Source organism: Molothrus ater, chromosome 27 (assembly GCF_012460135.2).
Source record: "Molothrus ater isolate BHLD 08-10-18 breed brown headed cowbird chromosome 27, BPBGC_Mater_1.1, whole genome shotgun sequence".
Lineage (NCBI taxonomy): Eukaryota > Metazoa > Chordata > Aves > Passeriformes > Icteridae > Molothrus > Molothrus ater.
The window spans coordinates 4,219,147-4,762,814 of record NC_050504.2 but is presented as its reverse complement, the minus strand read 5'-3'; the positions used below and the strand labels follow the sequence as shown (position 1 = coordinate 4,762,814).

The following is a 543,668-nucleotide window of genomic DNA, read 5'->3' as shown; positions in this document are numbered from 1 at the left end:
GGCCGTGGCGCTGCTCCGGGCGGCTCCGGCCGTGGCGCTGCTCCCGGCCGGGACCGGCTCCGGCAGCCCCGGCGCCACCGGCGCGGCCCCGACGGGGATGCAGGACGGGCGCTGGGAACGTGGGGTTGCCCAGCTCGGGGGGCTGCGTGCATCTCCCGGATGGCCGCAATCCGGGGGGTTTCACGCCTGTTTATCGAGAAATATAATAAATATAATAATCCCTAAATGTGGGTAACACACACACACACACGGCTGGTTTGGGGTGCGGGGGCAGTGCCTGGCTCGGCAAGTGGCTTATTTGGGCTTTTTCCGAAGGGAAGGATCAGGCAGAGGGACGGACAGGCGGACAGGCGGCTCCTCCGCCACGTCCTGCCCGAGCCGTGCCAAGCCCGGCCAGGCGGCACTGGCGCCGGCTGGTTAATCCCTCCTGTGAGAGCTTAAAAATAAAAATATATGTATTAATTCTGTGTGGAAAAGGGCCTGGCCTGGGCTGGATCCCTGAATTTCAGGAATTGTCACTATTTTGCAAGAGGGAAAAATTATAAAAGTTAAAAAAAAAACCAACCAAACAAACAAAAAAAACCCAACAGAAAATATTTAGAGCCAATCAGGCCCAACATGTGAAAATTGATGTTTCTAATTTTTCAGGGTTTTTTTTTAAATCAATGGAGTTGTCATTGTGCTCCAGTCCCAATTCTCCCAATGTGGTTTTGGGGCTTTTGTTACCAGCAAGACACACTGGAGACCTGGGAATCAACCACAGACCCTACAGCTGGTGGGCTGGAAATGGGGACCCCCCAAATGCCACCCCCTTCTCTCCTTGCCCTTCCCAGGCCTTGTTCCTGACCACGAGAATTTTTTTATGTGCTGTTGCTTGTATCAATTAATATTTTTGGAGAATAAAGCCGCAGGTTTGGAGGTTTTTGTTTCCTTTTCTGCTTTTTCAGTGCACGAGCAGTGACACTGGCAGCAGATGCCAGGGTGTCCCTTGTCCCCTGCCCGTGGATGGCGTGGAGCACCCTGTGATGCTGCAGGCACTGGGGTTCTCCCTCTGGAACTCCATGCTCCCCCTCCCTCATTAACAACCAATTAATTAGCATTTATTTCCCCCTCGTTTCTCCTGACCTTCCCTAATTCCCTCCCCGTTTCCCAGGGCTGAGGCGAGTTCAAAGAGGAGCTTGACCTAAATTCCCACCCCCAGCCCGGGCTGGATCCCGCGGCGGTGACCTCGCTGCCATCTCCCAGGGAACAGCGAGCTCTTCCCAGGCTGGGAAACGTGAACCAGGGGTGCACAGGCAGATGCAGGCAGCCCCTGGGCTTGGCAGGCAGGGGTGGCAGCCCTGGGGATGGCAGCAGTGTGGCGTGCCCACGTGAGGCTGGCACAGGGACACAGGGACACAGGGACACAGGGACACAGGGACAGGAGCTGGCCCTTGGGCTGGGAAGTGCCATCCATGTGCTTCCCTCTCTGGAAAACAGGGGCCAGCGGCTCTGCTGGGCTTGGCACAGCCTGGTGGCCTCGCTGGGGTTTATCCCAGCCCCTCAGAGAGGCTTTGGGGTTTTGGTTGGGATCCAGGATGCTGCTCCCAGGTCCTGCCCCATGGACAGGCTGGTGGCCTCGCTGGGGTTTATCCCAGCCCCTCAGAGAGGCTTTGGGGTTTTGGTTGGGTTGAGGGTGCTGCTCCCAGGTCCTGCCCCATGGACAGGCTGGTGGCCTCGCTGGGGTTTATCCCAGTCCCTCAGAGAGGCTTTGGGGTTTTGGTTGGGTTAAGGGTGCTGCTCCCAGGTCCTGCCCCATGGACAGGCTGGTGGCCTCACTGGGGTTTATCCCAGCCCCTCAGAGAGGCTTTGGGGTTTTGGTTGGGATCCAGGATGCTGCTCCCAGGTCCTGCCCCATGGACAGGCTGGTGGCCTCGCTGGGGTTTATCCCAGCCCCTCAGAGAGGCTTTGGGGTTTTGGTTGGGTTAAGGGTGCTGCTCCCAGGTCCTGCCCCATGGACAGGCTGGTGGCCTCACTGGGGTTTATCCCAGCCCTTCAGAGAGGCTTTGGGGTTTTGGTTGGGTTCCAGGATGCTGCTCCCAGGTCCTGCCCCATGGACAGGCTGGGGGCGAACGGGCACGGCCCTTCCCACGGCCCCGCCGGTGCCGCCCGTTCCTTAATGGGATTATGGATAATCGGGGTCAGCCCCGTGCCAGGGGCTGGGGGAAGGGCAGGGGCTGCTCTGGGTCCTGTGCCAGCAGCACTGGGCCGGGATATTCCCAATCCCCCTGGAACGGGGACAGCTGTGGCAGTGCAGGGGGCTGAGCTCCCTGGGGTGGCTGTGGGGAGCACCCCACAAAGAACAACGAGGGGCGATTCTGGCGAGCGTTCCAGAGGGGATCTTGGGGTTCTGGGATTCGGTGATATCCCGGGATACCATGGCAAGGATCCTGGTGCAGCTGTGCTGAGCATTCCGGGGGGATGGACACCCTCAAAGGATGCTGCTGCTCCTCTCTCTTGGGGGGGAATTAAGGCACCATCCCAGACAATTCCCAGCTGGAAAGAAAACCCCCATTTCCTTTCTGACTTTATTAATTTGTTTATTAAAGCCCGATACAGAGGTGTGGGGAAGGGAAGGAGAAACCCCCAGAGATCAAAACATTTTTATTTCAGACACGGAATTAATAAAACTAAACCAACCCAAACACGAGGCAGCGCAGCCATGGGTGTGGCTGCCCCTTCCCACCCCCCCCATCCCCTTACTGATTTTGGGGTCCCCTACTCTGATTTATGCAAAAAGGAGCAAATTTGGAGCCTGATCTGGTGCTCTGCACCCTGGTCACATCCAACCCTTGGTCACATCCAACCCCTGGGGCTGCCCAGGGCAGAATCAGCCCTGACAGGATTGGGGGATGCTTGGCTGGACTGGGAGCAATCCCAAGGGAAATAGGGCAAGACACGGTGAGCAAGCAAGGGAAAAATCAAGGAAAAACTACATGGATTTACCTGAAACGCTATAAAAATAAAGAGGACTAATTAACTAATTAAGACTAACTTATCAGTTAAATGACGCCGCCAGACTGGTCCATAGAGTTTAGGCCCTGACCAGGATTCTTTAAAATCATCTTTTCTAGAAAATTCTAGGTTTTGCTATCATTCTCTAGTATATACACACACGCACATGGCCCCACTGCAGTGGGGGCACAACCAGCCTGAAAAATAAATTACAAATCCCCCCAGTAGCATCAAATATACAGATCACTCCTTGCAGCTACTTTTTTTTTTTTTCTTCTCTTTTTCTTATTTTTTTTTCTATTTTTGAGGTACTTTTCCAGCCCTTTTTTTTTTTTTTTTTTTAAATTTTTGCTTGGCTCTAAGTGAATTCTACCTGCAGAAGCATCAGCATAATTTTAAGTATTTTTCTGTGTGTTTTAAGCATGATTGTTTTCATTGTAAATGTATGAACCCCCTTGCTGGGCTATTTACATCCTGGCTCTGGGATGTGCTGGGAGTGCAGCGGAGCAGCTGCCACCACCCTGTGGAGCCAGTGATGGAGAAAATGGAAAAAAGGCTCCACGGGGTGATGGGTCTGTCCCAGCTTGTTCAAAGTTCAGCTGGGGAGAGGGGCTGGGCTGAGGGGGCTCCCTGGGGAGGGGGTGGGACAGTGGGAGGACCCCATCCTGCTGTATCTCTGTCCCTGCCTTCCTCCTCCTCCTCCTCCTCCCTCCGGGGTCTTCCTCCGGCTCTTTCCCACGCTGGTGGTGGCCTTGGGGACAGGACAGTGGCACATCCCACCTTGCCACGGGTGGAGGGTGGCACGTGGGGCCCGGCCAGCCCAGGCAGCCCCTTCCCCAGCAGGCAGCAAAGTGGGGGTGAGATCACATCATCCAAAATGCTTTTAAAAATAGACCAAAAAAAAAAAAAAAAAAAAAGGGAAAAACAAAAAAAGGCTCCATTCCCAAGGGTGGGCAGGTGGGGACCGTGTCCCCAGTCCTTCTTGGTGGCCCGGTGGCCTCAGGATGGCAGCAGTGGAGATGGAAGCGGGGCTGGGGGGGCGCTGAGGGGCCGGGGGCCGGCCCTTAACTGGGCATCTGCACCTCGTTGTACACATCTGTCCCCTCTGCCTCGTCAAAGGTCACCACGGCGTCATCTGCGTCCAGCTGCAGGGAGGAGAGGCCGTGAGGGGGACAGGCATGGGGACAGCAGGGAGGACAGGGACACTGATGGGGACAGGAGGGAGGACAGGGACAGTGATGGGCCTGGAGATGAGGGAGGGGCTGGGATGGGGCTGGGGAAAGGGATGGGGACAGGATTGAGGACAGGGACACTGAGGAGGACAGGGATGGAAATGGAGGGAGAGGCTGGTATGGGAATAGGGGCTGGGATGAGGCTGGGGACAGGGATGGGGACAGGATGGAGGACAGGGACACTGATGGGGCTGGAGATGAGGGAGGGGCTGGGATGGGGATGGGGAATGCGATGGGGACAGGAATGGGGCAGGGATGGGGACAGGGGTGTGAATGAGGGATGCAGATGGTGACAGAGATGGGGATGGGGAGGAGAACAGGGACAGGGATGAGGCAGAAATGGAGACAAGGACGGGAGCAGGAGCAGGGAGAGAGGTGGGGCTGGGGCAGGGCTGGGAGCGCCAGGGCTGCGTACACATTTGAGCTCGATGTCCCGGAAGATCTTGGGGAGCAGGAAGCGCCGCAGGGGCACGGTGAGGATGAGGACAAAGGGCAGAGCCAGCGAGGCCGGCGTGGACTTCACCACCCACAGCACCACGAGGAAGATGATCTGGGTGAAGGTGAAGAGGTGCATCCTCCAAGTCTTCACCTGTGGGACCAGGAGCAGAGAGTTGAGGACAGGGACAGCGTCCCCACACCCTTTGTGGGGTGTTGGCTGCTGGGGGAGCAGTGCAGGGTCCCACCCAGCAGTGCTGAAGGAGGAGGCTCTCTGGGGAGCCCCAGGACACCCAAAACCCACGGCCCCCGTGGGGGTCACTCACCCGGGTGACATAGGGCTCATCAGGGTGGTACTTGGGGGGCTTCAGCAGGAGCAGGATGCGGTCGAACAGCTGGATGCCAAAGAGGGAGGTGACCCCCATGTAGAGGAAGATGCCGAAGAGCACGGCCAGGGGGATGTACTTGAGGATGGGCTCCATCAGGATGGAGACGCCTGTGGGGGAGAAGGAGAGGCTGGGGAGAGTCCCTGGGGACCCCCGACCCTCGCTGCCCATCTGGGGACCCCTCCCCAGCTCACCAATGAGCACAGCCACCAACAGGCCGCTGATGCGCTGCTCCTTGACCTCCAGGATCTGGGATTTCTCGCCCGGGGCAGAGGTCTTGCTCATGACGGTGAGGGCGTTGGCGTGGGTGATGGTGCGCACGGTGGTGGCACTGAGCCAGGGCATCCCAAAAAGGGCTGCCAGCCCCCCCATGGCCACGATCAGCAGCAGGTCCAGGTGGAAGCCGGTGCCCTTCACCAGTTTCCTCTCGGGCTTGCTGACAATGAGGCTGCGGGGACACAGGGAGCAGTTGGTGACGCAGTGCCAGGGGAGGTCCCCTCTATCCCCCACCCACCAGGCACCCCACAGCCCTCCCCTGCCCATATCTCCATGCTCACGTGGTGATCTGTGTCTCGAGGAAGATGAGGATGAAGACCAGAAGGGCTGGAATCACGGAGGCAAACATCATCCAGATGGGGAAGGGGGTAGTGTCCCCCATGGGGTGGATGAACCAGCCCCGGGCACTGGAGTTGGTGACCTGCAGCCCTTTGGGGACGCTGAGTTTCTGGAGGGGAGCAGAGATGGGGGAGTGAGGGGTGGGACACAGGGACGAGCACCCACCCCCATGTCCCCATGTGGGGACACCCTTTCCCCCCAGCCCTGCCCTCCCAGACCTGGGTGTAGGTGTCGCTGATGAAGAAGTCGGCCAGTGCCATGATGAAGATGGAAATGGGCACCCCAAAGTCCCCGATCAGGCGCCGCACCTGTGGGGACAGCGTGAGAAACCTGCAGGGTCCCACCACCCCCTCCCCTGCAGGAACAGCCACTGCACCCCCAGATTTTGCCCCCCCTGGGCGCCGGGGGACCCTCACCTTGCCAGGCAGGAAGGAGCTGTTCTTGAACATGCGGAGGAAGAAGGCCAGGAAGAAGGTGCCAGCCATGAGCACCAGGGACAGCAGCGCCGTGTTGGGCTCTGGCACCCCGGGCTGGACCTCAGACAGCACGTTGTACTCCCTCTTCAGTGGGTGATGCTTGAAAATCTGGGGAGGGAAGAGGAGAGAATGGGGATGGGGATCCCCTGCACCCCCCTGCCGTGCTGGGAGCCCTGTGGCACCTTCCAGGTGGGTTCAGGGTGGGAACCAGGGGCTGGGAGAGGCTGAGAGCTCAGCACAGATTGAGCAGGGGGTGTTTTTAGGGTTTTGGAAGTGGGGACAGAGCAAGGGCGGGGTGGTACAGTGGGGATGGACAAGTGTGCCCCAAAATCCCTCTGCAGAGAGAAGCATGGATCACAGAATCACAGAATAGTCAGCACTGGAAGGGCCTCATGGGTGGGAGACACCTGGAAAAGGGGAGGCAGCACAAGGAGACTCCGTCCCTCACCTGCATCCCACTGTTTCTATGGAAACCTGGGTGATAACCACAATCTGCAGCCCCCCAACCGTGGGACCCCCACGTCCCTCACCGTGACCAGCTTGGAGAAGGTCTCGAAGATGAAGATGAGGGAGATGAGGAAGGAGAAGATCTCCTGGGTGTAGCGGGACAGGTAGCGCACCAGGAAGCTGCCCTCGCAGGCCACCACCACCAGCACCAGCAGGATCAGCCAGAAACCGATCCAGACCCGTCCCACGATGTACTCCAGGCCATTGCTGCTGCAGAACTGGGGAGCCAGAGGGCACAGCCCTGTCAGTGCGTGGGCACTCAGCTCTGCTGGACCCACGGTGGCTCCATGTCACCTTCCTGGGATGGGGGTGGGGGTACCTCGGTGTGGCAGGACCCCCGTGGGTCACCCACCCAGCAGCACCTGCCTGGGAACCCCCCTGGGGTGTCACCCACAGCTGTTTGGCATCACCCAGGTGGTGTCAATGCACCTCACATCACCCCACGGCCAGCACCTGGGTGGCCCTACCTGTGTGGTCTCACCCCTGGGTCATCACACGGGTGGCATCACCTCCATGTGCCATCCCCCCGTGCCATCCCCCACGCAGCTGCACCCTGTCCCTGTCCCCATCCCTGTCCCCGTGCCAGGGCTGGTGGGGACACCCCAGCCTCGCTGTGGGGACAGCTGGTGGCAGCTGAGGGGGCACCCACCGAGTAAAAGGCTTCCTCAAAGACCAGGAGGGGTCCTGAGAAGCCGACGACGAGGAGGGGCTGGGCGCTGAGGAGGCTGAAGAGCACGCACTGCACACAGGTGGAGATGAGCAGCTCCGACACCCCCATCATCCCCTTGGTCTTCTCACCTGATGGGAGCGGAGCCGGTGGGTGCCGGGCTGGGGGGACAGCGCTGTGCCCCCACCCCACACCTCTCAGCACCTGGATTGGGGGGAAGAGCCCCCCTGGAGCATCCCCATGGCCAGAGACACCCCCAGCCCCACGCCCAGCTGCGGGGACATCCCCGACCCCAGGAGCGTCCCCAGCCTGTCCCCCCATTACCCAGCAAGCCCCCGAAGGTGATGGCGGGGGACAGTGCCGCGAAGTAGATGAAGATGACGGCGGCCAGGCACTGGGGGTTCAGGGCGTCCTTGATGTCGCTGAGGTATTTGGGGTAGCGGCGGCGGATGTCCCGCACCAGCCCCCCAAAGGGCCGCCCCGTCCTGCGCAGGGGATCGTCATCATCTGCAGCCGCCTCGTCCTTCTCTGGGGACACACCAGGTGGCCATGAGGGGACCCTGCTGTGTCCAGGGAGGGGGTCCCACCAGCCACGGGGACAGGGGATTGCGGGGGGGTCCCTGCCGTACCCAGATCCTTCAGGAAGTCCCCGATGTGCAGCCTCTCCAGGGGTTGGTAGCGCCGTCGGAGCAGCTCCTGCTGCAGCGGCACCAGGGCGCGGAGCAGCTGCTCGTTGGGGGCCTCGGTGGGCGGCAGGACGATGCTGGCATCCAGGAAATCCTCCACGCCCCGCAGCAGCTCCTGCCGCCCCTCGGCCAGGTACGCGTCCCGGCGGAACACCTGCGGGGCGGGACAGCGCGGGACTGAGCCAGCGCCGGCACCCGGGGTGTCCCCGCGGGGACACGGGGAGAGGGGGACGAGGGGACACCCCAGGGCTTGGGGGTGAGGGGACACGGGGAGAGGGGGACGTGGGGACACCCCAGAGCTTGGGGATGAAGGGACACGGGGAGAGGGGGATGTGGGGACACCCCAGGGCTTGGGGATGAGGGGACACGGGGAGAGGGGGACGTGGGGACACCCCAGGGCTTGGGGATGAGAGGACACAGGGAGAGGGGGACGTGGGGACACCCCAGAGCTTGGGGATGAGGGGACACAGGGAGAGGGGGACGTGGGGACACCCCAGGGCTTGGGGATGAGGGGACACGGGGAGAGGGGGACGTGGGGACACCCCAGAGCTTGGGGATGAGGGGACACAGGGAGAGGGGGACGTGGGGACACCCCAGGGCTTGGGGATGAGGGGACACGGGGAGAGGGGGACGTGGGGACACCCCAGAGCTTGGGGATGAGGGGACACGGGGAGAGGGGGACGTGGGGACACCCCAGAGCTTGGGGATGAGGGGACACGGGGTGAGGGGGATGTGGGGACACCCCAGGGCTTGGGGATGAGGGGACACGGGGAGAGGGGGACGTGGGGACACCCCAGGGCTTGGGGATAAGGGGACACAGGGAGGGGAGGACACGGAATCTTGGGGACAGGGGCATAAGGCCACAGAGGCACAGGGACACGGGGATCAGAAGGGGATGTGGCACAGGGGGACAAGGTGCCCCCCAGGTGCTCAGGGGTGGGTGGTGGCACTGGTGGTGGCCCGTACCCTCTCGGACATCATGGTGGCGATGGCACGGCCGATCTCGTGGTAGCTGATCTGGGGGGTGTCGGGCCCCAGCACCACGACGAGGAAGCGGACGGGGATGGACACGTCGAGGACACCGTCCAGTGTCACCGCGTCCTTCAGGCGCACAAAGGCCAGCATTGGCTGCTCCAGGAAGGCTGCACAGCCTGGGGGGAGGATGGGACGGGACAGGGATCACGGGGGAACATGCACGGGGACACAGGGGACGGGGATGTGGGGATGTGGGAGCACAGAGACACGGGGACAGCAAAACGTGGGGACATCAGGAATGGAGGTGAGGTGACACAGAGGCATGGGGACAAAGAGAATGGGAGAAGGGCACAAAAGCCACTGGGGCAAAGGGGTAAATGAGCATGCAAGTACAGGGACATGGGGCATGGGCACAGGGACACACGGACACACGGATGGGTGGGTATGGGAGTACAGGGACATTGGGACACAGGGGACATAGAGGCATGAGGACATGGGGACAAGGGACACGGGAAGGGGGGCCCAGAGAGCAGCGCTGAGCAGCAGCAGGCGGCGGCGAGAGCTGAGGATGGGGAGAGGCAAAAAAGGCACAAGAAAAGCAGCGTGTGAGCGAGCACAGCGAGGGGCACATGGCAAAGCTCCCCCTGCACCCCCGACCCTGCACCTGCCCCCCAGCCCAGCACCCAGCACCCAGCACCCAGCACCCAGCACCCCCCATCCCACTGACCACTCACCCACAAGGACCAGGGTGGCCTCAGCACCCTCTGGGATTGTCTCCAGGAGTTGGGGTTTGGGGACCCCGCTCTGTTGCAGGCAGATGGAGGGCAGGAATCAGCCAGCCAGCCTCGGTGGCTGTCCCCTGTGGTCCCCTGTGTACCCTGCATGTCCCCCTGCTCTGCCCCTATGTGTGTCACCCACCACCCCCTGTGTGTTCCCCTGCATCTCCCTCTCCATCCCCAGCACATCCCCCTCTGTCCCATGTCCCTCCTTCTGTTCCCTGCATGTCCCTCTCCATCTCCTGCATGTCCCCCACTATTCCTGAGTCCCCCCTCTGTCCCCCAAGTGTCCCCACTGTTCCCTGTGTGTCCCCCCTGCAGGTGTGTGTGTGTGTGTGTGTGTGTGTGTGTGTGTGTGTGTGTGCCAAGATGTGTGTGTACCCAGTGTGCATCTCCCACTCCCGGCCCCACACCCCAATGTCCCCCGTGCCCCCCGTGCCCCCCGTGCCCCCTGTCCCTCTCACCTGCGCCTTCCCTGCCATCCTGCTCATCTCCATGGGCCGCTGCTCCCTCAGGAGTGGCCTCTCCACGTCGGCCCTGCCGGTGCCCGAGCGCTGCACCAGCGCCGGCGGCATCGTCCACACCGACTCGTCCTCGGTGGGGTGGCTGGGGACACCGGGGGGTGTCACACACCCCGGCGCCACCAACTCCTCCCCCACAGAGCCCCAGCCCCGGGGGTGCGCAGGAACCCCCAAAACGGGCTGAGGGGCAGAGCTTTCCCACCCCGAGCCAGGCTCCAGCTCCGGCTGCACACACTGGGGAGGGTCCCAGAGCCCGGGACCCCCCGGGACCCCCGCCCTGGCTGTACCTGTGGCGCAGGAGCAGCGTCCTCATGACATCGTCCCGGTCCTGTGGCTTCATCTGCCCCTCGTAGATCAGCTGGTCCAGGAGGATGTGGACGATGGCCGGCAGCGAGTTGGCCTCCACGTTGAGGAGGATGGCACCTGTGGGGACAGCCCTGTCACCATCCAGCCAGGGCAGGGGTCCTCACCACCCTCCTGGTGGTCCCTGGAGCTGTCCCCACCTTTGCTCAGAGCCCGGCGGATCTCCAGGAGGCTGTGGTAGGTCAGGAAGGAGAGATGGGGCTGGCTCCAGTCCCCTGATTCCTGGAAGTCCTCCTCCAGCTTGAGCCAGTGGCCAGCCTCCATCCAGCACAAATCCTTTGCATTGTCCAGGACCAGCTCGTGCAGCTCCACATATCCCTGCAGCCAGAGATGGAGGGGTCAGCGTGTCCCTGGTCACACTGGGGACCCCCAGGACACTCAGCATCCCCCTCAGTGCCCTGCTGTCCCCAGGGTTGAGCTGTGAGGTTGGTCCCAAGGTCACCACAGTCCACCCAGCCCCAGAATGGGGAGAAAATGGGGGTCCCTGGGGCAGCACCCACCTCATGGCTGTCCGGCTGGGACAGGAGCCTCCTGCTCCCTGCTGCCTCCAGGTCCACATCGGTCACTGACACAGCTGCAAGTGGAGCCACCAACGCGTCAGCCAGTCCCTGCCCCAGCCCGGATCCCCCTGCCTGAGGGTCTGCTTGAGGTGCCTCTATCATCACGCCCATCCCAGCCCCCTTTGGGGTCACCTGGACGTGTCCCCTTCTCCATCATCCCCACCCCAGCCCTGCTGGGCACTTGTGGATGTGCCTCCCGTGTTGTCCCACCCCAGGGCCCAGCTGGAGTTTGCTGGACGTGCCACTCTGCCATCTCTCGCCCTGCCGGTGCCCACCTCGGTCCCGTCCCATCCCCACAGCCCGGCGCCTGGGGCAGAGTGACAGTCTGGGGACATCACCGGAGCCGGGGTGAGGACGGGGCTCGAGGCACAGCCCCAGCACCGAGCACCGAGCACCGAGCACCGGAATGGGGACACGGGGACAGCACATCCCCGGCCAGCCTGACCCCCGCCATGTCCCCGTCCCCGTCCCCTGCCTACCTGCGGCCCCCCCTGCGCTCCCCATGTCCCCGCAGCTCCGTCCCTATAAAGTGGGGACCGATCCCCGCGGCCGCCCTGTGTGCACCGTAAATCCCGCAGCACTTCCTTTGCTGACAGTAAACACCAGCACGGCTCCCGCCCGCCCGCTGTCACCCCACCGCGGGGACAGGCTCACCCCGGGCCCCTCCACCCCCGGCGGGGACCACCGCGGTCCCCTCGCCGTCCCCAGCCGGGTCACCCGGCCGGGGGATGCAGCAGGAGCCGCATCCCGCTCTGCCGGGGCAAGGATGCTGCGCCCGCGGCAGCGGGGACGGGGCGCGTCCCCTGGCACTGTGTCCCCGACGGTGCTGGCCGTGGCACGTGGGCACGAGCGTGTCCCCGTCCCTGCCCGCCGCCACCGCCACCGAGCCGCCCGGCGCCAGCCGGCGTTCAGCCCCAAGTGGTTCTTGTCCTCACCCCAAACAAAGGGTTTATTTATCCTCAATCAGTGGGCGATTACGGGCAAGTGGCAGCGGTCACCCCGCGGCGTGCCCTGACGCCCGGGTGACCGTCCCCCCGCGCAGGGTGGGACACGGGGGTGGCAGAACCGGGGCGGGCAGCGCCACGGGGGGCTCGAGGTGGGGGGGACGCCGGGGCTGGGCTTTGTCCCCCGGGGCCCCCGCGGTCACTCACGCTGCCCTTCGCCACGGCTGGGGTGTCCCGGGGGGGCCCCGGCCGAGCGCCTCTTCCCGTCCAGGTCATAAAATCCCCGGCGGCCGGGCAGATACTGGCTGCAAAACACACAGCGCGGGCACGGGGGTTCAGCGCCGGGCACCGCGGGTGCCACCGGCCTCCCCCGGGGGTGCCAGCCGGGCAGGCAGAGCCCCCGCCCCGACCTGGGCACTCACCGCAGGGGATTCATCTCCTCGGCCCTGGCCCTCCACGCCTGCAGGGGGGACCCGATGCCAGCGCCGGCCCCTGCGCAGAACAGGGGGCAGCGTTACCCCATCTGTGTCACCCCAGCGCTGACAAACACCCCCTCAGGGTGGCAGCTCCGAAACAGCCCTGCCTGGGGCAGGGGGATGCTGCGCGGCACGCAGACCCCCACACTCCCCTCACCTCCCTCCCGGGGGGCTCAAGGACCTCGGGTGTCCCCAGGCTCAGCCCCACTCCGGGCACCCGCAGCTGGAGGCGGCACCTCACGGGAGGGACTCGCTGCCCTGAGGGGGGGTGTCCCTGCCTGGCCCCGCTGCCACTGCCACGCTGGCACCTGGGAAACGCGTCCTCTGTGCCCATGCAACGCATCTGTGCAACGCATGCAACGTGCCTGCACCATGCTGGCACCCATGCAATGCCGTGCCAATGTGCCATGCGTGCCCACGAGAAGCTGGCAGCCATGAAACACCTGTGCCCATGCATTGCTGGCACCCATGCAATGCCGTGCCAATGTGCCATGCGTGCCCACGAGAAGCTGGCAGCCATGAAACAGCCATGTCCATGCACTGCTGGTGCCCCTGCAATGCCCCTGAGCCATGCTGGTGTCCCTGCACAGCTGCACCCACAAAATTCTGCCCATGCAACGCCTGACCTTGAGCCACTCGTGGCCCTGCAATGCTGGCACCCAGCTGGTGCCAGTGCCCCTGTGGTGCCATCACCCCTGCAAAGCTGTCACCTGTGTTATGCCATTGTCACACATGCAGCGCTGTCACCTCTGCCACACCGGTACCCGTGCTCAGCCACACCCTGCAGTGCTGGCACCCCTGTGACGCTGGTGCCCATGCAATGCCACCCCTGTGGTGCCCACGCTGCCAGTGCCCCCAGAGCCCCAGCAGCCACTCACTGCTCATCTCGCCCAGCGACAGGTGGGAGCTCTTTAGGCCGGGGTCCTCGTAGCCTTCGGGGTCCAGGCTCCTCCTCATCCCCTCCTCGTAGGCCTCCTGTGGGACACAGACAAGGGGGTCAGCAGGGTCGGGCACCCCCGAGGCCTGGCCGGGGCCGTGCCGGGGCGCAGCGGCGGAGCCGGGGCGGGGGCCGGGTGTCCCTACCTGGCCAGGCCCCTCCATGGCTCCGGGCTCGGCCCCCGCTGCCGCCTCGGCGCGTCCCGGCGCTCAGCCCGGTGCCACCATAACCCGGCGCTCTGCGGGGCGGGCACGGGGGAAACGAGAGAGAACAAGTTAGCAGAGAGCAGGGCATCGCTCGGTGCCCGCGGGATTGTCCCAAGGGCTGGGCATCGCTCGGTGCCCCCAGGATGGCGTTTGTCCCAAGGGCCGGGGCTGGACGCCGTGGCCGCTCCCGCAGCCCCCGCCTGCCTAACCCGCTCCCCACGGGCTGGGAGGGCCCGGGCTTGGGGGTCCCCAGGGAGGTCATGCCCTGCCCTGTCACCAAACGGGATGGGAACGGACGTCAGGACACGGCAGATCTTCCCACCAGGGACGTGGCATGCTGCCCTGAGCCACCCGTGCCCACGCACACCGTGCCCTGCGCTCGGGGTCAGCCCCTGCACAGACCCACAGCCGGGGCCGGGCCCCGTATGGACCCACGCTCAGGGGCTGCGGTCCCACACGACCCTCTCGTGTGTGGGTGGGGGTCCTATATAGACCCACGCACATGTCAGGGGTCCTACACAACCCCCTGCAGCCCCTTGCACCTGTATGAGGATCCCATATAGTCCCACACACACGGGCTGGGTTCTCACATGCAGTGCCCTGATCTGCCAGCACACAGCCCCAGCCCCTGGCAGAGCGGAGAGGGAGAAGGGGGGAAACTGAGGCACAGCTGGGCTCACAGGACACCCCAAAAAACCCGGACGGGCTGAGCACCCCAAACCCCCGCAGGTGCACGGCTGGGGAGGCCCCTCTGCCGCCCTTCCATCAGCCCCCAGATCCCCTGCAGCACACAGTGCCCACACCCGCTGTGTCCCCTGTGTCCTCTGTGACCCCTGTGTCCCCTGCGTATCCCCTGTGTCCCCTTTGTCTCCTGTGTCCCCTACGTGTCCCCTGTGTCCCCCTTGTCCCCTGCGTGTCCTCTGCCCCCCCCTCCGCCCCGCAGCTGCCCCGGGGCTGCTCCCCGGGACAACCGCCAGGGGGCGCCCTGCCCGCACTGCGCCCCCCCCGCCCCCCCCCCCGGGGCAGCCCCGGAGGGACCCGGGAGGGTCCGGACCCCCCCCCGGAACCCCCTCACCTCTGACCCCCGCCCGACCCCGCCCCGAGTCTCTGAGGAGGGGTCCGGGACCCCCAAAGCCACAGTTCGAGCCGCCCCCTGGGGACCCCCCCCAGCCTGGGGGGCCGAGGGGCTCCGGCTGCCCCCCGCCACCCCGGCCCGGCGACCCCGCTGGGGGGCTCGGGAGCAAGGTCAGGGCGATGGGCGGCTTTGGGGGGTACCAGCCCCCCCCCGATCTCACCAGGGTGATGCAGGAGCTCGCTCCCGGCCGGGGGTGGCGGGAGCCGGGCTGGGGTCCCGGACACCCCGCAGGGGCCGCGGGATCGCCGCTGGGGCCACGCGGGATCCCCGGCGGGGCGCGGGAGCCGCGGCGGGGCCACGGGATGGACGGCGAGCCTCTGACTCGGCCGTCTCCTTCCTGCCCCGCCTGGCCCCGGGACCGGCGGCCCCCGGCCCCCCAGCCCGGCCCGTCCCGGGCCCCCCCGGCGGCTCTTGCATCAGCCCGGTGCGCCGGGCTGTGCCCCACTGATAACGCCCGACACCGGGCGTCGGCCCCTGCCCCGCTCCACCCGCTGCCCCCCGCTCTGCCCCACAGCGCCCCGGGCCGGGCTGCGGGGCCGGGAGCCGCGGGGCGCTGCGGCACCGGGCAGCGAGGTCACCGGGAGCCTCCGAACACATCCCCGCAGAGCCCCGCACGGAGCCCACGCTGCAGCCCCGGGCACGGCAGGATGGAGCTCGGGTGCGGGGCTCCTGTCCCACACGGTGTGTGCGGGACGGAGCCCGCAGCCCCCGCACCGACAGCCAGCGCCGTCCCCGTGGGGTCTGTACATCCCCCGGCAGCCAGGGCGCGGCTGGGGTCCCTCTTAGTGGGTACAGCCCCATGGGGTCCCCCCTCAGTGGGTACCACCCTATGGGGTCCATACATCCCCTGCCAGGCTCAGGGCTGGGCTCACCCCTCCTGCACCAAACGCCCCGCGCGGCTCAGCACGGAGCCCGCACACCCCACGCCATCCCCGCACGGTCACCGGGATCCGTCCCGCGGCCACCACGGCTCCGTGGAGCCCTGACATCCCACACCATCCCTGAGGCATGGCCGGGATCCCTCCTGCCTCCTCGCTGGGCTCTGCCTGGAGCCAGCACATCCCAAACCATCCGCGCAGCCTGGGACTGCTCCTTCCCTCCGTGGGTCAGCCCCGGGGCTCCCTATGGAGTCCATACATCCCTGGCAGCACATTTGGGATCTCTCATCCCTCAGGTGCCCGGCACGGCTCAGCACGGAGCCCGCGCATCCCAGGCCATCCACACCACACGGCTGGGACCCCTCTGGTGGCTCCATTGGAGCCTAAATCCCCCATCCCGCAGCACCTCCCTCCCCAACACCCCCCTGGGGCAGCCCAGCGTGCCCCCCCCAGCCCCACATCCCCCCGCCCACCCCGTGTCCCCCCTGGCAGCCCCAGGGACACCCCGAGGTGACCCCGCACCTACCCCTGGGGTGCCTCTGCCGGCCCTGCCGCGCTCTCTCTGCGGTGCCCGGGCTGTGAGACGCCGATGCCTGAGTCACGCTCACCTCCCTAATCTTGCCCCCCTCGGGCTCACCCGCCCCCCCCCGGGCCCCCCGGAAAAACAAGGTTATCGGGGTGCAACATCTGCAAAAGCTGCGCCCCGGCTGAGCCCCGCCTGCTCCCGCTGTCCTCCCGTCCGTCCCTCACCCAGCCCGGCACCCCGGACCTGCTCCTGCTGCCCCCCCCCCGGCCCCCCAATCTTGTTTACCTCCGGGTTTCCCTGCAGGGAATCCCCGGGATCCCCCCGGTTGTCCCCCCCTCCCTTTCTGCGGGGTTGGGGTGTTCTCGTTAAAAAAAAACAAATTTGAAAAAAAAGGGGGTTCCTGGGGAGGTTCCCTGGGGACGAGGCACGGGGGGGACACGAGGATGGGGTGTCCCTCTGTGCCATGGGATTGGGGTGCCCTGGAGAGGGGGGGATGCTTTGGAGGAGGGCAGGGGTGCGTGCACCTGTGTAAGTGCCCACCCATGGGCACACCTGTGTGTGTGTGTGTGTGTGTGTGTGTGTGTGTGTGTGAGGGGCCCATGGCCCTGTGTGTGTGTGTGTGTGTGTGTGTGTGTGTGTGTGTGTGCACCTGTGCTCGCACCTGTGGACGTGTGTGCTCACACTCGTGTGTGTCTCTACATTTACAACCTTCCTAAAAGGATCTCAGGCCCAAAATCCCAATCCCAGGGTGAGGGTGAGGTGGGTGAGCCTTGCACACACACACACACACACACACACACACACACACACACACACACGCACACACACACACACACACCTGTGTTAGTGCCCACCCATGGGCACACCTGTGTGTGTATGTGAGGGGCCCATGGCCCTGTGTGTGTGCACACCCATGGATGTACACACACATACACACACACACACACACACGTGTGTTTCTCTACATTTGCAGCCTTCCTAGAAGGATCTCAGGCCCAAAATCCCAATCCCAGGGCAGGGGTGAGATGGGTGAGCACACACACACCTGGGCACACACCTGGGCACACACACACACCTGGGCACACACACATTCCCATCCCAGCCCCGATACCTGGGGACACCCACAGGGTCCCCCCACAGTGAGGTGGCACCGGAGCTGTCCCCGCTGTGCCTGGGGCCCATCCAGCCTCAATTGCACCCGCTGGGGACCTGGTGGCACCCTCAGGGGACAGAGGGGTGGTGCTGGGTCTGGGTGTCCCGATAACAGCCCCGGCCTTATCTGGGCACTGCCAAGGGCTCCCCTCCCTGCACAGCCTCGGGGATTTTGGGGGTCCCTCCCCACACTGAGCCCACCTGTCCCCGCCAGCCGGGTTCTCTTGGCCAAGCCCCCCTTGGCATGGGCACAGCGGGCGTGTGGCACCCGGTGGTGGGCACAGGGAGGTGGCACACGTCCCCACGGCGGTGTCTGCGTGCTGAGGGTGACTCTGATTTATTTGGGGGCTGTGGAGGTTTATGTGGCTGCTGTGGGATTCACCAGCCCCGCCCCGGTTTCCCTGTCACAACAACGGAGGGAAACTGAGGCACGGTGAAGAAGGGGGGTGGGGGGGCTGCCCCTCGGCACAGTCACCCCCCGCCCACCCCGTGAATGTGGGGGCTCAGACCCCGAGGGGGGGGTGGGGGTGATGTCAGCCCCCCAAAACGGGGATGGAGGCAGGGCAAGGCAGGGGGTGCCGATCTGAGCCTGGGGTGGGCAAAAGACCCCCCCCAAAACCCCGGGGGCGCCCCCTCCCCGTGGCTTTACCCACGGGGTCCCCCGGCAATGTCTCATCATGCCGGGAGGGACAGGGGGTGACCCCCGGGGGGACCCCGGCCCTCCCCTGTGTGTTGTGCCCCCCCCCATCCCCCGGAGAGAGATTTGGGGGGCCGGGGGCGGGGAGAGCATCCCTTTGGGGGGGCGGGCGGCGCACGGCCCGTGGCGTGGGCACCGGCGGAGCAAAGCCTGCGCGGAGCGGGGGGCCGCGGGCCGGGGGGGTCCCCACGGGGGAAGGGGCATCGCCCGCCCGTGGCCGCGGCGCCGGGGCCGCTGGATGGAAGCGAGCTGGGTGCCGGCTGCCATGGCTCTGGGGCTCTCCTCCAAGAAAGCTTCCTCCAGGAACATCGCCGTGGAGAGGAAAAACCTCATCACCGTCTGCAGGTGGGGGGCGGCCGGGGGGGAGCACCGCAAAATGAGGAGAGGGGGAAGAGGAGAGGAGAGGAGGAGAGGGGGGAGGGAGAAGCGACCACCGGCGGTGGGGATGGAGGGGATGGGGGGCGGGGAGGGGCCGTGGCGGGGAGGGGTGGGGGGTTCATCCCTCCCCCCCCGCCGCCCCTTCACCCTTTGGGGGGGTTTGTTGTGGCTGCAGTCGCTTTTTGAGGGGGGGAAATTCAGGTTTGGAGGGGGGGAGGAGGAGGAGGATGGGGATGCGGGAAAGCGGGGGGGGGGGGGCGCGGGGCCGCGGGGCTGCGGCGGTGCGGGGTTCCAGGGGGTTCCAGGGGGTTCTGGGGGGTTCCGGGGGGTTCTGGGGGGTCCCGGGGGGGCTGCGGGGATCTACAGGGGCTGTGGGGGGATCGTGAAAGGGGAGACAGAGGGCGGGGGACACAGTGACAACATGGAGGCGGCCGGCGCGCGGATGTCGGGGGCCACGGGGGATGGCGGGGGGGTGCGGAGGGTGAGGGGGGTGCTGGGGGCGGCGGGGTGCGGGGGGGGGGGGCTGGGGTTGGGGACCCCCATGCGGGCGGGGGCCCAGGAAGTGACGTCAGGGCCCCGGAGCGGCGGGGATGGGGGATGAAGGATGGAGGATGAGCGTTGTCATGGAGACTCGCGGCTGGACCGGGATGGGGGGGGCAGGAATGGGGTGCAGGGACGGGGCTGGGGGGGGGCGGGGGGCTCCTGCCCGGGTGCGGGGCTGGGGTGACACCCCCGGGGGGCTGGTGAGGGGCTGCTGGTGCTGGGGGTGCTGGAGCCTGGCCCAGGGCCGGGGGAATGTGGGAGGTACCCAGGCCTGGGCAGCCTGGCAGGGACCCCCAGGGCCTCATTTGAGGTCTGGGGACCCCAGAGCTCCTCAGCGTGGCACGGGGCACCTCCAGCCCCCACTGCCATGACATGGGCACCCAATGGATCTCCTTGCCATGGCATGGGGCACCCAAAGACCCCATTGTCAGCACATGGAGACGCTCTGGATCTCCACCAGGACACCTCCAGCCCTCAGTGCCAGCATGGGACCCCCTCCACCTGCTGCCACGGGGATCCCCCGGCAGCCGTGACCCACAGCGCCCACAGAAGGGGCGATGCCCCCAGGCAAACACCTGCCCCGTGCTGCCCTGGCCTGCTCCGTGCCACGTCCTCGGCACCGCTGAGCCCCGAGCACGAGCGGCCGGGCGGAAGGGGAAGCCATCACCGCCCGCGCACGGCCGGGAGGAAGGGGGCCTTTGTTCGCCCTTCCTGGCCACTTGCACGGCGGGGAGCAGCGGGGTCCCTGGGGACGCGGGGACAGGGGGGTCACCGAGCCACAGCCCAGCCCGACGCCCTCTTCCCGCTGCCGGGAGCGGGAGCCAACAGCTGGAAAAGAGCTTTGCTGGAAACCCTGACCGTGCCAGGGCTGGAGGTGTCCCCTCCCTGCTGTGACACCCGTCCCCTCCCACGCCAGGTTCTCGGTGAAGACCCTTCTGGAGAAGTACACGGCGGATCCCATCGATGACTCCTCCGAGGAGTTCGTTAACTTCGCTGCCATCCTCGAGCAGATCCTCAGCCACCGCTTCAAAGGTAGTGGTGGCCCCCAGGGCTGTCCCTGTGCCCATCCCAGTGTCCTGTGGTGGATGGGGACGCACCAGGAAGGGTGTCCAGCTCTGCTGGAGGGGCTCTGCTGGCACAGCAGCCCCTGAGCTGCCCGTGGGTGCCCGCAGGCCCTGTCAGCTGGTTCAGCTCTGATGGACAGCGCGGGTTTTGGGATTACATCCGCCTGGCCTGCAGCAAGGTCCCCAACAACTGCGTCAGCAGCATCGAGAACATGGAGAACATCAGCACCTCCAGGGCCAAGGTCAGGAAGGCACCAGTCCTGTCCCTGTCCCTGTCCCCATTTCTAGGCCTGCCCCCGTTTCCATACCCTCCACCCTGACCCTGGTACATGGACCCTTCTCCATCCCCATCCCCATCCCCATCCCCATCCCCACTCCTCTGTGCCCCCACTTTGCTCCCCTCCCCTGCCCTCCTGCAGCTCCCTCCCACACCACAGGGCCCTTGGGACACAACAGCAGCTTTGGGTCCCCATGGTACCAAAAAATGAGCTGAAAGTCACTCCTGGGGCTGGGTGGGAATGTGGGGCCCCCCGAGGCAGCCCCCACCCTCAGCACTGCCCGGGTGCTGCCTCGCAGGGCCGGGCCTGGATCCGCGTGGCGCTGATGGAGAAGCGAATGTCCGAGTACATCTCCACGGCCCTGAGGGACACTCGCACCACCAGGTGAGCAGCCCCGGCCCTGCCGGCCACGGCCACACCTGCACCGGGGTGTGTGGGTGTGCTGGGGTGGGTTTTGGGGTGCCAGGGTGGGTTTTAGGGGGCACATCCAGCCGTGCGGTCCCCCCAGGCGGTTCTACGATGACGGGGCCATCATGCTGCGGGAGGAGTCCACGGTGCTCACGGGGATGCTCATCGGGCTCAGCGCCATCGACTTCAGGTAGGGACAGGTGGCACAGCGGGACACAGGCCCCAGGTGACAACCTCGGGGTTCCCTGACCTTCTCCTGCTGCCTCTGCTCAGCTTCTGCCTGAAGGGAGAGGTGATGGACGGTAAAACGCCCGTGGTCATCGACTACACGCCCTACCTGAAGTTCACGCAGAGGTAGGAGCTGGGCTGCCCTTCCTGGGGTGGGGACCCCCCTGTCTCTGCCCCAGCACCACGATGGGGCTCCCTGAACCCCTGACAGCCCTGCTGAACCCCCACACCCCCCAGCTATGACTACCTGAGCGAGGAGGAGGAGCGGGGCAGTGTGGAGAGCAGCACGAGCGAGGACAGCTCACCTGAGCACCCCTACCTGCCCCTGGTCACCGACGAGGACAGCTGGTACAACAAGTGGCGCAAGATGGAGCAGAAATTCCGCATTGTTTATGCCCAAAAGGTACCAGGCTGGGGCCAGCAGGGTATCAGCTTCCCCGGGATGCTCCAGCCTGGAGCATCTCTGCCTCAGTGGTACCCTCAGCCCTTCCTCCTGCTGCTGCAGTGACCCAGCCACTCCCTGTCACTCTGGAGGGCCCTGGGGACACTGAGGGTGGTGGCAGCGGGGCACCACTGACGGTGGCCTCCCACAGGGGTACCTGGAGGAGCTGGTGAGGCTGAGGGAGTCGCAGCTGAAGGACCTGGAGGCGGAGAACAAGCGGCTGAAGCTCCGGCTGGAGGAGGTGATGGTGCAGAACCAGCTGGAGAAGAGGGAGCTGGAGGGCGTCATCCTGGAGCTGCAGGAGCAGCTGTGAGTGGGGACCCACTGCCGGGGGGCTCGGGGGGCTGGGGGTCCCTGTGGGCTGCCCCACAGGCCCTGGGTGTCCCCAGTGCCCCACGTGTCCTGTGGGCCGCATCACCTGGCAGGGCCCTGGCACTGGTGGCTGTGCCAGGTGCTGAGCACCCGCCTTTGCTGCAGGACGGGGCTGATCCCCTGCGAGAACCCACAGCTGGCCCAGCTCTCCAAGGAGATGGTGACACCCCTGGTCAACCAGTGGCCCTCCCTGGGGACCCTCAATGGCAACGAGAGCGGCTCGGACAGCAAACTCTACAGAAGGTAAGCTCGCAGTGAGGGCAGAGACCTGCCAAGCACCCTGCCCTGCCCCGGGGTGGGGGGACACAGGGTGAGGGAGGGGCAGAAGAGCTGTGCCAGCCCCAGGGGGCTCAGAGCTGTCCCCCTGCAGGCACAGCTTCGTGAGCACCGACCAGCTCTCGGCCGAGAACAGCCTCAGCTCCGACTCCCAGCGCCTGGGCGAGGGCAAGCGCGAAGGGGAGCCCTGGGGGCCCTTGGGTAAGACCCCCCCCACCCACCATAGGGCGCCCCCGGGACTCAGCACATATCCCCCCATGCACCCCGTGTCAGGACCCTCCAGCAGCCCCCTCCTCATGGTTGGGATGCTGCCCCAGCAGTGCAGGGACACCCAGGTGGCCCCGGAGAGGTGGTCCCTGTCCCCCCGGGGTGGCAGGGCAGGGACACGAGGCCGAGCCCCCTGTGACACCCCATTCTGCCCGCAGGGAAGGACCCCACGCCCTCCATGCTGGGGCTCTGCGGCTCCCTGGCCTCCCTGCCCAGCTGCAAGTCCCTGGCCAGCCTCAAGTCCAACGAGTGCCTGGTGAGCGACAGCACGGAAGCCAGCCCGACCCGCAGCCCCAGCTGAGACCCCCGGCCCCCGCGCCGCCCCCCGGCCCCGCCTGACGGCGCAGGACTGACCGAGCTCGGCCCCCCTCGCACCCCGGGCACGACGAGGGACTCGCTGATCCCACCGGGGAGGCTGGGGACGGGCAGCTCCCTCCCCACCTTGAGACCCCACCCTGGACCCCGGCTGGAGACACGGACCTGCTGGGATGGGGGTGCAGGACTGGGGGGAACGAACTGTGCCACGGTGGGGGGACACTGGCAGTGACAGCTGCTGGGGAGAGAGGGGGGGTCGGGGCCAGGCCCCTTCCAGGGTGAGGGTCCGGCGTGGCCCCGCTGTCCGTCCTGCTCAGCCCCTGGTGCCCACCCGGGCTGCGCCTGCCTGGCCTCCCCCAGCTCCCCTGCACTGTGCGGGGCTGCCTGCCCCCCTTGCAGCAGCATCCCCACAACAGGGGAGGATCCTTCTTTCCCCTTCCTCCCCGTCCTCCCCTGGGTTTTGGGTTGTTTTGGGTGATTTTGGTTTTTATTTCAGCCCCATCTGCCTTGTTGGAGCAAAAGGAATCAATAAACGCAGCAAGCAGAGCTGGCCTGTCACCCCCCTCCCCAGAGGGGAACAGACCCCTTGTGCCCCCCCTGCCACAAGGTCCTGGCCCAGGCAAGGATGTTGGGGCACCCAGTGAGCTCCTGCAGCCCCTCTGGGCAGGGAGAGCATCTTTGGGCCACAGCAGACCACCGAGGCTGGGGCAGCCCCTGGCCCAGCAGCTGGTCCTGGGGTCCCCTAGCCCCCAGTAAACACCCAGCAGGGATCCTGTGGGTGACAGGACCATGCCCACACAACAGGGCTGTGGCTGTCACCCCACAGGTGTCTCTACAGCTCCCCGGCACACAGAGAGAAATCCTTCCACTTAAGAGACAATTATTTTATTTAAGAAATGAGAAGTTCCCTCCATGAGTCCCGGGGTAAGGGGGGCAGGCCCTTGCAGTGGAAGGATGGGGCAGGGGGGCCCCAATGGCCCCCCAGAGCAGCAGTGAGGTCTGTCCCCACACAGGGTCTGACAGGGGATGGGGACATCCCGAGTGGGAGCAGAGGTCCAGAGGCAGGGAGAGGGTCCTGACGTGTCCCCATGCCATGCAGAGCCAGCAAGGCGAGGCTGTGTGTGAGTGATGGGTCAGGAGGGGCAGATCCCCAGGCAGAGCAGGGCTGGGGGGCCCAGGCAGGCAGAGAAGCCCCCGAGCTCTGGGGTTTGGTCCTTGCCAGAGCCCCAGCTCCATCTCCTGCCAGGCCAAGGCTCCTGGGACACCCCATCCTTGCGAGAGTGTCCATGAATCCAGCAGCAGCATCTGTCCAGCCCCAAGGGATGGGTGTGGGGGGCTCCATATCCCCCCAGTGTCACAGCAGCAGGCACAGATGTCCCCCAGAGTGGCTGGGACAGGGAGTGGGGCAGGCTGGCCCTGGCTCCGTGTGCGGGCAGCGGGAGGCAGAGCAGGAACGAAGGCACTTGGGCTCTGCACGGCCGAGTGCGGATCGCTGCTCCTGGGACACCTGGCACTGTCCCCTGGGCACGGCCACAGCCAGCCCTGCCCCAGGCCTGCTCACAATCCCCGCAGCTGCTGCTCCTGGTTCAGCTTCTGGAAGAAGCTCTTGCCAAATTCATAGGTGCTGATCATGATGGCGCAGGCAGGTGCCACCTTGATGACACGGGGTAGGAACCCTGCAAGGACAGTGCTGTGAGCCCTGGGGTGACACCAGAGCACCTGGAACCTCAGCACATCCAGGGCACATCCAGGGCACATCCTCACCTGCAAACAGCCCCCGGGTGCCAGACTCGGCGCGGATCCTCTGCATGAGCAGCCAGGTGGAGGAAGGCTTGGAGGCTGTGACTGCGGGGAGAGGGGAGCAGGTGAGGGTTGGGGGGCACCCATGGGCAGTGCTGGTTGCCCCCCTGGAGCCTGGCCCCTCACCTGGGTGCACCTCACTGTCTCCCAGCTCAATCTGCCGCTGCGTTTTGACCACGTCGAAGGGCAGTGTCAGCACCGCGGCCACCTGTGGGGTTGGCACTGGATGGTCAGCCAGGACAGGGGTTCCTGCCCAGTGCCAGCTCTGTTGTCACCTCCCAGCACCATCCCAGCCCCACTCCTCCCTCCCACAGGCGCCAACCCCCCCCAGGGGAGCCCCAGAGTCCCAAACTCACCGTGCCAGAGATGGCCCCAGATGTGAAGCTGACCATGAACGTGGCCCCGTCCAGCCAGGCCTGCCTGCAGAGCCACGTCCTCACCAGCTCGTAGTTAAACCAGTACAGAGCTGGGGGAGAGGAGACACCAGGGCTACCACTGGGCACCCCCCCAGCAGCACAGGGCTGCCCTGGGCCCCCCACAGCCCAGTGGCCCCAGGCATACCCGAGAAGGGGACGTCCCGCAGCACGGTGGGTCCCCAGCCCCTCCAGAGGGACAGCCAGCCGTCCTGGGCCACTGCTGACTGGATGCACACACGCAGCTCACGGTAGCTGAGCTGCTGGGACTGCATCTTGGTGCGGATCAGCTCCAGGGGGCTGATGACTGTCACGGCACCCACTGCAACACGAGGGACACGGGGAATGAGCTCCGTCCGCTCCAGCGGCCGTCCCAGAGCCACCAGCACCGTGCCAGGAGAGCCAGGCACTGAATGTGGGCACTGAGGGGGCACGGGGGGACCCCAGAGAGGAGGGGCACTCACGCCTGGCGAGGGCCCCAGCCAGCAGGGGGATGTAGTGGTTCCAGCTCCCCATCCGGGCGTGCAGGTAGTCCCGGAGCTGGTCATAGGTGGTGAAGTAAATCACGGTGGCTGGCACGGCCATGACCCTGCGAGGAGGAGAAGGGCAGTGAGGGGCACATGCCCTCCCTAGGGGCTGGCAGGGGGCTTGGGACCTGTGTGCCTGGGCAGGTGGTAGCAGCCAGAATCCCCAGACTCACAGGGTGGGGGGCAAGCCGCTCCACAGAGATCTGATGCCCTCATTGCGTGTGATCTTCACAAAGGCATCCTTGGGAGAGAGCAGAGCACCAGGGAGAGCAGTTACAGGTGGGAGAAGGACAAACAACCCCCAGAAAACACCCTGACACCCCTCTGGGGTGGGGAGGCCCCTGGCCATGCCTGGAGCTCCTACCAGCGTGCCAGTGAAGTGGCCGGGGGCCTTGTACCAGGCGGTGCAGCCGTTGCCGTTCTGGCAGACGTACAGGTGGTCCATGAGCCCGTTGCAGTAGAGGAAACACTTCCCTGAGGAGGAAACAACAGCACTGCCATCACACAGGAGACCCTTCCCCTCTGCCCCATGCCCTCATTGATCTCAAAGCTGCCACATCTTCCAGGAGGGAGCCAAACCCTCAGTGCTTGAGCCCAGTGTGGACCAGTCTAAGACCAGGAGAGGAACAACCCTGCAGCAAGGGTCTGATCATGGCCAGAGCCAGGGATGGGGACACCCAGCTCCATGGCAGGGGTGGGCACACAGCAGGACCCACTGCCAGCAGTGGGAGAGGGTTCATGCCTCACTTGGTCTTGGCTCTGCTGCCCTGGCACAGTGGGGACATCAGCACCGGCCCCTCCACTGTGCTCCCAAGCCAGGCACAAGGGACACCAGGCAATAGAAATCCAAGGGGACTTTGATGTGGCAGCAGGACAGAGTGACAAGACCACAGACAGCCAGGCCAGCTGCACAACAGATCCCCATAGATGTGGCACAGCCAGCCTCAAAGCAGGGCTGCAGGGCAGCCTGGGCTGGGGACAGTGTCAGCCCCCATAGTGCAGGGATGTCCCCACAGCCAGAGGAGCCCAAGCCACCACCAGTGGAGAAGCAAACCAGGATGAAGGCTTGGGAAAGCAAAGCCACTGGCAGCAGGAGCCCCCGGCGTACTCACATGTGGCCGGCTGAGCGCCCCAGGGCACTGACTGCGCTGCCAACACTGAAACACACAATGGGGACACACTGAGCAACCACAGGGGACACGCCACCACCCGGGGCTGGGCAGCAGGACAGCTCTGGGGGTGACTGCATGCCCCCACAGCCACTTCCCAAGCAGTTCCTATTGTCACCAAACCAGTCCCTTGGGGCCAGCCCCAGCCCAGTGACCCCACAGGAAGGGGCAGAGCCCAAGGGGAGCAGCATGGAGACTGGAACAAAGGCCAGCAGCTGCAGCAGGCTGAGCCTCTGGAGGGCTGGGGGCTGCCAGGCACAGGGCTGTGGAGGGGGAAGGACAGAGCCAAGCGCCAGCCCAGCTCCCCCAGCAGGGCCCCCAGGCCCGTGAGGACAAGGGGCCCACGCTAACCTGGCACCTCACCATGGCCCCACGCTCCAGAGCAGAGACACCCTGCCACCAGCTGTGCCAGCTGTGTGAGACACCCCTGTGGGCTGCTCACCAGCCTGCCCCAAGCAGGGTTACCTTTGGAGAAGGGGGTCCTCTGGGCCTGCAGCCGGATCTTCACCACGTCCAGCGGCGTCACTGCAAAGACACCATCCCTTAGCCGTGCCAGCCCCGTGCCAGCCCCCCACCCCCCTGGCACCCACCCCACCATGCTCACCAAAGAGGGAGGTGAGGATGGCCCCTGTCCCCGAGGCCAGCATCTGCTGCAGTGGCGTGATGCCCCCGCCGGGGCTCGGTGGCAGCTTCTCAGCCATGGCACTGTCCCCCTGCAACACAGGGCAGGGGATGCTCCAGCCTGGGGGTCCCTGTCCAGGGATGAGGCCCCCTGGGAGCCCCCCCAGCATCCCCAGCCCTGCAGAGTGTCCCACAGGTGTCCCACGCCCGCCGTGCTATCGCTGCAGCACACGGCACTGAGGGCCCCCCATAATCAGGGCGGCCTGGGGGGTGACAGGGACTGGCTCCCAGGGCCAGCCCAGCCCTGATAACACCCCCTGGCCCCACACTGGCAGCAGGCCCAGCCTGGCTGGAGAGGTGGAGACAGTCCAGCCTTCCATGTCCTTGGGGAAGGAGGACTGTCCCCTCCCTGCTCTCGGAAAATTAAGGAAAGGAAGGAACAAAGTCCAAAGATCAGCCATGCTGTGACAGCCCTCCCCAGCTCTGGCTGGGATGGCAGCAGAGCCCAGTGCAGCCATGGCAGGACACCAGGGAGGGGGAGATCCCCCTCGTGAGTTTGCAACAAGAATCCCAGGAAGGGTTTAGGCATCTGAAACCTCCTGCCTGATCCCGCTGGGGCTTGGCAAGGCTGCAGCCTCCAGGGCTGGTGTGCTGCCCTCGGGAAGCAGGGGATATCACACCCTTCCCAGGGAGAAGGATGTGGAGAAGTGACCCTCAGCACACTCAGCACCAGCTGCTCCCCCTCGCTGCAGCCTGGGGATCATTATCATGCTGGGACAGGGCCATAGCAGGAGAGCTTCCAGGCTCTGGGAACCCAGGGTTCTTTAAAGCCTGGGAATGCAGCAAAAAACCTTCACCATCTGACTCATCAATTCGCAAGGTCAGAGAAGTCATAAATCTCTCCTTTACGGGCTCAGGAATTGTTGGGTGACCAAGGCTGCAAGTTGGGACAGGTCTATCCTGAAGCCACACGTGCCAGCCCCCCCCCGGGAGCTGGCTCTGTCCTGGCACAGGCACCAGCCCCGCTGGGAGAGCTGGATCCACCCCAGCCCTGCACATGTGCCAGCCCCACGGGGAGCCGGGCCTGGCCTGAGCCCACACCCTGCAGTGCCCCAGGATGTGGGTGCTCTTTGGGCACCAGCGTGCCCATCATGGGAGGGCAGCGTGGCACGTGCCCCGCTGACCCCACAGCCATTGCAAAACCGTGCCACGGGCAGGGCGCTGCCTCCGGATCCTCGCTGTGAGCCAGCCCTCCTGCTCGGCCTGACGCAAGCCAGGGGAAATCTCTCGCTCCCAGCTCTGCCCCACCTGATAAACTCACTCCTTGTGACGTGCCCCAACAGAGCCCTGCTGCTGGTGCTGGGGCACTGGGGCACCTCCTGGGCTTCCTGTTTGTGTCCAAGCTCCCCTCTCAGCTGGGAGCTGCTCCCTTTTCCGTGCAGGGTAAAATATGACCCCAAACCCAGAGCCCTAAAATATGCCCCTAAACCCAGAGCCCTAAAATATGCCCCCAAACCCAGAGCCCTAAAATATGCCCCCAAACCCAGAGCCCTGCTCCGCCTGGTGTGTCAGTGGGGCTGGCTATGGCACGGTGACAACAAGGGGGAAAACAAACACGGGTTAAGGTGATCAATGCAAACAATTCCCAGGGTCGGGGGCCTGCGGGGAAGCTCAAGGGGGTCTTGCCGGGCTGGAAGGGCCCAGCTGACTCCAGCCCCGAGCCAGAGGGAAATCCTGTGGGGGATCCCCTTGGCCCTGGGCTGCTCCAGCCTCGGGGCTGTGAAGCGGGGTCCCCACCTTGCAGCCCGGGGGGGATCCCCTCCAGCTGGGGCACAGACCGCTCTGCCAGGAGCAGGGACAGTTCTGCTGTGCCCCCGAGCAGGGACAGTTCTGCTGTGTCCCCGAGGCAGCCTGGCCCGGGACAGGGACAGTTCTGCTGTGTCCCCAAGGCAGCCTGGCCCGGGGCAGGGACAGTTCTGCTGTGTCCCCGAGCAGGGACAGTTCTGCTGTGTCCCCGAGCAGCCTGGCCCGGAGCAGGGACAGTTCTGCTGTGTCCCCGAGGCAGCCTGGCCCGGGACAGGGACAGTTCTGCTGTGTCCCCGAGGCAGCCCGGCGCTCTGCCCTGGGGAACCCCCGGCGGGGCAGCCCCCAGTCCTGGGGCCGAGCCCCTGCGCGGTTTCTGCCCCCCTGCCTGGAGCCTGCAGCCGCCTGAGGGGTTCGTGCCCCCATCAGGGCTCGGAGCCCCCCAGCCCAGGGCTGTGCCCCCTCCCCTGGCCCTACACCTCCCTCTGCAGCATCTGCAGCCCCGACAGTCCCGGGGCGCGCCCCCTCCCCGTGAGAGGAGCCCGGGGGTCCCTGCGGCCGCCTCCACGCCCTCCGCGGCCGCACGGGCCCCGACACCGGGGGAAACTGAGGCAGCGGTCACGCGTGCCGCACCACGAGGGGGGATGACGTGGGGGGGACGGGGTGTCGGGGGAAGTGCCGGGGGTTCCGCCCCACCTGCTCATTCCAGCCAGGCTTGGCGCGTCCCTCCGGGACCGGGAGGCGGCTCCGCGCCGGCGGCGCCTTTAAGGAGCCCCATGGGCGCCCCTCGCCCTCGGCCGCGCTTCCGCCCGCCCCGCCCCGCGCATGCGCCCCGCGCCCCCTGCGCCCCCTGCCGGCCCGGGGGGGCCGCGGCACCCAGGAACAGCTGGGACAGAAACAGCTGGAACAGAGAAACAGCTGGAATAGAAACACCTGGAATAGAAACACCTGGAATACAGAAACATCTGGAACACAGAAACGGCTGGAATAGAGAAACACTTGGAATACAGACACAGAAACAGCAGGAATACAGAAAACACCTGGAATACAGACACACATGGAATACAGACACAGAAACACCTGGAATACAGAAACATCTGGAATACAGAAACTCCTGGGACACAGAAACACCTGGGATACAGAAACAGCTGGGACACAGACATATTGGAAACAGACTCCCGGAACTCAAACACCCTGTACACACCTGGTACACACCTTGTACGTGCCTTGCACACTCACCATGCTGGACAAAGACGTGCTCTGCTCACTCACCATGCAGACAGAGGGGCCCACCTTGCCCAGCCACTGTGCTGGCAAAGGGGTTCACCTTGCACACTCACACTCCATGCTGGCAGACAGCTGTGCCTTGCACACTCATCGTGCTGAAGCCCTGGGGCTCTCACCCTCACCATCCTGAGCCCACTGGGGTTGCATGCTTGTCCTGCCAGGGCCAGCGTCAGGCTGGGACACGGGCACGGTGCCGTGCCAGGCCCAGTGCCACTCTGCTGCCTGCAGAGGAACAAAGCCTCTCAGTTCCCAAAGCACTGTGAGCACCCCCCAGCATCTCCCTGTCCTGTGCCACGCTCCCTGCAGCTCTGCCGCGCCCTCTGAGCAGGGGGAGTGCCCTGCTGCTCCCACCTGGGCCTGTGGGAGCTGGGATTAATGCCAGGACCCGATGGGTCTGGGGGGCTGGAACCCCATCTCAGCTCACTGCAGACCCTCCAGTGGAGTCCTTGCCTGTGTTGGAAGCACTGTGTTTCCTATGGAGAACTCCCAGTCCTTCTGGGTGAGGTGGTGATTTCCCTGAGGGGCTCTTATTTCTGCTTGTAGTTAAATTTGGGTATTTTCTCGGGAGGAGTTTCTTCACTGAAAGGGTGATTAGACATTGGCAGGGGCTGCCCAGGGAGGTGGTGGAGTCTCCATCCCTGGAGGTGTCCAGGGAATGACTCAACATGGCACTCGGTGCTCTGGTCTGGTTTACGAGGTGGGGATCATTCACAGGTTGGGCTCGATCATCTTGGAGATCTTTTCCAACCTCAGTGATTGTGGGAAGGCGGGAGGGAGCGGAGCCCGTCTGGTGCCCGTCATCCCCTCGCTGTAATCTGGGCTGATGACAGCAGATGGCTCCCGAAGCCCCTCGGAAACCCGCACGGACCCCCGGCCCCGCGGTGAATTCACCCCGCGGGTGAATGAGGCGTCAGCTCCAGTGCTGCGTCCTCCAGGAAAAGTCCCGCAGGCCAGAGTTGCTGGTGACTCGTTGGTGTGACAACATCACTGCAGGATCACTGCCGTGGTGCTGCTGCATGATGCAATCCCTGCCTCAGAGCCGGCTGAACTCTTGCCCTGACAAACGCGGGGACAAACCCTGCGCTCAGGGTGCCCACAGCCCTCTCTGCTGCCCCGGGAGTGCCATCCCGTGGGAAGGACGGAGTTCTCAAGGACAGGTGACGTGCAGGTGCCAGAGCAGCCTCTGCTTGTTGAACAGGAGCGGCTCAGGGCTCAGTGTGCAGCCCCAGGGTGTTTGATGGAGCCTGTTTCACCCACAGAGGTGTTCCCCGGCCCTTTGCAGAGCTGGCAGAGCTCTGGTGGCTGCTCTCCTCCAGGAGTAAGGTCCCTCCTGGCTCCTGGTGTCTCTGAGAGCTGTCATGGAGGGGGAAGCTAGTGCTGGGAACTGCCCTTCCATGACACCTGGTCCAAGGGAATCTTGGCTTTAAGCGACGTGAGCCCAGGAGCCTGATAATTCCCACAAGGTCCCGTAAGTGAACACATCCTGCGCCTCCCTGATGAGTCAGCTCTGCCTCTTGGAGACACGGGCTTTAAATGATCTGAAAGCCTCTTGCAGCTGGTAATTTAGAAATGGAATAATGATTAATTAAAGATATATCTGTCCTTAGGGGTACTGGGTCTTGTATCTTCTGGTTTAGGTGTTGGGCTTTGTGTGGCTTCCGCACAGCTGAAAAGAGACAGGAATAATGTTTTTTCAGATGGGGTGGGGTCAAGAAGGGCCGGTGAAAGATGGCTTAAGTGCCTTGACCTCGATTTTTTGGGTCTCTTCATTTGCTAAAGAGGTCAGGGTGAAAGGGTGAGTTTGTTTATTTGGAGCCCAGCAGTGCTGAGGACCTGGCCGGCTCTTTGTGCTGAGTCACGGCCCGCTGGCCGCCTGCGCCGTCCAAGCCCCGGGAACCTTTCTGTCCCCAATTCACATCCTCGCAGTCCCGCTGGCCTTGGCAGGCCGGCCAGGCTGCACCGTGCCCCCCACTACCGTGGGCATGAATTGTTCAGTCCAAAGACGCGTCCGGTTCGCGGGGAAGGAGCCAGCTGAGCTCTGATCCCCCCGAGCCGCAGCGTCCCGCGGCCGCTGGGGAGGTTTTGCGTGAGCCCTGCCGGCTCTGTCCTGCCGTGACACCGCAGGCACGGCCGGGACGCGCTTGTGTAACCGCTGCTCCCGGCTCCGCGGCTCTTACACAACCCAGCTGGTGTCCTGGGCCAGGGCCACGGGCGGGGAGCGCTGCTCCGGGGCTCTGAGCCTGGGGCTCCTCACCGGGCAGGGGTCGCACCTGCTCTGTCAGCACCTGCGCTCGCTCTGGAACCTTCCATCCCGTCCCGTCGCTTTCAAAATCGCGGTGTGAAAGCAATTAGCCCAATTCCTTAATTTAGGTGAGCTTTAACGGCCAGGTTGCAAAAGGATCTGGGTAGTGCTTTAATGGAATTAAGCCAGTGCAGAATTTGAGTATTTATTTCAGCCGGGATCATTATGGTTTTGCAAAAGCCAGGCTTAAGCTGAATTAAGTGACTCAAATGAAGCAGCTTGTGGCCAGAGGAGGCCCTAGGGACATCAGACTTGTATAACCCAGAATATAACCCAATATAACCCAGAATTTCTAACGCAGCTGCTGCTCTGCAGGTCAATTCCTGCCGCAGGTGAGACCTGGAAAGTGATGTTCTGCCTTCTGTGGCACCTGCCAGGGAAAACCTTGGTAGTTATGAAACAGGGGACAGACCTCACCTGGGAGGAAAATAAGCTTGGTCTTAGGAGGAAGATACAGGTATGGAAGATAGAGACTCCCTCCCTAAAGGATTCCTTGATAGTTTCGTGTTAAAATGATATACACCTAGCAGCAGTATGGGCCAGGAGTGTGGAGGAAAGAGCAGCCTGGCCTGAGAATGGTAGGAAAAACTCCCAGATCCCTTTTCCAATAAACAAAAGCCCCTGTAAACACGAAGAAGAGCCGGAAGAGCTCAGTGCAGTAATTAAACTCTGCATCAGCTGTCAGCCTGCTGCACATACAGGTGAGGGATGTGTCCTTAGAGAGCTTCTCTGCAGTTCCTCTCAGCTGGGGCAGGATCTGCTGATCACCGTGAGCTCTTCCAGCCCAGGGCTGCACTTTGGGACTTGGGCTGCCCCAGCAGTTCTGGAAACATCTCGGTCTTGCTGCAGCAATTGATTCATTTCACTCTTGACCGTCCTTTGCCAACAGATCTTCTAAATGGCCTGGATGTGGCTGTGCCTGAGCCCGGGCTGGCACTGGCTAACCATGCCTCACTGCCCAGCCCAGGGTTTCTTGGATCCAGACAGGGTTTGCGCTGGGAACTCAGGCAGATGTAAGTGGGCATGGAGGTGACTTCAGGAAGACAGGTGTTGTCATGCTGAGCACTTCAAGAAATGAGGCCCAGAGTCTCATTTGGTTTTGCTGTCTTTAGATGAAGCAATAATCCTGTTGGGGGGTGCTGAGCTGACTCCCAGCCAGCCTGGTGTTCCTGCTACATCCCACATCGCCTGCTGGAAGAGCTGCTGTCCCAGATTGGGCTCGAGATGCTTGCACTGCAATTCATTTTGTTTTCTGTTGTCTCACAAGGACGGATCCCCTTGTAGCACTGTAGTGTTTATTTTACGATTCCCAAAGCTGTGATAGATTTTTGAGAAGTTTTTTGCGTCTAATCTAGGAAAATTCTCCAGCTAAATTGTAGCGGGTACTTTTTAGGCAGTTTAAAAATGGACAGAAAAGAACCATTTCTCTGGTTTCACATGGCTCATCTACTACTATTGACCTGAAAACAAACAAACCCAACCATCTCATAACATTGCATGTTCATAAATCAATTTTTTTGTACAATTCTAATCTGTAATTCTGCAGTTATTGATACTGTAGTAAGAGAAGAGCTTTGACACTCCATAAACCTTTATTCCAAACCAAGAGAGATCATTCCCAATCTGGTCTACTTTAAAAAGCAGACTGGTGCTGCACATATGCACACCTGGACAGACCTGGTGAGGAAACTTCCCTTTTCCCATCTAAGTTAGACTTAAAGATATACCCAGCAACTACAGGTAAAAAAAAAAAGGCTGCAGGTTCCTTGTCTGTTTCTTTCACAAAAAGCCCGTTCTTAGGCTGGATGTTTGTCCTTGATTTGCACCTCAGTGTTTGTCAGGAAAAACTGAAAACTGGATCCTGCCCTCCTGCAATTTCTCTATTAAATCCAATTATTAGGGATAGAAACTCTCTCTTTTGACACAAGGTAGCAATTCCTCCGAGCGATCTCCACTTTGTCCACAGCACTTCCAGGCCGGGCCGTGCGGGGCGGGGGCATCGCGGCAGCGCCCCCTGCAGGCCGGGGCAGCGCCTGCGCCCACTCAGCGCCTGCGCCCTGAGTGGTGCTGAGCCGGGTCCTGAGTGGTGCTGAGCCGGGTTAGGAGTGGTGCTGAGCCGGTGCATGGTGGTGCTGAGCCGGGTCCTGAGTGGTGCTGAGCCTGGTCCTGAGTGGTGCTGAGCCGGTGCATGGTGGTGCTGAGCCTGGTCCTGAGTGGTGCTGAGCCCGGCCCTGAGTGGTGCTGAGCCAGTGCATGGTGGTGCTGAGCCTGGTCCTGAGTGGTGCTGAGCCGGTGCATGGTGGTGCTGAGCCGGGTCCTGAGTGGTGCTGAGCCAGTGCATGGTGGTGCTGAGCCGGGTTAGGAGTGGTGCTGAGCCCGGTCCTGAGTGGTGCTGAGCCCGGTCCTGAGTGGTGCTGAGCCCGGTCCTGAGTGGTGCTGAGCCGGGTTAGGAGTGGTGCCGGGTTAGGAGTGGTGCTGAGCCGGGTCCTGAGTGGTGCTGAGCCCGGTCCTGAGTGGTGCTGAGCCGGGTTAGGAGTGGTGCTGAGCCGGGTTAGGAGTGGTGCCGGGTTAGGAGTGGTGCTGAGCCGGGTCCTGAGTGGTGCTGAGCCCGGTCCTGAGTGGTGCTGAGCCCGGTCCTGAGTGGTGCTGAGCCGGGTTAGGAGTGGTGCTGAGCCGGGTCCTGAGTGGTGCTGAGCCGGGTCCTGAGTGGTGCTGAGCCGGGTCCTGAGTGGTGCTGAGCCGGGTTAGGAGTGGTGCTGAGCCCGGTCCTGAGTGGTGCTGAGCCCGGTCCTGAGTGGTGCTGAGCCGGGTTAGGAGTGGTGCTGAGCCCGGTCCTGAGTGGTGCTGAGCCGGGTTAGGAGTGGTGCCGGGTTAGGAGTGGTGCTGAGCCGGGTCCTGAGTGGTGCTGAGCCGGGTCCTGAGTGGTGCTGAGCCGGGTCCTGAGTGGTGCTGAGCCGGGTCCTGAGTGGTGCTGAGCCGGGTTAGGAGTGGTGCTGAGCCGGGTCCTGAGTGGTGCTGAGCCCGGTCCTGAGTGGTGCTGAGCCAGTGCATGGTGGTGCTGAGCCGGGTTAGGAGTGGTGCTGAGCCCGGTCCTGAGTGGTGCTGAGCCCGGTCCTGAGTGGTGCTGAGCCGGTGCATGGTGGTGCTGAGCCGGGTTAGGAGTGGTGCTGAGCCCGGCCCTGAGTGGTGCTGAGCCAGTGCATGGTGGTGCTGAGCCGGGTCCTGAGTGGTGCTGAGCCCGGTCCTGAGTGGTGCTGAGCCGGGTTAGGAGTGGTGCTGAGCCGGGTTAGGAGTGGTGCCGGGTCCTGAGTGGTGCTGAGCCGGGTTAGGAGTGGTGCTGAGCCCGGTCCTGAGTGGTGCTGAGCCCGGTCCTGAGTGGTGCTGAGCCGGGTTAGGAGTGGTGCTGAGCCGGGTTAGGAGTGGTGCTGAGCCCGGTCCTGAGTGGTGCTGAGCCCGGCCCTGAGTGGTGCTGAGCCAGTGCATGGTGGTGCTGAGCCTGGTCCTGAGTGGTGCTGAGCCCGGTCCTGAGTGGTGCTGAGCCGGGTTAGGAGTGGTGCTGAGCCAGTGCATGGTGGTGCTGAGCCTGGTCCTGAGTGGTGCTGAGCCCGGTCCTGAGTGGTGCTGAGCCGGGTTAGGAGTGGTGCTGAGCCCGGTCCTGAGTGGTGCTGAGCCCGGCCCTGAGTGGTGCTGAGCCGGGTTAGGAGTGGTGCTGAGCCAGTGCATGGTGGTGCTGAGCCTGGTCCTGAGTGGTGCTGAGCCCGGTCCTGAGTGGTGCTGAGCCGGGTTAGGAGTGGTGCTGAGCCGGGTCCTGAGTGGTGCTGAGCCGGGTTAGGAGTGGTGCTGAGCCGGTGCATGGTGGTGCTGAGCCGGGTCCTGAGTGGTGCTGAGCCTGGTCCTGAGTGGTGCTGAGCCGGGTTAGGAGTGGTGCTGAGCCGGGTCCTGAGTGGTGCTGAGCCCGGTCCTGAGTGGTGCTGAGCCGGGTCCTGAGTGGTGCTGAGCCGGGTCCTGAGTGGTGCTGAGCCGGGTTAGGAGTGGTGCTGAGCCGGGTCCTGAGTGGTGCTGAGCCCGGTCCTGAGTGGTGCTGAGCCAGTGCATGGTGGTGCTGAGCCGGGTTAGGAGTGGTGCTGAGCCCGGTCCTGAGTGGTGCTGAGCCCGGTCCTGAGTGGTGCTGAGCCGGTGCATGGTGGTGCTGAGCCGGGTTAGGAGTGGTGCTGAGCCCGGCCCTGAGTGGTGCTGAGCCAGTGCATGGTGGTGCTGAGCCGGGTCCTGAGTGGTGCTGAGCCCGGTCCTGAGTGGTGCTGAGCCGGGTTAGGAGTGGTGCTGAGCCGGGTTAGGAGTGGTGCCGGGTCCTGAGTGGTGCTGAGCCGGGTTAGGAGTGGTGCTGAGCCCGGTCCTGAGTGGTGCTGAGCCCGGTCCTGAGTGGTGCTGAGCCGGGTTAGGAGTGGTGCTGAGCCGGGTTAGGAGTGGTGCTGAGCCCGGCCCTGAGTGGTGCTGAGCCAGTGCATGGTGGTGCTGAGCCTGGTCCTGAGTGGTGCTGAGCCCGGTCCTGAGTGGTGCTGAGCCGGGTTAGGAGTGGTGCTGAGCCCGGTCCTGAGTGGTGCTGAGCCGGGTTAGGAGTGGTGCTGAGCCCGGTCCTGAGTGGTGCTGAGCCAGTGCATGGTGGTGCTGAGCCCGGTCCTGAGTGGTGCTGAGCCCGGTCCTGAGTGGTGCTGAGCCGGGTTAGGAGTGGTGCTGAGCCCGGCCCTGAGTGGTGCTGAGCCAGTGCATGGTGGTGCTGAGCCTGGTCCTGAGTGGTGCTGAGCCGGGTCCTGAGTGGTGCTGAGCCGGGTCCTGAGTGGTGCTGAGCCGGGTTAGGAGTGGTGCTGAGCCGGGTCCTGAGTGGTGCTGAGCCCGGTCCTGAGTGGTGCTGAGCCGGGTCCTGAGTGGTGCTGAGCCGGGTCCTGAGTGGTGCTGAGCCGGGTTAGGAGTGGTGCTGAGCCGGGTTAGGAGTGGTGCTGAGCCGGGTTAGGAGTGGTGCTGAGCCGGGTCCTGAGTGGTGCTGAGCCAGTGCATGGTGGTGCTGAGCCTGGTCCTGAGTGGTGCTGAGCCCGGTCCTGAGTGGTGCTGAGCCGGGTTAGGAGTGGTGCTGAGCCCGGTCCTGAGTGGTGCTGAGCCCGGCCCTGAGTGGTGCTGAGCCGGGTCCTGAGTGGTGCTGAGCCGGGTTAGGAGTGGTGCTGAGCCGGGTCCTGAGTGGTGCTGAGCCAGTGCATGGTGGTGCTGAGCCTGGTCCTGAGTGGTGCTGAGCCGGGTTAGGAGTGGTGCCGGGTCCTGAGTGGTGCTGAGCCGGGTTAGGAGTGGTGCTGAGCCGGGTCCTGAGTGGTGCTGAGCCGGGTCCTGAGTGGTGCTGATCCGGGTTAGGAGTGGTGCTGAGCCGGGTCCTGAGTGGTGCTGAGCCCGGTCCTGAGTGGTGCTGAGCCTGGTCCTGAGTGGTGCTGAGCCCGGTCCTGAGTGGTGCTGAGCCGGGTTAGGAGTGGTGCTGAGCCAGTGCATGGTGGTGCTGAGCCTGGTCCTGAGTGGTGCTGAGCCCGGTCCTGAGTGGTGCTGAGCCGGGTTAGGAGTGGTGCTGAGCCCGGTCCTGAGTGGTGCTGAGCCCGGCCCTGAGTGGTGCTGAGCCAGTGCATGGTGGTGCTGAGCCTGGTCCTGAGTGGTGCTGAGCCCGGTCCTGAGTGGTGCTGAGCCGGGTTAGGAGTGGTGCTGAGCCCGGTCCTGAGTGGTGCTGAGCCAGTGCATGGTGGTGCTGAGCCCGGTCCTGAGTGGTGCTGAGCCCGGTCCTGAGTGGTGCTGAGCCGGGTTAGGAGTGGTGCTGAGCCCGGTCCTGAGTGGTGCTGAGCCAGTGCATGGTGGTGCTGAGCCTGGTCCTGAGTGGTGCTGAGCCAGGTCCTTAGTGGTGCTGAGCCCGGCCCTGAGTGGTGCTGAGCCTGGTTAGGAGTGGTGCTGAGCCGGTGCATGGTGGTGCTGAGCCTGGTCCTGAGAGGTGCTGAGCCGGGTCGGGATGGTGCTGAGTCGGGCCGGGCAGAATGGGGGATGGAAGCGAGGCGGTGTACCGGGGGGGGAATCGGTGCGTACCGGGTGTGTGCCGGGGCTCTGTGTATACCGGGTGTTTACCGGGTGTTTACCGGGTGCGTGCCGGGGCTCGGTGCGTACCGGGTGGGTACCGGGTGCGTACCGGGTGGGTACCGGGTTGGTACGGGGTGGGTACCGGGTGCGTACCGGGCTCGGTGCGCACCGCGGCCGCCGCAGGCCGGAGCGGGGCCGGGCCGTGCGGGGCGGGGGCATCGCGGCAGCGCCCCCCGCCGGCCGGGGCGGCGCGCGCGCCCCCGCTCCCCGCAGACAATGGGGCGGCGGCGGCGGCGGGGGCGCGCGCGCGGGCGGGGCGAGCGCTCCCCGCGAGAGGCGGGGGGCGCGGGGGGGTGGGGGGGGGGACAGTTCGGCGCCGCTCCGCGCACGCGCGCGCGCGCTCCCGCCCCGCCGGCGCGGCGAAGGTTCCGGAGCCCGCGCGCGCCCCCGCCCCGCCCGCGCCGCCGCCGCCGCCGCTGTCACCGTCACCGCCACCGCTGTCAGCAGCCGGCTCCGGTGCGGACACCCCCGCAGCAGCGGCAGGTACGGGGTGGGGTGGCTCCCGTGGGCTGGAGGGGAGCGCTGAACCCCCCGGGCGCGCTCTCCCTTCGCCGCGTCCCGCGCGGAGCAGGCGGGGGGGGGGGGGAGAGAGAAAAAAAACCAACAAAAAAAAATCAATCAAGCCCCGAAAAGCAAAATCCGTCCATTTCATCCCAAAAGCGAGGGGAGGGGCGTGTACCGGTGCCGGCGCCCCGGGGCTGCGGCAGCGCGAGGCGCGGCCCCTGCGGCAGCGCGGGCGGCCGGGGCAGGTGCGGCGAGCGGGGAGCGGCGGCCAGGGATGGATGGATGGAAGGATGGAGGGAGGGAGGGATGGATGGATGGATGGAGGGAGGGATGGAGAAGGGCGGGTTTGGGGCTTTCTCCCCGCTTTGCGCCCGTTTCGGCCCCGTTCCTCCCGGCAGGTGGGGCCGGGGCTGCGGCAGGAGGGGCGGCAGCGCGGGGCCATGTTCTGCAGCCGCCTCGAGGGGGGAGGCAGCGGTGATTAAAAACGGGAAATTAATCAATAACGGGAAACCGTAACGAGAAAGCGTTTCGAATAAAAAAAATGGAAAAAAGGAGCTGCACACGCCCAGCCCTAAATTTTGCGTGGGGGGAAGCGATATTGAGGTCACGGCACCCCGGCGCTGCCCGGCTTTGTTGCACCCCCCGGTGCCCGTGTCGAGGGGTTTGGTGTTTAACGTGAACGAGGTGGGTCCCATCCTGTTGAATCCCGGGTGTTTTCCAGCCCCAGGATGGGGATGGGGATGGGGATGCCCATCCTCGTGGGTTTGGGGCTGGGATGGGGCTCCTTGCTGTCACTGGTAGTGCCTGGATGTGCCGGGCACATCCCAAGCATCCCAGTGCCATGCTGGGATTGCCCTTGTCATGCTGGAATTGCCCCCTTGTCCCTTCCATCTGCCTCTTCCCGTGCTGTCTCTCCTTTCTTGTCCCCAAATCCCACCAGGTGGGGCGTGGAGCTGCCCCCCCCTTTCTGGGTTTTGCCTTTTTTTTTTTTACCTGTGGTTATTGGGTATTTCTTTATTTTAAGTCTGACTTAGCTGGGAAAAGGGAAGTTTCCTGGCCAGGTGTTTCCAGGAGCACACACTGCCTTGGAGCAATTCAACCTGCAAGGAGCAGAAACAGCTCATTCCAGGTGAGGGATGGAGATTTCTGCCTGCATCCCCGACTGCCACATGAGCCCAAGGGAGGGTTGGCTTAGGCAAGGCGATTTTTCCTGCTGTTTTTGAACACCTAGAAACGCAATCCTGCTGCTGCTCGCAGAGGGCAGCTGCCATCCCTTCAGAGGGAGTTTCTCCTTCCATTTGCTGTGGTACCACCCCGCGAGGTGCAGCTCCATTTGCAGCGAGAGGCTGCTCGTGCTGGAAGGAGCAGCTGAGATGAGCTAAGCTGTCACCATTTGTATGCAGAGTATTCCCGAGCTTCCCCAGCGTGGATGTGGGCAGATGTTGGGTGCGTGTCTGAACCAGTGGAACAAAATTTGCTGCTGAGGATCCTTAATGTGCCTTGTCTGTCCAGCAATGGCTGCCTGCTTCCATCCATTGAAGGGGCTTTGGCTCTGCTGCCAGCACCTCACATTTTTGGGGTGTTTAATGGCTTTCCTTGTGGGGTTCAGTTTTCTTGGCATTATTTTTTTTTAGGGTGGTCAATCAAAACAGGTCTCAGTTGGGCGTTTGCAGGCTGCTCTTGAGGGGAGAAGAATTAAAACCTCGTTCTCTCTAGGAGTAAGGAATTGCCTAACCCAGTTATGCTTTGTTCACTCTTGAAACACAAAATGCTTGGTTTTCACCCCAAGATGAACAACTTAAGGACAAAAGCAAAGTGCTGGCTGATTTACCTGTGATTTGTAGAGGATTTGAACATAGAATCATGGAATGGTTGGGGTTGAAAGGAGCCTTACAGACCATGTCGTTCCACCCCCTGGCATGGGCAGGGATATCTTCCATTAGACCAGATTGCTCCAGCCTGCACTCCAGGCTTGCAGGGATGGGGATCCACGGGCAGATGGTTCACACCTGATTAAAGTATTGCATTTTCTCATTCTTTGAGTAAGATGGAGGTGGGGTTCATTTTTTGAGACCCGGGGACCGCGATGCCCATCCCACAGACGGTGTCACAGATCAGATAGGGATGTTTATCCTGCAGGGATTAACTGGGGATAGCGGTGGTGGGAGCTCTGTGTGCAGCTCCCTGAGGAGGGGATGGGCCCAGCCCCTGCAGGTGGCAAGTGCAGGTTTGGTGTGTCTCCCTCTGTCAAGCGCTGTGTGAAGTATTTGCACTGTGTGTGAAGTATTTACAGCTCTTGCTTCCAGTTTGGGCTTGCTCACCCTTCCCACTCCCCTGTATCCCTTGCTGCCCTCTGCTTCCAGCCTCTGCCTTCCCAAGGTGTTCCATTCAAACTGTCCCATCCCCTCTGTGCTTAAAGAACTGCAGCTTCAGGAGGACCAAGCAAGTGTATTCATTTCATGTATTATATATATATACATGAAAAGGGAGTGCTGTAGCTTTGTCATTTCCTTCCCAAAAACCGTGGGGAAATTCTGCTCCCCTGGCCAGACCTCATAGGATAAAAAGGAGGAGAATGTGACACTGTAGCTGCCCTGTCTCGGTGAGGAAGAGCTGGGTGTAGCCAGTCAGGGATGCTCGTAGCATGCTGCTGCTGAGGTGGGTGTTTCATCTTCTGCCTTTTGTGTTCCTCTGCTGCATTTCAGAGAGCCGTGTTCCTCGTGGAGTGCTCATTGATCCCTGTAGCACCACAGGCTTTTTTCCAGCGTTTTCCAGGCGTGGGGTTTGGAGGTGTGTGGGTACCACTTTGCTGAGCAGTCCTTGAGGGTGCAGCAGCAGGGATGGAGGGAGTTGCTCCCTGCTCACCTTTGTGTCCCCACGTGGAATTTGGGCTCAGCAGCATTGCGGGGCTGTTGGAACAGCCACGTTGGGAGTGTTTTGGAGCTGGTGTCGGTGCTGAAGCTCCTGAAAGGCTGCCTCCATCAGCACGGGAGTGACAAATTGTCCTGACACATCCTGCAGCACAGCCGTGGCTGGTGGGCCCGTCCTGGTGCTGGGTGTGCCCACCCCAGACCTCCAGACAAATCCCTCTGGGTTGGCAGAGCGTGGAAAATTGGATCATGAGGCACTGGCTGAGGGGAAATGCTCAGGGTGGCCGGTGCCTTTCTTCCCAAAAGCAAGATTATTCAAGAACTGAAAGAAAGCTGTGGATTTGAGTTTGTCCTGAGCAGAATAATCTTATTTTGTCAGCCCAGCGTGCTGATGAGGCTTGGCTGTGGTGCTGGTGTCCTTTGGGGCAGTGCTGCTAATTTAGCTGTAGGAATGCTCTGACACTTGATGAATGAGTCAGGGAAGAGCCAGGGCACTGGTTTCCACCTGGCTCCCAGTATTTTCCAGTTTGCTCAGCTTGCTGGCTGCTGAGCTCAGTCGGTTTGTAGCTTGGCTGGTTCACTCCTAGGCTGTGTGCTAAGGTGTGGGGCTGGACCGAGAGGTGGGAGCTTGTAGTGCAGTGCCTTGGGCTTGTGGCATCCTTCTGGGTGATGCTGGGAGGGTGTTGGGGCTGCTGGAATGTGGCAGCGGGGTTTAAAAGGAATTTAGAGGGGTTGTGGCTCTGCACACAGGTAAAGCAGCCAACCCTGAGCAAAATGGGCATGGCTGATGCTTTCTGGCTCCTTCTGAGGTCTGCAAACCCACGAGTCTGTGGGAAAGCACCGAGAGCCCTTTCTTGGAGCAGAAGGGGCCTCTCTGGCTGCCTTGGAGCAGCCAAGGCTGTTAAGCCCTGAGGGGATTTGTTCCCCTCGTGTACCTGTCCTGTAGCACAGGGAGCCCCAGCTCGGCATCCTGGCTGTTCCCAGCCTCAGCTGAGAGGAGCAGCAGCTCTCTGAGGGCCTCTCCCTCCTGCTGCAGTGGCAGCAGAGCCGGGCTGGCTTTCTAGGTTTTTCTGCCAATGCAGTGTAATCTCTTCCTACCTCGGGGGCTCTGCTGGCCTGGCTGTGCTGCTCAGGCTCCAGAGCTGGCTGGGTGGTGCCTGGGGCTCACCCCACGGGCACATCCCCAGGGCTGGGGGTGCTCATCAGTAAATTGGGCAGTCCTGGCTGCTGCCTGCCCGTGGAGATGGAAAAGGAAGCGATTGCAGAAGTGGCTGGGGCTGCCGGTCCTGCAGAGCAGCGCGGAGATGTCCCCACTCCCCTGGCAGCAGGATTAGGGTGAGTGGCCTGGGGCAGAGCGGGGTGGGCTTGGAGAAACCTCCCTGAGCCCCAGGCTGGCTCTGCCTCGCCAGAGGTGCAGCCCCCAGCCTGGGGGAGATGTGGAGCTGCTGCTCTGGGCAGTGCTGTTCCCTCCTGGCTGTTCAGCACCCACAGCCCTCAGTCCCAAACTGTCTTTGCAGGTCACCCTAGGATGTGCTGGGCAGAGCAGAATTGCGGCCCTTTAGGCAAACCCTGGTGAGGTTTTTAGGTGGGCACAGCTCTGCTGTGAGGGACTGAGTGAATGTGAGTCTCTCTTGCAGCAGGATGGATCTCCCTCCTCCATCTGTGAGCTGGAGCTTTGTTTTACACTGAAATCTGCTGGTTGTAGGCTGGGGTTTTTTTTGAGTGCCTGTGGAAAGCATGTGTGGTTTACACTGGAGTCTGGAGGAGAAGTATCTGCGCCTTTCGACTTGAGTGGGTTTTCTTTGCAAGTCTAATGAGCTTTTTTGCTCCTCAGAAATCAATCCACTGGTTTTCCCCTTTTCTTTCCTAGCAGACCAATTAGTAAAGGTGGTCATAACACACAGCGTGGCTCCTGTTTTCGGTGTCTCTTCTTTAAATATCCAAGGAAAGGGAGCACCGGGGGATACCTTCTGTGCAGCTAAAAGGATTATTGCTGCAGTTGGGCTAATTATTTCCATCTTTGCAGCCTCTCCACTCTACCTGCCCTGACCCCTCTGCCTTCCCTCCGTGCTGCCCTCCAGAGCAGTGGGGTTGTCCCACCCTGGGCAGGGCTTTGTCCCCAGGTGTGTTTGGACAATGCCCTCAGGCACAGGGTGGGACTGTGGGGGTCGGTGATCGCTGTGGTCCCTTTCAGCCGGGGATATTCCGTGGTCCTGTGATCCCCAGCTCCGGGGTGATGCTCCAGGGAAGGACGGAGGCTGGCGAGGTGCAGTCCGAAGGGGCAGGAAAGGCTGTGTTAACTCTTGACGCTTCAAGAGAGGCGATGAAACCACTTGTACTGAGGGGTTTGAATAGCACGTGTGGGACTTGAAGGGCTTTCTGCCACTTATCAGCTGCACTTTGTGGCTCCCCCCCCCAGCCCCTGCCCCGGGCTGTCTGCCTGGAAGTGCCAGATGTAATTTCAGATGGGTTTCATCAGCGGCTCGAGTCAGTTGCCGCAGAATGAAATTCCATGAGGTGCTTGTAAATGACTCGAAACATCCAAAGAAGCCTCTCCTGTGACTCCGGAGGACATCCAGCTCGGCCTGTTTGGGGAGGGCTGGAGATTCGCTTCTGAGATAAACCAACTGTTTTCTATGCCCTGCAAAGACGCGTTTGCACTTCTGAAGCTGAAATTGGCACAAGTAGGGGAGGTGTTCAGAGTGGTTAAATTGTTCCCTGTCCTAGGAAACATTTTATCTTTTCTTTGATTAAAGGTTCCTTGAATCCTGGCTGTGTCGGCTCGGTCTCAGTGTGTGGTGCTCAGAAACCAGCTCTGCTCCTTCTCTGTGTCACTTCACCTGGGCTTCCTGGGGCAGGGGCACATCTGGCCAGCTGTTCTCAGCCAAAGCCCAGGCAGACCAGGGCTGTCACACCCAAATCGAGAGGCCAAGTGATGGGCAAGCAAGGCTTGTCCTGCCTGGTTGCTGTGGATCTCAGGATGAGCCTCGGGCAGGGGGAGCAGGGGCTGTTCCTGCTCGGTGTGTTAGCTGGAGACCACGGGATGACAGGAGAGAGGAGACTGTCCCCAGAGAAGGGATAATCTGCAGGGATTCCTTCCTGGAGGCTGGTCTGTGTTTGTGCCCACTCAGGGTTATGTGAGGAGCCTTTGAATAAAAATGACATTTATATCTGGAGCTGTATTTGACTTTGGCGCGGTCAGAAGAGAAGGAAATGTAAGATTTGGAAATGTGGCTAGTGCTGACCCACCTGGTACAAAGTGCTGACTCCTCCCTGCAGGAGCCAGTGCTTCATTGCCCTCCTCAGATCCTGCCTGTGATGGCGTGAGAGTGGCTGGGGTTGAGTTACCTGTGGGCTTTAAGGCGAGAGGAAACTGGGTGATGTGGCAGAACTGGAGCTTCTCCTGCTCTCTGCTGGTAGCTGTAGTTTGTGGTGTTAGTGAGCCCAAAGCTGGGATTTAATCCAAAGTCAGAATTGCCTTTTGTGGTTGGTTTTTCAGCTCCCACTGACTCTGAATTCAAGGGCAGATTCCACCCTGAGCAAATTCTGCCCTCTGAAGTTACTGCTTATGTGTGGTTTTACCTCCTGCCTCATCAGCATGACAAAGGGTGCTGCCTGGAGCTGCCTGGAGGGATTTGTACAAGAAGCTTTTAACAATGGACGTCTCCAAATTGGACAGAAAACTACACGGTTTTCCCTCAGCATTTCCCGGTGTAATAATGGAGAGCCTGGCAGGCGCGAATAGGCAGAAGTAATAAATGTTGCTGTTGGGAGGGAAGAGGAAAGCAGGTAAAATCTGTTCAAACTATGGCATGGCTTGGGGTCACTGCCTGGGAGAACAGATTTAGAGAGGATGGGACCAGAATGAGGGTATTGGGACCAAAATGAGGGTATTGGGACCAAAATGAGGGTATTGGGACCAGAATGAGGGTATTGGGACCAAAATGAGGGTATTGGGACCAAAATGAGAGTATTGGGACCAGAATGAGGGTATTGGGACCAAAATGAGGACGTTGGACAAAGGGAGTGACTCTGGGGTGTGTGGAGCCCTGCAGGGTTCTGGTGGTGGGTGGGTGATCCAAAAAGAGCAGCTGAGAGCAGGAGGGGTCCGTGGGGCTCCCTGGTTTTGTTCTCATCCTGAGCAGCATCTTGGGCACACCTGAGCCTGCTGTCCTGTCTGCTCTGCTTGCTCATCCATCTCTCCTGTTCCTGCCCTCTCACCCTTCCATATTAAACCCTGCCTGGCAGCCCCAGGCTGGTGCTTGCCTGAGAGCAAGGTGGGGGACTCAGCACCCTGCAGGATGTGGAATTCCAGCATTGGGAATTGCTGAGCTGCATCTTTATTTCATGGTTTTGGAGCTTACTTTGCATGAGCGCTGCTTTTCCCCCCATGTCAGTGGTAGCTGGATCACTTTGCCAGCTCCTCCCTTCCCCCAGGTTCCTCCAGGCAGGAGGTGAAGAATGAATACTCTTTAATGTGAAGGCACTTATTAATGCTTAATCTCTCAAATATGTCACTGCTTTTGTGTCTAATAGCAGGGCTTATTGTCAGGGCTGTCTGAGGCCCGTGCTCAGCTCCAGAGCAGGTTTCCTTAGCCACTGCTGCTCACCTTAGCAGAGGAGTTTTGGACTTTTGGGCTTGTTTGCTCTCTCAGCATCCAGGAGCATCTCCTTGTTTTCTTAAAGGGAAAAATCGTGCTTAGGGGTTGTGGTGTTTGTGTCCAGGTGAGCAGCAGCACCTTCTCAGTGCCGGGGGGAACACCAGGCTCGGGAGGGAGCTGGGCGGGTGTAAAGTGACTTTTTGAGTAAGGATCGCCTGGCACTGGAGTGCTGCAGCCAGGAAAAAAAAAGCTGTGAATGCTTCTCCTCAGCAAAGGGGCAGTCGTGTGAGGTGGGTGAAGCTTTTGGCTCGGTGGGGAGAGCAGAAGGCTCCTGCCTCCCTCGATAAGGGATGACAAAGCCGTGGCTTTAGGTGTGGTCAGAGCCTCTCCAAACAGGCTGGCTCCATTCATCCACGATAAAAACAAGCAGTGCTGACACACACCAGCGGCCCTGCATCTTCCAGCCTTTGTTTTAGTGATCGAGAGAGAGCCTGTGACCCCGGGGAACATGAATGGAGCCCTGGTAAGCCGAGAGCAGGAGTGAGATTATTTTGGGGCAGAAGTGAGGCTGGGAGGCAGGCGGCCCCTTTGTACATGGCACACATGTGACAGCAGAGCTGCATTTAGAGCTGAAAGAGGATAAAATCCCCGAGGAGGCTGATTGCACCTCGTTTATTTTTAACTAATGTACTGGGGGAGATTGAGCTGGAATTCCGAGACTTGGGGCAGGCTTAAATTCGGACAATTTCCCTCATCCCTGTGAGGAGAAAGATTGGCACCAACTGGGCTAATTCCTGGGGAAGATGAAATGCATGTGGATTATGGATTTTTTTTTAAACTTTCTCCTCCTTTAGCCTTTGGGTTAGGAGGGGAAATAATGGTTTTACAACTCTTAGGCTGAATTTATGGTCCGTGTTCCCATGTGGGCTGTCACTTAGTCACACTGCCTGCATCTGCTTGTGCTGCGAATCTGCTCATCGGCCCCATAAAACTAAAATCAAGACAAGACAGATTGCTGCTTGATTGTCATCCCAAGTGGCCCAAACTGGGCAAAGACCAGCTGGGGAGAGACATCCAAGAGCTCAGTAGGGATGTTTTGGTATAAAGGTTTTTATTTGCTGTTCATCCTTACTGTAAAATCCTCATTTGTCTTGTGCCTCAGCACAAACTGTGCTCCCTTGTTAGGAGAAATAAAGGTACAAATGCAGCTACTGTCGGGTTTTTGTGCTAGAAGGAAGAGCTCTGGCTCTCAGATTCTGTGCAGGGTGTGGGGAGCCACAGCCATCTCCCATCACAAGTCCCTTGCTGTTCGTGTCGTGCAAAGCATGAGCAGAAACAGGCACTGGTGCCTTGTTGATCCTTGTGGGATCAACAACTTCTGGGAGCAGGGCTGGAGCTCCCGGGTGTTCAGGGGGTGTGAACCTGTTGGGGTCCCCACCTGCTTCCCCTGGGCTGGCGTTTCCCAGTCCCTCCCTTCCCTGTCAGGAAATTAAGGATTCTCTCATCCTTACGCTCAGCTCTCCTGCTGATGTTTGTTTGTTTTCTCTCTTGAGCTTTTCCAGATTAGGCTTTTTTCCCCCCCCCCCACTGCGTTTATCTTCTTACTGACCTGATACAGATTTAATAAAAAAATGGAGCTTTTCGTTTTAGTAAATACAGTTGTGAACATTTCGGGGAACAGTGTTTTTTCTGCTGTTATGCAACAACATAAAAGCAAAACAGAGACACTTGATGAATGTCCCATTGTTTGTTGTCTTTTGGCATTAAAGAATGAAAGATGATGTTCAGGAAAGACACTGTGACTTTTGACCTCATCTGAAGAGCCTCTGAGTCATGAAAAACAAAAATAATTCAGCAGAGCCAGACAGAAGCTAAAACAGGCGTGACAGAGCCTGCTCTGGTGGCATGGTGGCTGCTGGGGTGAGGACAGGTCCTGCTGGAGCCCTGAAAACTGGTGAGATCTGACGCGCTTGCTGCTTTCTAGGCTAAGGAACCAGTGTGTCGAGAATGCCTGAGCCTTCCCTCTGTATTTATAGAGTGTCCTGGTGAGCTCCTGCTGCATTCCAGCTCTGCCAGTCACCCCTGGGGAGCTGGAGCTGGGCACGGGGGCCAGGGACTGGCTGGTGCCCAGTTTGGGGTGTCAAGTGGCTGGAAGTGATGGCTTGGTGAAATGAGCACGGTGTGTGGAGTGAAGGGGAGACTGGTGCTGTCCTGCAGGGGGGAGCTGGGCTGTTTCAGGCTGGGAACGCTCGTTCCAGCTCTGCTGCTGGACACCCTGTCCTTCCCCTCTGCTCCCCTGGGAGGTGTTTCTGCCACTGCACCCTGGAACCCACTGCTGCAATCGGGATGGGATCCTGCAGGGGGAAAGGAAGGATGGGATCCTGCAGGAGAATGGCAGGGATGGGACCCTGCAGGGGGAAAGGAGGGATTGGACCCTGCAGGAGGAAAGCAGGGATGGGATCCTGCAGGAGAATGGCAGGGATGGGATCTGCAGGAGAATGGCAGGGATGGGATCCTGCAGGGGAAAAGGAAGGATGGGATCTTGCAGGAGGAAAGCAGGGATTGGATCCTGCAGGAGGAAAGCAGGGATGGGATCCTGCAGGAGAATGACAGGGATGGGATCCTGCAGGGGAAAAGGAGGGATTGGATCCTGCAGGGGGAAAGCAGGGATGGGATCTGCAGGGGGAAAGCAGGGATGGGATCCTACAGGAGGAAGGCAGGGATGGGATCCTGCAGGAGGAAAGGAAGGATGGGATCTGCAGGGGGAAAACAGGGATGGGATCCTGCAGGGGGAAAGCAGGGATGGGATCCTGCAGGAGAATGGCAGGGATGGGATCCTGCAGGGGAAAAGCAGGGATGGGATCCTGCAGGAGGAAAGCAGGGATGGGATCCTGCAGGAGAATGGCAGGGATGGGATCCTGCAGGAGAATGGCAGGGATGGGATCCTGCAGGAGGAAAGCAGGGATGGGATCCTGCAGGGGAAAAGGAGGGATTGGATCCTGCAGGAGGAAAGCAGGGATGGGATCCTGCAGGGGGAAAGCAGGGATGGGATCCTGCAGGAGGAAAGCAGGGATGGGATCCTGCAGGAGGAAGGCAGGGATGGGACCCTGCAGGGGAAAAGCAGGAATTGGACCCTGCAGGAGGAAGGCAGGGATGGGACCCTGCAGGAGGAAGGCAGGGATCCCTGGGGAGCCTCACCTTGGCTTCTCCCCTGGGACAGGCTTTCTGTGGCTGCCAGAGCCATGCCAGCCATGGTGGCGTGACAGTAGCTGCAGCAGATGGTGCCGTTGTCATCGTTTTATTTTCTATCCATGTGCTGAAACAGCTCAAAATAACTTCAGAAATGATGGCCCAATCCATGGAGAATGTTTTCCTGGCCCTCAGAAAATCTCCTGCAACGCTAGTGGCCACAAGGCCCTCCTGGTTCTGTCTCATCTGCTCTGGCTGGGATCGCTCACTAGACTGGAGCTGTGGCATGAAGAATCTTTCATATTTAATATCTTCATTACTGTGGCAGCATTGAATATTCACAGAACTTCTGTCAGGGTGCAGCAAATGTTGTCAGCACTGTGAAATCAAAGACAGAGGAGCAGCTGAGATCAAAGTAAGCAATAAACACACACCTTGTGTCTCACAATGTCTTTTCCAAGCCTGAGGCAAAACTTGGTGGGGCTCAGGTGCAGCTGGGTGGTGGCTGGTGCTGGCACAGCAATGGCCTGGCAATTTTTGCAGTCAAATGCAGACCATTTGACCCATGAGGAGGAAGAGCAGAGCCAAGGAGTCTCTGTTCACAGCCTGCCCCAGACACCCTGATGGATGGATCACCCTGAGAGCTCTGCCTGGCTGCGAATTCTCACCCTCCTGGTCCTGTGAGGCTTTTCCACGTGTGGCTGGCTGACTGAGTGACTTTTGGGGTATTTCTCAGCTCTTTGATTGGCTGAATTGCATTGCAGGGAACTCAGGAGGGGTGTAGCAGCGCTCAGTGCCCTCCCAGATGGGCTGTGCTGGGGGAGATGGGGATGGTCTGGATCCACCAGCCTGTCCCCGCCTTGGGAGCTGGTTTGGTGCCCATTGGAGCATGAAATAAGTTCTGTCAGCTTGTTTCTGGCCTCATATCGATGGAGAAGATTGTGATGGCCATGAGACCCTGCTGGCCACAGGAGCTGCCCTGTGTTTGTGAGGTGGCAGCTGTCCCCAGAGCGGGTGAGCCCCGCCGGGCTCCTGTCCCCAGAGTGCTCTGCCAGCAGCTCTGTCCTCTGCTGCCCATCCTGGGCACACCCTGACAATCCCAGTGAGCCACCCAGGGCAGTGTGGCAGTGTCAGTTAGTGGGAATGGATGCTTTTCTGCTTTTCTTCCTTCGGGCAGTGCAATCTCTCCCAAAGCCATTGCTGCCTCCTCATGGTGTCCTTTGCCAGTCAAGGTAAAGCAGGCACTTGATGGGGCAGAGCAGCTGCTGTGCCATCGATTGTCCCGATTCATTAAGACTCCGGGGGCATTTTTTTGGGAACTTCTTTTCCCTCTTTTCCCCCTCCCCATCAATTCTGGGGGCAGTGGGGAGGCTGGGGGAGCAGTCTGTGACTCTGTCCTGGGCTCTGCCCTGCCTGGTGTTGCAGCCACATCTGGGCACGAGCCCAGCCTTGGGAAAGGCAGTGCTGGGAGGAATATCAGCCTTCCAGCACTTTCTGTTCAGTGAATAATGGCTGCTACAAGCCTGAGAGCTGCCGAGCCCGCCTTAAACCTGCGGCAGCAGGGGGGGAGGCTCTGGCTTGCAGCAGGTTGGGCTCAGCCTGGGATGGGAAGAGTCAAAGGGAATTAGCTGGTAAATAAGATCTGCCTTCTCTTTGATCCGCTCTGCGTGTTCAACTGCTTAAAGGCTTCCCAAGAAAGCGGGATTTTGGGGAGGAAGAATTTATCCCCCCACCATCGACCATCTCGGGGCTGGGTGGAGCTGCAAGATGCTGTAGCAGGGGGTGGGAAGAAATCCTCAGGCAGCCTGGCAAATCCCTGCCAAAGAGGCTTCTCTCCCCTCTCTGCAAAGAGCCTGCTGAGCACACAGGGCTGCTTTAAAACTGCTGCTGCCTCCTTTTGTGCTGCCACGTAAGCCCTTCTGATCAGAGCTCTAATCTACCTAAAGTTAGGGGGACTTAGGGGCAGCCTGATTTTTGCACCATGTTATGGCATGAGCTGGGTGATCTGGAGGGCCAGCACCTCCCTGGGCTGTGCCCACCCTGAAATGCCCTCTGAGAGCTCACAGGGAAGGCTGGGGTCTGCACTGCTGCTGGGAAAGTTTGGTCAGGTCAACCAGGCCGGAGTGAGAAGGAAATTAAGAAGGGGTGGAAGATCAAGGAAGGAAGATCCATTCAGTGCCAGGAGATGCTGCAGGTGGAGATGGAGATGCTCAGGCTTTGAGGTGGAGGTGGAGCAGGTCACAGTTGTTTTATTGGGGACGTGCAGACAAACCAATTCCCCCTGTCCTGCAGCTCAGGCCGTGGGCTGGGGTTTTTGTGCTGGATAATCTGGTCTCTAATTGCTACCCTGCTCCGAGGCAGCTGCTGAACTGGGCCTAAGCTGATTTGGGATGGCAAATTCTGTTAGTTTAATTCTCAGCAGCCCTGAGGAACTTACCAGCATGTGAGTGAGTTTTCCTTGGCTTTTCTCCGGCCGTGAGACCCCCGTGGTGACCCCTGGCAGGGCCCTTGGCTCTGAGCAGCTCTGAATTGTAAGGGCTGTGCTGGGGGAATGGAGTGACAGGAAAAGAAAATGGGTGTCCATGCTGCTGTGGGTCAGACTCTGGTGCCCCAAAAGCTGTTCTGCTGTGAGCCCAAACCCATCTCGTGTCTCTTTGAAAAGTGTCCAGCCCCTGGAGAAAGGGGCAAAAGTTTCACACCTCCAAGGAGTTACTCAAACTATAATAAATATGGAAAAATTGTAAAAAGAAAAAAGAAAGCATGCATTTTGGAGACAATTTCTTTTGCAGCTCTGTCCTATTGCTCCAAGAGGCATTTATCTGTCTTTGAACCTAAAAGAAGTTTTCCGTCCTCTTGACTAGATATCCTGAAATTCCATGTAATTTCTCAGCTCACTGCATATTAGTGCCTGCAATTAATGAGATCATCGTCCATATTCCTTCCTCTGTCAGCTTCTGGGAAAAACAGTACTTGGAGAAGAGCACAAAGGACATGAAAAGGAAGTTGCTTATGAATTATGAACAGCCTTTCAGGCTGATGTTGTTTCACGGTGCTGTCACTCTGTTTTAATTATGTAATTCAGACGGAATGATGCTTCTTTAAAGCCCTGTTCGTGTTTGATCACCTTTCAGAAGTAACACTTAGCTCGCGTTTGTTGAATTTTCATTTTTGACAACAAGAGCGAGTGCTTTGTCCCCTTTCTGATTAAATAATGGGGAAGGAAGATGCCGAGCACGAGACAATAGCCTGGAGGCTTGGGAGTTACCTGGGTGATCACTTGGGTATTTTGTGGGTATTTTGTGGGTATTTCGTGGCTGGAATGAGGGGTGGAGCTGCTCCTTGGGCCGCTGGTGAGTCCCAGAATGTGCAATTCCAGCCAGCATCTCCTCCTGCTGCTGAAATGTTCCTCTCCTTTCCCTGTGTTTTCCTGCCCTGGTACCTCAGGGCCCCTGCACCACCCGCAGGCAGCTCTGCCAAGGCCGGGTTTATTTTGGGCTGGGCTGTGTAAATCGAGCCCCCGGTCCAGCCTTGTGATCCCGGGATTGTCCCTGCCCTGCCTGGGGACAGTCCTGGGCCGTGTCCCCTGGGCTGTGCCCACTGTGACCCACGGAGGGGCTCTGGGGGGGCTGTTCCCCTCTGCCTTGTGCCAGGGCTGGAGGTGCCTGGCACAGATTGCCCAGCTGGGTGCTCCTGGATCTGCCCTGTCCCCCTCCCCTCCATGGGGCACCTTGGGCTCGCCTTGTCTGCAGCCTGGGGTTTGTCTCCCTTCCACTGCAGAGGAGCTTCGTGCCCAAGGGTTGAGGGTTTGGGCTCTGAACTCGCCGGGCAGAGGGTGCTGGAGGCTTTGTGCGGGGTTTTTGGGGCTCCCCAGGGGCTGCAGGGTGCAGGGGGCCCTGGTGCCTCTTTGGTGTAGGGCAGGAATTGCTGCTGCAGCCTGGACGTGGGGCTGGGGACAAGGAGCAGCTTCGGGCTGAGCCAATGGTGCCTTCCAGTGCCTGTGGGAAATGGGAATATTGGGAAATATTTCCAAGGACCTGCAGTGACGGGACAAGGGAATGGATTTAAACTGAGAGAGCAGGTTTGGAGTGGGTATTAGGAGGATGCTCTTCCCTGGGAGGGTGGGCACAGCTGGGGCTGCCCCTGGATCCCTGGCAGTGCCCAAGGCCAGGCTGGACAGGGCTTGGAGCCCCCTGGGACAGTGGGAGGTGTCCCTGCCACGGCAGGGGTGACACTGGATGGGCTTTGAGGTCCCCTTCAATGCCAGGAAGGCTCCGGGTTTGGAAAATGGGAGGTTTGGAGGAGGAGCTGTTAATTATGGGATGGGCTGTTGCTTTTTAGATAGTGTCCCTGGTTAAGGAGAATAGTTCTGCTGGGGATGGATAAGGTTCTTCGGAGGGTTTGTGCTTTATCTGCCATGTGGATGGTGCTGTTCAAGTTTATCTCTGTGCAGCTTTCTTTGCTCTAATTATGCATCACTGAGCCATTGCTACAAGGCGGGGCTGGTTTTACATTTTTAAGAATATTTTAGAATTTTTTTTTCCCCCTTGATGTTATGTTTTTCTCTGAGAAGGATTTCCCCTTCCCCCTCTCAAAAGGAAAAACAAAGAGGATTATCATTGTGGACTTCTTTCAGAATTTTCAGTCCATCTTTGAGCATTCGAATCTAGAGTACGCCATTTTAATAAGATTTAAATTCTCTTTGGTCACGGGAGTTCATTACCTGAGTGAAAACCCAAGGCCAAGCTGAGACTTTCCCTCCCTCCCGTGCCAGCTGGAGGTGGTTTTGTTCCTCACTGAGAGTGGCTCAAGGCACAGGGGACTCTCAGGAGCAGCAGGAGGACGCTGTGCTCCATCTGCTGGGAGATGTCTCTGCTCTCCAGAGCCATCCAGGCCTCACCCCCAAACCTCTGTGTCTGAAGGAAGGGGCTGCAGCTGGGTTTGAGGTGCCCCCAGGGTCCCCCTGAGTGTTTCAGTGATGGACCTCCACGCCCTTGGTGGTGCTTTTTCCCTGTAACAGGAAGGCAGCTCTTCCTCTCAGATTGTCTCTGAAAAATTAATGGCTGCATCCTCCCGAGCTGCATTGTGCCGTGCCATGGTGGGAGTGGGGGCTGGCCCTGCCCGTCCCTGAGCAGCACAGGCAGGGAGCAGCACCCTCAGCTGCTCTGCACAGCCCTGGCCCTTCCTTTGTGCTGCAGAGCCCCGGCACCGGCTGGTCAGGGCAGGCAGTGACCACCAGCCCTGCCCACAGCAGCCTCCAGCCTCTGCTGAATCACAGCACGGGGGCTGCAGCCCTGCATGCCCTGGAGAAATGCAAGAGCTTCCCCAGGCTGCAGCCCTGCATGCCCAGGAGAAATGCAAGAGCTTCCCCAGGCTGCAGCCCGGCATGCCCAGGAGAAATGCAAGAACATCCCCAGGCTGCAGCCCTGCATGCCCAGGAGAAATGCAAGAACATCCCCAGGCTGCAGCCCTGCATGCCCAGGAGAAATGCAAGAGCTTCCCCAGGCTGCAGCCCTGCATGCCCAGGAGAAATGCAAGAACTTCCCCTGGCTGCAGCCCTGCATGCCCAGGAGTGCAAGGATTCCCTGAAGCTGCAGCCCTGCATGCCAGAAGCACAAGGACTTCCCCAGGCTGCAGCCCTGCATGCCCAGGAGAAATGCAATAACATCCCCAGGCTGCAGCCCTGCATGCCCAGAAATGCAAGGACTTCCCCAGATTGCATGTCCTGGAGAATTGCAAGGTTTTCCCCAGGCTGCAGTCCTGGAGAAATGCAAGAACTTCCCCTGGCTGCAGCCCTGCATGCCCAGAAGTGCAAGGTTTCCCCAGGCTGCAGCCCTGCATGTCCAGAAGTGCAAGGTTTTCCCCAGGCTGCAGCCCTGCATGCCCTGCAGAAATGCAAGGTTTTCCCCAGGGGGATGCTGTCCATGGAGCCAGCAGATGAACCTCCAGCAAGCAGTCCCCTCTGCATGGTGCCCCAGGAAATGGTCCAGAAAGGCAAGAAAGGACCAGATGTGGGCAGACACTTGACTGCTCTTCTCCAAAAAACACCTGGGAGGGAGAGAGGAGAGGAGGCAGAGTCAGGGAAAGCCTGGTGCGGATGCAGCACGGCAGATTTGGGAGTTTTTGCCCTGGATGTGCAGCTGGGAAGCAAAGGTGTCACTGCTGGGAGGTGTGTGGTGAGCAGAGAGTGGCTGGAGGGGCAGGAGCTGCTGCTGCCATCCACATTTTCCTGCCCAGGACAGGGCAGTGCTTTGGGAAAGCTGCTGGACCCAGTGCCAGGGGCACAGAGGGAGCTCCTCCACGTGCACACACACCAGAGCAGCACCTTTCTGTGTCGTTTTACACTCAGGTCTGTGCCTAGGTCGCTTTTTAACACTAAATTTTAGTATTTCAGTGCTGTAAATAATATCAAGCATCAGCCAGATGAGGTCTGGATATAATCAATATGATCCTTTCAGCACTTGGCAGCCATATGTCCAAATAATTAGGACCCGCCAATTAGAGCAATAATTAGATACTTAATTCTTTCTTATTTTATACCTCCATTTTTATGGGTGATTTCATTCCAGTGCAAGTCCTCCAGCTTCCTTGGTTCTCCAGTCCTGTCAAATGGCTTTGTAGCTGTCTAAGGCAGTAATTAAATTGCAGAGTCATCTTGCTAAGGCTTAAAAAAAAAGCTGGGTGAGAGATCTGGTTACTGGCCCTGGAGTTTCTCTTGTGTGGTTCCATACATGCAGTTAATTTATTGCCAGCAGACAAAACCACAAGTTTCCTCCTTGCTGCTGGTAACCTGAGCTCCACTGCTGAGCATGTGATCACACTAATAGCTGATTATTAATCACTGCCAATGGCTGTAATTAAGCAGCTCTTAGGAAGGCAGCTAAAAGCACTGTCTGTCCAGCCAGCACAGAGCACCCTGCACCAGGGGGCAGATGATGGTTGTTGGAGACTTCATTTCCTTTTGCAGATCAATGCAGTTTAGAGAAAGGGCTGGGAGGTTTGGCACCTTCCTGCTCCCACCCCTGACCTGTTTGCTTTGCTCTGTGCTGTGCTGGGGCTCTCTGAGCCCTGCAGGAAGGGTTTGGGGTTAAAGCAGGGGCTGTGCTGTGCCCTCACAGCCACAGCTGAGCGAGACCCTGTCCTCTAAGAGTCCAGAATCCATCCCTGGACAGTCCTGGTGTCCCCCCCTGTGTCACTTTTGGGTGGCTCTTAAGGTGATGAGTGTGTTGTGGTAGCTGTGTATCCCTGCTGGACGTGTCCACAGGGATGGAAGGATCCCCTCCCAGAGCAGCATCACACCCCAACAGCAAATACAGCTCCTGGGAGACTGGTTAAACTGGGAAATGCAGAGCTTGGAGTGTGCACAGGAGTCAGTCAGCACTTAACCTGCTGCTCTCATGGCCCTCCTGGGGCAGAGCTGTGTCAGAGCAGTGTCCTGGGTGCACCAGGGTGCTCACTTTGCTTGGCACGTCTTAAATACTCCTGGAACTTGAATGCAGCTGGCAGGAGTTGCCTCTGTGTTTGCTGTGAGGGATGCAGTGACTGGCACATGCTTTTGCTTGTGCAGGACTGCCCAGACCTTCCCTTGGCTCCTGTTGGGTCAGGTTTTGCCTAATGGGTGTTAGTTTTTACTCTCCTTTTCAGGTACCTTTGCTGAGAGGTGGCAGAGCAGCCTCAGGACACCACCATGATGGAGGATCACGCACCTGGCCAGGAAAAACACTTCTCCTCAGGTGAGCACGTCCAGGAGGTGGTGAAGGACCTGCCTGGGCCACTGCTGAGCTAAGGAGGGAGAGGGAGAGCACGGTGGTGGTGTGAGGGCCCCTTGGAAGGACACTGAGGGTCAGCCAGGGCACCACAGGGAGCCCACAAGATGCTCCAAAATGCACAGTCATGGCAAAATGCTGCTCGTGGGTCTCACTGTCCATGGAGCAGAATAACCCCAGACTAGGGGGGGGAATCCCACTGCTGCAGCTTTGCGAGTGTGTGTTTGTGTTCACCCCTCAGTTTGCTCAGGAAACACAGCACTGTTTTTATTTGGGGTCACAGCTCGAGGATGCTGCTTGCTGCCTGCTTTCCTCACCTGCACAGGGCCCTGGGGACAGCTGAGCAGAGAGCTCTGGGAGTGGGGGCCATGCCAGACTCTTCCTCACCATATTTCAGACCTGCATTTCTTCAGAAGCTTTTCCTTTTCTCATTCCACCGTGCTCCACAGCTGAGCTTGGAAACCCGCGCTGCCAGCAAACCTGCTGGGACTCACTCCTGGCTATGCTCCACATAAACATCATCTTAATTTCCTTTTCTTGAGGTGCTTTGGACACCTCTTTGGCCAGATAAATGGATGGCCTCTGTCCTGGAGAGCATCCAGAGCCTCCATTCATCCTGGCTCTGCAGCATTGCGGTCCGACAGCTCCTCTCAGCTTGTCTCACACACCACAGGCTCCCAGGGATTTCGCTTCTTCTTTCCCAAATCACTTTTCCCAGCTCTCATTATTTGATTTGCCCGCACCCTTGCTGAGGGGAGACTTGTGCCTCTTGCCCTGCTCTTCCAGAAGACTTTTGCCACCGTTTCTTGGCACAGAATGTTGTCCTGCTCCAGCCCTGTCACAGCCATGGGCTGGTTTGCAGTCCTGGGAGTGCTCAGCCTGCTCTGGGAGGGAGGGAGAGGACAACAGAGGCTCAGAAGCTGCACATCTTTCCTCCTTTCGTTGCTGAGATCTCCTGCCTGCTTGTGCCATGCTTTGCTGTTTCTGCCTGCCCAGTTCACTGGGCTTTTCTTTTGCTGGTGGGTTTCCTTTTGTTCCTTTTGGTGGTCACCCTGGTGCTTTTGGTTGGCATTTTCACGCTTTGCTTGCTTTTAGTTCAGGTGGTTTTTACTCTCCAGCTGCAGCTTCTTTGCAGCTGTGGCTCTGGGCAATGAGAGTTGGTAACCCCCAGGCCCCAGGTCATAGCCAAGGACTTGTTGTAAGTATCTGAATGTTTTCCAGGCTATCCCCTTCAGATACCAGTCGATGATGGATCGGATGAGCCTGTTTCTGAAACTTCTGACGCTAAGAGCACCCCAACTACGGAAGGTGGGAGCTCTTTGACTTTCTGCTTTGGAACCACGATGGATGGGGTCGTGGTAAACCTCACCACAGAGTCCCCGTGCCGTGTCCTGGTGGGGTTTCTCGGGGGAGAAACCCCTTCGTTGGTCTCATCACTAGTGGTGTTTGCTGAATGAGGTGCAGAGTGGGCTGGAAAGCAGAGAGGTGAATTGTTCGTTACAGCTCAGGAAGTTGCTGGTGGTTTGTTTCCTGCAGACTTTGCAGGGGCTCTGCAAGGTCCTGGCAGTGCAGCCAGGAGCAGTCCTGTGTTGAGTGACACAGCTTTGTGTCACTGTGCTCCCCAGGTCCTGAATGCCTCGCGGGTAGAAAGACTGATTCCAGAGTGGTCTAGAGACTTGCTCACTGTTGTAATTACCTTCACTTTTTTTGCTGCTCAAATCCCAAGAATCTGCCTTTGGAGACTTGAGGTAGAGGCTTTAGCTTGCAAAATTGTTCTGAAAGGCAGGAAGGCTGGGCAGAGGTGCTGAGCAGCCCCAGCCCTGTCCCGCTGGAGGCGTGGGCTGAGTGATTGTTGGGAAAGCGCCTCAGGAAATCGGGACATAGAGCCCATCTGGTGCAGGAGGGGATTTTACCCTGCTTTCCAGTTGGAGTGGGGCTGTCAGGACGAGCAGCCAGCGCTGTGGCAGCTGGGGCTGGGTGTCCCTCTGTCCCAGAGCACGATGCAGCCACGCTGGGGTGTTTGGTGCAGCCCAGGGCAGCTGTTCTGTCCTGCTCCAGCCCAGCCGTGTCTCCAGGCAGGATTGCTGTGCACCAGGGGCTGCTTTCGGTGGTGGATTCAGCAAAGCCTTCAGAAGCATAGGGAGCACATTGTGGCACACAGTGTGCCAGGGGGCAGCTCATGGTGTCCCTGTGGCTCTGCCTTTGCTGTGCCACGCTCAGATGTTCCCTCTACCAGCTCCTCTGGCTCGAGGGGGAGCCGAGTGCTTCTCTGAGCAGAAACTTCTTCAGGCCCATCCTGGCCTCCAGAGGGCTTTGCCTCTCAGCAGCTGTGTGAAAGCTGTGTTGTTTTTCAGATGCCACAGCACCTTTAGTGGAGGAAGGAGACCACGAGGATCAGGGTGGTGCGGAACAGCACGGGGAGATCCCAGAAGGAACCACAGGTGAGGGAGACCAAGGTGCAGCTTCATCTCTTGCTGCAGACAGAGCAGAGAGCTGGACTGGTCGGTGCTGTGAGACAACACCACGAAACCTCTCACAGGGACACTGCTCCCAGTGCTGCTTCCTTCTTCTCCAGAGAATTCCTCACTCAGGGCTGTCCTCTTGCCTTCCCCATCCTGGGGGGAACTCGCAGCCTTTTCTTCTCTCTTCCTCTGCTCCACATCTCACCATCCTTCTGCCTGGTGTCTCTGTGGTGGCTTTGGCTCCCACCTCCAGGCTCCTACCTGCAGTTCTGGGTCGTTCCTGTGCCAGCAGCCCCTGGGTGCCTGTCCTGCAGCTCTTGGGCTCTGCCCAGCCCCGCGGGTGTCTTTGGAGTGGCAGGTGAAAACCAGGCCACTGCAGCAGTGCTTTTAAGGGTAATGCAGAGGAAGTGAAGTGACTGATTCAGCCTGAATGCCCTGTGGGCACTCACTGCACCTGGGCCTGGTTTTCCAGGGAAGGATGGGGCCTTCCAGAGGCAGAGCAGGGAGTGACTGTGGCAGTGCTGTGTGTGGGAGAGCAGGATCTGGGAGGGCAGGTCTGTGTGCGAGAAATGAGGACGTGTCCCCTGTGCCACAGCCAGTGGCTTTCCCTGGCAGCATCAGGCAGGACCTGAGAAAAGCAGCGGGTAGAAAAGGGCTTCTGCCAGTGCCAAGCACTGAAACAAACTCACAGCAGTGAAATTTCTGTGCTGCATCCAGTCCCTGAGCTGCTGGCAGAGCCCTGGGCTGAAGCACGGAGGCTCTGGTGCAAGATCTGACTGTCCCAGGGAGCCACTGTATCCTGAACTGCTTGGAAAAAATGGAGAAAACAGAAGAAGTCCTAGTTTGACTGGAGAACTGTGGCATACCAATATCAGTGTTTAAGCTAGTTTGAAAATAGTCATAGAATAAGCTGAAAAAATGCTGATGGAGACAAACCATCATCACTGTGAAGAAAACCATGCTTCTCTGATGTACCTGTAGTCCCGAAATTCAGGATTTCTCTAGATTTGTACCAGGATTGGAATTGCTGGTCTCACAGAGCCTTGGCAGGGTTCACAGGTTGGTCACAGGCACCAAGAAGGTGAGCACAGGTAAGAGACACTCACGGGAGTGCTGCTGGCCATGTAAAGGCCACGTGGGGGTAGAAGAGGAGATATGCATCCACAAGTTTCCTTGCTCCTTAACAGCCTGTTTTCTGCCTGGAAAAGCTTGTACTAACCTGCCATTTAGGATGTGGAAGCTGGTGAAACACTGCTCTGCTCTGTAGAGCAGGGGCTGAACAGACCTACCCAGATCCATCATCGGTGTGGGGAGATTTCCTTTCTGTGATGCAGCAGAGATCCCGCTCCTTCTGCTGGGCAGCCTCAGCAGGGAGGCACATTCATTCTCCAGGCACATGCTTAAACTCAAGTTCTTATTTTGATCCTGTTTTTTCCCCTTCTTTCTCCAACCTGGGAGCAGCTGAAGAGGCGGGCGTAGGAGCCACTCCCAACCTGGAGGACCACGCTGCAGGAGATGCCACTCAAGGTGGGTCAGTTGTCTGTCACTGGGACCATTTGGTGCTGCCCACGTGTGCAACTGGTTGGTGGTGGCTTGGGGATTCTGTTCTGTGGGGAAATGCTCTGCCCTGCTCAGCAGCTGTGCAGTTCTCCCTGTTCCTGGCAGAGCAGGGCCATACACGCTTGGGGTGTTCCAACATACTCATTTCAGGCAGCTGCAGTTCCTCATACACCAGATTTCCCTCTCAGATGGCCAAAGCCAAGGTGTTTGTTTGTCCACCTGCACAACCAGGGCGTTCTCCAGGCTGGGAAAGCTGATGTACAGAGCTGGGATGTGCTGGGGCCAGAGGAACTGCTCAGATTGAGCAGAGGCAGTGCAGGCCCTGTGCTCACACCTGAAACCAGCAAATTATTTAATTACCGTGACTTTCTAGAGTAAAATAGGACTCAAACCTACTCACTCATGCCCTGACTTCCACATTAAGGGAGTTTTCTCCTCATCCCAGTCCTGGGGAATGTGAGTGAGGAAGGCAGGCACAGTGGGCAGTGAGTGTTCCCACAGCATTCATTGTCAATCTGCTTAGAAGGGCTGAAAATTACCCAGGGACCATTTGGCTACCTGGAGAGTTTCTCTTGACTCTCCTCAGTTCAGACGTGATGGAAAGTTGGTTTTCCCAAAGCCCCAGGTGCTGGCTTGATTCCGTGGGGCAGACTTAGGGGTTGAGACTCCCTGTGCTGTTTCTGTCCTGCCTGCACTGCACACCACAGCACTAATTTATTGTGCTGCTTAAAATCTTAGGCAAAAGCCATTTTGTGAAGCAGTTTGCTGTGCAGTAAACATAACAAATCCCTCCAGTTGAGCAGTGTCTTTCCTTTTCATGGCTCCATTAGTGCTTTTAGACATCCGTGTCTTTTACAGAAGTAAAGAGGTTTTGCCTTCTCAGCTCAGGGCAGAATGCAGGCTGTTGTTGCTTTCCACACAGAGATGAGCACAATTCTGTGCACTCTGCTCCCTGCAATTAGAATAAAACCTTTGCTTGCCTGGCCAGTGGTTTTTGGACTGTCAGCTCTTCTAAATATGAAATAGTGGCTCCATTATAAAAAAGAAATCAGGATTGTTAGTGGAGGGGGTTGAAGTTCTCTCTTCTCTCTGCCCTGGTTTTAGTGCTGTTTCTCACCAGGTTTTTACTAAGCCCTTTCTGCCTTGTCCTGGGATCTTTCAGCTGTCACATCCAAGCTCTTGGTGTAGTTGTTTCACTTAACTGTGATATTCTCTTAAAATGGGAAGGATGCTGATGAAAGACCAAGTCGATCTCGACTTCATCTTTTCTTGTTTTAGTCTTGTTTGTCATCTGCCAAAGCCACAGTTGTGATCTCAGGGCTCTGATTTAGGCTCTTTACCTGATCAGTGCTCAAAGAGACCAAAGGGTCCTTGAAGCTGAGCCAGCTCATAATACAGGAGGCACATTCTTACTGGGCTGGTGACTCCAAAGCAATGCACCCAGGTGAATTCTCCATTGCTCAGGGCATCTTTCCTTCAGCTGGAGGGATTTCCAACAGAAAAGCTCCAGCTCAACCTGGAAGACCTGGCTTCATGCAGCAGTTGTTGGGTGGAATTATAAAGGTCTGTGTCATGCACAGAGCAGTGACAGAACAGAGTCCCCTCTTCCACACACACACACCAAAAAAGAAAAGAGAATCAGACAAATCTTTGCCTCTGTGGCCTCAGGCTCTGGGGTTCAAATGTCACCCAGCCCAAGTGATGGCAGAGCAGCAGCATTGGAGCTCTCAGGGGTCCCAGACTGCTGTGGCCCTGTGGCTACAGCCACGTTCTTGTCCCCAGTCCTTTCCCTGCTCTGGCATGGCATGGGAGTGCCCTTCCCAAGCTCCTGGGCAGTGGGAATGATCCAAGGGCAGAGCAGAGCTGGTCTGAGCTCTGAAGCCAGGGCTGTGTGTGCCTGAGCGTCTCCCAAGGGGAGGGGAGGCCAGCAGGGGCTCTGTGAGGTCAGGAAGAAGAAGGACAGAGCTCTGGCCCTTGCTCAGTCCCTTGGGACAAGAAGAGATGGGCACTGACCAGCAAACTGATGGCCCAGTGGTGGTGTTAGGGAAAATGGGAACGCTCTTGGCTTCTGGAAACCTCTACAGCTCAACCAGCTCAAGGGGTGCAGGGCGAACCCAGCCACCTCCGAGCCGGGCCCAGGCAGGAATCTGATCTCCCAGGTGCTGTTCCTGATTTCCGTGGGGATCAGAGCTCTCTAAAGGCAAAAGCCACTCTAGGAGTGAGTTGTCTGTTCAGTGGGGCGGGGTGGGACTTGCTTTTATCCTTGATTGCCAGTAGAAATGCTGAATCTCTCCCGTTACGTGATGTTTGACATGCCTGTGCTAATTTCTTGCCCATGCTTCACACCCCACGTCTTCAGCTCCAGGCGAGCCGAGCTCTGCAAAGCTCCAGCCTGGCCCCCAGGAGCGTGTGGGAGAGGCACTGAAAGGTGCCAGCCAGCCCCCAGAGCAGGGGCTGGGGCCTCAGCAGCCGCCCCTGCCCCGTGAAGCCAAAGCTCCAGCAGCAGCTCCCACCAGGATCGAGGTCACCATCCCAATCCCCCTGGACATGTACCAAGGCTCTGGAGGCAGCAGGGACCAGGCAGGCAGAGAAGGCAGCAGCGCAGAGCCAGAGCTGGGCCTGGCAGGAGCAGGAGGCACAGGTGACCACAAAGATGGACCTCTGTGTGCCAGAGCCACGATCAAGGAAGGTTCTGGTGGACGGGAGAGGGATGAGGACCGGGATATTGATGAATCTCCTGGGCAGGGTTTGCCTTCCCTCGTGGATCAGTTTGTTTCTCCGGCACCTGAAAAAGGCTCGTGTCCAGCAGCTGCCCAGGAGACTCGTGAAGAATCTGGTGGAGAAAACAAGTCCAAAGGTGTCCTCGGAGACACCCCAGGAGAGGCACTTCTGGTCGAAGCTGAGTCACATAAAGCAGGAGAGGACCAAGAGGAGAAGCGAGAGCTGCTGGGGGAAGGAGGCGCAGCCACCGCCCTGCCAGAGCCTTCTGGAAGAGTCTCCCAAAAAGAGGCTGAGCCCAAGGAGGCAGAAGATTCCGGGCCCGTGCTAGAAACAGCCAAGCTCCCTGCTGAGGTGGAAGATGCTGTGAAGGATGAAGATGCTGCTTTGGGAGAGGCTGTGCCAGCCTCGGGGGGCCGCCGGCCGCCCCGCAGGAAGCCCGCTGGGCCGGCGGCAGACAAGGGCAGTCGTGTCCCTCTGCTCAAAGGTGTGTGCTCCAGCACTGCAGCTTGCTGCCACCGGGGCTGCTGCTGCTTGGAGCTGGCCTGGAGCGTGCTGTGACTGATCCAGAGCGCTGCTGCTCCCTCCCTGCCCTCCCTCCTCACTCAATCCAGGCCTGGATTGACAGACCCTTGTGCTGCGGTTCTGCGTGCCTTGCATGGTGCTGCCGTGTCCCTAATCATGCTTTTTTTCACCTGTTTTTGTTTTGATTTCCTCGGATCTGTTGGGTGGGGCGCCTTCACTCCCACCTGAGAAGAGGAGGACCTGGACGTGGCTCTGGCATGGTGGAGTGGGGCTCACCTGGCGTGTGCAGCTTGTTCCAGCAGGACACGTGCCATCCCTCTGGTTTGCATGTCTGCTCCAATAACTCTTGGAATTGGCTTTCCTAAAGAGGAGGGAGGAGGAAAAAAGGCAAGGATGGCAGGTCTAACCATGGAAAAGCTCCCACGCTGATCCTGTTTCTTGTACTTTCCCCTTAAATGTCACTGCTGACTGCTGCTGGAGGCACGGGCTGCAGCCAGCAGGGCCTTTTCCCACTGCCAGGCATGTCCATTGCTCTTCCAAAGCATCCTGCTGCCACCCCAGCTCTGGAGAGGGGGTGTCCCTGGGTGTGCCAGCACAGTGCTGGCTCTGGGGGCTCGGCAGGAGCTGCCTGTGTGTCTGGAGGCATTGAGACAGTGTGTGGGGCTGGGAGGGCAGCCTCGGGCAAAGCTTTGAGTTCACCACTAAGTGCTCGAGCATCCCTTAGACCTTTCCTTTGTGTTTCCCACCTCTCCTGGGGTCAGGAATGTCCCAGGGGCCCAGCTCAGAGGCCAAAGGCAGCCGGTGCTGTGAGCTGTGGTAGGGAGCCAGGGCAGCAGGACACCTCACCGTGCTGTACCTCAGCTCTGGCTCTCCAGGGCAGGTCCTGGGGGAGGCTCTGCCTTTTCCCCCAGCTCCACACATTCCACAGGCTGGCTTGGCTGCTCCCATGGGCCTGGGAATGCTGCTGGGCTTGGGGCTCTGCTGTGGGGCTCAGGCAGAAATTGTGGATGGAGCTTTTTCCCCTGGAGCCAAAGCTCACAACTCATTTCTCCTTGTTCCCTGTGGGATCTGCAGGGTGCAGCTTCCCTCCTGTGCTGCAGGCACTGGCATGGCTTGCACTGGAGCCTGGAACCACAGCAGGGTGGGGAGGCACTGCCCAGAGCCAGCCACCTTCTGATTCAGTAGGAGAAGTTCAATTATTTAATGGTTTTTCCCTTCAAAGGCAGAGATGCTTGGTGGCTGTTTGGCTCCGGCCTTGCTCCGGTTCAGCTGAATTTGGGAGGGGTCAGGGCTGGATTAACAGCATCAGGAAAGGGCTGATCCCCCAGGATGAGTTTCCCAACACTGGGGAGAATATCAGCAGCTTCTCCTCCCAATTAGTTGAAGATGGGGGGGGGGAAAAGGGCTTTGTTATGAGTGCCTTGGAGTGGAAACCTTATCTCCTCCCCATTTCTGATCTCCTAATTAGACTGACCCAGGTGGAAGGGGCAGAGAGCAGCCTGTCAGGAGAGATGGGAATTTACAACAGCCAGGGATAAAAGTGCTCTGCAGCACCAACTGAGGAACCCCTGAAACCAGATCACAGAGCTGCTGGACTGGGGCTTCCTCCAGTTTGGGTCTCTGTTTATATAATTGTTAGAACAAGTGGGTGTTTCAGAGGGTTGAAGGGAACTTTCTGTGCTGAACTGGATGGAGCTGGGTGGAAATCTGGGCGAAATGCTCCCTCACAAACCTCCCTGGTGTGTCTGGTCCCCAGTGCTGACTAACACAGCATCACCTGCTAGCAACAGAAGGAATGTGATGTGGAGTGGTGCAAGGATTTCTGCAGGAGGTGGTGACTTGGTCACATTTCTGAGAGCAGTACTGAGGGACAGGGAACACCCCCAGCAGTGTCTGGAGTTTATGACCAGTCCCAAGAGGTGTAACTGTGTGTTTCCATCTGTCAGGTCGTGTTGACAAGGAAGGGACCGAAGCTGATGAAAAGAAACCCAAGGTAAGCTGAAAACCCAAACCAGGGGTGACACCTGTCCCTGCTCCTGGCTCCTCTCCTGCCCTCCTGCCTCTTAGGAAACCTTCCCATTATGTTCCATTTTTCCATTTGTTTTCAAGAGTGTTTTTGTTTTTTCCTTCCCTCCCCTGGGTTTGGATGGTGCAATCCATGGGTTCTTTGAGGGTGAGGAAATGATCCAAATCTAAATCAAGCACGTGGCTCATGGGGTTGGGTGGGAGGTTGGAGAAAGCATTTTATCAGCCCAGGACTGAAAAGCAGCAGCTGACCTTGGGGCAGGCTCAAAACTGCTCTGGGGACAAGCATAACTGTGAAAAGAGCAAAACATGTAATTAAAACATTAAATTAAATAATCTTGGCCTTGCAGACCATAGAATATCCTGAGCTGGAAGGGATCCACAAGAATAATCAAATCCAGCTCCTGGCTTGCCCCAGGACAACCCCCAAAAAAGATGCTGTGTTGTGTTCTGGGTGAGGAACAGAGTTTAGTAATGGGTAAATCCCAGAAGTTAAACAATATCTGTCACACTGGTAATTTGGAGGAGGTTTAGCTCAGATGGCCATTTTCGTGGTTATTGCCTGAGTGGGATAATAGACGAGCTGAGGGGAAATGCAGTGGGTGAAGAGTTAAAGACGAGGAATAGAAATTGGTTATTTCTCTGTGTACAGCCCTGGCAGTCCCTACCCCACACCCAGCTCTGTATTGCACCTTCTAATCCTATTTAATGTCACCGATCCCGTTTTATTTCCCCTGCCATGCTGATTTTCTTTTGTTTTTTTTTTTTTTTTTTTTTTTTGTTCCCATTTTATTTCATTTCATTTCCACGTTCCAAGAAATCCTCACCTTGCCCTGCCAACCCCCCTGGCTCCACTGCCCCCCTCTGGCACGCAGCCCCTCCGAAAGCACCCGGTGCCTCCAGAGCACCCAGCAGCCCTGCCAGTGCCTCCAGAGCACCCTGCAGCCCTGCCAGTGCCTCCAGAGCACCCTGCAGCCCTGTCAGTGCCTCCAGAGCACCCTGCAGCCCTGCCAGTGCCTCCAGAGCACCCTGCAGCCCTGCCAGTGCCTCCAGAGCACCCTGCAGCCCTGCCAGTGCCTCCCAACGAGCCTGTCCTGCCACCCCCAGGCCTGCCAGCGCAGGGATGCAGGAAAACAGAGCCAAGGTAAGGGACTGGGCTGGGACAGCGGCCAGGGCAGCACCTGAAGGCATTCCTGGCATTCCTGGCTGCTGCAGGTCCTTCCCTGTCCCTGGAGAGGGGAATGTGCTCCCTCCACCCAGGTTTGGTGCTGGGAGGACCCAGCACAAAGGGCTCCCTGCTGCAGGTGTGCCCCCACCCCCCTGTCCCTTCGTGCCCTTCCTTGTCTGGCAGCTCTGTCTGTGTCTCACAGGTGAGTTTGAGCTGTGCCAGAGCTGCAGGTGCTGCGTGGGGTTAGGGAGTGCAGCACATGCATGGCTGATCCTGCAGGGTGAACAGAACCTCAGAGCTTTTTCCCTTTGTGCCATTCAGTCACATAAACACACCCATAGGGAAAGCACAGGGGCTGCAGGTCACAAAGAACTGCAAAATCCTGGCATGGTTTGGGTCGGAAATGAGCTTAAATCTCATCCAGTGCCACCCCTGCCATGGCAGGGACACCTTGCACTGTCCCAGGCTGCTCCAAACCCCAGTGTCCAACCTGGCCTTGGGCACTGCCAGGGATCCTGCTCTGGGCACCTGTGCCAGTCACAGATGCTGGGATTAATTTATCTTCCGTACAAAATTTTGGCAAAACAGGGGAAACCAAAGGGCGAAATTTAGAGAGCAGAGGTGTGACCAAGCCAGGTGTGAGGGTGCAGTGCACCTTTCCTGTGCCCTGCCTGTGGGTTTGGGACACAAGGTGTGAACAGGCACATTCCAGGTGTGGGGAATCCCAGGGAAAATTGGGAGGGGTGCCAGCCTGTCCCTGGCTCTGATCCTAGGGGTGCCAGCCTGTCCCTGACTGATCCCAGGAGTGCCACCCTGTCCCTGGCTCTCTGATCCCAGGGGTTTCACCCTGTCCCTGACTCTCTGATTGAGAGGTGCCAGCCTGTCCCTGACTGATCCCAGGGGTGCCACCCTGTCCCTGACTCTCTGACTGAGAGGTGTCACCCTGTCCCTGGCTCTCTGATTGAGGGGTGCCAGTCTGTCCCTGGCTCTCTGAGAGGTGCCACCCTGTCCCTGGCTCTCTGATTGAGGGGTGTCACACTGTCCCTGACTCTGATCCCAGGGGTGCCATCCTGTCCCTGGCTCTCTGATTGAGGGGTGCCAGTCTGTCCCTGGCTCTCTGAGGGGTGCCAGTCTGTCCCTGGCTCTCTGATTGAGGGGTGTCACCCTGTCCCTGGCTCTCTGATCCCAGGGGTGTCACCCTGTCCCTGGCTCTCTGATTGAGGGGTGTCACCCTGTCCCTGACTCTGATCCCAGGGGTGCCACCCTGTCCCTGGCTCTCTGAGGGGTGTCACCCTGTCCCTGGCTCTCTGAGGAATGCCATCCTGTCCCTGGCTCTCTGATTGAGGGGTGCCACCCTGTCCCTGACGTCCTGCTGTGTCCCCAGGGCCCAGAGGCGCGGGGTGGCTCCAAGACGGGCTCGGCGCGCGCGGGGCAGGCGCAGAGGAACTCCACCAACGCCACCCGCATCCCGGCCAAGACCCCCACGGCCCCCAAGACCCCTCCCAGCTCCGGTAGGTGACGGTGGCAGCGTGTGCCGGGGGCTGGGTGGTGCTGCTGGGCAGTGCCAGGGGTTAATGACCGAACCCAGCCCTCTCCTGGGACTCTGAGCCCTTCCAGGTGCTGCTCAGTGCCTGCGTTCCTGCAGTGTCCGGTGTGTAGGAGAGGCCGGTTTCTTTATCCCGTGGGATTTCCTCAAATTTGGAAGATTTAGGCAGCTCCATTTTTTTTTAATCCATCTGCTCGTTTTCTCTCTGATGATATTCACAAAGAGCAGGGGCAAGAGGATCAATTCTTCGATTACAGGAATGGAGATTAGCCCATTATGCTCAGAGAAGAAAACCCCAGAAAGCATCAGGCATTGTGAATTTCCATTAAAATGGTGCATTTCACTGGATGTATACATATATTTCATACTTAACCAGAGCTGCATAAAACCTTAAATCAATTAATTTTCCAGCTTTATTATGTTTAAGCATCTTTCTCATTCACTAAACAGGCAGAAAGGAGCAGAAAAAGCCACCTCCTGCAGCAGCAAAGACTGAGAAAGGTGATGTTTAAGGGTCTTCTTTTCTTCTTTCATTTCCTTTTCAAACTGGGGACAGTGCTAAGCTGCTCAGCGATCAGCCTTAGTTAATTGCAGAAAATAATTTTGTGCAAGTGCTTCCAAATTTCTGATAGAAAAGTGGTTCTGAGTGTCTTTTGTCTGTAATTCATCGTGCCACGCTCGGGTGGGGAGTCTTACTGACGATCCAGGCAGTGGAGACCATCTTCCTTCTGGGATGTTAGGAAATTGCCTTTGAATCGCAGTTTTGCCTTCAAAATGGAGTAGAAGAAAGCGCAGCCAGCAGCCTCCCCCTGCGCTGGGCTGTTGGGTGGGCTCTGGGACGAGGCAGAGCAGCCCCCAGGGGCAGCAGGGGAGGGCTCCTGACCGGGGCTGTGCTGTGTGCAAACTGCAGGTGAGCAGCCCAAGTCCGGAGACAGAAGCGGTTACAGCAGTCCCGGCTCCCCCGGGACTCCAGGCAGCCGTTCCCGCACCCCCTCTCTGCCCACCCCACCAGCCAGGGAGCCCAAGAAGGTGGCAGTGGTTCGCACGCCCCCGAAATCCCCGGCCTCCGCCAAGACCCGCGTCCCGCCGGCCGCCGCGCCCATGCCCGACCTGAAAAACGTCAAGTCCAAAATCGGCTCCACCGACAACCTGAAGCACCAGCCCGGAGGTGGCAAGGTAAACACAGCCTCTGCTCCTGCTGCGGGGGGGACAGAGTGTGCTGGACGCTGCCTCTGGGCTGGCAGGGCCTCCCTGCAGCGGCACTGGGCACTGGGCAGGGCTCCAGCCTGACTCTGCTCCACCTGGAAGGTTTTTGGGGTTGGATGCTTGGCCTGGAATTCCTTGCTCAGCTGTCCCATGGAGAGCTCATGGTGGTGAGGGTCTGGTGGGGGAATGAGATTCCCTGGTGGTGACAATGCCCAGGCAGGGACAGCAGGCTGTGGGCTGAGGAGTGGCAGGGTCAGGGCTGTGTTTCTGAGTGCCACCCCATGCCTGGAGCAGGGCACAGGAAGGTCTGTCTGCTCCTTCTGAGGGTCTCAGGCTCAGACCCCACATTTTGCCAGACATTGGGATTTTGGATCCAGCTCTGTTGGCAAGGTTTTGGGTTGTGTTGTGCCACCAGGTGCTACACAGTGCGTGGTGGCACAGCCAGAACTGGTGGCACTTCTGTCCTTTCAAACACTTTGCACTCCCAGAAAAGTTGTTTCACAAGCAAAGTGACCTCTGGGCTTGGGAATGAGGGTCTTGGATTAAATTCTGCAAGCCTGGCAGGGGACACTGCCTGTCCTGGGGGTGGCACTGCCTGTCCTAAGGGTGGCACTGCCTGTCCTAAGGGGGCACTGCCTGTCCTAAGGGTGACACTGCCTGTCCTAGGGTGGCACTGCCTGTCCTAGGGCTGGCACTGCCTGTCCTAAGGTGACACTGCCTGTCCTAGGGTGACACTGCCTGTCCTAAGGGTGGCACTGCCTGTCCTGGGGTGGCACTGCCTGTCCTGGGGGTGGCACTGCCTGTCCTAGGGGTGGCAGTGCCTGTCCTGGGGTGACACTGCCTGTCCTGGGCTGGCACTGCCTGTCCTAAAGGTGACACTGCCTGTCCTAAAGGTGACACTGCCTGTCCTGGGCTGGCACTGCCTGTCCTGGGCTGGCACTGCCTGTCCTAAAGGTGACACTGCCTGTCCTGGGGTGGCACTGCCTGTCCTAAGGGTGGCACTGCCTGTCCTAAGGGTGACACTGCCTGTCCTAAAGGTGACACTGCCTGTCCTGGGGTGGCACTGCCTGTCCTAAAGGTGACACTGCCTGTCCTAAGGGGGCACTGCCTGTCCTAAGGGTGGCACTGCCTGTCCTAAAGGTGGCACTGCCCGTCCTAAGGGTGACACTGCCTGTCCTAAGGGTGGCACTGCCTGTCCTGGGGTGGCACTGCCCGTCCTAAGGGTGACACTGCCTGTCCTAAGGGGGCACTGCCTGTCCTGGGGGTGGCACTGCCTGTCCTAAAGGTGACACTGCCTGTCCTAAGGGTGGCACTGCCTGTCCTAAGGGGGCACTGCCTGTCCTAAGGTGACACTGCCTGTCCTAAGGGTGACACTGCCTGTCCTGGGGTGGCACTGCCTGTCCTGGGGTGACACTGCCTGGCTGCAGACCTTGCAGAGCCATAACAAACCTTCCCTGAGTGCTGTGCATGACATTTTGTGTGAGCAGGTACCTCGGTGGCTCTGAATGTTCCCCTTTGGCACGGGGGGAGGCTTTGGGCTGGCTCCTCTGCATCCTGTGAAGTGGCAGCCTGCTTCTCCATGGCCTTTCCAGGCATTTCCCACCGTGGCTGGCGATTCACTGGCTTTGTGCCACCATCCAGGGGGGCTCTGGAGCCTGGGCAGGGCTCTTGGTCATGAGACAGCAGCACATGAGCACAGTGTCCTTTTTGGGGGGCTCAGCCCTCCTGCCCACTTAGCACAAGACATGGGTTTTTCTTCCCACCCCCACAAACCCTGTTCTCCAGGGATTTTAGAAGGAACCCTTGTTTACTGGAAAATAGTTAAATTATTTGCTCGTTCTTTTTAAATCCAGCTTTCACAAGTTGCTTTTTTCCCCCCCTCTCTGCTTCTCTGTTTGTTGTTGTTGCTGAAAGAGTAAGAACAGCTGAATTTGGGACAATTCCTTGCTCTTTGCAGGGGAGAATGGCTGGATGCTCTGCTGGGGATTCTGTAGACTGCTCCCAGCAGAATGGCTGCAGCTGGAGCAGAAGGGGCTGATCCCAGACATTTGATTTGAGGCTGCTCAGAAATGGGTTTGGAGCCTGTTGTCTGTGCAGATTCCAGACCCCCAGGCTGGGCAAGCAAAGGAGCAGCCAGGCCAGGTCTCTGCCTGTGCTGCTGCATGTCTGAGCACTCGTGCTGTGGCTGCATCACCCAGTGAGGCTCTGGCACAGCTGCTCTGGCACAGCTGGGTCCTGATTTGTGGAATGGTTGATGTAAACTGGGACAATCCTGCTGGAGGCACACGCCAGCCATGGTGCCTCTCATGCTGGAGAGCCAGGGCACTGCAGGGAGCTCTCCTGGCCGAGCAGGCTGGGGCTGCAGTGCTGCCGTGGAGGCCAGGTGCCTGCTCAGCTCTGGAGAAGGTGCCACCAGGAGTGTCTGTGCCCAGGGAGGTGACACTGCCGGGGGCTCTCGTGGTGCCTCTCACAGGCTCAGACCTGTGGGCTGTCGCCTGCATTCACACCCGTGGGGGTTGTGAAGGCACTCCAGGGTGTGTGGGGAAGGAGCAGGGGTTGTCTTCACCCTGGGGCTGTCTGGAAGAGCTGCTTGGGTGCCTGAGGTGGCTCCAGGGCAGCTCCCTACACAGCCAGGGGGAAAACGAGCCCTGAGTGGAGCCAGCTTTGTGAGCACGGAGACCAGCGTGCAGGGAAGGCCTTGGGGCTGCAGGGAGTGGCCAGCAGTGGTGCCCATGTGGCCCCAGCCCCACTCCCACCCACCAGGGACGTGTTAGGAATGTGCCACAGCACTGGGGTGGGGCTGCATCCCCGTCCTGGGGCTGCATCCCTGTCCTGGGGCTGCATCCCTGGGCTGGGACCTGGGGCTGCATCCCTGGGATAGGACCTGGGGCTGCATCCCTGGATTGGGACCTGGGGCTGCATCCCTGGGCTGGGACCTGGGGCTGCATCCCTGGATTGGGACCTGGGGCTGCATCCCTGGGCTGGGACCTGGGGCTGCATCCCTGTCCTGGGGCTGCATCCCTGGATTGGGACCTGGGGCTGCATCCCTGGGATAGGAGCTGGGGTTGCATCCCTGGATTGGGACCTGGGGCTGCATCCCTGGCCTGGGGCTGCATCCCTGGATTGGGACCTGGGGCTGCATCCCTGGATTGGGACCTGGGGCTGCATCCCTGGATTGGGACCTGGGGCTGCATCCCTGTCCTGGGGCTGCATCCCTGGCAGCATTTCTGGCTTTCTCTCGGCAGCTGTGGAGGGAGTGTGAGCCCTGTGCAGAGCAGGGCTGGGTGTCCTCTCCCAGTGCTGCACACACAGCTCCTGCTCCCCAGCCTGGCCAGTGGCACCTGTTTGCCCAAGGCCAGGTGTGCCTGGCCCAGAAGGGGACTGTGCTGCCTGGCATGGAGCTGGAGCTGGAGCTGGAGCTGGGCAGGCATTTTTCTCTCAGCTCCATCCCTCCTCATTCCCTGGCTCTGCAGGAGCTGTCTCTGAGCCCTGGCGGTGCCTCAGCCCTGCCTCCCAGCGGGTTTGCTGTGCTGCCCAGAGAGTTCCCTGTTCTGTTCAGTGGAAGGCTCCAGGCTGAGCTGGCTTTTTGGCTGGTGTTTGTGGCCTGGGACCCAGGGCTGCAGCACTCCCCAGGCCTGTCCAGTCTCGAGCTACAACCTGCCCACCTCCATCCTCCCTTTCTAGCCCAGGAACAGACAAATCTGTGCAGCAAGCCAGAGATTTAGATTTTCCTTTTTTGCTGCTGGCCCTGGAAGGCAGGTTCCTGGTTTTAGGGCTGTAACACATGGTCAAGCTGCAGATGGTCATGTTGTTTCTCACGCTCTTTTCTGGCTACTAAAGGTGCAGATAATTAATAAGAAGCTGGACTTTAGCAGCGTTCAATCCAAGTGTGGCTCAAAGGATAATATCAAACACATCCCGGGCGGAGGCAGTGTGAGTACCTTCACACTTTCAATGCTCTATCTTAGTGCTGATGATAACTGGCATGTTGTGTACACTGAACTGCCAATGCTATCTGCAGTGACCCTGCCAGCAGATAGCTATTGGTGACGTGCAATGACTCTTTTCTGGCTACCAAAGGTGCAGATAATTAATAAGAAGCTGGACTTTAGCAGCGTTCAATCCAGGTGTGGCTCAAAGGATAATATCAAACACATCCCGGGCGGAGGCAGTGTGAGTACCTTCACACTTTGAATGCTCTGTAATAATCCTGATTTTAGTGGCATGTTGTTACACTAATCACCAATGCTATCTGCAGCCACGCTGCTGTCACATAGCCATTGGGGACGTGCTGTCATTTAACCCTTTAACCCAAAAATGAACCCTAACGAGTCCTGGACATGCCTGCCATGGACAGAACTAACTGCCCCGTGTCCAAACCACGTCTGTAACCAAACATCCCAGCAACCCCAGGGCTCTGCACTGCCTGGAAGGCTGGAAGCCTCCCGGGCTGTGGGATGGGGCCCCTGGCACAGGGTGATGCAGGAGATGGGTAGGTTTATGAGCAGACCCAGTCCTCATTGCTCAATGTGCTGCTAAATTGGACATGGTCCTGCCCAACATGTGAACGTGCCCGTTCCCATCAGGCAAGTATGATCCGTGCAAATATTAAGTTTCTCCTTGCTAATGAATGTGTCCAGCAGCGCCCACGGGGGCTGAGCCTGAAGTATTGTTGAGCTAATTGATTTGAGCACTGGCATTTCCAGCTGTTCCCACATAATCCAGACTCAGCTTTCAGTTACTGTGCCAGAAACCTGGAGAAACTCCACAGAGGTTGGTGGATTTACAGCTGGAGACAGTTTGGGTCCAGGAAAGATGCTGGGCCGAGGAAGGCACATCCCTGAGACCCCAGGCTGTGTCACTGGGGCTTGTGGGGCCCGCTCTGAGATGTTCCCCATGGATTTTCCTTGATCTCTGTGGACGCCCTCCCTTGGAAACTGAGCCTTGCAGAAGGCTTGGCAGGTGAACACAGGGACACAGCTGGCTTTGCAACCTCTGGCTTAAATTTGGTGTCACTCTGCAGTTCCTTCACAGGCCAGAGGAGCTGCTCTGCAGAGCTCACACCCCTGTGAAGCAGTTCCATGGTTGTTCCTCTTCCTTACTCTGGGGTCCTGCACTGCCTGGGCTGCCCAGGGTGAGGTGGGCCAGGAGCTGGTGCTGGCCACGCATCCCTTGTGCTGTGGCTGGTGATGAGCTGGTCCCTTCCTCCACAGAGCTCACACCGTGGGCCTTTGCAGCTGCTCTGGGTTAAGAATTACCTGAATGTTCATCTGGGGGCTGTGATCCCTCCCCAGGCCCTGCCAGAGCCGAAAACCCCACGGGCTCTGCCTGGCTGCAGCAGCTCTGGGAGCAGGGCCTGACAGGGGCAGTGTCAGTCTGTCCTGGGGCTCCTTGGGAGGGGGGCAGCAAGAGACCCCAGGGCTTCAGAGGCCTTTGGACTTCAACCCATGGCAGCAGCAGCCCCTGCCCAGCCATCCCTGCTCCCAGAGGGAGCTGCCACTCCCTGGGCTTGGTGCCTGGGTTTTGAAGCCTGTGGATGCCCTGACCAGGGGATGCCCCGGGCAGGAGTTGGCCTTGGCATTGCTGATGCTGAGGGTGGGATCCCCAGGTCTCTGGCACTGCTTTCCCAGGCAAACAACTCTGTTCTCCTTTTCCCTTCTTGCTAAAACGGGGAGGATCCTTCTCTGCTCCCCAGCAGGATGGGAAGGGATGACAGAGTCCTGTCTGTCACAAAAGGGACTGGGAATGAGAGCAGAAAGTTCCAATTGCTGACTGCTTGTTCTGGAAACGAGAGGACTTTCAGTCCCAGGTCTCAGTGGTGCCTGAATTGCTGAGAGACCCTTCAGGGTCACAGCTGGGATTAGAAAGGCACCAGCTGCCCTTTTTGGGTCTGTTTCCTACTTTCCAACCAAATCCAGCTCCTCTCCTGCCCAAGTGCATTAAACGTGTGACCTTTCCCTACGCTGTCCCCACGTCTGTGTCCACGGTGTGTCCCCAGACCCTGAGGGGTTGCTTTTCTCCCTCTCTGTCTCCTGTCAAACGTGCCTCCTGGTCTGTGTGAGCAGCAGAGACAAGGCAGGTCAGCAGGGCTCTGTGCCTGGGGCTGTTGCTCCTGCTCCTGGCTCCAGGCTGGGGTCAGGGTTGTTTCTCAGGGCTGTGACAATCACTGAGGGTGCTGGGGCCAGGTGGGGACTGCAGGATGCACCCTCCCCTGGGGCATTTGGGTCAGCCCCAGTGCTGGGACGGGGAGCAGAGGCTGCAGTGGATCCTGGTGCTGGTCTGGGGGCTGCTGGCAGGAGTCAGCTCCTCTGCACAGCTCCCTTTGGTGCTGGCACATCCTCCTGGGGCTGCTGCGGGCGTCACACTGCCGTGGTGCCTGTGGGGAGCACAGAGAGCAGCAGATGCTCCCTGGGAAGGCCAGGCTGTCCCCAGAGCCAGCCTGAGGTGTGGATGATGCATTTTTCCTGCACAGCCCCACTCACCCAGCAGCAGCTGACCCTCAGGGGCTGGTGGGAGCCCCCAGCCAGGCTCCAGGGTGACCTGGGGGGTTCTGGGGGTGTTTTGTCCCCCTTGTCTCCTGCTCCTGCCGTAGCTGCCGTGTGTGTGCCTGCTCTGAGGCTCCTCCCTGGTGTGTGGCTGCTGCCCAGCCCTGCAGCCCCGTGCTGTCCCTGTGTCTGTCCCGTGTCCCCGTGTCCGTGCCACGAGCGCTCTGGGGACGGGGGGGGATCCCTGCAATTGCTGGAGCCCACCTCAGAGACATCGTGGGCAAAGCACAGCGAAACAGAGCTTAAATGTCACAAAATGCTGTTGTGGTTCAATACTTTATAATTTTTATAATTGCCATTTTAATTTCTATGATGTGAACTCCAGATATTTAGATTTTGCTTTGCTTTTTTTTTTTTTTTTTTAACCCTTATTTCCGTTACAGCATTTTTCAGAAATGCATATTTTGGTCACTCTTTTGAAAGTTCTGTGCACATTGATCATTTCTGTTCTTTCAGTTTTTGTGGACATAAGCTTTATGTTTTACACCAGAAAAGGTATTTATTTTTTACGTTTTTCTCTCTGGTATATCTCCTCCTTTTGGATGATGTGTATGCAAATCTTAAATTAATTACCACTCCACTTTCTCTCTCACTCGAGCACTTAAAAATTGCCTCTACTCCCCCCTCTGTGGAGAGGTGATCTCGTGCATGCTGACATGTTAAGAGGCTCCTGCACACGGGCATTAATGATCTCCCATTTCTGATGGCAGTTTCTTTGGTGTCATTAATCCTCCTGGGGCTGGAGCTGTCCTTTCCCTCCAATCCAGCTCAGGTGCTGCTGTGTGTTGTGCTCCCCCTCCCCAGCTGCCCGTGCTGGCCTCCAGCTCATCCCCTTCTCCTCTCTCCTACGGGCAGGTGCAAATCGTTTACAAGCCAGTCGACCTGAGCCATGTGACATCCAAATGTGGTTCCCTGGGCAACATCCATCACAAACCAGGTACCCTTGGGGCTCAGGGCGGTGGGAGAGGGGCAGAGGGCTGGGCAAGGGCAGGGGCTGAGGGGAGGCAGTGACTGGAGCGCCCCAGTGAGCCCTGCAGTGCTGGGTGCTGCTCCCAGCTCCTGAGCCGCCTCTCACGCTTCTCCTGCAGGTGGTGGCCAGGTGGAGGTGAAATCTGAGAAACTGGACTTCAAAGATAAGGTGCAGTCGAAAATCGGGTCCCTAGATAACATCAGCCACGTCCCTGGAGGAGGCAATAAAAAGGTAAAGGGGCCCTGGGGACAGGTGTGTGCTGCTGTGGGTGTGAGGGGACAGGGGACAGAGCAGTGGCACTGCCCAGGATGGCCCCTGAGTGAGCACGAGCCTGTGACAGCCTCTGCTGTGGTTTCCTGCTCTTTCTGCTGCCTCTGGAGTTTTCTGTGTCTCAAACCCTTCCCACCAAGTGTCACCATCAGCGAGTCCCGTGCTGTGCTGCTGCTGCTGCTGCTGCTGTGACACCGAGCTGGCAGCTGCAGAGGTGTTGGATCCCCAATGAAAGTGGAGCATTAAAGGCTCAGCTTTATTTAGAGCAGGTGACTTTGCAGCAAACTGGCCCTTCAGAAGGTGATTTCTCCTTCCTGACCCAGGGCTCTGTGAAGGGAAGGGAGTGTTGGGGGGTTAAAGTGAGACACAAAAGGCACTCGGGTCAGGGAAGTGAGCTGGGGCTGAGCTGTTCCCACCAAGGCTTTGATGGTGACTTCAGTGAGTCTTGGCCAAGTAAAACAGCCCCACAGCTGGGCTTCAAGGCCACCAAGTCCCCAGCAGGCAGGGGGGTGAGGACATCAGGTAAGCACGGAGCTGAGACTCCAGCCTGGCCACACACAGGGTTCAGCTTCCCCGGGGAAAAGTGGGTTTTATCTTGCTTGTTTTTGCAGCACTTTTGTCTCAATGGGAGGGGAAGGTTCTGTTTCAGCTCCTGTATTTTGGCACTTTGTTCTTGGCCACGTGCTCTCTGTGCAGCTCCAGCTCTCACCTCCAGCTGGCCTCTGACTGCGGGACCGCTTGACTTCCTTACCCTTCTCTCTGCCGTGCATCAGCTCCCCTGTGCTTCACTGAGCCTTTTGCCATCGGTTTTGTGATCCAGTGATGGCTCTGGCACATCCTGGCACATTCACTGGGCCATAGTTTGAAGAACTTGCCTTTTTCAGGGGAGTTTCTCTGCAAGGCTTTGACCCAGCAGCGGCATCACCACCTCAGCCTTCCAGCCTGCTTAGGCTGCCTCTCCCCTGCCTAAACCCAGCCTGGAGGAGGTTTGGGTGTAACTGAGTCCAGGTGCAGCTCTGCTGCCCCTTTCACATGTCCCCAAGCCCCTCCTTGCTCTGTGACACACAGATCCACACTGGACTCACAGTCCACAGCTCTTTAGGCTGAGCTCTGGTTCCTGTGCTGGGTGTGCCATGGGGAGCTGGGTGCTCTGTGCTCTGCCCAAGTCCCTGTGCTCTCCTGTGCTGTTCCTGGAGTTTACCCCCCTGGCTCCAAAGGCAGCCACTCTTCTTTCTATGAGTCAGTGAATGGCCCTGTTTTTCAGATCTTTTTCTTCCCAGTTTTCTATTTCTTTTCTATATTTTTTGTCTTTTTCCTTCTGGCTGGCATTTCTTGGATCATGGTTTTTGTTGCTGATGCATTTTTTGCCCCCCACTGCCCTGGGTGGGTTTCTTCACCTGTAGAGAGAGAAAGGCAAGGAAGACAAGACCTGGACCCCGAGCCCAGACCCCGCTGGGCTCCAGGCCCTGGTGCTGGAGCCACTCAGCCCCATGGAGAGCCAGCCCCCGGCCTTGCACTCGGCTGGGGAGGGCACCTGTAAGTAGCAAAGCAGATCCAGTTCAGCGGGAGAGGGGTTTGGCTCCTGGGAGCAGCAATGTGGGCTAAGGGGAAGCTTCACATGCCACGTCCCCCCATGATCTGTGCCAGGGGAGTGGGAGCAGCCCAGGCTGTGCCCTCTGCGTTCTGGGACCCAGGACCTCGCCTGGGGAGGATTTGGCAGCATCCAAATGCTCAGGTCCTGCTGTTGCCTCTGGTGCCTGGGACATGCTGAGGCCTGGGGACTCTGGGTCGCTGCTCTGAGCTCTGCTGCCACCTCCCAGCAGCCGTGTCTGAGCGCGCACCTGGCAGGTCCCCCTGTCCCCGGCCATGCCCCTGAGCGCCCTCCTCTCCCTCACAGATTGAGACTCACAAGCTGACCTTCCGCGAGAACGCCAAAGCCAAGACCGACCACGGCGCCGAAATCGTCTACAAGTCCCCCACCATCTCCGGAGATGCCTCCCCGCGCCGCCTTAGCAACGTCTCCTCCACCGGCAGCATCAACCTGGTGGACTCCCCCCAGCTGGCCACGCTAGCCGACGAGGTGTCCGCCTCGCTGGCCAAGCAGGGCTTGTGATCGCGGCGCGGCGGCCACCAGGAGAGAAGACGAGGAAAGGAAACGAAAAAGAAAAGAAACAAAAATAATAATCTGGCCTTCTTCCTCTGTTCCTTTTACAGCTGCTTCCCCGTCCCTAACTGGTTAATGATTTAACCTGCTTTTACTGTTCATTCAGCTCTAGCTCCAGGACTTCAAAATCAGTGACACTATGAGGTACAAAACCTCCTCTCCCCCTGCTCCTCGGAGCGCACAGCCCGTCCCGTCGCGTCCCCGCGCTCCCCCTGCTCCTGCCCTCGCTGTCCCAGCCCTGCCCGGGGCCCCCCGGCGAGGCGGGGAGGGGGCCCGAGGGGCGGCCACAGCACGACGCTGACCCGAGCACCCCGCACCAGCACGGGGCAGCGGGTGGCCCTCCCGGGAAGGGGCTGTGACCTGGCCCAGCTCGTGTCCTGCCGCTGGCCGGGCTGGGTGCGCAGCCAGGGCTGCGGGGAGGTGCCCTCCCTCCCTCCTTCCCCGCGTTAAATTTGCCTGCTGATTTGGAAGAAACCTTTTGTTTTTATTTCCGAAAGCCGAGATGTGTATGAAGATAACGGCCCCCTAACCCGCTCTCAGCTCCGGCAGCTGGAGTCCCGGCGAGGCCGGGTGCCCGCTCCGAGGGGCCCCGGGCGGCCGTTCCCCTCTCCGTGGCTGTGCTGGAACCGCTGAGTGGATGAGTAGAGGCTTTTCCCCATTCCTTTGGCAGCCCCTCGTGTCGTAGAGTAGATTTGTCTGTATATGCTTGGACCGTGCCAGGGTGATTGTTTTCATAAACGAGCATGTGTTTGAAAAATAAATGCTGTAAGTAGTTTTGAGCTGCCCCGCGCCGGCTCCGCCGCAGCCCAGCCGGGGGCCCGGGGAGCTCGGGCGGCTCCGGCCGTGCCCAGCCCCGGTGCCGCAGGAGGAGCCCGGCACCGCATGTCTGCCGGAGGAGGGGCACCCACAGCTCCAGGGCTGGGATGGCTCCTGGATTTGGGTGCAGCTTGTGACATTTTTGGGTTGTTCTTTTTCTTTCCCTGCAAGGTCAGCTCAGCGATGGCGGAGGTGGCAGCTCCATGGCTCTGCTGTGCCGGTGGCAGCGGTGAGACCCCGGCCGGACGCGGGGGAGGCGGCAGCAGCTCCCCCAGCCCGGGGCCAGCGGCTGCTCCCTGGCACTGAAGCCCCTTTGCGGGCGCTCCCCGGTGTGAGTTGGCAGCGCCTCACCCCTCACACAGCACTGACCACCCCAGCACACTCGGGGACGGGAGCCGGTCGAGTTATTGCTTTGGCTGCTCTTGTTCCTGTGGCTCCCTGGGGAGCACGAGGAGGTCCCGTGGCTGTCCCTGCCTGCCCCTTCCCTCTACAACCAAAGAGGCCGAGATGCCACCAGTGCAGCTGTGTGTCCTCCTGCCCTGTCTCCCCCAGGGGCCCCAGCCGAGCTCTGGGGGTTCAGCTGGAGCTGGGAGGGCAGAGGGGGCCCCTGCACCCCCGGGCTGTGCTGCAGGGAAAGCCGTGCTTTCCCAGCAAGGGCTGCAATCCTGGTCCGACAGGGCTGGCGGGGGTCAGGGCCCCTGGTTGTCCTTGGGGTGGTGGCTGGGTGCCACCAAGGCTGCCAGAGCAGCTGTTCCTGGGCAGAGTAGCAATTCCTCCCCGGACAGGACCTGTGGGAGCTGTGAGCCCCCTCTCGCCCCTGTCCCTCTGCAGGGCTGGGCTGCCGCAGGCCTGGCTGTGGATGGACGTGGTCTGGGGGGTCCAACCCTTCTCTGTGCAGCCCCAGGAGCTGCTTTATTGCTGGGGAGAGGCTGGTCCAGCAGCACCATCGTGTCCAGCTTGTCACTCGCTCCGTTCACTTGACTCCATGATTGTAAGACTCTGTGCTCCGTCCCTGACTCTGTAGCGCTGTAGGAGCCGCCGCGCTTTTTGTCCTTTGTAGAACGAGCAAGTTGGGAGAACCCTCAAAGCATCACCTCCTTACCCCTCTGGGCTGCAGGACAGGGTAGCTGAGCTCACCCGTCCTGTGCCACCCCTGTCCCCTCCGTGCAGCCCCGGAGGGACACCAGCACCCAGGGTGGGATGGCCTCGGTGTGCACCGAGCTCCAGTGAGCAGCCCCTTCCTACTCTGAGTGTCCTCAGCCCCGGCTGTTGTCCCCCCCGGGGGCTGTGGGGTGCCAGGACAGCCCTTTACAGCCACCACGTCACCCGCTGTCCCCTCCAGCAGCCCGAGCCACGTCCCCTGCCCCAACCCTGCCTTCAGACCCAGGCCCGAGGGTCCGGTGAGCAGCCGGACAAAACCTGACCCCCGGCTTCTCCTTTACTCCACACACATCTTGGGTCTGAAAAGGGTTAAAACCGGCACTGATTTAAAAAAAAAAAAAAAAAAAAATCGTATTTCTGCACTCCAAAAGATTCTGCGTGTTAGCCAAGGTCGGTGCCAGCCTGTGTGGTGTTGGCAGCCCCGTGCCCCCCGCGCCGCGCCGGGGAGGGGAGGGAAGGTTTGATCTCAGTGTATCATTCTAGCTTAGCTTCTGTCTGTGGGTGTCCATAGTGTATCGTGTGTTTAACAACTGGTTTACACTGTTGCCGTAAAAGTGAATTTGGAAATAAAGTCATTACTACGATAATGATAATTGGCACCTCTTTTGCATGGGGGGATGTGGGGTGGGGGATCCATCCACAGAGTCATCGACTGGGGCAGCACCGAGGGGCAGGGACTGGGGTGCAATTTTTTACTTTTAAAGCTCCCGCGCTTCTTCCTGGGGCACAGAGGGGTGCAGGAGGGGTGACCCTGCCTGCCAGAGCCAGGAAGGACCCAACAGTGCTTCCCTGGATGAGAACCAGCAGCACCCAGTTAACCCGAGAAATGTAAAATAACCCCCAACCCAGGGGTTCCTCCTCTGGCTGACAATAACTGCTGGAAAATAACATCACACAGGAAAAAAAGAGGCCACTGAAACGCAGGAGGGAAGGAGCTGATCTGAGCGCACTGAGGGCCCCTTCCCAGTCTCAGCCCAGCCTTTCACACTCATCAAATGGAATATTACATTTTAATTTTTTTTTTAATCTTTTCTTCTTTTTTTTTTTTTTATAAGCACATTTGTGCTTTGCCAACAGAATCAAGACATTAACAAAGATCAGCTTCTCGGAAGAAAAGCATTTCTATATAACAAGGACATTACACAGCTCAAAGCAGGAAAAGAAAATATTTACAAAATACAAGGTGGGTTTGTTTTTTTTTTTGTGTGGTTTTTATAATGCTAAAAGGGTTATTCAGAATTTTCAACCTTATAAATAGAAAAGCACTTCTGCAGAGGGATATGGTAGCGCCGTTGTTTGTTGGGTTTTTGTTTTAAAGAAACGATGACGGATCCTTTAAACTAGAACAGAACCAAAACCACGAGATCATGTTGAAAATTGTGAAAACCCCGACCATGAAGCAGTTCAGCGACTATTTCTTTACGATTACAAAATGGAAAAAAAAAAAAAAAAAAAAAAAAAAAGTCCTTTGTAATTTTTTTTTCCCGTTTTTTTTTTTTTTTTTTTTTTTTTTTGATGTGATTATACATAAGACAGGCACAATGCTAGCAACAGGACAGGGCCCAGGAGCCACACCGTCGGGACCGGGAAGCGTGACAATGGTGGGGACGGTGTGCGGGATCCGGGATCGCTGCGGGTGCGGAACCGGGCGGGAGGGGACGGGGAGGAACAACAAACTGGGGCTCAAACTCAAATACCTGTCAGGAGGGGGCACGGCGGGCGCCCCGAAATGAAAGGGAACCGGCACCGGAGCTGGGACGGTGCGGGAGTGGAGCGAAGCTGCGGTGACCCCAGGCGGGACCGGGGTGACCCTGATGCCCCAGCAGGAGCTGCCTCCATCCTTCCCTCTCTGCCCCCTTGTGTGACACAAACGCACCTTCGGGACCCCCGGCCCGGCCGCTCCTCGCTCACAGCTCCCCCAGCTGCACCGGCCCCAGCCCAGCTCCGGCTGAACAGCCCCACCCCAAAGGGCATCCAAGTGCTCTGGGAATTCTGCTCCTGCTCAAAGCATCGGGGGCTCTTCCCCTCCCTGCCCTCGCCACACACCAAGTGTGCACAAGGTGCTTCCCAACTCCCACCTCTGCCACACCAAGCTGAGTGTGGAGCAGCCACAAGGTCCCTCCTTTCCCCCTGCCAGGAATGCAGCCAGAGCCATGGCTGCTCCAAACCAGGGGAGAAGGAAGGGAGAGGTGTCCCCAGGGGCAGAGCGAGGATCAGGGAGGGACAGAATCCCCCCCTTTGGATACCTGGAACTACAACCTGGGGCAGGAAAAGGCAGGAGGGTGAAGTGCAGGTGGGCACTCTGCAGGTGAGGACAGCCAGACGGTGAAGGTTGCAATCCCAAGACATCACTTTTCACCACTAATTTCACTCCACTAAAACCTTTCAGGGTGGGGGGAGTGGGTTAAGAGAAAACGACACCCTTTTGGTGGGAAAAACTATCCCCGAAATCTGCTAGTCAGCTAAATCCTGTGCTCTAGTTTTATACACCTAAAGGAGGGAGGAAAGGGGAGGGGGTCTGGTGGGCTGCTCCCCTCCCGAGGCTTCACTCCGCTGGGAGGAATCTGGGGGCTCATTCATGTGACGAGGAAACATGGAGAAGGAAAAAAAAAAAAAAAAAAAAAGGAAAACAAAAAGAAAAAAAAAAAAAAAAAGAAAACAAAAAACAGTTTCTAAACTCCTTAAATTCACTAAAAACTGTGAAAATTCCCGGCAGGATGTTTGAATATCAAACGCAGATTTTGGAAGCTTTAATGCCAAGAGTTAGTTCTGTGTGTTGGTTTGCTCATGTCTCCCCGTGTGTCTCTATCTGTGCGCTGGCCGCAGGACTGCGGAGCAGGAGGAGGAGGAGGAGGAGGAAGAGGAAGAGGAGAGGAAGAGGAGGAGGAGGAGGGGGGGGCCAGCGGGGCTCGGCTCTTGAGGCTGGGCAGGCTGGGCGAAGCCGAAGTGCCATCGCATTCCCGGGAGGATTTGCTGCCCGACGTGCGGCGGGTGCAGCGCGAGAGCCGGTCCTGGGGGTCGGGCTGCTCCTCGCACTCCGTCCGGGGGTCGTAGGAGAGCGGGAAGGTGCGGCGCTCCCAGGGCTGCACGGCCTGGGGGAGAGACAGGAGTCACGCAAAATCCCCAGGAAATCCCCGCAAACGCCTCCTGTCCTCACTCCCCGCACGGATCCGGAGCTCAGAGCTGCTCCTGGTGCGGGTTCCCAGCTCGGAGCAGCGCCCGGGAAGCTCCAGCAGACGTGGAGAGGACACGGAGGCAGCTGCTGGCAGCGCTTCCCGTGCCCTGATCCCACCTGGGCCAGCGCTCCAGCACTGCCCACAGGCAGCTGCCAGGCTGCTCCCCACACCAGGGTCACCTGCGGTGCCACCTGTGTCACACAGGGTCACCTGCGGTGCCACACCAGGGTCACCTGCGGTGCCACACCTGTGTCCCAACACCACGGCCACCTCTGGTGCCATGTCTGCCTCCCCATACCAGGGTCACACCTGCGTGCCCACACCAGGGCCACCTATGGTGTCACACCTGTGTCCCCACACCAGGGTCACCTGCAGTGCCACACCTGTGTCCTCACACCACGGCCACCTCTGGTGCCATGTCTGCCTCCCCATACCAGGGTCACACCTGTGTCCCCACACCAGGGTCACCTGCAGTGCCACACCTGTGTCCTCAGACCAGGGTCACCTGTGGTGCCACACCTGCCTGCCCACACCAGGATGACCTGTGGTGTCACACCTGTGTCCCCACACCAGGGTCACCTGCAGTGCCACACCTGTGTCCTCAGACCAGGGTCACCTGTGGTGTCACACCTGTGTCCCCACACCAGGGTGACCTGTGGTGTCACACCTGTGTCCCCACACCAGGGTGACCTGTGGTGTCACACCTGTGTCCCCACACCAGGGTGACCTGTGGTGTCACACCTGTGTCCCCACACCAGGGTCACCTGCCCTGGCCGCAGCCAGCACCCACCTGCTCGTCCAGGCCGGCCTCGGGCGTGGAGCACCGCGTGTCCTCGCTGGACAGGAGCCGCAGGGAGTCCCGGGACAGGGGGGTCAGGGGGGCACAGAGCAGTTCAGGGCTGATGGGGCTGCGTGGTGAGTGGGTGTGGGACAGCTCCAAGTGGGAGTGGTAGTTGCCCACCTCAGGGGATGCTGGCTGGGGAGTCGAGGGGTTCCCCAGCTGGGGGGTCGTCCGTCCGTCTGTTGATCTGTAGGACCTGAGACAGGAGCAGGTTTGAGAGCCCGGCCATGACCCCCCCCGCTGCCTGATCCTACCCCAGGATCCTTTTGCCCTGATGGGAACACGAGCAGGGAATGCCACAGCCCAGAGACAAAATCCACCCAGGCCCATCCCTGTCCCCTTTCAGTGTCTGGGTGCATCACTGATGCTGCTCTCCTGTGGTTCCATGTCCCACACATCTCCTACACTCCCAGTGCTGCACAAACACCATGGTGAGAAGCTCCCTATGGAATCAAGACACTTCCAAGTGTTTGCCCCTCCTCACACCAGGTCACCCTTGGAAGCAGCTCAGGGACTGAGTGCAGGGAATCAGCAATGCTGGAAATGCAGCAATTTCAGCAGCTGGGAGTGGGAGGAGCACAGTGAAATCCCGAGACCTCAGATTTCAACCAAGAATTACAAAAGTCTGAGCTCTGACACAGAGTCCAGATAAAAACCCACAAGCTACAAGCAGAGAAATATAACTGAGTTCCCAAATCCACGTGCAACTTTCCGAGATGAACTACAACAGCAAGTGGCCATCAAGGACTTCAAGGGTAAGAAATGGGCTAAAGAAACAGCAAAACATCCCAATCTCCAGGAGCACTAGGAACTGCAGCTGCAGAGGAAACAGGGCAGCAGCAGCAGCACGAGGGGGGTTTGCCACAGGCCAGGTTTGCACACCTGCAGGAACCCCCACAATGGCAGGAACCGAAACCAAAGCAGCATCAAGGGCAGGGACAGAGCTGTGGCTCTGCCCCAGAACAAAGTGACTTCAGGCAACCAAATCCTGGTGATGGAACTGAGAAGAGCAAATCTCTTCTTGAGCAGGTTTATGATGAGATCAACAGCTGGAAACAGTGGTGGTTTTAGACACCCACTCATAAAGACACAGCAGAAAGGGAACTGAGTGCCCAGTGCCAGTGTCCCTGATCCTGCAGGAATGATGCCATTGCCAGCCCTGTGCCTTACCCTGGACTCTGGGCTGGCACAGCATCTCCCACACTTCTGGAACAGCAGAAATGCTCGAGGAAGCACTTGGTGCAGCTGTCTGCAGCCAAACTGGGCTGTGGCTTCACCCCCACCTAAGCAAGGCTGTGCCCCCTCCCACCTGGGCTCCTCAAGCTGGATGACGCCAAACTTTTCAACACCAGCACCAGCTTTCAGCCATTTGTAGGAATCCCCAGCTGCTCCCAGGAGCACCCCAGTGCTGGCAATGTGGCCCTGAGGGCAGGGCTGTACCTGCTGCCTCGGCGCTGAGGGGGGACACTCGTGCTCCAGAGCCACCGCGCCCGCTCCATCTCCTCACACTTCCCGTGCCGAGCAGCAAAGGCTGAATCTGACAAGTCCTCAACCTGGGAAGGGAAGGGCAGAGGGCTCGGTCAGAGCTTTCTTCTTTAAAGCAATCATCTCTGTACAGTTTTGCCAGCACTAGTTGAAGTGAGAAATTAAATGTTATCATTGAGTTGTAGGATGTCCTGAGTTGGGAGGGACCCACAGGGATCATCCACCAGTGCAGCTCCTGGCCCTGCACAGACACCCCAAAAATCCCACCCTGTGCCCCAGAGCATTGTCCAAACACTCCTGGAGCTCTGGGAGCCCTGGAAAGGAACCAACTCCAGCTGTTGGTTCCCTGCTGAGGTCCCTGCCTCTGTTCCCTCCATAGACACTGCTCATTTACCACCACCCTCATCCCACACTACCTGGGAAATAAAAATCCTTCTTACCTCCTCGTTGTCCTCCTCAGGGTTGGCTTTCAGAGCACTGATATCAACTTCACGCCAGCTGCAACACAACCACCATGGGCATCACTCAGGGCACTGCTAGAACCAGCTGCACATCCCCCTCCCCTCCCAACACTGCCTTCTGGGAAGGGGAAATTCCACCCTGCCATGAGGAGCAACACACTTAAAGCTCAGTTTGAAGCACCAGACCTCCTCAGTGGTCTGGTAGCACAGCTGGAGCTCCCCAAGGGCAGAGGAAGCAGAGCAGAGGCTGCTGCATTTCTTTCTCTTCCTCCCACAGGCTCCCTCCTGCCCCGCTCTGAAATGGGCCAGGGAAGAGCACAGGTGACCAGGAGGAAGACAGAGGGAAGTTGGGAAGAGGCAGAACTGCAAGGTTAACCCAGCCCAGGCACCTGCAGAGCTGGGAAACCACTGGGACCTTTGACTTAGCAGCAAGACAAGGAGACAACCAGGAGTGACTTTAAACTGAGCAGACACTGAGCTGAGCAGTTGGCTTTGATGGCCAAGGGCCCCTCAGAGAGAACACTCCCTAACTTAGCCAGTCTCCAGCAATGGTATGATCAGTTTTCCAACCTTTCCCTTATTCCCAAGAAGAAGCAAAGCACCGTGCTTCCCCTCTGGGGCTGGGGCAGTACCTGGGGGTGAGGATCTCCTTGTACTGCAGCTTCTCCACGCGGGTGGTGGCAGCCACGGACATGGGGATGACGATGTTGTTTATGTCAAAGGAGCTCTCACCCCTCCTCCTCCTCGGCTGCTGCAACAGGGAGAACCATGTGAGAAAGGGATGTGGGGTCTGGCATGTGGGAAAGTCATCACAGGAAGTCAGTGATGGACAGAGGACAGAATGGCCCTGTCTGACCGACGACGGACACTTCAGAGTCAACATCAATTTGCATCAGACTAGAGTTCTCCTACTGCTTGCTCCAAGTCCTCTCCCCAACCCAAAATCTACTGCCCCAGCAGCAAGGAAAGCCAAATCCCAAGGTGTGGCTGCCCAGAGCAAGGATTGACCCTTTGGATGGAGAGCCCTCACAGACCCGCAGCTGCCTGGGATGCTTGAACACAGGAGCTCCACCCCTGAGCCCAGAGTGTGGAGCCCAGGGCCTGGAATCCTCTTGCTGGGGGAGGGAAACCTCTTCATCTTGCATTTCTGAACGAGCTTGTGAAAGCACAGCAGGAAAAGCAGCAAGAGAAAACCAGGGTGGGTGTGCAGAGCCAAGGCAAGGCCTCCTTGAGGTGTCAGAGCTGCTGAGATGGGCTGTCCTCTCCTCCAAAACACCAAGCACACTCAAGCTGAACCACCACTGGGTTCTTCTGACACCCTGATGTCACAGCTGGTGATGGAACAATTGAATTCTGCAGTGAAGGAACCCAGTGGGGACCCAGAAGCCCATGGCAACAAGCCTGGAGCAGGGGGCTCAATGAGTCCTGCTCTGCTCTCCCTGGGTCACATCCAGGCTTTGGCCCCAACTACCAAATGGGGGGGCAGAAAGAAGCCAAATCCTTCACTGGGCCACCTGTGAGCTCAGCAGAATTCAGTCTTTCATTGAAGGGCTTCTGCTGATGTGGGCCTGGGAGGATGAGAGCATCTGGCGGAGGAGCTGTGCCATTGCCCTGTCCCAAGCACAGTGCGAGGGAGTTTCGGCCCAGTCTCAGAGCTCATGAAGGTCCCACACCCTGCCACCCTCAAGCACTGTGGCAGTCTGAGTGTGTCTCAGAAGATGGTCTGAGTTCAGGGACTGCTGCACAGGTGGAAGATCCCCACCACCAGTGCTGTGCCCTGGCCCTGTGACCCCAATCCCATTCACAGCCCGGTGACACCGAGGGGAGCTGTCCCAAGGGAAGCAGCACTGCTGGGGTTCAGCTCTGCTCCTGGCAGCCCCACACTGCTTCAGACACCAAAATCTGGGTGTGCACCAAAGCCAAGGGACTGATGGGAATGGAAACATTCACCAGCAGTTGCTGAGCTGATGGTGAACCTGGAACTGCAGCACAGCCAACACATCCAACACCCCCCCAGCAACCCCAGCAGCAGCTGAACCAAAGGGTCCAGCGTGGCAAGAGGAACGCTGAGCACTCCCCAGGCCAAAATCTGTGTACCAGCTGAGCCCCCACGATGGGCTGAGCCCAGAAGCCCTGGGAAGGCACAGATACTCACAGCAGTGCCAGAGGTGCCCTGGGAAGCAGAGCTGGCGGGAGCAGAGCCCTCGGAGGAGGTGGAGAGCTGCCGAGCTATGGGGCTGTGAGGGGTGGGGGTCACAGCTGCTGCCAGGTAGCTCGGGCCACCGACGTCCGTGTGATGCTTCAACACTGCACAGGGAGGGGGAGAAAATGAACAACAACATTAGCAAAAAAACCCAGCCCACCCTAGGGGGTGGTGGTGGACAGGAAAGGACCATGTGCACCAGAGGTGGCTGGTGCTGAGGAGCACTGTGCAGGAAAGAGAAGCCACCTTCTGAGGGGCTGCCCTGGGGAAGAAGCAGGTTAGAGCACACGAGGCATTGCTGTGGTGGCGGCTCGGCCCGAAGCAGTGCGTGCCCCCTTCTGTGTGGGGCAGAGAGGCTGGGGATGCAGCAAAGCCCAAGCTCCCCCCGAGACACCTGCCCCTGGGGGCCTACCTTCACTCCTCTCAGATGAGCAGTCTCGCAATCGCTTTTTGTCAAAGGCAGGAGGCTGGGCAGAGCGCTCTGGCGCTCTCTCGGCCTTGGACACGGCCGAAAAATCGTCTAAAGGCGGCCTGTGTGCCTTGTCTGCTTGGGCTTTTTGATGGGAGCGCTCTGAGGAGGGGAACAGAGAAAGAGCTATGAAATGCCTGCTTTCACCTCTCTTTCTGCTGGCACAGGAGACTGGGGCAGAGTTTTCCAGCTGCACAAATTGTCCACACCATGGGGGTGGCTGGGGAGGTGTGCTCAGAACCTGTGGCACTGCTGTGGGCACGGCTGACACCGAGCACGGGGAGGTCCCTACACACCTGAGCTGCACCTGCACACAGCTCACCTGCAGCCCTGCCATAGCCCTGCCTCACCCCTGGGAGCGGGATTGAAGGGCATCCTCCTCCTCCTGCTGCTGGGGCAGGGGCAGCACTTACTGGCCGCGGTGAAGAAGGAGTTGACCAGCTTGTGGCGGTCCTTGCGCGCGGGGTCAGCCAGGCTGGGGGGCACGGGGGCTCTGTGCTTCAGCGACAGCTTCTTGGGAGCTTTAGTTTTCTCGTAGGGCTTGTTCTGCCACTGGGATTTCAACATGCTCTGGAAGTGCAGGCTCGTCGGCACATCTGCAGGGGGTACAGAGAATTAATCCAAATTAATCGTGCGACAAAGAGCTGTGGTCCCATTACCCTGCCCCAGTGCTCCCAGTAAGAACAGCCCTGGGTGAACATGCAAGCACAGACTGTCAGACCCAGGCTTCCATACATTCTCCCCATGTTCAGGAAGGACCTGCAATAGGTCCCAACATTTGTAATCTGCAGGTCTTTGTGAAATTCCTACAGGAGTCACAGCCCAAGCATATCCTGGCAGGAGAACGAAGTTTTTTAAGTCAGAAAACTCCTGTGTCTTCACCTCTGTAGGTATCTCATGTGGTGCTACCTTAGATCTGACCTTCAAGAATCTGAGGTATCTCAGCACCAAATCTGGGCTGGAAGAGAGAAATTCAGCCTAAATCCTCGATTTCAAGTCAAGCCAGAAGCCAACCAGGCACTGCAGCATGTAAATCTGCCTGATGTGGCACCTCAACCATGAGAAATTGTGTGTGATCACACCTGAGAAGCCCCAAGGGCAGGAGGAAGTCCTGGCTGGTAGCTGGACCCCTGTCCAGTATTTCCCTCCCAATTTCAGGGACTGGGAAGCCCCAGCAGATCCAGGCAGGCAAAGGGGATGGAGCTGGCAGAGCATGGGCTGGAGCTGGGGGGGACTTGGCTCCCTGGAGAAAGCCAGGACAGCTTCATTCCAGGTACCTTGGTGGTTAAAGCTGTCAGCCAGCCCCTTGCTAAGAAGGGCAGTGACAGGGTGATGGCAGCTCTTTGGCCATCACTGCTGGCTTGTGGGGACACGTCCCAAAACACAGAGAGGGGCCAGGCCAGTCCTTCAGGGAGGCTGCCATCCACTGGAGTGGCCAGACTTGGGGAAAATGGCCTCTGCTCTCTGCTCATCTTTTGCTTTCTCCTCCCAGCTGACATCCCACACCATCTGGGGAAGGAGGGGGCAGGTTGAAGGGAGGGGGAGCAGGCCAGGACAAAACGCTGCCAGCAGGAAGGGAGTTCTCTGCTGGTTTGGCAGCAGTGCCACCATCCCTCCTCCCCCTGCTCCTCGGGAAGCAGTGCAGGGCTCCCAGGGACCAGCAGATGGCAACCACAGTGAGCCCAGCGCTCATCCTCCCTCCAAGGTTATTACATCATCCAAAAATTCCCAGCGAGAAATCAAACCAGAAAAAAAAAAAAAAAAAACCAAAAAAACCCTACACCAACCCTGGAAGGAAGGGGACAAAGCTCTGGTGGAGCACAGGGGTTAAAGGCCTTGCTGGCTGGGTCCTGCTTGCCAGGGAATAAGTGAATAAATGATCTTTTTCTCCTGCAGTGCCTGGCAGTTTTGCCCTTGGCAAACTGCTCTGGAGATCCCGGCTGGCACCCAGAGCCGGCTCAAAGTGAAAGTCAGCACATGCTCACAGCTGTGCCCTGGCCACAGGAACCCTCAGCGTGCCCTGCACACACAGCAGCCCCGGCAGCACCCTGGGTTCACCCCACAGGTGTGCACAGAGACACCCCAGAGCACACCAGCAGCACAGGCACTGCCATTTCCCCACCTGAACACGTTACCTGGCTTTTCTCTAGGACAGGAATCACCCCCATCCCAAAAATCAACCCCGGCCAACTGCTTTAAGCATTAGTGAATAAATAAAGTTCACCAGTACTGGAAAATGGGTATTCCTGCACAGGTGTTTACACCAATTAGTTTTAAATTCAAAGTTTTTGATCTCATGCAGCCAGAACTGATCTTCTACCCTGTGAGGCAGCTGCAGGGAGCTCTGAAAATGGGAAGAATATGGGATAATTTGCCTGGTGCCTCTGCTGCAATAGCACCCAACAGGTTGTCTCCCCATTTCCCAGGATATTTGATTTAGCACTACAGAGGATCACAAGTGCTGTGAAATCAGAAAATGAATTCCTGCTTCAGGAGTTCATTAAGTTCCTTGAGCACTCCTGATCAGAGCTGTGTCTTTGGGAGGGGAGGGATCTAGCTAAAAATAGCACCAATTTACTATTTTAGTCTGGTTTAAATATAGTGCTAATGAAAGAGGCCACACTAATTGCTCCCAGACACTCCCTGCATTTCCTACTGTCACAAAAAGTTTGTGAAAAGCTGGAATTTAAACCCAAGCAGACACATTAGCCCAGACCAAGCAGATGACACCTCCATGGGAGGCCAGGCCACACACCTTCCTGCCAGTGTGAGAATCCCAGAATGGCTGGGGCAGGGACACCTTCCACTGTCCCAGCTGGCTCCAAGCCCCATCCAGCCTGGCCTTGGGCACTTCCAAGGATGGGGCAGCCACAATTTCACACCCCAAGCAGCCATGAACTCCCACCAAGGCAAGGAACCACTGTGATCCACGCACTTCCCAACTCTCCTGATAAAAGCACAGTTGAAGAAGACTCTGGACACTACTCCTCTCTTGGGAAAAGTCCCTACACATGGAATTTGTGAATAGCCCATGGTCAGGGCTGGTTAATTATTCCTCTCTTAGTGCTGATTAACCCTGAAGCTGTAACACAGGAAATTGAGTGTCCTAACAGGAACATCCCTTCTTGCTGTGCCCACCGAACCATGGAAGATCATTTTCAATTCCTCACGAGGTCAAAAGGATTTCCTGCGATGAACCAACCCACAAATCACTCTATACAGATGGACAAACTCATGGAGGCAAATATTTCCCAAGTGGTTTAGAGCCCCAGAGGCAGGTCCCAGGAAGGACTCCCAGGCACTGCTTGGCTTTCCTGCTGTGAGGCTGCAGGTTGAGATTCCCAAAACTCAACAGAGCCCAGGGTGTGACAGTCCCCCAACCCCTCGTGCTCCAGTCAAGGCTCCCATCCCAACTCCAGCTGCAGATGACCAGGCCTGGCTGTACCCCAGCAGATCTGCACCTCCCCAGAGGCAGCAGGCGCCGTGCTCACCATCTGGGAATGACAGGACAGGATGGATGCAGGAGTCCAGCTGCGAGAGGCGCTCCAGCAGGGGGGCGTCGTACTGGATCTCCAGCGTGCCGGGGCTGCGGGTACCACACAGGGCACACGAGGGGTTCACGTCGCAGCTGCAGCGCGCCAGGCTGCCACGCTGGGCCTGAGGGGACACAGGGACACGTCACAGCCAGCCCAGGGACACGCCACGGCCCCTGGGACAGCTCATGGGGGACACCCGAAAAGCGGCTTTACTGTTTGAATGTTCCTTCTGCACGTATGTAAAAATACATACTGTATGTGTACAGAAAATGGCTAAAATCAAACTGCATTTCATAGATTATAGCTACATGTTATTATCAATAAATATATAATAAATTCATTTTATTTCTACAGAATTTATTATTAAATAGCTGTTATGTGACATTTAAAATATTGTTAAAATTATTTATAATATTAAATAGCTGTTATGTGACATTTGAAAATATTGTTCAAAATTATACTTATTATGCATAATATATAGTATATTCAATATTAATTCTATATATTCAATATTAATTATATAGTATATTCAATATTAATTATATTCAATAGTATGTAGTATATATAGTACATTCAATATATAGTATAGTCAATATTAATTATATAGTCATTCAATATTAATTATATATATGTAATTTATATATATAATTTCTATATATATATGCACACATACACACACCCTTTTTTTTCTCATGTACAGAATTTATATATATATATAATAAAATTAATATAGGTAATTTTATATAATATATATATATATATATATATATATATATATATATGTATGTATGTCTGTACACACACCCCCCCCCCTTTTTTCTCTCTACCTTGTACAGAACGTGTTAACTTAGTCTGGCCTCACGAGAGGATGCTTTCACTTTGCATAAACACAACTGAAAACTACGACTTACCAGCACAGACAGTTTAACAGCTGCTAAATTTGACTAAAAGTGTTTAATTTTATCTAGGTTGAAACCTCATTTATAAAAACCATGAGGCAGCAGAATTCTGCTGTCAGAGAAGGGGCAAAGAAGCCATTTTTAGTTCCAGTGGGTCAGAGCCATCATTATATGCCAGGAGCTGACACTTGCAGGGACATCTACAGAGTGACAAAGGTGGTTCTCAGCCTTGTTCCTTAAAGCAGGAGAGAGTCACAATTCACAGATTTATAGACTTGATACAGACTTCATTTGTGTGAAACCACTGCAAGCAGACACACAACTGGATATAAACTCCATGCAGAGAAAACAATCCCTGCTTCCCCACCAAAATGGAAGAATGGATCAAACTGGATCCTGCAGAAGCCTGTTCTGAGTCAGAATTATTCAAATAATTTTCATGAATGACTTGAAGGATGGGAGAGAATATCCACAGCAAATAACACTACAATGGGAAGGGCTGCTTGAAGCAAAGAGCTGGAAACCCACTCCTGGTTACAAAGTTCCGAGAAATTATCTAAAATAAATCAAATGTAATTCACTGAGGGCAAATGCAAGAAGCCAATGCAGTGCCCAGAGAAGAGGAGGAAGGGGAAACTGAGCAGTTATGTTGCTACCTCTGGAAGTTCTGCCCGGAGGATGTGGAGGTTGTGATGGATCCAAAAATGAGCATGAATCAGCAGTGCTGTACCACTGCTGGGAACTAATTAATTAATAAAAAATAATAAAGATTAAGCCCACAGGGCTTTCTAACCAGGATGGCTGTGCAAGGAGAGAGGCAATCCTGCCACTCTGCCCACGTGTGAGCTGAAGGGCTGCCCCCAGCTTTGGGCACAAAATCCCATCAATGTGTGCACTGAATTGTGAGGAAAACAATAAAAACATTACAAGATCAAAACCTCCACAATGCAGGTGGCAAAGTTCAATCCACAGCCACTTTCTGCTGGGCAGGGGAGTGGAGGCAACTGGACATGGTATTTCTGGAGCACGACTTGGCCATGACTCAGCTGTCTCTGGAATGACTGGAGGAGGGCTCAGAAATCCCCTGCTCTCTGCTACTTTCATCCCTGGAACTGCTCTTCTGAACCATCTCTGATTACCAAATGCATTTGATGACAACAACAAAGATCTAACACAGAATTTGCAGCCAATTCTTCAAGCACTGAGTGTACAAGGCAGCATCCACCAAGAGAATGTTCAGCAACTTCCAGATCACTGAAGATCTTGCAAGTAATCACTGCAGAGCTCTCCCAGAAATACCCCAGATAAAACTGCAGATATGTGATCAGTTAGAGCTGACTCAACTGAGGAAGAATCTATTTTGCTCAGAAAAATGCTGCTTCTGGAGCTTCTCTGTACAACATCCGCAGAGTGAAAACCCCCCAGCCCTTGTGGGAAAGTTAGACTTGAAACACTTTGTCTCAAAGGTAAGTGGATTTTTGCCATTATGGTTCTGCATGGACAAATAAAGATCCTTATTTCCTTCATTTCTCACTATTTTCCCTCCAACTGACAAGTTTATGGTATTCCTAAGAGAAAATAAAAAGAATTAAACATGGCCCTTCCTCATGCAGGCAATAAACCACATTTCCATTGAATGAATTCTGCATTAGGGAGAGGAGTATAAAAATCAGTAATAAAGAAAACAAAACAGGAAGAGACAGGGCATTCATCCCACGTATGCCTGGGCAAACAGCTGTGGTTTTCCCTTGAGCAGCAGCAGCAGCGAGTTCCTGGGCTTTGCTAATTCCTGTCTCAGAGTTAAGGTTTCCTGATCCTTGACTTCTCAGGGCTCCTTTCTCCAGCTCAGACTGTGCCACACTGACCTACCTGGCCTCGAGTTCACCTCAGGTTGGCTGGCTTAAGAAAACTCACGAGTTCAGCATCTTCCCTCCCCAGTGACAGCAAAGAAAAATCTTCCAACCTATTACAACTTCTCCTTCATTTCTCCTTTTTGTTTTTCCAACAGCATTTACAGCCTTGCTGTCCTGCTCTTCCCTTCCTGCTGTTTTCTCAATCTTTACAAGAAATATAAGAGCAGAAAACACCCCGACTGACCTTTTTGGAAAGGGGCATGATGGTGCTGGGTCGGACGAGGCGCCGCTTCTTGCAGCTGAGGACGGGGCGGGTGCGAGCGGCCACGCACGTCCCGTCCGCGGGGACCAGGGACAGGCGCTGCCTCTTGTGGAGCAGCTCCTCGGCTTCCTGGCCATCTCCCTGAGCGTGTTCTGCCAGGCCAGGCTGCAGACTGCCCCACAAGAGAGGAGAACAGGAAAACTCCAGTTATTCGTGCGGCACTACCAGCAGGTTCGTGGTTTGCACCCGAGTGAACGCTCCATGCTGAGTTTAGAGCTCTGCAGTTCATGGCACAACAGGTTTTATTAAACCAACTCCATTTTTTGCTTTTACTTCAGTCACCTTCCACTCTCCCATGACTGAACCTTTGACCAAATCCCTTTGGAAGCTCTGAACAAAAAAGCAGCACTGAAAGCCACAGAGAAAAAGCCACTCTAGACCTGAACAGCTTTAACCCTAGAATTCAGCTTCCTCCAGAATGAGAGTTTGGGGAATCTTTAGACAAGAGGTTTTCTGAGTCTAAATGCCAGAGAACATATAATTTTATAGAAAAAATATTTAGCCCCGATGTAAACTTGGTTCTGATGGGTATTTGAGATCTCTACCTGTGCCAGCTCCCAGCAGTGACCCCAGAAAGGTGCAGAGTTAACATCAACCTCTCCGAGGCACAAAGGCTGCAGCAGCCCTGGCATCAATGCCCCGTGCCCCGAGCAGATCCCAGCGCAGCAGCACCTCATCTACAGAACCTTTTCATGTCTCTTCTACAAGTGTTTCATTTCTAAAAATGCAAAACATTAAAGCCCTGTGGTCTAAGGCTGTGCAGTTCAAAGGCTACAGGGATACAAAGGGCTCTGTTACAGCCTGCAGTGTTCCAGCTGCAGCCATGGGCTCCTTGATCTGCTCGCATTACATCGGTGCAGGATCCATCCCTCCCTCCCTCCCTCCTTCCCTTTTCCCCTCTCTTTTTCCCTGCCTCCTCAAGGCACTGAACAAGTGCAACGTTTTTCAAGGGTTTTCAAGTAGTTCAACCCTGTAGCATCAAGGAATGTCTTTCACTTGTTTTCATTTACCCGTTTCAAGACTTTGTCAACAAAAGCAGCCTGGAGAAATAAGAATTTAGGAAGTTTTACTCCCCAAATCAACGGGATTCCTCCATAACTCCAATAAAGTGGGTCAGCGGTTACAGATAATTCTGTGAGCAGGGCATTAGTACCTTTGAATCACACAATTTGCAGATGTATTAAAACTACTCATAGTTTTGCCCATGCTCAGTGCACAGCTGCCTGCAGGGCTTGTTCATGTAAACACAGCTCAGTTTAATTCCATTTTCAGCAAAACAATGCAGCAGAAAACCTCAAGCAAGCAATCTCCTCCAAAATGTTTCCAGGCATGATCTACTACTGTACTTTTTTGAAAAAAAGACACCATCTGTACCATTACCAACCCAGTTACAGCCTGGTTTCCAACGGGACATTGCAAAGAGCATAAAAGCAAACTCTTCCAGAATATCCAAGAGCTTACGTGTTAATAACTCCATTGACAGGTCTTGGTGCTCCACAGGGCTTGGTGGGATGGGATTCAGGAGTATTTGCAGCAGAAATTCCCAAGCTTTCTAGGGGCTGGGATCCAGACACACTCTAAGGAAGGGTGAGAAAAATAGAAATAATTAAAAGCTTCTTAAATAGCCACAATTAGTATAACTGGGTTCTGGTTGAGGATTCTGCACTGTAGCCATGGATTTCCACACAGGACTTCAAAGCAGGGTTCAGAAGTCACTGTATGAACAGGAGAGCAGGGACATAAGGAGATCTTAGGGACAGCAAGAGGATGGATACATGGCAGCTCTTTCATTCCAAGATCCAAAGGACTTTAATTCCCCTCAGGCAACCAGGAGCATGAAAGGCTGAGGGCTTTAAGGAGATTTTAGCATTTTGTCTCCATGGTGCAAACAAGTTCATCACCACCTGTAAACCTCTGCAGTCTCTCCTGCAGTTTGGTTTCTGTTCTGAGCCATGTGGTTGAAAGCTCCTGCTGAAGCACTTTGGGGGAAAACAGGGAGGGAGGGAGTGGGGAACTGACTTGCAAAACTGAATTTGCATTTTAACTTACTACCTGTGCAAACAGAGTCCAAACAGCATTTTAGGGAGTGTTTTAAATGAGCGTGAACCCAGGCTGTGGGGCTGGGATGGGAGCAGGGCGAGTCTGCAACACTGAAAGTGCTGCATAAACACAAAGCTGGAAACACCTTTTTGGCAGAGCAAAGTGAGTAAAAATTGAGTTAAAAACACTTTGCTCCCCAATCCCTTCTGCCTGAGGTCTGAAACACAACCCCCCTGGCTCTGCAGGGAGCAGCAGGATTGTCACCGAGCCTCCAAGGACACACTGGCTTTGTACCTCCCACCAGTGACATTCCTGCTCCCCACCCTGCAGCCCAGCAGTGTGTCCAAACCTCTGGCATTCACCACCTTCAGCCCCTCCCATGCAGCCCCCTGTTTGTGGTGTCAGACTGTGCTCCTCCCTGGGGTTAAACTTGATTTCATCCTTTGTGTGGTACTTCCTACACTCCCTGCCCTGTCTCTCGCTGGGGTTCCCCCTTTGAGCACACACAGTGGTGATGTGGTTCAAGTACCATGAAAAAAGGCAAAAGCAGAGCTCTGACACCACACAGATGGTCAGCCAAGCCCCCTGCTTGGCCCTGACTCCATCCCAAACCCATCTGCATTGTGGTGATTAAATCTTCCCAGCAAACACCCCCCAACTCAATAAACAACAAGCCCAGGCCATGGCACTGCTGGATTAACGGTTTCCAGAAGAGGAGACACCTGAGTCACCCGGGGAAGGGCCATCTTCAACAACTCAGACAACTTCTGCCTGGGCCTGTTTGAGGAACTTTGCAGGGGTTTTTACACTTCTGCTAAAAGAGATGTTTCTACTACGGGGGAGCAAAGACAGGATGAGACCAACCCAGAGAGACGGAGGAGCGAGATCAGCTCGCACCTGAGACATCAGGTAAGCTCAGCAGCCCAGCCAGGTGAAGTCATGCAGGAGCTGAGCACTTTCCCTCTGCTTTCCAGAGGCTTGGCAAGGCTGAGCCTCCATGTGACACCCGCCAGAGGCACCCCCTGGTGCAGCAGGGCGGGTACTCGTGACTCACAAGCTCTTTTGAAATCCTTTATTTTCTTCTACAGAAAGGGTCTTAAATGAGGAACTTCTCCTCCAAGAGTTTGCTCTGTCTTGGTGGTTCAAGATAGGAACAGAGGGACTCAGCTTCCTGTGGAGAAGCTGGAAAGCATCAATCCAACGTGTATTTATCAGGAGCAGCCCAGGCTCCCTTTATCACCCTGGGATGGGTGTACCCAACACACGAGCAGAGCCAACACCTCCTGCACTCTCACTCTCGTGCCAGCTCCTGGTTCACCTCCCTCCCAAGGCTGTGCTGTCCTCCAGGGCTGCCTGGGATCCAGAGCAGCATCCACAGCACCAGGATCACACCCCTGCTCCTGACTGAGCTCTTCTATGTGCTTTGGGTCTGGAAGTCCAGGTCCTTTGGATCCCTGGGAATCTTGGGGGGGTGTGGAAGATTCAATTGTAGTACATCTGCTGTTGCACGTCAGGGCAGCAAAGCAGCTGTGTGCAGACAGGTCATGAGACAACACCAGGAATGTCCTCTGTATTCCCAAAAATCCCTAACAGAAGCAGGCAGGTTCAGACCTCCACCCTATTACTAGAAATATTTAATTAGGGGGCAATATCAAGTGCAGCCCCTCACTAGACAAGCAATCCAAGGAACCAAAATCAACAGCCAAGTAATGTCTTCAGGGCTTCATGTCATTTCCATCTTCAGACAAAAATATTTCTTCACCTACTGAGCTTCCATTTCCCAGAAGATATTCCCAGGCCTTATTTGCAAAGCCCTTCCCTCCAGTGGTGATAGGATTAGTTCCTCTGGGGATTATCAGCCCCATCCCACGTAGGAAGCCGATGCCCAAGGACACGGATCCGAGGCACTCACGAGAGGAGGAGATCCAGGGGAGCTGGGCATGAGACAGGAGATGGATTCCTCCCTCTGCTCCACACTGCAGATGTGTCTCTAACTCTGCCAGTTTGGGGGGAAAAGGCCTGGAGGGGGCCAAAATGATAAGCACCTCTCCAGGAAAGGCCCAAGAGATCCCTTTCCAGTAAGAGCCCTCAGTCTCTGGGTAATCTCTGGCTCGAGCAGATCAGGGCTCTGACTCAACAGCCTGCCCTAATGAGCAGCCCTAATTAAGCACAAAGCCAGGGGCTGGGTGCCGGAGGCGGCGGTTCCAGGGGTGACACTTCCAGCAGTGTCACAGAGAAGCTGGGAGTGTGGAGTGATGGGGGAGTCCCTGTGCAAGGGGAATAAACACCCTTTGCTTCCTAAAAATCACACAGGGCTGCAGGAGTGGCCACAACAAAGTGCCAAGTAGAACCTGCCCAAGTTTCAGGGACCACCCTTCTGCTCCTGCTCCACCACAACTTGCAAACCCTCCATCTTAATGCATTGATGCATCCCCCAGGATCCAAAGCAATCACAGGCAGGATGAACAGTATGATCAAGCCTTCAGTCTGTGCCCTACATTTCTGCATTAAATAATAAATACCTGGCACTCTGCATAGTTTCCAGTGCATCTCACTGCAATCATTAGTGCCCTTTCCAAGGGGGAATGCTCAGATGCTCAGGCAGATATTAAATAGCCACATCTTTAGCAGCCTTTGCTAATCATGCTGGTCTCAGTTTGAGGTACTTTTTTTGCTGGAGGGAAGGGATTAGTTAGGATTTTAAAGCTTCACAAAATGCTAATGCATATTACAAAGGTACCCCCAGGAACTCTGTTCCAAAAGGTGTTTAAATCCTATTGTTTATTAACCCCAGAACAACGCAGGAGGGGGTGAGCTCAGACCAAGATCAGTGATTCCCAGCAAGGAGCTGCTCCACGAGGCCAGTGCCATGGTTTGAGCATCCCTGTGCCCCTCAGCTCGAGGGATGAGCCCTCCCTCCCCAGACTGGAGCAGTGAGCCCCACGCTGGCACTTACCAGGCGCTCAGCCCCAGGCTCCAGCCTGACTTCAGCCCTAACAGGACGGGAGGAATCATCTACTGCAGGGTCAGGGGGCGAAGCTTCACCAAGAACTATCAGCCCCTGCAAGAGAGGAACAGGAATGAGCTGCAGATCCTTTGGTGTCCACAGGGAAACTGCACCCCCACACCCCCAGTGCTGAATTCCTTCCCACCACGGCCTCCAGACCCGATGCCAAACCCAATCCCTGCTGCCTGCCTTTCCCTGACACCTCAGCTGAACAGCTCACAGCCTGTCCCCAGCCTGCCCTCCTCCCCACGTGCCAGCCAAGCCACAGCAGCTGCCCTCGTCCTGCAGAGGGGAACTTGCCACCACAGCCAAGCAAACAATTCTGAGCTGGTGATGAAAATGTACCAACTTGTTCCTCTGAGCAGACTTCCCCCTGCCCCCTCAAAAGTGATATTTACAAAAATTCAGAAAGGAAAGAAAGACATTGCTATAAACTCAGTGGGACAAAGCACAGTGGCTGAGCACTGTTTTATCGGGTTTAACATATGCTGTCCTGCTCCTGTTTAACTGAAGCCTAACCTAAAGGCAGGACTGCTTTGCTCTCAGAACAACACGAAGTGAAATAAAATCATTGTAATTATGCATATTCTGGGCTGTATTATAACAAAGCAGGGCAAAATGTGCAAGGGATCAGGGAGTTGGTGGAACCTACAGGCCACAAACACAGCCCAGGACAAGGACAAGCCCCAGTGAGCAGCATCTGGTCAAACAGGGAACTGTGATGGGGCTGCTCAGATCAAGAACAGGCAGATCAGTCACGTGAAAACAATTCTGGGGGTTGCACAGTGTGTCACAGCAAAGTGAGCCTGGAGGGAACCTGGGCACGTTATCTGCAGGGAGGACAGAGCCACAAGGCTTCCCTGCTATTTTTAAGTGCCTGCAAACAGGGTATTCTACAACCAGCTCTGAGCTCCCTGATTTGGTGTTTTCCTCCACTTCTCACCAGGCTCCGACTGAGCTGATCTGAATGTGCTGAGAGCACAACTCCTGCTGAGACTCCCAGGCAGCAGTTTACCCTCAAAACACAGGGTTATTTTTGACTGCCTCGTCCTTCCCTTGCTTTGATCTGACACAGCAATGTGTCTTTCTTGAAGGGTACACTGGGATGTAAACTCTAACACATAAAGGTAATTAAACTAAAAAAGAATGAAATCAAATTTCTTTGAACTTTAGAACTTGTAGAACTCTGAATTCCTGCAACAGCTACATTTTAACCTCCTTATGGCCCAATAAGCTGGAGCTAAGTAATATTGATAGAAAAAACAAGGTGTTTCCAAATTCTTTAACTGTTTTCCTTGTACAATTTGAAGCCAAATCCATTCCAACAGGCTGGTGTGTTACTGAAACACAGGGCTGTTTCTCTAGTCTCCTATTCTTGTTCCAAGCCCTTTTAAGATGGTCTCTAGTTTTTCATTGGTGCAAACAGAATCTGTTTTACAACCATCCCAGAGCTCAATGACATCAAGATAACAACAGCTGGGTGCAAGAATAATCTCCAGCAAGCCCCATCAGAGATGGGGTATGTGATACTCATGGTTCTGATTTTTTTCTTCTTCAGGCAGAACAGCCACTACCCAAAACACTCAAGTTCTGAACACCCTGCACCTTAAGCAACATGTTTTATCTTAAATTCATGTCCTGGGTATCCCAGCTGAGTTTTGGTTTGAACAAATCAGAGAGGATGATCCTGTTGCCAGAACCTCCTTTCAGACCTTGAAGCTGCAGCCTTATAAAAGCACAGGGGATGCTTGTAACCATTACCAGGCCATTTCATGAGCCTGTCAAGTTGCCATCACCTGGTGAAAGCCCTGAACCTTCCACATCATTACATGATTTTCCTCATTTCTTCCATTACTTAACTTCTAGCATATAAACCTTCAGCTATTTTGCATTTTGCACTTAAAACCATGCTGCACTGTCAGCTCTAAGACAGAAGGAAGATGATTCTTTCTGAAGAATCATTCATTTGCCCACTTCCCAGAAGCCTTTTGCCCTAATCTCAGTAATGGATTCTGCTCACAAGCCGTGCTCTTCCACCTACTCATTTAGAGCCCTCACTCACTCAATTAAGCCTGTTTTTCTGCACAGCTGCATCAAAGTCCAGTCTCCCTCCCCTGCTTTCTACCCCCTGGAAGCCTCTCCCCACCACCCCCAGAGCAGCACACATCTTGGGAAAGGCGTTTGCCAGACTGAATTCCTGAGGATCTCTCCGTTGATGCAATACCAGGAGCCTTCTTGCCACAAACTCCAGACATTCCTTCCTCCAAGGCCTGACATTTAGATGTGCATGCCTGAACAAGTCTCCATAACAATCCCTTCCTCATCCCTTCTCTGCTCTCCCCCATTCTCCCACCATCTGAGAGCAACGCTAAAAAAATACCTTTTACAGAGAAAGGTCAGCACCAAAAAATGATCTTTTTTTATGGAACAGACTCAATTTTAAGCCTGTTCAGATAGCATCTGAACTAACTTCCTCCACAGGCCTCTCCCTTTTCCACTAAATCTCAGTTGTTTTTATCCCAGAAAGAAAGAATGGGAAGGTTTTAAAAAAATATCAAAGAAAAAGGCTTGAGTGATGGGGAACAGCATCACACATGCAACAGCAGCAGCTCTGCTCAGCACCTTGACTCTAAAGCAAGGTACTGCTCCCTTCACGCCATCATACTGAACCAGGGACAGGAATTACACTCAGCCCATGCCAAATTGCATTACAATTAGTCACAGCTTTGCAATCTGCTTTGGGAGAGAGGCAGGAGGGAAAAGCATCAGACTTCACATCTGCACTCTCTGGTGTCAGAGAGAGCCATCAGGAGGCAAAGCAGAAGCACAGTGCACAAAGGCCTCCTGCCCCATCCTGTTCCATCCTGCTCCATCCTGCTCCATTCCTGCCCCATCCTGTTCCATCCCATCCTGCTCTATCCTGCCCCATCCCATCCTGCTCTATCCTGCTCCATTCCTGCCCCATCCCATCCTGCACCATCCTGCCCCATCCCATCCCATGAAGCTCCATTCCTGCCGTGTCCTGTTCCATCCTGCTCCATTCCTGCCCATCCTGTCCCATCCTGCTCCATCCTGTCCCATCCTGCTCCATCCTGTCCCATCCTGCTCCATTCCTGCCCCATCCTGCTCCATTCCTGCCCCATCCTGCTCCATTCCTGCCCCATCCTGCTCATTCCTGCCCATCCTGCTCCATCCTGCACCATCCCATCCCGCTCCATTCCTGTCCAATCGTATCCCATCCTGTCCCATCCCACTCCATCCCATCCCGCCCCATCCTCCTCCATTCCTGCCCCATCCCGCTCCATCCTGTCCCTCCTGCTCCATCCTGCTCCATCCCATCCCACCCCACCCCACCGCAGCCCTCACCTTGTTGGCTCTGATCTGTTTGTAGATGTCCGTCTGCTGCCGGATGCGGTACTCCAGGTCCGACACGTGGGCCTGGAGCCAGTTCCAGCGGCTGACGATGGCGGCGCGGTCTGCTGCCCACCTCCACTCTGCCCTCCGCCTCCTGCAACACACACACACACACACACGCTCAGGGTGATTTTAATTACACAGCACACGCAGAAATCCAAGGAGAACTGACAGACAGATCAAAAGCTGCATTCTGGATGGCAGGACTGATACCATCTCACCACTGCTAATAATTACCAAGGAATTACAGACGTGCTGCAAGGGCCGTGTCTGTGCAGAGCAATATTCCAACATCTGCTGGCACCCCCAGTGACTGAAGTCTTCAAAAAAAGTCCCTGGCATCAGTCCCCAAATCCACCTGAACACAGCTCATACCATGTGGCCACAATTAAACCTCAGTGACAAGTTTCACAACCACCACTGATGGGGTTTACAAGTTGGAGAGGACCAACAGGGCCAACCTTGCACAAGCTGCTCCCTCGCAATGGTGTGCTGCAAAGGACAGAGCAGGCAGCAGCAAAGCAACCCTGATTTCTGCATCTGATGGATGGACCAAGCAAATAAAGAAGCCAGGAAATAACATCAGCTGTCATCAAAGCACCCTCAATCCCTATTGCTGCACTCCAGGGCAGACAGGAACACAGAGATGGTGAGGAATGGATAAATCCACAGCTCCACTCTCCATGTTAAAAGCCACAGTATCATGAAAATATACCCTAAGCACACTGATTCCTGTGGATAAACATTAAGGCTTCCCAGAAAGGAAGAAAACCCCGACATGGTATGGAAACAAAGCATCAGCAGAAGTGCTGACAAATCCAATGCTGCTGCACAAAGCCTTTGCCACATCTGGATGCTTAGCAATTAAGAAATTAATCACAAAATAATTCCCTTTGCCCATCTGCCCCCCTCCTTCTGCGTAGGAATTTTGAACCAGCCAGAGCATGTGGGGCAGGGGAGCCACAGCAATGTCCAGATGTTTCCTCCAAAATCAAACCAGAAAGTCTTCTGCTGAGATGAACCCATTTCAGAGCTGAAACCAGCCACGACAGCAGAAGCAGCACGTGGTAAATGAGGTTTTGTACTGAGGCAGCCCCAGCTGCAAAGATGGGAAGGAGAAGAAATCATCAAGTTCTTCAAAAAATCTGCACCTCCTGGGCCTCTGCCCTGATTCAGGCATAACTGCTACCAAATGCACTTGCCTAAAAATGAAATAAATACAAAAAAGTCCCAGGGTTATTACAAGTTTCAAATCAACTAAGAGAAATACCCTGAAAAGGAGGAGTTGGTCGCTTCAAACTGCAAGTGAAACCCCTGCATTTAGAACAAGACACGTTATCCATATTCCTGCTGGACCCTTGGCTGTCCCTGCAAGACCATGTTCCCACAAAAGAGGCAAGAGCATCCACTGCCTTCTGCCCTCCCAGCCTTCTCCAAAACACCTTCAGGGGTTCAATAAAGCCAGATTTCAGCAGTTTGCTCTTTTGGGGAGCCACAGAGCCCTGGGAATTTTTAGAAGCAAGTTTTTAGAACCAAATGCTGCTGAGAGTACATCCCAAGTGCCAATTCCCTAAGTTTGCCTCTCCCAACATTACAAAGCACCTCTGCCTGCTGGAACACTGGCCTGTGCTGATAAATACAGCCTATTCCTTTGCCTCAGATTACACAGAAATTGAGATTAAGTATGAAAAGAATAGTTTAAAATCCATTTAGTCTCTTAAATGACATGGCAGCACAAGCAGCAGCAGACCTGCTCCTCACCTTAAAATCAGGACACATCCTACCCCAGAAAAACCCACTGGATTTGAACCAAAAATAACCCAAGAAAGCGAAACACAGTAATGCACACTTCATCCTCTGACACCCTGCGGCAGCACTGGAGGAGGGGAAGAGCAGAATGATGGCTCAGCCACACTTTCCAAAACAGCACCGAGTGGAGTGCCTCTATATTTAGAACTGAGCCTTTCCCAGCTCGGTCCCACCCTTCCCTGCGAGGTGCTGGCAGCAACATCATGGGATGGATGCTCCCTCGTGGGGATCAGCTCTGGGACAAGGACCCAAGGATATTCCTCAGCTTTAATGCCTCTACAAGCATTTGTGAAAATGATCTTTTCTTGTCTAGCTTTAGAAAGGAGCAACCATGCACACAGCATAGAGTGCGATGTCCTGCAGTGACCACTGGGGATGTGAAACCTCCTCCTGCTCTGGGGGAGAGGAAAACCCTGAAAACCCTCTCCTTTCTGTCTGAATCTGAACAGAGTCTACAAGGAAAACGGAGAGGGACTTTTCACAAGGGCACGGAGTGACAGGACAAGGGGGAACGGCTTTAAAGTGACAGAGAGAAGGGTTAGATTGGATATTGGGAAGAAACCCCTCCCTGTGAGGGTGGTTACATCCTGGCACAGGGATCACTTAGTTCCATCCCCTGCCATGGCAGGGACACCTCCCACTGTCCCAGGCTGCCCCAAGCCCCAGTGCCCACCTGGCCTTGGGCACTGCCAGGGATCCAGGGGCAGCCCCAGCTGCTCTGGGCACCCTGTGCCAGGGCCTGCCCACCCTCTCAGGGAAGGATTTCTTCCCAATATCCAATCTCAGCCTCAGTTTCAAGTCCCTCAGGCAGCCCATCCACCCCACCAGCCCATGCTGCTTTCTGCTGAGTCCATGCAGCTGAATTCCAACCAGGCAGGCAGAGACAGCCCCAACAAACGGAGGGAATTAGAGATTAGCAGACTTATTTTTCACCAGGAGACTGCCCTACTAAAGGCCCAGCTGCAAAGTGAGCAGAGCAGGCCCACCAGCTGCTGCCAAACCACCCTGGTAATGACATGGAGCAGCACAGAAAAATGGAGCTAGAACTGATTTCAGATCAGAAAAAAGTTACAGGCTGGAGGGGAGCTACATTATCAGATCCACTTCCAGGAATCAGCAGAATGAATGAGAAACAGCCACTGGGGTCTGGAGGGAGATTGTTTCTGCCACTCCAAGCACTCGAGCAAACCCAAACTACCTCGATGTTAAATGAGGAATAACAGGTCACGCTGCAAGAAACAGTCGATGCCAGAAGAGAGAGAAACACAGCCCAGAAACACTGAGAAGCTCTGCAGGCAGCCAAGCAGGCTGAGAGCTGGAACAGCCATGGGAGGGTTCACTGGGAACCAGAGAATGCCTTTGGCACCGATGCCAGGAGGTGGCACAGCCCAGGGCAGCTCCCAGAGCTCGGGCACTCACAGATTAGTGCCACAACATGAGGCAATAAACTCCAGGCACTTCCCATATGGTTCCCTCCTCCACCCTGGACTGGTGTATTCCCAGGGGCTCTGCTGTCCCTGGAGTGCAGTCACCTTCCAGTGCAGAGGCCACGCTGTATTTACTCTCCTCTTTCCTGCACAGCTTTGGACAGAAGAAATCACGTGAGAGTGATTTGAGACTTTTCCCCCAGGGACACCCAGCTCAGCCTCCCTCACCTTCCAGAGGCAAACTGGGAATGTTCCAGCCCTTCCCACAGAGGGGCCTCACCGTGGCACTGGGACAGAGCCCAGGAGGTACAGGATGGGACCTTTCTTCAATAAGACAACCAATTCAGCTGCTATTTTCCACTTTGCTCATGTCCCTGTATATTCTTCACATTCATTCTTCAGCTCACCAAGGTGTTTTATATATATACATTTATTTATTTTATTATTTTGTATCAATGCAAAACCAGATCAGTGTGTGGAGCAAGAGTTAAAGCTCTGCCAAACCCACTCTCATGATGACTCTGAAGGAGGAAGAGAAAACCCCACAAGGCTCGAGAACAATCTCATTAGCTGATCGTAACATTTCTGCCTGCAAAGAAGCCAAAGTGAACAATTTGTTCAGCTGAACACCCGCCCCCACCCCTGGACAGAACCATCAGCTTTGAAGGGCTCTTTATTCCCAGCATGTGCTCAGCACTCTGCTGAATCTCCTTCCAACCTCCCCTTGGCTCATTCATTCCAATATTCACACAAACCCAGGACCTCCACGGGCTGGGAGTAAAGACTTATTCCCACTGAAAAGCCCCCACTGCTCAGGGAAAACTTGGGAGCACAAATCCTAAAGCATGAGCAGGGCTAAGCCAAGCTCCTGCCCCAAGACAGAAGTGCCCAGTTTCTCAGCAGTAAACTAAAAATCACTGGTTTTTTAATTTCCCTGCTGCTTGTAGCTCAGACAGCACTGCTGGCTGTGAATCAAGCCCTGCACAAACTGTGCCATCAGCCCTTGCTGGGGTCTGGAATGGAGTTAAGGTCCCGAGCAGAGCAGCTCCAGAGCACTGCCCAAGGCTGGACCAGATGGTCTCAGAGGGCTTTTCTAACTGAAAGGACTGCAGGACTCTGTGAAGGTGGAACTCCACAGCCCCAGGTGCTACACCAGGCTGGTGACACAGCATCCCATCCCATCCCATCCCATCCGCCCAGGCCTCGGGGGTTTTTCGGGATCCTGCCCGGAGCACCAGGGTGACTCACGGGGACACTGAGTCACTCCTGCCTGTGCTGGCCGTCCCCAGCCCGTCCACAATCCCTGTGCAAACAGTGACCCTCGAGAGAACAGGCAGCAGCTCCCACCAAGGCCTGGAAATGGCAGAACGCTGTCTCAGAAGTTCTTCTGCGCTGTTTCAAGTCCAAGTGCCCCGCATCTTTACACCACCACATTTATGCACTGCCCCGAGCATTTATTCAGCTGACTGTCTGAAAAACAGCCATTCCCAGCTCTAGCTGCTCTTGAGCCCTCAGCAGCAACAATTGTTCTGTGACAATAGCCAAAAATCAGGATTTTATTCTTGCAGCTATGCCAACACAAGTACTTTGGGCCATGCCTGAACCCTGCTTAGCATCCACGGACAAAGGTGTGAGGAGAGAAGGGGAAGGTGAAGGACAGGAGGCTGGATCAGAAGTGTGGTCACCACAAGCTGCCTGTTACACCAGGAAAACATCTCTCCAGAGGCTCAGCAGAGCAGTCAGCTGAAAAATACCACGTTCTGAGGGAATTTATTGGGCCCATTTTTCAGTATAGCTCTCCACGTGCTCATGGGCACTGAGGCAGGCAGAGCAGAGCAGCTTGGACTGTCTGTGTGCAGACTCTGCCTGATCACCCTCACTCCAGAAATTAAGGCATTTCTTAGTCCCTTGCAGCTAAATCCAGGAATGAAAAGGTGACACTACACAAGGTTCCAAAGTTTGCTCCAACTGGGTTCAGTTCATTGGGAATTTCTCCCTTAAAGCTCTGGTTAAGATGCCATTCTCAACACTATGAACACTACAAACTATGAACCAAGAATGCCCACTTTTCCCTCAAAATGCCTGAAATACCATTGTTCAAACTTACAACAAAAATCTTCCAGGAGCATATCCTTTTTTTTTTTTTTTTTTTTTTTGCTGAGAAGGATATCAATATTATAATTTTGCTTTATCAATATTATAATCTTGCTTATAGCAGCTTCCCAATAGGTCTGGGTTGCACAGGAGAATCATTACCTTTCTTAGACCCAGATTTTTCACTAGGAGTTAAAATTCTACAAGAAAGCACGAAGTGGCAGAAGCACAAAACCAATGGAAATTGTGCTCTTTGGTTTTTTTTCTTCTCTTCTCATTAAAGGTGGGATCTCACCAAGAGATGTATAACTTTCTTCTGGCAAACTCCGGAGCTGAGGGCCAGTGACTCCTGTTCGCTAAGAGGATACAGCAAGCGATGACAGAGGTTTGACATCATGAGCACAACCAGCAACAACCACAAGCCATTATCTTGGATACTGCACTTCTATCCTAAAGCTCTGCTTGCTGCCAAAGCAAAGCCCCAGCAGAGCAAAGCAGAGACTTCCCAGCTCCTGGTCTCCCTTCAGCACCATGAGATCACCTCACTTGGCAGCATGGGATGATGTGACTTTCTGGATTGCTGGAAAACAAGCTTCCCTGAGAATAATGCCATTAAAACATCAAAGAAGAGAAGGAAGGGGGCGTTCAGTGTTCTAAGCCCTTCAAACAAAACTGAGCACAACAGAGAGGAGACAATTACGGCGCAGAGTAAACTGTTTGAGAAGTTATTACACTTGTTCCACAGCAAAGCCCTTTGTATGCAGCAAATAGAGGAGTTTGGTGTCCAAGTGGGGGAGCGCTCGCTGCAGCCCATTAGTGCCACAGTCCCCGGGGAACAAGAATAGAGACTATGCAAATCAGGATCCATTGTTAAAAGGGAAAATTTATTTCACATTCCTGAGCAGCAGTGTTCCTGGAGCATAACAATTGGAGAGGCCCTTCTGCTGAGTACGGCACATTTTTATGCTCCACAGTAAATCAATATTCCATAATACAGAAACTACAGAAATTACAGCCAGGGTGAGGATGACAGCCCTGAGCTTTGGTGAGCAGCACCAACACAACACTGTGCCAGAACAGGACTTATCTGGGACCTGCTTTCGTTGTTCAGGAGAGTTACTGAAGGAAGAATTTATGGAATGATTCTCCAGGATGTTAACCCTTCCAGCTCAGGCCATAAGGTGAATGGCACTAACAAAGGTGTTTCCCGACTGTGCTGCTCTCAACTCCATCTGAACAAGTGCCACTACACTTGTCTCAGTGTCCTGAAGTTTCCCCACTTGGGCAGCACCAGCAAAACAATCTCACAATGAGATATCCAAGCAAAAAGTGGAGTTAATCTCAAAGCAAAGAACTCTTCCTTGCAAGAGGGGAATTGATTGACTATTCCTTCAGTATTTACCAAACCTCCCAACAACAGAGCTCACTACACACTGATACAGGATGCAGAAACTTGTTTTCAACTCAGCCACTCCTGATCACTGTCACTCCAGGGTGGAAGTGAGCAGGGCAACAAATAAAACCTGCTTTCATTTTCCTCTCGGTTTATCTCACAGGAGATAGAGTCTTCCTCTCAGCCCCCACCCAGCGCACCCAGTAAACACTGACAGACGAGTGAGCAGCACTGGATACTCCCATCTCTCCAGGCATGAAAAAGCAGCTTCAGTCTCTCCACTCCTCATTATGCAGCCGTTAAGACCTGAGGTCAAAGGGTGTTTTGTCATGGCTCATGGGGACCAGGGGGGCTTTTGTTTAACTCCACAGGTTCTGCAGCCCAAGATCAAAATGAAACTTCAGGATAAGTGATTACACTGAAACAGGCTCAGCTCGAGGCCTGGGAAATTTCTGCACTGCTGGGATGACCTCACCCTCCTTATCTGCTCTTTCATGTCCTGGGAGGAAGAGGAGAGAGCTCTGCAAACACGTCTCCAAATGCAGGATTCCGACACTGTGCCCCTGAACACAGCTCTGAGATCACAAACTACACTCTGCTCTGTACCTGGAACACAAAAGCTCTAAACCCTCCTCACAGAAGTCTCCTAAAAAGTTTTTATTTCCAATTTTCCTCACAGTATATTAGAGCAAGGAGGATTTTAAGCTCACACAAAGGCATCAATCAGGAAGTCCAGATAATTTTTGACTCCCCATCTCTGGAAATGTCCAAGGCCTGGGACTTGGAACAACCTGGTCTAGTGGGAGGTGTCCCTGCCTATGGCAGGGGGGTGAGACTGGATAAGCTTTAAGGTTCCTTTCAACCCAAACCATTTTATGATTCTAAAAACTACATTTGTTTGAACCATGTAATGACATCAGGACAAACCAAATAGAAGCCAGGGAAGATTTCCAGTAGGAGCAGAAGTTCTCAGCAGGGCCAAACAAGACTGAAATGGGCTGGGCTTGGAGTAAGGGGGAATCCACACTGGATTTTAGGGGACAAAGCAGCACAGAAACATCAATGCAGAACTGCATCAGAGGTATGAATTCACCAAGCAGGTGCAGTCCCAAGGCTCCCTGCCTTCCAGGGGAGCAGCAATCTGCTCCCCAGCCTTTGGGAGAGCACTGGTAGCAAGTTCCACGAGTGCAACCCCAGCTCAGGCCCACTCACTCAGGGACTTGCCCTGATTTCCAAGCCTTCAATCCCAGTAGCTTCAGAGTCATAGGAAAAACGAGATTTCCTTTTCTTTTTTTGGCTTGAGGCATGGGGAGGTCATCCCTGTTCAAAGCAACAGGAACACCATGTCTTTTTAGGGAAAGAGAACACCCAGGGATGCAGGTATTCTCTGTGCTGCTGTGCTCTGCTCCTCTGCAGCCCCTCTTAGCACAAGTCCCTACCCAACACAGCTCCCAGCAAAGATCACCTCTTCAATCCAAATCAGAGCAAGAATAAAGCTACACATCAATATTAAATCTGAAGGTCGTTTAGTCAAGGGAAGGGGCAGCCATGCTATTTCTGGCACCAATCCAAGCAAAGTTTCCTCTCTCAACCCAAAGAGCCATTCCAGTTAACACAGAAATAACACATTTCTGGCCTCCAAGCCCTTTATCTAAGAAATGGGATAATATAATCCTGGCTGAAGGACTGCTGTATAGTAGAGGAGCATGGAAAAAGTCCAGAGAGAAATGGAAAGGGAGAGGGAGAGCAGGAGACTGATGTGAGTCACGCTGTGCTGGGCTTTGCCTGGAGCCAAAGAAATGGTGGGAAGGGGCCATGGAGCATGGGGATGAGAAGGGCAGCAGCTGCTCCCAGCACTCAGCTGTGGTCAGGCAGCACCTGAGGCAGCACATCAGAAGGTAGAAATGATGGACTTAGCAATTGTGTTCCACTGCAAAGATGCAGAAAGGTTTCATGGCACCGGATCAAAGCTGAGACCGACATCCCTGGGGACGCAGGGGGAGCTGCTGGTTTGGGGTAGGTAAACTGGGGGCACAGGAGAAAGGAGCTCTGGGCAGAGCTCTGTCCTGGGGGTGGCTGGAGATGGCCAAAATAAGGCTGTGAAAATGCAGTTGTATTTCCATGAGAAGAAAGGAACAATCTGCATTGTTCGGCCACGTGAAATCCCTTTTATCAGCGACGCTCTGGCACACAAAGAACTGAAGAAACACTGGATTCAAACATCAAATGGGAGCCACAAAAGAGCATCTCTGCTTTCTAAGAAAGGGCTGAGCTCTGAGCAGGTCAAAGAATCTTCCAGAAGAGCAACTCTGGCCACTAATGAAGGGTTTTCAGGGAGCTTTCCCATCTCATCTGCATTCAACCACCAGCACATGGTGTCACTTTCCTCCACTCCTCATCACAGCTTTGGCACCAATGGCTGTCTGTCAACACCCGTGAATTTCTCGGGCATTCCTGGCTCCTTTATCAAGTTTTCCATCATTTAATGAATCTCATTTAATCAATCTGCAAATCCCTCTGCATGGTCCCAGAGAGCACAGTTTAAGTGCCACTATTTCAGCCTGAACTACCTTCTGAACGTGTTTGCCAGAAACAATTTTAAACCCCAGCAGTTTCTGGACAGTAGAGAGGAGTATTTCACCCAACACACGGCAGAGGTGGCACACACTGGAGGCTGGAGCTGAACAACAAACACTGGGTGATTTCCTAGGAAGTGATGGAGACAAAAAGGAGCCCCTTGGCAGCTCCTCTGAGGGCTGCAGCTGATGCTGAGGGTCCCACCCTGGCAGGGGCCCTGCCTTTGGGACAGGGACTGAACCCTCTCAGGTGGCTGAAGGGGAGCTCAGCTCCTGCCAGAGCTCCACCTGTGCCCTGCTCTGCTGCCGTGCTGCCAAACCATCCTTCAACACAACCCAGTGAGTGCCCTGTGAAACAAGGGCCTCCCCCAAACAGAGCTGCAGCCACAGGAGGCCTCTGCTGCTCTGGGCTGACAAAGGCCTTAATGTTTAAACTTACAGATCCCCTATTTACTGTGCTGAAAGAGAGCAGGGAGTAATTCAAAGCCTGGGAGCACAGGAGCGTTGGAGGGGGAAGGAAGCGGGGTCTGGGTGAGTCTGCAGAGCTGGGGTGGCCGATGCTCCCAGACTGAATGCTGGGATTTGGACATGACCCATCCAAATCACAGATCCTGTTTGCTGCACGAGGCCCTGAGGGAGCCCCCAGGACGAGGACAGCCCTGCCAGTGCCACGTCCTCAAGGACTCCTTGCAGGAGAGTTTACACAACGACTTTGGATGATGAGCTCTGGAGAGTCCAAGTACATAAAAGTCACATGTGCACATGCACTTCTCCTCCAGAGCCAAAAGTCACTGTCCCACAAGAGACAACACAGAACTAGCACTGAGAGCACAGTTAAGGGTTAACTCCAGGTAGGCTCCAAGGAGGAAATCCACATCTGACCTGGGAGAAAAGCAAAGAACAAACAAAAAGGAAGAAAAGCAAGAAGCTGATAGAAGAGTCCATGTATTTCCTACATCACAAAGGAAGACCTTCCCTCAGGGAACAGGACACTGCTGAGGTGGAATCCCAGCTGAGGGCTCTCACCCATCTTCTGCAACACGGCAGAGCAGGGGGGAAGAATAAAGCCTTACAGTTTAAAAGGCTCAGAGCTGGACCCCAGCCCCACTCTGCTACTTCCCTGCTCCATCACAGATTTGCTGTTTGATCCTGGCCATGGGACTTGACATCTTTTTCTCATCTATTAAATGGCCAGAGGAGTTCTGGCTCACAATCAAGAGGCTCTGTTATCTGTGGGGTATTTATTGTCCCAGGCACAAGATCACTTTAGAGTGGAATGGTTTTAGCATCATAGAAGACATTCCACTGTAACCATCAATTTACTACCTTCTCTCTTTTAATTAATTAAACACTTGCCAAAAGGCTTCCTCTGATCAGGCCCACACGCCCTCCCAGGCACAAGGGAGGTGGGTGAAGAAAAGCAGAACCAAGGGAGGGTTTTCACCTTGTGGCATCTCTGATCCTATAGCTGCTTTCCCCAACCATTGCCAGGCTCTTCTGGAGCAAAATATGTGTCACAGACACACACACAAATTTAGGAGTGATTATATGGGCTCCATTTCACTTCTTGAGATTAAAAGCAAGGGGTCAGCTGCGGGTTAACAATCCACTCATGTAGTAACTCTGTTGTTTGGGCTTTTTATTAGTTCAGCTACATGAGGCATCTTCAATGTGAATTTGGGGAGCAGGACTGAGCAGCTGTTCCCATGTTACAACTGTTACACCCTCCTGAATGCTTCCTCCTTCTCTCCCTGCAGCTCAGGTCCTTCCCAGAGACTCTGGCTATTCCCTAAAGCTGGGGAAAGGACACGCTGTGTTCAGCAATTCTTTTTGTCCCCTTGTGCTCCATTTTCTTTCTTCAATGTCTCAAAAAAAAAAAAAAAAAAAAAAAGAAAAAGCAAACCACAAACAAAACTCAAAAAGCTACAGCTATTTTTCCCCTTTAGTAATCCTGAATATATTTATTATCATGTCTGACCTACAAAAGAAAACATGACCTGATCTAGAGAAGCCTGTATCAAGTGTTATTTTGCCTTTTTGTTTTGTTTTTAAAATCCACTCTTCCCCCAGAGCTCTGATTTTGCAGCAGTTGAGACTGGACAAACACTTCCGAAGGAAGTGACAAAATTTCCTAGATGTATCTGCTGAGAAAGCCTCTACCCAGAGGCACCAGGGAAATTGAGGAGGTTTTCAGAACACTGCCATCCCTTCACAGCCGCCTCTGCCTGTGGAACATTCGATTCTGGGAAAAATACATGAGGCTGGACAGGAGCAACCCGGTCTAGTGGAGAGTGTCCAGTAGAAGGGCGTGATCTTTAAGGTCCCCCCAGCCCAAACCATTGCAGGATTCTCCAGAAGCAGACCCACCCACGCTGTGTCTCACCCCATGTGTGCCAACAGCCATCCCACTGCTCCCAGAGCTTGCTTGCTCCTGGGCTGAGTTTGGGACCAGCTGCAGCAAATCCAAGCCTTAATCCTTGCACATGAGAAAGGAGAGAACCCCAGGGCAGGAGCTGAGGCTGCTGCTGCCCTCGACAGGTGTGGAGGCAGAACCTGGATGGGTGACAGGGCCTCAATGAGCCCCTTCATGCCCGGCAGTTCTGGGACAATGAAACCTCTGTCCAAAGCCTCGGAAATAAAGTTCCTCTTTGTGAGAGTTGAACTCTGACAAGCAAGAGCTGCAACCCAAACCCGACTCCACCTCCTGCCAGGACTCAGACAAATCCCAACCTCTGAGGTTTATGCTGTGTCCTGCCTTGCTGTGACCAGAAAATTCTCTGCACAGCCCTGGTCTGAAACCACTGAGGTGTCACTTAGGACAAGAGCAGAGACACCCACTGATCCCAAGGGGTTGGAGCTGACAAACTGAACAAAGGGGAAGAGGAAATAAATCTGGTCACAATTCCAACACTCCTCTCTGCAGCCACTGCAGAAGGGGTTGTGCAAACATATTTCATAAATAGGTCAGAGAAATGAAAAAGCAGATGACAGACAGATGGCACAGCGAAAGGAGACAAGGAGGAAGAAGAGGGCAGGACCATCTGAGCCAAGAGAGAAGCAGCCAAGGAATTCTTCAATGAAATCCCAGTTGGATTAAACAGCTCCACGCTCCAAACTTTACAAGAGGTAAAACACAAATAGGAAGTCCACTTTATTTTGGAAAAGGACCCCCATACATGGAAATCACATCTCCAAGCAGCAGATGCTGCTCACCTTCCAGCACCTCCAATTCAGGTCATTCCTGGGAATGGAGCCAAAGTGCACTGGTAATTAGGGTCTAAAGGACAGCATGAATTTAGGGCACACCAGCTTCAAGGCTAGCAAAGCTCTAACAAAACCTTTGTACAAACTTTACAAGAAAAACATCACCTGGTGTGTGTTAAAAGAAATTATTGTAGCAGAACATTTAGTGATCCATCAGACTTCATCTATCCCCAAATGAATCCCAGAATGGTTTGGGTTGGAAGGGACCTCAAAGCTCATCCAGTGCCACCCCTGCCATGGGCAGGGACACCTCCCCCTGTCCCAGGCTGCTCCAAGCCCCAGTGCCCAACCTGGCCTGGGACACTTCAGGGATGGGGCAGCCACAATAAACCCCTCTCATGGCAGAACCAGACATGTCAGAACTGCAACACACTTCAGTATCTTCTGTACACATTAAGTTTCTCCATGTCTAAAACTCCACATATGTAAGATAAAATGTGTTTAAATGCTTAAAGATAACTCTCTTTGAAAAAATCTCTGGTACTCGACAGGTTCTTGACCAAGCCATCAGCATGGTTCTCACCCACAGAGCACACAAACCATGTCCCAGATGATGAGCAACTGAAAGGACAGACCAGGAACAGGAGGCATTTTGAGTAGTTTCTGCAAAACAAAAATCTAAATAAACCTTGATTGAAGGAACAAAAAGTAGTGAGACGCAGCACTGACAGCAAGATGGTTCACTGATACTGACAGCAAAAGAGAGCATGGAAACACACTTAACACTTCTGACTGCATGCAGCTGACACAAAAGAATATAGGGCAGAATTATAGTATTGGAATTTATGGGTTTTTAAAAGATGGAGAGAAAAGTGAGTCTGGATCACTGAGGAAAAGCACAGTTGGATTACAGCACTAAGAGAAGCCTTCTTTAAAAAAGAAGGGAGGGGTGGTAAATGATCCATCAACAAGCCAGAAAATTTTAAGTCAAGTTTTAAGTAAATGAGAACAGATTTAAAAAGCCATCACATCTCCAGTTCAAATTCAGGCTCTGTTCAGATGGCAAGAGGCTACAAGATCACACCCACAAGAATCTGTGTTTGCTCCATGGCTTCCCAACCCAACAGGCAAGGGAGGAAACAAGAACTGATGCCTACAAGCAGGAAAAGAATGGTTTTGAAAATCTATTCCAGCTCAAGCAAACAAGCCTTTACTCAGCTAAATCAGCCTCCACAGTGATGTCTTCTCACATAAATGATCTCATCTGGCCTTATGATCCAAGGCAAAAACAAGTATTCTTGACACCAGTTCTCTGAGCTTGCTTGCTTTCTTTTCCTGCCAGTTCTCTCAGGATCATTTTGCCTTCTCTCCCAGCAGTGTTTCTGTCCCATTGCCCAAGGCCCTGCACCACTCCATCCATGGCAGTCCTGTCCTGCTCCTTCCAGGCCAGCAGCTGGAAGATCAAGACACACTGTCCACACACACCATGTGCTTGTTCAGGAGAATTTAAGCACAAAACATTTTCAGTCTCAGCACAGTGTCCCAACCACCAGCACCCAGCAGGTACTCACAGCATTCAAACGCTCAGCCCTGCTCATTTGGATGTGGTTGAAAGACAGAGCTGAGTGTGTGGATCACTCCATGGAATCAGCCCCATTGTGACAACCAGAGCTCAGCTCTGCACCCACAGCTGGCAGGGAGGAGGTTTTGGACCTAAACACCTTTCAAGAGATGCTCAGGCACAGCCAGAAGGTGCACCTGCCCCTCCAAACTGGAAATCCTGCTGGAAGGGGATGTGGAGCTCACACCTGCTTCACACATTATTCAGAGGACAATAAAGAAACTAATTATGTTTGGAAAGTCTCTAGTTATTTATAGCATGACAGCAAATTTGTTGCCAGGAGAGCTTCAAGCAGGTCAGGGTTACAGTCCTACAGTCACCTGCACAGGGCAGCCTAAAATACCTGGGCTGGCCTACACTTGAAATAAAACTGAGTTCAAACACAGCTAGGTCCTTAAAAGCAATCCTCCAGCACGTATTTGCTAAAAATCTTAATGGAAACATCATTTAAAGACCTTTATCAGAAGAGACAGAGATAAGGGTCATGTAACCTGTGGGTGTCTGATTTATTACAGGTGAGCTAGGCAGGGAGACATTCAAACACATAATTAGAAAACAGGGAGGTGGAACAGGAACAGACTCAGAACAAGCACCTCTTGCAGCAATCCCAGTTGCTCACCACAGCTCCAGGAGAGTCACCCTCCCAACATCCCAGTCAAAACTCTGAATCACACACTGAGACAAGAGCAAACAAGGAAAGTGTCCAGCCCCCATTCACTAGGGAATCTGATTACTCAGATTGTCCTGCAGCTAATGGAAAAAGAGACACAGTGTGACAGAGGTGACACAGCCAGACCTGCAAAATCAGTGCTCAGTTTTCCCTCCAGCACCTGCAGAGCAAAACCCATCACCAGCACCTGCCTCCCTCCCTTTCTGCTGCTCACACTGTTGACAAAACTCAAAGCATTTTAAGATGTATTTAGTAATAACTGAACTGGGGGGTTTTTTTGTGTTTTTTTTTTTTTTTTTTTTAAAGAAAAATTAGGCCTCTGTTGATTTCAGAGGGCAGGACAGGCTGCGCCCATCTTCAGCTGTTCTCACAGAAAACGTGTGCAGAAACATTATCTAATTGCAGCAGTGGAGCATCTCTGCATCTGCACTCCATGCACTTCACAAAGCTACAGAAAGAGGGACAAAAGTGAGGGAATGGGGAAGGAATTTAATAAACATCCAAATTCATCATGCAGAAATTCTGTTCAATCACCCACTATTCCACGATGAAGAGAGCTGACCATGTTTGTTCCATCTTCCCATGCCTGTCCCAAGACAAAGTGGGTAAATCCTGGGGCAGTGAGTAAAACCTGTGACCCTTCTTTCTGTGTTTCAATGCTTCTCCTGGATATATTCTTTTTTTATAGGACATCTTCTACTTCACAACTGAGAAACCAAGAAACTAATTGCTTCAAAACAGCAAAGAATTCCAGAGTAACTATTCCAGACTTTTACAACGCTGGTGGGAATAAATCCTCAGTGAATATGGCTTCAAAAAGCACCCTGTGCCCTCTCTTCCTCTTTCAGCTCGCTAAAATAAGACTTAAGAGGAAATCTGCCAAGACACCAAAGAAAAAGGCCACCTCTTCTGCTAAGGGAACTAAGGGAAGCAACAATAACCCTCAGCAAAAGCACAAAGATAAAGGTTTTTAAAGCTGCACCACAATCTGAGGGAGCCAGGAATGGTTCTCAAGGACTTAAACACCCGTGATGTGTCCTCCTGCCCTGGGAATGGCAGCAGCTCCAAGCTGCCCAATCCCCCCACACAAAACAGCAGAGGGCCTCTTCTGCAGGTCCTGACAAAGGTATCTGCAGTAATTTAAATTTAAAATATTTTCAAACAAAAATAATTTAAAAAAAATAACGTTAAGAAAAGAAAAAGGAAAAAGCTGCGGCTGCCCCTGGATCCCTGGCAGTGCCCAAGGCCAGGCTGGACAGAGTTTGGAGCAGCCTGGGACAGTGGAAGGTGTCCCTGCCATGGCAGGGGTGGCACTGGATGAGCTTTGAGGTCCCTGCCTACCCAAACCAGTCTGGGATTTTTTTATTCTATAACTGTGCTTCCTTCAACCATTCAGCTCACCTAATTCTGCCCTTTGCCTGCCTACATTAAGTAATTACCAGCAGTATGGCAGCAACGGGAGGACAGTGGTTTCTGGAACATGGAATTACGCCAGAAAAGCTTTGGGATCCAGTTCCCAAGCAGAGGGAGTGGAAGCTCACTGCTGCCTCATTTCACAGCAATGACATCAGCCTGAGCTCCCTGGAAATCTGAAGCCTCTCTCCAGGAGGATGGATCAGTGCTGGGCTCACAGTGGTCACGGGGCTGCTGAGCACATCAGGTGATTCACACACAAAAGGGATTTCAGTCTCCCTCCACCACCAGCTATTTATTCATCTATCAGACAAGAGGGATTTAGATCATATATGTTAGTGTGTGTATACAGATATTAAAAATTATTTTACACATATATAATTATTATATATATATAATATAGCGTCTCTCATGCCTGAGTAAACGTCACCTAGAAAGTTTAAGGCTCAACTGCCAGGTTAGTTCATGTTTGTGCAGTGCTTTCAGGATTAAAACACTCTGTGTGCTAAGCATTATCATCAAGTCTAAGAAGGGCAGACTTGGCTCTAGGAGAGATACTAGAATTACATACACACAAATTAAAACACTTGGATTCTTTCCAGAGCAGATCACTCCGATTTTGTCTTTCTGCTTGTCAGTACACAGCTCCACAAATGTCTGCTTTTTGGAGACATGGGACAGAAATCCATACAGTCAAGTTCCTAAAGGTAAATAATATCAAAACCCATTCCTAAATGGCAGAAGATTATCCTCAAAACAAGGAGAAAAAGCAGCCTCATTTTTGTCATGGGATACCCAGAGAGCTTAAAAAGTCTCAAATTTAAGGCCCATAAAATTTTTCTGACCTTCACAGTGAGACACCAAACCCCTTCAATGAGAAACTTCAGCGAAAGAAAAGATCTAAAAGGTTCCCAAAGTATTCTATATAAACATTGAACATTTATATAAATATTTATGTATAGTAAGTTCCAAAACGAGATTCAGGCAAGAAGCAATCAAATAAGCTTCCAAGTTTCCACAGAAAGCATGGCAGCCTCATGGAAAGCCACAGCAAGTGGCTTCAACCAAACACCCAGCTCAGGTCTCACTCCTCCTATCTGAACAAGCCTCTCTGTATTGTGCTGGCAGCTTCTGGAACAGAGTTTAGTCTTTAATCAAAGTTTATTTTCCTCTTGCAGAACACTGAGTACTCACATATCAAAAGCCTTGACAAAATTCCTAGGGCTTCACATTTTTCTTTACTCCTAATGAAAACCAGCCTGGCTGGAGCTGTGAATCTTATCCTTGTTACTGTGATTCCCAAATCCTGGGATATGGAGCTGCCCTGAGGAGCACCTGGGCATCCCTGGGGTGGCTCTCACCCATCCCAAAGCAGCAGCAGCAAGGCCTTACATCCCTCTGTGCACAATGCAGCAGGGGCAGCTGGCAGCCTGCAACCCAATTTATCTCACCACAAGTGTTTTGCATGTTTGAAGCCCAAGTTTGTGATTCAAGCCCTTCCTATGGACAAACAGGAGCCATCCTTGGCCTCGTGAGAATAAAAAGATGCTCAAGTATTTGCAATCACAGCAAAAAGAGTTGCTGAGGCCACAAACCCCAGCTGCAGGAGTTACTGAGAGATGGATTAACACTGATTTTCCCAGAAAGGTGTGCACTAGTGAAGAATGTCACAGCTTTTATACGTTCTCACATGCAAGAGAGACATCCAAGTGCTCATGGTACCATGGTTCTCTAGAAAACAGCTTCACTACAGAAGTGTAGAATGAATCTTTGGTGAAGATGAAGAATCTTTGGTGATTAAGAGGGAAAGAGCTGTGAAGTAAAATCTTCCCCACGCAGTAAGAATGCAGCTATCACAGAGCCTCTCTCCCATATGGATTCTGAACTGTCTACTAAGGAAATTAAAAACTACCCATTAAGCTTTCTCTCTCTGCTTTCAGAGAAACTGGAACAGAAACAGGGGACTGGCTCTACCCAACAGCTCCACAACTGCTGGGGAAAGGTGAACACACAGCTTTGGGGTATTTGGCAAGGCAAAGAGCAGAAATAAAAGCAATTTATTTCAGGAACGATCAGAAGCACTTTCAGCCATAAGAAATCATCGTCCCAATGGCAGCATCCCCATCACGTGCTCAGTGCTTCCTGCAGGAGACAAATTCCTGCTGCATGGAAGAGAGGAGAATCTGACATGGAGTGAATGGAGTTTAATCTGTGCTGGCAACTCTCAGGAGCTCTCAGGGAGGAGGTTGTTACCTCAGTTCACTGCCAACTGCAGCAGCCTAGCACACCACGCACCCCTCTCCCAACCCCACAGTAAAGCTCCCTGTGAAAATGGGAGATTTAACAGGACGCTCATGTACAAATCTTCCCCCTGTGGAAACTCGACTGCTATAAAGGGAGACCATGTTTTGTTACATCTCCTGAGAATTCCGTCTCCCAGGACCTGTGACCAAAAACTTCCCAAAACCACTCAACTTCCACTGCCACCCTCTTCCCAAATTCCTCCACACAGGACACCCTGATCTTTTTCAGCTTCCAACTGCACCCAGATCCAGAGATTCCCACAAAACGAATGGGGAAAACATCAAGTTCACCCAAACACTCTCCAGGAAATAAAACCTTTGCCAGGGTCTTATTAACTTATTTTGACAGGCAACATTTCTTGCATCAAGACCTTTGCTTTTATCTCCCTGGAATTGAAGAGATGTCCAAAGTTAGAGGCCAGGTTTTTGAAAGAGGTGGTGTTTGAGACCAAGAAGATGACTGACTAGCAGAGTTTTTGGGTTTGCTGTGTGTCCCCCCAAAAGGACAGAGAACTAGCAGCTCCCTCCCAAACATCAGAGCAGTAACAGAAAGAGGATTAAAAATGGACAGAATTTTAATAGAAGAAATCTTAGTAGAAGAACATGTCTGTGACTGGAGCACATTTCAGTGAATGCAAGAAAGAACTGCAGAGCTGCAGTCTAGATGCTCTTATTTTAAAAAGCACACGACTTCAAAGCCCTGAGATATGTTCTGCCATGAAGCAGCACTGAACTTGGCTGGCTTCCCTCCTCTCTCCAAACAGCAACAAAGGAACACTGTTCTCCCCCAGCAGACAGCAAACACTGGCACATATTTTCAGGGAGACACCTGTTAGGGCTGGAAGAGCTCGGGGAGTGCACAGAGGTGGCCACAGTGACCCAGTGAACCTCAGAGAAGCACCAAGGCCCTTTTTGATCCCAGCTCTTCCTCAGCTCAATGCAAACGGTTTTACAGACAGCACAGATGCTTTGTGCTCACCAGGGAAGGGTTACAAGAGGATGTTTAGGCACATTCCACAGATAAAGCCTTACCTCCCAGAGCAGCACTTTCCCCTTATTTCCCTAAGGAAAAAAAACCAAAATGCTGCAAAAACCCACTTGGGCTTCGGTCAAGGATAATTTATACTTATTTTACTTTAAAGAATCATCTTTGCATGCAAACTATGCCAACTATTCCTGCTAAGAGCCTGTGAAAGCCTCATCCTTGAGGATCTGGGGCAATAGGCAATGCTGTTACAACTGCAGCTTGAGACACAGAGCATGCACAGGCAATATTTAATCTCCAGGATATCCTCTTCCATTTAAAAATGGAGCAGCAGATGCCTTCACAGTCTCCAGTGGGGAAGAAAAAAGGGGAGAGTAAAGCTGATGCGAGCTAAAATGCAGCAGTACTGGTTTTGGGCAAAACTTTCCTCCCCAGAGACACCAGTCCAGACTGATACAGGAGAATCCTGATGTTGACCTTCATAAGGCAACAAAGAACTCATGATTTATGTCCTCTGATATAAAAACAGAACTTACAACAAAAATAAAAGCTCCAAGACGTCTATTGGACCATCTAAACAAAGTCCTGGACAAACTGGTAACTCCATTCAGTTTAATTTATTAAGAACAAATTAATTTGCAACCACTTAATTTCATCTAAAGGCTGACTAAGCAAGGCTTACAGGCTGTTTTCTTACTGACAAGTCACATCTTTAAAAGCTCCTTATCTAACAGCTCTCTGCTTTTGCCACAGCAAGTCAGAGAACTAAGATAAAACACCAGTGGTGCACAAGCCAGAAACAAGGCACCAAGATATAGGAATTGAACCATGTTTAAGTATTTTGCATTCTTCTATCCACATAAAGATAAAAATTCCAGAAGAGATGTTTCAAACTTTAGAATAACCTCTAACCAGCATGGATGAACTCTGCCACACACATTAAGATTCCATATTCAAGCTCTCAAAACACTCTTGTTTTTACCCAGTGACCTACACCTCACCTCCTGCTTGCCCTAAAACCTGCTTTAATAAAATTATAATGAGATTGCATTGAAAAAGAAACTGCATATTTCCTCCTTGCAGCCAACAAACTTAACCATACCTGTAACTACAGAGATGAGAGCAAGGGCCTCAAACTGCTGGGGTCTAAATAAACACAGAGACTTCTTTAAAATGTTGGTTGTATACCACGCACAGAGTGTGTACATACACACACACACACACCCCAAAATGCTTCAAGCCTTTCAAAACTCACTATAAATTCACACAAGTCATTCACAATTCCCTGTAGCTTAAAAAACACAAGAAGCTATAAAAAGGACTGTACGTCACATGTGAAAGAGAAAACAAAGCCATTTTATTTTGGAACAGTCGGATTCAGCTGCTGTTTGGGAAACATATAGTCTATTACATTTATTTCTGTGACTCAGGATTCCTGCAGCCTGCTTCTCTTCCCAGAGATACCTGAGTTATCCCTTCAGCATTTTCCAGCTTTCTGCTGGGCTGTTACACAGCTTTATGTGGCCACAGTCCTTCAGCTCATGTCTGATGATTAACACAGTCCTGCAGAAGAGCAGAATGCTGCTGATTCTTTGTAAAGGAGCCCCCCCAGAACACAGTATTAATTTAATCTCATTTAAAACAGATTCAGCATTTCATTCTGCAAGGGAGAGATGCTTTCTACTACGTCAAGGCAGCGAGCAAGAAATCAAAATAATGACTTCAGAGCCACATTGCTGGGTTCACACAGACTGGAATTCCATAACGTGAAAGAATAAACTGCTGTCTTGAGCAATTAAGCAGCATTTTCTATTCACAAAAGTACATCCTCCTTGGGTGTCACTAAACACCACACTGATTCCAAGCAACTCAGCTGCTCTTAATAAAAAAAAAAAAAAAAAAGAAAAAAGAAAAAAGAAAAAAGAAAAAAGAAATCCTATTTCTTGCTGGCAAGGTGAGTTACTGGAAGGCTCTTTGCTCGTCAAGGACAATGCGGGTCTGTATCGAGCAGACGTGGCAGGTTTGCCACTGCTACACGGCTCCTCCCTGCTGTAAATGCAAACAGGGGAGCTCCTGCCTCACCTGCAGGAGCAAGGGGAGGGACAGGGAGAGGAGGCAACCACAGACAGCAGCAGGGAGCCGTGCCCTTGGCACCCAGGGCTGACTTTCAGCTCCTCTGCCCTCCCTCCCTAAACGGCCCTGTGAGATACCTCTGCAAGCCAATAACCCCATGCAGCCATGGTATTCTCTGAGAAATCCTTTCCTCCAGGATATTTCCTCCTGAGAGGCTGAGAGGCCTCAGGAACAAAATGTAACCGATGGTTATCTGCTGCTGTGGAATGCAACAGGTGCATCTGGGATTGGGCTCATGTGGTTGTTTCTAATCAATCGGCCAATCACAGTCCAGCTGTCCAGACTGTCTCAGTCTGCCACAAGCCTTTGTTATGATTCTTTCTTTTTCTATTCTTAGCTGGCCTTCTGATGAAATCCTTTCTTCTATTCCTTTAGTATAGTTTTAATATAATATATATCATAAAATAATAAATCAAGCCTTCTGAAACATGGAGTGAGATCCTCATCCTAAGACCCCTGTGAACACCACCACAACCCCAGAGCTGGGGCAGCCTAGGAACCCCACACCAGCAGCTCTGTGGGGCTCTGCTGGCACTTTGGGGATGAGGCCTCTGCTCTGCCCCAAAACAGCTAAAACCTCACCCAAGAAAGTTAAACTTAAACCAATGCATCAAACTCCCTCTGGGATGAAAGCAAACACTGCCCTGAGATACCCAACTCCATGGGCCACAGAGCAGGAGAAAAGGGAGAAGCTCTTCTGTAAGATCTAGAGAAGATCAGAAAGTTCAGGGTACAAGGTGGAAGGAGAAGCCATGGGAACAAGAAGTGGTGAGAAAACACCACGAACTGAATTATTCCAGGCTATAAAGAGATGGTTGTATCTTAATTATGTCTGTAAGGACACATAAAAATGGTCTTTACTCCCCCCATTTCATCCACATTTCCCAGAGCCAAATCAAAACCACCTTTGTGTACCACCCCCATCCCTCCAGAAGTGATTCATGTCACACACTCTGTTGGCTGCTCCACCAGAAATTTATTTTTCTTGGATAGATTTTCCTCAGCCCTTTCAATCAGGTTCAGCCAAGACACACTCTCTACTCCAGGACTTTTCACAAGGACTAGATAATGTTTGTTTCATGCCAAGACACAAGGCAGGAGACAGAGTAAAAGTATCTGTAGAGCAATCAGGCCACTCTCCACCTTCTGAGCAAACTCCACTGCATTTCAAGTGCCACAGTTTGGAGCATCTCATACTCTAATTTTATTTTTATGCTGTGTGAAGTCTGCAATAAATAATCCAGCATTTCTATAAGGAGTTGGAAAGGGAGAAAAGAGAGAGGAATAGCAGTGTGTTTCTTTAATTTGGACCCTTTGCAACCAACAGTTGCAATACTGGGCTCCAATTTGCAAGAATGGATTCTTCCTGAAGATGGGATATTTTTAGAAGATATTTTGATTGGTGGCATTGAAACATCTCATCCAAGCAGCAGAGCTTCCATCGTTATCCCAAATCTCCTCAGTCTCTTAAAAAATCAAGACATCAATCTCATCAGGAGGGTTTTTTATCAAAGATGTGTTCAGGAGGGTTTTCCTGTTCTTTTGGGGGAAGAGGGAGTGGGAGTGAATGGAGCATTACTCACCCTGCAGTCACCACTTTCTAGGAGTTGGGCTTTTCTAGAGATGTGAATACGAAGCCTTTTATTTCATTTAGTTTTTTTATTTACCAGCAGAAGCAGAGCATGTCACATTCACATATCTAAAAGCCAGCATAAGAGCCAAAAAAACTGAACTGGGGCAACCTTCAGTCAAATAATCCATGAGGAAAGGCAGCAAATGAGAATAGTTGGAGTATTACAACATTGCCCAGACCTTAATGCTTGGTAAAACTACAAAAGGTTCACACAAGGAACAGAATAGAGCTTCTCAACCCAGGGGGACTTCTGAAGAGTGCTGAGAACAGCCTGAGAGCCCTCCTCAACCCACTGGGACCTCTGAAGAGTGCTGAAAACAGCCTGAGCCCTCCCATCCCCAGGGACTGCTCCCCATCCATCTCAGGGTACCCCAGCCTGAGCTGAGGGTTCCCAGCTTTGGGACTGCGTCCTTCTCCCAGCCCATCCAACCCACTGGGAGCTCTGTAGAGTGCTGCAAACAGGCTCAGAACCCTCCTCAACCCACTGGGATCTCTGGAGAGTGCTGAAAACAGGCTGAGAGCCCTCCCAGCCCCAGGGACTGCTCCCCATCCATCTCAGGGTACCCCAGCCTGAGCTGAGGGCTCCCAGCTTTGGGACTGCATCCTTCTCCTGCCCATCCAACCCACTGGGACCTCTGAAGAGTGCTGAGAACAGCCTGAGCCCTCCCATCCCCAGGGACTGCTCCCCATCCATCACAGGGTACCCGGCCTGAGCTGAAGGTTCCCAGCTTTGGGACTGCGTCCTCCTCCTGCCCCATCCAACCCACTGGGATCTCTGGAGAGTGCTGCAAACAGCCTGAGAGCCCTCCTCAACCCACTGGGATCTCTGGAGAGTGCCGCAAACAGCCTGAGAGTCCTCCCATCCCCAGGGACTGCTCTCCATCCATCACAGGGTACCCCAGCCTGAGCTGAGGGTTCCCAGCTTTGGGACTGTGTCCTTCTCCCAGCCCATCCAACTCCTTGCACGTGTCAGAAGAAAGCCTACAACACATGGGAGGTTTTCAAACACATTCACAAACTCTGAAGCCAAGAGTTTCACAACAAAAGCCAACACAAAAGTCACTGCAGCAGGGACAAAGAGCCGTGGCTGCGAGTCCATTACTGCACGGCCTGCAAGGGTCCAAGGGCCAAGCAGGACCTGCAGCCAAAGCATTACACATTGCACCTCCCCAGATCTAGAGGATTCCCAGCTCTGGAAGAGATATGACAATTTTTTTTTCATTAGAGGAGCTGGAACAAGCTGTGGTAAGAACTGGAACTGTGATCAGCCAGTGCAGCTCTGCACTGTCAGCTCCCTCGAAGGGCCAGGGAGTTCATGACTACTGGAGAGGGTGGGACGTTTCCATCTAAATAAAAAAGAGCCTTGGTAAAAGGGAAAACGTCCCTCTGAAATTATCACACCATCTTGTGCAATAAATGCAGCTTTAGAAGTGACATTACCCAGCTCTGAGCTAACAGGCAATTACAGTGACTGGAAAAGAGAGATTTCTGCATGGATTTCTACATTCTCCAAGACCTCTCTGTGAATGAAGACAACACTTCTCCATCAGCTCTCTGCCCTAGTTGTATCAAAACCTGATCAGAGGTTCGATGGAGATGATTAATCCTGGAGGGAGCCAGGCAGCTGCTGCTCTCTCTGTGGCAGGGAGGAAGAGGAGGAAGAGGAGGAGGGGAACTACCTGTCTCCTTTCTGAGACAGCAGCATGAGCCACAGCTAAGGAGATAATCACAAATTCTCAGAACTCCCTTTATCCCACCAAGCATCAGCTAAATGAATAAACCAAGATGCTTTTGGACAAACTACTCTCAGAAATGAAGCGAAACCCAGGAGAGCTCCATTACTTCAATTAATACTCCCCATTTGTACCAGGTCAGCAGTTCCCAAGGGCAACCAGGACAGGCACATCCCACTATTCCTCATCCAACAAAATCCCCAATGGCTGGGCAATGAGCATCACTCATAAAAAGTGAGTTTTAACTCACTTTAAAACTCCAGCAGAGCTCTGTAGGACCCAAGAGTAGAAACAGAAAAATAAGGAAAAAAAAAAGAGAAAATGTTTCCCTGGATATGCTTTCTTGAAAATTTTGGTTGCAGGTCTCTCAAACTGGAAGGAAAATTACACAGCTTTACAGAATCACAGAATGGTTTGGGTTGGGAAGGGACCTCAAAGCTCACCCAGTGCCACCCCAGCCCTGGGCAGGGACACCTTCCACTGTCCCAGGCTGCTCCAAGTCCCATCCAACCTGGCCTTGGGCACTGCCAGGGATGAGGCAGCCACAGCTGCTCTGGGCAGCAACGTTTTCCCCCGTGCCTAATAAATTGAGGTAAAACCAATTTTTTTCTCCCCAGTATGACAACTGCAGCAAGCCCAGAACAGGAAGATCACTTTATGTACTAGTTTGACTAGCTGAAAAAATTCAAACACCTACATCAGAGAGGAAAAAAAAAAAATCCTAGCAGAAAGCTCCAAAAGGAGGAGGGGGGGAAAACTTAAAATTATGTAAGGCAAAGACTGAAAGTAGCCAAGTGCTCTGCATGCAGATGGTTGTTAACAAGCAGACAGGAAGTAGATGAAAGGGATTTTGAGGAATGCCGCGACATCAGAGGAAAACAATAAAGAGAGGATTCCTCCAGCAGATTCACCCATAACACTGGGCTCCAGAACAGACCCTCATTAGTGGGGACCACCTCGTTAGTCTGTGAGGGGCTGCAGAGGGTCCCTCCCTGCTGGAGTCCTGCAGTCACTGCTGTTCCAAGCATCACAGCGAAAAGCAGCTGGGAATTCACAACCAGAATCTTCACAGACGTGACAACAACGAACAAAACACCCACTACATTTTCTCCTCATCCTCCTCTTTCAAAGAGCTGCATCACTGAGCACTACTAAGTTTTCACAGAGCGTGTTTTTAATGTGGGAGCAAAAGAGGCACAGGGTGGGATTGTTGGGGTCTCTGTGTGGTGATTCTCTTCCAACTCCAGATACTCTGTGAGAATTTTCACTAAAGCCACTAAAACACTCAATCGAGTCATTTTTCCTTTAATTTTTCAGAGAGGAGCACCTTGTCCTGGCACACAAATTCATTGCTCAAGCACAAGAAAACACTGGCACAATAACCAACCCAATTTGCAGAGCAGCTAATCTGATCAGGGCTTACCTGTACCCAGCCTGGAGGGCTTTGGTTTCAGGAGTTTAACATAATCAAAGCATGCCTGGTACAGAGGAAAAAGGTGGAAAAACAAAGGCAGAGCTGTGCCACTGACAACTAGGATGGGTTGTGAACATTTTCTCTCCTCAGAGGATCCCATTTTGAAATAAATACTATCTCAAGAGGCAGCATGCAGGAGAATTAGCTGCTAAAAGAAACAGAACTCTTTCCATTCAAAAGACCCGGCCATGAATACTCGAGGAGGGGCACTGGGGCAGGTCTGACAAGTGAAAGATTCACACAAAAGAGTGAACCAGCACAGAACCACCGTAACTGGAGACAGATGTAACTCCAGCCTGTTAGGAAGAATTTAAAATGCAGGAAAAAGGCAGCCAAAAAAGAAATACCAGCAGTTACACACTTCATAAACCAGGTTAACATCTAATACACAACACAACGTCAATCAGAGCCTTCAGGTAAGATTTTTTACAAGTATTACTTATTAAAAGTAGGCTTAAATAAGTCAGAGTTAAGCTGGTTTGGGCTTCCTGCCCATTTCCAGAGGCAGGGAGAGGGGGATGGTAGGGGGGAGAGCGAGGGCTGAGTATGGAAAGCAGTCTTTAGGCACAATATGAATCACCACACCGAGGAATCCTCCTTAAGTGGCTGGCTACTACTCAAACAGATTTATTTTATTTGAAATGGGATGATTTGGACCAATGTACACACAACGAACCTTGGAGAAGTCATTACACGACACTCAGCTGTGTCCATCACAATGAAAAATACTTGAAAATTAATTTGTATCAATTTAATCCACCCTGACGTAGGAAAAGTGGTTGATGCTTTGGGAGATTTCCTAATGTGCTTAGTTTCTTAACATTATTTTCTGCTGTCTCAGTATAAACAGCACCTTGCCTTTGACTTTCAGAAATCTCTGCTAATGGCAGGAGAGCTACCTACGACATGAAAGGAGCAGAGAGAGAATAATTTTCTTGTTTTAGCCTGAGACAGTAAAAGCCAACACCACAAAATGTTGCATACATGGAGCAAGAGCCCTGCAAGTGTTCTGCATTCAAAATGCACATCTACAGAAGGCTGATTGTCTCATTTTTTTGAAATAGCCAGCACGGGAATAGCAGAAGTCACATGGAGAAGGGCTCCAATTCACACAAAAATAGGCAGATTTAGCTGCTGCAATTTTTATTCATGCAACTGTCCCAGCCTAGGAATAGCAACAGCTGCTGAACAGAAATATTCTGCCCCTGGTCACTGGGATGTGGGAGAAAAAAGTCACCAGGAACAGGGAGAGCCATCACCTCCTCCCATCAAAGCACAGGGAGCAGGAGCTGGGAGCACAGCAGTTCAATTTTGTCAGAGCAGAGCCAGGATCGCTGAGCACTGAAGCTGTGCCCTGCTCAGACAGATCCCTGTCTCAATTTCTGTCTACGGCACCCACAAAAAAACCTCTCTGGTTCCCTCTCAGGAGTGGATTTGCTAATGCAACATCACCAGCCCTGAAACAGCTAAAGCTCAGCACTGGGTATTAAAGGGGAGCCACCAGGGAATTCAGGAAATGCAGATTGAGCCTATGAGCTGCCTCAAGGCTTCTAAATGAAGACATCAATTTTATCTCAACTAAGCCTAAAGCCCCCCATGAATGCCAGTGGGTAACAGCTCCAAATCTTTAACATCATGGGAGGAGCTGAAGCTCTAACTGCACATGGGCTGAGATGAGAAGCACTTTGGAGACAAAATGTTCTTTACCTGGACCAGGAGAAGGAGCAACAGCAGATATTCCCAAGCTTCACCTACAGCACCAGAAAGACTTCGTGGTAAACATTTCCCAGATGACTGAAGCTCTCTTATTTTCCTGTTTGCTGGCCAGGACCAGTTCAATGTACGGATGGCTGCTCACTCCAGGCACTACATCAAACCCTTCCCTCTGCCTCCCATCACACACATTTCCCTCCAATTCACACTGCTTTCCATTAATATTTGAAAGTCCTCCCTCACACAAATAAAATTCTTGCAACATTTCTTACAACATCGTTGTGTTACTATGGAAACTGCAAAAATGTCACAAAATACAAAAGCCTAAAGCTCTGCTGCATGAGGAGAACCCTGATCATCCTTAGTTCCCTCTTTGGGTAATTTGATGATCAAATGTTTTGAGCCTAATATTAAAAAAGTCACTATTATAGTGGGGGGGGAGGTGTTATGCGTTTTTTTGGCATTGCTTTAAATTACTGAGTATTTCATTAAGTCAGCAGCCAAACAAAGTCACTTTTCACAAATCCACCCTGAAAGGAGGCACTTCTGAGGCAGCAAAATGACATTCAAAACTCTCTGGAATGCCATTCTGAGCAGAGCAGCTGGGGCTGCCCCTGGATCCCTGGCAGTGCCCAAGGCCAGGCTGGACACTGGGGTTTGGAGCAGCCTGGGACAGTGCAAGGTGTCCCTGCCATGGCAGGGGGCGGCACTGGATGAACTTGAAGGTCCTTTCCCACCTAAAGCGTTCTGTGATTCTGTGAGTGCATTTACAGAGGCAGGATGCACGGACTGAACAGCCAGGAGCTCTACCTCTTTAAAACAGAGGCTCTCTGAGAATCAGGGAGTTGTGCAGAGAGCACCCTGTGCTCATTCATAAGGCAGCAGGGACTGAAGTGCCTCAGAAGCAGGCGCGTCACGGGATGCGCCAGCCGAGCTGTGCCACCACTATCGCAGGGAACATCTCGTTTTGCACTGAGACACCGCGCTTGCACACGAGCATGGGGAGAGAACGGAGCCAGCTCCATCTGCCAGGAGCTCACCTCACTGACCTGACAGATCCTGGCCCCACACAGCCCCAAACACACCCTGGGGCTGCCCTCAATGCTGGGGCTGCCATCCCTGCCCAGAGTGACCCTCCATGCCCAGAGTGACCCTCCCTGCTCAGGCTGCCATCCCTGCCCAGAGTGACCCTCCCTGCTCAGGCTGCCATCCCTGCCCAGGGTGACCCTCCCTGCTCAGGCTGCCATCCTTACCCAGAGTGACCCTCCCTGCTCAGGCTGCCATCCTTACCCAGAGTGACCCTCCATGCCCAGAGTGACCCTCCCTGCTCAGGCTGCCATCCCTGCCCAGAGTGACCCTCCATGCCCAGAGTGACCCTCCCTGCTCAGGCTGCCATCCTTACCCAGAGTGACCCTCCATGCCCAGAGTGACCCTCCCTGCTCAGGCTGCCATCCCTGCCCAGAGTGACCCTCCATGCCCAGAGTGACCCTCCCTACCCGGGGCTGCCATCCTTACCCAGAGTGACCCTCCCTACCTGGGGCTGCCATCCTTACCCAGAGTGACCCTCCCTGCCCAGAGTGACCCTCCCTACCCGGGGCTGCCATCCCTGCCCAGGGTGACCCTCCCTACCCAGGGCTGCCATCCCTGCCCAGGGCTGCCCTCACAGCCTAGGCTGACCCTCCCTGCTCAGGCTGCCATCCCTACCTGGATCTGCCCTCCCTGCCCAGGCTGCCATCCTTACCCAGAGTGACCCTCCCTACCTGGATCTGCCCAGGCTGATTCTCCATGCCCAGGGCTGCCATCCCTGCCCGGGGCTGCCCTCCCTGCCTGGATCTCCAGAGTGACTCTCCCTGCCTGGATCTGCCCTCCCTGCCTGGATCTGCCCTCCTTGCCCAGGCTGCTCTCTCTGTCCAGGCTGACCCTCCCTGCCCAGCACAGCCAGGACAGCACTGGCAGGGCACACTTTGGCACAGAGCTCAGGCTGGTTTGGGAGGGGCAGGAAAAGGGAAAACACCCTCTCCACGTGACCAGTTTGCTGCAGAATTTTTGAGCCCGTAACAAAAGCAGTGAACAGGAAGTCTCAACAGCACAAGACTCTGTCCCCTTTTAAACATCCTCCTTCACCAAAGCATCGTGCCCCTCACTGCTGATGCAATGCAATGAAACAGCACATTTTACAGGAAAATCCCAGGCATCCTTAGCAAATCCTTAACTCGGCATGCCTGTGCCAGGTACCCTTCCCATAAATAGCTTGCTCAGTGCTGAGGTCAAACCTGGAGCAGGCATTCCAGAAAGTAACCTTATCCCAGGGAAGGTCAGAGGGGGGTGAAAAGAAATAGGACAGGAAAAAAAAAAAAGAAAAAAAAGGTAAAGAAAAGAAGGAGCTGGATCTTACTTAAGCAAACCATTCCAGTACTTCAAGTGAAAGCAAATCTTTCAAATGCAGAGAGCCACAACCAGAGACAACTCCAAATGCACTGGAGAGTTGAATCAGTCCCAGTTGGCTCCAGAGATGAGAAGGGCAACTGCAACAAACCCAACGGCAATTCAAGCTTCTCTTCCCACTTCCCATCTGAATTCCTAGTCAATACACAGGCCCTCACCTATTTATATTTTTAAGCCCTTCCTTTCATTCCAAAATCCAGCAAATAAAACCTAAGCCAATTCTTTAATTCTCCCCCACCTAAAGGGTTTTATCTGAGGATGGCCCAGCAGAGACACCGAGCTCTCCAAGCCTTTGAAACGAGACACTTGCAAAACGCCCCACATCCAGGGTGTGCCCAAAACACACTCCGTGGAAAAATCTCTTGGGGTAGTGCCAGTTTAGCAAGAAAAACATTTTCCCCCAGCTGGAAGTCTAGCACTGCTGAGCGAGTGCAACCAGAACGGATCCACAGGAGGAGAGAACAGAAGGGGGGGAAGCCCACGTCACTGCAGAATGAAACCCCAAATCTTTGAGGAAAACACCTGGGAGTACCTTTACAATCTCCTCCTTAAGGAATTCCACGTTCACCCTTGCTCCACTTGTAATCTCAGCCATGCAGTCATTTGTTGTCTTCTGTCAGTACCAGCATGAATAAAAACGCAGCTCTGAGCTGGGTCAGCCTGCAGATGCTGGTGTAACACTGTGTAAAAGTCTTTTCCCATCCCCCACAGAGGTATATTAGACTTCAATATTGGAGATTAGCTCTAAACAGGGCCCCTTTCCCTCGCTCAAACACTGACTTCAATTTCAGAGGAGACTGCAGCAAAGCAGATAAGTACCACACTGGGTTTTTAACACCAGTTCACATTCACAAACTTCTAAAAAAATTTTTTTTCTGCTGCTTCAGATGTTGTGACAGGCTTTTTCCAATGAAAAGTAAAGTAAATATTTACACAACCCTATTCACGGTGTCACCCACAACTCCTAGAAAATGTGAACTAGAGCCTGTTCTTACTCGCTGCCCCACTGGGTAAGGGCTAGAGAGACAAAGAGCAGCTTATTGGCAGTACCAGACACAAATCATTCCCAGCCCTCTGCATTATCTTCCATACACCAGCCCAGCCTGACAAGCAGGGAGAGAAGACCTGGCTCTGAACAGAACAGCCCAAAACGCTGCAGGGGCACTAAAGGCATCTGCCAGAAAGATGCTTTGTCTGCATTCAACACCCCACACACCAAATTCAAACCTTTTCCTCCACACAGCACTGATCCAAATGCTATTCCTTGCACGTGTGACCCAGCTCTGAGTGCTGGTTCACAGAATCCCAGATTGCTCTGGGGTGGAAGGGGCTTTCAGCCTAAATAGATAAATTTAAACCAAAGCACCAAACTCCCTCTCAAATGAAAGACAACCACGCTGCCTTATCTGAGGTCTGTGGATGGCCACTGACCTACACCAAACCTCCCTGCCACTCTCCACTGAGGTCTGAACGAGGATCAAGGCTCTAATAAAAGTCAGAAACAACTTATTAGACACCCATAATGTCTGTAAAAAGTGCACTAGGACCAGCATCTCTTTGAGAAATAACTGACTATTCTTGTTTGCCCTCTTTCCTTAAAAGCAAGAGGGACTTGGAGTGTCCTACTTACTTCAGATACCTGATTAAGCATTTTTGAACAATCAGCCACTCTATTGTTCTGCTTTCAAAGGCTAAGCAAAAACACTTCAGGATTTGCTCTCTCTTTCTGAAAGAGCTTTCAGGACTTCTTGCCTGACCAGCACATCACTGCTGAGACTAACAACTCAGACAATACACAAGCAAGTTCTCATAAACAGCTAAAAATACAGTTAAGCACCTTGCTGTCATCAGTACCTACAAGCACAGCTAAAATTCAACAAAAAAACACCCAAAGTGTCAAGCAGGTGACTGAAAAAGTGATAAAGAGTAAGAGACAAACTTTTAGGATTGTTCTGCATAAATAATTTAGTGAAACATGTTTGTGACCAGTAGGAAAAGTTTCCTTAGTCCTCATGGTGTGGGATTTGATTTCTGAATTACGTGTGCAATCTGCCATCTGAACCACAGCTCCATAAAGTCATGGATTTGAGAAATATTATTTAATGGGCTTTGAGATACAGGCTTCATTATCATTTATCACTAGAAAAACATAATCAAGGGAAAAGACTAAAATCCCATAATCCCATTTCTCAGTCAGCTGATGCACCCACTGCAGCCGCTCCTCAAGCAACCCCCAACCCAAGCGCCCCATGCATTCACCTCCAACACAGGACTTGGAAATCAGTGCTGGGAAAAGCAGTTGTGAGAAATGTTAATTACTACTCCAAGCCAGCCACTCTGAGATCCCAGCAGCACAACGTGACGCAGTGCAGGGAGGAGACAACACACAGGCTGTGAAATGATTCACTGCAACACCAAAGTGCAGAAGGTGCTGGGATTTCCCTTCAGTAAATGGGAATAATTAAAGTGTGCTCAGGCATTGTGGCCATAGGCATCATAACAACCACAAGTGAATACTGTAGGGACTGTCTGACCCTTGGAAAGGTTCTGTGGGAAGCCAGGGGTGTGAGAAGTTGGTCACTAGGAACTTCAGTTCCCTCTCAGCAGCTCGATGCAACTGCCAACCCAACAGTGACTTTCCAGATAAGAAAACCATGAGCTAAAAGATAAGTCCCAGTTAAATATTTGGTTTCATTACCTTTTCAGAAAATTTTTCCATGGTACAGACTAAAGTTGAACTAAATCACCTACCACTCACTAGCTCGTGTCTACATCACTGCATAGCACAGGTCACCAACCAGCCAAAAATAATTGAGAAATTCTGATTAAATTTGTCTGCAGGCAAATCCAACACAACCAAAGAAACCACCATTCTGAGAAGAACAACTACTATAAAAGTGTACAAGCCACATGAAATATTTCTTGTTTAAATGTATTAGCACAGGGACACAGAAAAACAACAGGACTTTGGTGACTTCCTAAACCATCACTCAGCCACACAAACCAGATTTCAGCCAGCAGCCCTCCAGCACTGGGAAGAATTCCACATCCTTCTCTGAACCACATTTCACAAGCAGTTCCAGCATGCTGACAGCAACATAAAACCATGGAATGGTTTGCCTTGGAAGGGACCTTAAAGCTCATGCAGTGCCACCCCTGCCATGGCAGGGACACCTTCCCACTGTCCCAGGCTGCTCCAAGCCCTGTCCAGCCTGGCCTTGGGCACTGCCAGGGATGCAGGGGCAGCCCCAGCTGCTCTGGGCACCTGTGCCAGGGCCTGCCCACCCCCAAAGGGCACCTGGGCTCTTTGACAGTCGCACAGGTTTCTCAGGCACTGCTGCCTCCAGTCACACCCAGCCAAGGAAGTTTGGATTCTCCACATGGGAGACTCCCACCTGCCTTCCTTCCTCACCTCCTGGCAAAGGCAAAGCTGCTCTCCTGATCCTCACTCTGCACTGCTCGCACTGCTCTAGGCAATCCCAGCTGTGAAGCAGACCTGTGCATTGCTGACCTGGCAGCAGACACAATCCAGCAGGGTGGTCCTTGATGCACACAAAGCAAAGGACTCAGCACAACCCAGCCCTGCCTGCACACACCTGCCTTCCCCATCCATCGGCAGCCTGAGAACCAGGAGCACCTCCTCAAACCAAGCCCACGGCTGGCAGGGCTTCCCAAAGGTGTAACAAATCCCTCCCTGCTTTGTTTATGCATTACATGATGGCCTGGTTATGCACCTGAATGGCAGCACCTTCCTGGGCAGCAGGTCTGGGAGTGCTTTAAAAGGACCTACCAAGTTCTGATACATCCCTAACACCACTGGAATGAAGGATTTCTCAGGGAGATGGTGCTCTGTGGCTGAGATCAGGCAGGTCAGAACAGTACAAATGCTTCAAAGTCTGTCCTTGACCAGATACCGCTTCTGGAATGTCACCACACCAGAAAAACTCAAAGGTCAGCTCTTATCTAAGCATGATGTAAACATGTCTTTGTCTCTTTTGGGTGCTCCTACTTGAATCTCTGAGGTGGTCGGTGACATGGCCACTCATGGCCAGCAGCTCTGAGACACTGCTGGTGCCACAGCTCTCACTAAAGGTCTAGAGGCAAACAGCAGATTTTTTTGGGGGGAAAGCAGGGGCATCCAGAAGCAATGCAGAACCAAGGCATGGTGAGCAATGAGAAGTGTACAGAATCACAGAACTGCTGGGGTTGGAAGGGACCTCTGGAGATCACCCAAGGCAGGGTCTCCTAAAGCAGGTTACACAGAACACATCCAGGTGGGCTTGGAATGCCTCCATTACACACTGAGATATTCCATCTCACTATCAAAATTAAAATAATCAGGGTTCATGTCTTCCTTCTAAAGAAGTAAATTCAGAAAGATAAAAACTCCAGCCCTCCTTGAGCAGCCTCTGCACTCACACAGATGCCCAACAATGGCTCTGTACCATCAGCTGGTCCAAGGCAGCTTCCCAGTGGAAAACTCAGCTCTTCCCTTCCTGCCTCCTGGCACTGCTGGAGAAGAACGGTATTTAGATGTGCTCAGAAGCTTCTACCAGCTCTTAAGGGTGACTTGAGGAGCTCCACTGACAAGCACCAACAGGCACTGAGCTCGGCAGTGCCAGAGCTTGGGCCAATGTCACAGCACCCATCCAACAGGACGGTCAGTGCCAGGATGGCTCATTCCTGAATAGCCACAGGCACCAACTTTACACGGGCTTTGGTGGGCCTGGCCTAGATGCCAGCATGCATACACACCAGCTTCTGAACCCAGAGACAACAGAGGGATCAGCTTTTTTATTAGCTTTCGAATCTTGGGCTTTTTAAGAGCACTCAGAACGTGAAGGCGTGACTAACGCAAGGGGCGGAAAAGTCAGCAAAGAATTTCATGCGCCATGGCTCTGAGTGCTGCACTTCCTCTTGGGATTAAGGAGTGGCAAAGAAATTTCACTTTGCTAGACAACACGTGAAGCCATGAAACCCACAATATGGGAAATTTAATATTATTTTGGACAGATTTTTCATCAAATGTCTCCTCCAATAACTACTACAAGGCTTAGAAATACAATTCTATTACTAATCCCAACAGTAAGTTTGTGGATGTTATAAAACAGGAATAAAGTTACTAAACTCTTGTTTCTAACAGCACAAGAAGGCCTTTTATGTCCACCCAGGAGAGATCACATGATAAGCTAGCTACCAGCTTTGCACTGGGAAAAACCCAATCTCAAGCCACATTTACAACTTCACACGCAGAAATTCATCCTGCGCCACCATCCCAAAACACAATGTGACATTTAGCCGGAATTTGATATTCACAAGCTGTAACATCTGGTTACTGGCACCCATCCACATGAGCATGTTCTCAGAGGATGCTGAAGTTACCAAGTGCCCACAGTTCACATCCACCCAACTCAGTAAAATCTGTGTCACACAGCCCTCGACCAGTCACTAACACAGCCTGGACAAAAGGTATCCAAATCCATTCAAAGATTTCTCCAGAGAGATATGAACAACCCCAGGACAGTGCAGGAATTCAGAAGTCCTGGTGACTATTTCCAGCCTGGATGTGAAAGCCACTGGCATTCCAGCCAGGACCCCTGTGCCCATGCTGGGATCTTTTTGTTGACCATAATGACACTTCACAGACTGAGGTTCAACACGTCCATCGGGGTGGAAGAGACCATCTACTGATGCAAGCAAGATTTCACACAGACTAGACTCAGAATATGAGATTTTAAGAGATTTTTGCAAAACACTCCCAGGGAAAAAACCTCCCAGGTATGCACTCCCAGGGAAAATTCTGGGTTTGGAACAAAAAAATCCCTTCTTCCCTGACCTGTCTCAAGACCTTTTGCCTTGAGAAGGATCTTCCTCCTCCACACACACATTGACAGCTAATACTTATGCAAACAGCATCCAGTTAACAACATAATTATGAAGCTGTTGTCATCATTTAATGCAACTCACAGACAAGAAGAAAATTCCCAGCAGTAATTTCCCAGATTCAAGAAGGGAACACACTCGTTTCACACTTCCGCTGGCACTTGAACCAAATCCTTTCTGAGTACTTTTTTCCAGGCAGTCCATTTAACAAATAAAATAATTCCCCAATGATAAATATACTGTCAGCTGCACAGATCCAGACTGGCCTTACTTTACACAACAGGTTTATAACACATATTCCCATTGTAAACCAACAAGCATTTCCTTTCAGGAGACAGGACCAAAGCATCTTGGAGAGAAACGTTCCAGGTCTGTATCTGCAGCTCACACTACTCCAGCCAGCCACTATCTCCACGACTTGCTGCTCCAAAACCACCAAAGACTATTTCCAGTAAGCATGAAGAATTTTATCTTCAGTGCTCTACGTGCTGCAAACCACACCACACCAGTTTTAATAATTCTTTGACCCAAGACCGTCCAAAATTTAGGATTCCTACAAAAACGATATTTCTATCTGCCACCTTCCGCCTTGCTGCCCACCACCAGAAGGAAACAAGTGAGTGCTACTTACAGTGGTACGTGGGGTTGTTCTGGGTCTGCTTTGGTCAGTTCCTCTTCTTCAACGTCCGACTCTCCCCCCGAGCTGCTGTCAGTGACATCCGAGTCAAAGGCCTGCTCGCTGCATCTCAAGTTGGCCATGCCGCTGGCCGTGAATCTCTCCAGTTCCTCTGATATTGAATCACTCTTCAGGAAGTTGCTCAGGCCTTCCGAAGTAACTGTCTCGCTCGCAGCTTTCCTCAAGGCTGCTTCTGCTTTTCTGGTCAGCATCAGTTGGCTCCGATGCCTCAGGGGGTCCAAGGCTGGAAGCTTGCTCAGCGTTTTCTCCAAGAAGCCGCCCAACTGCTGCTGGATGTGTCTCTCCACCTGCTTGGCCTGCACCACCTGCAAGCGCTTCTGCAGCCGCCGGGCTCGGCTCTCGATGTCCGCCTGCCGCCGCAGCAGGGCCCTCGTCCTCATCTCCGAGTCCAGAGCGCTGTGGTGACCAGGCAGCACGGAGGGCTTCTGCTCCTCCAGCTTACCGCCGCCCGCACCGGGCACCCGCGCGTCCCCGCTGCCGCCCTCCAGCACCCACTGCTGCTCTGCGGAGTTTAGGGAGGATTTATTTGCAGTGCTATTATTGCTAAAGGGAGTTGCGTGCTCTGCATCAAGGCTTCTGTGTGGAAGAGTGCAATTGGTCAACCCGGTCTTCAAGTCCCCCAATTCAGAACCTCCTGTATTATAGTCAACAGTCTGGAGGGCAGCAGAAGGAGAAGCACACTTCCCACCATTCAGAGAACTAGAGTTTTCATGGTCTGAATTGGTACTTTTGGCCAATTTCTTGGCCAAGCCATTCACAGGCGCTTGTGGGAGAGGTGGCTGGCTATTAGTACTCATTGTTTTTAGATTCTCCAAAGTGAATTCCAACACTGGTTGCCTCCCCAACAGATCACTTGTTTTCAAAAAGGACTGAGATAAGAGAGAGTGAGATTTAAGGACTGTCTGCTTGTTGAAGACTCCTTGCAGCTTCAGAGGCTCTTTTGAAGAGACAGATGTTACATCCGAGCAGAGATAAGAGGCCACTAGCGGCTGCAGCTTGCCCAGCTCTTCCTTGGTGGGGTTGTTTCGGAAATCTAGACTGGGATCCTCCGGAGCAATGGCTTTCCTTTTGGTGCCGTTGGCAGCCAGGAGGATGTTGTTGGCGTTGCCGTTGCTCTCGGCACTGCCAGGCGACAAGGTGGAGGACGGGGGAGCCAGCTTGAATCGGATGTGGTGAGCTTCGGCTGCTGCGTCAGTGAGAGCGGGCGCCATCGCAGCCATTCAGCACAGACACACGGGAAGTCCAGCCTCTCCCGCTGCCGAGGCCAGCTCCACTGCCTCCCACTGCCGCTCCCGAGGGCAGCCTGCACGGGGGAAGGCAAAACACACAGTCAGGCGCTGCACTGGGGAGGGAATAAATCAAAAAACGCTTTGAAAACGGCAGCGAGATGTGGACGCGACGCTCGCGCTTCGCCAACGCTGAGCGCGGCCTCCTCCCCCCGGAGCCCCAGCTGCTCAGCAGAGCAGCACCAGGGAACAGAAACAGGAACACGCAGCCCTCCAGAACCCAGCATCTCCCACAGTTGGTGCCTGTCTGTAACTGCTACTCCCATCTTTCACAGAACCCTTCCAGGCCTTCGTGAAAGCTCCAGCCCTGGATGCTCCTATTCTTCAATGCCAGCAGCTCACCAACTTCATCATTAAAATCCCTGAGCTACACCTATGAAATAGCTTTCAGTGCTTCTACTGCCAGCTCAGGGGTCTTAAAAATGACAAATTTGACTATAACATGTAACACAGACAGGGCTTGAGGGGAACAAATCTCCATATGCTTAAATTCCCAGTGGCTGAAGGAACCCCACTGCTTCCCTGAAACCGGGATTTCAAGAAAGTCTCTTCCCTGGTGTATACGAAACCTACTTTCCCAGAAGTACATTTCCGAATGAGCCAGGTGATTTCCAGTGTTAGCAATTCCCATTTCTCTTTCAAGAGCATGGATAAAGATTAACCCACACACGCACAGAGGAGTTCTACACTGACTGTCAGAGTAAGCCTGGGTTTAACTCAACTAGAGCAAACAAGTAAAAAGAAATAACTAAAGAACTAAAAACTCTTTGTTTCTCTACACTGCAGCCTCTTCCCATCCACCTACAAGTCTCTGGTCATTCATCCACTTTGCTTACCACTGAAACTGTCAGTGTTTTTAAATGCCTTTTTAAATTGCATTCAAATACCCCACAGCACTGGCTGTGCTGCCAGTGAAACAATTACTTATTTTCCTTTTACTGCTGAAGTTATTTAGCATCTTCATAAGCTATTTCACATCAACTTTAAAATAAAAAGTTGCCCTGATCTCTTGCCTGATATGCCAATCCTCTAATTTCATATAAATTTGCATAAGCTTGTTGTAGCTGCTCATTAACACACCCCAATGACCATATTAATGCACCACTTAACAGGAAAAGCAAGGACTATCTGAAGTTTGAATATGTTTAACAAGGAAAATCTCACAGCCAGTTTTGTTTCTGGGCTCATCCAGTTGCTCCCAACATCAGATTCAGGTGCTTTTCTGTAACAGGGACCAGAAAGACATCAAGGCTGAAATCAAAGTACTAGTACCTGAATTCTTGTGAAAAGTCAGAGATGAGACAGAGAAACAAACCCACATTCCCATTTGAGGGAAGGCTCAAAATTTGCTCTGTGTGGTTTCCAGTGAGTACATACATTGGGTCAACTGTCCAGCCCCTCACCAGGTCCAAAACACAAACCCTCCACAGTCCTGGAATCCCAAAATGATTTCCATCTGTTCATCCTCCAGCCTGGACTGGGCCTGAGGGCTGTCCCTACCCTGCTAACAGTCCCTCTAACTCACTCTCCATAAAATCCAGTTAGGTGACACAGAAGAAGGAGCCAGAGAAGGAAGAATACACTCCCAGAGGAACCCACTTAAAAAAGCTGTTGCAGCAGAAATATTGAGCTGCTGGAGGAGGGTTCAGGCTTCCCAAGTCCCCAGCTCACAGAACTTATGGTATTCTGTAATTGACTACACTTTATCCTTACTAAAAAAGGATCTGCATGTCTAAAAGTTTAGGCCACACTCACTGAAAATGGCTTTTAGTCACCATTTGGGTCCATAAATAAAAACTGAACATGCCTATTCAGGGAAGAATGAAAAAAAAGGAACTTGCAGGGAACTTTCCACTTGTAACTAAGACACCCTTGGGAGAGGAGGGAGGAAGACTGTCAGAATAAAGACTTCCTCCACTCCAGCCTCCTTCCAAGACCTTCACTAGAGACACACACACAACTGGGGATGACTGCCCCTGACAGGTTCCCAGTTCTGCAGAAACATGTGGGTTTCCCTTCCAGAGGGAACTCTGGCTCAGGGCTCTCCACCACAGTCACCACCAGACATTCACAGCGGCTTTGGAAACACCCAAGTGCAAAAAGAGCAGAAACCTCTCCCCTTGGAGCTAAATGACTCTTCATGAAGGTAGCTGCACAGCCAGGAGTCTGCAGGAGATGCAGGCTGGAGTGAGTTAATTTGTAGGTCGCCAACTTGAATTAACAGAAGTGGGAAACGGAAGCAAAACTTTGACACTGCTTTTTCCTCCAGGTTAGCAAACGCACTTGGAAACAGCAAATCCTCCTGGCTAAGCTACTGCAGACCTCCTTGGCTCCACTTTTCCTTGAGTGGACAGCATTTAGAGTACTTTGGAAGCCTGGAAAGCCTCCCCTAAGAATAAGGCTTTGTTCTAGCAGCTTATAGATGACCTTCAAAAATTATTTGGTCTATTTTTTGTATTTTATTTAAGTCCTTATAAACTCTCTGTGTACTGGACAGCACTGGCTCCTCTAACACTGAATTAGACCTCAACTTTTATGAGCAACCCTGGAACAGACATTAAGGAACATCTGTAAGCATGTTCCCTCCCTCTGTTTATAGTGTTGTTATTAAAGCTGTATTACACTTATCTGGAATTTCTTCCTAACAGGGAATTGGAGGGGAGAAGGTGTTAAAGCATCTCTGAGGAAGGAGAATAAAGAAAAGGAAAGGTCATAGAATGGGAAGGTCATTCACACAGACTGAGGAACTTTCAGAGCATTCTGCTAAGTCTCACAGTAATTCCAAGAATTATCCCCAATCTGTTGCCTGCTCCTGGGACTCAAACTGGGCTGGCAAGTTCTACTGAAACTGCTGTCCCCCATCAGTATTAGCAGATCCATGTGAGCACCCACAGCTCCCTCTTTCCACTGTTTTTCCCTGCCAAGGGTCTTTAATTCCCAGCCCTCAAGGTGACACACGTGGGACCAAGGAGCTCCTGCTGTGGCACCAGCCCTGCTGGCAGAGAGCTGCCAGGGTGACTGGACACTGCTCCAGCTCCACCAGCACAGCTCAACCCCAGCCCAGCCTCCAGCAGCCCTGGCACAACCCCTGTGCTGGACTCGGCCTGGCCAGGTCCAGGAGGAGCTGCCTCTGGAAGGCCAGCGTGGTGTTTACAGCACGTCTTTAGCTCTAATCCTGAATGAACGTTCTTCATTTTCCCTTCAGAAGCAGAGCACTGCCAGAGCACTTAGCAGTAATTAACAGAGCTAAGATGAAAGGCTGCAGCAAGCAGGTAAAACCAGGGTAACCGTAACTCACCCATCTTCCCTCGCTCCCCAGGAGCAGCAGAGCCACCAGGGCTCCTTCCAGCTCCTGGAAGCCTGAGCAGAGGGAGGAGGAGGGGGACACGGCTGGGGCAGAGCTGGGAGGTCAGAGGGGCAGGAGGAGCACACCCAGTCACACTACACCAGGAGCAGGAGCGGGTCACGACACCCCTGAAAACAATCCCCTGGCCTGCTGACTTATTCAACACCCTCTGCTTCTAAAAACCAATTTTACAATCAGACACTGGAAGGAGAACTGGGTTTCCAAGCACGTGATTTTGTGCAGTACCCCAGAAAATAAGCCCAAAACAAACACAGGAAGTTTTGGCTCTCTGAATTCTTTGTGGAAGGAATTTCTTGGGGAGAAACCAGGCACTGAGCTTCCAGTGAGGGTCATGAGAAACATGGGGAGGGCTGTCCATGCTCTCCTCCCAGACATCAATCTCACCATGGCACCCACCTGGCTCCATCACCTGTGCCCTCCATCCCTCCCTGCACTGCCTGGCCACACACACACACCTACCTCACACATTTATGTTCCTGGATTATGGTTTAGCTCCCTGACACGATCCCAAATTCTGCGTTACTGCACCCTGAAAGCCCTTCAGCCCAAGCAGTCCCCAACACCCATTTCCTGACGCACACCAAGGTGCTGTTAGAAGCAATAGAAGCAGAGTTACCCTGGAGGAAGTGAGCATTCTACCAATTCCCACTTCCCCTCTCCTCCCCCACTACAAATCTACAGCGCAGACAACTCTTGAGCCCGTGTGGTTACAAATATGTTTCAGTCAAAAAACCAAAACAAAGCACACAAAAAAACCCCTAACTTGGTAAAATAAAATCCCTCTACACTTCATTTTGCAAGTAAAACACATCATCTGTGCTAACCTCAGCAGATAACAACACACAGCAACTCCCTGAGTCCTACAAATATTTTCCACATCCACAATGTCCATCTACCAAAGTTACAACTGTACATAACAGATTCTCTATGTGCCTTTTGTTATCACCTCTCAACATTTTGTAGTTGTAAGACAGGTGTTTACCAATTTAGAAAGGGATTTACCTGAGAAGCAACTCTCAAAGCTTTAATTAAGGGAACGTGACAGGCAAGTACAGGACGATCACCTTATTGATAAGCCAGTTATCACGTGCAGACCGTGTGCTTGCAATGACCCACATTTGGGAAACAGGCTCTTTTTTTAAATATCAATTAAAAAATGGTTAAGAACATACACAAGAACCACAGATTTTTAAAACACACACACGAGTACATTCCACAGCTATTAACACTACAGACTTGCACCTAATCTCCCAGGGAAAAATAAGAATTTTAGTAGTAAGAACATACCAGAAATACTACTGAGCTCCACTTTTGTTTGTTTCCAAAGAGAAGCCCTCAAGATTAAACTAAAAGCTGCTGTTTCCACTTCCTTGTCCACATGAGTGGCAGGGTCTGGTCAACTCTGAGATCTCTTTCTGCAAGAATAATTCTCTCTTACGCCTGCGAACTCTCACTGGATATAAATAAACCAAACCAATTGCATCATCTGAGGTAAAGGAGGTTTCATCAATATGATGTCAGAAAGAAAAACAGAAGCCACAAAGCAAGATTAACTGTCATCACTGCCAAAAAAATCTGGAAAAGTGATTAATTCAAAGCAAGAATGCCTTCACCTGGAAAATAAGTGGCTGGAGATAAAAATACCCATTGCTGTTAAGCTACTCTTCAGAACAAAGTTGCAGTTTAGAGTCAAATCAAAAGAAATATGTTTCAAAAATAATAATGGGACATCTGCAGAAAGCAGCAGCCTGTCAGAGACAAAAAATAAAAAATAAAATAAAATTTTAGAAAGCTTTAATTGTGAAATCTGGGTCTCCCCCATCCAGTATCAGAAAGATTTTGTTTTTCTTTCGCATAATCTGGGCAAGTTGCCCAGTAAATATGAAAAACTGAACTCAGGACTCAGGGAGCAAGTTAAACAAAAAACAGAATTGCCTTTTAATTTTAAAGATACATTTTCATTCACCCACCTTTGCTCAAAACATATAACTGTTTCCAAAACCCTTAACACCCCTCTGGCCCATAAAGTGACACCACCTTAATACTTCGTATTTTATACTTAGTATTTTAGAACAAGGCATTGGCTGTCTCTACAAAAAGTCCTTTAGAGTGCCTTGGGATAACTGGCCATACCCTTAACAACCCCCTGCCCCACAAAGTGGCATCACCTTAAATACTTCATATTTCATACTTAGCATTTTAGAACAAGGCTGTCCCTACAAGAAGTCCTTGGGATAAGTGGCCATGTCCTCAAGAGGAAATGACAGCCCAAAGGGGAGCAGAGCTAAATTTCCCAAACCAGCAGAGCCCTGCCCAAGCTGGCAGCCAAGTTTACAGACTTCATCCTGACTGCAGTTCAGGATCCTCAGGACAGAGACTCAGCTGGCTGATCTCAGAGGAGAGCACAGCCCACCACGGGCGACACCGGCTCCAGAGCAGTTTAATCAGAGGTGATGCTCACTCACACATCACAGGTTCTTTTCCACGGCCGCAATTACAGCCTGAGCTGGGCTTGCTCTTCCTCATTTAGTGCAAAGCAACCTCGCAGTAACCTTCCCATCACATCCTGTCGCTGCAGACCCTGACAGGAAGTTATAAAGATTTCACAGAGATGTTTCCTAACGTTTGAGAGCTGAAAATTAGAAATCTTTCAGGTCCACCTTCTGCTAAGGCCTCTGAGGCCTGAAGCAGCTCCCAGTACAGAAATATATATTTCAATTAAACTTTTCTTACCACCAAATCTGAAAAAAATAAGTTTGCAGCAAGAGATTAACTCAGGCACAGATGAGGACGAGGCCTGTTCAGGCTGACACCTACCCCCATTTCCCCTCCTGAGATTCGATTTTGTTACCTTTCTCCTTCATTTTATCAGATAAACAGCACAGTTTCATCACTAAATTCAGATACTGCACTGTCAGAACTCCAGAATTAAGTCTCCCCAACTACTAACATCTCCCATCTCTCCATTTGTCTCACTCTCCAAACTCTGGCAGTCACCTGCTGGCTGCACCTCGTGGCAGGAGAGACCCAGACCGGTTTTCTAAGTTTCTTTAAAAAACCTGAACGAGTCCTTATCCAAACTCTCCTCTTCCAGAAACATGGCTCTGAACTCAGGCTGACGAGGACATGGGCAGGGTTTAATGGAATTATGTTTACTCAAGTTCTGCATCACCCAGACTCTTGCTGATTTGGGTATGACAACTCCTGGCCCAGCTGAGAAAGAACAGAAAGCTTTTATTCTAATTTAAACGATTTGTCACAGAAAACTGCATCCTCCAACATGCAGCCAAACTCCTGTTTACAGGGAAGGATTTTCAAACCAAGTCTTTGCTGCTTTTCATTCCAGATAGACATTGTATTCCTGGAAGTCATGAGCAGGGACATGGTATTTATAAAATGCAGCAACGGAAACGCTGCTTCTCAGATCACCTGCCACTGCAACTGCCCAGTGCTCAGAGCTCTTTTTAATGGAAGGATAAACACTGGGAAGAGAGGCAGGCGTGCAGACCTTACTCATTATTTGGTCTCATCACCATGTGATCCACCTGAGACCCTTCCAGGAATTAAATTCCCATTTAGGCCCTAAGTTGACCCACCTGTTTCTCTGACAGTCCAGTAAAAACACTAACAGAAAAGTACAAAATCAGGTGCTGTTTGGGTTCAGGCAGAGATACCACTGACCTACACTCAAAAAATGGTGCCAGAAAAAGGCACTTTTCCATAAGAGGAAAATTGTATGGAAGGGGGTGGGGGGAAAGCCCAGAAATAAAAATATGAGCTGCTTGCCCTTTCTCCCACTCCCCAAGCTTTACCCTTCCCCTTGGGCTGGGCCTAAGAATCCCCAGGCCTTATCTTTACCTCGCTGTCCATTGAGTCCCATCCTCCCTGGAAAAGCTTTTTGAGGTTCCTGAGGACAGGCAGCAAGTGGAGCCCGAGCAGGGAAGGGTGGAGTGCTGGAACTCCAGAGACAGGCTTTGTTCTGGGCGTTCATTAGATAATGGCAGTGGCCTTCACCAAAACACGAGTTATAAACAGGGCAAAAGGAAGTGACTTTGGTCACAGAACCGCTCAGTTTTCACCCCTGCCTCGCATGATGTCACACTCTCACCAGCTCTCCGGTTACCGGATGATCTCCGAGAGCAAATGGGACTGAAATACAGCTTTCAAAAAAAAAAAATACAAGGCAAAAGAGGGGGAAAAAAGGCGTAAGAGAAACCCACAGCCACATCTGCCTGGTCATCTGCTGCTTTATCACCTCTGACGAGAGAACACAAGTCATTCCTCATTGCTAAATCATTACAAATCAGCTATAACAGTACCACAACCAAGTTCCACAATTAACTGCTCCTGCAGCATATCAATCCATTAAGCCCCACACAGCTGTGCTACCTTGGCAGTGCGGCTACAGGGGAAAAAAACAAAACACCGTCCCCATCCCCGCCGCACCAAAGCCGGGCCGCCCGGCCCTGGTGCGCGGGGGCGGGCGGGGAACCGGGCCGGGAACCGAACGGGGAACGGAGCGCGGAACCGGGCCGGGAACCGAACGGGGAACGGAGCGCGGAACCGGGCCGGGAACCGAACGGGGAACGGAGCGCGGAACCGGGCCGGGAACCGAGCGGGGAACCGGGCCGGGAACCGAACGGGGAAGGGAGCGCGGAACCGGGCCGGGAACCGAGCGGGGAACCGGGCCGGGAACCGAACGGGGAACCGAACGGGGAAGGGAGCGCGGAACCGGGCCGGGAACCGAACGGGGAAGGGAGCGCAGAACCGGGCCGGGAACCGAGCGGGGAAGGGAGCAGGGAACCGGGCCGGGAACCGAGCGGGGAACCGAACGGGGAAGGGAGCGCGGAACCGGGCCGGGAACCGAACGGGGAAGGGAGCAGGGAACCGGGCCGGGAACCGAACGGGGAAGGGAGCGCGGAACCGGGCCGGGAACCGAACGGGGAAGGGAGCGCAGAACCGGGCCGGGAACCGAGCGGGGAACCGGACCGGGAACCGAACGGGGAAGGGAGCGCGGAACCGGGCCGGGAACCGAGCGGGGAACGGAGCGCGGAACCGGGCTGGGAACCGAGCGCAGAACCGGGCCCGGTACCGGCCCCGGGCTCCCCCGACTCTCCCCGCTGCCCCCGGCCCCGCTCTGCTCCACCGCCCCCTCCGCCGATATAAAACGCTGCTGACTTCTCAATTAAAGAAAAAAAAAAAAATATAATCATCTTGACGAGCGTCGCTGTTCCCGTGCCAGAATGGAAATCCAAGAGGATACGCTAAAGCAGGGAAGAGCATCAGAGGTTCCTCCATGAAAACAAAGGCTATAAAAAGGACAAATATGGTTTTAAAGAGAAAACGCCTGCACGCAGGCAGATGCCCGGACTGGCAGAGGTTCGGGGCGCACACAGCCACGCTCACAACTCGGGCAGCCCCGGTGTTTCATCCCCGCAGCAGCGGCACCGACCCACGGCGAGTCCTGCCCGGCCCAGAACCGGCTGCTGCCTCCTCACCTTATTTTCACAGGCACAAAGCACCCTGAACGCAACACACACGACATGATGTAACCACCGACACGGCCGTGGCCCAAACCAGTTCAAAATATAATGGTCAGTCAAAACAAATAAAAAACCTGCAGTTCCTCCCATATCCTGACCGGTTTCATGGAAAACTACAGTTTGTCATTCAAGTGCATTTTACATAACAGGGAATATAATCTATGGAGTGCCTGCCTTCTGCTCCACCTGGACACAAATTCAAGGAGAGGAGAGATGACACCTCGGTTTGGAAGGTGGGTCTGATTTTTGGGGGGAAAATAAGTTTAGTTCCCAATATATCTAGCGGCTTTAGTTTTCCTCCTGCATAACCCCCATTTACACCCCAAATGATGGAAATTTCTCCGTAACCAAGCACTGGAAGATGCTAATCCCGTGATGGAAGTAAACACACGTAGGGATCACGGAAAGCATATCAGGACAGCCGGACTCCTCCAGCTTGTTTTGGGAAAAATAATCCTGGATCGGCAGGGCCGGTTTTCGAAATAAATAAAATACAAGATATGCGGCTAGAAAGTAAATACAGGGAAACGGTTTTGGAGCTCGAAGCCACCTGGAAAATGACGATATTGTGCACCCCGGGAGCAGGGAGAGCGCCCGGTGACACGGCTCCCGCCGGTGACAGCCCACCGGGATTACCGGCACCGCTCCGCTCCTATTTTCCAGGCGGATTTGGGGCCGCGGGACCTGCTCCCTCCACGCGTTTTGCAAGCTTTGAGGTTATGCAATTTAATTTTTTTTTTTCTGTTTACTTTTAAAACTTCGCGTGTGCCCCCCCCCCCCCACCCTAGCCCCCCTTTCCCACCAGGTTAGGGAACGGTGCCCCCCCTTCCTCCCTCCCGTCCGTCCGTCCGTCCCTTCCCCTCCCCGGGGGCAGCGGCCACGTGAAAGGCCCCGGCCCGACCCTGCGGGACCCCCGGGGCCGGGATTTCAATGTCGAGCGGCGCCGCCGCCCCCCGCCCGCGGCGCCCCCCCCGCCCCGGGGAGACGCAGCACCGGGGGCGGCGGGCGGGCGGAGGGGGGGGGGGGGGTGCGGGGCGGCTCTCCTGCCGCGACCCCCGCACTTTCCGCCGCACCGGGGAGGGGAAGGGCAGGGGAGGGGGGGGCTCGCAGAAGTTGGGGCGCGGCGGCGGCGGGGCCCGGCGGGGCGCGGCGGCTCTAACAAAGGGGCGGCGGGGGAGGCGCGGCGGGCGCGGGGCGGCGGGCGCGGGGCGAGCGGCACCTACCACGTGACGAGCGGCGAGCGCGGTCCGGGCGGGCTCGGCCGCGGCGAAACGGGCGCAGTTCGCAAACAAACCAAGCGGGCCCCCCCGGGACGAGGGGCGGCAGCCGCGGCGCCGCCACCCCCGGCGCCCCCCCCGCCCGCCCCGGCGGAACGGGGGATGGGCTCGCCCGTCTCCCTCGGCGGCCGCAGTGCTGGGGGTGGGGGGGGAGGGGGGGAGCGGGGCCCCCCCGCCCCCGGGTCGGAGCGCTGGGGCGGAGCGGGCGCTGCGGCGCTTCTCGTCGGCGCGCCCGGTCCCCCCCTGCTCCGGGCGAGCGCGGCGGCGGCGCGGCTCGAAAATGGCGGCCGGGCTCCTTCCCTGCCCTCCCCCTCCCGTCAGCCGGAGAATGCACCGGGGGGAAGGAGGAGGAGGACGGCGAGGAGGCGGGGGGGCGGGGGGCGCCGCCGCAGCGCCCCCGGCGGCCGCGCCGCGCAGCGCAACCCGCGCCCGCCCGCAGCCGGGGGGCCCCGCCGAGCGCCCGCCGCGGCCGCGCGGAGGAGCTGCAGTGCGGGAGGGGAGGGGAAGGGGAGGGAGGGGCGGGCACCGGCACCGCCGCCGCCGGCGGGGAGGGAGGGCGGGGAAGGGGAGGGAGGGGCGGACCCGCCGCCTTTTGTCCGCCCGCCGCGGCCCCGCCGCTGCCGGACACCGCCAGGGGGAGCCCGCGGCGGCGGCGCGCGGGACACGCCGGGAGTTGGAGTCCGCCCGCCCCCGCGGCCGGGGACACACAGGACACGGAACGCCGCTGGTTCAACGCCGCTTTAACCGTTTCCTGCCCAAAATGCACGGCTCTGCCACCGCGAGCTCGCTCCCGGGAAAAATAAAACAAACAACCTTCGCCGTTTGAGCGTTTCCCCGCAAAACTGCACGTGACGCTCTCCCGCGCCCGGCCGCAGCCCCGGGAGCTCGCTGCCGGCCCGGCCCGCGCTGCTCCTGCCACGGTCCCCGGCCTCATTTTGCCAGGAAATCTGCCCAAGGGCTCCAGGCAGCCCCCCGTGCCCCAGCCAGGCTCCGGGGCTCTCCCACAGCCCCCGGGCAGGGTTTGGGGCCGCGGCCGGGGCACGCAGCGCTGGCAGCCCGGCCAGCGGGGCTCTGCTGCTGCTGCTGCTGCCCCGATCCTGCCCTTCACAGCTCCCTCACACAGCACACACCGAGAGCAAGAAACCATTCCCTTGGGACCGCACAAACCATTTCCCCTCTCTGACCTTCAGCCTGGCCCCTGGCAGGCGGTGACACTGACTGTGCCCAGCACAGAGCCCGGCACGCCGGGGGTGCCACAAAGCCGCTGCAATTCCTGCCAGGCAAAGGCTCTTCCATGCCTGCTCAGGCTCTGCTGCCTCTACAGCAGGAACGCAGCCCTGCCAAGGAAAAAGTGCTTTATACCATGGTTTGCCAGCAAAGAGGAAGAGCCACAGCAGTGCCAGCTGTGCTCACCGTCACTGAGAGATGCACTGAGTGAAAACAAAACCTGTCCTGCTCGACTGCAGAGCTAGGAAAGGAGGAACCGTGTTTCCAGTACGTGCAATCCTGGCCTGCACTATGCAGCACACACAGACAAGTTTGTTTCCTCCTCGTGATTCAAGTCCCAGCACCACACAGGGCGGTTCAATAGCACAGAAGCAACTGCAGAATACCCTGAGCTGGAAGGGATCAGAACTCCTGCACAGGAATCCCACCACGTGCTTGAGCAACGCTCCCTTCCTCTAAAAACCATTTGGAGATACAGAGTCAAGGCACTACGGTTACGCTTTAAAATCCAATATATTGCTCAACAAACCACACCACGGCACTCTCATTACAACTGGGTTTTCTGGGCCAGGAAATTCGCATTTCATCATTTTTCTAAGGGTGTGTGCGACCACCTGGGCTTGCAGCCAGAGCCGCCCAGAGGTCTCTACTGACCACACAAATGCTGAAAACGCAGCTTATACCTAAGTGTTTCTCCAATAAAAATATTCAGCTAATGACAGCAGTGAGACTAATGCTGGTTTTTATGCCCTAGCAGGGAGCTGCAGACAACCAGCCCCAATCCTGGGCTGTCCCTTGCAGTCCCAGCTGTCCCCTCAGTGATGGCCATTCCCATCCCCATACCCACCCCAGGCTCAGCACTCTCATGCAGTACCTCAAGAAAATGAGCGTAAAGACCTTGAACACGGCTTTAAGTCAGCAATGAACCAGCGCCAAGGAGGACAGCAGGGCAGTGTGTTATCAGCAGCCCCACATCCAGCACCCAACGGGGTCACACAGGGAACACTATCTATTCTTAAGGGTAACAAAAATACCTTTCCTGAAAGACAATTGCGTGAGGAACTCAGCAGCTGCACACTGTCTCCTCACCTCGTCTCACTTGGAGAGAACTTTAGGAACCCAGGACCCTATGATGGCATGCAAACCTCTGGTATTATTGGTTTTTTAATCTACCTTGAATTAGAGCTTAGCTAAAAAGCAGAAGTAGCAACAAATGTGGCTTTTATACTGGAACAGAAGAGTGAGGACAATCTGTTGCGAAGGAAATTAAAAGAGATTCCTGTGCAATCAAGCTTCTGATCACTGTACAGTGTAGGATTTTCTGCTGAGGCACAAACCAAGAGCCCAGATTCCAGCTTGACATTCCAGTACACGTCTGGACCTTCCTGCAGCACAGACACAGCTGCAGCTTCCATGGCCCAGCCTGATCTGGAGATGAGTAGCAAAAATCGCTATGCAGTGTAAGATTACACAGCTTTGGCCTCTGACACGTACCTTCTATGGCCCTGCCAGTCTCAGTTTCCCACTCAAAACTGTGCCACAACTGGCCACTCCTGGACCAGCCACCCACCTGTCCCTCACACAGGATGTTCCTGACCTGGAGATGCCCCCATGAACAAGAGCAGCTGTCCCCAGTGAAGCCCCATTTTTACAGCATCATCCTTTGAAGTGTCCTCTTCTGCCAAGCATCCAGAACACTCAAACCACAATAGCTGGTGAGGGCTGTGTGCCCAGCTACTCACACCTGATTGTTACCTCATCTTTCCACCTATTAATTCTCATTACTTGCTCTGATTAGATCTGCCTCAAAAATTTAACAGTCTCTATACAATAAGTATATGCATATCTGTAAATAAAATAACTTTTAAGTGTTATTATTAATGGCTTTTGAGCCTAAAACCATGCTATTTCAGTTTGGGAAACATCCTGTATGTGGGAAAGGTGGATAGCCACTAAAAAACACAATTATGAGACTCTACCTGTTCTTAATAACAATACTTCCTATGAAAAATCCAGCATGGGAGAATCAGAGCCCAGGCAACCACAGGGAAGTGGCAATGGGAAGGAGAAGGCAGGAGTCCCCGTTCTGTGAGCATGGCACAGCCAGAGCTGGAGCAGCACGTTCCCCTGGAAGGAGCAGGGAGAGCTCCCTGCCCCTCTGAGGAGCTCTGGGTCATGAGCTTCACAGAACCCAGGGGCTGTAACTGAGCTGGTCTCTTCTGTGCCAATAAAACATTGCAAAACTGTGACAACACCAGGTGCCAGGAGCTTGAGCACAAGTGGGGGGGGGACGGTGAGGACAGCCCTCAGACAGGTCCCGGCAGAGCTGCAGAGCAATTCAACCTGTGACACACTCAACACACCACAAAAATCAAGGTCCAGCAAGACCCTCCCCTCCAGAAGCAAACGCCGCTCAGCAGAGCTGCTGGGGGATGCAGCGGCTGGACACACCGACAGCCGGACACACAGACAGCCGGACACACCGACAGGGCCTGGACACACCGACAGGCTGGACACACTGACAGCCGGACACACCGACAGCCGGACACACCGACAGGGCTGGACACACAGACAGCCAGACAGCACAGACAGGCCGGACACACAGACAGCTGGACACACAGACAGGGACACACCGACAGCCGGACACACCGACAGAGCCGGACAGCCTGATGGCCAGACACACAGATGGCCGGACACCCTGACAGAGCCGGACAGCCCAACGGCAGGACAGACTGATGGCCGGACACACAGACGGCCGGACACACCAACGGCCCAACGGCTGGACAGCCCACTTGGAAGGCTGTGAGAGATTTACAGAAGACGCCGACGGCCGGACAGCCTGACAGGGCTGGACAGACTGATGGCCGGACACACCAACAGCTGGACACACTGACAGCCGGACAGGGCTACACATCCTGACAGCTGGACAGCCCGACAGGGCCAGACAGAGACAGGCACCCTGACAGGGCTGGACACCCCACAGCCAGACAGCCTGATGGCTGGACAGCCCAACAGGGATGGACGGACAGCCCGACGGCTGGACACTGACAGCCGGACAGACTGATGGCCAGACAGCCCAACAGGGACGGACAGCCCGACAGCTGGACACTGACAGCCGGACAGACTGATGGCCAGACAGCCCAACAAGGACGGACAGCCCGACGGCTGGACACTGACAGCCGGACAGACTGATGGCCGGACAGCCCAACAGGGATGGACAGCCCGACGGCTGGACACTGACAGCCGGACAGACTGATGCCCGGACAGCCCAACAAGGACGGTCAGCCCGATGGCTGGACACTGACAGCCGGACAGACTGATGGCCGGACAGCCCGAGTGCCCCAGCAGCATACCAGGCACTGCTCCTTCCCTCAGCTCCTGCCGGCTCACGGGAGCCACAAAGGATCCACAGCACCTCCCCGGGCCCTGCCCTGCCCTCCCACAGCCTCCCACACCCGCCCCATCTCCCCATCCCACAGGGCCTGCAGCTCTCTGAAACCTCACTGGGTTTTCTCCTCCACCGTTTTCCAGACTGCAGCATGAGACTAAGGAGCTGGCATTGAGGATGGGGACAAATGGGACATGCACAGGGCTGCCAACACCCCAGTGCCCGCGGGGGTGAGGCTCCACACAGCCACACGTCAAACCCCAAGACATCAGCACGTGGCACTTTGGAAATGAAGACCAGTCTGCAGAGAATTTATCTCCTAATTCCCACCGGTGTCAGCAGGAGCTACAACAACACAGATTTCCAAGGTATTTCACAATAATTTCCAAAACCACAGCAGGGAGATTTAATTCGATTTTTAAAGCCCACAAAACAACTCACTGTTATTCTGTGTACAAAGAGCAAGAGCTTTGCTGCTGTGTTGGCCAACTGGAGATCAGATACCACAGCAGATTTGTGTAAGGTCAGTGTGAATGGATTGAGATAAGATTTTTGGTTTTCCCATTACAAGAGAATTTGTCTAAATTCAGCCCCAATAACTGGCCTAAAGTCAGGCTGCTTTAGCTTGTAGATTTATGAAAATAGGGAAATATCCTTCCCTTTAGCACTTTTCTTCAGGTTTTATTCAGCTGCACAGAACTCAATTCCTGTACCTGAGTGTTTGGGACACATTTTTAATGTGCAGTAACATCAGCAAGGCAAGAGGTCACTTTTCTAAAGAAGCACCAGCAAAGCCCTGCCAAGCTCCACTCACACACAGGGAAACCAGAGGGACAGAAATGTGAGCAGGAAACTCCAGCTTTAGACCTTTGGTTTTCACAGGACAAAACCAAGACCCCTCTGACAGGTGTAGAAAAAACTCTTTTGATACTACAAATACATATACAAACCAGATCAAATCAGCAAGTTAAAAGGACCTTATAGCGTAAACTATAAGGGGTTTAAGGATGAACACAATAAAGAGAGGGGAAAAAAAGCAGGAAATCTTTCTTTTTCTGGGCAAGTCATGCCTTGATGTCTCGATGCTGCTGCACACAAGGACAGGTAACACCTGTAAATACACACACCTGCTCCCAAGAGGAGCCTCCACATCTCTTCACTACCGGCATTGGAATGGCTTTGGAAAGAGAAACACCCTGTACACGCACAGGATGAATCCACGCTTCCAGCCATAACACCAAACCTCCATTTTAAAGTTCTGCATCAGCCAAGAAACTACGTGCAGGGCTCCAGCGTCATCCTGCACGGTCGGGAACCAGCCCAGCACCTGCCGAGGCACCTGAGCACAGCCGAGCGGGCCGGGGCCGGGCCCGGGGAGCCCGGGCAGCCCGGGCAGCGGGGCACACGGGACGTACCTTGCTGGGCATCTTGGCCAGGCCCATCCTCACACCTGCGCTCCAGGTGGGCAGCACGGGGACGGCCTCCGGATCCTCGCAGCCTCTGCCGACGGGATGTAAGTTTCTTATTTATTTACTCGAGGAGGTGGGAAAGTGCAGGAGCTGGGGACAGAAAGGGCTGTCACAAGGGGGCCCCGCCGCCCCCTCCCACCGTTACCTCCATCCCGCCCCGGGCCGGCCGGCGGGGCCGGGCCCGGCGGCGCTCGCAGCGCGGCCCGGGGCGCGGGGGCCCGGGGCTGCCGCCACCCCCGATCCTTCTCGAAGCCCCCCGGGCCTGGCCTCGCTTCCCCGGGCTAAAATGGAGGCGCGGGGCGGGCGGGGGGGTCCCCGCTCCGCACGGAGCCGGCCGGGCCCGGCCCCCCGGGGCAGTGCGGCGGGGCGGAGCTCTCCCGGCGCCCCGGGCCCGGCGCCCGCCGCGACCCTGCCCGCGACCCCCAACTCCCGGGCGAGAGCGGCCGCCCGCCCCCCCCGGCCCCGCCGCGGCCCGGCCCCCGCGGCCAAGTTGCGGGACGGCGGGGCCGGGGCCGGGGCCGGCGCTGCCCGCGGGGCGGGGGCCGCGACCCCCGGGCCGAGCGCGGCCCCCTCCCCGAGCCCCCCGCCCGCTCCGCGACCCCCGCCCGCTCCTACCTGCGCCGCTCCACCGCCTTCAAGCGGGGACCTTCCGCCCTCCCCCGCGCCCATTGGCTGCGCGCGGGGCATGGGCGCGCCCCATTGGCTGCGGCCGCGTCAATCAGCGCGGGGGGCGGGGCGGGCGGTGATTGATGCGGTGCCGCCGCTCGGCCCCTGCCCCGCGCCCCCCCCCCCCCCCCCCCCCACCGCCCCCCTCCCCGGGACCCCCCCCCAAACCCCGGAACCGGCACCGACCGGGGGGTCCCGGGCGCGCCCCCGCCCCCCGGGGCAGCCGCGGGTCCGGCCGGGCCGCGGGAGCGGCGGGCGGGGGGCGAGGGGGCGGCCCCGGGTGCGGGGCGGGTGCGGGGCTGGGAGGTCACGGGGCGCCGGTGTCCCGCAGGTGGCACCGGGCCGGCAGCCGGGGCACGCGTGGGGCGTCCCGCGGGCCGCAGGCCACTCGTGCTCCGTGCGGGGCGCGGGTCCCGCGGCGGGGGGACCTGCGGGGCAGCGGGAGGAACCGCCGGGACACCGAGCACCGGCGCGGGGGACGAGGGCTGCGGGGACAGCGGGGACAGCGGGGACAGCGGGCCCACGGATGGCACCAGGCCCGCGTCCCACAGGTGACACAGGGCCCGTGTCCCCTGCGTGGCTCCGGGCCTCTGTCCAGTGCCCACCCAGTGCCCGCCCTGCCATGGCAGGGACACTTCCCCTGTCCCAGGGTGCCCCAGTGTCCAGCCTGGCCTTGGGCACTGCCAGGGATCCAGGGCAGCCCCAGCTGCTCTGGGCACCTGTGCCAGGGCCTTGCCAAAGTCTGAGTAAAGAATTTCCTCCTCACATCTATAATCTAATTCTCTCCCAGTTAAAGCGGTTCCCCCTCTTGTTCTATCTGCCTGTGTAAAAAGTTACTCTCCCTCTTTTTTTCTAAGCCCTTTTGAGGACTGGAAGGAAGTTTGAGATGCTCCAAACACACTTTGAGAGGTGGCCATGCTGATCCCACACAGAGCAGCTGCAGTCACTGTCCCCACACAGACACTGTCCTTGCTCTCCTTCCCCAGGGAACATGAAACAGCCAGGTTGTTTTTCCTGGTTATCCAGGAAAATCCAGACTAAGACTTTATTCTGAGGTGACAAAGTTTAAAAGCACTGGGATCCCTGGCTTAGGAAAACCCAGTTCCATTCCATTAAAAATAAAAAGCAGTTCATGCTAATGGATCAGCTCTTAAAGTTGCAGACTTGGACAGACGGACAGAAAATAAGATGTTGCAGCACCACAGTCAGTGGTGAACAACAGAACAAACCTTGGTAAGATATAGGTGTTCCTAAAGAGCTCCTGGTGCTCAGCACACGGCTATGATTCAGCCCTGGAACGATGGACAAATCCAACTTCATCGCTGCTTTGCCCTAAAGCTCAGCCTGAGCAAAGCCTGGGTGCAGCACTAGGCAGAGCCCATGGGGGAGGCTGCAGAGGGGCACAGGAGAACAGCTCAGCTCTCACTGCACCCAGACACAGAACACATGTCCAGGAGCAACAGGACCATGGGGGAAAAGAGGGGGAAGCAGCTACGAATGGGTTAATCTGAGTGCTGCTTGTACAGCCAAACTCAGCTCTCAGAAATTACCAAATAGGTTGGGCAAAAATGAGTGGTAAAAGGTTCGATCCAAGATGCCCACGTGCAGCAGGAGGAATTTCTGCACAGCCATGAGCCTTCCTTCCTGGCAAGCTTTTCCTCCAGCTCTGCAAGTGTAAGACACTGTGATAATTAATTTCTCTGTTGAGCCACAGCAGCTGCAACCACAGGGTGAGGACCTGCTATGGAAGGCAGAAAAAAAAATAAAATAAAACTAACCTGGCTCCATACCTGAGAGCTTCTTGAACCTCCTGTCGCTGCAGGATGGGAGGTGAGGATGAGCAGCAACAACTCTGGACACCAGGAAGGATCCATCCCCAATATCCCACCCATCCCTGCCCTGGGCAGGACACATTCCCTGCGTCCTGTCCCTCCATCCTTGTCCCCAGTCCCTCTCCAGCTCTCCTGGAGCCCCTTCAGGCCCTGGCAGGGGCTCTGAGCTCTCCTTGGAGCTTCTCCTCTCCAGGTGAGCCCCCCCAGCTCTCCCAGCCTGGCTCCAGCGCTGGAGCAGCTCCAGGGCTCTCTGGACTCATCCCAGCAGCTCCAGGTCCTCACACCCAGTGTCACACCCATGTCACACCTCCCACCTCACCCAAAACTCCAGCCAGGGCCTTGCAGCCCGTTTGGAAGCTGTGGTAGATTTACAGGTGACACAGGAGAGAAAAGAGCCCTGTGCACCCCAAGGTGCCCTTAAACCTTTCCCAACCTCTGTCACTTGCCCAGCTCCTGAAGGGCAAATCCCACCCCTGACCCAAAGCAGCTGGGGCTAAGCCTGCTTTTAAAAGTAATTTATTTGGATTTTCCACATCCTTTCATGAATTGCAAATATATTAACAGAAAAGAATTTTTTCCCCCTAGGACTGTACAATTTTTGAAATTAAAAAAAAAACTCAAGAAAAGCAAAAAAAAAAAAAAAAAAAAAAAAAGGACAAATTACATTGTTTCAATGCAAATAGCAACACCACACCCACACTTTGCATTCTTCCATAGTTTTGTTGTAAGAAAATGACAGTTCCCTAATTCTCTTCAGTGAACACTTGCTCACCTCCCTGCCAGTGTCTCCGTGCTCAGCCTCTTCCTCCCTGTCCCTCCTCAAAGAGCCAAATTTTAGTCCTTCAATACTAATTTTGTGTTTTTCCTTAGAATGTAAAATAGCAGCAAGGGCTAAATGTGACCCTGGATTCTTGGGAAAAAAGAAAATACCTTTAAGGTAGGATGACCATACAAAGCCAGGAATGTTTTTATGTATTAAATCTTCCAAATAGCACAAAGGTCCTTTGAACATCCCAGCTCAATTAAGAGCTTTTTTCCAAGGGGTTGAAAGTTTTACTGCAGTTTTCAGGGAACAAATAAAAAAGAAAAAAATGCCCCACAATTCCTGGATCTCTGGTCCCCACATGAACAACTTTTGTTATGGAAAAGTAAATAGCACCTGCTTCCTCCTGCTTTTTGTTTAGAAAATATGCTGGGAACCAAAAGGAAGCCAATTAACACGGTAATTAGTGGCGTTCCACAAGTGCTGCCTGCAGACCTTACCGGGAGGTGCTGCTCAGACTCCTCTGGTGAGGGATGTGCTGGGAAAGCCCAGCAGGAGAGACCCAGGACCTCGGGAGCAGGGCCTGGGAGCTCTGCCCTGGGTGCAGAGCAGCTCCAGGCAATGCTGAGCCCTCCAGGAAGGGGAATCACCCAGAGCAGCCTCAGCCCCAGGAATGGATCCCTGTGAGAGCCTCACTCCAGCCCAGATCAGCCCCAGCCCCAGCTGATCAAAGTGCAGGGCACAGGCACAGAGCTCCTTTAACCTCTGCTCATTCCTCAGATTTTAGAGGGGTTTTTTCATTCCCTCCGAGGGGAATTGAGCCTATTTTTCACTGCCCATCCTCCTACTTCAAAAAAACCCCACTGCACCACAGAATTCTATTTTTGCTCAGAACTTGGGGATGATTTTTCAAAGGATAAAGGTGTCCATGTGGCTCTTGATCAGAGAGAAGCTGGGACAGAAGAGGTGCCAAGTGGACAAGGACAGAATTCAAAAGAAATTGAAGTGTGAAGGAAACTAAAGAGACACCTAAAAACCAATAGATTAAGAAAAAAAAATTAAGACTGATCACAACAAATACGGTGCTATGAAATTTGTATCATTCCCAATTTATTAGGCATAAATTGCTCTTTAAAACTGCTTGTATCATACACTTTCTTTATCATCACTGCACAAAGGGCACCAGTTGCTGCTGCAGAATGCTACAGAGAGCAGTTTGGACTCACTAACGTGGCACAGCTTTCTCCTCTCAGAAACAGACCCTCGAGGAAAGGAAAGTGTTCCTAGAATGGGAAACTGAAAGAACAGCTTACAAAAATAAGGTAAAAGACAAATAATTGCACATTTTTGCATCCTGCTTGGACCACACTTTACAAAATAGTTTTCAAAGTGATAGCAGACCTAAGGAGATACTGATCTGAGACAATTATTTGATGCATTTGACCAAGGTTCTGATTGTATTAAGGCTTCCAGTCTTCCCACTCTCACAGGATTAGGGGTTTGATGTTTCACGTTACACTTTTATCTACATTTCTCTCTTGATTTTTCCCTTTATTAATTTTTATTCTTCAAAGGGGAAGAACAAGTTCAAGGGGTGCATGAAAAATGAAGCAAGGTGGTGCTGACAGAAATACAAAGTAAACACTGACCTTTCCAAAACCGGGTGAATAAATTAACTCATGGTTAGAACACGAAAGCATTTAATGAAAGCTCTGATCCTGCAATGTGATTCTCCTGCAGTTGCACCCTGGGCAGGGCCAGGGCTGTTTCACGTGGCCTGGCACACGCCCAGTCCTGCTTGCTCACTGGAGACACTGCAGCTTTAAGGTCATTGACACTCCCTGGCATTTAAGTTACACTACAATATGCAAAAGTCTTGAACAGCCTGTTTGTCAACACTGTCCTTGGAGAACTTGGAAATGAGGTTCAGCACTCTGCTTACCAAGAAAGACCCAAACTAAGACACATTTCTGGAAAAAGAACAAGACACCTCATCATTAGTACTATCCCCACATCTACTGGCTTCCATACAGCAAAGCACAAGTCTGTCTTCCATGATATTTTTTTTCCAGCAAGGGGGAGTTCAAAACCAGCATTTTCTCCTCAGTCACTGCCATAAATGTGTAAGAGCCAACTAGTCAGACTCAGCAGCAGCTGGATATTGCACTGCCATGAACTCTGCTAAGCTCAGGTCTGAGGTGCACTCGTGGTGTCAGTGGAGAACAACGACAGTGCTGGCTCAGAGATGTAGAACCCAGGATGCCAAGGAAGGGGAGAACACGACAGTACCAGTCACACACACTCAAGCTCAGACACTGGCTCTTGGAGGTTAAAATTCATCACTTTCCACGGCGTGGAGCTGCGTGTCGTCCGCGTCCGTCATGCTGCTCTCCTGGGACTCGTCTGTGCCCACTGTGGGGACAAAGAGACCTCGGGGTCAGGGGCTGTCCCCCTGCACAGCTCCCCCTGCCACCAGCCCAGCCCAGGCAAAGCATCCACAGGAAAATTCTGCTTCCCCCCCACAAATTACCTGAAATTACTTTAATTTGTCCCGTGTAGCCCGGGCAGTCATTGAGCTGAGGCTGTGGAACTCTTCCACACTTTCTCTGCACAGCCAGGGAAGCTGAACAGTGACAACCCAACACTTATTTTGTTTGTGCTTATTGGACAGACTAGGCTGTTAGGTTTTTTTTCCTTTTTAATTTTTTTTCTTGTTTGGTTGGTTTTTGGGTTTGTTCTGCATTGCTCAGGTGTGGCTCAGCAGTTCCAGTCTCTGTCTCCATCTCCTGGTCAGAACAGGCTCAGCCCAGGGAGCTGGGGCTCAAAATCACCCCAAATACAACAGCAGGGAGAGAAAAACTGGGTACTTCCAGAAGTGCAGTGCGGGGTAAAGTTTCCATATTAAAAACCACACAGGACCAATAAAAACCAAGGTGATGTACAGCTGTCACCTTTCTCTATTATTCAGTTGAGAATCTGCAATTGCAGGACACAGCCATTTGTCTATTAGTAAGAATCCAAATCCTGCTGTAGGTCCTTCTTTGTGGGAAGAGAATTAAATTGCTTATTAGCATGTATTTTCTATCTCCATTTCAGCCTGCAGACAGGTCAATATTTATGACTGTCCATGCTTTATGGAATTTATGTTCATAATCAAAAGCTGAGAGAAGAAAAACCTGGGCTATTCCTTTGTGTGAATTACTCCCCATAGTGTTTTATTTTCTCTTGATCCAAATCAAACTGCTTCCATGACCTTCATCAAAAGCCACCTTTTATATTCAGCACACCACGTATTTGGATCCAACATCCAGTTTAGCTTCTGAAAAAAGCATCTGCAGACAACTTTAGCTGCAATTCATTTACTCTGAAGTTATTTGATGCTTTATGATGGAATATTTGCAGCCCTGGGAATGTCTTGCTCTCCTGGGATACTCTTAAAGCCACCCATGATTTGTATAAATTTAGAGTTACCACAATCTCTGTTGAAGTACATCTAAAGGAATTTCACAACCCTTCATGCCATGCTTTCTGTAGGGACAATATAGGAATGTGCCCTCTGTTAATTGAGTGACAAAACTATCCTTTGTCCCCTCAAAAAAAAAAAAACCCAAAAAAGCCCAAAAGTTTCTCTCCTTGATGAGGTGAAAAAGCCACCTCATAGGCCTAGGGGACTTCACCTCAAACTTAGATAGATAATTAGACAAAAAGGCACAAAGTCCCACCTAGGCAATCTGGGGAAGAAAAGAGAACAAAGAAACAAATCACTTTTGTGAAGTGTTTTACCAAGAGCAAAAACCTCTTGCACCTGACTCAGTTTTTCTCTGTTTATTTTGCCTTTTATTAAATCTTTTTGTTTCCAACACTGCTGATTTTATGGCCCCAAAAGGTAGCTGAGCTATCTTGAGTGAGTAATAGACCTCCAAGGGCTTATGAGACCTGGCTCAGAGAAGCAACTGTTACTGGACAATGGATGAATTCTGAGTGAAGAACCTCCAGAGCTCGCACTCACTGGGCAGAATGTTCCACCTGTTAGAGCTGGGCCTACCCAGAGCTCAGGGCAGAGGCTCCTGGAGCACAGAAATGTTTCACCTGTTAAAGCTGGGCCTACCCAGGGCTCAGGGCAGAGGCTCCTGGAGCACAGAAATGTTTCACCTGTTAAAGCTGGCCCTGTCCCCAGAGCTCAGGGCAGAGGCTCCTGGAGCACAGGAATGTTAAAGCTGGCCCTCCCCAGGCTCAGGGCAGGGGCTGGAGCACAGAAATGTTAAAGTTGGCCCTGTCCCCAGAGCTCAGGGCAGAGGCTCCTGCAGCACAGAAATGTTAAAGTTGGCCCTGTCCCCAGAGCTCAGGGCAGAGGCTCCTGCAGCACAGAAATGTTAAAGCTGGGCCTCCCCAGGCTCAGGGCAGAGGCTCCTGCAGCACAGAAATGTTAAAGCTGGGCCTACGCAGGGCTCAGGGCAGGGGCTGGAGCACAGAAATGTTAAAGCTGACCCTGTCCCCAGGCTCAGGGCAGAGGCTCCTGGAGCACAGGAATGTTAAAGCTGGCCCTCCCCAGAGCTCAGGGCAGAGGCTCCTGGAGCACAGAAATGTTAAAGCTGGCCCTCCCCAGAGCTCAGGGCAGAGGCTCCTGGAGCACAGAAATGTTAAAGCTGGCCCTCCCCAGGCTCAGGGCAGAGGCTGCAGCACAGGAATATTAAAGCTGGCCCTGTCCCCAGGCTCAGGGCAGAGGCTCCTGGAGCACAGAAATGTTTCACCTGTTAAAGCTGGCCCTCCCCAGGGCTCAGGGCAGGGGCTGGAGCACAGAAATGTTAAAGCTGGCCCTCCCCAGGCTCAGGGCAGAGGCTCCTGCAGCACAGAAATGTTAAAGCTGGCCCTCCCCAGGCTCAGGGCAGAGGCTCCTGGAGCACAGAAATGTTAAAGCTGGGCCTCCCCAGGCTCAGGGCAGAGGCTCCTGCAGCACAGGAATGTTTCAGCTGTCAGAGCTGGCCCTCCCCAGGCTCAGGCAGAGGAGGCTCCTGCAGCACAGACCTGACTCGTAGGGGTAGCACTCGCTGATCTGCTCCTCGCGCGTGATGGGCTCCTCGTCGTCGGGCAGGTAGCGTTTGTCTATGGCCTCCTTGATCTGGTTGTTGGCTCCTTTGGGATCCAGGTCCATTGCCCAGGAGAAATTCATTAGGGCCAGATGTGTCTGACCCAGCTTTTTATAAACCTGAACAGAAAGAAAAAAGCAGGAAAGGCTGCATTTACATGAAGCTGCTACTTGAAGGTTTGGGGAATGAATGTTCCACAGTTCAGTGATGTTTTATGGAAAGCAATAGAGGGTGGGTATGAAAAACTTATTATTATGTGAGCCCCAAGGGAAATAAGTATGTGTAGAAAGAGCAAGTGTTTCTATTTAAAAATAAAAAGAAATAAACTAGCAGCTAAGAGATTCTTTATCACTCAGGGCAGATGGAGAAGTTATTTATCTGTGTTAAGGATTTAAACAGTGAAAATCTTCAGTTTGTCTAGACATGGCCACTCATGTCAGTTTGGAGGTCCAGCCACTCCTGGACAAATACCAGTGAACACATTTCAGCACAAATCCTTTAACTCTCTCCAGTTCAAACAAAAGAAAGCAATCTTGCTGATACAGAGTTCTCCAGCTCTGTGTTAGAGGGAAGTTTGTCTTGGTGCTCCCAAGTGACCAGACACTCCCCACAGAAAGCTGCAGAAGTTATTTAAAGCTTATCAGCAGAGGTGGTGGTGGGAAGGAGGATTTCTGTCACTAGATCACTTCTCTGGCATTTCACACAAGAAGGGTTGGAATGTAGCTGCTTCTTGTTCAGTATTTAAAGCTTTGGGAATTTTTAGAAAACTGCTCCAAGTGGAAGCATCTTAGTGACAGGCATCAAATTTTCTCATTAAGCAGCAAAGGAAGTCAAAGAACTTAGGATCACAGTGAAGTTTTACCTACCTTTCCTATTAAAAAGTAAACAAGAGACTCTTTGGGAACAATCTGTTTCAGTTCTTCAAGTTCTTGTAAAGCCGACTGAAAGGTTGGAAAGAGTGTTTATATTAGGCATTTGAAACCAAACACTTCTAGTGAAACTTCTGCTTTACTTTTAAATTAGTTCTTGGTGCTGGAGCTGTTTACTCTGCTGTGACAGTCACCTGGCATCATTAAGAAATTCAACTGAAAAATATTTAGTCTGCAGTTAGAAATAAAAAAAAGTTTGAAGTTTTCCCTTTCAGTGTGCAGACATGTTTCTGAGGCAAGTTTCAAACAGACTTGGCTTGTCTTCTGGAGCCAAAAAACATTGGCCTGAGGAAAAGCTGCTGGATAAACAGTGTGGGAAGATCTTCTGTTCTAAACAGGGTTCAGGTCAGCAGGGAATCAGCCCAAAACTGCTTCACTTCTGACTTTGCACTCCACAGCACAACCTTGGAAACAGCTGGTTCTTATTGCTGTAATTGGATATGGGGCAGTTGGCTGAGTTTTTTTTGAGAATTTAGTATAAATGATAGTGGGTCAGACTAAAACAATAATTTAAAAAGCAACACCTGGTGGCCCCAGATTTTATTACAACCAAAACACTCAATGCCACCCTGCTGAGGGTGGCACTTGCCAAAGGAAACGCTTCTCATGTCCCAGGCTCTTCCTGCAAGGCCTGGTGCTCCCCAGGTGACCTGGAAAGATTCCCAAGGCACCCCCATTCCCAGCTACAGGGATTTCAAGGCTGCCACAAGCACCCACACTGACCTTGTACTTCTCATTTGCAAACAACACCGAGGCTCTGTGGAATTTGCATAGTGGGTTCTTGGGGTCGATGTTGATTGCTTTGTTCAAAGTGTCCAAAGCCTTCTCGGATTTCTTCAGTGCATGTTGGACCTGGCACACAAAGAGAGAACAATTCCAAAAGGGAATTGTTGGAAAAATAACAGCTCATCTGCTGGGCAAGGACAAACCCTTCTGACCATGTTTACTTACACCCTGCTCCTTTAGGAAAGTATTTGCCCACTTCTAGACCAAGTCTGAGTTTTCTTCTACAGGAAGAAAAATCCTCCTCACCTCCTCTGCACCCCAAGCCCTTCTCCCCACCCAAGTGAAGTGCCATGTACTTACTACTCCAATGTGACACAGCAGGACTGAGCTCTGGGGGTTGATATCAAGTGCTTTCTGGAAATGCATTTCTGCCAGACTGAACTTCTCCTGTTTGTAATAAATCATTCCCAACCCGTACCTGCAGCACAGAAACCATTCTGGTAAGTGGCACTGGATTTTAACCAAATTAGTTCCTGTTAGTGAATGTGACATAGCAGGAATGGTTTTTAGCCTTGCCAACCTCATGTAGGGTGGGAAGAGATTTCCTGGGGGAAAAAGCTGTCTAAAATTTTATTTTTTTGTTATCCATTGGGTGGCTGAAGAACTGATGTCTGATCCACAGCAAGACTGGCTAAATAAAAGGACACAAAAGTTATTAACACTATCACACTCACAGATCTAACTTTTACTGCTTTATATATTAAAAAGCTGTAAGAAACAAAGTGTGTCCTAAGGTAGGAAGAGGCTGAGATCTCATCTCTCCAACTGCAACTGAGGACACACAATGCACAAAGAATGCTGCCCAACAGGACAAAATAATGGGGTAATACAGCCTAAATAATCTGTGAAAACAAACAAAAAAAAGAATCAATTTTTTGCCTTCCTTGTGAAAGTAGCCCCCCATCTTCTGCAGGAATGGCTTTGCTCTTTTCCAGGAGGGAAGAGCAGTGGGCAGAGGGTGGGATGGTGGCTGTCCCATCCCTGGCAGGGTCCCTGGCCAGGCTGGATGGGGCCTGGAGCAGCAAGGGCTGGTGGAAGGTGGCACTGGATGGGCTGTGAGGTCCCTCCCAGCCCAAAGCAGACAGACAGAGCTGTTCCTCCAGAGGGAATCCTGCAGCCCAGGGAGCAGCAGGGTTTGTAAAGCCAGACCTACCAGGCGTTGTAGTGCCGGGGGTTGACCCTGATGGCGTTTCTGAAACAGGCCAGAGCCTTGTCCAGCTCCTCTGTCAACACAAACTCATGGCCCAGCAGGGTGTAGGCATAGGCATAGTTTGGATCCACCTGGATGGCCCTCTGGAAGAACTTGATGGCAATGTCGTGCTCCCTTTGCAAGCTGAAGCAGTTTCCTGCTGCACACCAGGCCTGCAACAACAGCAGGGCAGGACCAGAAGCCTTTTTACTACTCTGACTAAATTTGAGCTGAACACATTTATCTATACTGCTTTAAATAATCATAAATAACTTCTAGACTAAAAAGTAAAAAATAGGAATAAATCAACAGTTAGTTCAGGCTCATTCCTGTGAAGCAAGCAGGGCTAAACACACCTTCTAAAATAAATAAAGAAGCAAGCTGAATTACAGAAATGGAGAATCCATGGACACCCAACAAGTTTGCACCAATTAGATCCTTTGATGACTAATGACTAAAGCTTTTGAAGGTGTTGAAAAGGCCAGAAATAAAACATCTTTAAGAATAACAAAGGGGGAGATGGTATTTTATTTCTTCAGCTCCCTCCAAGTGACAAATCTGGAAATCTGCAGAGGAAGAATTTTAGCAACAACCTCCTCTTTCCCTGCTGCTCAGCACCCATCAAGACTGTAAATACCACAGCCCAGGGTCCCCCACTTCCCCAAATTTTTAGCATCACTGCCAAAGCACATAACTATTTTCCACTGCTTGGATTAGAATCTGCATTTCCCTCTATCCTGACTAATCTTACTACAACCACCAACTGTTCACTGAGTTTGTTTTCCACTCTTAGACAAACTTGCAGGATAACATGAATTGGATTTCCTCCTCCACCAAAAAGATTTCAAATATCCTCTACAGTTTGCTCAATTCTTAAGAGCACATTTATCAACTCACATATTTTATTTTTACTGTGGCACTTATTGAAAGATCTCTGGGTTTTGGCATATTGTGACTACATTACCACACACCCTGCAGTTTAATGGACTTTGGTATAAAAATGTGCAACATCATGTCTGCAAATAAATTCTAGAACAAATATTTTAAGTGCCAGTAAATTAGCTACAGCAATTAAAAGGTACAGGAAAAAGATATTCCTTATCTCTGCACACTGGCAGCAGCAAGAGTCACTGACTAACCCATGATCTTCCTGGTTGAATAGTGCCAAGGCAAATTTAAATAACCATTAACAGATAAAAGGTTTCAACCTGTTCCACATAAGCTGATATTCAAATTTTAAGGGAGCCATTTCAGGCATCAGCAGTTCATGCCAGCTCCCTCTCCAGTTTTGCCATGTTCAGGTGTATTCCCACTGGAGAGTACACTGGATTAGAGCTCAAAGTTCTGTTCTGAATCACTGATTTTACCACATACAATTCCCCTCTTCTCATTCAAGCCCACAGCATTTTATACCTCTGGTGAGTTTTTATCCATGTCTGTCAAATCCTTAGAAAGAACTGAAAGGGCAACATCTTTCTGCAGATGCCAGAGTGTTGTTGAATAGATTTCCATGCCTTCTACTCTGTAGTTTTCAATCCTCCTCACTTCTGAAAATATTCTCTCAGCCTGAGAACAGAAATGAAACTTAAAATAAAATTCCACCCACCAAGGCAGAGCACAGAGGTCAAGGTCCAAGGCCCCACATCCAGCCTGAGCATCCTCTTTGCTTTTTAAGTGTTCTACACAGAGCTGCAAGCCCTGAACTTTCCTTTCAAGGGAAGGAAGTGACTGGATCCCAGGATATTTATGCCAGCAGGAATGCAGCCAGCTCTCCCTCCTGCTGACTCAGCTGCATTCCTGTTTCTGTCCATGCATGAGTGAGGCAAAACCACCACCCACAAAATCAGAGAGAGTGCAACAGACTTTTATGGGCCAGCTGTTATTGGTAACCATCCAATAAAGAGTGACAGGACAAGGGGTGATGGTTTGAGGTGAGGTGGGATACTGGGCAGGGATTGCTCCCTGGCAGGGTGGGCAGGCCCTGGCACAGGTGCCCAGAGCAGCTGGGGCTGCCCCTGCATCCCTGGCAGTGCCCAAGGCCAGGCTGGGCAGGGCTTGGAGCAGCCTGGGACAGGGGAAGGTGTCCCTGCCATGGCAGGGGTGGGAATGGATGAGCTTTGAAGTCTCCTTCAACCCAAACCACCCTGGAATTCTGTGATTAAAATCTGTAGGCTCACCTTTCTAAATAATCTATGGAAGCACCCAGCATCTGTTCCACCTGGAAACAGACTGTGCACAGCTCCAAACCTCCCTCTCCTTTGTCTCCTGCACACATTCTGCCAAGGAGTGCTGAAAACCCTTAGCAAACAGGCACATCAGCTGTCAGGACAACAGTGCCAAGGAGAGAACTGTGGGACTACCCTGAACTGCTCACTGCTGATTCTGGAGCAGTTTGGCATCACCTCAGCTGTGCCAGTGCTTCACTTGTGAGGCTGGGAGGGAAACTGGGTCACTGATGTGATCAGAATTAACTAGAATGGAGAGAAGTGTTTTGGTTTAGAGCTGAATTGTCGAGTGATCTATTCTAAAACAGTGCAGTGCACACAATTCCATCAGCACAGCAGGAGACAGAGACAGGACACACAAGGAGGAGACCCCAACACTTGGATACTAGAGGAAGTAACATTAAGAAAAAATTTTAGGAAAGCTCAACGAGGAAGCAGATTCAAGACCTTAATCCATTCCAGGTGTAACTTTTATATTTACCCATTTACCACAACTGCAAACTTTGCCATGGATTTTACAGGAGATCTGCAGGGTTTGTGTAAAACTGCCAAAGCAAAGAGAGGAGAGGAAGGCCTGGCCCCCATTCCTACCTGCATGTATTCTGCCAGCTCAAAGTAAGCTCTCCCAATTTGGCACAGCACCCAGCCTGTGTTGTAGTGGTGGGATGGCAAATGGCTCAAAATATTGATGGCTTCTTTGCAGTTGTATGAGCACAAGGCCAAATAACCTTTCCCCATGTCCCGGAGAAGGCTCATCAAACCTTCTAGGAGAAAAACACAATAAATAAAAGTGGGGGGGAAAAAAAAAAAAATCACAGCTGAGACTTATTTAGTTGGAAGTGCTAATCCCAAAATCTCTCCCTTGTGCACTCCTCCTATGAAAACCTTTCAGGAGTTCCCAAACAAGGTTTATATACTCTTAACATTATACACTTCATTAACATGAGCATGATATTCTGATTATCAGCTAGAAAATAATGAGTCCTTAAACTCTGGGGCTCAGAGTGAGCGGAGTTCTGCATTTCCAGCAGCTATTCAGACATTTCTTTAGGTCTGAGCAGTTCCCACAAGCCTGGTAGCCATGGATACATCCTCTTGCTGCCTGGAAACATTACTGAGCCAAAAGAGGGGAATTCAGCATTTTCCTTAGGATTTTCTGACAATCTGAATAAAGATTTGTTTTTAAACAAACGGGAAACATCAAGGGAGAACAGACCACATAAAGCCCATGTTAAGAGGTGACTGGGTTATGAGTAACTCCTTTGGATCAGTTTCCAAGGATAATACTGTCATAAATTACATACTTTAAATTTTTCAAGTTCTACTTTATAACAACATAACATAATCATAATAATATAACTTATTCTATTATCATAATTTATTCACTGCATAACAATTTATAATACTTTATATACTTTGAAAATACTTTAATCATTAATAAGGACCAGAGCTTGCAAGATTTATCTGCTGACAATTACCACTCTCAATATTCCTTCACATGTTTCTAAGTTAACAAGACGTTGAATTAAATCAGTTTTTATCACCACACAAAGGTGAGAGCTGCATGCTAAACGAAATGGGAAAGAAGCAAATACTGAAGCAACATTAAAACCCAGATATATCAGATTTTACTCTTCTAGAGACCAACAGTGCTCAAACAGACCTGCTGCTGCCTTCTGTAGCGTGAAAGCTTGGATTTGTGGTGCAACAGTGGAAATTTTCCCTTCTGAAATGATGGAAGAGTCCAGTTTGGTAATTTCCAAACTGTCATTTAAGTTTGGTTGAGTTATTCCTCCCTTATTTGTTTTACTTTTTGTTTTTCTGTTTGGAATCTTAGGTGGAAACTTCATTTTTAATTTTTTGCTATTTTCCTGCAAATAAGAAAAAGAAGAGTTACATATAAAAGAATCTTTTCAATCCAGAAATCTAAACTCGAGAGTAAATTGTGTAAAATTATGTGTAACAACCATGCCCTGCTCACGGCAGGATCTGTTCTTAAGGTGCTACAAGTGCTGTAATACATGGGAATTCACAGCTGGGTGAGGAAGGCAGGGGTTTGCAGCACTGGGAGCTTTGGTACCTTGGTGGTGGAGCTGTCGCTGGTAAACAGGCGAGAGCTTCGCCGAGGCAGCGCGTTGGGTGGAGCAGCAATGGTTGGGCTCAATACCTGAGGTGTTGTACTGAAAAGGAAAATGGAAAAATGACACACGGACAGGTGAGCTTCATTGCTCCACTTTAATAATAATAATAATAATAATAATAATAATAATAATAATAATAATAATAATAATAATAATAATAATAATAATAATAATAATAATAATAATAATAATAACAATAACAATAACAATAACAATAACAATAACAATAACAATAACAACAGCTTTTAGATTTGCTTTAACCAAAACTGCTCCAGTACCAGGATTGTTTTACCTTGTCTGGGGACCAGAGCTCTGTGTTTGTGCAACAAGAACTGGAGTGACTTCCCGGCTGTTCCCACTCTGGGAGAACACAGATTTTGTTCCAGCCTGGCTGATCCTGCTGACAGCCTGCACAACACAGAGTTTCTACAGGTTTGTTATTATGTCACTCAGGAGTCTCCATTTCTGCTGTGCCAAACCCATCCCACTCCATCCACCAAGCACTGCACGAGGAGAAACAGAATTATTTGAATAAAGGAGAGAGCTCCCCCATGCCCAGGGAAAGCCATCCAAAGTGTTTCTCCTTCTACCTGTTAATAACAGCAAGTCTACAAAGCTTGTGCACTTCATTTGAAGATAGAGAAATCTCCATCTAATGGCAAGAAACTATATGTTAAAGTGCTTGTGCAAGAACAAAAGGGAATTAAAATACATCATATTTAAAGGCTTTTTCCTGCAGAAAGTTGTAAAACAACCCCACAAAAAATAGAAAGAGATTTTAAAATTATCCTATTACAATCCCATTCAGAAGCCATTCACAAACTGCACAGCAACTCAGCCTGTTTTCAGAACAGATCCTCCTCTTCATATTTTAAAAAGCATTAAAAAAATTATCTTTCTGCCTCCTCCAGGGACACCAACATTCAATTCAGTGATGGCTGTTTGGAAGAGACACCAGAAAGGGACAAGGGGACCAAGAGCAGCACAAGCAATGTCACTTTGTGCATTATCCAGCCCCTGAGGCTCTGGCCTTCTGATCCTTTCCCAGATTCTGTTACCAGAGGATGGTTTAGTGGCAAGGAAACTTCCTGCCCACTCAGCCAGGAAGCCCTTGGATTCATCCTAATGCTTCACTCACTTATGTAAGTGTTTCCTAGGAAACTGCCTCTGTTCAGCCACAGCTCCACCAAACCTTGTCTGACACAAACTGGAAGAGCAAAGTGGAACTGGCACAGTCACTGCTTGCACTGGACAAAGCATGAACCAGAATTTAGGTTGTTTATTAAAATGTATTTGATATTTATGTTTTTGTAGAGGCACAGCTCCACCTGGGCAGGGCCTAAGTGTGGAGTAGTGAAGTTTACACCTCAGTGCTGCTGTGTCACACTCAGCAAAGCAACAAAACAGCAGCAAATCCAACTTGATTTCCCAAAGCTCTTCAGCTCCCAGAAGAGCTGCACCTTACAAACTTTATTTCCATTTTCAGACTCATGGAAATTTCCCTTCCTATATGTGCACAGTCCAGCACAAGCCACTGTTTCCAAAGGGTCCTGAGCAAGCACAGGGTGGGGACTGGATCAGCCAAACAAAGCACATTCCTCACTGACTCTTTTAGCACAAGGCCCAGATTTCCCTTTCAGAATGGCACAGCATCAAGATTTGTCCAGAGCAAACGTGGCAACTCAAGTTATAATTTTCAGAGATTCAACATTATTTCAAAATAGTTCCCCCTATAAAACACCAACACCCCTCATGCAACTTGTAGATTTACTAAAAATACAGGGGAAAATCATCAGGTTTTTGTTTTTAGAAAGGAACAAATAGTTCTTCAACTGTCACCAACATTCCACCTCTCATTTATCACTATGGCAACTACAGCAGTTTCTTCCTGAGTAAAGCAGGCATTTTTTAGTTTTAGCAAGACTTTGCTGAGTGAAACAGCACCATTCTATCAGTCCTTCACAGACCAGCAGCAGGATTTTTATTACTCTGGTCTGTAAACTTCAACTCAAGAACTACTTGCAAGAGATCAGCAGCTTCAGCTCTCTTGAGGCTTCAGAAAATACATTAAATAAATAAACAACAACTCCAAGTCTTCGCACTCCACCCTGCAAACTGGAAAGTTTGGATCTGCTGTTGTTGGGAAGCTTCAGTGTCTGTACAACCCCTCTGTGATGGGAGGTGGACAGAACACAAGAGATCTTCCCTAGGTTAGCCCAGCAACCACAGCCTGGGCATCTGGGGGGGGAAAACTTGGCTCCCATGTTTTTTTCCTCTGCATTATGGATTCTTCTTTAAAGTGCACTGCAGTGGCAAGCTCTGAGCAGAGGAGCTGGGCTCAGAATGCCAGGTACCTTCTTTGAAGGTGCTCCGGTGGATGGCACGTCGATGACAGAGGAGGAGTTGGTGTAGTTCTGTAGATAGGATCCATCTCCAGGGCTTGGGGTTTCTAGTGGCAAAATTCCAAAGCTGAGAACAAACCAGAGAGGAAGGGTCAGTGTGTGAATGTTAGACCTGGTGAGCTGGTCTGATGCAGGGCTTAAACCACAGACCCAGAGCATGGAATATCCTGAGCTGGCAGGGACCCACAGGATCACCAGGAGCTGGACTTCAAGAAAAGCTCTGTACAGTGGCCTTTCTTCAGAATAAAGTTTATTCCAGAGCAGTAGCATATTCCTTCAGAGATTGTTTTCAAGTGAGAACATGGCAATAAGCAATATCTTGAATCAACAATTCCTCTCCAAATAACCAACTGCTTGTTTAAAAACCAGAAGAGATCAACACTAGGAGCAAGAGCAGTTCCTGAAGTTGTTTGGGTTTCCCAAATTCCCCCACCAAGTGTGTCTGAGTGTGCTGTGCAGCCCCAGCCCTCCTGCTCCAGATCCCAAAGAGCAGCAGCAGCTCAGCCCTGGGCAGAGCTTGGCCATGCCAAGGACTTACCTTGGAGTTAGTGGGCTCAAAGCTGCAGGTCCCCCCAGTAAACTCCTTCCAGTTTTTGGTTTATTTTGAGCCTGTTTGGACAATATGGCAGTTCCTGACCCCAGAGGGACAGAATCTGAGGAAATCACAGCCGAGTCAATGTAAGACATGGAGGAATCTGAATTCAAGGAGGAATACTTTGAATTGGAGGACTCTAGGTTGATTCTGTTCAACTCCTGAAGAATAAAAGGCAGCTCTTAGGTACTCAGGCTATAGTTTAATTAACATCTTTCAGTTAAGCTGGAAAAATGAACTGATTTCAGTAAATGATTTTACAATGATTTGAGAAAAACTCACAATTGTGTCCTGGGGTGTCTCCATGAGGACACTCTCGGGCTGTCTGTGGGATATGTTGTGATTAGACACCACTGTTGTGCAAGTGTTGGGCAGACAGCTGCTGAAATTCTGTAAGGATGTTAATTTAAATGTTTGGTCAGGGTCTGGCTTTTCACCTGTAAGAGTGGAAGGAGATTTAATAGTTATTCCTGGATCTATACACTGAATATTCTGAATATTCTGAGTCTGAATCAAGGGCAGGGGACAAAGGATTTTAGAAGTGTTTTAAAACATTTGGGTTGGAAGGGACCTTTAGGAACATGTCATTCCAACCCTCTGCAATAAGCAGGGACACCCTTCACCAGACCAGGTAACTCTTTGTACTAAAGCAGAAGTATTCTTCTACTACAAAACCCCGGACAATCAATATTTTTTATAACTTTCATATATTGGTTTTTCAAGCTATTCTCAGAAACAGGTTCCAAGTGTCCACTAAATGTAGGCTGGAAAGCACATTTGGATTGTTAGATCCAAAAGTGTATAAATAATGAAGATAGAAGAAAACAAAGACAGAAGTTTTAAACAATGGCTAAGTATTTTAAATGAATTGTTGCTCACAAAAACCTCTCCCAAGAATGACACGAGTAAAACAGTTCTGCAGACTCACCTATTTCACATAGTGATTCAAAAGGGGACCAGAGGAAAGGATTTAAACTAAGGCTCTTTTGGTAACATTCTGATCCTTTGGCAAGCCGGTCTGTCTTGCTGCAGAAAGAATCAAACAGTTCACAGGGAAACTTCAGCACAGCATTTTTGCTCAACAGAGTTTTCCAGAAGAGGAGTTGAAAAACAAAAACATGTTGAGAGGCATAGAAACATTCCTCATCTTTCAAGCCCAAGAAATACTGAGTTCTTTTGAAGTTACTTGACATATTTAGACACAGTTGTCAAAAAAAGTTACATAAGCACTAGAATAGCTTGAGAATTTTCATTTTTAGGGAGATGCAGTTCTTTGCAACAGCTTGTTTCTTTTTTGCCAACAGTAACCTGATTGCCAGCCTTCCAGCCATCTTGAGTATCTATGGATAATATTTTTGCAAAGAAATTAGCAGCTAAACTGAACACTTAAGTATTTGGCTACAAAGAAATAATATTGAGAATAATTGAGAATAGATCTAGTAGAGAAGAATCCAAGAGCCCAACTACTCTGATCATTCACATTTACTGAAACCATTCTTGCATCTTGGCAAAGTCAAAACACAATTGGCAAATTATTCTGCCCAGCACCCTCAGAACTTTGATTTGAGGGTTAGAGCTACACACGTCTAACACAGACAGTAAAAATCTAAATGGTAACACTGAGAAACAGGCTGAGAGTTTTTCTTAGGGAAGAATTCAGAGCAAATCCAAAGGTATCTAAAAATCTCAGACTTTTGGATTGCATTCTTACCCACCCAGAAAAGAGGAATTTGTGTTTTCAGTCTTTGGGTGAAAATTAAAACTACCATTCCCAAAGCAGCCTGATTCCACAACTATCCACCTGAACTTATCATGCTCCAAAATGGTGCAAACCAGAGAGAGGTGTCTCCTGTAATGACTAAGGATATGTTTGACTAAACCTGGGCTTGGTCAAGTAAAAACCTTCCAACTTTATTGGGCAAAATGAAAAAGCAACTTTACCAGTAGACATGTCCCAGTAAGGAGAGTGTAAAGCATGCAGAGTCACCAAACTCCATAACAATGTCATCATGGCTTTTCTGTTTATTCAACACTCCACCAGACAAGATCTGCTCTCCTTCTGCAAGCCTTTTTAAAAAACAAGAGGTTTAAAGGGGTTACAAGGCTCACAGTACTGGCACTCCAGTGTTTTCACCCTGCTGCAAACAAAAACAGAAATCCACTGTCAGTGTTCACAGGTTTTAAACCACAAACCAGTTCCTGCAAATGAACATTAAGTAACCCATGGATTCCTCTACAACAGGGAGGTTCAGGACTCTGCAGTCAAACAGCTCTACTGGGAGGGAAGAAAAACAAAACAAACCCAAAAGCACAAAATTCAGCACGACTTTTCCAAAAGTGACCAATCCTGGCATGAAGGACAAGAGAATCTTCAAGACACTTGATCTTTGAAGGTGCTTTATCTAAGCAAAACCAGTGCTTAATTTGGCTTTGTTTCCCAAAGAAATGCAATCTGTAAGGCCCCCCATGCACTGAGTTAAGAGCCAATATTGGAATATGGCAGAGATCATGGATTTTAAAGCCTTTCTTTCTTGCAAGAAGGGCTCAAAAGGAGAATGAAGGGTCACTTTGCACCTCCTCCACCTGCAGGAGCAGCAGCACTCACACAGAATGGGCTGGCAGGCTTCAAAATTACTTTATACAACTGCTGGGGTGGGAGGCATTTTTCAGGCATCTGAGCCCAAACACCTGAACAAACAAATCAGCTTTTCATGCCACCGCTTGAAATTTTACTTGTTTGTGTATGCTTCTATTAGAACAGACCATCCCCACAAGAAAATAAGGCAGAGCTGTATAAATGAGCCCATAAAAGATCTGTTTTCTTTCTACACAGCTTGGTAATTCCTGTCTAAGTTACTCAACAATTTTTAGAGGTTTTTGCAACATGGGTTAATGCTCATTAGATCCATATCTGAAAGCAAAATAAATTGAACTTAATTTTTTGTGCTGAAGGACCAATGAATTTCTAGTTTATACAAGACAACATCTTCCAAAGAGAAATCCAAGCAAAAAAAAAAAAATAAATCCATTTGTAACCCTGGACAGAACATGAAGGATTTACTTACTTGCTGAGGTCCACACAACATTTTGCAAGCAGGTATTTACACTGTGGGGTGGTACAGCTGTGTCCCTTTAGGAGCCTGTAAGCTTTGTAGGCCTTTCCTGAGCGGTAGTAACACGTTGCCAGTAAAAACAGTGCTTCTTCTGAGTGAACTGGGAACAAAATCATCAGTGACATGTTAATCATTTTAGTACCAAAAATCTGGGGGCAGAGAGTAAAAGCCAGCTATGGATAAGGTGGAGTAAAATGGGTATGGTATTAGAAATTCATGCCTGAATGAAGTGTTCTTTATCTGTTGGTGGTTATCTCCCTATGCCATTTCCTTGGCTAGTCAGATGAACTCTTGACATCTACAGCTTTGAAGGAACTTTGATCCTTCTGGCTACCCAATCTGAAGAAATGATGAGCCAGCTTGCAGGCAGAACAGCAGCAAGCCAAGCAAAGCAGCCAGGCCAGAGCTGCTTCTTTACCAACCTGCTGGCCACACCAAGGCTGACTTGGCTCAGAGTGTCACCACGCTGCAGCTATTTACAACTGATGGCTGTTTCCAAATTTTCTTCCACTGCAATGAATTATGTTCCATACTGAGGATGTTCTACTCAAAGAGCTTGAGTTGACATCCAGGTTTGAGACTGAGGTCAGAGCCACTCATGGTTACACCATAAATGACAGAATCAACCCCTGAAGTGACTTTAATCCTTCCTGTAAATTCACTGATTTTGTATATCCATGGTGGCTTAACCCACTCTGTACTTCCCCAAATGTTACACTCATATCACCCTCACACAGTGGTATTTTAAATCAAAAGCTGTGCATGAACACAAGCAACTTCAAACTCCAACCACTCAATAAACCCACATTACCTTTATACTTTTCAGAAGACATTATCCTGCAAATGGAATTCAGCATTAAATAAATAATTTTGATGTTTGCTCACCCACCTATAGGGAAATCTTTAGAAAAATCAATACGAGCACTGTATAAAAACCTCTTTGGGAATCTGCCCAAATCCTTTGCTTCACTGAAAACTGACTATTTTAAGTTTTTGTCATCACCTGACCAGTGACAGTGGAAACAGAAGACCCAAACAGAGGACATTTTATTAAGCTTTATCCTAAAAACACCAGAAGACCTTTTTGAAAATTCAAGTTAAATCAATTTTTATCCACTACTTGAACACATATTGAGAGTTCTGGGAAACCACCAAGCCACAGATGTCCCATCAAGGACAGTAATTGCAGATAGACCAAAAAGAAGTTTCTCTCAGGGTGAAATCACTCCTGCCAACATGGAGCCACTGTATTCAAGTTCTGCAGCTTCCACTCTGCAGTGCAACCACTTCTTTTAACCAGGAGCCAGATGTTTTGTTAGCAGTTAATTGCTTGCACCAAGTGTCAGCATTCATGCTGCTTTCTCTCAGCACTGCTGGCCACTGAAAAAGGCTGTTTGAAGTGCTCTTGCAGAGAATTATTCTGCAAAGATGTGTCACTATCAGGTATTTTTCTACTGGCTGCTGCAAAAAGTGGATTCTCTTTGTTCCAAAATCCTTGGCAATTACCTTCAATCTACCATTTCCCTGCACCTCACAGTGTGTTGTGTTCAGGGGAGCTCTGTCATCCCTAAAATACTATTTTCTTCACAAACACCTGGATTATCAGGCTCCATAATACCCTACACAACATTTCTCATTTCAGCACCAGATCAAACACCCCAGATTCCATTTGTAACCCTGACACAAGGAAAAAGAAGCCTTTATTTCTCAAAACTTAGGTTTGTGCTTCCCTTGTTAAGACCTGCATCGTGGGCATGGCAGGCAAAATATTTCATTACAAAACAGAGCATGAAATAGCTTATACAGTTTTAATTCAAATTATAAGCTTGGGTTGTTTAACATGAGAAATTATATGACACTTGTATTTCAGCTCAAGGACTGGGTTTTTTTGTGTGTTAGTGGTTAGGGAACAATACCTTTCAAAACAGAGAATGAAAGTTGACCACCAGTATCAAGGAGAAAGAAGTACAGAAGAACAAAAAGCTTATCTGAGGTCATGGAGAAAAGGTTAGAGAAATAAAAGGTGCTAGAACACACCAAAGGAGTGTTTGAAGGAGCCAGAGAAAGTACAGATTGGTGTTAGTGCTGCCTGCTCACTGTCCAAGATACCCCAGCTTTACAATGAAGTAACACTTAGCAGGGATTCAGCAGGAGATACCTGGTCCATATGTTCTGATTCTCACTGTCTCAGTTTCACAGTGCTTTTCTCTCGCCATCACAAGACTCTCTTTGAGCCAATCAACATATCTGAGCAGCATTATCAGCAAAGACAGCTTTCAATGTCAAGCCAATTTGTAGAATTTGTGTGCTGCATCTATCCTCAAGTGCCCTTGGAAGACATGCAATGCTTGAGGGTTATTAAAAAACCCCCAACATTCTCCCATTTGGTACCATAAACCAGATCACTGTAAACACTGCGCTTAAACACACAAATCTGAATTTAATTTTCAGGAGATTTTACTGTAAAATAACATTGCTGCTGTTACATGATTTGATTTTCCAACCTAATTGCAAGGCATCCCTCTGCTTTCCCCAAGCAGAAAGCTTAAACTTCATGATGAGAACAGGAGGAAAATAAAGCAGGAGCAGAGGCTCACAAATCCCAAATTAGAATTGATAAAAAGCACCAGGTTTACAATTGCAAAGTACACACCTTCAGCATATAACCTCTCTGCGAGGAACACGGCATCGCGATAGGCGTAGTGGTTCAGTGCTTGCCAGATAGCAGCCTGCAAGGCAAGAAAACCATCTTCATTTAGCTCTGAAAATGCAAAAAAAACCCATCACCTCTCACTGGCAAAAGGCAAAGTTCAGCTTGGTTTTATAGAGCTATAAAACGAGAGGGGAGGGTTAACATGCAGCCAAGTTGTATTTGTTTCAGCTATTAGGAAGGAGGTTTAAAAAACCCCACCAAACCCTGCACTGAAGTAATGTATCAACCTCAGAGTGTTTCTTACTCATTACCAGCCACAATCATCCAAACCCCTCAGAAATTACCTGAGTCCTAGCCTGGTGCACAACTCAACACCACACAACAACACCTTCAGTGAAGATAAAACCAAAATCCAACCCCAACTGGTCAGAGTATCCCATTGAAGCATCTCCCCAGGATGCCAAACCAAAGCCCAACAGGCCCAGAAACCTCTCAGGGGTTGATCAAGATGAGACTTGTAATCTAGAATTTCTCTAATACTCATCAGCAACCAAAGACAAATAGAATTTGCTTCTAAAACCCACGAGACACTCCAAAACGAAAAGAAATATTCCACAGAGAAAGCAATACTGTCCTGCAGAGCTATTCCAAGCTGGAAAGGCAAGTGCCAATTCCATCTACAAAAAAAAAAAAAAAAAAAAAAAAGAAATTTAAAAAATCCAAACATCACAGAGTTACATGTACCATATGCTACTTCTTCCAACACAAACTTGACAAACACAGGGTGTGAAAACTGTGCAAGTTCTCTTCACGGGAAGCCCACACAGCCGTCATGAACAGCACACACCAGGGCTCCCAAGTACTACAGGGAATGTTACAAACAATTCTCTACAGAGAATCTCTTTTCTCCTATCAGTAGATCCCAAGAATATGCTTAAGAAGTCAACAGGTGCTTTTAAGCTTGTGTGAAAGTATTTGGACGTATTTAAAAGTGAATTCTCTTGGTCTGATCATTACAACACAAACACACTGCTGTTTCTCTCTGCTTGTATCCCATATTTCAGATAACTGAGCCTCAGAGCCTCCTGAAGTGATTCCTCCCTGCTGCCTTGAAAGGATCCCAGGCTGAAGGTGGTTCCACGCCCTGCAGGCAGAGCAGGGCAAACAGGGAGATAGAAGGTCAGGGTTACAATCTTTGAAGCCATCCTGAAGCCAGAGCAGCCCAAGGTCTCCCATTTCTCTTGCTCCCAAGAGCAGTTCTTCCTTCACCAAGCCACAAGTGACATTTAGATGAACCCAGCCAAGTTGTGGCAGGTTAAAAATCCTGTCTTTGCAGGGCTGTAACTCAGCCAGCTTACAAAACAAAGGTGTGGGGGTGGGAGTGGGAAAATCAGGGTCATCTGACTGCTGAAACCAGAGCAAGTTGCCAGGAACAATCCTGCCAAAGGCTAAGAGGGGACACGAGGGATTTGGGGCTGTGTCACAGCCACTTTGTAAGAGTTACACTACACCCTGGCTCAAATAACAATTGTTGTGGAGCAGAGTCCCAGCGAAAGCAAGAAACGAGCTGGTAGAATCCCTGTTCTCTAGCAATTATCATTTTGCAGCCCAAAATGTGCCTCCTGCCCTCAACTGCCCCGTGCTGCAGTCTGGATCCTCACACACACTCTCCTAAAAGAGCAGGAAGAGGAAAGGAAGGCAGCAGGGAATCAGCCACACGTATGCAGCAACAATTGTCCATGGGAACAGATGCCTAAACCATGACTGGGCCTCAAAAAAGAGGATTTCTAGCCCACTGTCTACAAGGATTAATCTCAATATAGCACAGTAATTTAGTTTGTTCTAGAAGAAGCACAATGCATGTACACAGCACCAGTGGCACTAAACCACACCAGAAGAGTGTTCTCAGGGCTGCCTCATAGGAAGGAGGAAAGTTGGAAGTGTTTCCACATTTTATTCAAGTGTGCTTGCAGAGAGGATGAACCTCCAGGTCCTAATCACTCTTTTTAAAAATAATTAATTTGAAATGCAAAATTAACAGGAATTCCAAAACTACCACACACAGCCCTGCAGCAAGGCATCTTCATAAAGGAGAGCAGGAAAACAAAATCAGATTCAGACAGGTCCATCTTCTACCCAGAAAATCCTGTGCACCGTCCAAGTGTCACCTCATATCTAAGCCAAAGAGCTCTTAAAAGAGATGTTCTCTTGTGACAGTTATACAACCTTGGAAATTGTTTTCCGAGCTGTTTAGGCTATATTGCCATGCCAAGCAGATTCTGCCATGGTTTCAGTCTTCAGGGTGGGCAGGGAGGAGGAGAGCCCTGGGATGGGCCGTGCTGCATTCCCCAGTTCCACAAACTCTGCCCACTGAACAAGCACACGTTGGTCCTGCAGCTTGCAGCCAAGTCCAAGCACCATTGCAGTGAGTCACAGCAGATGATCACCTTGAACAGCTAAATTCCAAGCAAAGTGCTCATTTTCTTTCCAAGATGTTTTGCAGAAGTATTTGGAAGGCATCCAGCCTGTTTCTTAGCACATGGGACACAGTTTTATGTTGGAGCTGAAGGGTTTTAAATCGACCGTATCAGGAAGAACAGCACAGGGCTGTAAACTCTGGCACTCTGTTCAACTTCAAAGAATTTTAAAAGTTAGCAAAAACCTAACCAGTGGCCAGAATGCCTTCTGGGACATGAATTTCATGTAATTAAAGCACAACATTTATAAGGCTACATACAAACACAAATTCTGTTATTTATCTGTCGCGCTGTGACAAATAAGTAACATCACAGCTGTGAGGATGTAAGGATGACAGTTCTTTCCTGGAATGCTGAGCCCTGTAGACATCTGAAAGACTGGGAGAGAACAGACAAATAGACAGGAAAAAATCTCTGCAATAACAAAAATGAGAACTAGTGTCAACTTTCCCAATCATTTCATTTAAGTAAATTATAAAAACAGAGCTAAGTACGTGGACTTCAGCTAAACTGGGAATTCAGAAACGCAATGGACTTCACCCAGACACAAATAATTCCTAAACTTATCAGTGCTCCTGTAAGTGAGGAACAGCAGTAAAACTGATAGCAGCAGAACTACTGCTAAAGGAATGATCTGTCATTTAAAAGCAGAATCTAACTAGATGTAGTCAATCTAAATAGATATATTCAACATAGCAAAGCCTCATCAAAACATCTAAGCTAGGAAGAGGTTAAGAATGGAGAACAGGATTAGAGGGGTCTTTACCTTGCTAAAATACCACAACAAGACCCCACTGTTCTATCAGGGAGCTCTCAGGAGAGCAGATATTTCCACTTGGTCAGTCTACTTAGCACAGCACTGGAAACATTTGGTATTGTTTCCTGTCAGCTTCACTCATTCACACTGCAGTGCATTCTTGCTTCCTTTTCTATTGTAATCCCATGTTTTCCTAGAATGCCCAGCTGGTGCAAAACAACCAGCCCAGCTCCACAGCTAACACCAGCGGTGCAGGATGGCCTCTGCAGGAGAGGGACCAGCTGGCCAAAAGCATTTCCAGCACGGCGCTGACCCTGCTCTCAGAGGGGATGAGGAGAGCAGTGCCATCAAGGACACAAACCCCTGGTCTACAAGAATGTCCTCACTGTCACCATCTTCTACAGACAGGGTCAAGTCAGCAGGATGGGTTTCCACAGGAGCCTTTCTTGCCCTTCCACCTTTTCATTAGAAAGAAAAGAGCCAAAAGCAAGAATTCTCACTATGTCCATTACAGAACACAATCGTGTACTAACAAGAGACACTGCTGCCAGGAACCTCTTGCTGTAACTAGAAAAAAAGCCCAAAACATCCTGTTAAAATGCTAAAAATATATTTTAAAAAAGAATGGGAATATGAATGAGACGACTGATTAATGAAAATTATGAATAGTTAGAGAATGGGCATACAGGAACTGCGGAAAGAAAAAGCAGCTCTTAATTCTGTGAATCACGACTTTTGGATGGGAAGGCTGAGCACGAGAACAGGAAACCCATCAGAGTAACTGCAGTGAGACTGAAACGCGAGAGAAAAAAACTGAAATTTACATTATTTTCTCTCCCATCAACCCGAAAAAACCAACTCCTTGGGAATGAGGAACGTCCTTCACTCGCACGACACGGAGGGATCCGAGCACGCTGCGAGCATTTAAACACGACACGGCAGCAAACGCAGGAAGGTGAGCGAAGTATCAACAGGTCTCCCGGGGGACCCGCGGGCCCTTTCCTGGGAGCCCAATGGGCTGAGGAGCGGCGGGGACACCGACACCGACCCCGGGGACCCGGGGGGCAAAGGGGCGAGCGCGGCCGGCCCGGGGATAGGAACGGGAGGCTGGAAGGGGAAGCCTGGCGGGCTCCGGCAGGAGGGAGGGCGGAGGAGCTGGAGGTCCTGCGGGCCCACCGGCCGAGGGGCCGCCGGGAGCGGCCGGAGCCGCGGCCCCGGAGCGGGCGGGGCGGCCTAACCCGGGCCGGGCCAGGCTTTGGGGCCTGAGCCGCCCGGGGGTCGGTACCTGGACGGGTTCCTGCAGCACCGTCATCCTGCTCTCTCCGGCCTCCGCCTCCTGGTCGCTGAGCCCGAGCGGGGTGGCCCCGGTCCCGGCCCGGCTCAGAGCGAGTCACGGCGGGGCCCGGCCCGGCCGCGGCTCATTTGAACCCGCACCGACCGTTACCGGAGCGAGCGAGGCCGGCGGGCGCCGAGTCCGCCCGAACCGGCGGCGGAAATACCCGAACCCTCCGCCGGAAATACCCGAAGGCGCAGGCGGAAAGAGCCGAGCGTCGACGGAAAACAGCTGGGAAAGCCGCGCTCGGCAGCCGGGAGGAAACTCGGCGCCGGAGATAGCCGAACTGGGGCGGAAATGGCCGAGCCTAGACGGAGATGGCCGAGCTGGAACGGAGGTGTCCGAGCAGAGGCGGAGATGATCGAGTGAGGACGGAGATGGACGAGCGTGAGGGGTCTGGTGGAGCCCGGCCGGGCCTGTGGCTCGTCCCTCAGAGCGCCCATGGAATGCAGAACTCACACTTGGTGCCACAGAACGGGCTCTGGGGATCCCCAGGTGTGTCAGGAACCCCCGCGTCTCTCGGGGTACTGGTCCGAGGGCTCCCCCTGCCATCACCAGTGCCTCCTGAGCCAGCCCGGCCCCCGCCCTGGGTTGGGCTGGTGGTTCCCGAGTCCCCGTTCCCATTGCCGGGGTCAGCACGGCCCAGGTCGCGTCCCTGTCACTGAGGGGTCCATGCTGATGGTGCTCCCCACATAGGCTCAGCCACGATATCACAAAATCGAAGGATCATGTGGGTTGAGAAAGACCTCGCAGATCATGGAGTCTAACCTGTGACCGACCGATTGCCACCTTGTCACTAGAGTGCCACGTCCAGAGCACTGAGTGCCACGTCCAGTCGGTCCTTGGACATCTCTGGGCATGGGGACTCCGCCAGCTCCCTGGGCAACCCATTCTGTGGAGAAATTCCCCATGAGGTCCTCATATCCAGGAGTAAAACTGGCAGACAGGGGTGTAAGTACAAGGCAGGTAATTTGCCAGTTACAACTTGATGTGTTTGAAAGTGCGATATCTGGCACATGGAGCTTTAGCAAAAGAATGGAATAAAGATGCACAAATAAACCTCAAATTGTTAAATGCACTGACCTATCAATAGCCACCTGCAGCTAGCAGAGGCCTTCCTTCTCCAAATCCTTCTGTGGGCTTGCTGAATGAGCCATAACAGCACCCCGATGCACACACACCTACACACGGACTCTGTGCTCCGTCTCTGTTCGTGCTCTGCGCTTGCACTCGGGCCCCAAGGTCAGATCCTGATGTGCTGCCAAACACACGTGGGCAGGGGCTGTATCTTTATGTGAGAACAAAAGCTGTGTGTGGAGCAGGAGGGCTCAGCCTGCCTCCTTCCCCTCTTTCTCTGCACTTCTGCAAGGTGTAGTTACAAATTTGTTACAGGCAGCAAATCTGCGCGTGTTTGCATTCAGAGTGTGAGCAGGTAAAGCTTTCTTCAATCCTTCACCTGAGACAAATAACAAATTTTAACTGCAGAGCAGTGCTGTCCCCTGGGATGGACACCTGGTTTCCTAATCGGGTTGATCCGAGTCATTTTGCCAGACAAGAGGAGGGTGTGAGTAACATGACAGTGAAGTGTCTCCTCCTCTGAAGGCCTTTGGCCTCACTCACTGGTGGTGATGATGGTGGTGTACGTGGTCCGGGGCTCCAAGGAAGGAGCCTTTCAAGGAGCACAGTCCATATTCGCCCTGCTCCTGATCTCGTGCACTGCAGATAACTCCTCCCGGGGATGAAAGCTGGCTCCATCTGTCTCTCCCATTCCCCGGGGCACAGAACTGACATCCAGACCTTCTTTGGTATGAGAATCTGTCTTATCACAGCCTGAGGAGATACAGGCCCTCCGGAGCGTGGGGGCTCCTTGTACTTCTCCTCAGAGTCCCCTGGAATTCCTGTAAAACATCCAAACTGTAAAAGGTCAGTGTTTGCTGTTGTCTCTGGATATCTGGATTCACAGAGACTCCTCAGTCCTACAGTGCAGTTCTGCCTGTAGGGTCACTCACTGGCACCCACAGATGCTTTTATAAATGCCCATGGGACTAAAGCTGCTTTCTCTGTGGAATCCTCAACTTTTCCAGAGGAGGAGGGGAGCAGCCTTGCCAGGAGGAGGCACAAGCAGAGGTACAGACACACATACTGTGCCTGTTCAAGTGCATCATTCCAACCTGCTTTGCTACAAACCAGCTCTGCTTTATCTTCAAGAGACACAACAGGTCCCTAAAGTAAAGTGTGGCTGGCTCTTCCCTCAGGGGGCCTTCAAGGGCTGGATATTTCACACAGAAAACCATTTTCCTGTAGTTCTGTCATTTCCCACTGCTTACCTTCTGTCTGTCTCTTTGCAGGTCTCAGGTTGGTTTTAATTTGGTGTTACTCCTTTCCCCATGGAAGCTGGGGGCTCAAACACGAGGCCTGTGCTCTGCACAGAGGAGTGAGAGTGCAGCCTCTTGGCTTGTAGGGAGGGATGTCACAGCTACAGCAGGAATATCACAGCTGGCAGGGATATCAGGGCTAGTAGGAATCTCGTGGCTGTACAGGGATATCGTGGCTACAGCAGGAATATCGTGGCTATAGCAGGGATACCCCAACTCCAGGGCCCCAGTCCCTGCTGTGGATTTCCTCTGTGAGCTGAGGCAGGTCCCCACATCTCCTCTGCTCCATTCCTCTCTGCCACAACACGTTCTGCTGCAGGAGCCGGTGCCACAGCAGTGACAAGGACAAACGTGACTCCAGAGCGAGTGTGCAGCAAGCAGGGTCCCTTCTGGCCCTGTCACCATGGTCCTCCAGGAGGTTAAAGCACAGAGAGCACATTAAAAACACGAGGTGCCCAGATCCTGCCCAATGGAAGCTGTGGGAATAGCACAAAGAGGAGCTCAAATCTAATCTTGCATCTATAAACAGCTTATGTTGCTTTTTATGAGCGGTTGAATCAAACAGTGGGAATTGGAAGCAGCTGTTACTCAGTCACTGCACAGGAACGAGCGAGTGGCAGCTGAAGTCAACACATCAGAGCAAAGTGCCTTCAATTTCTAGTCAAAGGCAGAGGGAGGACGTTGGAAGCAGGAACAAATCAAAGGAAAGTGTTTTCTGCTCCCAGGTGTTCTGCTGCTGGGAAGGCTGAGTTCTGTGCCATGAATTATTCACTGCTTGTGGTGATGCTCTGAAGGTTGCTTTGCAGGTAGGAAGAGGGAGAGAGTCACCAGCTTGTACCACACAGCCCCCAGACAGCTCCTGGCTGGAACACACCCTCTGCCTGGAGAAGAGCCATCCAAAGACCCCATCCTGGCTGGGCTCCATTCCTGGCAGGACACTACCCACACCCCATGAGGGTGGACCTGGCCCAGAAATACCTTTCCCCATTCTTCCCATTTTTCTTTTCCCATTTTTCTTCTCCCTTGCTGATTCAGCAGGAGTCAACTTTCTGAACACCTTCAAAACTAGAGTTTTGGATGTCTCATGATACAGAACAAAGAATGATTTTCATGCTTTTCTGATGTTTTGGGGTTTTGAAGGGCCTTTCCTGACTGGAACAAGCAGTGCATTGATGAAGGAGTGGTGCCTGTGGGTTGCTCTGTGACAGGGACAGTGGCAGGGCCAGCAGGTCCCTCTTTGCTCCATGGTGCTGTTCAGCCTGGACCTGGAGGGAATGCTCTTGGGACAGTGTGATGAAGGATGGATGGCCTACAGTTTTGAGAAAGGATTGGTTTTAGGGCAGAGAGGAAATTAGGAACCTCCCAAAACCAAAGGATGTGTCTTTGATGCCACCTGCCCCTTGTGCTCTCCTTGCTCCAGCTCTGCATCAGCAAGAGGTGACCAGGCTGCAGCCCAGCTCCTGACCAGTGCCAAGGGTGGGGTGAGGATCCTCACAAGTCTGAACTCTTCCTTTGCAATCCCTGCCTTTTCCCCCTCTCTGTGGAAATACCCTGTTACTGAGGGCTCTCCTCCACCCACCGTGTCAATAAGTGGTCCCAAGCCAAGGCAGACAAACCATTTAAGGGAGGAAGGAATGAAATTTAATGAGACAAATGTCACATGGAAAACCTGAAAAGAGTAACTTGAGGTTTAAAACCTAGTTGCAGATATGTCACTGAGTACCAGGCTCAGGCACACACACGTGGTGGCCAATGGTGGCTTAGGCAAAACATCCAGGGAAAGGACATGCATGGAGGAATCTTGCTCTTCATGGTGCTCAGGTGGGTTCAAGCATTTCTGAGAGCCTGGGAGACAAATGGGAGAGGTCTGGATGCAAAGAATCTTTGGGATGAGAGTATTCAGAATATTCTTTCTCAGATGAACCCAAAATGTCAAAAGCTGTAATTCAACACCATTTAAAAAAGAGTTTTATATGCAAATAGTTATGTGAAGAATTAAATCTCCTGACAGTGTTTGCCACCCAACCATCTATATTGCTGAGCTGATGAACAGGAACTGAAGAGAAATGGATTAAAAAGAAGATAAAAAGGATGCTGAACATTCAAAGTTCAGACTTCTGTCTGTCTGCATTTTAACCTTCTGATGTTTAAAGAGATTTTGGGAGGAGAGAGATTTTTAAATGTTTAATTTGTGTATTTAGCACTATCTGAAGGTCATTTTTACTTTTTTTTTTTCCCCTGGCCTCCTGCCTTTTACATAGCTGAGGGGTAGGAGAAATGTTTAGAAAAGTAAATAGATAATGAAATCATAAGAAATTGGTGGGGAAGCTGGGGTCAGGCAGCAATTTGGATTTTCTTTTCAATTGAATAGATTTTAGAGGGATAATTCAGCCTCAAAGAAACCTCATCCCCTTAGCAATGTTTCTCTCTTTTCCTCAGGCAGATCTGAAGGAACATGAAAAAGGTTAACAAACATCCATGGTACATTTTCCTTATTCTTTGTAACATTAATGGGAATGTTGATATTTCTCAGTTCGGAAATTTCCTCTCTAAGTACTTAATATCTTCTTAGCATCGAGTCATTCACTGATGCAGGTTTAAAAATATTGATTTCCACTGGCTGCTGTTGACCCTCTCAGCTTCTGGCAGGTTAGAAAACGTGGCACCATAAACCACCTCTTTCTTTCCAAGCAGAGTCCCCACCCAATTACCCAGACCACAAAGGACCATCTTAGCTGTCATTCTGTCCTGATAAATTTTAATTGGCAGGAGTTACAAATGAAATTCCTTATCATCAACATAACTTTTATGCCTTCAGAGCTGGCATTCCTGTGGCATTAATCCACTGCAGGTTTGGGTTTTGGCTTCCCTGCTCCAGGCTGTTACTTGCAGGATTTCCAATTTTGAAGTGAGCAGCAGGAGACGTCACTGAACTCACCTGAAGTTTCTCGTTTCAGCCAGACATGATGTGCTTGACAAAAGCTGAGGAGAAATGAGAGTGTGAGGGGTCAGGACATGCTGTGAGCTGGGAGGAGCAGGTGGAGAGGCAGCAGGGGGGACCCCCAGCCCGGTCCCCCCAGGGATGAAGGGGATGCTGTGCCAGGACAAATATTCCTCTTTCTGTTCCCACTGTTTGCATGCCATCTCCAGCCTGGTCAGAGTGATGCCAGCCCTTGGAGATGAGCCAGTACCATTATCCCCATTTTTCTGAGACCAAGGAAAATGGGTCCCCTCTTTTCCTCACTGCTCTCCAATTTTAGGGGTTCCTAAACGTAACCACCTCCCATTCCAGATTTTCACCCTCTTGGAGCAGTGAGTGATCCAGGTCTCCAAATGTTCCCAATTAGCCTCTGCTGGGAAAGATGCTGGCTTTGTTTATTTTCAATAGATTGCAACAAAACAGTGCCAAAACTGTGGATAAACCAGCCCTGAACTCCTTGGAAACATGCTGTCTTCAGCTGCTTTTCCTGGAAATCACTGGCACAACCACCTTGTTCCCACCCCAGCTGACATATCTCAGTGCTTTTTTGGAAAGGCTTGGGAGGGTGGTCCACACCTCCCTTCCAGTGCTCACCAGTGTCATAAAATCATGGAATCATTAAGGCTAGAAAAGACCATTGAGAACATCAGGTCCAACCAGAGCCCTTGCAGAGGATGCATTTTGCACCCTAAGACAAAACAGCCGTGTCTGAGATGGCCCCAGTGGGAATCTCCTGCCCTTACCTTCATAGTTGATACAGCCATTGGCATCTTCCTGCCCTGCCATGAGCTGCTCCACCTCGCTTTCTGTCATCTTCTCTCCTGGAACAGGAGAATGGAGAGGTGAGGGGAAGGGTTTTCAGCCTGGCAGGACCTGCCCTGCTTCCAGATAACCAGAGACACCAGAGAGAGGAGAAGGGGATTAAAGCAGAGCTGTGTGTCACTACTGAGGAATGCTGGTGGGAGATGGTGGAGAGAAGAAGACCACACTGCAACTGTTGTCTGATTACTGAGGCTGTTCTGGAGTCTCCATCTTGCCTGGGTCATGCATGAAGCTGTGGCATGAGGTGGAAATGGCCACACACTCAGGACTATTGACTCCTAAAAGAGCCTGTGAGCAGCAGAGTGAAAAGGGCCTCTGTGATATGTGACACCAGGCAGCTACCTGAGCCACTTGCCCAGAAAGAGCTCGGGGCCCACGCCTTGCCCCCAGGGCCACCCTTACCCAGCGTGACCAGCACATGGCGCAGCTCGGCCCCCATGACCATCCCGTTGCCCTCCTTGTCAAAGACACGCAGCCCTTCCACAAAGTCCTCGAAGGTGCCCTGCTCCTTGTTGCGGGTGAAGTGCTGCAGGATGGGCAGGAAGGTCTCAAAGTCCAGCATCTTTGTGTTCATTTCTGGAAGAGGAGGAGATGGGGTCAGAGATGCCACCTCAGGGGACTGAATTCAGCCTCTGAGGGTCTCTTGATTAACTCTCTTGGTCTCTTTCCCATCAGAGTGCAGGGGAGAAGCCCCTTGAGCAGACAGAACTATTGTATTGGACTTGAGATTGGAAAATCCATATGAGGAATGAAATATTAACATCAGGGGACTGCACAGAGAGCCCTGATATCAGCCCAAAACGAAGCCATCAGGTGCATCGTCTGTCACCACAGTCATGTGGCTGCACTGGGACTGGTCTGGTTATACCAGTTTGTACCAGTTCAGTCTGCTAAGCATCACTTGCCACCATTCCTGTGCGAGGACTGCCTATCCCATATGTCATCCCCCATGGTATGGAGAAGGGAGCGAAGGAATCACACAGGAATGAAGCCTGTCTGCATAATTTCCTTCTCAGTTCCTTCACCTTGCAGGGTTCTTCCTGCAGGGAATGTAACCCTCTACTTGCTGACAGGGAGCACAGGAATTACTTGTCCCACCCTGTCCCCAGCTTGCTGTCACCTTCTGGTTTGGGCTTGCCCAGCACCTTGAGGACCTCAGCGTTGGTGGGGTTGTGGCCGAGGGCCCGGAGGACGTCCCCGCACTGTCCGTAGCTGATCTGCATCGTCCCCGCGGGCGTCCGGTCAAACAGCCCGAAGGCTTCTCTGAACTCTGCCGGGAAGAAGAGCTCAGAGTGGCCCCATTCCCACTCCAGGGAAGCTCAGTTGTGCCTGGCAGGCAGGGAAGGGACAGGGGACGGACACAGACACGTGCACGTTGTGCCCTCTGAATGCGTCCAGCCCCAGTGAGCTTGTGCAATGTGGGCTGAGGTTTGCCAGACTCCTTAGAGAGTCACTTGGCTGCTCGAGCAGGTTTTGTCACCTCTGCAGAGCTGGCTGGGTCACCTGCTGGATCCCTGCACTCTCAGCAGCTGGCTTTGCTGCAGGACATCCATACTTATCCCCTTTTCCACTCACATCTCCACTCTCTGGGGCTGTCCCTGTGTCTCCAGAGGCTGTTCCTCCCACCAGATGCCCTGACTTTGACCCAGGCTGCATCCCGCACCATGAATGAAAAATACCTTTTCCCTGCCAGGCTCTGGATCCTGCTGGCCTTTCCCCCAGGGGGGAATTTAATGTGTGGGGCCTTGGCTCTTATGTCTGTGGTGAAAACTACCTGGAAAAAGAATTCCCCATTTCTAAAGCCATTTCTGAGAGAAGCTGAACTCAGCACTTACCTTCAATCTGCTCTGCTGTGAATTCAATCTGTAAAGAGAAGGAAGCAGAGCTGGGCATGAGATGTGGACTGCTGCTGGAGGGAGCAAAGGAACTCTCCCCTCTGGACCTCTGCCCTCCCAGGCTCGGGGCAGGGGGCTGTATCCATGCCGTGTCCCATTTCTATGCCATGTCTGGCTGTGCTGTGTCCCCGACTGCTGCCCTCGCTATGGAGCTGACATCCCTGTGGAGAGCACAGCTGGCAGCAGCACGGTGGGCAGGCAGGAGGGATGCTCAGACCACAGTCAGGACCATTTTGGGTGGAAAGGATGTTATTTTAGGGCCTGATCCCAAGTTCAAGTGATTAAACAGCCTCCATGCTGAACCTGCTCTTAATAACACTCCTGCCACAGCTATGGCTTAAAAATCCTGAGGAATCATGGAAAAAGTGAGTTCCTGTTGTGGAGCTGTTGGATAAAGGATGCTCTTATGAGGAGGAGGCAACACAGGCAACAAAATACTTCGGGATGGAGACAGTGGGTGGCAGAGAAGCTTTTTGTTGCTCCTGAGGCCCCGACACAGGGTCTCAGCAGGAGCTGGGGGTTCGACTGCAGCCGCAGCTCTGGGAGTGGTGTCCTGGCTCCCTCCAGTGAGTGCTGGGCAGGGCTGGGTGGGCAACACTGAGACATCTCCCCAGCGAGGACAGCATCATTCCCAGCCTGCTGCATCACACAGTCGGATAATTTCCCCCTCCCTAGGCTGGCTTGCAGCCTGGCTATTGCCATTTGCAGAGCGCTTTGCATCGCCTGTGCCTGGCAGATGACAGGCACGGAGAAACACGGTGACGTCTTCATTCCTCACTCACCTTCACGCTCTTGGGATCGAAGGCAGGCTCCGAGCCGGGAGCTGCTTTGGCTGCTTCCTTCCTCGGGTCGGGTTTCTTGAGCGGCATCGCGCCGGGATTCGCGGAGGTGCGGGATGAGTCCTGCCGCCCAGCGAGGGAAGCGAACGGAGAGATGAAAGGCAAAGGCTGCTCCTTCCCTTATATACGGAGCCCAGTGCTCACCCTGGAGGGGCAGGCCAGCTGCTAGAGCAACTGCTACTTACTATAAAAGGAAGAAAACTCAAACGAGAGGGGCCCCAATTTGACAATTGCCCATTGTCATCGGCTCCTGGCTCCACGGAGCCACCAGCCCCCTCCCAGCTGTACAGGGGGGACATGTCCCCCTCCAGCACCTGCACCGGGTGGGCTGCATGGGGGCTGCTTGCTAAATGATCACTGAAACCTAAACGCGGATGGCCACGGGGGCCAGGCAAGAAAATAGCAACAGGATGGCTGATAAACCTGCCCTGATACCCACGGTGAAATGCGCCTGTCTGCAGGCAGGCTGCGAGGGCCAGCCCTGCAGAGCCCTTCTAAGACCAGGATTTACAAAGTGCTGCTTCAAAGGAGCTCCCAACTCTCTGAACACTCCCTTGGCCTCATGCTCAGGGTCTGCTTTGTCCCAGTCTCTCTCCAGGGCTGAGCTTGAGCCCTGGAAAAGACCAGTGTAGGTGCTCACGTCCCTCAGGGTGGCTAATGAGGAAATGGAAATGATGGCCAAAGCCACACCTGAATTCACCAGCACAGATCTTTCCCAGCTTTGCACAACCCATCCCAAGCACCTCCAAAACCCGCAGGGCAGATGGAGTCTCCATTTGGCTCCTCTCCAGGGGGCTGGGCAGGCTCTGGTGGGAGATGCTCCTGCTCTCACCCTCCTCTCCCAGCTGAGGACTCAGAAAGGCACAGAACTCATTGAAGTTCAGCATCCCAGAAAATGGGGCTTGAGGGTTTTACTGAGACATTCTAAACCATCAACTTAGATAAGATGTGTGGGGCACCAGGGCACAGGAGGAGTTATGGGGGTCATTCCGGAGGAGGGAGCAGCCACAAACTGCTGGGAGTTCTCTGTGTGCCATCATCTCCTCATTGCTAGCAGAGCCTGGGGGGCTGAGGGGGCTGGATGGGTGTCATTTGCAATCATTGCTTTCCAGAGCTCTCTAGAATATAACGAGTCATTTAGCAAAAAAACTCAACTTGTTTTGCTAAGTGTGAACTCAGAGCCTGGGTCGGGTGTCGCCTGGGAAATCAAGGGAATTGAATTGCCCCTGAGCTGCCTCCCCCTCAGCATCCATTGACTCCAAAATAACCTCACCTTAACTCCATCTTCACTCCCCAGCAGCTTCTGGTCAGAAATTAGCCCCAGCAGAGCCTTCAGAAAACATTCATGGCTCAGTCTGACTGTTTGTCCCTTGCTCACCCTCCATGCCCGTGCAGCATCCAGAGCTGGTGTCACACCCACGCCATGGCTCGGGCAGTGGAGACAGGCAGCTGCAGACAATGTCCCCAGTCCCTCCTTGATTTTCAGCTGATGGCCACCCTGGGGCTTGTTTTGCTGTCTGATTCCGTCAGCAGGAGCAGCAGCCCCTCCTGAGCCCTGTCCTTGGGATTTGCTGTGTTCCCTTGGCCTCTCCTCCCCAGCAGGCTCTGACCCTTATCACACACTCGGGGGGGCTCATGGCTGGGACCAGAGTGAGCTGCCTTGCCAGGAACACCCCAAGGAAGGCTCTGGGGGCTCTGCTGCTCTGTGCAGGACTGGGGCACTCACAGAGGCAGCAAGAGCTGTGTCTGAACATGGATTATGTGCTCCAGGGGAGGGGCCCAGGCTGGGAGCTGCTGTTCCAGGGATTTGGCACTGGGCTGTTGAATTCCAGCCTCATCCCACTAATGATAACCTGCCTGGGGAAAGGCTCCCCTCTTTGTGCCTCATTCTGTGCCCAGGGGGACGCTCTGGCTGCTTGGGGGTCACAGGCTGTTGGAACTGGCTGGGTGGTGGGAGCAAGCTGGGCATCAGCATGACCCTGAAAGGCAGGGGACAGCCCTGGGGCCATGCCAGGGGGATGCAGGTGACAAGGGATGGTGACAGCTGGGACCTGCTCTGACCTGGTGCCCAGTGATGGTGTGGGACCCCATCCAGGAGGCTGCTCCCTCCACCCCCCTGCCCCAGGACGGAGCCTCCAGCCCCTCTCCCGAGGACACTGAATGCAGATGTGCCCTGAGGTCACTGTGGGTGCCTGGGAGAGCAGGACAGATCCCAGCACACCTCCCCAGAACACATCCCAGCCCCCAGAGAAGGAAAAGGGTTAAACTGGCATCTGCCTGAAAGACATCCCATCGCAGGAGCATCAGCTCGAGGTGCTGCTCACGTGCTTGCACCCTCTGCCTCCCTGCCTCCAGCCACCTCGCTGGGATTTTCCCCACCTTCCTCAGACTACTTGGGACCAGTCTGGGGCTAGAAGGGACCTAGGAACGTGGGGGCAGTGGGGGAATGCTGTGACAGCTGAAAAATGAGCCACGGAGCAGTGAGAGAAGTTTCTGAAAAGAGAAGAGGAATCTGCCTTGAATGAAGAGGATTTTAGCACCTTGGGCTAAGCCAATAAACCTCTGCCATCCCCATCCGAACAGGAATTGTTTGCACACGCTCCCGGAGCTGCTTAAAGCAGGCAAGACACAAAGAGAGAATAGGATCAAGCATGGTGGGGGGAGAAACCCCCCTGCCTGAAGAGCCTGTGAGCAGATCCCTATAGAGATCCCACAGGGACAAGGAACCCACCCAGCCCTGATCTCCCAGGGCTGTGCCCCCCCTGCCACCTCACCTCAGCGGGGCTGGCAGCCAGGAGGGTGCTCCCAGAAGATGCTCTGTCCTGCTGACCACGCCAGCCCTCTCCACCACTGGCAGCGATTCTGGTCCTTGAAGTCCCCATCTGAGTGACACACTGGCACCATGGGGACATCTGGCCCTGTGGGAGGTATCCTGGTGACTCTCCTCTGCTGCTGCCTCCTGAGCTCGGCTCTGGTAAGTCTGCGTGGCCCCGGGGCTCCTCCACTCCCTCTCCTGGCTTTAAACGTTGTGCCGCTGGCCTGGGCAGGGCTGGCTGTGCTCCCGACTCTGTCCTGCTCTGCAGAGCTGCTGGGCAGGAGGGGAGAGCATCTCCACTGCTGCTAAAAGCTTTCCAGCAGCCATGGAGGCTCGGCAGTGTGATGGCTTTTCCATTTCTTGGACACATCCAGGGCAGGGGTCAGTGCCTGGGAGGATCGGGGGAGCAGAGCGGGCGGATTACGAGCACTGCAGGAGGGGCTGGAGGCAGATCTGGGCACAGCCAGTGAGACTCCCACAGCCAGGCCCCCATCCTGCTGAGGCACCCCCAGGATCCCCCTCCTGCCCCCCATTCACCACCCAGGTGCTGCTTTGGGGAAGAGCATGGACAGGAGTCCTGGATCTCCTCTCTGGGGTTGGATTTGGCTGTGCTCACTGGAGGCAGTCTGGGCAAAGTGATTCTTCTGCACCCCAGCTCCTGTTCTCTTCCAAAGCTGTGTCCTCATCCTGGTCAGCTCAGCTGTTGCCCAGCTCAGCACAGGCAACAGGGACACCCAGCACTGCTGGTGGTGGGTGACAGGGAGCTGGGGCAGGAGCTCAACAGGCCACTGATTTCTGCATATAACCATGAGCAGAAATGACCATGGAGAGGGTAGGAAGGGGCTTGGGGTCAGCATCAGCCTTGGAAGAGGGAAAAATGAGAGCAGGAATGCAGGAAGAGCTTTTTTCTTCCCTGTGTTGTTGAATGTACCCAAAGCCACCCAAACCTGACTCTCCTGGAGGGGGCTGGGAGAGCACAGCCATGCCATGGCTTGAGCCAAGGGGTTGTCGCTTGGGCTCTGTCTGGGCAGGTCGATCCCGATGATGTTCTCACGAAAGAAGAGCAGATCTATCTCCTGGTGGAGGCCAAGGCAAAGTGTCAGAGGGACATAAAGGCCCAGCTGGAGAAGATCAAAGGTATTGTCCCTCCCCTGTGTTTGGGTGAGGCAGCCCTGGTGGAGCTGGTTACACCCTGGGGAATGCTGTCCTCTCTGCTGGGGTGGGATGGGGCTGAGGACACCCAGCTCCTGGGGGTTTGTGGAGCTCTGGGTGCAGCCAGCACTGGCTCCAGCATTTTCCAGACAGCTCCATGTACACCACAAATGGGAGCTGTGGAGGGGCCTTGCCCCATCTGGAAGAGGTGGGATGTGTCCCCTTCCCTGGCCCCCTGCAGCCTCTCCCTCTCTCAGCCCAGGGGAATCTGTGGCAGAGCTTTCCTCCCCCTGGTCCAGCACACACCTGGGGAAGCCAGAGGTTATGCTGAGGCCCTGACTGGAGATGTGAGATGTGTCTTTGCTCTTTGGCCAGACCCCAGCTGCCCTCCAGAGTGGGATGGGATCATCTGCTGGCCAAGGGGCTCCCCCAGCCAGGAGGTGTCAGTGCCTTGCCCCGACTACATCTACGACTTCAACCACAAAGGCAAGTCTTGTACCTGGGCAGAGAGTGACCTCACCCTGGTGACAATCCACGGAGCAGGGACAAGTCTGGGCTTCCCACGGGCCCTTCTGCTGCCACAGTGCTCGTTGCTGTTCCCAGGTCACGCCTACAGGTACTGCAGTGCCTATGGGACCTGGGCCATGGCTCTCAGCATCAACAAGACCTGGGCCAACTACACCGAGTGTGCCCTGCTCTTCTCCTCCGAGAGCCGAAGCCACCAGAAGGTGACCTTGTTTGTCCAAGGTGCTGGGAAAGGGGTGTGATGGGGGCCAGGGGAAGTGCTGGGGGCAGGGGCTCTTCCCTCTCTGCTCCTCAAAGCAGCCCTGCTCCCCCTGTGCTCTGGCAGGGAGGTGGAGCTCAGTCCTTCTCTTCCAGGAGGTGTTTGACCGCCTGCACCTCATGTACACCGTGGGCTACTCCATCTCCCTGGCCTCCCTCATCGTCGCTGTCTGCATCCTCTCCTACTTCAAGTAAGGAGAGGCCAAAGTCCCTCCCATGTGGGAGAACAGGAACCCATCCCATCACCCGTGCACACAAGCCCAAGGAGGGGGCAGCCCCCAAAGGAATGGGAACAACCCCAGACCCAACACAAACATCAGCCAACTTCCCAAAGCCCCAGACATCCCCAGTGTGACCAGCTCCTGATCTCTCCACCCTGGCCTTGGACAGTGTGGACACCCCACTTGCTCCCAGATGTGGTTTCTGTGCCCAGACACCCCAGAGCCCCCTCTGAGAGCCCCCATTCCCTGAGCCCAGGTGTGGTGAGTTGGTTGGGCAGCTGGGGTTCGGTTGGTGTCACATCCCTTCTCCGCAGGCGCCTGCACTGCACACGGAATTACATCCACGTGCACCTCTTCACCTCCTTCATCTGCCGGGCCCTCAGCATCTTCCTGAAGGACCTGGTGCTCTACTCGGGCACGGCGCCCAGCGACCCCGACAGGAGGGAGGACGACTTGCCAGGACAGCGGGGACACCTGGCAAGTGGTGCATGGGGGGAAAGGGAGATTTAGGAGCCCTGATGCAGTGGTATGTGCTTGGGATCCTCCCAGGCTGGGGCTGTGCTGCTCAGGGGATGAAGGTCCAGCTTCGGCTCTGCCCAACTCCTCCCTGTCCTGGTGGCACACTGGAGACAAAAGCCACAGAGTACCTTGGCCAGTGTACAGGGAATACCTGTCCTATGGGAAGGAAGATGCTGGAATACCCCAGAGGAGATGCAGGTCTCTGCAAGAAGAACATGGGCCACAGCTGGGTTTTGGTGACCAGAAAGCAAAAGCCACCGGGTTTTGCTTTTGGGGACCAGCCTGACACAGGCATCTCCCACAGGTTGGCTGCAAGGTGGTGGTGACTCTGTTCCTCTATTTTCTGGCCACCAACCACTACTGGATCCTGGTGGAAGGCCTCTACCTGCACAGCCTAATCTTCATGGCCTTCCTCTCCAACAAGAACTACCTGTGGGTCCTCATCATCATCGGCTGGGGTGAGCAGAGCCCAGCCCCAGCCGGGAGCTGTGGCATTGGCCATGGCTGAGAGGGAAGGGCAGTGGGATGCAGGAACTGGTTGGATGTGCAAAGGTGATGTTCCAACCCTGCTCCTCGCTCTGTCCCTGCCCTTCCAGGTCTCCCTGCTGTGTTTGTGTCCATCTGGGCCAGCGTCAGGGCCTCGCTGGCAGATACACAGTATGTACACCCACCCTCTCCAGGGCCTTTGGGAGGGGAAGAGTGCTGCAAATGCCAGCAAAGTATCTGTGGGCACCAGAGCTTTATGGAAATTAAAATTTTCAAAAAGAACAACAGAAGGGAACACCATTCAAGGCTTGTTGATAGAATTGTCAGTAATAGAGAGTGATAGTTGTTTTGTTCTGCGTTTGGGAGGATGGTGGATGCAGGTTTGCAGCATAAATTGATCAATAAACAGCAGAGATGGATGCTAAAGGGCACATTCTGGAGTGAGGCATTTTAAAAGGAGAAAGGCCATCATATGAACAATAGGGGTTTGGGACGAGGTGGTCAAGGAGCCCTCAGGAACATTAATGCTCATTTAAACCTGCTTTGCCCCACCATGATGGTTACAAATGCTTATAGCCACAGCTCAAGATTTACACAAAGCCCACCAAGGGGTGGAGAGTAGGAGCTGGGGGTGCTGGGGTGGTTGGGGGTACAGGGAGCCATCCTTCCCAGTGGTGTCAGGTTTCTCCAAGGAGTTTCTTTACTGGTCTTCTCAGGTGCTGGGACCTCAGTGCAGGGAACATGAAGTGGATTTATCAGGTCCCCATTCTGGCTGCCGTCGTGGTAAGAATCCTGTGCATGAACCTCCAAATTCCTTTTGGGGAAAGAGGATTGATAGAGACCAGAGCTGTTCACTTGTGGTGGCTGGAGTTTTGTCCCAGCCACTCCAGCACCCAGGGAGAGCCCAGAGGGATCCAGGAGCTCTGGTCCCTCCTGCTCTGACCACAGCATCACTGCCATGTCCCTGCCTGCACCTCACCCAGAGCTGCCTGTCTGTGTCCCTGGGGGTCCTCAGGCACACCCAGCTCGCAGTGGGCACCACCACCACCGTGGGGTCTCTTGGCAGGTGAATTTCTTCCTCTTCCTCAACATCGTCCGGGTGTTGGCCTCCAAGCTCTGGGAGACCACCACGGGCAAGCTGGACCCCCGGCAGCAGTACAGGCAAGTGCTGGCAGCACCAAAGCCTCGTGTCCTGCCTGTTCAGCCAGGATGGCTCCCCATGGAGGAGGAGCAGAGGTGTGGGAAGGGCTGGAGCAGTGAGGAAGGGTGGCAGGACAGTGGCAGCCAGCTCCTCTGGCAGCTCTGCTGGATTGAGGCTCTGGCGTTCTGAGCTCTTCCTGCTCCCACCTCCAGCCTGGCCATTGTGGGGCCAGGAGCTGCCCTGCAGGCCCTGGGGAATGATTTTGAGGTCTCTCCTTCCAGGAAGCTGCTCAAGTCCACGCTGGTGCTGATGCCGCTTTTTGGAGTCCACTACGTGGTGTTCATGGCCATGCCCTACACCGAGGTCTCCGGGCTCCTGTGGCAGATCCAGATGCACTATGAGATGCTCTTTAACTCCTCCCAGGTGGGCTGACACTCCCAGCATTGAGGGATGTTCATCCAGGGAGGCTCAGGGACCTCACACTCCACCTCTTTTGGTCTCTTGGCAGGGTTTCTTTGTGGCTTTTATCTACTGCTTTTGCAATGGGGAGGTAAGTGGGAAGAGTGAGGAGCTAAAGCTCCCTGTTCCAGCCCCAGGCTGTGATAACCAGAGCAAAAAGCTCAGATCCATCTGTCTCAATAGGATTTGGAGAGGAAGAAGGGAAAGGAAAAAGGGAAAGGGAGGGAAGAGAGAAGGGAAAAGTGCAAGGCAAGGCAAGGCAAGGCAAGGCAAGGCAAGGCGGTCTTGCTGTCTCTGGGCACAGCAGCCCCCTCTGCTCTCGCAGGTGCAGGCCGAGATCAAGAAGGCTCATTTCCGGAGGCTCCTGGCGCTGCACCTGGGGCAGCAGGCGCGCCCCGGCAGCTGCTGCTGCGCCGGCCGGGGCTGCCAGGCCCCGCAGAGCTGCAGCACGAGCCTGGCGGGGCGGGGAGCGGGCGGCACCCGGGGAGCGCCGCTCCCGGCCCGGCCCCGCCCGCCCGGCTCCAGCCCCGGCTCCGGTACCTGCCCCGCGCAGGAGCTGAGCCTGAGAGGCCCGGGGGAAAACACGGTGGATTCGACAGAGCTGACTCAGTGTCACCCCAAGCCCAGCAGGGAGCTGGAGACGATGCTGTGAAGTGGAGGGTGGATTCCCCACCTGGGCATGCAGATGTGCCTGGAAGGATGCTGGTCCTCACACTTTGAGCTCTGCTTACGCTTGCATGGAGAGCCAGGGCTGGGATAGCAGCCAGAACAACCCAGCTCCCTTTCCGTCAGAACCAGGGTGCAAAGGGACCACGTACTCTCGCTCCTCCTCCACCCCGGCCCAAAAACAAGCCATAAAACCTCGTTTTCCTCCACGTGCAAGTGACTGATGTGATCTCTGTGCTTACAAAGCCTTGAGTCCTCACCAGGAGACACGACCGTGCTCGCTCCTACCCCCACAAGTGGGAGGTGACTTCTCCAGGGTGGTTAAAGCCCATCCCATGAGCCAGATCCTGCCTTGGACTCCCCCACCCAGCACCAGCTCCAGCCTTGTCCAGCCAGGGGGAGCACAGAGCGCCCGTGGGGCTGTTCTGCAGCTCACCCTGCCCTCCTCCATCCTCTGCAGCTCAGCTCATGGATGGAGTGAACACCATCACACTACCACAAGCTGCAGCAGGAGGCACTGGGACAGGGTGGGATGAAGGAGGCAGGACAAACTTTATGGCCTGCAAGGGTGCAGGGTACACTTGAATCCCCAACACTTCATCCATTACCACAAAGGCCCCTGCATGCAACTGTTGTGGCCCTGTCATCTCACTGCAGGCTAAGAAGTGAGTAAAGAGAGTCTGTCTGGCTTGTTTCCACCTTGCATTCCAGCCTGGACTCAGCAGTGGGGGAAAGGCTGGAACCCTGGCCCCAGCCAGGTCTGTTCTCCCTCTGCCCCTGCCACAGACAGCAGCCCCAGCATCCTCCTGCCCTGCTGGGAAAGCTCACTGGGAAAAGGCTTTCCCAAGGATCTGTGGAGATGGCAGATAAATTAAACAGCATGGTGGTGGTAGCATGGAGCATCTTCTTCCTACACATCTCCTCAAGGCAGGAATTTCTTGGTAAGGACAGGGACCAGGTAAATAACTGTGTGCATTCCCATATCTTCCAGTGAAAAGCTATGGTGCAAAGTGAGTCACAGGGAACTGGAGGGACAAAGAGCCAGGAGCCATGCCAGGGAAGGGCTGTAGGGATGCACAGTTTTAAAATCATCTCTTGGAAGGAATTAGTATCTTTGGAAGACACCAGCACAGGGCCAGATCCCCTGTCAGGGCAGCTGGAATGCTGCTCACACTGCTCCCTTGTTCCCAGGCATGGAGGCAGCCCTCCCATGGACCTCACACAGCCCTGCAAGCTGACATCTGTGCTCCCTGTCACTGATCAATATTTAATCACTCTCTTCCCAAGAGGCTCCTGGGAGGTGGGAGAGGGGTGAGGAATTCCAATAATCCTAACAAGGAGCAGAGGGAAGTGTTACCAAGAAGGGGAGAAGCCCCAGCATTTGCCTCACACGGGGCTGGTTCCCAGTGGCAGCGAGCTGGGAGCAGATGGCAGCTCAGACCATGGGGCTATTTTTACATTTTGTTTTGAAACTCCAATCTTTAATTGCAGCAATGAATCTTCAGGGTGAGAAGGGGAACACAGCTTGTAAAGCCCTGCCAGTCTGCCCTGAAACACCCTTGTCTTCACACTGAATGTGCAGAGCTCAAACCAGGGCAACAATTCCTGCCCAGACGGTGGGGAGGGAATTCTGGAAACTGTTTTATAAAACTCCAGCAGATCAGAGCTGGTTTCTGAGGGGGCCCAAATAATCATGTAAGCCAGTTCAGGTGTCAGATCTTGGGGCTGTTGCTGAGCTCTCCTTCCAGGTCTGCCCATGACCCCACAAAAAGCTGGGGGAAATGAATCACACGTCCTGGGCTGTATCCTTTCCTCTTATAAAGCGGAGAAAAATCTATTCCCCAGGAGACCTTGAAGCTAAAACGGGGTTTGTAAAACATTTTGGGGTGAAAGATACCAAGAAAAACCACAGGAAGTATTTTACCAGTTACAATCCACAACTTCTGGTGAGACAGACACAGTCAGATCTCCAGACTGTCAGTTCTCCATTTGTACATCAGGGCAGCCAAAGAAGAGGAGAATAAAAAGCACATGCTGCATATTTTTGTACCAGTAATAAAACATTTACTAGAGCAAGCAGAAAGTAAATGCACAGCTGATAAAGAAAACATCACAATGTCACAAAACCCTGACAGCTTCTGGTACATCTTCCAGTGGAAACGAGCCAGCGGTGGGTGCTGACATGTCCCAACTGAAAAGTTCTTCCCTACCTTGTGGCAAAAAAAAAAAAAAAAAAAAGAAGTTAAAAAATGGGAATACACACAATGAGTTAAAAATGGGCAAGCAAGATTTTACAGATTTACTACACGTGTCCAAAACAAGGCCAGATTTGAGCTGTTTCTTTTCATTAATTGTTTTCTGAGTTCTCCCTAAAGGCTTCTGAGCAACAGATCCCTGAATTTATGAATCTTCTTCCTTTAGCCACACTTCCTGGGGGGCTCCAGCCTCTGATTGTTGTGGTCTATCTACATTGTCTTCCCTTTTTTGTTTTTAATTTGAAGAAAGCACTCAACCCTCTCAGAACAGAGGGTGCATAGGCACAGCAGAGACACAGGTTTGCTATGCAGGCTTCCACCAGAATGAAGGATATTAGAAAACAAGGTTCTTCAAAAGAAAAAAAATATCTGGGCAATGGGATTGGAATTAAAGTACTGACCACAAATAAGCCAGGGAGTCCAACCTACACTACAGGTGAATTTGTGGTTTGCTGGGATGGAGAAGGATCCCTCGAACAGCTCCACACACAACAAAATAAAAAACAAACAAACAAAAAAGAAACCAACTTGCTCTGCCCCACCTTAGCAAAGCAAATTGATACATTCTTAGTGGATGGGGAGAGTGGTAAAGGGTAACCTGGAGGCCAAATTATTTGGGGAGAATATGTGATAAGGAGATGGAGGAAGAACTCACCATACTGACCAAACTGCTGCAAGATTAATGTCTAACAGGCAGGTCCTGAGCATCTCTAGGTGGACTGGACTGGTTTGTAAATGTGAACGCTGGTTAAGAAAAGACTAATTTATACTTCTATGGACAACAGTCTCTTAATGTTCCAAGGATGTGGAACAGCTTCTTTTTGTCAAGAAGATCTGTTTAAATCCAGCAGAGTCACTCGAGCACTGAATGTTTCAAAGCAGAACCCAGGGAGCTTTATCAAAATGATTTCTTTCACTAAGAGTTGTGTGCACTTCATTCGGGTGAGTCTGTCCGCAGATGAACTCGCATGGGGGCTCTCATGGTTTCCTTCTCCTGCCCCAGCTGCTCAACAACCAGTTCCCAACAACCCCGAGTAATCCTCTGGAAAACGACACCACCACCTGCAGAGATTCCAGGCTGTGAACCCCCAGATTTTAACTGTCCCACCGGCTCTTCTTCCGTTTTGGGGGCTCTGGGACAGCAAAGCCATCTGTCTTGTTGTCTCGGCTGTTGGCCTCCTTCCTGTTCTCTCCGTTCCTGCTCTCGCTGTTGCGGTTGCCGCCCGGCGAGTCGCTGAAGTGCCGGCCCTCGCCGTGGCGATGGACATCGCCGTGGCGGCCGTCGCTGTGCCGGGAGGGGTCGCTGTGCCGGCCGCCGCCTTCGCCGTGGCGCTGGCCATCACCGTAGCGCTGGCCCTCGGTGTAACGCTGGCCATCGTAGCGCTGGCCCTCAGTGAAACGCTGACCATCATTGAAGCGCTGGCCCTCATTAAAGCGTTGGCCATCGTTGAAGCGCTGGCCATCGTTGAAGCGCTGGCCATCGTTGAAGCGCTGGCCCTCGTTGAAGCGCTGGCCCTCGTTGAAGCGTTGGCCCTCGTTGAAGCGCTGGCCATCGTTGAAGCGCTGGCCATCGTTAAAGCGCTGGCCATCGTTAAAGCGCTGGCCATCGTTGAAGCGCTGGCCATCGTTGAAGCGCTGGCCATCGTTGAAGCGTTGGCCTTCGCTGAAGCGTTGGCCTTCGGTGAAGCGCTGACCATCGTTAAAGCGCTGGCCCTCATTAAAGCGCTGACCATCGTTAAAGCGCTGACCATCATTGAAACGCTGGCCTTCGTTAAAGCGCTGGCCCTCACTGAAGCGCTGGCCCTCATTGAAGCGGCCACCAGCACCCTCCCCTCGGCCACCAGTGCCCTCCCCTCGGCCACCAGCCTGCCCTCCCCTCGGCCACCAGCGCCCTCCCCTCGGCCACCAGCACTGCCCTCCCCTCGGCCACCAGCACCTGCCGTCCCCCCGGCCACCAGCGCCGCCCTCTGTGCGCCGCGGGGCCTCGCCGTGCCGACTGTTCCGGCTGTCGTTGTAGCGTTCTCTGACGATGCCGCCGCCGCCCTCCCGGCTGCTGGCGCTGGTGTTCGTGCTGTTGAAGCCCTGTGCCCCGGCGCTCGGGAAGGGGGGCACGCTGCTCAGGCTGCCCGTGCTGCTGAAGCCCGGCACTCCCTTCGCTGCTGCCGTGGCTGCGATGGGGCCCTCGGGATTGGCGGCGTTCTGCTGCGCTGAACTCGTCGGGACGGAGTTCAGGCTCCCGGCGCTGGTCCAGCCGCTGGCGCCAGCGGCAGAGCTCCCAGTCTTTTGGTTATTTAAACTTGCAGCAACAAAGTGACTCTTGTACTGGGACTGCAGGAAAGGGAGAGACAAGAGAGAGCAGGTTTGGCTCTGTGCTGCCCCACAGAACACGGAGTCATCGTGCGGTCACAAGCCCACCTTGGATTTTGGGGCAACAGAATTCCTAGAAAAAGTCAGTCTTGGAATGAGGACATTCCTCCTGTGCTTATGGACACAGAGTTAGTAACAGGCACCTCCTACCAGACAACACCAACAAGGGAATTCTTACATTGTGGGGTTAATTTTTACACTGAAGGGAAAGAGCTTCTGTTTCCCCTTTTGATTGCAATTACCCTACTGCTACAAAGAATCGAGCCCAAATGCACAATCCAGAAAGAAAAAAGAGCAAAGAGGCAGCAGAAAACAAAGTAAGTTTGGCAAATTTGTGCAAATGTGTTCAGTCCAGCCCGTACCTAATTCCACCACTTGGGACTGCCATGCTCAGTGTGCTGTAAATGACACAGCCACAACCACCACCCTCAACTTCCCTTCCCTCAATAACAGGGCTGCTGCATTTTCAGGGGAGAAAAGGAGTCCAAGCATGGAACCAACCTGGAAAGCTGCTTTCATTGCTGTCAGCCTGTCCCCCATGGCCCCTGTGGATGGCTTGTAGGCCTCATAGTTGCTCATCACACTGTTGTTGTTTCCACGGTCCTGTGCAAAAACACAATGGGATCGACCTCTGCAGCTGCCCTCACAGACACACTCAGTTCAACCACTGCTCACATCTATCCTGTCCCTGCACTCAGGAAATACATCCACTAAGGATGACAGACTTCTGGAGGGCCCTGACCAGTGGAATAGTTTGCTCCATTTTTTCTTTTCTGCCAAGAATCAGACTGGAAATGGCTGGAAATTTTGAAGTAGTTTATTAGCATTTATTTTACAGCAACAGTCTATTTTATGAGGAATCTCCAAACCTTCTGGATCACTCTAGCTCTAAAAAAACCCAGCTCTTAACAAGAGAAGAACAGCACAGGAGACTTTCACTTGAGATATATGATCCTAACTCTGAAAGATGCTGAGCTCTGAGAACTTTTAAAGCAGACACTGTAATCCAGTAGCAAGATTTTTTAAATTAAAGAATAATCAATACGAAGTTAAAAGGTGCCAAGAATCTGTGAACAACCTCCTCAGCATCTCTACTTACAGTATTTTCTGAGCCCAGCCCGGGGCGCTCACGGTACCCCAGGCCACCACCACCAATATTCAGCTTCTTGCCCTTCCCTCCTTTAAACCGGGATTTCCGGAACCACGGGTTCTGCAAGAGAGGGACAAGTGCTTCTCAACACGGAATAAAAAGCTTCAGAAATGCATGTAATGAGGCTGAGAAAAAAGGGATACTGAGCATTGCAAAAGAAAAATGTAAATACTGTTGTCCATTTAACCAAACAGCTGCTGTAGGCAATTGTGCCATGTGGGTCTGATGCTTTGAGCTACAAATACTTTCTATGAAAACTAATTTTATGCCTTCAGCTCTCATTCAGGTTAAGGTTTTGGGGGTTTGCATTCTAATAAACCCAGAATTAAACACAATTTCCAATGCCATCACTTGGGAGCTCTTGCTCATACTTTGGTTTCACTGATTTAGCCCAGTGCTTGGCTAAGGAGAAATGAGGGTCAGTCAGCAAAACTTTCTGTTCCAAGCAGTGGCCTGGGAATGTCAGCCCAACCAGACCTGCTGTTTGCAGGTGCTTAAATAATAGTTGGCCGCACCTCTTTTTATGCCCTACAGTCTCTCCAGATGTGAATAAGTCAGTTGGCTTCCTACATGCTCCTCTCAAGGCAGTCAGGGGAGCTCTGCCTCACTAATTCTGTCCCTTCTGAAAATGCTGCCTTTGTCAGAAAAAGTATTTACTTTTGGCAGCTGCTGTCCAAGCTACTTGCTAATGTGTCCACATGAGCTAATCCATCTCTGAATCTGGGAGTTGCCAAAAAGCCTGGGCTCTCTTGCAGCTATACAGGCAGCAAAAGACAAGAAATTAAAGAGTTGTTAAGTTCAGTGGCACAAGCACAACTGCTGCAGCTTCCTGTCATGCCTATATATAGCAAACCTGCCAGAGAACACTGCCAAGCAGGTGGAATAATCAAGCAACAATCCTTTCACAGAGGGAATATCCCTGTAATTGTTTTCTAGTTTAGCTTGCAACTAAGCTGCATCTCCCAGGTGCCTGCTATAAATCTGACTGTAATGAGACACTGGAATGCTCTGCTGGCCTCAGCAGATTACAGCTCCTCATTTCCTAGGCAGTGCCTGGCCCCAAAATAGATCACATACTGTGTTACAAAATCTTCATGGATTCTTTCAAAGGCCATTAAAACCACAAGGAAACCTACTTTAAACCAGGACAGATCCCCAAAAGGTCACTGCTAACACCTGATGGAGACAGCAACGTGAGCTGGCTGATTTTGTGCTGAATCTGGAGCGAAACTTCCTCACCTCAAGTTTTGCTGGTTCATACCTGCATTGCCAAGTCCAGCAGCTCTTTGGAGACGTGCTGGTTGGCACCCTCCAGGTTCCTGACCAGGTCACCAGCGAAGTTGCTGTCCTTGGGGGTCAGCAGGGTGTAGGCCACCCCCTTCTCCCCCGCGCGGCCGGTGCGGCCGATCCGGTGCGTGTGGGTGTCGATGTCCCGAGCCACGTCGTAGTTGATGACAGTCTTGATGGAAGGGATGTCCAAGCCTCGAGCTGGAAGAAAAAAGCAACGTGGTGGGAAGTGTCATTATGCCAATTAACTCAGAGCAATTGCTCTGGTACCAGGGTATCACCCTGCTCTGCTCCTGTGGGCAAAAAGAACGTCAGCTGATCAATGAACAGCGACACTTCCTTAAGACACAGCTTTTCTTTCTGTAGATTAAAAAATGTCAGGCTGTAATTTAGGTATCATAACCCCCCTTGCCAATGCCATGTACTGCACAGGCACAGAGTGAGACTCCTGAGGGTGTCTGTGCAGGGCCAGGAGTTGGGCTCCATGATCCCTGTGGGTCCCTTCCAGCTCAGGACATTTCATAGTTCTGAAAAGCACCTGGAACACAGTGTCCTGCAGGTGCAGAAGCCAGCCTGGTTGCCTTTCCCTGAAACATTCTTGCCTTTCTGCTGATACCCAGAGGTTGTCTGAGCTGCTTTCCAGAAGGTCACGTACCTGCCACATCAGTAGCTACCAGGATGGGGATCCCCTTTTTCTTAAATTCCGAAATGACTTTATTCCTCTCGCTCTGGTCCATGTCCCCGTGCAGCAGCCCCAGGTTATGATCCTCCTGCTTGAGGTTATTGGCCAGCTCCTCTGCGTTGGCTTTCTTGGTGACGAAGAGGAGGACGCTCCCCGAGGACGTGAACTCCACCAGGCGCCGCGTCAGCCAGTTCCACTTGCTGGGCCCAGAGGGGAAAATCTCCACAATCTGAGTGACATCTTCATTTGCCTAAGGGCAGAAACGTCCTCAGAGTCAGGAAGGTGGGAGCAATACACAGACTTCCCACACGTTCTGCATCACAAGTAATACAGTGCAGCGCAGCTTACAGCGCTACCAGCAAGTTTTCTCTGAAACGTTTAATTTTTACACATTTTAGGATTATTTCAAGGATGATGCTCCCATTATACAGTCATAGTTTAGATCAATGAATAGAGGCCCAGTGATTGAGCTATGAAAGCTGGTGTTTTTCTTAAGCAAAATCAAGGAAATTTTTTCCCAGAAAGAAGGGGCTTCAGGCAGTCATTTCCTTTGTTATAAAGGAACCTGATGTAAAAACCAAAAAATACAGGGAACTGGTTGAAAGAAGGATGTTCTGAAGGCATCTTGTGAAATTTCTCAACTGTTTCAATATATTATTAGCAAAGTTTCTTCACAGCAAGTTTATATCTGCCCACTTCATCAGCTTCCTACCAGATCCCAGCCTGCTGATAGCTCAGCTGTCACTGTCAAGCAAGTCCAGCATCAACATTCCCATGTAAACCATAGGACAGAGATTTTAACTTTCAAATTCTTCACTGCAGAAGTTGCAATGGCTTTGTTTATGCTTTTGAGACAAAACTGAAAGATACAACCATTGATTCAGCCTAATAACAAAAATAAACCACCACGGTGGAAAGGTCAACAAGATGAAAACAGAAACCCACTAAAACTTTCTATTTTTGCTAAGCACAAATTATTTAAAGCTAACTATAAATGATGATTCTTGCAGTTTAACTTTAAATTTCAGAGAACAAACGGAACAATTCCTTGCTGTGAGTGTCTCACAGGTATTATGGCATTACCTCTCCAATGTCTCCTTGCACAACCCGAATTGGGTCGATCAGGATATCCCGAGCCAACTTCTCAATCTTCTTACGGAACGTGGCACTGAACAAGAGGGCTGGAAGAGAAACAGGCCTCAAATGCCTTGAAGTAGAAATTTCCTGTCAGAACTGTAAAAACACTGCACAGATGTTGTGAAGGAGGACTTGGATTCTTGAGCGTCAGTGAACTGAAGCTGAGGTTTTATGGGTTCTAATGGAAATTACCAACCACTGTTAGAATACCACAAAATGGAAACACATTTCATAGCATCTGAAATATTGATAATGCAGGGCACTGCTGTGAACTTTCTCTCATGGCAGCTCAGAACACTGAATTTCAGGGCATATGAATATGTATTCAGCTAATCATCTTTGCTCTGAGTGCAGTCGGTGGAGGGATTACAGAGAGATGAGTTCAATGCCCACATGTCACAACTGCTCCCTCCCAACAGCCCACGCTGAGAGTAACACCAGTGGACTTTGGCCCAAGTCTCCTGGTGTGGCTGTGTCCAGAACTGGAAATCCAAGCTCTGCTCCAGACTCACTGTTTACTCACTCTGTCTGTCAGGACGTACGTGGCTCGCGATTGATCTGACCTGGTATTCTGCAAAGGAGAAGAAATGCTCTCATCAACCCTGGAAGCTCATTGTTTACAAAAATTAGGTCAAAATGCAGTTTCATTGCTTTATTTAACATATAATCACAGAAAGAATGAGTGCTTCTTATTCACTATTTAATTTTACAGACCCCCTAAGCTGGGACTGGGCACCACTGTTTCCAAAACAGTGACTTGGGTTCGATACGTACCAAACCCCATATCAAACATTCTGTCAGCTTCATCAAACACAAGGTAAGTGACTCTCTGCAGGTTTGTAGCTTTCTTTTTCACATGATCAATCAAACGACCCTAGGGAGAAAAAACTCCAAGTTTTTAAAGCACCTTTAAAAACATGTTAATATGTACAACCACCTAGCTGCCTCTCATCCTGACTTACCAGAGACTTACAACAGAAAACCTCTCAAGGTTTTAGTCCAGAATTAAGTGTCAATATTCACGTCAAAGAACAGATTTTGACAACGTTTTTCAAGCTGAACAGTGCAAAGCCCTGGTTTTGGTGGCCACAGTACTTACTGGTGTGCAGACCACAATCTCTGCCCCCTCCTGCAGGGCCTTGGCTTGCTCCCACATGCTCCCTCCTCCGTACACGGCCACCGAGCGCAGGTTGTAGGCTTGCCAAAGCGCTTGCACTCCGAGTGGATCTGAGGGCGTGACACAGACACAGCACAGCTCACATCACACAGCTACCCTGGAAATGCAGCAGGGACCTTGAAATGCACTCCTCAGCTGCTAACTTAATGGAATGATTCCAAACTCCTCAGGGGTGAACACTTCGACACATGTGGATAATTTCCAGTAACTTGAGAAACCTACTTAGGCATCCAACAATAATTTAACCTGCAGGCTCTATCCTTCTGCACATACAGTTTGTCACAATGCATGCACAGCATTCTTATACCTAAAAATAATATAGGAGCATGGTGCAAAAATTTAAAATTTTAGGTTTGTCATGATTCTTCAAGAAAACCATGGTAAGAAAGAGCTGTGAGCTGGACCCAGGCTACTCATGCACAAAGTATTTTTTTCAAATACTTTCCTGATGTTATCTGATAATTTCTGCCAAGGATTTTGCCTCCTTCTCCAAGCAGACTGGCTGGTACATGCAGGAATGCTACACACCTACCTGCTGGCAGAGCTCCCTGGTTGGGCAGACAATGACTGCAATGGGACCATCCCCTGGTTCCAGCTCCTTCTGATCCATGATGTGGATCAGCATTGGCCAGATGAAAGCAGCTGTTTTCCCACTTCCAGTCTTGGCTATCCCAATCATGTCTCTGCCACTTAGTGCAACTGGAACACCCTAAAAAGAAGGAGATTGTAAGCCCACATTATGCCCATCCTTGTGCTGGACAGTACATGAAAACTCAGGTAATGAGGAAAGCCCAAGACAAAAAACCCCTGAACTTTTCATACATTTCTCTATGCAAAAGACATCACTTGAATGTTCTTCATTCACCAAAAAAAAAACAATTGAAAAGGAATATGGATATAGTTACAGTGATCATTCAACAAGAAAAAAAGTGAGCAAACTTGTATTTAAAAAACACCAAAGCCATTTTTCTAGAAAAAACCCACTGTACTGCAACCAGAATTGCATTTGTCTCCTCCTCATGTGGATGAGGGAGCTTTGCACGTGTTATTTTCGTTCTCTTTACAAGTCTGAGAAGCAACAACACTCACCTGACACTGTATTGGAGTGGGTTGGGTATACTCAGATTTCCTAATCTGATGCATAAGTTGCTCATCAAACCCAAAATGAGCAAAACTACTGCCAGGCCTTGGAGGAGCAGCCCCGGAGACCTTGGAAAGAGAAAAAGATCTTTGTTCATGAACAGTGAGAGAAAAACAGAGCAATCTGTTGAAAAAAAAAATAAAGGGCTTCTTTGCCTCTGAAAAAGAACTATACTTTTTGAGTGGACATTAAATTTAACTGGGTGCAAATTCCAGGTGTGTTGTGTAAATAAGACTTTGAGGTATAAAAATTTAATTATCTGTCAATCAACATGAGCTGCTAAACATTGTTTTTACCTCCTTGTGTCTATCTGGTGTTTTACCCCAAATAATTCCCTTCACAGCAGGTCACCCCACAAACACGTCAGAAATGGCAAAGACCTAATTTCTGTATTTATTTCCAGTTTTAACTCCTAGCTCTGGAGGCCTTTAGTCCAAGCAGCATTCCTCACTGCCCACTTTCACAAATCCATAGGAGACTTCCAAGAAATCAGCATCACTGCAGGAGTCTGAGAGGACTGGATTCAAAAGCTGGAGTTCCCAGTGAAAATCTTCATTTAAACTAAGATAGTCCAGAGCTGAAAGGGAGTTCAAAGCTGCTGGCAGAGCAGTTTTGGCACCAGCTTACCCGGAGATTCAGCTTGTGCCGTAGCTCCACCACCTGCTGCGGGGTCAGGCTGGTGATCTCCTCATGCTCATCATAGAAATTTTTCTCAAATGCTGGGTATTCAATCTGCAATGTAATGAATTCATTACTCAGTTAGTCCAGACTCAAGATTCTTTTTTTTCTCAAGTTCTTAATTGTCTGCCAGAACATTTGCTTAAATGAAGCCATTCCAAGGAAATTTAGTATGACTTACCTAAGAAAGCACTGAAATATTACAGGGGCCTCCTCAGCTCCTGCTTTCTGGAATGCCTCAAACAGAACAGAACAGAAGAGAAATCCCTCCTACCTCTGAATGGTCAATAGGTGGAAGAGGATCGATGATTTTTTTGGAGGGTGCAATCGGATTCCCATCGCTGTCATACTCCAGGTTATCCTCCTCCTCCTCCTGCACCACACCAGCAGTGGGGTTCTCTGCCATGTAGCGAAAATACGCTTCCTGCAGCAAAACAGATCAGCAAACTCACACACAGCAGCATGCAGCAGGACTTCTGACTGAAGTGAGGTGTGTGCTAAGTGGCTGTTGGCTTTCACACCCAGCACTGAGGAAAAAGGCAACTACTTCCACTAGAGCTGATTCTTCTAATAAACACCAACAGATACATCCTGAAGGGCAAGAAGTGCAAATGAAGAAAACAACTCCAGTGTCAGCTACACCACAAAATGCTCCTAAAAGCCAAACTTCTCTTGTGTCTGTTTAACAACTCCTTCTACCAAGTCTTGTTGTGTTTACCAACAGAAGGATCTATTCTAATTTCCACAGGAACAAAGCACAAAGAACACAACACTGCAGGTTTCTAACCAGAAAACACATTGTTACTAAGCACATGATATTGATTTTTTTGAACATGCTATGCCAAAGATAGTTTCTTGACTTCCCCTAACTAGACTTCAGGAAACGAAGAGAAATCTATTTTTCATTGAGTCAACAACAAATGTGAAAGAAAGTATTTCAGAAGAGTCCTTCAAGACAAGCCCAAGTTAAGACACTGCCACCCTGTCACATGCCATCCTCATAGCTCACAAAGACGTTTGTGTCTCAGATTCTCACTGGCACACCAGTGTGACACTTCCTCATAGAGAAAACACCAGTCTTGCTTGACTTGAAGCAAATATTTAAGATCAGATTTGTAAAGCAAGGCTCAATTACAAATATATATAAATATACATATATACTCATCTGGATTTTCCATTTTCCTGGCCAATTATCCCTCGGTCTCAGAGCTATGCACACAATACACTTGAACAGCAGCTCCCTCAGGCATAAAGTCACCTCAGCTCAAACTCTGACACAGCTACACTGGAAGGAGAGGCCCTCAAGGCCACACAACCCTGCCAAGCTCTGCATGAATGCAAGTAACACAAGTGTTAGTAACTACAACTCAGTAGGAAGGTACGTTTTGAAATTAAGTTTTTTCTCTTGATTATTTCTGCTATTGTGATACTTATAAAGCTCAATGAGAACTGGAGCTCCTCTGAAAACAGGGATCAAAGAGCCTGATTCTTGCCCTGAACAGACCCCACACTGCACTGTAAGGAGCCTCCACAGTCCAACAGCCTCTCCCTGGTGTCTGCTACAGCTGCTGGTGCTAATTGCAAGGTGTAAGATCCTCAGACACTGACAATCTGTACAGGAAACTTCAAACTGACTGAAAGGGATCTTCATCAGTGAATGCAATTGTCTAATATTCTTCTTAAAACACCTGGAAGGGTAGAGAGCAGGGTAACCACTACAGCTTCCTGCTGAATTGTCTGGATACTGGAATTTTGTTTGTCCCTAGCAGTTAGGTGTTTGGAGAGGGAAAGTTAAAAAATACAAAACAACAAAAAAGAAGATAGAAAGACTGCATAGGAACTCACTTGGTCATCTTCCTCTTCAATGTCATCTCGAATACCCCTGGAAAAACAAGCGGAGAAAAAACTTCCCTGCAAGTGTTCCACAGACTCAGCTCAATAGTTTCATTTGATTAGTGCTGAGCTCCAGATTTCGTGGAAGACACAACACTATCAACAGGGCAACATTTATATTCCCAACCCATGGAGTTTTCATATCTGGTGCCAACCATAGCAGTGACCCTGCAAAGACTTCTCTTTACTTCTAGTACTGGAAGATTAAGATTCCATCTTCCCAGCAGAAGCCACATCAAAGATCATCCTGGTCCTAAGCTCTTGATGCTACAGAAGTCCCATAAGTGAAGAGGAATATGAGCCAGGAAGTGCAAATCCAGTTCAGAACTTCCCCAGGTGGTGATTTGGATCCAGTGTCTGTGTCAGGACCACGTATGATCTGATCAACCCCATGCAATGTCACTTCTATCAATTTATCTGACATTTCTATCAAGAATCAGCAGCATCATTATTTTCCTTAGCCAAAACAAATGGATAAGCTGCATGAATTTAAACTGTTTTAAACTCCAGATGTCATGTGCTACCTAATCTATCAGCTTTAATGTCTAATACCTAGTCCAAGTTTAGAAGAGTCTCCAGTAGTCCAGGTACAGCAGCACTGACTTATTTTGCTCACATAAATGCAATTTTAAGCTAAACCACTCTGATCTCTCCAAGGGTGTGGGAAGCAGAGAAACTATCCAGGCTGATCTGGAAAGTGGCAGGAGTACAACATGTTGCCCCTATTTCTGTGACCTAGAAAGGCTTCTGGCAGGGGATAGCTCTCAGTATTGCTGCAGTTTGCCATGGGATGCTGCCATGGATTCTCTCCTATTATCCCATTTTTACAGCACAAATCATTACCCACAGCATCTCAAGCACAGGTTCATGATGTTTATTAGGTATATGCTACACTGCCTAATGAACAACCATCATCAACAAAATGCACTGGAATTCTCTGAGCACCATCCAAGACACAGCAGGCATGGGAATGAGAAAAGAGAACTTACTTAACGTTCTTTTTTTCCTTGTCTTTATCTTCCAGTCTCTTCATGTCTCGAGCAGCTTGATCCTAGCAGGTCATAAAGTTGTCACATGTTAAAAAGACCAAGATGGTAAAACATGGAAGGGAAAAATGTTCCTGAATAATTCAACCATTATGTCACAGAGACAACACTTCTTGGACTAATCTTTGTCTTGTTCCATATGTGATTATGCTAAATAAATTCTCCTACTAGTACCTTTGAATTTATACACTACTCTAAGCTTGTGACAGTGCTATTGAAAAAATAAATTCCCCATATTCCTCCTGAATCCAACTAATAACAGAATTGTAGCTAAAAATCAGCTCATAAATACAAACAATTTCCATTTAGGTAGTGAAAAACACAGAAAACCTTAGTTTGACATTTAGAAACAAGCAGAGCTCTGTGTTGCATTATTCTGACATCCTCAAAGCTGTTAAACAGTTAAATTACTGTAAGTCACATCCACTCTCTATCTAATCCATTTCTGAGGTCTAACTAACACCATCCTACAGAAACCACCAAGTTCAGTGGCATTTTGACTGCAGCTGCCAAAGCCCTGAGTGACATTTGCTGCCCCTGACTGCACACAGGGACAGCCACAGCAATGAATAAACATCCCCCAAGCTGGCTCTTGCCTCCACTTCAGCCATGAATGCCTCCAGAGGATCATCATCGCTGTCAGAGTCTGCTGATTTGGAATGGAACTGCTGCCGAGTGGGGGAATTCTCTGCAGGAATGTAGGGCAATTCCACATTGCTGGAATCCTCCTCTTCATCCTCAAAGTACCTGAAAAAAAGTGAACAACAGCGCAGTCAGCACATGGTTTACAGCACTGTGCTGTCTTTGATGGTTTCTGGTTGAGTCAAGGTACCCATATGGACAAGAGAAGATGTTGAGATTTATTTATTTACAACTATTCATGTTAAAAGTTCAAAGCAATGGCAAGGCAAAGAGATATCATAAAATTGAGTCTCTCTTCATCTTTCTTGTAGGCTCCCTTTAGGTACCAGAAGGCCACAATTTGGTCAGCCCCAAACTTCTCCAGGCTGAATAATCCCAATTTTTGCTGCCTCATTTATACATTTATGCAGCCAAGAGAAGGTTTAGTAAAGAACTGTGGAGATCAATGTTTTCCTGTGCAAAAGACACCCAAATTTATCCTACTTGGCTCCAACTCTGAGAAGACCATCGAGTGAATAAAATATGTTCTGGAGAGGGGAAAGCTGGAGGAGGAAAACTTCTGCAGGCTACTGTAGCATCTCACAGTCTTGTAAGTATATTATGTATATTATTCTGTATTTATTTATATAAATGTCACAGATACTTCCCCCGACCTCAGAAACATAACAACATTAAAATCTAGAGATACATAAACATGAGAAGTGACTGCACTCACGCATTCTCCTCATCAAAATTGGCTCTCTTTGACCCAATTTTGTAGAAGGAAGGCAGCTGAGGAGGCCCCGATTTCGCAAATGCTGCCGAGGAGCCGGCGGTGCCAAAAGCGCTGTGGGACTGCTGAGACAGCTTGGGCTCCTCCTTCTTGCCAGGTGTGATGGCAAAGCCACCAAACCCAAAGCCTCTCTTGGTACCAGGTCCACCTTTATTCCAATTCATGATGACCTGTTGAAACAAGAAAAGACAAATTAATGCTCTGGTTCAGGCAGTTATAGGTAATTTGTCATGATTTTTCTTGTGAGTTGATCACTTCAGTCATGACACGGGGGCTGGTGGAACTCTGAGTGACAAGAGTTTAATCTGTTTCCCAAAAAGGACGGGGCTCTGGTCTTTTGTCAGTAGCATGAACATACCCACAATTCCAAAGAAGAATAAAACCAAGGTGGTTGTCTTCCAGAACAGGTCGTGTTTAGGGATTACTTAAGGATTACTTAAACACATTTAAGATGTTACCTGTCCTGTTTGCAGTCCAAGACAAACAAACCCAAGGCCAGAACTTTGAACACCAGGAGGAACAAGAGATGAAAAGGCAGCTCAGTGCATATTTTGCATGTCCACATTGTCCCATCTGTGTTCCATTGCCTGTCAATACCTCACTCCTGCAACCCAGAAACCTCCAGAGAAATGGGCCCAGAGCAGCACCAGGCCCGTGTGAGCCCAGGCACATCTCTGCCAAAAGCCAACTCTCAAACCACCTTCAGCCATATATACCATTTCTATTGTTATACAGATACAGATTTATGTGCTCCCCCATCTCTGTTTCTCAAACAGTATTTTAAACCCTCCACATAACAGTGTCTGCCCAGAAGTCGATTTTCTAAGGTGATGACTGAACTGATATATTAACATTTAGAGATTTTCTAAGGTGATGACTGAACTGATATATTAATATTTACAGATTTTCTAAGATGATGACTGAACTGATATATTAATATTTACAGTTTCCATTCTTGAGTCATTTAGTTACCTGCACGGTCAAGCAAATCATACCTGTAAGGCAGGAAAGAGAGCAAGACAGCCACTGCTTTCCAGTGCATTATAACTGACTGTCCAAAGGCTACAAGTCTTATTAACCAAATCCTCACACTGAGAATCTTCAATGAGAGCAGAACTCACGGGCAGAAAAACAACTTCAAACAATCTGAAGGTAAATAGTGCAGCTGGTCCCTGTGCTGAACATTTACCAGCGTGGGGCTTGCTCAATAAATCTCGAGTCAAGACCAAAGCTCAGTAGTAGATTTCGGGGGAAACTCTGCTGTTCAGCTCTCCATGGCAGCACTGACCATGGAGTCCTGTTTTCCCCCTTGTCCTGACACCCTGTAGCTTTTACACCTGCGGATCCGTGGCACTGGGAGATCAAAAACTACAACAGAGGGGTGAGAGGTGGAACCGCATTTCTGCTGTTACAGCACAGTGGGAATCTCTGAAAACTGTTAAGTTAAAATCTGATTGTAAGAATCCTTCCTCACTGTACTTATCCACCTTTTTCCCCCTTCCGCTACCCCAAAAAATAAGGCGGACCACTTTTTATTGTCATACAGCAGCAGAAGTACAAAACACGGTCAGTTCGCCCACTCGCCAGCAGCGAGCGAGCAGGGAGAGCTTCCCACAGGACGCAGAGTCCGCAGGAAAACCCCGGGGGTTCGCTGCCCTGTGGCCCCGTTCCGCGGGAGGGAACTCGCGGGACACGGACCCGCCTGCGGCGCCCGAGATCCGCGGGCACGGCCGCGATGCGCCCCGGCCGCTCCCGTTCCAGGGGGAAGGGCGGAGGGACCCCCGCCCGCCGGGCCCGCCCTCCGCAGGGCACGGCAGGGAACCGGGGCCGGGGGGCACGGCAGCCGCAGGCAGGCGCTGTCCCGGCACACCGGGCCCTGCGCGGGGCCCTTCCCGCCCGCGGAACCGCGGTGCGGGGCGGGCCCTTTGTGCGGGGCAGGCCCGGGCTGCCCGCGCCCGCTCCAGGCCGCGGCTACGGCGGGTGCCGCCCGCGAGAGGCCCCGCAGGCCAGCTCGGGAGGATCTGCCGCCGTGCCCAGCCCCGCTCCGCTCCGCTCCACTCCCTCAGCGCCCCGCACTCACCGCAGCCGCCGCCGCCGCCGCCGCCACTTCCCCGGTTACCGGGGCGGGGGGTGGGGACGGACGCACGGACGTGCCCACGCACTGTGCGTGAGTGACGCGCGGCGGCCGCGCGTGCCCCGGCGCACGCGCACCGCCCGCCGCTGAAGCAGCGGGGAGTGAGGGCGGCGGGACCGGGCACAGGCGGGAGCGGGACCCCGGCAGCGAAACCGAGACACGGTAACGTCAGCGGCGGCCCCGGGACCGCGCTGCTTTCCCGGTGCTTCCCGGGTGGTTCTCGGGTGGTTCCCGCGCCGCAGGGCTGGGCTCGCCCCCCTTTCCCTCACGCGTGTGTACCCGCACACCCCCGCACATGCGGCGGGCCCGCAGTGCGCAGGCGCCCCGGTACGGCGGGCGCGGAGCGGAGCGGAGGGCGGGGGCCGGGCCCGTGACTCAGGTAACGCTGCCCCGGCCCCGCCGGACGGGACACCCCGCTCCCACCTCCCAGGGCTGCCGGGCAGGGCTCGTTCTCTCCGGGGAGCTCGGTACCGGCAGGCTCCCCGGGAGGGGCCGCCTGGTGCCGAGTGCACCGGGCGTGCGCGGCCTGTGCTGCGCCCCGTGGGGCGGGAGGGGCTGGCGGCGGGGCCGAGGGCTGCAGATCGCTGGTTTTATCTTGTTAACCTTGACTCGTGTTCCGGGAAGGAGCTGGGAGCGTCCCTGGAGCGGCGGGATAACGAACACCTCCGGGACGTGGTGTCCCCGCTGCGGGCGGGGGGCACCGTGACGGCCCGAGCTGCTGGGACCGGCGCTTCTCCACCGAGCTCGGCTCTGGGCTCGAGATCTACCGAGCAAGCCCGAGCCGGTGAATGTGCAGCTCAGGCAGCAGCAGCAGGGTTTGCCTTCGGGTTGTTGGAAGTAGTTTCTCTTGCCAGTGGGGTCTGGGCAGCCGGTGTGGAATTGGAGAATGAATCTGGTTCCTCTGGCAAGGGAAACTCAGTGGCGTGTGGGTCATGGAGGACCTGCCGAGGGTGTTCTGCTTCCTGGAATTTGAACTTGGAAGCCGTTCTGACAGATTGCTGACCTAAGGGGGTGCTCCAGCTCTCACCCACCTCTGGTTCAACTGTTTCCTTCGAATTGGCTGCAGAAGCTGATTTTGCATTGAGCTATTTGGAATTGTTGGGTCTTCTGAAGGTGGATGTGCTTAAACAGTCTTGGAGTTCTTGATGTGAAATGTTAGAATTTGGTCGAGCAGGTGGCTCTGTTGTCCTGTCATTTTCAACAGTGTGTAAATTCTGTCCTATTGAAATAATATTTTGGGGTTTTTTTTCTGCTTAAATTCACATAAAATTGTGACGTTCCCTCAGAATTTTCCAAATTCCTGGGCTCGGTCTTGCTGAACTTTCCATCCTGAGTAAGGTTCTGTGACCGTGTTCTGTGCAGGTTTTTGCTGGAGTGAGGAGTGTTTGACAAAGGTGTTTATTTCAGTCGTCCTTGTCATTCATAGCAGGGTTCCCTGCATGAGGCACTCAGAGGAATGCTGGTCAAATTTAGAAACAAATCATTTCTATTCTAAGTTTGTGAGAGAACACTGTGATTAACATTCAGGTTCCCACTCGGATCTGGTTGCGGGAGGGAGTAAAATGAGCCTGACAGCAGAGCCTGATGCAGCTGATCCTCTGTGCCTGGTTGTGGAGTGCAGCTGGGGGGCTGTTGCTGCCTTTTTTGGACCTTGGAGAAGGTGCTCCAACCTATAGGGGAGGTTGGGACTGTTTTGAACTCAAGCAGAAGAGACGGGAAGCTGAGGGCAAAACAAGGGGAAGTGACAAACTCTGCAGGGTTCTGGCTGATGAGGGGAGAGCTCTGGGCTCGTGAGCCCCAGTTTACTCCTGTGTTCTGGGGAGCAATGCCATATCTGTCCTTTTCCCCCTTTTTCTTTTTTTTTTTTTTTTTTTTTGGCACAACTTCCAGCTAAAGAAATGCAGAAATCATGATGGGACTGTGGGAACTTAGTTTTGAGTATGCAGCCTAGAAAATCACAGATGAGCACTTTTGGACTAGCAGAGGCTCTCAGAGCATTGCTGTTTAAAGGAACCAAGTGCATTTTAAGGTTTACTACTGCTGTTACACATTCAGTGCTCCGACTGTGCCTAATTGCTAATTAATAACAACTGTAAACACAGAATGTGGTCTTGGAAGTGAGCTGGCTGGGAGATGCTGTTGGAGAGTCGGTTTTGTAGCAGAACATCCCTGCTTTCCATCTCAGCTCGTTTGAACAGTGTGGCCAGATGTGCATTTGCTGCTGCCACAAGCAACAGAGTGCAGAACCTCTCCTTCAGAGTGATTTTGTTCTTGGACCAGCAGTCACTTTCTTTCTAGAGAAGATGGCAAGATCAAATTGTGCACTGTGGGTTGGGTGCTGCTGGAGGTGTGATGTAACAGAATTGACAAGGACTTTTTGCAATGATTGATTTAATTTTTTTTTTCCCAGTGAAAATGAAGAATTTATATATTTTTATCGCTGTCCTGTTCATCCCATGGAGCTTTACTTTGGCAAAATATGATGAATTTGAGGATGGAGATGACATTATGGAATATGATGATAATGACTTTGCTGAATTTGAAGATGTGAGTGAAGATACAGTCACAGAGTCTCCTCAGAGGATCATCACTACAGAAGATGATGAAGAAGAAGCCACTGTAGAGCTTGAGGGTCAGGATGAAAATCAGGAAGACTTTGATGATGCAGACACACAGGTAAGGCCTTGCCTCCTTCCTCAATGTGCTTCCTAATAGTGTCTCTGCACCTTTCTTTCTCTTTTTGGATTTTACTTGCTGGGCTTTGGATTTTCATGCTGTTTGTGATTTCATCCCTTAGGAAGGTGACACCGAGAGTGAGCCATACGATGATGAGGAGTTTGAAGGGTATGAAGAGAAACCAGATGCATCTCATAGCAAAAATAAAGACCCCATAACAATAGTTAATGTAGGTATAAGTGTTGATGCAGTGTCTATTTGGAGTTTCATCACTTATTTTCTTAAGACAAGTATGCCAGGAATGTCACTGGGGTACTAAACAATGAACACAGTGTGTTTTTAGCTTGTCTATGGCTTAAGTGTCAGATTAGAATTTGTCAGCTTGGTTGGTTTTTGAAGCCAATCTCTCTGCCCACCCTGCATCACCTTTTTGCCTCCCAAAATAATCTTTCACAGAATGATCAGGTGCTCAAGGTGTGCATTTTTATGGAAGTGAGTACTTTTTTCTTTCTGTTAAGCAGGTATTTTGGGAATGCTGTTATCAGTTGTTTCCTGGATGATTACTGTGCCCCAGTAAGCCAAGTGCTTTATGTAGGCTTAGCTCTCTCCTGTTGCCTTTGTGGAGCTTATTGCTGTGTTGGGGATGGAACTTCACTACTCCGTGTTTCCCAAATTTTTGTGTGGATAAAATCCACTTGTTCAATATGTAAATCACAGTTTCTGTTCCCTTACACAGGTCCCTGCTCACCTTCAAAACAGCTGGGAGAGTTACTACATGGAGATCCTGATGGTAACAGGTCTCCTGGCTTACATCATGAACTACATCATCGGCAAGAACAAAAACAACCGCCTGGCTCATGCCTGGTTCAACACTCACAGGGAGCTGCTAGAAAGTAACTTTGCTCTTGTTGGTGAGTTCATAATGACAAGAACCTGGTTTTAGTGTTTGAATAAAGCTGGGTTTAGTCTGGCATTTAGGCTGCAGAGAATCCTTCTCTGTGCTGTGGCATTGTGAGCTGTAAGCCCACAATGCTGAACTATGGTGCCTCAGTTTGTGAGTTTAGATTGAGGTTCTTTCACTGGTGTTTTCCTCAGGGGATGATGGCACTAATAAAGAAGCTACAAGCACTGGGAAACTAAATCAAGAAAATGAACACATATATAACTTGTGGTGCTCTGGAAGGGTGTGCTGTGAAGGAATGCTCATCCAGTTAAAGGTGAGATGAGGGAGTTTGTGGTGCTGTTTGTGTCACCAGTTGTCAGGTTCTAGAGGCTCTCCCATTCCTGTGTGGGCAACATGGAATCCCAGCTTGGCATTTGTGCTCACATTCAGACACAGAGTTCTGAGTACACACACATGAGGAAAAACTGATCATCTGAAGGTCTGTACATCTGAAGGCCTGTGTTCTGCCCCTTAAAGTTGGCACCAAAGAGCAAGTGCTTGCAGGAGCAGTGTAAAAACCAGAGGTGTAGTGTGAACAGAGGTAACTCTAGGCTGAAGAGCCTATTTGCCATTTAGAGGGATAAATGGACCAGCAGGAATTCCAAGGAAGAACAGCAAAGACAAACACAAAGCCCTGGGCCTGGGTTGAAACAGTCCCACAGTTCATGTTCTGACTTGAGGGGACAAAGCCCTGAGAAACTCCTGCAATACAGAAAGTGGGCCTGCTTTTGAGCTGTGTTGGTCACACAGGGAAAACTCAGGTTAGACATTAGGAAGGTGTTTTTTAGTGGTGTCTGTTCAGCTGTTTTCTCTGTTTGCCACCTTGTGTTTTCAGTTTCTTAAGAGGCAGGACCTGCTGAACGTCCTGGCACGCATGATGAGGCCGGCGTCAGACCAAGTGGTGCGTACTCAGATTAGCTCTGATAAACTGTTGCATTCCTTCACTTCTGCTCTGCTGCTTTTGATTGTTCCAGGTGATTTCTGTAGTATTCTATATCTTCCAGTTCAGTAACTATTGAAACAACCTCAAAGAATTGTTTGTGTTTCTTTCCTGCCTGTGAAATGCAAACTGTTGATGACTGGAAGTTGCTTTATCTGTGGATTTTATCATTCGGGTGGTTTTGTGAGTCTGTCATGATTCAAGAGGTCATATTGATAAGAACTGGTTTTACAAGCTGAAATACTTATTGATTGTTCATCTGTCTGTTCACTCTGCCTGAATAGGACTGCTTAAACCCATATGTTGGTCTGGATATTATAATATTATAATACTATATTCTTAATGTTACCTTTTGCCTTCCAACTCGCTCTCAGAGAGCAGAAGTGCCAAGAGAGGTTACATTTGGAAGAACAGTGACTGTGTGCACTGTGAATACTCTTCCCATGCATCTGTAATTGTATTTACTTACATCAAAATATTTAATTGCAAATTAATTTTACAACTCTGCTGTTTTAGTCACTGTCCTTACAGCACAATACTGAATGGTGTGCTCAGTCTAATTAAAAACTTCCTTACTTTAAGACATACTGAAAAGCTTTAAATCAACCACCTTTTCCTTAGCTGTGTCTGTCCTTGCATAGTCCTTGTTCTTAGGAATCAAAGTATCAGACAAACACTGAAATCTGATCAGGGCTAATAACATTCTGTTTCACAGCAAATAAAAGTGACAATGAATGATGAAGATATGGACACGTATGTGTTTGCTGTTGGAACCAGAAAAGCACTGGTGAGACTTCAGAAAGAGATGCAGGACCTGGTATGTACATGCACATTATAAACAGCATATAAGAATCTAATCTGCATATTCATTGTTTTCTTGGGAACAGCTGAAAACCTGTGACTGACCTGTTGGAATTTGTGTGAAAAAGATATTTCCATTTACAGCTAAAAGTCTAATGGAATCAACCATCAGAAATGCTGCCCCCATCAGACCTGCAGGGAAGGAGGCAGTGGAAAGCAGCTCACACCTTTCCTTTGGAGTATAGTTGGTTGAAGTGAGGCTGCAGATTTTTGTCAGCAAATATGTGTGTCACTCCACCTCATTTCATTTGCACAAAAGACATCCTCAAGGATCGAAAAGTAAACTTAATTAATGATTTGTGATGTGGAAAATTTAGGTTTACGTCATCTGTTTTTACATGATCTGGAATGAAAACTTTCCGTATGTTCAAGCCATGAAAAGAATTGCAGAGCTTGCAAAGAATCCAGTGATAACAAATAATGTTAAAAAAATCTTTTCTCTCAAGTAATAGCATGATGTGTGGTTGGTAGGATGCCAGTTTTTGTTCTGTTATCAAACCATGTAAGCAAAATGCCTTAATTCACTTTGAACACTCCAGTATGTCTGTATTAGAATTGTTCTATCTTCTTCCTTAAAATGCTGACTCCTGAAGGAGAATACTAGCTCAAAGGTTGTTGATGCTGTGTGCTTTACTTTGTTTGAAATGTCCCCAGCCAGGATGAGTGAATGAGTGTATTTTTTATTGTTTCTTTTCAGGTACTTTTAGAGGTTCCTCAGTTCCAGAACAGTTCAGTCTGATAAGATACTTACAGGCTTGTGTTTATTTTTCTTTTGCATTGTTCTCTTTGAAACAGAGTGAGTTCTGCAGTGATAAACCTAAGTCTGGTGCAAAATATGGGCTTCCAGATTCGCTGGCCATCTTGTCAGAGATGGGAGAGGTCACGGAGGGAATGATGGACGCCAAGGTAAACTTGAATTAATGAATACAAATACTCCTTGGTAATCCTGGCATTTACAACTTGTATGTTCTAAAAAAAGTTAAAATGAAAAGTTAAAGGGGAAAATTCGTATCTTTATCAGTGTCACTGTGGCAAGCTGGGCACAGCAATTTCCTGAGTGATATATAGAACTGTAGAATTGGTTTGGTTGGAAGGGACCTTAAAAATCATCCAGTCCTAACCCCTGCCATGGGCAGGGAACCTGGCAAACCCCTCTGGAGTGGGCAGGCTGCAGCTGGATTGGTGTTGGGAAAAACTAACCCCCGTTTCTCTTTCAGATGATCCATTTCCTCACACACTACGCTGACAAGATCGACTCTGTCCAATTCTCGGACCAGTTCTCCGGTCCAAAACTTATGCAAGAGTAGGTATAAAGCTGTCTGCCAGCTGTGCCTCAGCAACACACAGGCAGCAGCTCTGCTTCTCCCTGAGCCTCCTAGCCCAGAGGTGCTTTCAGGGGCTGCTTCACCATTGCCAAGTGGTGGGTGATGTGTCTTACCTGAATTACCACGTAGGTTTTTGCACGTGCCTGTGTATTATGCTCATGGGCATAGAAATAAATGAACACAAAGGAACATATTTTGATTTAATTATAAGACAGCTAATGTGTATACCTTGTACTAAAATTGTTGAGGATCTGTGAAATAGAGGTCTGAGATTTTCACATTGGGATTTTGGGCAGTGAATACTTAAACTCTTGAGAAAATATTTTGTTCTCCTAAATATTTAGAGCTCTTTAGTGGTATAAACAACAAGGGGGTGTGTGAAGCTGAATGTAATTCAAAATACACAGGCCTTCTTAGTGCTCCCATGCCCACTTGACATTAGAGGGGCTGGTGCTGTATGTTTTCACACTCATGTCTTTTCTCTGCAGGCTTTTGGGTAAAACACTTCTGGAATCTGATTAGTTCCAAACTTAGCTTTGGGTTATAGCCAGGCTTTTAATGTTTATTTTTTCAAGTACTTTCCAAGTGGCTTTTGGTTCTTGATGGCTTTTCAGACCAATGTTAAGTTACTTTGTATTTTTCTTCACTTTTTCCAAACACTTGTTTCTTTCCTCCAGGGAGGGCCAGCTTACAAAACTGCCCGAAACTAAAAAGACACTTTTGTTTACATTTAATGGTAAGGGCTCTATTGTCTGTGTGTGTCTGGGGGAGTGTGTGTGGCTTTATTTGGGTAAGTCACATGCTCATGATCTGTCACCTGTGGAAAATAATGTGTGATGAGTGACTTCAGTGCATGTAGCAGGATCATTGGTTGATAAACAGAAGGCAGCAATACACTGGAGACTGAGCAGCATATTGTCATGATAACAGGAGACTCAGTCTTGCTGTTCTTGACCTCAGCTCACACTCCTCTCAGGGTGGTTTGTTTTTAAATCACAAGCCTTGCAGTTTGAACATGCACAGGCTCAGTTGGTTTACCCTGGTTTGAAATAAAAGCAGCCTGTTGGGAGAATTCTAGAAAAGAGTAGATCTTCAAATCTCTTCAAAATTGAAGCCTATAGCTCTAAATGAAGCTTCCTAAGGAGCAGGATAAGAGCATCTTTATTTCATGAACAGTGTGAGCCATAAGGGAAGAGCATCACAGCAAGCAGACAAGTACTGCCAGTCTGTGTGAGTGAACAAGGAACTCTTTATTTCAGTGCCTGGTTCAGGCAACACTTCCCCAAAGGACATGGAGTCTTTGCTGCCTCTGATGAGCATGGTTATCTACTCCATTGACAAAGCAAAGAAGTTCAGGCTGAACAGAGAAGTAAGTAGTGCCTGGTTTTCTGTCTTCTGACATTGTGTGAAACTGGAACCATTACCCCTGGCTCCTTATGGATCCACTGGATCCTTCTGTTTCTGTACGACCGGTAGAGATCCTGCATCCTGCTTGTGGGGAGCTCAGTACAACCTGAGTTTGCTTTTCTCTGTGCCAAGGGTAAACAAAAAGCTGACAAGAACAGGGCTCGGGTGGAAGAGAACTTCCTCAAGCTGACCCACGTGCAGAGACAGGAGGCTGCGCAGTCGCGCCGCGAGGAGAAGAAACGGGCGGAGAAGGAGCGAATCATGAACGAGGAGGATCCCGAGAAACAGCGGCGCCTGGAGGTGAGGGCAGCTCCACCTTGCTACAGGCACATCCCTCCTGGGAGACCTCCAGGGCTGCCTGGGGGATAGCAGCAGTGGCAGCTTTGATTTCTGTTTGCTGCTCCTTTCTGAAACACACAAAGGCTCCCGGTGAGCTGTGAACCCAGTGCTGCAGGGCTTTGTTGTTTGGCTCTGAAAGGATCTGCCTGGTCCTTGAAGGGGTCACCTGGGTTGATTCAGATCCCTGTCCTTGCTTACAGGAAGCTGCTCTGCGGCGTGAGCAGAAGAAGCTTGAGAAGAAGCAGATGAAGATGAAGCAAATCAAAGTGAAAGCCATGTGACTGTGCTGTGAGAAGTGTCTGGTGCCACCTGTGGAACTGTGATTCACAGGGTACAAAGACCATCATAACTCCATAATCCTCTGATTCCTTGAACACTAGTAACCATTAAGAGAAAAGTTCTTGCATTGGTGTTACTTATTTAAGTATTACAGCAAAATGTGTGGAGAGCTTTGTCTCGGCAGCTCTGTTCAGGTGGTACAAAGTTTTGCTACTTGTCTGTTAAAAAAAAAATTGCAATATTCTTGAATGCTTTTTGTCATTTGTTCTTTAAAAACAGAAGATTGTAAACCTGTCCATGTGTGCTGGTAACATATTCATGCTTTGGTTTTAAACTTTGGTTTTAGTTATTGTGAGGGAAAGGGGAAGGGAAAAACTTAGGGGGAGGCAAACTGCACAATAAACATTTACTGTGTGCATTTATTTGCATCAAGGCACAACACTTAGAGCCTTCCATACACCGTATGGATTCTTCAGGGATTTAAGCCCAGTAGAATAGAAGTTCTAATAGAAGTAGAAGATTTTTTTATCTTCATTTTTTTTTACAAACAAAGGCCTGAAGCAGTATTAGGTCAGCTGTGGGCATGATTGGCTTATGTGTAAAACATAGAGGTGGTTAGAACCAAGGGAATGGAATCCATGGAGAGTTTCCTACTCGTTTGGATGCTGCAGACTTAACCCAATGTGGAATCTGTGATGTCAGCACAGTGTTCCTTCAGGAGTGAGTGCATGCTGAGTTAGCAGTTCAGCCAGCTTTCCTTCAGTATTTTTAAAAGTTCAAGTTTGCCTCAACCCCTTCTCTCCTGATCTCAGCAGCTGCTGCCCTGCTCACTTCTGCCAGGAGCCAGATCTAGTGGAGTACCCGCAATTCCTGATCTCCCCAAGCCAGTGAAAACCTTTCAGAGGATGTTCCTCCTCCTCATCTGGTCAGTGATCTCTTCAGGGTTTTGAATCTAAATGGGAAGAATGAAGTGAATGCCCTGTGCAAACACTTCGCTGGGAGAGCTCTGCATTTTATAAATGCTTCCTGTCCAGAAGGCATTTTATTGTTGCTTGTAACAGACTTTTAACAGTTTTGTGGGGAAACAATGTCCTGCATTTTCTTGTTCGATACTTCATGGAAACTTGGTTCTGAGGCAATAAGAATTAGCTGCTGTTCAAACAGCAATTGCTTAAACTCCTTCTTCCAGCATGGGATACTTCACCCTGATTGAAATGCAAATGTCTGTAACCTGATACATGCAAATACATTAATTTTATAATGGTTGGTAAAATTATTTAAAACCAAAACTAATGTAGATTATGTGAAATTTTAGCACTATTTAGCTTTAAAGATTAATATGTTATTGTTTCACAGAGTTCTTTGAAAGGAAATACTAGTTAGTGCTCTTTTGAGTAAGCAGACAGCTTTCCTGAAGTCCCATCCAGTTGTGGGCCATGGCAGCTAATTTTGTAATACAAACATTCAAATGAACAATCTAATGAAGAGTAAAATATAATTGAAACACTCCTGCTTTACTTGGCTTGTCTCAGTGTTCTTTTCATTCAGTAGGCTCTGAATGAGTGAGTTGTGGTGTGGGTTGTTAGCAGCAGGAGGAGCTGGTTCCTGCTGGGGAGGCTGCAGGAGCCGTGTCCCCCTTGGGCAAGCTGGGCTGGGCCCACATGGAGGATTTGCCCCGGGGTTTGTGTCACAAGTGGGCACAGCAGGGTCCCTGCTGGGGCACAGCCTTGGCTGCTCTCTGAGGGACCCACAGAGTCACAGGACTCATTTGTTTGGAGACCTCACAGATGGTCCAGCCTGCGATGGATCCCCACGTTGTCACCCAGCCCCAGAGCACTGAGTGCCACGTCCAGTTGTTCCTTGGACAGCTCCAGGGATGGGGACTCCACCAGCTCCTGGGCATCTCGTTCCAATGTTTAAGAACCCATTCTGTGCAGAAATTCCTGCTGATGGCCACCCTGAGCCTGCCCTGGCCCAGCCTGAGGCCATTTCCCCTTGTCCTGTCCCTGTTCCCTGGCTGTCCCCTCCTGGCAGGAGCTGTGCAGAGCCACAAGGGCCCCCCTGAGCCTCCTTTGCTCCAGGCTGAGCCCCTTCCCAGCTCCCTCAGTTGCTCCTGGTGCTCCAGACCCTTCCCAGCTCCGTTCCCTTCCCTGGACACGCTCCAGCCCCTCAGTGTCCTTTTAAAGTGAGGGGACCCAGCACAGGGGGTCAATCCCTGCTGACCACTCTTTTGACAAGCCAGGTGCCATGGGCCTTGCTGCCCACCTGGGCTCACGTTCAGCTGCCTGTCAGCCATCACCCCCAGCTCTTTCCCAGCGGGTGTCTCTCTCCTGCCCGCCGTGCTGCGCGCCTGGATGCGGCCAAGGTTCAGGACCCGCTGCGGGACCCAACATGGCGCCGGCTCCTTCCCCGCCGCTCGCGGGAGCTCCGCCCGTGACGTCACACGAGCGCGCCCGAGCGTCACCTGTCGGCGCGGTGACGTCACGCGCAGCGTCTCTCGCCGGTGAGCGGCGGCGGCCGCAGCCTGAGGGGTTCGTGAGGGGCCCTGGGGGAAACGGGGCCGTGCGGGAGGGGCCCGGGGACGGAGCGGGGCTGTGCGGGAGGGCCCCGCGCCGGTGAGGGGCCCGGGGACGGAGCACGGTGTGCGGGAGGGCCCCGCGCGGGTGAGGGGCCGCGGAGCGGAGCGGGGCTGTGCGGGAGGGCCCCGCACAGGTGAGGGGCTCGGGGACGGTGCACGGTGTGTGGGAGGGCCCCGCACGGGTGAGGGGCCGGGGGCTGTCCTGCTCTGGGGGGCTCCGGGCAGCTCTTGCCGGAGTTACCGCTCTCCTGCGGCTGTCGGGCCCGGTCGGAGTTCGGGGGTACCGGGTGGTGCTTACCGGGGCCCTCCGGGGCTGCGGTGTGTGAGGGCCTCGGTGCCTCGGTGCTCGCCGGGGCTGACGCGCCGCTGTGCCCGCAGGTGTGCCGCCCTTTCTGCTGCGCGTGTCCCACAGCGGCGGATCCATGTCTTTCCTTGTAAGTAAACCCGAGCGCATTAGGGTGAGTGTTGAAGACTTCCAGCTTCCTCGTGTCTCGGTAGAACGAATCTTGCGCTTGTGCAGAGTGGCCGGGCCTGGAGAGCACCATAAGGGCGCAGAAAAACTGATTTTAGGGTTGATGACAGGACATGGGTCGGTGTGCGACCAGCGCTGGTTGAAAACCCTTTTTTTCACATTTATGTCAAAAAAAGCCTTTATTGCTGGCACATACACCTGGATCTCCTTGGGGTGCTTGGAGGGGCTCTAATGGGCTTTGCAGTGAAGAAAAAGAGCCATAAAGCTGCTTATTTTCAGTCATTCTTTAAGATGTAGCCTCCTCACCTGTGTCACAGTTTATGGGATTTTTTTCCCTTCACTTTGCTTGCAAAGCTAAACACAAGAGCTTTGTTTGATTCTGCTTTTCAGCAGAAAATGAGGAAATTTCCAGCAGCAGAATCACTTCTGATGCATTCAAATGGTATTCTTAGATACAAGTTTTGAGTCATCATCACCTAAAGACTCATTGGTGCTTTCTAGGACTGGCTTCTCGTGCACTGAACAGCATCAACTGTTTATTAAACTATTTTGCTAAGTAGCAAATCCTGCTATGGAAGTGTTTGTGATTAATGATTGATGATATAACCGGAATATTTGAATTCTCAGAGATACCACCTCTTTGTAAATAGTGAAAGCATTTTTTTAAACCTCTTGCACCTAAAAAGCCAACTTTTATTTGGCTGTATGAGGGGGTTGTTGTGTACTTGATTATTTTTGCTATATGTGCATGTATAAAATCTTGTTTGAATGAATTAAATTATATTAATTTTATTGCAAGTGCATGTTGATTGGGAATAACAGCAGCACCTGTGTGATTGCTGGCTGCATGTCATTGGCCCAAAAAGGGAATATCTTGTCCAAAATAAGGATGTCACTGGTGATGCAGCAATCAATTTCAGACCACAGCAGAATCATTGAAATTTGGGTTTTTTTTTTCTTGTGGGGAAGGGGAAAAGAAACTTTTCTCTAGATGGAATAACTGATTATGTGGAGAATTTTTATTTCTTTCAGCGGTGGGTGTCTGAGAAGTTCATTGTTGAGGGATTGAGAGAGTTCGAGCTGTTTGGAGGTAAGTTTTCCTCTTGTTAAATGACATTGCTAGAAATGTGTTATTTTAGCTGTAAAGCTTGGTAATTTGGTAGTAAAGATGGATTTTATCTCTAAAAGAGATGATTAAATCTCATTGTAAATCCATGTATTTGAGCTGTCTAAGCCCAGAAATTTAACATGGAAGTGTCCAGGATGTAGCAAGTTCTTTGGAAATCATTTCCATGTTGATAACAGTTCTAAGATAGTTCTGTATTGCTTAGCATAACCAGATTTTTTTTTTTTTTTGTATGCAAAAGATGGATTTGGGGTTTGGGAAGGTTAATTATAAGTTTTGTGAGTAAAAATGGATTTTGGAACTGCTCTGACAGGTTTGTGCTCTGCTTCTGCATAACCAAGTTGCCCACTAGGATGTAGAATTCCTGATCAGTGACACAGAAAACAAACAGAGCATAGGAAATGTGTCTAGATTTTGAGCTTCCAGGTGGAGTAAAGGAATTTTTATTACTTTAAATAATATTAGCTAGTTTCTTCTGTATGTAAGAGTCATCTCTGAATGTGTTTACAGTCACAGAATTGTTCAGCTTGGAAGGGACCTTTAAAGATCACCAAGTCCTACCCCCCTGCAATAAGGGACATGACAGAAGGTTAATACTTAGAGTTATAATAAAAAAAAATTGTCACATTTATGTCAAAAGTACAAACAGCAGCACTCTGGGAATCTCTTTGATCCTGTACAGTGCTGCAGTGTGACCAGTGCTGCACCTGTGTGTGCAAATTCAGTGTCTTTCTATAAACCAAAACAATCATGTCTGTTTGATACCCAAAAGGGTCAGCAGGGTTATTTATTTAGGTTTCCAGCTCTGTTTTAATGGCTGTCTGTTGAACACAACATGGTGAACAATTAATTTCTTTACTCCAGAGCAGCCTCCGGGTGACTCTCGGAGAAAAGTAAGTGACTTGTGCAGGCTGTGGTGCTGTGGTTCATTGCATGGAGATTATTCCTTGTGGAAGTTTGGTTTTTCTTTTTATCTTAGTTATATATCTCATCTCTGTATTTAGCTCTACAAGTGTGGCAACAGGTTTCACCCTGGAGTGGAGATTTTGGTGTGTGGTTTTCAATGTGTGAGAACTCAAAAATTTAAACTTAATCTCTTGGATTTCTATTAGTTTGTCATTCTCCTCCCCCCCAGCCCCTCAAGGGTCTCTTTTTGAGGTGATTTAGTTCTGATCCTTCAGAGAAGGAAGGGTTTAGTTTTATGAAACCTTTGAAAAGTGTTTGTTCTGCAGGCCCTGACTGCTCACATTTAACACATAAAACACCACAATTAACAACAGAGTGTCTTAATCTAAATGAGAGTGTCTTAATCTAAATGAGAGTGTCTTAATCTAAATGAGAGTATCTTAATCTAAATGCTGCCCCAACCTCCCCACACCACAGGTGTGCAGGTGTTGCTGTAGTTTCAGATCATTACAAACACGAATTAAGTGTGATTTGATCATAACTGTGTCAGTTCCAGTTGCTTGTAATTGATTTTTCTGCCAGTGTCTTTAATTTACTGGCACAAACAAAGCTCAAAATAGGAATTGTACATGGAATGTTTTATATAAAATTGAGAGCAGGATTTGTCCTGGATCAGGCAGGATTAGGCCCTTTAGGGCAGGCTTTGTCACAGGAGAGCAGGATTGGGCCCAAGGGGAGCAGGATTAGGCCCTTTAGGGGCAGGATTGGGCCCTTTTAGGGCAGGATTGGGCCCAAGGGGGAGCAGGATTGGTCCCTCCAGGTCAGGATTAGGCCCAAAGGAGGTCAGGATTGGACCCAAGGAGAGCAGGATTGGGCCATTTAGGGCAGGATTGGACCCAAGGGGAGCAGGATGGGGCCCTTTAGGGCAGGATAGGGCCCAAGGGGGGCAGGATAGGTCCCTCTAGGTCCAGATTAGGTCCAAGAGGAGCAGGATTGGTCCCTTTACGTCAGGATTAGGCCCAAGAGGAGCAGGATTAAGCCCTTTGGGGCAGGATTGGGCCCAAGGGAGAGCAGGATTAGGCCCTTTTAGGGCAGGATTGGGCCCAAGGGGAGCAGGATTAAGCCCTTTAGGGCAGGATTGGGCCCTTTGGGGCAGGTTTGGGCCCTTGAGGGCAGGATAGGACCGGGGGGGGGGCAGGATTGGGCCCTTGAGGGGAAGATTGGGCCCTTTGGGGCAGGAATAGGAAATGTCTATAGAATGTTTTATATAAAATGGAGTAAATTCACACGTTTTTTAAAATTACTGAGTGTTAGACATGCTTGGCTGGAAGCAAATTGAGAGTAGCATCTGTTTTGGTTATTTCTGATGGTTTTCTGGGGATATAAAAGCCTTTTTTTCCCACCAGAGCTGTGGAGAAAGGCACATAATTTGGGGAGGGGGGTGGGAGGAAAATTTTTGTTGCTTATGCTGAAGTGAGGGGAGGGAGTGAGGAGATGGAGGGGAAGCCAGCAGAACAAAACTGATATTCCCTCTTCCTGACTCAGATGAATTGGCAAATGCAGATCCTTGCAAGCATCACATAAGTGATTGTGTTCTGGCATTTATACCAGTAGTTGCCTTTCAAAGATTAATTCCCTTTAAATCTACCTCAAATGAAACTGGACTCCCAAGCCAAAAGCCAGCTCTGAATGAATGTCATGCCATAAAACTGCTCATATGGGACTTCATTTTGCAGCTGCTTTTGACCATACACCAAAAATTGTCCCGTGTGAAACCACTGAGGAGCTTTTTTGCAGTACCTCATAAATGACATTTCAGTTGAACTTTCTTTTTTTAAACTGTTGTATGATGTTGATAAATCTCTGGTTGAGCTCCTTTTGCATTAACTCTGTTATTGGTCACTGCTAACACGAGGAGAGGTGAGTGAAGCCCTCAAACTGGAAGACTTTTCAATAGGGAATTCACAGTATTTATTTTCCATTACTGCACAACCCACACCATTAATAAGATTAAATTTATTTAATTCTTTGCATCTGTTTTGTTGGCTTTTGCTCTCCCTGGAGTGGACTTTTAATAAAGCAAACCACTTACGTGTTGCTCAGTGTCTCACCAGCTGTCCCTGCTCCATGACTGCCTCCCAGCCCCTGCTTCCATCTCCTCGCTGGTGCCTTTGTGCTTCAGAGGTTTCCATCTGCCTGTGTGTCTCTCCTGGCAGCCTTGCTGTGTGAAATTGCTGCAAGAAGTAATGAATGACAAAGCTGAGATCAGAATGGACAGGCCTCTTCAGCAGAACTTGGAAATCCTCAGTGGGAAGTTGCTGCCTGTTCTGAGCCAAGAAACAGCACTGTAGTGTTCCCTAAAGGAAAGGCTCTGGGAATGCTGCTCCCAGGGGCTTTGGCCATGCTGAGATGGGACTGAGTTGGCTGTGCTGAAATTATACCAAAACACCACAAAGCTTAATTTCTGCCTTTTCCCTTAATGGAAAATGCAGCTATTTTAAAGGTAGGCAGATACCAAAACATCACAAAGCTTAATTTCTGCCTTTTCCCTTAATGGAAAATGCAGCTATTTTAAAGGTAGGCAGATACCAAAACATCACAAATGTTAATTTTTGCCTTCTCCCTTAATGGAAAATGCAGCTATTTTAAAGGTAGGCAGATACCAAAACATCACAAATGTTAATTTTTGCCTTCTCCCTTAATGGAAAATGCAGCTATTTTAAAGGTAGGCAGATACCAAAACATCACAAATGTTAATTTTTGCCTTCTCCCTTAATGGAAAATGCAGCTATTTTAAATGTAGCAGCGTGCTCTTCAAAGCCAGTTGAAAAGGTGGAACTTGGGAAGTGTGGCTCTAATTTACTGCCAAGGTACACTTAGAACCCAGAGGTAATTCCCAGCAAACTCCTGTCTGTGCTCTTTGCACTGCATTTACCCTGGGCTGAGGGTAGAACAGCAAGTTCCTTGGTTTTCAGCTGTCACTGTGTTGTTTCCATCTTTCTGCAATGGAAATAAAGAGCAGAGTCTGCTGTCATGGTAAGAAAAGGCACAAACTTTCTGCTTCATGTACCATGAGAAAGGTCTGAGAAAGGGCATTTGCAGTTGATGAAGAATGAGGTGGAAAAACTGAGCTGGTGTTCCAAATGCCAGGAGGAGTTAATGTGCTGGAAATTGGAGATAACTAAAGACAATTTTAGATACCACATAAATTTTAATCCCCTTTAGATCACTCTCCTTGTGACTTTGGACATTTGAAGGAGTTGGAAGGTATAAAAGAGCTTGCAAGAACATTGAAGTTTATCATCTGCAAAATCCTGCAGGGGAAGATTTCAGTGTATGTAAATAAGGCAGAAAGCTTCATGTCAGATGGAGTGAGGGAATGCAGCTTCCCTCTGTGGTCTGAGGGTGCTTTTTCCCCCTTTTTTTAATTTAATTCAGAAGCACTTATGCTTTGCAGTTTTTGCTTTCATTTGGAGCTTCTCTTTTCATGTATGTCTGATTTTCTTCATCACTTGGACCATTCAGCTAAGCAGCTTCAGCTGTGCTGGGCTTATCCCAGGTGAGCAGCTGAGAACCTGCAGCATCCACCAGGAGCAGCAACTGCTGTGGTGCTGAGGAGGCCTAGGAACAGCTTCCCCTTGGCTCTGGCTCAGGCAGCAGGGTGGTGGCACACGAGTTTGTAATTATAAGAGAAAAGCAGTTCCTGTAAAGCAGAGTTTAGGCTGTCCTGGGGAATAATAATTGGCTTTATCAAAATATTCCTGAATAAATTCTCACTCACAGCGATTAAAAATTTACTTGTTACGTGTTTTGTAACACAGATGTCTGGATCTTCTGAAATGAGGCATCTCCTGAGTTTCAGTTGATAAATGACTATTTAAGATTATTTTGACAGCAACTAAATCCTCTTCTGTATTCCTATTACTTTGAAGTGTGTGATAATGTGGGGCAGATGGTTTTTCCAGCAGATGATCTGTATTTCCTTTGACCTGACTTCATTTTCTTTCCTCAGACAAATGAGGCGAGCTCCGAGTCGATAGCTCCTTCCCCTAAAAGGGACACCATGAGCAGCTTCCTGCCAGACAGCAGCTGCTATGAGTTGCTCACTATCATAGGTAATTCTTGAGGGCTGAGGGGTCAGAGTTCTGCTCTGTAAAGCGAATAATTTCTGCAGGTTTGTCCTTTTCTTGATCGATTGCGTATTTTTGATATTGGATGTCTGCATCTTTGATTTTAAAATCATTGGAATAAAAAATTGAGATGCCAGTCCTCAAGGTTTTCACCTGAGAGGGACAGGTAGTGGATCAGTGATGCTGGGGTGCAGCACAGTCAGCAGAGGCAGCCTGAAACCTGCTCTTGGTGCTCCTAATCACTGCTCTTGCCTCAGTCCTGAACTGGAAGGACAGAACAATTCTACTGGTTAGGAGGATTCCCCTCAGTGGGATACATGCCAAGGAAGGTGGCATGGAACAATTACTCTTTTTTACAAGGTCAGAAGTAGTTTCAGTGAGTGAGGGTAAAGGTTATTGAAGGCTCAGGGGCTGGAGGAGTTCTCTCAGTGCTTCCAAAAGCATTCCTGAAGCTTTCATGCTTTCTCTTTCAGGCAGAGGCTTTGAAGACTTGATGGTTGTGAACCTGGCCAGGTATAAACCCACAGGAGAGTATGTCACAGTCAGAAGAGTGAACTTGGAGGCCTGCACGAATGAAATGGTCACATTCTTGCAGGTAATACCATTCATCATGCAAGCTTAGAAGAGGACAGACAGTGACAGCAGTGCCTATCAATACTGCAGTCATGTTTCTGCACTTACTAAATTTAATGAAAATACCTTTTATTTTAGGGGGAACTTCATGTTTCCAAACTCTTCAACCACCCTAACATTGTGCCATACAAAGCAACTTTCATAGCTGACAATGAGCTGTGGGTAGTGACTTCTTTCATGGCCTATGGTGAGTGGAGAGAGGGTACCTTTTCCTGACCCTCACGTTGTGTGAAATGAAATTGAAGAGCTGCAGTGTCCTTGGGGCTTTTGTCCTGACAGGTGGTGTTTTGTTTCTTTCCAGGTTCTGCAAAAGATTTAATCTGTACCCATTTTACAGATGGGATGACTGAACTGGCCATTGCTTACATTCTCCAAGGTGTCTTGAAAGCACTTGACTACATCCATCATATGGGCTATGTGCATAGGTATTGAAAAATGCATGGGTCATTTTCCTTCTGGTGGAAGTTCTTGGAAATAATACTCAGAGTAGAGCAGAGGATGAATCAGGAGACACAGAACAACACTGAGTTTTGTATTACTTGGCTGTTAGAGCAAATCAGTTTGATACTCATGGAAGTGACATCACTGATACCACTAAGCAGCATGAAAGTCTTGGTGTGGAGCAGATTTATCCCACATTCCATAACATTTAGTCCTGCATTTCTCCTCGCCACAGAAACAGTCTTTGTGAACTTGCAAAGGTGATGAATAGAATCCTGTTAATTGATTTTGCCCAGCATCCACAGATGGTTATTAGGAGTCTCAGCCTCCTGATAGGAAGCTGATCAGGTGCTGTCCTGTGCATTGAGCTGTTTAGTAAAGGCCAGGGAAGCTGACTGTTGTGTTCCTTCTTTCCCCAGGAGTGTTAAAGCCAGCCACATCCTGATCTCTGTGGATGGGAAGGTTTACCTCTCTGGTCTGAGGAGTAACCTGAGCATGATCAACCATGGGCAGCGACTCAAAGTTGTTCATGACTTCCCCAAATACAGCATCAAAGTGCTGCCTTGGCTCAGTCCTGAGGTTTTGCAGCAGGTGTGTTTTATGCTGTGTTGTATCTGTATAATTTTGTGAGCTCTAAGGGATGTTGGAGGGGTGTAGGGTGGGAGACATGAGAGAACCTGCAGAGATGCTTTCTTTTGATGAGCTCTAGTTTATTTTTTTTCTTCTTTTTATCTCAAAACCAGTGACCCCTAGCAAGGGGAAGGGTACATGAAGGCAAGGAAGAAGAAGGGGAAAGGCTAAAGGAAACAGATTTGGGGTGAATGGGCAAGTGGGTAGAATTTGATCTAGTTGACTCAACAGTTGTAATTGTAGGCACCTCTACAGGATGTCTCATTAACAAAGTGTTACATCAGATGCCATCCCTACAGGCTGGCTGATTTCAGTTACAGAATTGCCCTTAACTGTGTGTTTTAACAAACCAAAAAGCCCTCACCTCACCACTATGAACCAGTGTGTCTGTGGCTTGTGCTGTTCTTGTTCTAATCAGCTGGGTTTGTTGACTTGCAGTTGAAACCATGGGTATTGCCCATTCAGTCACATCCAAGTCCCTGCAGCTAATTATTCTTTTCCTTTTCCTGTAGAATCTGCAGGGTTACGATGCAAAATCTGACATTTACAGTGTGGGGATAACGGCCTGTGAGCTGGCAAATGGCCATGTCCCATTTAAAGACATGCCTTCTACTCAGGTAAGGTTTGCAAGCTCCTTTCTGCTCCTTCATCCCGGCACCTGGAGCCGCTGTCCTGCTCAGGGATGTGAGCACCGCAGGGTGCGCAGCCTGCACGAATGGGAAACCTGAACTGTGCTGCTGCTTGTGCCCCACCTGCTCTTGCAGATGCTGTTGGAGAAGCTGAATGGAACTGTTCCCTGCCTGCTGGACACCACCACCATCCCTGCAGACGAGCTGACCATGAAGACGTCGCGCTCCAGCGCCAGCTACGGCGTGGGGGAGAGCGCGGCCGTGAGCAACGCGCGCGCGGCCAACGGCGAGCCAGCCCTGCACCCCTACCTCCGCACCTTCTCCACCTACTTCCACAACTTCGTGGAGCAGTGCCTCCAGAGGAACCCTGATTTCAGGTAAGGCCCTGTGGAAGCTGCTCTCCCCACCTGTGCTGTGCTAGGGCTGGGTAAAGTGGGGGAGGCAGCAGATACTGTTCACAGTTTTCTTTGCAAAAGTGGAGTGAGGATGTGCCCCGTCTGGTCCAAGTGTGTGCAATGAGCAGCATTAACACTTGGAGTGCTTCCTGTATGAGGGCCTGATGAATTCCTTTGCAGCCTTCCTTGGAGGATGAGTGGTGCTGCACATCAGGAAAATAAACAAACAACTTGTGTTTCTGGCCCCTGTGGCACCGTGTTTACCCAGTTCCCATCACTGCAAATGGCTGCTCTTCACCTAGCAGAGAGCAAGGATGGGAAGTGATCAAAGCTGCATTTTTCTTTGTAGTGAGGGCAGTCTGTAGCCATGACAGACTTTTCAGGAGTGCCCCACTGCTCAGGTACTGTCCTTGGCCAGATGTAGGGTGTGCAAATATGTAACTTAAAAGTTAGAAGAAGGAGGTTGGACTCCTTGTATAAAACATTATGTGATTGTATATGCTTAATAAGCAGTGCTATTGCTGCAAACAGGGAGACACCCAATAGCTGAGAAATGGGAGAGGCAGGAAGGACCCTGGTCTTTTCTTATTCCCACAACCTGACTTCAAGCACTGACTCATGTTCTTGTGTGCTTCCCTCGTTCTACCTCCCTTCCACAGGCCCAGCGCAGGCACCCTGCTCAGTCACCCCTTTTTTAAGCAGGTAAGGAATTAATTTAGCTACAGATAAATGCTTGGCTTTGTCTTACTGTGAGGGTGGGGATGTCGAGTTGCTGAATTTCCTGTGATCAGGAAGATTAAGTCAGTTTTTGACTATTTGTAGTGCAGTGTGATGGTTGTCACATCTGGGGAGGTGCTTAGGCTGTTCTGGAAGCATCTCTTATCTAAGAGAGGTTCTAAATCTGCCTGGTTTGGGAGCCACAGCAGCTCTTCCCCTGCAGGCTGCTGAGTTCTGGGGCGAGGCAGTTCTAACCTGCTCCTTAAGGAGTCCAAAGGGTGCCCTGTGCATTTCCTGTTGTTTCTGCCTGCAGAGCTGGGTGTGCAGCAGCACCTGAGCACTCCTGGGTCTCATTCTGTCCTTCCTGTGCAGATCAAGCGCCGTGCTTCCGAAGCACTCCCCGAACTCCTGCGCCCCGTCACCCCCATCACCAATTTGGAAGGGACACTGCCCCAGGATCCCAGTGGCATTTTTGGGTTGGTATCAAATCTGGAGCAGCTGGATGTGGATGACTGGGAATTCTAGAAAAATAGGGACTACACTGAGGAGGAGCTTTCTGGACATTGTAATTTATCGGTCCTGTTCATAAAGCTGATGAATGTTACACACAGAAGAGTTTACAGGTCCTTGGGAAGGAACTTCAACTGTCTGTTTACTTAAGAAGTAGCCTGGATACAAATGGACAGACCTGAGCTGGGAAAGGATCAACCCAAGGAGCTGTGGAGTATTCCAGAAGGTGCAGTGCCCAGAGCCCCCATTCTTCCAGCTGAGCTCTGGTGGAGCACTCGAGGGTGTTGAGTGAGTCTGTGTAGTTATGGTCTCTATCTATGTGTTTCTAAAAATCACTGGCTTCCTCACAGTTGAGGCTGCATGTCCCTGCCCTCTTTGGTTCTTTCTCTTTTAAGGGTGCCTTAGAGTTGAGGGGAGGTGGGCAGCTTTTAGTTTTGGGCATTCTCTTAGAACTACTCAAGTTCCTGTAACAGTGTTGTCACAGGGCAAGTTTTAAGGGGGGGGAAAAAAGGGATTATATTCTTAGTTACTGCTTTGTGATGGAAAATGGGAGATCAAAGACAAACCGATGCCATTCCAGGCACTCCTGCTGCACTGGAGAGGACTTTTGATGCTGAGCACTCTGAACTCTGGCTCAGACAGGGCCTTCCAGCCTCCCCTTCCAGCTTCCTGGGTCACCAGAGCAGTGTGGATGCCTGGGCAATGTACCAGCTTTTTTATCCCCTTCCAGTTTTACTTCACGTGAGCTGGGCTGGTTTCACAGCACAAAACTCTCACCTGCCTGTTCTGTGACTCACAGAGGAAAAGTGAATTGATTTTCATGCTCTTGCTCACAACTCCTGTACAGAATTGAACTTGAACCTCTCCATTACCATTGCTGTTCTGCCTTCCCTCACTGACAGGTAAAAGCTGCTCACGTGGCTCCCTGGGATTCATGGCTGTGTGACTCTGCCCTGCTGCTGTGGCAGCTCTCCCCCATTCCGTGGTGTTTGGTTTGTTTGGAGGTGTATTTAAGGCTTTTAGTTTGACTTTTTTTCCAAGGACCATGGTGCTGAAGGTCATCTGCTCTTTACTGAAGCACTGAGAATCCTTGTATAGGTGCAGTTGATGGGAGTAGTGGTGCTGGCAACTGGTCCTTCTTGTGTTTATAAATTGTACTTGAACCCAGATAAAGTTTGTTACTCTAGGTTTTTTTTTTTTTTTTCCAAAACAAATAAAATATTTCTGAAGTTGTTTTTTAAGTCTGCTGTTTGTGCAGGATGATGGAGTGAATCACAGAGGGTGACAGGCTGGCTGTGCATGCTTGCTTGTACCTTAGTTTCATACAGCTCACCAGTTTATGGCAGCTGCCTTCATGCTTCAGAAACATACTTCAACTAAAGCAACAAGCTGCACACACCTGCTCTTGCTCTTTTCTGGAAGTTTCAGTCAAATTCTCCCAGTTGCAGGAGAGTTTGTTAAGGCCAGGCCCAGTTCTACTTCCTCCCTAGGATCAGGTTTGGCTCCTGATTTAACCTTACTGTTAGTAAGAAGATACTGATTCCCTGGTTTGTTAGGAAGTCTTACAAACAGGGCTTTATTAAGTTATGTACAAAATGTGTTCTGCTACTGTGGATCCCCTTCTTGGTCTGATTGTTGCTCTTCTTCTTCTTCCCCTTTGTGTTTTTCCAGTTTTGCCATGAGCTCTGAAAAACAGAACGGGCACAGTGAGGCTCCAGGTGCAGGGGCTGCCCCAGAGCCAGGGGTCCAGGTGCTGTGAACACCCAGGACCAGGGCAGCTACCAAAAATCCCTGGCCTGCAGAGGCTCAGCTTGGAGCCACCCCTGATGGCTGAGTTCAGGCAGGAGCAGTTGCAGTCATTCCCTCAGTGCTTTAATGACCTCACAAGCTGCTGCCTCTGCTCCCCACTTGCTCCCCACCTGGGCAAGCACAGATGCTCAAGTTGCATCTGTGATTCAATATTTCCTGACACTAGAACCTGCTCTCTGCTGGCAGCCAAGAGCTGTGAACTGCAAGGAGCTGGTGCCTTTGCTGCTCAGGTGCTCCCCCAGCCCCTGTCTCCCCAGGTGCCCAATACCTTTGGCAGGGTTGAAGACCCCGTTGGTTTGCTTGTCGCAGACGTAGCAGCGCTGGGATTTGCGGTAGTGCTGCAGGGCACAGCTCTCACAGAAGTAGTGCCGACACCTGTACGGAGACACGGAGCTCCCTGCAGCTCCCCAGACACAGCCACTGCGTCCTGGGGTCAGACACTGCTCACTGCTGGCCACAGGAACATCAAGGTTGAGAATGACCTCCCCCAGAGTCCAACCTTGTCGCCCAAACCAGAGCCCTGCGTGCCATGGCCAGCTGGTCCTTGTTCCCCAGGGATGGGGGCTCTCCCAGCTCCCTGGGCAGCGCCTTCCCCTGCCTGACAGCTCTCCATGGTCCCCAAGGGAGGCAAAAGTGAGCTGCAGCCATCCCTGTCCCGTGGAAGGTGTTTCAGCATCGCTTCACTGATGTGCAGCAACAGCACAGAGCCACCAGTGAGCTCTTCCAGACACAGGACAGCCTTCAGAGTGAGACAGGGCTGTCCTCAGCCTCCTCCTCATCCTCACCAAGCTCCTGGCTTCCCCATGCACACATTTCTCTGCTTGGGCAGTGCAGCTGCTGTTCAGTGTCCAGGAGGAATGATGGCATGAAAAGAAAATCTCAAGCTTAAGGGGGAAAGATGAGGCAATGAGGCAGCATTTGTGGAAATCTAAAAAATGCTTGAGATCCCTTCCAAGGGGATGCTCCAGATGCAGCTGTGAGACTCCCTGGCTCTCAGGATTCCCCCACCCACCCAAAAGCCAGGGCAGACAACGAGCAGGTTCCACCCACAGCCTGTGGGCTGGGTTTGCCTTTGCCTCAATAGTGAATGAGTGACTCCTGAGCTGCATTGACAGCACACATGGCTGCTCGTGCCAAACAAACACTTACTTGGTGACCACAGGGTTCTTGAAGGAACCTCTGCAGATGAAGCATTTGAAAGGCATGTCCTCCTCATCACTGCTCACCTCGTAGTTTTCATCATCTGCAGAAGAGAAAGTGAACCAGAGTGGAGTGAGAGGCCAGCCCAGCCCATGTGTGGGGCACAAAATAATAAATAAGGGGAGAGCACAGCAGGTGGGATTCAATCTGCTGGAAACAATGGAGCTCTGGCATCTGGGTGTTGCTGATGTCAGTAACACGTGTGGGACTCTGCTATAATTAGGGCTAATGAGCCAGCAGGCCTGTTGCTCATCTCAGGAGAAAATTCTTTTCTACTTCACCCACTCACTGCTATAAAGAGAAACATCCTCCAGCCCCCTCCTGTTTTTTAGATTGTCTTCCAAACCAGCTGCCACCAAGTTCTGGCTCCAGCTGAGCAGAGAATAGCCCCCATTGGCACAGCAGCACTCATGAGCCCTGAGCACTCCTGAGCTCTGGACACTGAGTGACAAATGACATCCCACCCCCTGGGCATCAGGGGGACAGACAGTCCCATCTCCCAGCTCCACACAGCAGTGCTCTCCTTCCCAGAGAGCCAGGGGCTGTCTGAAAGCAGCAGCTCTGCTCAGCAGTGTCAGTGCTTGCTGCCCCCCAGCTGATCCTGCAGCAGGAGTCCCCTGAGGCCCCAGTACCGTTGACGCCGTAGCGGCCCTCGTCCAGCTCCCGCTCGATCTGCCAGCCGTGCTTGTAGTCCGAGCGGTCGTGCAGGAACTTGCAGCTGTCTGAGCAGCACAGAGAAAGAGGAAATAAGAGACAGGCTGCAAGGGCAGAGTGTTACCAGGACACCTAATTCCAGGGCAGCCTAAGCTCTGCCCAGCAGGAGAAATCTGATTGCTCCTTCTCCAGGGCAGCACTAAGCTCCTGGAGCAGGTACAGGATCCCTCAGTGCTGGCAGGCTGTGAGCATCATCCTCTCTGTGCCACAGGGACAGTTCCAGCAATTATGCACATGGGAAGTGGGATAAGGAACAGGAAAACCCATCCCTCACATGCTCTGAGTCCACACAATACCTGTAAGAATGTGGGTCACTGGAACATCCCAGGGTCCCTTCCAGGATTCTATAACCACTAATGAGAGGCCCTGGGCTTTCAGAAGGGATGGCACGAATGACAGCCTTACACAAACAGCTCTGCACAGAAGGGGCAGTGGCTCAGCACCCCGAACACGGGGTCACAGCTGGACTGGATGCCCTGGCATGCCTGGGGCTCAGCTGCAGCACGGGGCACTCACCCCCGAAGCCGCAGAACCCGGTCTCCTTGTAGTCCTTGCAGATGTCGGGCTGGTAGTCCCAGCGCACCGTGGCCCGCAGGTGCTCCGGGGCACGGATGGGGCCTTTCCTGAAGGGGGAAAAGAGGCTCAGCCCTGCTGCAGAGTGGCCCTGGAGCAGGGCCCTGGCCAGAACCACACAACACACGGGTCAGGCAGAAACTGGCAGTGACAGCAGAGTTCAGCCCCAGACGCTGCCTTTGGGATGGTGCGGTCACAGACCCCGAGGCTCATCCCAACCCACCTCACCATTCCTGAGGAGGCATTTCCCATCGATGTGTCCTTGGGCTTCACATACTTCTGGTAGTTGTTAATGCCACGGTAAATTTTATCATCTTCCTTTCCTCTCAGCTCCTAGGAGAGCAAGACGGGATCATTAAGGATCAGGAGAGCTTCATGACATGAATCAATTGCCACCACTCTGACACCAGTCTCCCTTCCCACCTTGCCTTCCTTAACACCAAGATGCCAATAAAGGCACAAAACCCCTATTTGCAAAGGTTGCACTCCTGGCTCCTTGAACTTGTAGGGAAGATGAGACTCTGACTCTTCTTGGCGTGCAGAAGGGGATGAGCACAGGCTCTCCTGCTGCAGAGCAGGAGTTCCTGAGGAGCAGGGCTGACTCACCTCCTGGATTTTCTGGCTGCGCTCAAAGATGGCCTGGGCATCCTTCTCCTTCTCTGTGTCCAGTTCATACACTGCTGTGGCTCCCATGTCTTCTGGGCCAACAGGTTTCTGAAAAGCAAGGAAAACTTGTGGCAAGAGTGGAGGGAACACCTGGACAAGACAGAGAGCTCCTGTCTACTTGAAGGGTTGTCACAGAGCAAGAACTGAACAGAAAAGCTTGCAGAGTGCCAAAGCTGTCACCTCCTCCCATCCCTTCTCATTCTCCCCAGAAGGTTGGGCAAACCAAAGGCTGCCTCCCTTGGTATCAGTCAAAGATGATCTAACCCTGAAAACACAAACCCAACAGTTGAGCAAACCTGGTCCCTCTCCTGAAAAATCTCTGCAGTGTTGGGAAAGTCCAGTGGCATCCTGGAGTTTTAACTCCCACCTCTAAAAGGGAAAGGCCAACCTGTGATGGCCTCCCGTGGAGGAAGGGACTATCAGAGTAAACCCAGCACAAGGTGCTTGGCTATTAAGAGGGGACAGGGAGGGGCACTGATGAGAAAGAATGTCCAATCCCATGTTTAGAGTGGCAGATTCTGTCTGTGAGGAGCGGGATCCCCAGCCCCACCTGAGCTGACACCCCAGGCCCCCTGCTGCCTGTCCTTACCGCCGACCTGGTGGATTTGTAGGTGACGCCGATCTCCTTGGCAGGATCCTCATCCTCGCTGCTGCTCGGCGCGTACTCCGGCCTCTCCCTCGCGCAGCGCCTGGTCTGGGGGGGAGGAAAGGCTCCAGCGCTGTCCTGGCTGAGCCCGGCAGGCCCCCGCAGGCAGCCCTGGATGGAGCAGGAGCCCCCTCGGAGCTCCCTTACCTTCTGGATCATGGGGTTGGCGGTGTCCCGCCGCCGCTCCTTGCGCACCACGGTGCTGCCCTCCTCCCCGCTGCTCTCTGCGGGGAAAGCCGGGCGTGAGGGGCAGGGCCCGGGCCTGAGGCAGCCCCGGCCCCGGCGGGCTGGGGACACCCAGGCAGACCCAACAGCCCCACCCTGGGAGCGCTGTCCAAATGCTCCCGGAGCTCGGGCAGCCTCGGGGCCGGGACCGTTCCCCGGGAGCCTGGGCAGTGTCCGACCACCTTCCAGGGGAAGAACCTTCTCCTAATAGCCGACCTAAATCCCTGTGACACAACTGCCGGGGTCCCTCACGCCCTCGGGCTGGCCCAGCCCCGGTGTGGGCAGCGCTGGGGGCGGCACCAGGCCCTTCCTCGCCTCTCCGCTGCACCGCACCGCCCCAGCTCGGCTCCCCGCGCCGCCCGGGTCCCCCAGCCCTCACCCCGCTCCTGGTCGCTGCCGGGCCGTTTTCGCCGGCCGCTGCTCGCGGCCCGGACCCGCTTCTTGAACACGAAGCTGCAGACGCCGCTCTCCTCCGCCATCCTGTGCCGCCGAGACCGCGGCGCTGGACAGAGCGGCGCCGGAGCGGCCGGGGCGGCCGGCGCCCCCTGCGGGCGCGGAGGACTCAGCGCCCCGGGCGGGGCCGGGGGTCCCGGGGGTTCTGCTCTGGACCCTGAGCCCAACTCAGAGCCCAGCTCTGAGCCCCGCTCTGAGAGCGCTCTGAGCCCCGCTCTCTGCACAGCCCCTGCTCTCTGCACAGCCCCTGCTCTCTGCACAGCCCCCTTCCTTCTGTACAGCCCCTGTTCTCTGCACAGCCCCCTGCTCTCTGCACAGCCCCCTTCCTTCTGTACAGCCCCCTTCCTTCTGTACAGCCCCTGTTCTCTGCACAGCCCCCTGCTCTCTGCACAGCCCCCTTCCTTCTGTACAGCCCCCGCTCTCTGCACAGCCCCTGTTCTCTGCACAGCCCCCTCCCCTCTCTACAGTGTGGCTGTCCCACTGCTGGCTCACATCTGGAGTGGAATTCCTCATTTATTTGCACTCGATGCTCTTTGGGCAATGCAGAGTGACAGAGGTGGTAAATCACATCACTGCTGTCTCCTTGTCCAGTAATCACTCCCGTGAATTCCTCAATCGTGTTTTTTGTACAGGGAATCACAGGCAAACTGCACACAGAACACCTGTCTCTGCAGCTGGGCTCAGGCTTTGGGCCACCTCCAGCCAGCGTTTAGCTCTTTCCAGTGGCACCACACTGTGTTCAGGAGCCAAACAAGAATATTTGTTCCAGAATCATCATTTTCAAAGATATTCCCATCACTCCATTGTATATTTTCCTCCATTTATGGCCCATTGGAGGGCTTTGAGAGCTTAAAGTCCTCAGAGCTATAAGTTATTGCTGCCTTTCTCCTGATCCATGGCCATTCCAGCTTCCTTGGCTGGCGTGAAACCACCTCCAGGTTTTAACTATTAATATTTATATTAATTCCTGATGTTTTGTCCTGTTTGTGGGGAAATCCCAGCCCTCCAAACACCATGGGAAGCTGCCTTTATAGTCCAGGCAGTGCTTTTGCTCTGGGACCCTGCTCCGGCAGATCCACCACTCCCATGCTCGGCTCATCAGCTCTCCATGGAATAAACCCTGGGTTTCTGAAACCACCACACATCAGTTTTACCCCTCTGGAGGGTGACAAGTGGGGAGCACTGGAATCCTCCTTTCCTGCTGCTGCCTGATAAGATCCTTCCTATGCAAGCAATGGGCTGAGGTGTGGGAAATGTGGCTTTTGCAGATGCTGGAGGGATGGATCCTTTGGGATGCTATAGGATCCCTTATGGGGTCAGGATGGATCCTTTGGGATGCTCCAGGATCCCTTAAGGGGTCAGGATGGATCCTTTGGGATGCTCCAGGATCCCTTATGGGGGCAGGATGGATCCTTTGGGATGCTCCAGGATCCCTTATGGGGGCAGGATGGATCCTTTGGGATGCTCCAGGATCCCTTACAGGGGTGGGTGAGTGCCACGCGGAGAGAACCCAAGGCCGTGTCCAAAGCTTGGGGCGAAGCCAATCTGCACACGCAGCTCATGGGAGAGAGGCTGGAGGAGCTAATTAGCGGGGGCGTAATTGCACCCCGTGCCAGAAAGCAGAAGGGTCGCCCCAGGGCCGGCGCTGTGGGATCGGGGAGGCTGCGGACGGCCAGGCAGAGGGAGCTGGGAGCCGGGGGAGCGGGGAAGGCTCGGGGTTAGAGGTTGGCTCCACACAAAGGAGCGAGCGGCTGGAAGCCGGTTCGACGCCGAGAGCCAATCGCTGCTGCGGCCCCGCGATAAAAGGGCTCGGAGCCGGCGCGGGGAGCGCAGGAAGCGGCTCCGCTGCACGGCCGCGGCCTCTGCGGCGGGACACGGGCAACAGAGCCCCGGGCACGGCACAGCACAGCCCCGGGCACGGCACAGGCACGGCCCCGCCCTGCGAACCCTCCTGCTCGGCGGTGAGCTCGGCTCGGGGGCGGCGGGAGGCGGCGGCGGCGGCGAGACAATGCCGGCCCCGGGAGCGGGGCTGAGGGGCTCGCCCGCACCGGGGGTCCCGGTTCCCGAGCACACCGGGCTGGGGGGGCCGGGGCAGGCAGAGCGGCAGGCGGGGAGCGAGAGGCAGGGATGGAGAGGAGCGGGGCTGGAGAGGAGCGGGGATGGAGAGGAGCGCGGATGGAGAGGAGCGGGGAGCGCCCCGGGGAGCGGCTGCGCTGCTCAGGAGCCGCCCCGCACTCGGGCTCGCCCCCAGCCCCGCTGCACCGGCAGCTGCTCGGCCTCGGGGAGCGGGAGGAGGTTCGGGCTCGGAACGGGGGAAAAGCGGAGCCCCGGAGCTGGCCGGGGGGTCTGGGCAGGGGGATCGGGGCTCAGAACCGGAGCCAGCTCCCCGTGGCCGCGGAGCCCCGCGAGAGGGGCCGGTAGCGGCGGGGCGAGCAGGCCCTGCTGGCCCGATCCGCTCCGGGGGTGCGTATGTGGGGCCGTATTTCGGGGTGTATCTGGGGGCTCACGTTCCCGCTCGGGCTGTAGTCCCCTCTTTGTTGTGTGCTGCAGTACATGCCGGAGGGCGGCTGGACAGATCCGTTTTATTAAGCAGATCAGAAAAAGCAGAGATGGAAGAAAAACCTGTTAGATCCCGACCGCCTTATCCCCCTTGGTTAATGCCTGCCAATTCCCGATGTGTGTCTCCTACCGCCTCATCCAGGCTGCGTTTAAACCTTTCCAGCGACAGGTCTTTCATCACTTCCCTGGGGAGGCTGTTGCATGACTGTGAGATTTAATAACAACACAAATGCCCTGGGCTCTGACATAACCCTTAACAGCCAGGGATCTCCCAGGGCTTCACAAAGGAGAGCAGCTCTGTTTTTGTCGAGGGGAGAGGGAAAAAGGGAACAGAAAAAATGAAATTATTTATCCACTGCCACCCAAAATTAGCAGCAGATTTAGGAATCAAGCCCAGGTCTCCCAAGTCCCAGTCTGGTGCTGTAACTACTGTGTTTTGAGCCAGCCTGATCTGTCTAATCCCTTTGGATCACTTCAAACAAGCTAAGATAGCTTGTAGATCATATTTATGATCAATTTTCTGCTGTTTTTTTTTTTTTCATGGTGTGGGTAACAGTTTTGAAAAGAAAAGCTGCTAATCCAGCCTTGAAAACTGGGCTTTGTCCACCAAAGACGTCGTGTGAGGGCTCTCACAGGGAAGACATCTGGTGCCTCAGCTGAGCTGTTGTGTGTTTAAGGCCAGGAGTAGCACATCTGCAGCATTATTAATGTAGATTACAAAATAATTGCAGGGCAATCGACCAAGCCTAGCCTGACACAGCCCCAGTGTTCATGTCCCTTTTTAAATGGGAGTCCTACAAGGAGCAAATTCCCAGTTCCAAACTGAGGATCTGTCAGAACCAACCTCTTGGGCTTTGCTAAGTGGTGGATGCATCTTCATTCTTAAACAGCTTAAAACCAGGTTCCTGACCTTTTTTTTGGTCAGCAAAAATCCCAGGAGGCTTCTCATTAGGGAAGGGAATTTCTCTTCTGGTTTCCTTCAGTGGGTAATTCCTGGGAGTCTTCAACGACCCCTCTGGTCCTGGAGGGTGATCAAGTTTTTATTTTCCTTTTCTCCCGCCCTCAGCTCTTGCAGGGTTTTGCCAGGCAGCTGCCATGTCCCCCCAAGACATGTCTGCTTTTCCCTGCCAGTTAAGTCATTTTTATCTGCCATCTGGGGGTGTTGCAGCGCTTACCTCGCTCTTAGCAAAAGCCCTGGGATGGAAAACATTAAATCTGGACAAAAGGATTATTGCAATATCAGTGTTAAGCACACTTTAGACATGTTTTTCACTCCTGTGGTGTGCCCATAACCCTCTCCATATGTCCAGCTCGGGGTTTTCAGTGGCAAGATGCCTCAGCATCCTCTGATGTGCCTCTCCAGGGATTACTTTTCCTGGCACACTCATTGCTCCACTGCAATCTTGTGGATTTCAGGGAACCAGATCCTATCCTGGGCTCTATGGCACCTTGGATACTAAAAAGAAGGATAGAGATGAAGGCTGAAAATAGCTGAGGCAGCTCAAAAAGAATGGTATTTGAAGAGATTTAACTACCAATATGATTTTGGTCGTGTTTTCTTCTTATACAATCTGCATTTGGACAGCAAACAGTGGCTTTTGCAGGGCTCGTGTGGAGGCAGGGACCGTGGAAAGGAGTTGTGATGTGTTTTGGAGTGCCTGCAACTGGACCCACTCTTGCTCTTACTGCATCTGCAGGTGATGAAACAGCAAAAGCTTTTTGTGGGGTCTCTCAAAGCCCAAGAGATGGGCTCATCCCATGGAATCAGAGAATCCTTCAGGCTGGGAAAGTTCTGTAAATCATAGTGTCCAGCCATTCCCGCAGCACTGCCAAGGCCATTGCTAACCATGTCCCCAAGTGCCTTAAACCCCTCCAGGGATGGAAACTCCACCACAGGAAATGCCACTGCAGAGTCTGGTGAGTAACAGGTGATATTCCACAAGAGGAAATCAGCCAAGGCAGCACGGAGAGGTTGTGTTAGAGGAAGGAGGAAATTACTGGCAATTACAGCTCCATTAACTGCAGCACAAGGAAAGGTTGGTTTCTAGACCAGGTTCTGGAAGAGCAATCTGATGTGCTGTTGGGAAGCAGAATAAAATTCTGGGTGGTTTTAACACAGATTGTGTCAGGCTGGCTCAGTGTCTTCCTTGGATATGATAAATGACTTCTGAAACAACAGGGCCTCGTGATAGAGCCCCAAGGAAATGATTATTTTAGGTGGAGACAGGAAAAGAGACGGGGAAAAGAGAGCAAAATGCAAGGAAGACACTTGGATTCTTCTGCAAGGAGGGATGTAAAACATCAGGCCAGAGGTTTTCAGGGGTGCTGGAGTTTTGTATCAGAATACCAAGGTCTGAGATCTCCCAGTGTGGAGCTGCCAGACCAGCTCACCTGTTTGCCACCACGGTGGCTGTGGCAACAGAGAGCCCACCAGGTGAGAACTGCTTAAAGGGAATCTGCTTCTCCTGAACGTGGTTACTCCTTATGGATCCCTCTGAGAGGCAAAATATGATGGGAGAAGAACTAATGTCTAATGTACATTTGAGTAGGAGAGCAGGGTGATGTTTCCAGGTGGAGCATGGTTTATGGAGGAGATTAGGAAAGAGCTGGCAAGGGCAGGGAAGCCATGAGCTGTTTGCCTATGGTGCTTGTTTGCAGCAGGTTGAAATTGCACCTCATCAGTCCCTTCTGCAGAGCTCCCAAGGTTTCTCCCAGTGAAGCATTTCTGTCTGATGTCCAGCCTGAACCTCTCAACCTGCAATTTTTGTCTGGCGCTACTGAAAGTTTGCCTCTGCTTGGAAAAGCCTCTTCTCATCCTCCTGGCAGGATTCCTGCTGTGCTCCTCTGCTCCATCTGAACTCCCAGCAAGACAGGAGATCCCAGGGAGCAGAGACTCCCTTCAGATCATGATTTTTAATGGATGCCATTAAACACAGCCACAGTCCCAGGAAGTGGCTGCCTCAGTTTCTCCTTCTGGAAAGCAGGTGAAGCCCAGTAGGGTCCTTCTGGCCTGTGGGCCCCTCCCTGAGAGGCAGGGCAAGGAGCAGCCCAGTCCCCTGGTGCTTCCAGAGCTGTGCACCTCCTCCTCAGGGCAGGCAGGGATGAGAGTGACAGAGGGTGGGCAGGGGCTTCCCTGGGGCTCCCCCTCACTCCTGTGGGTCCCCCATTGTTGCCCTGACAAAGGCAGCCCTGTTCCTCCCCACAGCTATTCCTTGTCAGCATCCCTCAGCATTTTGGCTGCAGATTTCCTGCCCACTGGCAGCCTCTCAAGAGGCAGAACGTGGATAGAAAGGGGATGAGTGGAGCAGGCTGCTGGAAGGTGGCTCCTGGCCGTGGGGTGAGGCAGGGCCAGGCCCAGGGATCTCTCCAGCAGGGGAAGGGTGTCCCCAGAAATGTCTGGATTCTCCTCCCTGAAGTCCCCCAGCCTGTGCTGAGCCAGCAGGGACCTGCCCTGGCTCCCCAGTACCATGAGGTCAAGTGGCTGGCTCAAAGCCATACAAGAGCCAGGACCTGAAGCAGAATGAAGGGATTCCATGCCTGAAGCAGGAGCTGTGGCCACTGGGCTGGCTCCACCATCCCTTCCCTGGCACTGCTGTGCCTGGCTCTGGCCTGGCCTCTTTGATGCTGGCTTTGCACCACGCTTGGCTTCATGGTGGGGTCAACTGTGAGACCCCAAGAATGCAGAGACTGAGCCTTGGGATCCCAGGCTCAGGAGAGGCTCTTCCAGCTCCTGTTCACCTCTTCCCACACTGGCCAGCAGAGAGGGATGAAGGCTGTGGAGCTGGGGGGTCAGTGCTGGCCTGTGTGTGGGTTTCACTGGTCCTGCACAGGATCTCATGGACATCCATCCCCACAGCCACCAGCTCAGGCCAAGATTTCTTGGGGAAAGCCCTGGCAGCCTCTCCATGCTCTGGGCTCACTCCACGTCCTTTGAGGATGGAGGAGGAGGAGGAGGAAGGGGGCCCGGATCCCCCAGGCTGTGCTTTGCCTTTGGGGAAGCCTCCTGCAATGGAGCAGCGATCCCTGCAGTAAACAAACCCTTCCCAGGGCTGCTAATGGGAACCATCTGGCAGAGAGGGGCCCCTCGCCCTCTGCACTCACTCTCCTTCCCTGTCGGGACCCACCGGGCCGGGAACTGCTGGGTCTGAATTGGGATCCAGCCCCGCCGGGTCAGCACCGGGAATGGGCTGGGAACAGGCCGGGTCAGCACCGGGAACGGGCCAGTCCTGCACCGGGAATGGGCTGGGAATGGGCCGGGTCAGCATTGGGAATGGGCTGGGAACGGGCCGGGTCAGCACCGGGATCCAGCCCTGCCGGGCCTGCACCGGGAACGGGCCGGGCCTGCACTGGGTCAGCACCGGGAACGGGCCGGGCCTGCACTGGATCTACACTGGGATCCAGCCCTGCTGGCCCCTCTGGAGAAGGGAACAGGGAAATGCTCCCTGCACCCTCCTGGCTGCGGGAAACCTGATCCGTCAGAGGCAGGCTGAGGCTGGGGACTGCCCTGGGGCCACCCCAGATGTTCCCTCTCCCTCCATCTGCCCCAGGGTCAGGCAGGAAGGTGCGAGGGGATGCAGGAGGCTGCTGGGGAAAAGCTCTGTGATGGAGCAGTGTTGCCTTCCTCCCCTCAAACTCCTCCCTGCTTGGAGCCATCGGTTGCTGCAAGGGGCAGGATGAGAGAGGCTGGAAGGCAAAGGGGTTCTCTCACCTTGTCCTGAGCTGAAAACCTGAAACTGCTGGCATGACCTGGACAGGAGGACAGTCCTCGCTCCTGCTCTTCCCAGGCTGTGCAAGTGACTAAGGACTTTAGGGAGCAGAGGTTTGGGACAGTCAGATCTGGCATTTATGGTGCCAGTCTCCACTGTGGGCACAGCTGTGGCTTTGGCATGTGTGCCAGCTGCACCCCTCAAAGCCAGTGAGCCCCAAGGCTTCCTGAGCCCCTGTGAAGGCTTTGTAGCATCAGTGTGGCAGCTTGTCCTTAGGCTCTGCCTGTGTCACCACATTCCCCCTCTCCTGGAGGCTGCTGGTGGCTGCCTTGGGCCCCAGCCCCAAGCTGTGCTCCTGGGAAGAGCCATGACAGCAGCCAAGAGCCTCCAAGAGCCCCTCTTGCAGTTTCTCACTTGTTCTGGTTCCCTTATCACCCCAGCACACCCTTCCCCTTTGAGATTTCTGCTCTTGCCTCCTGCCCTGCAGCAGGAAGGAGGTTTGAAGGCTGAAGGGCAGCAGCTGCAGCGAGGGGCTGGCTGGAAGCACCAGAGGGTCTGTGCACAGAGGGCAGAGGGGCTGGGTGGGAAACATCCTGCCATGGGGGGATAAGTGGGTGGAATTGAAGGGAAAGGGATTTGGGCACATGAGGAGCAGAGAAACAAAGAGTGGGTGGAAGTAAAAATGGGTTTATCAGAGAACCCCTGAATGGTTTGGGTTGGGGGGACCTCAGAGCTCATCTCATCCCACCCCTGTGCCATGGGCAGGGACCTTCCACTGGAGCAGCTCCTGGGGAAGGGCACCAGGGGTGTGGGGAGTCTGGAAAAACCCAGGGAAAGAAAGTGGGACAGGGGAGGAAGATGAGCTGCAAGGGAAAGGAAGCTGGGGGAGGACAAATGTTTGTAAGAAAGGCTGGGGTGAAGGTGAAAAGCAGGTGAAAAGGGGGAGGGTTGTGCATCTGTGTCAGAGCTGTGTGTGGAGTGGGGACACCAGGTCTTTGGGGTCCCTCATGTTCCCTGCAGGGTCTGTGCTGGGCTGCAGGACCTGACAGACCCCAGCAGCACAAAGAGAAGGTCCTGTCCCAGGAATGGGGGCAGGGAGGGGCTGTGGGGGTGGCCCCCAGCAGATGCTGGGTTCAGCAGCAGCAGCAGCCTGCGAGCAAGCTCAGAGCAGGAAATAACAACCAAACCGCAGAGAGACGGGAAATGATTCTGATAGAGCAGGGCTGGGCCTCAGCTGGGGCTGGGAAACGTTTGCAAGCAGGGCTGAGAGGGGCACCCAGCACCTGGGGAAATGCTCTTTCAGCTCTGAAAGCAGCCATGAATTTTAGGTGCTTTGCTGATGTAACTCAGGCCTGCTGGGGGTTTGGCAGCCAAAGAGCCCCCTAAAGCTCAGGACATGTTTGCAAATGTCCCTCTGAGGTGGGCATTGAGGAGATGCCCCTGCCCCAAGCCCTCCACCCTGATGTCTCTGCCCTGGGGCTTTCTCAGTGTCTAGCCCAGTCCTTGGGCAGCAGGAAGGTTTTTGGGGTGGCACTATGAGGCCAAGGGGGTTCAGTAAGACAGGGAAGCAGCCCCAGGCAGAGGCAGGTGCTGGTTTTCCAGCCTCTAACTCATCCCCATCATTGCAGAGCCACCCCTTCCCCCTTCTTTTCTCTGCTCTGCTCCTCCCTTGGCAGCATCACTCAGCCCCACAGCTCTGTCCTCTGTATTCAAACCGGGGCTCATCTTTCACGGGTGTTTTGAGGGTAAAGTGTGGTGGGGAAAACCCCTGAGGAGCTGTCAGTGCCTTTTTAGCTCTTTTTTACCTAAAGGGGTGATTTGCAATGCTGGTGTTTTTTTCCTGTGCTGGTCCCAGCCCTGTCAGCCTCATCCTCCCAGGCACATCACAAGGGCTCAGCCTAAAGGCACCGAAGACAAAATCCCCATCACTGTCTCTGCTGAGCTGGGATCAGCAAGACTTTTCTGGGCTAAAATTGGACTAAAACCACACTCCTTCCTCCAGCAACACCAGTCCTTGAGTGGCTGCATTAGTGAAACACGGGGGTTTTGCTGCCTTGGTTCGGGACCAGCCTTGCTGCCAGTGGTCATTGCCTGGCAGGTGCTTCCACTCATGGCTTTGGAGTAGAAGCCATCCCATCACCTTCCAGGCGTTCAGAGCCCCAGACCCTCCAGCTGCTATCACAGTATTCCAGAGCTGCATCTCCCACCCAGTTCCCTGTGCCTCAGCCTCTGGGAAGGGCTGATCTGACCCTGCAGGGAGCTTTGAGCGCACCCCGGCTCCTGCAGAGCTGCTGGGTTTGGTGATGAAACCAGCCCCACTCCTCATGACATTTCCTTTCCAGGTGTTGCAAGAGGTCTCTCTTTGACACCTCTGCAGGGAACCTCGACCCACAGCCTTCAAGCTGAGGATTAAACAGAGGGAGAAGGGGAAGGAGCCATGTTCCAGGCCACGGGAGCAGCCAGCCCAGCCCCAGCTCATGTACGTGAGGTTTGTACCCTGGGGTTTGTATGGGAATTTCAGCTGGGTTTGGGTTCTCAGGGGGGAGGGCTGTACACAGAAGCTGCGTTCCTGACCTGACACTTTAGGGTGATCAAAGGCACAGCCACAGCTACTCAAAGAGCAGAACTGGGGACACGAATGTTCCAGCAGAAGGTGCTGTTTGCTGAGCACACTGGACGCCAGCCTCAGGCTCTGCTCCATCCACAGCTCCTGGAGCTGCTGTCTGTTTGTTTGTGTTTCCATGGCTTTCCGTGATCACAATTGAGAGCTTTGGAGCTGGAGTGATTGGAGATGGAAAAACATAAAGGTTCAAGAACATCTCCTGCTGGGACAGGATACGGCCCTTCCCCGAGGGAAGATCTATCAGATATGGAATGGAGAGTGTGCCTGGCTGGCCAGGAGGCTGCCGAGAAGTGACAGCAGCCCTGGGCTGCTGCAGCCTTGGGAACGGATGTCTCAGCTCCAGAGAGGCAGCTTTTCCTCAGCTCTGGTCAGCTGAGCCTGGAAACAGCACATTAAACCCTAACCCCAGGAGAGCAGCTGTGGTTGTTCTCCCAGTGCCAAGGGATGCAACTGGTTTTACACAGCCTGAGCCTCCTCCTGCCCATGGCCCACTGTTGACTTTGGCTCCTGCTTCCAGCCTCGTGGGACTGGGAGGAAAATCACAAAATCATGTCCCTGACCTCAGGCAGTGAGAGCAGCTGGGAAACCTCTGAGGAGGCAGCTCAGTGAGGGGAGAGCTTCCTGTGCCTCCCTCGGACAAACTGTTTCCCAAAATACAAAGGAGAAACGATGGGGAAGGACAGGGCAGGAGGAACAGGGGGTGGGGATCAGCCTGGGGCAGAGAGGGGCAGTGCTGGGCAGGCAGAGCCAAACTGGGTGACATCCTGGGGGGATGTCCTGGGGTCACACTGCCCTGACCTTGGGAACAAGGCAGGAGGGGGACGAGCCAGCCCTGGCTGGTCACCTTGCTGGAGTGCCCTTGGATCCCGGCTTTGGGAAGGAGAGAGCACTTCCATCAGTGCCCAGGAGGGTGGAACTGCTGGGGTGGCTGTCAGGACCCAGCAGGTGTGGGGTGGGTGCAGGATGTGCACTGGTGAGGGGAGATTTGGAAGGGTTGAGCTGTTGCAGCTGCAGGGACTCGATGCACAGAGAACCTGCCCTGAAACCTGGGGCACAGGTAGGGGCTGCTCAGCGCTTGGGGCTGTGCCCCTGAGCTGCAGCAGCCCCAGAGCTCAGAGCTCTGCCCCGTGCCCTCCTGTGCCCCGTGCCCTCCTGTGCCCTCTCCACACCCCCAGGGTTGTGCATCTCGTTTCCTGCACAGCCCCACTGCGAGGGCTGAAGGGAAGAAGAGGAACTGGAAACAAAACCTTGGCCCCAGGAGGCTCTGGGACAGCGAGGGGCACCCAGCTGTGCCCAGGGGGAAGGGGCCACTGCCCCCTGAGCCTGGGCAAGCACCCACAGGGCAGCATTTCCCCCTGAGCCCTGTGCACCTCAGCAAGGGGAGTTAATTACCCCCTCCCAGGGGCAGGAGCAGAGCTGCTGTGTGGAGGTGCGTGGGTCACAGGTGATGGTTTGCAGGTGCAGGTACAGAGGGGTTTGGTCAGGGTCTTGTGCCAAGCTCTCATTTTGCTTTCTCCTTCCCTTTTTAGGAGGCCAAAAGCAGCTCAGGAGGCAGCACAGTGCAGCGCTCCAAGGTACCTTTGCTTTTGCTACACCATAGACTCATCCCAGAATGGCCTGGGGTGGAATGGACCTCAGAGCCCACCCAGTGCCACCCCTGCCATGGCAGGGACACCTTCCACTGCCCCAGGCTGCTCCAAGCCCTGTCCAGCCTGGCCTTGGGCACTGCCAGGGATCCAGGGGCAGCCCCAGCTGCTCTGTGCCATCTTGGCAAGGGTGGAAGGGCCAAAAGCCCCCGGGCCAAGCTCCCACCCAGCCCAGCATCAGTGGAGTGGCCTGGGGAGGGTGAGGGAGATGGGGCTGCCTCCTGCTCCCCAGTGCTCCGGTGAATGGAGGGCAGGGAGGGGGCAGTGGAGGGGTCCAGTGGAGGGGTCCAGGTTGTCCCAAACTCCTTCCTCATCCTCTGTGTCCCTTTGCTCTGCCCTTGGCCAGTCCTTCAGCCTGAAGGCGCAGGTGAAGGAGATGTGCACTGCCTGCCAGAAAACCGTGTACCCCATGGAGCGCCTGGTGGCCGACAAATTCGTCTTCCACAACTCCTGCTTCTGCTGCAAGCACTGCCACACCAAGCTCAGGTGAGCCAGGCTGTCCCTGTGCTGGGACAGGTGCCACTGCAGCTCTGCAGAGACCCTCCCAAATAGTCCCTCCCATTACAACCCCTCCCTTGACAGTAGCCAAAGCCCCCCAGCCCACCCATCACAGCAAAGCAAAGGTTTATCTGCACACCTGGGCCCAGCTAAACCCTACCTGGTATGGAAGGAGAGAGGTTCCCCTTGAGAGCAGCCCCAGGGGAACACGGAGCTGAGCCAGAGCCTCCTTCTAGAGGACTCAGGGCCAAGCTGAGCTCCTCTGGGACCCCCCATCTCTACTCACAGCAGCCCCCAACAGCCTCTGCTGGTGGGAGGGAGCTGTTGGCCCTAAGGGTCCCCTCCTGCATGTTGTCCCCTCTGCTGTCCCGGTGTCCCCAAGCCCCCCCAGTTTCCCCAGTGTCCCTGCCTGCTAACCCTGCCCTCCCTCCCCAGCCTGGGCAGCTACGCCGCGCTCCACGGGGAGTTCTACTGCAAGCCCCACTTCCAGCAGCTCTTCAAGAGTAAAGGCAACTACGACGAAGGCTTCGGGCGCAGGCAGCACAAGGAGCTGTGGGTGCACAAGGAGGTGGAGAGCGGCCCCAAGTCGGCGTGAGCGGGGCCAGCCCCGCCCCCGGAGCCCCGCAGAGCCGGAGGAGCTGAGCCGGGAGAACTGAGCTGATGTAGAGCAGGACCTGGGCCAGGGGCGAGGGGGAGAGGGGGAGCCCCTCTTTGGGGGTGCTCAGAGGGGTCCTGCAGGCTGTGAGGACAGGGCAGAGGTGAGCGGGGTGCAGCCCCCAGACCCCTCTGCCCAGTGAGATCAGAGCAGAAGCAATGCCCCCCATGGGACCCCCAGCCCTGTTGATCCATTTCAGGCCTTGTCACCATGGAAAAGGGATGAGCTGGGGGCTTCTCCAGCCTTTGAGCCACTGCAGAGCTCCCAGCCACACCAGCCCTGCACTGCTGGGGCTCTGGATGAGGAGGGTCCCTGGTTTACATCAGCTCAGTTCAGCTGGGATGGTTCAGCCTTAAGGTTTCACAGTGTCTGTTTTTTATATTTGCCTTCCACTGGTACGTTCTGCGCTGGAGCCTCGCGGCAGCTTCGCCCTGCGCGCCTTTATTTTTGTAATACAAGGTTTCCCAGCCCTCCCTGTCCTGTCCTGTGTTCCCAGGGGCCTGGGGAGGTGCTCAGGTCTGCCTCTTGCTGCCCAGGCAGTGTGGAAATAGCTTGTGTCCTTGTGGGATCAGGGAAACATTCCTGGGTACCTGTGTGTCAGTGAGGCTGGGGGAAAGGGGAGGCAGGGAAGGGGAAGAGGCTGCCCTCCCTTCTTTGGGGAGTGCCCAGAGGGCTCCTGCACACCATGAGGAGTAGGCAGAGGGGGCCAGGGTGCAGGCCCCTCACCAGAAGCCCCGCTGGAGCCCCCAGGTTTTTGGGAACTGAACCAGCATTTCAGATTCCACATGGGTCTTGCCCTGTGAGCTGCACAGCCCAGCTGGAACCTTCCACCAGCTTCCAAATGGGGCCCAGAGCACCCTCAAAAGGCATCCACCAGCCTGGGGATCCCCTAGGACCAGATCCACCCCTTTGCCCCGATGTGTCTCACGCTCTCCCCTCCCCATCATGCCCTGTCCCTCAGTGGCTCTGCCAGGGGCAGGATGGGGTCAGTGCTGGGGTGGCCTCACAGGTCTGCCCTGGGATCACCCCACTTCCAACCCCCTGCTTTGGACACCACAGGCCCTACAAATAATGAGCCCAGCAAGCCCTGCCAGGCTGGAGACACCAGTGCAGGAAAACCAGAGAACGTGGATGAGTCTGGTTTTAATTATTATTTACCTCTTTCCTCCAGGCACACTTTGTACAGCTGTGCTCAGGAACCCCAATTTGTCTTTCAAATTCTACAGGAATTGAGCTTTTCAGAGCCCCCACATAGAGCAGCAGCCTGTGATATCAACATCCCTGCCTGATCCCATCAGCTCTGCCGAGCACGTCCTGTCTGGGAGAAGCCAAACACAGCCATGGAAACAGGAGATAAAAATGAAAGAGGGAGGAAGATGGGGATGGGTAGCCCAGAGGAGGAAGAAATGGGAGTCTCTGTGGTGCTCCCCCTGCTCAGTACAGCCCTGCTGGGGCTCAGGTGTGCACCCACAGCCAGGCAGAAGCCCCACAGTGGAGATACCTCATGGTCACAGTGACATCTGATTTTGGGGACAGCACTGGCTGAGTGACCAAAGCCTGATGTCAGACAAGTTCATTCTCCTTTCCACTCAATGTCTTTTCAAAGGGCTCCTGGGACACGCAGCCACCACAGGGACTGTGCACACAGACCCTGGCAAGGCTCTCCGGGGGCTTTTGGGATTTACACCCCAAAAGAGCCACCCCTGAGCAGCCCTGCTGAGGGGCTGTGATGCTGCAGGCTTGGGGCCCCTTCCCTGGCCCCTTCCTTCTTCAGAAGGCTCAGAAAATGAAAGCAGAGCCCTCAGTTCCACTTCCTGCCTCTGGCAGGCCTCACTTCCCATTCCCTCAGCTCCCAGGCTGCTGACAAGCAGCATTTTAACAATGCAGGAGGATTTTAAGGAGGTAGGGAAGCATGGAACCCCCAGGTTTTTAAGGTTGGGTTTTCAGTCAGAAAGAGAACATTAAACCAGAGAAATAATGACCTTTCCTTCCCTCCTCCTCCCTCTTTGGGAAGAACCTCCTCAAAGTGAAGGTAACAGAGAGCTGCCGAGCTCCTCCTTTGGCAAAGGCAGGAGCTGGGGGCTCTGACACACGGGGGGTGTCAGGTTTGTTCTGGTTCCAGGAGACATTTCTGGTCTGAGACAACTGCACCTGATGGGTCTCATCTGTGCTTGGTTCATGGGCAGGGTTTCTACTGCATCAGCTGCTTCCTCCCTCTCTGATCTGCTCACATTTTACACTGACGAATATTCCAGCGTTACATCCCAGGAAAAGGTGACTGGAGGCTGCTTGTGGGGAGGCCAGCTCCTCAAGGGCCAGAGTGGCACCCAAACACTGATTGAGTGACAGTGACAATGCAGAGAGAAGCTGCATGAACAGGAAAAAAATCAGCCTTTCAGCAAGGAGAACAGATGCATTTTATAGCAGCACTATTTTGGTTTGTCCTAACACAGCAAGCTGAAAAAAAAAATAACCTGGAAGTATTTGGAGATGTGGTTACCCATTCTCCTGCCCTACTCAGGGGCAGCAAATTCTCTCAAAACACTGGAACTGTCAGTGCAAGACATCCAGATTCCTCCACTTCAGCTGGGAAGCTCCATTTCTGGAAGGGAGCTCACAGTATCATCCACTTGTCTGAAACACAGAGGCTTCCCTTCTCCAAATTTTTGCTTTTTAAAAGGACAGTGACCAAAACAGACTTTCATATAAATGATAATTTTATTGTAAATAAAATGATACATTGGCCTGGCTTTGCACTGCAAGCCCCCGGTCGGTAAATAGAGACTACTGGGTCAAGGTCTTCTGCACAGTCCAGGTTAAAGCCCTTTCTCCCTGCTTTGCATCACTTATGGTGATAACAAAATCCTTTTCTCCCTTTTTGAACTGCTCCTGGCACACCTGCCTCTCCCCTCCTGGTCAGTCTGTGCTGGTAACTGGTGCCAATGGGGACTCTTTGGAGCAGCTTCCAGACCTTTGGAATATTATTCCAAATTAGGCAAAAAAATCACCCCAAAACCCCATCCAAATTGATGCAACCTAACTGCCACAGAATGGGCGAAGATGGGATTTTCTGGAGAACAAGCAAATAACCTGGAATGCACAGAATCGTCACACCAAGACCAAAATGTCACTGCTTTGTTTCCTCACTGCCTCAGGGACAGCCACATTCCCCCAAGTTCCTCTCCAATGGGAATCTTGGACATTTTTCTGATTAGTTTTAACCATTTCAGGACACTGGGACTCTGATAAGAAATTCTTTGTCAAACAGAATATTCTCCATTTCTGCAGCACTTTCCATCAGGGACCCCAATACTCAATATTCCCTATATATCCTTCCCTGGAAGGAACAGCAGGAAATCCAACATGACATTTGGAACTGACACAATAGCTTATTGTCAGCCTGGCACTCCTCCTCCACTCTTCCCCAAATGAGTTTATTCCCAGTTTTTTCCTAGTCTGCCAGGATAAAGAGGCCAGATTTAATTCAATTCTGAGGTATAATTACATTTCTGTCTACTTGAAACTCTTTTGCTGCCAGGGCTGTTAAAAGCCCAATGTCAGCCCCAAGTTTTTAATCAGAGCAGTGGACTCAGGAATCCAGATCTTCCTTTTCCATAATCAAGAGGGCTGTGAGGAAACAAAGAGGCATTTTGGCTCGGCTCTACTCATTATAAACCATCAGCAAATTCTCTGCAAAACCAGCTGCTTTTTTTCCTTTTTAAATTCATAAAGGCGTCAAATTTATTTCCCCACCTCCCCCCCACCCCGTAACAGTCGATATATATAAAAATCACCAAATATGATCTTTTACGATATAAATTAAAAAAAAAAAAAAAATTAAAATGAGGCATCACCGTTTACATGATGTAAAAAGAGCTAAAAAAGAGCGATATAAACTACATTCATAAAAGTGCATCTCCAAACATACAGGCAATGCTTTGGCTTGTTCCTGTGCCGAACGCGCCAGTCCGAGCTGGCCCCGTGTTCTCTGTCACTGTACAGGGGGTGCTGCTCCCTGGCAGGCTGGGATGCAGGGGTTTGGCACAGAGGAGGCACAGCCAGCCCAGGGAAGGGCTCTGAGCTCTGGGGACAGCCCTGAGCCATCGTCAGTCCTGGCTGCTCCTGCTCTGCTCTGCTCTGGAAGCGCCTCCCGGGATGCGGGTGAGGTAAAAGCCACGACAGCTCCTGAGGATTGAGGTGCTTCGACAGAAGTTCTGCCCTTTCCTCACGCCCTGTTCTCTCCCAGATCACAGCACGTGGGACAGCAAGGGAAAAACCAAGGGAGAAGGTCTGGATTTGGTGAGGACAAGCCAAGGACAGAGGGATGCAGATGTCATGGTGCTCCTGATTCCTGCAGGTGATGGGCAGGGGATGAAGACTCCAATCTTTGGTATATTTAGGATGCAAGGCTTGAAGAGCTGGTGCTGACCCCCCTCCTTTTGTCATGCAGACTGCAGGGATGGTCCCACACTCCCAGCAGAGTGGTGAAAAGCTCCCCAGCTCCGAGTCACAGCCTCACCTCCCCTCATGGCAACAGTGAAGTGCAGGCCAGAAGCCAGGCCAAGGGCCTGGACAACTTGGAGTCAAGTTCCTGGCTGGGAAAAGATCAGTTGAAGTGCTCTCACTAGAATTAAATAAATTATGGAACAAGGGCTTTCATAAAAGGGATCCCCTAAGTGCCCACAAGTGGGACAGTGCATCCTTGGAGCAGTGCAGGGAGCCTGGAGAGAAAACCAACACCAGTTTTTATTGGCTACACTTTGCTCTGGGTTTGGCACAGAAAAAACATTTCATATTGTTAAAGCTTTTCAGGACTTTTGGTTCGTAGGGGCTTTTAGGGTTCTTTTTTTTCCTCTTTTAATTCAACACAGTATTTTTCATGTGTTGAAGGAGCTTGGTTTCATTAAAACTTCCCTTATCCTGCTATTAGTATTCACTTAAAAACTTATTTTTACTGCATTATGAAGCAATTTTCAATTTTTTATGGGGGAGAAGTGTGGAGGTGTGTGGAACCTTAATATGGTTTCCAATTCAAGAGCAGAACACCTTCAGTGTTGCCCTATAAAGCAATATTTTAGTTAATTAACATTTGCTTTTCTTAGCTTAATTTCTCAGAGATAACTTACAATCACTCCATGAATCCCCAGCACTTAAAAACTGCTGGTCTTTCACGAGTGAAATAAAGATTATTAGTGCCCAAATCAGCACTGAGGATTTGAGGCCATCAGGACCTCAGTCCTCTGACCTGTGCTGTGTTCCAAGTGCACAATCACTTGGATATGCTTTGCTGGTACCTGCATGGGGATCTCCAGGTAATTTTTAGATATTTGCTACCATTTTAAATGTTGTCTGAGGTTCCCTGTTTGACTTGAGTCCTACAAAAGCTTATTTAAGTTAGGCCATAGCATTTTTATGGAACTCTTAAACGATCACTTGCACACCTGTAATTCAAACAATGCACGGCAAAGCTGAGCTTGATTCCAGCTCCCTGTGCACAATACAAGTGTCCAGGTAATTCTCCCCAAGAAACCCTCAGTTTTCCATTAGGCCATGTGCTCAAACTCTGAAGTAATTTCCTGGGCACCAGATGGATTATCTTTGGTTAAAAGGATGGTACAAAGTTACCAGCCAAGAGACAGATGCAAGAGGAAGCTGAATTCCATGGAATTCCCTTCCAGAGGGGTTTTGTTTGGACCCAGCAGCCCCAGAGAGAGGAAGCAGGAGCACAGATTTGTTTGGTGTGACACCAACTAAGTGGCACTGTCCAAATGCTGGGACAGGTCAAACCTAGCTCCAGATTTTCCAACGTGAATGGGAGAGCCCTTCCCTCAGGCCCTGGAGTGATTGCATTCTGCTGAAACTTCTCTGATTATCCTGACATTTAGCTGGAAAGAACTCCCTCACCCCCAGCCCCAAATCCACGGGTTCATTATAAAATAACACTATTCACATACTTTTGAATCAGTATCTTCTGAACACCTTCAGATGCTGAATACTCAAGAAGAAAAATATACCATACTATAGTGGACATGACACATGGCTTTTTGCTGGATTCAGGTACTGGAGATGCCTCTGGAGCCCCAGGAGGGGAAAACCAGGGGCTCCCCCAGGCAGAGCTGGAGGCTGGTGCATGTTTCTGTTTTGGACAGAGAGGAGCTCTTCCAGCTCCCACATGGGTTCAGATTTCTCCTATGTTCAACCAGTGACGACACTTGTCAGATTCCCCTTCCTGCAGAAAACACGCAGCCAGCTGCAGGGTCACAGCCAGGTAACAAAATCTGGGGCAAAAACGCAGCTCTGCGTGGGCAGCTGTCGGCAGCACGAACATCAGCCCAGCACACGAAGGAATCAGGCACGAGAGCAGACCCTCAGTTCCTTGGCAGAACTTCCCAAAGGACCGGGCCTGGCTGAGTTGGCATTTTGAAGATGCAGCACCACAACGGGGCAGTTGCAACTGGACGAGACAGGGCACGGAGAGCCCGGCAGGAGCTGCGAGCCAAGGGAGGTAATTCAGTACTGGAGCTGTGCAAACTGGTGTCTGAGCAGCTCTTCAGCAGAGGGTCTGTGCCTGGCTTCCACAAAGATCTGCTTTAGGAAGTCCCGGCAATGTTCTGATATGTGCGAGGGCAGCTGGGGGTTGGTGGGCTGCGTGGCGATTTTGAAGATCGCTGCCATGGCTTCGTACTCTGCCCAGGGGGGCTTCTCTGTCAGCATCTCCACCACGGTGCAGCCCAGGCTCCTGGAAAGCAGACAGGGAAAAACCAAATGAGAATTCTCTCAGTGATGCCCAGAGTTCAGGGAGAGCTCCCCAGCGGCTCTGGGAATGCTCCTGGGGGAGAGCTGCCAACAGCTGCTTTTCCCGTGCCAGGAAAGTGCCACATGTCCTGCTCCCCTTTGCTCAAATCCTCCTCTCAGGGAACATTTGTGTTATCAGGGGACAAGAGGTGCCAGCAGGACGTCCCTGAGGGCACCATCTGACCTTGCTGGTCCTCCAGGTGCTGCTGCTTCTGTTGTACCTCAAAGGCACTTGGAGAATCACAGAGTCACAGCAAGGGTTGGGTTGGAAGGGACCTTCAAGACCATCCTGCTCCAACCCCCTGTTCCAACCACCTTCCACTGGACCAGCCTGCTCAGAGGCTCAACTTGCTGAGTTGCAAGGTAGAACTTAGCAGTTCTTTTTAACAAACAGTCTAACAGACTTTCTAACACTCAAGGTTCAGTGAATCAGAGCTTGTTGACCCCACAAAGCCATTTCAGCAAAATCCCTCTTCAGTCACAGCCTCAAAATGCCCACGTTGGGAAAAAAATAACCTAATAATATCTCCACAAGAAACCAAGCATCACTCAAAAAATAATTGGAGTCGTAACAGTTCCCAAGTGGGAAGGCAGTAAGTTAAATCCCTGTGGGACAGATGCATCATTACCTTAAGGAAAAATTCCTTGTAAAGTTAATGGGGCTCTGCAGGCTACTTCAGGGCAAGGATGGGATTCTGGGGACATGGCTGAGCCACCTTTCTGAGGCAACGTGACTCCAACACCTTCCCAGGGAAGATGGCTGCTGTAGCACCGCACTGGTTGGGGTTTATTCAAAAGATTAATTGCTTCCTCCAGGCCACAGATCGAGTAAAAGCCATTAGTGAGTTTTTAATATCCAATCCTGTGGTTTTATCACGTATTTACATTAAAAAGGCAAAACTGCCTCCTCTACCTTAAAACTAAACCTTCTTTTGAGGTGAAATGCAAGGAAAAGGATGTTGAGAGGCAGACTTGCATCAACTGCCAAGACAAGAAGGAAAGGAATTAAATGCAGTGAATATGCAAGAACTGATTTCTTGACAAGGTCTGAAATCCAACGTGAAAATTTTACAGTTTTCCAGCCATTTCAGGCTTACTAGAAGAGAGTACAGAAAATGCAAACCATGTGTGCTGAAGTGCTGGGGGTTTGCTCAAAAGCAAGCAGGGATATATTATTGTTTAGACTGATTTATACCGTTTAAGCAGATCCGGTTTCTTTAAGATATTCAGCAAACAGCAGGAATGTTTTTCATGTCAAGTCACTCCAGCAATAACAAATAGCTCACATATTCTGCTATTTAGGAAAAAGAAAACTGGAGAGGGGCCTGCAGCAGTGGCACAGAGCCAGGTGGATGGATTTGTTACGTTTCTGAGCCTCTGGGCCATACACATCCACCCTGGGACCAAGTGCTGCACTGGAAAATTCTGACCCCCCCAAAATAATGATTGGGATTGTAGGAACTGGAGTCTGGCCAATGGCAGCAACTCTTTGATGGGAATGGACCAATGTCAGCACCAAGAGGAAATCCACAACTGCACCAGCCCAGGGGGAAGGGCACGTGCTCCACTCTCTCCCCAAGCATCCCAAACGGGAGAGTCTGCAGGACTTAACTCTTTGCAGACAAGACAAGTTTCAGCTGTGTTTCCACTTGCTGCTTGTACAGGAAACAGGTCCTGCTTTACTGTGGAGGCACAACCAGACCTTTTGTCCCTGTTGTTTACTTAAGTTTTATAATCTCACCTTTTTAAGGCCCCCAAAATTAACATTTTGGCACAGGACCATTTTGCTCTTTTGAGAGAGGCTGCTCCTTGGCTATGCCAATAATAGCACAGCTACAGTTTCCATTCATGCAGATCACCTCTGATCTGACCTGGATCTTTTCTGTTATTCCAGGTTCGAGCATCTTTCCTTTAAGGCTAAAATTCTATTAATCTCCAGTACATTTTAAGCATAACTCTCATTTTATATCTGAATGAATGGGCTTTCCCTAGACAACCTTCAGTTGCTCTTCTAAGGGATATCATAGAATCACAGAGTCTCCTGTGTTGGAAGGGACCCACAAGGATCTTCATCCCAATTCCTGGTCCTCCATAGGACACCCCAGGAATTCCACCAAGTGCCTGAGAGCATGAGAAGGATGAAAACATTGCACCAGCCAGAAAGCAAAAAAAACCCAGCGATCAGTTTGAGTGAGGAATGAGTGGAAACTGCTCCTGAAAAACGAAATGAGTTGCTGGGTGTTAACACCGCGAAGCACAGCTGGCAGAAGATTATGTCTTGAATTCAAACCAGCGGCTTCAATTTTCTTTCAACTTTTCATCCAGACAAGGTGTGAACCTGGATGCTCAGATGGCAGAAGGTGCTGCTGTGTGTGTGTGCAGAGATCTGTGGGCAGCAATGAGGGGCTCACCACACGTCTGCCTTCCTGCCGTAGCCCTCGCCGCTGATCACCTCCGGGCTCATCCAGTACGGGGTGCCCGTGACGGAGCGGATGCCTGTCCCCGACATGCAGATTGTCTGCAGCCTTTTGCTGGCCCCAAAGTCCCCCAGCTTCACGTTCCCAGCAGAGTCACGGAGAATATTGGCACCTGGACAGAAGCAGAAAAACACCAAGACAGCTGTTTTCATGAGATCCAGCTGTTGGATCTGCAGCCTACAGAACGAGATCCAAGCACAAATACCCGTGCTCACGGTATGGCTCTTTCCCCATTAAGCCTCAGGTGACCTGCTAAACATCATTTCTTTAATTCAGGTTGTAGACAAGCCAATTGCTAATGGCTGTAAATGGGAAAAACTTCAGGGAAAAACACAAGGAAGTGAAGGGGGGAGGGAAATGAGAGCTGAGTCAGCACCAGCATTGTTACAGTGCCTGTAAACAGCTCAACCAGCCTAGCAGGGCCCCCAGGCCAAGGGCTGAGAGAGAACAGAGCTGTGTAGAGAAGGATTTTATTGGGATGCTGCTTTGGGAGTGCAAGCATTGCTTTCTGGTCAGCTGGGTAACAGATGTAGCTAATTAAACCCCTTTGAACTCCTACAATAAACAAGTCAATCTCCACTTGGTCCTGAACACGAAGCACCAGGGAAAAAGCAAACTTTGGAGCTTAGCTTTTATGTGGACACAAACTGAGGTTTAGACCCCAAAACCAATTCTTCCTCCAAAACTGCGACGAAATCAAGAACCCCATTGTTACCATTATCTGGGACGTGCCCACACGAAACCCTTCTGCTCTCAAACTTGGAGCTCTTGTGCTGGGGAAGCTCTCTTGGCCTGCCCCTGCTCTCACCCTTGATGTCCCTGTGCACGATCATGTTGCTGTGCAGGTAGGAGACGCCCTCGAGGATCTGCCGCGTGTATTTGCGGGTGACGTTCTCCGTCAGGGCCCCGTACGCCTTCAGCTGGTCCTTCACTGACCCCTGCCACGAAGCAAAGGGAAAGACTTGGCCAAGAGGTGACAGAGCACAGACCCTGCAGTGTCCATTCAGCTCCCAAAAGGCCTGGGTGTTGTACACCAGCTGGCCCTGCAATGAACTCTGCCCTCTGCTAAAGGCTTTCTATGAGCATCTTGCCCTAAGAAGCCCTTTTTAAGAACAGCAAGGCTTCATGGCAAAAACAGCCTAAGGAGGTTCTGTCTACTGGTACAACTTGTTGTGATGACAAGCAATAAAACAGTTCAGCAGACTTATCTGGGTCAGAAGCCTTGCTTTTTGGAGAGTCAGTTTTAGCCTCACTGCACCATGATTTTGGTAATTCAGTTACCAGGATTTACGTGTTGGCCCAAGTTCTTTGAGGTACTTTGGTAGAACAAATTTGGACTGAAGAAAAGAACTGGCTTTAATGACTGTCACAGAGAATGTATTTCAAGTAGAAGACACTTAAGGAAAAAACCAAAGAGGTTATTTGGGCATAAATAAAATGAAGTGATGGCATTATGAGCGTGAGAAGGCACAGCCCTAAGAGGGTCTGAGGCAGATGACATAGTTAGGGGGATCACAGCAACTAATAAACCAGCTGAGAAACCCAGCCACCTCCCCTTCTGAGCCCTGACTGTGCTGCTCTTACCCCTGGCATGTACTCCATGAAGATGGTCAAGGTCTTCTCTGCTCGATCCCTTAAGCAGCCATAATACTGCACGATACGGTCATGCTGGAGGTTCTTCAGCAGCTGAATTTCACACTCCAGAGCACTCACCTCCTATGGATGTTGAAGGAGAAAAGAAGATTGCAGCCTCAGGAAATATATTATAAATATAAAGAATAATAAATTTGTCATGTCACTGGCAGGATGAGACCACTACCACACTGAGAAGTGTAATCCATGACATCACTTTATTTGCTTCTTGGAAAAGGCAAACATTACCAGGGCTTGCTGTTCATTTTTACTGCATTATCTATTGGTGTGGAAGCTTTGATAAAACACAGGCTGTATCATACACGGATTTAGTACCAGAAAAACTTTGTTTCTTGCCTTGATTCTGTCATCTGCATGGTGGCTGAAAGGATTCTCCACCCACAACACAGGTACAACCTCCCTTCTCTCACTAGGCTGTGGGCAGGGAGTGTAATTATGAAGCAGCTCTGAATACAGGTACAGAACTGGAACTTCAACCCACTGGAGAGCAAAACAACAGGGGCTGAGGGTTGCTAAGTTTCTGTCACCCAGTCCTGTTCTGATCACACTGATGATTTACTGGAATCAAGCCCTACAAACAGCTTCCTCTCCTATTTACTTCAAAGAATCTGCAGCTCTGCACATGAAACTGATCCTTTGCTTTGCTCTTGCCACAGACAACAGGGTATCACAGTGCAAAGACATTATCCAACAATTTCAGATGGAATCACAAATGTTTGCTGCTCAGAAAAAGTATCAGGTTCTTGCTGAATCCAGGGATTGAAGAGGAGGAACATCAAAGGTTGTGAAGCATGAGGATTTACAGAAAAAGGAATGATTTCTCCCCAAATTAGTCCCATTTTTACCTTTCCAGCCCTGCCATGGGAAGGCATCAGGTTCAGCTCTCTCACTCTGGGAGAGGATGCAGAACCTTAGAGCAAGAACCTGGGTGTTGTAGGCACACATGGAACCAGTGCAAGCTGCTTAATCAGACCAAATAATGGTATAAGGTTTGGAGTGTCAGTGCCTTCAAAATATATTTCAGCCTGTTCCTCCTTGGCTCAGAGTTACTGTCTGATTTACAACACAGACATAGTAGAACTTCCCAATTTAGGACATATCTTGGCACCAATATCCCATATAAAATCAGAATAATTAAATCTTCATGGATCAGTTATTCTAGCTCAAAGTGAATTTGTTCAATATTGGGAAACTGGTACACTGTTAAAACACTAGCAAAGAACCCAAAAGCCCTTCCAGCTGCATCCCCTGTGCAGGAAGTTGAGTGCTGTCCCCTAATTTCAAGGTTCATGTCCCATCTCCACTGTTGTCACATCACTGTTCTCGATTATTTTACACCCCACAGCTCCATTTGTTTCTAAGGACACAGAGAATTCAAAAGTGAAAATTGGTAATTAATGCACTTGATACAGGATGTACCACATAAACCCAGAAGTGGGTTTTGCATGTGCAAGCAGCTTTTTTTTGTTCAAAAAAGAAAAAAAACCTCTACTCTTGCTGGATTTAGTTTCATTCACATCCATGTCTAACCAGGAACACAAGGTAGTCTAGTATTCCTCAAGCAACCTGGCAAAACCCCAAAAAGCTGAGAAAGGAGAGCCAAGAATGAAGCAAGAAAATGGATTTTAGTTTCTAGCTGAAGTTAATAACACAGGAAAGTAATTTTTAAATGACTCCTATTCTTCTCCACATGACTCGAAACCTTAGTACCAACCAAATAAGATGCCAGCTCTCAAGGACAGACAGAGAGAGACATTGTACAGGACCTTAGAGGCTTTGAGGAGCTGAGATGAGAATTACCTTGCTTGTTTCAGGGCTCTCTGGATCAAACTGCACCTGCTTGGCTGCCAGCTCCCTGCCCGTGTCCACGTCGTAGCACAGGTACACGCGGCCGAAGGCGCCCTGGCCCAGCAGCTTCCCCCGGCGCCAGTTCATGGGAGCACTTGGAGCTGCAAGAGAACAGCAGTCACTCCTCCTTCCACTGCACTCTTTACAAACAAAGGGGGGCTTTTCGAGGACCAATCTCCACCATGCAGGGGCTGAAGCAGGTATTCTGTAGGTGGGTGAACATGAGGTGCTCTCCCAGAGTAAGGAGTCAGTGGCAGAGCTCTGAACAGAACCCAACCATCCAGACTCTCAAGGATCTGCTGACTGATGTCCCATTCAAATGACACCACAGAACATTTTGCAAATGTGTTTTACAGACCAGTTATTCAATGGGCTTGGTGAAATTTCATTCTACCAGCAGGTGGATTCTACAACATCATTACTTTAAGAGATGATGCAGCAACTAAAGAGCAGCTTCCAGCCCTTGATCTGAAGTTATCACATGCATCAGATGAAGAAGAGCTGGATTAGCCTTGCTAAATCAATCCCAGCCAGCTGGGAATGACTTAAGCTTCTGGGACAACTTGAAGGACATTATTCTGTGTTTCTTTGCCAAGCTAGTTTGGGGTTAACCTCTGTGGGAAGGATTTTACTGCAAGGCTCTCTCTAACCATAAAGATTAGAAGTCATGATTACCTACTGGACATGGATAAAGTAGGGACTGTGTTAGCACAGTGTGGGTATCTTCACCTGCTGAACAGTTAGACTTAATAAAAATACCCATGGGACCCAGGTAAAGCAGCATCTCCAACCAGCAGGAAGTTCCATCCTCAGGGCACTGGGAACCCTCACATTCATGAGCAGCAGTCTCCTGACCCAGAGATTAATACCTGAGCCCAGTTATTCAGACTGTGCTTAATCCCAAAGCATATTACTCAAAGACAAGTGCTTTAGCTCCAACTTTGAAAGCAACACTACCAGACTCCTGCAGTTCAATGCATCCAATTATGTTGGATCTAAAAAGAAACTCTAAAAACAAAGACAAGAACCAGCCATCTGAACAGTGTGAAAATACAGAAGAGCTGAGAGATTTGCTTTGACATGTCTAATTTAATCAGATTTACTGGCAGGCAGTATTTTAGTGCGTTCCTTACTCTTCATTTTGATCCTTAAATTACTGTATGGGATATACAAAGTTCTTCAATAATGACTTATGTTCCACTTATTTTTTATTTTTGTAATAGAAAGCTGTCCAACAAAACAGCTCAAGAATGCCATTAATATAGAAGTAAATCCTTCTACTAAGGAGCAAATGAAATACAGAATAACTGTAACCCAAAAGCCTGACTGAAAATGTTAACATAGCAAGAAAATAAACAAGCTTGTCTGCCTGTTTTAAGAACCCTGTAGATCATCTAGATCAAGCAGATTTTTACTTCTTAGCTGAATTTGCAATGCTTTCTAAAGGAAAGGCCAGAAGAAATCTGAGAAGAAAAACACTTGTGGGTGTGACAACCAAGTCTCAAAGCACAGCCAGGGCACGAGTGTGAGGTGTTCACAGGGGTCTGAGGATGAGGGAAGAGATGAGGATCTCACTCCATGTTTCAGAAGGCTTGATTCATTATTTTATGATGTATATTATATTAAAACTATACTAAAAGAATAGAAGAAAGGATTTCATCAGAAGGCTGGCTAAGAATAGAAAAAGAAAAAATCATAACAAAGGCTTGTGTCTGGGACAGAGAGTCTGAGCCAGCTGGGCTGTGATTGGCCATTAATTAGAAACAACCACATGAGACCAATCACAGATCCACCTGTTGCATTCCACAGCAGCAGATAATCACTGTCTACATTCTGTTCCTGAGGCCTCTCAGCTTCTCAGGAGAAAAAAAGGATTTTTTTCTCCTAAGGATAAGGATCCTAAGGAAAGGATTTTTCAGAAAACATCACGGCTACGCACGAGGTGGTCGGAATGGATTGTCACAGGCAGGCTGTGGCACTGCACCGGGCCTGGAGTCCCCTGGAGCCCTCCCTGTGCCCAGGAGCCCAGCGTACACTTGGTGGCAATGTTCCTCTCCTGCACTCCCAGCGCGTTCTCGCTGTCGGCGCTGCGCAGGCGGCCCCGCGGCTCCAGGTACTGCAGGGCCAGGCCCAGGTTCTCCCCGTTGGTGCTCAGCGAGCGGCTGGAGGGCACCAGGGTGAAGAGATTCCCTTGGTGACGTCGGATCCGGGGAAACGTCCTCCGGCCTGGGGAGAAGGAGCGGCTTTAAGTCAATGCTTGCAAGCGGGAGGTAATGGCTGGGGGCTGAGCAGCGGGGAGAAGGGAGAGAAATCCCAAGTTCTGCTCTGTTCCCATGGAGCAGAATCTGCTGCCAAACAGACGAGATGCAAGAATATAACAGCTCAGGGCTGGTGCTGCCTGAGTTCAGTACAGCCCTGGATCGTTCCCAAAGCAGAAGGCAGAGAACACTTTGTAATGCCCTCAGTGTTGTAAGATCTAAACTTACCTTCCAAAGGAAAAATCTGGTTTACAGGCTCTGAGCATGAACTCTTAACAACTACATACAAAATGACTTTCTAGATAACGTGCCTGGACTTGCAAATAAAAACCATAAATAAAGATTAGGCCAACTTGCACCTCATGAAATTTTGAGAGATTATTTTGCATAAAGCCATCTGATTGAGCAGAGATACAACTCTTCAAGTCCCTGCTATATTTAAAAGACCCAGAAGCAAGTCTGCAATGCAAATTAGCAAAGTATAATGAATCTCTGTGGTAGGAAAGTACTTATATAGGGCCAAGTCTAACAATTACATCCACAATTCCCTACTCAGCCTGGATAACACCAGAAAGGACAAAGAATTACAAAGTAAACAAAGAATTACAAACAACAACCATTTGTCTCCACGAAAATGTGGCAGCATGCAGCATGAATCTCAACACTAACTGCAAGCACCAGGGCACTTCCAGGCTCTCCAAATAGGAGTTACCCTTGTGTAGAGGTTGCCATTGCCTCACCTTTTTTCCCCAGCCTGGAATGGGAGGTGTGGGACCAACTCACCGTCGCTGTAGTCCTTGTGCTGCATGGAGACGTTGTAGCGCCGAGGGTAGGTGCCACCTTTGCCTGCTTTGTCGTAGATCTGATTCTCACGGTCTGCCAGGAGAAGCAAAGACAAAAGTGAGGCTCCTTCAAAAAAAACCGTAACTTCTAATAACAGAATTTTCCTGTAACAGCAGGTTTTTAGGAAGGGGCAATAAATAACTTCATAGCTTTTCCATCATCGTGTCCCCACTTCTTCTATTTATACAATCCCAGCAAGCAAGGAGGGCGGCCAGCCAAGAGCACAAAGTGTCTGGGTCAAATAACCTTTGTAGCAAAGACATACCTGAGAACTCCTGCCTATTGTCAGGAAAGCTCTGTGCCCTTGACATCCGTGACTTCCGAAAAGAAGGGCTAAAAGAGAAAGAAGGCAAGAGTAAGTTTTGCTATTGTTTGGGGTATTTATTTTGTTGTTTTATTTTCTAAATGAACAAGTAGAGCCTTGTCTAAAAGAGATTTAAATACCCTGCAGCCAGGTGTTCTAAGAGGGGCGGCTCCACACAGGCTGCTCGCTTCAGAACTTTGTATTTATAACCTAAAGCTACTGAAGCACCAGTTTGCTGGTCTGTGGTTGTGCCAGAAAATAACACAGCCTTAAGACATAGTTAATGCTCTTTAATGCTCTTGTTAAAGCTCTTGTTTCCCTCCAAGAAAATGTATGAGATAGAAAAGAGGGTTTTCTGTAGGTACAACTGGCATTTCCACCTGAGCACCCACGTTCTCACCAGTTTGTACATTTGTACCTGGCTGCTCACCTGTCCAAGGACTGGCAGCTTCCTGACACTGAGTTTTCAGCACTGCTTAGAGGGTCCAGCATCTGCAACACAGAAGAAACCACACAGCAACATGAGTGCAGTCCAGGGCCCAGGAGAGGCTGTGACAGAGGAGCAGAGCCCATGACTGTTTGCCTGCAGGATGTGCAGCTGAAGAAGGGAGTCTAAGCCTATATAAATGTATAATTTTCCTTTATCTCCCACAGAAATTAGGTTCATATAAAATTTGAGGCAGTGCTTTAGTTGTTGAAGGACTTTGCTGTGGAAAATGCAAGCTTTAGCAGCCTTGTGCTGAGTTTTGATCCCAACTGGCTCCAGGAACAGTCTCTGCTGGTGCTGCTGCCTCCACCTGCAAGTCGCCCTTTGGCCTCACTTCCCACTTTTCTGAATGGAGAGCAGAGTTTCAAAAGCAAGAGGGTCACACAAACCTGGTAATAGGAAACCTTGTCACATGTGTGACACCACCAAAACTGCTCAGTCAGAGCTGGAGGGGCAATGCCCAGAACAGGGAACTGCTTCTGGCAGCCCAACAAAGGCTTTGAACTTACACAGCTACAATCTGAAGCTGTTTAAATGCACAAAGCAGCACTTCATAAACCCAGAATGGTTTGAGTTGGAAAGGATTTTAAGGGTCATCCAATTCGACCTCCTACCATGGGCAGGGACACCTTCCACTAAATCAGGGATGGGGCCAGGGATGGGGCAGCCACAACTTTCTGGACAACGCGCGCCTCACCACTTAAAGGTGTTGGTGCAACCAGAGCCAGTGACTGTTTGGGAGAGGAAAGGAGGGCCCAGGTGCCAGCAGAGCCCCTTGGCAGGTGGGTACTCACGCACTGCTCGCTGGTCTCGGGGATGAACTCGCCCTCGCTGTGGATGCTGGTGTAGGAGCCCTGGCGGGCGATGCGCTGCTGCCGCTCGGGGACGTAGCCGGGCGGGGGAGAGCTGCGGCCCGTGCTCTGGGAGCCTGTGACAGGGACAGCTCACACTGCTGCTGGGACACTGCTGCAGCAGCCACCCCACCACAGCACAGCTCCATCCCCCCACAGGGACTGCAGAGGGAACCCCAGAGTCTGGACAGACACGGGACCAGGGAAACCAAACCGATGTGCACCAGCCCCACCAGAGCACACCAAACCTCTACAGCCCCCCAGAGGGAACCCTACAGTCCAGACAGACATGGAACCAGGGAAACCAAACTGATGTGCACCAGCCCCACCAGAGCACACCAAACCTCTACAGACACCCAGAGGGAACCCTACAGTCCAGACAGACACGGGACCAGGGAAACCAAACCGATGTGCACCAGCCCCACCAGAGCACACCAAACCTCTACAGACACCCAGAGGGAACCCTACAGTCCAGACAGACATGGAACCAGGGAAACCAACCTGTGTGATGTGCACCAGCCCCACCAGAGCACACCAAACCTCTACACCCCCCCAGAGGGAACCCTACAGTCCGGACAGACATGGAACCAGGGAAACCAACCTGTGTGATGTGCACCAGCCCCACCAGAGCACACCAAACCTCTACACCCCCCCAGAGGACCCTACAGTCTGGACAGACACGGGACCAGGGAAACCAACCTGTGTGATGTGCACCAGCCCCACCAGAGCACACCAAACCTCTACAGACCCCCAGAGGGAACCCTACAGTCCAGACAGACATGGAACCAGGGAAACCAACCTGTCTGATGTGCACCATCCCCACCACACCACACCTCTATCCCCTGTCACATTCACATTTTCTGAAAAATCACTTCGCCCAGGATTTTTCTCCTGGGAAGCTGAGAAGCCTCCGAGAAAAAGGAAAACAATCATTATCTCATTTGCTCCTCCTGTGTTTTGCTTGTCTGGAATGTGTTTGGAGATTGTTTTGGATAACCAACAGGTGACTGTTTCATTGGGTTTCTGTGAATTGTTTTGACTCATTGGCCAATCAGTGCCAAGCTGTGTCAGGACTCTGGAAAGAGTCACAAGTTTTCATTATTATCTTTTTAGCCTTCTGTAAGTATCCTTTCTGTATTCTTTCATATAGTTTAGTTTAGTATTCTTTAATATAATACAGTATCATAAAATAATAAATTAGCCTTCTGAGAACATGGAGTCAGATTCATCATTCCTTCCTTCAACTGGGAGCAATGCAAATACAATAATCCCCCAGAGTAACTGCAGAGTGAACCCTACAGTCTGGACAGACACTGGACCAGGGAAACCAAACTGTCTGATGTGCACCTGTACTGATGTCTTAGATGCCAAGTGATTACTGCTCAAGCTCCTGACAAAGTTATTTCTAACCTCTTCTGCTCAACCTTCTGAGCATAATTCCAGTTCAATCATCTGTTAGTGGCACTACCTAAAGAGTTTCTCTTGTGCTACCTACTGAGAGAAACTTCACTCTTAGGGTTTAGTTTTTCCTTGCATATCTCAAAGAAGATGAAACTAGATACAGGAAGAAAAAAATCCCTTTTTGCAGTGACCTATCCACCTGCAGCTGCCACCAATTCCCACTGTGAGCTCCAGGAACTGCTGTGGTCCAGGCCAATCTGCTTGAGGTCACACATGAAGCCAGAGGCAGCAGGTGGAGATCAGCTCTCAAGCTGTGCTCCTTGCAACACTGTCTTTAATTAACTGTGTGTACTCAGGTGCTAGGAAAGATGGGTAAAGATCAGCAAATACTCTCCCAAGGAAAATATTTTCTATAGAAGTTGTAATAAAGAGCGAAGGTGAAGACCTGGGAGAAGCGGACTGAAAAGCAGAGCACACACCTTTCAGGGGGCTGCAGAAGGAAAATGAACAATGCTGGCATGGCTTAGAGCGCAAAGGGGGTGAAGAAAAAGGGATTCATAAAATCATAGGATCATAGGGTTGGAGAAGGCCTCCAAGATCACGAAGCCAACATTGTCAAGCCCACAATGTGCTGCTCAGAGCGAGCACCTGATGTCCCAGGCAGCTCCCAGGGCTGACGAGCCCTCTGGAGCCCTCTGGAGGGGTGGGATAAGCCTGGCAGTGCTGTGGGCTGCCCCAGCCCTGGAGCACTTTCACTCCTTCCGACAGATGCCACAGCCAGAGCGAGCCCGGCCGCTGGCACCGGCCCAGCTGCTGCTGTGGAAAGGCCCCATCCCTGGGCAGGAAAAGGAAGTCGGCACTAAATCCATGTGTATCAAAGGAAGTGAGTGGAAAAAACACAAGCCCTGCCAGAATGCTTAGTAACTTTTTTTTTTTTTTTACTTTTAAATAAAAGTTATCGTTACTTCCAAAGCTCTGAGCTGGTGACAAGAGGCTGGGGCTGTCTGGAGCTCAGGAACCACACAGGTCCCTCTCCTGCCTGCAAAAAGCTTTAGCTGGACAATGCTATGGACTCCAATTGCATGGTGTGAGTTGGAGAATCTCTATTAACACCAGCAAACAGGGCACGTTCCTCTTCCAAACCAAAGACAGGAAAAGAGAAGGAAGAAGAAATTGATGCAAGACCAAGCTATTGCCAAATTACCAGCAGACCTCTGACACAACTGGAACTTTTCTGGACCTCTCGTAATGTAACAGCCTGGTACTCTGACACGTTCAGAAAATAAAAGCAAAGGTTTCTTGACTGATGAATGATAAGCTGTCAGAAAGCATCCATAAGCTGGGATTGGAGGAAAGAGTGTGTAACTGCCCCTTATCACTGCACAGCTCACCCATGACAGACACTTGCTACAGTCTGTTGGCTTTGGCACCATTACCTGGATACCTCAGAACGTTAGTAAAGAAAAATATATATTATAAATGAAATAATTTTGGCATTCAATTTGTCTGTTATAGAAGAAACGTGGTGTTCAGACATGCATGGGTACCACTTCTCAGGACCAAGGAATGTTGCTCTTTTTATGCATATTAACTTCAGTCTAGGAAGGACAGTAAAAGTCTTTTGTCCCCATTTCAGTCACGTACTTCACAAGCTTTCAGTACTTTGTTTGCTTGCTGCTTCATAAAAGCAAATTGTACAGAAGGGGATCAGCAAACTCTCCACAGGATAGAAGCAGGTTTGTCAGACAAGTGCCCACACTGAGAGCTACTGCTCCAGCTCACAAGTCCTTCCCTCTGAGCTCCCTCTCCCAGCCACCCCTGCTCAGAGCACTGTGGATCCAACTCTGGCTTGGACCCCCCCGTATGGAGACTGCTGTGGTTTAAGCTGATTTATTATTTGCTGCTTTGCACTGCAAACACTGATCTAAAATCATGTAATAGTTCTGCCTCAAGTTCACAGAGTTGACGAAACTGAAGCACTCCTTTGCTGCAGTGAAGAACTTGCAAACAAAACAACTCTGACACTCCCAGCTCCTGGTACTGCCCTGTGTGACTTGCATCACTTGTCCTCAGGCATTAGCTGTGACAAGCCCCAAAATAGCTGTTGTAGCAAACAGAGTCATCCTCTGCCTCTGTTTCCAGCAGAATTTACCTTCTCTCCTTTCTGAAGCAGAAGAATGCAGAGCAGCATTTCAGCTCTGGCCTCACACTCTCACCTTCCTCCTGCACCTTCACTGCTCATTGAGCTTCACACCAAGGAGTCAAACCCTAAACCACAGACTTTTCTGGGGGTTTTTTTGGCCCATAAATCCTTGAAGGTGTTTTAGGTGTTTTAGTTTTTCATATAGAGGTTAACAGCTTTGAGAATCGTTCAAGAACAGATTTGAATTGTGCTGCATGGTTAAGAGGAGGTTGTAACACAGAAGTTGGGAGAAATCAGACATATCTGCCAAAGATGGAAGTCATAAAAACTACAGAAGCCTTACATGAACCTTTCCCCCAAAAAGGAGTTCACTGGGCTGACAGAAACCCAAAGAAATGAGACAAAGGTACATATTACTCTGATTTTTTTTGTGCACCTCTGATTTTGTCTTGTACTGATAACTCTAGAAGTCAAAGTTGAGGAAACTCAGAATGTAGGACACTAGCTGGATATGCAATAGTAATTCCCAGCAAAATGCTTGATTACAGGAGTCAGGAGAGATTCCAAAGCCCAACATAAAAAAAAAATCAAATCTAGGTTACATGAACTGAAATTGCCAATCTAAATACAAAGCTTAATAGACTCACATCAGCTTTCCAAATTTCTAACCACAATGGCTCTGGCTTTAGGACATCCCCTTTAGCAGCTCCTCAGCTGTTCCACAACTTAGCAAGGAACTTTGAAACATTCTACTGTAAACACATTAAGAGCTTTTGAAAATGAACTGCCTTGTCCCAGAATAACCTTTCAATTTCTCATGGCTCTCCTAAATGCTGTACCATAAACACTAGTGCCCAAAAGCTGCATTTCAACAAACAAAAACATGTAGAAGTGGCAAAAATACTCACTGACAGACAGATGCCTGCTTCTGGGTTCTGGCTGCTGGTAGGGTGTGCTCACATCCCCTACAGATTGGGAAGTTTTAATCCTGACTTGCTTGGGCAGTCCAGAGTGGGGTGAAGAACTGGTCTGTTGGGTAAAATGGAAAGAACAGAACGAAATAAAGTGAGATGAAGGAGCTCAAGCAGTCTGGCCACGGTTTAAAAAAAATATTATGCTTAGTACCAAGAAAGTGCTGAGCAACAGTTCTAGAGCCTGAAATCTATTAATTCAGAAAACACCAACAAAAAGACAGCAAAAGAGCCAGGTTTACAATTAGGGTGTAAAACAGGAGTCAGAGAACTACAAGGGCAGCTCAACTCAAGTGCAGCATTTGCAGGCCTCAGTGTCTGACACTGCCAGGTACCTGAGGGGCTCCTGTCACCCCCTGAGACCAGAACACAGAGGCACCTCCAATTTCCATCAGCCACCTTGGCCAGCAGAGATAAATTCTGAATCTTGCACTGTTTCAGAAGCAATCTGACTCCCCACAGCCTTTAAAAAGTAAATTCGTAACTCAGACTAAGTAAAAATAAATTCTGGAGAGTTTAATAGCACCAACAGTCAGGAGATGCCAAGATGAAGTTATTCGTTCATCCTTCCCCTGAACTTACATAGGTATTATCTAATTAAAGGTAATTTTTCCACAGAGCCCTCATCTCGTTCAAAGCAGGAAGAGGAGTGAGACACATGAAACCACCCCAAGCCACTGAGATTCTGTGTTAAAGCAGGGGCTCAATACCTGCAGACACTTTCAATTTTAACCCTGACCCAACACACCTAGTTTTACAACAAGGTGTAATATTCCCCTCCTCTTGAGTCACAGAATTTATCTTATTTGAAAAGAACATAACCAAAGACACCTGAAGGAAATAAATTCTGACTTCCAAAAATTATTTGAACGTGACAGGCAAAGAAGGTGCAACAACTCAAATACTTTAATTCAATATTAAATTCCTGGATGGTTGCACATTTAATGAGTGCATACACTTGAAGGGAGTAAGGAAAGAGTCTGATTTAAGTCACACAAACTCCACCATGGGCAGGTCCATGGGAGCTGGATAAAGGGTGCAGAGGTCACCCTGCTTAAAGAGCTGCAATGTTTTAGCCCCCAAACTGAAGTCAGGGAAAAAAATCCAACACAAAAAGACACCTATAGCTGAGCCAATGCACAGAGGATAAACACATGCATTTGTGCCTGGGAAAAGTGATTTTATAATCCCTGTCACACTCAATTCATGCTGCCATCATGCTTTAGAGTCTTAAGGTAAAACCCTTGATTTTGCAGGCCCAGAAGTTGTTACCCACATGGTTTCTGTCCTGGGACAGCAACAGTATCCTCAGGCTTTTCACATTCGAGCTCCGGTCCAAGAGATCCACAGCTTTATCCAGGTCATCTTGGTTTTTCAAAGGAATAGAGAGCTGCAAGATAAAGAGCATGGAAGAAAATCATTAGAAAAGATAGAAAAAAAAAAAAAAGCTACTTCTACAATGGGTTGTTTAAATACAATGGGTATTTAAACAAACATTAGAAAAACACCAGACTGTAAAACAGGATTCTGATTGCTCAGCTATTCCACAAATTTTCATTCCAATGCTGTCTTACTGTCCTTTTTAATGAGGTTTTCCTCCCAAGTCAGAGAAATGGCTGACTCTAATGCAAATTCCCCTAAAGCACCACCCACACAAGTATGAACTGCTACCTGGATTTGCTGCTTGCAAAGAACAGAGACTTGTCAGCCCCTGACTCTCTGATGAGAAAATGGTCTCAGCACACTTATGAATCCAGAACTAATGAACAAGTGAAAATTGGGTTTCATGTAGTGTCCCAAGCAACACCAGAGCAAGGGAACAAGATGCTGATGTTTGTACAACACACCCATCAGTGAGGTGCTTTATCAGGATCAGCTTTATCAGTTTGCCTTCGGATCAGGGATTCAACAATGGTTTGTATTAAAGAAAGACCCAAAAATTAAATTTCCGAGTAGAGAATTTGTGCTGGGGAAAGGAGGCGTCAGTGCAGAGAGCACTGAGAGCTCAGTACCTCGTTGTTCATGTAGTGGAGGTCCAGGGGCTGCCCAAAGGCTGTTTTCACTTTCTGCTGCACGTCTTCGTAGCGCACGGGACGGACAAACGGAATGATCCTGGGAGGAAAGAGAGCCACTGCCTCACTGCAGAGATACACTTGGTAATGCAATCAAATCACACGGCTGAACCATTAAAACCACATCTCAACGGTCTCCTCTCATCCACAAGCAAGCAGGGAACCTTTCAAATTTAAATTTATATGTGTTATTTCAATAAGGAATTATTGATCTCTGGCCCGTTTCCATACAGTTTGTCAAAATGCAATATTCAGCTGGAGATTTCAAATAGAATCCCTTTGTCCCCGGGCAGAAAAGAATCCTTTTTTGAATAAATGTCTTTCACATAGCAGGATACAAATGCCCTGTGCACCTTGGCTTAAAAAATACCACCTGCTCTGGCACAGATGAGATACTGCCACAAAGAGCTGGATTGTGAGCACCAATTAACAAACTTGTCACGAGGCAGAAAAAACAGGATACAACAAGGTCTCCCCCGAGCCTACTCTTCTCCAGGCTAAACAATCCAAGATCCTCTTCACACATGAACTATTAAAATATCTGGTTATACTTTCTGACCTCAGTTGGAAGATTGGTGTTCTTTCCCATGCAATTCCTGCTAGTTAACTTTCAGAGAAAAAAAAATCTTTTGCAATGAAAAAACTTTCAGGTTTTTTATATTTCTTTTGCTACAGCAGCACACTACAAATGATCAAGGGACTGTTTGGACTTCCAAGTCACTGAGTGGACCATGGAAACTCAAGACCTGTTCTTGACCAACTCAGTGAGACCCTGAATTATCTCACAGGAGTTTGTGGGGAAAGGGAGGGAGAGGGGCTTTGTGTAGGGGCCACAGAGAGCAGCTGGGGCTGCCCCTGGATCCCTGGCAGTGCCCAAGGCCAGGCTGGAGGGGCTTTGGAGTGACCTGGGACAGTGGGAGGTGGCCCTGCCCATGGCAGGGGTGGCACTGGGTCTTTGAGGTCCCTTCCATCCCGAACCATTGTGGGATTCTCTGGCTCTGGGATGAACCTGTGCTTTGGAGAGAAGGTTTGGTTTCCCAGTCATCCATCCACACAGCCTCCTCAGCCCTGGGTGTCCTTTCAAGAGATGCAGCTTTTGTTTTAAATACCCCTTGTGTTCCTCAGCCCTTCCCATGAAGGGTTATCTTGCTACCAGACCTACAACATTCAGCTGTTTGGAAATAATTGTCCTTGTTAAAAAGCTGCCCACAATAACATTTTCTACATATTCCTAGGAAACCCATACATGAAATCACAGTAGTCTGGCACCACACAAATGCCATGTGGCTCTCAGTCCCTTATAAAGGCTCCCATTCTACACTCAATGCTTTCAAAAGCAGAGCTGTTCTCAGGTGCCACAAATTTTATTAGTTTAAAAACTCTGTGCACTCCTCTAACACAAAATCCTGGACTGCAGGGTTTAAGGAGCCCATTCCTGCCTGACCACCTTAAATATTTGTGGTTAGATCTGGCAGCTCCTGTGAAACCAAGCACACACACTGACATTCTGGTGCAAGCTCCCTGTCTGGAACTGCACACTGTGCTGGGAGCAGGGAATTCAGGCGAGCACAACTGCATAATTAGACTGACACACAATCAACCTTTTCATTTTAGGGAAAAAAAAAAACAAACCAAAAACAACAGGAGAAAACCCTTCTGCCCCCTGGAATGCACCCAGCAGACAGGCAGGATGATAAGCCTGTGGTGACAGGAGAGCTGCCCTGTCCTGACACAGTGTGACAAGGAACGGTGACATGTCCCACTGCGGCTCTGTTGTTGTCCCCACAAAGCCCCTGACACAGAAGAGTGCTGAGCAGACCTGGCTGACAAAGGAGGGAGCAAATCCCAGTGATGATCACCTGTAAAATTTCTCCCACAGCACAAGAAGTCACTGACAGAATTATTCACATAGGATTTCAGTGAAAGAAACAGTTCAAGTTTTGAGGAAGAGTAGAAAATTATTCTCCACAGCCTGCTTTGCCAACAAAGAACACTTCTGCTTTCCTAACAGAAATCCCAAAATCTGACAAAGGAGGAGCTTCAACAACCTGGCCAATAACCTCTGTCAGAACAGGCTGTGAGGATCACTACACACAACTTCTCCTCCTGTGCCATTCACATTAAATTTGCATTTTATCATGAAATTGTGAACTACTTCATGATGGAAGTACTGCCTGGCCTGGGAGAAACCATCTCACAAGATGGCTGTGAAGATGGCACATACATTCATGCTTACAACCCAATCAGTATCTTCTGAAATACAGACACTATAGCCCAGCATGAAGATCATGTTTTCCCTCAGTGAGAGCAGAGCCAGAGACCACAGACAAGCCTGGAGCCCTCCTGAGTGTTCACACAGCCACGAGTCATTAAAATGTTTCAAGAGTTCCTCTTGAATTGATGGCAAATAAGAGGCTTTTTGGGACCTACTTTGAAATATTTCAGCAATTTTATCCATTGTAAACAATGCTGTAAAAACTGAAACTGCTATTTCAGTTATTTCTGTTTTTTTTTTTTTCCTTGTAAAAGAATGTCTCTCAAAACCAAATATCAGAGGAAATAACAAAGAAGTTTTTACACCAATGAAAAAAAAAATCTTCCCTTGCTGTATCTATTGCTCAATCACAGCAGGGCAGTGATAGTGACAGGGCATCAGGAAGTGAGAAATTAGAAAAGAATGATGCTGATTTGATCAGCTTCATTTGGTTTCAGTTAAATGAAACAAAATAGGAACATATCTGAAATAAGACTTTCAGGCTGAATTTTTTTCAGGCTGGACAGCTTTTAAAAATGCTGCAGTTCTCTTACAAATAAATGTTATGGAAATAAATCAGTGTTTTATGACACACTGATCTCTAAAAATAACCAAGTTGTGTGTGAGCTGTTTGCTATTGCCTTCACTGTGTGATTTCCATTCAGGAAAAAGGAAAGCAAAGCCAACCAAATATTGAAGCTAAATTACTGATGACTAAATTACCCTCCCAAGCAAAGAATCAAAGCAGTGAAGGCCAACTTACCGTCTCTCCCCATTATGTTCAAACTTTATCCTGACATCATTCTGCAGGAGAAAGAACAAAAGGTGAGCTCACAATCAAACTCTGGCACACACAACAGCACACAAATGCACCACATTATGATTTTAGTATTTTAACTTTCTCCATGGAAGCTGAAGCAGGCTGTGGAAACAAGTGGCTGATACGTGAACACAGCACGTGAGGAATGGAGAAACTGCTGAAGGAGAAAGAGAAGGAAAGGGGTAAAAACTGAGCTGCAATTTTGGTAAACTGACACTTAAACAGAGGACATTGAAATAAACTTAAAAAAATTAATCTATCTTTAACACTGCATGGAAAAAATTTGAAATTCAGTCCTAATTGCTTATTAACCTGAAGGCAATTTTCTTTAAGCATGCTCAAAGCATGCATGGCAGGAAACAGAGAGGGAATGTGCTACATTTTTTATTCCTGGTCCTGTTTTTGAATTTTTATTCCAATTTATTATCCTTTATTCTTAAGACATGGACTAAATCTCTGCTTTTGCAAAAATGCAGCCCCTGAAACTCAGAGGTACAAACAGGTTGATTCTGTATCACCTTTTAAAGTTCTAAGGTTTCAGCAAAGGGGTCATCACCAGCACCTGACAGTTAAAAGCACTGAGTGTGCAACCTGTGCAGCCACTGTAAACTCAGAAGATGCTGGGTGGCATGCAAGAGTCAACAAGCTGAACTTTCAACTCTGGACATTGGAAGTTCAAATCCCAATTTAGGTCAGAAAGATAAAAATAAAAGGGAAAAAATCTACCCTGATAAGGCTCCATCATTTCGGCCGCACGATTTATGTGATTGGAATAGATTAAGCCATCTGTGAAAGCCTCAGACAATAGGCAATCATACATCTAGGAACTTCAAAAAAAAACGTGGCCAGGAAATGCTCTTTAGCTGGAGGAAGTTTCTGGCAGGCCCAGTGGTGAAGAATGCAGTTCAAAAGGACCCATGGAGTCCCTGGGAGCACACGGAATTCCTGCAGTGCTGCTGGACCAGGGGAAAATGAACTTCCCAACCCCAGCCACGAGCAGCCGCAGGTGGGGCGCTCACATGTCGCTTTAAAGAGGGGTTTTTCAGATGTGGGAATAGAAAGAACTTAGTCTAGAATTATACAAAATGAAAAAAAAAAATAAAAATACAGAATTCATCTGAATTGATCAGTAAAGGAACAATGCAGCAAACAGCACGGGAATTACATGAAGTCACTGCACACAACTTGAAGACATATTCCTAATTTATAATTGCTAATATGGAAATGAAGTCAGTTTTCTTACCGGAATTTTTTTTTCTTCCGCTGCAGAGGCACACTGGTTCATTATTGCAGGGCTGCCCAAGAGGGGGGGACTGCTGGCATTGTGTTTTTTCTTTAAAAAAGAATAAAATCACTTTAAAAATGGAAATATGACTGTGAAATCAGAAAGCCACCTGCTAAGGTTTTTAGCTGGGCAGACCAAACCCCATAAAAAATACATATGGGGAGAATGCAGTATACACACATGTATAATGTAATATATATTAAATATTTTATTAAACTACATAGATGTATAGCATATATAATATATACAGTTTGATGTTAATATCAAATATTGATATTAATAATAACATCACTAATATAATATTTATATCATTAACATATTAATATATACAGATATTATATTCATTAATCTTATATAAAATATAAAAAATATAAAAAGCTACCATATTTGCCACAGCCTGAGCAGGATCAAGGAGCTACTTCCCATCTGATGCTTTGGCTGTTGGAAGCACAGGACAGAGCCAAGGATCTGAGCCAGTCAGATGCTCTGTCCACCTGCTGTGTCCCTTCTGTCCCCAGGTCACCAGCTCAGGCACGCACACACCGTTTTACCTGTCTGCTGGAGTGAGCAGCGTCCTTATTCTTCATGGTGTCATACCCAGGGAGGCGGTGGCGCCTGCCCATCTGGAGTGCCACCAGGTCCTTCATGATGGACTTCAAGGCCTCTTGTTCATCTGTGATGCACACAGAAGAATTGCAGGAGTGAGTTGTCTGGGTGAGCACCAACCATGACATTTCTGCAGCTCTGACACTTCTACACCGGTTTTCTGCTGGCTCATAGAACAGCAATCCTTTTCAGGATCTTTGCAAATACACTGGGATTTAATGTAGTCATAAAAAAGCCCCAACTTAACTGAATGTGACATAATAAACTGACAGATAAATGTTAAGTCATCATGTCGAATATCACAGAAGGATCTGGCCAGAGTACAGATGAGAATGAATATCCCCAGCCCCTAATTCTGTTCAAAAGTCTTCACAACCAGCAGTAAAACCTGGACAGATTTGCTAGACCATCACAGGTCATTTAGGAAGGGCAAGCTGACGTGCTTCTGCCAAGGAAAACCTGGGAAAAGTCTGTTCCTTCCCATTTGATGTCCTGTTAACTCTGAATTCTTGCCTGCTAGTGGAACAAACCACGGCCAGTAGAAAGAGAAATGAAAATCTGGACAAGGATTCATCTGGAGTATCTGTGAACACAAACCCATTTGCACTGATTGCCCCAACACGTTCCTCTCTTCCCTCAGAACAAGCTGATGGAATAAAATTCAAACCATTTTATGGGATTTCAAGATCTGCTGAGCAGGTTCAAGCTGTCCAGCACTAGGAACACTGTCTGCTGGCAAAGTGCAATGCAGCAGGTTCACTTCAAAGCTTCTTGCCTTGCAGCAATATAAAAACACACATGGATTTTTTTTCTTGTATGTTCCACTGACTAAGAATTACTTTCTGAAGATTCCTGATGTAACCAATTTAAAATATTCTTTCCCACTGCCTGTTTGTTTTGAGAAGTGGTACTCAGCAGAACCTTGTGCTTAGAGAAAAAAAACAAAGATGTACAAAGAGAGCAATGCACAGTGGCTGTGATGGATGGTAGATGGAGCTGTGGAAATTAATCCTTTCCTTGAGCAAGGATAAGGACTTGAAATTCCTCGATACTGCAGAAGGTAAAGGAAGCTGCCAAGCGCAGCTCTGTCCAAAGTGGGGCTGCACTGGGCACTGGCTGCCCTGTGCCCCAGCTGACAGAGCAGCACCTCAGGCTGTCACTGCTCCTGGCACAGCCCTGCCCTCTGCACTGCCTGCCAAAAGGTTTTAGGGATCAGGTGTTGTTTCCTTGGCAAATAATACACTCAGTTAAATCCTTCCTGATGTTAAGGCATCACTTGGGCATGGAATTTGAAGCAACGATTTGGTCAGCTCTGGACATGCCAAGGAGAATCTGGCTTTTCTAAAAGAGTTTGAGAGGACCTGAAAACCCTAAATTTGAAAGAAAAGCTTTTTTTTTTGATAATTGGGATTTTTGGAAGTGATGTGAGCCAGATGAGGTTATCACAGTTCCTCCTTTCTTCCCTCACTCTGCCACTTTGAGAAGTTTCAACTGAAATGAGCATTTCTGAAGCTGATTTGTAAATAACTGAAATTTAATTTTAAGAATCCACCATGGCTACACACTCTCCCCTGATTCATGGCACTGGTTTGATAGGTAATCACTTGCATTTGGAAGAGCTGTCCTGGAACAGCTGCTGAACATCAAAGGATGGACTGGCTCACACTGGCACTTCTCTGGAAAAGGGACTCACTGGGACAATTTGTTTCTGCAATTTCGTGTCGTGCATTTGCTCACGAGTCTCTCCAAAGCAGTCAGCTTATGTTTTATGCAAAGACTGGCTTCATAATTAATCAATGCCTGGATAATAAACTAGATTTTCGCAATGCTGAAAGATGACAGATGTGGGACACATACAGCTTGTAAAGCACGCAGGGAGCAGATCCTGCTGAAAGTTAAAAGCAGAATGAGAAAAATACACTTCTTTGTAAGGAGGGAACAGCTGAAGTCCCAGTCAGAACAGAAGTCACACTAGGATTATCTCTGCTAAACCAAACAGTTTCTGCCCAGCTCTGTTTTAGCTTTCACAGGATCCCAGAATGGTTTGGGTTGGAGGGACCTCAGAGCCCACCCAGTGCCACCCCTGCCAAGGCAGGGACACCTCCCACTGTCCCAGGCTGCTCCCAGCCCTGTCCAGCCTGGCCTTGGGCACTGCCAGGGATCCAGGGGCCTCCTCACCCTCCCAGGGAGGAATTTCTTCCCAACATCCCAACCATCCCTGCCCTCTGGCAGTGCGAAGCCATTCCCTGTGTCCTGTCCACTTGTAAAGTCTCTCTCCATCTCTCTTGCAGGCTCTCTTCAGGCACTGGAAGGTCAGTCCTAACCTGGTCCTGAGAGCACCCAACATCTGAGATACATCCACTGTGACTCCACAATGTTACACCAGAAACATCAAGCCTAGACCAGGTTATGAAATAAAAGGAAAAGAAATCTCCCAATGCATCTGCAGAAGGTGTTAATTACAGAAAAAAAAAATCTTAAAAAAGGAATGCAGAGCAGAGAACATAAAAAAATCCAAATCAAAACCCAGCAAATCTCTGCTGTCCAAGACAAGCCAAATGAGACAATAACCACATTGTGGCAGTGGAGAAGGGAGAGCACTCCTTGACATTCCAACTGCATGTAAAAGAAGCAAGTGGTGTAAGTAACACAACCTAAGCAAGAGGCTGCTTTTTGAGAAGCACATCAGCCAAAGGAAATAAGTGCTGGGATCTATCTCAGCACTAAGTAACCCCTTGTGGGATGAAAATGTGAAGAAACAGCTGTGAATGAAGCTAAAGTTCCAGGTAGGCAATGGCACAACTTTTTCCTTTTTTTTTTTTTTTTTTAAGTTTCCAACTTTACAGTTGAACATTTAACCTTTTGCCTTTACTGGAGTGTCTCCAATTTACTGGCACTCTTTCATTTTGATGGTGCTAAGAACAGCCTTGGAGTCACCTGGCAGACAAAGGCTGAAACCGTGCACAACAAAATGCCACAACCTATGGCCTGGAACATCCCTGAGGTTCCTACCACCCAAAACACTCAGGGAAGAGCTGGGACACAAGTTTTCCACTACAGTGCAGTTTGGGTTTGGCCAGATACCAGGAGGATGAAGAGCTTGTCTTGGCAGAGTTCCTCTGGGCAAGCAGCAAACGAGCTAAGAAAGCAGTTTATAACTGAGGGCTGATGACAAGAAATCAAGTCCATCAAAGAATAGGTCTGAGAGTAAGAATTCTCCTCTAAACATCACTGGAAAACAAAGATCAGTGGCTGAAGGGTTGGCTACAGGTGTTCTACCCCAGGTCCCAGGCTGTGTGGAGTCAGCAGTCACTCCCTTGTGGCACAGAGGACACATCCAGCCAACTGTGTGTGCTCTCTGTTACAGACTGCAGCTATGAAGTGAATTTATTTATTACTGAGGCAACTTGTGAATTGACAGCACAAACTCTGAAGGGCAGCATCTGGCAAACACTGGAGCTCAACGCTCTCAGGCACAGGGTGGGATTGCTGGGGTGTCCTGAGCTGGACTCCACCATCCCTGTGGGTCCCTCCCAGCTCAGGATATTCTACAAACCCCAGTCAGTGCCCTGCAAGCTCTGTATCTCACTCACTGCAGCCATTCTAACACCAAAATATTATTTATCTTCATAAAACGGGAACAGTTAATGTTCTGACAAAGAGGATGGAAGAACTTCAGCTGAGTTTGAATCTTATTGTACATTTTTTAGTGGTCTTACACTGAGCTATTGGTTCCCTACTACTAAACCACACATCCTGTAATTCACCCCTGTGTTGATGAGGTAGGACATGACAGAGTATTTATCTCTTAAAAGGATAAAATAAAGTCAAATACTGATCTGAGCTTGCACAGGGGAAAAGTGTATCTGGTGAGGACAGCACTGTGATGGATTTAATGCTGAGAAGCCTGAATACTTCTTTAGCTCCATCCCAACAGAGGATTTCCATAGACTGACTTGGAGAAGCACGTGGAGCAGCTTTACATTAACTGCACAATGCAGAAGCTGCTACAAATGAAAATGAAGCAATTTTTGGAGCACTGAGGGACCCTGTTTTGCCTGGTCTCCAGTAGGTCTGGGAAACACAGTTCTGCTTTGTGCGGGAAAGATGTTGTCCAGGAAATGCTTTTCATGTTTTAAAAACTACACTCAAGGATTTTTATAACTTCGATAAAAGCAAACTGCTGCTCACAGAGAAAGCTGTTCCTCTCCACAAAGCATTTACTTCAACCAATCCCTGGTTTGTTACACAGGTCTGAACAAGTCGGAAATGGAAACAGTTTGGAAAAAGAACAAAAAAAAAAAATCACAACGTTAGAACAGCAGAAGTATCTGCATGTCTGTGGACACCCCTAGTCCAGGATCATGTTTTAGATGGTGTCATAGTGGGACACATGATCCCATATTGTGTAAAAGAGAAAGAGGTGAACACATCTGTGTGTTATCTACCCCCACAACAGCAAAGCTGGTTTGGGTGAGTGGCTAGCAGATCTGAGGGCAATGAGGAAATTTTACACAAATTGTGTCTATGTTAGAGGTCTCAAAACAGCAGAAAGAGTTGAAAGGAGTTTCGAGTCCTTGGCTGCGGGTGGCTTTGGTGGTACCAAAATGCTGCTGCGTGCAAGCTTTAGGAAATCACAAACGACCTGGTTTGTAGAGTGAGAGGAAAAATCAAAGAGCTCTAGAAGGCACATCACTGCAGGACACATTCAGGGTCCCCGTTCCCATTCACAAGTTAAGGACAGGGCTGGGATTTGGGATTGGGGCCGGTCCTGACCCGCAGGCTCAGCCCCGCTCCCTCCGCGCTGTCACCGGGTGCGTGTGAGCCAAGGGAAGGAAGTGACACAGGCAGGAAAAGCCAGCGCAGGGGAAGCTGCAGGCAGCAGGGCCTGCTCCCCAAAGCCAGCCCCGCTCCCCCTGCGCGCCTCGGGCTGCAGGGCCCCGTTCTCCAGCCTGCCAAGGAGGGCAATGACCCTCAGGGACTGCCCTGGATCCGCTCAGGTGAGCGCCGAGTTCTGCAAGCCCCGACACCAGCACTGCACGCATCCTTCAGGTGGGTCAAACACCCGGCCAAAGGAAGTCAGAGCGCCGTGTACAGCCCGGCACCCGTTACTGATCTCATTGTTTGGTCACAGTTGCTGAGTGAATTTAGGTTTTTCCCATTGCAAAGGGAAAAACCTGCTTGCAGCTGTGCCATGATGCACACAATGCTATGGTGGAGTGCTCCATGAAATTGTATTTTTTCATTCTGTGCTCACATGTTTACAAACACAGGTCCAATTGCCATTGGAAAACACTTTCGTGGAAATCCAAGCTCCGACTTCTAAACCATTTTAAGTTTATGAAGCACCCTGCTGCTCTAAACAGAGCGGATTACACTATTCCTCTTTGTAGCAGAGAAATCTAGCGATGGTTTTGCATGAATTTGTTGTATTTACCAATTTAAAACAGAGTAAAGAGATATTGAAGTAGTTGTAGAATAACATTTGCAATGCGTTTGAATTTAAAGTATAAAAGTTAATTATGTACACAGACTAAACGAAGGAGAGTCTTAGAAAACCAAATTTGGTTGTGGGGAAGAAACATTTAAGTTGTAGCCCATGAAGCCATGAAACTCCAGACTTAGAAAAGCAGGAATTTCCTTGCCAATATGCAAGTATGAGTAAGTTCTGGTTTAGAGCAATTAAAAGTTTAATTCTAGCACCTCTCTCTAAGCTGAAAACAGAATTAGGAAGCACAAGATCCCCTCCATAAGCAGTTCTTTATACAGGACATACAGTCCAAATCCAAATTATTTTGAATTAATCTAACCAATTCAGTCATGGCAGCTCTTCATAATAAAGTTTTCCTCTTGAAAAAGAGTCCTTCCAACTCCTTTACTTGTTTTTACATGTTGCTGTCTGCGCTGAGAATGGCAAATGAGAACTCGGAGGGAGCTCCATAAAGGAAAATCTATTTTGATGGACGCCCAAGCTGCACTTAATAATAGAAATTTCCCTGATAAAGCTTGAGCACAGCAATTCCCGTCTCAAGCAGAGCCAACTTCTGGAGGCTGGAGGAGCCCCCGGAGCTCAGCCCGGCCCGCTGCTCCCGCCGGCTGCGTCTGGCCAAGCTCGGTACCGGCCGGGGGCACCGCACGTTTCGGTAAACACCGATTTTCACCATTTTAACCAAATCCTTGAAAATCCACCGTTCCCCGCGGCGCTGCCGCTGCCGGGCCCGCCCGCGCCGGCCCTGGCGGGTCCGAGCGCCCCGGAGCGGGGCCCGGCCGAGCTCCCGCCGCCCCTTCCCGCCCGCAGCGGCCCCGGCCCGTGACGCGGCCCCGGCTCCCGGGGCTTCTCCGCCGCTCCTCACCCATGTCTGCGGGCGGCGGCCCCGCTCACGGCGGGCGCTGCGGGACGGCGCTGTCACCGCCGCGGCTCCATGGCGGCCGGGCCGAGGGGGAGGGCTCAGAGCCGCCGCCGCCGCCGCCACATTCCCAGGCCCCGCGCCGCCGCCTCCTCCCGGCGGCCGCGCTCCGGGAGCGGCGGGCGGGGGCGGGAGGGCGCAGGCGCTGCCGGTGCGTCCCGGTGCCCGCGGTCCGTGCGGGCCGGCCCCGCCGCCGCCGCCCGCAAAACAAACCGCTCGGCGGCCGCCGCGCACCCGCCGCCTCCTGCCAATCACAGCGGCACCCGCCGCCGCCCGCCAATCGGCGCCGCCGGGGCGCCCACCCGACGGCGCTGCTGGCCAATGGGCGCTCGAGGAGCCGCGCCGCCCGCCCCGCCTCCCCGCGGAGCCGGCTGTCAATCACGGGGGCCCATTGCGCCGCGGCGAAGCCACGCCCCCGTCAATCGGAGGCGGGGCATATCAGACCACGCCCCCTGATGCTGTCAATCAGAGTGACGGACAGCGGGGCCGGATCCAGAAAAGATAATAGAAAAGGAAAAATCGAATTTTGTCCGTCTGCCCGTGCTGTACCTGCAGTAAAGCACCTCTGGGAATCCAGCCACAGGGTTAATGAGAAGAAATGCTCCCTTCAAATGAACTAATGAATTATAATTAAAAAATCCTGCTCTATTGGGTCTGATGCAACTGCTGGGTAACTCCGTTCACACACCACCGTGTGCTTCTGTCATCATCCAGTCCAACCCAGAAATTCCACTCTGAATCAGGAATGCTTTGGGTTGGAAGGGACCTTAAAGACCAGCTCATTCTCCCCCCTGTGTTTAAATCAGATTATACGTTTTAAAACAAACCCCAGCCTGCTCTTTCCCAGTGTGTGTCCATTGCACCTGCAGGATGGTATTTCCATGCTGTCCTTTCCACCAAAGGAACAGGAGAAGGGGTTTGTTCTTTTGAAAAGGAGCCCAGCCCTGACTCCGTGTGGTGGCCAGGGCTGCCCTGCTGCTGGGAACCCCACCTGGAGCAGATGTTCCAGCTGCTGCTTCTCAGCCTGCCAAGTGTCTGGAAGTGGCTTTGCTCCCAAACAGCAATGTCAAAGGGGTTAGGGAACCTGGATAAGGCACATGGACAAGAAAACTAGACTGGAAAGGGAAATTGCTCAAAAGTGTGAACAAGAGCAGGAATCTGAACCTACCCATCAGGAGGGATTTGGGACTTAGTCAAAACATGACAACATTATCTGCAACATAATTTTTTTTTTTTTTTTTTTTTTAACTGTCAAGGTAATAAAAAGCTCTTGGAGTGTCATACCAGGTAGACACAGAAATAGGAAAAGGGATCCACAGACCCAGCCACTTTCCCTTCTTAATACAAGTCTTGTATTTGTGGTATCATGTGGGTAGTTTTTTGTCCCTGATCCAATTTGAACTCCTCTCTCATTTGACAGCACCATTATTGATCTTGGAACCACTTTTTGACATGCTTTTTCACAGCTTCATGATGGCTTATCACTACCCTTTACCAACCACTACATCTCAGTTTCCTGTCCTCACTAATTTCCAATAAAATACTCCACAGATTTCTCCTTGTCCATAAATTCACATCCTTGCACTCTCTGCTGCTACATTTAATCTCATCTCTATTTCTCACACTTCACTCATCCAATCTCCAAGACACTCCAGTTCCCTCATATTATTGAAGCCTCCCACTTTTGTTCATCACCAAATTTAATTTTAATGCTGACTCTTTGTGCCAGGATCATTATAAAAAAGCTTTTATAAGAGAGGGAAGATCCCACCCCATGCCCTGGGAGGCAGAAATTCAGTATCAGTTCCCCACTGCACCAGCCCTGATTTCAAACCACTCCATCATCACCTCACCGTTTGCTATCTTTGCCTATCTTGTCCTGCTAAACGAGGACGATTCCATGTCCCTTTGTGCAGAAACTTGCTTTACTGAGTCCAACAGATATTAGACCAGCGAGTGGCAGCTTGTGACAGGAGGCAGCAGCTCCTGGCAGATGGCAGGGACACCCACCCTGGTGGAACTCACTCGGGTTCCCATCTCCCACTGCCCAGGGTGTCTGGATTTCACTGAAGCTTCCCCGCACCTTCTACCAAATTGAAAATAGAATGATTTGTCCTTAACAGCTCATCACTTCACCCACCTGTCAAACCTAATGTGTAAACCAACAGATTTGTCTCTTGGTTTGTGGTTTCCCCATTTTACAGACATTCTAGCATCACTATCTACATGCAAGTGCCATCAGGACGTTTTTGTACCACTACAGACCCTCACACCTTTTTTTCCCCCTCCCCGACAAGCTGGTAAATCATTCCTGAACTGCAATCCAACTTTCTACCAAAATAAGCGTCCCTTTTTTGTGTAATTTGAGAAAAAGGGAATAATTCCTTTCTGACTTTTACTGTGTACTTAATGCTATGCTGGAATCACAGAACCCCAGAAGGGTTTGGGTTGGAAGGGCCCTTAAAGACCCCCCCAGTTTCACCCCTGCCATGGCAGGGACACCTCCCACTGTCCCAGGGCTGCTCCAAGTCCCGTCCAGCCTGGCCTTGGGCACTGCCAGGGATCCAGGGGCAGCCCCAGCTGCTCTGGGCACCCTGTGCCAGGGCCTGCCCACCCTCCCAGGGAGGACATAGCCCATCAAATCCTTCTCTCTATCAGTCTGAACCCAGTTCTCCTTGTCCTGCCATTACAGTTCCTGCTGAGGATCAGGTTATTTGTTTTACACCAGCTGATACTCCGTGGTTTTCCACCCAGATTGTCCACATCCTTCCAAAGCTGCAGCTTTCCAGCAGAGAAGCTTCACTCCTGTAAACAGCAGCTGCAGAACAGACTTAATTCTTGAATTTATTCATTTAATGTAAAATCATCAGTAAAGATATTCACAGAGACTCTCCAGGAGCTGCTCTGTTTCCAGTCAGCCCATTTCTTTGAAATGAACTTTACAAGGCCCAATTCTTTAACGCTGTCACGCAGCATCAACTAAGAAAAGGAAGTGTAATCCCTATTTTAGGGACTTAAGGGCATTGCGCAGAGAGACAGTGACTTGTTAGAAGTTACACAGGAAGTCTGGAGTAGACCTTTGGGATTTAGCTCTTGGCACCTTTTCCTAGTGTCTTAATCACCATGCCATCATCTTGTTTTCTATTGTGGTAGTATTTCCATTTTCTGAAGCATACCTGACTGAAAGAGCCCCTTTTCCTTGCTATCAGATGTACTATTTCTTCTTTCCTTCCTGCTTCCCTTCTTGTTTAGGTAGACACATCCTTCCTGGGGAGCAGAGCAGGCTCCAGGCTGAGCCTTGTCCCATGCCAAAACTTCCTTATTCTACATCTTGGACTCCAGAGCCACAGAAGGGAGTGAGGAGGAGAAACCCTGTAAACAGAACCGGAGAATCCTTCAATGCTTTGGGTTGGAAGGACCTTAAATCCCATCTTTGCCAGCCCTGCCATGGCAGGGACGCCTCTCACTGTCCCAGGGTGCTCCAAGCTCCATCAAGCCTGGCCTGACACTGCCAGGGATGGGGCATCCTCTCTTCAAAGGATGCATGAAAGGGTTCTGCACTGTCTTCAGCAGATGTAAGAATAATCTCATGAATCCCAGGCAGTTCTGTCTCTCCTAAAAACTCCTTGTTGTTCTCTCAGCTTTGAAAGCAAAGCGAATGGAACACTGTCATCATTTCCCAACTCTAGGACAGCATGGCAGGATAAATATGGGCCCAAATGCATCTCTCTCCCAGCAGAGACATGAATCATGTGAAACTCCTGTAAAACACACCTGCAAGAGCCTTTCCCAGCCGGGAGGAGCAGGTGGGCACCTGGACCTGTCCCGTGGCCCAGGGCTGGGCCTGGCTGCCAGCAGCATTCCAGCAGAGGGGGCTCTGAAGCTGCTGAAAAACCAGAAGCTGCTCTGCCTTTGGAATGGCAAAATTAGAGAAGGAAGGGGAGGAAGAAGATTAAAAATATTATATGAGCTGACAGTCTGGACTGTTTCTAAAACAGCACGAATGAAAAAGCTCAAAATTAAATGTGTCTTCCAGTCACAGGCCCCAGAATAATCTCAGTGGCCACTTTTTCTCTGCAGCTATTGCTGTGCATTGTGTTACCACAGAGGGTTTCTTTCAAGTATTTTCGAGCCCTTGCCTGATTGCTGATTAATTATGTGCTTTTCACTTACAGCTGGTATCAGAACCATGGTCACAGAGCAAGACAGCTGTGCCAGATGTTGGCTGGTCCATAATATTTACAAAAGGCAGAACCCCTCTCATCTTTTTTTCTACCTCCATTCCTCCTGTTTTGCCACGCTGACAGGCAACCTGCTTCACCCATTATCCACCACTCCACCACTTTTTGCACTGCTCCAATTTGCACAAGCTGCCTCCTTCCACCATAGTGGCAGCTGAGAAAGTTTCTCTGGAGCATCCCAAAGCACGAATCCACGGACCAAAATAATCTGTGAGGATGCAGATGCATTTCTAGGGTGAAAGACAAACAATTCTTAGAAAGAAAGTATTTTTTTCTGAGCAGGAGTTACTAACACAAAGTCCATATATAGCTTAAAAAATCACTGCAGCATCTTTGCAGGCAAAGATGTGGTCATGAAGCTTAATAAGCTTTTATTTCAAAGTACACAAAGAATTAGAAAGAAATCCAAGCATTTAGTTGAACTAGATTGAATCTAAATACTTAGGGAAGTCATCAGTCCTGCTTGCCAAGGCCCAAGGTACAAATTTCCAAGCTCTGCCACACTATTCTCCTCTTGGCCCCAGTTCCAGACACGACAGCAGTGACTGAGTGTGTGGAAAAAACACCCTTTAAGAGAGGTCACCCTGCCCAGGAGAGACTTACAGCTACACAAGTGCCCAATTGCTTTGTTTACACTTTGCCTATATTCAAAATCCCTCAGAGACTAATTATTTGAACTCAAAAAAAAAATCCCTCTTCCCCTCGTCTTAAAAACAAAAGCACACAGCAGATAATTCCCATTTTTTTGTGCAAGGAAGAAACAAATGTTGGAAAACATGAGCAGAAACAACACTGGGATGCACGGACCCTGCAGCAGATTTTTAAGGAAGCAAATATTTAATGTACAGCTGCATTAACCATTCTGTTGGGAGTTCTGTCGTGGCTGGGCTCCTAATAATGTATTTGGGGAAACTTGCAACTTAGGAGTAGCTGAAATGATCAAGTTTGGTTGGGTATTTGTAGGATGAGGGATCAATATACTTCACCAGCTTTGCAGAGGCAAGGCAAAGCAATCAGCCTCCTCTTACAGCAACCAAGTCCACACAGAAGGAAGGAAGGGTCTTTGTGGTTCCCTGCTCCTCCCAGGTTTTCACTCATCACACAGGAAACTGCAGTCAATCTACAAATGTTCCATTTTTATTACAAAGTATGAAAGGCAGAAAATACTGTACCTAATACACAGGAGGCCGAAACTTAGAAAGAAGGTTAAAAAATCTGAATAAAACTACATAGGAAGCAGGAAATAGCATAAAAGGATGCAACATTCCACTTTCAAGCGAGTTCAGAAAATTGCCTTAAAATTTACAGTTTCAACAATATGGTTCCATGACTCAGGTGTTAAAATCCATTGTAACAAACCCTTTTATATTTTCTCCATAAAAATAAAGGAATATAGGGACACTGCAGTTATCCATGTCAACAATATATGTCTGTTGAATAGCAGGATACTGGGACTCCTCTAGGACAGAATAGTAGCGAAGTTGCAGGTGGAGAAAAGGACAGAAGTAAAATTACTATTGCTTTAACATACTCTAGTGAGAACAAGAAGTCAGGAATCTCATATGGATGTTTGTACAATCATGCTACAAAGATTACACCTTCAGGAAATTACCACAACAGGACCGTGAATGGGAAGAGCAGAAGGGAAAACACACCTAAAAGTAGAATCTCCTACTCGGCTACTGGTAACAAAAACGCTTCGGCGCAATGGATTTAAATTACATTTTACACTGCTAGCAAACCCAAGGGTTAAAAAAAGGCTATTTTTAAATAGTAGATTTCGTAATTCCTATTTCCCAAGTTGTCAAAAAAAGCAACAGATCTTTTTCCAGCTGCACTGGGACTCTGTCCTGCTCTGGTTCTTGCCTTTCTGCCTTGCTAAGATCCCACAGACCCACCCTCAGCACTAAGAGGGGCTGGAGTTGCATTTGTTGCCCATGGAAAGCAAACTCCAAGGAATGGGAGCTGGACCACAGGTTTACAGCTGCACATGGCCACAGTATTTTGTCATTAAGTAGCTTTTTTCTCCTTAATTTTCTTAGATTTCCTATAAAGAAACCAGCTTGATGGAAGCCACTGAGATAATTTTTTTATGACTGTGGAAATTCTTGCTTGATGCTGAGTATCAGAGGCTGCACAAAAGGCCACTGAGGTCCTTGGCAGACACACTTGTCACCTGAAACAGGCAGCAGCAACTCTCACAAGTCCCTTTGCACCTGGTGTCTGCCATGAATCACCAGATGAGCCTTCAGTGACTGGTATTTAGCTGCATTTCTAATTACTGTTCTTTTTACTGCTGGTGAAAGGTGCTGATTGGAACTTCTGGAGATCCCTTCCAGAAAACAAATCGAGTCAGGGGCATCCTAAACTCTCCTCAATACCCTCAAGAACGAAACATTTCTGACTCTTCTTGGGTAAGCAGGGGAAGTACAGCTGCATCAGAAAGTGCTCTTTAAGTGCCACATACAATTAATTCCCTGGACTCCCTGCAAAGATCAAGAGAAACTGGGGCAGAGCTGACAGTGACTTGCTCATTGCTTTCCATGTCCACAGAACAGCAGGTACAGGCTTGCTGTGAGAGCAGAAAGCAGGAAACACACGTTGGAGAGAATTTGTGTTACCTGACAGGATAACTGGGCATTTGAGGTGGTGGAACCACTTTGCTACCAGCAGTGGGAAAACTCAGCCCTTGAGTACTTGGATGGGACTGGAACTGTGCAGCCTGCTGAGCCCTGAGCTTGGCTGTGCTGCTGTCCACTCTTCCCAGTGTGTCTGGAAAGGGTTAAAACACCACTAACCAGCGGGTCAGTTCAATGGCTCAGGCTGTGTGAATTCCCAGGCAGCAGCTGCAGTTTCTCTCTCACAAAATTCAAGTTATCCAAAGACTTCAGGCACATCCCTACACAACCAACCCAGCACTGTCATCATCGTGCTCTGATGGTAAAGAAGAGGATTCCCAAACACCACGAAGTTCCTAAACAAAAAGGACTCTCTGGGGGACATGCAGCAGCACATCCCTTGGGTTGCCCTTACAGGACAGTGTCAGTCTCAGAACATGAAGCTTCAGTTTAACATTTACAGCCTTGTCAAGTGCTCATATTTTTGGCTTTCAGTAAAAACAAGTGAGGGTCCACGACATCCCCAGTTTAGGATTTTGGTGACAGTCGTTATTTAACATTTTCTACACAACACAAATACCTACCCTACAAGGAAAAGACCACTCTCCTCCTAATCTTACCAAAAATATACTTGTTAAAGTGCCATCTGCAAGAGAACAAAATGGACACACTCAGCTCCTTATTCTCATTGACAACAAGCACGAGAACATCTGTGAATTCCTCACCTGGTCCCTGGCAGGCTGTGATCTACAGACTGAGGCAGCTTCTCATTGCACCACGAGGCAAAAATAGAGCTTTTCACTATTATCCAGAACATTCAGTAGAGTAATTACTGCTGAGTTTTGAAAGGATCATTAACTTTGACTTATGAGAGGCAATGCCTCCCCCGTTAAATACATTTCAAGGTTCCATAAGAAACAACCTGTTTTAGCAGTCTCCTTTCATATTATTTGAAACCACTGTGTTTTCTTTCTAAATAGATTGTCAAAGCACTCAAATCCTTGCCTTTTAAATCCCTGCACACACAAGTACAATTCCCACAGATGCAAGCTACCATGGCCCTCCTCATTGAGACAGTTCACAGAGCTGGCACACTACACACTAAATCAACATTCAACTTGTTAACTGCAGGTTTTTCACCACCCTAACAAATCTTACATCATCAACAGCTCCTGGCTGAGAGCCAGCAGGTTGCCCACATAATAGTAGGAATCTGTGGAAAGCTTGGTTTAAACAGAACATAACAACCAAACAATAGTTTAGTCTCTTGAATTAATCAACTGGAGAAGTGATACAGAACTTCCTAACTCGGAATGATTTCTGTCCCAGAACCAGGCTGGCCTCTACCAACAACAGCACATGCTTTTCTGCTTTGCTCACCTCACCTGTGTTCACTCTTCCCTTAATGTTACTTTCTACTCAAAAAACATGAGGTATTTGCAAGCAGTTGTTCTGCATCCTCTGCTTGTGCAGTAAGCACCAAATAACAGAAATTGAGTATCAAAGTATTTATTTCCATGAGCTTTGGGAAAAAATAATGCTTATGGGGGCTTCACACCCTACGTAATTGAGTGTCAAACAGGGGAATTATGATAATCTGTATATTTCAATTCACAGGCCCCAGGGACAAGTGTCAGGGTTTGTTTTATCTTGCACACAAACAAACACCAAGCAGAGCATTCCCTCCCTGGCACTGGGTCAGCAGCTGCTGGCAAAAGGGCACAAAAGTCTTTCCCTTCCTTTTCTATATAGAAGTGCCATTTGCACTACAGAACATCTCACCCATGAGGATTTTCATGTCTTTTCACTCATTAACCTTTCAAGTGACATCTTTGAAGTTATTTTAAGTATTATTTCCCTGTGCCAAAACAGTCTCTAGTGATTTTAAATGTAATTTCTTGTGAAGAATGACAATGGATTATGCCCAAAGCAATATGCTGTAGATCCAGAAGGTATCCCAACTGGCTAAAAAAACAACAGGATATAGGCTTTATTTAGAATCCACTGGAGTCTCCAAGATTCCTTCACTTGCCTTTGATGCATTTGGAATAAGTACACAATTTCACAAACAGACTTCCATCGGTTTCATGGATGCAAGAACTGACACTGGGTCCTCTTTAGGTCCCTAACAGGACTGATTTCCAACAGAAGCAGAATCTACCTGGCTATTCAGACCATGAGTTCCTTTATACAGGCTCTCATTATCTTAGCACTCATCTTTGACTCATGCCATCTGTACAGGAATAAGCTTTGAAGCAAAAAGGGGACATGGAAAGCACGAACATTGCAGGTAGTTCCCTCTCAGTAACAGCACCTCTTGCCTGCCATTAGTAATTAAACAGAGCATGACAAGCCTGTGAACGTATTTCAGATGACTCCTAAAGCTGTGAATGCCATTAGCCACTCCTGCTAAGAAAACCCCAATTTTTGCTTCATCCTATGTAAGTTTTTTCCAGTTTCAGATGAAGTGCTATTGCAGAAAGTGATGGTTTGGCTAACACTGCTCTGACATCTAGCTAAAGCCTGCCTGTGGAACACACTACTCTCAGTAGTGCTGCTAATAAGAAAAATTGACCTTCAAGTCAAATCAAGCTTTGTCAGAAATCCCACAACTGAACACACTGACAAAACAGCAGCTTGCACAGTGTTGGTCTCCTGCTTCTCTGCTATCAAAAGGAATGATGGAATACAGCTGCCCCTAATGAATTCCTATCAAATTCCTGAGGCAATGCTTTTCTGAGCTCCACGGTGAGAAGCAGCCTGCAGAAGAGTATTTCTCTATGTCCAGAATGACAAAACTTTGCAGATTCTGTTCTGTATTTGACAGTGTTCTCAGTGTCAGCTTCAGTGTTCCACAGCAACTGCTTTCCCAACTTGCCTTTCCTGCATAAACTGACAAGATGCAAGTTTGCCAGTGTCCTGCTATTTATAATCTGCCTCCAGTTGCAGGTGAATACTCATTAGGTGGAAAGAATTTTGATGGTTTCTGACATTTACATAGAAACTGGGCTGCACACCTTCCAGAGCACTTCTGGCTGTCATGTCTTCATCAGGGAACTGCAGAGCCTTCAGCACAGGACCTGTGTTACAGTAAGACTCCAACAAGGATTTTTATCTTGCCTAATGCATTCAGCTTTCATTGAACAGTATTATTGCAGAGTGATCACTATTCCAAACAGAAGCCCTCTGGCACATCCCCCAAAGTCAGGAGGATGACAAATGCCAAACCTTGGCCTCAATGGCACAGGTTCTTTCCTTCCAGATCCACCTTTGTGCATCACATTAGGGAGTAACTTCTTTCAAAAAAACAGCTTTCTTTTGGATAGCAGAGCAGTTTTTCTGACTTGTCTTGTTCATTCAACAAGACCTGGCAGTATAAAGCAAATACACTTCACAAAAAGATTGCTTTTTTGCTCCCTTCAAGACCTCCTAGGAACACAGGCCAAACACTACCTCTGAAGTACAGCCTGACCACAAAATCTTGCTCACATTATTTGCCAATCAAGCAAGCTACAAAGTGTGAAACCATTTTATTTTGATTTAGATAAGGTAAGTCTTCCAAGGGGAATAATTTGGAAGTGTCAATCCCAAGCCCATTACAAATACATTTCTTCAGGAATTGTTTACCTCCTGGGAGCTCACGTCATGCACAGATCTTCTTTCTCAACCTATCACTGCTCTGTTTGCTAACACGACTGCAGGATACACACAAACTCAGTTAGAATTTAAAAATAAGACCTACCATAGTAACAACTGCCTTGAGCATCAGAAAAGTGTAAAGAAATTGTGCAACAAGTACTTGTACTTCACAGCACCAGAAAATTCTGCCCAGGTCACCAGATGCAGGGAGCCAAGGCAACAGTTGATTCTGGCAGGCCTTTACTGCCAGGGAGCTGCAGTGTTACTGTGGTTTGTATCCATGAACAGGTCCTGCTTTGGACATATGGAAGTGGATCACATATCAAAAGTAAGAATTAGGGAGAAAAACCTTACTCAATAGAAAGTTAGCCCAATATATAAAAACCATACAAACGTTTAAACAGTTTAGAGGCAGCAACAACAGAAATGATAAAGATTCCTGCCAAGGTGGCCGTTAACATCACTGTCTTTTTCCCCCCACCTTGTTTTGCACCTGCATCTATTAAACTGGTGGATGTGCTGCCTCAGCTGGCTGACAAACACATGGACATATGCAGCAACTTAAAAGCCTGCAAGCTTATTAATACAGTCAACAAACAAATATACAGAACTTTTACTGAGGGGAAAAAAGGAATTTCACAAGAAAACCAGAACCCAGAAGTTCCAAGAGGCTCAGCACGTCTCTGCATTTTAGAGTTCTTGAGAGACAGGAGACCCCTGCCATCCATTCTTGTAACAGTTTCTTGTAACAGCAGATGCAAAGCAACAACAGATACTGGCCACTTGACTGGTGGTGTTCTTACTTTAGAGGGGAGGGGGGAGGACACAGCCCTGCCTCACTGTGCACCAAGCTGCAAAGTTAGACTCTGAGGATCTCCAGGCAGTTGTTGTAGCAGATGGCTATCCAGTCTGGCTGGGTGGATGCCCACTGTACATTGTTGATCTCTCCCTCGGCTGTGTAGGCCAGGATGGGGTCCTCAATGGCACGAGGCATCTGCTGGATGTCCCAGATGAGAGCCTGGTGATCATCCGCTGCACACAGACAACAAATGCAGGTACAGTCAGTGAAACAGCATCTCCACATGTGCCCACTACAGGCCTAGAGCCTGAGAGCCAGCTAAGACATGGCTGGTCCAGTCCTGATCCATATTCAAGCCAGACACAGCAACACCATTATGCTCTAACAAAACAAACTTGGATCATGATACATTATCCAAGACAGAGCTGATAAATGAATGACCAGTGGAACCCATAAACAGCAGAAAACATTTAAGAACTGCATTACAAAAAAACTAAGGAGCATTAAAATAACAGGAGGTTAGCCAGAGCTGATGCACAGTTTGGGCACTGGTCTCATCACTCCAGTAGGTGTCTATTTCTGTAACATTTTGGGAAAGTCACCTAATAAAGAGCTTCTAAATTGCAAGTATTCTTCAGCAAAAGGCAGGCAGAGAATTACATATACTTAAGGATGAAGAGGATTTTGCAAATGCAGTAGAGGACTCCAAGATTCCCCTGGAGGTCACACTTACCTGCTGTACAGATGTGGCAGGAAGAGTGAGGTGCCCAGGCAATTCCATTTACACATGCTCTGTGGTTGTTTAACCTGGCAACAGGGGTGCAGGGAACTCTGACATCTAGAATCACAACCTTCAGAAAAAAACCAAAAAACCCAGCTACATTAATAAAGTGCATTTTTTAAAATTAATTTATTCCAAATACAAGATATTTTGAGGTAAGGCTATAAACATGGCTCTTTCCTAAAGGATGTGGTAGGCAAGTAAGCCCTGCTCCTAAAGAACAGCTTCCAGCTGGTCAGTGTGCCATGTGTCTCAAAAGAAGTCAGACTTCACAGGGGTCTTGTGAGTTAGGCCACAGTGGCAAACAAACTGTGCTTCCCTGAAGCAGCCTTGGTAACAAACCAAAGCTGGACTGGGAAAGAACAAAGTGACTCAAAGATATTAGGTGAAAATTATTGCCCAGCTGCTCACAGACTCCTCTTAAAAATCAGCTGAAATATATACAAGCCATAAAGCTCAAGTTTATAACGCCAAAGTCACTTCTTTAACTCCTCAGTGCACTAAGAACTGGTCCTTAATCATACTTCAGGTACTGATGCTGCCCCTTACCATAAATCCCGGGGTGTAAATTAGTGTCAGGCCACCTGCCCCAGAACACAAACCACCATCAGCAGCCAGGGGAGAGGAGCTGCTGCCTCACCTCCATGCCATCCATGGCCATCGTGGCCAGATAGTTGGGGTCCTGCTTGTTCCAGCAGAGGCGCAGCAGCGGGTGGTGCTGGGGGTCCTCGTAGATGATGGTGCTGTGCTCCAGGTGCCGCAGGTCGAACATCCTGACCGAGCCGTCGGCGCCCACCGAGGCGAACATGTCCCTGCCGCCGCCCGCGCGGCTGAAGGCGATGTCGTACACCTGTGGGCACAGCACGGCACAGCTGACACCTGGCATGGCACAGCATGGCACAGCTGACACCTGGCACGGCACAGCTGACACCTGGCACGGCACAGCACGGCACAGCTGACACCTGGCATGGCACAGGACAGTTCAGCACAGCTGACACCTGGCACGGCACAGCTGACACCTGGCACGGCACAGCATGGCACAGCTGACACCTGGCACGGCACAGCACGGCACAGCTGACACCTGGCACAATACAGTACTGCACAGCTGACACCTGGCACGGCACAGCATGGCACAGCTGACACCTGGCACAATACAGTACAGTACAGCTGACACCTGGCACGGCACAGCATGGCACAGCTGACACCTGGCACAGCACAGCTGACACCTGGCATGGCACAGCATGGCACAGCTGACACCTGGCACGGCACAGCATAGCTGACACCTGGCATGGCACAGCATGGCACAGCTGACACCTGGCACAATACAGTACAGCACAGCTGACACCTGGCATGGCACAGCATGGCACAGCTGACACCTGGCATGGCACAGGACAGTTCAGCACAGCTGACACCTGGCACAGTACAGCTGACACCTGGCATGGCACAGCATGGCACAGCTGACACCTGGCACAATACAGTACAGTACAGCTGACACCTGGCACGGCACAGCTGACACCTGGCACGGCACAGCACAGTACAGCTGACACCTGGCATGGCACAGCACAGCACAGTACAGCTGACACCTCACACAGCACAGCACAGTACAGCTGACACCTGGCATGGCACAGCACAGCACAGTACAGCTGACACCTCACACAGCACAGTACACCTGGCATGGCATGGCACAGCACAGTACGGTGCAGTACAGCTGACACCTGGCACAGCACAGCACAGTACAGCTGACACCTGGCATGGCACAGCTGACACCTGGCACAGCACAGCTGACACCTGGCATGGCACAGCTGACACCTGGCACGGCACAGCACAGTACAGCTGACACCTCACACAGCACAGTACACCTGGCACAGCATGGCACAGCACAGTACGGTGCAGTACAGCTGACACCTGGCACGGCACAGCACAGTACAGCTGACACCTGGCACAGTACAGCTGACACCTCACACAGCACAGTACACCTGGCACAGCATGGCACAGCACAGTACGGTGCAGTACAGCTGACACCTGGCACAGCACAGCACAGTACAGCTGACACCTGGCATGGCACAGCTGACACCTGGCACAGCACAGCTGACACCTGGCATGGCACAGCTGACACCTGGCATGGCACAGCTGACACCTGGCACGGCACAGCACAGCTGACACATGGCATGGCACAGCTGACACCCGGCACAGCACAGCACAGTACAGCTGACACCTCACACAGCACAGTACACCTGGCACGGCATGGCACAGTACAGTACGGTGCAGTACAGCTGACACCTGGCACAGCACAGCACAGTACAGCTGACACCTGGCATGGCACAGCTGACACCTGGCACGGCACAGCACAGCACAGCTGACACCTGGCATGGCACAGCTGACACCCGGCACAACACAGCACTGTGGTGGTGTTTGCAGGGGACTTAGGATGAGGGAAAAGATGAGAATGTTGACTCTATGTTTCAGAAGGTTTGATTTATTATTTTATGATATATATTATATTAAATCTATACTAAAAGAATAGAAGAAAGGATTTCATCAGAAGGCTGGCTAAGAATAGAAAAGGAATGATAACAAAGGCTTGTGACTGACCGAGACAGTCCAGACAGCTGGACTGTGATTGGCCATTAATTAGAAACAACTACATGAGACCAATCACAGCTCCACCTGTTGTATTCTACAGCAGCAGATAATCATTGTTTACATTTTGTTCTTGAGGCTTCTCAGCTTCTTAGGAGAAAAAATTCTTAAGGAAAGGATTTTTCATAAAAGATGTCTGTGACACAGCACAGCTGACACCTGGTACATCATGGCACAAAAAAATTGTGTAAGTTGTGCAACAAGTACTTGTACTTCACAGCACCAGAAAATTCTGCCCAGGTCACCAGATACAGGGAGCCAAGGCAACAGTTGATCCTGGCAGGCCTTTACTGCCAGGGAGCTGCAGTGTTACTGTGGTTTGTATCCATGAACAGGTCCTGCTCTGGACAGCTGACACCCGGCACAGCCCCCCAGTGCTGCATTCTCCCTGCAACTGCTCAGCTATTGTATTTGCAGGGAATGCCTCCATGAAATTAGCAATGATGAATTTGATTTTGTGTTTTTAGAAGGTTAATTTAGTACTTTGTAATACTATATTATATTAAAGAATACTATACTAAAGAATACAGAATGGATGCTTACTGAATGCTAAAAAGATAATAATGAAAACTTGTGACTCTGAAAAGTCTTTTTATCTTTTATTATTTATTTATTTTATCTTTTATTATTATTATTTATCATTATTATCTTTTTAGCACCCTCAACACAGTTTGGCCCTGATTGGTCAATGAGTCAAAACAACTCACACCAGAATGCAATGGAACAATCACCTGTGGGTAAACAATCTCCAAACACATTCCACATGAGCAAAACACAGGAGAAGCAAATGAGATAAGAATTGTTTTCCTTTTCTCTGAGGTTTCTCAGCTTCCCAGGAGAAAAATCCTGGGCAAAGAGATTTTTTCAGAGAATGTGAATGCCACACTCAGCCACTCGCCAAAAAGAGGTGTTTATTGCCTTTGATATGAAGTTGATTTAAAATCTAATTTGATATTTTAGCTAATTTTGCTACAATATTCAGAAGCACAATCTGTTAAAACAAGCATGTTCTTAAGTCAAGAGTCTATGATGAGTAAAAAGAATTGTTTTGATAGCCAGCAGTATTTAGGTACTCAAAACTGTATAATTTTAGAAAAACTGTATACAAACTTACATAAATGATCTTTTTGAACCATTAAATTGTTCAAGAAAAAAAAAAAAAGTTCTGTTCCTTTTCTAGTGCTTTTAGAAGATGCAATGTAAACAATCAAACCCCCCATTCACCTCTTTGTCATGTGCAATAAGCTGGGTCTTCACGTGGCCAGACACCAAATTTACTCTTCCCAGAACCTGTCCTGTCTCCAGACCCCAAATAGTGCAGGTTGTGTCAATACTAGAGGTACCTGAAACAAAACCACTTCTATTAGCAAAATTAATATTGTCACAAATGATTTAATTGCTTCCTGGGTTAATGTAACATCCCCCAACATCTACAGATCAAAATAGCCACGAGAACAGCATAGAACCGAAATCAGGAATGTCAAACAGGCAGCAGTCTTCCATGCATTTAAATGACCCAAACCTTTTAACTGCAGAAATAGCCTTCCACACAGGAATCAAGTGTAAATAGCTCATGTCTGCTTCAATCTATTCCAAAGCCTGATGCAACTCTGAGATCAGCTTTCCCATCCTGTACATCTCTTGTGTGTGCCAAACCCCAAATTCAATCAGTGTTTTGATGGTGTGCTATTATTAATTGATTGCTGATGTGGGCTGAAGGTGGGGTTAGCAGTAAAGCTCTTAAGAGATGAGACATGTAACACACAAAAAAATAAATAATGTAGTAAATAATTACTAGGACATATTATCACTGTTAATCTCTGGGCAAATCCCCCTGACATAAATGGCTGTTCCCTTCTGGGAAACAAACCCCTGCATCAGTCATCCTGGATTCACAATTTTTCCTGGAGGCTATAATTAAACCTTAAGTGTTCAGCCCCCTCCTCCAACTGAATCAAGGACTCTTGGCTCTCCTCCTCCTGCTGAAATGGCTTCACAAAACACACAGCTCAGTGCACAGTTTCAAATCCACCCCAGAACACCCTGAAATAAGTCACAGAGCTGATGGGCATCCTTACTCAGAACTGCAGCAACAGCTCACCAGCCCTGAAGGCCAAGACTCCCTATCCCCAAATGTCCCTAGTCCAACCTGAGTGACCACTCTGCACTGAACAGGGCACCTTTCAATGAAAAAAAATAGCCCCCATGAGATGATTGTTTTCATGTTTTAATGTAAAACAACAGCAGTTTCTACAATGCAGTCTGTGGTTAATTATCAGATTAACCAGTGGACATGCAGTGACACAACAGCAGTTACAGCCCAGACTTTATCAGATTCGATTAAAAAGTGTGCCAAAACCATAACATTTTGTCAGTCTCACCTAACAGGTAAGGATCCACTTCATTCCAGTCAAATGATGTCAGTGGAGCACAGAAATCCGAGTTCTTGTTGTTGTTCAGCAAACACTCCAGCCGGGTCTCAGTTTCACCCACCTTCAGAGAAAATGAAACATCTGACTTCAAAAGCAACATCACCTGACTGTTCCCCTGGCACAAAACATTAGGAGTTAATCCCAGGTTTCTTTCCTCTCAGCTTTACATCCTAAAGCTCTGGAAAACACAGCCACCGGCTCCATTTTCAATAAGCTGATTAAAACAGCAATTGCCATGATAATTCTGCTTCTCTTATAGTCCTCAAACAGTCACATTATTGCAGTCAAGAAAATCTTGTGTTGAGTGAAAAAGAGATCAATATATAACAGAATTCAGTTTTCATGGTTCATCTTTTCCTAGGGAGGATTTACTCACCCTCCACACTCGCAGGTAGTCACCACTGGTGGCCAACAGGTCTGGGTAGACTCCCTTGGTGTCTGGGATCCACATCAGCTTTGTGGTGGGGTAGGGGTGATCAAAGGTGTTCCTGCAAATGAATTCTGAGCTCTCTTCGTCCAAACCAACAAGTTGCACCTGTGAGAAACCATTTTTAAAAGAAAGCATTTAATCAAAATACTCATTTCTAATGACAGCATTAAGACTGAGGGTGTTTCAGGACATTTTCTGTCACCTCAAGGACGACACAAAAGGATCATCATGTCAATGAAATGAGGAATCATTAAGTGCTGCTGGGGCATATAAGTAAAGAGAATATCCATAATCATACAGTGCTTTGATTTGAAGAGATGATCCCAAATGAACTGAAATCCAATGCTGAAGGATTAAAGACCACCCTTCTCTTTTCCACATCACAGAGCCCAGTTTAAATCACACACTTAAACTGCACAAACATTATTCCAATTCATCCTTAACTGAACTGATGCTGACAATGTCATCTTCAGAGAGCAAAACAAGCTGCAGTTTGCATAACTGAAGTGAATTTCATGGAATTCTTGGCCACAACCTTGCAGACTGTGATGGATCATGTCAGGCAGCTGGCAAGCTTTTTCAGCACCACATGACCCAAAATGTTCTGTCACAAGTGCATGAAAAACTCATCAATGAATCACATCAGAGAGGAAGAAAGTAAACCAGAATTCAAACTTAAAATATTGGGGAGCTAAAACGGTTACGTAATTCAAATGTGTGAACAGACCAAGAAAGCAGGTCTGCTGAGAGATTCTAGGTAACTGAATCCCAAATTAGAATTTTTGCACCTTGATGTGTCAGGGGGAAGGGCTAAACTTGCCCCATTGTGAGAATGATGCAAAACAGAGCAAACAAGAAACTATCTCCACACAGCCTGGCCATGACAGCACCTGAAGGAATTCTTGAAGTCCCAGACATGATGTTATTAGAAAAATATTGACATGTCAGAAAGTGCACAGAGAACAAAGGGTGCTGGGAGGACTTGTTTAACCTGCAGTGACTACAGGACCCAAACAGGATGAAAGTCCCACTGTGTGAAATGCTGCTCAAACACAAACATTATGGGGACGACTCACTGCAATTGGTTTGTAAGCTGCTCACAGTAGGAATTTCCTAGTACTTTCCACATAGCAGCTTCCTCCTGGGAATAGTAGTTTAATGGACTTTTTCTAAGATATTTATCTGAAAAAATCCTAAATTTATGCTTATCCTGGGATAAGCAATTTGTCTAATCAACTACACATTTCAGCTAGATGGGAAATTTATCATATTTTTCCCTCATAGCAGAAAACCAACAAACGCTTCTGTGGATCTTAAAATCTAATTAATTTGCGGTTTTATGAGCTCATTTAGAGATTTTCTTAAATGCAGAGCCTTGCCCCCCCTCAATGAGAAGCTCCATCCTTTCCATCTCATAACAAACACTAAAAGATGCAGCCAAGTATGCTTCCAAAAACTGAAATACAGCCTGTCTTGCCCTCTCTTTATTACAACTGCTCCTTACTATCCTTCACACCCTAGTATAAATCAGTCAAAAATCTCCCAGACTTCCAAAGTGATTGACAAATAGCTTTCTAACTCCTTTAGGGATCAGGAGTACTAAGCAGATTTTACAAAGGAAGCACATTGTCCTTGGTGATAGAAAATCTTATGGCAAGGTTAGGAACAGAAGACAAATGACCTCTATCATTTCTCCTTTGCTTATGGTGTTTTCCACTCAACGTGAATGTATTAATCCTACACAAAGCAATCAACATCCTGATCGCCAGAAAAGCAAATCTCAAACAGCAAAATATCCCCTTTCACTGGTGTTCATGTAAATATTCCTGCACTGCATATTCCCATTTAACCCCTCCTCAGACCTTAAGATGAAGCAATTCAGCATCTCTGATCTTTGACATGTTTAGGTGCAGGCTGGGTTAGGGAACAGAAATTGTTATTATCACCACCTCAGGTGCCTGCCCAGCCCTCAGAGCTGGAGCAGCTGCCAGGGGGAGCAGGAGGAAAGCTGGAGAAGCTCTGCTCTTCCAAGCTCTGCAAATTCAGAGCCGGGACTCTTCTCTCAGGACTTGACCACACAGAGTCATTACAGAACCCCTCCACTCATCCTCTCGAGGGGATGGAAGGTGGAATTCTTTCTAGGAGGCTGATTATATCAGAGCCCTGTCTCTCCCCTCTGCAAGGGAGGCAAGAATGCTGCTGCACAAAGGAGTGCCTCAGGTCCAGCCCAGGTAAGACTGGAGTAATGCCTATGGGAAAGGAACTGTCAGTCTGGCTACAATTTGAACCATTCTACATCTCCCTCTAAGTCTTGCCAGTGAGAAAATGAGAATTGGTGTGTTCAGTCTCAACTGGTTTTGTGATTATGCCATGACATTAACTAGGAATGCTAAGTATTTATTTGTTGCTCCAACACTTGAAGATAGGAAAATCCACATCTAATTTTAGCATATTATAATCCAAGCACTTATCAACATAAAGCATAATTGCAACAGTGCATGTCAGTAAAGAATCACCTTTAATCAGCATTCCTTAGGATTTTTTTAGAATTTATCTCCAACTTGATACTAAAGAATCAGAACTAAATGATGCAGAATTTGGTAACAGCTTCTTTTTCTTATATGGTTGGAGGAACAGTGAAGTAAGTCCACAGTAGTTTGAAAACCCCCAAAACTTTAATCTAATTAGTAACTACCCAAAATGACATTTCACAATTATTTTAGGGTCATGTACAATCAGAAAGATGTCACTGCACCAATTAATCTCCAGCATTCAATCAATTTTTCTTTGCTAGATCTTACAGAACAAATGACCTTCTGGCAGAACGACTGCCCTGAAGCCTCTTTGTCTGAGGCACTGCTTGGGAGGAGGTGGAAATCTGGGGAGCACCTGGTCAGAACCTGTCCGTCTGCTCCAGTGCTGGGAGCGAGCTGTGCACACCACAACCTCTGCTGCCTCCTGAACTGGATTCCGCTTTTGTCTTGCAGGTAGATCCCAAAAATCAGCCTTTTCTGGTGTTTTCCACAGATATCTCCTGGTCCATGAAGCCACAGCCAGGAGCATGTGGAGCATTTTAAATAGCAAGACCTACGAACACTGCTCCCTCCCATTGTGACACTGATCCATGAGGGTTACAGCGGCTCACTGCTGCTTCCCAATCCAAGAAGTTTAGGAAACACCACCTCAAATTATTTAATTCCTCCATCCAGAGCAAGGCATCTGTCTTCTTGTAGCAGTGATTTTATCAGGGAAGGTGGACAAGCTGAAACAAAACTCGCTGGGGTTCAAACAGGTCTTGGCAAGCAGCTTCAGTCTGTGTGCCCCAGAGCCCATCATTAATGTGATGGCTGACAGGGTGAGCAGATTTGCCCTTTTACCTTCTCAGAGTACAGACTACAAAAATGTTTCCAAGTTGGTCTTTGAACAAACTGGAAGTTTTCAAGCTCAGGCCCTGCCTGTCCCCAGCAGCATTCCCAGAAGCACAACACTCTCCAGGAAAAGGACACAACTCTCACACAGGGCTCACACTGCCTGAACTACACAACGTGTTCAGCAAAGCCCAAATTGAGGATTGCTGTGAGGGCAGTGACCTAACCACCCTAAGAGATGTCACCCCTGCCACTCCCTGCCACCACACCCTTGCACAGAGCCAGTCAGTATTTTCCACAATCTCCATTAAACACCTTGACAAAGCTACGTGCCATAAACCAAGCTCTATGGGCAAACCTTCAGTTTCACAGAAATTTCAGGATGCTCTGTAACGTCATCCATCTTCTCATCTCTATTTCTATGTAATTCATTGTACCAGACCAGCACCTTGAAGGTTGTTCAGAAGTGACTGCACATGTGTTCTGAGAGATGAACGCAGTCTCTGTTACCGGTGTGACATTCTTCACTTACACTTTGCAGGGAAACACTGAAGACACAATCTCATGCCTCATTACACCCTTGTTCTCAGGGAAAAGTACTGAGGAATCAATACTGAGAGTGGTTTATATACTTATGGAAAAGTTATCAAACACAAGTCCTCCACAGCAAGAAAGTACAATGAGAACAGCACATTTCCAACAGTCTCAGACACCCTGTACATCACAGAATCGCAGGGGCAGGACTGGAGCTCAGCTCATCCAGTCCAATCCCCTTTTCCAGGCAGAGTAACCTGGATCAGGTAACACAGGAACACATCCAGGTGGGTTTGGAACGCCACCAGAAAGGGAGACTCCACAAGCTGCTTGACCAACCTGTTCCACTGCTCTGCCACCCTCCATGGAAAGAAGTTCTTCCTCAAATTGCGGTAGATTCTTTATATCTATATGCATATATATGTACAAACCTCAGTCCTGGCCACGAACTTTCCTTTGTATTGACCAAAAAGCCAGATAAGCCCAAGCCAGGAGACCTCGTTTTATTTCTACAGCAGCAGCATCCACACTCATCTCATACTCACACCTTTAGTTCCCAGCTCTTTACACCACAGAGAACTCACAGCACACGGTGCTTATGTGACTGAAGTCAACCCAGTCGTTAATGCCGACGATCGGAGGTCACGAGAATCCCTGCAGCAGCGTTATCCCAAAATCAGCAGCACCCAGGGCTCGTCAGAAGGAGACCAGCCCGACCCTGGTCCAGCGCCTGCACTTCGGGGGGCACCTGACGGCTCTGTTCAGCTGCCCCCCGCCCACCCAGCCCCGGGACGAGGCGGGCCAGCCCCCGTTTGCCCCAGTCCCTGCGCCCACCGCTGCCCACCTTGTTGTTGTACTCCTCCACGAAGCTCCCCAGCGCCAGGCGGAACCGCTTATCGGGCCGGACGCTCCAGTTCATGGCGTACACGGTCCAGGGCGCCTCATATTTGTAGATCTCCTTCCGCTTCCCGTGCAGCGACATGGCTGGGCCGGGGGGGCCGCGGGCCTGGCCCGGGGAGCGAGCGGACGGGTCCGGCTGCAGCGAGCGGGGAGGCGGGGCGGGCAGGGGGGAGGCTCAGCGCGGCCCCCGGGACGGGGAGCGGAGCAGGCACGGCACGGCACGGCCCCCTGGGCGTCGGGCAGCGGGGAAGGCTCGGCTCGGCTCTCGGAGCGGCGGGGGAAGCGCGGCTCGGCCCCCCGGGGGAACGGGGAGGCCCCGGCTCGGCCCCCGGTCCCGGCCCAGACCCGGCGGCGGCAGCGGCGCTGAGGCCGTTTGGGACTCGGCCTCTCACACAACGGGAACGGAAGCCACGCGGGGAGCCCCACCCACTGCACGCGGGTTGGATGCCTTGACTGTCATTTAGAGCGTCGGTTGCCTATTGGGTAATCTGCCTGTGCGCTCGGCCCGGTTCGGTTTTCTATTGGTCATTTTGCCCTTCACTCCAAACGGACGCTCGCGCTCTGGCTGGGGTAACCTACGGCTGCGCTTGGCCCCGTCCAGGAGGGCGGGCGCGCTCGTTGTCGACATCTTATTGGTTACCCGGGGTCGCAGTGACTGGAGGCGGGATCTTGAGCCCTTGTCGGTGATCGATTGGCTGGCAGTGATGTCAGTCACGCCAGCCCGAGGCGGGTGGGGCCACTTCAGGCTCTCGAGTGTGCCACGAGTTCGAATCCGGCCTCGGCCGAGTGGCGGACGGGCCCGGGTTTATCTCTAATTAACAAGAGGTTAATTATGGTGTTTATTTGACCTGACCACAGGTGGGCTCTGCCAGCCCCACACTCCTTGCATGAAGTAACCTGGGTTTGACCTTCTTGGGGCAAAGATGCCCGGGATGAATTCATGGATGCTCCCAACCAACACAGCCATAATTCACATTAGGTGCCAAAAACATCTTTATTAGCAAAGTGTACACTAAAACTCCGGAGAAAGAGCTGCTCACAGTTTGACTACTCTCGGAGGGAGCTCGATACATTACTTGAGCTGGCGGCCTAGGACTATCACAGCATCTACCCGAGCGAGCGGCGAGGCGGCAGCACTACGTGGGCTTCTCCTACGGCCTCTGCGGAGAGAAGGGTGGCAGGGGGAAGCACCTATGGAACCCTTATCAAAAGAGAGAGCCTGGGACGGGCGACTGGATACGGGGCTTTTCAGCTTTCTGGGATTGTGCTTTTGAATTTTGTGCTTTATGCCCAGGCCGGTGACGAGCTGGATTTACCTGGGGAGCCGTGGGATGCGTGTTGGGGTTTGCAAGGTGTGATCAGCCTCGCTGGAGAAGTCAGTGCTCTGGGACTCGTGCTGAAGCAGGCTGAGGTGGCAGGGGCTGTTGGCCCTTCACTTCTCAGTGGCAATCAAGTAGGACAAGCTTCTGTCCTTGTCCTGGGCTTGCCACCTGCAGTTTGCCCTGGACCACACCATGGAGATCTCACACTCCTCCTCTGGTGACCACCCTTCTGTGGGCTCTGCTGGGCTGAGCCTTGTCCCAACACAGTGGTCCCAGCTCCAGAGGTTTCCAGCACAGCAGCCTCGCAGCCCAGAGCCCTGGATTTGCTCTCCTCTGGTTGCTGTGGCTCTCTTGGCTTGTGCCCTTCTCGAGAAGAAGCCTTGGCAAGGAGGAGGTGGTGGGAACCACGTGGCCTAACCAGCTCGATGGTGGCTGTAAGAACTGTTCTAGGTTCGCTCTAATGTGCAAATGAAATCTACTCTATGGGAACCGCTGGAAAACGTTGACCTCGGAAGCCAGCCACTCTATCCTTCCTGTCACGGTGGCAGAAGATAGCTACAAATTATACCCCTGAGCCAATGGCATTGTCCAATGTCTTACCCTTGCAGTCAAAATCAACATCAACTGGCCGGGCTTGCAGTTGAGGTTCCTCTTGACTGGCCCCCACATCTCTAACTTGCAGGAAGCACGGGGTCGGAGAGGTGTCTCTGAATGTCCTGGTGCTCGGAAGATGCCTCCAAGTGCTCGGGGAGGGAAGGGAAACGAGAGCCCCTCGAGAGTCCCTGGGTGCTTGGTGCCCTTTGGTGGGGAGGCTCTGGGCTGGGGAGAGGTGGGGAGTGGTGCTCCTGCTCGGAGTAGACGGTCAGGGTTTTGTCAGATGACACAGACAGCTGCATCCCGCTTGACAAGGAGTCCCTGGATTTCAAGTGGAACTTTTCTACCTCTGTGTAGCTCGGGCTCTGGTGGGAAATGAGGAATTGTATGAGTTATGGTAAAAGCAAAATAAAGCAGCCACACTCTCTCCTCATCAGGCTCCAAGCCCCAAAATGTTATTTTTCACTTGAGGGAGCCTCAGAGCAGAGGAACCCACTTCTTTCCCTACTGATGGGGCAACCTGGCAGCATTGGGGATGGCAGCTGTGCCCCAAAACCAGTGATGCACTGGGCAGATCTGCTCCCAAGTCAAGACCCCGTGACTTTGCTGGGCCCAATGAGTGTTTGGCTATGCCTGGCCTGGAGAGAACTCGGGACTGGGACAGAAGGACCCTGGTGGGTGCTCAGCCAGCAGGGGTGCCCTTACCTGCTCCTGGGTGGGCAGCTCCTGGTCCTGCAGCGTTGCACAGGGGGCGAGCGGCTCCAGGCTCCGCGGGACGATGCCGTACATGGCCAGGCTCTGGGAGCTGGGCGAGATGGGGCTGTACGCGGGCGGCACTTGGGACAGCTGGCGCTGCAGGAGCTGCAGGATTACATGAATGTCTGACGACATCCTGGACTCCAGCCTGGGGACAGAGCAGCCAGAGAACCCTTTTGCATCCTGCAGCTGGGCAGGGGAGGCACTGGGAGGAGGTGCCAATCCCGCTACCCCAGGGCAGTGATGCTTTGCCTGCTGCTTGTTGAGGTTTTTAGAGAGCTTCAAACCAGCACTGCCAGAGAGAGAGATCAATCCTGCCATCTCTCTCCTGCCACACTCAATCATCCTCTGCCCAATTTTATGTGGAGCCAAACTGGGATCTGGAGCAGGGATTTGAAAAAAGCTAAAATTACCCTGGAGGGGGGAAAAAATTGCAATGGTTAGTTTTAATCTGGATCAATTCTCCAGGCCAGCTGCCTGTGCTGACAGATGGAGCAAGGCAGGTTAGTGCCAACCACTTTTAACTCAGGAACAGAAGAAAACAGAAAAGTACAAGTCTCTTCTTTCTGCCTTGTCCTTGAAGGGAACAATGCTGGCAGGAGTGGGCACAGCCCCACTTGCAGGACACAGTCACAGCATCACTGACAGAGTGGGCAGACCTGTCCCCCAGAGCTAGGATGGTGCACTGGAGAGACACCCAAACACAAGTGTGTGGTGAAATGAGCTCAACAAGGGCAAGCAGAACCCAAAGTGTCAGGGAGGTTCTGGGGGTGGTGACAGATGCCAAGGGTGGTGGCACAGCAGCAGATGAGGGGCTGGGCTGCAGTCAGGGTCAGGACTTGCCCTTTGAGAAGCCGCTGCATTTGCAAAGCACTCCCACCCCCTTCCCAGGAATGCAGTGTCCCAGAGGTTGCTGCACACAGAGCCCACTGCAGCCACCTCTAGAAAACAGAAAGTGATGGCCCAGAGTCCCCCAGGTCCTCTCCACCCCTGCCCACCTGCTGAGCTGGGCCTGCAGGAGCTCCAGCCTGGACTCGATGTGCCCTGGCCTGCAGTCGCCGTGCAGGGGCACGTCCTGCGAGCTGTGCACCAGCGAGATGTGCTGCAGGGGCTCTGCAGGGTGGGCTGCCTGCCGGTCCTCCCAGAAGCTGAACATGTTGGGAATATCCAGGGGAGTGGCTGGAAGGAGAGGAGACACCTCAGCACTTGTCCATGCATCCTCCAGCCCCACTGGAGATGCTTCGGATTCTGTCTGCTGACACACATGGAGAGCCATGACCAACACACATGGAGAGCCATCACCAACACATATGGAGAGCCATGACCAACACACATGGAGAGCCATCACCAACACACATGGAGAGCTATCCCCAACACACATGTGGAGCCACCACTGACATCATGGAGAGCCATCCCCAACACACATGGAGAGCCACCACCCTGACATACATGGAGAGCCATGACCAACACACATGGAGAGCCACCACCCACACACATGGAGAGCCATGACCAACACACATGGAGAGCTATCCCCAACACTCATGGAGAACCATCACCCACACACATGGAGAGCCACCAGCACATGGAGTGGCGCAGGAAGGACACAGCAGATCCAGCTGGGGACAAAAGGCAGCCAAGACCCTTGGTCTTGGAGTGTGGCTCCCCTCAAATGCACATGAGCAGCTTATCCCTGCTCCAAGACAAGGCCACCACACCCAAGCGTGTCTCCCCACCCTCCTGCCAGCCCAGCCTGCAGCCCTGGGTACCTGTGTAGGACTGGCTGCTCTCTGCTGCCTGCTTGCCAAGCTCCGTGTTGCCAGTGCTGGTGGTGATGAGGCTGAGCGAGGGCAGAGCCAGGTCATCCTTTTTGGGTGTGGGGAAGGGCTCAGCTTTCACAGGGCTGCCAGTCTTGGCCTCATCATCACTGGCCTGGGAGCAGGGAGAGGTGCTGCTGCCCAGGTCGTCCCACTGGTCCTTACTCAGCGGCTCCTGCGGGTTGGTGAGCTCGGAGTAGGTGTGATACTGCTCTGGGTCAGAGATGCCCGTGTCTGGGTCTGTGGGACAGCACAGCAGGTCACTCTGGGGAGTACCACACGTGAAAAACACAGCCCCCCATTCCCTCAGGATGCCTGTAGGGCTGGGGCACCCCAAGGGGAGGGAGGGGAGGCAGCTTGGGTGCCTGCAGGATGGTTTGCAGGGACAGAGACACCAGCAACCTCTGCTTTGGGGCACCTCCCGGGTAGTAATGGATACTGATGGCAATCCTGCCCTGCAGGCGGGCTCTGCCAGCCCAGGGGCACTCACCAGGCTTGTGGGGCTGGCAGGGCAGTAATGGATACTGATGGCACTGTCCCACCCTGCCACCCCAGGGGCACTCACCAGGCTTGTGGGGCTGGCAGGGCAGTAATGGATACTGATGGCACTGTCCCACCCTGCCAGCCCAGGGGCACTCACCAGACTTGTGGGGCTGGCAGGGCAGTAATGGATACTGATGGCACTGTCCCACCCTGCCACCCAGGGGCACTCACCAGACTTGTGGGGCTGGCAGGGCAGTAATGGATACTGATGGCACTGTCCCACCCTGCCAGCCCAGGGGCACTCACCAGACTTGTGGGGCTGGCACGGGGAGTGCTTGCGGCGGCGAGCCCGGCGGTAGGTGCAGTCGTACTCCTCGCTGAGGGGTGAGCGGGGAACGCTGTCTGCCTGAGGAACGAGAGGGGCTGCTCATCAGGGAAAGGCTGCCATGTCCCATCCACGCGTGCCACGGGGGCTACGGCCCTTGCCATGTCCTCTTCACCACTGCCCCGTCCCACCCTGTGCCTCCGGGACTGGTTTCAGAGCTCAAGGGATTCCTGAAGCTGTCCTTGCTGCTCTGAGACTGAGGTAAGTGTGACAGGGCCATGGGGAGGGAAGGAGCACCCTGAGAAGTGGCAGGACATCCCAGAGTGGGACAGAACATGGAGGGAATTTACCTTCTTGGCTATATTTCAGGTCTCTGAAACAAAATGTCAGGAAAGGACAAAGTTCAGTCACACACTATAAAAGTAGACGTGTCCTGCTGTGGGGGAATCAGAACTCCCTGGAGAATGTCCTGGGAAATGTGGCTGTTGCACCTCCTGACATCCTTGCTTCAGCCCTCCCATTTGCCAAATTTAAGCACTGACCACATTTGCTCCCTGGGGCAGCCCTGGCACTCACATCTCGCAGGTTGAAGGTGATCTCTAGGTTGCTCCAGAAGTTGTCAGAGAAGGCTGGGTACATGTCCAAGACCTCCAGCAGGTCCTCACGCTGGATCTTGTGCAAGTCACAGTAGGTCAGGGCCCTCACGTCAGCATTGGACTTCCCTGGGCGGGCATAGAGGCTGATGGGCTCCCCAAAGATGTCATTCTTCCCTGTGCCAAGAGACAGCTCATTATGGACACGTGGGCACCCACTACTGCTCCAGCTATTCTGGCCCAGCACCCTTTATTTTGGAGATTGTGGACAAGGGGATGCCCAGCAAACCCAACCCTGACTGTGTGTTGGGGATAACACTGTAAAAGCCACCAGTGATGGTGACACCAAGCCAGGGCAGAGGGTCATCAGTGATGGCTGGAGACTGCTGAGCCATGCCCTGCTCTCCTCATTCCTTTGCAGCTTCCCCTGGCATCTCCCAGGGATCTTCCTTTCCCTATCCACTGGCACGGGGACCCATCAGATGCTGAGGAACAACCTTCCCTTCCCCGATATGTGGGGAAGTCCTTTACCCTCACCTTCCACCCTTCCTCCACTGCTCACCACCCTTTGCCCCTCGCCCGTCACCCCTCGCAGAAGAAAGGACTTTTTCACCTAAGATGGCCACCACAATGTCTTCCCTGAGGATCTCAATGGAGCCCCGGGAGATGAAGTAGAGGGTGGTGAGGACATCTCCGTAGTGCACCAGGGTGTCTCCGGGTGGGGCATGAGTGGTCTTGAACTTCATGGCCAGGGCGCGCAGGCAGCCCTTGCTGGCTCCCCGGAACGCTTTGCAGTTCTGCAGCAGCGTGCGGTTCAGGTGCAGGCAGATGTCGGCCTGCAGGCAGTCAGGGAAGCCCTTCAGCACCTGTGGAGAGCCAGGGAGAGATGCCATCATGCCACTGTCCCTGGGAGGGAGTGCTGTGACAGAGCTGAGAGAGGCTGTATGGCACTCAGCATGAAACAATGGGGCCAAACAGGGAGACCGTGTGCCCGGAAAGCCAAACGTGGGGACATTTTCCCATCCCTGGAAGTGTTCAAGGCCAGACTGGATGGGGCTTGGAGCAACCTGGTCTAGTGGAAGATGTTCTTGCTCATAGCAGGGAGTGGGACAGTTTGAGCTTTGAGGTCCCTTCCAACCGTAAACCATTCTGTGATTCCGTGATTTCGATCATCTTTTGATCTTCCCTTGGTGGATCCCTGCCTGTCGCTGGCTTTTACTGCTTGTGGCTGGGGACAACAGCACTCCCAAGCAATAATTAAAAGTAACCAGCTCAATCTATTTATACCCACTGGTGGCATATCCCCTTTTTCTTCTTTACGCCCACTAATCTTGGATGAATGAGAGCAGAAACTGGCACAAAGAGCACAAAAACCTTAATTAAACAGCACCTGCCTGAATGCCAAGAAACAGCAGCACAGGACAGTTGTGTGCACTGACAGCTAAATATACCTGTGCAAATACCTCATGTTGAACAAAAGCTGCATCTGAAGGTGACATCAAGGTAAAACTCACAATATGGAGAAAGCCGCTGCCACCAATGACTCACAGTGCCAAGGTGAAAACCACCTGGGTTTGGGTTTTTTTTGGAGAGCAGCATATGGCCCTGGGGTCCTCCTTGCTGTCCTCTTTGCTCACATCCCGCTGGTGGCCAAATCTGGAACAGCCATGCTGGGGCTGGTGAGCACGACCTGTTCCTGCTTCAGCTTGATCTCCCATGCTAGCAGAAGTGTTTCCCTACTGGGAAATCAGGGGTGGACGAATTGATCAGGCTGTGGGGTGATTGATGAGATCACGCTGTGTCTCTGCAGCAGCCAGCAGGAATTGGTGTGAGCAGCAGCATGGCTGAGCTGCAAGCTCAGCTCTCCCTGGGGATGTGTGACCTGGGTTTGTACTAAGCCGAGAGCACCTGTGCTTGGGTAGGGTGGCACTGCTTCTCGTTATTGCCACTGATGTCCAGCCCAGGTTGCCCCCTCCACCTGAAAGGTTTAACCCAAAGCTCTCCCAGCAGCAAACCCCCAGATGCTGCCCACTTGTTTCACGTGGCAGCAGCAACTTTAGAGGGAGATGCTGAATTCATACAAATCTGTGTCCTGATGCTGCTCAGGATCAAATCTTAAGGAAAAGAAGGAGCATTAGCAGGGAATGAGTGGGCTGATAACCTCCCCATGGCTAAGAGTCCAGGAATATGAAGCCTCATGTCTCTCCTTGCCTTATCCTTTCTCATTCCTCTGCCTTGCTGCTGGCTGGGCTATCATGTCTGTGCACTGAATCCCAGGGCTGTGAGTGCAGTCCCCAGCCCAGAACACCTCGGCTGAGCCGCATCCTCATCCCCACGGAGCCCTGGCACCGTCGGCTCGGAGACACGGCGCCTCTCCAGCACAGCTCCGCCATTGATCCCCCTTTGCTAACAAACAGCTGCCTCTCTGGGCTCTAATTAAAATGGATCGAGGTTTATTTAAATGCCCTCCTTTCCCTGCTGCGAGAGCAGGATGCACTTTGCTTAGCAACCGGTGGTGTGGAGAGGAGCTGGATCGATACCTGCTCTGCTCCTGTGACACCAACAGACACCAGCCTGAAAGTGCTCAGTGCCAAGAGGGACTCTCAGCTCCCCACCAAATCTGCTCTCTGACCAAGACATGTGCTCATGATCCTGGAAAACGTCTGGGTAGATGTAAAGGAATGGGCAGAAAAAGGAGACAAGGAGAAAGGGGGATGCAGGAGGTGGAAATGCAGGAGGTGTAAGGATAAAGTCTGTCTCCAGCCTCCCAAGTCTCCTGCCTCCATCCTGATCAAAAGGATGGAAATGTTTGGGTGTACCCAGATCTAGATGCCGTGTTGTTTAGGACAAGGTGCTGTGAGGCCACAGGGCCTGCCTGCCCGTACTCACCGCGTTCATGTCGATGCCGTTGGTGTAGGACCAGGCGTGCTGGAAATACTCCTCCAGGCGCTGGCGCAGGGGGTTGGGGATCTGGTGGAAGCGGATGAACTCCTTGACCCGCAGCATCTGCGTGTGGTAGCGTGCTGTGCCTGAGTAGAGGCGCTGGATGATGGCTGAGACGTTGCCAAAGATACTGGCGTACATCAGAGCTGAAACGAGAGGGCAGGGCTCAGCGGGACATGGCGAGGTGCGTGTCCAGCTACACGAGACCTGGAACCAGCAGATTCCCAAAACCCATATCTACCAGGACCTGAAAACATGTATTCCTATCACCCCATCCATTTGTCTGTGCGGAAGAGGCACAGGCAGAGGGAGATGCTCCAACCTCCGAAGCAGGGATGGGAACAGCGGCACGTGCGCAGGCACTCACAGCCAATGAGCATGACACAGATGGAGAAGATCTTCTCGGAGTTGGTGTTGGGCGAGACATTGCCAAAGCCCACGCTGGTGAGGCTGCTGAAGGTGAAGTAGAGGGCAGTGACATATTTATCCTTGATGGATGGGCCAGAGGAGAGGTCGCTGTCGTTGTAGCGCTTGCCGATCTGGTCACCCAGGTTGTCCAGCCAGCCGATCTTGTGCTCCATGTAGGGCCTCTCCACGTTGCCAATGGCGTACCAGATGCAGGCCAGCCAGTGGGCAATGAGGGCGAAGGTGCACATGAGCAGGAAGAGCACGGCTGCTCCATACTCCGAGTAGCGGTCCAGCTTCCGTGCCACCCGCACCAGGCGCAGCAGCCGGGCCGTCTTCAGGAGGCCAATGAGGGTGGTGGTCTGCAGGGGAGAGGTGAGACACCTCAGGGACCAGCAAAGGATAAATATGGCATGTTCCAAAGGCACGTTCCCAGCTGAGCCGTGCTTCCTTTGAAGGATAAAAATGCATTTCTAGAGTGTGAATCACCTTGTCCTGGAGGTGACCTCTGAACTGGGTCAGATGAGTCACAGCACAGGAAGGGCAGCTTGCCTCTGCTGATCATAAAGGCAACAAGCTCTGGGATTAGAGGTGAGCAAGTGAGAAGAGCCAAGGCCAAGCCCGTGTTTCCTGATGGGTCCTTGCCTTGCCAGACATTGCTCCCAAAAGTGCTGCCTTTCACTCCCAGATGTGGACCCTCCAGGCAGTACAGTAACTACAGGGTTATCCCTCTGCCAACATTTGAGTTTGCCTGGCAATGCACCCCCAAATTCACCCTCACTGGAGTGTGGGGTCAGCCCTTAAACTGTGCCCCCAGCCTGCTCTGCTCGGTCAGCCTCAACAAGGGGAGTGGATCCACTCTGAACACTTAGAATAGGGACTGCCTGACCCAGCTGCTTAAAAACCTGTAAAGACACCCTTCTCCACCCTGTGACCAACCACCTATCTCCCCAGGGATTTAGCCATCCACCACTTACATCAAACCGCCCACATCCCTTTCCTTCTTTCTCATACATCTCTCCCTGCCCACCCACACATCCCCTCCTGTCCTGATGGACCCTGCTCTTACCTCATCAGAGCCAGAGCGGAAGATGAGCAGGTCGAAGGGGATGGCAGCCACCATGTCGATGAGGAACCACCCCTTGAAGTAATGGATGGCAATCTTGCCGGGGTGGCTCACCACCTCGTCGTTGATGTTGACGTAGGTGGTGCGGAAGTTGATGACAATGTCCACGATGAACATGATGTCCACGATGAGGTCAATGATGTTGAGCGGGTCGCAGGAGTAGCTGCAGTCCCAGCGCTTCTCCTCCACCTGCTCCTCGTTGAGCAGGAAGGCGGCTGAGTAGGGGGTGAACACGGCTGTGTAGATGACCAGCAGGAGGATGAGCCAGTCCCACACGGCCTTGAAGGGGCTGTAGTGCAGGATGGTCCATCGGTGGATGCGCGGCGCCTGCAGCTTGTACTCGGGAAGGACGTCGGCGCCCAGGGACAGCACCTGCCAGGAGAGGGGTGTGAGGAGGATGCGAGGCCAGGGGAGAGGCTGGATAATGCCAGGAACCAGGCAAGGGACTTCCATGTACTGGTAGGGCATCAAGGAGCACACAATGGTTTCCTAAAGCTTTTTCACCTTTGTTGGCTGCATCTGTGTTTGTCCAGTTCCCACTGTGGCTGACACCAAGGTCCTTGTCTGTCTCTGATGGTCTCAGCACCCTTGGGGCAGCTTCTTACCTGCTTTATGGCCATCTGACCCAGCAGAGAGGAAAGTGCCTGCTGCTGAGCCTCCTTCTGCCCTCAGCTCTGTGCCACCTGCTTGGGAGCTGCTGGGAGTCCCTGGTGCAGGGCTATGGGATGGGCAGCTTGGAGATGCCCTCACACGGCTGTGTCACCCGAGGGTGACAGCATATTATGCATCCTGCAAGCCTTTCTTGGCCATAGCAAGTATCTTCCTTCCCTGGATGTCCTTCTGGCACACTTGTCCTCCAAGCAGAGGGACAGCTTGGGCCACCTGTGAGCATCCTCCCATGCTGTCACATGTCCCCACGGCTCGCTGCTTTCATGGGGACACTCCACAGCTCTGGAGAGTTCCCCACACATCCAGGCCTGGCCCACCTCCCCCCCCAGGACCAATGCCAGCTCCTGGTGGCTCTAAAGCCACTGTGGGGACACAACACAAGACACTGGGTATGGGAGGGGTGGAGCTGCCCTGCTTTGGGGGCTGAGGGGTGGTGGCATGAAGGGGCTTATTTGGAGCTGGAGGCAGCTGGATCTCCTTCCTGCCTCTGCTGCTCTGTTGTCCCCCAGTGTCCCTGTGGTGCTGGGACCAGTGCCAGTTGCAGAGGAGGGTGAGGGACACCTCAATTCTCTCTCCTGGCACTGAGCCCCCAGCTAAAAGGGAGCTTTTTTTGCTGGGCTGCAAAGGAGAGGAGAGAGGAAAGAGAAGAGAGGGGAAAGGAGGATCCATATATCCCAAGGCAACAGTGATGAGCATCACTGTGGCTCCGGCAACAGATCTGGAAGAAGGCTCTGATCCTTCCTGCCCTGACAGGAAGGATCAAGGTTTCTTGTTCAAGGGTCTCCCAAGGGCTCCTGATGCTGCGATCCAAAGCAGATCCATCCCTGTACCCCCATCCCACAACAAGCCCCAGCCGCTCCCACATCCCAGAGCCCCAGCGCGCGGAGACTCCCCGTGTGCCCCAGCCGTGTCCCCCGCTCCTACCTGCCTGCAGCTGGCCCTGCGGCCCAGGCGGCAGCTGCCCCTCGAGCTCCGGGTGTCCACCATGGGCCCGGGCAGCGTCCGGCAGGGCGGGCGCAGCGCTGGGGCCGGGGCATTGCCCACGCAGGCTCGCAGGCACTCGGCCAGGCGGGTGGGAGGCATGGGCACGAAGGGCACCCGGGAGCCCGGCCCGCGCTAATCAAAGGCGATCGATGGGGATCGGCCCCGTGGGGACGGCAGCGCCAATGGAGCAGCGGGAGCCGCCGACGTCGGTGGGGGGCCGAGAGGGGAGGGATTGGAAAAAGTGACCCAAGAGCAATCGTTGTGGGGGGAATGAGGCACGGCTGGGCTTGGGGACCGGCTCCTGCGGGGATGGTGGGGAAGGGAACGAGGCAGCGCTGATAAAATGATTGATCCCAAAACTAGGATGCACCTGGAAGAGCTGGGATGGGCTCCTTCAGCTTGTGTCCGGGAAAACCAGCAGTGCTCCCGGCCTCAGCAGCTGGATGCTTGTTCTGCCTGACTGGAGGCAGCTCTGAATTCAGGACACCAAATACTGCTGGGGCACCTGGCCTGCCCCTCATCCCTGGCACCTAGCTCTTGTGGCAGAAGCAAGAACAGGCTAAGCACTCTTGCTTTCCAGGCAGGAATGAATAAAAAAAACACAGCCCCAAAGATCTGAGGCAGAAAAGGGTAAAGAAACAACCCCCAGAAGAGCATCCAGACCAACACAGAGCTAGGGAGCAGCTGCAGCCTTGTTCCTCTGCCCCTAAGGGATGGGAAAGTCACCCTTGGGTGTCCTGGGTGGCCCTGGGAGTCTGAAGGTGGCAATGCCAGTGTTCTCCTGGGTGCCCCTTCCCTTTGTCCCCTTCCTCCTGGTGGGGTGCTGGGTGCTGGCAGTGAGTGAGGGAGTGCAGAAGGGAGAAGGAGGAGGAGGAGGAGGGAGCAGGGTGTGTGTGAGCTGTAGGTGACAGGGGGGGAGGCTCCTGTGGCCCTGGCTAACCCAGGCCATTGCTCATGCCCCCTGGTGCCCCAGCACCCATCACCTTCCCAGCTGTCCCCCAGTGTCCCTTGCCTGGTGCTGGGGATAAGGGGACTGACCTGAGGTGGGGGCCACTCCAGAATCACCAGGAGAGCCTCAAACACGAGTGGCTGGGCAGGATCAGGCCCGTGGCGCTGGCTGCAGGCTGGCAGTGACCCAGTGCCGCTCCCAGCACATCTCCTGGCACAGCTCAGCCCCCCATCCCTGTCCCCAGCACCCGCCTGCCCAGATGGGGGGACTGGGACACATTCCACATTCAGACAGGATGGATCCCAGCCTGCTGACACCGAGCCCACAGCATCCCCACGTGCCTCCAGCTGTGCTCCAGAGCCCTGTGAGGCTGTGGGGCCTCCGTTGCTCTGGTGGGCTGCCCTCTGTGCCAGCTCAGTGCAGGGCCAGACCATCCCAAAGAGCCCGGCTCCGCTCCCTGCCCACCCGCGGGTATTTTTAGTCGGCGTCTCGCCGCTGTCTCTGCCTCACCATGAATTATTTAACAGCCAGGAGCAGGGAGCTGTGGCTTGGCCAGGAGGTGTGGGGGACACTGGGGTGAGGACAGGCAGGGGCAGATGCAGCAGGGAGGAGAGGTCCATCCTGTCCCGTGCCACCACATCCCATCCCACCTGGAGACTGAAAGTGAAGATTGACCTCAGTGGGTGCTGCGCTGCAGGGCCCTGCAGCCACCAGCTCTGACCCCATCACTCCACAAGCAGGCACTGACCCCACAGTGAGTGGCCAGCACCGCTGTGACAGCCAGCCCAGTGTGACCATTCGTTCCTGGTGTGCTCCTTGTGACGGGGACCGGGGCATGGAGGGTCCTCACTGTCCCTCTGGGCAGCTCAGGGGCCAGTCCTGGGTCACTGCAGCCACCCCCAGATTAGAGGGACTAATGAAGGGGACAAGCCAGGGGGAAAACAAGCCTAAGAACTGTTCCGTGATGTGTGAAGTGGGGAGCCCATGCCCTGTGCATGGAGGCTGTGAAGTTAAAGATTTGCTGGCACCGAGACAGAGGAGAATCCTGCATAGCACCCCACTCTGATGGAGCAAACTCCCAAGCCTGGAGGCTTTTCTGGGGTCAGATGGCTGCGTTTTTGTTAAGTTTGCCCTAGGCTGCTGCTGGCAGCAATGGGAGGTGCCCTTAGATGTATTTTGTACATTGAGGCTCTCCAGTGCCTCAGTTTCCCCATGGCTAGAAGAGCCCCTAACCCGGGACTGCGGGATACATCAGCACCTTTCACGCACGCTGATATCCCCGTGGGATGCACTATGCCATGCGTGTCCCTCTGGGTGACAGTGACAGTGCAGTGCCACCTGCTGTCTCCCGGGGGATCCTGTGGCCCTCGGTGTGCTGACACCAGGCCAGGTCCTTGGCTGGGCACCTCGGGGCCAGCGGTGCCCCAGGGGCTCCATTCCCAGAGCCGGGGGGCAGTGACAGCGGCCAGAGCCCCCCACAAAAGAAGCCACATGCACACACAAACAGCAAACACGTGTCCCCTTCAAGGCCAGCAGCACGAGCAGTTCACGCTGGTGTTTCCCCAGCCACAAATTGCCAGAAATACTCATTTAGGGGACTAAAATGAGGATTTCAGCCATTCAGAGGAAGACATAACCAAGCACAGGGATACTGGCATTTCCTGGGGTGGAATCTCCAGGTGTTACTGCCCTCTCTGCTTCTCTCCTCCCAAAGCCACCAGAGTGTTGTGACTGTCCCCCAGCAGCAACACCAGCACCCCATGGTCACAGACGTATTTTCTGGAAAATCCTTTTGTTAGGATTTTTTTCCTGAGAAGCTGAGAGGCCTCAGAAATTAAATGTAAACAATAAATATCTGATTGCTTGGGATGTGGTTTGGAGGTTGCTTACCAACAGGTGCATCTTTGATTGGTCTCATGTGAATTGTTTCTACTTGGTGACCAATCACAGGTCCTGCTGTGTCGGGGCTCTGGTCAGTCACAAGATTTTATTATCATTCCATTCCTTCTTTGCTGGCCTTCTGATGTCTCCTTTCTCTTTCTTTAGTATAGTTTTAATATATAATTTTCTTTTAATATAATAAATTAATAAATATAATAGATATTTATTATATAATAGATAATAAATATATTATATATTTATATGAATAAATATATTTAAATTTATATTATATATATTTATATGTATAAATACATTTAAATATATATAATATATAAATATATATAATATAAATATTCATAAAATAATAGATCAGCCTTCTGAAACATGGAGTCAAGATTCTCATCTCTCCTGGGGACCCACAAACACCACCACCACACCCCACCACTGCCTTGTGTGTGACCCCATACCTGTGTGACCTTCTCGGTGACGTTCTGGGTGCGCTCCATCACCTTGTGGGGAGCAATTATCTCGATCTCTGTGGTGGAGCCTGAGCGGTGCTTCTCCAGGTTGAACTCCACGAAGTTGAGCGTGAACTGGGGGATCTGGCTGATGGTCCTGTACTTCATGAGGTCCGAGTCCGACGTGGAGTTCGGCGGGTTGGGTTTGACGTGGGAAGCCTCTGGAAGAGGATGGAGAGGAGCACTGAGAAGGGCAGTGAGAGCAGGAACAGATCCCCAGAGCCCTGACCTCGTGTAGGACCTCCAGGAGGCTGGGGACCACCACAAGGTGCCACCAAAAGGTGCCAAAATCTGCTTGGCCATAAAGGCTTGACTTCTTCAGGCTGGCTCAGATGTGGGATGCTCAGCCTGGGATGCCTGAGAGAGGGCTGTTTTTCCCACACATCACCCATCTTTTCACCATTAAACCTCCTGCAGGAGGCTCAGAGCAGCTGCCAAAACACAGAGACACTCAAGTGTCCTTTGCTACCCTTGATGACTGTAGTGGGTTGGGGACCAACCCACTGAGATTCACCAGGGAGAAATGCCAAAACTGGCACGAAAACAGACAGGAGGAGGTCATTCTCCTCCACCCTTTGCCTGACAAACATAGCTCCTGAGCTGCTGTGCTGGTTTTTGGCCAAACTGAACCAGGAGTCGGATGTATCCTCCACCCCCAGCTCCAGGTAGGGAGGTCAGAGCTTTCTCTGGAAGAAGAGCTGTAGTGGGTCCTGATATTTCTCCCTGGGCACCCAGGCCTCTGGGCCACCCCAGGGCAGGACCAGGGAGGAAGCTGTGTAGGTGGTCATTTCATGGTCAGGCTTGTGGCAGCATGTTGTCATGAGTGGGAGCCTGTACCCAGAGCCAGAGCTCCAGGAAGGTCCCCAGGCTCTGTGCTCAGTGTGTACCAACCTTTCCAAATCCTACAGGCAGGGCAGGGTTGTATTTTCAATTCTTTATCCCTTCTAACCCTTGCACTCTGACATTGTCCCAAGTGGTGGTGTGGGAAAGAGGTGTCTGAAGACATTTGTGAAGGTGCCCAGTTAGCACCAGCCCTGCTGCTGCCACCCTTCTCCCTTCCCTCCCTCTACATCGTGTCTCCTCCTGAGGGTCTGTAACCTGTGACTATTGGAGGTTCATGAACCCCCAGCCCATTTTTACAGCCAGATTCCACAGACTGATCTCTCTCATCCCCAGCTGAGAGCCTTCTCTTTCTAGACCTCCATCCTAATTTGTCCTCATCACTCTCATGAGAACCAGAGGTCTGGACATGGATAGCACGATGAAGGGTCATTCCCTCCAGCCCTTCAGAGTGGCCTGGCCGGTGTCTCACCCACTTCCAACACATGGACACAGCTCACACTGCACATGCCTGCAGAGCCCTTCCCTCCCTCCAGGGAAGGTGGGACGGCATCGGGACGCCCCTTGTGTGGGGCAGCCAAATGCAACCTCATGCGGTCTCACACCTCACACACAAACCATGGATGGCTCTACCTACAGAGCAGGACCTGCCTGTGCAGGGAATCACGTGGAGACCAGTGGGTTTTGGGGAGAAGACCCAGGTAATCTCCCCTTTGCAGAGGGAAAAAGAGACCGAGACCTCCCCCCCGAGATGTGCTGGGGCCATGGCCAGAGCCCTGGCTCCCGCAGTAGAACCGACGGCTCCGGGGTTTTCCCTACCTGAGTTTGCCCTCCTTTCCCTGAATTTTCTCTGGAACTCAGACCTCGCAGCCTCAAAGTTGTCCAAGGAGGAGACCCTGCGGAGGCTGTGGAAGCTGCCCCCAGGGCGAGACCGAAAGAAACCCCATGCGGGGTGTGGGCCCAGCACGGGAGGCTCTTGTTTCGGGGACGAGTGTTGTAGGGTGGGGTCGGCCTCCAGGCTTGGCCTCCGCTCCTTTTCCAGGAGGGATTCGGTCTCTGACTGCATACAGTTTTCCTTGGGCGATGTCTTCAAGTCCCTCAAAATCAGGGAGTCACCACCAGGCTTTAAGACAGCCAGGAGAAAGCGTTGTATTAGAAGGAGTCCCCGCGTGCTGTGGGGCAAGGTGAGGGAGCCGGGGTGGGTAAGAGGAGAGGCAGAGGGCTGGGAAGCACTGCAGTTCCTGAGGTCATCTCCAGCGTGGACCAGGACCTGCTTTGGAGTGGGGCGACCGAGTCCCTGGGGACTTGGCAGCTCCCAGCTCCCGCCGGAGGCTGGGTGGCCGCGGGGAGGTTTGCGAGGCGATGCTGCACAGGTGGAAGCAGGTGAGAGCAAGAGAAGAGGAGGCCTAGGGACAGGCTTGCCTGCAGTCCCTGCTGTGCCATGCGTTTCTCTGAGATGGCCCCGTGTCCCACCACTGGGGCTGCCCTTCCCTCCCCTGCTGCAAGAGCTCAGGCCACCACCGAGGGTCAGTGCCCAGGCCCTGTGCTGGTGTTTATGGGGGAGGATGTGCTCTGCATCAGGAAGCACTGGAGGAGCTGCTGGGTTTGCAAATTTGGCCATATTGCTCCTCCTTCTCCTATAGCCACTGTAAAACATTGCTAAACCTTTTTCTCTGGAGACCTGAAGAGTTTCCAGATTTTAATTTCTGCAGTGGGGTGTGCAAAGCAACCCCGTTCTGGAGTAGAAACCCATGAGAATGTGTGCCTCCAGTAGTACCCACAGGAGGAACTGTGGCACTCCTCACCATCCCTAAGGCCCTTTAGGGCAGGTTTTAGGATGGGGTGCCTGGAGAGGCTGACTGCTGGCTGGCCCTGCATCTCTGGGCTGTGGCCATTTGACCAAGCTCCAGTGAAATGATGCAGCATCAGGTTGTCCTCAATGCACATTTCCCATTCCACACTGCATTCCATTTCCATTCCACGCTGCAGTGCCCCGTGCAGCTCCAGCCTCGGGGTACCCAGAGCTTTTAGCAATGCTGGTGCCTATGGGAATGATTCACCCAAAGCCCTGATAACCCTATGCATATCTTCAACCTACCATAAGCACAACCTCTGAGAAGACAGGCACCTTCCATCTCATTATATCTATGAGCTGGGGAAGCAGATTTATCCAGGCTGCCTGGATACACCCAGCACAGCCAGACCCTGGCACATGGGGATGCCTTAGCAGAGCAAAAGCCCCCTGCTCACAGCCTTGGGCTGCAGCATTTCAGAAAACAGCAGCTCTTTGACTGGAGCTACCCTGAGCACTGTCAGGAAGCCACCAAGAACAGCAATCTCTAAACAGCTTTTCAAGGTTGGTGACAGCATCACCTTCCACCATGGGAGGAACAATCTTTGCTGGAGGGCTGAGAAGCTGGACCTGCCTGTGCTGCCTGCTCCCTGCCAGGAAATCATGGGGAAATGAGCCTGCCAGTCCTTGCTCAGAGCACACCACGCTCCTACAGCCACCAGCACGTCCCCTCCTTGAGGTGGGGACAGCTCCCTGGAGCTCCACCATCCTGGACAACTCTGAGTATGGAGGCAGAGCTTCCTCCCAGCTTTGGCACATCTCCCACTCCCCCCTCAAGCCACGGGATGTGCAGCGCAGCAGGGAGGAGCTGCAGCCCACACGGCCAAGCCCAGCAGGGCCAGCACTGCCCCCCGTGCCCTGCCCTGCCACAGGAGATGGCCCAAACCACAGCAGCCAAGGGGGACTGGGATGGGGACAGCGAGGAGGAGCGCTGGGACCTGGCCTGAGGCGTGGGCTGGTATCAGACAAAGGCTACGGTTACCTTTCCATAGTCAATGGCTACTCCATCAAACTCACTGGTGGGCAGAGATTTCCGCTGGATTTTGAGGCGCCGCAGGGACGGGAGACTAAACTTCAAACTCCTACCTTCACCTTGTTAAAAAGAAAAACAAAACACAAGAGAGAAAGATGTGACCTAGCTGCATGTGATGGCTGGAGTGAGGCGGGACAGGGGAGAGGCTATGGAGAGTTTTGGGTGGCTCTGGGGGACGCACATGCTGTGTGTGGCCTTTCCTCCTCCAAAGCACTGGATATTCCCATGCCACCACAGTGCCACGTGCTCAAGGCAGACCCTGACCTGGCAGCAAGCTCCTCTGAGCTGGAGAAGAGTTCCCTGTAACTGTGGATGTGAGATGGGAAAGGTGCAGAGCATCCCTAAGCCAATTAAAGAGGTTAAAGCCAATTAAGGGATTTGGTCCCGGAGGAAATAGAGCCTCTAAATCTCCTTGGTGGAACTTTAGGGAAAAACCCCCCCACACAATAGAGATGGTAATTTAGAAAGGCATAGAAAGAAAAGTAGTTCTAACAATTTTGTTCCTGGATTTGTTTTGAATTTTCAGTGAGGGAATTTGGACCACAAAAACCAGGATCCCTTTCTGGCATCACAGGGGACCAGGAGACCACCTCACGGGGGCCTGGGGCTGGGACAAGGGCAGCCAGGGCTGCTAGGAGCTGTGAGAGAGGTGCAGGAGAGGAAGAGCCCCGATCTGGAGAGGGCCCAATGCCCCTGGTTGTGACACTCAATGCAAAGTCACTTGTCCTCTTCTAGAGGAGACCACGGTCACTTGCTACTGCAGAGTTTGTGTGAGCAGCTGGGTTCCCACCCTCAGGGCCTGGGTCAGCCCTGAAGCTCATCCAGCAGCACCAACTCTGCTCCCTAACTGCACGAAAGGTGGCCTAAATCCTGGGGCACGTGGGATGTGGCATGACCTCCACAAAGACATTGTCCCCTGGGAAACAGCAGCACGTTGAGGAGCTCTTTGGTTTCGGCAAGATTAGCTTCCCTCATCTGGCCCCAAAACACCACTGAGCTGCTTGGGCAGGGTCCCAGCCTGCCCAGAAATGCCCCTGCCCATGGGGCACCACACTGGCTCCCTCTGCTCACCCCATCCCCACTGCCTAGAGCAGCTTTTCAGCTGGAAGAAGCAAAGCATCCAACATTCCCTGCACACCAGTGAGCTGGAGACCAGCAACGCAGCCCCCTGTGGCTATGCAATGAAAGACTGAGCCAGAAAACCTGAGCACAAGAGCCTGATCTGGATGGGCACCAGCAGCTCTGGCCTTTCCACACCCCCTGTCACTGGAGTGGGAAACCCAAGAAACACAACATCCCTTGGGATGCTCAACGCAACATCCAACATGCAGGGAAGCGACAGGGGCTCTTGATTTGGGTGCCTCCTGCCATGTCTTTGGGTGGGATGGGATAGGGCTGCATCATATGTTGAGACATTCTGAGAGCTGGTGGGGCTGCAAAGCAACGCTGGTGCTGGGATTTAGGATTTCCTCAGCAGGTCATGCATAGAGGGCAGCTGGTACTAAAGCAATCCATCAAAACCATGAATCTCATCACTTCACAGGCCTACAAACGCATTCATCTGTCCATTCACACTCACACATCCATGAACCCCCTGCGTGCATGCCTGCCCTGAGCACGCACAAACCCACACAAAACTCTGCTGGTGCCTGCTGCCATACACAGACACCTGAATGCTCCAGGATATAGATATGGACCGAGCAGGAATGCACTGGGACCCACACAAACCCCAGCTCAATGCCACTTGTCCCCATGGCTCCCTGACGTGGCCCTGGCTCTGGTCCTGCTGTGCCACCCCATGTGCCAAGGGGGGACAGACCCATGTTGCTCCCACAGCTTTATTTTGAGGCCTGCCCAAAGCCTCCCAACAGCACCTGTAGGGAATGTCATCATGGAGGCAGAGCTGGGGTTATTTCCTGACTCAAGGAGAGGTGACAGCACTGAGGGCTGTATGCAAGGAGGAGATTTAGAAGTCACATCTGCCTCCCTGAATATCCACATCCCCTCAAGAGCCTCACCACAGCTTCCCCTTTGATCCAGTCTTCCCAAAAAAGGGAATTTGAGTTTTCCACTGTCTCCAAAACCCTAGGGTGAGCCTAGGAGAGCGGGGAATAGCCTGGGGCAGGCTGAGCTGTTGCAGTGCCGCCATCCTTGTGCCATTGGCCTGCAGTGACACCCCCACAGCACAGCCATGCTCTTGGTGACCCCAAATGTCCCCGGTGACCCCGCACACAGGTCCTGCCCCACAGCAGCACCTCCAGCCCAAGCCAGTGTTAAATATGGAAAAGATCCAGCAATGCAGGGGGGTTCACGGAGGGGACTCCACAGCTCCACTTCCAGCGAGACCCCTTCTCAAAAATGCTCCATCCCATGCAGAGCAGGCTGGGCAGTCCCCAGCCCTGTTCCCCAGGCCTCTGGGATTTCAGGAAGTGTCTGCAGACAGCTGTGAGGGCAAGGGGAGCCCAGCTGGCTCAAACAGCCCTTCCCCATCCAGCTGTGGTTTGGCTGGGCCAGTCCCTGAGCAGGCAGAGCTGCGGCTGTGCAAAAACCACAAACCTCTTCCCATGCAGGATCCTGCCCAGACTCTGAGGCATCCTTGAGTCCCCCCGTGCTCCCCAGCAAGCCCCGGGGTGAGGATGCGGTGCTGCCCTCCCGGCCCCGCCGCCCCCGGGCACGCACCTTTGTTCCAGCTGTGCGACAGGCGCTGGTGCAGGCTCCGCCCGGTGCTCTTGGCGATCAGCTGGGCCAGATCCTCGAAGTTGAGGATGAACATGATGACGACGCCTTCCTCGTTCTTCACAGGCACCACATCCACCAGGCAGCGGAAACACGACGCTGCCGAGCAGAGATAGGCTCAGGGGGGGCTGCTCAGGAGACCCTGACCTCCCCCTCCCCTCCAGCACCAAATACTTTTGGCAGAAAAGTGGGGGTTTGAGCACTTTGATGGGCGTAATCCCTGCTGATGGGTAGTGGAGGGCATGGAAGATGATCTGAGCCCTGGGAAAGGGCCATATCCCTGAAGCATCCCAATCACACTGATCACATCTCTTTTTTCTGTCCCAGACAGTCATTTATATTAATGTACTTGAGAGCAGCAATTAAAGAGTGAGTAATTAAGAACTCAGGAAGTCCCAGGTAGTGGTTTAACCTCATTAAGCATCCTGCTTGTAATCACGCTGCAGTTAATTGCCCTGCAATCACCAGGCAGTTTTTGGGGACGGGATGCAGGCAATGGGGGTGAGCCCACGTGGGCAGCAGGACCAGGTGGGATCAGCCCCCAAGGACATTCCCTAAAGGCCTGGAGTGGCCAGGCATGGCCTTGTCTTGTCCTGCCACGGGGAAACTGAGGCACAAAGGGGGCACAAGGACTGGCTCAGTGTCCTGGGAGTGATGGAGGCTGTGAGGAGCATCCCAAATATGTCCATAGGGATTTTCCTGTTGGATGTCAGCTCGACCCTGTGGCTCTCCTTGTGCAGCAGCCAGGCACCAGTCTGCAATTAGAGGCAACTGAAAACACCTGCAGGTCTTTTCCAAAGCACCAAGCGAAGGACACGGGTGGTTTCCCACCTCCTTTGCCAGCTTTATTCCCACCAAATCCTCCAAAAACCTATAATCACCGAGTCCCTCCCTTGAGCTGTGTGCTGTTGCTTTGGCAGCGATGGGAGCAAGACCCCTGAGCCAGAGCCCCTGCCAGTGACACCCCCAGAGCACAGCCATGCTCTTGGTGACCCCAAATGTCCCCTGTGACCCCGCACACAGGTCCTGCCCCACAGCAGCACCTCCAGCCCAAGCCAGTGTTAAATATGGAAAAGATCCAGCAATGCAGGGGGGTTCACGGAGGAGAGACTCCACAGCTCCACTTCCAGCGAGACCCCTTCTCAAAAATGCTCCATCCCATGCAGAGCAGGCTGGGCAGTCCCCAGGCCTCTGGGATTTCGGGAAGCGTATGTAAAACCCCCCCAGGCTCCTCTCCCAAAACTCCTAGAGGTGATGGAGCAGCCAGGTACCGCTGCAGCCGACAGGGAGCCAAGCCACGTCCCTGCCCGGATCGCCGATCCCGCCTTTCCCCAGGGATCAGCGGCCGGGCAGGGATGCGGACCCGGCGCTCCCGCTCCGGCCGTGGCCGCGCTCCAGCCGGGAGGGGCATGCCGGCCTTCCTGCGTATAATTTTAAGGAGCTCAGGGCCTCCCGTAATCAGGAGCAGATGGCCGGCATCGGGCAACTTCAAAATCTGCCGTGACGTCAGGGATGTGCACATACACGGACACACACAGGCACAAGAACGGGAAAGAAACGGACGCGGTGAAACCTGCTCAAAGACCCCAGCAGCTGTGATTTGTTCGTTTGTTCTTTCTTCTCTCTCTCTCTCTCTCTCCACTGCTCACCAAAGGGAGAGGAAATCCACTTAAATGTGCGAGCTGGGGAGGAGAGAGTGGATTTTTGGCAGTAAAGCTGTTTGGGGGACCGCATGGCACGTGGCAGGTTACCTCCGTGTGGAGCAGGAAGAAGAGAGCTCCTTTCCCTCCCTTTACCAGGATTTTTAGGGCTCTTTAGATGAAGAGACGCCCTGTAAGTGCTGCTGAGAGAGTGAGGTGGCACGTGCCCAGTGGGGTGACACGGTGCCATCCCCGGGATGCCACAGCTCTGCCAGTGTCGATGCTGGCACTGGTGTGTGCAGGGGCCGTGCACAGGGGAGGGATGTTTTCTCCTTTGGTGTGTTAGAAAATGAGGAGGTTTTTTCTCCCCCAGGGGTGATTTTGAAGCATCACTGATTTCCTGGAACCCACAAGGTTCACTGGAATGGGCAGCCATCAACCCCATGCTTCCCCCTGGACTGGGAATTCTGATCCAGACAGCCCAACCCGGCTCAGGTGCTCTGCCCTCCTGCATTCCTTCACTGCCTCAGGTGTCCTTCCTAAGCTGCTCCGTGGCAGTGGGAGGGGATGGGCTCTGAGCTGTTCTCAGGGGGGCTGGGTCCTGGCAGGCCCTGTGTGGCACAGGAAAGGGTTAATCCCATGGCCAGTGCTGAACAGCTGAAAACTGGGCCCAGTTACATCCAGTTGGAGGGATATAAGGAGCAGCTGGGAGGTGGCTGGGGGTGGGTTTGGGTGGCAGCTGGTGCCTGGTTTGATCCTGCAAATCTGGGAGGTGCTGAGCTTGAGCAGCCCTGGCCAATGTCACTGTGAGCCCCTCACTGATCCCTTCTTAAATTAAATAAAATAGACTATTTCTGTTGGGAGGGAACTACAGCAATAATCTAGTCTAACTGCCTGGCCAATTCAGGCTTGGCCAAAAGTTAATCCCCCTCCAAAACCAGGGCAATCACCCCAAAAGTGGCCCCAACAGGCACAGCCCTGCTCAAACCCACATCTCACAGCACGGAGGTGTCAAGGGAATGAGGGAGTATCAGGGTCAGGGATGGGAGCAGCACATTCCCTTAAGCCTGGCCCAAAGACAGGGCATTCCCCCAGGATCTGGGCTCTGTGCAGCTGTGATTTGGGGTACCCCCAGCTCTGTGGAGAGGCTGCAGCTGGGAGAGCTGTGGCACTCTCTGCCCTGACTCAGTTTCCCTGTGGTGAGCCAGCCTGGGCTCTGCTGAAGGCTGAGCCTCCTCATCCTTCTTCCCAAACACCAGGCCCTGCTGTAGCACCAGGGGCTGAGCCAGCCCCAGGAGGCACCTCAGGCCTGCCCTTGCTCCTCAATCCACTGTCCCCATCCATCTCCCCTTCAGCTGTTCAGCTAATCTGTCTCCATCCATCTAATTTTATCCAGCCACCAAACGATCTCTTGGAGGAGCCCTGGGGGGATTCACAACCTGCCTGTGCTCTGTGGCCACCAGCATGAGGGTGCCTGTGCCCATCTGGGGGGTGAAACCCGGCCTGAGGGCTGCAGACAGGGCTTGGCAGGTGGGGTAGGACATGGATGCTGGTTTGGAGGGTCCCACAGCCAACGTGGTGGGCTTGTATTCCCTAAATTTCTGTCAGTGTCCTCTGAAATAACCCCAAAAAACCCCAATACCTAAAAGTCCCCCAAATAACCCCAAACAAATCCAAATAACCCCCCAAAAAACAAAAAAAAAACAAAACCCAAATTAAACCCAAAAAACCCCAACTGATTTGAAGTACACCTAAAAAAACCCATATACACCAACATAAACCCCATGAACCCCAAATAATTCCAAATAAGCCCAAATAAGCCTGGGGGCTGCAGACAGGGCTTGGCAGGTGGGGTAGGACATGGATGCTGGTTTGGAGGGTCCCACAGCCAACGTGGTGGGTTTGTATTCCCCAAATTTCTGGTTTGATCTTCCAGCACCCAGGTCCCCCAAGCTGAGTGAGTGAGTGCCTGGAGGTTTGTGCTTTCTGACCCACCGTGTCTTCTGACCTTGATAAAAGCCAACACTTAATAACATTAAAAATGTCATTGCTGGGGGCCCTCCCTCCCTGTCCCCTTATCCCCTGCAGGCAGCAGTGGTTAATGCATTTGTCATCAGCATTGTCATCAGTATCATCAGTATTAAACTAATCAACAGGACACGGGGGTTTCCAGAGCCGGACACAAGCCAGCATTGTTATGAATATTAAAAAAGAGAGCTATTAATCTGTGCCTGGAGCTCTTCCCCAGGCCAGGAGATTTAATCTGCAGGGTCTCATGGCAGAGTGGCTAAAGCTATAGTGGGATTATATAAAGGAGCAGAGGAGAGGGGCTGGGAAGGGCACGGAGGGGACGGGAATGGGAGCAGAGCTGTGCTCTGGGGCCAGAGAGGAGCCTGGAGGACCAAGCTGTGCTCCCATCCTGGGATAAATCCCTGTCGGGGCTGGGTGGAACTTCAAAGGGAAGTGCAGATTGCTGGGAGGCCCTAAAGCAAATCCCTGAGGCGGGGATGGAAAAAAATGGAGAGAGAGTCTGAGCTAGTGGGAGATTGGTCACTCCTGGGAGCCGGGTGAGCCCCTGCAGGTCTGCATCCCCTGCACAGAGAGGGAATGGGCAACACTCAGGCTCTGCCCTGGCCCCTCTCCCCACACCCAGACAGGGCATCAGGAGACTGAAACCTGCCAGGGCACCAAGACAGCAAAAATGACCTTATTAAGTAACATCAGCGGGACAGAGGTTCCCCTGTGCAGGGATTTGTGTGCTTACAGGCCTTGCTGGCTGGAAGCAGCAGCGGGGAAGGAAAATCAGGAGTGTCGGCTGGCTGAGGGTACCCACCAAAATGTTGCCACTAGAAAGATCCAAGCCTAGCAGGGTGCTTTTGGTGCAGGTGGAAGGATGCTCTGGTCCCCAGGAGCCAAAAGGGGTCCTGGATCAAGCCAGTGGGTTGGCAAAATGCATCTTAACTCTGCCAAGGCAGGGATCTCAGGAAAAAGGAAAGAAAAAAAAAAAAAGCCTGCTCCAGGCAGCATTCTTGGAGGTGCTGGGGATGATCTGGGCCTGTCCTTTTGTTCATAGGACATCAGGTCCAAGCAAAAAGCATCTGTGGGGATGAAAAATGTCTCTTCCAGTTCTCTGCCTGGTCACACTGGCCCTGGGGCGCAGCCAGGGCAATGGGGGCGCCTGGAGCTGCAGCACAGCCGTGCCAAGGATGGCAGAACTGGCTCTGCAGTGCAGGATCTCTGGGACCAGAGCTTTTGCCATTGTGAGGAGGGATGTTTATAAGTTCCCATCTGGAGCTGGGCTCTGCTGTCCATCCCTTTCCCGAGGTCACAGACTGACCCTTAAAGCAAACAGCAAGCAGCAAACAGCCCTAGCTTGGCATAAACCCCATGGGTTTGTACAAGCCAAGAGCTCAACTTGGGGTTGGGGTTTGGCAGCTGGCTGTGCCTTCCTACTCCTCCAACACCCAAGAAGTCCCCTTAGTGCTGCCTTGACCCCACCATGGGGCAGCAGCAGAGGCTCCCTGGGGCTGCCAGCACCCTGACAGTGCCAGGATGCAGCAGCTGCTGGTGGGATTTGCCCTCCTGCTCCCAGTGCACCCGTTGGGCACGTCAGATGTTGCTGTTTACAAAGCTGCATGGAGAAACCCTGCTTGGATCATCCCCCTGCCTCAGCCAGGCCTCCAGGCAGCAGCTGCTGGAGAGGGGCAGTGCCAGGGGTGTGCCTTGGGCTGGGGACAGAGGGGACGTGTCCCATGAGTGCTCCTGCTCCCTTTGGGTGTGGTGGCACTTCCCAAGCCATGCCTGCCTGGCTGCGTGCTCAGGCCCCCCATTGCTGTTGGGGGGATATGCTGAGAGGCACAGGGCACCCCAATCACTCTCTGACCCTCCCAGGGGAAAACCCTGGCCTCTGCACCAGCGTTATGAGTTTGCTGGCCTGATCCCAGTCCCTAATCCCAGTTCCATGGGGACTGACACGAACTGCTGCTGGAGGGGACAAGCTGTGGGCTCTGCCCAGCAAAGGACAGGGTGGAGGGGCTGGGGCTGCCCCACCAGCTGCTCCAGCTGTCACAGCCACATCTCCCCTTTCATATTCATCAGCATCGCATTCACGCAGATTAAGCAGAGCGAGTGCCACCAGCTGCTGCTGCTCAGGCCACGCTGGCACCGTGGCACTCAGCACCTGTGGCCACCTCCTGCTCTGGGGACCCCGTGAGCCCTGGCCAGTGGCTTCACTGCAAAGCACATCCCCAAAAAACCAACCCTGGATGCTGCTCAGCTCCTTGGTGTCATCCTCAGGGGATGCTGGAGGATTTGAGCTCGCCCTGGCCACAGTGGACAGTGTGTCTGCAGGGCTGGGGGCCATGGCTGCTCCTTGCTGTGGCAGAGCTGATCCCGTGCTGACCCCCCTGTCTGGGCCAGCTCCAGCTGTGTAGCATCTTGTAAGGAAATTAACTTTTCACTGATCTCCCAGCTTTGAGCTGGGGATTAGAGCCCACACGCGCTGCGAACGGGCTCTTCCCTCTTTCCAAGGCCTTTTTGGGGCTGGGATGGCAGGGAGGGACAACTGCCCTGCCTGGGCTGGGCCCACCTTCCCCCACAGGAAGGTTCTTGGTTCCATTTTGGAGCTGGGCTCACTGCTGGCACCCCTGGCTCGTTTGTCTCTGTTTATAATTATAATCAGGTGATGACAGCGTGGACATCCAGGTGGGGACCGAGCAGCCAGGCTGTCCCCAGGGACAGGCACCCCCCATCACTCAGCATCCTGCCTGACCCCAGACACCCTTGGGTGGCCCCTTCCTACCTGCCTCCCTCCATCCCAGCCTGACCCTGCTCTGGTGTCTCCAACGGGCAGAATTTGGGTTTAATATTGCCTCTGTCAGCCAGAAAAGCGAGGAAACAACCCCGCGAGCTGCAGAGCCGGGAGTACCGCAGTAATAAACAGCAGGTCGAGGCTGGAGATTGGTGCTGCTGGTATGAAAAAGAGGACAGGCAGGTTCGGAGCTCCGCTGGCTAATTAAGCAGCAGCTCCCTATAATGCAAAAGCCTTTTCTTCGCCGATAAGACCCATTTATAATGGGCCGAGCGGTCGCAGGCTGAGTGCTGGGGGGAAACAATTGGAAAGCATGCTGCTGGTGGGGCTGGGTTTTAAAAATAGACATGAAGGGTTTGCTTCTGGGCTTTTTTTATTCCCCCCCCCCTCTTTTTTAATAAAAAAGAGCAGAAAGCAGCTCAGAGCTGCAATGAGAGCTCCCCATGGCCTAGAGGAAGAGCAGGGCTCTGAGGACAGCACCGAGCATCCCGTGAGCCCAGCAGGAATGCTTCAAAGCAGGGAGCACGGTGATGCATCAGGCTCACAAGCCAAGTAGTCCCCAGGGACGTAATGGGAAACTATCCTGAGGGAGGGAGGGAGGGAGGGAGGGAGGGAGGGAGGGAGGGAGGGAGGGAGGGAGGGAGGGAGGGAGGAAATGGACCAGGGCTGCACATGCTGTCCTTGCCACAGCCAGTGCACAGCCACTGGCACTGGATGGGAGCAGGGGGACAGCGTGTGCCACTTCTCTGAGTGTCTCCTGCACTGTGCTGGGCTCCAGCCAGGCCCTGCAGCTGCTGAAGGGGGGGACTTGCACCCAGACCTGGCACCACTCATGGCCCCTCTCCACCCAGGAGTGCCCCACAGGAAGAGCCTCGACCGAGTGGCCGGATCCTGCCGCCACAGAGGGTCAGATCCTGCCGGGATAACGCCAGGATAACACGCAGAGGTGCTGCCAGTGAATAACTCTGATACCACCTGGATGCCAGCCCGGGAGATGATAGGGTCTGGGAGGGAGGCCAGGACACCCGGGTGCCAGCCCCCAAGATAGGGTGCTGGGCTGGGAGCCAGGGTTCCTGCCTGCTCCTTCCTTTTGCTTCCAGTGGTTCTCCTCTAACTGGCTGTCTGGGAGCTGCCAGCAGATTGGGGTGCAGCCCTGTGCTCAGGCCAACTCCCAGCAATACAACCTGAAGCAATGGGAAAGCTCCATAGGTTAAAAAAAGGAAACACTTCATATTTTTAACCTCCTGTGAGCACTGGACCTACATTCCCCTGCCCCTGGGAGCCCTGGCCACTGCTGTTTTGCAGCATCAAGCACTAAATATTTATTTAACTTCCTGCCGTATTAGAACTAATCACTCGTATTTTCCATCAAAGCTTCATTTTCATCTTAACGTAATTCCATCTGTGCACGCACAGCCGCATCCTGCTCACTGGAAAGGCAGCTCTGAGGCTGTTGGTTGCACCCACTCTCAGCAGAGATGGGGGTTCTGTCTCATTTCATCTCAGAGCACAGACTGGGAGCCCTGTGTCCAAGCCTGGCTTCTCCATGGATTCTCATTCCTGTCGCAGGGATCCCACAAGCAATGACGTAGCTTGTCCCAGGAGCAACGAGCCACCCCCAAGGGCTCACAAATGACCCGATTCCCAAATAATCTGGCAACATCCTCTATTGCTCAAGGTCCCAGTGTGCTCCATGACAGCAGAGATGCCTCCATCCCTCAAGGAGCCACCATGGGTTTGTTCCCAGCACAGCCCTGAGCCTGGGTGCAATCCTGCTGTGTGTCCCACCGCCGGCTTCCCACCACCCGCCGCCGGCCCGCCCCACAGAGTGGCTCTTACTGTCTTTGCGGTAGTAGAGGATCTCCAGCTTGCACTCCTCGGAGCCCAGCAGGGCCTGGGTGAGCTGGGCAATGGAGCTCTTGGTGGTGTCGGGGCCCGTGAGGAAGTCGCAGGTGCAGGGCTGCTGCATCACCTCCACGCGTGAGTAGCCGAACATCTCGCAGAAGCCGTCGTTGCAGTAGATGATGGCGCAGTTCTCCATCTGGGCGTTGGCAATGAGGAACTTGCGGTCTGCAGGGAGGCAGGAGAGGCAGCACGAGGCTTAGAGGGGTGGTGGGGACCCACTGGGGTGTGGGGGGCGAGCTTGGGATTTTTGATGTCATCCTCTGTGGGGCTCGTGCAGAGACGGGTGACACTGGTGACAGTGGGGGGACAGCGGCTGACCTCAGCCCACGCAATCCCAGGACTGCTCCGCTCTTCAGAGAGAAGTGTCCCCAATTCAATGTGAATTTGTGACTGTGGGACAGGGGGAACCCAAAGGGGGGTTCTCAGTGGAGCCAGTTTTGCTGGGATTGGCCAATCCCTGCAGCCTTGACATTTCACCACAGGCGTGTGGGGACTCCCCGCTGTCTAATGGGCAATCTGTCCCTGACCGGCACTGCAGGCAGAGGGGAGAGCTGCAGCCTCTGTCCCTTCCCAGGAGCTTATCAGGGACCTGAGTTATCTCAGAGACTTTCCACCCTTGCTCAGATTTGACTGAAGTCAGGCAAGGGGCAAGAGGAGGAGTGAGTGTAAGGCTTGGCTTCATGGGAAGCAGGGGTGAAACCCATCACATTAATGATTCTCCTAATGTTTTATAGGATAATTGTGCCTTTGGGCTGAAGGTGAAATCCAGACTCTGCTGGGCTTTGTGGCCCCGTGCTCAAAAAGTAAAGTGCTTAAGGGAAGGAAAAGGGAAACTGAGGCAGAGAGTGGTGCTGCCCCATTCCCTCCTGGTGCTGCAGCCACCCAGGCTGGGCTGGGGCCAGACTTGTTGCCTTGCCAGGGCGTGTGGCAGTGCTGCACAACCCACGTCATCCAGCCACATGGAGCCACTTCCATCCTTATCTTGGGGTGAACTCTGATTTGGTTTGATTTTGTGGGTTTTTTTAAGGATATCGGGGAGTGCTGGGCTCTGGGACAGGTTTGCTGGGATGTGACAGGGGGCTGGATGCCCATGTGGTGAATGCCCCTCAGCACGTCCCCCTCAGCACCATCTCCCTCAGCATTTGGCATCAGCTCCGGGCTGGAGCTGAAGGCAAGTCTGAGCAGAGGGTCCATTTGGAGGCTGCCTCCCAGCCCAGACCCCAATTAATCTCCTGGATTACCCAGGAATGGCATCTGCAGCTTGCGTGCTCCAGAACCCTGCTGCACTCCAGCCTCATGGGCAATTTCACCCAAATGCAAGAGAAACCTCTGCACAGCTGTGGCACCGAGTGCTGGGACCTGGTGGGGTGGGGGGACCCCTCCCAGGCACATCAGAGCTGTCCCCAATGGCACCTGCGGGGTCCCAGCTCCGCAGGATTCTTCCCAGTAAAACCAGTGTTCCCAGGGATGCTGCACAAGTCTCCTGCCTCATTCCACCCTCTGGCAGCCCCTTGGTAGCCCTTTCTGGGGGACTCCCACTCTGGCACCCTTCCCTTTCCCACACAGGGCTGGTGCTGGTGCCGATGCTGCAAACAGCACAAACCACCACAGACAAACGTTTCCCAGTTCCTTCTTCCCGATCCTTCTACATCCAAATTGCTTTGCCAGCACTAGGAGGGGACCTCCTCCCAAAGCCCTGCTCCTGGGGCACACTCCCCACCTGTGATGAGCAGTGTCCCCATCCTGTGTCAGCTCCACGGACTGGATCCAGGCTGGATCCTGGCTGGGCTGGCGCAGGACAGGATTTACAGGGCTGGCAGGGCGCCGGAGCAAGCTGTGCTGAGCACAGGGATGTGACCACGACCAGGATGGGAAGGAGCTGCAGAGCCAGGTCTCCTTGGGGGTTTTTTCACCCCCAATTTGTTTTCTGTCCTGCTCTCACCTGCAGATTTCCCCTTGGCCCCACAGTACAGGGCTCTGCACCAGCCCTGGCAGGGAAGAGCTGGGCCCCTCTGGCTGCAACGGGGACTCACCAGGAGCAGCTGCACCCAAGGGAGCTGCGGTGCTGGGGGTGAGGGCAGCACCCACAGGCACAGAAGAACTCATTGCCTGTAGCAAAGATGTATTAGGTGTGCTGGTTTGCTGTCTCCCAACACCTGTCACAGCACGAAACTGCCGCGGGGGAGCGTGGGGCGATGTTTGGGCAGAACGCAGCTGGTGCCCGACATGGCTGGCAGGGAGCGGGCAGGGAGCGGGCAGGGAGCGGGGTCTGGCTGTGTTCTCCTGTCACGCCTCACCGCGTGGCCCCGCTGCTCCCCAGCCGCCGCTTCCCAGGGGGAACTGATAGGAACCAGGGACAGTTTTTCTCACTTTCCATCCCCAGGGTCACGTCAGTCACTGCCAGGCCAGGCAGCGCAGAGCCTGCAGGGATGGCAGCGCCAAGGAATTTGCCCACTCGGGAAACTTGGACACCCACAAAAAACCCCCCCACAGTGAGCCGGGGCAGTGAGGGGTGCACAGCCCCGGCACCCCACAGCAGCCCCCCGAGCTCAGTTTTTGGGGGACCCCGGTGCCCTGGTTCCCTCCCGTCATCCCCAGCATTGTAGGGGGGACCCAGCCCCGTTGGGGCGCCCAGAGAGTGGGAGCGGAACCCCCGCGCCCCCACCCAGCCACACGCAAACCCCAGCGCTCCCCTATGCGCACGGACTTTTCGCTATATTTGACACGAAACCAGCCCCAAAATTCATATAAAGGGATTACTCGGAGCAACAGCAAATGGCAACGTTTCACCAGGGACGGCGGCCGCCGAGAGCGCAGAGTTGAAGGCAAACAGGCGGCGAGCCCGGCTGCGCTGGGGTACACCGTGTCCCCCCGTCCAGCCCGCCGGGACCCCCTCCCCGCCAGCCCGGGCACCACGTCCCAGCCCGGGGACCGGGGGGTCGCGGTGTCCCCGGCCCCCGGGGAAACACTGAGGCCGGGGTGGCTCGTACCCCGGTGTCGCCCTATCTATAAATACCCGCGGGGACACTGCCGGGCTGTCGCCCACCCCCCTCTCCCCCCTCGGGAGGTCACAGGGGCGCCTCCGTGCCCCCGGGGACACCCTCCCGCCTTCCCCCCTCCTCTCCCCGCTGCGCTCCGAAGTTGGGGGGCCGCCCCGGCCGCGGGGGAGCGGAGCGGGACCGGAGGGTGCGGTACTCACTTTGTCCTTCAAATTTGCGAATGATGGTGTCCAGGTAGGTGTTTTGGGGGGCCACATGGCCCCGGCGCACCGGCATCGCTCCGCTGCGCTCCGCGCGCCCCGGGAGCGGCGGAACTTGCCGCGGGCGCGGCGGGGAGCGCGGCCCGGCCCCGGAGCGGCGCGGCACGGCACGGCGCGGCCCCGCTCCGCCTCACCCCAGGGCTGACCGAGCTCTGGAGCCCAGCCGGCCCGGGGCTCCCATGCTCCCGGTGGCCGGAAGGGGGAACCCCTCCGCCCGCCCTGCCGCGCCCGGCCCCGGGCGGGGGCGGCCGGGGAAGATGAGGATGGGAGGGGGAAGCGGGGGAGAGAGGGGGGAGGACCCGCTCGAAAGAGGGAGAAAATAATAGAATAAAATAATAAAGAGTAGAAATCCCCAAAGTGCTTAGTCACCGCTGCCCCGGCCGGCCGGAGGCTCCGGGGGAGCCGTCAGCAGCAACAGCTGCCGGCCGGGCAGCGCGCACCCCCCGGCGGCCCCCGGGGCTCCCCCGGACCCCCCGGCATCCCGCGGCACCGCAGCCGCACGGCCCCGGCCGGCAGCGGCCCCCAGGGCGGGGGGGGCTCCGGGGCGGGGCGCGGGGCGGGCCGGGGGCGCAGGGGGGTGCTGGGGGTGCGGGGGTGGGGGGCCTGGAGGGGCTGGGGCAGGGCGTGCGGACAGGTGAGAGAGGCTTTGGGGATGGTTTGGGGGTGGAGGGAGAATCCCTGTGGGGCGTGGAGGGGTGGGGATGGGGTCCTCGGGGTGCTGGCAGAGGATGTCCTGGAGGGAGCGGGGTGTTGGAGCTGGAGGTTGTGCTGGGGATGGGGGGATTTGGTGGGAGTGCAACTGAAAGGTGCTGGGGCGCTGGAGGAAGGGGCGGTGAAGGAAGGGGTGCTGGAGAGGGGTGCTGGAGGAGGAGGAGGAGGAGGAGGAGGCACCGGGAGCGCCGGGAGCTGACGGGTGGGGATGGTGAAGGAGGATGGTGGAGGAGGGAGCGATGAAGAGCGCTGGGGTGCTGGGGTGGCAGAGGAGGGGGTGCCGGGGTGCAGGGGGTGGTGCCGGTGGTGCTGAGGTGCAGGGGGTGGTGCGGGGGCGGAGGAGGAGATGCAGAGCCGCAGAGGCAGCAGAGGGGGTGCTGCTGGGTGCAGGGGTTGGAGGGGGCAGCGTCTGGGGGTGCAGGGGGGCAGGAGCAGAGGACAGGGCGCCGAGGAGGGGGCGCAGCCCGAGTAGGGAGTGTCGGAGAGTGGGAATGGGGTGCAAGGGAAGGGGAGCGGGGGGGCTTTGTCGGGATGTGGGGAATGCCGGGGGATGCCGGTGGGGAGGTCAGGGTGCTCCCAGAGGTTTCCGAGGAGGAGGTCAGGGTGCTCCTGGGGTGCCGGGGGTGTCGGCCCCGCACCTGGCGCTGTCCAGCCGAGGTGGTGCTGAAGGGGCGGGTGGGAGGGGGGACCGGCTGCTTCTTTTGGGGGCGGGGGGCTTGGCACGGGACGGCCCCGCCTGGCACAGGGCTCTGCGGGCACGGGAAATCCTTGAGGAACACGGAGTGTTCTGAGAGTCCTGAGAACTCTGAAGGACATGGAGAGTCCAGAGTGTTCTGGGAGCTCTGGTGGGCATGGAGAATACAGGAGGTTCCAGGGTTCTGGGGTCACAGAAAGCCCCATGGGCTCTGTAGAGCATGGGAGCCCTGCTGGTTCCCCAGGTCTCTGTGGGACATCGGGGTCCCACGGTGATGCTGCACTGCTAGAGCAGATGTTCAGACCTAGACCCAATTCAGTTCTTCCCCTGCCCACCTCAGGGGTGGAGGTCAAGGGGGACCAGCTCCGTTTCCTTCCTGAGAAATCCACTCTGGCTGACCCTCTTCTCCTGTGTCCACTGCTAAGGACAGTGTCCACTGAGGGGCTTTCTATTATTATTTTGTTATGCATGATTTTTCAGGCATGAAATTGCTCTAAGAGGATTATGGTCCATTATCATCAACAGAAGTGTTTTGCTGGGATTTTCAATTAATATTCCAGGGCACCTCAGGGATGTCCATGTGGACCAGGCCATGCCAGTGGGGCACTCGACCCACAGCATGGTTTGCCTGGTTTGCCTCCTGTCCCTTGGCCAGCAATGCAAGTGGGTGAGGCAAGTGCCCTTTCAGCCCATTTTGGAGGCTCAGTGCTGTTTTTATCTCCATCTCTCAGAGAAGTCAGCCTTCCCTAACGCAGAAAAACTTGTTCTATTGTTGAAGAGGGTGAAAAACCCATTATCTCCCCCCATCCACTCTGCACACGGCCTCTGCCGTGATTTACTGCGACTCGTGGAGGATGTTTTGCTCTATATTACACAGATGCAGCTTAATAGCATGGGGGAGGGAGAGGGACACAGAGTCCAGACTCCTGCCTTCTCTGTTTTCTTGTTGATATACTGTGTGACTCAAGGGAGACAGCTCTGTGCCGCAATTTCCTTTAGAAAATAGGGACATTGGTCACTTGGCCTGGTAAAACCTCTTTGAGATTCCTGGATGACCAGTTCTGCAGGGGAAAGCAAACCCTTACTACTACAGCTAATATGATAGTAATTATGATTATTAATCACCAGGCAGTCAGGATTTAAGGTTGGCCTCCTGCCCTCCTCTCATCCCATAAATCAGCCCGGGATGTTCATGGACACGTCACGCGGACGAGGATGTGTCTGACAGAAAGGGCACGTGCCAGCCCAGAGCCCTTCTGGGGGGTGCCCAGAGTGGAGGGTGGGGGCACCAGCACAGCTCTGGGCACGGGGCAGGGAACAGCCCCGTCCCTCCAGCCCCTCTGCCAGGGCTGGGCTCTGCAGGGACCCCAGAAAGGCTTGTCCTGCTCCAGCCGTAGCTGTGGGGCCCCTCTGATCCCCCTTTCTCCAAGCAGGGCGTTTGTCCCAGCGCGTGGAAGAGCCTCTCCTGCCAGCCCTGTTCCCCACACAGCCCTTGCATTTGGAGCTGAGTCATGTCATTCTCTTTCAGGTTATTATTGACTAAGCTCCAGGAGCTTCCCAGTGCACCCTTGGCTCTTGCAGTCCCCTCACAGCTCCCCAGGCCCCTCAGTGCATCCCTGTAGGGGCAGGTCACCCATGCAGCTGCCACTCCATGCCCTGCCCTCTTTGGAGCACTTTATGCCCAGACTTCTTTCAATTCCCTGGGTTTTAAGCATATGCTTGCAGTTAATCCTGCGCTTACATTTTATCCCAAATTGGAAAAATTGGGGTCTTTGGGCAAATTCTCCTGCTGTTCAAGTCAGCTGAAGGGCTCCCTCTAATTTAACTGAACAGTAATCCTCTCTCTCCCTGCCCTGCTCTCCTCCTCCTCCTCCCTCACTCAGTTCTACTTCTCCCCCCTCCTCCTCCTCCTTTTTCTCCTCACTGAAGGTTTTTGAGGTTTTACTCCTTTCCCCCTTTTTTTTTTTTTTTTCTTTCCCTTCCTTCCCACACCCTGGGGAATCAGTGGGAAATTACCTGGTTTCCAAGGGCAAAGGAGACCTGGGTGCTTCCCGAGGGTGTCCTCCCCCTCCCTGCTCCTGGGATTTCTGATCTGCGCAGGAAATTTTCACCTGCTCAGGGAGGGGCTGCCCTGGGCAGGCACAGGCACGTTGGGAAAGGAGTGCAGCCTTCCTGGGGTATGGATTTGTGGTGGGAGGTGTGGGATGGAGGGGCCGGGAGCCCACTTGGATGCCAGCATGGCGGCTGCCGGCTGGCACTCGCCAGGAGAAATGTTTGCCAACCGAGACGCGACATTTCTGCCTCTTTCTGCAATTAGAGCCACACTGCAAACACAGCTGGGAAGGGAGAGACGGGGCTCTCGTGGTCCCCAAAGCTGCTTCCAGCCACCAGGACTGTGCCCAGGCGCTCTCAGGTGTCCTTCTGCCTGGCATGGCTCATGCCCCTGCTTTGCCCTTCACCTTTGGAAGATGCTCCACGGATTTGACACGGGATGGAGGAATTTGGGCTGTAAATTTATTTTGCAGGTGGAAGGATGCTCCTTGTTTTGGCTCCTTTCTCTGCCTCACCACTCCAAATCTTGATGTATTTTTTCAGGCTCTCACCTCCACACTGTTTGTTTGTTAAGTATAAAACAAAAACCCAAAACAAGGGTAAAAATGCGCAGCAAAACTGAACTCTCATCAGCCTGGGCCTTCCCAGCCCTGGGAGACTGCGAATCTGGAAAGGACTCGGTGACATTAAACCGAGTCACGGACATTGTTTCTCCTGACAAAGCCACTTCCCACTTGTGAGTGGCAGGAAATGCCACGGAGCCTCTGCTCTGGGCCGTGGCCACTCAGGTCATGGCATCCCCCTGGCACCCTGCCTGTCCTCCCTGCACAGCAGGGGAAACTGAGGCACGGGGCAGGCTCGTGACTCACCTGCCAGGAGGATGGATGGGGCCTGCAGGCTGCAATAACTCGTGATGCTGCAGGGAGGAGCAGGGAAAGGCAGCATGCAGCGGGTCTGCCTGACTGGGAACTCCCCTGGGCACGGGGGAGAGGAGCCTGTGCCAAGTTCCCAGCACTTTTGGTGGGGACAATTCTCTCCCTGTCACCTGGGCTGCCTCAGTGGGACAGTGTCAGCTCAGGGGGGAGCCCCAAAGGGTGGGGACAGTTCCCCACCAGCACTGGGACACGGGCAGAGCCTGCTTTGGGGTCCTGCTGCTGAGGCACCCTGGGGCAGGGCGATGGTGCCCGTGCAGGGCAGGGGCTCTGTGGGGCTGGGGAGGTGGTCAGCACAGCTGGCACCCCTGGGTGCATCCCCTGGGGAGGACGGGACCCCAGTGGGTGCCCAGTGCATCCAGCCACAGGCAGGGTGACACCCCTCCATCAAGGAGGGACATCGGGAGGGTAGAGCTGTCATTTGCCTTGGATCTGGCCCTGTCCCCCTTGGCAGGGAATTCCAGCTGAGCCATGGGGCTGGGAAGAGTCTGTACTTGCTTAGGGGGGAAATATGGGGTCTTCTCCCTCGCCCCCAAATTCACCTTTACTCCCCTCAGCCCTGCTTGAGCAGTGGGAGGGAAGGATGGTGCTGACCAGAGCTCACAGGGGCTGCAGGGATGGAGCTCTCCCAGTCCCTCCTGCAGCTCACTGCATCCCTTCCACAATTCCTGGCCCCTGAGACCCCCCAGGGCCACCTGGCCCCTCTCCCCTGCCCACGGTGGCCCCTTGTGATGGCCCCAGCTGCTGCCAAGCTGTGGCTGTGCATTTCCAGGCGCTCCCTGTCCCCCGGAGGGGAATGTGAGGAACGCAGCCCGTGCACCCTGTCTGCTCCTGCCTGGCCACCCAGGCTAAGAATAGACCTGCCCTGGCCAGGCCCCACCAGCACCACGGGGCCGTGGGGTGTGGGAACCCCAGCCACCTTCCCAAGGGGAAAAATGGACCTGAAAGAAAATGAAAAATGGGTTCCTCTGATTCCCAAAGGGTCCTTGTGCTGGGGAAGGGAGCCCAGAGTGTTTCTTGCTTTGAATTACTGTGATTTTAAAGCAAATCTCCTCTGGAAGATCCATGTACAGGCAGGGGGGTGCAAAGCAGCCCCCCAAGCCTCAGTACCTGCTCCCTCCTGAGCTCCCCTCCAGGAGCTCTGTGAATTAAGGGGGAATCTCCTCCTTTTTTCTGCTTTTACGTTTCTTTTTTCTCCTTAGGGAGTGATTTCGCTGAGCCTCCTAATTTCAGCTGCAAGCATGATGCAGAAGGCAGAAGGCAGCAAAATCTCTCCAGATGTTATCACGACGGGGAAGGGAAATCATCCTTGGTCTAAAGCTATCTTGTAAAACACTGCTGCTGGCTTGGCAGAGCCCTTGGAGCACGAGCTGGCCCTCACTGCCCTCAAAAGTTTCACCCAGGCCCCCCCATCTCAGCCAAGAAGCTCCAGTGGAGCTCAAGGGGGCACCTTCAGCCTCCCCCTGGGCTGCACTGGGCATAACCTTGGGTCCAGCCCCTGCTCCTGGGTGGACTTTGCCCCCGTGTTGAAGATAGCCTGGTGTCCAACCCCATCCCATCTGCTGCGTGGACCTTGGCCCCATGTGGAAGGTTGGCTGGTGTCCAATCCCACCTGCTGCACAGAGCTTGGACCTGTGCTGAAGGAGCCTGTGTCGGCCTCTGTCCTCTGCATGGCTGGTGGGCCTGGGCTGTCTGTGTGCCCCTGGACACAGCTCAGTGCACCCATCATCCACACTCGTGTCCCTGGCAGGGCGAACTCAGCTCCTGTGTGGATTCTCTGATGTCTAGCTAGGGCTGAGTGTATGTTGCACTCCCTGAGTGACAGTGTTCAGTGTGGCTCTATTTATTTTTTCCTTTTTCTTTTTTTCTTTTTAATCCTCTTCTCCAGAAAGCAATTTTCATGAAACTTGCAGGATCTTGATGATCTTGGAGACCTCTTTTCCTCCACTAATGGGGCAGAAAGGAGCCAAGGAGCTCAAAATTACCAGCGAGGAACTGAGCTGGATGGAGCACACCTGCACCAGCCTGCTTTCCCAGGCTGAAAATACTCTTGGCTTCCAGCTCAGCTCTCACCGTGCCAGGTCTGTGCTCCATGAGCAACGCACTGCCGGGAAGGGGGAGAGGAGGGAGCCTGGTGTGCCGGGATGGAAAGCAGATGCCCCGGGATGTGGTGAGGGAAGGACACGGTGTGAGAGCTGCTCTCACTGATCCGTGCTGCCGGGGCTGCCGCTCGGGCTCTGGCACTGGGCAGAGCCATGGAAGGTTGGGGTGCCACCTCCCCGTGGGCGTCCTGCACTCGAGGAGATGGAAAGCAAACAAACACCCGAGCGTGGGCGGGCAGACACCTGCCTTCTGCTCCTCTGCCAGGTGCAGCGAGCCGCTCCCAGGCCTCAGCCTCCCGTGGCCGAGGGCAGAGGCCATGGGATGGGATAGGGACGGGTGGATCATCCAGATCCCCTCATTTCCCCTGCTGCTTCGGGCTGCAGCAGATCACAGCTCTTTAAGGCTGCAATAATCCCCAGCCTGGGATTAGTTTTGCACCTAATCACTGCAGAACAAATACGAAGTTTTATTTACAGAAGCAGAAGAAAGACGAGGCTGGGGACGGGGAGGACGAGGGGGGGACGGGTGGGCCTCAAAGCACGGCTGAGCCCAAGATAATCAGGAGCTGGAGGGCAGGAGGCGATCGCTGACCTTGGAACCCCCTCCCCGGCTCTTACGTAAGTGTGGCTCTGCTGCTGGAGTGACAGCAGGGGTGAGCTCCAGCCTGCTGACCCCCCAGCCCTTTAAACAGCTCATGTCTGGACTTTGGGGATTCCTGGCCCTGATTCAGCCCCTCGCCGAGGCACGTGCTGCACTGTGAACCCACGAGCTGTCAGCTCTGATGGAGCCGCGGTTCAGGGGAGGATGGAGATGCTGCAAAGGGAGGCTGAGCTTTCAGATGGGGAGGGGAGAAGCCGGCTGCTGCAGTTATGTTGCCCCAAAGCCAGACTGGTCCCCGGGGATTTGTGTCTGCACTGGGTTGGGGTGGCAGCTCTCCTGTTTGAGAGCCTTGTTCCACTGAGCCCCCAGCCCACAGGCAAGAAGAAGCTGAGCTGCTGCTCCAAGGGGGACAAGACATAGGTTTATTTTTCATCCATGCAAGCGAACAGCCTGGTAGCAGGCAAACCAGGATGTGCTCCATCCCTCCCCAAACTGCCCTCTGTCACTCAAGTCCCTGTGGCTTTGCCCACAGGTCAGAATTGGCTGGTGGGTGACCAGGCTGGACCAGCTCTAGCCCTGGGCACAGGGGCAGCTTGTGACGGCTCCGTGCCTGCCGGAGCCTCAACTTCTCTTTCCCCTGATTCAGACATTGACAAATAAATAGCTCTTCTCTGCTCTGGCTCTTGCATAGTGGAAAGGAATGTCTGACCTGATAGGAGAGAGTAATCCTGGGTTGTGGAAACCCATGGCTTCCTTGGCAAGTGTGCCCATGGCCAAGTGCCCATGCTTGCACCCTGTCTATGTTGCCCTGCTGGTGGCTGCCTTATTTCAGTTCCATTTCTGAGATGGATGTGAAGGCCTTTCCCCTGGCTAGGAAGAACTTGACACCGAAGAAGATGGTGGTGATCAGGAAGATGAGTGCCAGGGCAAGCAGGACCCAGCCCCCAGCTGTGGCTTGACTTTTGGTCAGGGACATTCCCAGGAAATCAGTTGTGCTGGAGTCATCTTGCTGGGCTGGAAAAGAGAGAAAAGAGAGACATGGTTTTTGCTGGGGGCTCTGGGCTGTGGTGTGTTGGGCCACCTTTGCTGGTCTCTTGGATGCCCTTTGGCCTCAGCTCCATGAGGAATCAAGGAGAAGTATCCAAACACCCTGTGATTTTTGGGATGGCCAAGTGGCACCAAGAGAGCTCCATTTCATTCTGACCCTGGTGAGGGCTGAGCCCTGGCCAGTCATGGACCTGCTGTGCTTGGCTGAGCCCTGCATACCTGTGTAAGGAGTCCAGCTGTATTCGGGCCAGCCCAGCACCTCCCCATTCTTCTGGTTCTCTTTCTCCAGCCATGTCATGAGTGGCTCGAAATAGCTCATCAGGGCCTCTGCTGACATGTTGGGCTGTCCTGTGATGAGCTGCATGGCTTCGGGCCATGGCTTGCTGAAACCCAGCTTCAGGGCATCCCTGTGGCAGGAGAAATCAGCTCCAGTGTGTTCCCCATCACCCTCTTGGCTGCCAGCCCCTCCCTTTCCCTTGGAGTTCTTGGTGTCAGCATCCCTGGGTACAGTCTGAACCCCCAGAACCATAGGGCTGCCAGCCTGGAGCACAGGAAAGGACATTTATCTGTGGGGGAAGAGGGGTTTGCATGGATTAAAAACCTCCAGTGAATCCAGCCTGATGCAGAGCAGTCCCTGGGTGAGAGAGTTAATTTTGCAGGTGCTTTTCTTGAAGCAAGGGGGTTGTTTTCCCTAAGGAACTGGGGGCTGGGAGGAGGAGGAGGAGGAGGAGGAGGAGGGAGCCTTCCCCCTGGCAGGGGCCTAGCTACCATCTAGTGGCTGCCTTTGCAATCACAGCCCCAGCACCCAGCCCAGGGTGTCCCCCCAAGTATGGGATGGGAGGGATGACTGGGGGCTGTGTTGCCTCCTGTCTTGCTGGGCTGGCTTCAAGGTATTTGGGGATATTTTTGCCTTGGCTTTACCCTGCCCCACACACCTACCCCAAGATCTTCCCAGCCTCCTTGGACTTGTAGATGTCACAGGTGTGCAGGGGACCCCTGTGCCCGGCTGCATCACAGAGTGCTTTGTGGAATTGGAACTGGATCACAAAGCTGACGAAGTACCTGGTGGAGAGGGATGAAGAGATGGGAATGGACCCTGCTTGTGCCTGTGCAACAGAGGGGATGTGGCTCCCCTCATTCTCTGGCTGCACCCCCCCAGTCTGGAGGAGCATCACTGGTTTTGGAGCTACACCTTCTCCAGCTCAGCTCAGCCTGCTGAGGCCATTTCTCCCATAATGTGTTTTATGTTTGTTGGAGGGGAGGAGCTCATCTTCCTTGGATAGGGAGAAATTCCCCTAAATTCAGACTTCTTGTCTGAAGCTCTGTCAGGGTCTCTGGAGCTGCCCAGCCCATGCAGGATGGTACCACCAGCCATGGAGAAAGGTGTCATCGCTGGCATCTGACCTGGGGATCCTGCTTCTATGTCCAAGTGGTGTCGCTTGTGCCCCAGCCCTGCTGGCTCACCTAATGTAAGGGACGTTAGCAGGAATGTGAAACTTGGCCCCGGGGTCAAAGTCATCTTCAGACCTCAGTGCTGGTGGGCACAAGCCCTGGTACTTCATCCTGTGTAAGAGAGGGAGAGTCAGGTCAGCCTAGGGAGGAGGAGATGGGGCAAAGTGGGAAGGAACAGAGTGGGGTGTGAGGACAGGATGGGGGCTGTGTATCTCATCATTCCCATTGCAGTCAGCTGGACCACAAGGAGAAAACACCCAGTGGGATGACAGCCAAGGCCCTTATCCCAGACAGGGGTCTGAATTCAATCCTACCTGAGGTTCCACCACTCCTTGTTGTACTCGTCCTCCTTGATCCGCCCATCAAACACCTTCCAGCGCCACTGGTCCATGAGGTACCCGAAGGGCAGGAAGGCAATTTTGTCCAGGGCGATGCTCATCAGATAGTTAATATCACTTTCTGCCCGGGGCATGAAGATGTGAGCAAGACAGTGCTGTATCCACCTCTCCTCCCTCCGTGGGTCATTCTGCCCCAGAACTGGGTGTCCTCAACAGGTCCTGTCCCCTCCATTCATGCAAAGCCACCATGTGTGTCCCTGAGCCCTTCAACCTTGCCCAGCCCCTCCTGACCATGTGCATTTCCAGCTGTTCCCATCAGCATCCCCACATCTGCTGTGTGGCTCTCCAGCTCACCTTCGTTTTCCATGACTTGGTCCAGCAGATTGATGCTGTGGAGGTGTTTGGGGGTGGAGACAGACAAGGCCATGACATCCCCAACAGCCTCATGGAAGCCAGGGTTGGCCCCATCCCGGAAGGAGACAGGCTGGTCCTTGTACTGCAGGAAGTACTGGACGTGGCCCATCTCGTGGTGCACTGTGATGAGGTCATCCATGTTCACCACGGTGCACTGCTTGATCCTGGACCAGGAGACAGGGGTTGGGGGAGAAGGGAGAGCAGTGGTGGCATGAAAACCTCCAGGAACCATCAGGCCCCCTTGAGCTATTTTTCCTTTCTGTGTGTCCCCTCCCCACATCTGATGTCAGGCCAGGCTGGTCCTAACTCCACTGGGTTGGTCTCTTCCTCCTCCTGCATCTCCTGCTGACCCTGCCCATTCCCTGTCCCTGTTCATCAGCTTTTCCATTCTCCAGGACAGGGCAGGGGGGCAGGCATGGATTGCCCTCCATCCACCATGGGGACTCCTACCAGCATCTTGGGAACCAAGAGAAGTGCCACAGCTGGGGTGCCACAGCCACAGAGCAAGATACACTGGTGGCATCAGCCCACCTGCCCTTATTCTACAAAGACCCTTTCTGCCCCAGCACCACACCAGCAGTGGCCACCCCCTGCTCCCCAGGGGCACCTGAAGTCCTTGCGGTTGTAGAAGTCCCAGGCTGAGGCGTGGCACACCACCTCCCGCCCGTCCGATGGCTTCTCGATCATGGACTTGTCCCAGAACTCCTGTGGCATTGGGATGAGGCCCAGAGAGGTGAAGAAATGGTCTGACTCCTCGAACATTCTCTTGGGTGTCCAGCCCTGGGGAAAGAACAGAGACCCGCTGAGGGGCAATGTGGAAGGATGGGAGGACAGGGGTAACCTTGCTCTGGGCAGGGGAATCTCCTGGAGTCAGCTAGACCTGGATCCAGGTCTTGGCATACAGAGGTAGGGAGAATACAGATGAGACATGGATTTTTTTGGCAGCATTAGAGCATTTGGCAGCATGGGTGGTGGTAACAGCCAAAGGTTGCTGGGTCCCAAGGGATTTCCCCAGAGCAGCCTAGAAAAGCACTGACCTGGTTTTTCATGGCCGGGGTGGCATCCACCTTGGTGGCATCTGGGAAAGGTACCACCAGGTCGAAAATGTTGGACCACGACTGAGCCCACATGTTGCCTGGGAAGCACAGAAGGATGACACAGCTCAGGAGGGAGACAGGGAGAGGAGAGCAACCAGTTACTCCCTCCTCCTGCACAGGTGGATCACCCTGCCTGGTCCCTGCCCTGCCTGGTCCCCTGCCCTGCCTGCATAAGGGCAATGTAGGCAGGAGCCCAGCCATGCAAGAGAAGTCAAATCATGCTGAGCATGCTGCCCTTCCCTGGGGTAGATTGGCCTCTACAGACCCATCCCAGGGGAGCTTTTCCCTTCAGCCAGAGCTGAACAGAGACCAGTCTTAACTCTTGGCATGGCACAGGGACAGCCACACCTGGTGGGAGACGCAGTGTAGCTCAAGCAGAGCCCTTACCTAGCAGATGGGCAGGGATGGGACCCCTCAGGTTTATGTGCTCTGCACCATAGTTTTTGTAGAGGGCTCGGCGTACATAAGCATGCAGGTTGAGGTACAGGGGCTGCAGCTGCAGATACAGCCTCTCCAGATCTTCCTCGAAGGTGGGTGTCTCATACAGGGATCTCCAGTAGGCCCCATTGTCCGTGTAGCCTGTGGTAGGGCAAGAGCAGAAGCTGTCAGACTCTGTCCTTCTTGGGCAAGACTCTGTCTTGCTGTTCAGACACTCCAAGAGAGACTGAGAGTAGATCTCCTGGGAGTTAGTGATACTTCCACACCCTTGGGATTTTGGCTCCCAGTTGTGTGAAGAGGGCCATGGTGGGCTCTAGGGGAGCAGGGCACTGACCATTGAGCATGGCTGCCTTGTTGCTCAGCTCCACATATCGCTTGTAGTTGTTCCTCATCTTCTTCCCAGAAGCATCCCGCCAGCCCTTCCAGGCAAAGAGGAGCTTGTCATAGTCCCGAGAGTTGGCCATGATGTCTGTGAGGTCTGAGAGAGAGCAACAAAGCCACTGAGATGCTGTTGGATGGGCTGAGCAGGTGCAATGGTTCTATACCATGTTGCTCAGGGGCTATCACAGAGAAGGTGAAAGAACCCTTCGTGGCCTTTCTTCATGCCCACATTAAGAAAATTCCCTCCCTTCTGGGCCAGCTGCTGATGCCCCACAGGACACCCTGCTAGATCTTACCAGGATCCAGTGGGTGACAGGTTTTGTTCTCTGTGCAGACCTTGGCCACGCTGTAGGTGGTCTCCATGTCTGAGAGCAGGGTGTTATACTGCAAAAGAAATCAGAGTGTGTAAAGTGGTTATCCTAGCTCCTGATATTGGAGGATATTGGAGGATGTCCCAGCCCATTGAGGTTTTGGGGTGCTTTACTCTGGTCCCTTCCAAGATCAAGTGTGACCCCAACGGAGGTAACACAGGGTCCATACAAGAGGGCCTGGGGCCAACAAGCAGTGTGCTATTGTCGCCCAAACATCCAGGCCCCATGCAGCCTGGGTTAGGCAACATTTGGGTGGGAAATCCTGAAAACAAGGATTTTGGCTTTGTGTAGAAGGTACCAAGCTGTCACCTTTTTCAAGGCGGATGGTGGCTGCCCAGTGGCATTTCCTAAATTCTGAGAGAAACTTTTGTCTTCACACAAGGTGATGGCAAGGGACACCCTCTCTTGCTCTGTCCCCTTGCCACTCACCTCCTTCAGCTCATTCTCAGGTAAGGCTGCCCTCTCAATGACACTCAGCTTCTTGAGGATGCGGGTGACACTTTGGTCCTGGAAATCAGAGGTGTCAAACTGCCTGGCCCTCATGCCGTACTCCAGGGTGTGCTTGGACATGGCCAAGTTCTTCTCCAGCTACAATGAGAGAAGAAGAGTTACTTCAGGGAGAAGACACAGGCCACTGCTAGAAACACCACCTGGCATCCCTGCCACCCTCCCCACAGCTGCCTTTGTGGGTACCTCATGGGATGATGAGGGTTTTCAAGGAAAAGGGTGAGAACGTTATCGTTTTACAAGGGGCAGAGGCTGTCCTGGCTTTCAGAGGTTCTGTGAAACGTGCCCTGGGTACCACCTGCCCTCCCTGGCTGCTGGCTCTCCCTGCACAGCCCCAGGGTCATTCCCATACCATGATCTCCTTGTTGTGGTCAGTGATGTTGGTGTTGTAGGCCCAGGATGCCTCAGTGTAGGCATTCCACACTTCCTCAGCTGTGCTGTTGTACTCGGACAAGAACTCTTTAGCTTGTGCCTCATCTGCTATTTTGTCTAGAGGAGGAAATAAATTGGGGAAGAGACGAGAAAGGTCAGGAGAAGTTGCAAGAGCACTATCCCATGGAGAAGCCATAATTAAGCTTTTCCCAGAACTGCAGGTCCATTGAAGGATGCCACAACCTGGGAGCAGGCTGAGCTAAGAATTGGGGAAGAAGTGCCCAGCTGGGGTGTCCCATTAGACAGAGGACGGGGTGACAGGACAAGTTGCATGCCCTAGACTCTCCCACATGAGCACAAAGGACACAATTAAGAAGAGAAACTCTTCACACCATGACTGATGACACCACTGTGCAGCTTCAGACAATGGCACCTGCCTCCTGGGAAGCAACACCCCGTGGGACTTCACTGGAGCTGGCTATTTCTCTTTCCTGATATGGGGAACACCCCACCCACAGCAGAGACCTTCCTCTGCTTCTGCCTGTGGATTAATGATGTCCCTTGGAGGACTTCTTCCTGACCCTTCCCGCACCCAGGATGGAGCTGCAGCCTTACCAATGCCTTCAGGGTAGCCTTCAGGGACAGGGGGACGCCAGTCAAACTCAGGCCAGCCCAGCACCTCATTGGTCTTGTTGTTCTGCTCCTGAAGCCACTTGGTGACAGGGCTGAAATACTCCAGGAGGGGTTCAGCATCCATCTGACCCGTGCCAGTGAGATTCAAGAGGATTTCCTGCCACGACTTTGAGGACCCAGCTTTCAGCACTTCCCTGTGGAGGAGCAGAACAGCAAGAGCCAGCATGAGGCCAGAGGATGGATGGGAGAGGAGCAGTGATAGTATCTCAGCATCTTAAGGCTTGAAAATGCTGTTCCAGGGTGGGACATGAACCTGGGAACTGCCCTGGAAGCCACCACCTGTCCTGCATGTGGGAACTGAGGATTCCCTGTCACACACTCATGCATTTGACACCCAGGGAATCAAAAGGAGCCAGCTGTGCTTTAGTGACCTCTTGTCTGGGTGGGAGCTCATGGCTGGGACAATAGCAATACTCTGGTGAGGACCACTCACCCCACCCCAGTGCTTCCACGTATTTCCATCCATCCATCCATCCATCTGCAAAGCTATTTCTCCAGTTCACTTTTCCTTCCTTCCTTTCTTCTTTCCTTCCTTTGCACACCATCAGCTTCCATGCACACATCTGCCCATGGCGATTTTCCTGACCCTCCTTTGTCCCCACCTGAGTTTGTCTCCAGCCTCTTTGGACTTGTAGATGTCACAGGTGTGCAGGGAACCGGTGTGGTTGGCTGCCTGGCACAGTGCCTTGTGAAACTGGAACTGGAGGATGAAGCTCACAAAGTACCTGCCAAGGAAGCCCATGAAGGTCAGAACTGGGGACAAGGGGAAGCAGACAAGTCCAAGAGCTCAATCCCAGCATTTGTGGTCCAAGTGTTGGGAGATCTCTGTCTTGAGCAGGAGCAGCACATGACAGTCCCTGCCTGCAGAGGTCATCCCCCACCCACTGCACCCCAAACCTTGGTCCCCTTTGCCAACAGTTCCTCTACCTGATGTAAGGAGTGTTCCCTGGGATATGGTACTTTGCTCCAGGGTCAAAGTTGCTCTCGTTCCTTGAAATCGGGGCGCAGATGCCCTGGTATTTGGTTCTGTGGACAACATGAGCATGGGAATAATAAAGGGTCAGAAGAATCTAGTCAAAGGATGGGAAGGCTTGGCCCAGTGCTGAAGAAATCTGCACACTTAGAGCATGATTCCATCCATCTGTCCATCCGTCCATCCACTCACCTATCCTTCCATCCTACCCACCCACCCATCTATCCATTGTTCTCCTGCCATCTCCGTGGCTACTTTTACGCTTTTTCTTTCCTCTTTCCTGCCTCCCTTCCTTGCACATGCCCAGCTTCCAGAGCCACACCCACCCTTGGTGACTGTCCCCCACCTCAGGTACCACCAGTCGTAGTTGTAGCGGCTCGGCGGCGTGCGGCCACTGAACACGTTCCAGCGCCACTGGTCGATGAGGTAGCCAAAGGGCAGGAAGGCAATCTTCTCCAGGGCCATCTTCAGCAGGTAGTTGATATTGCTCTCTGCATGAAACAGAGCCTGAACCAGGCTGGAAAGGAGTCTGCATAGACAGCACTACAGGCACCAGAATTTTAGTGGGCAAGAGGGTGGATGAGAAATGGGGACAACATCTCGACACCCAACCTTGCTCCTAGAGAAGGCTCTGTAGGACACAGGAGGTTTCTATAGATACAGTTGCTACCTGGGGCAACACGTGCCTTTTACTGAGTGGGGACAATGAGAGTGACAATTGTGGTGTCCCCTTGCCCTTAGCCCAGCTCTCAAAGGTCTTTGGTGAGTGTAAATCGTCACACCTCCACCCTGGGGCCTCAGGGTGAGGGGCTTTGGGGGAGTTTGTTCTGCGGTCACACCACTGCAAAGGCTCTGATGGTTTAGACCCAGAACCAGAGTCAACTCTAGGACAGCCACCACCGTACCATGAGGAGCACAGGGGATGGTGCCATCTGTTTTCCCCCTCAAGGAAACCCGGGGAAGGAAGTTTGGAGAAAGACCTGCTGGAGACCCAGCTGAAGCTGTGGGGTCAGAGAAGGGTTGGCAGCACTGCCCTGAGGGGCTGTTGGCTGCCATCACCACGGCAGCCTGGCTGCCAAGGGCTGGCAAGCCGGGTAGCAATGGCTCGAGGCAGAGACCATCTGCCTCGTTGTGTTTATGCAGCACTGGCCCCATGCTCTTGGCTGCTGTGATGTCTTTCTTGTCATAAAACGTATTTAATGACACGGCAGGAGGATCCCAGGACTGTCCCTGCTCTGCCAAGCAGCGCCTGGGGCAGGTCTGGGAGTGCTCAATTTCTTCTGCCACCATCTGCTTTGATGTGCTGGCTGAGGGATGTCGAGTGGGAGGATGAGGCTCTTGATGAGCTGGGCAGTGCCTGCAGCGACAAGTCCTGCCCTGCTGTGCTGGCTGGCAGCTGGACACGTCACCCTCTGCCTGCCCTCGTGACTGTGCGCGTTCATGCTTGGTGCCACCTCCTCAGAGCCACACCAGCAGCTCCAGTGGTGGATGCTTCTTGGGGAGGGAGGGAGGGAGGGAGGGAGGAATGCTAGAAAGGTCAAAGCCAATCAAGCACAAAAATGTTGTTTTCCAGTCTGGGCTCTGTTGGTGAGGAGAGGCACAGACGAGCTCTGGAGAGCATCACTCCTGCCTCAGGGGTGACGAGGATGGAGCCAAGAAGGGCTCTACGCGGACCCATGGAGACAAGAGGGGGTTGTGCATGGACCCATGGAGATGAGAAGGGGTTGTGGCAGCTCTTGCCTGCATTTCCAGACTGCAACCCACCCTGGCGTGTCTCAAACCCTTCCCAGCGCCACGGGCAGTGCCAGAGCCCTCCAGGTCACCCAGCAGCTCCCCAGGGTGGCTGCCATACCTTCATCCTCAGTAGCATTGCTGAGGAGACCGATTTTCTTGAGGTGGCTGGGGGTGGAGACAGAGAGGGACAGGACATCACCGATGGCCTCATGGAAGCCAGGGTTGGCCCCGCTGCGGAAGGACACGGGCTGGTCCTTGTACTGCAGGTAGTACTGGATGTGGCCCATCTCGTGGTGCACTGTGAACAGCTGCTCCATGGTCACCGTTGTGCACTGCTTGATCCTGGGGAAACAGCATTGCCTGAGCCCAGTGAGGGACCCCTGAGCTGCCTGCGCACCCCCTTGATAGGAAGGACTCCCCACAGTCTCAGAGAGCATGGCAGCACCCCACAGGGGAAGGGAAAGTGGAGGGCAAGGGAGGGCAGCATGGCCACTCCAGACCTCCCCTCAGAAAGGGCCATGTTGGGGTGCTTGGCCAGGCTGGGGGTACCCAAAAGGGGGACCACCAACAGGCATAGGAGAGGGTCTTGCCCTGTAGCCCTGGGTCCCTGCATGTCCCCACAGACCTGAAGTCCTTGCGGTTGTAGAAGTCCCAGGCTGAGGCGTGACACACCACCTCCCGCCCATCTGTTGGCTTTTCCAGCATGGACTCCTTCCAGAATTCAGGGGGCATCTCCAGGAGCCCCAGGGAGGTGAAGAACTCCTCCGAGACCCGGAACATGTGAGTGGCATTCCAGCCCTGGTGGGAAGCAAGCAGTGGGTTATGGCTGAGGAAGGGGCTGCCTGTGCCCTGGGCATTGCCTCCAGTGCTCCAGGACTGTGGGAAGGGGGTGAGTTGCTCCCAGGGACTGAGGTCCTGCCCCTCTCTGCGATGGGGAGGCCTAGCCCCAGAACTGGTGTGAACATTGCTAAAAAGCACCGAGTAATGGTGCTGGAGCTCAGCAGGGGCAGGAGAAGGGAGCAGGACTTATACCCAAGAAGGGCTTGGAGCTGTGTGATGGTGTGAATGCAGCAATTCAACCCCCAGCCTGGGGAGTGGAAGCAGTCCCAGTGCACTGCCCACTTTTGTCCCCCTGCTGCCTCTTTGGTCACTGCCAGATATGGAATAAGGTCACTTCTTTGTTCCTTCCCCTCCCAGACATAGATTTTCTGCTGTCCCTTATACAAGTATGAGAAATTACTCCCATGGGGTCAATGTCATGGGCCAGCCGTGGCAACACCTCCTGCTTTTTCTCCCTGGTCCCTCCAATGAGTCCCTCAGCCCATCACCTGCTGCACCATGGTGCTCGTGACGTCAAGGTTGGGCTTCTCAGGGTAGGGGATCATCAGGTCATAGATGTTGTTCCACTGCTGAGCCCACATGTTCCCTGAAAAGAGAAAATAGCTGGAGCAGAGCTGGTGGCAGGTCAGAAGAGAAACACAGTGATAACTAGGACCTGTCTGGCCGTGTGTGTGTCCCTCTGACCCCAGCAGCACCTCTGGGCACAGGCTGGGGGAGGCTCATCTCTTACCCAGGAGGTGAGCAGGGATGGGACCCTTCAGGTTGATGTATTTGGGCCCATAGCGGTCGTACAGCTTCCTCCGGACGAAGGCGTGCAGGTTGAGGTAGAGTGGCTCCAGCTGGTTGTAGATGTGCTCCAGGTCCTTCTCAAAGGAGTCTGAGTCGTACCAGGAGCGCCAGTAGCTGCCTGTGTCATCGAATCCTGCCAGGGACACAGGGAAAGCCTCTGTCTCCAGACCCCAAAGGCTGCCCCCACTACCCACCCCTAAAGGTGGGACCAGGGACTAGCAGCAGGATTTTTTCCCTTTCCCTAAAGTGTTGATACTTGGGAAATAGAAGCTGGATGCCTGGCTGCATGCAGGGCGAGGAGAGCAGTAGGGCATCCCAATATCCCAGTCCTGACTTCCACCCCTGGTGCCTGATCATGCCCTGTTTGGGGTCCCCCTTGGTTTGTACCATCCTTGGCGTAGGCGGCGTTGCTGAGCTGCACGAACTCCTGGTACTTGGGGCGCAGCGGGTTCCCCGCAGCGTTGTGCCAGCCCTCCCAGGCAAACAGCAACTTCTTGTAGCTGCGGGACGTGGCCATGATGTCCGACAGGTCTGGGACAGAGGGGACAAAGAGAACGTGAGAAAGCAGAGTCCTCCTATTTTTCGGATATTTTTCAGATTGCTGGAGAGGGAGGCATTTGCCAAAGCCCTGCAGAGGTGCCACCACCACCACCACGCCAGACCCAAGTGCCTGTCACTCTAGGACATGAAACAGAAAAATGTGGACACTGGATTTTCTAAGGGAAAAAAGAGGGAAGTTTAATTCTGACTTCAACATTTACAGATTTCCAAAAGTGACAGTGGATTGGAGGGTGAAAGTGCCGCCTCTCCAATGACACTGGTAACAGTTTATTAAATTTCTCTTTTATAAAAGAATGCAAAACAATAAGTTATTTACATAAAATGTGTGAGAAAGTTCGTTACAAGAATGTAAACATTAGCAGGCTTAGAAAAACTTAAAAAAACAGGGCAACAAGTGCCCATCCTCACACTGGGACAATCCTGATTAACATGAGTGGCACATGCCAACCCCAACCTGCTAAGGATGTGGGGACCAGGACAAAGTCCTGGCCACGGGGTGCCCAGCAGCTGGCAGGATGAAGGGCACAGGGAGCATACCTGGCTCCAGATCCCAGCAGGTGCCATTGGGCAGGCACACCTTGGCCGTGGAGTAGATTTTGTCCATGTCGCTCAGGATGGTGTTGTACTGTGGGAAAGGAAAAGACTGCTGAGAGGAAAGAGGCTGCCAGGGGACAGGAACAGCCCTTCAGGATCTACTCCCAGCTCTGGAGTGTGTGTGTCCAGACGGATGTGGGGAAGGATTGGTGTGTTTATACAGCACATTTTTGGTGAGATAAGTGTGTTATCACTCGGGGTTTTGGCGTGGTGGGAGCAGGGAGGCTCTTTGGGACAGACAATCCATGCTCCAGAGAGGGGCTGTTTATGAAGCTGTTTGTCAGCGGGGCCATGGCACAAGCTGTTTATCTAAATGGGTTAAAAAAACAGGAGAAGAAAAGCCAGAGGATGAGGGGGTTTTATTTCTGTGAACTGCAACAACTGCAAACAATAGCAACAGGAGGTTTCCTGGAACATGCCTGGGAAACCCATTCTCAGGGAAGGAAATTCCTCTGCTCAGTCCCTCTCTCCACTCCCATTCCTCTGCTCCATCTGTGCGGAGGGGATGGAGATGGGGACAATGGTGGCTGTGGGATGGAGCTGCCCAGGGATGGCAGAGACATGACTGATGTGCAGGGAGGAGGCATGATGCTGTCTGTTGTCTGGAGGAGGGCAGGGATGGGTTTCCTGGAAGGAACTGGGGCCGACAGCTCTCCGGAAGGGATTGCATCACGAGGCCTTGCCAGGGCTTGGCTGGGAATGGCTGTCAGGGAGCTGTGGCTCAGGATGGAAGGGCCCGTCCTGTGCTCATGTAGCCTGGGAAGGGGAAGGAAGGGCCTGTCCCCAGCTTCAGCCTGGGCAATATTTTCATGCACAGAAATCGAAATTCAGATAAATTACCCTGAAAGCTCAGGACTGTGATGGGGAAGGCTCAGGATGTCCTGATGTCCCTGGCATGGAACTGTGTCACCAAGGCACAGCAGTCCTTGTCTTATGGGGAGCTCAGGAGCTGGGTGGCTGCATTGGCCCTTCTTTTCAGAGGGCTGCATACCTGCTGAGCCCAGGGGGGTTGGGACAGCTGGCTCCAGCCACGGGCACAGCCTGGCTGGTCTCCAGGTGATGCTCAAGACTGCTCTGTGTAAGCAGGAAATCTCCAGTTCCTGCTGGGACAGCTCCAAGATTTGGTTGGGGCTGGCTAATAGGGCCAGAAGGCACCCTGCAAACCCTGGAGATAGCACCCCCCACCTCAATCACTGTGTAGGGGCCAGTGACACCCTCCAAAATGCAACAGGCCAGCAGTGGAGTCTGGATGCTTGTGAGAAATCCCCCTAAGGCATTTCACAGCACCCCAGCCTTGCCCAGGGCTCCTCTGCCACCTTGCCTACCTGCTCTCTCATGTCCAGGGGCAGGTTGGAGGGTCCCAAGGTCTGGATTGATCCGATGATTTTCCTCAGCTGGGGGTCGCTGAAGTTATTCCACTTGTCGCCATAGAGCTCCTTGGCTTTCTTCCCCCATAGCTCTGTGAAGTTCTGCTCCTCCAGTGATGCTGTGACCTGCAGGGTGAGAGGGGACATGGGGGCTCAGGACCAGCCCTGGGACATGCCACCACCCAGGCGATGGTTTGGGGGCCAGGGGCAAAGTCATGAGGGTTTGTGGGAGTCAGAGGTGACAGGACATGGGGTGACAGGCAGGGCTGTCCCCAGCCCATGGCACCCATGGATAGAGACAGCAGCTCCATCTGGCCCTGCCGTGTCTGCAGCCCCTGCTCCCCTGTGGAGCTCTCCATGAGCACCCACTGGTGGCCTGTGAGGGTGTTTAGGAAGGAGCTCCAGGGTCTCATATGGGCTGGGAGTGCTGGGATAGGGTGTCCAGGCCATGCAGTCAGGGTGTCTGGGTGCTCCTGGACTGGCTTTGACATCTGCTGGGCCCTGGTTTTGGAAGGAGCTCTGAGGTCTGGCTTGATTTTATTTCCAATCCTGCCATTTCTCACTTTCACAGAAGCCCAAAAGAGAACTATAAAGGTGCCACATTCACCTTTCTCCTTCCTGTATGTCCTAACTACGTCTGCACACTTCTATTTCTATACATTCCTCAATCAAAAAGGCTGTCTGCACCCTCAATGCCACATCTGGTGTTCACCCATTTGCTCTGAGTCCCCACTTTTGGGTGCCTCTCTGCCCCCCAACTCCTGCCAGCCCTGATCTCCCTTCCTGGGGCCATGGGCTGGCAGTAAGCTGCCAGCACTGTGGGGTGCTATTTAGGCAGCTGGGGCTGTGGCCCTGCCTTTGGGATGGGGTGCATTGCAGGTGTTTGTATCCCAGCCTGAGCAGTGTCAGCTGTATTTTTGGGAAGCTGCAATCTTTATCAGAGTGCCCTGGCCCTGTGCAGGTGGAGGGAGATGGTGCAGAGTGCCTGGTCAGTGTCCATGTGCCATCCTGGTGTGATTTATGGAGCTCATTAGCTGTGACTTGTGGCATTTTTAGCTTGGTTCCAACATGCCTGGTTTGTTTTATTTTAATCTTCACATTCCCTCAGCAGGCCGCAGGGAAGGAAGGGAGTTGTGGTGTGGCAGAGTTGGAGGCTGCCCAGGGCAGATACCCACACAGCTGTGGGAATGCCAAAAGTGCCCCTGGCTACCCCTCACTGCTCCCCCTGCTTCCCTGGGACATCCCAGAGCCCACAGCATCACTGGCACCAACTGGCTCCAATCCCCCAACGTGCCGGCCCCACAGACACCCTGCTCTTGCATCACCCCTCTAAACAGGAGATGCCTTTACCCCTTCCCAGACCCCGTGCAGAGCTGGAGGAAGCAGAGTTCAGCTGTGTTTTGTTTTCTCCTTGAACAGGCACCTGCGTTTGGTCAGGCAAACTGCAGCCTAAACTCTCCTGACAGCCCTGGTGGAGTGAGCTGAGGCCACTGGTGCTGCCTGAGAGCCCCTTGCCATGGCCATGCCCAACAGTGCTGGCCCTTCCCCTGCATCTGGGCTCCCTCTCTGGAGGGGATGCCCCTGTGGGGGGCTCAGGAGCCCCTTGGCACCCACAGCCTCAAAGCCTCCCAGCCAACAGCTCTGCCCCAGTCCCTCCCTGCTGGGAGCACAGTGCAGACTCGGGATGCAGTTCAGGGCACTGGGGCTGCCTTGGCCCAGGCATCTGCACCCAAACATGGTTCTGCACCCAAACATGAGCAGCCCCCAGGCCCCATTGCCAGCCTCTTGCCCAGAATCCCAGCTTACAAAAGATGGTACATTTATCTGTCTGTCCAGCATCCCTCTGTCCATCCCTACCTTTGATTTCCTGCCTCTCCTGTCCCTTTGTCACAGGGTCCCCTTTTGTGGCAGACCCCAGAGCTGCCCATGCCCTGGTGGCCTGGCTCAGCCCCTCTTGTGTCGTGGATGTGCAGGGTTTGCCTGGCCCAATGCCCCCCAGATCCCCCAAATCCAGCCTTTTGGGTCCTGCTGGCCAGCTGTAATTCCTTTAGCAGCCTGTGACTCCCCATCCCACCCCACCTCCCTGCTGCCCCATCATGGACTGATCTCAGGGCTTCAGATCCCCTCCTCTGCCTGGGCTGGCTTAGGAGCCTCGACATTGCAGGGAGCTCCTGGACATGATCCTCACACACTTTAATAGCACATAAAGGGGGGAAAGCTGCTCTGGAAACACCTTCTGAGAAAAGTCCATGCAAGGTGCTCTCCTGGCCTTAATTATGGACTCAGTGTAGCTGGGATGTTCCTGCTCTGCCCCAAGGTCCCTCACCCCACCACATCTGCAGCTAGAACTGGATGCCTGCCCAGACATCACGTCAGCTTGACAAAAAAAGGCTGAAGGGGCACCTGGGCCCTCTTGAGTGTCCTGCCAAATTGGCAGTGCCCAGACCTGGCAGTGATCTTTCCCCTGCACAGGAAGATGCATTTCCTTCCTGCACAGGACACACTGTGCTCCCATCCCCACGGGATCTGGAGAGTCAGGGCTCTGTGTGCCAGTCCCTGTGTGACTCTGGGCTGGACAAACACACCGTGGTCACCTATGGGCTGCGCTGCCCCTTGTGCCTCTGTAGCCACAGCACTGGCAGGTGTGCCCTGAGCTGCGGCTTGTCCATGACCCCATGTTGGGGCCACCAGCAGCTTCCTGAGCACAGCTGGGACGGGGAAACCACTGCAGCCTGCCCAGGCACTGCCATTGCCCCGGCTGGGCTGCAGCTCACCCGACTGAGAGCACACCCAGGGCTGCTCCCTGCCCCTCTTAATACACCCCAGACACATCCAACCTCCTGGGAGAACACACCCCAGACTGTGGGATGCACACAGCATTGCTCCCTGCAGAGGTTCTTCCTGCACTGATCTGGGCTGATGTCTAATTCCCTACAGCCTGGAGTGCTTTCCCACCTCTGTCTTTATCCCCGTGGGCCGGGGACACAGGACAAGAGGTGGCAGCCTCAGTCCCGATGCCACCCAGCTGCTTGTGTGCACTTTGGGCTCCTGGTGTCCGCCCCAAACTGAAACCCTCAGCACTGGGATGTGATGACACCAGGCAGGGACAGGGACAGGGACAACTGACAGTTCTGGGAAGGGGGAAAGTGGAAGGTGCTGGGAGGAGGGAATCACCTCTAAAAATAACCTTGACTCTGCTCTGGGACCAGAGCTATCATTCCGGGGCAGAGTCTCTCTCTGAAAGCCAATTTGGGGCAAACCCCTACAGCTCCTGGACTACAACTCCCACCCTTGGCTTGCCACCCCGAGACGCTGAGACAGAAACCCGCAGGGAGGAATGGAGCCACACCAAGTGCCTCCACCGTACCCAGCCCCCCCAAACCCGGCGCTGGGGACATCCCCGTGGTGGCATCGCCCCCGTCCCGCCGCCCACCTGCAGAGCAGCATTCTCGGCCGTCAGGTTGGTGTTGTAATTCCAGCTGGCAAAGACGCTTTTGGAGAGGACGATCTCGGCCGTGCGGTTGTAGTCTGAGGCGAAGCTGGCGGCCCCTTCCTCGGTGCTGTTGTGCTGGGGGGGCTCGAGGTCGGAGCGAAGGGCACCTGCGAGGCTCAGCCAGAGCAGCAGCCCCAGCGCCGCGGGCATCGCGGCGGGAGCGCGGCACCGAGGGGCCCCGTTCGGTGCCTTCCGAGACGGCTTTGCCTCCGCCGCCGGCTGCTTATAAGCCAGCAGCTTTCGCGCAAACCCTGCCCACCGAGCCTGCCTCCCCTCGCAGATAAGAGCGGAGTATTCCGTTCTCCCTCCGGCGGCTCCAAGGCTTGCGGGAAGGAGCGGCGAGCGATCGCTGCCTTGGGGTGCAAAGTCCTTTTGGCTCCTGGCAGTGCCGGGAGGGAAGGGGAAGGGGAAGGGGCCTGGGCAGGAGGGAGGAAGGAAGGAAGGAAGGAGATGGAGGAGAATCCAGGGAAAGGCAGAAAAAAGAGAGAGGAGAAAGGCTGGGGTGGATGGGGTGGGTGAGATGCAGCTCCATCCCCGCAGGGTCCCAATCCCCTCCCGATTTGGCGCAGTGGTCCTTAGCAGAACTCAAGTGGTCCTTAGCAGAACATCTCCCCTCGCCCACATCGCACGGCAGACGCCCCTCGGCAACGCCCCGACCACCTGTGGGGGCTGCAAGGGCAAGGACAGGAGGGAAACTGTTCCTGTGGGACACAGCCAAGGTCTGTCTCGCACTGCTTCCTGCCAAAGGGACCCCCTTCCCAACAGAACCTAATTTTTCAACAAAACAGAGCATTTCTCCTGGCTGTGAAGGAAATCACATCGCATCACATCACACCAAGCGTTTTGGACTTGGAGGAATTAGGCTGATGACAAACGAGTAACAAAAAGTTCCTTCAAAATGAAAACCAGACCTGTGTTAGTGGGCTTGATAGCTCCTTTGTTTTGTTTTGTTTTCTATTTACTCAACTAAATCCCTTTTCCCCAGGGCCTGGCCTCAGCCCTGGGAATGGTGTGTCGGCTGAACTTAGGCCCTGGGTTGACTGACCTCATGACTCCTTGTTGGAGCAACCACCCCACAGACACAATGGTGAACACCTGCCAAGAGAGAGCTTTTTTTAATGAGGAACGGGGGAAATCTCTTGACCTTTTATCCCTGATGGGAGATGCAGAGCAGCTGGACACCATCATGGACCCTTGAAGGAGTAAGTGGGGTGACTCCACGGGGACAGTGTGGCCACTCGAAGAGGGACACGTCCTCCTGTCAGCACTGGGCACCCTCTGGGGTGTGCAGAGCCATTAAAAAAAAAAACAAAACAACCAGAACTTAGAAGACCTCAGCCCTCTGATGTCTGTTAAAGCTCACACCAAAAATCACAACTTCACACCCTCTTCTAGCACCCTCCACCTGCACAGGCTGATGTGGGCACATGAAAACCCTTCACCCCCCTGACCCCAAGCCCATGAGGGAATCCCCCATGCACCAGCACCACCTGTGAGCCTGGACATTGCAGAGCTGGTGGCAGAGTCAGCATCTGCCTCCAGCCCCCCTTGCTGACCCCTTTCCCCACCAGCCATAGTTTTCTGGAAAGTCCAGTTTACTGGGAAGTTGGAAAAAAAAGGTTGGTTTGGGTCCAATTTGGCTGGAGACCAAGGGCCAGTGAATGGAGATTTCCTGTCCCCCTGCAGCCTCTGTTCCCAGCTGCACCAGGGAGGGGTTTTCCCGGCCCTGGGTCGTGGTGCAGCCTCTGGATCCAGTGGGGGTTTCAGGAGATCAGTGAGGCCAAAACAGTCTGTGCAATGTCACTGGTATCCAGGAATCCCAGCATTTGAGGCCTTTTTCCAAGGCTGATGTGTCCAATGGATGATCCTTCAGGAGAAGGGTAGTGCTCCATCCTTTCACACAAGAGTGTCTTCCAAGGTTGGTGCAAGAGGGGCTGCTGCAGGAGAAAAAGTTCCTCTTGAAGGAGGAGTTCCATCTCCAAGGATGCCCATGGCTCTGTGTCACCCTATCTTGTAAAACTCCAGCTGCATCAGGCGAAAAAATATCCCACATGTAGGAGAGCACTGGCAGGTCATGTGGCTGTTGGTCCAGGAATGCAGGTGAGATGCCTGCAAGCTGTCGGATGCTCGTTGCTACCTCTGTGCTGCCCCAAATCCCTTCTGTGCTCCAGCACCCACCAAGGATGGGCTCTGTGTCACCTGTGGGCATTCTGTGGAGCACTGGGACAGTCCCTACTGTCCCCACCCCTCTGAGGGGCGCTGGGGTGGGTGATGGACATCCATCAGCTCCAGCCTGCAGGGTACCCAGCGCTGCCAGCACCACAGACCAGAGGGGCAGGAGATTCTGAAGAATGTGAAAAATGCGTTGCCAGGGAGACGGATGCGGAACTGCTCAGAGGATGTGGGCTGGACGTGATGGATGTCCCTAGCAGCTGCCCTGGCCCAGAGGGTGCTTCCCATCGGTTTGCATTGCCATCATCACTCTGTGGAGACTTTTCCTCCCCCTCCCTGGGGCACGTGTGGCAGGACACGTGTGCGATGGCCGCGGCGTCACCGCAGCGCATCGGCGGTGACACCGCGGCCGTGCCTCACACGTGAAGGAGCATGACTTGCTCTCAGCATTTTGGGTCAGACCTGCAAAATCTCCCTGCCCACAGTCGGCAGTGCTGGTGCAGCCCAGAATTCCCAAAAGAAATAAATAAGGGGTTTTGCTGGTAAATGTTTCTTAGGGGGGCTACAAGGTGTCCATGATGGTGGTGTGATGGGAGATCGTAAGCAGGAGCAAGGATTTGGGGATGGCCCTGGTGCTGGCTGGGAAGATTTGGTGATTTATGTGGGTATATCCCAGCCCTAACACCTCTGGCTGGGGATGCTCAAAATTATCTTCCCCTTCTTTTATAATAAACCACATTTTTGGTTTCTCCATCCCACCATCTCTTAAAGGGTTCAAGGTTGCTCCATAACTTCTGTCTGATCCATCTCTCTAAAGAACCAAGGAGCTTCTGGAGGTGAGAGAAAGGATTCCCTTCTGCAGAGAAATCATTCCTTCCTTATTTAGACCCAGAAGGAGCTTTTTTTAGCCCAGAGTGCAGTGCTGCATGCCACTTTTCCTGGTGGCTGTGCTTTCATGGGCATGACAACTCCTGCACCTGTTGGTACAAACCACTGCATTGAGAATTTTTCCTCCCTCTCCAGACCCCGAGTTTAGAGGTGGCTGCTTTATTTACTGATGAATTCAATCAATTATCATAGCGTATAATTTGCTAAGCTGCTTTCCCAGCTGTGGTGATGCTGTCATGAGGGAGAGGGGAAAAAACACCTCTCCAGTCCAAATTTTTCATCTAAACAAATAGGGTTTTTTTCCCCTCAGCCTTCAAAAAAAAAAAATAAAAAGAAATGCCCAAAGCAATCAGGCTTTTTACCATTTATTTGAGACCTCTGATTGCTAAGATAATTTTTAGCTATTCCAGTGAATGTTGAGGCTGGTGGAGACCCTCGATGTCACCTGGATTTGGGGACTGTAATGGCAAGAGGACACAGAAGTCCTTGCTCCTGCTGTCTGAGTGCAAAAGGTCTCTGCTGAGCAGTTTTGGCATCACTGTGAGGCTGTTTCCAGCTTTTCCCTGGATTTAAGGTGTGTTGAAAGCCTTAAGGTGTTGACACACATTAAGGTGTGCCCCTCTGAGCGGGGATGGGGGGCAATGAGCTGTGGGGGAGCTCACCCTGGCCCCACGACATCAAGTGTTGCTTCATCACTCAACCTGCCGACTCAGTAGAATGCAGCAGAAAGCTCCTTATCATCACAGTTTCCACCCCACCCCATACAAACTCCTTCTAGCACTTACCTGCCCTAGGACAAGGGTCTATTGTCCCAGGGAGACCGGACCTGGCGCAGGTGTGGGGACACATGTGACCCAGGCTGGCTGCACAGGGCAGCCTGAGAGGGACCATGTGTTTTCCCCAGCTGGGCAGCTCGGTGGGGCTGGAGGTGAGTGCGACAGGGACAGATATGGGGTTTTCACCATCAGATCTCCTCAGCCTCATTCCCAGACTGGGACCGGGGCCAGCAGCTCAGGGATGTGCCCATTGCAAAGAGAGTCCTGAGGATGTGCTGTGACACTGCAAGGCCCTGAGTATGCAGTGTGCTGAAGGCACTGGTGGACTCAGGGCTGCTAAATGATTCCCATGTTTTGGAAGGGTCATAAATAAATAAAAGACCCCTATAGCCCAGCCCTTGGGGAACCCCCAGCCACAGTGCAGGATATGTGCACAGTGCCAGGCACACAGTCAGGAACATCACAGGGCAAGAAGTAAAAACTTGGTGAGAAATCATTGCTAGTTCTTCATTCTTCATCCTTCATCTGTCCTCATTCCTCCCTCCTTCCTCCACTTAAATTTCTCATCTTTCATCTCTCATCCTTCATTCTTTGTCCTTCATCACTCATCCCTCATCCTTCGTCACTCCATCCCCCATCTTTGCCACTCAGCCAGAGCTGGGCAAGATACAGGGTGAGCAAAGAGGCCAACATGTTCCCCTCTGCACCTATCAACCCGATAAAACACGGCAAAGTCCATTATTACCCCCCCACCTTTAATAAATGAAAACAATCCCAGCCCTGAGGCGAGCGAGCGTGACTGTTCCTGCAGCATTAATCATCCTCTGGGAGCCCAGCACGGGTTATCGACGCTGTTTATCCAAGCTGCTATTAAAAAATGGCCATAAACTTGCCTTCAGCCTCCCCTGAAGGAGATGAAGCGTCTGCAGGGGCTGCGCTGGGCTGATTGTATCGCCCACCCCACGCAGCAGAGTTGTGTTCCTGGGGAGGAGGAGGACAGGGTGGCTTAATTGCTGCCAGGAGGAGAACCAGAGTCTTTTCCAGCTGATTTGCAGCCTGGGAAGGATCCAGGTTCTTGAGGAAGCTTTGTCCCAGCTGGGAATTACCTGTTTTTCAGCCCTCACAGCTTCCCAGGGAACTGGAGATCAGCCCTTTTGATGTTACCCAGTGCTTAATCCCAAGCCACCCCTCAGCCACCCTCTTGGCAGCCACTGAACCTTCCAACAGGACTGTTATTTTTTCTCTTATGTTTAGTGAAAAACAGTGAATTTAGCCCCAGGTTTGGGGTTTCACATGGAACAGCAGCTTGAGGTTGTTTCAGGCTGCACCTCAGCTCCTCCAAGGCAGCTGGGCTCTTGAATTGCAGTCCTCAGGGGAGGCATCTTGCAAATTAGCATTTCTTAGCAATAAGAATTTGATTTAGGAAGGAGAAGAAAGAAACCAACCAAAAGAAGTTAGATCAGCAAAATGGTAATTTAATAATCTGTAGCGGAGAGAGGGAAGATGCCCATGCCAAGGTGGGAGGCACAGTTGGGCAAGGACAAGAACTGCTGGTTTTTCCATGAATTATCAGTTGATGATGCTCTTATTGATCCCTGGATTCCTAGCATCCCAGGACAAACCTGGAACAGATTCCAGCTCAGCCAACAGCTGGAGAGCTGGGGCAGCATCTCCAGAGCCACTTCAGCTCACTGATCTGAAGGAATCTGTGGCAGTCCCAAGCACACCCGAGCATGCTTGAACACCTCTAAGCATCCCTGAACATCCCCCAAGCATCCCTGAGGAGCCTTGAACATGCCTGAAAATTCTTCAGCATCCCTGAGAAGCCTTGGGCAGCCCTGAGCAGCCCAAGAGCTCTCAAGCATCCCCTCAACCTGCAGCTCCATGCCAGGACAGCCAGCACAGGTTCTGGTCCCTAGGTGACACATCCCCATGCCAGCAGTGCCGCAAGGATTTCATTACCTCCAGCCTGGGGAAAGCTCAAGCAGATTTAATAAAGCCATTATGCCCCCGGCAATGCCTTTAATTAAAGAGCTCGTTATAAATGGCTGCTGCTCCCTGGCAAGAGGAACTCAGCAGTGAAGCAGCTCATTTGTCCCTGGATTGTCTGCCACCACGGCCCCTCAGCAAACACTGCCACTGTTCCTGCTGTATGGATGGGACAAGATCCACCTCCATTTAATCCTGAAGGCTTAAGGGCTGTTCTCTTTCCTTGTCTGCTGGAAGTTGAGATAGTTCAGCTGGACACATGTTTATAAACATTTCTAAACCTATTTGGTATTGGGTTACACAGTGCTGCTCTCATCAGGGCAAAACTTTATGTCCTGCCAAGTATCCTAAAGGATGAATCCCCAAATCTCATCCCTTTGTGGATTTTCCAAGGGTCTCAGCTGGGCTGTGGTGGGGGGAGTCCTCCCTCTGCTCTGCCCAGCCCATCCCAGCCATGGCACAGCAAGGTGGCTGAAGGTTTTCAGTTTATGGTGTTTTTTATGGCTTTAGCAGATGACTCTGCCATAAACCATTTTCCAAGCAGAGATAAAGCCCCAGTGGAGGCTGGATGGTAACAGTGACTCCTGTGGCACTGCCATACCCCCTATCTTGTGCCTCACCTCCCTCTGCTCCCAGGGGTGGTGGCTCTGGGACTCTGCCCCGGACTTTGCTGCTGCTGTGTCAGGTCTCCATCAGGGTCTGGGGCTGCAGTGGGGTTTCAGTTCTGCTGAATCATCACCATGGGTGGTTGTGGGTCCCCATCTCCTGGGGTTTGTGTCCCACGGGACAAGTCCCTGCTGGGCAGGGAGAAGGGAATGGGGATGCTGGTGGGGGTCTCAGCTGGGACTTGGGGTGCCTTTGCTCAGGGTTTTTGTGTGGGTGACAGCAGACTCCAAGGGCTGGGGGAGCAGCCCTGCACCCCAACAGAGGCTGTTACACCTGATCCTCTGCACCACGGGAGCCCCAGGTGCCGCCAGCCACTCCAAGTGCCAGGATGCTCCAAGCTCCCGTGGGTGGTCGAGGGCAGAGGGGGCTGCAAACCCCAACGTGAGTGAGGGTGTGCTGGTTCCCTGGGCTGCTCTGGCTCTGGGGGTCCCTCTGGGGGTCCAGCCTTAAGGCTGCTGCCGTTCCTACCCGCTCCGTGCCTGCTGCCTGTCCCCTGCGGGTGATCCAGGGCCGAGGATGCTCCAGATCCCCTCCCTCCCCTCCCTCCCCAGGCCGCTGCGCGCCGCGGGCTCCTGGTGACATCTAGTGGTGTCACACACAGGGACAGGCACAGGGACAGACACAGGGACACGGACACACAGACACAGCGATGGGGGTGGTCCGGGAGTGCTGCTCTCCCTGGTGCTGCACCCCCGGGGGCTCTGCCCGCACTCGGCCAGGAAAAGCTGAGATGGGGACACCCTCCTCTCCGCCCAGTTCCCTTGTTTCCCCTCATGTCGGGTCTCCAGGCTCTTTCTCCCTCAGGGATTTTCCGCAGGCAGTGCAGGATGCGCCCGGTGTGCTGGGAGGGCTGGCGGTGAGGCAGACGGAGGTCGGGGGGTGATGTCTGTCTGTGCCATTCCCCTGTGCCATTCCCCTCTGCCATTCCCCTCTGCCATTCCCCTCTGCCACTCCCCTTTGCCATTCCCCTCTGCCATTCCCCTGTGCCATTCCCCTCTGCCATTCCCCTGTGCCATTCCCCTCTGCCATTCCCCTGTGCCATTCCCCTCTGCCATTCCCCTGTGCCATTCCCCTGTGCCATTCCCCTGTGCCATTCCCCTCTGCCACTCCCCTGTGCCATTCCCCTGTGCCATTCCCCTGTGCCATTCCCCTCTGCCATTCCCCTGTGCCATTCCCCTGTGCCATTCCCCTCTGCCATTCCCCTGTGCCATTCCCCTGTGCCATTCCCCTGTGCCATTCCCCTGTGCCATTCCCCTCTGCCATTCCCCTCTGCCATTCCCACCAGCCCAGCCAAGGGGCTCTGGTTCCCAGGATGTCACTCCAGGGCTGCTGGTGGGTGCAGGGATGAGCCAGCAAGGCCCAAACACAAATTAAATGGTGACAAAGGCCCTGTGCGGGGGACAGTCCTTGGCCTTGTCCAGGGGCCTTGGGCTGGGCCGGTGGGGCCTGGTGCTCCTGGCCTGTTTGGGGTGTCACAGGGCGCAGGTGGGGGCTCAGGGGGTGCCTGGAACAGTGTGAGGGTGTGGGGGTGTCACACACGCAGTTAGCGAGCCACCTCCTCAGGGACTGTCCCCAGAACACACACCCCCTGCTTGGTGGTGATCCCCCCGTTTGCAGCCCCCCTGCCTCTGCTCCTCACAGCCTCCCCCTGCAGCCACGCTGGGGTGCAGCTCCCCCTCGCTTTGTCATCGCTGCGTTGCCGTGCCAACGCCGTGGCCCTGTCCCTGCTCAGACACTGTCACCGCAGGGCCCGGCACAGGCAGCACCAGCCGGCACCCACAGGTAGGGTGGGGAACACGGGGGAGCCGTGTGGGGATCTGCCTTCAGCCCGTGTGGGGATCTGCCTTCAGCCCCTGTGGGGATCTGCCTTCAGCCCCTGTGGGGATCTGCCTTCAGCCCCTGTGGGGATCGGCCTTCAGCCCCTGTGGGGATCGGCCTTCAGCCCCTGTGGGGATCTGCCTTCAGCCCCTGTGGGGATCTGCCTTCAGCCCCTGTGGGGATCGGCCTTCAGCCCCTGTGGGGATCTGCCTTCAGCCCCTGTGGGGATCTGCCTTCAGCCCCTGTGGGGATCTGCCTTCAGCCCCTGTGGGGATCGGCCTTCAGCCTGTGTGGGGATCTGCCTTCAGCCCCTGTGGGGATCGGCCTTCAGCCCGTGTGGGGATCTGCCTTCAGCCCGTGTGGGGATCGGCCTTCAGCCTGTGTGGGGATCTGCCTTCAGCCCCTGTGGGGATCGGCCTTCAGCCCCTGTGGGGATCTGCCTTCAGCCCGTGTGGGGATCTGCCTTCAGCCTCTGTGGGGATCTGCCTTCAGCCCCTGTGGGGATCGGCCTTCAGCCCTGTGTGGGGATCTGCCTTCAGCCCCTGTGGGGATCGGCCTTCAGCCCCTCCAATACGTCACTCAGACCCTCCTCAGCTATGAACCGGAGAGAATCCCCTCCCCTGCATGAGCGTGTAGCCCCCATCAGGAGCAGAGACAGTCCCTGAGCCCCCCTGGCATTTTGGAGAGTCCCAGCCAGGCCCCTGTGAGGTGAGGGGGGGCCAGGCTGAAGGTGTATCCTCCCCCCAGGGCATGTGGGTTAACCTGATTAACCAGAGAAAGTACCCTGCCAAATGTGAGGAGCACTGGATTTGCCCTGGGAACGGGGAACTGTGGATGTGCTTGGGGGTGCAGGGGAGACAGAGGCTGGGAGGGGAGCAGGCAGGTCCTGGAAGGGGTCCAGTCACCTCCAGTTTTCCCAGCACTCAGTGGTGGCTAATGGGCAACTCAGAATATCCCACTGCCACAGGCATGCCCTGCGTCCTGCTGCCAGGCCCTGTGGCTGGGGGTGTTCCTTGCCTGTCCCTCCATCCTCAGTGCTGTTGGGAACTGTGTTTGCCCCGTGTGACTGCCAGCAGGGCCAGATGTTTGCATCTGGTGGGAGGGCAGGACAGGGCTACATGGGTCCCCATCTGCAACCCCCAGATGTGCCAGCTGCCCCTGGGTGTGATGAGAGTTTGGGGGAGGCTGTTGTGATATGGGGGGAGCCGGTGCCTCTCACTGTCCCCCCTCCCAGCCTGGTCCCCCTGCCCATCCCACAGAGCACCCCATGGCCCCAGGCAGTGAGGCTGGACACAGGCGGCCTTTGCAGTGCAACTTAATGGGATAAACCAATTCCCTTAACCCACTTATCTGGCTGATCCAATAAAGGTGGCTGGGAATAAAGTGTGTGCGTGGTCTTAATGCATTCCCCCTCTCCACGCTCCCCCAGTCCTGGCAGCATCGTGGGTCTGTCTGCCACAGCTGGCAGAGGGCTCCTCCCCAGAGGCAGTGCAGAGGGGCCAGGGCAGAGGGGACATTGGACCTGCTGGCTCCAGGTGCCAGGGAAGAGGAGGAGTGGCTGTGGCAGTGGTGGAGGTGGCTCCGATCCATTGAGGGATAACCCAGCACCAAGCATAGAGCAGGTGAGCTGTGGGGTCCATGGGAAGGGTCTCTGGTGTAGCTGTGGTTGGGTGACACCATGTGTGTGTGTCCCTCCCACCAGCACAGATGTTCACTCAGCCCCATGTCCCCAAGGGCCATTGCTCTTACCATGGAGGGGGTGCCTTGCTTACCCCTGCATTTCCTTCCCCTCAGGGTTTGGGGGTTGTTGAGGGGGTCTGGGAGTGGGTGAAGGTGGGACATGGGATGGGCATGGAGTAGGAGGGATGGGGATGGAGGGACAGTGTTGGAGGGATGGGGATGAAAAGGATGGAGGCACAGAAGGACAAGGATGGAGGGGTGTGGATGGAGGGGCGGTTGTTGCAGGAGGGCTGGGGCAGGAGGAATGAGGCAGGCAGGGCTTAGGCAGGGGCAGGAGGGTTGGGAAGAAGGACAGGAGCAGGCAGGAGGTGCAGGAGTGCGGGGCTGGGTGTGCCGTGGCGGCTGGGAGCCACCTCCAGGTGTGGGTGACGCAGCGGGACCAGGAAGCTCCGGCTCCGTGGCAGGTGAGGGTGGAGCAGAGGCGACGGACGCTGCTCGGGGCCGGAGCTTAGCCCAGGTTCGGCCCGCCGGGACCTGCCTGGGGCCACTGTGGCTTCGCTGCCCCCTCCTCTCTGTCCCCGCAGGCTGCCATGGATGGGGCCCCACGCGCCCCCAGCCCCAGCGGGCTCTCGGCATACGTGGCCGTGTCGCAGCTGCTGGGCCTGACCCTCCTGGGCACCACAGGTGCCTGGCTGGGCCGCTACCGGGGCGGCGTGGCCTGGCACAGCCCCCTGCAGTTCAACGCCCACCCCCTGTGCATGGTGCTGGGCATGGTGTTCCTCCAAGGTGACGGTGAGCAGAACGGGGGGATGGACGCGTGCCCTGTCCCAGCTGCAGCCTCCAAAGCCTGCAGCAGTGGTCAGGCAGGGAATGAAGGGGACAAAGTGGTGACAAAAGACACGGGGAAGGCGCACCAGCATCCCTGGGCAGTGCTGGGTGAGCCCTGTGGATGCTCAGGTACCCCCTCTGTGCAGCTCTCCTGGTGTACCGGGTGTTCAGGCACGAAGCCAAGCGCTCCACCAAGGCACTGCACGCGTTGCTCCACGGCCTGGCCCTGGTCATCGCCCTCGTGGGTGAGTGCTGGGCTGGGATGGGAGGGGTGGACTGGGCAGGATCCGCCCTGCTGGTGGTGCTGGGATGGGAAGGGTGGATTGGGCAGGGTCAGCCCTGCTGGTGGTGCTGGGATGGGATGGGAAGGGTGGATTGGGCAGGGTCAGCCCTGCTGGAGGTGCTGGGATGGGATGGGAAGGGTGGATTGGGCAGGGTCAGCCCTGCTGGTGATGCTGGGATGGGATGGGAGGGATGGACTGGGCAGGATCAGCCCTGCTGATGGTGCTGGGATGGGAGGGGTGGACTGGGCAGGGTTAGCCCTGCTGGTGATGGGCTCTTCTCCACAGGCATCATCGCTGTCTTCGAGTCCCACCGGGCTAAGGGCATCCCTGACATGTACAGCCTGCACTCCTGGTGTGGGATGGCCACCTTTGTGCTCTACCTCCTGCAGGTAAGGGGTGGGAAGCCCCTGGCCCCCCTGGCAGGGAAGAGGCTCTGCAGCACCTGTGACATCCCCGTGTCCCAACAGTGGTTCCTGGGCTGTGGTTTCTTTCTGTTCCCCGGTGCCTCCTTCTCGCTGAGAGGCTGGTACAAGCCCCAGCACGTCTTCTTTGGCATCACCCTCTTCATCCTCTCCATCACCTCCTGCTTGTTGGGCATTACTGAGATGCTCCTCTTCAACATCAGGTGGGTGACCTTTCCCATGGTGTGTGTCTGAAGGATGAGGATGAAGAGGGGGTCCAACCCACGATAGAGATAGGCCACCCATCCCTTAAGGCTTGGGCATCCCTCTCTATGCTTGCAGTGATTCCTACAGCCACTTTGTGCCTGAGGGCATCCTGGCCAACACCCTGGGGGTGCTGCTGGTGGCCTTTGGGCTGGTGGTGGGCTACGTGCTGACACGGGAGGAGTGGAAGCGCCCACCACTGGCAGAGGAGCTGGCCCTGTCCATGGACTTCAAGACCCTGACAGAGGGAGAGAGCCCTGGTGGTGGCAGCCAGTGACATCTGCAGCTCCTGGTCTCCAGCATGGGCTCCTCGTGATGTCTGGAATGTTCCTGTGCCCCCTGTCTCTGGTGGTTTGCATCTCTGCCCAGCCCAGGGTGACGAGGACAGCTGGGGAAGGACACGCTTGGTGCAATGCTGCCCATTGGACTCAGCTTGGCTTGGCCTTAATCATCCTAAGCTCTGCCCTGTCCAGGCCCTGGTGACCCTGAACCCATCCCAGCCCTGTGGGAATGGCAGTGCTGTGGGCAGGGGCTGGCAGGGGCACAGGAGAGGGGTCTCTGGGCTCTTCCTCTTCCCTGCTCTGGGGATGGAGTGGGAGCAGAGATTTCTGCACTGTGGGCCAAAGCCTGCAGGCTGTTCCCAGTGCTGGGGGGCAGAGGGGATGTTTGCCACCACTGGGATGTCTCACTCACTGGCAGCCCCTCTCCCTCAGCACGGGGGGACGCTCCCCAGAAGGGCTCCCTGGGGGTTTGGAGTGACCCTGTGCCTGTGCAGGCTCAGCAGCTTCGTGTCTGAAGTGTTTTCTCCCCACGCATGATGTGTTTGCTCAGTGGATGCTCCTGACCTAATAAATGTTTGCAGCTAACCCTGTCCTCCTGACTCTGCCCCCTCAGAGCAGTTTTGGGGTATCCTCGAGTTCCCACATGCCGAGGGCAGCTGGGAAGGAGGTGCCCGAGGGGCTGGGGAGGGTGGGTGGACATTAGGGGTGGGATTGTCAGTGGTAGCTGTGTGAGGGACCCCATGGGCCCATCTCCAGGGTCTGGCCATGCACTGGGTGTTGTAATTATTATCCAATATATTATTATATGCCTTTTTTGGCGGCAGCAGTGGTGCTGCCTCTGTCACCTCCCGCTCCTGATGGTTCCCAGGTCTCTGTCCCCACCCCCATGCAGTGACTGTGAGACCCAACCCACCATCATTTCCAAACCAAGAAGCATCAGAACACTCCTTCACTGACCCCAGTGTGGGAAAAACAGCAGCCCAGACACCATTTCCAAGTGTTAACCATTTATAAATAGGTACATTTTTTCATACATACAGTTTTCATTGTACAGATTACAATCTGTATACATTGGGGGGGAATGCATTCTTTTGAACTTTTCACATCTATCTCACAGCTCACATGTACAGACAAGAAAACTCTGCTCAAGCAAATACAGTAAAGGAAAAAATATGTTTTCTTCTTTCCTTAGAGATGAGAGGCGAAGGCCTCTGCTGTTGGCAGGGGCTGCTCTTCCCACTGCACAATATCACAACTGTGTGGTGTTCAATATATCAGAGAGAACAGAACATGCATTGGATAATATACTGTACAGAGAGAAAGTCCTTTACATCTGAATTATAGAAAAGCTAAAGGAAAATTTAAGTGTCTTAAAGATCTTCCCAGCAAGTGTCTCAGAGGATGGCGACCAGGCAGTTGTACAAAGCACAAGGCAGGTGTAGTGGACGTGTTTGTACCCAACTCAGATCCTCTCGGATGTGAAGACAGAAAGGAGATGGAACGCTGAATGCAACACTATGGCAAAGAAAAGGCTGGACAGGGATGAGCCCGGCAGTACTGGCAGAGTCCACACGAGTCTCTGGCTTATCAGTGTAGCAACACAATGGACTTTATGTAGCACACAGTGCTGCTCTCAGTGGCTGGCTGAGCAGTGCACAGCGAGGCAGACCTGTGGGGACCCAGCTCTATGGGCACGAGGCTTTCCCACCTACCCATTCCCACCCTGACTTGCCTCCCCACCGCCGTCCCTGGACAGCATCACCCAAAGGGACAAAGTCTTTTAGCAAAGCAGCCCTCTGTTTTCACAACCACAGGATGTGATCCCATCAGATGGGACCTGGCTGCTGACTCCCCAGTACCGTGACAGCTAGAAAAGGAGCAGGAGGAAGGACACAGCTGGTGGGTTGGGTGTCTGTTGGCTTTCCCCGTGACGGCCGCGCTCACTGTGACCTCTTGGGTCGGTCTGTATCAGTTTGGTGAGATCCAGCTGTAGAGTCAAGAGTTGGACACGAATGCATCTTGCTAAAGAATTGAGCCCTTAGTGGTTTATATTAGAAAAAAGAGTTTGATTGAATGAAAATCCAGCAATTATTCACATAAAGCTGAAAAAAACGCAGATTCACTTTCAACCATTGTGCTTTGTGTCCAACACACCCTCCACCAGCCTGCCAAGTGCAGCCGGCACGGGGTGAAGGCTTTGATTTGCAGAGGTCCCAGCAGGTACAGCAGCTCTTTCCCTAAGCCCTTGGGTAAAGGCTGATAAACCAGTAGAAGAGTTACCTTGAATTCCCAAGAGTACAGCAAAGTACAACCACCAAGGAGCTCGCGGCAGCGCTCTATGGGCCCCCGCGGGCGAGGAAGGCGGAGGACGAGCAGGCACGCTGGCTTGCTTGGTTCTCTAGATAAGGCAGAGCTGGCACTTCGGTTTTAGCTAGACTTCTCCTGGGTAACCCTGAATATACAGCAACCTTTGCAAAGGAGACTGAACTGCTCCCAGTTTACCACCCACCCTGGTTCCAGACCTAATCCCAGCACGACTCCGGTGTTCGGCATACGCACGCTCACACGTTCACACCAGCCACACGGTTTTCTTCACAGCCACGTTAAAGAAAAATAACCAAAAAGTTCAGTGCTCAGACAGACTGAGCTGGGCACTGGTGCCACAGCAGACAGACAGATGGACAGACACACATTTCAGATTGTTGGAACCATCACAGTCCTCCCAACCAGTGACACAGAGAAGGCAGCTCAGGCTGTACCTCCTTCAGAGACAGATCTCAAAGGATCTGTCTTTGTAAAACCCCCTTTTTCCTAAGCACTTTGATGCCCACTCAAGACTATGTCCAAAGCCCTCTGATGCCACTCCCAGCCTGGCTGGTGGGACCCTGCAGAGACCCCCACCATGTGGGTGTCCACTCCCCTGGGACCACAGCACCCTCCAGACCTGGGAGAAAAGCAAGAGCCAATGAACCCTCAATGAGGGATGGGGCAGACAGCCACACCTGATGCTGGGAGAGAAGATTCCAGCTCTGTGGCAGCACACCTGGGTCTCAGAGCAGCCACAGGTGAGGATGAGAGACACCTGGTGGGAAGTTTGGCTAAAGAAAGGGGTCAGCTTCAGCATCACTTTTCGCACTGCCTTCTTCACGTACCCCAAGAATGAAAACTGAAGTTTCAATGTCATCAAGAACCTGCTTTTCTTGGTGGACCCAAAATCCTGCTTGCTTGAAGGTGGGGCTTGCCAGTGGTACCACTGCAGTCAGAAGGGCATGAAGGCACCAGCTGGCAGCATTGACCTGTCTTAATTACCCAAAAAGTAATTAAATACATAGCACAGACATACAGGACAGCTCAATGTCTGAAACTGAGCGTGATCTTGTCAGACCCTGATCTAAGAGTAGAGGATGAAGGGCCCTCAGGGTGAGATCTGACCTTGTGCTCCCCCAAGCACAATAGGGCCATGCCAGCACAACACAGAATGACCTCTGCTTCTCCTAATGCAAAGACCAAATCATGACTTTGAAGACGTAGGGGACTGAGCAAGAACAGCTTTTCCAGGAAGAAATGTGCTTCTTACCCACCTGGTGACCACAGCAGCCATCCTGCCTCAACTGTCCCTAAGAGAATTGCCAGGGAAGTGCTTTAAAACCACTGCAAATAATTTTGTATTCAAAAATTACTCAATCTGTTGATGCTTATATACAGGAGTCAGTTCTTGTGCTATAAATGTTATGATTCATTGCTTCGTTTCTTTTCTCTTCTTTTTTTTTGAAAAATACACTAAGAGACATGAGCTGTTTTGCTATTTTTCTAATGAAGACACTACTCACACTTAAATATCCAGTATTTATCATAGTAACAAATCCAAACAGTAAAGTGCACCCATTTACAGAGAGAACAGATGGAAAACCATTAGTGCAAGAATCCCGTGGAAAATGTAACACGTGGAATTGTGGAAAAACCTGCATGCTGCAGTGTTTCAAGCCTTCTTCAGCTTTGTGGTTGTGTTAAAAGCGTGAGCTGTTTTCTCTTAAAACATCTTCAGAAACTGGGAAGCTACACACAGGAGTGCTGTGGGGGGATGCTCTGAAGACAGGACTGGGAGCACAAGGCAGTGAGTGGCGCAAGCAGAGCATGGGCAGCTCTCCTGTCACTGCCCCTGCGCCACCCTGGGGCAGGGGAGAGGAGCACCTGCGGCCGCGGCGTCTCCCTGGGCCGGAGAGCACAGGGACAGGGCCCCACTGGGTCACTTCTTCCTTTCAAAGAAGCAACTAAAGGTAGGAAGCCACTCACTCAGGCAGAAAGCTGGAGGATAGGAGGCACTAAGCAAAGTGACTGATGCTGCTCCAGACCCGGGATACGTCTCCCAGCTACGGGCATGTGGGATGCAGAGGAGAAATCAAGTTATTCCTTACAATACAGAGCATGTTATTTCAGAAATGAGAGGAATAAAGAAAACCATCACACCCCATTTGCAAGGAGAGAAACCATGCACAGACCTGGGTGTCCCCACATTGAAGGGGTCCCAGCCAGCCCCCATTTTACAGAGCCCTGGGATAAAGCAGAGTCAACACTGGGTTGCACCTCAAGGAAGAAAACACCAACCTCAATCCAAATACTGGCTTTGACAAAGACCAAATGGCCCCTGGGGCACTCCAAGGCTGTCAAAACTCATAGAGGAACCCCCTCTTCCAAATGCTCACCATGTGTCTATGTAACACAAGCCTCCCCTGGCCCAAGGTGTGCAGGTCCCAGCTTGCTCTGAGCCAGTTAGGCAATGAAATAGCAATGAGATGTGCTGAGCCACACACAGGAAAAAAGAAATGCCCCATCAAAGCCAGGGTTTGCTTAAAGAGTTCCAGACCCTGTCCTGAGCTGGTGTGAAAGGGTGCAGCTGCAGTGATGTGTTGCTGGGATATGCTCACTCACACCAGCGGAGGCTGGAGCCCGTGATTTGGTTCAAGAAGTCTTGCAGTCAATTCTCAGTAGCCCTTTGGAGGTATCGCTCCCCTGCTCAGCACTGAATCGCTCCCCAGAGTTGATATGAGTGAGGTTTGGCATTGGGCAACAGGCACTAGTTTGCTTTAAAACAAGCTACAGCGTTATCACTCTCCCTCCCATCATCCCACCCTTCACCCTCAGAACAGAAAAGGCAGATTACAAACCCACCAGGAATAAAGGAATCAGTAAAGGAAGTTCTTCCCCCCACCTCAAAAGAAATTTTCAGCAACTAATTGAAAAAAATTTTTGAAAATCCTATAAAAAGGATTTTGGAACCGGCCCCTGCTTTTCGCGCTGTCTTGATGTGACTTGCATTTGATTACAAAACTGAAAATAATAGAAAAAACCCAACCTGAACTGGAAAATGTCCTGAAATAGATAACATAAATAAATTATAAATAGGTCTCTCTGAACTACGGCTTCTCAAAAAGCAATACATGGTCTCTGCCATGTACAGATATGGAACACGGTGTCCCTTTCCAGGATTTCAGGAACAGAGAATCTTAGAGGAGCACAGCCCTTGCTACAGTCCCTGCTCCCTGGCAGGACTGAGCCAGAGGGAAGGGATGCTGCAGGCCTGGGACTGCAGAAGGACCCTTCCTCTTTCACCATGCCATGTTCTCCATACTCATCATAAAAAAAAGTAAAAAAAAAAATCAAGAATTGAAATTTTCCTCTTTGAATACCATTTCCTAAGTCAGATTTTTGCTCTTCCTTGCAAGTAATACATCCCCCCGAGATGAAGTCCCCAACACTGACTTGCCCCGTGCAAATGCTGTGGGTGAGGTGAAGTCTGCCAAGAGTGTGAAGAAGTTAATGCAACCCCAGTTCATGCACAAGAGGTTCCTGGCCAACTCCCTTGGCTGATTAAAACACGGAACAAAGGGCCAACCTTACACCCTCAATGCTTGTAAAATGCCCCAGAGCGAAGAAATCAGTGTGAGGGCACCTGGTAGGTACTTGGAAAGCAGCAAAGTGCTGTGTGATCCCCACCCCTTCTGGCCAGTGGCAAGTTAAATAAGGAAGGAAAGCACTGTAAGCCAGCAGAATCAGAATGGGTATTGTGGGTACTGTGCATAGCTACTGGTGTTAAATCACATCACTGAGGGTAATCTGCTCATTGGGGCAAAGAGCCAAACAACCTGGCTGGCATGGGGACCTGTGGATGCAGCCTCGGGAAAGGCTCCTGTGGAATTCCCTAGGAATTCCCATCAGAGTTGAGTAAGAGATCACTGAGACAAAAGAAACCAATTTAAATCCAAGGCAATTGTCTCTTGAAAAAGAGCTGGTTACCTCCTGCTGCGTAGGGATATCTCTGGACCACCCCACACCATGGACTAAGATATCCTGGCTGGAACTTTGCTGGAATTGGGCAAATGATACTGGCTCGGCTGATGTTGGCTTCACAGTCAGCTGGGGAACAAAAGGGCTGGAGCACGTGCATGGCTGTCTGACCACCACATAAAGTACCGGAGAAACTTGATCATGTAGCTATCAAAGAGAAATAAAAATAATAATAGGAATAATAATAATTATAATAGTATGCATGGAAATCAAGCTTGGAAGTGTGTGCTGAAAACATGAGGGTCTCACTCCAACAAGTGTCTTTTACACATTAGACTCCACAAATGGTCTCTTTGGTTTGATTGGGGACGTCTGCCCTTGCCTGGAGTCCCTGGAGAGCTGCCTGTACAGGTTATCCTGGTAGGCCTGCGCCACGGGCAGCGTCCTTGCCACCTTGACGTCGGGGTATGAGGAGGCTTGGGTGACTCTCTCCAGGAGGTCTCCCCGGGACCCATTGGCCAGCATCCCATGGGGGCTGTAATAGTCTTCCTCTAGCAAATGGCCATTCTGTGCATTGTTGGTTTTGTTATAAAAGGCAATGTTGCTGATTGAAGAGGGTGGGCTAAAGGATTCCGGCTGGGGCAGATTGCCAGGAGACGTAGGACTAATGACAGTGTCCACTGAAGACACAGCCCAGGTCCGGTTCTGCTGATGGAGATGGGGGTACTGCTGAGTCCGAGCAGTTTTATCTATGATTCCCATGAACGGCGTGGTCCGGGAGCGGGCTGGCTCGCTGGGGTAGCCCCCCTGCGTGGGCGACACTGGAGACAGCTCATCGCACGATCTGTCATAGGCTGGCTTGAGGGGAATCTCCATTTGCTGAATCGAGGCAGAGGGGCGAAAGTTGGGAGTCAGGTTGGAGGTGGAGGAGATGCTATTGCTGGAGGGGGAGAAGCGGAGGCCAACGCTCTGAGAGTGGAGTAGAGGCCTTGGAGTCGGTGGGTGAGGCTTGATTTCGCTGGGATTGACTGTGACGGGCCTTCTTATGAGGTGAGACACATCTGGAGAGCCCAGCTGGTTGGCGGGGAGGGAAGTACGCTCCAGGTCAAGCTTTGAGTGGCACACTGGATAGTAGGAGGCGGACTGGCTTCGCCCAATCTGAGGTGTCTGGCTGTATCTCATCCCCCCTCTGTAAGCTGAGGATGGTCTCTGTGGAAGGTCTTCTTTGGCCAGCCCTCCATGCTGACAGATGGCTCCGGCGCTGAGACTCGCCTGCACGTGCTGCACGGGCCTGCTGTCACCCACGATGCCCCCGATGGAGCCCTGGTAGACCAGGCGGCTCTGGCTGACCCCCATGTCCCCTGATGATGACTGGTACTTGCTGGCCATCGAGTGGGCAACCTGGCTGTAGGCACCAGTTGGGATGACAGTACTGGAATGGACGGCAGAGCTGGGCTGGTTGCTCCTCACGATCTGCGCCTTGGCTGGCTGCAGCCTCAGCCCCGGCTGCGGCACGGCCACGGGGAGCTGGGGCATCTGGAAGGATCTCTGCGTCATCTTGGACAGCGGGGACTTGGGCCTGCCGGGGAGCTGGGAGACGGCGCTGGGCTCCTGCTGGTAGCGCACCGGGGAGCCGGACTGGGAGCGGTAAACACTCATGCTCTCCGCGGGGGGACTGGCGCGGTACTGGGGGCCTCTGCGCAGGGGAGACGGCGGCGGGCTCTGATACTCCTTCCCCTGGCTTCCCACGGGAGGGGGGCTGAAGCGGTAAGTGGAGCCCTGGTGAGCTGGGGATGTGTGTGGAGGACTGGGTCTGTAATGTGAGTTTTGGTGTGTTGGAGATAGAGCAGGAGATGTGGACTGGTACCCCTGCCTCGTTGGTGAACCCACGGAGCTGTTGGACCTGAAATCAAAGACCTGATGGGAGCCAAGAGGTGAGCCGGAAATATAGGCTGAGTCCCTGTGAGCTGGAGATGGGGGTGGGCTCTGGATGATGGGCAGCCCTTGGTTTGGCCTGGACTCTGTCTGTAAGCCAATGGAAATATTTTCTACATCCTGCTCGAGGTATTCCTCCTCAAAGATATCTTGCACAGAATACAGCTCTTCATGCTGGGCTTCAGGTTCTGGCTCCACTGGGAGTGGAGGCGATGGCTGCTGCTGCTGCTGCTGCTGCTGTTGTTGCTGCTGCTGCTGTTGCTGTTGCTGCTGCTGCTGCACCTGCCTGCACTCCTCCTCCACCCGCATCAGCAGCCGCTGGATCTCACGGTTGTTTGGACACAGCTTGATGGCCTCGTTCAGGTCCTCCAGGGCTGCTGAAAACTGCCTGCTTGACAAAGGAACAGAAATGAGAACTGAAACTACTTTGGATTTGGATGGAGCTGTTTTCAGAGATTCCAGGGGAATAAAGCGGCTTGTGCCCTGTTACTGAGGGAGAGAGCTGTGATTGCTACTCTTGCTGCACCTCTCACATGCTGCCTTATGGGCCTCCCTTGGATTTATGTTATCCAAACAGAGGGAAAATTCTGGAGAGAAGGGAACACAGTCCTTAGATGGCACAACCCAGACTAGCAAACCCACCTGCCTCTGCAGCTTACATTAGGGGCTAATTAATTACTCCCCCTAGCACCAGCATGAGCTTCACCTCTGTTTTAGTGAAGGGAACACCAACACATTGATCACCACAAGCCCAGCTCACCAATGCTGTAAACAAGCTCTGACAGAGCTACAACCACTTACGCCAGCGAAAATTTAACTCCTGACTGATGCCAAGACCACACAGTGTCAGGCCTGGCTCCAGAGCTCAGGGGCTCCCACAGGTCAGCGCTCTGGGCAAGGCTTGTCTCTCCAATTTTGCAGTGGATTTTGGCTAACTTCTTTGGAATGAAGCAATCAAGCAATGTGCCAGAGGCTGTGAGCCCAGGGAAGCCTTTGTGAGGGAAAGGCCAGCCTAGGAGGTGTAACAGGGAGGTGGGGGTTTGGGAAGGGGGTTGTCATTTACAGGGACACTGTTCACTTTGGAGCAAAACTATGTGTTTGAGCATGACTGTGATCTAAGAAAACCCACCCAGATGGGGGAAAAGATCCCATCTGTGATCCCCCCAGCACCTCCCAACACTGGCTTCATCTTCTGAACAGGCCATGAGTCATATTCTGCTTTTAGTCCAAGCTGTGGTCAAACTAAAGTGTACTTAGAAAAAGAACACCCAACTTTGGTGCAGAGGTCTCCAGTGCTGTAAGATGTCCAGACAAAGTTCTCCCAAAACACTTGGACTCAGAAATCACCAAATGAGGGAGGGCATTACCTTGGTGTTCAGGACGTTTGTGATCTCACTAATGAACGTTCCCTGGCCATTTCTTCCCGTGGGGGCAGTGCCTGGCTCTGCAGGGTGGGTGCCCACACTTGATGTGACAGGCTGGCAGAGACTGGCCCCTCACACCCTTCCCTCTGCTCCTCCTCACCTGCTGCTGCGTTTGGCCCTTGCTCTTGCATAGTAAGCTTCGTAAGACTTCGGTTTCAGCTCCAGTGCTTTAGTGGCAAACTCCTCCGCCATTCCAAAATCCTGTCATTTGAACAGGTGTGCAGGTAAGTAACTGAATAAATTCAGAAATAAAAAATACATACAGCATGGAAGAAAACAAACTTTGTATGGACTTTCTTTTTTGTATTGCATGGAAAACCTGATGGTTTTGGAATATTTTACATGCATTCAACATCATTTACAGACAGGGAGCTATGATGGCATTTCCAAAGACTCAGGTGTTGTTAACCCAAGTTGCTGTCATCACCCTCATTGTGTCCCCAACATGTGCATGTAAATCCCTCTCCAACAACCTACAGTCTTGAGGAAACATCTGGTCTTGCAGAGGCTGGAATTTTATCTCAAGAACGATTTTTTCCATAGTTGAAAGCAATAGGAAACCTTTCCCATGCCTTTCTGCTTCCCTGAACACACTGACATTCTCTGAGGGGCTGAAGAAAATTGCCTGTGAAGGACAGGGCTGCATTAGCTGCAAGCAGGACTTGCCTGGAAAAGGTCTCCTATCAATCCCACTGCTCCTCACTTCTCCATGACAGCTCACCTGGGAGGATAGTTTGGGAGCAGGGAGAGGGTGACAGTGTGGGATGGCACTGCTCTGGGTGCTTTCCAGGGGCAGTGCCAAGAGACCAGATTATCAGCTCTGGTTCAGACCCTGTCACCACCCTCCCTTGCCTTGTTCTGAATGCTTCATGTCCTGCTAAGCTCAGCACTTGTGAAAGAAAACTCCTCCTAGTGGGGAGGATTCCATTTCACAGCCAAACACTGCTTTGGATTGCTGCCCTGGGCTATGACCTGAGCAGCTCTGGGAGAAAGGACTGAATAGTGCTGCTCCTGATTTGCTCAAAAACTTGTGATGCCAACTCTTGCTATGGGCATGCCCTGCCTGGGGAACATTTTACTTCTCTTTGTACCTGCAGTAGCAGTTACTGTCCAACCAACTGAACTGGGAATGCAGTCATGAGGTATCTTTATGGTCTCATCTATAGCTGCAAAAACTGCAGGAGCAATTACAACCCTCTAAAATTTTCTATCACAAAAGCTGGCATTCCCCAGTTAATGATAAACCAAAAATCTTGTCCTCGAAGCACAGGACAAGAGCTGGAGTTGATTAGCTGTGAATTGGCTGATTTAAAGAGAAGGTTCACACTTTTTCTCCAAACTATGTTTGTTCACCAGCATTAAGATTTTACTCCCCTCGTTTTCCATCTTTCTTGCTCACAGGAAAAAAAAAAAAAAGTGTCCCAAAAGCTCCTTCCCCTCCAGTGTAACCTTTGCTGGCTCATGACCTCAGCTATGTCACTTTTTGAGTTTATGGGGACTTTAATTTGGGGAAGTGAAAGTCCCTGCACTCCAAGTCAGGGAAGGGTGGCAGAACAGGCATCTGCATGAGCTGGATGCTGCCAGATTGCAGTGGGGAGAGTGACAGGGATCTGGAAGTTCTGGGCTGAGAAGGAGTCTTGTGGAGGTGTTTCTGGATGAGTCACTGCCCTGGGGAAGTGCTAACCCCCTAAGCATATGCTCCTTCATTTGAAATTAATTAGTATTCAAAGGAGCACATCTCCTGGCTCCTCCTCACTGCTGCCCCAGAAATCTGGAAAATGCCTCCACCCCCATGTGACGATGTGAACATCATCATCAAAAGGGAGTAATAAAAAATTCAAAGAGCTATAAACACAGCAATGAATTTTTAATCATCCGAAACACTAAACCATTACTGCTTTGGAATTATAAAATGTCAGTGCTCTGTGAAGGACAACCAGGTTACAGGGAGGAGAGATCTGAGAGGCCAAAGCACGATGAGGGGTGGACCTGTCTCTGCAGAGGCACAAAGCTGCGAGGCTGTGCCATGAAAAGAGGGGACACTCACGTTCATTTTCCTTCGACACCGGGAGAGGTTGAGGAGCAGCGACACCTTCAGCTCACGGAAGGTTTTCAGGTCTTCTCCAAACCCTTCTCTGGGGAATTTTTTCAGAGCGTACTGGTAGCGCTGGGCAGCCTCTTTCACTTTACCTTTCTATTAGAAGAAAAACGTGTCAAAACTCATCCTTGGGTTGAGGGTACCTCCCTGCAGAGAATTCACTCACCAGCCCAACCAATGTTTTAGGTGGCTAAGGAAGCACAACTTCACTACTTAGCTCTTTCCTAGAAAAGAAGGGCAGAACATTTGATCAAGGGAACATCTGAGCTGGAAAGGCAGATGCCTTGCACAAGTTGAGATCTCCCACTTCATACAGGAGCTGTCACGCTACAGCAGGAAAGGTGGAGAAATGGTGTTAACTCGATACAACTCCATCTGGTTCTTGGCTGGATGGTCTTTTGAGCTGGGTGATCAGTTACCCATTCCTGGAAAACACCCTCCAACCAAAGCTTAATACACATCCAGGAGGGTAAGGAACACAAATTGTGGGACTTTGGGTGGAGCTCTGGGGCTCAGAGAAGCCTCTGCAATAGCAAAGACAAATGTTACAGCACTGCTGTGGCTCTGAACTTGGACAAACAGGGTGAGATTCACCTCCCGGGACTTCAGATGTTTAAAACTCTACATCTAAGTCTGTTAAGTGGGTCCTGTTTATAATTATTGGTATGCAACAGTCACCTTCAAAGGTGACTCATCTCTGCTATTTTGGGCAACTAATTTTGGGATGGGATGATGTGCACCCTGAAGGGGGGCAGCCGACAGGCAGGGTGAGAGAAAGAGGGCAGGATGGGATCTAGGACACACACAGTTCCTCAGGACACAGACATAAATTTTGCAGCTACAAACAGTGATTTTTAAAAACCTGTAGACTCAGGTTTCTCAGCTGTATCATGTATCTCTGGCACATAACTCCTACTACAATGCCAGCTTTGCCTATTTTCTGCTTCACCCTTAGAGCCTCACAGTGAATCATTGTTGTACTTGCACAATTTCTGTGTGTGTGCAAATCCCCAGGTTTGAAAGACTGGCTTAAAACAAACAGAGAGCAAAAAAAGACGACCTAACTGTAACAGTGGAATGCCTCCCATGGGCTAAAGGGCATGACAAAGCCAGCTGTGTCCTGACAATCTGCTCTCATTGCAAGAAGTTTAGTCTGGGAGTTTTTCTGGGGTATTCTGTCCTGTTGCCTTGATCTCTCCTAGTGAGCTCACTAGGTAATGACAAGGCTGCCAGACCTGATGCAATGACAGCAGCACTCCCAACAAACACTTAGGTCCTGCTGTTTTCAAAGAAGAAATGAAGTGCTGGCTCTAATCCAATGCAACTTGGCTTTGCTTCAGCTTTGTTACAGATTTGGGCAACCAATCCCCTCTTCTCCAACCCCACTAACCAAAACCAAACAGTTTAGAACACAAGGAATGCTGTGAGTGGGAGCTTCTACTTGCCATGGGTTAAGGCAGCAGCATTAGGATCACAGAACCATTTAGGACGGGGAGAACCAACCACTGACTGAACATGGCCAAAACCTCGCACTAAGTGATGCTGCAAGTTGCATCTGTTCCCTGTTCCAAACCCACCCTTCTCACCTTATAAAACATGTCTCCCTCCTCCATCAGCTTGCTCAACAGGATGATCATGATGTCTGGTTTGGAGGTTGCCATTGCCCAAGTTGCTGGACCTGTAGTGTACAGGATGCATGATGGGTAAAGAACTCATACAATGCAAGGGTGGTAGGAAGCTGGGTGGAAAAAAATACCCTGGGGTGGGAATTTCTGCTGGAGAGAACAACTTGGCATGGTCAAAGGGCAGAGTGCTCCAAAGGACTGAGCTGACAACTCCTCTGACACCTAAATTAATGTCATCCCCCTTGCAATGGTTCTCCTTTGCAGTCATTAAGGCTAATCCCAATGGTCTGGGAAAGCATGGAGCGGTTTCCACAAGAGGGCAGTGCTGAATATGGGACATGCTGAGATGGGGGAAACAAACTGTATTTAAAGGAAAAATCAGAGTGGTTACATAAAAGCATTTCTAAACTCAAATCTATGGAAGTGTACTAGGGAATCTGCAGTTTGACTGTTGATAGGTGGTTTGTGGTTAAGTGGACTGTGATTTCCAGCTTCACAAGATGTGAAAGACTAGAGTAGAAAATCCATTAAGGCAGAAAAAATTACAAAGGGAAGGTTGTGTGTAAGTGCTGCTGGTGCTGAAGGCATCACTGGGCTGGGGGCAGTGGCTCTGCACAGGGGCCACCCTGCAGAGCCAGCTCCTATCTCAAGGACTAATACTGGGAGGGAAGGGGTGGCAAAAATTTGAGGACAGCTCATTAGTGTGGGTGAAGAGTAAGTGAACAATATTCTATAAGTAGATTCAGTACGTTTTGGGGGAAGGAGGTTAGTTTTTGAGTTCAAGTTATTCTCTGCAACAGTCATTAAAAAAATTATTTGAAGGTGAGGTAAATTAAAAAGATTAGAGGTGTTGGGGACGCATGCAGACTAAATCAAACAGGATAAAGCAAGGCTAACAAAGCTATCAGATCGAAGCTGATGCTGACAGCAATGAGATATACCTCGTGGGCGACTCGGTAACGTCTGACAACCTTCAAAGAAAGGAGAAAACAAGAAGTTGTAGGAGAGAGGGGGGAAAAAAATGGATGAAGGTGAAAAAAAAAAAAAAAGAAAGGAAAAAAGCAGCTGTGAGAGGCAGGCAGCGAGGAAGCCAATGCACCAGCAAAATCCCCTTTCACAGGAAAACGTAACGTGAGCAGCTGTGTGGCGCAGTGCAGGTACACTGAGGTCTGGAAGCATACACAGAGCAAGTGAACGCAGCAGCTCACAGCAAGGCATGGACAGACTACACTTGGCAACTCAGACTAGTAAAGATAGAAAAAGCATTACCAGAGGAAAGACCTTGCCAAAGAAACAGTTGTTTATTGATTAACTTTTGCTAAGTAATACGACAGGTAAAAAAATAAAGTCCCCATTTTACTAAAGAGAACCAAGTAGTCCTGACTCGCCGTCTGCCTTCGGAGCGTGAAGCAGCGGCTGGGCCTGAGGCTGCCTCTGGGTTATACTTGTATTTTTTAGGATGCTAGCCCCACTGTTTGAGTCCTGACTGAGCACAGAGCTGATGGCAGTGTCCCCCCATTCCTACCTATCTTTGCTCCTTTCTTCAGGAGGGTGACGACAACCGAGGTGTTGCGGCATCCCACTGCTCTGTCGAGGGGCCGCATCCCGCTGTAGTCAACGTGCTCGATCATGGCCCCATGGTCCACCAGGAACTGAACCTGCAGTGAGAAGCCCAACAGTCAGTTCTGTTCTTGGCTGAGACCCCCACACACTGCTGGGGATGTAGGATCAGCAGGAGCTTGCTCTTCTCCACTGCCTGGGCTAAAAGCGTGTCCACGGTGTCTGAGTGTACATTGTGGGAAGCAGGTCGAGGGAGGGGATTCTGTCCTCTACTCCATTCTGGTCTCTGGTGAGAATGGAGAGCTGTGTCCAGCTCTGGGGTCCCAAGCACAGGAAGGACATCAGCCTGTTGGAGCAAGTCCAGAGAAGGCCATGGAGATGCTCCAAAGGCTACAGCACCTCTGTTAAGGAGGCTGGGAGGCTGTGATTCTTCAGCCTGGAAAAGGCAAGGTTCCAGGAATACCTTAGAGCCCCTTCCAAAGGGGCTCTAAAAAGGTTGGAGAGGGACTTTGGACTTTGGCCTGGAATGACAGAACAAGGGGTAATGGCTTTAAATTGAAAAAAAGTAGGTTTTGACTGGATATTAGGAAGAAATCCTTCCCTGCAGTGGTGGTGAGGCCCTGGCACAGAGTGCCCAGAGAAGCTGTGGCTTCCCCATCCCTTGAATTGTTCAAGGCCAGGTTAGACAGGGCTTGGAGCAACCTGGGGTAGTGGGAGGTGTCCCTGCCCATGGCACAGGGTGGAACCAGATGGTTCTTAATTCCCTTCCAACTCAAACCATTCAGGGATCCGCTTCTGTGGAAGCACCTTCCCATACGGAGGGCCAGGACTACCCGTGTTCACTGCTACACCAAGCTGAACCGTTTGATTTTATGGCTTTTACAGCAAGTTCCCCTTTTCTCTGGGTGTGCCACGGCCACTCACCACCTCAGCGTCGCCGTAGAACGCCGCCAGGTCCAGCGGCGTGCGGCCGTTCTTGTCCGCGTGGTCCGTGGCAGCTCCGTTCTCCACCAGGGAACGCACCACGGGCAGGTGGCCCTTCAGACAGGCCCAGCTGAGGGCTGTCAAGCCCTCTTTGTCCATCAGAGAAATGGAGGCACCTGGAAGAACAAACAGCAGTTCACTGCAGAGCTCTCCAGTGTTTAGCACTGTTTACCGCAAACCCCCTGCTCAGCAATGACAGCTTGTTTTCAGAGAGCTCTGTACATAATTATTAATTCCTTCATTAATGTTTCTCCCACCACAGATCCCACCCTCTGTGGCAACTTCAAATACACTTGATGGGAACTGTGGCAAATGAGTTGATTCACACCAAGCTGCAAACTTTTTCACGCCTACCTCTGCAGGCTTTCCTGGCAAACATCTGAGTAGCATGGTAGATCTGACTTCCCTCATCTGAGACATCATCTTTTTAACTGCCTATTTTTTTTTTTAAACTTAATCCAACCCCATTCCAGCCTGTGTGAGTCAGAGATGAAGACCATTTTGCTGTTTCAGCAGGTCACCATGGGGAATTAAGTCAATTCAGCTCAGTTCTCCTAAAAAAGCACATATTTTCCCTTCTTCACTCCCCTCCCCTTTACCCAAAAGTACACAATTTCCAGCAGTATTTCTCCCTGAACTTTACCCAATATAAATACAACGTTGTGGGATACACTACTGCCAACTGCAAGCCAAGGAGAGAGGAGGACTTGACGTTTTCTTGGATGAGGAAATGGCGCTGCCATACCAACGGGTCAGTATTGCTCCACACGGCATATGGATACGGATATGAGAGCTGAACAGCAGTTTTAACTGAACACTCCTCTTCATGGCATGAAGACAACTCCTGTTGCCATGGCACAGCCATGGCTCTGGCTCTGAAGAGTGCAGAGATTATCTGTACCAGCTCTGCTCCTCCGAGGAGCTGCGGCTACCTGAGGGATGCTCCTGCCAGCAGCTGGGATGAATTGAGGCTGCAGTGCTTTTCTCCTGGAGGCAAACTCTAAACCTCCCAGCATGAGATTCCCTGCCTCTAGAATGTTCAGCAAATGTGGGCGTGATGTGAATTTCCTAAATGTTCCCGTTCATCGCAGCTGACACATCCCTGGTCTGCACAGGTTGCTCAGCTGAAAGCAGACTGAGAGGTCTCCCTGCTGGCACAAACTGTTAGTGGTGGAGGACAGCATGGCAATGTTTGCTCCAGGTGTGTTCAGAAACCTCTGGCCAGAGCTCTCAACACAGCGTGGAGTGTCAGTGAGGGGAGGAGGCACACAGCACCTGGAGCCATCAGGAATGCCAAGGTGGGACACGGGCTGCAAGGTACAGGCTCAGAGAGGACAATGCAGAATCACAGACTCATCTAGGTTGGAAAAGACTTTAGTATCATTGAATCCAACTGTTCCAGCAGCACTGCCAAGCCCTCCACTAACCATGTCTCCAAGTGCCACATCTTTAAATCCTTTAAATCTCTCCAGGGATGGGAGCTCCATAACTGCCCTCAGCAGCCTGTGCCAGGGCTGAACAACCCTGTCATCCCTCCCCTAGAGCAACTTGAGGCTTTTTCCTCTAGTGCCTTATTTCCTGGGAGTAGAGCCTGACCTCCATCTGGCTGCTCCCTCCTGCCAGGGAGCTGTGCAGAGCCAGAAGGTCCCCCCTGAGCCTCCTTTTCTCCAGGCTGACCTGCTCCCAGCTCCCTCAGCCACTTATTGTGCTCCAGACCCTTGCCCACCTCTGTTTTCTTCTTTGGACATGCTCCAGCACCTCAACACATTGCCAGTGTTTTCTCACGTTGCCCACACTGCGTCCAGGAACCATTCTGAAGCTGTGGGAAAGCCCCTTCAGATGATCTTGAGCTGACCCAAGCCCAAATTTTGCTCGGGATAAACCTGGAGCTGGTGTGGCGGGATGCACCACAGCTGGTCCCCAACCCCTCCCAGCACGTGCTCTGACCTTGTGCAAGCAGGAACTCCACAGTGCCCAGGTGTCCCTCGGACGCGGCCATCATCAGAGGCGTCCGGCCCTGCTTGTCTGCCATGTTCACATCAGCACCATGTGTCAGCAGGAGATCCACAATCTGCAGCACACAGAGCCAGGGTTACACATGGAGACACAGCTGAGAAGATGCCAGAGCCAAGGAAGGGCAGAACAGACCCCACATTCTAAAAATTCCCACCCCTGACAGAGGCATGGTGGCCTCTGGGATTGCTGGATGGATGATTGAGGATTTTGAAAATGAAGGGAGGTATAAGGACAGGAAAAATGTTCTGGTAAATCATGAGCATCCTGTTTGCTTCTCAAATGGTGAGATAACCAGAGAAGCTGTGGCTGCCCCATCCCTGGAACTGTTCAAGGCCAGGCTGGATGGGGCTTGCAGAAACCTGGTATAAATGGAAGGTATCCCTGCCCATAGGAGGGGCATGGAATTAGATGATTAGATGATCACTATTCCATCATTCTATGATAACACAGGACTTGGGCAAAGCTGTCTGCAGCCAGCCAGAGCTTGGGGTGACAGAAGAACCAGCATCACTTCTTTTTGCTCTGACCACTCCCCAAAACAGCTGGGGCTTGTCTTCTCCATGCTTATTCCGGCAAGACAGAAGGGACGATGGCCCGACCCACTGACCTGCCAGTGTCCCTGTCTGACGGCGCTGAAGAGCGGCACGACCCCGCGGCGGTTGGGCTGCGCCACGGCAGCGCCCTGCTCCAGGAGCAGCCTGCACACCTCCAGCTTCCCGCGCCCCGCCGCCGCCGTCAGAGCTGCACGAGACAGGAGAGAGGTCAGGGACAGAGCCGCGCGCTCGCTGGAGCGCTCTCCTACCTGGAAATGGGCCTTTCTCCTGGATGGGGCCTGAAATGTCAAAGCTGGTCTCATGGCAGGAAAAAACCAGCAAAGAAAATGGGCTGGATTGGTACAGCTTCCACTCTTGTAATTATGGTTACCTCAAAGCTCAACTCTTCCATGAAAAGTTTGCATAATGTCACAGAACGAGGCTGTTTGGGGACAATCAGCTTTTACTGTTTTCTGCAAGTCACAGTGAAATGGGATGAGAACCCCAATAAGTATAAAATAATCTACAGGCACTCGTGGCTGAGGTTCAAGGGGTGTCTGAGGTTCAAATTGACTGAGGTTAAAGGTGTGATTTAGGTTCAGGTTTAGCTGCAAAGAAATGTGATCATGATTTTGTTACAGTTTTCCCTAATGCCAAAGCCATAGGCCGTGAGGCCAAATGTATATGAGAAGGGGCACAATATCCAGAGAAAATAAAATATCCAGAGAAAATAAAGGTCTTCAGGTACTTGACAAGACCTTCTGCAACCTGGCATTGCCTCATGCCACCATGAGTACAAGGGAGCAAGTGAGGGATCAAGCAGGAGGCACTGAAAGATTCTGCCAGCCACTGATATCAGTCACAGTTGTGGCTTTTCTTTGTCCAAGCAAGCACAGAGCAGTGTAATCCAGATGGAGGACTTTTATTTTCCACATCCCACTTTAGTCTGTAGATCTTTGAAACCAGGGAAACAACTGGAAAGCAAAACAGATGGATTTGTTCACCTGTTTTCCAAAAAGAACACTACTTCTGGGCTTTGTTTCTGGCCAGGGCTGATCCTCCCAGCCAGGGTCTTTGTGAAAACCCAAAAATATCTCTCATTTTCATATGCCTATGATATTACAGGTGGGTAGAAGCAACACCTGAGAGCTCTTTCCCTGACAAAATGTGCTCTGTTAAGTCAGAAGTGTGGTGGAGTTAGAGAACACATATTCAATCTGAAAATAGTTCCAAGTTCAGGACCTGCCGGTGGCTTGTTTCAGTGTTAATTTTAGACCTTCTGGTTCCTCCCTCTCCCCAACTTTCTGTGCACTTCAGCACAGCTTCACTGGCTCCACGTTCTGCTGCTTCTGGTAGGAGTTGGAGCAGAAGGTGGGAGTCTATTTCTGACTGATGTCGCTTGTTTTTTCTTTGAAATACATTTCTGTGGGTTGGCTGATTACAAGGTGTTGATGGGTTTCCAACTGCAACACTGTTAATGGTGTGGGATTTAATTAATTCTCAATTCTCTTCCATATTATGGCTGAATTTTCTTCTCTTGGGGTTGAGAGACACCAAGAGTTAAATGAAAAATCATTTTGCTGCCACAAGCAGAACATTCTGCAAAATCTATAATCAGATCCATGTGGGTTTTAAACGTAAGCTACAAATATAGAAGGAAGCAGAGGGATTGGCATGCAGGGCTGCTGGGTTCCACTGCTAAACCTGCCTGCACTTGAAATGTTGCAGGTTAATTTGACGTATTTTACATCAAAATTACTGATGTTTGCAACAATGAAAATATTGTGAATCACTCCTGTGTTTGGTGTTTGTTCTTCGGAGAAGACTTTACAGAAACAGGATGATTTGATCCATTAATTGTCTACTTTCCTTTGCAATTCCTTCTGCCTGTAGTGACCCATCTTTCTGCTGCTCTGTTCCTCAAGGTCCAAGCAACTGGAGTGGGTATGTGGCTCCAGCCTGTCCTTTGCAGCTCGAGCTCTGGGGAAGCTCAAAAGCTCCTGTGCCACTGAGCAGCCAGACCTTGCTCCTCCAGGAGGAGTTAAGGAGGATGAAAATGGGCTGGCTTGAAGTTCCACAGTCTGCTGGAAAGCTCCCATGGCCCAGCACATCTGAGGTGAGTCCACTGAGCCCAGCCAAGGAGCAGCAACCAGGATCCAGCGCTGGTAAACAGGAATTGTGCAGCTTTTCCACGAGGATGTAGTTCCAGGACCACTCACCGTGCAGTAACCAAGTCCTGGCATAAACACCACGACAACAACAACTGCTGTGTTTCTCAAAACAGCTCGAGCTGAGCCTGAGACCGGGTTCAGGTGTGGATGTGCCCATCTCCATCAGCAAACCTCAAGGCCTCCTACACCAGGGATCTGCAACAGTGTATTATTCTGTTTCTGCTGCTGTGTTTTCTTGTGAAAAAACAACTTTATCTGGAGAAGGAATCATTAAGCTGCTCCTGTCCAGCACGTGTATCTGTTTCACAGCCTGGCAGCAAGACAAACACTTTGATGGAGATGTTTTTTGCACCTCCAACTCTGATGGAGATAGCATAAGTGACTCAGACACTTTTCTGCTGGGTTTTGATGTTAGTTCTGTCCCAGGGGGAAATGCTCCATCTGGAATTGGCTGTAGTGTGCTGTCAGCAATTCCTAAACTTATGATGTCACTTGGCACTGCCATTTGGATGATATCAGGCTGATATCATTGAGCCAGGCATTTGGTTCTGCTCTGTGGAAGATGAGACATGAGCAACAAGTATCAAAACTCAGACAAGCCAGGATTCAGATTTTCAGAGCAGATTGCTATTTTTAGGTGGAAACCTGCATTTCTCTCCAAATTTATTTAAACTCTCTATTTACTTTTGGGAAAAATAAATAATACAGTTATGTGAAAGCGAGTATTGAGTTTCATATGAACTTACAGACTTGTTTCATGTAGACAAAAGGCTGCTCAATTTGGTGGTTGACTCACTTTTGCTCATTTTCTCATCATACCTACTACCAATTTTAATGTAAAAGTGCATATGCCTTTGAGTGGTTTGTCAATCCCAAATCCACATTCCCAACTGTCCCAGTTACTCAGAAACCCCTCTCTGACAGAGAAACTCCAAGATGTCTGGTTAGTCCAGCTTTTTGCATTTTGGGGGGCAGAGGTGTGGCACAACAGAGATGGAAACAGGCAGGCTGGGAATGCCAGAGATACCCAGGGAAGGGAAGGGAAGGGAAGGGAAGGGAAGGGAAGGGAAGGGAAGGGAAGGGAAGGGAAGGGAAGGGAAGGGAAGGGAAGGGAAGGGAAGGGAAGGGAAGGGAAGGGAAGGGAAGGGGACAGCTTCTACAGAAATCACCTGTCTCTCCCCAGAGGCTGTCAAAGCTGTTGATCTGTGCTCTCTCCACCTCCTCCTCATCTTTTTCTGGAAGATCGAGCAGGTAGGAGACGATCTGAAACAAAACGATGTGTCAGATCATGAACTCGAATGTGTTACACAGGAACTGCTGACACCACCACACGAGCTGCTTGTAATACACAAAAGGAAGGGAACAGTCTCTGCCTGGCACCTTGAGATCAAGGAAATATTCTTTCTGAGATTAATCACTGAACTTGCTGCCCTGTACAAGCAAAAAAACCTTACCAAGTGTCTTGATATGATGGCACATGATGAGGCTTGGTAGGGTCAGCTCCCTGTGACTGTGTCTGTTCTCTTGGAGATGACCTGGTGCGTGCAGTGGGTGCACCTCCTGGAGGAGGTGAGGCTGACAGGAGGTATTTGGTAGGAAAGAAACTCATTCTCAAGGAAAGGAGAAGGAGCTGTGGGTTGCTGGGGCTCTTTGGAGTACTAATGGCAGTGGTGGGCTTGGCACTGGCTCAGCGGTTGGACTCAATGACCTTAATGGTCTCTTCCAACCTAAACTATTCTATATATCATTTTCCCCATCCTGTATCTTTGTCAGGATGGCAGGAGGAAGCTCTCTGGCTCTTCTCTCCCTCGACACACAGTCCAAAGTTACACTTCTCACACTCCCCATCCATGCTGGAGGAGCGGTGTAGGCAACGTGTGCCCATCCATCTTATCCCTGCTTAAAAATTTACTCCAAAAGTTTATTCTGACAACTTAAATAAAGGCTTGTTATCCTTCCTCTCCTGGATGCCTGCCCAGACCACAGGGTTTGCCAAGGGATCTGTGAACACTGGGACAGGGAGGAAGAGCAGGACAGAAGTACTCTGCACTCCACTTCCAGACGTTCTCTGGTGAGTGGGCAGGAAAAGGACAACCCTTGGTTTCCCTCCCTGCAGAGGCAGAGTAGGTCCTACCTCGGTGTAGCCCATGCTGGCAGCAGCAATCAGGGCCTGCTGGATTGCGTGGCTCTTCTTGAACACTCCCTGCTGCTGGCCAGCCATGCTCCAGTCACACTGGATCAAGAACTTCACCACCTCCAGGTGTCCCCTGAGAGCAGCATGGACCAGGGCACACTGCCCGTTTTTGTCCAAATGATCCACCTTGAAAAGAGATGAAATGATACAATTAAACAAAATCATGAGCAACACGTCTTGGCTTCTCCAGAGTTTCCAACCCCTGTTTCAAAATAATGCCACATGTGCAAAATGTGCATTTTTCTGGTAAACTATCACTTCCATGACCAGAAAACAAACATTTCCAAAGCAATGTCCCAGGCTCTGGCATTATCTTGGCCACAAATGTTTGCTGTGGGGAAAATAGCATTACTTTTTTTTAGGTTTCTCCAGTTTTCTTCAAAAACTCAAAGACTACAAAAATATTTTTTCTGTTGTGTCCTGATGCCCAGCATTCAAATTTTCTTGTGCATTGAAATAATATAACCTGGCCCTGGACACTTCTAGGGATCCAGGGGTGCCACAGCTTCTCTGGGAACCTGTACCAGGGCCTGATGCTAAATTACAGTTATACAATACAGATGAGAAATATTTAATATATTATAACACATTCACATCAATAATATATCAATATTTCTCTTTTTTCAACTCCTTCAGTAATCAGTATTGCAATTTCTGCAAATATCTGAGTCTTCAAACTACACCAAACTGTGTTTTGGAGTATTTCTCAGTAGTGTTAGGGATATTCAAGGAAAACTACGAGTGGCAGGACTTATGTCACTAAACTCTCTCAAAATATCCAACAAAAGCAAAATTCTTTTTTTCCTTCATACCATCCCCACATTATTACAGACAACACAACCCAGCAAGATCTAAACAGTCCTTCAGTCATCCTGACATCCATACCAAAACTACATAAACCCATATTTTGCCTTTTGAACTAAAATTAAAGATATAGGGAAACCACAAATTGTTTCCAGGAGGCTCCACTTCAAAAATCAGCATAATTTTCTTCTTCAACAAAGTATTTTGACTTGACTCATAATATACAATTAAAACTCCACTCATCACAAAGCTAAACAAAGGGGATTTTTCTGGGACAAGTCTGATGAAAATTTTAGGAGAATGTGTCTCAGGGAGATATTTAAAGAATGTTTTGTGCTGGAAAAGCAGCGTTGCCATTTTAACCTTGTAAGTTCAAGGATTTCTCCAGAACATCCTTATGCAGGTCACCAGTGCAGCTCCTACCTCAGACCTGAATTCCAGACACCAATTACTGACTCTCAGGAGTTGCTGTCAATGTGGGACTTTTAAACCCACTACATTTCAGCAGAAAAAAAAAAAAAAAAAACAACACCAAAAGCAGCTCCTGCCTTCATCTGCTGGAGGATGCTCCCTAGCAAAGCGTTCCATGTCCTGCCTGCAGCTCCTACCCAGCCTTGAGCAAACGTGGAGCAGCTCAGATCAGCTTTTGAGCACTGTGGCTCCCTTACCTTGGCCCGCTTCTTGCACAGCAGCACCACGATGCTCAGGAAGCCGGCGGCAGCCGCGTAGCCCAGCGGGGTCAGGCCGCTCTCAGAAGCGGCATCAACGTTGGCCCCAAACTCCAAGAGCAAGGCCACCATCTCTGCGTAGCCCAGGTGAGACTGGACGCACAGGACGGGGGCGTTGTTCAGAACTTCCGTCCGGTAATTCACATTTGCGCCTCCCAAAATCAGCAGCCGACTGACCTGCGCGTGGAAGGAGAGCCTTAGGCTGAGCTTTACAGAGAGACAGGAGAAAGCAGGGCCTCTACACACCTCCAAACAAACAGCAAAGGGCATAAAATGCTGAGCAAAGCCATCTGCCCAATAGATGGTCCCATTTGATGCAGATGGAGCAGTTTAATCATTTCCCAAGTGGCTGGAAATGGTCTGAAGGGTGCTGCCACCCTTTGTCTTGGAACAAAGCCACTCCAGCCCTGCTGCAGCATCTGGGGACGTGGAGGGGATGGGGAATCAAACCACACAGCTGGAGAGAGCTGTACTCAGCACCCTTCCCAAGGGATTTCTCTCGAGGGTCGGTCTGGCTGTCCCACTGCACGGCTCCCTTTGCCCTTGGCACCAGAGGAAAAGCCTGCACCTGATGCCTGAGAGTGACAAGGAAGGGACATGGGGACAGACACTGAGCTCACCTCGCCTGGCTGGCAAGGACCTGGGATAAACATCCTCCCGTGTGAGAAAACAATTCCAAACCTGTACCTCTTGTCTGAAATCCTTTCTGCTGTAGAGATGGGCTCACCTAACTCAACACATTCATGTTACCACTGCAAAAGAGGAGCCTGTACCAGCACATGTGCACGTGCTGTTGGATTTGGGGTCACCTCAGAGTTCATGCCTATCTAAGCCAGAGCCCTTTACAAGTTCCAACATCAGTTATCGCATTCCACATCTTTGGGAATGAAAAAATCCCATTTTGCACAGGCACAAACTCACTATTTGCTCATTGAAATAAAAAGGAGATCCTTTGTCACAGTAGTGGAGTTGACAGACTACCTCACATGGTAAAAAAATCTCAACTGACTAAAGGCCTCTCCTCAGCTCAGGACAAACACCCAGCAAGCTGCTCAGCATGGCCAGGACACGGGACATGGCTCCTGTGAATACTCTGCATGGTCCCTGCCCATTGCTGGAGCTTCTTGGGTGAATTCTGAACCCCACAGCTCTCTAACTTTTCCTCCAGTACCAAGCCCATTGCTGGAGCTTCTTGTCTGAATTCTGAACGCCCCAGCTCTCCAACCTTTCCTCCAGTACCTTTATGTTTGGGGTGTAGAGATTTCTCAGAGATGCCAATGCCATTGAAAGACCTTCAGTACTGTAGGAGATCCAAAGCCCTTGCAGGATAGAGGAAGATACCCCAACTTTTTTACTCAGACCCTGAAAAAGAGAAAGGAACTTAGATCCACACTTACAAATCTGCTCAGTTACACTGGGCAGACCCTCCTGGTCTCTGGACTTCAAAGGAGTTTCAGGACAATAATGACTGCACCCAAGATAATGTGACAATTTGCCATATCTGACCTTCACAGTCAATTAATAAGCTTGCAGAAAATTACTTGTAAAGGTAAAGTAGCCATGTCCAAGGTCGAGAAAGGCAGGATTTAAGTGTGAGCAACCAGATCCATTCAACACCCTCACAAAATGCCATGTTAGGAACACAGATTGCTGCTTTTTTTCTTTTTAAACAAAGTACACAGTATCTGCTCACAGCGAGATAAATTCAGGAGCTTTCGACCACAGCCTGGTATCTTGTACCAGATTGTCTCCAACTCTTCTAGCTCGTGTCCATGACCAGGTTATACATAGTATATTGAAGGTCTGACGTATTTTCCAGCACCCCTAACTGGCAGAACACAGTGAAGCAGGTTTCTCCCTCCTGTGGAAGGAGCCATCATTTCTCCATAGCCGACAGATGGGAGTGAACAGCTGGATGGAAGAGCAGAGGGGTGGGATGGCAATTCCAGCAGGAGCCATGCTGTCAGTGTGCCCTGAATGCTGCTGCTCTGACACTGATTTCCCACGGAAGCCTGCTGGTTCCATGGAAACTGCACAGGCATCTTGCACTGCACGTTTAATTCTGTCTCGACATGCAAACCCCGCATTCTGCTCCCTGGCACGCCGGGTGGTCACTGCCACCCCTGCAAAGCAGCAGGGTCCCAGGTCTGGTTGGTGTGCCTGGCACTGGGATGATGCTGGTGCCACAAAACCTCAGCACAAGGTGGGGTTTCCTTCCTCTGAAGGAAGATGTGTGGGAATCATCATCCCAGCCCCTTGCTGGACTCGGCTGCAGCCTCCAATTCCTCTGTGTGAAAGATAATCTGCAGCATCACCCTAGCCATCAAGAGATTTGTCATCTGAAACGGTTTTATTACCAAAAGAAGCAATAGATTAGACAAGCTCTTATAAATAACAGCTCCATGTACTTGTTTCCTTAAAATTCAGGGAGCTAAACCACAAAAAATACCTGCTTGTGTTGAGGGAAAGAGAGGTCAGGAATTTGAGCCACTGTTAAATGCTGCTTTTGAAATTACACAAGACATTAGAGGTCAATATTAAATTTCATGAACTCAGAATGGTGAAATTGGAAAGGGAAAGCATTTTTATAACAAACAGTTAAAAGAATTTAAAAATAGTTATACTACTATCAAGCCCATAAATAAGTTGCCTGAATCACCATCAGGAAAAGGAAAAGGGTAGATATTTTGAGAATAGCCCTCTGAAGATAATCACAGATGCTATAAAAATCTTAACTGTTGCATTAGAATATATATATATACACTTAGATATTAGTGCAAGACATAAAAGGTGACATTTACCCCTTAAAGAAAAAGTACATTCAGCACCATTATCATTCAGTTACCATTCAGGCAAAAGCCTGCCCTACTTCTCATTTTTCAGCTCATATCTTCCTTTTCTAATTCCCCCTTCAGAACAGTGGGGCAGAGTGAATCCTTCAGCGAAAACAAATCCCAGCTTCATACAACATCTACATCATACAGAGATCAGATAAAAATACAGCCTTGTTTTTACTAGTGTTAAGCACCCACAGGTCCTAACACTTTTAAGAAAATCTGCATTTCCTGTGACCTTACAAATCCACCCTCTCATTCCCACCTTCTGGTGCCTGGGCCAGCAGGAAGAATGATAGTTAGTTTATGGGTCATATTGGTACTCACATCCAAGTTTGCTTTTCAATTACCCAGGTCTTAAATGTCAGTGTGAAGAGAAGGATGGACCAATCAGCCAATTCCAACAACGATCAAATTTTCCCATTACAACCTAAATTTTCATTAGACTCTTCACAACTGCTCTTTTTTAAAGATTTCCTTTTTCCTAGATGCTGCTACAAAAATTCATCTTTCAGAGCAAGAAGCATCTTATGGTAGAGAGCAATTTTAGGTAAGGAGGCTATCTGCTGAATTTACCATCTGAAGGAGGGTTTAATTTTAAGGATTTCTTAGGTACCACAGCCAATTTTCTAAACTCACTTCTCCATGCTTCAGCAGCCTCAAGCAATCACACTTCTTACACCAACCCCATGACAAGACTGAGTGCTGCTGGTGCTGTGGATGAGGTTGGTGTAAACCTTCATCTGAATTTTTGTTACCTTAAAAATATGTGCTTTGAGAATGTGATGTCCCAGTTCAATAGTCTGCTGTCTGTTTAATTTTCCTTCTTGTCGAGAAAACCAGAAGGCAAGTAGTGTGTGGCCACTCCTAAAATCAGAAGAAAAGGTACGTCAGTATTTCTCATTACACCAACAAAACAACTTTTGAAGACAAAAATGCTAATCCTTCAACCACATCCAGCTTTGGGAAACAGAGCTGGCTGAATTCTCACCTCTAAACCAACAACTAATTGCATCCTTTATTATTGGTGATCAATGACAGCTCAAAACCCCTCAGACATTGGCAAACAGCAAAAAAAACCAAACCCCAATAGATTTTCTATGAGTAGATGTAATTTAGAAACACCAGAGGTACAATGCAATGAAAGCTGAAGTGCTGCTTTTATTGTCATTTCACAGAGGCAAACCACATTTGCAAAGCTTGTAACCAACCTGAAGCCACTAGAAAATGCTGTATTTTATATATCCACACTTTGAATAAAATATCCTTTGAATGACACCTGCACTCATTACCTTGTGGACAGTCCCATGGAATGAAACAACTTTATTGCTTTGTAAAACTCCTTCTAAACACATTCTCCAGCTTTCCCAGTGATAAAGATGCTTCTGGCAATGCCCTACCAGACTGCCAACCACAGCAAGTTAACTGAACTACACACCAAGTCCTGTTTAAGGCAAAAAAAAATATCTGACAATAACTTCTGTTGTTTTAAAGATGATTTTATGGACATTCTTAAACCTTTAAACATTTACAGATTTCCATCTTGTAATGCTGCAAGTTCAACACGGCTGAATCTTCTCAAAGATGCAAGAAGATGATTCCCCACAGACAAACAGAACACACACATGATGCAGAAATGTGAAGTTTTAATACCATTTCTGGGTGAGATCAGCAAATACCTGCTCCTGCAGGTGCCCCAGGCATGTGTGGATGCCATAGCAGGACATGCAGCAAGCAGAGCAGGAGCCAGAGAAGCTCCACCCTGGGACCTCAGTGGTCTGTGTGATGTTTTTTTGGTTTTACCAACAAAATTATATTCTTCCTTAAGCCTCTGGCTGATCCCAAGGGAGTCCTTTTAAGCCACTTCATTTCTGGAAGTACATAAAAATGTGACTGCACTAAAAGCAATCTAACCCCTTCCAGCCAAGGAAAATAAAATATGATATCAACTGTGGCTTTAAAAGGGCTTTTAAGGACAGGAAATGTTATTAGCTCATCCCTGTCTGGCAAAGCAAAGAAATACCTTGGATGGCCAAACATCTAGTAAATATTACACAAGATAGAAGCTTTCACAGCAGTGGGGATTTACCAGCTCATCCCCATTCAGGGATGAATACTATCCATCTCAAAATAAACTCAGAAAAAAAGTGAATGACTTCTAATGCCCCGGCCAGGTTTTTGGCAAGGTGTCCCCCGAGCCCTGCCAATGAACCTCCTTTTGGATTGGTAACACATGGATTTGTGTGAGCAGAGCCCAGTGATGCTCTGTCGGCCCTCATGGTGCTGGGAGGACAAGAATGTGCCTGCTGGAAAAACAAATATAATAATTGTTCTTACGAGGCAAGACTTGATGCCCAGGTTTGGACAGGTGAGAGAGCACCACATCCCATTTACAGGTAATAAAACTGTTGCACTGGTGGGGAATTCTGTTGTGCTTTATTCCAAAATGCAGCTCTGTTTATAGAGGCACCATCAACTCAAATAACTGTTTTCTGAAATGTTTTTATTGACTTACAGTACTTTCCCTCTTAGGTCATAAAAAGCAATTGAAGAAAAGCCCCTTTTTCTGCAGTCAAGCTGCTCTCCACACCTTGGCCTGGCACACGGCCCGTGCTGGGATCCCTTTGCTCCACGCTTCCCCTGACTGGAGGAAAAGCCTCTCCAGATGGTGACTCTGCCCATCACAACACAGCTCTGATGCCTCAGCTGAGTGCTGAAAACCCATCACATGCCCTAGTGCAAGGGAGTGCCCCTGCTCCCATGCATCTGTGCTGTGAGAACTCTCCATACAGCACCAACACAAGGGACAAAACATAAAAAGCTGGGACAGAAGGGGCCCTGAAAGTGCTTATAGCACCTTGAGCTAAGCCCAGCTTGTAGCCTTGCCTTCCTTTGGCTCTCCCCCTCTTTGGAATGGGAGGTGAGTGTCAGGCCTCCTGTCAGAGAAGAGAGACAAATGCATTTGCTCATTACACTGGTTAACCTCTGGGAATGTCCATGGGGAGGAAGGGGATACAGATCAGAAGGAAACAAGGGGCTAGGAAACACAGCTTGAGTGGTGCCAGGTACTGCTGGAAGTCAAGTGGAACAGCAACTGCTGGACTGAACCCAGCCCCTTTCTGCCAGATGCTGAAAACCTGTAACTGCTGCAATACCCTCAGTCCATCCCATTAACTCATCAGATTCACAATGCTGTGATGGCTTTTCAGAGGGGCCAAGGTGTTCAGCTCCACCCAAAGGTTGGTGGTGTTCAAGAACTTGTAGGTCACTGACCAGGGAGCTGGGGAGAGACATTGGACAAGGGTCTGGAGTGACAGATCAAGGGGAAACAGCTTCAAACTGACAGAGAGTAGGTATAGGTTAGACATCAGGAAAACAGGCTTCCCTAAGAGGGTGCCGAGGGCCTGGCACAGGTTACCCAGAGCAGCTGTGGCAGCCTCATTCCCGGAAATGCCCAAGGCCAGGTTGGACTGGGTTTGGAGCAACCTCAGACAGTGGAAAGTGTCCCTGCCCATGGCACAGGCTTGGACTGAATAGCCTTTAGGGTCATTTCCAACACAAACCATTCCAAGGTTTTATGAGTCCGCCATCCAGAGCCATCAGCTCCTTCCCTTTCTGGGGAGATCCTCAGGCAGGAGCTGCATCCTTCTGCTCCAGACTGTGAGAGGCTGTGCCCAAAGCCTCTTCAGCCACACCCTTCTGCCTCTGTGTTCCACATCACAGGAGAGCAAACCACACCAGCTTTTTGCTTGCTGGTGAAAAGCTCTTTGAGAATGTTTAGGAAGGCTCTGAATGGATCTGTAACTGCATTAATCCTAAGCATGAAATGAAAATCCAGAAGCTTCTGAGGTGCCTGTTCTTCACAGCAAGAGCTGAAGTGCAGCTCCTGCCTGACACACCAGTGCAGTCAGCTCCCAAACTGCTCTTCAGCTGCAGTTGGAAGGGTATTTACCTAAATTTCATTATAGACATGGCTTTGGTGTTATGAATAAGGCATGTACGAACTACTCCAGAATAAGGTACAGTATTCATGACTAATACATTACCTCTGCAATGCTTCCCAGACCTTGGCTTTCAGCTGCTTGATAAATACTTGTTCTGTCAACATTAATTGGAAACTAAACCAGACTGCAACAGCACAAGCTTTTTTTTTTTCTTTTCCTTTAATACAGCAGAGTGGCAGTAATGATTTCTACATCAAGGAGCTCAGTGAAATGATATGCTTTGAATTTCACCACTGCAGAGTTTATCATCAGAGATTTTTCTATTTTTAATGTATGGGTTTTTTTTTTTTTTTTGGTGAAAAATTAATAGCTCTGCCAGCTCAGCTCCTGCAGCTTTAATCTGCTCCCTGTGCCTGTATCCACTCCTGTCATGGTCAAGAGTCTGCCTAGATGGGCACAGAGGTGTGTGTGTGTAGAAATGTGCATATATACAGTGTGTATATAGATAAATAATTATATATGTGTAAGCATATATGTAAAAAAGACATAAAAATGAGTCTCTAATCATTCCAACACAGCACAAACCAGTGCACACCTGCAGCAGCTCTAAGGAAGGTAAGAGAAGGGATGCACATGAGGTTATGTGGAATTATGGAATGGTTTGGGTTGGAAGGGACCCTAAAGTCCCTCCAGTCCAACCCCCTGCCATGGGCAGGGACACTTTCCACTGTCCCAGGGTGCTCCAAGCCCTGCCCAGCCTGGCCTTGGGCACTGCCAGGGATGCAGGGGCAGCCACAGCTTCTCTGAGCGCCCTGTGCCAGGGCCCGACCACCCTGACCACCACAGGAAAGAATATTTTCCTAATATCCAATTTAAACCCACTCTCAAGTAATTTTGAAGCCATTCCCCCTTGTCCTGTCACTCCATGCACTTAAAAATAGACGCTGGATCTGATCTCCACACAAGTGTCCCTTATCCACCCAAACATGAGTCACACACAGCTCTGGGTGCAGAGCAAGATGATGCTGGGTGTTGGTACCTCAAGCACAGTCCCCAGGTGACCTCATTCCTCACGTCACAGATGGAAAAGGACAAAGTCTCACTGATAAAATACTGGTGTGACCAAAGAGCAGTGAAACACAGCAGATTAAGTACAAAAGAAAATATTGAAAGCTTCCAGATCTGTGCATCATCTAAACTCTTCCAGTTCTCAGGTAAAAAAGATTTTAAAGAGTATAAAATTACTCTGGTGTTAAGGCATTGCAATACCAGAGTAAAAGACAAGTAAAAAATAAATGAGAATCAGTCCTGTTCACTCCTGAACCTACCAACATCCAAATTCCCTGATTTATACCCACATCTCCCCTCTTCCAGCTAATCCCATGAAAACGTTCCCAAAGCAGGAGATTTGACACCGTGCCCAGCGAATCTGGTCTTCAAAGAGATGTGTGTTCACATTTTATTCAGCTCTGCCAAGTGTAATGTCATAACTGCAGTGCAGAGACTGATGTGTGCTCTGACAAAGCCCAGAGCCTCTCCCCTGCAGGAGGATATCTGGATGTCTGTCCTGCAGAAAGGCCAAGCTCAGCTCCAGGAGCCTCTCTCAAAGGAGCAGTTTATCACCTAAATTGATTTATTGATTTTTTTTGTAATGTAGTTTCCCTCTGATGTCATAACTTCAAATTAACTTGGAAGGAATTCACATTATTTAAAAAAAAATCAAATAAGATAGTCAAGGCTACTCTCTCCTGCACTGCTGGAAGATGATTTTGCTCTAAAAGTGGGTCTTAATATTTCAGGAATAAAGTACCAGGAAAAAATTCAGTAACATTTCTTTCTTCAATCAGTTTCTGGTTAATCCTACTCCTCTCTTCTTGGTGGCTCAGTGCCAGAGGATGAATTATTCTGTGAATATTTTCTTCCATTTAGATGTGGAAACGGCCCAGCAGACAGAAGTTTGAAGTCCAGAAGAGAAGGAAAAGAGCAGATTTTATGAGGACAGCAACCTAAGATACTGAATATATTCAACCCCTCGCTGCATCCCAGTGCTGAGGTTTGCATGTCTAATGAGCCAGGCAAAACGAGCTGCTCTGCTGATGTCCTTTATGGTGGCACTGATCACATCTGCTCTCCATCTCATCTGTCACCATTTATAATCGGTGCCTTTTCTCCTTGTCTCTTCCAACTGACACTGCAGCTACAGTTCAGGGGAAAACCCGCAGAAAAGTCACTTCCCTGCACTGCTAAATCCCTCTTACAGATTCCCAGCTTGCTACCAGTGGCTTTAGTAATTTGTTTTTGATCTCTGATTTCTGCATGACATTAGAAAGGGACTCCAAGACAGCTGGAGAGGGTCTGGAGCAACAGGACAAGGGGGAATGGCTTTCCACTGCCACAGGGCAGGGTCTGATGGGATATTGGGAAGAAAGAGTTCCCTGTGGGATTGGTGAGGTCCTTGCCCAGAGAAGCTGTGGCTGCCCCATCCCTGGAAGTGCCCCAGGCCAGGTTGGATGGGGTTTGCACCCTGGTGTAGTGGAAAGTGTCCTAGGCCATGGCAGGGGTGGAACTGGATGGGCTTTGAAGTCCTTTCAACACAGATCCCTCCATGATTCTCTGGCTAGAGCTGATGTCTTGAGATGCTGGAGATGTGGAATTTGCATATGCTAAGTTTCCTTCACTCACTTTGTTGAGTTATTACCCATTCTTTTTACATTTCAAAATTACTGGGTTCCAAGTCATGCAACCAAAAAAAATTTTTTGGAAGACATATGGGACGTCTAAAAGTTGTATTCTCAGAGTCAGCACTCCATACTTGGTGAACAGATTGGGTTTGCCTCTCCAATTTACTAGAGGACATGATGATGGACTCATCTCTGTGATCCACAAATATGGCACTCAATAAATAGGGCTTGAGGGGTAAATGACAAGAGTGAGAAATGTTGTATTCTCCTTCCCTTTCAATGGGTGCAGAGGAAGTTCTGCCCAAAATGACAGCTCAGCCACCACTTCTACCACACTTCTGCCAAAATTAGAGCTGTGGAAATGATGAACAACCAGATCTGGTCATTAATTGCACTGACTGAGAACAGGCCTTGCACAAGTGCAGATGAGCAGACAGCAGGCTGGGCAAGGAAATAACCTGACCTCCTGTATTTTGGTGGCATGTGGCATCCAGCCCTTGGCAAAACAACTGACAACATGTGCTTGTGGCTGTGCTGATGTGGTGAGTGCTGCCTGCACCTTGGGGCACTCAGAAAGCCCACTGTGAGCTACAGCACTCGCAGAGCGACAAAACTGGCACTCTGGAGCAATGAAAAAGACTTAGAGAGGTAATTCCAAGTGTAAAGCAATGCTAAATAATGGCAGCAGCCCCTTTCCAATTTGGAAAACCTGATTACTCCATCTCTGGCCCCACAAGGTACTAGCGGGCACTGCATCATTTTTAATTTTCGGCCTAATATATAAGGAATTCAAATAAATTCTAAACCCATTATTCTGCTTCACCTTGAATTCAAACAATGCCTCTGCTTTGCTGAATAAAATCCATCCCTCATGGATGTGGAGAAAACAATTAAGACCTATGCTGGGTTTTGGTGAACACTTGATCATTTCAGCTAGCAATCAATCTGAGTGCATTTTAAGAGCTTTTGAGACTCTTATAATAAAAAAGAGAAAGAAAATCAATTAATCCATGCACCATAATGCCCAAGTGAGCACCATATGGAGGACTGATCTGGGGGTAATTTTTAAGAAGTTAAGACATGCAATGCAAGGAGCAACTCCCCATTTAAAGCTGTTTGTTTATTCCTGAATTGCTAGAAATATCACTTTCACCAACTTCTTCTCTCTCCCAACTTTCTAAATGAATTATCTTTACACTGAGGACTGTTATTTGTCAATCAGATTCAGCATTCCATCAAAATAAAACAAAACCCCCAATTTTGCTCTAAAGCCTTCACTCTATCATTTTGCTGGGTAATACATAAAAACATTAATTTTGTGCAGGAAAAGTCTCCACTTGCAATGTGATCCCAGGAGAGAAAAAGGAAAATGTAAAATACCTACAGAGTATTGTACTGAAAGACAGCTCTGCCAGAAACCATGGCAACTGGGGTGTTAGATGAGAGCTGTTTCCTTCTGCCTGGATTGCTGCTGCATGTTTATCCATGCAGTGTATCTTCAGCTGGGGTCTGACAAACAGATTTGGTTGATGGATGTCGAAGAGGAGGGAAGAGGTGAGGAAATGGCCTTGCTGTGGGTTCATAAAATGCTTATCCTTCAAAACCCACTGCCCTAGGAGCAGCAAACCTACACCAAAGGCACCAACCACCTCTGCCAAGTGCCAGTCCTGCACAGGTCACCTCTCTGGGCAGCATGTCCTTGCCTCAGTGACCCTGGAGGCCAGACAGGGACTGGGCTTTGGGCTTCAGCTCGCCCCATCAGCAGCCAGAAGAGGCCAGATGAACTGCTCCAAGGACCCAAGGAGATGGGAGTGGCTGCCTGAGCAACAGACACCTGGATGGCAGCCCCGAAAATCAGGTGAGTTTTGGCTTCACCAAGCCAGAGGTGAAGGTGAAGATCTAAAATGCTTCATTTTGCTAAGGTCCCACGGATGCTGGGACACCCCCAAGTAGCACAAAGCCTCTTCCCTCAGCCACCACCACCAGCACGTGGTGGTCCAAAGCCACCCTGAGACACAGAAGCCCAAACTGGGATACTCATGCAGCAACAGCACTGAGAGTATCTTTATCCCACCTCAGCTTTCCTGAACGAGGAAAGAAAATCTGCTGATCTGCTTCAAAGCCTTGTGTGTGGGGTAGAGGAGCAGCCTGGAAAGATCCACTTCATCCAGCCCTGTCAGTACTGGAAACATCTCCTGGGGAGCCCATCATCCTGAGATTCCTCATAACTCAGCTGGACGAGACGCTTCCCAGGCACTCCTCATCTGACCTACTGCAGCCTTTCAGCTCAGGATGAAATTAATCACTCTAATTTCTCTCCTCTGACTATAAAGCAAGTCTAGACAAGTAACTCAGATGTTTACACTTAAACCTGGATAAAATAATTTCACTTCTGGGGTCCATATCTGACTACAGCTCTCTTACTGCCTTGCCAGGGAAAATCACTTCATTTCTGTCTTGCTCACAGCCCTTTCAGCAGCAGCAAAACGATAAAACATTTATTAGTGTTGTAAAAACACGGAAAATAATTGCATAGAAGTTTCTGATTAAGTCTGGGCAGAAAAAAGCACTGCATTAGGGCAGAATTTAGGTTTAGAAATACAAGTGTAGGAAGAATGTGTAGTAAGAACCACTTCCTCCAAGCACCAGTCACAAAGGATTGGGTCTTTCCCTAAAATGTTTTATGCTATTTGTCAAGGAAGCCACTTGGTTGCTGATCAAGTGCAAGCACATCAAGTGGTTGATGTGCTGGCCTGACAGGCTGGGGAGGTCGTTACTGCAATGCTGGTTAAGTGCTCTGACAAATGCCTCACTGGAGCCCTGTGTTAAAAAATTGAGGGGTTCTTCTCTAGGGAGAGCAGCAGTGAGAATGTTACCCTTCAGAGCCAATTAGCCTTTGCTTTGGACAGCAAACACATGATGAGGGTTCAGAGAAGAAGGTCAGCATTCTCAATAGGCTAACCAAAACCCCAGAGGGTGGAGATCTGCTGTTTTTCTTAAAAGCATAGAAAAATGTGATAATTCCTGGACACGGTGCTCCTCCTCTCCCCTTCCCTCTCTTCCATGCTTCTGAGAACATGAGAACTTGCTCTCACTAATGAAATCAGGGAGATTATCCCAGCTGCAGTGCTGGGAGATAAGTGGACACGAGGCCCATTATCCCAATTTCCTTCATAATGGTCTCACACCTGGACACTCTGTCAGGGTCACTCAATTAAAAGCAGCTTCACAAACCCACATTTCACTTCAAAGCTCTTCTTGCAGGGAAAAATATCAGCCTCAGCAACTTTATTCTTCACCTACTGTCACCGTACTGACAGGGTAGGGTCAAACTGCTTCATGTATGACAACCCTGAGGACTGCTCTGTACAGTTGTCATGTCTTCTCAATGCCCAAGTGAGCAGAAAGAAATCCATCTGGCTGTGAACAAACCAGATGCAGACAGATTTTCACAGGCCACTGCTGTGAGCTCTGTCAGTGGCCAGCTCTGCTTCTCTTCCAAGAAATAAAATGAAAAATCATGACTTAGCTTAATTGTTGCTCAGGGTTTCCCATGCTCTGAGCTCAGTACCAGCTGGACAGGAGGATTTTGGGGAGTGTTGTAGCTCAGGGATCCCTCTCTATTAATCTCTGGATTGTATCTGGTTTCATTAGTTACCATCAGAGCATAATGCAATTAGTGCACATTATACATCAGAGATATTTATCAGTCCTCCAGTATGGATGGGCTCATGCCTGTGGTAGTGAGAGCCTGTTGATGCATTGGAATTTCTTTTTGCCTGTGGGAAGGAGCTAAGCCAGGTCAGCTCGTGGGGATACCCTGCTTGCACAGAGCATGAGTGGTCTCCATAAAGTCACCAATAATTTCCTCACATTAATGGCACATATGAGATAGAAAGTGATATCTGAAAATCTCCCAAATAGTCTTGAGGGCAGCACAATGTGTTTGTGATGCATGGGAAAGGCAGCACCAAACCCAAATATTGAACAAAAATCTTTCTGGGGACCTGTTGAGCGACCACGGTCTGATTTGTGCCTTCATGCTGATTACACACTTTGTTTCAGTGCAGAAACATCTAAAACGCAGCACATCTGAATTTCCTTCTGAATCTGGTGCTCTGAGAGTGCCCTTTCCCACCATTGTGAGGATGAAGAGAATTTCTGGACCCACAGTGCCCAGGGTTACTCAGCCACAGGCACTGCTACCACCCACAGCACCCAATACATGCCTCACCACCACGGAAGCATCCTGCACCTACATTCTATTTTCATGGTACTGATGGAAAGCAGTGATTTGGAAAGCAGTGATTTGGAAAGCAGTGATTTTTCTGAGTTGCTCTTGTTAGGGATCATTCTGGCAGGTGCTGGGTGATCAGTGATGACTGCCAGGAGTACTGGCTCCTGTCCCCTCACCCAGCTCACAGCAAGCTCTCTTGCAGCCAGGCCACACAAAACCTGCAGCACCAGGTGGGAGTCACTGGGATGGAGGAAGCTCCATGATTATCATTTTAAGAAATGGGCAGAAAAATGGAGCAAAACTTATGAGGGTAAATGATGAGAATTACAGTCAGATGGTCTGTTTCCACTTGTCACTAGAAACAAAAGTCATGTTGTTGATAAAGATCACTGGGCTTAGAGAATGTAAATCTAACTGTGATTAAATTCTGTTCCCTGTGAGCTAAGCCAGGAACTCAGCTGCTGTCAGGATAGAGATTACAGATGCATTTACAGTGCAAAATCACTACAGAACAATTCTGCTCTTTATTTTGCTTTCAAAAAAACCTTTAGTAGAACTACGAGGAGCACAACTACAAAAGATGTATCCACACTACTCATCTTTCCACTTCTTATCTTCTACTTCCTGTGCTTTTGATACCTTTGGAGAAAGGAATGATGATGCCCCTTCTCCAGGACTGAGCTGGCAGGAGTAACCTACCCCTGCTGATAAATGAGCTAGGCAGGCTGGGGCCTTCTGAGGAACAGCTCATCTCATTCTAAAGATGACTGTTAGGTTTGCCAAGTCAGGTGTGTGCCCAGAGGTGCTTGTTTCTTTCCATGAACAACATAAAGACCTCAGGTATCAGGACAGAACACAGAGATCTACAGGCTACACAGAGCAAACTCTGTGTACAGAGTAACCGCAGCCATGTGCAACTTCACAGAATAAGATAATTCAGGTAACAGTGTAGAGTAACACATTGGAAGCTCTGGTTTCTCAGAGCGTTTGCTTACCTTGGATCACAAAGAAACTTGGTTTTTTCACCTTCTTCTCTCCAAATAAGCCATTCTCGGAAAGAGGGATGAACAAACATTCGCGTCATGTCTCTACGTTTGATAAGAAACATAGAAAGGTTCTCCATCCTCTGCTGAAAGTCCTCCCACTCCAAAGTGCCCTCAATGTTACCTGCATTAATGGCCTGAAAAATATGTTCATCTGTTAATGGGTGCAGAGAAGCCACTGCTACGTTCAAGAGAGGCATGACCCGATCAAAGGAAGACTGTGTTGGGAACTTCATATTGCACTGCAACAGGTACACTTCGGACAGGGACACTGGCACCACTTTGTAGCTGGAGCTTTTTAGAACTAGGTATCCTTTCTCTATGAGATCAAAGGTAAGTTTCAGGTATAGGTAGGACCCTTGGCTCAAGGTCTTGAGGTGAGAACTGAGTTTGCCAAACGTAGTGTTGTCCATTTTGCCGTTGAGTGAGATGTTGTTCTGGATCTCCGAGCTGCTGTGTATCCGGTGAAGGATGTATGCCTGCAGGTCCTGGTCGATGGCTTCATTCTCTTCCAGTCTATCCAAAAATATTCTGTGGAAGGGCAACAGCTTAATTATTTCCTACAAAGAAAGAAAGAAAAAAAGATACTCATGCCTGCAGTGTTTACTATTCATTAAGTAGACTTAGTTTCGATTACAACAGCACCTTTGAGACTCCTCTAAGACCTTCCATCAGGGCAAGAACACAAACAGCAGTTTGTGCCCTCAGGGCCTCACACTCCCATCAAGCAGGTTGTGTGACACATGACTGATATGAAAACAAGGGACACTTTCTAACAGTACATCCATGGAAAGGGTTGGTAAATTCACACAGAGCGGTGCCCTTGTTATTCCTGTCCCTCTCAACCATGGGTTGACCTCCCATCCCACCCAGATGACGGATCTGAGGGCACGAGAAACTTGCTGAAGCTGAGACCAAGAACCTCCCTGGGAGCATCCTTCTGCGTTCTACATCCACAGATGCACGGAAACATCAGGACAGACAACAGTGAGTACTTTCCAGTACAAAGCAACTGTGCCTCAGGAAATGCTCATCTACTGAATGCTCATCTACTCCCTGGTTCAATACAAACCAAAGATCACCAAAGGCCTCTCCAAAGAAATTCTTGCCTCACGTGCAAGGAGAGGAGAAGTGATGCAACAGATCTGTACAAGCCAACTCCAGGAAAGCCATAAGCTCTCCAACAAAATAGAGAGGGAGAGCACAGTGAGAACTCAAGCGGCAGTGAAGACTTTACGGATGCAAAAGCCCTAATTAAATGAGGAATTCAAGTCATTGGGATCCAATTTACTTACAATTAAAAAAAGATTTCTTCCAAATGATATTTAATTTACTCCATTACTGAGCAAAAAAATGGACCCCAGCACTCAACAGCAAATAGTCTGTGCTCTCCTGGATCTTGGGAAGCAGCTGCCATTCCCAGTGACAATGACTTTGTGAGTGCTGGCTGCCCTGATGGGGCTGGAACCACTCAGCTCCCTGCTGACCTGCTCATAACAGTCTTGAGCTGAGTGTAACATCTTGGCCTAATCAGACTGAAATCATCATGCTCTGGGTCACACTGAAAGGAACGAAGATCCAAATTCCTTTGCCCTTCCAAATGGAGCCATCAGGAAGGCAGGGCCTGGTGTCTGGCAGCCTTCCTAATGGCTCCATGAGTCAGGCCCTACTGGCATGTGAACAGTCTCAGAAAATGATCTGAGCTATTTGCTGATGAACATTTATTTACACAAATAAGCTATGACGGATGAGATCCTTCCAAAGCTGTAGAGTGAGCCTAGGGACATGGATGTAAATCCAAGAATAAAAAAGCCAAAAGGATAACCTGAAATAAAGGTTTTGAGCAAATCCAGAACATCCAGTAAGATCTTCTTTACCAAAGTCCATCATGACAATGACAACGTTTATCCCTGTTTTGGGTCTCAACATACCTGTAGACTTGTCCTGACTGTCACAACCAGCTTCAGCCAGGAAGGGAATTTTCCAATCATTTTGCTCAGGAACGATACTATGGTGTCTCCATAATCTGGCTTGTGAAATTCAGCCTCATTTAAACCATCAATTAATATAATGAAATCTTCATCAGGGATCTTCCTCTCTGAGAGAAAGAGAAAAAACATTTATTGGATAGGCTAAAGACACACAGCCATTGTGTACTGCAACGTCACTACAGAGTTTTAAACCATCACCAGATATTGCCAAAGAAGAAAACACCTACAGTAGCAGCACCTTTTTACTGATACATTAATTGCATATTGACCTTTACAGATAATCTCGTTCCACCCTCCAGCTGGGGACAGGGACATCCTGTTGTTGTTGTTCCAACCTGGCCTTGAAAATCCTACAAGAAGTAAATCATGGACTGTTCAAACAGGATTTTTTTTTTTTGCTGCTGGAGAATACAGTTACCCAGGTGATGCTGACAATGCAGTCATTTTTTCTATGTCAGACACTGAGAGCTGAGTATGGCTTTACAACCAATGGTAGAGATACCTTTGGACTTGTATCTTAAGCTCAAGGGGTATCTTCTCAATGGTAAATTTGTCTAATAAGACTCAAAACCAGGTGTAAAATGTGAAATCTGAGTCTACTGATGGCATATGCTATTCACATGTGCTATATGTCAGAATATAGGGCAGATGGGGGTCAACCTCCTTGACAAGAAAAATAAGAATCCTGCACACTCTGAAATCAAGAGCAGAAACATCTCCCAAAAGGAGCTACTTTAATAACCAAGAATTATTTTTCTCTAGAGCAGCGGCTCCTAAATGTATCCTTTTTCTTTTTCTTTTTGCCAAGAGTGATGATAGGAAAGAGCAACCACGCTCCTTCCTCAGTGACATTTCCCCATGCCAGGAAAACCAGCCACTGTCATGCTGTGCTGGCTCTACATATGCTTTGTGCCTGGTGGAGCAGGGCAGGTTGGACCCAGATGCTGCTGCTCAGAGCTTGGACACACTTTTGAAGAGCTGATTTGAACATCAGGGCTTTGAATCTGCCAGAAGCTGCAGCTCCTTCATGTTGGATCTTACACTGTAGTGTGTAGGGTGGTAACAAAATTAACTGAACTATTTTTGCAGCCAAGATGCAGCACAGGCACAGTAATAAACATGATTCTGCAGGACAGCAGTCTTGAACTCTGCAATGCTCTGACAGTTTTCATGGCAACGAGCAAAGATCTTATATTTAGTGACTGTCACAACGAATTACTTATAACTTGCAGAGGGGAGAAAGAAAGAAGACAAATCAAGGCTGTGTTAGAAAAAGCTCTAAGTCTGTTATTAGAATAAGGCTTGTCACCAGCTCCCCCAGAAGCTTTACACAGGGTGTCTATGGACTTTTATGATACCAGTCCTTTGGTGTAAGCTTCAGATTCTCCAAAACCCACTAAATAGTGACAGGGAAAGGGAAAAAAGTCACCCCTACACAAGTAAATCAGAACATTTTCCTGTAAGCAGTGCTGTGAACTGGTTGCTTGTTTTCACCTTGAGAACTGCAAGGACAGGTTTGGGAAGTGAAAGAAGGAAGAAAAGGGAAGGCCAAATGGGATATTGGGAAAAAATTCCTTCCTGTGAAGCTGGGAAGGCCCTGGCATAGGCTGCCCAGAGAAGCTGTCCCTGGGTCCCTGCAAGTGCCCAAGGCCAGGCTGGATGGGGCTTGGAGCAGCCTGGGATAGTGGAAGGTGTCTCTGCCCATGGCTGGGGGTGGAATGGGATGAGCTTTAAGGCTCCTTCCAACCCAAACCATTGCATGATTCTCAGTCTTCCCAGCTTCACCAGATCCCACCTGTTCCCTTCAGCTCGAGAAGCGATGCAGACAGATGAATCCATCGCTTCGTTTCAACGCCCGGAACCCAATTCAGCATCATTTTTAAAATCATCAGGAAAAAAAAAGGCACATGGGAGGTTGGGGCACAGCAAGGACCAGCAGTACCTTTGTGCAGGCTCTCCAGGGGCTCCAGGACCCCCCTGCGGAAGGAGGCCATGGGGTCCTGCACGCAGGAGCGGAGGCTGAGCAGGCTCTGCAGGTGCGGCTCGCGCAGCAGCTGCTCCCGGTACGCCACGAACTGCGGCGAGCGGCAGAGCAGGGCAGCCACGTTGTGCACAAACTCGGGCACCAGGCAGGTGTAGGCGTTGTCGGCCTGGCAGTAGTGGTAAGCTACGACCTAGCAAAGAGAAAAGAATGAAAAACTCTGTGTCTTCATCAGAGCCACGCTGGAACAGCTGGAGAAGCAGCGGTGTTTCCTCTGGTGAGTTTGAGCTGTTCTGGCAGGTGAAGTTTTTGAGAGCAATGAGTGTTAACTACCTGTGACAAGAATCCAGACAGATCAGCTGGTAAAAACAGGCACTGATCCTGAAAAATGACTGGACCCCCCTCCTGAGGAATAAATGAAATTAAGCCGTAGCTGTTTGCAGAGACAGTGACAGTGGCTGACGTCTCTGAAGTGCTGTGCTGAGCTTGGATTGTGCTCTGAGTTCTGTTTAAGAACTTGGTGCCAGTAAAAACTTGTGATTGTTTGCTTGAACTTACTCTTTATTTGCTTTGTTTTCACATGTCAAGCTCTGTGGAAGTGGACAGACAGCACTCCTTAAGTCCATCACAGTGAGGCAGCACCACGGGCACAGATTCCCCTGAGGCGGGGGCGATGGCAGCTCACTGTACTTTACTCATACATTGTGATCCCACACTTCATTAAAAAAATTAATTCAATTTAAAAAAAAGAAAAAAAAGTTCTCCTTTTCTCAGCTTTCCTGACTTTTCCAGCTCAGCAAACTCTGCTAGAACCCTGCTACATTCTGCCCACTTATTAAAATAAGCAGAAAACCAGTGATATCTTCTCAGGCCATGCTGCCAACTTTCTTGTTTTCTTCTGCAATATGAAAAAGGCCCTCAAAAATCTGTCTCTGCTTGTGAATCCCCTGGGAAGCTGCTCTGGCACCACTCCAGCCCAGCTTCTCCTGCTCCCTTGCTGCCTCCAGCCTCAGGGACTGCCTGCCCATTTGGAATGAGCCTCGCCAGGGCACAAAGCTTTTCTCCAGCTCCCATTCTGGACTGGGTTTTCTTTTCAAATATCACTGAGTATCCAAAAATATCCCAGCAAGGCAGGTGGGAGCAGTTCTGTACCAAAACCACCACTGTCCTGGAGCACTGTAGCACAGAATGTTGCAAAATAAATTCAATTTTTGAACTTGGGAAGGACAATATAGCTGAGAACACTGTGAAAAGGAAAAGCTCCTCTGGAGCTCAGGACAGCTGGGATGAAATGTGCCCATGGCTTTGGACATGATAAAGGCTTTCTGTCTCTCCACCTGCAAAACCTGTCCCTTAGATTGCAGGAGGCTCCAGGGTGGCCAGGGCAGTGAAGGATGGTACCAAGGAATGAACACATCAGGCTGTGGGGTCCTCACCCACTGCTGGTTCAGCACTGGCTTTTAATTTTCAATATGAAATTACCCATGGGATATAATGCAGTAATTTCCTTTCCCAGTCAAAATAAGGTGTGACACATGCAGCGATGAGAAAGCTGGGCTGTTATTTCAAGCATCAAGCTCTAATACATGTATTTAAGTTTTAATGGATACCTCCAAATTCCTTACAGAATTTTTCCTACCAGACAGTTAAAATATAATGAATTCCCTTAGAGAACAGCACTGTGTTAAGTAATTACAGAGGTAATGATTTCTTTTCATCAATCCTATTTATTTGGGGATTATAACTTGTGCCTTTCACAGAATGAAGTTCGCAAGTTGCCATTCCTTGATATCAGGTTCCACTAACAGAAATTACTCTGATTGCCTATGCAATTTTTCCTATGCAATTTTTGTGTGTAGACACAAAAATAGCCTCTTTTAATGAAAGGCCAATTAATTTCTTCCAGGAATCTGAAGAGTCATGTCATGGAAAAAGGGTCATCCGTAATCATCATCACCATCAGATTTTGGGACACACGTGCAATTACAACCCAATTAACTTCAGCCACTTCCCATGCATTACAGTTGGACTTGATGACCTTAAGAGGTCTTTTCAAACCTTAGCAGTTCTATGATTCCACGATTCCTGATCCCTGTGCTCGATTTACTGGTGTATCAACTAAGCCTTGTAACCAGTAGGATAAACATAATGCTTAATGGGTGGATCTGAAGCTAAAGCAGTAAGCAAAGGAAGATTCTGGGAAGTCAACCAAAGCAAAGGCAGGATGACGTTCTTAGAAAATGCAACCTGAGCCAGAATTTCATCTTGATGTTATTTATTCTCTGTGACATTTTCTCTCAAATCACAGAGAGGCTGCCAAAAGCCAGTGCTGCGAGTGGAGCCTGGTGCTGGAGATGGGGCTGAGAATCAGGCTCCTCACTTCCATGGAGCTGGGTGGGAAGCAGTTTTCTCACACTGTAAAACTTTTCAAGGTTTCCAATCCTGTTCCACCCTTGGGAATGAGACCAGGTGAATGTGAGAAGTGAGTGTAAGAGCCTCCAGGATGGCCAGGGGCTGGTGTGGATGGGACTCACCCCAAACAGGTTCAAACAAGGCAGAATGACGTTCTTAGAAAATGCAACCTGAGCCAGAATTTGCCATGACACCTCCTCTGTGGTTTGTCTTGGCTTCCTTCTGGAAGCGTGTCGTGCAAGAGCAGCCAACCCCCTTGGACCAACCTCCCAGACCCCTGAGCTCACAGCAACGCTCCACTCCCCCCAGTGCTCTTAAAGAGCTTCAGCATTGTATTTTAACCTTTAACAAGACTTTTTTTTTTGACCCATACAAAACAGCTTCAAATAAATGCAGTGTAACACTTTGACCTGCCACTATGCCACACGCCAGGCACAACCCTGGCTGGGAAAATGGAAATGGCCATTAGCACTGCATGTGACTGTGACCCAGTATGTGGCACGTGTGACCCAGTTTATTGGGAATGTTCATTACCTTTACATAGCTGAGTATGCTGGTAAATGCTTTCTGAAACTCATTAGTGGCCCAAGGCATCAAGGCTCAGCAGCACTGAATCCCTTCACCTCTGTGTAGGGTAGGAGCACTCTGTTTTTATATGCCTGCAGCAATGTTAGTGATGCTTTGGATATGGCTTGGAGGGTGGGGAGAAGAGCCTCTGGAGCCACCAGCTGTGTTCAGCATCAGAAAAATGAACTAATGCAATGGATGTGCAGCTCCTCCACCAGCTGCTCTGCACGGGGTACAACCCATTAGTGTAGCTGAGCTGGGTTTCAGGTCCATTTGTTAAAGTGCTGTTACCACAAGCCACCACACAGCATCCAGAAACCCGAAGAATAAAGCTGTTCAATGGGTTAGTTAAAACTGGGTAGCCAGTCCATTAAAAATCCTCTGTGAGTAAAGGATAAACCTTCAGGGAAAAGGAAAGGTCAGCATGGCAGGACCAAGTCGAGCTCCTGCTTGCCAGTCAGCAGTTACTTAGTTCTAAAATTAATGATTTGCTCATCTCTGACATTAAGAGCTAAATGCAAACTTTGCCCCCAAGAACTTACAGTATAAAAGCCAGGCATAAAAGTACAACCCTGAGTAATCCAGAGGAGGAAAAGCAACTGTTTGCTCACCTTTCATTTCTGTCATCACAGATACACAACTTCTGAATATTGGGATAAGTGACATTTTCAGAGGGAAGGGGAGTGGGTGAGAGGACAACGAGCTTCCCACCAGCATTCTGGAGCCTGTACCAGCCATTACCTAAGAGTTTCTATATTATTAATCTGCTTTTGTAATGATCTGCATTTCTCCAGCACAGGGACTTCAGCCCAATCTGAGAACATTCTGCTCTGCTCAGTGCAGGCAGAGGTGGAACATCTGCACACAGCTTTCTCCAGCTCCTCACATATGGTTCATCTAGCTCCTAAAATAACCCTGACAATTGTGCTTGTCCATCACTGTCAACACTTTCTTCTGTGCTTCAATTCTGACTTCAGTGTAAACACAACTATAAAACACACACATCCAAGAAATACTTTTCCAGCCAGATAGACCAAAGGACCTTAAAACCCTTCCTAAAGAGTCTGCAGCCAAGGTACAACAATCTATTTTTACTTTAGTTTTGGCTGTAAGAATTGTTTTTAGCTCTTTCTCCAGTAATCAGAGACGCAAAAAAATGTTCAGTGAGCGATCTATGCCGTGGATGTGACACAGTGTTTGAAAGAGCCATATTCCTTACCTTTTCCAGGAGGAAACAAGCTAAACCAGCTTCCATTTATCAATTACATACCCAGCAGGATGACCTAAGCACTCAGGGGAAGTGATGGATGAGGTATTTTAAGCAGAGATAGCAGACTTTACTGCCCTTTCTGGTAGTCTGCAGAGCTTCAGATTTGCAAGGAATACAATGACTAATGCAACCTGAACAAAACCAGACCTGGGCATTGCATTCCTTTCAGGAACTCCATGTGGAAGAGGAGAGTATCAAATCTTAGTATTTGCTACCTGCCTGGCTATCTGTGTGCAGCAGGAAAGCAGACAGGACAAGACAGTATCTGGCACAAAAAGCCAAGCAAAACACATCCTGGTAATAACTTCAAACAGAGACTTTTCTTGCTGTTTTCCTCTCTGAAGTGGGAGCAGGTGACAGGAAAGCATTACCTGCTCCTATCCTCCCAAAAGGTGGAGGAAGAGCAAGAGCAAACTCCTTGAATTTCAAAGCAATAGAATGGCACCTTCCCACCACCACAGAATTAGGGTTAAATCTCAGTAATATAATAAAATTCAAGCTGTAAATCTTACGTACATAAGTGACAGTGTTCCATATGTTCCATACAAACCATTCCTGCCAAAACAGCCAGTAATTTGTATATGGTTCCAAAGGCTATGGTCTGCTTTGGAGAATTTTCCAAAAAATTCCCAAGTGCACACACAGCATTAACACTCAGCTTGTGCCTTCCCCAAGTGCAGTACCTGCCCTTTTCAAACAAAACACTGCTCAAACACTGGGCAATTTTGTTCTCAGTGCTGAAGAATATCCTAACATTTGCAATGAGAAAGCAGGGTGGCTGTGAAAGACAAACCCTCAGAATAACAGGGAAGGGCATTTGATCTAGAGGGAGTTTCATTTTAGAGAAATACCTTCCCTGGGTACTAAAACCCCTTCCAGAAGTCTCTCTTGAGGCTTCCTAAGTGAGCACTTGAATGCAGGGATTTTTCCAAGTGACGTCAAGAGGGAGAGGTTCCAAGGAGCGGCTTGAGAAGTTCCAAGGACTAAAGCTGCCCTTTTCCCCAGGAGCCCCCAGCCCTGAGTGGGCAGTGCCATACCTGTGAGGCCACTCTCCTCATTGCCCTTTTCCCCAGGAACACCCATTCCCAAGCAGTGTCATACCCGTGAGGCCAATCTCCTCATTGCCCTTTTCCCCAGGAGCCCCCAGCCCTGAGTGGGCAGTGTCATACCTGTGAGGCCAATCTCCTCATGGCCCTTTCCCCAGGAACACCCAGCCCCAAGCAGGCAGTGCCATACCTGTGAGGCCAATCTCCTCATGGCCCTTTTCCCCAGGAACACTCAGCCCCAAGCAGTGCCATACCTGTGAGGCCAATCTCCTCATGGCCCTTTTCCCCAGGAACACCATTCCCTGTGCAGGCAGTGCCATACCTCTGAGGCCAATCTCCTCATGGCCCTTTTCCCCAGGAACACCATTCCCTGTGCAGGCAGTGCCATACCTGTGAGGCCAATCTCCTCATGGCCCTTTCCCCAGGATCCCACAGCCCCAAGCAGGCAGTGCCATACCTGTGAGGCCAATCTCCTCATGGCCCTTTTCCCCAGGAACACTCAGCCCCAAGCAGTGCCATACCTGTGAGGCCAATCTCCTCATGGCCCTTTTCCCCATCCCTGTGCAGGCAGTGCCATACCTGTGAGGCCAATCTCCTCATGGCCTTTTCCCCAGGAACACCCAGCCCCAAGCAGGCAGTGCCATACCTGTGAGGCCAATCTCCTCATGGCCCTTTTCCCCAGGAACACCCATCCCTGTGCAGGCAGTGCCATACCTGTGAGGCCAATCTCCTCATGGCCCTTTTCCCCAGGATCCCACAGCCCCAAGCAGGCAGTGCCATACCTGTGAGGCCAATCTCCTCATGGCCCTTTTCCCCAGGAACACTCAGCCCCAAGCAGTGCCATACCTGTGAGGCCAATCTCCTCATGGCCCTTTTCCCCATCCCTGTGCAGGCAGTGCCATACCTGTGAGGCCAATCTCCTCATGGCCTTTTCCCCAGGAACACCCAGCCCCAAGCAGGCAGTGCCATACCTGTGAGGCCAATCTCCTCATGGCCCTTTTCCCCATCCCTGTGCAGGCAGTGCCATACCTGTGAGGCCAATCTCCTCATGGCCTCCTCCTGGCGCCGCCGCATCTCGGGCGTCCCTGGGCAGCTCCCGCTGGCGATGGACGCGTGGGCAGAGGGCGGCTGTGCCAAGGGCAGCTCCCGGTTGGCATCCACATCTGTCCAAGGAAAGAGGTTAGGATAAGCACTGACATTATCATTGAAAGCCAGGCAGCTGCTGTTTCCTAGGTTAAAAATACTTCCCTCAAATACTCTGGTTGGGACAGGGATTTCCAGGCCAGAGGCTTCTCAAGAAACTTCTTTTGGAAGCAGAAAAGGACCACTAAGAAAAAGCCTCGAGTTTGTCTTATTCATCTTCCCCACTGTAATCTCATTGACTTCTAAATAATGACAATAATGGAGTGAACTGGGCCCTCTGGCAGGCTCTGCCTTCAGGTTTGGTGGATTTGAGTGCAGAGCTCTCCTGCTCTCCACTTCTGCCAACAGACCTTCCCTTGTTATGAACAATCGCTGGTTAATTTGGTTCCCAAGTCCTCCTTCAGCACAGACAGCCAATTTTTCTGAATTACAGGCCTATTTTCTAACATAAATAAATGAAGAGCCCCAGCTAATACAGCCATCTGAAGCCCATTAATTTAATCAGGGGGAGAGGAGCAGGAGCAGCACAAGGATCTGGAAAAGGCTTGCAAGCAAATAATAAATTATCCTGGAATCATCTCTGGCAAGTTTAACTGTGTTCTAGTGCATTTTAGCTGCTTCTTTTGCCTGGTAAAGCAGAAATTGGCTTTACCAGCAGATTGCTACAGAAGCTCATCCACCTGGCCTTTGTGGATAACATTCCCAAACTATTTTTATTTTCATTTCAAAGTACTCGTATGGAGGGTTTTTGAATGACACCACAACATGCAGCACTTGGTGATGTCCAATTATTGATTATTTTAAGAACAACACCACTCTGAAGTGCAGTCTGTGCTGGCAGAGGATTCTCCTGACTGGATTGCTGCAGTGCATCCCTGAGCTTGACTGGAAATAATCATGCAAACAATGACCCATTTAATGGCAAACAACAGAGGAGAACGACTGCTGCCTCCGTAATTAAACCCTGAATGTGTTAGAATGAGGCACTTTCTTGATTCTAAGCATAACACCACTGTCACCTGTATTAATTTTCTGAGGGAGGAGTTAGAAGTATGAGGCTGCATTGAAGCCAGTTTAATTAGCTGACTGCACAACTGCCATAGCAGAGTCAGACCACCTGATTAGCACATATTAATTAGCATAGATTTAATAAGCATAATAGATTTTTTTTCAGCATGTGGAAAAAGAAATGACAAAGAAACTCATCACAAAATCAGAGATGAATCATAGAATATCCTGAATTGGAAGGGACCTACAAGGATCTTGCAGAATAATTATCTTCCATAGCTAGACTTGTGATCTCTTTAGGAAATCAAGTCTAATTAATTACTGATTCTGAAGGTTTCCATCCCAATAACTAACACTGAGGAATCATTCAGCTTCCAACTCCAGGGACACACCAGAGTGAACTAAAACAATGTGTTAGGTGGTACCAAGGATCTTCATCATCCGTGGACAAAGGATGCAAGGCACCCCATGTGAGAAATCCAGCTTTTAGTCCAGAAGGAGTTTAGCACAGCCCTATCTTTAATGTCCACCATCATCCTAAGGAGACTGGGACACACACTCACAGCTGGTGCACTGCAGAGCTGCAGGTAAAACACAGAAACAAGTCCTGCCTTTCACTACACATTGTTTATTTAGCTCTGACAAGTGACACTGTTCAACATGCCAACCCCAGTGACATTTCTGCTCTTCTGACAGGGCAAGAGCACAGCATTTCCAGTAAACAGATTTAACTACAGCTTCACTGAGATACAGTGACCTACATCCTTAAAGATACCTTCAGGTACCTAACTCAGTATTTTTAGTCCTGTCTTACTCACTCACTGAAAGCTGAGTGATTTTAAAATGTTGTCATCTGTACCTGCAAACCTGCCAGTGTGTAGTGATGGGAATTGGATGGGACCAGAGGAGGTGGAGCAATCTTGGGTCCTGAGCCTACAGGGGCTTTTGACCTGCATGGAATATTTACACCATGATTCAATGAGATAAACAATCTGTATGGGAAGAAGAATGCACTGGCATGGATTTATAATCATAGAATACTAACTGCCTGATCTGGCTGGAGATGTCATGAGCAGGGGGATTGGGCTACATGACCTTTAAAGGTCCCTTCAAACCCAAACCATTCTGTGATTCTATGATTCTAAAATTGGAGGCTTCCCAGCCAGACAAAGTCTGTGATGTTTCTAAGCCAGACAAGTCAGAGACAGACTATTCTGACTCTTCAAAAAGCAGCTTTAGAACAGGAGCAGTATAAAAGCTGCCTGTAGCAGTACCTAGAGGGACTCCAACAGAGCTGAAGAGGGACTTTAAACAAGGGCATGGAGGGATAGGACAAGAGGGAATGGCCTCAAGCTGAAGGAAGGTAGATTTAGATGAGGAAGAATTTAGATTAGGTATTAGGAAGAAACTGTTCCCTGTGAGGGTGGGGAGGCCCTGGCACAGGTTGCACAGGGAAGCTGTGGCTGCCCCATCTCTGGAAGTATCCAATGCCAGGTTGGATGAGGCTTGGAGCAACCTGGGATCGTGGAAGGTGCCTCTGCCTATGGCAGGAGGTGGGAATGAGATAATCTTTGAAGTCCCTTCCAACCCAAACCATTCAAGGCTTCTATGACACATTTCTCAAAGGTCTTCCCTTTGCTTGCCAACAAAGACTAAGCTGTTTCCTTGGGCCTGAAGAGAAACAGGGTTTATTTCAGCCAAGCCCACTCTAAAAAGCTGCCGCAAAACCTCTGAGTTTTGGAGACCCACGCGCTGCCGTCCTTACGTTTGGGAGAGGCGTGGGGGCTATCTGAAGCAATCTGCCTCATCCTGGTGCCGTGGCAGCTGAGCGCCACCAGCCTGGAGATGATGGCGGTTTTGCCGAAGCCGATGTTGCCGACGATGACCACGCCGCGGTTGACGCTGGCGTTGGAGCTCTGCAGCTGCGCGTCGATCTCGTGGAACACCCAGTCCCGGCCCACGAACACCGACTCGGTGGTGATGCTGGGCACCTCGAAGAGCAGCGGCTTCAGGGAGATGTCGGGGGGTCTGTAGGGCGCAAAGCGCACTGGAAAGGGAGACAAGGGAAGAACATCAACGCCCACGCCCGTTACCGTCGTATCTTCTGGAAAAATCCCTTCGCTAGGATTTCTCTCCTGGGAAGCTGAGAAGCCTCGGAGAAAAAGGAAAACAATATTATCTCATTTGCTTCTGCTGTGTTGTGCTGCTTTAGAATGTGGTTTGAAGATTGTTTACCAACAGGTGGTTGTTTCATTGGCTTCATGTGAATTGGTTTGACTTATTAGCCAATCACAGCCAAGCTGTGTTGAGGATCTGGAAAGAGTCACGAGTTTTTCACTAGTATCTTTTAGCCTTCTATCAGTATCCTTTCTGTATTCTTTAACATTCTTTAGCATAGTTTAGTTTAGTATTCTTAATATAATAATAATTCTTAATATATGTCTGCTGACATTGCTTTCTGGAGAAGAGAACCCATGGTACATCACAGCCATCAGCTTGTGTCTTGGCTTACAGCAACCTGAAAAGCCTCAAATCCCCAGGGATGAAAATGGGAAAAGCAAAAATTGCCTTCCCCATCCTATTAAAAAACTGTCACTGGGAAAGATCCTTATCACACTCTTAGTGCTGGGATTCCTCTATTGCTCCCCTGCTTAAAACAATTGATTTAACAAAAAATAGCAGAGACAATCTCCCATTTAGTCTCTCTCACTGGGATTTTGGAACCCTGGGAACAGACAGTGGGCTGTAATGTGTCCCCCAGCACAGGGCCACAAATGTCTTCACTATTTCAGCCCAGTGCCAAGGCTAGGGATATTAAAATTAAACACAAATTTAGGATTTCCAGCTGGAACAAAGAGCTGCAGTTAGTAACAGCCCAGATTGATGCAATTTCACAGCAATAGCTGCAAAATGCAGCATTTCATGGAAGAGCCCCCCCCTTGCATATGCAATGGCATGAAAATGTTTCCAAATAGTGATGGTTTGCTTTTTCACATCTTCTTCTCCCTCTCTTTTTAAAAACAGCACAGAACCTCAGGTAGGATAAGAAACAAACTTAAAAAAATTGAAACACTGCTGCTATTCTCATGCAACTGTCATAAAAAGGAAAAAAAAAAACCAAAACGCAGAAGGAAAATATGTAGTGCAACAAGGGTTTCAAAAGTGTGTCTGGAAAACAATTTGATTCTGTTCCTACAATAAAGTTGAATGTTTTGGATGCAATCACTGCAAATTACACAGCCTTGGCAAGCTCCTGCCTCCGAACATATGGAAATTTGGTCTGTCAAACTTTGCTTTCTTCACTTACTGCCTGCTAATGCACTTCTAGAACTGCCTCAGCAGCCAGGAGGATTTCATTGCAGACTGGCATCCAAAGCTCACAAACCCAGTCTTTGGGGGGGTCATGCGTTTGGTACCAGGGCTTTTGTACCAAAAGGCTGTACCAGGTCGAGTAGATTGGGTGAAAACCCAGCCTGTGCCTTCCAGCTCCACAGATCCTCACCCTAAGATGGTGGGCTCAAAAAAAAAACAACCTCAGAGAACAGGAAAGTTTCAGGTATGGCCAAAAGAAACCCCTCTTCTATGCACAGGGGAGAATAAAGAAGTCTCATGGCACAGAAACAACCTGAAAATATCCCAAATGAGCTTTCTTGGCCACTTACTCATCTGTGCAACAAAAAATGATGGGGTTGAAGCATTAGCCTGGTGATCTGCTGCAGACCCAGGACTGTCACACTGACAGCTTCAGCACGTGGTGGAAGACTGAGCTCAGATTAAAAGAGGGATGTAAGTTGCAGGGTGGGTTGAAATCCCAAGGAGATGGAGCAAACAGAGCTAGAGCTGCCTGGGAATAATAAGCAAAACACCAAAATGTCAGCCCTGGCTCCTCTTCTCATTGCTAACGTCTCGTTTGTGGAATTTGCCACAAAGAACCACAAAAATTTTCCCTTCAAAAGGCTTTTTAGAACTCAAAGAGCTGCCTGAATACGGGCATTGTGAGCAACCCTACAAGCAGTGGCTGAGCTGGTGGCCTCACACTGCAATGGGCTCCTTCCCCACTGGAAGAATGCAGTGGGGAATGGATTCTGCAGAATGCAAGGGGGAACTGCAATCCCTGGCCTTGATTGAAAAAATAAGACAAAACAGTAGTAGTCCGTAAAATTTCTCATTTTTAATAACTTAGCAAATTACTAAGCCTGACAAGACCAGCTGAGAGCTGGGGATATTCATCCTGGAGAGGAGACAAGAGAAGGCTCTGGGATGACTTTATTGCAGCCTTCAAGTGATTAAAGATGCTCCAAGAGAGCAGGAGAGAGACTTTGGACAAGGGCCTGAAGGGACAGGACAGAGGGCAGGGTTGGATGAGATATTAGGAAGGAATTGCTCCCTGTGAGGGTGGGCAGGCCCTGGCACAGGGTGCCCAGAGCAGCTGGGGCTGCCCCTGGATCCCTGGCAGTGCCCAAGGCCAGGTTGGACGGGATTTGGAGCACCCTGGGACACTGGGAGGTGTCCCTGCCATGGCAGGGCTGGCACTGGACAGACTTCAAGGTCCTTTTCAACCCAAAACATTCTGAAATTCTGGTTTTCACAGGGACATGGATGAAGTTTCCCCACACAGACACCCCCAGGACGGGAAGCCCCGAGGGCCTCGTTGTGCTCCTACCTCGCAGGTCCTGCTGCGCGCGGGCGCTGGCCACGCTCTGCCGCGGCATCCGCAGCGACGTGCGCAGGGGAGTGTGCCTCTGCTCGTCCAGGTAAGCCAGATCCTCCAGGTGGGCTGAGCTGGTGGCTGCCACGAGAAAGCAAAGAAGGACATCACGCCTGGCTCTCGGATCTCATGCTCTGGTCACTGTATTTTTTTTTTCAGTTTTTAATAGAAATACATGGAGATGTAAGTACCGTGAGACAACAGAGCTGATGTGAGCCAAGTGTCATTTCCCCTAGGAAGAATTAAAGTGTTTTGGTGACTTTTTCTCATGCTTCATTGGTATTTGCTCTGGTCTGGTCTCCTGTTGGTGGTCCCAAATAGAAGAAGACAGCTTCCACTATTCCAGGGTGCTCCAAGCCCTCAGCAACCCAGCCTTGGGCACTGCCAGGGATGCAGGGGCAGCCCCAGCTGCTCTGGGCACCCTGTGCCAGGGCCTCACTGCCCTCATAGGGAAGAATGTGTTGTAAAAACTGCTCCCAGGTGTAAACTGCTCAGTGACACAATACATTCAGCGAGTGTACTTTGTAGGCTGCTATAAAAATGGGTATTTTTGTGCTGTTTTGGGAGATTTTTGGGGAGAATCTTAAAAAAAAAGAAAAAAAAAAAGGAGGGAAAAAAAAGCCAGCAGGTGTAAGTGCTGCTATGCTTTGCTTCCCAAGAACAGAATGCATACAAACTCAAATACATTTGAAAAAAATTAAAAAGAGAAGAAGAACCTGTTTTAGCAAAGCTGTGAATTCATGATTACCTTAAAATGTGGAACACCATGGAATACCACAAAGAAAGGCAGCATTTTGCCCCATTCCCAGCTACACTGTCTCCACACTGATGACCTTGAGGCTCAAAATTTCAAAATTAATGTATCTATTTTCTGGTGGGTTAATTTTCAGTTGGATTAGTCAACTAATCTGGTTTATCAAGTGGTTACCCAACGTGTCCCAACTGGAGCAAGGACATTGGCAGCTCAGCATTAACACTTTGAGCAATGTCACATTTGCAGACAGACTTAAATCAACTCTGAAACTACACTTGGTTTCCCTTTCTCATCACTCAGGCACAAAGATAATGAGGTTAAACTCTTTGGTGAAAACCACCCATATAAATCCACTACCTAAACCCCATAATTTTCTGGTGCCATAAGCATATAGGAGCTAATATGTGATCATTTGATGATAAAATGTTAAGCCAAATCTTGAATTCTCATCCTTACTTCCATGATTTAACCTTAACATGAACTGTGTCAGCTGACATAGCACTTCAAAGCAGCAAAATCCCTACCAAAATATAAACATCTAGAAGGAAAAGTTGTTCCTGAACTTTACTGGAGAGTTTCCTCTTGAAAGAGTATTTGCCTCTAAGTGCACCAAACAAGTCAACAACTTCCAAAGACAATTAAATGAACACACATGTATTTAAATTTATGGTGCTCAGCCTACTCTGTTTGCTTTGGAAGATGTTTACACAGTGTCATTTATAAGGAATTCATCTAAAGCAAGCAGGCTATGGTAGAAGAGTTTTCAAGTTTTTTCGATCTCCTCTCCTCAGTCTGAAATCTCAGGTTTTCAGTCTATGCTGCACCTCCATGCTCTGGGTTTGTACTTCACCATCTCTAAATCTCATTTCTGCATTGCTTTTAGGTCTGTGACCAGCCAAAGCAGGATTAAAAAGGAAAGCTAATCCAGTTATGTAATGCAGCCTGGTTCACCAAGGGATGCTGATTTAACAGACAATATCCCAGACTCTTTGGGCTATCTCTCAGAATTGTCTCTGGGTTTTCTGGAGCAGAGTCTGCCAGGACTCAGAATTCAAAGTGTGGATTTCTCCACATGTCTACACAGACACATAGACAACATGTTTTATCCCAGAGAAATTACCCAGCAAGAAAAAAATATGGGGCAATAAAGGAACAGGGAGTAATTCCAGACAAGCAGCTTTGCAGCAAAGCTTTAATATTTCTAATCCCATCTCTTTTTTCTGCCCTGCTGTTACCAGCTTCAGGGGAATGCTCAGCAGGCTGGTAAAAGACATCAATAAGGTATGGCACAACATCATTTAGAAAAGTTTCAAAGAACAAACATGAATTTAAATGAAATTAATGTTGATTTTATGGCAAAAAATATCAGTGACTAGCAAACATCAAGGGCTGTGAGGTGTGAGATGTTTGGGGCACAGTCCACCAGGAGCATTGGGACCCAGAGCAGATCTTCTGTGGACAGCAAGTACCATCATTCTCTTAACTCCAGAGCTTTTAAGCTCTTCAGAGAACATGAGAAAGGTTATTTTACTTGCAATGAATCCTTTGAAATAGCAGAAATGGCTATGATGTCGTGGCACCTTAAACCCAAGACATTTGCATTGTAATGACAGTAAAGAATCTGGCTTTTGCTTTTTAAACATATTCTCCGGTAATCTTGTACAATTTTGTAAGAAAGTAATCAAAAACTGCTGAAATAACCATTAAACACCATCAGAAACAGTGTTCCATGGAGGAATTTTTCATTTAGAGCCAGTAAGTCAAACAAAAAAGCCAATTTTTGTCATTCTTAAGTACGATGACTCCAGGAAGGAGATTTCTTTTTAAATAAGGAAACGCAAGAAGGGCTGTGGCATCTGTGTGCTGTGTCTGGCTCTGACCTAAAGGCACAAACATGAATTTCTTACCTGCTACTGAATTTGGGCGTGGCATAAGGTACAGAGGAATTGACTGCACTGATTGGGACAGGACTGTCTCCAGGTTCCTCTCGGGGATTTTGTTGAGGCTGTAGGTGGAGGCTGACATGTTCTCGTCCACGCGGTACAGGCAGGAGTCCATGCTGGATTTCTGGGACTGCCACTGCTTCAGGTTTCCCCCAGATCCGAGTTCCTTACTGCTTTCCCCTCCATATTTCGTACGTTCCACGTTCTCAGAGTAACTTGTCAGTGTAGCTTGAAGGAAGAAATGATAAACAAAATGAGTAACAGAGAAAGAATGGTTTGAACACACGCTGCTCAATGCTGAGCTGAGCCATGCAAGAGCCAAAAATTATCTTCATCAAATTTTCCATATCCACATAAATCAGAGATTATGGATTTTAGTTTAATGATACTGTTTCTGCTTACGACTTCTAAAAGAACATTTAAGCTCTAAGGTTTTGGCTCATACCATTAAAAGCCATTTGTAATTACAAAGAGTATTAAAAATTCTGTGCTGCACTGTATTCAAATACACCATTCCAGAAAGAACAGAAATTATTCAGGAGGAAACATTACCATGGCTCCTCATGTCTTTTAATTGGCATCATAGTTTCTACCTTTCCTTTTCCAGGGAATATTTACAGAAGTTTGCAAGGTCTGGCAAGGTCTGACACTGAGAAGCCTCCACAGACCTGCCTGAACAACCACCTCCAATGGATTTGTTTGGCTCAGTATCTTTGCATCCCATCAAATGTCCCAAAATTTAGTTGCTTGCAACGTATTTTGAAATTTAAAGCCAACACATGAAACTGCTAAGAACTGGTATTTGTTTGTTGGCATCTATACATAGGTTTGCTGTCAGGTAAACATATTTATGATTTAGGATAAGCAAATCAGATAAAAACAGAAAACAGCCATTCACACATTTCTCTTGTTCCCTCAAACTGTCTGAGAAATATCTTTGAAATGATTCTCTATAAAAAAACTCCATTTCAAAGACTGGGTTTGCAGGGCAAGGCATGCCATGTTTTCTATTCACAGAAAAAAATCCCCATTGATCCATTAGGATCCATTAGAATCCGTTAATTTTAAAACTCTGTCTCAGTATGGGTCTAATTAGTCTTTGTAGAAACAAATCAGCAGCTGACATCAGTCATCTTCCAACACATCAAACTGAGGAAAAACAAAATAACCATGTGTCAAAATAAGTTTTCTTTAAGTGAAACAACAACAACGAAAAAAGAGCTATTAAGTCCTGCTGCCCCTTTTTCTAATCAACAATTTGTGTTCATTCTAAACATAATTTTCTCTAGTTTACACTAAAGCTGTTTTATGTGCAAACTCATCACTGAAGCAGATATTTAGGACTGTTCCCTGTGGATTAATTTACCTGCAGAACAGCCCTGGATGATCTAAGTGCTGCTACACATGCTGAAGTGATGGCTGTATGGATTTAATCTCTTCTAGGAGTTATTTCTAAGCAAAATAATTTTAACTTGAGTTAAAAAGCAAAAGCATCAGGTTAGCTGTGAGTCAGCAACATGAACTGACATGCTGAGCACATCTCCCATAGTGTGACCCCCGAGCTGCTCAGACACTACACAGTGACAACTGGAGAAAGAATATTTCGGAAAGATAATTTCAGAAAATTTCCATTACCTGCAACTACTAAGATGTGGAGTGATATTCAGGGGAGAAACGTTGTGAACGCCAGATTGGCACATAAATACAATGAAAGTACAAAGATTTGGGCAGCCCTGAAATGGTCAGGGAGTTGGATCAGGTGGTCATTGTAGGTCCCTTCACACTGAAATATTCTATTCTATTCTATTCTATTCTATTCTATTCTATTCTATTCTATTCTATTCTATTCTATTCTATTCTATTCTATTCTATTCTATTCTATCCCATCCCTTTCTATTCCATCCCATCCCATTTTATCCCATTCCCATTCCCTTCTTTTCCATTCTATTCTATTCTGACAGGATGAGAGGAAACAGCCTCAAGTTGCACCAAGGAAGGTGGAGGTTGGACATTAGGGAAAATTTCTTCATCGAAAGGATGGTGAAGTCCTGGAACAGGCTGTCCAGGCCAGTGATGGAAAAACCATCCCTGGAAACATTCAAAAAACATGTGGATGTGGTACCTGGGGACAGTGCAGGGGGCTGGAATTAGCTGGTCCTTAAAGGTCCCTTCCAACACAAACCACTCTGTAATTCTATGATTTTTAAACAAAAGGACACTTCATTATTCAAAAGCTCAAAAAAAAAATGCAACCTTTGAACTGACAGCATGCTCTAAACTGGGAAGAGATAAACTGATGAACTCAAATTATCAAAGAGCAGGAATTTTTGCCTTAAGCCATCTGCAGAGAGGCAGATCCTTCAACCCCAGTCTCCAAGGGACAGGTGGGACATGCTGAGGGTGCCACAGCAGGAACCCACCAGGGCACCATAGGCTAAGGAAGAACACTTGAGGCTCTTCAGTTGCTAAATCCAGACAAAAAAGCACAACCCTGGTGAAAAAAAATCAGAACTTTGCCATGCCTGGGCCCTGCTCCATCGGATCATGCCGACCACAGTGCGTGCTGGTGAGCTGGGAGCAAACAAGGCACTGCAAGGATGGAGAAGGATGGGACAGTGTGTGAGTCACACACAGAACAAGAGAAACCTGACATGCACAAACAGCTGAGGTTCTCTATAGCACCCAAGTAATACCACAGGGACATAAATATAGACGTGTGTGCATATAGATCTGTGTATTTATAGGCACATAGCCGTGTCTCCAGTCTCCACTGGTGCAGTCTCACGCTATTTAATGTGAGCACAGACAGAATTTGAGGCATCTAGATCATCTGACTGCTGGAAAACACATAATGAGTGATATCCCATGGAAAGCCCCTTGGATGAGTGTGCAGGCAGTGTGGTGCCTGTCTGCAATCCTGTCTGCAGCTTTCTCCTGGGATTTGTTGAATCTCTGTCCCCATGATCCCAACCCACCCACAGCACCAGCACCACCTGCACCAGCTTCAAGCAGCTTTGCAGGCACATGGACTGTGGTGCCAGGAGGGAATTGCACTCCAGAAGTTCTGGAGTCACGTCACAGTCCCACCCTGCTTTGAGCACTCAAGATTTACTCCTGTGTTTCCTCTGTCAAACTTTCCTTTTCCAACGTGGCTTGTTTCCCTTGGAAACAAAAGTTCTGATTCGAACGTTTTTGCAAATAACATGGGTGAAATATTTTAATTTCTTTGGGGCAATAACAGAGCTGTACTGAAGCAGCAGCATCCCCCTCAAGACAGCACCTCAGCCCTACAAGCAGCACTACACGTCTCAAGACAGTTTTGTACATTTACAGGCCACAAATATTATTTCTCATTTAGTTGCAAGCTGGCCTATGCCCTGGGAGGTTTTCAACTGAATGTGTCTCTAGTCAAACACACAAGGGAATTTTTACCATCCCATCCAATTCTCCTCGAGGCAAAGACCATGCCTGGAAAACATCAACCTTTACATTCACCTTCCAGCTGGAACTGTGGGAGAAGCAGTTTTTGTAGGTTCCACGTGACAATGACCAACAGCTGTATCATTAATTATATGTAAAGATTATGGTGCCTCAAGTAAGAAACAGGGATTTTGTTGATTTAAAGAAGTAACTGCAGCAAAGCAATGAGCTTTCATATGCTGCACTGCAACAAGCTCCAAACCCAGCCTGAATTAACCTCATTTCACTTCAGCACCTCTTGCCTCATTCCATTAGAGATGTCCCAGCTAACACGTACAAGCTGGCAAGGAGTGAAATAAATTTTTTACCCTAATCTACATAAGCCTCCATAAACTCAGCCACAGAAGGATACACCTAAATATAGCCACATCACCCCAGACCACTCCAGCTGCCAAAGAGAAAAACCTGACAGGCAGAAAGTGGAAGTCCAAACCATTGCCAAGGACAGGCGGCAGCCTCGTGCAGTCACACACTGTCTGTGCCCCAACAACCTTGGTGCACCTTTAGAACATTATTCTCTGCTGGACACCACCAGGCAGTGAGATTATGGCATTTCCACACAAAAAAACCCAATCCCAAAACCCCCAAGGTGTGTCCTGCTCAAGGCTTGAGGCCAAAATCCACTCCACTTGCTGGATGTTTAACTTCTCTATCAACAGTGGTCTCAAATAGGAGAAAAAGAAAATTAAGATCACTGGCTTAATTCACAATAACAATCCCACAAACAGACAGACATTAAACAGGTAAATCTATTTCTGTGTCAGGCCTGGGGGTGTTATAAATCATGGTGAGCACGCAAAAGGTCTTAAAACGAAATGAAAAATACCTCAACAGTAGCATCACCTGACCCTAAATCCATCCTGTGCTGGATCTGAATTCCCTGCTGCACCAGCTGACAAGCAGGATGAGGAATGGGAAGAAGAGTGGGATGACAAATGGGATGATTGCCTTGCAGGGCTCTATCCTGGCTGCTACTCAGGCCAGAAATGCAAGGTCTGGGTAAAACAGAACGAGACCCTCCCACCTCCTGGGCCCAGCTCCCAGCAAACACTGAGACAGAACAGCTCAGCAAAGCTTCTGTTTAGAAGCTGCAGTTTGTTACTTGCAGAAACAAGGTAATTGATGTTGTAAAGCACACTCCACTATTGTAAACATGAAAGAAATCTGTTACAAAGGTCCCAACTCTACAGAGGTAGCAGCCTTAATGATCATTCCCCAACCCTCTTTGGGGAATGAGCCCAACTAGAAGCCATTGAGATTAAAAAAAAGATCTGTAATTCTCAGAAATGTTATTCATTATTAACAGAGCATTTCATAATACTGATGAGAATGTCAGAATTCAAATGCTTTAACTGTAAGATCACAAAAATATTTAACCTGAGTTAAATTTATCTTGATGTGCCTTTTGAGCTTGGTTCCCTTCTCAAAGCAGATGAAGTTGGAAACAAATCCATCTCGTTTCGTTGTCAGTAGCATCTATTCTGCTTAGCAGCATCTATTTTGCTTAGCAGGCACTTAGACAAATTTATTAACAAATCTATTTTTAACCCAGAAACACATACATCTGTAGAAGGCAGCATCTTGATGAAAGCTTAGGAATAAAAGGAAAAAAATAGCAAAAAAAGAGTAACTGGAAGAAGCCACAGGCCAGGGATTCCAAGGAGGGAATGGGGCTCCTTTTTATGTTATTTTCCATCAAATAAATCCACAAAATCTGAGTGAAGACATCTCATCCATACAGGACCAGACCTGTGCACTTCACCGCAGCAGCGGGGCCAGAAGATTTCCACTGCTCACTGCTCTCCCTTTGAAGCTGCTTTCCCCTCATACCTGTGTCACTGCACAGGACGATCCCCTGACACTTCAGCAGGGAACAGAGTGCAGATCATCACAGGGAGAAAGTGCGGCCCCATTTCAACATGAACACACTTCTACAGGGAGATGCCACGCGGAAAACAGCCATTCCTTAGGAGATTGCTGCTAATGATATAAAGTGCTGCTTGAACATCACTTGGATGAGCTTTGCATACTGGCAAGAAAAGTCTGCTGTTTATTTCAAAGGATTGCTAAGACTGGTGGAGATTTTCCTGTATTCTGCTGCATCCCAGCTGCAAAGTTTCCAAGCTCACACTGGAGGGGCTGTGAGGTGCAAAGTTCCCTCAGAGCAGCACATGATTCTTTGACCAGTTTTCTTTTCAGTAGCAGATTTTTGAACATTAACAGTTGGCTGCTTTTACATAGTGAGAGCCAAAAAATCCTGGAAGCTATTCAGAGGTTACAGTCAGGTCAGGATTTTCACCAGCCATTCTGTTTTATATGGAAAGAATTCCATGGCATCCAGGAGAAAGGGCTGACTTGCTCCTACCTCTGCTCTTGTCTTACCTTCTCCCCCATTCCCCATTGCAAATAAAGAATATCTGAATTTGAAGATCTGGACCTTGTAATTTTTTTTAAATCCTTCCAACCTTTTCTCAGCTCTTAGAACCGAGTGGCAGCTTGGGCAGAGGCAGGACCCAGCAGGGATCAAACACCCACTTGTACTCAGTGTGACCCTCCAGCCCAGCCCAGCTTTGGGGCTGGATGTGGGAGAAGGTGCAGCTCTGATGGTGGGATATGGTGAGCAGGGAAGTGAGGGGGTGGGATCCTGCAGTGACTTTGCCAGGATTCATTAACCTACTTTGGCACACAGCTCAGAATAGCTCACCCATTTGCATTTTAAGATCACGCAGGCAGAAGTGCTGCAAGGGTTGCTGTGGCATCCAGGAGCTGAACTAAGCCCAGATTCCCTGATCAGCCAAGCAAAATGTTAACCACTAGTGCAACTAACCTCCCTAAATTATCAACCTGCCTTTCTTTTTCTTTTTTTTAACACTATATAAATTGTTAGCAAAATAAAATCTTCCTAAGCTGGGGAAATACTCAATCTAGAACATGTGGCAAAGACACCCAAGTGACAATCATCCTGTTTGATATCATAAAAACATTAATGTTTCCCCATTGTGCCTGTACAGTTACTGAACAAAATTAATCTGTGTATATTTTCTCCAGATTCTTTACACCTGCAACCCACAGATCACTCAAATGGAAAACCTGCTACAGCACCTACAGAAATTCACTGGAATTTGTGATAATTAAGTTCAGCTCCTGCCCAAGGCTTCCTCTTGCACCATTTAAACAATTTCCAAAAGTAAATTAATTGATGTGAAGTTATCAACCTCAAACATCCCAATTTTCACCAACTGCTATGTAGTTCTGCCTATGAGGAATGGAAGATGGATAGGTACAGATCACCTTGGTCACCGCAGTATAAACCTGAATAATGCAAAACCACTCCTCTAATTAGCAAACACAGATAAATAATATTATCTAAATAGAGCACTGCATCCAGCTCTGGGGTTCCCAAGAGACATGAAACAGGGTGAGTCCAGAGCATCACTGAGCATCACTGAGCATCACAGAGCTGATGACATGCCTGGAATCCCTCTGCTCTGCAGCCAGGCTGGGAGAGCAGGGGTTTTTCAGACTGGAGAACAGAAGGCTCCAGAGAGACCTTAGAGCCCCTTCTCTGTCTAAAGGGGTTCCAGGAGAGCTGGAGAGGGAGTTTGGACAAAAGCCTGGAGCAACAGGACAAGGGGGAATGGCTTCCCAGAGGGCAGGGTTAGATGGGATATTGGGAAGGGATTGTTCCCTGTGAGGGTGGGCAGGCCCTGGCACAGGTGCCCAGAGCAGCTGGGGCTGCCCCTGGATCCCGGGCAGTGCCCAAGGCCAGGCTGGACAGGGCTTCACCTGGGATAGTGGAAGGTGTCCCTGCCATGGCAGGGGGTGGAACTGGATGGTCTTTACGGTTCCTTCCAACCCAAACCATGCTGGGATTCTCTGACTACAAACCAAGCTTTGTTAGACCAGCCCAGCACGCTGGGGAGGAGGAGGAGGAGGAGGAGGAGGAGGAAGAGGAAGAGTACGGCCCAGCACTCACCGATGATGCCGCTGTCTCGGCTCTCCAGCGTGGACGTGGGGCTGGTGACAGCCCCATAGGTGCAGTCCTTGGCTGTGACAGTGGCACTGACGGGTGGCAGGGTGGAGCAGGGGCTGCTGGCCGGCGGCGAGGCCGTGCTGCTCGTCAGGGTGGAGCAGGGGCTGATGCGCTGCGTCACCGCCGAGCTCTGCAAAACGGGGGAGCAGGAACACATCACTCACCACAGGCACTGCCGGGGGGAACGGCTTCCTAGGGCTCACACTTGAGGATTTGCTTTGTCTGGTGAGGTTAAAAAGTGCTTTAGAGTTTGAAATGAAAACATCCGTTAGGCCACCCCCCACCTGTGGCAGACACTGGGCTCGTTTTCTCCTTCACGCTTCAGAGATCCCAGCCTCCATGCTCAATAGGAGCCACAGGAAACATAAATAGCAGTATTTATCAAAAGCCTGATTCCATACTCCATCAGGAGTTTTGGTTGTTTTGTTAGCACTGAACCGAAAGCTTAAAAGAAAAAAGCACAAATAAGCAAAAACCATGACAGAAAGGTAAATGTGGTGCTTCTGTTCAAGTGGAGAGCTCTGGGGAGGGAAACACACAGTGTGATCTCACCTTTACTTACAGTTACAGTCACCATATCCAGGAAATCCTACAAAGACCTCTGGGCCACTTCCATCTGCTCAGAACCCTTGTGGGGCTGCAGTTTTTATTTTGCTCTATAAATGTTTCCTCCATTCCAGGAAAACAACAGAGATCCTTTATCTAGATACCAGATGGCCCTTCCCTGCCCAGGCAGGCTTTTCCCACCAGATAAAATTTAAACAAACCCTCAATAATATGGAAAATAAAGCAGCACAAAGAAGATGCTGTTTCAAAAGTGATTTTTGGTAAGACCCTATAAGATACTGTGGGCAAGGAACCTGGGGGGTTTATCCATCTGATCCTGTGCTGGGAGATGGATTTATTAAAAACCCAAAATCATTCTTGAGTTCAATTTGATATATGACAGAGCCCTTGTTTTAACTGCAGGCCACTGGATACGGAAGCTCCTCTGGAAAAAGCTTCTCCCTGCTGAAGACACATCCTGGAGCATCTGCAGGGGACAAAACTGCTATGCAGGGTCAAGGTGCAGGTGGCTTAATAAACAGGCAATTTCAACACTTCCTTGCACAGGACTCACTGACAGAACAGGCACCCAGCCAGGCAAAAAGCAAGCATTAAAAAGTGGGAGTTTCAGCACGTCATCCTCCCTTGAGCTCATCTTTAGGGCTCTGCAGAGGGAGGTGACCCCACATCTCCCTGGCTCAGGGGACGGGGCAGAGCACAGCAGGTTCTCCTGCACTGCTGCTGTTGCCTGAAGCTGGGCTCAGCAGGCAGCACCTCACTCACTGCACAGTGAGCCTGGTGCCAAGGAAGGAACAGCAGAGGCTCATTCCCCATCTGGAATTTGATTAAATGAGATTTCTTTTATTCTGTGGGAGCATCCCCATGTAATTGTGTGGCTTCGTATCCCCTTCTCTGTGACATTTGAAGGAGATCACAGAAAGCATCACACCTGCAAACTGCATAACAGGCTTGACCTCTAATTTTTTTTTTCCTCCTCCCTATTCCATACTTGAAACTTAAAAAATGTCTGGGAGGGACTTTTTAAAAGGTGAACACGGTGTTTTATATTAGGACACCATAATGGCAGCTAGCACGTGAAGCCACCAGGAAAAAACCTCCTTTGTCCAAGTATCCCCATGGGTTTTGTAAAAATCCTTACTCAGAGAGTGACTGCCCTGGTGTTGGAGGCAACCCAGAGCATCCCTGGCAGGGGGATGGGGCAGCCCCTTGGCCACCCCACAGCTCTGCTCTCATGCCAGAGGGAGCTGAATCGACCTCAGCCTAATTACAGAATATCCCCAACATGGATCAGTGCATCAGCAAACCAGGGACACAGTGCCAATGTCACAGCTCTTCTGGCAGGTTTGTGTATTAACACAGACATCCCGACACAGCAGAAAATGAACCGTGTGAGTATTTCTGTGTTCATTTATAATCTCCCTGTGGTATCCATCAGGGTTGGTCTCTTCTTCCAAGCAACATGCATCAGGATAAGGGGAAATTGCCTGGAGTTGGGCCAGGGGAGGTTCAGGTTGGATATTAGGGAAAATTTCTTCACTGACAGAGTGGTCAGGCATTGGAAGGGGCTGCTCAAGGCAGGGTGGAATCACCATCCCTGGAAACGTTCAAACAACAATCAGATGTGGCACTTTGTGATATGGTTTAGTGACATGGTGGGATTCAGTCAAAGGCTGGGCTTGATTATCTTGCAGGACTTTTCCAACCTTAATTCTAAAATATCCACAGTGCACATGATGGCTCCCAACACGTGGTCATCTCTGCTGAAGTACTTGGGACAAGCAAAGCAACGCTCTCCTCTCTCCATCCTATTTCAAGTGCCACTGGTAAATCCCATTTGATCAGCATACATATGGGATCTTCAAGGATGTAAAGCTTTATTACTATTATAAATTCTTTATGGTGGAGTTTTTCTGTGTCTTTGTTTTAACTGTCATTTTAAACAAATCCCCACTGAAACTTATCTCAGTACAAAATAACATCCACTAACTTTAAAACATAGAAATCATTGCACTTTAAAGTAAATTAAAATTCAGTGCAAGGATGGTACACTTATCTTCCCTCCAGATGATAAAACTATTGTTTCATGAAATGCCAGAAGTGATAAAAGTTCCTTTATTTGCTGTGTTATCAATGCAGCTCCTGAAGAACAAGCTCCTTGCAACTGGAAATTATGAAATAACACAGTATATCACTTGGCATTGATTGACATGTTTTATTTTTGTATTGATATAGAAAAATGTTCCTTTGTGTGAGTTTTAAATATAAATTTCCATTGACAGAACATTCTGTATTATTATTGCTGCTGTTTCATCTGTCACATTTTCACTGAACTTTGAAAAATTACTCTGTTCTGCCAGAACCTCAGTGTCCTTTGTGCTGCTCTGGCAGACAATACAGTTAGAAAGAATTTCCCAAAAAGTAGGAGAAAAAGGATTGAATCCTCAGCATTTGGGATCTCCCATTAAGGAAATCATGATTAAAAGCAAAGAAAACATACTATTTTACTACAATCTGGATTAGAGAATATATCCTTGGATATATTCAAAATAAGGCAATTGGGGGAGAAGGCATGGTAGAGATGTACAGATTGGGCAGTTTCAGTGCAAATGCTCCATTCCTTATCTTCCTTTCAGTTTAAGCACTGGTGAGATGGCAAATAATTATTGTCTTGCCTGAGAAGGCAAAGCATGGCTGGAATAACAAGCAGCAGCTTTTGATACAAAGAACGTTTTCTTTGCTGAGCTCATGTAAATTAACACATTAAAACCCAACAAATTGTTCTAATTTTTAGATTCAAGTGCAAACTACTGGTCAAAGCCTCAATCAGATTTTAATCAATCAATGGCTAAGAGAAGAATTAATTTAATTAATGCAAATCCCATAAACGTCTCACTGCGTGATTTTCAACGTGAATGGAAGTAAGGCAGTGGAAGAAAATCAGTGTGGGATGGAGATCTGGAGAGGTTTTACCAAAATTTGCTGCAATTCAGAAGCAGCTTTAGCTTGGACAGGATTTGTTTGCTGAGACAGCCGGTGGGAGATGGCAGAGTGAGAAGAGAGCCCCAACAGTGTGAGATGGCTGGGGCTGAGGTGCAGAGGCTGATGGAGAAGGTTCATTCAGCCTACAGAAAGGATAGGTACACTGCATCCAAGGATAGCTGCACCCTTCCACTACCTGCAGGGCCTGGAGAGAGGACACAACCACGCTCCTCTCAGAACGGGAAAGGGAAAGGACAGGGAGCAGCAGTCACAGCTTCCATCCAGGACATTTTCTACCAGCTAGAAGAAGAATGCTTTTCACAGTTAAAGTTGGTGAGCCCCAAGAGAGGCTGTCAGGAGAGCCCACTGATCTCCAGCAGTGGAGATCTTCATTCAAACCCTGCCTGGATGAGCCCTGAGAACCACAGTCCCTCCCTGAATCCAGCCCTGCATCGGATGGGGGTGCATGGATGGGTTGACCTCATGAGGTCAATTCCAGCCTTGAGTATTCCAGGATTCAAGGCAAGTGCTGTCATCAGGAGACACTTACAAAGGAAGGAAAAAATTAACTTGGTAATTGAGGAACCAGCCTCTCTTTATCTTCTCCTGAACATGAATAGCATTCAAAGGCCCTGGAAAACTTTTTCATGCAAAAATTAGCACACAGCCAAAGATACCAATCTAGTTTAGAGGACAAGTCTGCTATTTCTCTTTAGATTTTTTTCTTTTATTTATTCTCCAAAGACATCTTTGGCTTTAGAAAAAAGATTGGATTTTAATTTCTGTCAAAAGGTAACAACAAAAGGAACCATTTATAGTAGAAAGCTCTGCTTGGCTTTGAAGTATTCAGTTGAAATAGGCGCCTGTTAAAAGGACATTTTCTAGCCCAATGTATCGTACAGTCCATTTTAAATCCACAACTTGCTTTAAGAAATTGAATGGGAAGTCTTAAAAGTGTTACATATGTGTTAAAGGCAAAAACTTTACAAAATCACATTTCTTGGCTCTCAATCAAACTAGCTCATACAGGAGATCAAAAACGTCCTGTGTCAAGTCAGTCAACCCAACCTGGCCCTGGGACACTGCCAGGGAACCAGGGGCAGCCCCAGCTGCTCTGGGCACCCTGTGCCAGGGCCTCATCCCCCATGCAGAGGAATTCCTTCCCAATATCCCATCTAACCCTGCCCTCTGGCAGTGGGAGCCATTCATGTCACCCAGGCCTTTGTCCAACCTCCCTCTCCAGCTCTCCCGGAGCCCCTTTAGGCACTGGAGGGGGCTCTGAGGTCTCCTTGGAGCCTTCTGTTCTCCACTCTGAGCATTCCCAGCTCTCCCAGCCTGGCTCCAGAGCAGAGAGGCTCCAGCACTTGGACCAACTCCGTGGCCTCCTCTGGACTTGCTCCAACAGGTCCACATCTGTTCTGTGCTGACGACAGGCCACTTTTCACTGACTCTCTTTTTAAGGAATTCAGGTACTCTGAATTACATTTATGTTAAATATCTGAGTGACTCATGCAGAGTCACCCAATGACAATTAAAAGAACAGAGAATTGGAAGCGGTTGATGAGTTTTGTGCTCTTCTGCTACATGCTGGATTAGCCATCTGTCAATTTAAATACAAAAAGGGGTGGGGGAGGAAAGGCCTCCTATTTTCACTCTCAGCAAAACAGCTAATTGTCCACACCTGAGGAAAAGGAGGAAGAAACTCAGGCTCAGACAGTTTCTACAAAACCTGTATCATAGCCCAAAGCTTTCCAGCCAGCCAGGGATATAACAAGCTCCATCACAATAAAGATTTTATGATTTGCCTTCTTTATCTGTTTTCAAGCATGAAATCACCTTGTTGGGCAAATATGAACAAGAAGCATGACTATCTGTAAAATCGGGCTATTACTATTTGCCTCTCCCTTCTGCAGAGACTGTAAGTCTTTATGTAACACTACTGAAGTACTTCTGAAATATCACAGAGAAGATGCCAGGCAAGTACAGATTATTTTGGTCACTATAATCTGATTAGAAACACTGCCCACTCCTACATTTGCAGAAACAGAAAAACAACAGAAGCTGTCTCACATGGCTGATCCCTGAACCACGGCCTGCTGTTCTGTGAGGATGACTCACCGTGAGATGAGGAGATACAACCTTTACCTCAGCACCATTATTTCATTGTTACGCTGAGACACCTGGTTGCCATGGAATTAGACAATAACCACCCTCTCCCAAACTCCACAGCGATCCCAACCCATGCCACTGGGGATCAGGGGGAGAGGGGCCATACCTGGTTCTCGTCCTGCACCTCCATGCTGTACTGGGGCCCTGGCTGAACCTCCGTGACTTTCTCTCCGAGGAGGAAGCCCAGGCGAGTCATGAGTGTGTTCGCTGCCTCATCTACGGATGGAGGGGGTCCCAGCTCTTGCTCAGTATCACCTAAACACAAGAAAACCAGATTCAGACAGGAATTGTTTACTTTTGGCTGCTGCTCAGTGGTTTTACCGACACAACACCTGTACCTGCTGTGTACCCTCAGTATCCGGGTTTTCAGGTTATTCAAGTCTGTTTTACCATTCCGTGCTGGTCATTAATTTTAGGTCATGTACCATAGATATAAGTTTTCTCCAATGTTAACTGTTGCCTCTCCTCTCACTGCTCATTATTTTCTCAGCATCTCCCATGGAAGCACACCTAGGTATCTTGTCCCTGTACCAGAAGCACCAGAGCAACCAGGGAACAGGAATTTCCAGACCAGCACTGGAGAAGAGTGCTTGCTCTCTTTTCTCTGTTTCTCAGAGTTGCTCACAGAGAAGACAAGGCTACGAGAGCCATTTGGAAGGTGCTCCACAAGCTGCAGAGCAACCAACCTGTAGTACTGAGTAGTTAACAGGAAAGACCAGGACAGAAAATACATTTGTGAAAGTGCAACTTCCACTGTTGTCTTCTGTCCCCAGCACACTCACAGTCATATGGAAATCAAGTCTCTCCAAGTACAACTCACTTTCTGCACTCCCCCTATGGGCCATGCCACAAATTCCCCATCAAGTCTGCAAAAGAGGCCAAAACCAACATTCCTAATGATTTTTTCTGTTGTTTTTTGTTTTTTTTCCCCACCACCTGTAGGGAAAGCAGCACAGACGAGCTTCTAGCTAGCAATGCACACTGGGAAAAGGCCTGGCATGTATAGTCCTTTTTAATTCTGTAACCTTTTTAATTTTATAACAAAAAAGGAGGAACAAAAACCTGTGGAGGTTTTTGGCTTGTAGTATCGCACATGTAATTTGGGTTCTGAAAGTCAAGTTCCTTCCTGCTCACACCAATAGCAGGGTTAAAGCCTGAAGGTCAAGTTCTTACTACTTTACACTGAAGTAATACTGTGCTTAGTGCAGTTATAGGGGACTAATTAGGATTTGCAATTAGTCTACAGTTAATTATTCATCTGATAATGTACAATCTGGAAAAGAGCCCATCTCTGTTTCCTAGCTCTGTCCTGGTTTGGGCTCCTCCAGCACTCAGCCTGCAGCAACAGTAAAAGGATGCTACTTTAAATAAAATATTGCTTTTTGATAACTGTAACTGAAACCCACAAATCATGGAACCTGGGATATGTACAAAACCTCAGGAAATTTAAGCCAGTCGCTTCCAGAAATTCGCATTTAATCTCAGAGTACACCTCACAGAGGTTTACAGCAATTTTTGGATGTCTCATCTGCACTACTGCAAATTAAAAACCACGACTGCATTCCAAGCACCACCAGCTCTGGGAGCTGAGCATCTGGAGCTGTCCTTCCACCGTGGCTTCCCCGTTATGAAAATGGATGATACAGTAAGTCCACGTAAGCTGTGTGAGCTATTGAATCCCCATTGTACTGCTTGAACCGACGCTGACGTGAATCCGAGAGATTTAAGAGAGACAAATTTAAACGGATGGCCCAATTTGAGGAACTGCTGACCACCCACAGTCAATCTGTGGGCATTTACTGGCTCTAGGAGCCCAAGCCAGAACAGAGACATTTATGTAAAATGAAAACTAGAGAGACTTTTATTTCCAAGGTTATTCCTTTCTATAAAAGGTATACTACATTTTTAAAGGTACATTTTTTGGTGAAAGCCATTCCCTGCATATGGCTCCACAGCTTATTGTGCATTACCATTCTGTCTTCACAACCATAATATTAAAAATATTCTAATTATGCTGACTTACACATCTGGAGCAGACAGGAACAGCTGGATCTACCTCTGTACTGCCCACCTGGGAGGATTCAGGAGTGCCCAGGTGAGGCAGCTGCAGGGCACTGGGCACAGCCAGTTTCCTTTGGCTTAGTGCTGGGAACAACTCCCAACCAAACTTCACTCATTGGAGGTTGAGTTTAACTTCGTCCCTAACCCTCCACTTCTTTGAAACTACTCTTGAAACATCTCCAAGGGGCATGAACCTGGATGTCACCAGTAAAATACAGAAAACTGCAATCTTGCCTCAAGTCATTGTACGGGTACGCTGAAGATATAGAGGATAATAATTGTGTGCTTTGATAACAGCAGGGCATTGGAACCACAACACCTTCAAGATCCCTTCAACCCAAACCAGTTTGTGATTGTAACTCACAGAATCATGGAAAGGTTTGGCATGGGAAGGACCTTCAAGCCCATCCATTCCCATCTCCTGCCATGGCAGGGACACCTTGCACTGTCCCAGGGTGCTCCAAGCCCCGTCCAAGCTTGGACACTCACAGAGATGGGGCAGCCAAAGCTGCTCTGGCACTCTGTGCCAGGACCTCACCAGGCTCACAGGGAATAATTTCTTCCTCATGTCTGATCTAACTCTGACCTCCTTCAGCTTAAGGTTCTTCTGCCTTGTCTTGTCACTCCATGCTCATTCCCTGCTGGTCATGGTACAGGGTGTCACCAGCTGAACCACAGCAGTGGAGCTGTGAGACCTCTAGGTTTCATATAAAACTATCAATTATTTTATTACAACCTGGCTTTCAAAGTACAGATAACTTTGAATTAAAGCAAAGCGCCATTGTACTGGATTATCCCCTCCTAAAGTCTTAAAAAGTAAGTGGAATCGTTTAACTGAATGTCAAAGAACAGACAGAGCAGCTCTGAAGTGCCTGTGAATGGGTATTATGGAGAAAAGCTGTTATGTTGCCTTTCAGGGCTGACAGTAAGACCTAATACTCTTTTCCTAGGTTCAGAGAAAGGGCATAACTGGTTTTGTCTCCCTTGTCCTGTGTGTTATCCAGTTGGTGCTGCAACCACATTGCACTCTAACTTCAACTCTCAAATGAGAGTTTGTGTCTTGGATCAATTCTGCCCCTAATGAGAGGTCTGCTGCAACAAGTGGAGGTACCTAAGGCTCACAGAGATACCTTTTTCTCTTTATTCTGAACAATTTCAGCAGATCCCAGCAGTGAACACCCCCATACTTTCCATCTACTTCTGCCTCTTTTTTAGTTAATGACTTTTTCTTTGACTGAACTGCAAAAATGCAAATTAGAAATACAACCTGAGCTTGTCAAGCAATTTAATACCTCTGATCCTCCCTTCAAAAAATTCAACCCACTTTAAATACGTCAGCAGATCTCTGCAATTCACCCTGGAATTTACCTGATTTAGGCCATTTAAGAGCAATTTTACAGAGCCTGGCAGCTCTCTCAGATGTCTTATCTAGAAATACCCTCTGGATTTCTGAAGGGGTCAACTCTTAACACCTCTGTAGGCATCACATGCAGCAGGATTGAGTTCATAAGTGCTCATAAATGTTCAGAGTATTCCTTGAAAACCAAATATATCATTTTATGGCAGAGTTATTAGGTTTGCTCTTCTCAAGAAACCATAACATTCAAAATGTCCAATGTTCTTTTGTACATTGTCATTTTCAAAAAGTGTTTCTGTTACCTCCTTTCAATTCCTATATGAAAGCTGCCACATATTTCAGCTGCAATTACTTACAAGCAAATGAAATTTCTTCATGATTTATTTGGTAATTCTGCGACTGGTTTGATAGCCACCCTCATCTAATTCTAGATAAATGGTGGAGGGTAGTGCTGCTGGGAGACATTAACAATGCATCTGTAGTCCATAGAATATCTTTAGTTTAATTGTCATACTTTTACTTTCAAACCAGCTGAAATCTATTTCAGTGAGTGGCTAACAAGAACTGGGTGACAGTTCCCTTAGAGGCACCCATCCCCAAATCTGCCTGAGTATGAGACTGATTTACCTTTAGGAAATCAAAAATCCTTGAATTAGCAATGAAAAAAAAAAAGCTATATGCAAAAGCAAGCACTTATGGAAGGACAAAAATCATTGATACCACTTAGAACCCTGATCTTCAATTACATAACTGCAGAGTTTTATCTAACAAATTCCCTACCTCCATGTGACCTGAATCTGTCCCATTATTATGTACATCTGCTTTAAATTATTCTGGATACACTTGAGCTGTATTTGGAAAATATCCTTGACCATTTCTGCATATCCCCCTAATCTCAGAATTAATGGAAGATTTTTTCATTAGTCTTGTTTACATCGAGAAGAGATTTAAAAAAAATTTAACTACTAAGGGATGAAGGCGACCCTATATGCATCTCTAAAAATGTCAGTTTTTGAGGGAGCTGGAAAGGGGCTCAGCCTGGAGAAAAGGAGGCCCAGGGGGGCCCTTGTGGACCAAAGGAAAAAGAATGGGGGAAATGAGAGGGCACTCATTACTGAACATATACATGTATATGTATATATGTGGCCTTTTGTGTGTGTATATATATATATATATATGTACACATACATACATATAAAAGGCCAGTTATCATAAATACAAGCCTAGGCATCTGGAATATCTCCTGGAAACAGGATTACACTTTGATCCCCAAAAATGTTCCTGAGCTCTTTAACAAATCAAGGACACCAGGGCGGAAGAAGTAAGTTCTCCACTGATAGAAAGCAGAGATGAAATTGTTTCTTTCTTTACAGTTTTTGGCACTTTAGCTCAAAAAAATGAATATGGGGCTGTGCTCCAGCTCTGGACATCCAACACTAGATGTCAAAGGGCATCCATCAAAGGCATTGGCCAGTAAATAAAGTTGTTTGTATTTATTTTTAGGTCTTAAACTGACCTTTTATTCCAGACAAGTTTGAGAGCAGTGTAGTACATTCTTATTGATGCAGAAGGCTTTTTTAATACCGAAAGAGAAAAACCACTCCTTCAAATACTATGTGTTTGCCAAAGCCTGTTTTTGTTTTGCAATATTAGGCATGTGTCTTGGTTTGAAAGACAGGTGTTTGCCAAGGAAGGAATGGAGAATGCGACCCCTTCCCTCCGAATTATTGTAATCCAAAATTACAGGGCTTTCAGGACAAGTACGGGAAAAGAAACCCCAGTTCTTTACCAGGATGTAAATGCGTATACAAGGCAAACAAACAGCTCTGGCACTGTTAGAAACAGGACCAGATTCCCGGTACTAAAAGCGATTTCAGCATTTATGATAATAAAAAGAAAGGCCTAAAGCAAGGGCACCCACAGGCCGAGCAGGAGCGTTCCCGTCGAGGATCGGCGCTGGGTCTTCCTCAGCAGTGATGTCCCCAATGTCCCAGGTGGAGCAGCACAGTTTCCAAGGGTCAGATGCCCCTTTTTATCCTGTTTTTTGTCCCTTTGGATCGGTTTCTTTTCCATTCCTTCATGCAAATCCAGTTTTAGGCGCTTTATTGGCCCCTACAGTTTAGTCCAGGCTGGCTCGTTTCACTTGGGGTGTAATACCGTACACCGAGTGCCGTATTTCTTATAACTACCCTTTTCACCCCTTTTACCACGCCCAAACTAACAGTGCAAGCTCAACACTTATCAACTATTTTTCAACAGTTTCTAGTCTAACCTATTTTCAACAGTTCCAATCTATTTTTACCAGGCACGAACACCCGTCCGGATCCTCCCCTCGGTGCAGTTCCTGGCACGGCCGGCAGGGGCGCTGCTGGCTCCCGGGCGGGCGGGCGCAATGATCGCCCGCGGCTGCAGGGGGCGCAGTGCCGCGGGCTCGGCCGCCTTTTCCCTCATGGCAATGGGGCGGGGCACACCCCCAGGGGTGGCAAACAAAATAAAAACAGACAGCTCCGCAGCCTTAGCAGGAGCCGCTGGCGTAGATGGACACGGGGTGATGGGTTTGAGTGTAGTGAAAAAGGCTGAGGCAGCGGCAGCCGGGCTCCTCTGTAGCATCTGCCTCAGCCGAGGAGATGCGCCCTTCGGGAAGGGGTCCCGGGTTTTCCTCCGAGGCATCCCAAGAGATGGTGAAGGTCCTTTCCAGTCACATCGGGTGGAATAAGGTCCCAGTTCAGCAGCTGCTCTTACAAGCAAAGGCTCACCCACGGTAGGAGAAGCAGTGGGAGGACAAAAGCAGTGAATCCTCCCAGCAGTGAGCACAGGCCGGCTCGGCTGTCCCTCTGTCCCCGTGTTCACAGGGGTTCTTGGACGAGGGAAGAGACGAGGATCTGACTCCATGTTTCAGAAGGCTTGATTTATTATTTTATGATATATATTACATTAAAACTATACTAAAAGAATAGAAGAAAAGGTTTCATCAGAAGGCTAGCTAAGAGTAGAAAGGAATGATAACAAAAGCTTGTGGCTCAGACTCTCTGTCTGAGCCAGCTGGCTGTGATTGGCCATTAATTAGAAACAACCACATGAGCCCAATCCCAGATGCACCTGTTGCATTCCACAGCAGCAGATAACCATTGGTTACATTTTGTTCCTGAGGCCTCTCAGCTTCTCAGGAGGAGGATTTTTCATAAAAGTTGTCTGCGACATCCCTCCTCCGATGCCAAGAGCCGAGCCCAGCCCAGCCCCTCGCCCTCCACCCAATTCTGCCCTTTTAAAGAGAAAACCCCTCAGGTAGGAGAGTAGCCAGCTGCACCCTTCTCCCTCCTCCTCCTCTTCCCAGCCACATCTTTTGTTCTCTGAAGTATCCGTAGTTATTGTCTCTTAGCAACAAATGGGACAAAATTTCACGAGAGAAAGAAAAAGAATAAAAATCCTAACCTCCACCAGCATGTTGCATCACAACCACCCAAATAATCTCTTTAATTCCAGCAACTCTCTTTCAAAACCTCTCACATTCCTTCCTCTGATTTTTCACATAATTTATTTCTATCAGGTGATAGAAATCTGACAAGAATTTTGAAAAACCTGCTCCCTTTGTGGTAAGGCCAACCCTGGCCAACCAACAGGGCCACAAAGAAAGTTGCAGGAGACTTTCAGAAATATATATATAGATATATAACGTAGCATTTTCCATCATTTTCCTGGGGAGTAGAGTCTGTAGAAGAGGATTTTGACCAACACCTTTCCTTCTTCCAAGGCAGCTTTGCCAGGTCGAAACACAACCAGCATTAAAATGAGCCAAACGTTTAATAAGGCAAATGACACTTTACTGTCACCTTTGACCACTGTTAAGTGGGAGGTCACCAGCAAGAGACAAGACAGCACAAAGACCTTGTCCTTACCTCATCTGATCTATTAGCATCTTCCCAGGATAAGTTTATTAAAAGCAAATCTGACTAAATTATGGTCTTTGCATTTACGACACTGACAACAATCCTGAAAACCTACCATTACGTACCTGAATAAGACTTCAAAAGTTCTGTTTGGATGTAATAACTGCTACAGAAATAGACTAATTTACTGTTGCCAGCTTTTAAAATTAGAAGTCAAGACTGGACAGGGCTTAAAGCTGGTCTAGTGGAAGGTTCTCTGCCCTTGGCAGTGGCTGGAATGGTCCCTTCCAGTCCAACCCAGTCTGTTATTCTCTGATTCTTTTGGGGACTAATTTCTAACAGAACTAATGTCTAGGGCTGTTGCAAATTGTGTATCTTCAATGATTGGAGAGGGAAGTCTACTGTCCATGTGGATGAGATCAATTTAAAATTTGTTCTTCTCTAAAACAAAACTATACTTATAAAAATCTTACCCCTACTCAAATAAAATAAAATCACCCACACTATCCTCACAGTGCCCTGAAGTTATACAGATTAGAAGCTGTAATTTCATCTGTAAAAAGTAGGTGGAGAAACACCACTGAAGTTACTGAAGGAGGCAGGTACAGGTAGCAGACGTGCAGGTAACTGCACACATCACCACAGCTCCTGCCAGCCAAGAGAGATGCCCAGAACAGATGGGAACAGAGCAGGGAGCCCAGGAATGCTCCCCCCAGGCAGACTCTGCCAGCAGCCAGGAGCAGAGAGCAGCAGCAGGGACCTGCCTTAAGTGCTGACCATACCTGGTGGGACAGGGCTTCCCCAGGGGGATGGGGTTCCTCATGGGAACATATGGAAGAGCCAGTGGGGATTTCATTCTGAGAAACAAAAACAGCAGGCACAGGAGTCAGGGAGGAAGGCTGCTAGAGTCTCAGTCCAAATACAAGGATCTTGGAGCCTGCAGTAAGTTCCAGGGCACTGGAGGAATTTGAAGCCAACCAGGGCTTCCAAGCAGGGCTGCACTTTCAAGCTGGCAGCTGGCCAAAATGGTCATGTTTGGACTCAAGGTAATTATTTTCAAGCGATTTGGAGTTAAATAATTAGTGACATAAAACGTCAAAAATTCTGCTTAATGAGGTGGAAAATCTACTGTGGTACAGGAGGTTATGCACAAGTTGATCTCCTTTCTTCAGGGTCCAAGGGCAGCTGTGCTGCCCTGGAGAACAGAGCAGTTGGGACAGAGGGAATGCTGACGACTGAAACCAATTTCACCAGGGGAACAACAGTCACGCTAGATAAGAATAAAGAAGTTCTTGTTCTGCAACCCTGGGGAGGGTGAGGAAGTCACAGCAACTGGCAAGAGAGCACAAGTCATGGTGTGGCTTTCAGAGCACTGCATATTTTCACTTATGGGCAGCTCTCCATAGCATCACTGAAATTCAAGGACTTTCCTCCGTAGGCACTGGGACATGGGAACCAGGCTTGTAAAAGAACAGAGCAGTTTCCTACAAATGCAACCATCCCTTCTTCTATTGTTACAGCTAACAATAATGGTAAAATGAATACTGAGGGGGTTGCCTCCATAAAGAGGTGAAACAAAACAACAGCATCTCAAAAGACTGTAGAGAAAAAAGAAATAGAATAACTGACCACTTCCTCTTTCTTTCCCCTCTCCTCCAGCTACATTTTTATGACAAAAACAGGATGAATGGAGCTTGGAGCAACCTGTTCTAGAAAGTGTCCCTGCCCATGTCAGGGGGTGGGACTGGATGATCTTTAAGGTGCCACCCAACCCAAACCATGCTGGGATTCAAGAGCATCAGTGCTCCCGTTGTCAAAAAATAATATGATAGAAGAGGAAACTCCTCTGCCAGAGTCACTCAGTCAGTGAGAAATCTGCCCCACCTGCTCAATATGGAAGAAAAGGTTTTACACTGATCCTCACAGGCCCAACACTGACAGTTTCAAAACCAGCAGGGTTGCTTTGCTTATGTACATATTTATTTGCTGGCATTAAACTATAAATATTCAAAAAGCCTAAGTATTAGCACAAAAACGTTACTGGTTCCCAACAGATCAGTTGAAAGCAAGCACTGCAGCTTGCTGAGGGAAAACAACTCCTTGGATTCCCTGGGATCTGTCCGGATGGGCAGCCAGAGGTGCTAGGCTGCTGCTGCTGCAGTATCTGAAGCAAAACACACCTCAGGAGCCATCTAGGTTAGATCTGTGAAAGCAGTCACAACACTTTAATCTTGGGCAGTTCATCACAAAAACAGAATTTGGACCATTTACAGCCTTTTCCCCTCTTTTTTCCCTTTTTTTTCTCCTCCAGGTAGATTGAACCCAAACCCTGTAAGGGTTGGGTATTAACAGATTGCACCAGGAAGCTTTGAGAAAAGCATGCTGTCTCCAGTTATTTAACAGTTAAAACGTTTGGGAATAATCTATGGGATTCATCTTATTTCCACTTCTTATCTTGAACAGCTCTGCTTTGGTAAGATTCAATAAACCCCAAACTCTGGACCCCACCACTATTCTCCCAGTCGCAGCTTTCAGTTCGAGCAAACTCGATGACACCTAATGGCAACTGGTCTGCAGCCAATCCCAAAAGGATTCACAGCTGGAACTCCAGCAATGCCTTCAGTATTCCTCCCTCTGATCCAGAATTCCAGACCAGACTGGGGCTCGTTTTGTAACACACGAGTTTATTCTGAAACTGGTTCCATCTCCTGATCTAGCAGAAGGAACCAACAGCATCCTCCCAGGAACAGCATGAGAAAAGTCAATCGCTTCCATGGCAACCAATGTGCCAAATTATGGCTCTTCTGCAATTAGGGCTGATCACAATGATTTCCCATTCCCTTCAGGTCAGTGGGCTTGACAGTGCTGGGACAACCACAAGATTCAACAGTAAAACCATTTGTCAGATCACGGTTGGTTTGATTATTTCCTCTCCTTCCCCCCAGTTCATCACTGTTCAATATGACAGAGGCTGGACCAGAATCCTGCTGGCAAAATTTGTTTGGGGTTTTGTAGGATTTTTTTGGCTCAGTGCCTGTATTTTCACAATGAAAAATCAGAGAGTACTGCTGGTTCCCGCATTCCCTCTTAAAGGGCTTTTTCTAAGGCCCGAGAAGCATTTTGTTGTGTTTAGGAGAAACACGTGGACAATGTAAAATGAAAAATACACATTTTACGTGATAAAAAGAGAGAAGCAGCAGCAGGCAGATGCCAAGCTCAACAATTCTTTAACCAAAGGGAGAGAAAAAGGAGCGATGAGATGAACACAAGTGCTGCTGCCATGGTAAATCACTCCCCTCCCTGTCTGTGGCAGGAGCACTGCAGTGATTCCTAACTCAATCAGGGATGAAAACAGACGCCTGCCAGCCTAATGTGCAACAAGCAAACCAGACACCCAAGATCTGTGTCCCAAAATTTCTGAAGAAGGAGTTAATCAAATTAAAAGATAACGTCATAACAGACTTAGCCTTTGAACACGACACCAAGGTAATAAATTACATAAAATGCAACTGCAAACATTAATCTGAGGCAAAAGGCCATTACCTGAAAGCACCATCCATCTCCAACAGATTTTGTGAGCACTCAGAAGTCAAAACATGGTTTAGCTATCATGAAAAACAAAAAGCAGCTCAAAGAAAGATGCCCTCGTGACCACAATTAAGAACCAAGAGGCCAGGACAGTTTACCACGCAAGCAGAAGTGAGGCGTGATAACGTGGGGGAAAACCCCTACATATTAAACTGAGTCATTAGAATCACTGCAGAAAAGGTTTGACAGTTGAACAACAGAGGTTTGAAGGTCAATTCCTGCTATTCTACGTTATCCTCCTTGAAGAGCGATGATGCGTGTGAGGCTGTCATCCCCAGCCGCCCTGCCTTCAGAGGGGTGGCAAGAGGGAAAACACAAATGCCTCTGTCAAACAGTGTCTGCAGGATTGGAGCAGAGACAAGGAGGGAAGATGGATCAGAAACCTTCCAAGACCCTCCTTATAAAGACTCTGCTAAGTCACAGAATGGTGGGGCTTGAAGACCTTTTAGCTCATCCAGTTCCACCATCCACCAGACCAGGTTGCTCTAAGCCCTGTCCAACCTGGCCTTGACTATTTCCAGGGATGGGAGACCTGTGCCAGGGCTTCACTACCCACACAGGGAAGAGACAAGGAACTCCTTCTCCATCAGGGACACTTCGAGTCAAGGACTGAAATCTGAGCAACCTCTGCAACTACAAAACCATCTACAGAAACATAATCTGACTCAGTGATCCTTGTGGGTCCTTTCAACTCAGCTTATTCTGTGATAATTCTGGTAGAAAGGGGTTTTTCCAAGTCATGGAACAGCTTTTTTTTTGCCATCATCTTAGCTGCAACATATAAAATATGGGCCTAATTCTAAATTCATTTAAGAAGATTTATTAATTTTTTAGTATCTACATTCTTTTCTCTATACAATGAATGTAATAATAAAAAAAAATAAATTATCCCAAGCTTGAAACTTCACTATTTGTGCTTGGTATTAGAATGTCCCTCCATGATTCCACTTGGTATTGTGATCTTCTTTCTCCTTCCTCGGCACTGGAACGTCGGGAGCACGTCACTCCCCCACACTGACTCACACTGAAGATGTCACAAGCAAATCTCCCCCCCAGCAGCATGAGGGGCACTGCAGTTGCTCAGGAAACCACCTCCCTGGAATGTGCTGAAACTTGCCTGAAGCCTTAAAATAAACATTTTGATACTGAGCAAAATTTCACCTCTCGGCATCTCAAACTGAAATCGTTATTCCTATATATGCAGAGTAGCTAATGTTCTCTTTTCTTTGCTATTTAGTGTTTTAAACTGCTTTCAAGTGTATAATTAATTACATTTTTTGTCAGGGATCACATTAAAAACCACTCCACCTCCCCTCCATTGCCAGGCAGATCATCAGCCTAATTTTTTTCCTTCTTTCATCTCACACCGTTATTCTTGGAAATGCTCAAGGATTTAGCACTGTGTGCTAGATCTTCACAGGATGCACACATTTTAGAAGAGGGTTAATGTAAGCCTAGCACAGAAGAAAGGAGTTGTATTTCCTTGGAAAACTGATTCCAGGCAGTGCCTGAAGCTTTGCCATGATCTGCAGTAGGACTCTTCCTCCACCTTCCCATCAGGGGCTGGATGCTACGTCCCCTTTGGTTCCTGTGAGTTGACCACAACTCAGTTCCCTCTTTACACAAGGATCCTCCTCCAACCACCTACTTCTTCCAAGGTGGAGCATCTCAAGCTTGGAATCCATTCTTCCAGACCAGCAAAACCTCCAGCCCCCTCATTACTGCTACTTTCACAGAGGGATCTATAAATTTGGGCAGTTTCTTCCCTGAACAGCTTCAGAAATCCTTCCCCAATGGATTCTATCCTGCTCTCTTCCCTTGCCTGTCCCAGCTGCCAATATAAACCTGGCCACAGTCCCTGGACACAGGCACACATGAAGAGAGCAGCTCCCTAACAGGTCCCTGGGGTCACATTTAAGGAAACTGAAACAAACTGAACTCTCAACCTGCAGTTTCTACCTTGACTCCAAGTCCATGCTTTTCCCTGGCATGTACTGTTCTGCTCTTATCTCATTTCCCTTTCCCAAGTACACCAAGATGGCACTTGGGGACGTGGTGGCCTTGGGAGAGCTGGGTTTGCAGCTGGACTCAAAGCTCTAAAAGGGCTTTTCCAGCCTTATTGGTTCCACTGTGACAACTCTGCCATTGTCACTTTTTTCCTTCCTTAATGACACTTCATGTTCCTTTAACGACACTTCAAGGCAGTACAAATCTCCACTTCTCCTTTCAGATCACTAAACTATCAGCAAGAGAAGGAGATCAAATAGCAGAAAAAAAGAAATTAAAGAAATTGCAGATCCCATTGTCAAAGCCCATCCCTGGGCTTGGCAGGAGTCCTGGCCTCCAAAGCTCTGGAAGAGGGGAGGCACATGTCTGGGTGTGGGAATGTGGAATTTATGTTTTTTTAATCTTACAATGCAATGATAATTCTCTGTGGATGCAATCATAATAAGTTTATAATTATTAACAATTATAAACATGACAGTTGAAGCCATTCAGTTAGAAAAAAGGGCTGCAGCAGCACATTTTTAATTGTAATTCATGATGATTGAAATAGGAGCAGCACTTTTCAAGGCAACTGTGGTCTCAAATTAGGCATTGCCAAGCACAGGAACTGTCTTTTGATTTTCTGAGACAACTTCTCTTTCAGACAATACATTCAAGAAAGCCCACATTCAAAATCTGGACAACATTCAATTAATTCTTCCAATTTTGAGCACTCTACAAGTTCTTCTAACAAGTTCATCAGCCACAGGAATAATCAACACCCTGATTTCACAGTCATTTATTAATATGACCTTGGCGACTGTAGCTACAGATTTCAGAGGCAGATGTCACATATTTGCACACCATTCCAACCTATTAAACATTCTTTTTTCCATCCAAAGCCTATAGTGAGTATGGTTCATTATCAAGGAAAGCCAGGGGGAAGAAGCTGCAGAATTCAGCACAGAATCCACCAAAACACTTGCTGCTGTTTTCAGCCTTCTGCCAGCACCTCCACAGTCTCTAGCCTTCCCCAGGTTGCCACTTCCAAGTGGAAATGATACTGAGCTGCAGATTCCAGGCACTCCCATGTGCTGGGTTTGCTGGGGCTTGGGGGATTTAGGTAAAGCCTGCCCGAGCTGACAGACATGAACAGGGTTGAGCCAGGAAGGGACATGACCCACTTTATTTATTTTTCAACCAGAGGCCTCAAGCAACGTGTATGCATTTCAGAGCAACTGCTACAGGATACATAAGTTAGAAGGTATTTCTTAACAAAGGAAAAGTGAACACCCCAATATTCCTTGATGCAGGTAACAAGGTCCCACAGTTTTGCTTTAGCTGATTTAATGATGTTTCTGAGACGTGGTTTTAGTCCAGCCTCTCTGCAGACCAGCATTAAAAATTAAATTTAAAGCAAGTATGTTTATTGGCTCATTTTTATCTTCTCAAAAGCAACTCTCTACACCTTCTAAATTATTCTGAGGGGAGAGCAGCCACATGCAAAATTGCAAGCAACAAAAGTAAATGGGCAGTTATCAGAAATTAACGCTTATTCCAATTTCCAAGTCAGTGAAACTTGGTTAGGGAAGGTCCAACCAACCATCTAGCCAAAGGAGCCATATTATACATTTGAAAAGTCTTTCTGCCTGTTGCCCGTGTTTGCACGGAGCCTTTGCATGCAGCTTACCAGGGCAGAATGCATCAACGTCCAGCTTCTGGGCAGAGAGGGTTGGGGAGCCAAGCTCGGACTCTGGGATTCGAGGGCTCTCAACAAACTTTGCTTTCCTCAGAGGGGCTAAAGGAGAAGGAGGGGGAGAGAAAAAGAGAGGTCATGAGTAAGGGAAATAGCAAGCAACAGATGGAAGCACTTAACTAAACGACACTGTCAGACTCATATCAGGTTACCTTTTTTTTTTTTTTTTTTTTTTGCCAGGAAAAAAAAATTATCTGCATTCTTTACAAAGGAGATGGCTCTTGGTTAAACTTTCAAACTGCACAGGCTGACTTTAAAGTGTGTGAACACTGAGGCACATTCCTGATACTCTAAAACATTTTCTTTTCTCCTATTTAATTAAATTTTTTTAGAGGAAGCAAATGAGCCTGGATCCAGCCAGCAACTGTGGAAAAGCAAAGATCATGGAGAGGTACACAGAGCCCATCAGGTTTTAAGATATTTAACTGTAAATATCTGAACTGAACACATAAATACTATGTTCAGTAATTGTTTCCTTGAACATAAAATTTGAATTTCAAGACAGTCTCATTGTTGGACCAAACAGGTTTGGTGTTCAACACAAAAGAGCAGAGCAAAGCTAACACTGTGCAAGCCAAAAAGAAGCACTGCACTTTTATCCTTGCAAATCCATAAAAGATCAAGAGACTTAATAGAGGATGGGGAAAAGGTAAAAGTGTCTGTAATAAAGCATCACTGACCACTAGTGCTAGAAAAATGGGATTTTCTCCACATTTTAACAGTCTGAACTCTAAAGGACATGAAATTCTGTACATTTTTTTTAGTAAAATTAATAGAAGTGGTTTAGTAAAAGTCTTTAAATATATTCCAGACCAGAGAAAGAGGACTAGAGAAAAAGTTACATGCAAAGATTGTCATATTGCATTTCCAAGTTAAACTCATGCCCATTACAATGAAAGGCTAATTTCAAAAGCCCCTCAGCACTAATTCTGGGGGTCAGTGGCCGCTGCCCCTCCATTTACATAATTTATCTTTATAGTTCCCTGTCCTGCAAATTAAATTTGGGATCTGCAGCTAAAGATTGGGAGGTTGCTCTTTTGCTTCTCCTGTAATAAAAGCCCAACAGGTCAGAGAATGGTCTCTGAGGCAGCAATAAATCTCTTGGTTTTAGGGAGCTGCTGTGGTGCTGGGAAAGGCTGAGAAGGTCCAAGAATGAGGAGCCTGACAGACAATGCACAACCAGATCACTCAAACTGAGCTGCACATTAGTGATCCCAGATTTTTTTAATGGAGTATGCAAAACAGAGATGCAGACGGAGGTTTTTCACTATCAAGTCCCTGTGAAGCAGAAGAAAGGCAAGGAATCAATCCCCCCATCTCTGCACCAAAACAGGTGTACTAAAACCCCTCCCCTCTGCCCCCTCATGATCCACCTCAGGAGATGTGCTGAGGGCAAACAGGGACCACGCTTCTATTTTACACACAAAATCCTGGCTGAGCATGAGACATATTGCCAGCACATTCCCTGCAAGGCCATCAGGGCCCGTGTAACAGGAGCCCTGCAGGGCAGGAGGAATGTGAGAAACTCAGCAAGATAAGGAGAGCCTGCAGCCCCTTCTCCCCCCATGGCCATGGATGTGCAGCACCACTCAAACACACAGCCTGATGCTAAACACTACAAGCCAGCAGTTAATTCTATATAATCCCCCCTGGAAAAAGTCCCACATGTGCACACACAAACACCCCACAGCCACAAGGTGACCAACACCCGAGAAAAATCAGTCCCAGTAACTATCCTGTGCCAGATCCTGATGTAATGAAAACATTTTAATATTGAAAAGATTATTGCTATGGCCTGAAAATGGTTTAAAATAATAATTCTCGTCAACCCTTTAATATTTAGTTTGCAATTGCAGTTTTAATAAATATGCTTTACCACAGTCTCAGTAACAGTCATTTCTATAATATATATTAAAAATAGCCTGTCTTTTCTTTATCATTTCACCAGAACCATGTATCGTCCCATGCACATGTGGCAGCACTCACTGTATTCTAAAACACAAAACCCACAGAATTTTCAGGGTTCAAGAAATGTTAATGACTGATGGGATTGGCACTAGAAGGTTCTGCACTAATAAGTGTTTTTGAAAAGAGGAAGAAGAATTTTAATAAACACGGAGAGGGCAATGTGACCACTACCCCACTTGCTGTGTGGACACACAGGTCTGTGGAAGATGCAGGACCTGCCTGCTTTGACAGATCAGCACTGAGCAGTTCACCTCTCACCTGTAAGGAAGGAACTGATCTCCCATTCCATTGGGTTTTATTCCTACATTTACTCTGGATCTCTTTTACTCCTCACTGAGGTGCCCATTGCCCCACTAATTCCTGCCTTCTCCATAGAACTGACTGATGACCACAGATGTGGATCATGGATCCAACAAACTGATCCACCATTTCTTCTCTTGAGGGCAATAAAGAACATCCTATCACCAATGTGCTGAAATCTCCATACACTGCAAGTTCAGCCAGACACATCATTTTAAGGCACTTCACAGCATCACAAAATCACAGTTTGCATTGTGTTGGAAGGGAATTTAAAGCTCACTCAGTTCCACTCCCTGGAACTGGGAAGGGGATGCCTTCCACTACACCAGGTTGCTCAGAGCACTGTCCAGCCTGGCCTGGCATCTATTTTATTATGTTTTTGTTCCCTCAAAAGCATGACTTGAGCCTTAAAAACACACTTCCACCAGCCAAGACACACCATGTCACCATGACTCACAGACTTACTCTAAAAGGCTCAAGTCAATACAATTCTCTCCATGTAAATACAGGTGGGGAAAAATCACAGAAGGAAGAGTTTCTGTTATTACAAATACCTTAAGTGTGGAAAAGACAAAAACTCCTCCTAACTCACCCATAACCCGATTACAGGAAAGGAGGATTTTCACATACAAGAATTAAGCACCTCTGACTCATGTTCAAATGAAGATTATCCTGACAGATTCAGATTTGGGCATTAGTCTTCTACCGGAATAAATAACAAATGGAAATATCACCAACTCCAAAACCTGGTTTGACACTCTACAGCCAAATGTTAATGGATAACACTGATGTTTTTATAAAAGTGGCTTTTCAAGGCACAGCAGTTTGCCTTGGTCCTGAACCCCTTCCTGAGAGCAAAGGCAAATCTTGTGATCAGTCATGGGATGAGCTTCTGGCACAAACTATAAAAACTAACAAGAGCATGAAACAATTATTTGAAGTATTCTGTACCTGCTCAGTGCTTTAGGCCTCTTATTCCTGTAAGGATTTTCTGTAGGAAACTGAGCAACTCCAGGTGTTAAACAGCATGAAAATAGCCCCTAATGTTATACAAGTGGAGTTTGTCTGAGCAGAGAAAATGATGTCTTCCAAGAACAGGAAGGAAAAAGGATGTCTGCAATAACCAGTAATAAAAATATAATGGATTGAGTCAAGATGGAAGTCACTGGCAACACTGGCTGCAAAACTGGCATTTAATCCAGAAAAGCTTGTTGATTACATGGAGCCTAAAGCCACAACCTTGCTCCTGTCACCCACTGACAGCCCAGGAGCTGATGGCTGCAGCCCATGGTCTGTGTCCACCTCACAGCCCAGTCCTGGGCCCAATGGCTTGAGGACAAACACAAATGCATCACAGAGGAACTGACTTGCTACTACTGAAAAAGGAACTTCAATTTAATGGCTGAGATGTTATTTCAAACCAACACTGTACATTTTTGGGGTCAGTTCTGCAGTTCTTAGTGATATTACTCCCCACTGGTGTCCAAGCCAGAAGAACAAAACTGAAAATCTTTCTGTAGATGCAAATAAAATTCTCATTGGACTTTGCCAGCAACTCTTCCTGCAGGAGGAAAGTGATGCTTATCCCGGGGTAGGAATTAACCATGTAATGCAAAACCCTTAGCAGGGCCAGCAATCAGAAAATGTAATTAGCTGGCTCGTTTATGACATTTTCTGCAGCAGGTTGTCTGTCTTCCAGTGGGACAAAGTCTGCTCCTTGTGGCTGCCCCATCCCTGAAGTGTCCCAGGCCAGGCTGGATGGGGCTTGGAGCAGCCTGGGACAGTGCAAGGTGTCCCTGCCACGGCAGGAGATGGGACCAGATGGGTTTTAGGGTCCCTTCCCACCCAAACCAGGTCTGGGATTCTGTGATAGACTAACAACAGGGAAAGCATTTCATTAGTAACTGCAATCTCAGCAGCCTGACTTTTTAGGACTCTCTTTAAAAACAGGGAGCAAACTTTGGAAGCTCAGGTTTAAAGAGAGGAAAAGTGGGTGCTCAGTGCATCCTCCATTTCCATCTTTCACTCATGCCAGAGCCTGACTCATGTTTGGAAGTGTCCCAGCAGCTCTGCAGTGCTGTGCAGAGCTGACTTTACTGAAATCTCCCTCGAACTGAAATGTTTTTAGTGCTGCAGAGTTATTGATCCACAGAGCTCCTGGAACAAATAGCTGTCACATTCAGCACAGCTGCACAAAACCCAGCACAGGGGCGATGAAGCTTTGCTGCCTCCTATGTCCCAAAGGACCCTTTATTTGGCTGAGGTAAGAGCCATGAAGAGGAAATTATGGACCACATGATTATTTTTGCTGTGGCACTAATCCTGGAAACCTAGAATGATTTGGGTTAGAAAAGACCTTTAAAAAATGATCCAGTCCCACTCTCTGTCATGGGCAGGGACACGTTCCACTAGACCAGCTTGCTCCAAGCTCCATCCAACCCAGCCATGAACATTTCCAGGGATGGGGCAGCCACAGCTTCTCTGGGAAACCAGGAGAAATAATATACCAGCCGTGTGTAATAAGGATTTTTAGGTATATTTTTTAAAAAAAATTAAAATCAAACCAGTGACAATACATAAAATGAAGGTTAACATCCTCTTTACATAATCCAGCATTATTTTATAGAACCCATTGTGTAACAGTTTTTTCCTCTTCTATTATTTGAGACTATAAAAGCTTTTTAAATTACATTCCCCAGCCTCTCTCCTCTCATCCCACATTATCACAGCAGTGAGGGCAGGGCAGCACAGAAAAGTGGTGAGAACAATGTATTGTCTGGAAACATCAAACTCGTTCCAAAACTTTCAGAAAACATGTTTAGTTTAGGAGATAAGGCCCTGAAACAAGAAAATTGAAGGAAACATAGGTGGAAAGAGGAAAAGAATAAATAAAAGCAGGAAGAGAGTTCAGCAAGCTGGTGATATCAGGACAAGCAATGGGAAAGGAGAGCTCAAAAAGGCAACTACATTAATGTAGAAATTCTCCTTTAAACTGTAGATGTGCGTAACACAAAGGTTTTGCCTATTACTGCCCCTCAAATTGATTTTTCCTCTGCAAAACTGAGGAACAACCTTCTCCAAAGCAGTGGATTCTGCAATCCCATGGGACCACAGAAACCTCTTGGAACATTCTTCCCTCCTCTCTGTCTCTCTCCAGATGAACGAGGCACAGAAAATATCAGCAAGAATACGTTCAGAGACCTCAAAAAGGAATGAGTCTTCTGAAAAAGTATAATTAAACCAAATTATTACCTATCGAATCAAGATTATTACAAATCCTCCCAAATAACTGATCAAAATGATTTTCTGTCTGAATAGACAGCCCAAATCAATGCTCAAGGGAGAAAATCACCTGGTTTTGAAAAGGCTTATATGAATTTTAAATATATGTAGAATAAAATAATACAGATTTCTGCCTGAAGTGTTCAATAAAGACATCACAATGATCTTACAATACACATTTATAGATTCAGAGAGAAAATAATTCCTCCTAAAATACTAACCTGGCTGTAGCCTGTACTTCCAAAAGGAATTTAGCTCAATTTCCATTTTGCTTATTATAATAAACAATTTTTGTGTCATTCAGGGAAGTAGAACAGGGATTTTTTCCATCTAATTTACCACTGCTGGAGACAGCAGCCAGCAAAATCCCCTTCCCCAGCTCAGTCCAAAGGGTTTAGGAGCATCCCGGTGTCAATCTCCTGAGCAGATGCTCCCAGGAATACTCTGGAAAGCCTCAGGAAGAAAGCTGCTCCTGTTATTGATCCCAAAAAGAAAAACACACCCTCACCTTCCCCCCAGATAAGGCTTTTTTCCCATGTGGGCTGCCAACAAGCCTTTGTTCATGTAGGGGATAGCTCTGAGGAGAAGTTATTTCATTAATACATAGACATGGCAGGAGGAGGAGATGGGACTTTGCTCTTCCCACCCAAACTTATCAAATCTTTTGGACTCCTTGGAGCTGTGGCACACTGCACGCTTTTCCATGTCATTTCCCATCGAAAATTCTTCTTTTCAGCATCTTCTGAAGCCTCTCAGAATTGCCTTTTTTAGCAGAAATTCCTCATCTGTGACTCAAGGCAGAACCCTGTGCATGAGACGAGGAAGATGAAAGCAGAGAAGGGAGGCAGCACCACCTGCTCCAGCTTTCTAAGTCATCTTGTTATGAAAACAAGCAATAAATTTCTGTTGCAGTCACTCTTGAAGTTTCAGGCTTTGTTTGCACTAAAAAAATATAAATAGAGTGACTGGAGACTGGGACTATGGGATGAAACCACATCATCAATATTTTAAGCCTACATAAGATCTGCTCAAATACCCCAAAGATCCTCCCAAAAACAGAAACAGGGTAGAGCTGGAGGGGAAAGAATTCCTCAACCCCTTGTATCCCTTTCCCCAACAGTTTTATTTCATTAAATGTTAAATTTAAAACAGATGAGAGGAGAATACTACAAAACACAAGTACTGAATTGCATTATTGCCATTCAGTCTCCTACTGTCCTGGAGTTCTTGCTGTAATTCAGTGACTCAGGTATTGCACTGGCACTAAAAATAAGGAAAAATGTCCAAAAAGGACCTGGATGTACTGTAAAGAACATTTAGTCTATAGACAGCAACAAAGAGTTCTGTCACTTTAATCAAATTATAGGCAACCCTGGTAATTCACTGCTTAGAAAGAACCTGTTACACCAATTCCTAACAATGCTCAGATTTCAAGCTGACAGAAATCAGCAACTAACTAAGCATCTACTGAAGCAAACACATTTCCTTCTCTCTTGAATGAAGCTGAGAAAGCTCAGGGAAAGCTGCCCCAGTGCCACTGTGTCCCACCAAGGGGCTTGTGTGGGGCTTTTTAAAATGGTCTATGCTGAACATGCCAGTCAAATCCTTTCTGGACACTGACAAAGCTTAATTTAGGCACTAGAAAAAGAGAAAATACCTTTAACTGATGATTCTTCCCAAAGAAGAAAAGAGCAAGTGGAATCCAAACAGCTCAGAAATGTAATTTATCTCCCTAGTGTTTTACTCTCTTACACAGCTCTTCTGGAATAGCTTTAAGGTCCCTTCTCACCCAAAGCATTCTGCAAATCCATGATTCTCTCCATCTTTCTTTACACTGAAAAGTGTACACAGGAAGGTATCCCTGCCATGGCAGGGGGTGGGACTGGATTCTTGTTAAGGAATTCTCTCCAACCCAAACCATTTTGTGACTCTGTGGCCAACTCTGCCCCTCAGACCTGCTCCTATTAACAAGTCCCACATACACACCAGGCCAAGGGCTGTCTGCAGCTTCCCAGAGCTCCCTCCAAGCCCTTTTTAGCCCTTTTTGATGCCACAGCCAGCACCTGTCAGCTGCCTGGTGCTAGGAGAGTTATAAACGAGCAGCTATCCAGCAGAGCAGTAATTCAGCACCCTTGGCCACCCCCTGCTCCCTCATGCTCAGCCCAGTTTGCTTCCATGCCCTGCTCTACCTTCCCAGACAAAGCTCTGCCATCCTTCTCTGCAGTGCCTTACCCACTGCTCTGACTCTCTGCAATTAGAGCAGTAAGAAATTAAAACCTGCACGAGGGGTTTGGAAAGGAACTGAAAAAGGAATAACAAATGCGCTCTAGACAGCACTGCAAGAGTGCTGCTGAAGTGTTTTACGGGGAGCCAAGAATGATCAAAGGTAGGTATCAAATTATAGCAGCAAATTAAATTGGAACAGGAGTGGCAGGGCAAAGGCCAGCAGTAAGCCTAAGCTGCACGTAAACAAAATCTCATTTATTCTCCCACCATATCCTTAAGAGCAAACCAAGATATTGTGACCATAAAAGAGAGAAGAGTAAACTGTAAAATATCTGACCATTCACAGCCCAAGTAATCCCAAGTTAGAGCACGTGAGAGGCTGGATCCTGCTCACTCTGTAAACCACTGTTTATGGCCAGGACTACACAGCTACAAGCCAATATAAATTCACTCCTTGATAACAGCATTTTATAATAAAGGCAAGAGATTAGGAACAGCTAAGGTAATTTTATTTCTGCACGAGTCATTCAAACTTTGTGATGCTAAAACTAATTTAGTTGGGTTAGTTGATGCCACCAGGGCTGTAATTACATTGACACATATGCAAACTGTTCCATTCATATGAAACTGGATTTAGGATCCCTGTTGCTCCACTGGTAGCAGCGTCACAGAATATTCTATCCTTAAAATGAAGCTGCTTATCTGACAGGGCACAAGCCTGAATTAGCTGAACTTGTTTGTTAACACTTGAAAAAGTGTTTTTGCTGCATTTTGCTGCATTTACAAGGTGGGTTTTACCTAAGAAAATTGCTAATGCAGCCATCTGTAGTTTTCAGTATTTTTGTTTTGCTTTTCCAATTCTTCATTTCCTTGCAAAATTAAAGGAGCTGTTGGAATTTTCTGTTTTGAGGAGCGATGACTGCTCACCATCCTTTCCTTCCACAGAGGAGCAGGGACAAGGACACATGTCACGCCTCAAGGATTTAATTGAAATATCTAATACCCATGAGATTATTTGTGTGAACACAGATGGCTGAAGCAGACTGTCACTGACACACGAGTGCCATGCTCCTCATCACGAGCGGATTTAGGAACCCAACACTTCTCTGAGGCTTTGGTGCACACGAATCCTGTGACACCACCAATGTCCCAGGACCAGGGGACACTAAAGTGTAAATAATTGGAAGGCAGCACTTGCAGGGCCCCTTTCCAAGCTGAAAGGGCTACAGCCATGACATGCAACAGAGCCAGGACCATTTATTGACAGAAACACACCCAGCTGGTGACTTCCCTTCTAAAAACCACTTTCTCACTTACACCTACTCACTTCCATGGCTGAGAAGATAAAAAGAAAAGCATAACAGGGATAAAACCTGTTTTCTCCTAATCCTGCTTCATCTCTGCAGAGGAAATGCTTGTAGAAATTTCAAGTTTAAGCTTTCCACTGCAACCAAAGGGGTGGGGACATCTTCCACTAGCCCAGGTTGCTCCCAGCCCTGTCCAACCTGGCCTTGGACACTGTCAGGGATGGGGCAGCCACGGCTGCTCTGGGCACCCTGTGCCAGGGCCTGACCACCACTGCAGGGAAGGATTTCTTCCTAATATCCAATCTAAACCTACCCTCTGCCAGTTTAAAGCCATTCTCCCTTTTTCTGCCACCACAAGCCCTGGTAAAAACTCCTTCTCCATCTTTCTTGTAGCTCCTCTATCTAGGAATCGAGGAAATTTATCTAGCTCCAAGCTATCTAGGAATTACTGAGCACCAACAGCTACTCCAGGAAAATCACCACAGAGCAAGGAAAGAGATGTGCCAAGGAATGGTCCAGAGGCAAAGATCCAGCTCAGTCCTCAACCTCCTGTGTGGTTTGAGCATCGGTCAGGGGATCTGTGATGAAAACTTGGCCTGTGACTCTGCAATGACCCCACCAGGACCCTGCTTACGTTGTGCTGGAACATCTCATGCGTGGCATCATCCCAAACTTGGTGATAAGACCATGAGTTTAATTGAACCTGATCAAGGTTTCCTGCATGGGCAGAGCCAGCCAGGTACAAATCACATCAGAAAATAATTTCTGCCAAAGTAACGCTCAATCTTTGGGCAAGTGACTCAACCCAACACCTCTGTGTGGTCATTCCTTCTTCACACGGGAAGAAGTTTCCAAAAGGGGCTGTCCTGTCGTGACAGAAGCAGGAGAGGACCAAAGAACGTGCCCAGTTGGAGATGAGGCCTTTTCCTTAGAAAACAGGGAGCCCAGGAGAACGCAAGGGCTTGTTCCACATGGGTGTATCCTGTGAGTGCCTTTCTGCTCCCAAGTGCACAGGACACCTCTGAAGGCACGTTCCAGGAGTAGGAGGAAAGACGTAGCCAAGGGAAGAGTGATGGCCTGATTTAACTCCACAGGAGGCTTTCTACACCACCTCCTCCTGCTACAGAAACCTCTTAGCTAGGTCTAAAAATTAAAGATTCTCACACACCAGAAGTGTAATCGTGACAGATGCTCCATTTTGTGCAGCCCCAGTGTGAAATAAGGACAGTTTCTCTCTCTGAGCATCTGAAAACCCATGGAGTTAAAATGCAATTTTTTTGCCTTTTAAACACTATCTACACTAGAGGAACTTTTGGGGTTCTCCCTCTGTTTAGGCATCTCCACAAGTGTCTGAAATGCAGAGCTATTATCACCTTTTCCCAGCTCCAGTGCTGTGATGACATGTTTACCACATCCTCTGCAAGGCTGAGCATTCCAACAGCCTTGATGCAAATAAAAATAACCTTGGGAAGAGCAAATTCTAAAGGTTCTGCAAAAACCTCACACCACCACCAAGGGAAAAACAAGGGATTTTCTGCATATCTCTACTGCAGTTTCTGCTCTGTCAAAATGAAAGACAGTTGGGTGTCAAAATAAGACAGATAGGGTTTGTCTTGAAAACAGCACTGAGGAAAATCCATGCTAGAACTGGTGTCTTTCAAAAGCCAATAAATATGATATGCCAGCTTTTCCCTTCCCTTTATTTAAGAAAATAAAAGTTACATCCAAACTATCCTGAAATTAATGCAGTAATATCATGAGTTTGACAGGTCTCCAACAAACAAAAACCCTTCAACAGAGGATTTGGTTTAATTCCAAAAATTACAAACAGACATACTATTTATCTGAATAATTTCAGGGCCAGTTTTGAAAATTAAATCAGAAATTTTTAAATAATAATTAAAATATTAAAAATTAAAAAATTAAAAAATTAAAATAATTAAAAAATTAAATCAGAAATTTTCTCATTTCCCACAAAGAATTACGTTGGTTTAATAGAGACAAAAGTCCATCTGTGAGTACACAGGGACACATTCACCCACCTGTTTCATCTCTGCAAGCCCAAATGGTTTCCATTTGAGTATGAGCCTGTCAAAACAAATCACATGTCCCAAAATAATGGATGAAGAATCCCAAAAATGGATAGTAGGAACTGACACACCAGGAAAAATATACCCAGCATATGTTATTGTAACTGAACGAGGATCCTCCTTCTCCAGCAGCTTTCATTGCTGGAGACAGAATCTCAGAATCACTGAGGCTGGAAAAGACCTCCAAGATCATTGAGTCCAACCTGTGCCTGACCCTCGTCTTGTCACCATCCCAGAGCACTGAGTGCCACATCCAATTACTCCTTGGACACCTCCAGGGACAGGGACTCCACCACCACCACCCTGAGCAGCTCCTTCTACTGCCTGACCACCCTTTCCATGAAGAAATTCTTCCTGAGACATCAGGATTTGTCACACTGAGAGCATAAAACAGGACCCAAAATCCAGATGGCCAAACCACAATGAAAAGTTGTGTGTATTTTAGGTGATTTTTTTTAAAAGGGACAACTCAGTTATTCTGACAGAACACAAGTTTTCTACTCATGAAACCTCCATGCAGACAGAGATTGCAAGGGATCAGGGAAACTTCAATAGAAAACTAATTATGCCCAGAAAAAAATACATTATACACTGGAAGCACTGAAATCTAATGGCACTTTGCAGGTAACTGGGTCCTTGGCACTGCTGTGCATTCTGAGACATGGGGTGGGCCTCCCACCCAACCTCCACTCCTACACAGGAACAGGAATTTCAGATCAGTGTCATGCTGACAGCATGACAGAGAATTCAGTGAAAAGAAATGTAAGCCTACTGCAAACACCATGGTATAAAAATACTTTAAAAAGAGCAGTCTCTTCTGACACCAACAATTTTAAGCACAATATCCTTCAAAAATTAGCTTCAACATGAGCATCAGGCACTTCAACAGCTTTTCCTCAAATTCTACCTTGGTAATGGTTGTTTATTTACTTTTATTTCTAGAAGCTCACTCTTTCAGTGAAAAGCAAATATTTCTTTCTCTCAGCACAAAGGAGTTTTATCATCCAAATCGAATTTGTGGTCATTTCAGAGCACAAAAGGAAAACATTATCTCAATCCCATTGTTCTAACATTTTGAAAACAAACGACTTGGTGTCTGTAGCATTTTCAAGTCACTCCTCAGCAGTTCTATTTCAGCAATGCTCAGAAATCAAATTTTTTCATTGCACATTCATTTTATGTCTTGCATGAGAAATTCTGCACATCTGAGCAAGGAGGTGACAAACTCCTATTATGTAAAACGATTGCAACAACTACAACACAAATAACCACCAGCAGCATCACTCTGACACTAACTCCCTCCTAGTAATGGCTTCCTTACCAGCCAGGAGCCCCACAATCCCTTACTGTACATTGATTTTCTGCAGTCAGACGAGGCTGAGCAATGCCCAACGCAATCCCAATCAAAGACCGCGCGCGACAAATCGTCCAAATACTCACAGGGCTCTGCTTGCTCTCCCCATCAGCCAGGCTGGGGATTCAGGGGCACTGCTGCCTGGAGAGCACTCTGGCACAGATCCTCCTCTGATCCCTCCCTCTCCCTAGCGCTGGCTCCATCCTGCTGCTCCCCACGTCAGGGTGATGTTACAGGTGACACCTCCCGCTGCTGATGTCAAGCTCTTGCTCCCAAAATCACAAAGCACCGTCTCCCTGCGGCGCTCGCTGCTCCTACAAGCATCACCGGCACATCCTCTGGGTGCCAGGAAACGAGCTCCAGCAGGATTCCAGAGAAGCTCATGGACACACAGCCTTCCCTCTTCGGCAAGTCTCCCAGTCTTACAGAGCTGCTTTAATTCCTACCAGAACGCTGCAGCAAATGTAGCCTCTACGCCTCCCCTGGGGGGAAAAGGAAGGATTTTTTTACAGTTTCTTTCTGTGGTGCAGCTTTATTTGCTCTTTTCCTAGAGCAAACTGCTGAAAGAGCAGGGAAATAATGGATCAGGAGAGCAGAGTGACTGACTCATGGATGCTCTCCCGAATATTTCGGAGTAAGCTGAGGGGCTGGTGATGCAGCCCAGGACCAGAGCTGATGAATGGCGCAGTGCTGCTGTTGTCATGGCAACTAAGAGGAAAAGAAAAAAAAGGCAGCCCCATATAAGGAGTTGTGACATGGATTCTGGGAACAATTTATACTAAAAGGCTCTAAGCCCTAGGATACTTTAAAGCTGCAGCACCCTCTTGGTTGGGGACAGGTTTCATTGTTCACATTGAAGCAGTTGGCACAAATTTCTGACAGGATTACTCACATCCAGCCCAGACACGTTTGCATCAGGAGGGCTGCACCAAAACAACATGATTCTGCAGTGTGTGCAAGTAACTGGAACCGAAATAATTGAATTATTAAATGGCTGGACACTACTAAGGACCCAAACTAATACCTGTGGAAACAGAGTACCCACGGGCAGGCACAGCCCCGCACAGGTGAGGAGCTCTGCCCTTACAGAGCAAGGCTGAGATGAGCCAAACTGCAGCACCATCAGGTGGCTGAGTGCCTGAGTGGCACTGACACCAACACAGATCCTGCCAGGCCTCCCAGAGACAGGAGAACATCCCCAAATTAACCCATAGCCCAGGCACTGCTGGGCAAGGGAGGCTGGCAGAGCCCCCAAAGCATCTTCAGGTACGGCAGAACAGGGAAAGCCAGCTCACACACATCTGCCATCACAAGCTGTGAGCAAGGTCTGTATTCCATGTGCAACACTGGGGAAAAACACATTATTTACCAGAACCATCATCAGCTGCTTTGCACTTAATGCATGTGCTCAAACAAACAACCAACACACAGTGAGGGAGAGAATGGCCACTGTCCACCCAGCACAACCACAACACTGCAGGGCTGCAGCCTGGGCTCAGCAACTGAAACTTTGTCAGAAATCCTTCCCATTGATGATTTATTTTATTTTAAAACCCAGAATGGCCTAAGCTGGAAGGGACGTTAAAGATCATCCAGTTGCCACTGCCGTGCCCATGGGCAGGGACACCTTCCACTGTCCCAGGGGCCACAAGCCCTGTCCAGCCTGGCCTTGGACACTTCCAGGGATCCAGGGGCAGCCACAGCCCCTCTGGGCACCCTGTGCCAGGACCTCGCCACACTCACATCACAGAATCATTGTTATGGCTGGGAAAGACCTTGAAGATGATCAAATCCAACCATCAACCTTCCAACACCATCACGTTCCACACCAAACCGTGGAATCAAGTGCAAGAGCCACACATTTTTTCGAGCACTTCCAGGAGTAGTGACTTCACCACTTCCCACATGTGCCAGCACTGACAGCTTCCCCCCAGCACTCCCACCCCTGAAGCTGTGCCTCATCATCGCTCACGCTCCCACCCAGCTGAGCTGGTACAACAATTTGGAGAGAACATGTGGTCCTGGGGGCTGCAATCATTAATCTGGGTTTATCACCACTAAACAAGAAACAAAGTTTTCAAGTAGAGAGATCTGAGCTTTTTAGTCCCACCATTACAGTTAAGATCAAAGAATATTGAACCATCTGCTGAAGATGCAGAGCAGGGAGATGTGACACTCCTCATGGCCACTCCCAAGAGATGCAAGGGTATCTATCCCACGAGGGATGGGGAGAAGACAAGACCCCAGCACGACAAATGACACGTGTGATGGTGGCATAGAAGATGTTGTGTGTTGAGGCCCCCAGCCCAGATGGCCCTGGAGGGTGTTGAGAACCCCAGTGGTGGGTCCTTACTGGTATCACTGGGAAGAGCAAGTCTCCAACCCACTCAGCCCTGCTCTCACCATCTCTAGTGATGGATCTAGTGAAAAAATATACATCTTCTTTAGGAAAGAGGCTACTATTAACTGCCTGAACCCACTGATTTATAGGAATATTCCTACTGATTTATATGAATTCTATTCTTAGGGAAAGTTCCCACATTCCCCAAACACCAGGGAGGAATGCTCTCAAAGAGAGGATCTGCAATGAAACCACTTCCCCAGGCCCATTTCTTTGAAGACACTGAAGCAGCTAATTCACAGTGGATACAGCAGGATCAGGCCTCTGAGAATCCAAACTGAAACACCCAGGCCAGGTTTTTGTTAGAAAAACAAGATTTCTTTCCTCAATTTCTTGCTAATATTCTCCCCTCCTCACTCTCTGCACAGGCACTCACACACGTGCTCTTTCTAAGAGAATCCCAGTGCTTGCAATCTGTCATTCAATGGAGAAAATAGCAATAGCCAAGTACAGTGATGAATAAAATTATCCCTGCGCATATAAATGTACAATATGCAAATGAACACTCCTTCCTGAGGAGGAGGAGGAGGAGGAGGAGGAGGAGGAGGAGGAGTGGGATGCAGCACAGGGCTTTGTGCAAACCCTCTGCAAATGGTGGGTTCCACAGGAGTGGAATAAAACATCATGAGCTGAGTCTTTCAGCCCAGTATCTCCTTTATTAACCTAATGCACGTATTTTTGGCATCAATTCCCAAAAGCACTTACATACATTCACCCCTAAGCACCCTCCTGGAAAGCACTGCTGTCCTCAAGGCAGGTAAACAGAGCACCTGCATTATTTTCATCACAGTTATGGCTTTGAGTCAGCAGTAACACACCCTTGATGTATAGCAGAATATTTAAGCCCATTGTTTCAACATCAGCTGCTCTTTGTGCAGCAAGCACGGTAACTTTTGAGTGCTAATTTTATTGCAGACACAAACCAAAATGGTGTCTTCCCTTACTTAACCTGGGCTGGGAGGGTGGGGAGTTTTCTTTCCCTTTATTACATATTTTTCACATTATTTTTGTTAATAAAGCCACTGTTATTAAAAAAAAAAAAAAAACAAAACAAATTGAATAACACAAACTGAGTTGAATGTGCTGATTTAAGTATGTTTTCAGCCAGTGCTAAACAAGAGGTGGCAGGAGGGGGAGAACTGATTACTTATGCTGACTATTACTTCACCCCTTAGAATGACAATGATCTTAGTTTTTTTAATCACCAGGCTATTCAGCAGAGTGGAAATTGCACCCACGTGGAATATTTATCACCCTCTGAACCCAGCCAAGTCTTCATATCCAGCAAACCCAGATACCAAGATGTGAGTGAGTGACCTTAGTTCCTCTGGGTAGAAAACTTTCACTCTGTGGAATGTGTTCCTGAGGTTTTTTTTTTACCAAAAATGGACATTTTAACTTTTCTGTGGATGAAAAGCTGCCTTGGTTAAAAAGCAGACAGATTAGGCACTTCAAAATATTATATTATCATAGAATTATGGAATGATTTGGTTTGGAAAGGACATTAAAGCCCACCCTAACATCTACCACTGTCCCTGGTTGCTCCAACCTGTCCAACCTGGCCTTGGACACTTCTAGGGATCCAGGGGCAGCCACAGCTGCCCTGGGCACCCTGTGCCAGGGCCTCACCATCCCCACAGCCAGGAATTTCTTCCACATATCCAATATAAATCTCCCCTCTTGCAGTCTGAACCCAATTCCCCCCTGTCCTGTCGCTCCAGTTCCCAACAGAAAGTCCCTCTTTGGCTGTAGGTTCCTTCAGATACTGGTAAATGGTCCTGGGACATAAATTTTTATTTTTAAAAAAATAAAATTTAAAAGATAAAGGTTTTGATGTACCATACAGGTGAGGGTCTCTCACCAACCACTCCGCAGACACAGGATTATGGCAGGAAGAGAATTTCTCTCCCCTATGCTTTCCAAGTTCTCCTTTCACCAGAGGGCAGAGGAAACAAAAGGCACCAAGTGCATCAAACTCCCTTTTGTACACATAGATCAGATTATATTCCATAAAAACTCTTTTTGGAGATTTCCCTCAGCACAAGCACAGGACCCTGGCTGACCACAAAGCTGGGCACAGAGGGGGTCAGACGTGAGGCAAAAAGCAAGTTTCTCAAAAACTGTTACGAGTAGAAATACTTCTTTTCAGCCTTTTATACGGACGTTGGACTCCAAGTGCTTTTGAAAAATCACACTACTACATCATCTCTAGGTATTCATACCACAGTCCTGACAGGTTACATAAACAAAAAGCAGTATCTAAAAATATGCATGAACCAAAAAAAAAAAAAATCTGTCATTCAGATTTTTTTTTTAGCAAAGTATAACTTTGCTATAGAAGTTCATAATATCTCTGATGTTCTCTCAACATTCAAAATTTAAGCAGCAACTTCTTTAAAACCACTGTAATCCTTCCACTGTGCATGACAGCAACACAAAGTGGAGCTGAAACACACTCTGATAGAAATTTCTCAAAAATGAGAGAGTATTTGTAAACCAGAGAGACCTTTTTCAGCAAAGAAAGATTTCTCTGTCAACACAAAAATCCAACCCATCCCCATTCAGGTTTGACTGAATCAATGCTGTAATAAACAAGGGAACGACTCCCATACAGAAACCATTCAAAGCTTTTTTTCTTTCTCTTACAGATTTTTGCACCAACGGACCTTAAAAGCCCCAGTGAACTTTATTTAAGTCCTTACCAGTTAACTTCTTCACAGGTTGGAGCCGAACACTGATAGACTGATGTGTGAGTAAGGGGGAGGATGGAAGGGAGCGGGACATGCCCTCCATTATCCGAATGTGCTGCATACCTTCGGTCACTGGGAGAGGAGGAATTGCGTAGTCAGGTTCAAAAGCACAGTCGTTCTCTGTGGAGGTGCCTAAAGGGGGGAGGAAAAGAAACACCAATGGGTCAGAGTGCAAGGGAGAGAATCCTGCTTCCATCATTCCCAAAGGGCTGGCTGGAGGGAGCCCTGGGCAGAGCTGAATTGCCAAGTTTAGTTCCCTTTGCACACCCCTGACACGTCCCTTGATGCACCTCTCAGTACCTCTCTCTATCTGATGAACAGCAGAACCATGGAGAATTTCTTTCAATGTTCTTAATTTGTCTTTCAGAGTCTTAGAGTCACCAGTTTTCGATACAATGACCGTAGTTTTTAGATTGTTGGTTTCTAATACAAAACCTCCCAGCTAAGTTAAATTTCAATAGGAGGACCTTTAGCCTAAAACAAAAAAAAAATCAAAAAAACCCCAAATAAAATGAAGAACAAACGCCTCTAAAAACAGCCACCAGCTACAACTCTCCCAAGAGACACACAAAGCCCGTGTGGGGGTCCCATCACTACAGATCCACAATGCAATACATGGAATAACATGAGAACAAGTGAAGATAGAATAATAAAAGGACTCGACCCTAATTGTAATCAATATTAATGAACAGTGAAGGGAAGGTGCTTCAGATCAGCAGGAGTCAGGAGCCATAAGGTTCCTCCTGTTAGCAGCAGATATGGAAACCTTGGGGTCGAGGACACCTGGATCTTCACTCTTGTCAGGAAGATGAACAACCTAACCCAGACAACTAAGAATTCATATGCAAAACCAACCCAAACTGTTATCAATGATATTTCACTAATTTTTCAATAATGTCAGAAGGCCACACTTGTGTCATTCTGTTACAAGATAGATTTTAGCTCTTATTGTGTGCTGATGTTTTCCCTCCATAAAGACATTCCTCACTGGATTTCCACTGGATAGCTGTGCTGTTCTCTGTGGCCTGTGAGAGTGCTTTTAAAAGAGAAAATGTGTGCTGGACAGAAAGGGAGATGGGCAAGAGTGGGAACAGGACTGAAGGGTAAGAGCCTCAAACTCAAGGTACTTCAGAGGAGTGATGGACGAGCTGCATTCCCAATATCCAAAGCACAATGTGAACAACCCAACATATTGCTGACAATCAGCAGAACAACCCATGTTGAAATAACTGCCAAAAATCCTGGACCAGTTCCCAAAGGGTTCTGGAGGGCTGCAGCACCAGTGGCTGAAGTGCATCCATTCCTGGTGCCAGCAACCAGGAATGTCTCTCAGCAGTTCTGAAATGCTCTTTACATGAAAGCCAAATAAGCACCAACACCCTTCACACCTCCACTGGTTTTGACAGTTCAAAACACAACTCACTTTGCACTCCGCTTGCTCATCACTCACCAGTTACCAGGAGCTCTCTGCAGGCTCTGCCAGCCCAGCCAGGCTCACCAGGAGTGTCAGGGAAGACAAACCACCATCTCTGCCAAAACTAGCATCCAAAAGGACAACCCATGATGGGTTTTTCAAATACATTTGGCACCAGGCGTGAAAAAACAGATTTGCCACCAATGATTTTGATTCTTAAAAATAATTTCAATTGCCTCAGGCTAAATTTTAGGGAACCATGGGCATCACCTGCAGCTTCAAGTCTGGGAAAGACTTACAAGTCTATGTGCATTTCACTGGTTATTATGGTGTAAATTCCCAGTGTCTTTGATCAATCTACTTAAAATCAAAGGCAGCATGTTATATATAAATAAAAGTAATTATAGGTGGGCAAAGTTTTCCTTCTTAAAATTCAAAGGCTTTACAACAGAACAGTGAACTCACAAAACATCCACAAGGTACTAACTTCATTTCACACGTACCAAAATTTCTCTCTCCTCTTTGGCAGAGTAAATAAACACACAAGCAAAATCCCTGAAACAGTCTGAAATTTGTTTTGGTCAGAAAGAATATTGGTCTTATCAAACCCTGGAATTAGGGCTCATTGATGGCTGAACTGGAACTTTAACAGTTTGCTTATATAATATATTTAAATAAAATGTTATGGCAAAGTGCATATTTGAACTAATAAACTATTTCTTGGAGCTTTACAAGATTACCACAGAATCACTCAGGTTGGAAAAGACCTTTAAGATCATCAAGCCCAACCATCAACCCAGCATCACCACTAAACCATGTCCTTAAGTGTCACATTCACACGTTTTTGGAACACTTCCAGGAGTGGTGACTCCACTGCTGCCCTGACCAGTCTGTTCCAGGGCTTGACAATTCTTTCCATGAAGAACATTTTCCTAAACCAACCTAACCAACACCTCTGACCTAAACCTGCCCTGGCACAACTTGAGGCTGTTTCCTCTTGTCCTGCCACTGAAGCTTTGAAGACACCTGGGCACCACACACAGTTACATGGAAGGTCAGACAGCAGGGAGAACAACTGCCCCATTTCAGCTGGATGCTTTATCCAAGGATAATAAACTTCCTCACAATGAAAAATGCCCATCAGCACGTGCAGACAGATTTCAAGTGATGGACACAGAGCTGGGAAAAGTTAGAGAAAATGCTTCTATAGAGCAGAGAGACTTCTCCTTCCATGCTGCAGAAAGCCTGCCTATACAATGATCCAAATGGAAATATTTAGCTCAGAAGCTTGTTGCTCCAAGAACTTGGAAGCTTTTTAACCTTTTCCCCTTCTATTCCCTCTCACACTGAAACTTCTTGCTGGTTGCTGCAGTTCCTTCAGTCAGCCACCAAAGAGGTACAGATCAGTGATTCCTGAGAAAGGATTTGCAAGAAAAAAGATCCCCTCTTACTCTGCCAAAACCCATGCCTTTCCCACAGCAGCAGAGATCCAGAATAGATGGGTTGAAAGGGAACTTGAGAGAATAGAATGTGTTCAGATAGCTCCCAGCAGCAGCTGCATCTGAACTGCTCTGCCCCATAACAAGAAACCACTGGACACAAGCCAAAGACAGAGGGGGACATGCCAGGCACCCACAGCAGAGCCTGTAGCACAGTCACACACCAACAACTCCATCTGAGCTCACAGTGGCAAAGAACAGCCACTCTCTGTCTGAACATCAAAGCACTCCTCCTTCTATGCAAGCTACCATGGAATATGTACATATGCTATAAATCCCCTGGTTCCTTCCTGATTTTACTTTAACTCTACTTAAAACCAATAACATTAAAAAGAATAAATTTAAATACAGCAATTGAAAGATCCTGTGTGAAAAGAGCAGTTGACACTTCTGAGCTTCAGGGCTTTAACTACCAATTCCAATCTCCCTAATTCTGATCACAGCTTCAATGACTCAAAATCACCTCACCCAGGCAACACTGGAATACTGCCAAAAAAGGACAATTCTCTGGAGAAAATGTCCCCATAATAAGTCATTAGGACACCATGACAACAACAGGCTTGAGCCTAAATGAGAGGAAAATTATTGCTGCAATCCCAAAGACAGAGTAAGTCAACGAGCATAGAACCAGAGCCCTTACTCACAAAAAATGCTGCTCAATCTCAAAGCTGTGTGAGAACACAACACTTTCACAACCCTCATAAATGAGAAAATGCTTAAAACTTAGTAAAGCTGCTTCAAAGGACACATAACCCAGCACAGATCTAAGACCAGCTGCTGTCAGGGACAGAAATCCCCATTACAGGACTCTATGTGGTGTTAAGCAACCACCAAACCTACTCTGAGTGACAGATACTCAACAAAAGAGTCTGTTGGATTGTTATTTAAAGAATATAAAACCTGGTTTTAGTACTTCCTTCCTTGGACCTTTTGTCCTCCTCCTGTGGGATGAAACAAACCAAAGCAAAAGATGTAAGGTGGGGCTGTTCAGCCCCCAGACAGGTACACACAGGTCCTTCTCCACTGCATCCCAGGGCTTGGGGAAGGATAACCTGGTTATGGTGAACCTGCCTGAAGCTCTTTGATATCAGGGGGAAGACAAGTAGAAACTTGGAAACGGAATGCTGGTTTGGGCTGGTACGTGCTGAAGAATTCCAGCTCCAGCAGCAGAACGCTCTGCCCCTGTGGCTGCAGGATGGAGATGCTCTGCAGGTCCACCAGGAGTTAGGTTAAACTCCTTCAGCCACTCAAAGATTGTATGGTTTGTCAGTCTCAGAGCCGCTGTGTGGACAACAACCACGGGTGCACAGTCTGTCAGGTGGCACAGCTTGACGAGAAACACAACACGTGGGAAATATCAAAGGTGAACAAACGAGACGAGTCCCCGAGGCAGAACAACACTCAGGTTTTACCTTGCCCAGCTCGGCTCTGACGGGAGTCTACACTTGCCTGTCTTCGGTCTGGTGGCTCCTCGTTCCCTCCATCTGCACGAGAACCAAAACAGCACAAGTAGAACATCATAGTGGACAGGTCAGGCAGATGCAACTTTTCCTTGAGTCCCATCACCTATCTCAGAGGGACAGCAGGACAAAAGGTCCCTCTGGCAGACTGAAACTGGGGAAACTGCTGCTTGACTCTGCTGCTCCTTCCACCTTTTGCCCCAGCTCACTGCAATGAAATCCATGAGGTCCTTGGGGATGGAAGGAAGGTTTTACTTGCTCCTATTGATGCCACAGACATCTGAATGAGATAAAAACCAAATTGTGCATCTTCAAAGAGCTCCTTCACTTTGGAGTGTTATATCAAAATATAAAAATATCAAGCACTGGAATTAAGAGATAAAAAAAAATTTTAAATATCTGAAATATGAAATTTGAAACTGTGCCCCTTTAAAAGTATTTGTCCGCTAAAAACCAGGAAGGCTGGGAAGAATAAAACCTCTTATCACATCCTCTTGAAACTGTTTAGGAAAGCAGCTACAGTTAACAAATCCCAAATCCATCTGTGTAAATGCAGAGTGGGACATTGTGTACAATATTATACAATTAATTACAGGCTGCTCTTCATTGATCAACTGACCAGATTAGAAACAATAGATACACCCATCAATACAGCTGCTTGAGTACATGGAGTCTCTGGCAGCTGAGAACAAAAAGAAGCCCAACTCCACAGAGTGGGAAAAAGCAAACCCAGGGATTTCAAATTTAGGCTGTATTTCAGCAGCTCTTTCCTTATGGTAGAGGAAGGGGAAGCTTTTAAAAGCTTTAAAAACAGTTTTGAAATAACTGGATTCTTAAAGAGCTGTTTAAAAACTCGATAGCCGTTTTAGCATTGATGTATTTTGATGATGCTAAAAGCAACTGCATTTTGATATATTTGTTATATTTCTATCTCTGGATAGAAATCTCTCTACATAAGTTATTTGGTAAAGAGGTCTGTTGTGCCATAATTTAACTTTATCAACTCCTGCTGCATCTGAGCTATATCTGGCTTGATGGAAGGTGTAAACTGCAGCACAAGAGCAGAACTAAAATGAGGATTAAAAATCTTAAATCTACCCCCACCCCCAAAAAAGAGAGGAACCACACCTCAGGCCAGGAGAGGTTTTCTGCTCCCTCTTCCCTTGGTGAAATGCTCCCACCCCTCAGTTTTCCTGCTGCAAGGCTCAAGCACCTTGAACAGATGCCAGGCAGGCCCTTTCTGTCACCTTTGCATCTTTCCCTGCTGACACAGCAGCTGCATGCGAAGGTCATCTGGCTACAGCAGCCCAGAATCTTGATTTTAAATGAGCTGTACCCACCCCAACAAGCCAACAACTGCCAGGGAGGCCACAGACCGTGACACTTGCCCAGTTCCCTTTTGCACTCTGGTTGCCAGAAGGATGTCACACTGCAAATACGACTGCAACATCATCATCACCATCATCATCATCCCTAATGGTCCCTGGCTATGAGCCCCCACAGACAACCTCTAAGTCATGGAGAAAACAAAAACCCTTTTGAGCTGTGAACGTAAATCCGAATGCAAAATAATTGTAAGGACTAAACACTTCAAAAGACAAGAAAGTCCCAGTATTAAAATCAGGAGTAAAGCCCTGTATTTATCCAAAGACACACAATCATCAGCAAAAGACAAACTCCCTCCCTGAAAGTTTCATCACCCTTGCAAGTGTTTGACACCAAACTACACAGGCCTTGGTGGGTGGAACTGGATGAGCTTTAAGGTCCCTTCCAACCCAACCCTGAGATCTCTGACGATTCTGTGAATCAATCTCCTTGATCACATGGAAAGACAACTCCTCTGCTGTGCAGTTACCAGGTGTATCAAACCCTGCCTTGAGAACACGCCGTGGCCAAGGGAGGGGCTGGGGGCAGCAGATCTGCTCCCCAAAATGCTCCAGCACTCAATGGTGGGACACAAAATGGTGACAACAGGACACCAAAGCCATTGGGTTGGAGAAGAGGAACAGGAATCAAGAGTCTGGGATGGATCTTCCTGCAAGTTACACAACATAGTAAGGGGGAAAGAAAGCTCGCAGTAAATTAATCTCCAAAATGCATTTAGCAGGTGGGAAAGGAAAAAATAAATCAGATGACTCAGCAAATATTAAATCTTCAGTCAGCATACAACAGCTGCTGCATTTGATTTGGATGCAGCAAAGGTGGGGCTTGGTGGAAACCAAGGATGGGAAGGAACAGCCACAGTTAAGAGCTGAATAACTGAACTATTTATTTCTTCTTCTCTTCACTACCAATAAAAATGTTGAGCATAATCTGCTCCCGGCAGTGGAGGAGCAAGGTTAGCAGGGAACAACACCACACTTAATTATGAAGTTATCTCACTGTACATGCAGCAAAGGGAAGATTACTGTTTCTAAGGGAATATTAATTCTCACATTTTTTGAACTTCCAAGTGCTTGTATTTACATCCACCTCTGTGGGCATCGGGACTCTGTCATCGCAGCAACACTCCCAGATATTTTATTTATGCATGATTTTAGGCAGTTGTTACTACTTGCTTCAGCAATAGCTATTGTTTATAGACATGACCTCCTATACAGACACCATTTATGGACAGTATCACTCCTGAAGCTCGATTGACTCAGTTGCTGTAATGATTGCCAGGGTGGTGAAACACCAAAGTTATTGACAAATCCCTCAATGCAACAGCTAAAATGGGTCACCAGAAGTAAATCAGTTGTGAAATCATTGCTAGAGAACACAGCTATCTGTGTTAACTTAAAATAAAGACCAGCACAGACTGAGATGAACCTGTTTAAGGAGCTTTACAGAAGTTGTCAAGCAAAAGAGAAAACAATCAAATGCCATGAGGGAAGTGAATAATATTGTAAATATTGACTCAGTAATTCATATTCTCTTGCACCTCACTATGAAAGAGAGAAAAACTTTTGTGATCTTTAAAAAAATCTCAGTGTTAAGAAAATCCATGAACTCTTACACAGTATTTTAGTTTTTGAAAGCTGCTGTCTCCTCAGTGGTCAGCATCTGTCCACCTGGGATGCTGGACACAGGTCAGAAACCCCACAAGGCTTCTGAGTGCCTGATTCTGAGTCAAGAACAGAGTAAACAGTCATGGCTATTAACTCTTTCTCTCATTACAAGGAAATGAAGGGATCTCAAAGATCATGATTAGTCACAGGATCAGCAGAGCAGCCTCTCCTGCTATAGCCAGGTATGAGAAACACTCCTTATGAGAAAACTGCTCCCTCTTCTCCCCTCTTCCCCATTCCACCAGTTCTCCATTAAAACCAATGACACAACAAATCCTCCCCAATACGCACAACTGGATTCTTTGAACCAACTGCTTTGACAGGGAAACAAAATCTCAAGGTTTCGGCATTCCTAAACAAATCCCCTGCACAAAGCAGCACAATTAGTATGAGGGGGCTGCAAACAGGAGCCAGATCTGCACCAGCATCTGCACCAGCACATCTGATGTCAGTAAATCCCACAGCACCTCTGGCATCAGCTCTGTCAGCACCTCCTGCCAGGCATTCTCGTTAAACGCAAACATAACAAGTTTCATACAAAATCAAGCACTAGCAGCCCAATATTTCTGGTTTCCTATTTAATTAAAAGGGCCTTTAAAACCCACACTGTGACTAAACATCTCTCAAGATCTCTGATCTGACAAAGCAATTTTTAAGGCAGAAGAATCCAAGGGTGGGTGAGGCTGCTGCACGCATGCTGGGGAATCTGCGGCAGGAGCCGACTGCATTGGATGTGCTGCTGCTCTCACAGCAACCAGCAGAGCACACTCCACTGATAAGAGCTGATAAATCAATAGTTTAAACCCATATCGTATCGAAATTGTATCTGGAAAAGGCGGAACACTCACACAAAGCCAGTCAAGCTGTTAGGGACGGATCCGATTCCAGCCCAGCCCAGCATCCCTGCAGAAGCGTCTGGAGATGGGGCTCCCGGCTGCCATTGTGCTCCCAAAACAAAGACACGGGGGGAAAAAAATCCTTGAAATAAATAAATCAGACAGCTCCAGGGGCCAGAGCCCAGCGGGAGGATCCTGGAGCTGCCGGCACTGCTGCTGCAGGAGCCGGCGCTGAGTCTGCCCCTGGAACCCGCCGCAGCGGTGCCGGCGTACGAGAGGGAGCTGCAAATCTCGTTCTCAGCATTCCCAATGGATTCCTGCCTGCTAAGAAATGACACGTGCCACATGATCTGCCTGCTGCTCTCCCAGGGTGAGACGGGCCTGGGAAGGGGCAAAGTGTTTCCCAGCTGGAGCAGGAGAGAACAGGGAGCCCAGTCTGGTACTGGAAACAATTATTTTAATCAAAAGTCCCTTCCTGATCATTTAGTTTGTGAGTATTTTTCAGCCTCAGAAAACAATATGCACCACCATCACAAATTCTTATTGTGCTATGATTAATTCTATTATAAATTCTATTAAATATTCTATTAATTCTATTAAATATTCTATTAATTCCATTATTATGATTATTGTTGTTGTTGCTATAAAATAGCAACGTGGCTTAAAGAGGCTTTGCTAATTCATAAACATACAAAAGTCCATCCATTTATCATCCAAGTTCCTCTGTCTTTGAGGAAAGCCATTTGGGCAGAGCAAGAATTACAGATTTGTTTGGTTTATCAAGGGAGCTCTGACACAGATTCAGGGAAGCATCACCCAGCAAATGTGATGCTAAAATGCCTCAGCACCTTCCAAAAGTTGGCACTTCTTTTCCTCCACCTGCTCCCGCTGGTGTATGCTCCAGCTACATTTTTATGGCAGAAACTTCCTCTTTTTAGGAGCAGAGCACGGACACTTGCTGGGACTTGCATGACAACACAAGCACTTCCTAACAGGGTGCCCAGAGCAGCTGGGGCTGCCCCTGCATCCCTGGCAGTGCCCAAGGCCAGGCTGGACAGGGCTGGGAGCAGCCTGGGGCAGTGGAAGGTGTCCCTGCCATGGCAGGGGTGACACTGCATGGGCTTTAAGGTCCCTTCCCAACCCAAACCACTCTGCAGTTCAATGATAAATGGACTTCAAACTGTAAAGGTCTATTGTCTTCTTCTGGGATATCCTGCATTAACTCCCCATGTTGCTTATTGGTCATGAAAATCCACAGGAAAAAAAACCAAACCAACATTAAAACCAACCCAGTGGTCAGAGGCCAAAAGACTTCTTAGAGGAGCCACAGATTAATAAAAAAAAAAATTCTTTGCCTCTGCAAGTACATTTGTGTTTGTTTTTATTGCTGCAGTACTTGGAAGCCTGAACTGAAATTAAGATCCTACTGTGTTGGCAGCTTGTACAAAAAACACAGCAAGAAAACACCCTTGTCATATTATATTTATTAACTTAAATCCTATTCCTACGAGAGACTTTGCCAGCATTCCTGCCCAGGAATTTCAGACACAAGTACAAATGAGGTTTTTCTCCAGCATGTGTAGGAAATCAGAAATCATATATGCCAACATCTAAGTTACTCTGGAGCAGAATGAATCCCAAGTTCAGGTATCAGTGAGACAGATCTGTACCTTCATCACCTCAGATGCTGTTATTTGTCATTGGAAAAAAGCAGGTACTTCTAATCTGGGCTACAATTCATCTCACCTATTTCATACAGAAAAAGTAGCTTCCTTGTTTCTATTAACATCAAGTAACTCCTTTATCCAGAGACACCTATACTGAGTATGTAAATCAAATCAAACAACCCCTCCTTTTTTTTCCTTTTTTTTTTCTTTGATGTGGGAAGATGACTTCATGACAAAAATATATGGAGTAAAAAACTGTGGCAAATAATATTTGGAAATTATACAGTGTATTTCATTCATTAATTTTAAAGCCACCATAACGATGTAAAAGTCAAAAGTAGAGTATATTTAGTATATAATTAAATTGTGTCAATTGAAATCATAACAAAAAACCACCCCCAAATATAAATTAAAAGCCCCTTTTTAAATCTGTATGGGGGAATCATGAGATAATCCATGATCTTTATTTGTGACTTTAAGAATGATCCAGAGGTTCAGTTCAACAGATTAGTTTTGTCTACCAGCAAATCATCAGTAACAGTCTCAGAGGAGAAGTAATGGCTGATAATCATTCTGAACTCACCTAAAGAAGATTTTCAAACCTATTTAGATGACAAAAAGTATGTTCAGCCGAGGTCTGAACACCTGATAAAGCTTCTAATAAAATGTCCATAGCTTGCTTCAATTTTGAGGGGTTTTTGTACACTAAAAGAATATGGGTCGGCCTCTATACTGATCTCACCCTCAAAAAGAAAATTACATAAAAGGAAACATAAATCCTCCCACTTCAGAAAGATCTTGCAGCAAAAATTTCCACAATTCCTTCAAATAGGTCAGTTATAGATGGAAGCTCTAGCAAAAATTATCCATGAGTTAACTAAAAATAAATCTGATACTAAAAAAAATAGTCCTCACAGACATGCTGAGAGGAGAAGTTTGTGCAAGCAGTAGAAGGGGCTGAAGAGGAGAAACTCCTGAAAAGGTGCAGCTTAAAAGTCAATCCTCTCCCAAAGAAAAGATGATTTTTCCATTAAAAGTATTAGCAAGTTATAGACATTTACTCTTCCTTAAGGAAAATAAGGAAAAAGGGCAACTGCAATTCCAGAAAAGAGAAATGAATGATGGAATTGCAGAGTCATCCCTCACACCTGGCACAGGTACCTCCTGCAGCCAAGAAAGGCTTTATGTGATCCAATGCTTTATGCATCTTGGAAAAGCTTCACATATACAGTGCTGATCATAAAAATCCCTCAAAAATAAAAACATCAGTCATCCCTGGAATATAATCCTAAAATGGATCAATAGGGCTTCAACATCTGTCAATATAATAAACAACTGCAAGAATCTGCACTAACACTTCCCTGGGGCAAGCAACACTGAATATAAATAATATTTATCTTTAGGAACTGGGGGAAAAAGTGATATGGAAAACTCTCACATCTTGGACAAGAAAACATCTTCTATATTCAACACACTGAGGTAAACAGCAAAATCAACAAGCAGGTGTTGAATATTTCTAGAACAATTTATTTATTTAGAAACATTTAATACTTAGTAAGTTTCTAGAATTGTGAGAAACATTACTTTTAGGTTGCTTGTATAAAATCCAAAAATCCATTTGAATAGATCAGATTACAGATTTTGTTTAAATCCTGCTTTAAGGGAAGGAATCCAAGTTTGTTCCTGGGGCCAGGCCTCTTCCAGCAGGAAACCCCCAAGTTATGACATCTCAGTGATTTCTTACTGATTTTCCAGATGAAAATGTTGAATTCACTGAAACACACATTATTTTCTTAAAAGATTTGATTGGATTTTTAAGCTATTACAGATATACAAATCCTTAAGGTTTCCTCAGACATTCTGGAAAGGACATTCCACTTTTGGCTGAACAAATCCCTCAAATTGGTATTATTTCCTTTTGAAGGTAGAGTGTATATTCTCTTTGAACTGTCTATGAGAACACATTTTTGATGCTGAATAAGAGGAGACAAGGTCATTTGATGTGGGAAGATGGAACTTCATCTCCTTTGCACATCAGCACAGGAATTTCAGTGGGATTTGATGGAAAACTCCTGCTCCCTCTACTGGCTCCAATATTTCATCACAAATGTGTCAGTAAATGGGAGTAAGGCCACAAAATCCCACATGTACCCAAAATCTGAGTGGTCTGGGGTCCTCCCTGCAAGGAAGACCCCGTCCAGGGAAGGGAATGGAGCAGGGAAAGGGGCTCAGCCTGGAGAAAAGGAGGCTCAGGGGGGACCTTCTGGCTCTGCACGTGTTCTTGGAGTTGGTGATAGTCACACATGTGAAAATATTTGTGAATCAGAAGGAAATAAACATATATTATTCTAATACAGGCTGCTAAAATTCCCTTTAGGATAGTAGTGCAGGAGAGAAGCAGAAGCTTCATTGTCCAAACATCTTGTATTTGTCTGGGAAAAGAGTTTGGTACATGAACAAGACATATTCTGATCAAATAAATCAGAATACTAGAAACAGCATGGCTGTGCACATAAACATCTTCCTGACACACTGCCTTCTTCAGAAGGAAATTCTGAATTACATAAATGCAAAACAAACTTTCAGGAAAGGTCAGTTCATGCTTAAACAAACTCAAGGACAAACTTTACTGTGGTCAGAGGATTTGTCAACATGCTCAAGCCTTGTTTAAAAATGGATTTATGAAAAACCAGCCATCTTGTGCAAGAACAGGATCTGAATTATTATTAGGGTGGAATACCTTGAACATGTGGATGCAGTCAGTATTGAGGACCATAATACATGGTGGGTCTTTTAATACCTGACTTCTAACACTTTATTAAATTAAGTTACCTGACATCTATAGGACCCACCAATTGGATCTCATCACTCAGCAATTTCTTTCAGAAACGAAATTGAAATAGCAATTGTGACCCTCAAACTCTTCTGGGGTAAAAGTTATCCTCAGACTTCCACAAGAGATCAGACAGATGAGAAACTGCACAGAGATCTGGCCAGGCAGAAATGAGACCTTCACAGAAATGCCTTTTATCTTCAAAAAGCAGGAATCCAAGGAGAAGAGCATTTGACAGGGGCCCTTTCAGCCCCAGAATTAAAATATAAAGTGGCAGGTTCCAAAAAGCCCTATAAATACATTGGAAGTGAGAAGTAATTGGGTCTTCTGCAAACCAGGAAAGAAGAAGAGGTTTTTTAAAACCCTGCGCCAAAAATATTTTGAATGACAGGCAGGCTCCTGGCTGGGAAGCTCCAGATAAAAACTGTGCATTTTATAGTCAAGAACAAGCAAGATGTAATTCCTAACCAACTCAGAAGAGAAAAGCAGACCCTTTGGGCTAAGGACTACATGCCTCAGATTTTAGAGTACTTGCCTTGCCTTATTTTTTTTTTGGTTTTTTTTCTGTGTGTGGGTGGGGTTGTTTGTTTTTTAGTTTAGTTTTGTTCTTGTTGTTATTTTCTTGATGTTTCTTTGTTTTGTTTCATTGTTCTTGTTCTTTTGTTGTCTTTTTGGTTTGTTTCCCCCCTGGTTTTTTCTTTTGTTTAATGTTACATTTATCTTGGCCTCTGTCAGGAAATAAACAGCACAAATTCTTGGGCTTACTCCTCACAAAGTGAAGGGAAATACAAACCCAAACAAATAGTGCAGTTTTGCAGCTGAATTTTACCAGGTTCTAAAGGGAATCCAAACTCTTACAGCAGCATTAATTGAATGTGATAATGTAAGAGGGAAATAGTCCATCTGCTTGAAAAAGGACAAGGATAACTGTAACAGGTGGAATGATGAATCCCTTCCATGGACTCATTTCCCTAACAGGACACTGGAATGAACACAAGTGGATTGATTTGATGAGCACTGCTTCAATCCACACCCAGACCAAGGAATGATTAATACAAGCAAGAAAACTGCAGATGAATGAGACAGGTCCTTAACAAAAACAAATGAAAACAACACAGAACTCCATAGTCTCTGGGTTCAGAGAACAGAACTGCCCCAGAAGAACTGAATTAGGAGGGAAGAAGCCACAAATATCTCTTACAGATTAATACACCTGCTGGCCCTGACCATAGGGCTCTGGCCACAACAATCCTGCTGCATCTTCATCCAGAAGGAGAAACACGGGAGGGAAACACGGGAGGGAAACACGGGAGGGAAACACGGGAGGGAAACACGGGAGGGAAACACGGGAGGGAAACACGGGAGGGAAACACGGGAGGGAAACACGGGAGGGAAACACGGGAGGGAAACACGGGAGGGAAACACGGGAGGGAAACACGGGAGGGAAACACAGGAGGGAAACACGGGAGGGAAACACGGGAGGGAAACACGGGAGGGAAACACAGGACAGTCCTTTTAGACTTTAAAACAAACACAAGTTACATAATACAGCTCTGGATATAAACAAATGAGAAAGCTCGTATGTCTGAGTATCTCTAAGTTAATTTACACTGGGAAAACAAAGGTAATCTGCAACTATGCTGAGATCAGATTTCAGCACCACAGATGCTATCTGGCAGCTTTGTGGAATATCCATTTAGATCAGAAAAAAAAACAACAACCTAATCAAAATACTGTTGCAGGCATATTGTGTCCTCTAGGCATTACTGTGAACCATCCTGAGCACTCTTGAGTCAGGGGAGAATTTTTCTTAAGTGAAGACATTAAATATGTGCACACACACATGTGCACTGAGCACTGTGTGTCCAGAGCACTTACTGTGAAACTCCAGCACCGAAGCTCTGAAAGGACACCCAGACACCCAGAATTAATCACAGGAGATTACACAGGCTGATGCTGCAGTAGAAATTAATTGATTTTAATTAGCACTACAGTATGTAACTGTCTATTCAGATGCATGTAATTGTATTCTTCTTTTATAAATATTTCGTGTGTTACTGAATCACAACACCATCAAGCAGCAAAGGGGAAAACCCACCCTGGCTGAGGTAAAATAAATGTTAATCACAGTTCTCAGAGAAGTTGCTTAGCAGTTTCGAAAGGAGGAAAATTAAGAAGGCTACTGCTGTCATTACCAGCGTTCTTTTAATCACCAAGAATTATCAAAACCACATCACATCTAGGAATCATTAGCTTGACTCCACTGCTCCTGTTTGTCAAGTGCTACTGCAAATGAAAGACGCAGCAAAGCAGAGGAATTTCAAAGGCCAGTGTGCTCCTTTGGATTCCCCAAGAAGAGAACACAATACCTTGAACCCTGCTTCAAAGGTTTATCCCACACTGGAATGCAAAACGCCTGGAGTGTAGGAAATGAGGACACAGGACAATTTCACAGAGACAGCTGGGTGGGCTGCCACCAACCCACAAGACTCAGACTCAGTACATGGCACACCTGAAACCTCCAACAGATGATTTTCCTAACGTGGAGTTTAGGATTTTGTTCATAGTTCTCAGAGATGGGTGTGTAGCTCTGATGGGGCAAATCACAGCACCAAAACCACCAGGGAAGCTTAATTTCCAGCTTCTAATTAGCATTCTAAATCACGTTAAACAAAATTTTAACATTTCAATAAACACATAATCCTTTTAGAACACTTGAATGAGAAAAAATCCAAAACCTGCAGTGTCCCACCTCTGTTCCTATCAAAACTGCCAAGACAAGACCCACCAGTGAAGACAACACTGTTGGGGGGACCTGAAGGACAGCACTGAGTGCCAGAAGTACCAAATTTGTAATTTGCCAGAAGTGCAAAGCAAATAAATACAGCAAGTTTCAGGTTTACAGTGCTGCATGCAACACAGAAAATGTACACTGAAGATTTACTGATTGTTTTCCTTACTGTGTTGCAAAGAAATACAGACTTAAATATATTTATCTAAAAAAAAGATCTAGGCAGCAATGGATTCATCTAATGTCATGTAAGAGTTTAGAAGATTAACAACTATCTGAAAAATTATTATGCAGTGTAGGGATGTTTGCCACTTAGTCACAAACAACATAAACAAACCTGATCATCTCATTTTCCCATTCCCTCTCTTGCCCTGAAGAATGCCAAACAGAACTTCTCAATAAAGCAACTTATTTCAAGGGTAGAATTGCAGTAAATTTAACATACACTCCAGTCACTAGGCATTAGAGAACCTCATCAATTCAATTCTGTCATATTATTTTTCAATATATGAACAAGAAAACCCATCTCCTCTTGTGCTTTGCCCAAAAGCAGACTGTCGAATCTCAGTACTTCAGAACTGACGTTTTTCATTCACAAAATAAGAAACACGTATTTGCAGAGCTTGGCATATACAAAATCCTTAATATTGCTTCTGGGAGATAAGCCAAAAGGAATACCAGGCCTGTTAGCAGCACATCTGACAAAGAGAGGGCTTTGTACAGAAATCACAAGTTAAGGTGATTTGTCTACGTACAGTTTTCTAAAGGGATCATCAAAGGACTTGCACTTTCAAACAGCAAACGTGACACAAATCACAAGAGGATGGAGCCATCTGCTCACAGGCCTTCCACAAACCTGTCTTTGCATGCAGGAAACTCCCTCACACCAACCACTCCTGCTACAAGAGACTGAGGAGCTCCTATGGGAAGGAAATCTTCTCCACAAAGCAATGAACAGCCAAGACTTCAGGCCTGAATTATTATGGGGCCTTTGCAAAACAGATTTTTACCTGCTTTGAGATCCAACTCCACACCACGGTGCAGGTTTGAGCTGCCCAGGACCAACCAGCACCCCACAGTTGGCACCAGACACCGGAATAAGGGAGCACTGATGTCCAAGGGGTCAGTGCTGCCCCACAACTCTCCTTCCCCAAATACAACATGGCCAGCAAGATATTAACAGATGGGATTGACAATGGCCAAATTCTGGCAGTGTGGGAAACACAGAATAACTTGCTTAAACCAAGGAAAACAGCCCATTTTCCCACTGCCTTTACCAGCACTGTGTCTCCTCATCCTCACCTCTGGTTTCTCAAGGAACATCCATATGAACATCCGTAACATAAATATCCAAATTAACACAGATGCATGAGCACAAATAAACACCCAAAATATTTAAAATGTGCTGCCAGATGGCTTTAAAATTCAAAATGAAAGATCTCATTAAAAGCTCTTCTCCTGCCAACACTCAATTTTTGGAAAAAACTACAAAAGTTAAATAAAAATGTTTTTAAAGCCTATCAATATTTTGTAATGTTTTGTTTTACAGTTACAATCTCCCTCAATCTCTGTCATGGATGAAACAGGCCAAGTCACGTGAACCAATACTAACTGTAAACTCCTTTCCTGAGATGGTGGAAAAACGAAATTGACATAAATGATGACTAAATTTGGGCAATTTCTCCTTTAATTTCAACTATTCCCATTCCTCTCTCTCCCTCCTGTTTTAAAAATAAAAGCTTAAAAGAAATTGCTGCTGCTGTCACAAGTTTTGCCTGTAATTAAGCAGGTTTCACTGCCACAAGTTATCACAGACATTTCAGAAGAAAAAAAATTTCTTACTTTCCATAAATGAAACGTGAACCCTGATGCTTGTTTACTACAAGATTATGTAGAACTCTTACTTGGTTTTCCCTGCATCTTATCACCCCAAGAAAACCAGATGATGGTTTACATCCATTTAAAAAGAAATATAATTTCAAATTAAAAGCACAGCACAATATTAAAATGAAGTATAATGATGTCTGGGAGTCTACAAGATCGTCAGCTGAGTACATCTGTTTGTTAAGAAGGAGGAGAGCCCTGCTAAGACCAAAACACACATGAAAGGGGTGGCTTCAGGAGCGCCAGGATCCCACAGGCACGAGCAGGTGACGCTTACTTACCGCTGGACCTGTTTTTGCGGTTTGACTTCCCTCCCGTAAGAAGCATCTTGAGACTGTTTCGAAACATGGCGAGATCCTGTTCCACTTGGTTTATTGCAAACGCTGTGGGAAGCAGAACAACAGACACGCAAAATCAGCACTGCCACCTGGACCGCTGGAAGCCGTTACGGAGAGGAGGTAAAACGACGAAAAATTAAAATTGAAAAATTAAAACGCACAACTAGATTTTTCCAGAATGCAGTGTCACTATTAAAGAAGAGCTAAAACCAAGGTAAAATGATGAAAAACTGTTTTGCCAATAAAATTCCTAACAACAACAATCCACATAAAGCCTACCATTCAGTTTGCCTTCAGTTACCTAGGCTTTATTTCCAGGACAACACACTTCCAGTGCCGCTGGAATAGCCATAACCAATTTTGCCAAATAATTTTATTATCACAGAGAAGTGGGAAAGACACAGCATTTAGCAAATTGCCTCCATTTCCCATCACTATTAAAGCCAAACCCATCAGAAGGAGCTGCTGCCCTTCCTGTTGCCCAGAAAATCAATCCTGCTGACACCAGCCACAACTCCAGATGCTCTGCAGCTCCTGGGCTGGTTGCCTGTCAAATTCTCTTGTGAGTTGAATAAATTGTCATGAGGAGACAAGTCACTCAAACCCAGAGTAACTGATGCAAAAAATCAAACAGAAACTTTATCCCTGTATTTTCCTTGCTGTCTATGTCTCGGGAGAAAAAAAAAAAAAGGTTGTTTGAGCATTGCTGAAGATAAAAGAGTGTCTGGGATCACCAGGCACACTGACAGCCTGTGCTGGGGAACAGCCACTTATTAAAGCATGTAAAGCATGAAAACACCTACAACAAAAGCAGTTCAAACCAGACCAAAAGAATTGTGGAGAGTCTTTGATCAGTACAAACAATAAACCACAATTTTCTTTCTATTGTACACATGATATTCCATACTTACAAGATAACACATTCATCTTTTAAAAATAAGGATTTTTTTTTCCCTGTAACAATATTTGGTTCCTCTTGGAGGATGCTCAGTAAATGCCATCTTGCATTTCTTCCCATTTGTCTGATACTTTCAAGTCTAATAATACAATAATGCCCAATTCAAAGAGCTTTTAATGTATATTTAAAGCCACTGAAAGTCCTTTTAATATGGTGTTACTGAGAGACACCAGCATTCCAGGGCAGCAGCTCAGAGCACGCACATCCCAAGCCCCAGTAGGCAAACAGGGATGGCAGCAACTGCAGCTTTCCTGACAGAAGCTCACATTCCCAATCCCACAAACAGATCTGGGAGTCTGTGTGCCTGCATGGATGAGTATTTAACATGTAATCAGTATTTCCTTTGCATTTATGAATAACTTGAGCATCCCTGGCACCCTCAAAACACAAGGAGCTGGGGTTCAGGCTCCTTCCCAAGGCTCCTAAACGAGGCTTAGGTCCCCTTCAGAGCATCCCACTGTTCCATGACTATCAAAAAAAATTCCATCTGGGCACACAGACAATTGTTTAGGGACTTTCCCCATACTGGTTTGCACTGCAGAGAGAACTGAGCAGAGCTATGCCACCAGTGCTGAGCTACAGCTGAATTCAACCAAATTCTGTCAAAGAAGCACATACAGTTTGCTAATAATTATATTTACCTGTATCTTGCAAACAGGGCCAGGAGGTGCAGTGCTGCTACTAGGGCTGAATTAAGGCTCTGCACAGGGCACAGAAAGAGCCTCCATGAATTTGCTCCTAAGAACCCCAGAGTGGAGGGAGAACTGATGTCCTGCATAAAGACCCTGGGTTACCAGCCAAGGGACATCCCAAGGACTAATTCCATATTCTCAGGGGACTGCTGGACTACAGGGAGATGACTCTGCCCATATCAGGAGTGGGAACTAGGTGGTCTTTAAGGTCCCTTCAACCCAAAGCACTCAGTGATTCTGTGACTCTGCTTCAGCTGCAATTCCTGACGTGGCTCCTCATCACTTACACTGATGGATTCCAAGTGTAAGCACTCATTAGACTTACATCCCGATTAGTTAAGGTGTTCACAACACAGATGAGCAGGTGACTAAAATCAGCTGCTGGTTTTCATTTTCATGCACAGCTGTGTCCCTTTGTGGCTTTGAGCAAACATGGTCACAGCTCTTCCTCTGCTCAGCCAACACCGCTAAGCCAGAAGTAATATTTAAGAATAAGCACTCTAAATTAAAAATCCTGTTGGTGGTGTTAGTTCATGGAATTAGAAGCATTAAACAGCAAACAGAATTACAGTGTTAGGAAGAGCTGGATCAGAGAACTTTCCATCCTAACCTGTGAACTCCTTAATGTACCTCACAGCCCAGGTTCATGCCTTTCTCCAGGACCAGCAGAAGCAAAAGCTGCAGGAATGTGATGGGGATCCTCCACACCTCCACTAACACAGGATGCCCCTGGCAACAATTTGGGCCACCAAGAGCTACTGCACTTGATTTGTCCTTGATCTTGTCATTTGTAAGTTTACCAAACAAAATGAAGACATTGTATGAGCACAAGTCTCCAAACAGTATCAGCAGATGAGCAAAACTGATATAATCTCTATGCAGCATTTTTAGAAAAAACAGCTCTAGAATCTCCTGGTTTATGTCCAGACACTCTGACACATGTTGCTTGATCCTCTAACAAATCTAAATTTCAATGAAATACACAAACAATAATAACTTTCTGGAGCATGAGAAGGCAGTAGTACAAATATGATGAGGAAAAAACCACAAAGTGGAGGGGGTAGAGGCAGACTGAGCTCTGCAAGCTGCAAACTTACACAAAATGCTAAGCTTGAACAAGTCAGCAACATCTCATTAAATCCTTCAGGATGACTAAGGCCTATTTCAGTGTTTTCTTAATCTTAAGACAGAGTTTGTAGACAGGCTGCAAAAACCACCTCATGCTTTTGGTGGCTACACATTATTACAGCCCACAGAAGTAACTTTTGCTTCTTTTTATAGAGATATTGTCCGTCAGACACAGAATTACAAAATCAAAGCAAATTTTTTTGCCTATATACCACCAGTAGAACAACCAGATCCCTGTATTCTCCTCCTCTCTGATCACCCCACTAAAAATAAAATTGTATTTTATATAAAGCTGATTAGCAAAGCTAAGCTCTTGTTCAAAAGAGTGTTTGATGTCCAGTGAGTCGTACAAACATTGCTGGCAAATTTTGTGCATGTCAGCATGAGAAGCTATTAAATGTATATCTTAAGATTAGAATTCTGTGTTTTTTCCAATAAGACCAATTTCTTGACAGGTGCCAGGAGCTCCATGAACTCCATGACCATCAAATCCATTAAACTCTGCCTCACCACAGGGTGGGAATAACTGATTACAACAACACTGAAGTCTAAGGAAATATGTATTTATAAGCTTGGTCCATGCCCATTTAAACACACAGGAGCAGAATTCAGAGATTAAGTTTAGAGATTAAATATTTCCAGGAACTTTTGGAATGAAAACAGCACTGTTGTGACCTAGCAAGCTTGCCAAGAACTTCTAGGATTATTTGGAAATACAAAAACAGCAAAAGCATTAAATGCACTAAACCCTACCAATTAGAGGTCTTTAAGAAATTAAGAGTTCATTAAACAGAGTTCTCTAATAGGCTTCAGAACAACAAAATTAATTGTTTGATGTTATGTTTCCCCACAGAAGCCTGAACATCAATAACTGTCTTGGGGGGCCTGACATGAAGGCCAATCTGCTGATCCACCCTTGAACAAAATACTCAGAGATCTCTGGACAGGATCTTTCCTCCCATAATCCCAGAGCCCCTGCACTTGTGGTCTCTGCTGTCCCCCTGATATGAGCCCACTGTCTTGGACAGAAATACATAAAGATACACCCGTGAAACACCTCACAGCATTCCCACTGCAAAAACGTGTGCAGGAGGTCAAGTCATGTTTCCAAGGAAGCGGGAGGTTGGCCTCAATCCCTGCTTTTATTTTACCAAAAGAAGCAGCTGTTAATGCTCCAGTTAAAAAGCAATTCTGAGAGCGTAACAAAGTAATATTCCCATGTTTGCCAAGTTCCCAACAACAGCCCTAAGGTGAGTGTGGCCATACAAATTTCTTGATGAGTCTGTAGCGATTATGTTCGCTCAAAGTCTGCGGCATTTATGTTCAGAGGTAATTTTTATACAGCTACAGCCTGGGAGGAAGGAGACAAGCACTGTATTATTATGGAAACCCACACAATTTAGCAGAGGCACAGCTCATTTTGGAACACAGCACTTCCAGAGGCTGAAGCTGTTTGTGGCTGGAGCTGCTCCACCAGGAGGACGCCGTGCTCAACCCCTCAGCACACACGTGCTCTGTGCAGGCTCCAGCTTCCCCTTCTCTGCTCACATGAGATTGCTTTCCTTTTTGTCTGGAGCACAGTCATACTTCGAGTAAGGACAGAGGAGAACAAAAGCACGGCTGCTCTCAGAGAAAGACTGCACTGACAGACAGCTGATGACTCACTCTGAGTGCAGAGAAACTCACTACTCTCAAACAATAACAGTCCTCGTGAGATAACCCTGCCAGCCACAGAATACCAACTAATAGACTTGGTAACCCTAAGTTTTTGGTCAACATTTGAATTTGCTTTTCTGGGAAAAAGATTTCTGCAGCAATACTTAAGTGTTGACATTTGAGACCTATTTAAAGCAAGATCAGAAACATTGCAGAAAATAATGCAATCACTCACTAGGAGAAAGCCAAAAGTCAGTTCTCACCTCAACATGAAAATGGGATGACCTTGAAATTCAGGAAATTTAATTTTGAACCAGGCTTTGTCATTTTGCATAACCTGGTTTCTAATTCTAGATTAATGATACAGACTGAACTCCCAAAGGACACTTCCATTCTCCATATACAACGTCATAATTATCCAGCCTTGGAGAAAAATGACACCAAACAAAAGCTAGAAATGCCATCACCTCACTTTCAGCAATTCACCTGTGGTGCTTTTAGTGTCTTCTTTGTTGCTCATAACAGTAAAAATTATTGCTTTGGTTTTAAATACTACTAGTAACTGCCTCCATCGATTTAATTTTGAATCAGAATGTGGCACAGTTCTGCACAAGCTGAGTCTTGCTAAACTGCCTTGAAACAAATTTTAGGGCACTTCCTACAAGCTGGAATCATAGAATGGCCAAAGCTGGAATGGACTTTAAAGATCACCCAGTCTCACCCCTGCCATGGCAGGGACACCTTCCATTATCCCAGGCTGCTCCAAGCCCCATCCAGCCTGGCCTTGGACACTGCCAGGGATCCAGGGGCAGCTGCAGCTTCTCTGGACACCTCACTTCCCTCACAGGGAACAATTTCACAATCTAATCAAACCTAATTTGTGAATATTCCATCTTTTTGTCTAATACAACCAGGTTAAGAATTGGTAAAACTGTTATAGAAAGACAGTGCCCTTGTTCCACTTTCAGGTGATCACACATTAACAAAGAAACAACAGAAGACAACTGCGACTCTAAACAATTAAATTGTGCCTGCAAAGAACACATGGGATTGTAGGAAGAAAAAGTTTTCCTACCTTGATATCTTTAGCCAAGTTAAATCTTTAGCAAGAAGCGTCCTCCTCCATTCACTGCAAGTCCTGAAAGACAAAGAAATGCAACAGAATTCAGTAGCATCTTCTCAGCACCCTCTGGGCCCAATACTGTCCAGATGCACACACAGAGCTACAGTAATCCCATCCCAGGAATAAATCCACAACTTTTCCAGAGCATTACTATTTAAGCATCAGGCAGACCCCACTCTTCATCCTTACACTTAGAAAGTGAATGCTCCTGCTTTTAAATTGCTGTTAACCAATGCTAACTTTGGTCACCTGCCTCTTCCTTCTCAGCACTTCTCAAATGGGAAGAGAAAAAAAGCAGATTTACTGCCCTTTGACACACATCATATAGTACATGATTTAACAAGTATATTTCCCTTCATCCTACCAAGTTCTCCTGCTAAAAGCCTACAACCTCCCCACTGTGTTTTTTTTTAAACTCAATCCTTAAATAAACATAATTCCCAAGAGGGATCCAGCACGAAATCAATGGTTCAGTACTTGGCCCTTTGCTCTGTCATCACGTACTTAGAACATGAAGTTCATCAAGGAAAAGCCACAAGAAATCTATCTTGCCACTAACTGAAAAAGATGACAGCAGCTATTTTACTCCCAGCCTGTGTTTTATTTGTGCTGACGATATTGTATTAGAGCCTTCACCAATCTATTGCTTTAGAAATCTCATTTGAGAACCAGCAAGTGGAAGGAAATAGAGACACATTTCATTTGTCATCCCAACAAACAAACAAACAAAAAGAATCAAAGTCAATTGAGGCCACCTTGTATTTGCAAGTTTAAAGTAAAGTGTTCAGCTGCACCAGTCAGGTGTTTTGTTCTCCTGCAAGGGGATACTGAGAAGTCATTGGCAGCTTTACTTGGGATTCATGGTGCTCCCAGAACTGTTACAGAACTTCTCCTATGGTCTTAGATTAATAGTTTTGTATGTAAAACTAAAACATCCTATAAATTAATCTAAAACCCTATTTTATTTCTCAGGCTGCCAATTACCTCCCCGCTTTCAATTTTTCATTTCTCTGGGAAAGGAAATAAAGAGTTTGTAAGCAGCACAGCCCTTCCACGGGAGCAGGGAGGTTTCCTTCAGTCAAGCAAGGGAACGCCTCCAAAGGCAGCTCCTCCTGCAGCACCAAGGGGGATCCCTGTGATGGGAGCAATGTCCCACAGCCCCACACAGAGCCCTGGCTCTGTTCCATCCTGCTCTCTGCCAGGGGATGCCCCTTCCTCCCATTCCCCTCCTGCCTCGTACAAACTGCCCGTGCCCCAAATCTCCTGAATGCCCAAGCATTAAGCCTTTGGCAGAAGCTGTCTGCTCACAAAGACTCAGCTACAAATTTTTCAGTGTCCAATCACATAGAGCACAAGACCAGCATGGAACCTAAACCCAAGCAAGCTCAGATCAAGCAAGACTTTTATTAGATATCACTTCACATGATTTAAGTCCCTAGAGGGGGTTTTTAAGGGGGTTTAGTAAGGGCATGGAGTGACAGAACAAGGGGAGAACGGCCTCAAGCTGAAGGAGGGCAGGGTTCAATCAAATACTGGGCAGAAATTGTCTCCTGTGAGGGTGGTGAGGCCCTGGCACAGGGTGCCCAGAGCAGCTGTGGCTGCCCCATCCCTGGAAATGTCCAAGGCCAGGCTGGACAGGGCTCAGAGCAACCAGGTCCGGTAAAAGCTGTCCCTGCCCATGGTACAGTGTGGAACTGGATGAGCTTCATGGTCCATTTCACCCCAAACCATTCTGAGATTCTGTGATTCTAAAAAAACCCCTCTATTCCTTAGATCCTAAATAGACAAAAGAAAAAAGAGATCTTAAAATAAATATATGGCCTGCTCCATAATTCTTTTAAACAGTGCAAATCCAGGTACCTGCAAACACCTCAGGTGAGTGAGTAATTTTTTTCAAAAGCAGCAACGTGTTACGATTTTTGGAAAACTGAAAACATTCATGGAATAACTAAAAATAAATCCTTATAAATGTTTCAGTGTGCTGCCATCTATCTTCTTAATACAGCTCTAAATGTGATAGCCTGTAAAACAAAGAGCAGGAATGGCCTGTGCTGGGTGAGCTGCAGACAAGCACTCACAACCCACCAGGAACTTCCCAGCTGCATTCCATGAGCAGATCCAATGAATCTGCCTTGCACTGAGCTTTTAAACAGCAGAGCTTTTATCTGCTCACAGGATTACATTAGAAATCTTTATGTGAATGCAGCAGATATTAGTGGGTTGTCAATAACAACCTGAATGTCATTAAAGTGCTTTAATTCTTTAAATGCCTTTAACCCTCTAATTATATTTGTAGATTCTGCTATTGAACTGTAAGAAAGTTATGAATTCTGACGTGTTGTATCACAACAAATACATTTAGAGACTAATACACCAACAGCTTTGGTGGTAGAGGATCACTTTTAGAATCATTCCCTCTTGATTAAACACACAGATCACCAACTAGCACACATTGTAGCTGCAGTATTTTCCTAGTCAGGCTAAAATCCATGAAGGAAAAAAAAAAGTAAAGCTTTAAGATTCGAGGCAGAAAGCAGAAAAGCTGCCTCCATGGAAACTTGACTACATAGTCTGAAATCACACCAGAATGTTTGATTTCACAGCAACAAGTTTGAGAAATGTCTCGAGATATCTTGAGCTGAATGCCACTCATCCTATATTTGAAAATATTGAACATTAGTGCTGAGAAACATCCAAATAAAAGGCTGAACTAAGACTAGTTTTCTCTTCATCCTAGGGTATAAACAAAGGAACCTTTTTCCCCCTCAATCCAAGCGAGCAGGTAAAAATTCACAGCAATTTTGAACAGCTAATTGAATCTGAAGCTTCTGGACCAAACATAGCAAAGGTCACATGTATCCTGATCTCAACAGTTTAATTAAATTTTCCCAGAGAAATTAGCAACTTACTCATACTTTTATCAACAGAACATTAATACACAGACATTAAGCACAATGGCCATCTGTCTTTGAAAACCAAAACTACCCCAACGATCAGAACATGCTGCTCAACCAGTCCTGCTGGAAAGCAAAGGCTCCAAAATGCTCTCATGAATAGGGATTTCCATCTTTCAATGCAGTTATTTTTCTAGTTTTGGCTGTCAGATGCACCAGCTGGTATAAATTGAGCAAGCCTGGATGGTATTCTAAAATCAAATCAAATCACAGTTTAAATTCTTTGCACATATATACATGTTGGAAACAAAATACATACTGACTAAAAATAATCTTGATTTCAGTTCTAACTTGCATAATTAATTTCTAAGCCAAATGTGTGTTTTAATGATGTCTGTCATGTAACAAATCAAAGATCAGGAAAATGACAGCATTCTTTAAATGACTGTCATGTAACTACGACTGACCTAATTTTACTGGGGACTAATCTGGAAAAAAAGTCTCATGTTTCCATCTTGGCAAAGAGTTTGGCTTCTTAACCTCATATTCTCTAATTAAAAGTAAGATTTGAATCATATGTTGCCATACATAATGACTGCACTTACACAGTTCATTACACAGGAAAGTAGACCATTGATAAATCGAGAATTCCACAAATAAAACCATACAACATAACACTCCAGTCCAGAATTAGATACCTCTTGGCTGATTTTCAAAAGTATTAAACAAGCATCCACTCTACCATATTTTAAGCTGGCAACAGTTTCTTCATGATCATCACTCTAAATAATTATGGGAAAGCATCCAGACCTCAATGGAATAATGGAAAAAAAAAAAATCAGAAAAGTGACCACGATTTGAATTAAGATTTTTCTGCTTATCACGTATGCCTTAAAAAAAAACCTCACCCTGTGTGTTAAATCTAGATGACATCCACATTCTGCTCTTCACAACTCAGGCTCCTGCTTTTATATTGCAATTAAAAGGAGCTCCCATTTTATTTTCTTCTCATAAATAGTTCCAACCTATTCATGAAGGATTGCATTTTTCAGCATCTTAATCACTTCTATCAAAATTTACAAACTTGCCTATTTACCACCTTTTCCCCAGCAATCTGGGGGCAGGAGCTGTCACTGTTTTATGGTACCTGGTGGTCCCCAGCCCTCACCTCTCTCATATTTTCACACCCTAATTACCATCCTATGTTTAATAACTGACAGACAGAGACTGTTGGAGCAATGTAGAGTTAGTGGTGGTGCCACAGCAGAAAGGAGCAATAAGTAAGTGTAAATCTTGGGTCATGCTACTCTTACCAGCAAATCTGCTCAATGGCTTTAGAGAGAGAACAAGTGTGACTGAGTGTTGATTATTTCTTGACTGGTTTTCATTTCAAGTATTCCAATACTGTAGGCTCCAGAAGGGAAGCAAGCCAGTTCTTTTTGTTGTTTCTTCTTGCTGCCCCTGGTTGTGCATGCTCTTCAATGCCAAGGAATGGATAGGATTTGGGATTTGCCTCAGTGAATGATGCCATAAGTTATTGATGATTATACATGCCTACATTTGCATTCCAAATGTGGAGGAAAATACATCCCCCTCCTTCCATCTCTATTAGATTTCCTCCATAGGACAGAATATAGATACTGATTTTAAAAATCAGTTTGTTTTTGTGGTTATGCAACTTTATGGAATAATCTCACCTATCACTGCCAAAGTTTTAGTGAAGCTAAAAATGGGGGGGAGGGCAGTGTAGAGGCTTTGTCTAAAACCCCAAACCAACTCAGCTGTGTTATCACTGACTCTGACACACACTTTCTGATACTCCTTGTCTACATCCACGAGTCATGCACAGAGTATTTCCTTTCCCAGAATGAAAGGGAACAGTGTCCCCGAGCATTCTGGCGCTGGAGAGACTCAGAAAAGCACTGGAACTGCAGCACCACCAGGTTTCACTGTGAAACCAGGGAAAGGACAGTGCAGGAAAGCAGGCAGGAGGGGTAGGGCAAAGCCAACTGCACCTCTGCTTTTTGCAATGCTCCTGTGCCAGCAATGCCAACTGCACCTCTGCTTTTTGCAGTGCTCCTGTGCCAGCAATGCCAACTGCACCTCTGCTTTTTGCAATGCTCCTGTACCAGCAATGCCAACTGCACCTCTGCTTTTTCCAATGCTGCTGTGCCAGCAATGCCAACTGCACCTCTGCTTTTTGCAGTGCTGCTGTGCCAGCAATGCCAACTGCACCTCTGCTTTTTGCAATGCTCCTGTACCAGCAATGCAAGCACTCTGCTTTTCCAATGCTGCTGTGCCAGCAATGCCAACTGCACCTCTGCTTTTTGCAGTGCTGCTGTGCCAGCAATGCCAACTGCACCTCTGCTTTTTGCAATGCTCCTGTACCAGCAATGCCAACTGCACCTCTGCTTTTTCCAATGCCAGCTGAAGTGACTGAGGCACTTCTGAGCCACAGGCAAGGATCCTGAGGCCAGTATAATGTTTTGGTTTACATCTGGGATAAGTTAAAAGGGTGCTTGGCATTCAAAGCCAATTTCCTAAGCCATGGTAATGTAGTTTTCAGGAGTCACATTGAAAGTAACTCAGCCTTGGATTTGGGAAGTGCTCAGCTTACTCTGGCTCTCTCACTATCAATGTTTTCTGCCTGCTACTGTTTATCTCCTCGAGGCTTTGTGGACTTGGTTCTTTGATTTCCCTTTTTGGACCCCTAACAGCTTGCTTTATGGTTAGCTGATTTCTCCTGTTAAAAAAAACTCTCACTGGGCTTTCAGTTCTCACTTGCATCAGACTGAGGAACCACAGTTGTTTTTGCCAGAACTGTAACTCTGTGTATCTCCATTTTTGCTGCTGGTTGTGGGATGAAACCATAAACTCCTGATTGTGTTGTTAGCTGAGGAGGACAGTGTGGAGTGGAGTTCGTGTATACAACACTGAATTCTTTTGAAGCCTGCTATGTGCTGTAATTTCAAATGTACTCACACAATGGCTTCATTTATAACTCATAGTTTAAACACACTGGCTGAAGTAACCCCTTTGGTTACACTCCCAATTCATTGGTCTCAGCCTTAAACAGCAGCCCATTGTCTCCTTTGCTGTAGCTAACATAGCCAAAATCCCTGATTCACCTTTATTATACTCTGAAACAATGTCTATTAAGAAACAATGGTCTGAAATTTCCTCAGGCAAGTTCTGCAGAAAAACATTTCTGACATCAAGATGCGTTACAGCAAATCCAGCAATGCCTGGCTGCATCACCACCCATATCAAAAAGGCTTTTTTCTTTAGCAAGAATGAGTCAGAAACATGAAAAAGAGTGAAATGTTCAGAATCTTGTAGCTAGATCGGATTATCTTACATCTAAATTAAGTATGGGTAGCATGTTTTCCAAAGTTCATTGCTTTTAAAGCCAAATAATGCAAATGATACGGCAGAAACCACTTCAGGATAGTCTTAACACAAATCTAAAAAAAGGCATATTTCCACAGCTACCAGAGCTTTTATGCTCTATAAAAACACACAAGGAAAGCAAAGGAGGAAAAATCTCTGCTCTCAGCTTTTGGGCTCTTGTATGAAAGCAATATTCATAATCCCCACTGCCCATCTGTGTGATACAGTCATTTAACTTGTTAACCTTTAGAGATCACAAGACCCGTGAATAAATCCCTCCTCAATACGTGATGGAAGCAACTCCCCAGCTCAGCAACACCTCCCAAGAACTGAGCAAGGCAAGAAGGTGAACACAGATACTAAAAAACACATGAAAAGCAGCAGGACCTCACTTCCAGCAAGGATTTAAAGGGCATCATGCAGAGAGACAAGCATGGTCCATACCATGTACCCGTAATATTCCACTTGAAATCCGTGCTTCATTCACTCTTGCCCAACAACTGGTTTTAAAATGCATCTCCTCTGCCACCCAGCTCCTCTGTACTCCATCACTGCTTTGCTACCTAAGCCATGTCCTGTTTCAAGTCTTCCTCAGCTCTAAAATATCTCCCACAACACAACTGAAACAGAATGAAAGCGACTCTTATGAAAATCTCTTTATTCACAAGTTTGTTTCTATTAACCAAACCACTGAGCCACTACGACATCTCTCCATAACAGCTGACACAGATCTCAAAAATTCCTTTAAAGTGAAACTATTAAAATACTAAAGGAAAACATAGGAAAGCTGATGACTAAGAAATCATTTCTCTGCTCTGTAAAGCCCAGGCAATTAGGATTACAGTAAATTAGGATTACAGGAAATGAAACCTGCAGAAAAAACCCAAAAGCCATCCTCCTTCTCCCAGCAAGCTCATTGTGCAGAGCCCATAGTGAGTGCTTGCCTCTGGTTTTCCGGGTATAGGAAGTGCATTTCCTCTGCTGCTCCTGCAGCCCACTGCAGGAGAGATTCACAGAGCAACAATGACCAGAAAAAGAAACTAAAACAAGAAAATCTCAACCCAGTCAACAGTGAACCTAAAATTACTCCTTCAGTGTCAAGCTAAGGTCTCTGCTGTTAAAAGGTTACTCTGCTCATGACTTTTTGTGTAATAATTGCTTTTAATACACTAATACACACAGGCACAAACACTGTGGTTTTGTGGTAGTCCCTGTGCTGCTCTATCAAGGAAAACAAGGATTCTTCCACTTGCACCAGAATAAAGAGGCTCCCTCCTTTCCAACACAGTTTGAATCATGTATCAGTATGAGACACATAATACAGATTCTGTGTTAGTTCTAGGTAATTTGACAGTAGAGAATTAGATTCCGAACTTGAAATCCTTCTAGGAAGTTATTACTGCTGCAAAATTACTGTAATATGACTGCTGCAACAGTTAATTAAAAATATCTGTCACCATGCTCAGGAAAGCATTTTTCACAGGCTGTTTTTGCTACCAACTCCACCTGCTTTAAGTACTCACACTACATTGGCAGTAAAGTGGAATGCTTAGTGGAATCTATGTAAGCAAACTTAAAATAACTACACCCCTGCAGTAATTAAAAGAGGAAGATAAGGAATGAATTTCAGTATTATTAACTACACCCCTTCTCTTTACCTCTCAATTATATTTGTTTGTATAAAATCATTTGTGTCAGGGCACATTTTATTAGCTTGCTCTAAAATGTGTAGAAAACTCAGGCAGCAATTAGACAGATTAATGTCTAATACTGAAGGGTAATTTACCCCATTCCCCACTGCCAGCTCAAAAATGCTACTTAGTCCTCTCTAAATGTACTCTTGCTACATTTTTCCAGACTGCTGAAGAATATAAATGATGGCTATAAATACATCCACATAGAAAAATTTTAAGGACTATATCAAATTGTTAGAAAAAGGGAAAACATATAAAATTCTCTATTAAAGGTTGCAGTCAACAAGACACCAAGTCTCAAAGACCTTATTACAAATACACATAAACAACATGGTAAATTCAGAAGAACTTGGGGGGGAAAAAAGTAATGAAGATTTACCAGCTTCCAATACTCAGCTAAAAATTAAATGTGAAAATCCACTAAACATCCACTGAGAAGATGCTGCTTAGAGCAAAAGGTGACCTGTAACCTTTACTATGAGGGTGTGTAGAAAAATAATGCTGATTTGCATTCCAATCCAGTCTCAAGCCTGCCTGCCCTGCAGATAAGATAAATGCATCTGTAACACCAGGCAGTTTTCATCAGAAACCCACAACTACATTCCTTACAGCTGGGTCTCAGCAGCACCCACCCCCTGAACCACTGCCCCACATACAGAATGCAAACAAATTCTTGTGAAAAGGGTATTAAATAAAATTTAAAATCCCTTTCCTCGCATTTATTTGGAAATAATAATAATAATAATTTTTAAAACCTTTGATCCAAGGTGCCATGAAAGGGCAATATATGTGCATTCAAGGAGAAAAAGCAGCTGATCCATCCTTGATTAGCAAGTCACCCCAAGTGCAGTGATCCATTCTATTCTGAAGGATGTTGACTGGCATTTTAGCACAGGTATAAATGTGTCAAAATCCTGTCTGACTTCTAAATCACTCAACCAAGTCAGTCTTAATCTCCAGATGAGCTTTTGTTCTCTCTAAATGCTCCATTAGAAGATTGGGAGACTTTTTCACACAAGCTTTTCAAAATACATTATTACTAAGTTCACCACTTCTCAGTTACTCTCCCCACCAGCCTATCCACACATTTATTTAGATGCAATTATCTATGCAGGAAACACATTTACAAACTCAGAAACATCTCCTTGCTGCTCTCTTCCCTCAATGTCATCTTCACTACCTGAGTTCTCCAATAATTTATTTGCTCATCTTCCTTCACCCTCAGGATGCACAAGACAATAGTGAGAAATATAAGCCCTGGTATTTACAGAACTGCATCTGCAGGAGCAACTCACAGCAAGGAAGAAAAAAAGAACATTACTCTCACACACAGGCAGCTCCTGGGTCATCCTGACAAGCAGGACAGCTCAGGAGGGAAAAGTATCCAGGAATGCTGGAAAAATACAGAGATTGGCACCCCAGAAAGGATTTCCTTTCAGCCTACTGAAAGGCACAGAGCAGAAGGCAGAGTTCCCATACAAAAAGACTCTCACAGAATAGGGATGATGACCTGACATCTTTCTGGGAGAGCTCACAGGATGCTCACAAGCAGATTTGCTCAGCCCAAGGGGGTTTTGAAGGTGACACTGCCAACAGCAGACACACACTCAAGGCCTCTCAGTCCTGCACACCAGCACAGACTGGTGCCCTTTGGAAGAAGAATCATTTCTCATACACTTCCTTTATTGTCACACACATGTAATTCTCTCAAGCAACACTTTCCCATGGCTGCTTTTAAAGGTTTAAAAGTTTGCACGCTGATGGAAGAGGAAAGTGAGAAAGAGCTTCCCCTCTGTGTGATTATTTACTTAAATCCTTCCCATGACTACCAAGCAGAATGATAAAAACCACCTAAGCATGAGGAGGGGGAAGACTTCACTTCACACAAATGGTTTCACCTCCGAAGATCTGAGCGCCCACGAGCAGAAGGGAAACCCGTGGTGTTTGAGCAGCAGGTCCTGCCCAAGGCTCTGCTGCCCACCCACACCCACCCTGCACCCGAGGGACCAGAGAGCAACTCCTGGCCCTGCCACCCCAACTCAACAAAGCCACGAAGATAAAACGGCAGCAGGATGAGAAGGGGGAGGGAGGAGGAAGAGGAAGGGCACAAAACAAGGAAGGAAAACCAAGCTGATGTTCCTCTAACCAGCAACGTGCAAACCTCATCATCTGATATCTGTGCTGGGTAAAAACAACTTCTGGAGGAAAACAAACAAAACGCAGTTGAAAAAACACCAGGTTCTTTCTGGAGCTTTCTTACAATATTTCCAGGCTTCTCTACATTTTTGCCTACATTATTTCTATATATTATTTAGTAAAAGACTGTTAGCAAGCTGCACACAGATAAAATCCATCTCCTCAAGGAAAATCTAGAATTCCCAGAGGTACACAAGTAACACAATATGAATCTGGAGACATCTTTCCTTTATCTAAAAGGCAAACAGATATAAATATTGCATCTTTCCATCAAATTAGGCACATTAAACATGTAAGTGAAGTGATTAATATTTAAGTGGTTTCTTATTTGGAATAATAAAATTCAATTTTATGAAGTAGTTACACTTTCAATAATCATTTACTATTTCACTATTTCCACTATTTCTGTTTAATATTAAAAAAAAAAAATCAGATCAAATCCCACTAGCACAAGCACTTCAGACAGAACAACTTGACACCAGGAGTGGAAACTCGGGATTTTTCAAGAGGGAGAATGGACACAGAGTGCTTTTTCCTGGGCTCTCTCTAGTTATATTTGATGTGAATGATGTGTTACAGAGCATCTTAAAAATACAAACAGGCATCCTACACAACAATTTTGTGGGTCCTTTTAATCACATCCGGCAGTTTACACCCCAACCAGCCGTGTCGCATCCTTTCTTACACATAATATTAATATTTATTCAAATTTTCTTGAAAAACTTATCTAGAAATCAGTCAGTCAACAACTTGTTGTGATTTATGGTTGGTTTTTTTTTTTTTTCCTAGCTATTCACAAAGAGCCTGAGCTCAGAATATGGAATAGCAGGCCTGCTGCCAGCAGACTTCCTGTGCTCCAAGCCTGAAGCATATGGATAAGCTCTTAATACAATACAGAAAGACACTTCTTGAATGTAGGCAGGCAGAATTGCTTTGCACAGAAGTTCGGCACAAGTGGATAGACTGTGAGCAAAGCGCCAGCAGATATAAATCTGGGGATTTATGGTAGAGATGCTTGACAGGAGAGGTTGAAGCTGCCCAAATTCCAGAGCTGCACATTGCAGCCAGCACTCACGTCCACCAGACACGAGAGCACAGGTGGCAGAATGTGACGTCTGAGAAGGGTAAATAAATGTCCACATCCACACTCAGCTCTGCTGCATCCACAGCTAGACAGGTAATCATTAATACCAACATTATTCTGCATATTACATGACTCTTGAACTGAGGAAAACCAGCCCAGAGCACACAAAGAGGGACTCATCACTTGAGAGCTTTGTATGGCTCCTCAGTTTCCAGATAATGACCTTATGTTACGTGATTTAATCTCCCCTTAAAGATTGTTTTATCCAAACTTGGAAAGGTTTTCTCTTTGCCTCCATTTATGAAGAACGTTTGTTTGCATCTAATTTTTAGTGGTTATGCTGGAGTAAAAAACCTTGACTACACAAAAAGACACGTACATGTCACCAGTAAAGGTGACAGCCAGCTCCTTGTAGGGCCTGATGTGCTTTTTCAGCTGCCCGTCTGCAAGGACAACAGCAGGGCAAAAGTTTCTTGTAATGGCTCTCTTAGTGCAAAATTTTAATTGTAACCAAGCAACATTAGAGAACACACTGTATACAGTTATATCCAAGCCATACCATGGATTTGGTTTAGGTGAGTACTGAAACTTGCCACAAAAAATTAACTAATTAAGGTGACTATTCCAAAATGGAGTATCTGACTTAAAGTGCATTTCTTAACAGAAATAATTCGGTAAACAGATTAAACAACCACATGCACACACTTACAAAATAGCATTTGTTAACTCACTTAAAAAATCTGCACATGTATCCACCAATTTCAACTCAGATTTCTACTCCCAAAGGTCCAAACTACAGTAACACAACATGGAAAACTGACTCAGTGCAAGGACTGGGGGTGTATTCAGTAGGCTTGGACAGAATCTTCATTGACCAGATTTGACAAACTGGGCTTCAGGACATTTACAAGAGGCAGAAGCAGTTTAAAAAAAACCAAAACAACAAGAAAACCACCACACAAAGAAATCAGCAAAATCAGAGTCCAAAGCAGAGCTCAGACACATCATGAGGATTCCTGCAGCTTCAGCCATGCAGGGAGGACCCTGGCAAAGTCCCTGTGCTGAGACAATGTACACTGCCAGGAAAGCAGCTACATCTACCCAGAAAATCTGATGAAGAACAAAGCCTGTGTCTGTGCAGAAACTTTCTCCACTCTGATCCACAGTATTGATATTGAGAAGTATTGATAGAGTCTGAGCAAGTCTGCAAGAACCCAAGTCTGAAAAAGGGCACAAATTCACAACTCCCCCTAAATTTCCCTTGCTCTGTGTACATGCAAATGATATTTTTGCAGTTTTCATTTCAGATGTTCTACAGCACTTTGTGCTGCTCCTGTTCTTCTGTATTTATAGTGCTGACCATTTTTATTCTGAATAAACGCTGAGAAATTAACTTGCTCATTCTCCAAGCTTCTAATTTTCCAAGGCCCATTTGAATCTAATCCTTTCTTCCTATCCCTGCAGCACCTTGAAAGCCAGTGCCATCCCCAGGTTTTACCAGTACACTCTCAATTCCTCCACCCAGGTTACTAAGCAACCTGGTAACCAGCTCTGCAGCCACTCTACAGCATTTCTGATTATGCCACATCCAACTTTTCAAACAAAAACACCACAGGCCACCGTACTGAAGTGATCCTAAAAGCGAGATGAAGAGTTTTCCCCGCTCATTACAAAGTTTCTCTAATTTTAGAGCAGCAATTTGTTCAAGATTAGTTAATAGTGCCAAAGATTCAGATCTTCAGTCCCCACTGGGTAAAGTCTAAATCAAATCAACAGACCATTATATAGCCTTCAAAAAAATTCCCCAGTTTCATGGATTCATCAAGTTGAGGCTTACATAATACCAAAAAAAAGCCCATTTTTTTTAGTGCCTAGGAGCTGGTCTAGCAGGCATCACAGCCACACTCGTCTGACTTACTCCCCTCACACCTTCTCTCAAATGCCAGCAACTAAAACCCCAGCAGAGCCCCCCATGACTGAAAATACTTCTCAAGTTGGCAAAAATAAATACTTGCATCTCTTTCTCTTTGAAAACGTACACTGATTTAGAATGACACCATTTGGCCTGTGATCACAACTTGTAACTGGCAAGAACTCCCACTGTTATTACTTTTTGGGATAACTGCTACCCACATGGTGCCAGATGGTCCCTTCCACCTCTGCTGAGGAGGTGGAGCAGCACTGCCTGCTGTCAGCATTGCAGCTTCTTCACTTTCTCTAAATCAAGACAGAGATGATATTGCCAGAATGAAGAGAAAGAGGCCGGGCACTTGTAGCTCCGTTGCAGTTTCAGCCTTCAAAGACCAACAGTCCTTTCTTTCATGGTGCCTGTTACACTAAATCCCCTCTCCAAGAAAACAAGGGGATGTCATGGCCCCCATGCAGGTATTAACCAAAGGCTGGTGCCAATGAAAAGCTGCTCAGAAAGATTTCAATCAAACACAGATGTTTTAACTGTGAAGCTGAGTATCTCATACTAACAACTGTGTGAAGCAGCAGGAAACTGAGTTGGGGTCTTCTAATCAAATCTTACACTGAATATTAAATAGGAAAATCATTTGAGTAAGAGGAGAGAAACCCATTAAGCAAGAAAATGGGGAATTTGTCCCTCCATAAAATAGAAATTACCTATTAAACTAAGATTATGTGGAACTGCAAAAGCTGCTGGGAAAGATAATCAGCATTAGACTCCAACTTATACAGAAAGTAACAGATGAAGCAGCACACAGCTACACACACTGAATGCCTGCCACAACCCAAATCATTTTGCAAATATCCTTAAAAATAAAGTCACATGAAGAACACCAGAGCCTGCAAGCTGGGATAAACCAGCAAAATCTGCAGACACGAGCATTGATTTGATCACTCAAATCACACTATCCACTTGCATTTGCACCCCTTCACAGACTCAGTTTAACAACTCTCATAAAAGTTATACCCACTCACACATCCTTTTGCCTCCCTTCTCCAAGCATCATTGATTTCTAAAATTCTATCCTCACTATTTTACCTCAGTTTTCCCTCTCTCAGAACCCTTCCATATTCTATTCCAGAAAATCCCTGAAGGATAGAAAGTTGTTTATCTGTTTGCCTGCTAAACTGCTCTTTGCTGCAGACTTTCCTCTGAAGACTTGCAGGAACAGCCTGGATAAGCCCATTCCAATTATCTACTCAGTCACTGACCCCTTCTGCTCCCAGATCTTCTCCTGCTCAGGCAGGGAACCTGGAACGTGCCTGCTCTGAAGGAGAAACAGGAGTAGCACAGGGGTCTTGGGCCTGAAAAGACACCACTTCTTGAGCAATTTCAAATTCCAAGCACCCTAAATAATGAGTGAATAAATGCTGCCATCCCCCAGCCCTGGTGAGCTCCAGAACATACAGGCTTTCCCACTGATACCTCCCAGCATTAAAAACACAGAACTCATTTCTACAGAAGCACTTTGTACCTTTATCTTCTTGTTACTAGGGCCTCTTCACGCCATTATCTGGAACATTAAGGGCACCTGGCTATCAAAAATGATTTCTAGACAGAGAATAATCCTACACAAGACAATGGAAGATAAGGCAAAAGGGAAAGTCATTTGTTATTAAAGAGGTAAATAAAAGGACCGACCACTACAAGTATTCAAACTCCCATTCTGGAAGATTTTATACTCTGCCTTTAATTTTGGTATTTTTCATATGCACTGCTGGTTTCTCTGGTTCATCAAGGTTCTCATCCAAACGATGAAGAAAACACAAATTTTTAGGAAAGACACCTGAAGAGAACACAAACAAAGGAGGAAACCACTGACACCCATATACAAGCCTTACTCATTAAGGCATATAAAAATATAAATTGCAGCTGAGGTGTTTCCTACTGATTGCTTTGTAAAAAAGCATTTTGCTTAAATAATCTGAATACAGAAAAATAGCAGCAATCTGTCAAATATTATTGCACCTGCCATGGAAATTGTACAGGCATGAAGGGGAAAATCAAATAAATACCCCAAATACTTGGAAAGAAAGCAAGTAAATAAGAAGCTCCCCATCATAAAATACAAATTGACCATCTCTTTTCTCACACTTATTAACTAATAACAAATACTCAATGTCACTTTTACTGCAAATAACAATTCACCTATCCAAAATACTTCTTACATTAATGAGATCATTACAAATCTTAAATTTGAGATCACTACAATCCAAGCAAAATTAGCAATTACAGCTGATGTAAGTACAAATAAGACAATTGAATATTCACCAATAAAGTGAGGAGCTCAGAGAAAATTGATGCATTTGCCCTATTCATTGTTATTTGGGAATTTTTCCTCAACTGTCAGGCTATTCTATATTTTAATCTTAAAATTGTTCCCTGTAGATGAGGGTAAAAGATGCAGTTCAACCAGTCAGCTGAATTTCATTAGTGGTGTGATATGAGCTTCAACTATTACACACTGGAAATGTGCAAATCTGATCTCTGAAAACCGAGGCAGCTAATTCCAATGGCAGAAAACCAGAGCATATGGAAATGTGGATATAAAGACAAATAATTTCAAATGACAAGCAGACCTCTGCTGTCTCACATGCAACCTACTTTAAAAGAAATGATCACCAAATTTATGAACTAAGAAACTCAAGGAAAGAGCAGCAAGAAGGGCTGTGTCCATCCTTCCAAGCCCTGGGAAGGCTGGGATAGTGGCAGACACACTCTTGGTATTTGCAAACGCCTGCAGCACAGTGAGGAACAAGCCCAGCTTTCAGCCTCTCCGCTTTGATCGGCACAGGAAGGTCACAAATGCTCATCAGATGACTTTTCAGGAACTTCTGAGAAATGGGGCACCATGAATAGAACTGCTTGTGGTGCAAGAAAGGATCATTCATCTAGCCCAGGTCCTCCACTCCGCACATAGCACTGGATTCTTTCTCATTAAGTACAAGTGAACAACTAATGAGCAACAAGTTGCTCCAAGACTCTGAAATTATGAAAGATCTCTCACAACAAATCCCTGTGCAGCCAAACAGTGGCATTAACAGCAAGCCTGCCCTCACCCTGCAGAGCTCCCAGGCTGCTCAGGGAGATCTTCCTTCGGTCACAAATATGTTCTTTCCATAAAGGACAAATAAATAACAAATACTGGTAAGAGCTGAAATGTCAACATGCATGATTCATTGCGCTGTTCATTAATGATGCCAGCTCAAGAGACAGCACCACTCTCCCAGATTACTTCCCTGCCATTAGCTCACACAACATCCCTGCTCAGCAGCAGCAGGGCTCCAGCAGCATGCAGGGACCTGCCTGGATAGGAATAGTAACATGAACTCACCAGGATCCTGTATGTTCCTCAAGTATCTGCATGTGCCTCTGCCAAATTGGCTCTTAAGGATTCCTACCTCAGGTTACTTCTTCAGTAAAGCTAAATAATCCTCATCTTTACAATGCAGCAGGATGGATGGGAGAGGAAGGGAAAAAAAAAAAACAAACCTACTCAAATTTTCAGTTCAAAAAAAGCAACACTTTTAGAAAATAAGCCCTACACTCAGAGCAGGAAAAAACTTTGCCAAAGTGTTATAAAAATTACTGAGGAAGCAAAACTTAGACCAAAGTTTGCTTTATGCAGAATACATAGAAACCCAACTATTACTTGGATTTTATAAAAGCCATGAATAAGTAATGATTCCTTCAAAATCAAATAATGATGCAACGTGGCACAGACCCAAAGCTGAGTCAAAGAAGCACACGGTACTTTTTATGTTTTATCATTACTAATTAATGTTTTCTTACAGAGTATTTTGCAAGATAGAGTTTCTGATGCCACGGTATAAATTCTGTTATTTGATGAATTTTGGAAGGATAGGGAATAAATGCTACCCAGGAAGAAAGCCAGGCTGCTCAGGGGACTCAAGAGATTCAAAGATTTCTCTCTTCTTGAGGAGCTGAAACGCCACAGCCCCATTACCACAGCACCCAGAACATACAGCATCTTTATTCACAACCTGGTAAAGCAACTTCTGCTCTCTCCTCAGAATCCCACGGGCAATTCCATGCCAAATTCCTCTCCAATGTGTCCAGCATCCTTGTTAAACTAGATCCTTTCATCACAGGCTGCTGAAGTGGAAACCTGAGGAACCCAGGGATGGCACAGCTTCACAAGGGTCTGGGCTCTAAATTCCCAGTTTCTCCCTTTCTAATGCAAGTCTCCAAAACAAGTGCTATTTCCTTCAAGTAATGTAGAGTTTGCATTTAAAGTAATCACTTTTGAAATTCATGTAAAACAAACAACTGCATTTTAGCTCCATACAATAATGGGACTGGAACCATTCTGAGGAACATAACTAGAATTTGGTTTTTCCAAGCTCATAAAATCCAGCTGGCGAATAAACCAGAGACAAACGACCCAGTTCACTGGATCAAGTATTTCCAGGTGCAGTGAGCTCCAAGCGCACTAATTTATCTCCAGTGAGTGCAACAGGCACGTGCTCCACTTTCCAGTTCAAATGAAGGTGCCATTCTGGGCTGGCTGGAGCTAATTCTCCTCACAGTAGCTCACACAGGGCCACGTTTTGGTAAAAGACTTGAACTATAAGAGCCAAAAACAACCAGTGGGCCCAGTTCTGTTACCAGTGACAACCATGGTAACCTCCCACAGCCCTTCCTGGCCATGTCACCGTGTCCTGTGTCACCACAGAGCTTCACATGTCCTGTGGACGCTGAAAGAATTCCTGGGGGTGAGCACACATTTATCACATTGGAAACAAAGCACAAAACCTGAAATTACTGATCAGGCTGACTGCAAGGGTTATAACCAATGGCATAACAAAGGCTGCAAGCCTGGGAGTATTTGTGGAGTACTAAACATAAATCACTCACCCGCTGTACACCAAAAGGTGCCATTTTAAGGCTTTGTGCGACACTGCAGACACAAGATCCCAACTGGGATCAACCATTCAGAGAGCTCATCAAGGATAAACTCAGCTACTCCATTTCCTGCTCCTGCACCCTCCTCCTGTCACTTTCAGGCTCCACAGGTGAAGTTTAGCTCGTTGATCCAGCAAGAAATTAACTCCACAAAATAAACAGCTGTCATTCACACAACAGTTGCTCAAAAGCTCAGTGCAGCACACGACAGAGGGTCCACAACACTGAGGCTGGGAGAACAGGATAATGATTCAGCACAGCTCCTTAAAATCTGCCCAACCTCATCAAGAAACAACACCCAAAGCCATTTGCCTGTCTGGATGTCAAAGGAAATTACCTTGTCAAAGGAAATAACCATTGTGCTCGGAAGAAAATTCATCCTCAAAAGTTGAAAGAATCAATGTTTATACATCAAAGAGACAAGAAACAAGGATTTTGCTTTTGAAAAAAATTTCAAAGCAAAAGACTTTTTTTAATAGTGCAAAATATGGGATTACAGGTGTTACCAGGCTCTCAGCTGATCTCATGTTTAACCACCTCTAGAAAAGGGAAATCTTGATAAAACATAAGACAGGACATAATCCTTCTCTTTTTCTAATGAGAAAAACCATGCACAGATTTGGGAGAGTCACGGGTCCATTTTTTTGTTTTTAATGTACCAAGAGGTTGTTCTAGTTTTCTGGCTTCCCTCTTATTGTTTTTCTTTTTCAGTCTAACAAAAAAAGTAAGATATACTACTATGAACTTTAACAAGCGTCCTGAAATTAAAGAAAATACAAGACTATAAACTAATGAATACACTGTATAAATAACTTCAATGTGTCACAAGCAGGCCTGGCATCAAAGTGCTCTTCTGGAATTGTATATAAACTTACACCTGCAAAACTCAAGAGTAAACAGTGCACAACGCTGTGTGTGATACATATTTGGGCCTGAAACCATTTGCATTTATGGTCATTAATATTAATAAGTGAGAATTTGCAAGCAGGAAGTTGGGGATGCTTGTCTGTAATGTATTAAAAAATTCATCTCGCAAAAATTCCCTGCACATAGCAGGTATGCTCATGGACTTCTCAACATTAACATATATATCACTGGGATTTCTAAAGGTTTAGCTGAAAGTAAATCTACTGCATGCAACCTGCAATTTAAACCGACCCAGTAGCTCACACAGGATCATGGGAAAACCAATGGAAAAGACAGAAAGATGAGAACAAGAGAGGAATTGCTACAAGGCAATCAATACTGATAAGGGAGTTTATTTTATAAAATTATATTAGTCATCCAGTTACCCTGAATATGTAAGCAGTAATTCACACAGTAATTACAAGTCTACATTGCAGGCCAGCGTGCTCCAATATTCCATGACCACAGCAGAGATCCAAACAGGATACGACCCTGCCACTCCAATGGAATTGGGGTAAATTTGAACACAGTCTCTCACTGTGTAGGATGCCCTTAGGAAAAGTCACTACAGAAAAGAAGCACAACTCCGAGTAGTTTGTTTATTTTCTTAGAAGCCCAAGAGTCATAAAAGCCACAGACCTCAAACTGGCTAAGATAGTCTTTGCCTAAGCATTGCTGCTCTCTTTCCACCAACAGTTTGTTTGCAGTCAAAAAAATGAGATTTTGATTCTGGCAAATGGCAAAATATTGCATTTTCTTCAATCAACCACAGGTCTATCGTGCATTTCGTAGGTAAACATTCCCCCACACCAAGTGCCCATAATCTAAGGTGTCTCTCACCACACAGTAAAAAGCCTCATGTGACTTGTACCCAGCAAATCCTCTTCAAAATAATTCTCACCAAAAGGCACTTATTACACCAGCTCCTTTTTCCTTTCTAATTCACACCTTAGGAACGGATGTTCCCAGGTGCAGGTTTGGAAATGAAGTTCTGAAGATTAAATAAGGAAAATTAACAACCTTTAGCATTTCACAGGAATCATTCCACGCTCCAGCCTGAGCAATGCTGCTGGCAGGGTCTCCTGGCCATGTTGCTGCTCTCCACAGCACGCTTGCAGTATTTCTCCTTCTCCTCCCGACCCAACATTGATTTGCCTTTGCTCCTATACCGCAGCTATGTTGCACTCCCCAGCAGCGCTAATTAGCCCCCATAATTTATTTAAGTTCTCCAGCTATTTCATTTTCCTTGCACTATTTTCACCTCGATAAAAGCCTAAAACCCACACTGGTCCATCGCTGCCTAAACCAGCTCGCCGACACCAGCCCCGCAACTTCCCAGCACAAACGGCGGTGAGAATCTGCCTTTTCCTTCCAAAACACCCATCCGAGCGCCGTCTGCCTCATCATCATCATCATCATCATCATCTCGCATCGCTTTTTTTTTTTTGCATTTTAGCCCCCACCGACCAACCCACGCCTGTAACGGAGAGATAGAGCGTGTGTCATTGGGCTCCACACGCCTTACTCACCCCTCCGAGGGCGCACAGGGAGGGCGTTTAACCCTGCCGGTGCCCGCAGCAGCGGGGGCGAGGCCGGTGCGCGCCCGCATCACGTGCGCGGTACCTGCGGCACCTCCCGCTAAACACGGGCCGAGGAAAACGGCCTCGCTACAGCCCCCGCCGGGCCCGAGGGGATGGATGGGGCGCAAAAAACGCCCATCGCTGACCCCCCCCGCGCGCCGCTTGCTCGCTAAACGAAACGGTCGATTTCCTCTCTGAACAAAACAGTCAATTTCTCATTGAAGAAATAGAATTTTGAGAAACTCGCTGCTCCGCGCCGACCCCGCCTTTCCCGGCGCTCGCCGCCGCCGCCGCCGCCGCATCCCAATCGAATGAGCGAGGCACCGACAGCGCCGGCTCGCCCTGCCCGGGAACGGCGGGGAGGAGCCCCCCGCCCCAGCCCCGTTGTTGCGGTGCCCTCGGCCCCGTCCCCCGCCCGCGGGAGGGGCGTGGCGGGGATCGCGATCTCCCCCCCCCCACTCCAGCCCCCTCCTCACGACCGCCGGGCGTTGCCCCATCACGGTGCGTCCCCGTCGCGTCCCACGCTCGCCCTGTGGCCCTCGCGCCCGGCGCTCCGCTGGTCCTTACCTGGCGCGGGAGGCTCCCGGCGGCCCCTCACAGAGCGCGGCTGCGCCTCCCTCTCACCGCATCGCCGGGAGCCGCCGCCGCCGCGGCGAGCGCGCGCCCGAATGGGAGGGGACGGGGGGGCGGCCGCTCTCGCCCCTCCTCGGCGGCTCCTTCACCGGCCCGCCCGCTACAGCGCCCCCTCCGCCCGTTCGTCCGCGCCCGCCGCGGCCTCCTCGGGGGAGCCGCCGCTCCTCCCCTGCCGCTTTCCTCTTCCCTTCCCCCGTTCCTTCGCTCGGTCGCTCCGAGCTCGCCGCCGCCGCCGCCGTCTCACGGGAGCCCGCGGAGGGCGGGGAAGGGAAGCGGCGCGCGGGCGCGCGCGCTCCCGGGGCTCCCTTCCCCACCGCCCCCCATGAGCGCACGGAGGGGCGCGGCCAAGCGCGGATTCGTGACGAGGGCACGGTTATACAAAACAGGCGCGCCACGCTCCTCTAGAGCGCAGCGCTGCCGTCGGCTCCGCGCTGCCCGCATTGCCTTTCCTTCCTTTCCTTCCTTCCTCTCCCCACCCCTTCCTCCCCGGCCGTACCTGGCGCGGCTGCGGAAGGCGGCGGGGGATGCGCCTCGTTGACACCCGGCCGCCGGGACTCAGCCCCGGCCGGGAGCGGGGGAGCAGCGCCCGCGCCCGGCGAGCCACGGAAACTTTGGGGGCGCGCGGGCGGGGGCAGGATCCGCCGGGGACGGGGAACGCGGCCGTGGCCGTGGCCGAGCAACGGGACATGCCCAAGCCATGTGCGCTCGCAGCCCCATCTACCCTGGGTTGCCTCCCCAACCCCTGTGGGCAGCAGGCCCAGGGCCCCTCTGTCCCCCTCAGGTGAGACCCCACCTGCAGGGCTGCCTCCAGCCCTGGGGTCCCAGGAAGGACTTGGTGCCTCCTCTGGACTCCCTCCAAGAAGATGATTAGAGAGGTGGAGCAGCTCTGCTCTGAGGAAAGGCTGAGAGAATTGGGATTGTCCAGCGTGAGTGACCTAATTGCTCCTTCCAGTACCTGAAGGCAGCCTACCAGAAAGATGGAGATATTTACAAGGGCCTGGAGAGGCAGGACAAGG

General features: G+C 50.5%; 21 protein-coding genes across 50 annotated transcripts; 8 read left to right on the top strand and 13 right to left on the bottom strand.

Annotated features, from left to right (window-relative positions):
- Positions 1-2,747: 2,747 nt before the first annotated feature.
- Positions 2,748-13,786, bottom strand: SLC4A1 (solute carrier family 4 member 1 (Diego blood group)). Its single transcript, XM_036399106.2, has 19 exons — positions 13,697-13,786; positions 13,492-13,588; positions 11,134-11,207; positions 10,774-10,951; positions 10,558-10,693; positions 10,214-10,355; positions 9,708-9,777; positions 8,965-9,149; positions 7,942-8,152; positions 7,637-7,840; positions 7,295-7,443; positions 6,669-6,863; positions 6,079-6,246; positions 5,881-5,970; positions 5,605-5,771; positions 5,242-5,495; positions 4,988-5,157; positions 4,642-4,815; positions 2,748-4,139 (listed from the first exon to the last, which is right to left on the bottom strand). The coding sequence occupies exons 1-19, from the start codon at positions 13,712-13,714 to the stop codon at positions 4,059-4,061; spliced, it is 2,763 nt and encodes a 920-aa protein (XP_036254999.1). The 5' UTR covers positions 13,715-13,786; the 3' UTR covers positions 2,748-4,058.
- Positions 13,787-13,899: 113 nt separating this feature from the next.
- Positions 13,900-15,877, top strand: LOC118696515 (translation initiation factor IF-2-like). Its single transcript, XM_036398670.1, has 4 exons — positions 13,900-13,904; positions 14,700-15,315; positions 15,406-15,630; positions 15,746-15,877. Exons 1-4 carry the CDS (start codon positions 13,900-13,902, stop codon positions 15,875-15,877), a joined length of 978 nt encoding a protein of 325 aa, XP_036254563.1.
- Positions 15,878-18,113: 2,236 nt separating this feature from the next.
- On the top strand, positions 18,114-23,261 carry RUNDC3A (RUN domain containing 3A). Of its 2 annotated transcripts, XM_036399101.2 has the most exons (11): positions 18,117-18,489; positions 19,982-20,097; positions 20,238-20,371; positions 20,706-20,791; positions 20,916-21,005; positions 21,089-21,169; positions 21,281-21,446; positions 21,637-21,794; positions 21,963-22,100; positions 22,228-22,334; positions 22,559-23,261. In XM_036399101.2, exons 1-11 carry the CDS (start codon positions 18,125-18,127, stop codon positions 22,699-22,701), a joined length of 1,584 nt encoding a protein of 527 aa, XP_036254994.2. In that variant the 5' UTR covers positions 18,117-18,124; the 3' UTR covers positions 22,702-23,261. The 2 variants fall into 2 exon arrangements, with proteins under 2 accessions (XP_036254995.1, XP_036254994.2); XM_036399102.2 differs by lacking the exon at positions 22,228-22,334 and having other exon boundaries at positions 18,114-18,489.
- Positions 23,262-23,584: 323 nt separating this feature from the next.
- Positions 23,585-29,839, bottom strand: SLC25A39 (solute carrier family 25 member 39). 2 transcript variants are annotated; one of them, XM_036399064.1, is made up of 12 exons: positions 29,745-29,839; positions 27,229-27,337; positions 27,090-27,149; positions 26,568-26,612; positions 25,820-25,929; positions 25,629-25,696; positions 25,393-25,517; positions 25,077-25,250; positions 24,872-24,981; positions 24,642-24,723; positions 24,480-24,560; positions 23,585-24,391 (listed from the first exon to the last, which is right to left on the bottom strand). In XM_036399064.1, the coding sequence occupies exons 2-12, from the start codon at positions 27,323-27,325 to the stop codon at positions 24,273-24,275; spliced, it is 1,071 nt and encodes a 356-aa protein (XP_036254957.1). In that variant the 5' UTR covers positions 27,326-27,337; positions 29,745-29,839; the 3' UTR covers positions 23,585-24,272. The 2 variants fall into 2 exon arrangements, with proteins under 2 accessions (XP_036254957.1, XP_054373440.1); XM_054517465.1 differs by lacking the exons at positions 26,568-26,612; positions 29,745-29,839.
- Positions 29,840-39,153: 9,314 nt separating this feature from the next.
- On the top strand, positions 39,154-83,443 carry MAPT (microtubule associated protein tau). Of its 13 annotated transcripts, none has more exons than XM_036399037.2 (14): positions 39,154-39,276; positions 57,599-57,687; positions 58,942-59,028; positions 60,075-60,161; positions 61,644-61,709; positions 66,932-66,978; positions 69,563-69,689; positions 70,175-70,225; positions 70,737-70,900; positions 74,771-74,863; positions 75,011-75,103; positions 78,331-78,412; positions 78,564-78,676; positions 80,613-83,443. In XM_036399037.2, the coding sequence occupies exons 2-14, from the start codon at positions 57,642-57,644 to the stop codon at positions 80,826-80,828; spliced, it is 1,272 nt and encodes a 423-aa protein (XP_036254930.1). In that variant the 5' UTR covers positions 39,154-39,276; positions 57,599-57,641; the 3' UTR covers positions 80,829-83,443. The 13 variants fall into 13 exon arrangements, with proteins under 13 accessions (XP_036254930.1, XP_036254926.1, XP_036254928.1 ...); XM_036399033.2 differs by having other exon boundaries at positions 70,635-70,900; XM_036399035.2 differs by lacking the exon at positions 60,075-60,161 and having other exon boundaries at positions 70,635-70,900.
- Positions 83,444-85,571: 2,128 nt separating this feature from the next.
- Positions 85,572-161,470, bottom strand: KANSL1 (KAT8 regulatory NSL complex subunit 1). Its single transcript, XM_036399012.2, is given in 16 exon segments — positions 85,572-85,729; positions 85,732-85,948; positions 86,823-87,069; positions 88,314-88,426; positions 88,799-88,856; positions 89,452-89,570; positions 90,975-91,126; positions 91,435-91,593; positions 91,905-92,087; positions 94,983-95,148; positions 98,024-98,213; positions 99,563-99,678; positions 103,098-103,202; positions 106,515-106,656; positions 143,703-145,071; positions 161,272-161,470. Coding segments are annotated over 15 exon segments (3,321 nt in total). The 5' UTR covers positions 144,989-145,071; positions 161,272-161,470; the 3' UTR covers positions 85,572-85,661.
- LOC118696514 (basic proline-rich protein-like) lies at positions 152,541-162,012 on the bottom strand. The gene is made up of 6 exons (XM_036398669.1): positions 161,941-162,012; positions 161,471-161,606; positions 155,576-155,723; positions 154,866-155,377; positions 152,868-153,481; positions 152,541-152,570 (listed from the first exon to the last, which is right to left on the bottom strand). Exons 1-6 carry the CDS (start codon positions 162,010-162,012, stop codon positions 152,541-152,543), a joined length of 1,512 nt encoding a protein of 503 aa, XP_036254562.1.
- Positions 162,013-165,664: 3,652 nt separating this feature from the next.
- CDC27 (cell division cycle 27) lies at positions 165,665-190,408 on the bottom strand. Of its 4 annotated transcripts, none has more exons than XM_036399016.2 (19): positions 190,223-190,408; positions 185,704-185,779; positions 183,003-183,150; positions 181,879-182,004; positions 180,866-180,963; positions 180,220-180,374; positions 179,884-180,098; positions 179,298-179,412; positions 177,236-177,369; positions 176,883-176,982; positions 176,466-176,673; positions 175,394-175,566; positions 173,991-174,143; positions 172,542-172,750; positions 171,689-171,806; positions 171,326-171,454; positions 170,540-170,614; positions 169,612-169,792; positions 165,665-166,998 (listed from the first exon to the last, which is right to left on the bottom strand). In XM_036399016.2, exons 1-19 carry the CDS (start codon positions 190,247-190,249, stop codon positions 166,916-166,918), a joined length of 2,523 nt encoding a protein of 840 aa, XP_036254909.1. In that variant the 5' UTR covers positions 190,250-190,408; the 3' UTR covers positions 165,665-166,915. The 4 variants fall into 4 exon arrangements, with proteins under 4 accessions (XP_036254909.1, XP_036254910.1, XP_036254912.1 ...); XM_036399017.2 differs by having other exon boundaries at positions 175,394-175,563; XM_036399019.2 differs by having other exon boundaries at positions 175,394-175,563; positions 177,236-177,351.
- Positions 190,409-194,263: 3,855 nt separating this feature from the next.
- On the bottom strand, positions 194,264-199,314 carry LOC118696762 (myosin light chain, embryonic). The gene is made up of 7 exons (XM_036399077.1): positions 199,125-199,314; positions 198,283-198,310; positions 197,568-197,717; positions 196,850-197,023; positions 196,369-196,446; positions 195,584-195,627; positions 194,264-194,490 (listed from the first exon to the last, which is right to left on the bottom strand). Exons 1-6 carry the CDS (start codon positions 199,209-199,211, stop codon positions 195,599-195,601), a joined length of 546 nt encoding a protein of 181 aa, XP_036254970.1. The 5' UTR covers positions 199,212-199,314; the 3' UTR covers positions 194,264-194,490; positions 195,584-195,598.
- Positions 199,315-202,083: 2,769 nt separating this feature from the next.
- Positions 202,084-207,410, top strand: LOC118696513 (parathyroid hormone/parathyroid hormone-related peptide receptor-like). The gene is made up of 13 exons (XM_036398668.2): positions 202,084-202,155; positions 203,028-203,133; positions 203,524-203,634; positions 203,752-203,876; positions 204,028-204,122; positions 204,467-204,629; positions 204,976-205,129; positions 205,268-205,328; positions 205,874-205,940; positions 206,224-206,322; positions 206,584-206,721; positions 206,807-206,848; positions 207,083-207,410. Exons 1-13 carry the CDS (start codon positions 202,084-202,086, stop codon positions 207,407-207,409), a joined length of 1,560 nt encoding a protein of 519 aa, XP_036254561.1. The 3' UTR covers position 207,410.
- A 2,229-nt stretch (positions 207,411-209,639) lies between these two features.
- On the bottom strand, positions 209,640-225,816 carry DDX42 (DEAD-box helicase 42). Its single transcript, XM_036399011.2, is given in 19 exon segments — positions 209,640-212,006; positions 212,547-212,648; positions 213,145-213,255; positions 214,457-214,683; positions 215,138-215,414; positions 216,248-216,345; positions 216,825-216,872; positions 217,076-217,175; positions 217,401-217,498; positions 217,501-217,528; positions 218,011-218,187; positions 218,568-218,687; positions 219,247-219,351; positions 219,572-219,721; positions 221,143-221,179; positions 222,180-222,241; positions 222,833-222,983; positions 223,594-223,820; positions 225,731-225,816. Coding segments are annotated over 18 exon segments (3,345 nt in total). The 5' UTR covers positions 223,815-223,820; positions 225,731-225,816; the 3' UTR covers positions 209,640-210,773.
- Positions 225,817-226,064: 248 nt separating this feature from the next.
- Positions 226,065-236,071, top strand: CCDC47 (coiled-coil domain containing 47). The gene is given in 14 exon segments (XM_036399028.2): positions 226,065-226,127; positions 226,130-226,163; positions 228,195-228,460; positions 228,582-228,689; positions 229,197-229,371; positions 229,556-229,677; positions 230,239-230,304; positions 231,059-231,160; positions 232,000-232,110; positions 232,422-232,507; positions 233,207-233,265; positions 233,789-233,898; positions 234,069-234,236; positions 234,476-236,071. Coding segments are annotated over 14 exon segments (1,536 nt in total). The 5' UTR covers positions 226,065-226,079; the 3' UTR covers positions 234,557-236,071.
- A 963-nt stretch (positions 236,072-237,034) lies between these two features.
- On the top strand, positions 237,035-248,955 carry STRADA (STE20 related adaptor alpha). Of its 4 annotated transcripts, none has more exons than XM_036399053.2 (13): positions 237,035-237,085; positions 237,511-237,566; positions 238,637-238,694; positions 239,595-239,623; positions 243,649-243,751; positions 244,240-244,361; positions 244,478-244,586; positions 244,701-244,824; positions 245,260-245,431; positions 245,983-246,087; positions 246,235-246,476; positions 247,154-247,196; positions 247,584-248,955. In XM_036399053.2, exons 2-13 carry the CDS (start codon positions 237,555-237,557, stop codon positions 247,734-247,736), a joined length of 1,272 nt encoding a protein of 423 aa, XP_036254946.1. In that variant the 5' UTR covers positions 237,035-237,085; positions 237,511-237,554; the 3' UTR covers positions 247,737-248,955. The 4 variants fall into 4 exon arrangements, with proteins under 4 accessions (XP_036254946.1, XP_036254945.1, XP_036254948.1 ...); XM_036399052.2 differs by having other exon boundaries at positions 237,511-237,590; XM_036399055.2 differs by lacking the exons at positions 237,035-237,085; positions 239,595-239,623 and having other exon boundaries at positions 237,548-237,566.
- Positions 248,956-249,269: 314 nt separating this feature from the next.
- On the bottom strand, positions 249,270-254,054 carry LOC118696753 (E3 ubiquitin-protein ligase RNF113A-like). The gene is made up of 10 exons (XM_036399065.2): positions 253,934-254,054; positions 253,477-253,553; positions 253,273-253,377; positions 252,624-252,731; positions 252,241-252,350; positions 251,961-252,067; positions 251,363-251,452; positions 250,680-250,773; positions 249,799-249,905; positions 249,270-249,406 (listed from the first exon to the last, which is right to left on the bottom strand). Exons 1-10 carry the CDS (start codon positions 254,031-254,033, stop codon positions 249,327-249,329), a joined length of 978 nt encoding a protein of 325 aa, XP_036254958.1. The 5' UTR covers positions 254,034-254,054; the 3' UTR covers positions 249,270-249,326.
- A 1,711-nt stretch (positions 254,055-255,765) lies between these two features.
- LIMD2 (LIM domain containing 2) lies at positions 255,766-267,164 on the top strand. Of its 3 annotated transcripts, none has more exons than XM_036399082.2 (5): positions 255,766-255,968; positions 263,650-263,760; positions 265,425-265,469; positions 265,888-266,027; positions 266,475-267,164. In XM_036399082.2, exons 2-5 carry the CDS (start codon positions 263,710-263,712, stop codon positions 266,632-266,634), a joined length of 396 nt encoding a protein of 131 aa, XP_036254975.1. In that variant the 5' UTR covers positions 255,766-255,968; positions 263,650-263,709; the 3' UTR covers positions 266,635-267,164. The 3 variants fall into 3 exon arrangements, with proteins under 3 accessions (XP_036254975.1, XP_036254974.1, XP_036254976.1); XM_036399081.2 differs by having other exon boundaries at positions 255,767-255,968; positions 263,615-263,760; XM_036399083.2 differs by having other exon boundaries at positions 255,769-255,968; positions 263,615-263,751.
- A 2,229-nt stretch (positions 267,165-269,393) lies between these two features.
- MAP3K3 (mitogen-activated protein kinase kinase kinase 3) lies at positions 269,394-302,308 on the bottom strand. The gene is made up of 17 exons (XM_036399024.2): positions 302,116-302,308; positions 295,708-295,829; positions 295,115-295,204; positions 293,815-293,855; positions 290,738-290,837; positions 290,002-290,115; positions 288,663-288,783; positions 284,154-284,287; positions 283,303-283,364; positions 282,834-282,901; positions 282,509-282,601; positions 281,502-281,693; positions 279,420-279,568; positions 277,551-277,682; positions 276,775-276,904; positions 275,901-276,078; positions 269,394-273,433 (listed from the first exon to the last, which is right to left on the bottom strand). The coding sequence occupies exons 1-17, from the start codon at positions 302,117-302,119 to the stop codon at positions 273,205-273,207; spliced, it is 1,959 nt and encodes a 652-aa protein (XP_036254917.1). The 5' UTR covers positions 302,120-302,308; the 3' UTR covers positions 269,394-273,204.
- Positions 302,309-307,525: 5,217 nt separating this feature from the next.
- DCAF7 (DDB1 and CUL4 associated factor 7) lies at positions 307,526-324,933 on the bottom strand. Its single transcript, XM_036399062.2, has 7 exons — positions 324,496-324,933; positions 319,696-319,854; positions 319,269-319,380; positions 318,112-318,230; positions 314,888-315,097; positions 314,200-314,317; positions 307,526-313,699 (listed from the first exon to the last, which is right to left on the bottom strand). Exons 1-7 carry the CDS (start codon positions 324,631-324,633, stop codon positions 313,527-313,529), a joined length of 1,029 nt encoding a protein of 342 aa, XP_036254955.1. The 5' UTR covers positions 324,634-324,933; the 3' UTR covers positions 307,526-313,526.
- Positions 324,934-325,526: 593 nt separating this feature from the next.
- Positions 325,527-358,005, bottom strand: KCNH6 (potassium voltage-gated channel subfamily H member 6). 2 transcript variants are annotated; one of them, XM_036399007.1, is made up of 16 exons: positions 357,929-358,005; positions 354,664-354,894; positions 346,318-346,473; positions 343,588-343,697; positions 341,573-341,876; positions 339,863-340,074; positions 334,856-335,284; positions 333,749-334,148; positions 333,328-333,527; positions 331,052-331,304; positions 330,422-330,615; positions 329,827-329,926; positions 328,990-329,277; positions 328,222-328,402; positions 327,173-327,371; positions 325,527-326,832 (listed from the first exon to the last, which is right to left on the bottom strand). In XM_036399007.1, exons 1-16 carry the CDS (start codon positions 358,002-358,004, stop codon positions 326,545-326,547), a joined length of 3,621 nt encoding a protein of 1,206 aa, XP_036254900.1. In that variant the 5' UTR covers position 358,005; the 3' UTR covers positions 325,527-326,544. The 2 variants fall into 2 exon arrangements, with proteins under 2 accessions (XP_036254900.1, XP_036254901.1); XM_036399008.1 differs by lacking the exons at positions 341,573-341,876; positions 343,588-343,697.
- Positions 358,006-365,479: 7,474 nt separating this feature from the next.
- Positions 365,480-382,813, bottom strand: ACE (angiotensin I converting enzyme). Its single transcript, XM_036399006.2, has 25 exons — positions 382,482-382,813; positions 379,007-379,174; positions 377,625-377,712; positions 376,914-377,057; positions 376,468-376,659; positions 376,226-376,323; positions 375,523-375,695; positions 375,016-375,239; positions 373,510-373,654; positions 373,118-373,216; positions 372,793-372,915; positions 372,113-372,324; positions 371,478-371,614; positions 371,048-371,206; positions 370,544-370,631; positions 370,201-370,344; positions 369,816-370,007; positions 369,369-369,466; positions 368,939-369,111; positions 368,272-368,495; positions 367,894-368,038; positions 367,592-367,690; positions 367,067-367,189; positions 366,347-366,534; positions 365,480-366,094 (listed from the first exon to the last, which is right to left on the bottom strand). The coding sequence occupies exons 1-25, from the start codon at positions 382,689-382,691 to the stop codon at positions 365,904-365,906; spliced, it is 3,837 nt and encodes a 1,278-aa protein (XP_036254899.1). The 5' UTR covers positions 382,692-382,813; the 3' UTR covers positions 365,480-365,903.
- Positions 382,814-390,737: 7,924 nt separating this feature from the next.
- Positions 390,738-395,173, top strand: LOC118696756 (transmembrane ascorbate-dependent reductase CYB561). The gene is made up of 7 exons (XM_036399070.2): positions 390,738-390,814; positions 392,280-392,472; positions 393,115-393,322; positions 393,505-393,603; positions 393,928-394,031; positions 394,110-394,267; positions 394,386-395,173. The coding sequence occupies exons 3-7, from the start codon at positions 393,121-393,123 to the stop codon at positions 394,582-394,584; spliced, it is 762 nt and encodes a 253-aa protein (XP_036254963.1). The 5' UTR covers positions 390,738-390,814; positions 392,280-392,472; positions 393,115-393,120; the 3' UTR covers positions 394,585-395,173.
- Positions 395,174-395,578: 405 nt separating this feature from the next.
- TANC2 (tetratricopeptide repeat, ankyrin repeat and coiled-coil containing 2) lies at positions 395,579-542,886 on the bottom strand. Of its 7 annotated transcripts, none has more exons than XM_036398998.1 (29): positions 542,587-542,886; positions 521,330-521,392; positions 515,764-515,865; positions 502,374-502,445; positions 498,001-498,180; positions 480,305-480,412; positions 465,842-465,990; positions 459,964-460,150; positions 452,472-452,735; positions 449,766-449,891; positions 446,868-447,149; positions 443,981-444,114; positions 437,618-437,849; positions 435,616-435,782; positions 433,637-434,244; positions 422,538-422,646; positions 420,185-420,307; positions 418,886-419,122; positions 417,354-417,539; positions 416,389-416,482; positions 413,123-413,256; positions 412,447-412,570; positions 410,440-410,615; positions 409,481-409,613; positions 408,897-408,926; positions 407,917-408,008; positions 406,280-406,426; positions 404,333-404,433; positions 395,579-403,196 (listed from the first exon to the last, which is right to left on the bottom strand). In XM_036398998.1, exons 3-29 carry the CDS (start codon positions 515,828-515,830, stop codon positions 401,198-401,200), a joined length of 6,261 nt encoding a protein of 2,086 aa, XP_036254891.1. In that variant the 5' UTR covers positions 515,831-515,865; positions 521,330-521,392; positions 542,587-542,886; the 3' UTR covers positions 395,579-401,197. The 7 variants fall into 7 exon arrangements, with proteins under 7 accessions (XP_036254891.1, XP_036254896.1, XP_036254892.1 ...); XM_036399003.2 differs by having other exon boundaries at positions 498,112-498,180; positions 542,587-542,885; XM_036398999.2 differs by lacking the exon at positions 542,587-542,886 and adding an exon at positions 541,969-542,276.
- Between the last annotated feature and the right edge of the window lie 782 nt (positions 542,887-543,668).

Excerpts from the sequence above, each read along its gene's own strand:
- SLC4A1 (XM_036399106.2), bottom strand. Across the intron at positions 9,778-10,213 it reads GGATGGCAGGGAAGGCGCAG|AGCGGGGTCCCCAAACCCCA; the intron begins GTGAGAGGGACA and ends TGCCTGCAACAG. Across the intron at positions 4,140-4,641 it reads GGGACATCGAGCTCAAATGT|CTGGACGCAGATGACGCCGT; the intron begins GTACGCAGCCCT and ends TCCTCCCTGCAG.
- LOC118696515 (XM_036398670.1), top strand. Across the intron at positions 15,316-15,405 it reads GCGGCTCTTGCATCAGCCCG|CGCCCCGGGCCGGGCTGCGG; the intron begins GTGCGCCGGGCT and ends TCTGCCCCACAG. Across the intron at positions 15,631-15,745 it reads GCCAGCGCCGTCCCCGTGGG|GCTCAGGGCTGGGCTCACCC; the intron begins GTCTGTACATCC and ends ATCCCCTGCCAG.
- RUNDC3A (XM_036399101.2), top strand. The coding sequence starts at position 18,125 with ATGCCGGGAGGGACAGGGGGTGACCCCCGGGGGGACCCCGGCCCTCCC. Across the intron at positions 18,490-19,981 it reads AACCTCATCACCGTCTGCAG|GTTCTCGGTGAAGACCCTTC; the intron begins GTGGGGGGCGGC and ends CTCCCACGCCAG. Across the intron at positions 21,447-21,636 it reads GCATTGTTTATGCCCAAAAG|GGGTACCTGGAGGAGCTGGT; the intron begins GTACCAGGCTGG and ends GGCCTCCCACAG.
- SLC25A39 (XM_036399064.1), bottom strand. The coding sequence starts at position 27,325 with ATGGCTGAGAAGCTGCCACCGAGCCCCGGCGGGGGCATCACGCCACTG. Across the intron at positions 25,697-25,819 it reads GCCACTTCACTGGCACGCTG|GATGCCTTTGTGAAGATCAC; the intron begins GTAGGAGCTCCA and ends CTCTCTCCCAAG. Across the intron at positions 25,518-25,628 it reads AGCGGCTTGCCCCCCACCCT|GGTCATGGCCGTGCCAGCCA; the intron begins GTGAGTCTGGGG and ends TCCTCCTCGCAG.
- MAPT (XM_036399033.2), top strand. The coding sequence starts at position 57,642 with ATGATGGAGGATCACGCACCTGGCCAGGAAAAACACTTCTCCTCAG. Across the intron at positions 57,688-58,941 it reads GGAAAAACACTTCTCCTCAG|GCTATCCCCTTCAGATACCA; the intron begins GTGAGCACGTCC and ends AATGTTTTCCAG. Across the intron at positions 70,226-70,634 it reads AGCAGCAAAGACTGAGAAAG|GTGAGCAGCCCAAGTCCGGA; the intron begins GTGATGTTTAAG and ends TGCAAACTGCAG.
- LOC118696514 (XM_036398669.1), bottom strand. The coding sequence starts at position 162,012 with ATGCCCCGCGCGCAGCCAATGGGCGCGGGGGAGGGCGGAAGGTCCCCG. Across the intron at positions 161,607-161,940 it reads AAGGCGGTGGAGCGGCGCAG|CCCGGGGAAGCGAGGCCAGG; the intron begins GTAGGAGCGGGC and ends CCTCCATTTTAG. Across the intron at positions 155,724-161,470 it reads CGGCCCGGGGCGGGATGGAG|CTCCTCCGCGCGGCCGCGGC; the intron begins GTAACGGTGGGA and ends CCCGCACTGCAG.
- CDC27 (XM_036399016.2), bottom strand. The coding sequence starts at position 190,249 with ATGACGGTGCTGCAGGAACCCGTCCAG. Across the intron at positions 176,983-177,235 it reads AGCTCTGGTCCCCAGACAAG|TACAACACCTCAGGTATTGA; the intron begins GTAAAACAATCC and ends TTTCCTTTTCAG. Across the intron at positions 166,999-169,611 it reads GTGCTACCCCTACGAGTCAG|TGGGCACAGACGAGTCCCAG; the intron begins GTCTGTGCTGCA and ends TTGTCCCCACAG.
- LOC118696762 (XM_036399077.1), bottom strand. The coding sequence starts at position 199,211 with ATGCCGCTCAAGAAACCCGACCCGAGGAAGGAAGCAGCCAAAGCAGCT. Across the intron at positions 198,311-199,124 it reads TCGATCCCAAGAGCGTGAAG|ATTGAATTCACAGCAGAGCA; the intron begins GTGAGTGAGGAA and ends TTCTCTTTACAG. Across the intron at positions 195,628-196,368 it reads TGGCTGTATCAACTATGAAG|CTTTTGTCAAGCACATCATG; the intron begins GTAAGGGCAGGA and ends ATTTCTCCTCAG.
- LOC118696513 (XM_036398668.2), top strand. The coding sequence starts at position 202,084 with ATGGGGACATCTGGCCCTGTGGGAGGTATCCTGGTGACTCTCCTCTGC. Across the intron at positions 204,630-204,975 it reads CAGGACAGCGGGGACACCTG|GTTGGCTGCAAGGTGGTGGT; the intron begins GCAAGTGGTGCA and ends CATCTCCCACAG. Across the intron at positions 205,130-205,267 it reads CCTCATCATCATCGGCTGGG|GTCTCCCTGCTGTGTTTGTG; the intron begins GTGAGCAGAGCC and ends CTGCCCTTCCAG.
- STRADA (XM_036399052.2), top strand. The coding sequence starts at position 237,555 with ATGTCTTTCCTTGTAAGTAAACCCGAGCGCATTAGG. Across the intron at positions 237,591-238,636 it reads GTAAACCCGAGCGCATTAGG|CGGTGGGTGTCTGAGAAGTT; the intron begins GTGAGTGTTGAA and ends TATTTCTTTCAG. Across the intron at positions 238,695-239,594 it reads AGAGTTCGAGCTGTTTGGAG|AGCAGCCTCCGGGTGACTCT; the intron begins GTAAGTTTTCCT and ends TCTTTACTCCAG.
- LOC118696753 (XM_036399065.2), bottom strand. The coding sequence starts at position 254,033 with ATGGCGGAGGAGAGCGGCGTCTGCAGCTTCGTGTTCAAGAAGCGGGTC. Across the intron at positions 253,554-253,933 it reads CGGCAGCGACCAGGAGCGGG|AGAGCAGCGGGGAGGAGGGC; the intron begins GTGAGGGCTGGG and ends CTTTCCCCGCAG. Across the intron at positions 253,378-253,476 it reads CCAACCCCATGATCCAGAAG|ACCAGGCGCTGCGCGAGGGA; the intron begins GTAAGGGAGCTC and ends CCTCCCCCCCAG.
- LIMD2 (XM_036399082.2), top strand. The coding sequence starts at position 263,710 with ATGTTCCAGGCCACGGGAGCAGCCAGCCCAGCCCCAGCTCATGTACGT. Across the intron at positions 263,761-265,424 it reads CCCCAGCTCATGTACGTGAG|GAGGCCAAAAGCAGCTCAGG; the intron begins GTTTGTACCCTG and ends TTCCCTTTTTAG. Across the intron at positions 265,470-265,887 it reads GCACAGTGCAGCGCTCCAAG|TCCTTCAGCCTGAAGGCGCA; the intron begins GTACCTTTGCTT and ends GCCCTTGGCCAG.
- MAP3K3 (XM_036399024.2), bottom strand. Across the intron at positions 282,902-283,302 it reads AGCTGCCAGTCCTTGGACAG|CCCTTCTTTTCGGAAGTCAC; the intron begins GTGAGCAGCCAG and ends TTTCTCTTTTAG. Across the intron at positions 281,694-282,508 it reads GCACAAGGACTACAGCGACG|GCCGGAGGACGTTTCCCCGG; the intron begins GTGAGTTGGTCC and ends CCTTCTCCCCAG.
- DCAF7 (XM_036399062.2), bottom strand. The coding sequence starts at position 324,633 with ATGTCGCTGCACGGGAAGCGGAAGGAGATCTACAAATATGAGGCGCCC. Across the intron at positions 319,381-319,695 it reads ACTACCTGCGAGTGTGGAGG|GTGGGTGAAACTGAGACCCG; the intron begins GTGAGTAAATCC and ends TTTTCTCTGAAG. Across the intron at positions 315,098-318,111 it reads TTATTGCACATGACAAAGAG|GTGTACGACATCGCCTTCAG; the intron begins GTGAATGGGGGG and ends CTGTGCCCACAG.
- KCNH6 (XM_036399007.1), bottom strand. The coding sequence starts at position 358,004 with ATGCCGGTGCGCCGGGGCCATGTGGCCCCCCAAAACACCTACCTGGAC. Across the intron at positions 335,285-339,862 it reads TCACCGAGAAGGTCACACAG|GTGCTGTCCCTGGGCGCCGA; the intron begins GTATGGGGTCAC and ends CTCTCCTGGCAG. Across the intron at positions 327,372-328,221 it reads CTGCAGGCCCAGCTCAGCAG|GCTGGAGTCCAGGATGTCGT; the intron begins GTGGGCAGGGGT and ends CTCTGTCCCCAG.
- ACE (XM_036399006.2), bottom strand. The coding sequence starts at position 382,691 with ATGCCCGCGGCGCTGGGGCTGCTGCTCTGGCTGAGCCTCGCAGGTGCC. Across the intron at positions 370,008-370,200 it reads CAAGGCAGCCATGCTCAATG|GCTACACGGACAATGGGGCC; the intron begins GTCAGTGCCCTG and ends GCCCTACCACAG. Across the intron at positions 366,535-367,066 it reads GAGGCTGGGAAGATCTTGGG|GGATGCCCTGAAGCTGGGTT; the intron begins GTAGGTGTGTGG and ends CTCCTGCCACAG.
- LOC118696756 (XM_036399070.2), top strand. The coding sequence starts at position 393,121 with ATGGATGGGGCCCCACGCGCCCCCAGCCCCAGCGGGCTCTCGGCATAC. Across the intron at positions 393,323-393,504 it reads GGTGTTCCTCCAAGGTGACG|CTCTCCTGGTGTACCGGGTG; the intron begins GTGAGCAGAACG and ends CCCTCTGTGCAG. Across the intron at positions 394,032-394,109 it reads TTGTGCTCTACCTCCTGCAG|TGGTTCCTGGGCTGTGGTTT; the intron begins GTAAGGGGTGGG and ends GTGTCCCAACAG.
- TANC2 (XM_036398998.1), bottom strand. The coding sequence starts at position 515,830 with ATGTTTCGAAACAGTCTCAAGATGCTTCTTACGGGAGGGAAGTCAAAC. Across the intron at positions 460,151-465,841 it reads AGGTGCAGGACGAGAACCAG|AGCTCGGCGGTGACGCAGCG; the intron begins GTATGGCCCCTC and ends CCCGTTTTGCAG. Across the intron at positions 435,783-437,617 it reads CCTGGAGAGCCTGCACAAAG|AGAGGAAGATCCCTGATGAA; the intron begins GTACTGCTGGTC and ends TCTTTCTCTCAG.